Below are 576,716 nucleotides of genomic sequence, written 5' to 3' on the forward strand. Positions count from 1 at the left end.
TCGGGGCTGGTTTAGCACAGCGGGCGACACAGCTGGCATGTAATAAAGAACAAGGCCAGCAGCGCAGCTTCAATTCCCGTACCGGCCTCCCCGGACAGGCGCCGGAATGTGAAGACGAAGGGCTTTTCACAGTAGCTTACTTGTGACAATAAGCGATTATTATTATTATTAAGTCGCAGACCCTTTTTAACACAGACAGTAGGTTTGCATTCCTTACAGAAGTAGGTCGTACTTTGAAATCATCAAGTGACCTGGAGACATTCGTTAGCATGCAGAGAGAGAGACCTAAATACACCTCCTTGGTTTGAATGCAGCTGTCCAACAGAAAAGGAAACTGAAACTCAGAGTCAAAATCCCTTCGAGCTCAAAACGAAAGTAAATATCAGAGACAGAACCCAGCTCCACCCATACACTGGCAACACTGCAGCCACTTGAGAAGACCAAAATGTATTTTAGTGACAGTCCCATGACATTCTTTCGAGCAGATTGCAACGTTACAACAGTGGAGCTGCTGCCTCTGAGACCAATGGATTGTCATTTTAGAACTGTGGGACTGTGTGAATAATCGGTTGCAATGTTAGAACAGCGGAGTCCTTTCTGTGAACAACAGATTGCATTGTTAGAACAGTGGAGCTGTCTCTGTGAAAAATAGATTGCAAAGTTAGAACTGTGGACGTGTCTTTGTGAACAACAGATTGTAATGTTACAACATTGGAGTTGTTTTTGTGAACAATAGGTTGTCTGAGAGATGTTTTTTGGAGCAGCTTGTGACAGAGACTACGAGGGAACAGGGCATTCTGGGTGTGTTTATGTGGAATGAAGCAGACTTGATCAGGGAACTTAAGGTGAAGTAAACCGTAGTGAGCAGTCACCACAATATGATAGAATTTACCCTGAGGTTTGAGAGGGGAAGCTACAATCAGACACAACGGTATTACAATTAAATAAGGGTAAATACAAATACACGTGGGAGGAGCTGGCCAGAGTTGATTGGAAAAGTAGCCGAGCAGGGAAGATAGTGGAACAACAATCGCAGAATATTTGGGAGTTATTCGGGGGACTCAACATAAATTCATTCGAAGCAGGAGGAAACATACTAAGGGGAGGACAAGGCATCCATGGCAGACGAGAGAAGTCAAGGACAGCAGAAAAGCAAAAGAAGAAGCATACAAAGTAGCGAGAATTAGTGGGAAGCCAGAGGATTGGGAAGCCTAAAAGCGAGTAGAGGACAACTAAAAAAGTATTAAGGGAGGAACTGTTTAATATGAGTGAAAGCTAGCTAGTAATATAAAGGAAGATAGAAAGATTTTATTCCAATATATAAAACCTAAGAGAGAGGCGGAAAATAAACATTGGATCACTGGAAAATGTGGCTGGAGAATAAATAATAGGAAACAAAGAAATGGCAGAGGAACAGAATCGTTACTTTTTATCCGTCTCCACGGTCGAAGATACCAGTGGGATGCCAGAGCTCAGGAGAACCATGGGGCAGAGGTGCGTGAAGTGACCATCACTAAGAAGAGGTTTCTGGGCAAACCGAAAGGCCTGAAGGTGGTTAAATCAACTGGACCGGATGGACTACAACCCAGGGTTCTAACAGAGACAGCTGATAAGATTGTGGAGGAATTGGTGGTGATCTTTTCGGAATCACTGGAGGCAGGAAGGGTGCCAGAGGACTGGAAAGCGGCTAACGTAACACCACTGTTTACGAACGGAGGGAGACAGAAGAAGGGAAACTATTGGCCGGCCAGCCTGAATTCGGTCATTGGTAAGATTTTAGAGTCCATTATTAACGATGAGATCGCGGTAACTTGATAAAGCTTCGTCAAGGGGAGGTCATTCTGACTAATCTGTTACAGGTCTTTGAGGAAGTAACAAGGAAGTTAGAGAAAGGAGAACCAGTGGAAGTGATTTATTTAGATTTTCAGAGGTCCTTTGACAAGTTGCCGCATAGGACACTGTTAAATAAGTTAAGAACCCATGGAGTTAAGGGTAATATCCTGGCATGGATAGAGGATTGTCAGACTGTTAGAAGGCAGAGAGTGGGGATAATGGGGTACATTTCACGATGGCAGCCGGTGACTTGTGGTGTGCCTCAGGGGTCAGTGCTGGGACCACAGCATTTCACAATATACATTAATGATCTGGAAGAAGGAACTAAAGACACAGTTGCTACGTTTGCGGATGATACAAAGATTTGTAGAGGGAAGGGTAGCATTGAGGAATCAGACGGGCTGCAGAAGGATTTGGACAGGCTGGGAAAGTGGGCAATGAAGTAGCAAATAAAATACAATGTGGGAAAGTCTGAGGTTATGCACTCTGGAAGGAGGAATTTAGGCATAGGCTATTTTCTAAATAGGAAATGCTTAGGTAACCAGAAGCACAAAGGGGCGGGCGTCCTTACTCACGATTCTATTAACGTTGACCTGCAGGTTCAGTCGCAGTTAAGAAGGCAAATGCAATGTTAGGGTTCATGTCAAGAGGGCTAGAACACAAGAACAGGAATGCAAGTTTGAGGCTGTATAAGGTTCTGGTCAGACACCATTTGGAGTACTTCGAGAATTTCTGGACCTCGTATCGAAGAAAGGATGTGCAGACCTTTGGAAAGGTCCAGAGGATGTCCACAAGAATGATTCGTGGAATGAAGAGCTTGTCGTATGAGGAACGGTTGAGGACTCTGGGTCTGTACTCGTTGTAGTTTAGAAAGATGAGGGGGATCTTTTTGATACTTACAGGTTACTGCGAGGCCTGGATAGAGTGTACATGGAGAGGATGTTTACATTTGTACTAAAAACTAGAAGCAGAGGATACAATATCAGACTAAATGGACCATCCTTTCAAACAGAGATGAGGAGGAATTTCTTCAGCCAGAGGGTGGTGAATCTGGAACTCTTTGCCACAGAATGCTGTGCAGGCCAAATCACTGAATGTCTTTAAGAAAGATCAATGAGGGGATCAGGTAATGGCCTCGATGGGCCGAGTGGCCTAATTCTGCTCATATGCTTATGGTCTTATGGCCTAATGTAAGGACAATTAAGCTGGTTGTGTGAACGACATATTTCAATATCAGAATAGTGGAGTTGTCTCTGTGAAAAATTGAATTGGAATTTTAGAATATTGGAGCTCTCTTTGTGAACAACAGATAACAATGTCAGAACATTGGAGCTGTCTCTTAGAAAAATACCTTCCAATGTCAACATTGAAACTCTCCCTTTCGACATCAGATTGAAGTGTTTGAACAGTGGAGCTCTTTTTGTGATCAATGGATTGCAATGTCAGAACAGTGGAGCTGCCGCTGTGAACAACATATTGCAATGATCGATCTGTGGAGGAATCAGCGTGAGCGATACTTTGAAATGTCCGAACAGTGCATATGTTTCTGTGAACATCAGATTGCAATTTTAGAGTAGTGAAGCGGTCTGTGTGAACTGCAGATTGCAATGCTAGAACAGTGGAGCTGTCTCTCTGAATAACAGATTGCAACTTTAGAACTTTGGGGCTGGCTCTGTGAATAATAGATTGCAATGATAGAAACGTTGTACTATCCCTGTGAATAACAGATTGCAATTCTAGAATATTGGTGTTGTCTGTGTGACGAACAGATTGCAATTTCAGAACATTGGAGCTCTCTCTGTGAACAATAGATGCCTATGTCAGAACAGTGGACCGGTCCCTTTTGGCACCCGGTTGCAATGCAAAACATGGGAGCAGTCTCTGTGAACAAAACATTGAACTTTCACTACAGTGTAGCTGTCCCTGCGGACAAGACGTTGCAAAATCAGAACAGTGGAGCAGTTTATGTGATTGCAATGTTAGAACAGTGGAGCTCTCGCTGTGACCAACATATTGAAATATTACAACAGTGGAGCGGTTTCTGTAAATAATGGATTGCAATTTTAGAATTGTGGAACTGTCTCTGTGCAACGGTAAAACAGTGAAGAAGTCGCGGTGAACAGCAGATTGGATCTTTAGGTCAGTGTGGTTGTCTCTGAGAATAATAGATTGCAATGTTACAATAGTGGATCTCCCTGTGAGAGCAACAGATTGAGATATCAGAACAATGGATCAGTCCGTGCCAACAACAGATTGCAAAGTTAGAATAGTGGGGCTGTTTATGTGAAGAATAGATTGCAATGTTAGAACAATGGAACTATCTGTTGAACAATAGATTGCAATATCAGAACAGTGGAGAATTTTCTGTCAATAATGGACTTCAATGTCAGAACAATGGAGTTGTCCATTGTATCCAAAACATTCTGCACCTTCTCTCTGATAGTTTCCTAATCAGGGAAGCAGTGGAAATCCTTCAGAAGACCATATCGCAGAAACCACTTGGGACAGGTCACTCCCCAGCACCGCGCCACATGACAGGGAAATGGAATCAAACATCAACGTTTAACAGGTTTATACACCTTTGAGGTAAATGGTAACTGCCAATTGACGGTAAAAATCTCGGGCCAGTGTCACAGATGACTTTGGAATTCTCACCAAACGCGGAAGACACCGATACATGCGGTCAATGAGAATGTGATTGTTGTACACTGTGGAGATGAACATATTTCAGATAAACATTTGGCTGAAAGTAGGAGTTTAGTTAAAATTCCTTGGAATCACGACACTGACTGACAGCAAATCCAACATTTTTACCAAGCTAGCTCGTGATGTAAACTAAGATAGAAATAATTTTTTCAATATAAAAAAGGAAAGAGAGAGGCAAAAATAGATATTGCGCCACTGGAAAATGTGGAGAAGTAATACTGGGAATCAAAGACATGGCAGAGGAATTGAGAAGTGACTTTACATCTGTCTTCACGGTGGAAGTCACCAGAGGGATGGAGAGCACCAAGGAGAATCAGAGGACAGAGGTCAGTGCAGTGGCCATCACTAAGGAGAGGTTCTGTAGACACTGAAAGATTGAAAGATGGATTAACCACCTGGATCGGAGCGACTACATCCCAACGTTCTAAAAGACACAGCTGAGGAGATTGTGGAGACATTGGTAGTGATCTTTCAGGAATCACTGGAGGCAGGGATGGTCACAGAGTACTTCAAAGTGGCTATTGTAACACCGCTGTTCAAGAAGGGAGGGAGGCGGAAGACGGGAAACTCTCGGCTGGTTCGCCTGACTTCGACCATTGGTAAGATTTTACAATCCATTGTTAAAGATGAGATCGCAGAGTAATTGGAAGTGCATGGTAAAATAGGACTGAGTAAGAATGGCTTTGTTAAGGGGATGTGGGCTCTGCCATCTCCCCGGGCCTATAATCTGGAAAATATTCAATAATTTCCTCTCCTGGGGTCGTTGTCTCTGACAAAGAGTCATTGGATTCGAAACGTTAGTTTTTTTTCTCCCTACAGTTGCTGCCAGACCTGCTGAGATTTTCCAGCATTTTCTCTTTCGCCATTGTCCCTGACCTGCAATCATGTTTCTATTTCCATGCTTCTTAAGGGGCATAGAAACTCGACAGAGAGTGACATTTTCTTTTGCTTCTGAACGCGGACATCAAGCTTCTTGCCAAAGTGGTGGCTTTTCGACTGGAACCTTTCCTCCCAAATATTACCGCGGTGGATCAGAAAGGTTCGTAATGGGTCAAGAGTTGACGGGCAATATATGATCCCTGTTAAATGTTATCATTTCCCCCTCCGTGGTGCACGAACAGGAGGTGATGTCATCTCTTAATGCTGAAAAGAGTGGGAGTTTTATTCGAGGTTCTTGTAAGTTTGGTTTTAAGCACTAATTCATTTCATGGAATCTTTCTCGGCCTTTAGGCTAAGATCAGTATAGTATCTGCTCTGCCTCTTGGCTCAGATCTGGTATGTCTCACTTGTGGGAAACATGAATTGCATTCAATTTGAATTTAAATTGATTTTTCGAGCAGGCCAGAGGCTCGGTTAGGGGTTCGCCTCTGTCACACTCTGAGCCCTGGCTTTGTAACTCCGAAAAAGTGATATAAATATGTAAAATATATTTCGCGGGTTCGTCTATAGCATTAACCCTTCCCCCCCCCCCCCCCCCCATTCCCAGTGTTGCTGCCCAACTTTTATTTTGTGTTCAGTGTCCCCACATTTTTCTTCCCAAACCATTTATTGTGAACGTCAGCAAACCTATATCGTATTTTATTTGATCGAGTAAGACTCCTCGAATCCATCGTGTTCTGTTCCAGAATGACATCCAGCTGGCGGGCCTGGCTCTCCCCAATTTATTACTTTTTGGGGGCAGCTATCATTCAAAAATATTGTTGTGGTTTAGCGATAATTTGGTGACAAATATAAATTCGTCCCTTCACTACATCTACTCTTGGCGTAATAGTTCCTGCACTGTTGCCTTTTTCGCCTGATAGATTTTTCTCAAGTCGAGGGATAGTCTCCTCCCTTAGAATTGGGCTATCACTTGAAGATCCGTTCCTGGTCTTCATTGGCCCCTACATCCCATAATAACCTATTTACCTATTTCTATCTGATGTGTTGGACTCAACATTTAAATCGAAGGAGATGAAGTTTCCTGAACGGTTTGGGGAACTGGTTCTGGAGGAGAGGTTTGCCAGTTTTACAAAGGTAGCTGAGAAATACCATCTGCCAAATTCCAGTCTTTTTAAGTATATTCACGTTCCAGATTGTTCACATAATCTTTTTCTTCATTTCCTTTGGCGCCACCTATATCGCTGACGAAGGAGGTTCTGCCTCTGGCTCGAATGATAAGGTTTTATTTCGGACCTACATGGTTTGGATTTGGATTTGCTTATTGTCACTTGTACCGAGGGAGGGAAAGTGACAATGGTCACAGTGAAAAGTATTTTTATGCGAGCATCTCGAACAGATCATTCAGTACATGAAAGGAAAATACATAATCGGGCAACACAAAATATATTATGTAAATACCGAGACAGCGGCATTGGGTGAAGCATACAGCAGTGTAGTACTACTCAGGTCAGTCCATTAGAGGGTCGTTTAGGAGTCTGGTAACAGCGGGAAAGGCGTTGTTTTCGAATATGTTCGTGCGTGTTCTCAGACTTTTCTATCTCATGAAGCTGTATTGAGTGGTGTGAGGGAGAAATGCGAATCTGAACTGGGTCCCAGTTCACTGGTGAGGTGTGGAGTAAAGCTCTTCACAAGGGTCAACTCCATGTCTTCATATATTCAGCTGAGCCTATTTCAGTTTAAGGTACAGTTTAGGACTCCGTGACTGGGTCGAGAATGAGTGGCTTCTTCCCAGGTGTGGAGGATAAGTGTGAGCATTGTTATCTTGGGCAGGCGAAACATACTCATATGTTCTGCTCCTGCCCCAAAGTTGTAGTCTTCTGAGCTTTCTTATTTCATAGAATGTCGGAAATACTCCACGTAGATGTGAATCCGTGTGCGCTGTTGGCCATATTGGTGTGTCGGAATCATTGGTTATACAGTCTGGGGTAAAAGTGGAAGATCATACCTTTGCATTTTGATAGCGCGGAGGCGGATATTGCTTTTTATCATGGAATTTAGAGTGCAAAAGGAGGCGATTCGGCCCGTCGAGTATGCATCGGCCCTTGGAAAGAGCACTCTCCCTGAGCCCACAGCTCTATCCTATCTCCTTAACCCAGTAACCCCACCTAACCTTTTGGACACTAGGGGGCAATTTGGAATGACCAATCCACCAATACTGCACAAATGTAGGCTGTGGGAGGAAACGCGAGTACCTGGATGACCCACCCAGACACGGGAGAACGTGAAAACTCCACAAAGACAGCACCCGAGGCCGGAATTGAATCCGGGCTCTGGAGCTGTTAGGCAGCAGTGTTAACCACGGGGCCACCGTGCCACCCCATTCCTCTGGGCTGGTGGCGCCCCACTCGATCCAGTGCCTCTGCTTAACTGGGTGCCTTAACCAACTTTCAACATTTGGAGAAGGTCAATTTCACCCTCATGGGATCGGTGTCGAGGTTCTATCTGGGATGGCAAACATTTATTTCATTACTAAGGAGGTTGTCAACTCTCTATCTATCTATCTACCCATTTATCTATCATCTATCTATCTATCTATCTATCTATCTATCTATCTATCTATCTATCTATATATCTATCTATCTATGTATCAATCAATCTATCTATCTATCTATCGATCGATCTATCTATCTATCTATCTATCTATCTATGTATCAATCTATCTATCGATCTATCTATCTATCTATCTATGTATCTATCTATCTATCTATCGCTCTATCTATCCATCTATCTATCTATCTTTCTATCTATCTTTCTATCTATCTATCTGTCTATCTATGTATCTATATGCATATCTATCTACCTATTGATCTATCTGTGTATCAATACAAATAGATTGGAGAGTTGGTCAGAGAAATGGCAGATGGAGTTCAATCCAGGCAAATGCGAGGTGATGCATTTTGGATGATCTAATTCAAGAGCGGACTATACGGTCAATGGAAGAGTCCTGGGAAAATTGAAGTACAGAGAGATCTGGGAGTTCAGGTCCATGGTACCCTGAAGGTGGCAACGCAGTTCGATAGAGTGGTCAAGAAGGCATTACAGCATGCATGCCTTCATCGGACTGGGTATTGAGCGCAAGAGTCGCCAGGTCATGTTACAGTTATATAGGACTTTGGTTCGGCCACATTTGGAATACTGCGTGCAGTTCTGGTCGGCACATTACCAGAAGGATGTGGATGCTTCAGAGAGGGTGCAGAGGAGGTTCACCAGGATGCATGGTATGAAGGGTGCTAGCTATGAAGAAAGGTTGAGTAGATTAGCATTCTTTTCGTTGGAAAGACGGAGGTTGAGGGGGAACCTGATTGAGGTCTGCAAAATCAAGAGAGGCATGGACAGGGTGGATAGCAACCAGCATTTTTCAAGAGTGGAGGTATCAATTACAGGGGGGGGGGGGTCACGATTTCAAGGTGAGAGGTGGAAAGTTTAAGGGAGATGTGCGTGGAAAGTTTTTTATGCAGAGGGTGGAGGGTGCCTGTAACGCTTTGCCAGCGGTAGTGGTAGAGGCGGGCACAAGAGCATAATTTAAGATGCATCTAGATAGATATATCAACGGGCGGGGAACAGAGGGAAGTAGATCCTTGGAAAATAGGTGACAGGGTTAGATAAAGAATCTGGATCGGCGCAGGTTGGGAGGGCCGAAGAGCCTGTTCCTGTGCTGTAATTTTCTTTGTTCTTTATTCTATGCCAAGATCTCAGATTGTTTCAGTGACATCCGGCACTCGACTGTTACCATTCAGTGATTCAGTTCCAATTGTCAGTGTGTTCGTCTGGGTGGTTCCACTGCATTCTGGGATGTAACTGCCTCTTTAACTGTGACCATTCAGTGATTTAGTTCCAATTGTCAGTGTGTTCGTCTAGGTGGTTCCACTGCACTCTGACATGAAGCTGCCTCTATAACTGTGACCATTCAGTGATTCAGTTCTAATTGTCAGTGTGCTTCTCTGGGTGATTCCACTGCAGTCTGGGCTGTAGCTGCCTCTTTAACTGTGACCATTCAGTGATCTGCTTTAAGTGGGTTCAGAGCGACTATGCATCGCGAACTTCAATCAATCAAATATCAGCAAGTGTTTAAAGTCCAAAGAAAGTTATTCCAACCCTTAATGTAATGTAGCTCCTCAACCTGGAAAAAGTATTAGAAACATTGGGACTCCTCAGAAAACTCAGAGCCTTCAGCAGATACAAACACATCACCTCATCGAGCAGCAAAAAACATTTTGCTGCGTAACTTAATACACCGTCTCTAACTGATACTGGCTCTCCATCTGATACACACACTGAAACTGGGAGAGAGACGGATTGAGATGTGGAAAAAGATAGAGAGAGAGCTGGTCTGTGAGATGTTCTGACAAAAGTTAGGTTAGAGAGAAAGAGGATGAGTGAGAAAGAGGGTCATGGGCACAAAAGATGTGAGAGAAGGAAGGTTAGTGAGGAAAAGCGTGACATTAAAATCGGTTTCGAGAGAAGATGGGTGAGAGCGAATGAGGGTGAGAGAGAAATGGAAAGAAAGAGGGGGAGAGAGAAAGAATGTTGCAGAAAACAGCGTGATTGAGAAAAATGGTCTAAGTGTGAGCAATAAATCGTAAACAGAGAGAAGGTGGTTGATGGAGTTAATGGGCACGGGAGAGAATGGAGACATAGCGGGCTGGTGAATGCTGGGAGGCATTTGGTGTGTGCAGTATTCTGTGTAAAACACAAAAGCATTCCGAGAATTCAGTCATCTCTGTCATAACTATCTCGAGTGTGAGTGAGTGACCGAGACAGCGAGTGAGTGAGTGAGAGTGATAATCAGAGAGGGAAAGAGTGTGGGAGTGACCAAAAGACTTTGAGAGAAAGTGTCAGTGATGGAGGGAGTGTCAGAGAGGGCGGTAGGGAGAGGGATGGAGGGAGAGAGTATAAGGGAGTGTGAGAGGGGGACGGATTGTGAGAGCGGGTGAGGTAAGGAGGGACGGGTGAGAGAAGGAGGGGGTGTGAGAGTAGGAGAGGGGGACATAGTTTGAGTGAAAGTGTCAGGGACGGAGGGTGTGTGACAGACGTCGGGAGAGAGGGAGAAGGAGGGAGAGAGACTGAAGGAATGTGATTGAGGGACAGAGTGTGAGAGATGGAGGCTGAGAGAGGGAGAGCATCGAAGAGAGGAAGGCATTGTGAGACGTGGAGAGTGAGACAGGCAGAGAGTGTGAGAGAGGGATAGTGTGACAGAGAAAGCGTGACACAGGATAGGAGTGTGAAGGGAGAGAGAAAGAGAGTGAGTGTGAGGTACGGAGGAAGTGTGAGTGAAAGAGGGTATGAGAGAGCGTGACAGAGGGAATGCGTGCGAGAGAGGGTGCGAGAAGGTGACTGAGAGAGGGAGTATGATAGAGTGTGTGAGAGAGGGAGGGAGTGTGAGAGAGAGAGGAAGCGAGAGGTGGCATCGTATTAGGGAGGGAGTGAGTCGGAGAGAGTGTGGAACTGTCACAGAGACAGGGAGAATGTGAGAGAAGATAGTGTTAGAAACGGAGGGAGTGTCGGAGATGGATGGAGTGAGAGATTCAGCTTGTTGGGATGGGAGAGAGTCTTAGAGAGTTGGGCGACTGTCGGGGTGGCAGGGAGTGTGCGATAGGAATGGAGAGAGAAATGGTGAGAGAGGGAGACAGTGTGATAGCGAAAGATGATGTGTGAGAGAGGGAGGGTGGAGGAGGGAGGGCGTATGAGAGAGTGACAGCATGTAAAGGAGGGAGAGAGTGATAGGGTCAGAAAATGTGGGAGAGGGAGGGAGTGTCAGAGAGGGAGCGAGGTTGACAAAGGATGCGAGAGTGAGTTAGTTTGAGAAAGGGAGGAAGAGTGAGAGAGGGAGAGAGTGTGATAGAGGGCGAGCGTGTGAGAGAGGGAGAGATTGCGTGTTTGAGTAGAAATAAGGAGAAATATGTGAGGGAGTGTGAGAAAGGTGTGAGAGCCAGTGTGTGAGAGAGTGTGTGAGAGATGGAGTCTGCGAACGTGTGCAAATACCATGTGTAAGCTGGAGTGCGTCAGAGCCTGACTTTGGGAGCCGGAGTGTGAGAACGTGTGTGAGAGTGTGTGTGAGCCAGATGTGTGGGAGGCGGAGTGTCAGAGCTTGTGTGAGAGCCTGGGTGTGTCAGCCGGAGCATGACAGCGTGTGTGAGAGTGGGTGAGCCGGAGTGTGTAAGAGGCGGAGTGTCACAGCATCTGTGAAAGCCAGACTTTGAGAGTCTGAGTGTGTTGCCGGAGTGTGAAAGCACGTTTATGAGAGGTGGTGTGAGAGCATGTGTGAGAACGTGCTTGAGAGTGTGTGAGAGCTGGAGGGTTAGAGCGTGTGTGATTGCGTGTCTGAGAGCGTGTCTGAAAGCCGGAGTGAGAGAGTGTGTGTGATAACATGAGTGAGAGCGTGTCTTCGAGATGGTGTGTGAGAACCGCGCGTGATAGCGTGAGTGAGAGTACGTGTGAGAGCGCGTGTGACAGCATGTGTGAGACCGTGTGTGATCGTGTGAGTGACATTGTGTGTGACAGCGTGTGTGAGAGCGTGTGTGAAAGCGTGAGTGTGGGAGCGTGTGTGCTAGCATGAGTGAGAGCGTTTCTGAGAGCTGGTGGATGAGAGCCGTGTGTGAGAGCCACTGTGTGAGGGTGTGTGAGAGAGCCACTGTGTGAGAGTATGTATGAAATCGTGTATAAAAGCTGCAGTGTGAGAGTGTGAGTGAGAACGTGTCTGAGAGGTGGTGTGTGAGAGCCGTATATGAGAGTCGGAGGGTGCGAGCGTGCGTGAGAGCGTTTGAGAGATCAGAGTGTGATAACGTGTGTTAGACTGTGTGTGAGGACGTGTGTGAGAGTGTTTGAGAATATGTGTGAGATCCTGTTGGTGAGGAAGTCAAGGATCCAGATGCACAGGGAGGGGTCAAGTCCAAGGTTGCAGAGTTTGGTTGTAAGCCTTGTCGGGATAATGGTGTTGAAGGCGGAGCTGTAGTCAATGAACAATAGTCTGATGTAAGTGTCCTTGTTGTCGAGATGTTGGATAGTTCAGTTTAGGGCCAGAGAGATAGCATCTGCTGTGGATCGGTTGGCACGGTAGGCGACATGCAATGGATTGAGACCGTCTGGGAGGCTGGAGTTGATTCATCGCATGACTAGCTGCTCGGAGCATTTCATGATAACAGACGTCAGGACCACCGGTCGGGAGTCGTTGAGGCAAGCTACTTGTCTTCTTTGGTATTGTTGTTATGGTGGTCTTCTTGAAGGAGGTGGGATCTCGGAGTGGAGGAGTGAGGTGTTGAAGATATCTGTGAATACACTCGCCAGATGGTCAGCGCAGACTGTGAGTGCTCACCCAGGCACTCCGTCGTGGCCCCTGGCATTCCGGGGGTTTACATTCAAGAAGGCAGCTCTTAACTCCGAGGCTGTAATAGTGGGTATGGGTGTGTCCAGGGCTGTTGTGGCGGGTGGCACTGATGTATTGGCTGACTGTTAAAAGCGGTCATATAACTTGTTCAGTTCATCGTGGAGGGATGCTCCACCCCACAGATTCCACTTGGCCTTGCTTTGTAGCCTGTGATCTCATGTAAGCCCTGCCATAGACGTTGTGACTGTGTGTTATTGCCCTGGGAATCTAGTTTGATCCGGTATTGTCTACTTCGTCCCTGATGGCTTTCCATACGTCGAACCTGGATTTCGAATATAGGTCAGGGTAGTCAGAATTTAACGCCTCCGGCCTGAACTTCAACAGGGAGTGAATCTTTCGGTTAAGCCAGAGTTAATGATTGGGTCATAGCCGTATTGTCCTCCTTGGTACACAGTCCTCGACATACTCCCTGATGAAGTCTATGACGGTGGTTGCAAATTCGTCCAGGTTAGCTGCCAGAGCGTTGTGTATGGACGGGTCCACAGACACCAAGCATTCGCGGAGAATGTCCTCTGATACCTCCCAACACTGCACGGTTATCTTGACTGGTTCAGCACGCTTGAGTTGCTGTTTGTAAGCAGGAAGTAGGAGTACCGACGTGGTCGGATTTGCAAAGGCCTGGTCCGGAATGTTGCCATAGGCACCTTTGATCCTCATAGCGCAGTGGTCCAGGATATTTGCACCTCTGGTGGGGCAGGCAATATATTGGTGGCGTTTTGGTGGAACCTTCCTGAGGTAGGCCTGTTTGAAGTGTCCAGCCACGATTGTCAGGGTTCAGGGTGATTTGTTTCTTGGCTGTTGATTGTGGAGTGTTCTTCAGGTTGTGTTCTTCACTTCCACCTGGAGTGGGATGTTGACTGCTGTGATATGTACACAGGTGAAATGACGTGAGAGGTAGAAAGAGCAACAGTTCACGGTTAGGCATTTTAGGTCTGGTAGCAGTGGACACCACATCCGAGCACCAGGAGGTGTTCATGATGAGGCAAACAGCCGCGCCCTTTGACTTGCCTGAGGCCATCGTGCGGTCCACCGGTGGATCGAGAAGCCTCCGGGTTGGATGGCACAGTCTGGTGTGGTCGGACTAAGCCATGTCTCGGTGAAGCAGAGTACACAGCAGTTCCTCGCTGAGAGGTAAGTGTAGCATTGCAGTCATCCAGCTTGTTCTCAATCGTGTGGTCGTTCACCGCCAAGTCTATGCTGGGGAGAAGGGTCTTGAGGTCGTGTAATTTAAGTCTCAGCTTCAGACCGACGCGTACTCCCCATTTCCTGGCTCGGCGGGTGCTCTTAGATGGGACGGTTGGATATCCGTAAGGTCCGTGGTTACGTTTCGAGGGCTCACGGATGATGATGGTGTTGTCAGGTACACTGGGGAAGGTTGTACGTGGGTCTGTATGACCTCGGGTGGTGGCGAGGTCCGGTTCACCTTCCGGTGTGTTCAGGCCGGCGGGCACCTGTCTTCCGGGGTTGGCTGGGGCATTCACGCTTCGCTGGCGAGGCCTCGCGCCCCTACGGTCTAGTCACGCTGAGATTGGCCTTGGTGGTGGTGATACTTCAGGATAATGGACAGGCTGAAAACCACGTAGGAGGGTCAGGTCATGTGGTCGGAGACTGGAGCGAGCAGTTAAGTGGTGGGACTCCGGAGTGGGCCTAGTCAGGTCTAAACCAGGGAAAGGGTGCAGCAGTTTACTTGGAGCAGGTAAGTCACAGAGTTTTTGGTAAGTCCTCGTGCGGTCGCTGGGCGGGTAGGCGTCAATCCTCGGGCTTTCGCGAGGCGGGCGGTCGCTGGCGCCAGGCCTCCATCCTCGGCCCGTCTCTGGGCTGGCGGTCGCTGGCGGAACGCCTCGACCATCGGGCCGTCGCTTGATCTGATGAATCACATCAGAAGAGAAGGCTTTTGTGCTCGTCCTAGCCAAATTGAACACAAAAGTTATAGGTCAAGTGAGCTTCATAATACACTTTGGAGTTTCTAAACCCTGGCCCATAACACAATCTATTGTTCACAGAAACAGCTCCACTGTACTGACATTGCAATCTATTGTTCACAGAGACAGTTCCACTGTTCTTAAATTGCAATCTGTTCTTCACAGGAGAGCTTTACTGATCTGACATTGCAATATGTTGTTCCCCAATGCAGCTCCACTGTTCTAACTTTACAATCTATTGTTCACAGAGCCAGCACCACTGTTAGAACATTTCAATCTGTTTTTCTATTGTGATCTATTATTTACCTTGACAGCGTCACACTTCTAAGAGAGCCAGCATTGCGAATAAACACAACTGCACTGTTCTAATGTTGCAGCCTATTGTTCAAAGAGACTCCTTCACTGTTCCAACATTTCAATCTGTCTGTCACAGCGACAGTTCCACTGATCCACCGTTGCAGTAAGTCAGAGTCTGGCTTTGATTAAAGGTAGACAGCATGGCTTTGTGAGGGGCACATCACACCTGACAAGCCTCGTTGAATTCTTTGAGTTTTTGACGAGACACATTGATGAAGGTCGGGCAGTGGAAGTGGTGGATATGGATTTCAGTAAGGCATTTGATAGGTTTCCCCATGGTAGGCTCATTCAGAAAGCCACAGGGCATGGGATACAGGGTTATTTGGCTGTCTGGATACAGAATTGACAGGCCGAAAGAAGACAGTGATTGGTAGTAGATGGAAAGTATTCCGCCTGGAGGTCAGTGACCAATGGTGGCACACAGGGATCTGTACTGGGACGTCTACTCTTTTTGTTTTTTATAAATTACTTGGATGAGGAAGTGGAAGGGTATGTTAGTAAGTTTTCCGAAGACATGAAGGTTGGTAGAGTTGTCGATAGAGTCGACGTCTTATCTCAGTTACAGTAGAACACTTACAGGATGCAGAGCTGGGCTGAGAAGTGGCAGATGGAGTTCAGCCTAGATAAATGTGAAATATTTCATTTTGGAAGGTCGAATTTGAATCTGAATACAGGGTTTACGGCAGGATATTTGGAAGCGTGGAGGAACAGAGAGATTTCGGGCTCCATCTGCATAAATCCCTCACAGTTCCAACCAGGTTGAAAGGGTAGTTAGGGCGGCGTATGATCTACTGGCTTTCATTAACAGGGGGATGGAGTTTAAGAGTCGCGAGGTTTTGCTGCAGCTTTATAAAACACTGGTTAGACCACTGGATAAAAGCAAATTACTGCGAATGCTGGAATCTCAAACCAAAGAAAAAATGCTGGAAATCTCCGCAGGTCTGACAGCATCTGCAGGGAGAGAAAGAACTAACGTTTCGAGTCCAGGTGACCCTTTGTCCAGGGTTTAGGGACCCCCAATGTTTATCATGGAGTTCAACTGACCCACAAATTTCAATATATTGTGGTTATATGGAGAACACGGCCCTTCTCTGCGGCTGTGATGCAACAGAAATCTACAGTACATTTAAATTAAAACACTGTTTATTTACGAAACAAGTTGACACTTTATAAATCCACAGTAAACATCTTAACAACTATCAACACCAATAAATCCCCAAAGAATACAATACTCTCTAAGTCACTCTTAATCTTTCCTTGCAACATCCACAAGACAAAAGAACCTCTTTACAGAAAGGCATCAGGGTTACCTTAACGACTGAGAGCTTACCATTTTGAAATCACCAAATGAACAGTCATAAGCTTGCAGAGATTCATACACATTTTGCTGTGATTTCAGCTTTTCCAAATCTAAAACGAAACTAAACACATCCTGTAGCAAACAGTCAAAAGTGAAAGTAAAAGAAGACAGACAGCCCCGCTCCACCGACACTCTGACATCACTGATAAATATCAATTTTTTAAAGGTACATCCACTACAGGTATTTTCCTAAACACCCATTTCTTAAAGGAACTCTCACATGACACCTTATTGATGCTGCCAGACATGCTGAGATTTTACAGCATTTTCTCCCTGGTTAGACCACACTTGGAATATTGCGACCAGTTCTTGTCGCCTCATCATAGGAAGGATTGGATGCTTTGGAAAGGGTGCAGAGGAGATTTACCAGGCTGCTGCCTGGACTGGACGGCATGACCTATGAAGAAAGGTTGAGTAAGCTTGGGATTTTATCAATCAAGCGAATGCGCAAGAGAGATGACTTGATGGAGGTGTACAAGGGGATGAGAAGCATGGATAGAGTGGATAGCCAGGGCGGAAATGGTTGTCACAAGGGTACATAATTTTACGGTGATTACAGGAAGGTATAGGGGATACATCAGAGTTCGGTTCTTTACACAAGAGGGTGGTGGGTGTGTGGAATGCACTGCCAGCGGAGGTGGTGGAATCAGTGTCATTCGGGACATTTAAGCGACTTTTGGACAGGCACATGGACAGCAGGAAACCTCAGAGGTATAGGTTAGAACAAAGATCATTACAGTACAGGAACAGGCCCTTCGGCCCTCCCAGCCTGCACCGATCCAGATCATTTATCTAAACCTGTCACCTATTTTCCAAGGATCTACTTTCCTCTGTTCCCCGCCCGTTCATATACCTGCCTAGATGCAGCTTAAATGATGCTACTGTGCCCGCCTCTACCACCTCCGCTGGCAAAGCGTTCCATTCACCCACCACTCTCTGCGTAAAAAAATTTCCACGCACATCTCCCTTCAACATTCCCCCTCTCACCTTGAAATCGTGACCCCTTGCAATCGAAACCCCCACTCTTGGAAAAAACGTGTTGCTATCAATCCAGTCCATACCTCTCATAATTTTGTAGACCTAAGTCAGCCCCCCCCCCACCCCACCCCCATCAACCTCCGTATTTCCAACGAAATCAATCCTAATCTACTCAACCTTTCTTCATAGCTAGCACCCTCCATACCAGGCAACATCCTGGTGACCTCCTCTGCACCCTCGCTAAAGCATCCACATCCTTCTGGTAATGTGGCGACCAGAACTGCACGCCGTACTCCAATAGTGGCCGAACCAAAGTCCTATACATCTGTAACATGACCTGCCGACTCTTGTACTCAATGCCCCAGCTATTTCTTCCCCGCTTCCCTCAGAAGCCTGGGATAGATCACATGCGGACCTGGGGACATGCCCACCTTAATGCCTTTTAGAATACCGCAAGCTTCCCCCTTCCTTATGCCGACTTGACCTAGAGTATTTAAACATCCATCTATAGCCTTAACATCCGTAATATCCCTCTCCTTGGTGAATACCGATGCAAAGTACTCATTAAGAATCTCACCCATTTCCTCTGACTCCACGCATAAATTCCCTATTTTGTCTTTGAGTGGGCCAATCCTTTCTCTAGTTATACTCTTGCTCCTTATATACGAATAAAAGGCTTTGTGATTTTCTTAACCCTGTTAGCGAACGCTATTTCATGACCCCTATAAGCCCCGTCCGATGAAGGCAAGCATGCTGTATGCCTTCTTGACCACTCTATCGACCTGAGTTGCCACCTTCAGGGTACAACGGACCTGAACTCCCAGATCTCTCTGCACATCAATTATCCCCAGGACTCTTCCATTGACCGTATAGTCCGCTCTTTGATTATATCGTCCAAAATGCATCATCTCGCATTTGCCTGGATTGAACTCCATCTGCCATTTCTCTGACCAACTCTCCAATCTATTTATATTTGCTGTATTCTCTGACAGCCCTCCTCGTTCTCTGCAACTCCACCAATCTTAATATCATCTGCAAACTTGCTAATCAGGCCACCTATACCTTCGTCGAGATCATTTATGTATGTCACAAGCAACAGTGGTCCGAGCACGGATCCCTGTAGAACACCACTAGTCACCTTGCTCCATTTTGAGACACTCCCTTCCACCACTACTCTCTGTCTCCTGTTGCCCAGCCAGTTCTTTATCCAACTAGCTAATACTCCCCGAACCCCATACGACTTCACTTTTTCCATCAACCTGCCATGGGAAACTTTATCAAACGCCTTACTGAAGTCCATGTATATGACATCTACAGCCCTTCCCTCATCAATTAACGTTGTCACTTCCTCAAAGAATTCTATTAGGTTTGCAAGACATGACCTCCCCTGCACAAACCCATGCTGCTTATCACTGATCAGTCTATTTTCTTCCAAATGTGAATAGATCCTATCCCTCAGTATCTTCTCCAACAGTTTACCTACCACTGACGTCAAGCGCACAGGTCTATAATTTCCTGGATTATCCCTGCTACCTTTCTTAAACAAAGGGACAACATTAGCAATTATCCAGTCCTCCGGAACCTGTCCCGTGCTCTCTTTATTGCGCGTTTGAAATGTGTCCTACTTTCCCGATATTCCTCCAATGCTTCATCAGATTTATGTCGCCTAGATCTTATGTATGCTTCCTTTTTTATCTTAGCGCGTCTCAAAATTCCACCCGTCATCCATGGTTCCCTAATTTTACCATTTCTATCCCTCATTTTCACAGGTTAGGTGACATTAGATTAGAATGAGTGGTCGGCTCAACATCGGGGGCCGAAGGGCATGTACTGTGCTACAATGTTCTATGTTCTATATGTTTTGTCACTCTTCGGACCGTTCACTCTGTGTGGGAGCACCACTGATTTGTCATTGCAATCTATTGTTCACAGAGACAGTTCCTCTGTTCTAACATTACGTTCTGTTTCTCGCAGACTGCTCCACCGTTTTGAAATTGAAATATATTGCTGACAGGAACGGCTCCACTGATCTAACATTCTGTTGGTCAAAATGCAGTCCACTGTTATGAAATTGCAACTCATTATTCGAAGAGACTGAAAAGTGTTTCTAACATATCGATGCATTGTGGACAGAGATAGCAGTGTTCTAACATTGTAATATATTATTCACAGAGACAGCTCCACTGTACTGACATTGCAATGTATTATTCAGAGAGACAGCTCCACTGTTCTAATATTGGATTATATTGTTCAACGAGACGGCTCCACTTCTCTAACATTACAATATATTATTCACAGAGACAACTCCACTGGTTTAGCATTGGCATCAACAGTTCAAAGAGGCAGCTCCAATGTTCTGACATTGTAATCTATTTTCACAGAAACAACTCCAATGTTCTCATGTTCCGATCTATTGTTGACAGAGGCACATTCACCGTCCGGTACATTGCAATTTATTGTACACAGAGACCGCTCTGCTGTGCTGGCTTTGCAATTTATTGTTGACAGAGGCAGCTCCATTTTTCTGACATTGCAATATATTGTTCACAGAGACAGCTCGACTATCTTCACTTTGCAACCTATTGTTGACAGAGACAGATCCAATGGTCTCTGATTGTAATTTGTTGTTCACAGAAACAGCTCAACTATTCTGACATTGCAATCTACAGTTGTAAGGGAACGCTCCAATGTTCTGACATTGCAATAATGTGTTCACAGATACAACTTCGCTGTTTTGGCGTTGTAATCTGCTGTTCACATAGACAGCTCCAATATTCTAACATTGCAATCAATTGTCGAAATGACACCTCCACTGTTCGAACATTGAAATCTATTTTGCGCATTGAAATTTCCACTCTTCTGCATTACAATCTATTGTTCACAAAGACAGTTGTGACATTGCTACCTGTTGGCGAAAAAAACTGCTCCTCTGTGCTAATATTGAAATCCGCTGTTCACATAGACATATACACTGTTCTGACATTGCAATCTAATGTTGACAGAGGCATCTCCAGAGTTCTAGCATTGCAATATATTATTCAGAGATAAGCCCCACTCTTTTAACACTGCAATCAGTTGTTCATACAGACAGCACAACTGTTCTAACGATGCAAACTATTGTTCACAGAGGCAGTTCCACTGTCCTGAAATTGCAACATATTGGACACAGAGAGTTCCACTGTTTCATAGATTTCATAGAATTTACAGTGCAGAAGGAGGCCATTCGGCCCATCGAGTCTGCACCGGCTCTTGGAAAGAGCACCCGATCCGAGGTCCACACCTCTACCCTATCCCCATAACCCAGTAACCCCACCCAATACTAATGGCAATTTTGGACACTAACGGCAATTTATCATGGCCCATCCACCTAACCTGCACATCTTTGGACTGTGGGAGGAAACCGGAGCACCCGGAGGAAACACACGCACACACGGAGAGGATGTGCAGACTCCGCACAGACAGTGACACAAGCCGGAATCGAACCTGGGACCCTGGAGCTGTGAAGCAATTGTGCTATCCACAAGGCTACCGTGCTGCCCAAATGTTCTAATGAAGCAGTCTATTGTTCTCAACGATAGCACCACAGTTCTAATACCGGTACCTATTTTTAACAGAGACAGCTCGACTGTTCTGACATCTGAATAGATTGTTCACAGAAAAAGCTCCACTATCTGATTTGATTTATTGTCACTTGTGTGGAAGCACAGTGAAAAGTATTTTTCTGCAGCCGAGGAACGTACACATTTTGTACATAGTAGACCCAAGAATAATCAATCGAGAACATAGACAAATGTACATCGATAAAACAGTGATTGGCTACAGTACGGAACAAGGGGCCAAACAAAGCAAACAAAATAAATACATGAGCAAGAGCAGCCTCGGAAGTCGTGAATAGTATTCTTGCAGGGAACACATCAGTCGGAGGGTGAGTCGTTGAGGAGTCTTGTAGCTGTGGAAAGAAGCTGTTCGTATGTCTGGATGTGCGGGTCTTCAGACTTCTGTATCTTCTCCCTGATGGAAGGGTCTGCAAGAAGGCAATGCCTGGGTGGGAGGGGTCTCTGATAATGCTGCCTGCCTTCTTGAGGCAGCGAGGAATGTATACAGAATCAATGTGGGGGTGGCAAGTTTGTGTGATGCGTTTGGGTGAGTTCACCACAGTCTGCAGCTTCTTGCGATCTTGGACCGAGCAGTTGCCATACCAAGCTGTGATGCAGCCGGAAAGGATGCCATCTATCGCACATCTGTAGAAGTTTGTGATAGTCAATGCAGAGAGGACAAATTTCCTCAGCTTCCGTAGGAAGTAGAGACGCTGCTGGGCTTTCTTGATAATTGTATCAACGTGAGTGGACCAGGACAAAATGTTGGTGATGGTGACCCCCAGGAACTTAAAGCTATTAACCAACTCCACTTCGGAGCCATCGACGCAGACGGGAGTGTGCGTCGTTCTACGCTTCCTGAAGTCGATGATCAGTTCCTTCGTCTTCCGAACATTTAGAGAGAGATTGTTTTCGTACACCATGCAACTAAGTGATTTATCTCTCTCGTCTAGTCTGATTCGTCATTGTTTGTGATGCGGTTTACCACAGTCCTATCATCCTCGAACTTATAGATTGAGTTGGAGTAAAATCTTGCCACACAACCATGTGTGTATAGGTAATACAGTAGAGGACTGAGCACACATCATTGCGGGCACATGGTGTTGAGGGCTATTGTGGAGGAGGTGCTGCTGCCTATAATGACACTTTGTGGTCTTTTGGTGAGAATGTCGAGGATTCAGCTGCACATGGTGGGCTCAAATCCAAGATTGCGGAGTTTGGTTATTAGTCTTGTTGGATAATGGTGTTGAAGGCGGAGCTGTAGGTCACAAACAACGTTATTTTAACGTTGCAATCTATTATTCACAGAGACAGTGCCAGAGTTCGAATGTTGCAAACTATTTTTCACAACGAGACCTCGAATGTTTGGACATTGCAATATCTTGCTCAGAGAGACAGCTCCACTGTTTTAGCATTGGCATCTACTGTTCAGAGAAAGCTCCACTCTTCTAGCATTGGCAACCAGTGTTCAGAGACAGCTCCACTGTTCTAGCATTGGAATCAACTGTTCACAGAGACAGCCCCATCTTCTAGCATTGGCATCAACTGTTCACAGAGACAGCTCCACTGTTCCAGCATTGGCATCAACTGTTCAGAGAGACAGCTCCACTGTTCTAGCCTCGGCATGAACTGTTCAGAGAGACAGGTCCACTGTTCTAGTATTGGCATGAACTGTTCAGAGAGACAGCTCCACTGTTCCAGCATTGGGATCAACTGTTCAAAGAGACAGCTCCACTGCTATAACATTGTAATATATTTTTCACAGCAATAGCTCCAGGGCTCTTCCGATTCACTGTGCTGACATTGCGAGGTATTGTACACAGAGACAGTTCCGTTGTTATGACTTTGCAATGTATTGTTGACAGAGACAGCTCCATTTTTCTGACATTGCAATGTATTGTACACAGAGACAGTTCCATTTTTTTATCTTTTGAAAATATTTTTATTGGCTTTTACCATTTTTCTAAACAGTTGTTGTGCGCATACATTACATTTCTCTTGCCCGCACTAATTTACTTTATTTTTCAGAGATTTGGTTTTTCTTTCTTATAGCTAATTCTATGTGCATTTTGTGACCCTCTGGTTCGGTCTATGATTCTCACCACCCCCCCCCCCCGCCCCTTCCTCTCCCCCCGCCCACCCATTGGGGCCGCACCCTTCCTCTTCTCTTGTGGTTTCCTCACCTTCCTCCTCCCACCCCCCCCCCCCCCGCGCAGGTTGAGCAGTGCTTTAGTTCCTCATCAATTTTTTTCCCTGGCTTACTCCTCGTTGCTGGCCTCGAACAAGTTTTGGAAAAGGCCAACGAACTGCCCCCCAAGATTCCAGGAAACCTTCCTCCGAGTATTTTGTACAATGAACAATATGCTAACTTTGTAATAGATTATAACTGGATATGAAATTATTTTAAAAGGTCGAGTTCCGAATAGAAGATGAGACCCCCTTAGGCAGCAATGGATATTCAGTCATCAAGAGACCTTTCTCGTACAAGGCGGCAGCTGAGGAGATCTTGTCATCCAGGTTTCAGCTGGAAGATTATCAACCTTTATATATTGAGGGTACGAGCAAGATAAAAGTTCTACCCCATCAGCAAGCCCCGGATCTATTTCGAAACATTTTCCCCCTGCTTGTGGTAGTCTCTGGAATTTTCTATTGTGAATATTTAATCTTCTCCAGATGGAGACATTCTGAGGCGTCAGAGAACCAGTCTGCAGCAGTGGCTTGTGCTGTTAATTGCCAGTCGTGCAGGAATCTCCGGCGTGCGATTAGGGAAGCGAAAGCAAGGGTATCGGCTCCCTTCCCTGTTACACTCTGGCTGCTCCGATGCCCCGAAGATTTCCACTGTAGGGCATGGCTTCATCCTCACCCTCACAACCTTGGACATTGTCTCGGAGAAGGCTGTCCCGAACCTAGCAAGTTTGGGCAAGCCCAAAACATGTGGGTGTGGTTGGCCAGGCCCCTCTGGCACCGCTCACATTCATCCTGCACCTCCGGAAGAACCTGCTCATTCTGGTTCTGGTCAGGTGTGCTGAGTGCACCACTTTTAGCTGCATTAGGCTTCGGCTTGCGCAGGAGAAGGTGGAGTTCGCCCTGCTCAGTGCTTCGCACCAGATTCCCCATCCTACCTCTGCCCCCAGCTGGTCCTCCCATTTTTGTGTGGTCTCGTCCAGTGGTTTTCGAGTTCTGTACAGTAGCTGTCCGTATAGCAAGGTAGCACAAGTGGCTAGCACTGTGGCTTCACAGCACCAGGGTCCCAGTTCGATTCCCCGCTGTGTCACTGGCTTGTTCGGAGTCTGGACGTTCTCCCGTGTCTGCGTGGGTTTCCTCCGGGTGTTCTGGTTTGCTCCCACAATCCAAAGACGTGCTGGTTAGGTGGATTGGCCATGATAAATTGCCATTAGTGTCCAAAAAGGTTAGGAGGGATAATTGGATAGTTGCAGACCCGATGGGCCAAATATCCTCCTTCTGCACTGTATGTTCTATGTTCTATATTTTCCCACTTAGCACCCCCCTCCCCCGACCTTTTCGCTGCTTGTGCCTATCAGGTCTTCTAGTAGTGTGTTTTCTTGGGCCCCGGGGTACCTTGCTGTCTCTTTTCGGAGGAAGTGCTTTATTTGGAGGTGGCTCAATTCCTGTCCTTTGCCAGTTTCCACTTTCTCGTCAGTTCGTCCAGTGTCACCAGTCTCCGCCCTACGTAGAATTCCCCGGCCGTCAGTGTTCCCGCATCCCGCCTCCATTATTTGAAATTGGTATCTAGCATGGCTGGAGGGAAGCTGTGATTGCCGCATATGGCGGCAATGGGGGGCACTTTGGTTATCCCGAACTGCTGTCTCAACTGGGTCCACGTTCACAGCGTGGCTGCTACCACTGGGCTCGTTGTGTACCTTGTTGCGGAGGATGGGAGTGCAACTGTAGCCAAGACCCGGAGGGCTGTTCTTTTACATCCCTCTTCCATTTGTACCCAATCTGTGTCGGGTTCTAGTACCCATCCTCTCGCTTTTTCTGCCTTTGCTGCCCAGTGAACATGGAACATGGAACATTACAGCGCAGTACAGGCCTTTCTGCCCTCGATGTTGCGCCGACCTAGGAAACCACTCTAAAGCGCATCTAGACTATTCCCTTATCATCCATATGTTTATCCAATGACCATTCAAATGCCCTTAATGTTGGCGTGTCCGCGACTGTAACAGGCATGGTATTGCACGCCCTTACTATTCTCTGAGTAAATAACTTACCATCTGCCCTATACCTATCACCCCTCAATTTAAAGCTATGTTCCCTCGTGCTCGACTTCACCATCCGAGGAAAAAGGCTCTCACTGTCCACCCTATCTAATCCTCTGATGATCTTGTATGCCTCAATTAAGCCACCTCTTAACCTTGTTCTTTCTGAAGAAAATAACCTCATGTCCCTTGGCCTTCCCTCATAAGATCTACCCTCCAGACCAGGCAACACCCTGGTAAATCGCCTCTGCACCCTTTCCAATGCTTCCACATAATCCCTATAATGCAGCGACCAGAAATGAAATGAAATCGCTTATTGTCACAAGTAGGCTTCAAATGAAGTTACTGTGAAAAGCCCCTAGTCGCCACATTTCCGGCGCCTGTTCAGGGAGGCTGTTACGGGAATTGAACCGTGCTGCTAGCCTGCCTTGGTCTGCTTTCAAAGCCAGCAATTTAGCCCTGTGCTAAACAGCCCCTGCACGCAATGCTCCAAATGCGGCCACACCAGAGTTTTGTACAGCTACAACATGACCTAATGGCTCCGAAACTCAATCCCTCTACCAGTAAAAGCTAACACACCGTATGCCTTCTCAACAACCCTCTCAACCTGGGTGGTAACTTTCAGGGATCTATGTACTTGGACACCAAAATCTCTCTGCTCATCCACATTACCTAGAATCTTACCATTCGCCCAGTACTCTGTCTTCCTGTATTCCTTCCAAAATGAATCACCTCACATTTTTCTGCATCAGTGGTAGTATTGTAGGTCCAGTAGAGCCAGACGCCCACTGACGTTTCCTCTTTGTAGTGTCAATTTGGGAATTCTCGGATTCTTACCCCTCCCCCCCCACCCCCGCCCTCCCTCACACGCACGCAAACGCCATGATTCGAAAGGGAAAAGGAAAAAGGTCTTTGGGATGAAGATCGGGATGGATCTAAACAGGAAGAGGATCATTGGTAGTGCGTTCATCTTGATCGTATGCACTCTACCCGCCAGGAAGAGTGGGAGTGAGCCCCACTGCTGAAGGTCTTTTCTTACTTCCTATACCAGGCTGGTCAGGTTCCTTTTTGGATCTGTGTCATGTCTTTGCCTATTTGGATCCCCAGGTAACGGAATCTGCTCTGGGCCGTTTTAAACAGGAGCCCCTTCAGCTCTGTCCCTCCCCCTTTTGGATTCACCGGGAATGCCTCGCTTTTGCCCAGGTTACGCATGTCACCCGAGAAAGATCCAAACTCTTTTAATTTTTGCAGTATTGCCTTCAGCCACTCCCGTGGCTTTGGGACATAGAGGAGCAGGCCTTCGGCATAGAATGAGACTCTGTGCTCTCTGTCTCCTCTCCGGATTCCCTTCCTTCTTTTTGCGAACCGCAGAGCTATCGCCAGGGGTTCAATCACTCGCGCAAATAAGTGTGGGGACAGGGGGCAGTCCTGTCTTGTTCCTCTCTGTAGCTGGAACTGTTCAGAGCTGGTGATGTTAGTTCGGACACTCGCATTTGGGAGAGTTCACAAAGAACAAATAACAAAGAAATGCACAGCACAGGAATAGGCCCTTCGGCCCTCCAAGCCCGTGCCGACCATGCTGCCCGACTAAACTACAAACTTCTACACTTCCTGGGTCCGTATCCCTCTATTCCCATCCTATTCATGTATTTGTCAAGATGCCCCTTAAATGTCACTATCGTCCCTGCTTCCACCACCTCCTCCGGTAGCGAGTTCCAGGCACCCACTACCCTCTGTGTAAAAAACTTGCCTCGTACATCTACTCTAAACCTTGCCACTCTCGCCTTAAACCTATGCCCCCTAGTAATTGACCCCTCTACCCTGGGGAAAAGCCTCTGACTATCCACTCTGTCTATGCCCCTCATAATTTTGTAGACCTCTATCAGATTGTACAGGAACCTCACCCAGGTGGTGAATCCCGCTCCTAGCCCAAACCGTTCCAGTACCTCGAACACGAAGCTCCATTCGACTCTGTCGAAGGCCTTTTCTGCGTCCAGGGAGACGATCACCACTGGTGTTCCCTCCCCCGCGGGAGGGTGGTGGTGGTCATTATCACATTCGGTACCCGCCTGATGTTCGCTGTGAGCTGTCTACCCTTGACAAATCCGGTTTGGTCCTATGCGACCACCCCTGATACACAGCCCTCCATCCTTTTGGCCAGGACCTTTGTGAATATTTTCGCTTGCACATTCAACAGTGTAATGGGTCTGTATGATCCACATTCGGTCAGGTCTTTATCTTTTTGTGGTTTAAGTGAGATTGCGGCCTGCGCTAGCGTGTGGGGCAGGGTGCACCCTGCCAGTGAGTCCGTGAACATGTCCCTTAGGTGTGTGGCCAGGACGGGCGCGAATTCTTTGTAGAAGTCCGCACTGGGAACCCGTCAGATCCCGGTGCCTTCCCTGTCTGCATGGAGCTGATGCTCTCCATGATGTCTCCCAGGTCTACTGGTGCTTCCAGAAACCCCCATCTGTCTTCCCCCACCACTGGTAGTTCCATTCTGTCTCGGAACTGTTTAATTCCCGCATCCCCGTCGGGGGGCCCAGAGGCGTACAGTCTTCGGTTGAAGGTCTTGAGTGCCCAATTGACCTCCTTTGCCTCTGTTACAGGTCTGCCTCTGCTATCCTTAAGCTGCGCTATTTCCCTCGTGGCTGCCTTCTTTCTCAGCTGCTGAGCCAATTGGCGGCCATCCTTGTTCCGTGTTCGTAGATGGTCCCCCGTGTCTGGTGGAGTTGGTACATTGCTTTCCTAGTGGATAGCAGGTTAAAGTTCATTTGCAGCTTTCTCCTCTCTGCCAGCAGCCCTACGGTTGGGGCCTCAGAGATTTTTCTATCGACTTCCAGAATGGAGTCCACTAGCTGTTGCCTGGCCACCCTCTCTTCCCTATCTCTACTTGCCATGTAGGCTACGATCTCTCCTCTGATCACGGCCTTCAGTGCCTCCCAAAACGTGGACGGTGAGAACTCCCCGTTTTGGTTGTTACCTTGTGCACCAGCGAAGAGAACGAAAACTCCTTTTCTCCTGGGTGCAGGAATCTCCGTGGGACCACCGTCCCCATATGTTCCATAAAGGCCCCTCGCTACCTAGCCATGCCAGTCGTTCTCCCTGTTCTGGGGTTTGATTGGTCAGTCCGTAGGTCCAACACGCAGTCAAAGTCGCCCCCCATAATCAGTCGGTGTGTGTCAAGGGTGGGGATTACCGTCATGGCCTTCTTTATGAATTCTGTGTCGTCCCTGGAGCGTAGACATTTACTAGACACGGCTGACCATGACGTACCTTCTCCTGGGTCTGTAACTGCCTTGGTTTCCGTAAATCTCGTCCATTTGCTAATTCATATTCCTATCCCCGAGCCCTCGTACCGTAGCATGAATGATACGTCTGTCCCAACCAGCCCTTCCTTACCAGCAGTCGGTCCTTCTCCCTCAGGTGCGTCTCTTGTAGAAAGATTATACCTGCTTTTAGGTTTCTTCAGCGGGTGAAGACTCTGGATCTTTTCACTGGGGCGTTGAGTCCCCTTCCATTCCAGGTAACAATCCTGGTGGGGTGTTTCTGACCCCCAGTTCTGTGAGGTCACCCATACATAACAGGTGGACATGCCCCTGCACTTCGGGGTTTCCCTTTGCTTGGGGGGCGTCCAAAATGGCCAGGGTCACCGCTCTCAGCATAGGGTCGGGCCCCAGCGCACCGGGTTTTACCTTTGCCCTGGGGGCACCCAATGTAGCCACCAGCTGTCTGTACGACATGCAGGTGCGCCCCTCCGCTCCGGGGTCTCCCTCCGCCCTGATGCCATCAGGAGTGGCTGTTTGCAGCATCCTATGGGTTCCTCGCACTGCTCCATGCCCGCCGAGGCCTATCTGTACTGCTTCACTATGTCACCCTTCTCGTTGCTTCTCTTTTGTGCTGCGCTCTCCCTGTTCTAACATTATAATCCATTGTTCACAGAGACAGTGCCGCCGATCTGCATTGCAATCCATTGTTCACAAAGACAGATCCACAGTTCTAAACTGCGACCTGTTGAAGACAATGGCAGCTCCACTGTGCTAACATTGAAACGTTTTGCTACAGAGACACTGTACTGCCATTGCAATATAATATTCAGAGAGACAGCAACACTGTTTAAATATTGTAATATATTATTCTCAGAGCCAACTCCACTGTTCTGACATTGGATCTATTTTTCAATGAGACAACTGCAATATTCTAAAATTATAATCGTTTGGTCAAAGAGACAGCTCTAACGTTCTCACATTTCAATCTATTGTTGACAGAGACAGCATCACCGTTACAACATTACCAACTATTGCCCACAGAGATAGCTCCCATGTTCTGCATTGGAATTTGTTCACCATATGGACCGATGCCACAGAAACATTGTGCCATGCGAGAGAACTTTTGGAAATGGGTGTTTAGCAATGGGTGTGTATATAAATATCTGTCGTGAGAATACCTTTAACAAATGGGTGTTTACTACTGCTGTGATGTCAGAGAGTGGGTGGAGCTGGGCTGTATGTCAGCTTGCTACTTTCGTTTTAGGCTGTTTGTTGCAGGGTGTGTTTTAGTTTCGATTTCAGTGTTGGAGCTGAAGCCAGGCAGAGCAGGTGTACTGTTGCTTCTCTGCCATCAAAATACTCACTGATCATTTGGTGAATTCGGAATTATAAATGTTTTCAGTAGTGAATGCAAACCTAATGTGCTTCTGTTGAAAGGCGTTTCTTCTGTCTTCTGGATGTTGTTTGGGAAGTTATTAAGGATTAGTTAGTGTTGTATTCTTTGGGGGTTGAATTTGAATTGATGGTTGCTGAGATGTTCATTGCATGTTTCAAAAAGGTTAATTGAGTTGATAGAATAAAGAGTTTTGCTTTAAAAAATAATTTTCCATTCCTGCTGCACCACACCTGTAGAGTGTGCGTGTGCTCCCCATACCACAATCTATTAAAAGTTGTGAGTCTGGTGAACTCCATGATACACTTTGGGGTTCTCTAAACCCTGGCCCATAACAATTGTGAGATCTAAACATGGGTCTCGTGGTCTTTGAGTGGACAACATCCTTCCTGTTATTGTCAGGTGAACAATGTGATCAACACAGTGCAGTGTTGGAAAGTGTTTACTCACTGAAAAAAATTTATTATTTTTTTGAACTCAATGTCGCAATCTGTTCGTACAAATCTTTGAAAAATGTGTCGAACGGTCTTGCAACCTCTATTTCCCTGAGGCGGTTCCTCTGGGTATGAATTAAACGTTTTGCGAAATCATAACCTCAGAGTTTAAGGCAGAGAGACTGTCAGCAGCACGAAGGGGTAAATCACGTCACACTCAACATACTTCTTCCAATTGATATGGTTGAGCAAATATTCTACACAATTATTTTTTTGTTGGTGCTCCTGGTAAGTGACTATCACCATTGACGTTTTGCAAATCCGCATGTGAGCGGTCACTGATTGAAACCTGTGATTGAAAATGTTAAATGCTAATCTCGTGATCACTGTTGTACAGTCACCTGTTGAACAACGTAATTCAGGAGCACGGTCGCACGGTGGTTAGCACTCTTGCCGAGGTTGCTGAGGGCCCGGGCCCTGCCCGTGTGGAGTTTGTACATTCTCCACTTTTCTGTGTGGGTTTCATCCTCACAACCCAAAGATGTGCAGGGTAGGTGGATGGACCTCGCTAAATTGCCTCTTAATTGGAAAAAGTATAATTGGGTACTCTAAGTTAAAAAAAAACACATCGTAATTCACTTCAGACAAATGTCTGTAAACTTGTCAATAGTTTGAATCCCTTTCATCAACTGACAATTACCCCGTGCTTGTGACGCACGCGATCTCAGATTAATGAAGTTATTTTATTTAGTGGAATCTTGTCTAATGTTAGATTGGATCTCAGTGAAGGCAATCGCTTGAAGGAAGGTTTATTGGGAGTAAGAAAGAAATCACACCGAGTGTGGATCACTAACCAGACAGGAATATCTGACAGCAGTGAACAAGTATTACTGGAAGTATCTTTCAATCTAGAATTGGACTGAATATGTCTTTCCCACCAGAGTGGAAAATCTGATCCAATTATCCACCTATTACTGGGACTCGCAGTCGATGTAAAATTTTATTGTGTGTGGGTCAGAAACTGGACTGAAATAAGTGGTTGTATTTTGAAATAATGTATTTTATTGATGAGTGGTCGTTCCATCATATGGAGCTGTCTCTCTCTCTCTCTCTCGCTCTCTCTCTCTCTCTCTCTGTTTTACCTTTGGAATAGGTTGAAAACAAGAAGAGTTTGTCTCTGTTTTGAAGGTTTAACCTTTAATCTGTGAAGTGAAATGTCTCGGTATTTCAGTTTTATATTGAATGGCTCCAAGAGAAACACATATTATCGACCTTTAGATATGTAAAACCTCCAAATCAGTGCAGTAGTGCAATAGGTTTTGTAATATTTTTCTCATTTCTGTTAATTCTGAGATAAACTCCAATGTTTTTTCAATTTTTATGGGTGTTTTTAAACTGTGTTGCTGCTTCAATCGATTTGTGAATCTGTTCACCTCAACCCAGAAACTACTCCAGTCCATTCAGACCCTTGTTTTCGAAGGAGTATTTGGGAGGCTTACTGTTCTGACCAAAATGCAGCAGTGGATTCTGAGCTGTGTGGAAATTAATTTCCCATTCTAATACCCACTTTGCAATATTATAATTGATGGTGAACGTGTTGCTGTATTTAGATGTATTGTTCCTCTGTACTCACTGTCACTCTCCATTTGGATTTGCCTGTAAATTCTTCCATTTACTTAACCAGGGCAGCCACCACAACATTCCTTTGATTGGCATGGCTCTGAAACATGTTCAATTCATTTCCCACACCTCCACAAACGATAGTGTTCTCAACTTCCACATGATGCCACCACCAAACACATCTGCGTCTCTCTCCAACCACGCTCCATGTTCACGGCATTCATCAGGTGCTGCTCCGCTTCCCACGCACCTTCCCTTCCAATCACAGACGGTGCAACAACTGTCCCTTACTCTCCTCCCCTCCCATGATTCTCGGCATCAATCTCTCCTTTCAGGAGAAGCAGCGTTTCACTTGTGCTTCCTTTAATATGTTCTACTGTGTTCGTTGCTCCCCAAACCGTCTCCTCAACATTGAGAGACTAAACGCAGACTGGGTGGTCCCTTTACGGACACCTTCACTCAGCCAAAGTGCATGACGGCAGCCTTTTTGTTGCGGCCATTTTAACTCAGCACCTTGCTCTCATGCCCACGTGTCTGTCCTTCACCTGCTGCAAGGATCCATTGAAGCCCAACGCAAGCTGGAGGAACAGCACCTCACCTTCCAATTAGGATGTTACAGCCATCAGGGATCAACAACTTTAGACTGGGAACCTTCTCCTCCATCTTAACGCCCCCTTTTTTTGGAATATCCCATCTTTTTAATCGAATGCAATGGGTCGGAATCTGGAGAGAGTCAATTCCTGACAAGTGAAACATGGGGACTGCCAAATTCCGGGGAGGGACTATTCCTGAGAAACGCTTCTCAGGGATTTGTTCCAAATCTGGAGAAGGTTTATTCCTGTGAATAATGCCATATGTGGTTGTTCGGAACGTGACAACGGCGTGTTCCTGTGAGAGGGTGCCTTTTAAATGCGTTAACCTGTGAATGGTGTACCTCGGAAATGTTCTGGAGGCTGGGAAGATTCTAATCCTCTCATAGATATAAACTGGGAAGGTCGTGTGCTTGTTTTTTTTCCATTGATCATGGTGGAATCCAATAATCCAGCGCGGTGTCCAACTCTATCAGAATCCAGTCCAGTAAATGGTCAAACCCGGGTTGTGCTCCAATCATTGGGAGGAGGGATGGAGGAGGGTTGACAATCTATGGTACCTTTGTAGCTGCTTGGGAAACCTGGCCAGTCTGAGTTATTACTGCAAATCTGACTAAATGAGAAATGTAACTTCTCCCAAATGTAACTGAATTATGAACACTTTCCCATCACTCCCATCAAACTGACAGGGCTGCCATTCACACTTTTCACTTTCCCACGTCTAAAACACTTGGGTCGCGTTTGCTACTTTCCTCATCGCAATGTTAATCTCCGTGTCCACTCTTCTTCCAACATTGGCACCCAAGCACTGCCAATTTTATTGATACTGAAAACCTATCCAGGTTTAGGCACGGAGAATGTTTAATGAGTAATTTCCAGATTCTTCTCCCTTCTCTCTCTGACAGTTAATTTACTGGCAATTGTGATTCTGTTTCGGGGAAAGTGCGGCCTCTCTACCTGCACCACCCGCTACATGATAGCCATGGCCTTAGCAGATCTGCTGTTTATTATCACTTGCCCCATACCGATCAAAATGAATTATTATTATTTACCCGGAATTTCCTGGATCTCACCCCTGTGTGTAGTCTTGCACGTGTCCTGGTATCTTCGGCGGCGCACTGTTCTGTCTTGTTCACCCTCACTATCTCTTTTGATCGACCTGTGGCCATTTGCTGCCCAAAACTGAAAACTAAATATTGCACTGGGAAAACTGCAGCTGTGGTTCTGTCAACATGCGGCCTCGTGCTCTGTGTCAGAAGCATCCCCTGGTACTTTATATATGAACCCTACTGAGATAATCGACAATGTCCAGTGGGGCTGTCACAGAAAGAGCAGGTTTTACACTGACCCCCCATGTGGATTTTCTTTATCCCGTTTAAGCTGTTTTCAAACCCATTGCTCCCATTCGGTTCAGTCCTGTTGATCAACGCTCTGACAGTCAGACACATCATAATCACCAGTCGAGTCTGGAAGGCACTGAGGGCTCAGAAAAAGGGAGAGAACCGCAGAGACCCAGAGATGGAGAGCAGAAGGAAGTCAATGATTTTACTATTCAGCATCTCCAGAATGTTCATTGCCTTTTGGAAGGTGTTTATTATTAAAACTTTCTATATTAATTTGGGAGGAATAATTGACTCCACAGATGCTCAATATAATTTACAGGAAGTTGGATATATGTTGCTAGATTTAAACTGCTGCACAAACACATTTATTTGTCTCAGTCCAAGTTCAGGGAGCAGATCAAGATCGCGGTGAAATACCCGGTTACATCAATTAGGACCTTAATCGATAACTAAAAATGTCTGAGAGCCCCTTAACCAATCAGGTGTTCCAGCAAGTGACTGACAGGCATCAGCAAATAAGGAGCTCCGGGCACTGAATGACAAGCACGCTGAGCCAATCAGGAGTCCGTCCACTGACTGACAGCCCCCTCATCCAATCCGGAGCTCCAGCTGCTGACGTACAGCCCCTCAGCCAATCAGATACTCCGCTTTCAGACTGACAGCTGCCAAAGACAATCAATGAGCTCGGAACACTGAGAGGTCTGCCAAACACAGGCCACCGCATAAAGACCGACAGCCCCGCTGCCAATCAGTGAGCTCTGCAGACTGAGTAACAGAATCCCCAGCCAATCAGAGAACCTGCTGGGATATGGGGATGTCCGCAGTTAACCAGCTTTCTCAGTCCCCCCATTGGATAAACTGCACGTCCTGATGATGCTGTTGGAACTTTTTCTCTTGTCTGAATTCCCAGCTCAATTATCAATGTTTCTGAGGTATTCTCATGAATTCAGCAACCCAGGAGCATGTTCCAAATTCTGCCCAATCAGTGGATAAAACATTCTGCTGTGTTTCCAGAGGAATTCATTGGTTACTCTCCCCTTGCTTTGTCATCTAGATTTAGTCTGACCACAATTGGACCATCTCCAGCACGTCACTATAAATTGTTGTGCTACATGTGGACACTGACCTTCTGAAGGGTAACTAGGGATGAACAATAAATGTTGCCCGAACCAGCGACACCCACATGCCGTAAATGTGACACTGGCATCAGATTACCACAGACTGTCCCTCTTCATTGTTTACCCTTCTGAAATTTGCAACCTCACTTCTGAAATAATGTCTTTGTATTTCGTTAGCACCTCCACCAATGCCTTTACAATATTGCTACTGCTACTTTAAACGTATAATTAGTGGTGTTCTTAGTGTAGGAGTAACAGGAGGAGGGGCATTTAAAGTAAAGCCACAATTATATCCATCCTTTCAATCATGTCGTTTGAAGGTGCCTATACACGTTTCTCTTCATCCTAGTCATTGCTATCCCCCAGAATCATATTTATAATGTTTTGCTTTGTTTCGGCTTGATCGAATTATATTGCTCTTTATGGTGCACAGTGCATTGTGCCGTTCTTCTGAAACCCTTTGCTCCACTCACTCATCTCAACTCTTCTGTTTCAAATAAACGTGTGGCCTAATTTTTGTCCAGAACAACTTGCTTCATTTCTATAAATACCAATTAAGTGACCTTGAGGGAGAAGTTGGAGGGTGACGTTAATACACCTGCGATAGACACACATAACTACCGGCACACAATTGAATTGAATCACAATCACTCGCAATTACTGCCCTCCCACAGGCCTTTGGGGCAGAGAATTTCAAATATCCTCCTCTCTGTCATAAATGGTTTCTCTCTATTTGATGTTGCCCCCGGCTCAAATCTCACCAACTAGGGAGGCATTTAACCTGCAGGTAGGCTGTGTATCCATGTCAGCATTTTATATTTGTCAATCTGATCCCATCGACACCGTGAAGAATACTGGATTGGCGTCGCCAATCTCTCTTGCTGAGACACTCCCAACACCCGAGGAAGGATTCTGATGAAACTTCGCTTCATTCCCTCTGTGAAAATTTAAAAATGTGATTCTGAACGGAGATTGGAACTGAACAGAGGGCTCCAGGTCCGGGTTAACCAGTTTCCACACAACTGAAGAAAGGTGTGAGTCTGTATATGTCTATGTGTGTGTGTGTGTGTGTGTCTGTCTGTCTGAGCGCGTGTTTATGCGTGTCTGCGTTTTTGTCTGGTTGTCTATATGTATATGTCTGTGTGGCTCTGTGCCGGTACGCGTGTGTCTATGTGTGTATGTGTCTCATTCTGTGTGTCCGCATCTGCGTAGCTCTGTGTGTGCGGGTGTGTCTATGTGTATGTGTGTGCGTCTGTGAGTGTATGTGCGTGAATTATGGCTCTATGTGTGTTTGTCTATGTGTATGTGTGTGCGTTTGTGTTTGTGTGTCTGTGTTGGTCTGTTTGTGTGCGTGTATGTGTGGGTTTGTCTATGTGTGCTGATGTGTGGGTCTCTGTGTGCTTGTTTATGTGTGTGTATCCATGTGTTTATAGAAAATATAACAGAACAGTACAGCACAGTACAGGCCCTTCTGCCCACGATGTTGTGCCGACCATTTAATCAAATCTAACAACAACCTAACCTACACCGCTTGAATTGACTGTTCTCCATGTGTCTGTCAAAGAGTCGATTAAATGTCCCAAATCACTCTGACTCCACCACCTCTGCTGGCAGTGCATTCCACACACCCACCACTCTCTGTGTAAAGAACTTACCTCTGGCATCTCCCCTGTACCTTCCTCCAATCACCTTATTATTATGTCAATTCATGACAGCCATTTCCACCCTGTGAAAAAGTATCTGGCTATTGGTGGATAGACCACATTGGATTTGGTACTGGGTAATGAGGTGCCAAGTGTTAGATTTGTTTGCTGAACATAGAACATAGAACATTACAGCGCAGTACAGGCCCTTTGGCCCTCGATGTTGCGCCGACCTGTGAAACCACTCTAAAGCCCATCTACACTATTCCCTCATCATCCACATGTCTATCCAATGACCATTTGAATTCCCTTAGTGTTGGCGAGCCCACTACAGTTGTAGGCAGGGCATTCCACGCCCTTACTACTCTCTGAGTAAATCACCTACCTCTGACATCTGTCCTATATCTATCTACCCTTAATTTAAAGCTATGTCCCCTCGTGCTAGACATCACCATCCGAATAAAATGCCTCTCACCGTCCACCCTCTACAATCCTCTGATCATCTTATATGCCTCAATTAAGTCACCTCTTAACCTTCTTCTCTCTAACGAAAACAGCCTCCAGTCCCTCAGCCTATCCTCATAAGATCTTCCCTCCATACCAGGCAACATTTTCGTAAATCTCCTCTGCACCCTTTCCAATGCTTCCACATCCTTCCTATAATGCGGCGACCAGAATTTCACACAATACGCCAAGTGCGACCGCACCAGAGTTTTGTACAGCTGCAACATGACCTCATGGCTCCGAAACTCAATCCCTCTGCCAATTAAAGCTAACACACCGTACGCCTTCTTATGAACCCTCTGAACCTGAGTGGGAACTTTCAGGAATCTATGTACATGGACACCGAGATCTCTCTTCTCATCCACACTGCCAAGAACCTTACCATTTGCCCAGTACTCTGTCTTCCTGTTATTCCTTCCCAAATGAATTACCTCACTCTTTTCTGCATTAAACTCCATTTGCCACCTCTCAGCCCAGCGCTGCAGCTTATCTATTTCCCTCTGTAACTTGTAACATCCTTCCGCACTGTCCACAACTCCACCGACTTTAGTGTCATCTGCGAATTTACTCATCCATCCTTCTACGCCCTCCTCCAGGTCATTTATAAAAATTACAAACAGCAGTGGCCCAAAACAGATCTTTGTGGTACACCACTAGTAACTGGACTCCAGTCTGAACACTTCCCATCAACCACCACCCTTTGTCTTCTTCCAGCTAGCCAATTTCTGATCCAAACTGCTAAATCTCCCTGAATCCCATGCTTCCGTATTTTCTTCAGTAGCCTACCGCGGGGAACCTTATCAAACGCTTTACTGAAATCCATATACACCACATCAACTGATTTACCCTCATCCACCTGCTTGGGCACCTTCTCAAAGAGCTGAATAAGGTTTGTGAGGCACGACCTACCCTTCACAAAACCGTTTTGACTATCTCTAATCAAATTATTCCTTTCCAGATGATTGTACATCCTATCTCTCATAAACCTTTCCAAGATTTTGCCCACAACAGAAGTAAGGCTCACTGGTCTATAGTTACCGCGGTTGCCTCTACTCCCCTTCTTGAATAAGGGGACAACATTTGCTATCCTCCAGTCTTCTGGCACTATTCCTGTAGTCAAAGATGGCTTAAAGATCAAAGCAAAAGGCACAGCAATCTCCTCCCTAGCTTCCCAGAGAATCGTCGGATCAAACCCATCCGGCCCAGGGGACTTAACTATTTACCCATATTCCAGAATTGCTAACACCTCCTCCTTATGAACGTCAAGCCCTTCTAGGCTAGTTGCCTGAATCTCAGTATTCTCCTCGGCAACATTGCCTTTTTCTTGTGTGAATACTGACGAAAAATATTCATTTAGCACGTCTCCTATCTCTAACTATAGACCAGTGAGCCATACTTCTGTTGTCATTTTTATAAATGACCTGGAGGAGGGCGTAGAAGGATGGGTGAGTAAATTTGCCGATGACACTAAAGTCGGTGGAGTTGTGGACAGTGCGGAAGGATGTTACAAGCTACAGAGGGACATAGATAAGCTGCAGTGCTGGGCTGAGAGCTGGCAAATGGAGTTTAATGCAGAAAAGTGTGAGGTGATTCATTTTGGAAGGAATAACAGGAAGACGGAGTCCTGGGCTAATGGTAAGATTCTTGGCAGTGTGGATGGGCAGAGAAATCTCGGTGTCCATGTACATAGATCCCGGAAAGTTGCCACCCAGGTTGAGAGGGTTGTTAAGAAGGCGCACGGTGTGTTAGCTTTTATTGATAGAGGGATTGAGTTTAGGAGCCATGAGGTCATGTTGCAGCTAGACAACACTCTGGTGCGGCCCCATTTGGCGTATTGCGTGCAATTCTGGTCGCCGCATTATAGGAAGGATGTGGAAGCATTGGAAAGGGTGCAGAGGATATTTACCAGAATGTTGCCTGGTATGGAGGGAAGATCTTATGAGGAAAGGCTGAGGGACTTGAGGCTGTTTTCGTTAGAGAGATGAACGTTAAGAGGTGACTTAATTGAGGCATACAAGATAATCAGAGATTTGGATAGGGTGGACAGTGAGAGCCTTTTTCCTCGGATGGTGATGTCGAGCACGAGGGGACATACCTTTAAATTCAGGGGAGATAGATATAAGACAGATGTCAGAGGTAGGTTCTTTACTCAGAGAGTAGTAAGGGCGTGGAATGCCCTGCCTGCAACAGTAGTGGACTCGCCAACACTCAGGACATTCAAAAGGTCATTGGATAGACGTATGGAGAATAAGGGAATAGCGTGGATGGGCTTTAGAGTGGTTTCACAGGTCGGCGCAACCTCGAGGGCCGAAGGGCCCGTACTTCGCTGTAATGTTCTGTGTTCTATGTTCCTCGGACTCTACGCACAACTTCCCACTACTGTCTTTGACTGGCCCTTCTCTTACCCTAGTCATTCGTTTATTACTCACATATCTAAAGAAAGCTTCACGGTTATCCTTGATCCTACCTGCCAAAAACTTCTCATGTCCCCTCCTGGCTCTGCTTAGCTCTCTCGTTAGGTCCTTCCTAGCTAACTTGTAACTCTCGAGCGCCCTAACTGAACCTTTATGTCTCATCTTTACATAAGCTTCCTACTTCCTCTTGACAAGTGTTTCGACTGCTTTGGTAAACCACGGTTCCCTTGCTCGACCAATTCCTCCTTGCCTGACAGGTACATATTTATCAAGGACACGCAGTAGCTCCACATTTCCATTGTTCCCATCCCCTGCAGTTGTCCTCTCCATCCGATACATCCTAAGTCTTGCCTCACCGCATCATAATTGCTTTTCCCCCAGATATAACTCATGCCCTGCACTATATACCTGTCCGTTTACATCACTAAAGTAAACGTAATCGATTTGTGGTCACTATCACCAAAGTGCTCTCATACCTCCAAATCTAACACCTGTCCTGGTTCATTTCCCAGTACCAAATCCAATATGGTATCGCCTCTCGTTGGCCTATCTGCATACTGTGTCAGGAAACCCTCCTGCACACATTGGACAAAAACGGACTCATCTAAAGTACTCGAACTATAGATTTCCAGTCAATATTTGGAAAGTTAAAGTCCCCCATAGCAACTACCGTGTTGCTTTCGCTCCTATCCAGAATCATCTTTGCAATCCTTTCCTCTACATCTCTGGAAATTTTGGAGGCCTATAGAAAATCCCTAACAGGGTGACCTCGCCTTTCCTGTTTCTAACCTCAGCCCATACTACCTCAGTAGACGAGTCCAATCAAACGTCCTTTCTGCCACCGTAATACTGTCCTTGACTAATAATGCCACCCCTCCCCCTCTTTTACCACCTTCCCTGAGCTTACTGAAAAATCTAAACCCCGGCACCTGCAACAACCATTCCAGTCCCTGCTCTATCCATGTCTCCGAAATGGCCACAACATCGACGTCCCAGGTACCAACCCATGCCGCAAGTTCATCCACCTTATTCCGGATGCACCTGGCATTGAAGAAGACACACTTTAAACCACCTTCCTGCCTGCCAGTACACTCCTGCAACTTTGAAACCTTACTCATGACCTCACTACTCTCAACCTCCTGTATACTAGAGCTACAAGCCCCTGCTGAACTAGTTTAAACCCTCCCGAAGAGCATGAGCAAATTTCCTCCCCAGGATATTGGTACCCCTCTGGTCCAGGTGTAGACCATCCCGTTTGTAGAGGTCGCACCGACTCCTGAATGATCCCCAGTTATCCAGAAGTCTGAAACCCTCCATTCTGCACAAACCCTGTTGCCACGTGTTCAACTCCTCTCTTTCCTATTTCCCGCCTTAATAGCACGTGGCACGGGTAACAACCCAGAGATAATAACTCGCTTTGTCCTAGATCTAAGTTTCCACCCGAGCTCCCTGAATTTCTGCCTTACATCCCTATCCCTTTTCCTTCCTATGTCGTTGGTACCTATGTGGACCACGACTTGGGCTGCTCCCCTTCCCCTTAAGGATCCCGAAAACACGATCCGAGACATCACGCACCCTGGCAGCTGGGAGGCAACACACCAACACCGAGTCTCTCTCGTTCCAACAGAATTTTCTACCAATCCCCATAACTATGGAGTCTCCAGTGTCTAATGCTCTACTCCTCTCCCCCCTTCATTCTGAGCAACAGGGACAGACTATGTGCCAGAGACCTGTACGCCATGGCTTACCCCTGGTATGCCCACCCCCCAAACAGTATCCGAAAAGGTATACTTGTTACTAAGGGGAACGACCACAGGGGATTCCTGTACTGACTGCTTCCTCCCAGCCCCTCTCACCGTCACCCATCTATCTTTATTCTTCGGAGTAACTGCATCCCTGAAGATTCTATCTATGACCAGGAGAGCACTTTGGAGATAGTGACCATAATTCGGTGACTTTCACTATAGCAATAGAGATGGGTCGGAACATACAGTAGGACAAAGTTTGTAACTGGGGGCAGGGTAATTACGATGCGATTAGGCAAGATTTGGGGAGCATAAAATGGAATCAGGAACTGTTAGGGATAGGCACAATTGAGATGTGGTGCTTACTCCAGGAGCAAATACTGTGTGTCTTTGATATGTATGTCCCTGTCAGGCAGGGAGGAAATGGTCGAGTGAGGGAACCGTGGTTGACAAAAGAGGTTGAATGTCTTGTCAAGAGGAAGAAGGGGGCTTATGCAAGGATGAGAAAACAAGGTTCAGTTAGGGCACTTGAGGAATGCAAGACAGCTAGGAAGGAGCTCAAGAAAGGGCTTAGGAGAGCTACGAGGGGGCATTAAATGTAGGGTAGGATCCAGGAAAACCACAAGGCTTTTTACACTTATGTGAGGAATAAAAGAATGACCAAGGTGAAGTTAGGGTCGGTCAAGGACAGTAGTGGGAATGTGTGCATGGTGTCTGAAGATATAGGAGAGGCCCTAAATAAATACTTGTCTTCAGTGTTCGCAAAGGAGAGGGGCGATGTTTTTGAGGAGGATGGTGCGATATGGGCTGGTAGGCTGGAGGAGGGACATAGCGGAAGGAAGATGGGTTAGGATTTTTGAGAAGCCTGAGGATAGATAAGTCCCCTGGTCCTGATGGGATATATCCTATGATTCTTTGGGAGGCAAGGGATGAGTTTGCAGTGCCTTTGGCTTTGATCTTTATGTCCTCACTGTCTACAGGAATAGTGCCAGAAGAATGTAGTGAGGCGAATGTTATCCCCTTGTTCAAGAAAGGGAATAGATATAACCCTGGTAATTATAGGCCGGTTAGTCTCACTTCAGTCATAGGTAAATTATTGGACAGGGTCCTGAGGGATAGGATTCATGGTCATTTGGAAAGATACAGCTTTATCCAGGATAGTCAGCACGGATTTGTGAGGGGTTTTTTGAGGCGGTCACGAAGTACATAGATGCAGGTAGAGCAGATGGTGTCGCAGACATGGATTTTGATTAGGCGTTTGTAAAGGTGCCCCTTGGTCGGCTCATGCAGAAAGTAAGGAGACATGGCAGAGAGGGAAATTTCGCCGATTGGATCGGTAATTTGCTATCACAAAGAAGACAGGGTGGTGGTAGATGGTAAATTTTCATCCTGGAGCCCAGTCACCAGCGCTGTACCACAGGGATCAGTGCTGGGTCCTCTGCTATTTGTGATTTTTACCAATTACTTGGATGATGGAGTGGAAGGTTGGGTTAGTAAATTTGCTGATGACACCAAGATTGGTGGAGTAGTGCATAATGTGGAGGGCTGTTGTAGGCTGCAAAGAGACATTGATATGGCGCAGAGCTGGGCTGAAAAGTGGCAGATGGAGTTTAACCCTGATAAGTGAGAGGTGATTCATTTAGGTAGGACGAATTTGAATGCGGATTACATGATTAACGGCAGGGTTCTGAAGAATTAGGAGCAGAGAGATCTCGGAGTTCATGTCCATAGATCTCTGAAAGTTGCCACCCAAGTGGATAGAGTCATGAAGAAATAAATAGTGTGTTAGTATTTATTAACAGGCGGATTGAATTTAAGAGCCGAGAGGTTATGCTGCAATTGCACTAGACCTTGGTTAGGCCACATTTGGAGTATCGTGTGTAGTTCTGGTCATCTCATTATCGGAAGGATGTGGAAGCATTGGAAATGGTGCAAAGGAGATTTACCTGGATGCTGCTTGGATTGCAGGGTAGGTCTTATGAGGAAAGGTTGAGGGAGCAAGGGCTTTTCTCATTGGAGCGAAGGGGGATCAGAGGTGATTGAATTGAGGTGTATAAAATGATGAGAGGGATAGATAGAGTACACGTTCAGCGACCTTTTCCTCGGGTGGATGTAGCTGTTACAAGGGGGCATAACTATAAGGCTCGTGGTGGAAGATATAGCTGGGATGTCAGATGTACGTTCTTTACCCAGAGAGTGGTTGGGGCGTGGAAGGCATTTCCAGCTATGGTAGTGGGGTCGGACACTTTAGGAACTTTGAAGCGGTTATTGGATAGGCATATGGAGTGCACTAGAATGATTGGGAGTAGGTTGATTTGATCTTAGTTTCAGACTAGTTCTGCACAACATCCTGGGCCGAAGGGCCTGCACTATGGTGTACAGTTCTATGTTCTATTTTCAATCAACTCTATCCATGCCTCTCATCATCTTATACACCTCTATCGAGTCACCTCTTTGCCTTCTTCGCTCCAGTGAGAAAAGCCCTAGCTCCCTCAACATTTCTTTATAAGACATGCCCTCCAGTCCAGGCAGAATCCTGTTAAATCTCCTTTGTACCCTCTCCAAAGCATCCATATTCTTCCTATAATGAGGCGACCAGAACTGGACACAATATTCCAAGTGTGGTCTAAATTGAGTTTTATAAACCTGCAGCAAAACCTCGCGTCTCTTAAACACAATCCCCCTGTAAATTAAAGCCAACGTATCTTACGCCTTCTTAACAACCCTATCAGCCTGGGTGGCAACTTTGAGGGATCTATGTACGTGGACCCCAAGATCCCTCTGTTCCTCCACACTTCCAAGAATCCTGCCTTTCACCCTGTATTCAGCATTAAATTTCGACCTTCCAAAATGAATCACTTCACATTTATCAAGGTTAAACTCCATCTGCCGCTTCGCAACCCAGCTCTGCATCCTGTCAATGTCCTGTTGTAACCTGCAACAACGCTCAACACTATCCACAACTCCACTAACCTTCGTGTTATTGGCAAACTTACTAACCCACCTTCCACTTCCTCATCCAAGTCAATTATAAAAACCAAAAAGAGTAGAGGTCCCAGTACAGATCCCTGTGGGACACCACTGGTCACTGACCTCCAGGCGGAATACTTTCCATCCACTGCCAATCACTGTCTTCTTTCGGCCTGCCAGTTCCAAGTACTGATCCATGTTCTAACTTAATCTCCCTTATTCCTGACCCTCCTTGTATTCAAACAGACACACTATAACCCATTCCACTGAGTGCAACTTTGTCCTATCAACTGTCTATCCTTCCTCACAGAGTTGCTGTATACTATTTCTGCCTATTCAACAGATACGCTATCCTCTGATCCATAGCTCTGGTTCCGATCCCCCTGCCAAACTGGTTTAAACCGTCCCGAAGGGCTCGAGCAAACCTCCCACCCAGGATATTGGTGCACCTCCAGTTTAGGTGCAATCCGTCCTTCATGCATAGGTGAGACTTTCCCCAGAAGATATCCCAATGATCCTCATATCTGATGCCTTCCCTCCTGAACCAGCCCTGTCAGCACGTGTTCAGCTGCACTCGCTCTCTGTTCCTTGCCTCACTTGCACGTGGCACCGTTCGCAATCCTGAGATCACTACTCTGCTTGTCCTGCTCTTTAGCTTTCAACCTAACACCCTAACATCACTTTTTTGATCCTCGTCCCTTGTGTTAGCTATGCCGTTGGTGCCTATGTGCACCACGACTTCTCGTTGCTTCCCCTCCCCGTTAAGAATACTGTAGACTCGATCCGAGACATCCCTGGCCCTGGCAACCGGGAGGCCACATATCTTCCGGGAGACTGGCTCGCGCCCACGTAATCTCCTACCTATTCCCCTGAACAATGAGTCTCCTATCACTGTTGCTTCTCTATTTCCCTTCCCTTCGGAGCCACAGAGCCAGACTCAGTGCCAGGGACCTGGCCGCTTGGGCCTTCCCCCGGTAGGTCATCCAACCCCGCTACAGCATCCAAAAGGGTATACTTGTTTTGAAGGGGAACGGCCACGAGGGATCCCTGCACAGTCTGCCCGTTAGTTTTCTTTCCCCTGACTGTAACCCAGCTACTCTTGTCCTGTACCGTGGGTGTGGCTACCTCCCTATAACTCTTCTCTATTACCCCCTCTGCCTCCCGGTTTATCCGAAGTACATTCAGCTCCAGCTCCCTAACGCGGTCTCTGAGGAGCTGGAGTTGGGTGCACTTCCCGCAGGTATAGTCAGCGGGACACCGCTGGTATCCCTCACCACCGATATCCTAGAGGAGGAGCATGCAACTGCCCTAGCCTCCATTCCCTCTTATCTTACATAATATAGCTGCCCTGTGGGCCAATTGGAACTCCACTCTCAGACACTGCTGCCAGTCAGCTGCACTCTCTGTAAACTCCCGGCTCCCTTCACACTCTTTGAGGAAATTTAGGAAATGCAATGAAAGGAGCACCTTATTCCCTCCTCACCTAACTCTCTGAGTCACCAAACTTCCACTATAGCACTCAAATGCTCTCAAATTCAGCACTCAGTGCAAACAAAGTCTGCACTGAATCTGGTTCACCTTTATACTGTGACTCTAACCTCTGAAAACTGGCCTAATCCAATTCACCAATTAACAAGCTCCAGTTGCAAGTAGCTACAAGTAGAACCTCTATTTAAAGCTGATTGAAAATTCACCTTCTTCTAAACCAAGCAGCAACTTTTAAATTAATTAACAAAATAAAAGAAAGACTAGACGTTAGGTAAAACTGAACCCTCAATATCCTTCAGTCACCAAACACTCACAAAAGCACTCAAATACACCCAAATACAGCACTCAGTGCAAAACCCAGTGTGTGCCCTGTGTGTGTCTGTGTGTGTGCGTTTCTGTGTGCCTCTGTGTGGGTATGTTTGTGTGTCTGTGGTCCTGTGTGTGTCTGTGTGTGTGTGCATGTGGATGTGCATCTGTGTGTACGTATGTTTCTCTGTGTGGGTACCACTGTGTGGGTCTGTTTGTGGATGTGCGTGTGCCTGTGTGTGTCCATATGTTTGTGAATGGGGGCTGCCTGAGTGTGTGTGTGTGTGTGTGTGTGTATGCATGTCTGTTTGTGCGCGTGTCTGTGTGTGGGTGAGTTTGTGTGCGTGCCTGTATTTGTGTGTGTGTGCATGCATATGTTTCTGTGTGTGTGTGTGTGTTTTTTTGTCTGCCTGTCTGTGTGTGCGTGTGTATGTATGGCTTTGTGTGTGTTCATGTTTGTGTGCCTGTCTGTATCTATACGTGTGTGTGTGGGTGGGTGGCGGATATGTGTGTGTTTAAGTGTCTGTGTGTGTGCCTGTGTGCCTGTATGTGCGTCTGTGTTTGTGTGCCTGTGTGTATGCCCTGTGAGGGTCTGTGTGTGTGCGTTAGTGTATGCCTCTGTGTGGGTGTCGGTGTGTATTTGTGTCCATGTGTGTGGGGGGAGGGTATGTGTGGCTGTGTGTCTATGTGCGTGTGTGTACACGCCTGTGTGTCCCCCTGTGTGTGCGTCTGTAAGTCTGTGTGTGTGCGTCTGTGTGTCAGTCTGTCTGTTTGTGTTCATCTGTGGGCGTGTTGGTGTTGTGTGTGTAAGTGGGGGGGGGGTATGTTTGTGTGTGTACCATGTGTGTCAATATGTGTGCGTGGGTGTGTGGGTGTCTGTGCGCGTCTGTGTGTGTCTATACGGTGTATGTGGTTGGGGTTATATGTCTGTGTATGTCTATTTGTATGTGTGGGTGGGGGTATATGTCTCAGAATATTTCATAGAATTTACAGCGCAGAAGGAGGCCATTCGGCCCATCTAGTCTGCACCGGCTCTTGGAAAGAGCACCCTACCGAGGCCCACACCTCCACCCTATCCCCATAACCCCTTAACCCAGTAACCACACCCAACACTAAGGGCAATTTTGGACACTAAGGACAATTTAACATGGCCAATCCACCTAACCTGCACATCTTTGGACTGTGGGAGGAAACCGGAGCACCCGGAGGAAACCCACGCACACACGGGGAGGACGTGCAGACTCCGCACAGACAGTGACCCAAGCCAGGAATCGAACCTGGGACCCTGGAGCTGTGAAGCAATTGTGCTATCCACTATGCTACCGTGCTGCCCACACTGTCTGTGTGTGTCTATATGTGTGTGTGGGTGGGGATATGTCTGTGTGTTTGTCTGTGTGACTATATGCGTGTGTGGGTGGGGGGGGGGGGGGTATGTGTGTGTGTCTGTGTCTATATCTGTGTGTGGTGGGGGATATGTGTGTGTTTCTGTGTGTGGGGCGGGGTGTCTGTGTGGGGGGATCTCACTGTTTGAGATTGGGGGAATATTGAAGTGGAGTACGGTTGGGGACTATTGTTGGTAGAGAGGCAAATATTCTGATGTGTTCTCCAGTACGGCCGTGTCCGTCGTGACGCAGTTTATGGGATCATGCTGTGCAATCCCACTGTAAACACTACGTTAACGACTTTCGAAATGTTTTTCAGGCCTGAATGTCAACCTTTGGATAAAATATCAAAAAGGACTGTAGAACACCCTTATTTATAATGGCCAGACATGGGTGAGGCGGAAGAAAGAGAGAGAGGAGCAGAGATGGAGTATTGGATAGGTAGAGATGGATGTTGGATATTGGCGAGGCAGTGACGTTGTGGGATGTAACTGGACTCGTAATCCAGAGATCCAGAACAATGAGCGCGGGACCCGGTTCGAATCCCACCAAGGCAGGTGGTGGAATTTAAAACCCAACAAAATATCTGGAATTAAATGAAACTCTTGCCGATTGTCATAAATGTCCTTTTGGGAAGGAAATCTGCCACCCTTACCTGGTGTGGCCTACATGTGTCTTCAGAGCCACAGAAATGTGGTTGATTATTAAATACCGCCTGAAATGGACTAACTGCTACAAAAAAACCAAAATAAAATGAAACCAGACAGACCACCCGGCATTGAACCAGGCACCGGAAATGGCAACGGCAAACTCAGCCAATATCCTCCTGACTAACATCTGGGGGTTTGAGCCACAGCTCAGAGAACGGTCTAGTTAAACCTGACATAGCCATACTCACAGACAATACCCCAGACACTACTGTCACCATTCCTGGGTATGTCCTGTCTCACCAGCAGGACAGACCCAGCAGAAGTGGTTGGCGGCACTGTGGTACACAGTTGGTGGGAGGGTGTTTTAACCTGTGTCTCTATCTGTGTCGGCTGGTTGGTTGTGTGTGCATACGCCATGGCCGATCAGCTCGGTGTGTGTGACGACCCACAAGGCCGATCAGCTGGCAAGTGTACTTCGCCCATGGTCGGGCAGTTGTGTAGAAGATTGTAGTTAGTCGGGCAGCATGGTCGGCATGGGCTTGGAGGGCCGAAGGGCCTGTTCCTGTGCTGTACATTTCTTTGTTCTTTGGTCTTTGGTCTGGGCCTCACGCATGGCCGATCAGCGAGGTGTGTGTGCCTCCCCCATGGCAGATAAGCTGGTTGTATTGTGACCCCCCCCCCCCATGGCAATCAGCTGGGTGTGTGTGCCACCCCATTGCCGATCAGTAGGTATGTGTGTCTCTCCCATGGCCGGGCAGCTGTGTGTGCGCCGCCCCCGCCCCCCCACCCCATTGCCGATCAACTCGGTGTGTGTGACTCCCCCATGGCCGATAAGCTGGTTCCATGTTACTCCCCATGGCCGATCAGCTAGTTGTGTGTGTGCCTCCCCCATTGTAGATAAGCTGCTTGTATGTGACTCCCCGATGGTAATCAGCTGGGTGTGTTCCTCCCCATTGCCGATCAGCTAGGTATGTGTGTCTCTCCCATGGCCGGCCAGCTGTGTGTGCCCCCCCTCCATGGCCGATCATCTCGGAGTATGTGCCTCCCCCATGGCCGATCAGTTAGGTGAGTGTGCCTCCCCCATGGCCGATAAGCTGGTTGTATGTGGCTCCCCCATGGTGATCAGCTGTGTGCAAGAACAGCCCCCCACTGCCGATCAGCTGGGTGAGTTTGACTCCCCTATGGCCGATCATCTGGCTGTGTGTGCCTTCCCCATGGTCGATCAGCTAGATGTGTACCTCACCCACAGCCGAGCAGCTGGCTGTGTGTGCCTCCCCTATGGGTGATCAGCTGGGTGTGTGCCTTCCCTATGGCTGATCAGCTGTGTGCGTGTGCCTCCGTGGCAGATCAGCTGGCTGTGCGTGCCTCCCCTTGCCCGATCAGCTGGGTGTGTGTCCCTCCCCACTGGCTGATCAGCTCGGTGTGTGTGCCTCCCCTATGGCTCACCAACTGGGTGTGTGCCTCCCCTATGGCTGATCAGCTGGGTGTGTGTGCCTCCGTGGCAGATCAGCTGGGTATATCTGCCTCTCCCCATAGCCGAGCAGCGAGGTCTGTGTGCTTCCCCCATGGCGGATCAGCTCTGTGTGTGCGGGTGTGTGTGTGCCTCCCCCCATGGACAATCAACTGAGTCGGTATGATTCCTCCATGCCAATCATCTGGGTTTGCGTGATCCCTACCATGGCCGATCTTGGGTGTGTGAGCCTCCACCCATGGATAATTGGCTGGTAATGTGTGCCTCCGCTATAGCCGATCAGCTTGTGTGCATGCCAGATCCGCCAGGCAATCAGCTGGCTGTGTGTGCCTCTCCCAAGGCCGATCAGCTGGGTGTGTGCCTCCCCCATGGTCAATTATCTAGGTGTGTGTGTCTCCCTCATGGCCGATCAGCTGGGTGAGTATGCCTCCACATTGCTGATCAGCTGTGTGTGTGTTGTTATGGGTCATGGTTTAGAGAACACCAAAGTATATCGTGGACTTCAGCTGACACAACTTTTAATAGATTTTGGTTATGGGGAGCACAAGGGCTACAGGTGTGATGCAACAGGGATCTAAAGTACTTTTAAATCAAAACAATGTGTACTCTATGAATCCAGTTAACATTTTATAAACACACAGTAAACATCTTAGCAACTATCAACTACTCCCCCCCCCAAAGACTATGGTATAAGTAACCCTTAATCTTTCCTAACAACATCCATAGGACAAATATCCTCTTTAACAAAGACAGCAGGTTTAAATTCCCTGCTGAGACCAGTTATCACTTTTAAATTCGCAAGTGATCTGAAGACATTCATTACATGCAGAGTGAACTAAAAATTACACCTTACCTGGCTGGATGCAGCTCCAACTCTGAAACTTAAACACACTCAGAAAGGAAAGTAAAAGCAGACAGACAGCGAAGCGCCACCCACATTCTGACATCACTGCAGCGATTTGGTAAACACCCATTTCTTAAAGGTACTCTCACATGACACCTACCCCCCAAGAAAAAAAACACATTACATTTAAGATGGTTTCCTTTTTTACCTTTCCACTTTCCTATAAGAAATACTGACAGTAAAATGTTTTTACGTTTCACAAAACAAAACACGCAAATAGGTATAATAACAGAGTCCGTTTTAGTTTTTCCTCCAACTGTAATCCCTCTTGATTGACAGTCTCTTTGGACAAGAAGGTCCATCCATTGCTCTTCACCTCGGCTTTTCACTTTAAAGTCCGATACTTTCGTTCAATCCGATCACAGAGCCGATTGTAATTCTCCAACACAGGAGCATTGGCTAACACAGCCTTCAGGCAGTCAAATGCATATTAATACTGGGCTGTCCACTTAAATTTGCTACCTTGTCTTCGCAAACCCGTTAGTGGAGCAACCGCACTGCTACATTTCAGCACAAACGTCCGGTAAAATCCACTCATGACAACAAAACGCATTAATTCCCGTCGTGTCGAGGGTATTGGAAACTCCCCAATGACTTTTGTTTTCACATCCCACGGGACCATCCGACCCTATCAGATTGTATGGCCAACAAAGTGACTTGGGATTTTCAAATTCACTTTTGAGTAGGTTTACCTGCAAACACGCCTCCTGATGCGATCGAATAACTGGATCAGGTGTTTTAAATGTTCTTTCCACATCTGACTGAAAATTACCAGATCGTCGATGTATACCGCACAATTGGGTAATCCTGAAACGGCTTTATTAGATAACCGTTTGAAATGTAGCTGGGAAAATTTTCATGCCAAATGGCATAACTTTGAATTTGTATATACCATCTGGAGTCACAAAAGCTGAAATCTCCTTTGGCTCTTTTTATACCTGCCACTAATCTTTAAGTAAATCCAGTTTGGATATAAAAGCTGATTGTCCCACCTTCTCAATGCAATCCTACAAGCGTGGGATGGGATAAGAGTCTATTCTTGTGACTGCATTTACCTTTCCACACACAACCGTTTGGGGCAGCATGGTAGCCTTGTGGAAAGCACAATTGCTTCACAGCTCCAGGGTCCCAGGCTCGATTCCAGCTTGGGTCACTGTCTGTGCGGAGTCTGCACATCCTCCCCGTGTGTGCGTGGGTTTCCTCCGGGTTCTCCGGTTTCCTCCCACAGTCCAAAGATGTGCAGGTTAGGTGGATTGGCCATGATAAATAGCCCTTAGTGTCCAAAATTGCCCTTGGTGTTGGGTGGGGTTACTGGGTTATGGGGATAGGGTGGCGGTATTGACCTTGGGTGGGATGCTCTTTCCAAGAGCCGGTGTAGGCTCGATGGCCGAATGGCCTCCTTCTGCACTGTAAATTCTATGATAATCTCTGTATCCTCTGATTTTGGTACAATCATTATGGGTGAGCTCCATTGGCTGCAACCCACAATTATGCTTGTTTTACGCATACTCTCAATTTCTTTGTTAACCTGTGACAATGTTAAGGAGTTAAGTCTATGTGGATGTTGTTTATTGGAACAGCATTTCCCACACCTCCATGTATAGCCATTTTAGGACTTCCCAAATTATCTCCACAAACTTCCACATGTGCTATCAATAACTCTTTCAGGTCAGTTCATTTTCCCTCTGGAAGGTAACTCAAAAATGTATCACAATTTTTAAGTAGATCCTCGTTTTGTAATATAATTTGAGGGATGTCAAATACAAAGTCATCTGGATTTGGTTCATCACTTTGAATTAGAATCATTAAAACTCCTCCATTTGCTCTCCTTCCCTTTCAAAGTACCTTTCAAGCATTTTCACATGACACACTCGGTGAGTTTTCCTTCTATTTGGCGTTCTTACCACATAATTTACCTCACTTAATTTGCCTTCAATCCGATAAGGACTACAAAACCTAGCTTTTAAAGCATCACCTACCACTGGTAACCAAACTAAAACTTTATCTCCACTGGCAAAACTACGACATTTTGATTTCTTGTCCGTTTCAACACATGTTGTGCATCTTTTAAATATTGTCCAGCCAATTCACCTGCTCTATTTAATTGTTCCCTAAAATTTCACACGTAATTCAATAATGTAAGCTCCGACACATTCACAATTTATTTCTCAATCAATGTAAATGGTCCTCTTACCTCATGACCAAAAACATAGTTCAAAAGGACTGAATTTGGTTGACACATTAGGTGCATCCCTAATTGCAAACGCACAAATGGAATTTCTTCATCCCAATCCTCTGGATAATCATGCCAATAAGGTCTCAACATTGTTTTTAATGTCTGGCGCCATCTTTCTCACGCTCCCTGCGATTTTAGATGATTAATTTCAATTGTTTTATTCCTAAGCTATCCATAAGTTCTTTAAATAACTTTGAGAAAAAATGTGATCCTTGATCCGATTGTATTTCTGTGGTTAGTCACAGTAAACTAGTAAACTCCTCCACAACATTTCTAGCTGTAATATTGCGTTGTGCAATGGCCTCTGGAAACCCAGTAGACACATCCATTACAGTCAGGAGATATTGATTCCCACTTTTCGTTTTAGGAAACGTTCCTACGCAATCAATTAGGACCCATGTAAAAGCTTCCTCAAATGCTGGAATGGGTATCAAGGGCGCTGGTTTTATCAGCTTCAGGTTTCCCTATCACTTGACATGTGTGACATGATCGACAAAATTTAACGACATCCTTTCGTAGTTTAGGCCAAAAAAAACGTTTTGGGATTTTGTTCTTGAGTTTTTCTTATTCCCAAATCACCTCCCACTGGTACCTCATGTGCTACTCGCATCACTTCCTTTCTATACCCGACCGGCAATACCACTTGATGAACTTCTGCCCACTATTCATCCGCCTGCACATGATATGGTCTCCATTTTCTCATAAAGACATCATTTTACGGTAATAACACTCCGGTACACAGTCAGATTCCTCTTCCGTGTATGCTTTCTGATACGACCGTTTTTTTCTCCATCTTTCTGTTGTAACTCCGCCAATTCACCTGAACTAAAAGTATCCGCCTCATCCTCCACCTGTTCTTGTTGTTTTTCAACTATCTGATCAAAAATCTTTTCTCATAATTGAACTTCCACTTCACCTTCACTCTTTCATTTCTCCTCTTGTCTTAACCTGTGACTTTGCGATCTTGTTACTACAACATTCGGAAAAATCCCAGGATATTCGTCCTGCAACACTTCAGTCGTCTGATTTTCCATTGGCTTATCAACCACAGTAGGCATCAGCCCATCTGCGATCCAGCTATATCATTACCCAAGATAAACTGTATTCCTGGACAAGATAGTTTCTCTGTTACCCCTACAACCATTCCCCAGCTCTTCAATGGACTTTCCAACCTTACCTTTTATAATGGAACACTACTCTTCTCACCCTGAATTCCACAAATTACCACCTGTTCTGGAAATATTCCTCCCAAACTATCTGGCACCTTCTTATCAATCACCTCTTGATCAGATCATCTTGACATCTAATCACTTGAGTATTTCTCATTTAACCAGTTTCTATCCCTCACAGGCTGAAACTGATATCGGAAACCAAGCTTTGATTTATGAACTAATTCATAGTCATCTGCCATTTCTGCTACTAATCTTGCAGTTTTAGCATTTTGCTCTTGCACATGAGTTCTCACTACATCAGGAATTGAATTTTCAAACTCCTCAAAAAGTACTTCAATGAGAACTTTATACGTTTGGTCTATTTTCAAAGCCCTTAATTACTCAAAATTACTCTGTTTGGTCCGTTCAAACTCCATGCATGTTTGTCCAGGTTCTTTCCATAAATTTTCAAACCTTTGTCTGCAGGCTTCAGGCACTAGTTCATATGAACCGAAGATGGATTTTTCCACCTCCTCATACGACCCAGCTACCTCTTCTGATAGTGGGAACCGGGTGGGATGGAATGTGGGAATTGTACATTGGACTGGAGGCGATGTCTAGTCAACACCGGATATGAAGCTTAGTCACGCCTTCTTCAATAATTGACAGGGTGGTGGTGAGAGATAGGTCCTGGTTTTCCCCTTATCTGATGGTGGGCTGGCAGATGCTTATCGGATGGCGGGCTGGCAGATGTTTATCAGATGGCGGGGTGGCAACCATACAATTTCAATGACCTACATATGTGGACCAATCAGGGACATGTCAAATAAAAGCTCTCACTTATCTAATTTATTTTTTGAGTACAAAGAACAAAGAACAAAGAAATGTACAGCACAGGAACAGGCCCTTCGGCCCTCCAAGCCCGTGCCGACCATGCTGCCCGACTAAACTACAATCTTCTACACTTCCTGGGTCCGTATCCCTCTATTCCCATCCTATTCATGTATTTTTCAAGATGCCCCTTAAATGTCACGATCGTCCCTGCTTCCACCACCTCCTCCGGTAGCGAGTTCCATGTACCCACTACCATCTGCGTAAAAAACTTGCCTCATACATCTACTCTAAACCTTGCCCCTCTCACCTTAAACCTATGCCCCCGAGTAATTGACCCCTCTACCCTGGGGAAAAGCCTCTGGCTATCTACTCTGTCTATGCTCCTCATAATTTTGTAGACCTCTATCAGGTCTCGCCTCAACCTCCTTGGTTCCAGCGAGAACATACCGAGTTTATTCAACGCTCCTCATAGCTACTGCCCTCCATACCAGGCAACATTCTGGTAAATCTCTTCTGCACCCTCTCTAAAGCCTCCACATCCTTCTGGTAGTGTGGCGACCAGAATTGAACACTATACTCCAAGTGTGGCATAGTTAATATGCAATTAACTAGATAACCGTTATCTGTTGTTAAAGTTCATAGCTAAATATTTAGGCCAATGACGCACATACTGTCCTACATATGTCAACCAATCACAATATTAGCAAATAGTCCTCCTACTTATATCATATAAATGAGCACGGTTTTCCCTCCATAATTCACAATGTTTGGTGTGGAACTGTTCATAGCATTAACTACTGCTGCAATTCAACTCACCGTCACTATAATTTTGTAGCTATTACGAATTCTGTGAAGAAAAGAAGGCTTCGCAAATCCATAAAAAGCAAAGAATAAAGAAGATAATCCAGCGGTAAGTAATGTCTTCACAAGGCAGAGCCTTTGTAGTTCAAATAGGTTCCATTCCCTTTTTTACTAAAATTATGAATCAAATGCAGCAGAGTTCCTGCTGGAATAAGTGCTTGGAACATTGTGTTGGTATAATTACTGAACCTGAAATGTAAGTTAACGGTCCAGTATTGCAGTTTGCTCATGGAAAGATGCTTCAATGGTTATACTCGCAAGCTACAAGAAGTATATTTACATCGGGATGGGTTTTGCAGACTGAAATGTTTACTAATGGTGTTCACTGTCACTTGATCTGCGATCAAATGGAGAGTAAGGCCTTTGACAAGTTCCTTCCTGGTAGACTAGTACAAAAGGTGAAGTCACACGGGATCAGGGGTAAGCTGGCAAGGTGGATACAGAACTGGCTAGGTCATAGAAGGCAGAAAGTAGCAATGGAAGGATGCTTTTCTAATTGGAGGCCTGTGACTTGTGGTGTTTCGCAGGGATCAGTGATGGGACCTTTGCTGTTTGCAGTATATATAAATGATTTGGAGGAAAAGGTAACTGGTCTGGTTAGTAAGTTTGCAGACGACACAAAGGTTGGTGGAATTGCGGATAGCGATGAGGACTGTCAGAGGATACAGCAGGATTTAGATTGTTTGGAGACTTGGGCGGAGAGATGGCAGATGGAGTTTAATCTGGACAAATGTGAGGTAATGCATTTTGGACGGTCTAATGCAGGTAGGGAATATACAGTGAATGGTAGAACCCTCAAGAGTATTGAAAGTCAGAGAGATCTAGGTGCACATGTCCACAGGTCACTGAAAGGGGCAACACAGGTGCAGAAGGCAGTCAAGAAGGCATACGGCTTGCTTGCCTTCATTGGCCGGTGCATTGAGTATAAGAATTGGCAAGTCATGTTGCAGCTGTATAGAACCTTAGTTAGGCCACACTGAGAGTATCGTGTTCAATTCTGGTCGCCACACTACTAGAAGGATGTGGAGGCTTTAGAGAGGGTGCAGAAGAGATTTACCAGAATGCTGCGTGGTATGGAAGGCATTAGCTATGAGGAGCGGTTGAATAAACTCGGTTTGTTCTCGCTGGAGCGACGGAGATTGAGGGGCGACCTGATAGAAGTCTACAAAATTATGAGGGGCTACTCGATGTCCAGCCAGCTGGAGTAGATTGGCCTGAATGTTTTGTAACAAGTATGTTGCATTGCATACCTGCACGAGGTACACCTCCATCGAGCTAGCACTCTGTCTATCAATTAACTCGTTTATCGTGGTCCGATATTCTTGCAACTGTTTAAGTTCTCTCCACGCAACCTGATTGACTTGCTGGCTAAGGTCTACAGCCGTTTCGGCATCCTGGTATATGTCCTTAACTACAGCTCTTATTTGACCTTTCATAACCACAATCTCTTCACTTATCTCAGCAATGTCAAGGGCGTTGACAGTCGAAACCCCTGGCCCATAACTCCAACCGCCAATTCCACTATGCCTCTCTGTTGTCGCTTACGTGTTGCCAATCCACCCCCATCCAAAATATCCATCTCCAAGGCTACAAACAATCCTTGCCCATAGCAAAAGGTTGGGAAGTGTAGACTGGTGAGATTAACCACAACGTTCCCACGATCTTTTCCAGGTACTATCGTCACTAGTGCGTCAGAGGGTGGGACAGAACGAACCCATGTCCAGTAGAGTGGCTAGTGATGTACGCATCACATTCGGGCTATGGGGTTCTCCTTGGACTCGTGGTTGTTGACGAGCTGGAGCTCGCCGATGTTACAGTGGTGGTGATAGGCTCGAATCAGGTGGGGACCTTGCTTCCTACAATATCCCACCCGATTCGCGGGCTCTTGTGCGGACTGGGGCACTACCGCACTTCGCTGATACAAAGTTGTTAATCTGTCACATATCATCTCATGATTTTCAGTACGGCTCGGTGGCTGCAGTGAATTTCCAGACCGTTCCCTTTTACTTTATATTATACAATGGGGCGATTTGGGCCATCGATGGCATTTAACGTTCTCTGATCGGGCATTGTAAAAAACAATGTCATCTTGCCTGGGGGCAGAGTTCCTGCGTCCCAGCTTTCCGTACCACCTGCCATTCCCTTGATCCTGAGTTCCCAACTGATAAAGGGCCGAGGTATATCGGAATGCAAGTAATTCGTATGAGCTGCCCCTCAGGAACGTAAAGAGCCCCGTTTGCCAATACATCCTGAGACCCATCATAATTAAAACCTGTTCCACTCCTCCCCTTTGCATCTCTCATAACATTTACAGCAGCCCGACGTACCCGCATGACATTGGTATTCATGCCATAATTGATTCTTGTGTCAGCAATATCCATCTCCTTTCGCGTCCCTCGCGAGGTGGTCGATGTTGATGGCTGCAACCAGTAATGAATCGGAGCTCCAACGTGGACTAGCAATAGAATCCTGTGGAATAAGCAAGCACCTTCCGGCGCTCGATTAGCATGATATCATTCGCATCATTTTCAGTCTTTTCCCGTATTTGTCCAATATCCTGAGCCACTTTGGTGGCTCATCTACAAATCCAGGTAAGTCCGATTACAAGTGCCGCAGCTGGCAATGTCATGGCTACTTGTCTTCGCAGACACACTGGAGGGTTTACTCAATCCTTGTGACGATGGGACTACTCATGAGGATATGGTTTCAACTCCGTGCAGTGCCGCCACCGCGGACCGGGTTTCTCGTCTATTAAGGCACATGTTCGTCCAGCAATAATGACTGCATAGGGTCCCTCCCATCGAACCACTATTCCCTTTTTACCTTACATGAGTTTGTCCATTACCCTATCCCCTGGAGTTGGCAGTTTTGGGGTATACTTTGCACTCAGTTTGTCCAATCTCTATGATGTTGCTGTGCCTTAAGGGCATGCAGGCTGTCCACCAGATCTTCCAATCATTGGAGTCCAGTTTCTCTGCTGATCGCAAGTTCCGCCCCTCCAGTTATCACCTCCTCCAGAAGGCGCATTGCTCTTCCTGTCATTAACTCAAACGGGGTTAGACCGTCCTCCAGGCGGGGGTGGCTCTTTGTCGCATCAATATTGCAGGCAGGGCTCGTACCCAATTATTCCTTTCCTGCAATGTAGCTTTGGCCAGGCCGTTTTTTAATGTCCAGTTTATCCACTCTACCATTCCCGAGCTTCGTATGGAATATGGAATCTTTGACGGATACCCCAGACCTTACAAGCCTCCTTCATGACTTTTACCGTGAAATGGGCCGCTTGGTCAGAATCCAGTTGAAGTCGCACCCCCCACCTTGGTATTATTCCATTCGTCAATATCAAAGCCACGGTACTGGCGGTGGCGTCCTCACCCGGGAATGCTTCCACCCACTGGGTGAATTGATGCACAATTACCAAACAGTATGTTTTGCCCTGTACCCGAGGCAAAGGCCGAGTGCAATCTCGTTACAAATTTTCCCCTGGTCCTTTGGGCCGGAGCTGACTTCCCATTTTTATCTTGCAGGGACGTCCTGGTTCCTTCAGCGAGCACTGTATGCATCGCTGGCAGAAGTTGATCTCATCTCTGCCCATTCGCTTCCATCACCAACATTCCTTTGGTGGTGGAAGGGAATCGTCATGTTGTCCCTCTCTGTGTGCGCTTGTCCATGATATATGTCTAACAGGGGTTGCTGCACGGCTTCAGGGGCTATTATCTTTCCCTCTATCCTGCATATTCCATGATGGCCTACCCGCCTCCCGTTCTTTCTCCGACTCTCCTTTTCCTCCACTAGTTATCGTTCTTGCACCTGCCTTGCATCAATATCAGCATTTCCTGCGGCCTTCACGGCTGCTATTCCTGGAGTCTGCATCCCCATCCATTCGTGCTATCAGAGGTATTTTGCAGCCTGATGGGTCCAACTGTTACCTTTATGTGCAGAATTCTCAATTCTCCGATGGGCTTGGACCTTAATCACGGCTGCTTCTGAGGGCTGTCGGACGGCCAGGATCAAGTCCTTGATTATATTCTCATGCTGTACGTGTCCTCCGATGGAGGTCACAAACTCTCGCCTACTCCAAGCTGTCATGTAGTCATGAACTACGCCAAAAGCGTACCTACTCTCCGTGTACACATTGATTCGCTTTCCCTTCCCCGATTCTGGGGCTCTTGTTGAAGCTACTAATTTAGCTAATTGTGCTGAATGGTTCCACGAGATCTGTTCTCCTGCAATCAACTCGCCTTCACTATCCACGACAGCCCGTGCTGTACGGGCTCTCCTCCGATATTCTTCCTTGCTCCATCCACATATAAGTCGCTCACTCCCTCATCCACCAGTCGTTCTTTCTTGCAAGTCTCCACTAGTGTCCTCCTCTACTTCCACAACGCATTCATGCCCCTTGTATCGTTAAATCTATCGCGGAATTTTCCCTCATATCTTTACAGATTTCTACATGTCTGTCCCCAGGTAAAATATTAGCTTCTCACTTTCCGAGACACCCTTCAGTCTTCCAGCCTCTAAGAGTTGAACTTAGTATGAGGGCTATTGAGGATTATCTTACCCATCCGGATGATCAGTTCTGATGCATGTATTGACGATGAAATACACGCCAAGGTCCGCACACATTGGTGCATGCGTGTGGCCACCGCATCCATTTGTGCGGAGTTATCTCCGATAGTCTTAATTTATCCCCATGACTCTGGGCTACGACAGCAGCCTGTATTACACTATCTCTTGGCAGAAGAAGTGGAATGGCTTACTGAGGTCCGGCAACCCCAGGGCCAGAGCCTTCACCATCGCTTGTTTTAGATTGGAAAAAGCCTGTGTCTCCTGCTCCCCCACTCGATCTTGTCTTTGCCAGCCCTCCCTTGGTCCTCCCTTAGTTAAATCCTGTAGGGGTTTCGCAATGGCTGCGTATCCCTCCACAATGTTCCTGCAATAGTTAAATAATCCCAGCACTTGTCTGACCCCTTTCACCGTGAGGGTTATCTCCATGCCCAGCATGGCTTTCTTTCTATCTACGGGATTTCTTTCTTTCCTTGAGCAATGAAATGTCCTAAGTCTGTCACCGGACTCTCTCCAAGCTGTGCTTTGTCCGGAGTTAGTTTAAGTCCTGTGTCTTAGATCGCCTACACCACCTGGTGGAGGGCCAGGAAGTGTGACGCTGAACTGTTTGAGGCTTTCAATACATCATACACAGATTGTAAAATAGAGATCCAGACACAATGTAGGGGTTCGATTTTCTGGGCCATATTCTAATGAAATATAGCGGGGCTATTATGGTACATTTGTGGAAAGCGCGTCCAGGTGTCCTGCTGGATCCAAACTGTAAAAACAAACGTGTAGTGATGGTCTTCAGTCACGGGGATTGGCCAAAACCCATTAGCTATGTCAGAATTGCAAATATCAAGAGTTCTGCCCTGTAGTATTAAGAATGCTTGCCAGATATGCTACTATCGGGTATTCACTGGTCGCATGTCTATTCAGGGCAGTATAGTCGATGGTCATTCGGTAGCTGCTATCCGGTTTCTTTACCGGACCGTTTAGGTGAATTAGTACAGGAAGAAGTTTTGGTTACAATCCGTTGCTGTTCCAGGTCAGCAATGATGCCTTTGGCTCCCAATGCTTCCGGTTTGAACCCAATACTGTTTGTGTGGAGGGTGAACTCCTCCAGAGATTGCTTTGATGGTGACGGCCATGTAACCGCAATACTGCTTGTGTGTGGCACAGACTATTCGGAGGCTAGGTTTCCCCAGACCGTTACCTCCCACCAACTAGGTCGAATAGCCGCTACCCGGGTGATTGAGCATCCTTTAAGTTGCCCCCACTGGTCCTGTCTGTAATGTTTGTTCCTCGTCATGGAGACTGCCATTGTGTCAATTCCAGCTCCCACCTGTTCCAATGAATCTATCCCCAGAATGCTGCCTTCCCCAGTCGAAAATTTCCAAATTTGAACCTGTTCTGCTTGACCCCCCCATTTCTCAATCTATCGGTTCACTTAAGATTGCCGTTCGTGTTCGACCAGTCACTCCCTGTCTATGCATACTATGATTTGTTGTCAAGGGTAAATCTGTAACTTGGCTTGGCTGCACCTGTGTCAATCAGCATTGCACAATGCTGACCCCCCAACACCGCATCCACATATATTCGGGGGTCCTTGCCCTGGTTCCCAGTGCTGCTAATTGTCATTTCATTCCCCTTTTGCTTTCGGCTGGAATTGCACAGTTTGAATTGCTTCTAATTTGGAGTTTTTCTGATAATTTGCCCGAGATTTCATGGCCAAATTCATAATTTTCTGATATACATTTCCGACAGGGAGACCAATTTCCACTATTTTAGTTAGGGCTGGACTGAACCCGTCCTTTAACATATTTAAAAATCTCTCATCTTCTTTCTGGGGGTTGACTATACCCAACTCATCTACATAACTTCCGAACTTCCGTTCCCATATTTTTCTGCTGTTTCTTTGGGACGTTGTTTAACGTGTGACCTTTGTCCAAATAGAACGACCGTGTCCTGAGGCACGCCTCAGCTTTCGGACCAGATAATTTCCCCTTTGTTAACAGTCTCACGTCATCCAGGGTTAGATCGTGGGTTTCCCTTACGTCATACAGCAGGGGCTGTTTAGCACAGGGCTAAATCGCTGGCTTTGAAAGCAGACCAAGACAGGCCAGCAGCACGGTCAATTCCAGTAACAGCCTCCCCGAACAGGCGCCGAAATGTGGCGACTAGGGGCTTTTCACAGTAACTTCATTGAAGCCTACATGTGGCAATAAGCGATCTGCAGTTACTCGTTAGTATCCCCGCCTGTTGCGCGGGAGACCGGGGTTCAATTCACCGATGGGGCGTTTGTACCTCTCCAGACAAACGACGGGAATTCTTTAGGGCAGCACGGTAGCATTGTGGATAGCACAATTGCTTCACAGCTACAGGGTCCCAGGTTCGATTCCGGCTTGGGTCACTGTCTGTGCGGAGTCTGCACATCCTCCCCGTGTGTGCGTGGGTTTCCAAAGATGGTGGTTAGGTGGATTGGCCATGATTAATTGCCCTTCGTGTTGGGTGGGGTTACTGCATTATGGGGATAGGGCGGACGTGTTGACCTTGGGAAGGGTGCTCTTTCCAAGAGCCGGTACAGACTCGATGGGCCGAATGGCCTCCTTCTGCACTGTAAATCCTATGGTAATCTATGATACATCGTTCCAAAAGTCCTAATTTGTTTCGGAGAAACGGGCCGAGTTTGTCCACGAACATGTGTTTCTCTGCTGCAGTCCGCGGCATTACTTGAGTGCCGTTGTGGCCCCTCTCCCAGCCGCGGCGGTTTTTAATTTAGTTCGAATTGGTGCCATGGGAGCGGATGGACATTTTGCAGTGTACGGGGGTGGATAGTCATTAAACTGTGCTGCATCGTCATGCTAATCTTCCCCCATCTATTTGACCCTGTTCTCCTTCCTCCTAATGGAGGGAGGGATATAGTAGCTCAGCCAGCATCCTTCCCTGTGGTTTGTTAAGTCCCTCCTCCTGCGCTTTTCTTATAGAGGCTGCTTGTTTCTGCTCTGCCTCAGTCTGCAGGCGATTTTACATCAGAGCAGCAAGTATTACAGCTGCCATCTCTGCCTTATTTTTAGTCTGCACCAGCCACGAACCCTTTTGCTCAGCTTCGGGCGCTTCTGAATCATATACTTTTTCATTTTGTAAATATAAATTTAGAGTACCTAATTATATTTTTCGAATTAAGGGGCAATTTAGCATGGCCAATCGACCTACCCTGCACATCTTTGGGTTATGGGGATGATACCCACACAAACACGGAGAGAATGTGCAAACTCCACACGGATATTGGCCAAGACCCGGATCGAACCTGGGACCTCAACGCCGTGAGGCAGCAGTGATAACCACTGCGCCACCGTGCTGCCCCTAATCATAGCCCTTTTCAACTTCCTATGCTCAGTAACAATGGTTTGTATTATACTGCCATCAGGTCCCCACTGGCGACTCCCTGTTTAGGGTTCCATCGAATCGTCACGATTCCAGTCTTCTTTTCTAAAATGCGCTGCAGTTTATCCTGTACTGCTCCTTGGCGTGCTACAAAAGTCCGTCTTTGTCCATCCAATTTTAGAGCGCTCTCAGTGTTGCTTGTGTCTGCCGCTACCTACTCGCAACTTTCACCCCTTGTTCGACTCGCAAAACGTATGGGTCCGACCGTCTGATACGCAACCTCAATCTATTAGGTGGTAAATTAAAATGTACTCACCTGGGGAGGCATATCATTCTGTTCAGAATCCTGTGGGCGATAATGCTCGTAGTGTAGGAGCGGTGTCAAGGCAGCTGCGTTGTGACGGCTTCCACGTGGGCGTTTCCCCTGTGGCTCAACTTTATATACACATTTCAAAAATCAATGGCTTTTCCCAGTTGGACACGATCCAAACCCTGAAGCTACTATGCTTAAACTTATCCAATAGAATATCAAGCAATGTTCTAACTTCACCCAATCGAATAGCAAGCAACCCATGACTGATCCTCATCCTGACAGTCGTGTACAATCCCAGCAGCCTGTGCTGACTGTTTGTGAGAAACAGAACAACCGGCTTTCACACATGTTCTCACACACGCTCTCATAGACAGTCTCTCACACATGCCCTCACAAACGCTTACTCACGCTCTTACACAGTCTCTCACAAATGCTCTCACACTGCGGCTCTCACACTCGGTATCAAACTCCAGCTGTCACACATGCATTTATACTCGGTTCTCGCACACACTTCTACACAACTGTTCTCACACTCCTGCTCTCACAAACTGGCTGTCACACTTGCATTTGCACAGGATCTCATACAGCCTCTTGCGCATTACCTCACAGTCTGTTGCACACTCATGCTCTCACAAGCGCTCTCACAATCAGTCTCTCACACATGCTCTCGGCACACTCTCACATACGGCTCTCACACATGCTCTCAGGCACGCTCTCCCTCAGGCTCTCACACACTCTCCCGCTCACTGGCTCTCAGACTCCGGCCCTCGCACTGTGTCTCTTACATTCCTGCTTTCACACATGCTCACAGACCCGCTCTAATTCTCCGGCTCTCACATTCCATCTCCCACATCCAGCTCTGACACTCCGGCTCTCACACATGCATTCCTGCAGGCTCTCGCACAACCTCTTATTCATGACATTACCGTCTGTTATTGACACTCACGCTCTAACACATTCTCTCACACAATCTCTCACACAATGGCTCCAGAAACACTCAAGCTCCAGCACTGCGCCTCTCGCATGCACTCTCACATCCATCTCACCCATGCTCACCCATAGGTCTCATACGCGCTGTCTCCCTCAAGGTCTCACACACGCTCTCACACATACTCTCACATCACAATCTCCCACACTGGCTCTCACAGGTGTCTCTCATGCACCACCTCTCAGGCACGCTCTCACTCACGATCTCACACTCATGCTTTTAGACACATTCTCGCACTCTCCCACAAATGTAGAACAAAGAACAACTATTTAAAGTTTTTGAAGAAAATTACAGCATTGGAAAAGGACTTCGGCCCTCCCAGCCTGAACCGATCCAGACCCTTTATCTAAACCTCTCACCTATTTTCCAAGGATCTACTTCCCTCTGTTCCCCGCCCGTTCATATATCTGTCCAGATGCATCTTAAATGATGCTATTGTGCCCACCTCTACGACCTCTGCTGGCAAAGCATTCAAGGCACCCACCACCCTCTGCGTAACATACATTCCACGCACATCTCCCTTAAACCTCCCACCTCTCACCTTGAAATCGTGACCCCTTGTGACTGACACCCCCACTCTTGGAAAAAGCTTGTTGCTATCCACTCTGTCCATACCTCTCATAATTTTGTAGACCTCAATCAGGTCCCCCCTCAACCTCCGTCTTTCCAACGAAAAAAATACTAATCTACTCAACCTTTCTTCATAGCTGGCACACTCTATACCAGGCAACGTCCTGGTGAACCTCCTCTGCACCCTCTCTAAAGCATCCACATTCTTCGGGTAATGTGGCGACCAACTGAACGCAGTATTCCAAATGTGGCCTAACCAAAGTCCTATACAACTGTGACATGACCTGCCGACTCTTGTGCTCAATACCCCGTCCGATGAAGGCAAGCATGCTTTCTGCCTTCTTGACCACTCTATCGACCTGCGTTGCCACCTTCAGGGTACAATTGATCTGCACTCCCAGATCTCTCTGCACATCAATTTTCCCCAGGACTTTTCCATTGACCGTGTAGTCCGCTCTTGAATTAGACCTTCCAAAATGCAACACGTCGCATTTTCCTGGATTGAACTCCATCTGCTATTTCCCTGCCCACCTCACCAGTCTATTTGTATTTTGTTGTATTCTCTGACAGTCCTCCTCGCTATCTGCAACTCCATCAATCTTAGTATCATCTGCAAACGTGCTAATCAAACCACGTATACCTTCGTCCAGATCATTTATGTATATCACAAACAACAGTGGTCCGAGCACGGATTCTTGTGGAACACCACTAGTCAACTTTCTCCATTTTGATCCATCAGGATCCCCTGTGGTCGCTCCCCTTAGTAACAAGTATACCGCTTTGGATACTGTTGGGGGGGACGACTTACCAGGGGTAAGCCATGAGATACAGGTCTCTGGCACTGAGTCTGTCCCTGTTGCTCAGAAGGGAAGTGGGGAGAGGAGTAGAGCATTCATGATTGGAGACTCTATATTTAGGGGGATAGATAGGAGATTCTGTGTGAACAAGAGAGACTCGCGATTGATGTGTTGCCTCCCGGGTGCCAGGGTGCGTGATGTCTCGGATCGTATTTTGGGGATCCTTAAGGGGGAGGGGGAGCAGCCCCAAGTCGTGGTCCACATAGGTACCAACGACGTAGGTGGGAAAAGGGATAGGGATGTAAGGCAGGAATTCAGGGAGCTAGTGTGGAAACTTTGATCTAGGACAAACAGAGTTATTATCTTTGGGTTGTTATCCGTGCCACGTGATAGCGAGGCGAGAAATAGGGAGAGAGAGGAGTTGAACACGTGGCTACAGGGATGGTGCAGGATGGAGGGTTTCAGATTTCTGGATAATTGGGGCTCATTCTGGGTTCGGTGGCACCCCTACAAACGGATGGTCTACAACTGGACCTGTGGGGTACCAAGATCCTTGGGGGAGGGGCGGGGGAGGGGGGAATTTGCTAATGCTCTTCGAGAAGGTTTAAACTAGTTCAGCTGGGGCTTGGGAACCTGAATTGTAGCTCCAGTATACAGGAGGTTGAGATTAGTGAGGTCATGAGTAGGGTTTCAAAGTTGCAGGAGAGTACCGGCTGGCAGGAAGGTGGTTTAAAGGGTGTCTTATTCAATGCCAGGAGCGTCCGGAATAAGGTGGGTGAACTTGTGGCATGGGTTGGTACCTGGGACTTCGATGTTGTGGCCATTTCGGAGACATGGATAGTGCAGGGACAGGAATGGTTGCTGCAGGTGTCGGGATTTAGATATTTCAGTAAGCTCACGGATGGTGGGAAAAGTGGGGGAGGGGTGGCATTGTTAGTCAAGGACAGTAAGGACGTGGCAGAAAGGACAGTTGATGAGGACTCGTCTACTGAGGTAGTATGGGCTGAGGTTGAAACAGGAAAGGAGCGGTCACCCTGTTAGGGGTTTTCTATAGGCCTCCGAAAAGTTCCGGAGATGTAGAGGAAAGGATTGCAAAGATTATTCTGGATAGGAGCGAAAGCAGCAGGGTAGTTGATACGGGGGACTTTAACTTTCCAAATATTGACTGCAAACGCTGTAGTTCGAGTACTTTGGATGGGTCCGTTTCTGTACAATGTGTGCAGGAGGGTTTCCTGACACAGTATGTAGATAGGACAAGGAGAGGCGAGACCATATTGGATTTGGTACTGGGTAATGAACCAAGACAGGTGTTAGATTTGGAGGTAGGAGTGCACTTTGGTGATAGTGACCACCATTCGATTGCGTTTACTTTAGTGATGCAAAGGGATAAGTATATGCCGCAAGGCAAGAGTTATATCTGGGGAAAAGGCAATTGTGACGCGATGAGGGATGAATTAGGATACATCGGATGGATAGGAAAACGGCAGGGGATGGGCACAATGGAAATGTGGAGCTTGTTCAAGGAACAGCTGCTGCGTGTCCTTGATGTAGTATGTACCTGTCAGGCAGGGAGGAAGTGGTCGAGCAAGGGAACCGTGGTTTACTAAAGCAGTCGAAACACTTGTCAAGAGGAAGAAGGAGGCTTCTGTAAAGATGAGAGGTTAAGGTTCAGTTAGGGCGCTCGGGAGTTACAGGTTAGCGAGGAAGGACATAAGAGAGAGCTAAGAAGAGCCAGGAGGGGACATGAGAAGTATTTGGCAGGTAGGATCAAGGATTACCCTAAAGCGTTCTCTCGATATCTCAGGAATAAACGATTGACTAGGGTAGGGCCAGTCAAGGATAGTAGTGGGAAGTTGTGCTTGGAGTCCGAGGAGATAGGAGAGGTGCTAAATGAATATTTTTCATTAGTGTCCACTCAGAAAAAAGACAATGTTGTCGAGTAGAATACTGAGATTTCGGGCTATTAGACTAGAAGGACTTGAGGTTCACGAGGAGGACGTGTTAGCCATTCTGGAAAGTGTGAAAATAGATAAGTCCCCTGGGCCGGATGGGATTTATCCTAGGATTCTCTGAGAAGCTAGGGAGGAAATTGCTGAGCCTTTGGCTTTGATCTTTAAGTCTTCTTTGTCTACAGGAATAGTACCAGAAGACAGGAGGATAGCAAATGTTGTGCCCTTGTTCAAGAAGGGGCGTAGAGACAACCCCGGTAACTATATACCAGTGAGCCTTACTTCTGTTGTGGGCAAAATCTTGGAAAGGTTTATAAGAGATAGGATGTATAATTATCTGGTTTTATGAAGGGCCTCACAAACCTTATTGAGTTCTTTGAGAAGGTGACCAAACAGGTGGATGCGGGTAAAGCAGTTGATGTGGTGTATATGTATTTCAGTAAAGCGTTTGATAAGGTTCCCTACGGTAGGCTACTGCAGAAAATACCGAGGCATGGGATTCAGGGCGATTTAGCAATTTGGATCAGAAATTGGCTAGAAGAAGACAAAGAATGGTGGTTGATGGGGAATGTTAAGACTTGAGTCCAATTACTAGTGGTGGACCACAAGGATCTGTTTTGGGGCCACTGCTGTTTGTCATTTTTATAAATGACCTATCGGAGGGCGTAGAAGGATGGGTGAGTAAATTTGCAGATGACACTAAAGTCGGTGGAGTTGTGGACAGTGCGGAAGGATGTTACAAGTTACAGAGGGACACAGATAAGCTGCAGCGCGGAGCTGAGAGGTGGCAAATGGAGTTTAATGCAGAAAAGTGTGACGTGATTCATTTTGGAAGGAATAACAGGAAGACAGAGTGCTGGGCTAATGGTAGGATTCTTGGCAGTGTGCATGAGCAGAGAGATCTCGGTGTCCATGTACATAGATCCCTGAAAGTTGCCACCCTGGTTGAGAGGGTTGGTAAGAAGGCGTACGGTGTGTTAGCTTTTATTGGAAGAGGGATTGAGTTTCGGAGCCATGAGCTCATGTTGCAGCAGTAAAAAACTCTGGTGCGGCCGCATTTGGAGTATTGCGTGCAATTCTGGTCGCCGCATTATACAAAGGATGTGGAAGCAGTGGAAAGGGTGCAGAGGATATTTACCAGAATGTTGCCTGGTGCGGGGGGAAGATCTTATGAGGAAAGGCTGAGGCACTTGAGGCTGTTTTCGTTAGAGAGAAGAAGGTAAAAAAGTGACTTAATTGAGGCATACAAGATCATCAGAGGATTGGATAGTGTGGACAGTGCGAGCCTTTTCCCTCGGATGGTGATGTTTAGCACGAGGGGACATAGCTTTAAATTGAGGGGAGATATATATAAGACAGATGTCAGAGGTAGATTCTTTACTCAGAGAGTAGTAAGGGCGTGGGGCAACAGTCGTGGACACGAAGGGCATTCAAATGGTCATTGGATAGACATATGGACGATAAGGGAATAATATAGATGGGCTTTAGAGTGGTTTCACAGGTCGGCGCAACATCGAGGGACGAAGGGCCTGTACTGCGCTGTAAAGTTCTATGTTCTATGTGTGTGTGTGTGTGTATGTGTGTGTGTGTGACTCTGAAACTCTCCACTCGGGGGCAGATTGGACAAGGTGTGTGCGTGACTCTGACATTCTCCACTCTGGGGTAGATTGGTAAAGGTGTGTGTGTGTGTGATTCTGACATTCTCCAATAACTCTCGTCTGGGGGTTTGATTGGTAAACGTGTGCGTGTGTTATTCTGACATTTTCCACTAGGGGGTAGGTTTGCATAGGTATGTGTGTGTGTGTGTGCCGGTGTCTGTGTGTGTTTTTGTGTGTGATTCTGACATTCTCCACACTGCGATAGATTGGTAAAGGTGTCTCTGTGACTCTGACAATCTCCACTAGGGGGTAGATTGGCAAAGCTGTGCGTGTATGTGTGTTTGTGATTCTGACATTCTCCACAAGGGTGTAGATTGGTAAAGGTGTGGGTGTGACTATGACATTCTCCACTCTGGGGTAGATTGGTAAAGGTTTTTGTCTGAGGGAGACTGCCATTCTTCACTATGAGCTAGATTTGTAAAGTTGTGTGTATGTATGTCTGTGTGTATGAGAGGTTGTGTGTTATTCTGACATTCTCTACTGGAGGTTCGATTGGTAAAGGTGTGTGCGATTCTGACATTCTCCTCTCTGGGGGAGATTCGTAAAGGTGTGTGTGTGTGATTCTGACATTATCCACTAATTCGCCACTGCGAGTTTGAATAATAAACGTGTGTGTATGTTATTCTGACATTTTCCACTTGGGGATAGATTTGTATAGGTGTGTGTGTGTCTGTGTCTTTGTGTATGTGTGAATGTCTGTGTGTGTGTGATTCTTACATTCTCGACTAGGAGGTAGATTGGTAAAGATGTGTGTGTAATTCTGACAATCTCCACTCTGGGCTAGATTGGTAAAGGTGTCCTTGTGACTCTGATATTCTGCAATGGGGGTAGATGAATGTAATGCGACATGAATCCCAGGTCCCGGTTGAGGCCACACTCATGTGTGCGGAACTTGGCTATAAATTTCTGCTCGGCGATTCTGTGTTGTCGCTTGTCCTGATGGACGCCTTGGAGAACGCTTACCCAGAACTCAACCGGGACCTGGGATTTATGTCACATTACATTCATCCCCCACCATCTGGCCTGCGAAATCCTACCAACTGTCCTGGCTTGACACAATTCACACCTCTTTAACCTGGGGTTACCCCATCTCTGGATCTGTAAAAATTTAATCACCTGCTAATGCTCGCATTCCAAGCATTGTCTGGCATCTTTTAATCTGTCTACATATATGTTTCTGGAACATACCTCTTCATTCACCTGAGGAAGGAGCAGCGCTCCGAAAGCTAGTGACATCGAAACAAACCTGTATGACTTTAACCTGGTGTTGTAAAACTTCTTACTGTGCTCACCCCAGTCCAACGCCAGCATCTCCACATCTTGGGATGGATTGGTATAGGTGACTGTATGACTCTAACAATCTCCACTAGGGGGTGGATTGGCAAAGCTGTGAGATTACGTGTGTGTGACCCTGACATTCTCCACTCTGGGGTAAATCGCTAAATGTCCGTGTCTGTGTCATTCTTCACTCGGAGGCAGTTTTGTGAAGTTTTGTGTGTGTATGTATGTGTGTGTGTGTATGGGTGGTTGAGTGTTATTCTGCCCTTCTCCACTCGGGTTTAGAGTGGTAAAGGTATGTGCGGTTCCAACATTCTAATCTCTGAGGTGGATTGGTAAAGGTGTCTGTGTGTGACTCTGACATTGTCCAGTCTTGGGTTCATTTGTAAATTTATGTGTGTGTGATTCTGATATTCTCCACCAAGGGGTAGATTGGTGGAGGTGTGTGTGTGGCTCTGACATTCTCCCCTAGGGGGCTTTTGGAAAAGGTGTGTGTCTGATTCTGACATCCTCCTCTCTGGGGAGATTGGTAAAGGTGTGTATATGACTCTGACATTCTTCTCTCTGGGGCAGATTGGTAAAGATGTGTGTGTGTGACTATGACATTCTTCATTGTGGGGTAGATTGGAAAAGGTATGTATGTGACTCTGACATTCTCCACACTCGGGTGGTAAAGATATGTGTGTGTGATTCCGATATTCTTCATTACGGGGTAGATTCGTAAATCTGTGTGTCTGTGCGTTAGTTTGACATTCTCCACTAAAGAGTAGATTGGTCAAGGTGTGTGTATGTTTCTGGCGTTCTCCACTAGGAGGTGGATTGGTAAAGGTGTGTGTGTGTGTGACAGTGATATTCTCCACCCTGGGGTAGATTTGTGAAGATGTGTTTGTGATTCAGATGTTCTCCACTCTGGTGTACATTGGTAAAGGTGTGTGTGTGACTCTGCTATACTCCACTCGGGGGCAGATTGGTAAACGTTTGTGTGTGACTCTGACATTCTCCACTCTGGGCTAGATTGGTAAATGTGTGTGTGTGTTATTCTGACATTCTCCAATAATTCTCGACTGGGGTTTTGATTGGTAAAAGTGTGCGTGTGTTATTCTGACATTTTCCACTAGAGGGTAGGTTTGTATAGGTATGTGTGTGTGTCTGTGTGTGTGCCTGCATGTGCGTGACTGTCTGTGTGTGTGATTGTGACATTCTCCACTCTGGGATAGATTGGTAAAGGTGCCTGTGTGACTCTGACAATCTACATTCGGGTGTAGATTGGCAGAGCTGTGCGTGTGTGTTTGTGATTTTGATATTCTCCACTAGGGGGTAGATTGGTAAAGGTGTGACTATGAAATTCTCCACTCTGGGGTAGATTGGTAAACGCGTGTGTCTGTGTGATTCTGCCATTATTCACTCGGACTTAGATTTGTAAAGTTTTGTGTTTGGATGTGTGTGTGTGTGTGTGTCAATGAGTGGTTGTCTATTATTCTGACATTCTCCACTGGGGTATAGATTGGTAAAGGTGTGTGTGATTCTGACATCCTCCTCTTGGGTAGATTAGTAAAGGTGTGTATGACTCTGACGTTCTTCTGTCTGGGGTAGATTGGTAAAGGTGTGTGTATGTTCCCATGACATTCTTCACTGTGGGTTAGACTGATAAAGGTATGTGTGTGTGATTCCGACATTCTTCATTAGGGGCTAGATTTGTAAATGTGTGTGTGAGTGTGTTATTTTGATATTCTACATTAGGGTGTAGATTGGTAAAGGTGTGTGTAAGTGTGTGCGTATGTGGGGTGTTATTTTGGCATTATCCACTCTTGGGTAGATTGGTAAAGGTGTGTGTGTTTTTCTGACATTCTCCACTAGGAGGTAGATTGGTAAAGGTACGTGTTGTGTGTGACTCTGACATTCTCCACTCTGCTGTAGATTGGTGAAGATGTGTGCGTGATTCTGACATTCTCCTCTCTGAGGTATATTGGTAAAGGTGTATGTGTGTGACCCTGACATTCTCCTGTCTTGGGTTCTTTCGTAAAGATATGTGTGTGTGATTCGGACATTCTCCACCAAGGGGTTGTTTGGTGGAGGTGTGTGGTGTATCTGACATTCCCCACTAGGGAGCAGATTGTTAAGATGTGTGTGTGTTTGTGACATACTACTCTCTGGGTCGATTGGTAAAGGTGTGTGTATGATTGACATTCTTCTCTCTGGGATAGGTTGGTAAAGGTGTGTATGTATGACTCTGACATTTATCACACTGGAGTCGATTGGTAAAGGTATGTGTGTGTGATTCCGACATTCATCATTTGGGGGTGGATTTGTAAATGTGTGTGTGTGTGTTATTTTGACATTCTCCACTAGGGCGTAGATTCGTAAAGGTGTGTGTATGTGTGTGGGTGCGTGGGGTGTTAATATGGCATTATCCACTCTAAGGTAGATTGGCAAAGGTGTGAGTGTGTTTCTGCCATTCTCCACTAGGAGGTAGATTGGTAAAGCTGTCTGTGTGTGTGTCGGTGTGTGACTCTGACATTCTCCACTCTGGGGTAGATTGGTAAACGTGTGCGTGTGTGTTATTCTGACATTCTCCAGTAATTCTCGACTGGGGGCTTGATTGGTAAACGTGTGCGTGGGTTATTCTGACATTTTCCACTAGAGGGTAGGTTTCTATACGTATGTGTGTGTGTCTGTGTGTGTGTGTCTGTGTGTGTGTGTGTGATTCTGCCATTCTCCACTCTGGGGTAAATTGGTAAAGGTGTGTGTCTGTGTGATTCTGCCATTCTTCACTCGGAGTTAGTTTTGTAAATTTGTGCGTATGTATGTGTGTGTGTATGAGTGGTTGTGTGTTATTCTGACATTTTCTGCTGGAGGTTAGATTGGTAAACGTGTGTGTGATTCTGACATTCTCCTCTCTGGATAGATTGTTAAAGGTGTGTATGTCACTCTGACATTCTCCACTCGGGTAGATTGGTAAAGGTGTGTGTGTGTGATTCTGACATTTCCACTAATTCGCCACTGTGAGTATGATTGGTAAACGTGTGCATGTGTTATTCAGACATTTTCCACGAGGTGGTAGATTTGTATAGGTGTGTGAGTGTGTCTGTGTGGTTGTGTCTGTGTGAGTGTCTGTGTGCGTATGTGATTGTGACATCCTCCACTAGGAGATAGATTAGAACATAGAACAGTACAGCACAGAACAGGCCCTTCGGCCCTCGATGTTGTGCCGAGCATTGACCGACACCAAGATCAAGCTATCCCACTCCCTGTCATTCTGGTGAGCTCCATGTGCCTATCCTATAACCGCTTGAATGTTCCTAAAGTGTCCGACTCCACTATCACAGCAGTCCATTCCACACCCTAACCACTCTCTGAGTAAAGAACCTACCTCGGACATCCCTCCTATATCTCCCACTCTGAATCTTATAGTTATGCCCCCTTGTAACTGCTGCATCCATCCGTGGAAATAGTCTCTGAATGTCCACTCTATCCCTCGCCTTCATTATCTTATGAACCTCTATTAAGTCGCCACTCATCCTCCTCTGCTCAAAGATAAAAGCCCTAACTCCCTCAACCTTTCGTCATAAGACCTATCCTGCAAAACAGGCAGCATCCTGGTAAATCTCCTTTGCACCCTGTCCAATGCTTCCACATCCTTCCTATAATGAGGTGGCCAGACTGCACACAATACTCCAAATGTGATCTCACCAGGGTCATGTATAGTTGCGGCATAACCCTTCGGCTGTTAAACTCAAGCCTCCTGTTAATAAACGCAAACACACTATAAGCCTTCTTCACGGCTCTATCCACTTGAGTGGCAATCTTCAGAGGTCTGTGGACATGAACCCCAAGATCGCTCTGTTCATCCACATTCCTCAGAACCCTGCCGTTGATCCTGTACTCGGCATTCAGATTGGTAAAGATGTGGGTGTAATTCTGACATTCTCCACTCTGGCTTGCATTGGTAAAGGTGTGCGTGTGACTCTGACATTCTCCACTCTGGGGTGGATCGGTGAAGGTGTGTGTCGGTGTGATTCTGCCATTCTTCACTCGGAGTTACATTTGTAAAGTTGTGTGTGTGTATGAGTGGTTGTGTGCTTTTCTGGCATTTTCTACTGGAGGTTAGATTGGTAAAGGTGTGTGAGATTCTGACATTCTCCTCTCTGGGGTAGATTGGTAAAGATTTGTATGTGACTCTGACATTCTCCACTCTGGGGTAGATTGCTAAAGGTGTGTGCGTGTGATTCTGACATTTTCCATTAATTCGCCACTGGGAGTTTGATTGGTAAACGCGTGCGTGTGTTATTCTGACATTTTCCACTAGGGAGTAGATTTGTATCGGTGTATGTGTGTGTCTGTGTGTTTGTGAATGTGTGAGTCTGTTTCTGTGTGTGTGTGATTCTGACATTCTTGACTAGGAGGTAGATTGGTAAAGATGTGTGTGTGATTCAGACATTCTCCACTCTGGGATAGATTGGTAAAAATGTGTGTGTGATTCAGACATTCTCCACTCTGAGGTAGATTGGTAAAGGTGTATGTGTGTGACTCTGACATTCTCCTGTATTGGGTTCATTAGTAAAGGTATGTCTGTGTGATTCGGACATTCTCCACCAAGGGGTGGATTGGTGGAGGTGAGTGGTGTATCTGACATTCCCGACTAGGGAGCAGATTGGTAAAGATGTGTGTGTGTGTTTGTGACATACTACTCTCTGGGTCGATTGGTAAAGGTGTGTGTATGACTGACATTCTTCTCTCTGGCGTAGGTTGGTAAATGTGTGTATGTGTGACTATGACATTTATCACACTGGAGTCGATTGGTAAAGGTATGTGTGTGTGATTCCGACATTCATCATTTGGGGGTCGATTTGTCAATGTGTGTGTGTTATTTTGACATTCTCCACTAGGGCGTAGATTCGTAAAGGTGTGTGTGGGTGCGTGGGGTGTTAATGTGGCATTATCCACTCTAGGGTAGATTGGCAAAGGTGTGTGTGTTTCTGCCATTCTCCACTAGGAGGAAGATTGGTAAAGCTGTCTGTGTGTGTGTCGGTGTGTGACTCTGACATTCTCCACTCTGGGGTAGATTGGTAAAGGTGTGTGTCTGTGTGACTCTGCCATTCTTCACACGGAGTTAGTTTTGTAAATATGTGCGTATGTATGTGTGTGTGTATGAGTGGTTGTGTGTTATTCTGACATTTTCTGCTGGAGGATAGATTGGTAAACGTGTGTGTGATTCTGACATTCTCCTCTCTGGACAGATTGTTAAAGGTGTGTATGTCACTCTGACATTCTCCACTCGGGTAGATTGGTAAAGGTGTGTGTGTGTGATTCTGACATTTCCACTAATTCGCCACTGTGAGTATGATTGGTAAACGTGTGCATGTGTTATTCAGACATTTTCCACGAGGTGGTAGATTTGTATAGGTGTGTGAGTGTGTCTGTGTGGTTGTGTCTGTGTGAGTGTCTGTGTGCGTATGTGATTGTGACATCCTCCACTAGGAGATAGATTAGAACATAGAACAGTACAGCACAGAACAGGCCCTTCGGCCCTCGATGTTGTGCCGAGCATTGACCGACACCAAGATCAAGCTATCCCACTCCCTGTCATTCTGGTGAGCTCCATGTGCCTATCCTATAACCGCTTGAATGTTCCTAAAGTGTCCGACTCCACTATCACAGCAGTCCATTCCACACCCTAACCACTCTCTGAGTAAAGAACCTACCTCGGACATCCCTCCTATATCTCCCACTCTGAATCTTATAGTTATGCCCCCTTGTAACTGCTGCATCCATCCGTGGAAATAGTCTCTGAATGTCCACTCTATCCCTCGCCTTCATTATCTTATGAACCTCTATTAAGTCGCCACTCATCCTCCTCCGCTCAAAGATAAAAGCCCTAACTCCCTCAACCTTTCGTCATAAGACCTATCCTGCAAAACAGGCAGCATCCTGGTAAATCTCCTTTGCACCCTGTCCAATGCTTCCACATCCTTCCTATAATGAGGTGGCCAGACTGCACACAATACTCCAAATATGATCTCACCAGGGTCATGTATAGTTGCGGCATAACGCTTCGGCTGTTAAATTCAAGCCTCCTGTTAATAAACGCAAACACACTATAAGCCTTCTTCACGGCTCTATCCTCTTGAGTGGCAATCTTCAGAGATCTATGGACATGAACCCCAAGATCGCTCTGTTCCTCCACATTCCTCAGAACCCTGCCGTTGATCCTGTAATCGGCATTCAGATTTGTAAAGATGTTGGTGTAATTCTGACATTCTCCACTCTGGCTTGCATTGGTAAAGGTGTGCGTGTGACTCTGACATTCTCCACTCTGGGGTGGATCGTTAAAGGTGTGTGTCTGTGTGATTCTGCCATACCTCACTCGGAGTTACATTTGTAAAGTTGTGTGTATGTATGTGTGTGTGTATGAGTGGTTGTGTGCTTTTCTGACATTTTCTACTGGAGGTTAGATTGGTAAAGGTGTGTGAGATTCTGACATTCTCCTCTCTGGGGTAGATTGGTAAAGGTTTGTCTGTGACTCTGACATTCTCCACTCTGGGGTAGATTGCTAAAGGTGTGTGTGTGTGATTCTGACATTTTCCATTAATTCGCCACTGTGAGTTTGATTGGTAAACGCGTGCGTGTGTTATTCTGACATTTTCCACTAGGGAGTAGATTTGTTTCGGTGTATGTGTGTGTCTGTGTGTTTGTGCATGTGTGAGTCTGTGTGTGTGTGATTCTGACATTCTCGACTAGGAGGTAGAGATGGTAAAGATGTGTGTGTGATTCAGACATTCTCCACTCTGGGATAGATTGGTAAAGGTGTCCGTGTGACTCTGACATTCTGTACTGGGGGTAGATTGGTAAAGCTGTGTGTGAATGTCTGTGTAACTCTGACATCCTCCACTAGGGGGTAGATTGATAAAGGTGTGTGTGACTCTGGCATTCTCCACTCTGGGGTAGATCGGTAAAGGTGTGTGCCTGTCTGATTCTGCCATTCTTCACTCGGAGGTAGATTTGTAAAGTTTTGTGTATGTGTGTGTGTTTGTGTGTGAGTGGTTGTGTGTTATTCTGACATTCTCCACTGGGGGTTAGATTGGTAAATGTGTGTGTATGACTCTGACATTCTCCTCTCTGGGGTAGATTGGTAAAGGTGTGTGTATGTGACTATGGCATTCTTAACTGTGCGGTAGATTGCAAAAGGTATGTGTGTGACTCTGACATTCTCCACTATGGGTAGATTGGTGAATGTATGTGTGTGCGATCCCGAAATTCTTCATTAGCAGGTAGATTTGTAAAGGTGTGTGTGTGTTATTTTGATATTCTCCACTAGGGCATAGATTGGTAAAGCTGTGTGTATGCGTGTGGGTGTGCGTGTGTGTATGTGTGTATGTGTTTGTGTGTGCGTGTGATTCTGACATTCTCCACTCTGAGATAGATTTGCAAAGGTGTCTGTGTGACTCTAACCATCTCCCCAAGGTGTAGATTGGCAAAGCTGTGCGAGTATGTGTGTGTGATTTTGACATTCTCCACTTGGGGGTATTTTGGTAAAGTTGTATGCGTGACTGACATTCTGCACTCTGGGGTAAATTGGTGAATGTGCGTGACTGTGTGATTCTGCCATTCTTCACTCGGAGGCAGGTTTGTCAGGTTTTCTGAATATATGTGTTTGTGTGTAGTGTGAGTGGTTGAGTGTTATTCTGAACTTCTCCACTAGGGTTTAGATTGGTAAAGGTGTGTGAGATTCTGACATTCTCCTCTCTGAGGTAGATTGGTAAATGTGTATGTGTGTGACTCTGAAATTCTCCTGTCTTGGGTTCATTAGTAAAGGTATGTGTGTGTGATTCGGACATTCTCCACCAAGGGGTAGATTGGTGGAGGTGTGTGTGTGTATCTGACGTTCTCCACTAGGGGGCATATTGGTAAAGGTGTGTGTGTGTTTCTGACATACTGCTCTCTGGGTCGATTGGTAATGGTGTGTGTATGACTCTGACATTCCTGTCTGGGGTAGATTTGTAAAGGTCTGTGTGTGTGACTATGGCATTTATTACACTGGGGTAGATTGGTAAAGGTATGTGTGTGTGATTCCGACTTCATCATCTGGCAGTAGATTTGTAATTGTGTGTGTTTGTTATATTGACATTCTCCACTCGGGCGTAGATTGGTAAAGGTGTGTGTATGTGTGTGGGTGCGTGGGATGTTATATTGGCATTATCCACTCTAGGGTAGATTGGCAAAGGTGTGTGTGTGTGTTTCTGCCATTCTCCACTAAGAGGTAGATTGGTAAAGGTGTTTGTGTGTGTGGATGTGTGACTCTGACATTCTCCACTCTGCGGTAGATTGGTAAACGTGTGCGTGTGTGTGATTCTGACATTCTCCAATAATTCTCGACTGGGGATTTGATTGGTAAACGTGTGCGTGTGTTATTCTGACATTTTCGACGAGGGGGTAGGTTTGGATACGTATGTGTGTGTGTGTGCCTGTGTGTCTGTGTGTGTGTAGAGGGTGCCATCTCTGCTACTCCACTACTGGGCCGATATCTGGGGTTTGAGTATCTGTGTGTGTCTCTCTCCAGCTGGCACTGAAACTTCAGAGGCCAGGGGATGCCGCACTGGGACACCTCCACGGAAGAGAGCACTGAATCAAGCCTGCCGTTTATCCCTAACCGGAAGCCTGAGGCTTATATCACACAGATATCCAGACCCCTACCAATGCCCAGGTGATTCTCTCTCTTGCCGGTGGTGCAACACCCACCCGGTTCCTACTTCGCTGGAGTAGCTTTCCCAAGAGAGAGAATAGGACACTGCTGTTTATTACCTAACCAGCAGCCTGTCCTGAGTGAATCGCTCAAGATGACCCTAGATTCTTGAACCCGGAATTAAGGTGAGGAATATTTTAACAATGACTTGGTCAGAGATCGCTGGTGAGAGATTAAAGAATTTAAACGACTCCAATTATCAGCAAATCAAGGTTTATTGCAAAACCCAGGTCAAAATCATCAAACAGAAGAAAGTATAATAAAATCTTAAACTCTAACACAAACTAAGTCTATTCAGAAAGTACTATAACGGACACAACGAAAAATCTTATAGTTACACAGGTTTAGCAATGACACAGAACACAAATCAAGTCCCCTTCCCCAAAGCCTCAACCACTATTAAGGTCAAGGGAGTTTCGCAAGCTGCTGCAGGGTACTTACAGTCACAGGCTGCAGAGGTCAAGTCAAAGATGGAGAGGTCGAGCCAAGAGACCCTCAATCGAAACACAGCCCCTTTTATATTGTTTTACCTGGCCCTTTCCTGTGTTCGGCCAGCCCCTTTTGCATTGAATTGGTAAGGTTTAAAGTTCCCGCTGGTCCCGCCCCCTTTGAGCCGGTCAGAGCTGTCGACTTCCGGGTTTTCCTCCTCCTTTGCGTTGTATCAGTCCAAGTTTAAAGTTCCCGCTGGTCCCGCCCCCTTTGAGCCGGTCAGAGCTGTTTGCTTCCGGGTATTCCTCGCAGGTCCGCTCCTTCGCGTTGTATCAGTCCAAGTTTAAAGTTCCCGCTGGTCCCGCCCCCTTTGAGCCGGTCAGAGCTGTTCGCTTCCGGGTATTCCTCGCAGGTCCGCTCCTTCCAGCCAGGCAGACCTGCCGCGATTTGAATTTGGCGCCGACTCCGCCCCCTCCTCCCAGTGAGTTCCTGCCGGTGGCTTCTGTCAAGATTGGAGTACCTCCCCCAGGTCCGCCTCCAACTGGGTTTTTTCTACCGCTTATCTTCAAGGGGCTTTTCCAGCGCAATGTACTGAGCCCAGACAGTCTGCTTTTTAGGATAACAAGGTTAGGCTCTCTTGTGAAGATTTTCAAAAGGTCTTCCAGCTGCTCCGGAGATGGCTGCTATTCTCACCTTGCTATGTTGATGGGGTGTTAATTGGATTCTGCTCTGGTGGAGGCCAGGTCATTTACATCTGCATGGGGCTATGACCATCCCATTGTCCTGCTTGCAGGCAGGCCCCCTGTGTATTCCCGTGCCCCTTTGTCTGTGTGTTAATCTTATCTCGTTGTCTGGCTCCTTCTTCCTTGTAGCTCCTAGGGGGGGGTTTGTAAATACCTATGCCCCTACTCAGCTCAGCGGACCAAGCCTGCTGGGAAATCTGGTTACGTTCTCTTGGCTGAAAAGTCAGTTTACAGTCTCTGGGTTTTATTCTTGGGCAGTCCAAAAAGGGCCGAATTGCCCGAAAACCTTACAGAGTGTGTATGTGTGTGTGTGTTCCTGTGTGTGTGTGTGTGTCTGTGATTCTGACATTTCCACTCTGGGATAGGTTGGTAAAGGTTTTTGTGTGACTCTGACAATCTCCACGAGGCGGTAGATTGGCAAAACTATGCGTGTATGTGTGTGTGTGATTCTGACATTCTCCACCAAGGGATAGATTGGTAAAGGTGTGCGTTTGACTATGACATTCTCCACTTTGGGGTAGATTGGAAAAGGTGTGTGTCTGTGTGATTCTGCCATTCTTCACTCGGAGGTAGATTTGTAAAGTTGTGTGTATGTACGTGTGTGTGTGTTTGTGTGTATCAGTGGTTGAGTGTTATTCTCACCTTCTCCACTGGGATTTAGATTGGTAAAGGCGTGTGCGATTCTGACATTCTCTTCTCTGAGGTAGATTGGTAAAGGTGTCTGTGTGTGACTCTGACATTCTCCAGTCTTGGGTTCATTAGTTAAGGTATGTGTGTGTGATTCTGACCATCTCCTCCAAGGGTTTGGTTGGTGGAGGGGTGTGTGTGGCTCTCACATTCTCCACTAGGGGGCAGATTGGTAAAGGTGTGTTTGTAATTCTGACATCCTCCTCTTTGGGTAGATTGGTAAAGGTGTGTGTGATTATGACATTCTCTACACTGCGGTTGATTGGTAAAGGTATGTGTGCGTGATTCCGACATTCCTCATTGGGGGTAGATTTGCAAATATCTGTGTGCGTGTGTGTTAGTTTGACATTCTCCACTGGGGCCTAGATTGGTAAAGGCGTGTGTATGTGTATGGGTGTGTGGGGGTGTTATTTTGGCATTCTCCACTAGGAGGTAGATTGGTAAAGGTGTGTAGATTGTCAGAGTCACACAGGCACCTTTACCAATCTATCCCAGAGTGGAGAATGTCACAATCACACACACAGACAGTCACGCACATGCACGCACACACACAGACACACACACATACCTATACAAACCTACCCTCTAGTGGAAAATGTCAGAATAACACACGCACACTTTTACCAATCAAAACCCCAGTCGAGAATTATTGGAGAATGTCAGAATAACACACACACACATTTACCAATCTAGCCCAGAGTGGAGAATGTCAGAGTCACACACACACGTTTACCAATCTGCCCCCGAGTGGAGTATAGCAGAGTCACACACACACCTTTACCAATCTACACCAGAGTGGAGAATGTCTGAATCACAAACACATCTTCACAAATCTACCCCAGGGTGGAGAATCTCACTGTCACACACACCTTTACCAATCCACCTCCGAGTGGAGAACGCCAGAAACATACACACACCTTGACCAATCTACACATTAGTGGAGAATGTCAAACTAACGCACAGACACACAGATTTACGAATCTACCCCGTAATGAAGAATATCGAAATCACACACACATATCTTTACCACCCCAGTGTGGAGAATGTCAGAGTCACATACATACCTTTTGCAATCTACCCCACAATGAAGAATGTCATAGTCACACACACACATCTTTACCAATCTACCCCAGAGAGAAGAGTGTCAGAGTCATATACACACACCTTTACCAATCTACCCAGAGAGGAGGATGTCAGAATCAGACACACACCTTTTCCAAAAGCCCCCTAGTGGAGAATGTCAGAGCCACACACACACCTCCACCAATCTACCCCTTGGTGGAGAATATCAGAATCACACACACATAAATTTACAAATGAACCCAAGACTGGACAATGTCAGAGTCACACACAGACACCTTTACCAATCCACCTCAGAGAGGAGAATGTTAGAACCGCACACACCTTTACCAATCTAAACCCCAGTGGAGAAGGGCAGAATAACACTCAACCACCCATACACACACACACATACATACACACACAAAACTTCACAAAACTGCCTCCGAGTGAAGAATGACAGAATGACACAGACACGGGCATTTAGCGATTTACCCCAGAGTGGAGAATGTCAGAGTCACATACACGTACTCTCACAGCTTTGCCAATCTACCCCCTAGTGGAGATTGTTAGAGTCATACAGCCACCTGGACCAACCCATCTCAAGATGTGGAGATGCCGGCGTTGGACTGGGGTGAGCACAGTAAGACGTTTTACAACACCAGGTTAAAGTCATACAGGTTTGTTTCGATGTCGCTAGCTTTCGGAGCGCTGCTCCTTCCTCAGGTGAATGAAGAGGTATGTTCCAGAAACATATATGTAGACAGATTCAAAGATGCCAGACAATGCTTGGAATGCGAGCATTAGCAGGTGATTAAATTTTTACAGATCCAGAGATGGGGTAACCCCAGGTTAAAGAGGTGTGAATTGTGTCAAGCCAGGACAGTTGGCAGAATTTCGCAGGCCAGATGGTGGGGGATGAATGTAATGCGACATGAATCCCAGGTCCCGGTTGAGTTGCGGGTAAGCGTTCTCCAAGGCGGCCTTCAGGACGCGCGACAACGCAGAATCGCCGAGCAGAAACTTAGAGCCAAGTTCCGCACACATGAGTGCGGCCTCAACCGGGACCTGGGATTCATGTTGCATTACATTTATCTACCCCCAGTGCAGAATGTCAGAGTCACACGGACACCATTACCAATCTAGCCCAGAAAGGAGATTGTCAGAATTACACACACATCTTTACCAATCTACCTCCTAGTCGAGAATGTAAGAATCACACACACACAGACATTCACACATACACAAAGACACAGACACACACACACACACCTATACAAATCTATCCCCTAGTGGAAAATGTCAGAATAACATACGCACACGTTTATTATTCAAACTCCCAGTGGCGAATTAGTGGAAAATGTCAGAATAACACACACACACGTTTACGAATCTCCCCCAGAGAGGAGAATGTCAGAATCGCAACCACCTTTACCAATCGAACCTCCTTTAGAGAATGTCAGAATAACACACAACCTCGCATACACACAGACATACATACACACAACTTTACAAATCTGACTCATAGTGAAGAATGGCAGAATCACACAGACAAAAACCTTTACCAATCTACCCCAGAGTGGAGAATGTCAGAATCACAAACACACATGCACGCACAGCTTTGCCAATCTAACCCCTAGTGGAGATTGCCAGAGTCACAGAGACACCTTTACCAATCTATCGCAGTGTGGAGAATGTCAGCATCACACACAAAAACACACACAGACACATGCACACACACACACGGACACACACACATACATATGCAAACCTACTCCCTAGTGGAACATGTCAGAATAACACACGCTCGCGTTTACCAATCAAACACACAGACGAGAAATTTTGGAGAATGTCAGAATCACACACACACACACCTTTACCAATCTGCCACAGAGTGGAGAATGTCAGAGTCACGCACACACCTTGTCCAATCTGCCCCCGAGTGGAGACTTTCAGAGTCACACATACACACACACACACACAAAGAACATAGAACATTACAGCGCAGTACAGGCCCTTCGTCCCTCGATGTTGCGCCGACCTGTGAAACCACTCCAAAGCCCATCTACAGTATTCCCTTATCGTCCATATGTCTATCCAATGACCATTTGAATGACCTTCGTGTCCACGACTGTTGCACCACGCCCTTACTACTGTCTGAGTAAAGAATCTACCTCTGACATCTGTCTTATATCTATCTCCCTTCAATTTAAAGCTATGTCCCCTCGCACTGTCCACACTATCCAATCCTCTGATGATCTTGTGTGCCTCAATTAAGTCACTTTTTTACCTTCTTCTCTCTAACGAAAACAGCCTCAAGTGCCTCAGACTTTCCTCATAAGATCTTCCGTCCACACCAGGCAACATTCTGGTAAATCTCCTCTGCACCCTTTCCACTGCTTCCACATCCTTCGTATAATGCGGCGACCAGAATTGCACGCAATACTCCAAATGCGGCCGCACCAGAGTTTTGAACAGCTGCAACATGACCTCATGGCTCCGAAACTCAATCCCTCTGCCAATAAAAGCTAACACACCGTACGCCTTCTTACCAACCCTCTCAACCAGGGTGGCAACTTTCAGGGATCGATGTACATGGACACCGAGGTCTCTCTGCTCATCCACACTGCCAAGCATCTTACCATTAGCCCAGCACTCTGTCTTCCTGTTATTCCTTCCAAAATGAATCACGTCACACTTTTGTGCATTAAACTCCATTTGCCACCTCTCAGCCAGCGCTGCAGCTTATCTATGTCCCTCTGTAACTTATAACATCCTTCCGCACTGTCCACAACTCCACCGACTTTAGTGTCATCTGCAAATTTACTCACCAATCCTTCTACGCCCTCCGCCAGGTCATTTATAAAAATGACAAACAGCACTGGCCCCAAAACAGATCCTTGTGGTACACCACTAGTAATTGGACTCAAGTCTGAACATTCCCCATCAACCACCACTCTTTGTCTTCTTCCAGCTAGCCAATTTCTGATCCAAATTGCTAAATCGCCCTGAATCCCATGCCTCAGTATTTTCTGCAGTAGCCTACCGTGGGGAACCTTATCAAACGCTTTACTGAAATACATATACACCACATCAACTGCTTTACCCGCATCCACCTGTTTGGTCACCTTCTCAAAGAACTCAATAAGGTTTGTGAGGCCCTTCACAAAACCAGATAATTATACATCCTATCTCTTATAAACCGTTCCAAGATTTTGCCCACAACAGAAGTAAGGCTCACTGGTCTATAGTTACCGGGGTTGTCTCTACTCCCCTTCTTGAACAAGGGCACAACATTTGCTATCCTCCTGTCTTCTGGTACTATTCCTGTAGACAAAGAAGACTTAAAGATCAAAGCCAAAGTCTCAGCAATTTCCTCCCTAGCTTCTCAGAGAATCCTAGGATAAATCCCATCCGGCCCAGGGGACTTATCTATTTTCACACTTTCCAGAATGGCTAACACCTCCTCCTCGTGAACCTCAAGCCCTTCTAGTCTAGTCGCCCGAATCTCAGTATTCTACTCGACAACATTGTCTTTTTCCTGAGTGGACACTAATGAAAAATATTCATTTAGCACCTCTCCTATCTCCTCGGATTCCAAGCACAACTTCCCACTACTGTACTTGACTGGCCCTAAACTAGTCAATCGTTTATTCCTGAGATATCTATAGAACGCTTTAGGGTAATCCTTGATCCTACCTGCCAAAGACTTCTCATGTCCCCTCCTGGCTCTTCCTAGCTCTCTCTTATGTCCTTCCTCGCTAACCTGTAACTCCCGAGCGCCCTAACTGAACCTCCACGTCTCATCTTTACAGAAGCCTCCTTCTTCCTCTAGACAAGTGTTTCGACTGCTTTAGTAAACCACGGTTCCCTTGCTCGACCACTTCCTCCCTGCCTGACAGGTACATACTATATCAAGGACACGCAGCAGCTGTTCCTTGAACAAGCTCCACATTTCCATTGTGCCCATCCCCTGCAGTTTTCCTCTCCATCCGATGCATCCTAGTTCATGCCTCGTCGCGGCACAATTGCCTTTTCCCCTGGTATAACTCTTGCCTTGCGGTATATACCTATCCCTTTGCATCACTAAAGTAAACGCAATCGAATTGTGGTGACTATCAACAAAGTGCTCACCTACCTCCAAATCTAACACCTGTCTTGGTTCATTACCCTGTTCCAAATCCAATATGGCCTCACCTCTCCTTGTCCTATCTACATAGTGTGTCAGGAAACCCTCCTGCACACATTGTACAAAAACGGACCCATCCAAAGTCCTCGAACTACAGCGTTTGCTGTCAATATTTGGAAAGCTAAAGTCCCCCGGATCAACTACCCTGTTGCTTTCGCTCCTATCCAGAATCATCTTTGCAATCCTTTCCTCTACATCTCCGGAACTTTTCGGAGGCCTATAGAAAACCCCTAACAGGGTGACCTCTCCTTTCCTGTTTCAACCTCAGCCCATACTACCTCAGTAGACGAGTCCTCATCAACCGTTCTTTCTGCCACGTCCTTACTGTCCTTGACTAACAATGCCACCCCTCCCCCTCTTTTCCCACCATCCCTGAGCTGACTGAAATATCTAAATCCCGGCACCTGCAGCAACCATTCCTGTCCCTGCACTATCCATGTCTCCGAAATTGCCACAACATCGAAGTCCCAGGTACCAAACCATGCCGCAAGTTCACCCACCTTATTCTGGATGCTCCTGGCATTGAAGAAGACACACTTTAAACCACCTTTCTGCCAGCCGGTCCTCTCCTGCAACTTCGAAACCCTACTCTTGACCTCACTACTCTCAACCACCTGTATACTGGAGCTACAATTCAGGTTCCCAAGCCCCAGCTGAACTAGTTTAAACCCTCGCGAAGAGCATTAGCAAATCCCCCCCCCTCCCCCGCCCCCCCCAAGGATCTTGGTACTCCGCTGGTCCAGTTGTAGACCATCCGTTTGCAGGGGTGCCACCGACCCCAGAATGAGCCCCAATTATCCAGAAATCTGAAAGCCTCCCTCCTGCACCATCCCTGTAGCCACGTGTTCAACTCCTCTCTCTCCCTATTCCTCGCCTCGCTATCACATGGCACGGATAACAACCCAAAGATAATAACTCTGTTTGTCCTAGATCTAAGTTTCCACACTAGCTCCCTGAATTCCTGCCTTACATCACTATATCACTATCCATTTTCCCACCTACGTCGTTGGTACCTATGTGGACCACGACTTGGAGCTGCTCCTCCACCCCCTTAAGCATCCCAAAAATACGATCCGAGACATCACGCACCCTGGCACCTGGGAGGCAACACATCAACCGCGAGTCTCTCCCATCCCCACAGAATCTCCTATCTATCCCCCTAAATATAGAGTCTCCAATCATGAATGCTCTACTCCTCTCCCCACTTCCCTTCTGAGGAACAGGGACAGACTCAGTGCGAGAGACCTGTATCTCATGGCTTACCCCTGGTAAGTCCCCCCTACCCCCCAACAGTATCCAAAGCGGTATACTTGTTACTAAGGGGAGCGACCACAGGGTATCCTGATGGATCAAAATGGAGAAAGTTGACTAGTTGTGTTCCACAAGGATCCGTGCTCGGACCACTGTTGTTTGTGATATACATAAATGATCTGGACGAAGGTATACGTGGTTTGATTTGCAAGTTTGCAGATGATACTAAGATTGATGGAGTTGCAGATAGCGAGGAGGACTGTCAGAGAATACAACAAAATAGAAATAGACTGGTGAGTTTGGCAGGGAAATGGCAGATGGAGTTCAATCCAGGCAAATGCGAGGTGTTGCATTTTGGAAGGTCTAATTCAAGAGCGAATTATACGGTCAATGGAAGAGTCCTGGGGAAAATTGATGTACAGAGAGATCTGGGAGTTCAGGTCAATTGTACCCTGAAGGTGGCAACGCAGGTCAATAGAGTGGTCAAGAAGGCAGACAGCATGCTTGCCTTCATCGGACGGGGTATTGAGTACAAGAGTCGGCAGGTCATGTCACAGTTGTATGGGACTTTGGTTAGGCCACATTTGGAATACTGCGTGCAGTTGGTCGCCACATTACCAGAAGGATGTGCATGCTTTAGAGAGGGTGCAGAGGAGGTTCACCAGGACGTTGCCTGGTATAGAGGGTGCCAGCTATGAAGAAAGGTTGAGTAGATTAGTATTGTTTTCGTTGGAAAGACGGAGATTGAGGGGGGACCTGATTGAGGTCTACAAAATTATGAGAGGTATGGACAGGGTGGATAGCAACAAGCTTTTTCCAAGAGTGGGGGTGTCAATCACAAGTGGTCACGATTTCAAGGTGAGAGGTGGGAGGTTTAAGGGAGATGTGCGTGGAATGTATTTTACGCAGAGGGTGGTGGGTGCCTGGAATGCTTTGCCAGCAGAGGTGGTAGAGGCGGGCACAATAGCATCATTTAAGATGCATCTGGACAGATATATGAACGGGCGTGGAACAGAGGGAAGTAGATCCTTGGAAATAGGTGAGAGGTTTAGATAAAGGATCTGGATCGGTGCAGGCTGGGAGAGCCGAAGTCTTTTTCCTGTGCTGTAATTTTCTTCAAAAACTTTAAATCGTTGTTCTTTGTTCTACATTTGTGGGAGAGTGCGAGAATGTGTCTGAAAGCCTGAGTGTGAGATCATGATTGAGAGTGTGCCTGAGAGGTGGTGCATGAGAGACAGCTGTGAGAGCCAGTGTGTGAGATTGTGATGTGAGAGCATGTGTGAGAGCGTGTGTGAGAGTTGGAGGGAGACAGCGTGTGTGAGACGTATGGGTGAGCATGGGTGAGATGGATGTGAGAGTGCATGCGAGAGCCACAGTGCTGGAGCTTGAGTGTTTCTGGAGCCATTGTATGAGAGAATGTGTTAGAGCGTGAGTGTCAATAACAGACGGTAAGGTCATGAATAAGAGGTTGTGCGAGAGCCTCCACGAATGCATGTGTGAGAGCCGGAGTGTGAGAGCTGGATGTGGGAGATGGAGTGTGAGAGCTGGAGAATTAGAGCGGGTCAGTGAGCATGTGTGAAAGCAGGAATGTAAGAAACACAGTGCCTGAGCCGGAGTCTGAGTGCTAGTGTGTGGGAGAGTGTGTGAGAGCCTGAGGGAGAGCGTGTCTGAGAGCATGTGTGAGAGCCGTGTGTGAGAGTGTGCGCGAGAGCATGTGTGAGAGACTGACTGTGAGAGCGCTTGTGAGAGCATGAGTGTGCAAAAGACTGTGAGGTAATGCGCAAGAGGTTGTATGAGATCCTGTGCAAATGCAAGTCTGACAGCCAGTTTGTGAGAGCCAGAGTGTGAGAACAGTTGTGTAGAAGTGTGTGTTAGAACCGAGTGTAAATGCATGTGTGACAGCTGGAGTTTGATACCGAGTGTGAGAGCCGCAGTGTGAGAGCATTTGTGAGAGACTGTGTAAGAGCGTGAGTAAGTGTGTGTGAGGGCATGTGTGAGAGACTGTCTATGAGAGCGTGTGTGAGAACATGTGTGAAAGCCGGTTGTTCTGTTTCTCACAAACAGTCAGCACAGGCTGCTGGGATTGTACACAGCTGTCAGGATGAGGATCAGTCATGGGTTGCTTGCTATTCGATTGGGTGAAGTTTGAACATTGCTTGATATTCTATTGGATAAGTTTAAGCATATTAGCTTCAGGGTTTGGATCGTGTCCAACTGGGAAAAGCTATTGATTTTTGAAATTTGTATATAAAGTTGAGCCACAGGGGAAACGCCCACGTGGAAGCCGTCACAACACACCTGCCTTGACACCGCTCCTACACTACGAGCATTATCGCCCACAGGATTCTGAACAGAATGATATGCCTCCCCAGGTGAGTACATTTTAATTTACCACCTAATAGATTGAGGTTGCGTATCAGACGGTCGGACCCATACGTTTTGCGAGTCGAACAAGGGGTGAAAGTTGCGAGTAGGTAGCGGCAGACACAAGCAACACTGAGAGCGCTCTAAAATTGGATGGACAAAGACGGACTTTTGTAGCACGCCAAGGAGCAGTACAGGATAAACTGCAGCGCATTTTAGAAAAGAACACTGGAATCGTGACGATTCGATGGAACCCTAAACAGGGAGTCGCCAGTGGGGACCTGATGTCAGTACAATACAAACCATTGTTACTGAGCATAGGAAGTTGAAAAGGTCTATGATTAGGGGCAGCACGGTGGCGCAGTGGTTATCACTACTGCCTCACGGCGTTGAGGTCCCAGGTTCGATCCGGGTCTTGGCCAATATCCGTGTGGAGTTTGCACATTCTCTCCGTGTTTGTGTGGGTATCATCCGCATAACCCAAAGATGTGCTGGGTAGGTCGATTGGCCATGCTAAATTGCCCCTTAATTCGAAAAACATAATTAGGTACTCTAAATTTATATTTACAAAATGAAAAAGTATATGATTCAGAAGCGCCCGAAGCTGAGCAAAAGGGTTCGTGGCTGGGGCAGACTAAAAATAAGGCAGAGATGGCAGCTGTAATACTTGCTGCTCTGATGAAAAATCGCCTGCAGACTGAGGCAGAGCAGAAACAAGCAGCCTCTATAAGAAAAGCGCAGGAGGAGGGACTTAACAAACCACAGGGAAGGATGCTGGCTGAGCTACTATATCCCTCCCTCCATTAGGAGGAAGGAGAACAGGGTAAAATAGACGGGGGAAGATCAGCATGACGATGCAGCACAGTTTAATGACTATCCCCGTACACTGCAAAATGTCCATCCGCTCCCATGGCACCAATTCGAACTAAATTAAAATACGGCGCGGCTGGGAGAGGGGCCACAACGGCACTCAAGTAATGCCGCTGACTGCAGCAGAGAAACACGTGTTCGTGGACAAACTCGGCCCGTTTCGCCGAAACAATACTAATTAGGCCTTTTGGGAACGATGTATCATAGATTATCATAGAATTTACAGTGCAGAAGGAGGCCCATCGAGTCTGTACCGGCTCTTGGAAAGATCAACCTTCCCAAGGTCAACACGTCCGCCCTATCCTCATAACGCAGTACCCACACCCAACACTAAGGGCAATTTTGGACACTAAGGGCAATTTATCATGGCCAATCCACCTAACCTGCGCATCTTTGGACTGTGGGAGGAAACCGGAGCACCCAGAAGAAACCAACGCACTCACAGGGAGGATGTGCAGACTCCGCACAGACAGTGACCCAAGCCGGAATCGAACCTGGGACCCTGCAGCTGTGAAGCAATTGTGCTATCCACAATGCTACCGTGCTGCCCTAAAGAATTCCCTGGAGAGGGACAAAGGCCCCATCGGGGAATTGAACCCCGGTCTCCCGCGTGACAGGCGGGGATACTAACCACAATACTAACGAGTAACTGCAAATCGCTTATTGTCATAAGTAGCCTTCAATGTAGTTACTGTGAAAAGCCCCTAGTCGCCACATTCCGGCGCCTGTTCGGGGAGGCTGTTACGGGAATTGACCGTGCTGCTGGCCTGCCTTGGTCTGCTTTCAAAGCCAGCGATTTAGCCCTGTGCTAAACAGCCCCTGCTGTATGACGTAAGGGAAACCCACGATCTAACCCTGGATGACGTGAGACTGTTAACAAAGGGGAAATTATCTGGTCCTAAAGCTGAGGCGAGCCTCAGGACACGGTCGTGCTATTTGGACAAAGGCCACACGTTAAACAACGTCCCAAAGAAACAGCAGACGAATATGTGGAACGGAAGTTCGGAAGTTATGTAGATGAGTTGGGTATAGTCAACCCCCAGAAAGATGGTGAGAGATTTTTAAATATGTTAAAGGACGGGCTCAGTCCAGCCCTAACTAAAATAGTGGAAATTGGTCTCCCTTTCGGAAATGTATATCAGAAAATTATGAATTTGGCCATGAAATCTCGGGCAAATTATCAGAAAAACTCCAAATTAGAAGCAATTCAAACTGTGGAATTCCAGCCGAAAGCTAAAGGGGAATGAAATGACAATTAGCAGCACTGGGAACCAGGGCAGGGACCCCCGAATATATGTAGACGCGGTGTTGGGGGGCCAGCATTGTGCAATGCTGATTCACACCGGTGCAGCCAAGTCCGTTACAGATTTACCCTTGACAACAAATCATAGTATGCATAGACAGGGAGTGACTGGTCGAACACGAACGGCAATCTTAAGTGAACCGATAGATTGAGAAATGGGGGGGGTCAAGCAGGTTCAAATTTGGAAATTATCGACTGGGGAAGGCAGCATTCTGGGGATAGATTCATTGGAACGGCTGGGAGCTGGAATTGACACAATGGCAGTCTCCATGACGAGGAACAAACACTACAGACAGGACCAGTGGGGGCAACTTAAAGGATGCTCAATCACCCGGGTAGCGGCTATTCGGCCTAGTTGGTGGGAGGTAACGGTCTGGGGAAACCTAGCCTCCGAATAGTCTGTGCCACACACAAGCAGTATTGTGGTTACATGGCCGTCACCATCAAAGCAATCTCTGGAGGAGTTCACCCTCCACACAAACAGTATTGGGGTCAAACCGGAAGCATTTCGAGCCAAAGGCATCATTGCTGATCTGGAACAGCAACGGATTGTAACCAAAACTTCTTCCTGTACTAATTCACCTATACGGTCTGGTAAAGAAACCGGCTGGCAGCTACCGAATGACCATCGACTATACTGCCCTGAATAGACATGCGACCAGTGAATACCCGATAGTAGCAAATCTGGCGAGCATTGTTAATACTATAGGGCGGAACTCTTGATATTTGCAATTCTAGACATAGCTAATTGGTTTTGGCCAATCCCCGTGACTGAACACCATCACTACACGTTTGTTTTTAGAGTGTGGATCCAGCAGGACACCTGGACGCGCTTTCCACAAATGTACCATAATAGCCCCGCTATATTTCATTAGAATATGTCCCATAAAATCGAACCCCTACATTGTATCTGGATCTCTATTTTACAATATGTGTATGATGTATTAAAAGCCTCAAACAGTTCAGCGTCACACTGTCTGGCCCTCCACCAGGTGGTGCAGGCGATCTATGACGCAGGACTTAAACTAACTCCGAACAAAGCACAGCTTGGAGAGAGTCCGGTGACATACTTAGGACATTTCATTGCTCAAGGAAAGAAAGAAATGCCGTAGATAAAAAGAAAGCCATGCTGGGCATGGAGATAGCCCTCACGGTGAAAGGGGTCAGACAAGTGCTGGGATTATTTAACTATTGCAGGAACATTGTGGAGGGATACGCAGCCATTGCGAAACCCCTACAGGATTTAACTAAGGGAGGACCAAGGGAGGTCTGGCAAAGACAAGATCGAGTGGGGGAGCAGGAGACACAGGCTTTTTCCAATCTAAAACAAGCGATGGTGAAGGCTCTGGCCCTGGGGTTGCCGGACCTCAGTAAGCCATTCCACTTCTTCTGCCAAGAGATAGTGTAATACAGGCTGCTGTCGTAGCCCAGAGTCATGGGGATAAATTAAGACTATCGGAGATAACTCCGCACAAATGGATGTGGTGGCCACACGCATGCACCAATGTGTGCGGACCTTGGCGTGTATTTCATCGTCAATACATGCATCAGAACTCATCATCCGGATGGGTAAGATAATCCTCAATAGCCCTCATACTAATTCCAACTCTTAGAGGCTGGACGACTGAAGGGTGTCTCGGAAAGTGAGACGCTAATATTTTACCTGGGGACAGACATGTGGAAATCTGTAAAGATATGAGGGAAAATTCCGCGATAGATTTAACGATACAAGGGGCATGAATGCGTTGTGGAAGTAGAGGAGGACACTAGTGGAGACTTGCAAGAAAGAACCACTGGCGGATGAGGGAATGAGCGACTTATATGTGGATGGAGCAAGGAAGAATATCGGAGGAGAGCCCGTACAGCACGGGCTGTCGTAGATAGTGAAGACGAGTTGATTGCAGGAGAACAGATCTCGTGAAACCATTCAGCACAATTAGCTAAATTAATAGCTTCAACAAGAGCCCCAGAATGGGGGAAGGGAAAGCGAATCAATGTGTACACGGACAGTAGGTACGCTTTTGGCGTAGTTCATGACTACATGACAGCTTGGAGTAGGCGAGAGTTTGTGACCTCCAACGGAGGACACGTACAGCATGAGAATATAATCAAGGACTTGATCCTGGCGGTCCGACAGCCCTGAGAAGCAGCCGTGATTAAGGTCCAAGCCCATCGGAGAATTGAGAATTCTGCACAGAAAGGTAACAGTTGGACCCATCAGGCTGCAAAATACCTATGACAGCACGAATGGATGGGGATGCAGACTCCAGGAATAGCAGCCGTGAAGGCCGCAGGAAATGCTGATATTGATGAAAGGCAGGTGCAAGAACGATAACTAGTGGAGGAAAAGGAGAGGTGGAGAAAGAACGGGAGGCGGGTAGGCCATCATGGAATATGCAGGAGAGAGGGAAAGATAATAGCCCCTGAAGCCGTGCAGCAACCCCCGTTAGACATATATCATGGACAAGCGCACACAGAGAGGGACAACATCACGATTCCCTTCCACCACCAAAGGAATGTTGGGGATGGAAGCGAATGGGCAGAGATGAGATCAACTTCTGCCAGCGACGCATACAGTGCTCCCTGAAGGAACCAGGACGTCCCTGCAAGATAAAAATGCGAAGTCAGCTCCGGCCCATGGGACCAGGGTAAAATTTGTAACTAGATTGCACTCGGCCTTTGCCTCGTGTACAGGGCAAAACATTCTGTTTGGTAATTGTGGATCAATTCACCCAGTGGGTGGAAGCATTCCAGTGTGAGGACTCCACCGCCAGGACCGTGGCTTTGATATTGACGAATGAAATAATACCAAGGTGGGGGGTGCGACTTCATCTGGATTCTGACCAAGGGGCCCATTTCATGGTAAAATTCATGAAGGAGGCTTGTAAGGTTTGGGGTATCCGGCAAAGAGTCCATATTCCATACCAAGCTCGGGAAAAGTAGAGTGGATATACCGGACATTAAAAAACGGCCTGGCCAAAGCTACATTGCAGGAAAGGAATAATTGGGTACGGGCACTGCCTGCAATATTGCTGCGACAAAGAGCCACCCCCGCCTGGAGGACGGTCTAACCCCGTTTGAGTTAATGACAGGAAGAGCAATGCGCCTTCTGGAGGAGGTGATAACTGGAGGGGCGGAACTTGAGATCAGCAGAGAAACTGGACTCCAATGATTGGAAGATCTGGTGGACAGCCTGCATGCCCTTAAGGCACAGCAACATCATAGAGATTGGACAAACTGAGTGCAAAGTATACCCCAAAACTGCCAACTCCAGGGGATAGGGTAATGGACAAACTCATGTCATGTAAAAAGGGAATAGTGGTTCGATGGGAGGGACCCTATGCAGTCATTATTGCTGGACGAACATGTGCCTTAATAGACGAGAAACCCGGTCCGCGGTGGCGGCACTGCACGGATTTGAAACCATATCCTCATGAGCAGTCCCACCGTCACAAGGATTGAGTAAACCCTCCGGTGTGTCGGCGAAGTCAAGTAGCCATGACATTGCCAGCTGCGGCACTTGTACTCGGACTTACCTGGATTTGTAGATGAGCCACCAAAGTGACTCAGGATATTGGACAAATACGGGGAAAGACTGAAAATGATGCGAATGATATCATGCTAATCGAGCGCCGGAAGATGCTTGTTTATTCCACAGGATTCTATTGCTAGTCCACGTTGGAGCTTCGATTCATTACTGGTTGCAGCCATCAACATCGACCACCTCGCGAGGGACGCAAAAGGAGAGGGATATTGCTGACACAAGAATCAATTATGGCATGTATACCAATGTCACGCGGGTACGTCGGGCTTCTGTAAATGTTATGAGAGATGCAAAGGGGAGGAGTGGAACAGGTTTTAATTATGATGGGTCTCAGGATTAATTGGCAAACGGGACTCTTTACGTCCTGAGGGGCAGCTCATACGAATTACTTGCATTCCGATATACCTCGGCCCTTTATTAGTTGGGAACTCAGGATCAAGGGAATAGCAGGTGGTACGGAAAGCTGGGACGCAGGATCTCTGCCCCCAGGCAAGATGACATTGTTTTTTACAATGACCGATCAGAGAACGTTAAATGCCATCGATGGCCCAAATCGCCCCATTGTATAATATAAAGTAAAAGGGAACGGTCTGGAAATTCACTGCAGCCACCGAACCGTACTGAAAATCATGAGATGATATGTGATAGATTAACAACTTTGTATCAGCCAAGTGCGGTAGTGCCCCAGTCCGCACAAGAGCCCGCGAATCGGGTGGGATATTGTAGGAAGCAAGGTCCCCACCTGATTTGGGCCTATCACCACCACTGTAACATCGCCGAGCTCCAGCTCGTCAACAACCACGAGTCCAAGGAGAACCCCATAGACCGAATGTGATGAGTACATCACTAGCCACTCTACTGGACATGGGTTCGCTCTGTCCCACCCTCTGACGCACTAGTGGCGATAGTACCTGGAAAAGAACGTGGGAACGTTGTGGTTAATCTCACCAGTCTACACTTCCCAACCTATTGCTATGGGCAAGGATTGTTTGTAGCCTTGGAGATGGATATTTTGGATGGGGGTGGATTGGCAACACGTAAGCGACAACAGAGAGGCATAGTGGAATTGGCGTTTGGAGGTAGGGGGCAGGAGTTTCGACTGTCAACACCCTTGACATTGCTGAGATAAGTGAAGAGATTGTGGTTATGAAAGGTCAAATAAGAGCTGTAGTTAAGGACATATACCAGGATGCCGAAACGGCTGTAGACCTTAGCAAGCAAGTCAATCAGGGTGCGTGGAGAGAACTTAAACAGTTGCAAGAATATCGGACCACGATAAACGAGTTAATTGATAGACAGAGTGCTAGCTCGATGGAGGTGTACCTCGTGCAGGTATGCAATGCAACATACTTGTTACAAAACATTCAGGCCAATCTACTCCAGCTGGCTGGACATCGAGCAGCCCCTCATAATTTTGTAGACTTCCATCAGGTCGCCCCTCAACCTCCGTCGTTCCAGAGAGAACAAACCGAGTTTATTCAACCGCTCCTCATAGCTAATGCCTTCCATACCACGCAACATTCTGGTAAATCTCTTCTGCACCCTCTCTAAAGGCTCCGCATCCTTCTGGTAGTGTGGCGACCAGAATTGAACACGATACTCCAAGTGTGGCCTAACGAAGGGTCTATACAGCTGTAACATGACTTGCCAATTCTTATACTCAATGCCCCGGCCAATGAAGGCAAGCAAGCCGTATGCCTTCTTGACTACCTTCTCCACCTGTGTTGCCCCTTTCAGTGACCTGTGGACCTGTACACCTAGATCTCTCTGACTTTCAATACTCTTGAGGGTTCTACCATTCACTGTATATTCCCTACCTGCATTAGACCGTCCAAAATGCATTACCTCACATTTGTCCAGATTAAACTCCATCTGCCATCTCTCCGTCCAAGTCTCCAAACAATCTAAATCCTGCGGTATCCTCTGACAGTCCTCGTCGCTATCCGCAATTCCACCAACCTTTGTGTCGTCTGCAAACTTACTAACCAGACCAGTTACCTTTTCCTCCAAATCATTTATATATACTGCAAACAGCAAAGGTCCCATCACTGATTCCTGCGAAACACCACAAGTCACAGGCCTCCAATTAGAAAAGCATTATTCCATTGCTACTTTCTGCCTTCTATGACCTAGCCAGTTCTGTATCCACCTTGCCAACTCACCCCTGATCCCGTGTGACTTCACCTTATGTACTAGTCTACCAGGAGGGACCTTATCAAAGGCCTTACTCTCCATTTGATCGCAGATCAAGTGACAGTGAACACCATAAGTAGACATTTCAGTCTGCAAAACCCATCACGATGTAAATATACTTCTTGTAGCTTGCGAGTATAACCATTGAAGCATCTTTCCATGAGCAAACTGCAATACTGGACCGTTAACTTACATTTCAGGTTCAGTAATTATACCAACACAATGTTCCAAGCACTTATTCCAGCAGGAACTATGCTGCATTTGATTCATAGTTTTTGTAAAAAGTGAATGGAACCTATTTGAACTACAAAGGCTCTGCCTTGTGAAGACATTACTTACTGCTAGATTATCTTCTTTATTCTTTGCTTTTGATGGATCTGCGAAGCCTTCTTTTCTTCACAGAAGTCGTAATAGCTACAATTATAGTAACGGTGAGTTGAATTGCAGCAGTAGTTAATGCTATGAACAGTTACACACCAAACATTGTGAATTATGGATGGAAAACCGTGCTCATTTATATGATATAAGTAGGAGGACTATTTGCCAATATTGTGATTGGTTGACATATGTAGGACAGTATGTGCGTCATTGGCTTAAATATTTAGCCATGAACTTTAACAACAGATAACGGTTATCTAGTTAATTGAATATTAACTATGCCACACTTGGAGTATAGTGTTCAATTCTGGTCGCCACACTACCAGAAGGATGTGGAGGCTTTAGAGAGGGTGCAGAAGAGATTTACCAGAATGTTGCCTGGTACGGAGGGCATTAGCTATGAGGAGCGGTTGAATAAACTCGGTTTGTTCTCACTGGAACCAAGGAGGTTGAGGCGAGACCTGATAGAGGTCTACAAAAGTATGAGGGGCATAGACAGAGTAGATAGTCAGAGGCTTTTCCCCAGGGTAGAGGGGTCAATTACTAGTGGGCATAGATTTAAGGTGAGAGGGGCAAGGTTTAGAGTAGATGCACGAGGCAAGTTTTTTACGCAGAGGGTAGTGGGTGCCTGGAACTCGCTACCGGAGGAGGTGGTGGAAGCAGGGACGATCGTGACATTTAAGGGGCATCTTGACAAATACATGAATAGGGTGGGAATAGAGGGACACGGACCTAGGAAGTGTAGAAGATTGTAGTTTAGTCGGGCAGCATGGTCGGCACGGGCCTGGAGGGCCGAAGGGCCTGTTCCTGTGCTGTACATTTCTTTGTACTCAAACAATAAATTAGATAAGTGAGAGGTTTTATTTGACATGGCCCTGATTGGTCCACATATGTAGGTCATTGAAATTGTATGGTTGCCACCCCGCCATCTGATAAACATCCGCCAGTCCGCCATCTGATAAGCATCTGCCAGCCACCATCAGATAAGGGGAAGACCAGGACCTATGTCTCACCACCACCCTGTCAATTATTGAAGAAGGCGTGACTAAGCTTCATATCCGGTGTTGACTAGACATCGCCTCCAGTCCAATGTACAATTCCCGCATTCCATCCCACCCGGTTCCCACTATCAGAAGAGGTAGCTGGGTCGTATGAGGAGGTGGAAAAATCCATCTTCGGTTCATATGAACTAGTGCCTGCAGACACAGCTGTGAAAATTTAAGGAAAGAACCTGGACAAACATGCATGGAATTTGAACGGACCAAACAGAGTAATTTTGAGTAATTAAGGGCTTTGAAAATAGACCACACGTATAAAGTTCTCATTGAAATTATACTTTTTGAGGAGTTTGAAAATTCAATTCCTGATGTAGTGAGAACTCATGTGCAAGAGCAAAATGCTAAAACTGCAAGATTAGTAGCAGAAATGACAGATGATTATGAATTAGTTCATAAATCAAAGCTTGGTTTCCGATATCAGTTTCAGCCTGTGAGGGATAGAAACTGGTTAAAAGAGAAATACTCAAGTGATTAAATGTCAAGATGATCTGATAAGAAGGTGCCAGATTTTTTAAATAATTTACTTGTGTGGGTAAAGTTTACTCATGTGTACCAAAGGGAGCAGGTAAATAAGTCACAATTTCAAGAGATACGGGAGATAATCAATCTTTAATGGTAAGAGATGAGGTGTTCTGTAGTTTCGGAGGAATATTTCCAGAACAGGTGGTAATTTGTGGAATTCAGGGTGAGAAGAGTAGTGTTCCATTATAAAAGGTAAGGTTGGAAAGTCCAATGAAGAGCTGGGGAATGGTTGTAGGGAGAACAGATAAACTATCTTGTCTAGGAATACAGTTTATCTTGGGTAATGATATAGCTGGATTGCAGATGGGCTGATGCCTACTGTGGTTGATAAGCCAGTGGAAAATCAGACAACTGAAGTGTTGCAGGACGAATATCCTGGGATTTTTCCGAATTTTGTAGTAACAAGGTCGCAAAGTCACAGGTTAAGACAAGAGGAGAATAGAAAGAGTGAAGGTGAAGTGGAAGTTCAATTATGAGAAAAGATTTTTGATCAGATAGTTGAAAAACAACAACAACAGGTGGAGGATGAGGCGGATACTTGTAGTTCAGGTGAATTGGCGGAGTTACAACAGGAAGATGGAGAAAGAAACGGACGTATCAGAAAGCATACTCGGAAGAGGAATCTGACTGTATACCGGAGTGTTATTACCGTAAAATGATGTCTTTATGAGAAAATGGAGACCTTAACATATGCAGACGGATGAATAGTGGGCAGAAGTTCATCAAGTGGTATTGCCGGTCGGGTATAGAAAGGAGGTGATGCGAGTAGCACATGAGGTACCAGTGGGAGGTGATTTGGGAATAAGGAAAACTCAAGAAAAAAAATCCCAAAACGTTTTTATTGGCCTGAAGTCCGTAAGGATGTCGTTAAATTTTGTCGATCATGTCACACATGTCAAGTGATAGGGAAACCTGAAGCCGTGATAAAACCAGCGCCCTTGGTACCCATTCCAGCATTTGAGGACGCTTTTACAAGGGTCCTAATTGATTGCGTAGGAACGCTTCCTAAAACGAAAAGTGGGAATCAATATCTCCTGACTGTAATGGATGTGTCTACTGGGTTTCCAGAGGGCATTGCACAACGCAATATTACAGCTAGAAATGTTGTGGAGGAGTTTACTAGTTTACTGCGACTAACCACAGAAATACAATCGGATCAAGTATCACATTTTATCTCAAAGTTATTTAAAGAACTTATGGATAGCTTAGGAATAAAACAATTGAAATCAATCATCTAAAATCGCAGGGAGCGTGAGAAAGATGGCGCCAGGCATTAGAGACAATGTTGAGGCCTTATTGGCATGATTATCCAGAGGATTGGGATAAAGAAATTCCATTTGTGCGTTTGCAATTTGGGATAAAGAAATTCCATTTGTGCGTTTGCAATTAGGGATGCACCTAATATGTCAACTAAATTCAGTCCTTTTGAACTATGTTTTTGGTCATGAGGTAAGAGGACCATTTAAATTGATTGAGAAATAAATTGTGAATGTGTCGGAGCTTACATTATTGAATTACGTGTGAAATTTTAGGGAACAATTAAATAGAGCAGGTGAATTGGCTGGACAATATTTAAAAGATGCACAACATGTGTTGAAACGGACAAGAAATCAAAATTTCGTAGTTTTGCCAGTGGAGATAAAGTTTTAGTTTGGTTACCAGTGGCAGGTGATGCTTTAAAAGCAAGGTTTTGTAGTCCTTATCGGATTGAAGGGAAATTAAGTGAGGTAAATTATGTGGTAAGAACGCCAAATAGAAGGAAAACTCACCGAGTGTGTCATGTGAAAATGCTTAAAAGGTACTTTGAAAGGGAAGGAGAGCAAATGGAGGAGGTTTTAATGATTCTAATTCAAAGTGATGAAGCAAATCCAGATGACTTTGTATTTGACATCCCTCAAATTATATTAGAAAACGAGGATGTACTTAAAAATTGTGGTACATTTTTTAGTTACCTTCCAGAGAGAAAATGAACTGACCTAAAAGAGTTATTGATAACACATGGGGAAGTTTGTGGAGATAATTTGGGAAGTCCTAAAATGGCTATACATGTCGGTGTGGGAAATGCTGTTCCAATAAAACAACATCCACATAGACTTAACTCTTTAACATTGTCACAGGTTAACAAAGAAATTGAGAGTATGCATAAAACAAGCATAATTGTGGGTTGCAGCCAATGGAGCTCATACATAATGATGGTACCAAGACCAGAGGATACATAGAATTTACAGTGCAGAAGGAGGCCATTCGGCCCATCGAGTCTGCACCGGCTCTTGGAAAGAGCACCCCACCCAAGGTCAATAGCGCCACCCTATCCCCATAGCCCAGTAACCCCACCCAACACCAAGGGCAATTTTGGACACTAGGGGCAATTTATCATGGCCAATCCACCTAACCTGCACATCTTTGGACTGTGGGAGGAAACCGGAGCATCCGGAGGAAACCCACGCACACACGGGGAGGATGTGCAGACTCCGCACAGACAGTGACGCAAGCTGGAATCGAACCTGGGATCCTGGAGCTGTGAAGCAATTGTGCTATCCACAAGGCTACCATGCTGCCCCAAACGGTTGTGTGAGGAAAGGTTAATGCAGTCACAAGAATAGACTCTTATCCCATCCCACGCTTGTAGGATTGCATTGAGAAGGTGGGACAATCAGCTTTTATATCCAAACTGGATTTACTTAAAGATTAGTGGCAGGTATAAAAAGAGTCAAATGAGATTTCAGCTTTTGTGACTCCAGATGGTATATACCAATTCAAAGTTATACCATTTGGCATGAAAATTTTCCCAGCTACATTTCAACGGTTATCTAATAAAGCCGTTTCAGGATTACCCAACTGTGCGGTATACATCGACGATCTGGTAATTTTCAGTCAGATGTGGAAAGAACATTTAAAACACCTGATCCAGTTATTCGATCGCATCAGGAGACGTGTTTGCAGATAAACCTAGCCAAAAGTGAATTTGTTGGCCATACAATCTGACAGGGTCGGATGGTCCCGCGGGATGTGAAAACAAAAGTCATTGGGGAGTTTCCAATACCCTCGACACGAAGGGAATTAATGCGTTTTGTTGTCATGAGTGGATTTTACCGGAAGTTTGTGCTGAACTGTAGCAGTGCGGTTGCTCCACTAACGGGTTTGCGAAGGCAAGGTAGCAAATTTAAGTGGACAGCCCAGTGTCAATACACATGTGACTGCCTAAAGGCTGTGTTAGCAAATGCTCCTGTGTTGGAGAATTACAATGGGCTCTGTGATCGGATTGAACGAAATTATCGGACTTTAAAGTGAAATGCCGAGGTGAAGAGAAATGGATGGACCTTCTTGTCCAAAGAGACTGTCAATCAAGAGGGATTACAGTTGGAGGAAGAACTAAAACGGACTCAGTTATTATACCTATTTGTGTGTTTTGTTTTGTGAAACGTAAAAACATTTTACTGTCAGTATTTCTCGCAGGAAAGTGGAAAGGTAAAAAAGGAAACCATCTTAAATGTGATGTGTTTTTTTTCTTGGGGGGTAGGTGTCAGGTGAGAGTACCTTTAAGAAATGGGTGTTTACCAAATCGCTGCAGTGATGTCAGAATGTGGGTGGCGCTTTGCTGTCTGTCTGCTTTTACTTTCCATTCTGAGTGTGTTTAAGTTTCAGATTTGGAGCTGCATCCAGACAGATAAGGTGTAATTTTTAGTACACTCTGCATGTAATGAATGTCTTCAGATCACTTGCGAATTTAAAAGAAATAACTGGTCTCAGCAGAGAATTTAAACCTGCTGTCTTTGTTAAAGAGGGTATTTGTCTTATGGATGTTGTTAGGAAAGATTAAGGGTTACTTATAGAGTACCATATTCTATGGGGGGAGTAGTTGATAGTTGCTAAGATGTTTACTGTGTGTTTATAAAATGTTAACTGGATTCATAGAATACACATTGTTTTGATTTAAAAGTACTTTAGATCCCTGTTGCATCACACCTGTAGAGTGCGCCCTTGTGCTCCCCATCACCAAAATCTATTAAACGTTGTGTCAGCATTACTCCACGATATACTTTGGTGTTCTCTAAACCCTGGCCCATAACAACACACACACAGCTAATCAGCAATGGGGAGGCATACACACCCAGCTGATCGGCCATGAGGGAGACACACACACCTAGCTCATTGACCATGGGGGAGGCACACACCCAGCTGATCGGCCTTGGGAGAGACACACACAGCCAGCTGATCGCCTGGCGGATCGGCATGCACACAAGCTGATCGGCTATGGCGGAGGCACACACCACCAGCCAATTATCCATGGGTGGAGGTTCACACACCCAAGATCGGCCAAGGTAGGGATCACGCAAACCCAGATGATTGGCATGGAGGAATCATACCGACTCAGTTGATTGTCCATGGGGGGAGGCACACACACACTCGCACACACTGATCTGATCCGCCATGGGGGAAGCACACAGACCTCGCTGCTCGGCCATGGGGATAGGCAGAGATACCCAGCTGATCTGCCACGGAGGCACACACACATAGCTGATCAGCCATAGGGGAGGCACACACACCCAGTTGGTCAGCCATAGGGGAGGCACACACACCCAGTTGGTGAGCCATAGGGGAGGCACACACACCCAGCTGATCAGGCAGTGGGGAGGGACACACACCCAGCTGATCGGGCAAGGGGAGGCACATACAGCCAGCTGATCTGCCAAGGAGGCACACACACACACAGCTGATCAGCCATAGGGGAGGCACACACCCAGCTGATCACCCAGAGGGGAGGCACACGCAGCCAGCTGCTCGGCCGTGGGATAGGTACACATCTAGCTGATCGGCCATGGGGAAGGCACACACAGCCAGGTGATCGGCCATAGGGGAGTCACACTCACCCAGCTGATCCGAAGTGGGGGGGGGGCGGTTCTTGCACCCAGCTGATCACCATGGGGGAGCCACATACAACCAGCTTATCGGACATGGGGGAGGCATATACACCTAACTGATCGACCATGGGGAGGCAGACACTCCGAGATGATCGGCCATGAGGGGGGGGGGGGCACACACAGCTGGCCGGCCATGGGAGAGACACACATACCTAGCTGATCGGCCATGGGGGAGGCACACGCACTCAGCTGATCACCATGGGTAGTAATATAGAACCAGCTTATCGGCCATGGGGGAGCCACACACACCGAATTGATCTGCCATGGGGGGTGGGGGCGGGGGGGGGGGGGCGCACACACAGCTGCCAGGCCATGGGAGAGACACACATACCTACTGATCGGCAATGGGGTGGCACACACACCCAACTGATTGCCATCGGGGGGGGGGGGGGTCACAATACAACCAGCTTATCTGCCATGGGGGAGGCACACACACCTCGCTGATCGGCCATGCGTGAGGCCCAGACCAAAGAACAAAGAACAAAGAACAAAGAAATGTACAGCACAAGAACAGGCCCTTCGGCCCTCCAAGCCCATGCCGACCATGCTGCCCGACTAACTACAATCTTCTACACAACTGCCCGACCATGGGCGAAGCACACTAGCCCAGCTGATCGGCCTTGTGGGTCGTCACACACACCGAGCTGATCGGCCATGGCGTATGCACACACAACCAACCAGCCGACACAGATAGAGACACAGGTTAAAACCCCCTCCCACCAACTGTGTACCACTGTGCCGCCAACCACTTCTGCTGGGTCTGTCCTGCTAGTGAGACAGGACATACCCAGGAATGGTGACAGTGGTGTCTGGGGTATTGTCTGTGAGTATGGCTATGTCAGGTTTAACTAGACCGTTCTCTGAGCTGTGGCTCAAACCCCCAGATGTTAGTCAGGAGGATATTGGCTGAGTTTGCCGTTGCCATTTCCGGTGCCTGGTTCAATGCCGGGTGGTCTGTCTGGTTTCATTTTATTTTGGGCTTTTTGTAGCGGTTAGTCCATTTCAGGCGGTATTTAATAATCAACGACATTTCTGTGGTTCTGAAGTCACATGTAGGCCACAACAGGTAAGGCTGGCAGATTTCCTTCCCAAAAGGACATTTATGACAATCGGCAAGAGTTTCATTTAATTCCAGATATTTTGTTGGGTTTTAAATTCCACCACCTGCCTTGGTGGGATTCGAACCCGGGTGCCGCGCTCATTGTTCTGGATTACGAGTCCAGTGACATCCCACTACGTCACTGCCTCGCCAATATCCAATATCCATCTCTACCTATCCAATACTCCATCTCTACTCCTCTCTCTCTTTCTTCCGCCTCACCCATGTCTGGCCATTATAAATAAGAGTGTTCTACAGTCCTTTTTGATATTTTATCCAAAGGTTGACATTCAGGCATGAAAAACATTTCGAAAGTCGATAACGTAGTGTTTACAGTGGGATTGTACAGCATGATCCCATAAACTGCGTCACGAGGGACACGGCCTCACTGGAGAACACACCAGAACATTTGTCTCTCTACTAACAATAGTCCCCAACCATACTCCACTTCAATATTCCCCCAACCTCAAACAGTGAGATCCCCCCCCCCACACAGACACCCCCACACACACAGAAACACACACATATCCCCCACCACACACAGCTATAGACACAGACACACACACATACCCCCACCCACACACACATATCGTCACACAGACAAACACACAGACATATCCCCACCCACACACAAATATAGACACACACAGACATATACCCCCACCCACACATATATAGACATACACAGACATATAACCCCAACCACATAAACCGTATAGACACACACAGACGCGCACAGACACCCACACACCCACGCACACATATTGACACACATGGTACACATACAAACATAACACCCCCCCCCACTTACACACACAACACCAACACGCCCACAGATGTACACAAACAGACAGACTGACACACAGATGCACACACACAGACTCAAAGACGCACACACAGGGGGACACACAGGCGTGTACACACACGCACATAGACACACAGACACACATACCCTCCCCCCCCACACACATCGACACAAATACACACCCACACCCACACAGAAGCACACACAAACGCACACACAGACCCTCACAGGGCGCACACACAGGCACACACACATAAAGACGCACATACAGGCACACAGGCACACACACAGACATTTAAACACATACATATCCGCCACCCACCCACACACACGTATAGACACACACAGGCACACAAACATAAACACACACAAAGCCATACATAAACACGATCACACAGACAGGCAGACACAAAAACACACACACACCCACAGAAACATATGCATGCACACACACACACATACAGGCACGCAGACAAACTCACCCACATACAGGCACGCGCACAAACAGACATACATACACGCGCACACACTCACACACACACAGGCACACGTACACACAGACACACATACAGAGACACACCGACACAGACACACACAGGCGCACAAAGACACACTCACATACGACACAGATAGACACACAGGTGCGGACACCCACCCACAGACACACACACACTCACGCAGCCCCCCCATTCACAAACATATGGACACACACAGGCACACGCACATACACAAACAGACCCACACAGTGGTTCCCACACAGAGAAACATAGGTCCACACAGATGCACACACACATGTACACACACACAGGAACACAGACACACAAACATACCCACACAGAGGCACACAGAAACGCACACACACAGACCCACACAGGGCACACACTGAGTTTTGCACTGAGTGCTGTATTTGGGTGTATTTGAGTGCTTTTGTGAGAGTTTGGTGACTGAAGGATATTGAGGGTTCATTTTTATCTAACGTCTAGTCTTTCTTTTATTTTGTTAATTAATTTAAATGTTGCTGCTTGGTTTAAAAGAAGGTGAATTTTCAATCAGCTTTAAATAGAGGTTCTACTTGTAGCTACCTGCAACTGGAGCTTGTTAATTCGTTAATTGGATTAGGCCAGTTTTCAGAGGTTAGAGTCACATTATAAAGGTGAACCAGATTCAGTGCAGACATTGTTTGCCCTGAGTGCTGAATTTGAGTGCATTTGAGTGCTATAGTGAGAGTTTGGTGACTCAGGGAGTTAGTTGAGGAGGGAGTAAGGTGCTCCTTTCATTTCATTTCCTACATTTCCTCAAAGAGTGTGAAGGGAGCCGGGAGTTTACAGAGAGTGCAGCTGACTGGCAGCAGTGTCTGAGGGTGGAGTTCCAATTGGTCCACAGGGCAGCTATATTATGTTAGGTAAGAGAGGATGGAGGCTAGGCCAGTTGCATGCTCCTCCTCTAGGATATCGGTGGTGAGGGATACCAGCGGTGTCCCGCTGACTATACCTGCGGGAAGTGCACACAACTCCAGCTCCTCAGAGACCGTGTTAGGGAACTGGAGCTGGAGCTGGATGAACTTCGGATAAACCGGGAGGCAGAGGGGGTAATAGAGAAGTGTTACAGGGAGGTAGCCACACCTACGGTACAGGACAAGAGTAGCTGGGTTACAGTCAGGGGAAAGAAAACTAACGGGCAGACAGTGCAGGGATCCCTCGTGGCCGTTCCCCTTCAAAACAAGCATACCCTTTTGGATGCTGTAGCGGGGGTGGATGACCTACCGGGGGAAGGCCCCAGCGGCCAGGTCTCTGGCACTGAGTCTGGCTCTGTGGCTCCGAAGGGAAGGGAAATAGAGAAGCAACAGTGATAGGAGACTCGCTGGTTAGGGGAATAGGTAGGAGATTATGTGGTCGCGAGCCAGTCTCCCGGAAGATATGTGGCCTCCCGGGTGCCAGGGCCAGGGATGTCTCGGATCGAGTCTACAGTATTCTTAAGGGGGAGGGGGAGCAACGAGAAGTCGTTGTGCACATAGGCACCAACGACATAGCTAACACAAGGGATGAGGATCTAAAAAGTGATTTTAGGGAGTTAGGTTGAAAGCAAAAGAGCAGGACAAGCAGAGTAGTGATCTCAGGTTGCGAACGGTGCCACGTGCAAGTGAGGCAAGGAACAGAGAGCGAGTGCAGCTGAACACGTGCTTATAGGGCTGGTGCAGGAGGGAAGGCATCAGATATGAGGATCATTGGGATATCTTCTGGGGAAAGTCTCACCTATGCATGAAGGACGGATTGCACCTAAACTGGAGGTGCACCAATATCCTGGGTGGGAGGTTTTCTCGAGCTCTTCGGGACGGTTTAAACCAGTTTGGCAGGGGGATCGGAACCAGAGCTATGGATCAGAGGATAGGGTAGCTGTTGAACAGGCAGGAATAGTATGCAGCAACTCTGTGAGGAAGGATAGGCAGTTGATAGGACAAAGTTGCACTCAGTGGAATGGGTTAAAGTGTGTCTGTTAGAATACAAGGAGGGTCAGGAATAAGGGAGATTAACTTAGAGCATGGATCAGTACTTGGAACAGGCAGGCCGAAAGAAGATAGTGATTGGCAGTGGATGGAAAGTATTCCGCTTGGAGGTCAGTGACCAGTCGTGTCCCACGGGGATCTGTTCTGGGATCTCTACTCTTTTTGTTTTTTATAAATGACTTGGATGAGGAAGTGGAAGGGTGGGTTAGTAAGTTTGCCAATAACACCAAGGTTAGTGGAGTTGTGGATAGTGTTGAGCGTTGTTGCAGGTTATAACAGGACATTGACAGGATGCAGAGCTGGGTTGAGAAGTGGCAGATGGAGTTTAACCTTGATAAATATCACGTGATTCATTTTGGAAGGTCGAAATTTAATGCTGAATACAGGGTGAAAGGCAGGATTCTTGGAAGGGTGGAGGAACAGAGGGACCTTGGGGTCCACGTACATAGATCCCTCAAATTTGCCACCCTGGCTGATAGGGTTGTTAAGAAGGCGTAAGATACGTTGGCTATAATTTACAAGGGTATTGTCTTTAAGAGACGCGAGGTTTTGCTGCAGGTTTATAAAACTAAATTTAGACCACACTTGGAATATTGTGTCCAGTTCTGGTCGCCTCATTATAGGAAGAATGTGGATGCTTTGGAGAGGGTACAAAGGAGATTTAACAGGATGCTGCCTGGACTGGAGGGCATGTCTTATAAAGAAATCTTGAGGGAGCTAGGGCTTTTCTCACTGGAGCGAAGAAGGCAAAGAGGTGACTTGATAGAGGTGTATAAGATGATGAGGGGCATGGATAGAGTTGATTGAAAATAGAACAGAGAACTGTGCACCATAGTACAGGCCCTTCGGCCCAGGATGTTGTGCAGAACTAGTCTGAAACTAACATCAAATCAACCTACTCCCAATCATTCTAGTGCACTCCATATGCCTATCCAATAACCGCTTCAAAGTTCCTAAAGTGTCCGACTCCACTACCATAGCTGGAAGTGCCTTCCACGCCCCAACCACTCTCTGAGTAAAGAACGTACCTCTGACATCGCTGATATATCTTCCACCACGAGCCTTATAGTTATGCCCCCTTGTAACAGCTACATCCACCCGAGGAAAAGGTCGCTGAACGTGCACTCTATCTATCCCTCTCATCATTTTATACACCTCAATTCAGTCACCTCTGATCCCCCTTCGCTCCAATGAGAAAAGCCCTTGCTCCCTCAACCTTTCCTCATAAGACCTACCCTGCAATCCAAGCAGCATCCAGGTAAATCTCCTTTGCACCATTTCCAATGCTTCCACATCCTTCCGATAATGAGGTGACCAGAACTACACACGATACTCCAAATGTGGCCTAACCAAGGTCTAGTGCAATTGCAGCATAACCTCGCGGCTCTTAAATTCAATCCGCCTGTTAATAAATGCTAACACACTATTTCTTTCTTCATGGCTCTATCCACTTGTGTGGCAACGTTCAGAGATCTATGGACATGAACTCCGAGATCTCTCTGCTCCTAATTCTTCAGAACCCTGCCGTTAATCATGCAATCCGCATTCAAATTCGTCCTACCTAAATGAATCACCTCTCACTTATCAGGGTTAAACTCCATCTGCCACTTTTCAGCCCAGCTCTGCGTCATACCAATGTCTCTTTGCAGCCTACAACAGCCCTCCACATTATCCACTGCTCCACCAATCTTGGTGTCATCAGCAAATTTACTAACCCAACCTTCCACTCCATCATCCAAGTAATTGGTAAAAATCACAAATAGCAGAGGACACAGCACTGATCCCTGTGGTACAGCGCTGGTGACTGGTCTCCAGGATGAAAATTTACCATCTACCACCACCCTCTGTCTTCTTTGTGATAGCAAATTACCGATCCAATCGGCTAAATTTCCCTCTATGCCATGTCTCCTTACTTTCTGCATGAGCCGACCAAGGGGCACCTTTACAAACCCCTAACCAAAATCCATGTCTGCGACACCAACTGCTCTACCTTCATCTATGTACTTCGTGACCGCCTCAAAAAATGCAATCAAGCCTGTGTGGCAAGATTTACCCCTCACAAATCCGTGCTGACTATCCTGGATAAAGCTGTATCTTTCCAAATGATCATAAATCCTATCCCTCAGGACCCTGTCCTATAATTTACCTATGACTGAAGTGAGACTAATCTGCCTATAATTCCCAGGGTTTTATCTATTCCCTTTCTTGAACAAGGGGATAACATTCGCCTCTCTACATTCTTCTGGCACTATTCCTGTAGACAGTGAGGACATAAAGATCAAAGTCAAAGGCACTGCAAACTCATCCCTTGCCTCCCAAAGAATCCTAGGATATATCCCATCAGGAACAAGGGACTTATCTATCCTCAGGCTTCTCAAAATTCCTAACACATCTTCCTTCCGCATATCTCCCTCCTCCAGCCTAACAGCCCATATCGCACCATCCTCATCAAAAACATCGCCCCTCTCCTTTGCGAACACTGAAGACAAGTATTCATTTAGGGCCTCTCCTGTATCTTCAGACACCATGCACACATTCCCACTACTGTCCTTGACCGACCCTAACTTCACCTTGGTCATTCTTTTATCCCTCACATAAGTGTAAAAAGCCTTGGGGTTTTCCTTAATCCTACCCGCCAATGACTTCTAATGCCCCCCTCGTAGGTCTCCTAAGCCCTTTCTTGAGCTCCTTCCTAGCTATCTTGCATCCCTCAAGTGCCCTAACTGAACCTTGTTTTCTCATCCTTGCATAAGCCCCCTTCTTCCTTTTGACAAGACATTCAACCTCTTTTGTCAACCACGGTTCCCTCACTCGACCATTTCCTCCCTGCCTGACAGGGACATACATATCAAAGACACAGTATGTGCTCCTGGAGTGAGCACCACATCTCAATTGTGCCTATCCCTGACAGTTCCTGATTCCATTTTATGCTCCCCAAATCTTGCCTAATCGCATCGTAATTACCCTGCCCCCAGTTACAAACCTTGTCCTGCTGTATGTTCCGACCCATCTCTCTTGCTATAGTGAAAGTCACCGAATTATGGTCACTATCTCCAAAGTGCTCTCCTGGTCATAGGTAGATGCTTCAGGGATGCAGTTACTCCGAAGAATAAAAATAGATGGGTGACGGTGAGAGGGGCTAGGAGGAAGCAGTCAGTACAGGAATCCCCTGTGGTAGTTCCCCTTAGTAACAAGTATACCTTTTTGGATACTTTGGGGGGGGGGGCATACCAGGGGTAAGACAGGTCTCTAGCACAGAGTCTGTCCCTGTTGCTCAGAATGAAGGGGGGAGAGGAGTAGAGCATTAGACATTGGAGACTCCATAGTTAGGGGGATAGATAGAAAATTATGTTGGAACGAGAGAGACTCGCGGTTGGTGTGTTGCCTACCAGGTGCCAGGGTGCGTGATGTCTCGGATCGTGTTTTCGGGATCCTTAAGGGGGAGGGGGAGCAGCACCAAGTCGTGGTCCACATAGGTACCAACGACATATGTAGGAAAAGGGATAGGGATGTAAGGCAGGAATTCAGGGAGCTCGGGTGGAAACTTAGATCTAGGACAAAGAGAGTTATTATCTCTGGGTTGTTACCCGTGCCACGTGCTATTAAGGCGGGAAATTGGAAAGAGAGGAATTGAACACGTGGCAACAGGGTTTGTGCAGGATGGAGGGTTTCAGACTTCTGGATAACTGGGGATCATTCAGGAGTCGGTGGGACCTCTACAAACGGGATGGTCTACATGATGACCAGAGGTGTACCAATATCCTGGGGAGGAAATTTGCTCATGCTATTCGGGAGGGTTTAAACTAGTTCAGCAGGGGCTTGGGAACCTGAATTGTAGCTAGAGTATACAGGAGGTTGAGAGTAGTGAGGTCATGAGTAAGTTTTCAAAGTTGCAGGAGTGTACCGGCAGGCAGTAAGGTGGTTTAAAGTGTGTCTTCTTCAATGCCAGGAGCATCCGGAATAAGGTGGATGAACTTGCGGCCTGGGTTGGTACCTGGGACTTCGATGTTGTGGCCATTTCGGAGACATGGATAGAGCAGGGTCTGGAACGGTTGTTGCTGGTGCCGGGGTTTAGATTTTTCAGTCAGCTCAGGGAAGGTGGTAAAGAGGGGAGCGGGGGTGGCGCTGTTAGTGAAGGACAGTATTACGGTGGCAGAAAGGACGTTTGATTGGACTCGTCTACTGAGGTAGTATGGGCTGAGGTTAGAAACAGGAAAGGCGAGGTCACCCTGTTAGGGATTTTCTATAGGCCTCCAAAATTTCCAGAGATGTAGAGGAAAGGATTGCAAAGTTGATTCTGGATAGGAGCGAAAGCAACACGGTAGTTGTTATGGGGGACTTTAACATTCCAAATATTGACTGGAATCGCTATAGTTCGAGTACTTTAGATGGGTCCGTTTTTGTCCAATGCGTGCATTGGACACAGTATGCAGATAGGCCAACGAGAGGCGATACCATATTGGATTTGGTACTGGGTAATGAACCAGGACAGGTGTTAGATTTGGAGGTAGGAGAGCACTTTGGTGATAGTGACCACAAATCGATTACGTTTACTTTAGTGATAGAAACGGACAGGTATATAGTGCAGGGCATGAGTTATATCTGGGGGGTAAGCAATTATGATGTGGTGAGGCAAGACTTAGGATGTATCGGATGGAGAGGAAAACTGCAGGCGATGGGCACAATGGAAATGTGGAGCTACTGCGTGTCCTTGATACAGGCAGGGAGGAATTGGTCGAGATAGGGAACCGTGGTTTACCAAAGCAGTCGAAACACTTGTCAAGAGGAAGGAGGAGGCTGATGTAAAGATGAGACATGAAGGTTCAGTTAGGGCGCTCAAGAGTTACAAGTTAGCTAGGAAGGACCTAACGAGAGAACTAAGAAGAGCCAGGAGGGGACATGAGAAATTTTTGGCAGGTAGGATCAAGGATAACCCTGAAGCTTTCTTTAGATGTGTGAGGAATAAACGAATGACTAGGGTAAGAGAAGGGCCAGTCAAAGACAGTAGTGGGAAGTTGTGCGTGGAGTCCGAGGAACATAGAACATAGAACATTACAGCGAAGGACAGGCCCTTTGGCCCTCGATGTTGCGCCGACCTGTAAAACCACTCTAAAGCCCATCTACGCTATTCCCTTATTATCCATACGTCTATCCAATATCCATTTGAATGTCCTTAGTGTTGGCGAGTCCACTACTGTTGCAGGCAGGGCATTCCACGCCCTTACTACTCAATGAGTAAAGAACCTACCTCTGACATCTGTCTTATATCTATCTCCCCTCAATTTAAAGGTATGTCCCCTCGTGCTCGACATCACCATCCGAGGAAAAAGGCTCTCACTGTCCACCCTATCCAAACCTCTGATCATCTTTTATGCCTCAATTATGTCACCTCTTAACCTTCATTTCTCGAACGAAATCACCCTCAAGTCCCTCAGCCTTTCCTCATAAGATCTTCCCTCCATACCAGGCAACATTCTGGTAAATACCCTCTGCACCCTTTCCAATGCTTCCACATCCTTCCTATTTTGCGGCGACCAGAATTGCACGCAATACTCCAAATGGGGCCGCACCAGAGTGTTGTCTAGCTGCAACATGACCTCATGTCTCCTAAACTCAATCCCTCTACCAATAAAAGCTAACACACCGTGCGCCTTCTTAACAACCCTCTCAACCTGGGTGGCAACTTTCAGGGATCTATATACATGGACACCGAGATACATACGAAATGCCAAGAATCTTACCATTAGGCCAGGACTCCGTCTTCCTGTTATTCCTTCCAAAATGAATCACCTCACACTTTTCTGCATTAAACTCCATTTGCCAGCTCTCAGCCCAGCACTGCAGCTTATCTATGTCCCTCTGTAACTTGTAACACCCTTTCGCACTGTCCACAACTCCACCGACTTTAGTGTCAGCTGCAAATTTACAACTCATCCTTCTACGCCCTCCTCCAGGTCATTTATAAAAATGACAACAGAAGTAAGGCTCACTGGTCTATAGTTAGCGATAGGAGAGGTGCTAAATGAATATTTTTCGTCAGTATTCACACAGGAAAAAGGCAATGTTGCCGAGGAGAATACTGAGATTCAGGCAACTAGACTAGAAGGGTTTGAAGTTCATAAGGAGGAGGTGTTAGCAATTCTGGAATATGGGAAAATAGATAAGTCCCCTGGGCCGGATGGGATTGATCTGACGATTCTCTGGGAAGCTAGGGAGGAGATTGCTGAGCCTTTTGCTTTGATCTTTAAGTCATCTTTGACTCCAGGAATAGTGCCAGAAGACTGGAGGATAGCAAATGTTGTCCCCTTATTCAAGAAGGGGAGTAGAGGCAACCCCGGTAACTATAGACCAGTGAGCCTTACTTCTGTTGTGGGCAAAATCTTGGAAAAGTTTATGAGAGATAGGATGTGGAAAGGAATCTGGAAAGGAATAATTTGATTAGAGATAGTCAAAACGGTTTTGTGAAGGGTAGGTCGTGCCTCACAAACCTTATTCAGTTCTTTGGGAAGGTGCCCAAGCAGGTGGATGAGGGTAAATCAGTTGATGTGGTGTATATGGATTTCAGTAACGCGCTTGATAAGGTTCCCCACGGTAGGTAAATGCAGGAAATACGGAGGCATGAGATTCAGGGTGATTTAGCAGTTTGAATCTGAAATTGGTTCGCTGGAAGAAGACAAAGCGAGGTTGTTGTTGGGAAATGTTCAGACTGGAGTCCGGTTACTCGTGGTGTACCACAAGGATCTGTTTTGGGGCCACTGCTGTTTGTCATTTTTATAAATGACCTGGAGGAGGGCGTAGAAGGATGGGTGAGTAAATTTGTAGATGACACTAAAGTCGGTGGAGTTGTGGACAGTGCGGAAGGATGTTACAAGTTACAGAGGGACATAGATAAGCTGCAGCGCTGGGGTGAGAGGTGGCAAATGGAGATTAATGCAGCAAAGTGTGAGGTAATTCATTATGGAAGGAATAACAGGAAGACAGAGTACTGGGCTAATGGTAAGATTCTTGGTAGTGTGGATGAGGAGAGAGATCTCGGTGTCCATGTACATAGATCCCTGAAAGTTTCCACCCAGGTTCAGCGGGTTCATAAGAAGGCGTTTTTAGCTTTAATTGACAGAGGGATTGAGTCTAGGAGCCATGAGGTCATGTTGCAGCTGTACAAAACTCTGGTGCGGCCGCACTTGGCGTATTGTGTGAAATTCTGGTCGCCGCATTATAGGAAGGATGTGGAAGCATTGCAAAGGGTGCAGAGGAGATTTACGAAAATGTTGCCCGGTATGGAAGGAAGATCTTATGAGAATAGGCTGAGTGACTGGATGCTGTTTTCGTTAGAGAGAAGAAGGTTAAGAGGTGACTTAATTGAGGCATATAAGATGATCAGAGGATTGTAGAGGGTGGACGGTGAGAGGCTTTTTCTTCGGATGGTGATGTCTAGCACGAGGGGACATAGTTTTAAATTAAGGGTAGATAGATATCGGACAGATGTCAGAGGTAGATGATTTACTCAGAGAGTAGTAAGGGCGTGGAATGCCCTGCCGACAACTGTAGTGGACTCGCCAACACTAAGGGAATTCAAATGGTCATTGGATAGACATATGGATGACGAGGGAATAGTGGAGATGGGCTTTAGAGTGGTTTCAAAGGTCGGGGCAACATCGATGGCCAAAGGGCCTGTACTGCGCTGTAATGTTCTATGTTCTATGTTCAGGAAACACATCAAACACTTGGCACGGCTCATTACCCAGTACCAAATCCAATGTGGTCTATCCACCAATAGCCAGAGACTATTCCCCAGGGTGGAAATGGCTGTCATGAGTTGACATAATAATAAGATGATTGGAGGAAGGTACAGTGGAGATGTCAGTGGTAGGTTCTTTACACAAAGAGTGGTGGGTGTGTGGAATGCACTGCAGGCAGAGGTGGTGGAGTCAGAGTGATTTGGGACATTTAATCGATTCTTTGACAGACACATGGAGTACAGTCAATTGAAGCAGTGTAGGTTAGGTTGTTCTTAGATTTGGATAATTGGTCGGCACAACATCGTGGGCAGAAGGGCCTGTACTGTCCTGTACTGTTCTATGTTATATTTTCTATAAACACATGTATACACACACATAAACAAACACACAGAGACCCACACAGAAGCACACACAGACAAACCCACACACACACGAACACAAACAGACCAACACAGACACACAAACGCACACACATACACATAGACAAACACACACAGAGCCATAATTCACGCACATACACTCACAGACGCACACACATACACACAGACACACACGCACACACAGAGCTACACAGATACGGACACAGAATGAAACACATACACACATAGACACACACGCACCGGCACAGAACCACACAGACATATACATATAGACACCCAGACAAAAACGCAGACACGCATAAACACGCACTCAGACAGACACATACACACACACACACACACACACAGACATAGACATATACAGACTCACACCTTTCTTCAGTTGTGTGGAACCTGGTTAACCCGGACCTGGAGTCCTCTGTTCAGTTCCAATCTCCGTTCAGAATCACATTTTTAAATTTTCACAGAGGAAATGAAGCGAAGTTTCATCAGAATCCTTCCTCGGGTGTTGGGAGTGACTTAGCAATAGAGATTGGCGACGCCAATCCAGTATTCTTCACGGTGTCGATGGGATCAGATTGACAAATATAAAATGCTGACATGGATTCACAGCCTACCTGCAGGTTAAATGTCTCCCGAGTTGGTGAGATTTGAGCCGGGGGGGGGCAACATCAAATAGAGAGAAACCATTTATGACAGTGAGGAGGATATTTGAAATTCTCTGCCCCAAAGGCCTGTGGGAGGGCAGCAATTGCGAGTGCTTTTGATTCAATTCAATTGTGTACCGGAAGTTATGTGTGTCTATCGCAGGTGTATTAACGTCACCCTCCAACTTCTCCCTCAAGGTCACTCAATTGGTATTTATAGAAATGAAGCAAGTTGTTCTGGACAAAAATGAGGCCACACGTTTATTTGAAACAGAACAGTTGAGATGAGTTAGTGGAGCAAAGGGTTTAAGAAGCAGGGCACAATGCACTGTGCACCACAAAGAGCAATATAATTCGATCAAGCCGAAACAAAGCAAAACATTATAAATATGATTCTGGGGGATAGCAATGACAAGGATGAAGAGAAACGTTTATAGGCACCTTCATGCTTGAAAGGATGGATATAATTGTGGCTTTACTTTAAATGCCCCTCCTCCTGTTACTCCTACACTAAGAACACCACTAATTATGCTTTAAAAATAGCAGTAGCAATAGTGTAAAGGCATTGGTGGAGGTGCTAACGAAATCCAAAGACATTATTTCAGAAGTGAGGTTGCAAATTTCAGAAGGGTAAAAAATGAAGAGGGATAGCCTGTGGTAATCTGATGGCAGTGTCACACTTACGGCATGTGGGTATCGCTGGTTCGGGCAACATTTATTGTCCATCCCTAGTTACCCTTCAGAAGATCAGTGTCCACATGTAGCACAATACTTTATAGTGAAGTGCTGGAGATGGTCCAATTGTGGTCAGACTAAATCTAGATGACAAAGCAAGGGGAGAGTAACTAATGAATTCCTCTGGAAACACAGCAGAATGTTTTATCCCCTGATTGGGCAGAATGTGGAACATGCTCCTGGGTTGCTGAATTCATGAGAATACCTCAGAAACATTGATCATTGAGTTGGGAATTCAGACCAGAGAAAAAGATACAACAGCATCATCAGGACGTGCAGTTTATCCAATGGGGGAACTGAGAAAGCTGGTTAACTACGAACATCCCCATATCCCAGCAGGCTCTCTTATTAGCTGGGGATTCTGTTTCTCAGTCTGCAGAGCTCACTGATTGGCAGCGGGGCTGTCGGTCTTTAAGCGGTGTTCTGTGTTTGGCAGACCGCTCAGTGTTCCGAGCTCAATGATTGTCTTTGGCAGCTGTCAGTCTGAAAGCGGAGTGTCTGATTGGCTAAGGGGCTGTAGGTCAGCAGCTGGAGCTCCGAATTGGATGAAGGGGATGTCAGTCAGTGGTCGAACTCCTGATTGTCTCAGCGTGGTTGTCATTCAGTGCCCGGAGCTCCTTATTTGCTGATGCCTGTCAGCCAGTTGCTGGAACACCTGATTGGTTAAGGGGCTCTCAGACATTTTTAATTATCGATTAAGGTCCTAATTGAAGTAACCGGGTATTTCACCGCGATCTTGATCTGCTCCCTGAACTTGGACTGAGACAAATAAATGTGTTTGTGCAGCAGTTTAAATCTAGCAACATATATCCAACTTCCTGTAAATTATATTGAGCATCTGTGACGTCAATTATTCCTCCCAAATTAATATAGAAAGTTTTAATAATAAACACCGTCCAAAAGGCAATGAACTTTCTGGAGATGCTGAAAAGTAAAATCATTTACTTCCTTCTGCTATCCATCTCTGCGTCTCTGCTGTTCTCTCCCTTTTTCTGAGCCCTCAGTGCCTTCCAGACTCGACTGGTGATTATAATGTGTCTGACTGTCAGAGCGTTGATCAACAGGACTGAATCGAATGGGACCAATGGGCTTGAAAACAGCTTAAACGGGATAAAGAAAATCCACATGGGGGTCAGTGTAAAAGCTGCTCTTTCTCTGACAGCCCCACTGGACATTGTCGATTATCTCAATAGGGTTCATATATAAAGTACCAGGGGATGTTTCTGACACAGAGCACGAGGCCGCATGCTGACAGAACCACAGCTGCAGTTTTACCAGTGCAATATTTAGTTTTCAGTTTTGGGCAGCAAATGGCCACAGGTCGATCAAAAGAGACAGTGAGGGTGAACAAGACAGAACAGTGCGCCGCTGAAGATACCAGGACATGTGCAACACTACACACAGGGGTGAGGTCCAGGAAATTTCGGGGAAATAATAATAATAAATTTTGGTCAGTATGGGGCAAGTGATAATAAACAGCAGATCTGCTACGGCCATGGCTATCATGTAGCGGGTGGTGCAGGTAGAGAGGCCACACTTTCCCCGAAACAGAATCACAATTGCCAGTAAATTAACTGTCAGAGAGAGAAGGGAGAAGAATCTGGAAATTACTCATTAAACATTCTCCGTGCTTAAACCTGGATAGGTTTTCAGTATCAATAAAATTGGCAGTGCTTGGGTACCAATGTTGGAAGAAGAGTGGACACGGAGATTAACATTGTGATGAGGAAAGTAGCAAACGCGACCCAAATGTTTTAGACGTGGGAAAGTGAAAAGTGTGAATGGCAGCCCTGTCAGTTTGATGGGAGTGATGGGAAAGTGTTCATAATTCAGTTACATTTGGGAGAAGTTACATTTCTCATTTAGTCAGATTTGCAGTAATAACTCAGACTGGCCCGGTTTCCCAAGCAGCTACAAAGGTACCATAGATTGTCAACCCTCCTCCACCCCTCCTCCCAATGATTGGAGCAAAACCCGGGTTTGACCATTCACTGGACTGGATTCTGATGGAGTTGGACACCACGCTAGATTATTGGATTCCACCATGAAAAATGAAAAAAAAAACAAGCACAGGACCTTCCCAGTTTAAATCTATGAGAGGAATAGAGTCTTCCCAGCCTCCAGAACATTTCCGGGGCACACCATTCACACGTTAAGGCATTTAAAAGGCACCCTCTCCCAGGAACACGCCGTTGTCACGTTCCGAACAAGCACATATGACATTATTCACAGGAATAAACCTTCTCCAGATTTGGAACAAATCCCTGACAAGCGTTTCTCAGGAATAGTCCCTCCCCGGAATTTGGCATTCCCCATGTTTCACTTGTCAGGAATTGACTCTCTCCAGATTCCGACCCATTGCATTCGATTAAAAAGATGGGATATTCCAAAAAAGGGGGCGTTAAGATGGAGGAGAAGGTTCCCAGTCTAAAGTTGTTGAACTTAAAGTTGATCCCTGATGGCTGTAACATCCTAATTGGAAGGTGAGGTGCTGTTCCTCCAGCTTGCGTTGGGCTTCAATGGATCCTTGCAGCAGGTGAAGGGCAGACACGTGGGCATGAGAGCAAGGTGCTGAGTTAAAATGGCCGCATCAAAAAGGCTGCCGTCATGCTCTTTGGCTGAGTGAAGGTGTCCGTAAAGGGACCACCCAGTCTGCGTTTAGTCTCTCAATGTTGAGGAGACGGTGTTGGGAGGAGCGAACACAGTAGAACAAATTAAAGGAAGCACAAGTGAAACGCTGCTTCTCCTGAAAGGAGAGATTGCTGCCGAGAATCATGGGAGGGGAGGAGGGTAAGGGACAGTTGTTGCACCGTCTTTCATTGGAAGGGAAGGTGCGTGGGATGCGGAGCAGCACCTGATGAATGCAGTGAACATGGAGCGTGGTTGGAGAGAGACGAAGATGTGTTTGGTGGTGGCATCATGTGGAAGTTGAGAAGAGGGGGACACTATCGTTTGTGGAGGTGTGGGAAATGAATTGAACATGTTTCAGAGCGATGCCAATCAAAGGAATGTTGTGGTGGCTGCCCTGGTTAAGTAAATGGAAGAATTTACAGGCAAATCCAAATGGAGAATGACAGTGAGTAGAGAGGAACAATACATCTAAATACAGCAACACATTCACCATCAATTATAATATTGCACAGTGGGTATTAGAATGGGAAATTAATTTCCATACAGCTCAGGATCCACTGCTGCATTTTGGTCAGAACAGTAAGCCTCCCAAATACTCCTTAGAAAACAAGGGTCTGAATGGACTGGAGTAGTTTCTGGGTTGAGGTGAACAGATTCACAAAACGATTGAAGCAGCAACACAGTTTAAAAACACCCATAAAACTTGAAAAAACATTGGAGTTTATCTCAGGATTAACAGAAATGAGAAAAATATTACAAAACCTATTGCACTACTGCACTGATTTGGAGGTTTTACATATCTAAAGGTCGATAATATGTTTTTCTCTTGGAGACATTCAATATAAAACTGAAATACCGAGACATTTCACTTCACAGATTAAAGGTTAAACCTTCAAAACAGAGACAAACTCTTCTTGTTTTCAACCTATTCCAAAGGTAAAACAGAGAGAGAGAGAGCGAGAGAGAGAGAGAGAGAGAGCTCTATATGATGGAACGACCACTCACCAATAAAATACATTATTTCAAAATCCAACCACTTATTTCAGTCCAGTTTCTGACCCACACACAATAACATTTTACATCGACTGAGAGTCCCAGGAATAGGTGGATACTTGGATCAGATATTCCACTCTGGTGGGAAAGACATATTCAGTCCAATTCTACATTGAAAGATACTTCCAGTAATACTTGTTCACTGCTGTCAGATATTCCTGTCTGGTTAGTGATCCACACTCGGTGTGATTTCATTCTTACTCCCAATAAACCTTCCTTCAAGCGATTGCCTTCACTGAGATCCAATCTAACATTATACAAGATTCCACTAAATAAACTAACTTCATTAATCTGAGATCGCGTGCGTCACAAGCACCGGGTAATTGTCAGTTGATGAAAGGGATTCAAACTATTGACAAGTTTACAGACATTTGTCTGAAGTGAATTACGATGTGTTTTTTTTAACTTAGAGTACCCAATTATACTTTTTCCAATTAAGAGGCAATTTCGCGTGGTCCATCCACCTACCCTGCACATCTTTGGGTTGTGAGGGTGAAACCCACACAGAAAAGGGGAGAATGTACAAACTCCACACGGGCAGGGCCCGGGCCCTCAGCAGACTCGGCAAGAGTGCTAACCACCGTGCGACCGTGCTCCTGAATAACGTTGTTGAACAGGTGTCTGTACAACAGCGATCACGAGATTAGCATTTAACATTTTCAATCACAGGTTTCAATCAGTGATCGCTCACACGCGGATTTGCAAAACTTCAATGGTGATAGTCACTTACCAGGAGCACCAACAAAAAAATAATTGTGTATAATATTTGCTCAACCGTATCAATTGGAAGAAGCATGTTGAGTGTGACGTGATTTACCCCTTCGTGCTGCTGACAGTCTCTCTGCCTTAAACTCTGAGGTTATGCATTCCCAAAACCTTTAATTCATACCCAGAGGAACCGCCTCAGGGAAATAGAGGTTGCAAGACCGTTCGACACATTTTTCAAAGATTTGAACAAACAGATTGCGACATTGAGTTCAAAAAATAATAATTTTTTTTTCAGTGAGTAAACACTTTCCAACACTGCACTGTGTTGATCACATTGTTCACGTGACAATAACAAGAAGGATGTTGTCCACTCAAAGACCACGAGACCCATGTTTAGATCTCACAATTGTTATGGGCCAGGGTTTAGAGAACTCCGAAGTGTATCATGGAGTTCACCAGACTCAAAACTTTTAATAGACTGTGGTATGGGGAGCACACGGCACACTCTACAGGTGTGGTACAGCAGGAATGGAAAAGTATTTTTTAAAGCAAAACTCTTTATTCTATCAACTCAACCCCCAATGAATACAACACTAACTAATCCTTAATAACTTCCCAAACAACATCCAGAAGACAGAAGAAATACCTTTCAACAGAAGCACATTAGGTTTGCATTCACTACTGAGAACATTTATAATTCCGAATTCACCAAATCATCAAGACATAGTCTTTTGATGGCAGAGAAGCAACAGTACACCTGCTCTGCCTGGCTTCAGCTCCATCACTGAAATCGAAACTAAAACACACCCTAAAACGAATGTAACAAGCTGACATACAGCCCAGCCCCACCCACTGTCTGACATCACAGCAGTAGTAAACACCCATTTGTTAAAGGTCCTCTCACTACAGATATTTACATACACACCCATTGATAAACACCCATTTCCAAAAGTTCTCTCGCATGGCACAATGTTTCTGCGGCATCTGTCAATCGACTGTGTCTTTCAGCGATTCGGTTCCAATTGTCAATGTGTTTCTCTGGGTGGTTCCACTGCACTCTGGGACGTAGCTGTCTCTTTAACTGTGAGTATTCAGTGATTCAGCACCAATTGTCCGTGTGTTTCTCTGGGCAGTTTCATTGCACTCTAGGATGCAGCTGCCTCTTTAACTGTGACCATTCAGTGATTCAGTTCCAATTGACAGTGTGTATCTCTGGGCGGTTTCACTGCACTCCGGGGTGTAGTTGTCTCTTTAACTGTGAGCATTCAGTGATTCAGTTCCAATTGACAGTGTGTACCTCTGGGCGGTTTCACTGCACTCCGGGGTGTAGCTGTCGCTTTAACTGTGAGCATTCAGTGATTCAGTTCCAGTTATTGTGTTTCTCTGGGCGGTTCCACTGCACTCTGGGATGTAGCTGCCTCTTTAACTGTGACCATTCAGATATGCGTGGATTAGGCGTGACCATAAATAACACATTTTAATGAATCGTATATCTGGAACTATTTAAAGTCAAATGTAAATGATTCTACACTTATTCTGATGCAGCTCCTCAAACTGAGAAAACATTTTGAAGCATTGGGACACCTCAGAAAACTCAGAACCTGCAGCAGATACAAACACATCACCTCTTCGAGCAGCAAAAACATATTTAGCTTCGAAAATGAATACACCATCTCTAACTGATACTGGCCCTTCATCTGACACACACACTTAAACTGGGAGAGAAACGGATTGAGATGTGGAGGAGAGAGAGAGAGAGATGGTCTGTGAGTTGCGCTGATTGAAGATAGGATGAGAGAGAGAAAAGGTGACTGAGATGGAGGGTGAGAGAGAGGAGGGTGAGAGCGACAGAGGGTGGAAGAGAAAGTTGATGGGAGAAAGAAAGAACAAAATGAGAGAAGGAGCTTGATTGAGAGAATAGGAAAAGGGGGAGAATGCAGGCAGAGCGGGCAAGTGGATGAGTGAAGCAGATGGTGTAAGCCGGAATGTGTGTAAAATACTAAAGTAATGTAAGAACAGGGGAGCTGTCCCCGTGAGCATTCGATGCCAATGGCAGAACAGTGCAGTTTTCTCGGTGAACATTAGATTGCACTTGTTTGAACATTGCACAGGTCCATATGGGGAACAAATTTCAATGCAGAACATCGGAGCTATCTCTGTGGGCAATAGTTTGTAATGTTGTAACGGTGATGCAGTCTCTGTCAACAATAGATTGAAATGTGAGAACGTTAGAGCTGTCTCTTTGACCAATCGATTATAATTTTAGAATATTGCAGTTGTCTGATTGAAAAATAGATCCAATGTCAGAACAGTGGTGTTGGCTCTGAGAATAATACATTACAATATTTAAACAGTGTTGCTGTTTCTCTGAATATTATATTGCAATGTCAGTACAGTGTCTCTGTAGCAAAACATTTCAATGTTAGCACAGTGGAGCTGTCATTGTCTTCAACAGGTCGCAGTTTAGAACTGTGGATCTGTCTTTGTGAACAATAGATTGCAATGCAGATCGGCGGCACTGTCTCTGTGAACAATGGATTATAATGTAAGAACAGGGAGATCGCAGCACAAAAGAGAAGCAACGAGAAGGGTGACATAGTGAAGCAGTACAGATAGGCCTCGGCGGGCATGGAGCAGTGTGAGGAACCCATAGGATGCTGCAAACAGCCACTCCTGAGGGCATCAGGGCGGAGGGAGACCCCGGAGCGGATGGGCGCACCTGCATGGCGTACAGACAGCTGGTGGCTACATTGGGTGCCCCCAGGGCAAAGGTAAAACCCGGTGCGCTGGGGCCCGACCCTATGCTGATAGCGGTGACCGTGGCCATTTTGGACGCCCCCCAAGCAAAGGGAAACCCCGAAGTGCAGGGGCATGTCGACCTGTTATATATGGGTGACCTCACAGAACTGGGGGTCAGAAACACCCCACCAGGATTGTTACCTGGAATGTAAGGGGACTCAACGGCCCAGTGAAAAGATGCAGAATCTTCACCCGCCGAAGAAACCTAAAAGCAGGTATAATCTTTCTACAAGAGACGCACCTGAGGGAGATGGACCGACTGCTGGTAAGGAAGGGCTGGTTGGGACAGACGTATTATTCATGCTACGGTGCGAGGGCTCGGGGATAGGAATATCAATTAGCAAATGGACGAGATGTACGGAAACCAAGACAGTTACAGACCCAGGGGAAGGTACGTCATGGTCAGCCGTGTCTAGTAAATGTCTACGCTCCAGGGACGACACAGAATTCATAAAGAAGGCCATGACGGTAATCCCCAACCTTGACACACACCGACTGATTATGGGGAGCGACTTTGACTGCGTGTTGGACCCACGGACTGACCAATCAAACCACAGAACAGGGAGAACCACTGGCATGGCTAGGTAGCGAGGGGCCTTTATGGAACATTTGGGGACGGTGGTCCCATGGAGATTCCTGCACCCAGGAGAAAAGGAGTTTTCGTTCTCTTCGCTGGTGCACAAAGTATACACCCGTATTGACTTCGTTGCAGAGGCGAAATCGGTGCTTCCAGGGATCACGGGAACGGACAACTCCGCGATCGTTACCTCCGACCACGCTCCACATTATATGGATGTGAGGTTGGAAACAGGCCGATCCGAGCGCCCCAGGTGGAGGCTGGACATGGACCTCCTGGCCGACAAGGCCTTCTGCCAAAAATATCGCTGGCCGTAGGTGATGACGTTGGTAACAACCAAAACGGGGAGTTCTCACCGTCCACGTTTTGGGAGGCACTGAAGGCCGTGATCAGAGGAGAGATCGTAGCCTACATGGCAAGTGGAGATAGGGAAGAGAGGGTGGCCAGGCAACAGCTATTGGACTCCATTCTAGAAGCCGATAGAAAAATCTCTGAGGCCCCAACCGTAGGGCTTCTGGCAGAGAGGAGAAAGCTGCAAATGAACTTTAACCTGCTATCCACTAGGAAAGCAATGTACCAACTCCACCAGACACGGGGGACCATCTACGAACACGGAACAAGGATGGCCACCTATTGGCTCACCAGCTGAGAAAGAAGGCAGCCACGAGGGAAATAGCGCAGCTTAAGGATAGCAGAGGCAGACCTGTAACAGAGGCAAAGGAGGTCAATTGGGCACTCAAGACCTTCAACCGAAGACTGTACACCTCTGAGCCCCCGACGGGGATGCGGGAATTAAACAGTTCCGAGACAGAATGGAACTACCAGTGGTGGGGGAAGACAGATGGGGGTTGCTGGAAGTACCAGTAGACCTGGGAGACATCATGGAGAGCATCAGCTCCATGCAGACAGGGAAGGCACCGGGATCTGACGGTTTCCCAGTGCGGACCTCTACAAAGAATTCGCGCCCGTCCTGGCCCCACACATAAGGGACATGTTCACGGACTCACTGGCAGGGGGCACCCTGCCCCACACGCTAGCGCAGGCCGCAATCTCACTTAAACAACAAAAAGATAGACCTGACGGAATGTGGATTATACAGACCCATTACACTGCTGAATGTGCAAGCGAAAATATTCACAAAGGTCCTGGCCAAATGGATGGAGGGCTGTGTATCAGGGGTGGTCGCGTAGGACAAAACCGGTTATGTCAAGTGTAGACAGCTCACAGCGAACATCAGGCGGCTACCGAATGTGATAATGACCACCACCACCCTCCCGCGGGGGAGGGAACACCCTCCGGGTCTTGGCTACAGTTGCACTCCCATCCTCCGCAACAAGGTACACAACGAGCCCAGTGGTAGCAGCCACGCTGTGAACGTGGACCCAGTTTGAGACAGCAGTTCGGGATAACCAAAGTGCCCCCCATTGCCGCCATATGCGGCAATCACAGATTCCCTCCAGCCATGCTAGATACCAATTTCAAATAATGGAGGCGGGACGCAGGAACACTGACGGCCGGGGAATTCTACGTAGGGCGGAGACTGGTGACACTGGACGAACTGACGAGACAGTGGAAACTGGCAAAGGACAGGAATTGAGACACCTCCAAATAAAGCACTTCCTCCGAAAAGAGACAGCAAGGTACCCCGGGGCCCCAGAAAACACACTACTAGAAGACCTGATAGGCACAAGCGGCGAAAAGGGCGGGGGAGGGGGGGGTGCTAAGTGGGAAAATATAGAACATAGAACATACAGTGCAGAAGGAGGATATTTGGCGCATCGGGTCTGCAATTATCCAATTATCCCTCATAACCTTTTTGGACACTACTTGCAATTTATCATGGCCAATCCACCGAACCAGCACGTCTTTGGATTGTGGGAGCAAACCAGAACACCCGGAGGAAACCCACGCAGGCACGGGGAGAACGTGCAGACTCCGAACAGACAGAGACCCAGCGGGGAATCGAACTGGGACCCTGGTGCTGTAAAGCCACAGTGCTAGCCACTTGTGCTACCTTGCTATACGGACAGCTACTGGACAGAACTCGAAAACCACTGGACGAGACCACACAAAAATGGGAGGACCAGCTGGGGGCAGAGGTAGGATGGGGAATCTGGTGCGGAGCACTGAGCAGGGCGAACTCCACCTTCTCCTGCGCAAGCCGAAGCCTAAAGCAGCTAAAAGTGGTGCACTCAGCACACCTGACCAGAACCAGAATGAGCAGGTTCTTCCGGAGGTGCAGGATGATAGTGAGCGGTGCCAGAGGGGCCTGGCCAACCACACCCACATGTTTTGGGCTTGCCCAAACTTGCTGGGGTCGGGACAGCCTTCTCCGAGACAATGTCAAAGGTTGTGAGGGTGAGGATGAAGCCATGCCCAACAGTGAAAATCTTCGCGGCATCGGAGCAGCCAGAGTGTAATAGGGAAGGGAGCCGATACCCTTGCTTTCGCTTCCCTAACCGCACGCCGAAGATTCCTGCACGGCTGGCAATTAACAGCACAAGCCACTGCTGCAGACTGGTTCTCTGACCTCTCAGAATGTCTCCATCTGGAGAAGAGTAAATATTCACAACAGAAAATTCCAGAGACTACCACAAGCAGGAGGAAAAATGTTTCGAAATAGATCCGGAGCTTGCTGATGGGGTAGAACCTTTATTTTGCTCGTACCTTCAATATATAAAGGTTGATAATCTTCCAGCTGAAATCTGGATGGCAAGATCTCCTCAGCTGCCGCCTTGTACGACAAAGGTCTCTTGATGACTGAATATCCATTGCTGCCTAAGAGGGTCTAATCTTTTATTAGGAACTCGACCTTTTAAAATAGTTTCATATCCAGTTATAATCTATTACAAAGTTAGCATATTGTTCATTGTACAAAATACTTGAAGGGAGGCTTCCTGGAATCTTGGGGGGCAGTTCGTTGGCCTGTTCCAAAACCTGTTCGAGGCCAGCAACGAGGAGTAAGCCAGGAAAAAAATGGATGAGGAACTAAAGCACTGCGCAACGTGGGGGTGGGGGGGGGGGGGGCGGGGAGGAAGGTGAGGAAACCAGAAGAGAAGAGGAAGGGTGCGGCCCCAATAGCGGGCGGGGGGGCGAGGAAGGGGGGGGGTGAGAATCACAGACCGAACCAGAGGGTCACAAAATGTACATAGAATGAGTTAAAAGAAAGAAAGAACAAATCTCTGAAAAATAAAGTAAATTAGTGCGGGCAAGGGAAATGTAATGTATGCGCACAACAACTGTTTAGAAATATGGTAAAAGCCAATAAAAATATTTTCAAAAAATAAAAAAATGGAACTGTCTCTGTGTACAATACCTCGCAATGTCAGCACAGTGAATCGGAAGAGCCCTGGAGCTATTTCTGTGAAAAATATATTACAATGTTATAGCAGTGGAGCTGTCTCTTTGTACAGTTGTTCCCAATGCTAGAACAGTGGAGCTGTCTCTGAATAGTTGATGCCAATGCTCGAACAGTGGAGCTGTCTCTGAATAGTTGATCCCAATGCTAGAACAGTGGAGGAATTTCTCTGAACAGTTGATGCCAATGCTGGAACAGTGGCGCTGTCTCTGTGAACAGTTGATCCCAATGCTAGAACAGTGGAGCTGTCTCTGAACAGTTGATGCCAATGCTAGAACAGTGACGCTGTCTCTGTGAACAGTTGATGCCAATGCTAAAAGAGTGGAGCTGTCTCTGAACAGTAGATGCCAATGCTAAAACAGTGGAGCTGTCTCTCTGAACAAGACATTGCAATTTCCAAATATTCGAGGTCTCGTTGTGAAAAATAGTTTGCAACATTCGAACTCTGGCACTGTCTCTGTGAATAATAGATTGCAACGTTAAAATAACGTTGTTTGTGACCTACAGCTCCGCCTTCAACACCATTATCCAACAAGACAAATAAACAAACTCTGCAATCTTGGATTTGAGACCACCCTGTGCAGCTGAATCCTCGACATTGTCACCAAAAGACCACGATGTGTCATTATAGGCAGCAGCACCTCCTCCACAATAGCCCTCAACACCATGTTCCCGCAATGATGTGTGCTCAGTCCTCTACTGTATTACCTATACACACATGGCTGTGTGGCAAGATTTAACTCCAACTCAATCTATAAGTTTGAGGATGATAGGACTGTGGTAAACCGCATCTCAAACAATGACGAATCAGAATAGAAGAGGGAGATAAATCACTTGGTTGCATGGTGTACGGAAACAATCTCTCTCTAAATGTTCGGAAGACCAAGGAACTGATCACCGACTTCATGAAGCGTAGAACGACACAGACTCCCGTCGGCGTCTATGGCTCCGAAGTGGAGATGGTTAATAGCTTTAAGATCCTGGGGGTCACCATCACCAACATTTTGTCCTGGTCCACTCACGTTGATGCAATCGTCAAGAAAGCCCAACAGCGTCTCTACCTCCTACGGAAGCTGAGGAAATTTGTCCTGTCTGCATCGACTATCACAAACCTCTACAGATGTGCGATAGAGGGCATCCTATCCGGCTGCATCACAGCTTAATATGGCAACTGCTCGGTCCACGATCGCAAGAAGCTGCAGACTGTGGTGAACTCACCCAAACGCATCACACAAACTTGCCACCCCCACATTGATTCTGTATACATTCCTCGCTGCCTCAGGAAGGCAGACAGCATTATCAGAGACCCCTCCCACCCAGGCATTGACTTCTTGCAGACCCTTCCATCAGGGAGAAGATACAGAGGTCTGAAGACCCGCACATCCAGACATAAGAACAGCTTCTTCCCCACAGCTACAAGACTCCTCAACGACTCACCCTCCGACTGATGTGTTCCCTGCAAGAATACTATTCACGAAGTCCGATGCTGCTCTTGCTCATGTATTTATTTTGTTTGCTTTGTTTGGCCCCTTGTTCCGTACTGTAACCAATCACTGTTTTATCGATGTACATTTGTCTATATTCTCTGTTGATTATTCTTCTGTCTACTATGTACGAAATGTGGACGTTCCTCGGCTGCAGAAAAATACTTTTCACTGTGCTTCCACACAAGTGACAATAAATCAAATCAGATAGTGGAGCTTGTTCTGTGAACAATCTATTCAGATGTCAGTACAGTCGAGCTGTCTCTGTTAGAAATAGATACCGGTATTAGAACTGTGGTGCTATCGTTGTGAACAATAGACTGCTTCATTAGAACATTTGGGCAGAACGGTAGCCTTGTGGATAACACAATTGCTTCACAGCTCCAGGGTCCCAGGTTCGATTCCGGCTTGGGTCACTGTCTGTGCGGAGTCTGCACATCCTCCCCGTGTGTGCGTGTGTTTCCTCCGGGTGCTCCGGTTTCCTCCCACAGTCCAAAGATGTGCAGGTTAGGTGGATTGGCCAATGGTAAATTGCCCTTAGTGTCCAAAATTGCCATTAGTGTTGAGTGGGGTTGCTGGGTTATGGGGATAGGGTAGAGGTGTGGACCTCGGATAGGGTGCTCTTTCCAAGAGCCGGTGCAGACTCGATGGGCCGAATGGCCTCCTTCTGCACTGTAAATTCGATGAAATCTATGAAACAGTGGAATTCTCTGACAGTGGAAATGCATCTCTGAACAATAGTTTGCATCGTTAGAACAGTTGTGCTGTCTGTATGAACAACTGATTGCAGTGTTAAAAGAGTGGGGCTTCTCTCTGAATAATATATTGCAATATTAGAACTCTGGAGATGCCTCTGTGAACATTAGATTGCAATGTCAGAACAGTGTATATGTGTCTCTGTGAACAGCGGATTTCAATATTAGCACAGTGGAGCAGTCTTTGTCGCCAACAGGTAGCAATGTTACAACTGTCTTTGTGAACAATAGATTGTAATGCAGAAGAGTGGAACTGTCTCTGCGCAAAATAGATTTCAATGTTCGAACAGTGGAGGTGTCATTTCGACAATTGATTGCAATGTTAGAATATTGGAGCTGTCTATGTGAACAGCAGATTACAACGCCAAAACAGCGAAGTTGTATCTATGAACACATTATTGCAATCTCAGAACATTGGAGCGGTCCCTTTGAACTGTAGATTGCAATGTCAGAATAGTTGAGCTGTTTCTGTGAACAATAAATTACAGTGAGAGACCATTGGATCTGTTTCTGTCAACAATAGGTTACAAAGTGAAGATAGTCGAGCTGTCTCTGTGAACAATATATTGCAATGTCAGAAAAATGGAGCTGCCTCTGTCAACAATAAATTGCAAAGCCAGAACAGCGGAGCGGTCTCTGTGTACAATAAATTGCAATGTGCCGGACGGTGAATGTGCCTCTGTCAACAATAGATCGGAACATGAGAACATTGGAGTTGTTTCTGTGAAAATAGATTACAATGTCAGAACATTGGAGCTGCCGCTTTGAACAGTTGATGCCAATGCTAAACCAGTGGAGTTGTCTCTGTGAATAATATATTGTAATGTTAGAGAAGTGGAGCCGTCTCGTTGAACAATACAATCCAATATTAGAACAGTGGAGCTGTCTCTCTGAATAATATATTGCAATGTCAGAACAGTGGAGTTGCCTCTGTGTATAATATATTACAATGTTAGAACACTGGAGCTATCTCTGTCAACAATGCATCGATATGTTAGAAACACTTTTCAGTCTCTTCGAATAATGAGTTGCAATTTCATAACAGTGGACTGCATTTTGAACAACAGAATGTTAGATCAGTGGAGCCGTTCCTGTCAGCAATATATTTCAATTTCAAAACGGTGGAGCAGTCTGCGAGAAACAGAACGTAATGTTAGAACAGAGGAACTGTCTCTGTGAACAATAGATTGCAATGACAAATCAGTGGTGCTCCCACACAGAGTGAGCGGTCCGAAGAGTGACAAAACATATAGAACATAGAACATTATAGCACAGTACATGCCCTTAGGCCCCCGATGTTGAGCCGACCACTGATTCTAATCTAATATCACTTAACCTGTGGAAATGAGGGATAGAAATAGTAAGATTAGGGAACCATGGATGACGGGTGGAATTTTGAGACGAGCTAAGATAAAAAAGGAAGCATACATAAGATCTAGGCGACTTAAATCTGATGAAGCTTTGGAGGAATATCGGGAAAGTAGGACAAATCTCAAACGCGCAATAAAGAGGGCTTAAAGGGGTCATGAAATATCGTTGGCAAACAGGGTTAAGAAAAATCCCAGAGCCTTTTATTCGTATATAAGGGGCAAGAGTGTAACTAGAGAAAGGATTGGCCCACTCAAAGACAAAAGAGGGAATTTATGCGTGGAGTCGGAAAAAAATGGGTGAGATTCTTAATGAGTACTTTGCATCGGTATTCACCAGGGAGAGGGACATGACGGACGTTGAGGCTGTAGATGGATGTTTAAATACTCCAGGTCATGTCGGCATAAGGAAGGGGGAAGGTTTCGGTATTCTAAAAGGCATTAAGGTGGGCATGTCCCCAGGTCCGCATGGGATCTATCCCAGGTTTCTGAGGGAAGCGGGGAAGAATTAGCTGGGGCCTTAACGTATATATTTGCAGCATCCTTGAGCACGGGTGAGGTTCCGGAGGACTGGGGAATTGCTAATGTTGTCCCTTTGTTTAAAAAAGGTAGCAGGGATGATCCAGGAAATTATAGACCTGTGAGCTTGACGTCAGTGGTAGGCAAGCTGTTGGAGAAGATACTGAGGTATAGGATCTATTCACATTTGAAAGAAAATAGACTTATCAGTGATAGGCAGCATGGGTTTGTGCAGGGAAGGTCATGTCTTGCAAACCTAATAGAATTCTTTGAGGAAGTGACAACGTTAATTGACGAGGGAAGGGCTGTAGATGTCATATACATGGACTTCAGTAAGGCGTTTGATAAAGTTTCCCATGGCACGTTGATGGAAAAAGTGAATTCGTATGGGGTTCAGGGTGTACTAGCGAGTTGGATAAAGAACTGGCTGGGCAACAGGAGACAGAGAGTAGTGGTGGAAGGGAGTGTCTCAAAATGGAGCAAAGTGACTAGTGGTGTTCCACAGGGATCCGTACTCGGACCACTGTTGTTTGCGACACACATAAATGATCTGGACGAAGGGAGAGGTGGCCTGATTAGCAAGTTTTCAGATGATATTAAGATTGGTGGAGTTGCAGAGAGCGAGGAGGGTTGTCAGAGAATACAGCAAGTATAAATAGATTGGAGAGTTGGGCAGAGAAATGGCAGATGGAGTTCAATCCAGGCAAATGCGAGATGATGCTTTTTGGAAGATATAATCAAAGAGCGGACTATACGGTCAATGGAAGAGTCCTGGGGATAGTTGATGAGCAGATAGATCTGGGAGTTCAGGTCCGTTGTACCCTAAAGGATTTCGGCGGCAGCGGTGCGCAGGGGCCTTCTTGGAGGTGAGTAGTGAGTTTAAAAGCACTTACCTTTACAGGAGCAGCCCTTTGGATTTCGGCGGCAGCGGTGCGCAGGGGCCTTCTGGGAGGTGAGTAGTTAGTTTAAAAGCTCTTACCTTTACAGGAGCAGCCCATTGGATTTCGGCGGCAGCGGTGCGCAGGGGCCTTCTTGGAGGTGAGTAGTGAGTTTAAAAGCACTTACCTTTACAGGAGCAGCCCTTTGGATTTCGGCGGCAGCGGTGCGCAGGGGCCTTCTTGGAGGTGAGTAGTGAGTTTAAAAGCACTTACCTTTACAGGAGCAGCCCTTTGGATTTCGGCGGCAGCGGTGCGCAGGGGCCTTCTGGGAGGTGAGTAGTTAGTTTAAAAGCTCTTACCTTTACAGGAGCAGCCCATTGGATTTCGGCGGCAGCGGTGCGCAGGGGCCTTCTTGGAGGTGAGTAGTGAGTTTAAAAGCACTTACCTTTACAGGAGCAGCCCTTTGGATTTCGGCGGCAGCGGTGCGCAGGGGCCTTCTGGGAGGTGAGTAGTTAGTTTAAAAGCTCTTACCTTTACAGGAGCAGCCCATTGGATTTCGGCGGCAGCGGTGCGCAGGGGCCTTCTTGGAGGTGAGTAGTGAGTTTAAAAGCACTTACCTTTACAGGAGCAGCCCTTTGGATTTCGGCGGCAGCGGTGCGCAGGGGCCTTCTTGGAGGTGAGTAGTGAGTTTAAAAGCACTTACCTTTACAGGAGCAGCCCTTTGGATTTCGGCGGCAGCGGTGCGCAGGGGCCTTCTGGGAGGTGAGTAGTTAGTTTAAAAGCACTTACCTTTACAGGAGCAGCCCTTTGGATTTCGGCGGCAGCGGTGCGCAGGGGCCTTCTGGGAGGTGAGTAGTTAGTTTAAAAGCTCTTACCTTTACAGGAGCAGCCCATTGGATTTCGGCGGCAGCGGTGCGCAGGGGCCTTCTTGGAGGTGAGTAGTGAGTTTAAAAGCACTTACCTTTACAGGAGCAGCCCTTTGGATTTCGGCGGCAGCGGTGCGCAGGGGCCTTCTGGGAGGTGAGTAGTTAGTTTAAAAGCTCTTACCTTTACAGGAGCAGCCCATTGGATTTCGGCGGCAGCGGTGCGCAGGGGCCTTCTTGGAGGTGAGTAGTGAGTTTAAAAGCACTTACCTTTACAGGAGCAGCCCTTTGGATTTCGGCGGCAGCGGTGCGCAGGGGCCTTCTTGGAGGTGAGTAGTGAGTTTAAAAGCACTTACCTTTACAGGAGCAGCCCTTTGGATTTCGGCGGCAGCGGTGCGCAGGGGCCTTCTGGGAGGTGAGTAGTTAGTTTAAAAGCACTTACCTTTACAGGAGCAGCCCTTTGGATTTCGGCGGCAGCGGTGCGCAGGGGCCTTCTGGGAGGTGAGTAGTTAGTTTAAAAGCTCTTACCTTTACAGGAGCAGCCCATTGGATTTCGGCGGCAGCGGTGCGCAGGGGCCTTCTTGGAGGTGAGTAGTGAGTTTAAAAGCACTTACCTTTACAGGAGCAGCCCTTTGGATTTCGGCGGCAGCGGTGCGCAGGGGCCTTCTGGGAGGTGAGTAGTTAGTTTAAAAGCTCTTACCTTTACAGGAGCAGCCCATTGGATTTCGGCGGCAGCGGTGCGCAGGGGCCTTCTTGGAGGTGAGTAGTGAGTTTAAAAGCACTTACCTTTACAGGAGCAGCCCTTTGGATTTCGGCGGGAACCGGAAGTTCGACCTCTGGCAAGTCCCCCCCCCCCCCCAATAAATTCTGGTGGAGAGGAAACCCGAGACCCATTGGTGTAAGGTAAGTGCCATATTATATTATATATTATTAGCATTGTGCAGGCCAAGGATTGGAGGTGGAGGAGCAGTCTCTGTCAGCGAGAGAACCTGAGAACATCTCAGAAGGTAAGCAAGTGATTTTTACTTTTATACCTTTTTTCAAATTGTGTGTGTCGGGGGGGACAGAAAAGCTGTGACCTGAGTGGCTGGTTGGGATTCTAACCTAAATTTTTTTTGACTATTTGGGAACTAATTAAACATAATAACTTAATTATAATTTAGAGGATATCTAAGCCAGAGATCGGAGGATATTATAGTTAGCTATCGCATTTCTATTAGAAATCTAGTGCTAGGAAACAGATAGTTGACAGTAACTTTGTAATTTAAAAAAAAAAAAAAAAAGTATTTATAAAAAAAAAAAGACAAATTTTAATTTTAATTAATTGACGCAATGTCAGTTAGAGGGGTGCTGTGCTCTGACTGTGAGATGTGGCAGGTCCGGGAGGCTTCCAGCGTCCTGGATGGCTTCATCTGCAGAAAGTGCACCCAACTGCAGCTCCTCACAGACCGCATGGTTCGGTTGGAGCAGCAATTGGATGCACTTAGGAGCATGCAGGTGGCGGAAAGCGTCATAGATCGCAGTTATATAAATGTGGTCACACCCAAGGTGCAGGCAGAGAAATGGGTGACCACCAGAAAGGGCAGGCAGTCAGTGCAGGAATCCCCTGTGGTTGTCCCCCTCTCGAACAGGTATACCCCTTTGGATACTGTCGGGGGGGATAGCCTATCAGGGGAAAGCAGCAGCAGCCAGAGCAGTGGCACCACGGCTGGCTCTGATGTTCAGAAGGGAGGGTCAAAGCGCAGAAGAGTAATAGTTATAGGGGACTCTATAGTCAGGGGAACAGATAGGCGCTTCTGTGGACGTGAAAGAGACTCCAGGATGGTATGTTGCCTCCCTGGTGCCAGGGTCCAGGATGTCTCCGAACGGGTAGAGGGAATCCTGAAGGGGGAGGGCAAACAGGTAGAGGTCGTTGTACATATTGGTACTAACGACATAGGCAGGAAGAGGCATGAGGTCCTGCAGCAGGAGTTCAGGGAGCTAGGCAGAAAGTTAAAAGACAGGACCTCGAGGGTTGTAATCTCGGGATTACTCCCTGTGCCACGTGCCAGTGAGGCTAGAAATAGGAAGATAGAGCAGACAAACACGTGGCTAAACAGCTGGTGTAGGAGGGAGGGTTTCGGTTATCTGGACCACTGGGAGCTCTTCCGGGGCAGGTGTGACCTGTATAAGATGGACGGGTTGCATCTAAACCGGAGAGGCATAAATATCCTGGCCGCGAGATTTGCTAGTGTCACACGGGAGGGTTTAAACTAGTATGGCAGGGGGGTGGGCACGGGAGCAATAGGTCAGAAGGTGAGAGCGTTGAGGGAGAACTAGGGAATATGGACAGTGTGGCTCTGAGGCAGAGCAGACGGGGAGAAGTTGCTGAACACAGCGGGTCTGGTGGCCTGAAGTGCATATGTTTTAATGCAAGGAGCATTACGGGTAAGGCAGATGAACTTAGAGCTTGGATTAGTACTTGGAACTATGATGTTGTTGCCATTACAGAGACCTGGTTGAGGGAAGGGCAGGATTGGCAGCTAAACGTTCCAGGATTTAGATGTTTCAGGCGGGATAGAGGGGGATGTAAAAGGGGAGGCGGAGTTGCGCTACTTGTTCAGGAGAGTATCACAGCTATACAGCGAGAGGACACCTCAGAGGGCAGTGAGGCTATATGGGTAGAGATCAGGAATAAGAAGGGTGCAGTCACAATGTTGGGGGTATACTACAGGCCTCCCAACAGCCAGCGGGAGATAGAGGAGCAGATAGGTAGACAGATTTTGGAAAAGAGTAAAAACAACAGGGTTGTGGTGATGGGAGACTTCAACTTCCCCAATATTGACTGGGACTCACTTAGTGCCAGGGGCTTAGACGGGGCAGAGTTTGTAAGGAGCATCCAGGAGGGCTTCTTAAAACAATATGTAAACAGTCCAACTAGGGAAGAGGCGGTACTGGACCTGGTATTGGGGAATGAGCCCGGCCAGGTGGTAGATGTTTCAGTAGGGGAGCATTTCGGTAACAGTGACCACAATTCAGTAAGTTTTAAAGTACTGGTGGACAAGGATAAGAGTGGTCCGAGGATGAATGTGCTAAATTGGGGGAAGGCTAATTATAACAATATTAGGCGGGAACTGAAGAGCATAGATTGGGGGCGGATGTTTGAGGGCAAATCAACATCTGACATGTGGGAGGCTTTCAAGTGTCAGTTGATAGGAATACAGGACAGGCATGTTCCTGTGAGGAAGAAAGACAAATACGGCAATTTTCGGGAACCTTGGATTACGAATGATATTGTAGGCCTCGTCAAAAAGAAAAAGGAGGCATTTGTCAGGGCTAAAAGGCTGGGAACAGACGAAGCCTGTGTGGCATATAAGGAAAGTAGGAAGGAACTTAAGCAGGGAGTCAGGAGGGCTAGAAGGGGTCATGAAAAGTCATTGGCAAATAGGGTTAAGGAAAATCCCAAGGCTTTTTACACTTACATAAAAAGCAAGAGGGTAGCCAGGGAAAGGGTTGGCCCACTGAAGGATAGGCAAGGGAATCTATGTGTGGAGCCAGAGGAAATGGGCGAGGTACTAAATGAATACTTTGCATCAGTATTCACCAAAGAGAAGGAATTGGTAGATGTTGAGTCTGGAGAAGGGGGTGTAGATAGCCTGGGTCACATTGTGATCCAAAAAGACGAGGTGTTGGGTGTCTTAAAAAATATTAAGGTAGATAAGTCCCCAGGGCCGGATGGGATCTACCCCAGAATACTGAAGGAGGCTGGAGAGGAAATTGCTGAGGCCTTGACAGAAATCTTTGGATCCTCGCTGTCTTCAGGGGATGTCCCGGAGGACTGGAGAATAGCCAATGTTGTTCCTCTGTTTAAGAAGGGTGGCAGGGATAATCCCGGGAACTACAGGCCGGTGAGCCTTACTTCAGTGGTAGGGAAATTACTGGAGAGAATTCTTCGAGACAGGATCTACTCCCATTTGGAAGCAAATGGACGTATTAGTGAGAGGCAGCACGGTTTTGTGAAGGGGAGGTCGTGTCTCACTAACTTGATCGAGTTTTTCGAGGAGGTCACTAAGATGATTGATGCAGGTAGGGCAGTAGATGTTGTCTATATGGACTTCAGTAAGGCCTTTGACAAGGTCCCTCATGGTAGACTAGTACAAAAGGTGAAGTCACACGGGATCAGGGGTGAACTGGCAAGGTGGATACAGAACTGGCTAGGCCATAGAAGGCAGAGGGTAGCAATGGAGGGATGCTTTTCTAATTGGAGGGCTGTGACCAGTGGTGTTCCACAGGGATCAGTGCTGGGACCTTTGCTCTTTGTAGTATATATAAATGATTTGGAGGAAAATGTAACTGGTCTGATTAGTAAGTTTGCAGACGACACAAAGGTTGGTGGAATTGCGGATAGCGATGAGGACTGTCTGAGGATACAGCAGGATTTAGATTGTCTGGAGACTTGGGCGGAGAGATGGCAGATGGAGTTTAACCTGGACAAATGTGAGGTAATGCATTTTGGAAGGGCTAATGCAGGTAGGGAATATACAGTGAATGGTAGAACCCTCAAGAGTATTGAAAGTCAAAGAGATCTAGGAGTACAGGTCCACAGATCACTGAAAGGGGCTACACAGGTGGAGAAGGTAGTCAAGAAGGCATACGGCATGCTTGCCTTCATTGGCCGGGGCATTGAGTATAAGAATTGGCAAGTCATGTTGCAGCTGTATAGAACCTTAGTTAGGCCACACTTGGAGTATAGTGTTCAATTCTGGTCGCCACACTACCAGAAGGATGTGGAGGCTTTAGAGAGGGTGCAGAAGAGATTTACCAGAATGTTGCCTGGTATGGAGGGCATAAGCTATGAGGAGCGATTGAATAAACTCGGTTTGTTCTCACTGGAACGAAGGAGGTTGAGGGGCGACCTGATAGAGGTATACAAAATTATGAGGGGCATAGACAGAGTGGATAGTCAGAGGCTTTTCCCCAGGGTAGAGGGGTCAATTACTAGGGGGCATAGGTTTAAGGTGAGAGGGGCAAAGTTTAGAGTAGATGTACGAGGCAAGTTTTTTACGCAGAGGGTAGTGGGTGCCTGGAACTCACTACCGGAGGAGGTAGTGGAGGCAGGGACGATAGGGACATTTAAGGGGCATCTTGACAAATATATGAATAGGATGGGAATAGAAGGATACGGACCCAGGAAGTGTAGAAGATTGTAGTTTAGTCGGGCAGTATGGTCGGCACGGGCTTGGAGGGCCGAAGGGCCTGTTCCTGTGCTGTACATTTCTTTGTTCTTTGTTCTTTGTTCTTTGTAACTCAGGTCGGTAGAGTGGTCAAAAGGCATAGAGCATGCTTGCCTTCATCGGACGGGGCATTGAGTACAAGAGTCGGCAGGTCATGTTACAGATGTATAGGACTTTGGTTCGGCCACTATTGGAATACTGCGTGCAGTTCTGGTCGCCACATTACCAGAAGGATGTGGATGCTTTAGAGAGGGTGCAGAGCAGGTCACCAGGATGTTGCCTGGTATGGAGGGTGCTAGCTATGAAGAAAGGTTGAGTAGATTAGGATTGTTTTCGTTGGAAAGACGGAGGTTGAGGGGGAACCTGATTGAGGTCTGCAAAATATTTTCCAAGAGTGGGGGTGACAATTGCAAGGGGTCACGATTTCAAGTTGAGAGGGGGAAAGTTGAAGGGAGATGTGCGTGGAAAGTTTTTTACGCAGAGAGTGGTGGGCGCATGGAACGCTTTGCCAGCGGAGGTGGTAGAGGCGGGCACAGTAGCATCATTTAAGATGCATCTAGACAGATATATGAACGGGCGGGGAACAGAGGGAAGTAGATCCTTGGAAAATAGGTGACAGGTTTCGATAAAGGATCTGGATCGGCGCAGGCTGGGAGGGCCGAAGGGCCTGTTCCTGTGCTGTAATGTTCTTTGTTCTAACCTATACCTCTGAGGTTTACTGCTGTCCATGTGCCTGTCCAAGAGTCGCTTAAAAGTCCCGAATGACTCTGATTCCACCACCTCCGCTGGCAGTGTATTCCACACACCCACCACTCTCTTGTGTAAATAACCGAACTCTGATGTCTCCCCAAACCTTCCTGTAATCACCTTTAAATTATGTACCCTTGTGACAGCCATTTCCGCCCTGGCTATTCACTCTATCCATGCCTCTCATCCCCTTGTACACCCCCATCAAGTCACCTCTCTTTCGTATTCGCTTGATTGTTAAAATCCCAAGCTTACTCAACCTTTCTTCATAGGGCATGCCGTCCAGTGCAGGCAGCAGCCTGGTAAATCTCCGCTGCACCCTCTCCAAAGCATCCAACCCTTCCTATGATGAGGCGACAAGAACTGGTCGCAATATTCCAAGTGTGGTCTAACCAGGGAGAAAATGCTGTAAAATCTCAGCATGTCTGGCAGCATCAATAAGGTGTCATGTGACAGTTCCTTTAAGAAATGGGTGTTTAGAAAAATACCTGTCGTGGATGTACCTTTAAAAAATGGGTGTTTATCAGTGATGTCAGAGTGTCGGTGGAGCGGGGCTGTCTGCCTTCTTTGACTTTCACTTTTGACTGTTTGCTACAGGATGTGTTTAGTTTCGTTTTAGATTTGGAAAAGCTGAAATCACAGCAAAATGTGTATGAATCTCTGCAAGCTTATGACTGTTCATTTGGTGATTTCAAAATGGTAAGTTCTCAGTCGTTAAGGTAACCCTGATGCCTTTCTGTAAAGAGGTTCTTTTGTCTTAAAGAACAAAGAAATGTACAGCACAGGAACAGGCCCTTCGGCCCTCCAATCCCGTGCCGACCATGCTGCCCGACTAAACTTCAATCATCTACAATTCCTGGGTCCGTATCGCTCTATTCCCATCCTATTCATGTATTTGTCAAGATGCCCCTTAAATGTCACTATCGTCCCTGCTTCCACCACCTCCTCCGGTAGCGAGTTCCAGGCACCCACTACCCTCTGCGTAAAAAACTTGGGTTGTTGCATCTTGTGGATGTTGCAAGGAAAGATTAAGAGTGACTTAGAGAGTACTGTATTCTTTGGGGATTTATTGGTGTTGATAGTTGTTAAGATGTTCACTGTGGATTTATAAAGTGTCAACTGGTTTCGTAAATAAACAGTGTTTTAATTTAAATGTACTGTAGATTTCTGTTGCATCACAGCCGCGGAGAAGGGCCGTGTTCTCCCCATAACCACAATATATTGAAATTTGTGGGTCAGTTGAACTCCATGATAAACGTTGGGGCTCTCTAAACCCTGGACAAAGGGTCACCTGGACTCGAAACGTTAGTTCTTTCTCTCCCTACAGATGCTGTCAGACCTGAGGAGATTTCCAGCATTTTTTCTTTGGTTTGAGATTCCAGCATTCGCAGTAATTTGCTTTTATCCAGTGGTCTAACCAGTGTTTTATAAAGCTGCAGCAAAAACTCGCGACTCTTAAACTCAATCCCCCTGTTAATAAAAGCCAACAGATCATACGCCGCCCTAACTACCCTATCAACCTGGGTGGCAACTGTGAGGGATTTATGCACATGGAGCCCGAAATCTCTCTGTTCCTCCACGCTTCCAAATATCCAGCCGTAAACCCTGTATTCAGATTCAAATTCGACCTTCCAAAATGAATTACTTCACATTTATCTAGGCTGAACTCCATCTGCCGCTTCTCAGCCCAGCTCTGCATCCTATAAGTGTTCTGCTGTAACTGAGATCAGACGTCGACTCTATCAACAACTCCACCAACCTTCATGTCGTCGGCAAACTTACTGACATACCCTTACACTTCCTCATCCAAGTAATTTATAAAAAGAGTAGACGTCCCAGTACAGATCCCTGTGGGACACCATTGGTCACTGACCTCCAGGCGGAATACTTTCCATCTACTACCAATCGCTGTCTTCTTTCGGCCTGTCACTTCTGTATCCAGACAGCCAAATAACCCTGTATTCCATGCCCTGTGGCTTTCTGAATGAGCCTACCGTGAGGACACCTCTCAAATGCCTTACTGAAATCCATATCCACCACATCCACTGCCCGACCTTCATCAATGTGTCTCGTCAAAACCTCAAAGAATTCAACGAGGCTTGTCAGGTGTGACGTGCCCCCTCACAAAGCCATGCTGACTATCTTTAATCAAAGACAGACTCTGACTTACTGCAACGGTGGATCAGTGGAACAGTCGCTGTGACAGACAGATTGAAATGTTGGAACAGTGAAGGAGTCTCTTTGAACAATAGGCTGCAACATTAGAACAGTGCAGTTGTGTTTGTTCGCAATGGTGGCTCTCTTAGAAGTGTGACGCTGTCAAGGTAAATAATAGATCACAATAGAAAAACAGATTGAAATGTTCTAACAGTGGTGCTGGCGCTGTGAACAATAGATTGTAAAGTTAGAACAGTGGAGCTGCATTGGGGAACAACATATTGCAATGTCATATCAGTAAAGCTCTCCTGTGAAGAACAGATTGCAATTTCAGAACAGTCGAACTGTCTCTGTGAACAATAGATTGCAATGTCAGTACAGTGGAGCTGTTTCTGTGAACAATAGATTGTGTTATGGGCCAGGGTTTAGAAACTCCAAAGTGTATTATGAAGCTCACTTGACCTATGACTTTAGTGTTCAATTTGGCTAGGACGAGCACAACAGCCTTCTCTTCTGATGTGATTCATCAGATCAAGCGACGGCCCGATGGTCGAGGCGTTCCGCCAGCGACCGCCGGCCCAGAGACGGGCCGAGGATGGAGGCCTGGCGCCAGCGACTGCCCGCCTCGCGAAAGCCCGAGGATTGACGCCTATCCGCCCAGCGACCGCACGAGGACTTACCAAAAACTCTGTGACTTACCTGCTCCAAGTAAACTGCTGCATCCTTTGCCTGGTTTAGACCTGACTAGGCCCACTCCGGAGTCCCACCACTTAACTGCTCGCTCCAGTCTCCGACCACATGACCTGACCCTCCTACGTGGTTTTCAGCCTGTCCATTATGCTGAAGCCTCACCACCAACAAGGCCAATCTCAGCGTGACTAGACCGTAGGGGCGCGAGGCCTCGCCAGCGAAGCGTGAATGCCCCAGCCAACCCCAGAAACAGGTGTCCGCCCGCCTGAACACACCGGAAGGTGATCCGGACCTCGCCACCACCCGACGCCATACAGACCCACGTACAACCTCTCCCAGTGTTCCTGACAACGCGATCATCAGCCGCGAGCCATCCAAACGTAACCACCGACTTTACGGTTATCCAACCCTCCCATCTAAGAGCACCCGCCGAGCCAGGAAATGGGGAGTACGCGTCGGTCTGAAGCTGAGACTTAAATTACACGTCCTCAAGACCATTCTCCCCAGCATAGACTTGGCGGTGAACGACCACACGATTGAGAACAAGCTGGATGACCGCAATGCTACACTTACCTCTCAGCGAGGAACTGCTGTGTACTCTGCTTCACCGAGACATGGCTTAGTCCGACCACACCAGCCTGTGCCATCCAACCCGGAGGCTTCTCGATCCACCGGTGGACCGCACGATGGCCTCAGGCAAGTCAAAGGGCGCGGATGTTTGCCTCATCATCAACACCTCCTGGTGCTCGGATGTGGTGTCCACTGCTCCCAGACCTAAATGCCTAACTGTGAACTGTTGCTCTTTCTACCTCTGACGTAATTTCACATGTGTAGATATCACAGCAGTCAACATCCCACCCCAGGTGGAAGTGAAGAACAAAACCTGAAGAACACTCCATAATCAACAGCCAAGAAACAAATCACCCTGAAGCCCTGACAATCGTGGCTGGACACTTCAAACAGGCCTACCTCAGGAAGGTTCCACCAAAACTCCACCAATATATTGCCTGCCCCACCAGAGGTGCAAACATCCTGGACCACTGCGCTATGAGCATCAAAGGTGCCTACGGCAACATTCCGGACCAGCCCTTTGCAAATCCGACCACGTCGGTACTCCTACTTCCGGCTTACAAACAGCAACTCAAGCGTGCTGAACCAGTCAAGATAACCGTGCAGTGTTGGGAGGTATCAGAGGACATTCTCCGCGATTGCTTGGTGTCTGTGGACCCGTCCATATACAGCGCTCTGGCAACTAACCTGGACGAGTTTGCAACCACCGTCATAGACTCCATCAGAGAGTATGTCGAAGACTGTGTACCAAAGAGGACAATACGGCTATGACCCAATCATTAACTCTGGCTTAACCGAAAGGTTCACTCCCTGTTGAAGTTCAGGCCGGAGGCGTTCAATTCTGACTACCCTGACCTATATTCGAAATCCAGGTTCGACGTATGGAAAGCCATCAGGGACGAAGAAGACAATACCGGATCAAACTAGATTCCCAGGGCAATGGCACACAGCCACAATGTCGATGGCAGGGCTTACATGAGATTACAGGCTACAAAGCAAGGTCAAGTGGAATCTGTGGGGTGGAGCATCCTCCCCGATGAACTGAACACGTTATATGACCGCTTTTAACAGTCAGCCAATACATCAGTGCCACCCGCCACAACAGCCCTGGACACGCCCATACCCACTATTACAGCCTCGGAGTTAAGAGCTGCCTTCTTGAATGTAAACCCCCGGAATGCGAGGGGCCACGACGGAGTGCCTGGGTGAGCACTCAGAGTCTGCGCTGACCATCTGGCGAGTGTATTCACAGATATCTTCAACACCTCACTCCTCCGCTCCGAGATCCCACCACCTTCAAGAAGACCACCATAACACCAACACCAAAGAAGACAAGTAGCTTGCCTCAACGACTCCCGACCGGAGTTCCTGACGTCTGTTATCATGAAATGCTCCGAGCAGCTAGTCATGAGATTAATCAATTCCATCCTCCCAGACGGTCTCAATCTACTGCAGGTCGCCTACTGTGCCAACCGATCCACATTAGATGCTATCTCTCTGGCCCTAAACTGAACTCTCCAACATCTCGACAACAAGGACACTTACGTCAAACTGTAGTTCATTGACTACAGCACCATTATCCCGACAAGGCTTACAACCAAACTCTGCAACCTTGGACTTGACCCCTCCCTGTGCATCTGGATCCTTGACTTCCTCACCAACAGGATCTCACACATATTCTCAAACACTCTCACACACGTCCTCGCACACAGTCTAACACACGTTATCACACTCTGGCTCTTTCAAACGCTCTCACGCACGCTCGCACCCTCCGACTCTCATATACGACTCTCACACACCACCTCTCAGACACGTTCTAACTCACGCTCACACACTGCAGCTTTTATACACGATTTCATACATGCTCTCACACAGTGGCTCTCTCACACACTCTCACACAGTGGCTCTCACACACGGCTCTCACGCACCAGCTCTCAGAAACGCTCTCACTCATGCTAGCACACACGGTCCCACACTCACGCTTTCACACACGCTCTCACACACGCTGTCACACACAATGTCACTCACACGATCACACACGGTCTCACACACGCTCTCAAACACGCTCTCAAACACACTCTCACTCACGCGATCACACACACTCTCACTCCCGCGATAACATACACTCTCACACACGGTTCTCAAACACCACGTCTAAAACCCGCTCTCAAACATGCTATCATACACGCTCTCACACTCCAGCTTACATACACGCTTTCACACATGCTTTCGCACGCGCTCTCACACGCACTCTCACTCACGATACCACGCACCGCTCTCACACACCACCTAGAAGACACGCTCTCACTCATGCTATCACACACACTCTCACACTCCGGCTTTCAGACACGCTCTCAGACACGCAATCGCACACGCTCTAACCCTCCAGCTCTCACACAATCTATCAGACACGCAATCATACATGCTCTCACACACCGGCTCTTACACACACTCGCAAACACGTTCTCACACATGCTCTCACACCACCTCTTATAAACATGCTCTCACACTCCGACAACACACTCGGACTCTCTCAGTCTGGCTTTCACAGATGCTGTGACACTCCGCCTCTTACACACTCCGGCTCACCCACTCACACACGCTGTCATGCTCTGGCTGTCACACCCAGGCTCTCACACAAGCTCTGACACTCCGCCTCCTGGCTCATCTGGCTCACACACACTCTCACACACGTTCTCACACTCCTGCTCCCAAAGTCAGGCTCTGACACACTCCAGCTTACACATGGTGTTTGCACACGTTCGCAGACTCCATCTCTCACACACACTCTCACACACTGGCTCTCGCACCTTTCGCACACTCCCTCACATATTTATCGTATTCCTACTCAAACACACAATATCTCCCTCTCTCGCACACTCGCCCTCTATCACACTCTCTCCCTCTTCCTCCCTTTCTCACACTAACTCCCTCTCGCATCCTTTGTCACCCTCGCTCCCTCTCTCACACTCCCTCCCTCTCCCACATTTTCTGACCCTATCACTCTCTCCCTCCTTTACATGCTGTCACTCTCTCATACGCCCCCCACCCCCCCACCCTCCCTCTCTCAGACATCATCTTTCGCTATCACACTGTCTCCCTCTCTCATCATTTCTCTCTCTGCTCCTATCGCACACTCCCTGCCACCCCGACAGTCGCCCAACTCTCTGTCTCGCTCCCATCCCAACAAGCTGAATCTCTCACTCCATCCATCTCCGACACTCCCTCCGTTTCTAACACTATCTCCTCTCACATTCTCCCTGTCTCTGTGACAGTTCCACACTCTCCGACTCACTCCCTCCCGAATACGCTGCCACCTCTCGCTTCCTCTCTCTCTCACACTCCCTCCCTCTCTCACACACTCTATCGTACTCCCTCTCTCAGTCTCCTTCTCGCACCCTCTCTCGCACTCGCTCCCTCTGTCACACTCTCTCATTCCCTCTCTCACTCACACTTCCTCCGTATCTCACACTCAGTCCCGTTTCGCTCAGTCTCTTCATCTCTCCCCTTCACTCTCCTATCCTGTGTCACGCTCTCTCTGTCACACTATCCCTCTCTCACACTCTCTGCCTGTCTCACTCTCCACGTCTCACAATGCCTTCCGCTCTTCGATGCTCTCCCTCTCTCAGCCTCCATCTCTCACACTCTCTCCCTCAATCACATTCTCTCAGTTTCTCTCCCTCCTTCTCCCTCTCTCCCGACGTCTGTCACACACCCTCCGTCCCTGACGCTTTCGCTTAAACTATGTCCCTCTGACCTACTTTCACACTCCCTCCTTCTCTCACCCGTCCCTCCTTACCTCACCCGCTCTCACAATCCGTCCCTCTCTCACACTCTCTTATACTCTCTCCCTCCATCTCTCTCTCTACCGCCCTCTCTGACACACCCTCCATCACTGACAGTTTCTCTCAAACTCTTTTGCTCTCTCCCACACTCTTTCCTTCTCTGATTATCACTCTCACTCACTCACTCGCTGTCTCGGTCACTCACTCACACTCGAGATAGTTATGACAGAGATGACTTAATTCTCAGAATACTTTAGAGTTTTGCACAGAATGCTGCACACACCAAATGCCTCCCAGCATTCACCAGCCCGCTCTGTCTCCATTCTCTCCACTGCCCATTAACTCCATCAACCACCTTCTCTCTTTTTACGATTTATTGCTCACACTCAGACCATTTTTCTCAATCACGCTGTTTTCTGCAACATTCTTTCTCTCTCCCCCTCTTTCTTTCCATTTCTCTCTCACCCTCATTCGCTCTCACCCACATTCTCTCGAAACCGATTTTGATGTCACGCTTTTCCTCACTAACCTTCCTTCTCTCACATCGTGTGTGTCCATGACCCTCTTTCTCACTCATCCTCTTTCTCTCTAACCTAACATTTGTCAGAACATCTCACAGACCAGCTCTCTCTCTATCTTCCTCCACATCTCAATCCGTCTCTCTCCCAGTGTCAGTGTGTGTATCAGATGGAGTGCCAGTATCAGTTAGAGACGGTGTATTAAGTTACTCAGCAAAATATGTTTTTTGCTGCTCGATGAGGCGACGTGTTTGTATCTGCTGAAGGCTCTGAGTTTTCTGAGGAGTCCCAATGTTTCGAATACTTTTTCCAGGTTGAGAAGCTACATTACATTAAGGGTTGGAATAACTTTCTTTGGACTTTAAACACTTCCAGATATTTGATTGATTGAAGTTTACTATGTATCGTCGCTCTGAACCCACTTAAAGCAGATCACTGAATGGTCACAGTTAAAGAGGCAGCTACACCCCAGAGTGCAGTGCAACCACCTAGAGAAGCACACTGTCAATTGGAACTGAATCACTGACTGGTCACAGTCAAAGAGGCAGCTTCACGTCAGAGTGCAGTGGAACCACCCAGACGAACACACTGACAATTGGAACTGAATTACTGAATGGTCACAGTTAAAGAGGCAGGTACATCCCAGAATGCAGTGGAACCACCCAGAGAAACACACTGACAGTTGGAACTGAATCACTGAATGGTGACAGTCGAGTGACGGATGTCACTGAAATAATCTGAGATCTAGGCATAGAACGAAGAACAAAGAAAATTACAGCACAGGAACAGGCCCTTCGGCCCTCCCAGCCTGCGCCGATTCAGATCCTTTATCTAAACCTGCCACCTATTTTCCAAGGATCTACTTCCCTCTGTTCCCCGCAAGTTGATATATCTATCTAGATGCCTCTTAAATTATGCTCTTGTGCCCGCCTCTACCACTTCCGCTGGCAACGCGTTCCAGGCACCCACCACCCTCTGCGTAAAAAACTTTCCACGCACATCTCCCTTAAACCTTCCACCTGTCACCTTGAAATCGTGACCGCCCCCCCTGTAATTGACACCTCCACTCTTGAAAAAAAGCTGGTTGCTATCCACCCTGTCCATGCGTCTCTTAATTTTGCAGACCTCAATCAGGTTCACCCTCAACCTCCGTCTTTCCAACGAATACAATGCTAATCTACTCAACCTTTCTTCATAGCTAGCACCCTTCATACCATGCATCCTGGTGAACCTCCTCTGCACCCTCTCTGAAGCACCCACATCCTTCTGGTAATGTGCCGACCAGAACTGCACGCAGTATTCCAAATGTGGCCGAACCAAAGTCCTATATAACTGTAACATGACCTGCCGACTCTTACGCTCAATACCCAGTCCGATGAAGGTATGTATGCTGTAATGCCTTATTGACCACTCTATCGACCTGCGTTGCCACCTTCAGGGTACAATGGACCTGAACTCCCAGCTCTCTCTGGACATCAATTTTCCCAGGACTCTTCCATTGACCGTATAGTCCGCTCGTGAATTAGATCATCCAAAATGCATCACCTCGCATTTGCCTGGATTGAACTCCATCTGCCATTTCTCTGACAAACTCTCCAATCTATTTGTATTTTGCTGTATTCTCTGACTATCCTCCTCGCTATCTGCAAATCCACCAATCTTGTTATCATCTGCAAACTTGCTAATCAGGCACCTATACCATCGTCCAGATCATTCATATATATCACAAAGAACAGTGGTCCGAGCACGGATTCCTGTGGAACACAACTAGTCACCTTTCTCCATTTTGAAACACTACATTCCACCACTACGCTCTGTCTCCTGTTGCCCAGCCAGTTCTTTATCCATCTAGCTAGTATACTCTGAATCCTATACGACTTCACTTTTTCCATCAACTTGTCAAGGGAAACTTTATCAAACGCCTTACTGAAGTCCATGTATATGACATCTACAGGCATGGGAAGTATGGTCTTTGAGTGGGCTGCATCCTTCCTGTTATTGTCAGGTTAACAATGTAATCAACACATACCAGTGTTGGAAAGTGTTCACTCGCTTCAAAAGGATAATATTTTTCGGAACCCAATGTCGTAATCTGTTGTTCAAATCTTTGAAAACTAAGTTTAACGATGTTGCAATCCAATATCACTGAGGCGGTCCCTGTGGGTATAAATTAATGGCTTTGCGAATGTATAACCTCAGCGTTGAAGACAGAGAGACTGTTAGCAGCAGGAAGGGTCACATCACGACACACTCAACATGCTTCTTCCAATTGATATGGTTGCGAAAATATACTACCCAATCCTTGCTATTGTTGGAGTTCCTGGTAAGTGACTATCATCGTTGAACTTGTGTAAATCCGCGTGGGAACATAGAACATAGAAAATACAGCACAGAACAGGCCCTTCGGCCCAAGATGTTGTGCCGAACCTTTGTCCTAGATTAATCATAGATTATCATTGAATTTACAGAGCAGAAGGAGACCATTCGGCCCCCTGAGTCTGCACCGGCTCTTGGAAAGCGGCACTCTGATTTTAAACTGTGACCAAAAATATTTAATGTTGATCTCGTGCTCACTATTATACAGCCACCTGATCAACAACGTCATTCATATCAGCCCAATTTCTTTCAACGTGTAGGTGGTTTGAAACCCTTTCACCAACTGGCAGAAAACCTCTTTTTGGAATTCACGTGACCTCTGATCAATTCATGTATTATATTTAATGGAAGCTTATATGACGTTAGATTGGTTCTCAACGAAGGGAATCTCTCTGAATGTTTCAGTGGGTGTAAGAAAAAAAATCACACAGAATGTGGTCCAGTCAACAGATTACAATATCTGACAGCAGTGAATAGGGATTATCATAATAAAGTTTATTGTCAGAAGTAGGCACTGCAATGAAGTTACTATGTAAAGTCCCTAGTCGCCACATTCCGGAATTGTACTCAGTGTGGATCACTAATCAGAGTGGATATCTGACAGCAGTGAACAAGTATTACTGGAAGTGTCTGTCAGGGTTGAATTGGACTGAATGTAGGTATCTCAGAAGAATGGAATATCTGATCCAATTACCCATCTATTACGGGGACTATCTGTCCGCGTTGTGTTGTATTGAGTGTGGATGAGGAACTGGACGAAAATAAGTTGCACTTTTTTGAAATAATCTATTTTATTGGTGAGTAGTCGCTCCATCCTATGGAGCACTTTCTCTGTTTTACCTTTGGGCTAGATTGAAAACAGAAACAGTTTGGTTGTATTTTGATGTTTGATATTTATTGATTGAAGTGAAATGTCTCGATATCCATGCTTTCTATTGAACTGTTCCAACAGAAACAGACATCACTCACAGAAACTGATATTTCATAAACACCACTGCAGTGCAGTGTTCCAACAGGTTTTCTAATAGGTTTTGTCATATTATTCACATATACATTCATCCTGAAATTAACTCCAATGTTTGTTTAATTTTTATAGATGTTTTTAAAATGTGTTGCTTCTTCAAACCATTTGTGAATCTATTCACCTGAACCCTGAAACCCCTCCAGTCCATTCAGACTCTTTTTTTCAAAGTGTGATTGGGACACTTATCATTCTGATCAAAATGCAGCAGCGGACACTGAGCTGTGGGTAAATTAATTTCCCATTGAAATTCCCACTTTGCAAGTTTATAATTGATGAGGAATGCGTTACTTTATCTAGCTGTACTCTTCGTCTGTATTCACAGTCACTCTCCGTTTGGGTGTGTCTGTAAATTCTGTAATTACCATTCTGCTTCCCAATTTCATATTGTTGATTTAAATGATGAAGGAGAGTGATCCCAGCGCTGTTCCTTGTGGAACACCACTTCTCACCTTCCACCAATCAGATTAAAGCCCTGTAACTCCTCTCCCTGTTTTCTGTGTGTGTCTCCAGCTTGCTGACCAATCTGCTGCTGTGTCCCCAAACTCCACCTGCTCTGACATTACTCATGAAGTTGTCATGACAGACCTTACTGACGGCCTTCAGAAATCAAATTGTTTAACATTGATCATACTAGTCAAATCTTTAGTTTCCGATAATCATTGAAATAATTTCATCAAATCTGTCTGGAATTATGTTAACTTTGGAATATGTGCTGACTATTTATTATAATCTATGTTGCTAGATTTTTTTCTCCCTCAGAATTTTAATTTCTTTTTTCTTACTATTAATGATATTCATGGTATTATGGTATTGTAGGTTAGATGGTTTTGTTTCGGTGCAACATTGTGGGCTGAAGGGCCTGTACTGCGCTGTATTAAACATAGAACATAGAAAATACAGCACAGAACAGGCCCTTCGGCCCACGATGTTGTGCCGAACCTTTGTCCTAGATTAATCATAGATTATCATTGAATTTACAGTGCAGAAGGAGGCCATTCGGCCCCTTGAGTCTGCACCAGCTCTTGGAAAGAGCACCCTACCCAAACTCAACACCTCCACCCAACACCAAGGGCAATTTGGACATTAAGGGCAATTTATCATTGGCCAATTCACCTAACCCGCACATCTTTGGACTGTGGGAGGAAACCGGAGCACCCGGAGGAAACCCACGCAGACACGGGGAGGACGTGCAGACTCCGCACAGACAATGACCCAAGCTGGAATCGAACCTGGGACCATGGATCTGTGAAGCAATTGTGCTATCCACAATGCTACCGTGCTGCCCTTAAGAACAAATAAATCTACACTATATCATTTTCCCGTAATCCATGTACCTATCCAACAGCTGCTTGAAGGTCCCTAATTTTTCCGACTCAACTACTTCCACAGGCAGTGCATTCCATGCCCCCACTACTCTCTGGGTAAAGAACCTACCTCTGATATCCCTCCTATATCTTCCACCTTTCACCTTAAATTTATGTCCCCTTGTAATGGTGTGTTCCACCTGGGGAAAAAGTCTCTGACTGTCTACTCTATCTATTCCCCTGATCATCTTATAAACCTCTATCAAGTCGCCCCTCATCCTTCTCCGCTCTAATGAGAAAAGGCCTAGCACCCTCAACCTTTCCTCGTAAGACCTACTCTCCATTCCAGGCAACATCCTGGTAAATCTTCTTTACACCTTTTCCAGAGCTTCCACATCCTTCCTAAAATGAGGCGACCAGAACTGTACACAGTACTCCAAATGTGGCCTTACCAAGGTTTTGTACAGCAAATTGTTCTATGTATTATTCTATGTTCTATGATGTGACTGGGAGATCATTTTCTGGAATTGTTTTATTTTCTGTTTTAAATTCAAGAATAACAGAAACTGACTGCTTAATTTAAATTCTTTGATATATTCTGATGATGTTAGTGAATAGATAATAGTGTCTTTGCTGTTTCTCACTGTCAATTTTGTGAATATTTGTGGTTCAAATCCGCCTCCAGTGATCTTCATCTAGCTGGACCCCACCCTCTGGCTTATCTGCTCTTGATCTTTTCATTGATAACTGTCAGTGCGACATTGGCCATCTCAATTTCTCTGCCTCTTTCACCCACTGTATCCCATTTCCCTCTGAACCTGCTCCAATCCTCTCTCCAATATCCAGCCCTGACATGGCGATTTAAGTTATTCACAAGGGTGGGGGCATTATTGTCTCGTGCACTGACCTCTTCCTCACAGAGGCAGAGCACAAACTCTCTGGCACATTCTGCTACCTCCTCCTGGATCAGGATCACTCCAGCGAACATCATGGTATTGTTTCCAGGACATTCACTGATTTCATCGACTCGGGAGATATTCGATCCACAGCTTCAGGCATCATAGTCCCACGATCCCATACATTCTGCCTCGTCCTCCCACTTCTACCTCCTTCAGTCTGGACCTGGAAACATGAATCGATTTTTCTTCCAATTTCCACCCTGTCACCATTACAGAGCCATCCCCGACACTTCCCTTCCTTGACCTGCCTATCTCCATTTACAGCGATAGACTGACTACATATTCTACATTCATTCTACAAGCTCCCCAAATCCCCAGTAACCTCGTGTACAGATCCTCACACCCTGCTTCCTGTAAGGACTGAATCCCCTTCTCCCAGTTCCTTGGTCTCAAGAACAAAAGAACAAATAATATTACAGCGCAGGAACAGGCCCTTCGGCCCTACCAGCCTGCGCCGATCCTGATCCTTTATCTAAACCTGTCGCCTATTTTCCAAGCATCTACTTCCCTCTTTTCCCAGCCCGTTCATATATCTATTTAAATGCATCTTGAATGATGCTATCGTGCCCGCCTCTACCACGTCCGCTGGCAAAGCGTTCCAGGCAGACACCACCCTCTGCGTAAAAATCTTTCCCGCACATCTCCCTTAAACTTTCACCTTAAAAATAAAAAATAAGGGAGCGTGTCAAATTGAAGGAAAAACATACAAAGTAGCAAAGATCAGAGGGAGACTAGAGGACTGGGAAATCTTTAGGGGGCAACAGAAAGCTACCGAAAAAGCTATAAAGAAGAGTAAGATAGATTATGAGAGTAAACGTGCTCAGAATATAAAAACAGATAGTAAAAGTTTCTACAAATACATAAAACAAAAAAGAGAGGCTGAGGTAAATATTGGTCCTTTAGAGGATGAGAAGGGTAATTTAATAATGGGAGATGAGGAAATGGCTGAGGAACTGAACAGGTTTTTTGGGTCTGTCTTCACAGTGGAAGACACAAATAACATGCCAGTGACTGATGGAAATGAGGCAATGACAGGTAAGGACCTTGAGAGGATTGTTATTACCAAGGAGGTAGTGATGGGCAAGCTAATGGGTCTAAAGGTATATACGTCTCCTGGACCTGATGGAATGCATCCCAGAGTGCTAAAAGAGATGGCTAGTGAAATTGCAAATGCACTAGTGATAATTTACCAAAATTTACTAGACTCTGGGGTGGTCCCGGCGGATTGGAAATTAGCAAACGTGACACCACTGTTTAAAAAAGGAGGTAGACAGAAAGCGGGTAATTATAGGCCAGTGAGCTTAACTTCGGTAGTAGGGAAGATGCTGGAATCTATCATCAAGGAAGAAATAGCGAGGCACCTGGATGGAAATAATCCCATTGGGCAGACGCAGCATGGGTTCATAAAGGGCAGGTCGTGCCTAACTAATTTAGTGGAAATTTGTGAGGACATTAACAGTGCGGTAGATAACGGGGAACCAAAGGATGTGGTATATCTGGATTTCCAGAAAACCTTTGACAAAGTGCCACACAAAAGGTTGTTGCATAAGATAAAGATGCATGGCATTAAGGGGAAAGTAGGAGCATGGATAGAGGATTGGTTAATTAATAGAAAGCAAAGAGTGGGGATTAATGGGTGTTTCTCTGGTTGGCAATCAGTATCTAGTGGTGTCTCTCAGGGATCAGAGTTGGGCCCACAATTGTTCACAATTTACATAGATGATTTGGAGTTGGTGACCAAGGGCAATGTGTCCAAGTTTGCAGAAGACACTAAGATAAGTGCTACAGCAAAAAGTGCAGAGGATACTGGAAGTCTGCAGAGGGATTTGGATAGGCTATGTGAATGGGCTAGGGTCTGGCAGACGGAATACAATGTTGACAAATGTGAGGTTATCCATTTTGGTAGGAATGACAGCAAAAGGGATTATTATTTAAATGATAAAATATTAAAACATGCTGCTGTGCAGAGAGACCTGGGTGTGCTAGTGCATGAGTCGCAAAAAGTTGGTTTTCAGGTGCAACAGGTGATTAAGAAGGCAAATGGAATTTTGACCTTCATTGCTGGAGGGATGGAGTTTAAGACTAGGGAGGTTCTGCTGCAATTGTATAAGGTGTTCGCGAGGCCACACCTGGAGTATTGTGTTCAGTTTTGGTCTCCTTACTTGAGAAAGGACGCACTGGCACTGGAGGGTGTGCAGAGGAGATTCACTAGGTTAATCCCAGAGCTGAAGGGGTTGGATTACGAGGAGAGGTTGAGTAGACTGGGACTGTACTCGTTGGAATTTAGAAGGATGAGGGTGGATCTTATATAAACATATAAGATTATGAAGGGAATAGACAGGATAGAATCGGGCAGGTTGTTTCCACTGGCGGGTGAAAGCAGAGCTAGGGGGGCATAGCCTCAAAATAAGGGGAAGTAGATTTAGGACTGAGTTTAGGAGGAACTTCTTCACCCAAAGGGTTGTGAATCTATGGAATTCCTTGCCCAGTGAAGCAGTAGAGGCTCCTTCATTAAATGTCTTTAAGATAAAGATAGATAGTTTTTTGAAGAATAAAGGCATTAAGGGTTATGATGTTCGGCCCGGAAAGTGGAGCTGAGTCCACAAAAGATCAGCCATGATCTCATTGAATGGTGGAGCAGGCTCCAGGGGCCAGATGGCCTACTCCTGCTCCTAGTTCATATGTTCTTATGTTCTAAATCGTGACCCCTTGTAATTGACACCCCCACCTTGGAAATAGCCTGTTGCTATCCACCCTGTCCATACCTCTCATAGTTTTTGCAGACCTCAATCAGGTCCCTCCCTCAACTTCCGTCTTTCCAACGAAAACAATTCTAATCTGCTCAACTTTTCTTCATAGCTAGCACACTCTGTTTGCATCAGTATTCACCAAAGAGAAGGAATTGGTAGATGTTGAGTCTGGACAAGGGGGTGTAGATAGCCTGGGTCACATTGTGATCCAAAAAGACGAGGTGTTGGGTGTCTTAAAAAATATTAAGGTAGATAAGTCCCCAGGGCCTGATGGGATCTACCCCAGAATACTGAAGGAGGCTGGAGAGGAAATTGCTGAGGCCTTGACAGAAATCTTTGGATCCTCGCTGTCTTCAGGGGATGTCCCGAAGGACTGGAGAATAGCCAATGTTGTTCCTCTGTTTAAGAAGGGTAGCACGGATAATCCCGGGAACTACAGGCCGGTGAGCCTTACTTCAGTGGTAGGGAAATTACTGGAGAGAATTCTTCGAGACAGGATCTACTCCCATTTGGAAGCAAATGGACATATTAGTGAGAGGCAGCACAGTTTTGTGAAGGGGCGGTCGTGTCTCACTAACTTGATAGAGTTTTTCCAGGAGGTCACTAAGATGATTGATGCAGGTAGGGCAGTAGATGTTGTCTATATGGACTTCAGTAAGGCCTTTGACAAGGTCCCTCATGGTAGACTAGTACAAAAGGTGAAGTCACACGGGATCAGGGGTGAACTGGCAAGGTGGATACAGAACTGGCTAGGCCATAGAAGGCAGAGGGTAGCAATGGAGGGATGCTTTTCTAATTGGAGGGCTGTGACCAGTGGTGTTCCACAGGGATCAGTGCTGGGACCTTTGCTGTTCGTAGTATATATAAATGATTTGGAGGAAAATGTAACTGGTCTGGTTAGTAAGTTTGCAGACGACACAAAGGTTGGTGGGATTGCGGATAGCGATGAGGACTGTCAGAGGATACAGCAGGATTTAGATTGTCTGGAGACTTGGGCGGAGAGATGGCAGATGGAGTTTAATCCGGACAAATGTGAGGTAATGCATTTTGGAAGGGCTAATGCAGGTAGGGCATATACAGTGAATGGTAGAACCCTCAAGAGTATTGAAAGTCAAAGAGATCTAGGAGTACAGGTCCACAGGTCATTGAAAGGGGCAACACAGGTGGAGAAGGTAGTGAAGAAGGCATACGGCATGCTTGCCTTCATTGGCCGGGGCATTGAGTATAAGAATTGGCAAGTCATGTTGCAGCTGTATAGAACCTTAGTTAGGCCACACTTGGAGTATAGTGTTCAATTCTGGTCGCCACACTACCAGAAGGATGTGGAGGCTTTAGAGAGGGTGCAGAAGAGATTTACCAGAATGTTGCCTGGTATGGAGGGCATAAGCTAGGAGGAGCGATTGAATAAACTGGGTTTGTTCTCACTGGAACGAAGGAGGTTGAGGGGCGACCTGATAGAGGTATACAAAATTATGAGGGGCATAGACAGAGTGGATAGTCAGAGGCTTTTCAACCAGGGTAGAGGGGTCAATTACTAGGGGGCATAGGTTTAAGGTGAGAGGGGCAAGGTTTAGAGTAGATGTACGAGGCAAGTTTTTTACGCAGAGGGTAGTGGGTGCCTGGAACTCAGTACCGGAGGAGGTAGTGGAAGCAGGGACGATAGGGACATTTAAGGGGCATCTTGACAAATATATGAATAGGATGGGAATAGAAGGATACGGACCCAGGAAGTGTAGAAGATTGTAGTTTAGTCGGGCAGTATGGTCGGCACGGGCTTGGAGGGCCGAAGGGCCTGTTCCTGTGCTGTACATTTCTTTGTTCTTTGTTCTTTGTACTCCATAACCAGGCAACATCCTCTGCACCCTCTCTAAAGCATCCACATCCTTCTGGTAATGGGGCGACCACAACTGCACGTAATATTCCAAATGTGGCCTAACTCATTTCATTTACAACTGTAACATGACCTGCCGACTCTTGTACTCAATACCCCGTCCGATGAAGGCAAGCATGCTTTATGCCTTCTTGACCACTCTATCGACCTGCGTTGCCACCTTCAAGGTACAATGAACCTGAACTCCCATATCTCTCTGTGCATCAATTTTCTTCTGGACATCTCCGTCACCTTGTCCTGATGATGTCACCTTGGGAAATGGCTATTCTGGCATGTCTGCCTTTTCCTTATCTGGGGTTGCCACCACCACCTTCATTAGGTGTACATGGATCTCAAATGTGTTCAATTCATTTCCCACACCTCTGCCCTCACCCATCCACCTCCCTCCCGGAAACAAAATAGTGTCCCCCTGCCCTCACTTTACACACACCTGGCATTCATTTGTTTTAATGCAAGAACTATTACGGGTAAGGCAGATGAATTTAAGAGATTGGATTAGTTCTTGGAACTATGATGGTGTTGCCATTTCAGAGACCTGGTTGAGGGAAGGGCAGGATTGGCAGCTAAACGTTCCCGTATTTAGATGTTTCAGGCGGGATAGAGGGGGATGTAAAAGGGGCGACGGAGTTGCGCTACTGGTTAGGGAGGATAACACAGCTGTACTCCGGGCGGACACCTCAGAGGGCAGTGAGGCTATATGGGTAGAGATCAGGAACAAGAAGGGTACAGTCACAATGTTCAGGGTTTACTACAGGCCTCCCAACATCCAGCGGGAGATTGAGGAGCAGGTAGGCCGACAGATTTTGGAAACGAGTAAAAACAACAGGGTTGTGGTGATGGGAGACTTCACCTTCCCCAATATTGACTGAGACTCACTTAGTGCCAGGGGCTTAGACGAGGCAGAGTTTGTAAGGAGCATCCAAGGGGGCTTCTTAAAACAATATGTAGACACTCCAACTATGGAAGGGGCGGTACTGGACCTGGTATTGGGGAATGAGCCCGGCCAGGTGGTAGAAGTTTCAGTAGAGGAGCATTTCGGGAAAAGTGGCCACAATTCAGTAAGTTTTAAAGTGCTGGTGGACAAGGATAAGAGTGGTCCTAGTGTGAATGTGCTAAATTGGGGGAAGGCTAATTATAACAATATTAGGCGGGAACTGAAGAACCTCGATTAGGAGCGGATGTTTTAGGGTAAATCAACATCTGACATGTGGTGGGCTTTCTAGTGTCAGTTGAAAGAAATTCAAGACCGGCATGTTCCTGTGAGGAAGAAGGATACATACGGCAATTTTCGGGAACCTTGGATGACGAGAGATATTGTAGGCCTCGTCAAAAAGATAAAGGAGGCATTTCTACTGGCTAAAAGGCTGGGAACAGACGAAGCCTGTGCGGAATATAAGGAAAGTACGAAGGAACTTAAGCAAGGAATCAGGAGGGCTAGTAGGGGTCACGAAAAGTCATTAGCAAATAGGGTTAAGGAAAATCCCATGGCTTTTTACACGTACATAAAAAGCAAATGGGTAGCCAGGGAAAGGGTTGGTCCACTGAAGGATAGGCAAGGGAATCTATGTGTGGAGCCAGAGGAAATGGACGAGGTACTAAATGAATACTTTGCATCAGTATTCACCAAAGAGAAGGAATTGGTAGATGTTGAGTCTGGAGAAGGGTTGCGTTTGATAAGGTTCCCCACGGTAGGCTATTGCAGAAAATACGGAGGCTGGGGATTGAGGGTGATTTAGAGATGTGGATCAGAAATTGGCTAGCTGAAAGAAGGCAGAGGGTGGTGGTTGATGGGAAATGTTCACAATGTAGTTCAGTTACAAGTGGTGTACCACAAGGATCTGTTCTGGGGCCGTTGCTGTTTCTCATTTTTATCAATGACCTAGAGGAAGGCGCAGAAGGGTGGGTGAGTAAATTTGCAGACGACACTAAAGTCGGTGGTGTTGTCGACAGTGTGGAAGGATGTAGCAGGTTACAGAGGGACATAGATAAGCTGCAGAGCTGGGCTGAGAGGTGGCAAATGGAGTTTAATGTAGAGAAGTGTGAGGTGATTCACTTTGGAAGGAATAACAGGAATGCGGAATATTTGGCTAATGGTAAAGTTCTTGGCAGTGTGGATGAGCAGAGGGATCTAGGTGTCCATGTACATCGATCCATGAAATTTGCCTCCCAGGTTGATCGGATTGTGAAGAAGGCCTATGGAGTGTTGGCCTTTATTGGTAGAAGGATTGAGTTCCGGGGTCAGGAGGTCATGTTGCAGCTGTACAAAACACTGGTACGGCCGCATTTGGAGTATGGCGTACAGTTCTGTTCACCGCATTATAGGAAGGACGTGGAGGCTTTGGAGCGGGTGCAGAGGAGATTTACCAGGATGTTGCCTGGTATGGAGGGAAAATCTTATGAGGAAAGGCTGATGGACATGAGGTTGTTTTCGTTGGAGAGAAGGAGGTTAAGAGGAGACTTAATAGAGGCAGACAAAATGATCAGGGGGTTAGATAGGGTGGACAGTGAGGGCCTTCTCCCGCGGATGGAATTGGCTGGTACGAGGGGACATAACTTTAAACTGAGTGGTAATAGATATAGGACAGAGGTCAGAGGTAGGTTCTTTACGCAAAGAGTGGTGAGGCCGTGGAATGCCCTACCTGCAACAGCAATGAACTCGCCAACATTGAGGGCATTTAAAAGTTTATTGGATAAGCATATGGATGATAATGGCATAGTGTAGGTTGGATGGCTTCTGTTTCGGTGCAACATCGTGGGCCGCAGGGCCTGTACTGCGCTGCATCGTTCTATGTTCTATGTTCCATGTTCTAAGGGTGTGTAGATAGCCTGGGTCACATTGAGATCCTAAAAGACGGGGTGTTCTGCGTGTTAAAAAATATTAAGGTAGATAAGTCCCCAGTGCCTGATGGGATCTACCCCAGAATACTGAAGGAGGCTGGAGAAGAAATTGCTGAGTCCTTGACTGAAATCTTTGGATCCTCACGGGCTTCAGGTGATGTTTCGGAGGACTGGAGAATAGCCAATGTTGTTCCACTATTTAAGAAGGGTAGCAAGGATAATCCAGGGAACTACAGGGCGGTGAGCCTTACTTCAGTGGTAGGGAAATTACTGGAGAGAATTCTTCGAGACAGGATCTACTCCCATTAGGAAGCAAATTGACGTATTAGTGAGAGGCAGCATGGTTTTGTGAAGCGGAGGTCGTGTCTCACTAACTTGATAGAGTTATTCGAGGTGGTCACAAAGATGATTGATGCAGGTAGGGCAGTGGATGTTGTCAATATGGACTTCGGTAAGGCCTTTGACAAGGTCCCTCATGGTAGACTAGTACAAAAGGTGAAGTCACACGGGATCAGGGTTGAGCTTGCAAGGTGGATACAGAACTGGCTAGGTCATAAAAGGCAGAGAGTAGCAATGGAAGGATGCTTTTCTAATTGGAGGGCGGTGACCAGTGGTGTTCGGTAGGGATCAGTGCTGGGACTTTTGCTGTTTGTAGTATATATAAATGATTTGGAGGAAAATGTAACTGGTCTGATTAGTAAGTTTGCAGACAACACAAAGGATGGTGGAATTGCGGATAGCGGTGAGGACTGTCAGAGGTACAGCAGGATTAAGATTGTTTGGAGACTTGGGCGGAGAGATGGCAGATGGAGTTTAATCCGGACAAATGTGAGGTAATACATTTTGGAAGGTCTAATGCAGGTAGGGAATATACAGTGAATGGTAGAACCCTCAAGAGTATTGAAAGTCAGTGAGATCTAGGAGTACAGGTCCACGGGTCACTGAAAGGGCCAACACTGGTGGAGAAGGTAGTCAAGAAGGCATACGGCGTGCTTGCCTTCATTGGCCCGGGCATTGAGTATAAGAATTAGCAAGTCATGTTGCAGCTGTATAGAACCTTAGTTTGGCCACACTTAGAGTATAGTGTTCAATTCTGGTCGCCATTCTACCAGTAGGATGTGGAGGCTTTAGCGAGAGTGCAGAAGAGAATTACCAGAATGTTGCCTGGTACGGACGGCCTTAGCTATGAGGAGCGGTTGAATAAACTCGATTTGTTCTCAGTGGAACGACGGATGTTGAGGCGCGACCTCAACAATATGGTTGAGGCGCGACCCGACAATATAAATGATTTGGAGGAAAATGTAACTGGTCTGATTAGTAAGTTTGCAGTCGACACAAAGGTTGGTGGAATTGCGGATAGTGATGAGGACTGTCGGAGGATACAGCAGGATTTAGATTGTCTGGAGACTTGGGCGGAGAGATGGCAGATGGAGTTAAATCGGACAAATGTGAGGTAATGCATTTTGGAAGATCTAATGCAGGTAGGGAATATACAGTGAATGGTAGAACCCTCAAGAGTATTGAAAGTCAAAGAGATCTAGGAGTACAGGTACACAGGTCATTGAAAGTGGCAACACAGGTGGAGAAGGTAGTCAAGATGGCATACAGCATGCTTGCATTCATTGGCCGGGGCATTGAGTATAAGAATTGGCAAGTCATGTTGCTGCTGTATAGAACCTTAGTTAGGCCACACTTGGAGTATAGTGTTCAATTCTGGTCGCCACACTACCAGAAGGATGTGGAGGCTGTAGAGAGGGTGCAGAAGAGATTAACAGAATGTTGCCTGGTATGGAGGGCATTAGCTATGAGGAGCGATTGAATAAACTCGGTTTGTTCTCACTGGAACGAAGGAGGTTGAGGGGAGACCTGATAGAGGTATACAAAATTATGAGGGGCATAGACAGAGTGGATAGTCAGAGGCTTTTCCCCAGGGTAGAGGGGTCAATTACTAGGGGGCATAGGTTTAATGTGAGAGGGGCAAGGTTTAGAGTAGATGTACGAGGCAAGTTTTTTACGCAGAGGGTAGTGGGTGCCTGGATCTCGCTACCGGAGGAGGTAGTGGAAGCAGGGAAGATAGTGACATTTAAGGGGCATCTTGACAAATACATGAATAGGATGGGAATAGAAGGATACGGACCCAGGAAGTGTAGAAGATTGTAGTTTAGTCGGGCAGCGTGGTCGGCACGGGCTTGGAGGGCCGAAGGGCCTGTTCCTGTGCTGTACATTTCTTTGTTCTTTGTTTGACCTGATAATGGTCTACAAAATTATGAGGGGCATAGATAGAGAGGATAGTCAGAGGCTTTTCCCCAGGGTAGAGGGGTGAATTACTAGGAGGCATAGGATTAAGGTGAGAGCGGCAAGGTTTAGAATAAATGTACGAGGCAAGTTTTTTACACAGAGGGTAGTGGGTGCCTGGATCCCGCTACCGGAGGAGGTGGTGGAAGCAGGGACGATAGTGACATTTAAGGGGCATCTTGACAAATACATGAATAGGATGGGAATAGAGGGATACAGACCCAGGAAGTGTAGAAGATTGTAGTTTAGTCTGGCAGCATGGTCGGCACGGGCTTGGAGGGCCGAAGGGCCCGGTCCTGTGCTGTACATTTCATTGTTCTTTGTTCTTTGTTCACTATTAAATAATCATCCTCCACCTATTCCGCCAAGTCCAACATGATGTCACCACTAAACACATCTTCATCTCTCTTCCACCACCCTCACCTTTCTACATTATTCACATACCGCTCCTTCCTTGACAGTCTTGTACACGTCTTCGTTACACCCAACGCCCCTTCCCTTTCCCATCATTCTCTTGCAATCGCAGATGGTGCAACAACTCCTTTTTTACCTCCTACCGTCCATGATTCTCGGCAGCAATCTCTCCTTTCTGGAGAAGCAGCTTTTAACTTCTGCTTCCTTCAATTTGCTCTACTGTACCCGCTGTTCTCAACACCGTCTCTTCTACATTGGGGAGACTAAACGCAGACTGGGTGACCGCTTTGCGGAACACCCTGACGCAGCTCACAAAAGCATGACCCCAGCCTTCCTGTCGCGCCATGTTAACTCAGCACCTTGCTCTCATTCCCACGTGTCTGTCCTTGACCTGCTTCAAAGGATCCAGTAAACCCAACGCAAGCTGGAGGAGCAGCACTTCATCTCCCAATTAGGATGTGACAGCCCCCAGGATTCAACTTTAAGTTCAACAGCTTAGACTGGGAACGTTTTCCTCCATCGTAACGCCCTATTTTTTGGAATGTGCATTTTTGTTTCTCGAATGGTATGGTTCGAGATTGGAGACAGTATATTCCTTGCAAGTTAGCCCTGGAGAATGCCTAGCGCCGGAGAGGTAATATTCTCGAGAAGAGCTTCTCAGGGATTGTCTCCAAATCGGGGGATGATGTATTCCTGGCAATAGTGTGATGTGGGGATGTTCAGAACATGACGATGGAGTTTTCCGGTGAGAGGGTGCCTGACAAATTGATGAACATGGGAAGGATATGCCCGAAGAAATTTCTAGAGCCTGGACAGACTCTATTCGTCTCATAATTATGAACTGGGAGGTTTTCCGCCTTTTTCATTGTTTTCCATTGATCGTGGAGATTTCCATTAATTCAGGGGTGGTATCCAACTTCATCAACACTCCAGTCCTGTGAACCGTCCCATCCGAGGTGTGGTCCAATAGTTGGGAGCGATGAGTGACAAAACCACCAGTATGTTTATTTCCGTTTGGAAAACCTGGCCGGGCTGAGTTAATCCTGTAAATCAGACTAAATGAGAAATGTAACTTCTCCCAAAGGTATTTGAGTTATGAACATTTTCCTACCACTACCTTAAAGATCAAGCCCTGGAGAAGAGAGGCCTGAAATTCACTTTCCTCCTCCTCCCCAACTTAAACACGTTACTTCCCACTCTGCAATGATAATCTCTATGCCCACTGATCAACCAACCTCCCCCACCCTCCTACTAGCCATTTTATTTTTGCTGAAATCCTATCCCGGTTCGTGAACAGAGAATGTTTAATCAGTGCTTTCCATGTGCTTCTTCCTTCTCTCCAACAGTTAATTTACTGGGAATTGCGATTCTGTTTAGGGGGAAATGTGGCCTCTCCAAATGCACAACTCTCTACCTGGTGGCCATGGCAGTGGCGGATCTGCTGTATATTATCACTCACCCCATACTAAACAAGATCAATAATTATTATTTCCCCCGGAATTTACTGCACCTCACATCTGTGTGTCGCGTTAGATATATCCTGCTGTTTGCAGCCGCGGACTGTTCTGTCTGGTTCACAATCACTTTCTGCTTTGATCGATTTGTGGCCATTCGCTGTCAGAAACTGAAAACTAAATATTGCACCGGGAAAACTGCGGCTGTGGTTCTGTCAACAACCGGCCTCCTGGCCTGTGTAAAAAACATCCCTTGGTACTTTGTATATGAACCTACACAGATAATTAACAATGTCCAGTGGGATTGTAGGCCAAGGAGCAGCGTTTTCACTGACCCCATGTGGGTTCCATTTATCACGTTTGCTCAGGTTTCAATGCCATTGATTCCATTCGGTTTAATCCTGTTGATCAACGCTCTGACAGTCAGGCACATTATACTCACGAGTCGAGTGCGGAAGACATTGAGGGCTCAGAGTCATGGAGAAAATCGCAAAGACCCAGAGATGGAGAGCAGAAGGAAGTCAATGATTTTACTCTTCAGTATCTCTGGAACTTTTATTGTCCTCTGGGTAGTATTTGTTATTGAAGTTTTCTGCTTTGATTTGCGAGGAATAATTGACCTCACGGATCCTCAATATAATTTCCGGGAAGTTGGCTATTTACTGTTGGATTTAAATTGCTGCACAAACACATTTATTTATGTGGTTACACAGTCCAGGTTCAGGGAGCAGATCAAGATCGCTGTGAAGTATCCGGTTACATCAATTATTAAATTAATCAATAAATAAAACTGACTGACAGACCCTCAGCGAATCGGGAGCTCCAGCCGTTCACTGATAACCCTTCGGCCAATCACGATCGCCAGACGCTGATTGGCAGCCCCTCGAACAATAAGGAGCTCTAGCCGCAGATTGACTGCCCCTCAGCCAATCAGGAACTCCAGTCGCTGACTGACAACCACTCAGCCAATCTCCAGCTACATTAGCAGGGTAAAAATCGCCGCAGCCAATCAGAGGTCGTTCGTACTGACTTACAGCAGCGGAAAACCAATCAGGAGCACGAACCTATGACTCACAGCGGCTGACTGACGGACCAGTCAGAGACTCCGCGTTCAGATTGACAGCTGCCGCAGCCAATCAGAAGCTTCACTTTTAGATAGCCAGTTTCCCCAACAAATCAGGGACTCTGCGTGAAGACCGACAACTGCGTCCACCAATCAGAGAGCACGTAATTCTCGCTCACGCTCTTGAAATTATCTTTAACTCTCTTTAAATTCTATCTCAAGTTCTTCAAAAGTCTCTCTCACGCTTTTGAAATTCTCTCAAACTGTCCATAAATCCTCCATGACTCTTTAAATTCTCTTTAACTCTCATTAAATTCCCACTCTCTTTAAATTCTCTCGAACTCTCTTTAAATTCTCACTCTCTTTAAATTCTCTCTAACTCTCTTTGAATTCATTCTCTCTAACTGTCTTTAAATCCTCCCTGACGCTCTTTACATTCTCTCGAACTCTCTTTAAATTCTCGCTCTCTTTAAATTCTCTCTAACTCTCTTTAATTCTCTCCAACTGTCTTTAAATTCTCTCTAACTCTCATTAAATGCTCACTCTCTTTAAATTCTGTCCAACTCTCTTTAAATTCTATAAATCTCTTTAAATTCTCTCTTAATCTCTTTAAATTCTTCCTGACACTTTAAATTATTTCTATCCTCTCTCTGTCTGTCTTTGTTACCTCCCTCTCTCCATTTTGGGTATTCTAAAAGGCATTAAGGTGGACAAGTCCTCAGGTTCGGGTGGGATCTATCCCAGGTTTCTGAGGGAAGGGGGACGAAATAGACGGTGCCTTAACAGAGATCTTTGCAGCATCCTTGAGCACGGGTGACGTCCCGGAGGACTGGAGAATTGCTCGTGTTGTGCCTTTGTATAAGAAGGGTAGCAGGGTTAATCCAGTGAATTATAGACCTGTGAGCTTGACATCAATGGTAGGCAAACTGTTGGAGAAGATACTGAGGGATAGGATCTATTCACATTTGGAAGAAAATAGACGAATCAATGATAGGCAGCATGGTTTGGTGCAGGGAAGGTCATGTCTTACAAACCTAATAGAAATCTTTGAGGAAGTGACAAAGTTAATTGATGAATGAAGGGCTGTAGATGTCATATACCTGAACTTCAGTAAGGCGTTTGATAAAGTTTCCCATGGGAGGTTGATGGAAAAAGTGAAGTCGTATGGGGTTCAGGGTGTACTAGCTAGTTGGGTAAAGAACTGGCTGGACAACAGGAGACTGAGAGTAGTGGTTGAAGGGAGTGTCTCAAAATGGAGAAAGGTGACTAGTGGTGTTCCACAGGGATCCGTTCTCGGACCGGTGTTGTTTGATATATACATAAATGATCTGGACGAAGGTATAGGTGGTCTGATTAGAAAGTTTGCAGATGATACTAAGATTGGTGGAGTTGCAGATAGCGAGGAGGACTGTCAGAAAATATAGCAACAGATATATAGATTGTGGAGTTGGGCAGCGAAATTATAGATTGAGTTCAATCCAGACAAATACGAGGTGATGCATTTTGGAAGTTCTAATTCAAGAGCGGACAATACGGTCAGTAGAAGTGTCCTGGTGAATATTGATGTACAGAGAGATCTGGCAGTTCAGGTCCATTGTACACTGAAGGCGGCAACGCAGGTCGATAGAGTGGTCAAGAAGGCATACAGCATGCCTGCCTTCATCGGACGAGGTGTTGAGTACAAGAGTCGGCAGGTCATGTTACAGTTTTATAGAACTTTGATTAGGCCACATTTGGAATACTGCGTGCAGTTGTGGTCGCCACATTACCAGAAGGATGTGGATGCTTGAGAGAGGGTGCAGAGGAGGATCACTAGGATGTTGCCTGGTATGGAGGGTGCTAGCTATGAAGAAAGGTTGAGTATATTAGGATTGTCTTCGATGGAAAATCGGAGTTTATGAGGGTATCGGATTGAGGTGTGCAAAATTATGAGAAGTATGGACAGGGTGGATAGCAGCAAGCTTTTTCCAAGTGTGTGGGTGTCAATTACAAGGGATCACGATTTCAAGATGAGAGGGGGAAAGTTTCAGGGCAATGTGCGTGGAAAGTTGTTTACGCAGAGGGTGGTGGGTGCCTGGAACGCTTTGCCAGTGGAGGTGGTAGAGGCGGCCATGATATCATCATTTAACATCCATCTAGACAGATATATGAACGAGCGGGGAACAGAGGGAAGTAGATCCTTGGAAAATAGACGACAGGTTTAGATAAAGGATCTGGATCGAAGCAGGCACGGAGGGCCGAAGGGCCTGTTCCTGTGCTGTAATTTTCCAAAAAATAATTTTTTAAAAAGAGGTATCACTGAGTTCTCCCAGTGAGCCATAGAAGACACAGCCAAGAGTAAGACACAACCAAAAGTGAGTTTGAGAATTTGAATCTCGGTGGGAATTCGAAGCTGTGTGGGGAGGAGTTGCTTTCTATCCCTGGTAAATGACTGGTAAGTAGTTTTTCTTTTCTTTGTCTAGTTTAATTATTTATTTTTTCTTTCGTTATTGGAATTGTAGTTGTATAAGTTTACCTAAGGTTTAAGACATGGCAGGATATCTCAGATACGTGTCGTGCTCCTCGTGTGCGATATGGGAGCTCAGGGACACGTCCACTGTCCCTGGATGCTTCACGTGCAAGTAGTGTGTCCAGCTGCTGCTCCTGTTAGACCATTTGAAGGCTCTGGAGCTGCGGATGGACTCACTTTGAAGCATCCGCGATGCTGAAGACGTCGTGGAGGCCACGTTTAGCGAGTTGGTAACACCGCAGGTGAAAGGTACTGAGGGAGATACTGCAAAACAGATTATACCGCTTTGTATACTGTTGAGGGAGATGACTCACCAGGGGAAGGCAGCAGCAGCCAGGTTCATGGAACCGTGGCTGGCTCTGTGCGCAGCTGTGCAGGAAGAAGAATGGCAGGGCTATATGAAAGGGGACTCAATCGTAAGGCGAATAGACAGGCTTTTCTGCGGACGCAATCGAGACTCCAGTATGGTATGTTGCCTCCCTGGTGCAAGGGTCAAGGATGTATCGGAGCGGCTGCAGGACATGCTGGGGGGAGGGGAGGGGGAGGGTGAGCAGCCAGTTGTCGTGGTGCACATAAGCACCAACGACATAGGTAAAAAACGGGACGTGATCCTACAAGCTGAATTCGGGGTGTTAGGAGTTAAACTAAAAAGTAGGACCTCAAAAGTAGCAATCTCAGGATTGCTACCAGTGCCACGAGCTAGTCAGAGTAGGAATATCAGGATAGAAAGGATGGATGCATGGCTCGAGAGATGGTGCAAGTGGGAGCGATTCAAATTTTTTAACGTTTCTGGCGGAGGTGGGACCAGTACAAACCGGACGGTCTGCACCTGAGCAGGACTGGAACCAATATCCTCGGGGGAGGGGGGGGGGGTGTTTGCTAGAGCTGTTGGGGAGGGTTGAAACAAATGTGGCAGGGGGATGGAAACGGATGCAGGAAGTTGGAAGGTAGTAAAACAGTGACAAAAACAAAAGGCAGGAAGGGGGAAAGTTTAAGGCTGAGAAACCACAGTCAAAAATCTAAAGGGCGACAGTACAAGGTACAGTGACTGAGGGAAGCTCAGTGAATAGGACCAGTAATACTAAAATGAATAAAACGGGAAGTAAAAACATTAATGGTAAGCGACGCGACAGGCTGTTACGTGAAGATATGGGTTCAACGACAAGGAAAATTAGGAGAAACTTTAAGAGGAAATATAACTTAGGAGACGTTACTTATCGGGGTGTTAAGATTCAAAACAGAGATAAGAAAAGCCAACATAAGTGTACTTTACCTGAATGCTCGTAGTATTCGGAATAAGATAAATTAGTTGATGGCGCAAATCATCGTAAATGACTATGACTTAGTGGCCATTACTGAGATATGGTTAAAGGATGGTCACGACTGGGAGTTAAATATACAAGTGTATTAAACTATTCTGAAGGACAGAGTGGATGGTAAGCGAGGTGGTGTAGCTCTGTTATTTAAAGATGACATCCGGGCAATAGTAAGGGCTGACATCGGTGCTATGGAGGGTAACATTGAATCCATTTGGGTAGAAATCAGGAATATTTAGGCGAAAAAGCCACTGATTGGAGTAGTCTATAGGCCACCAAATAGTAACATTATGGTTGGGCAGGCAATAAACAAAGAAATAACGGGTGTATGCAGAAATTCTACAGTAGTTTTCATGGGGGATTTAAATCTACATGTCGATTGGTTTAACCAGGTCGGTCAAGTCAGCCTTGAATGTATCCGCAATAGTTTCGTGCAACAGTATGTAATGGAACCTAAAAGGGAACAAGCGGTCCTAGATCTGGTCCTGTGTAATGAGGCAGGATTGATTCATGACCTCATGGTTAACGATCCTCTCGGAAGGAGCGATCACAATATGGTGGAATTTAAAATACAGATGAAGGGTGAGAAGTTAAAACCAAACACGAGCGTCTTGTCCTTAAATAAAGGAGATTACAATGGGATGAGAGAAGAATTAGCTAAGGTAGACTGGGAGCAAATACTTTATGGTGAAATAGTTGAGGAACAGTGGAGAACCTTCCAAGCGATTTTTCACAGTGCTCAGCAAAGGTTTCTAGCAACAAAAAGTAAGGACGGTAGAAAGAGGGAAAATCGACCGTGAATATCTCAGGAAATAAGGGAGAGTTTCAAATTGAAGGGAAAAGCTATCAAAGTGGCAAAGATTAGTGGGAGACTAGAGGACTGGGAAATATTTAGGGGGCAACAGAAAGCTACTAAAAAAGCTCCAAAGAAGAGTAAGATAGATTATGAGAGTAAACTTGCTCAGAATATAAAAACAGACCGTAAAAGATCCTACAAATATATAAAAGAAGAAACAGTGGCTAAGGTAAACATTGGTCCTTTGGAGGATCAGAAGGGAGATTTAATATGGTAAATGCGGAAATGGCTGAGGAACTGAACAGGTTGTTTGTGTCGGTCTTCGCAGTGGATGACACAAATAACATGCCAGTGACTGATAGAAATGAGGCTATGACAGGTGAGGAACTTGAGAGGATTGTTATCACAAAGGAGGTAGACTTGTCTACCTTTTAGCCCCATTAGCTTGCCCCATGGGCAAGCTAATGGGGCTAAAAGGTAGACAAGTCTCCTGCCCTGATGGAATGCATCCCAGAGTGATAAAAGCGATGGCTAAGGAAATTGCAAATGCACTAGTGATAATTTACCAAAGTTCACTAGTCTCTGGGATGGTCCCGGCGGACTGGACATTAGCAAACGTGACACCACTGTTTAAAATAGGCGGTCCGCAGAAAGCGGGTAAGTATAGGCCTGTGAGCTTAACGTCGGTGGTAGGGAAGATGCTGGAATCTATCATCAAGGAAGAAATAGCGAGGCATCTGAATGGAAATTGTCCCATTGGGCAGACGCAACATTGGTTCATAAAGTGCAGGTCATGCCTAACTAATTTATTGGAATTTTTTGAGGACATTATCAGTGCGGTAGATAACGGGGAGCCAATGGATGTGGTATATCTGGATTTCCAGAAAACCTTTGACAAGGTGCCACACAAAAGGTTGCTGCATAAGATAAAGATGCATGGCATTAAGGGTAAAGTAGTAGTATGGATAGAGGATTGGTGAATTAATAGAAAGCAAAGAGTGGGGATTAATGGGTGTTACTCTGGTTGGCAATCAGAAGCTAGTGGTGTCCCTCAGGGATCAGTGTTGAACCCACAATTGTTCACAATTTACATAAACGATTTCGAGTTAGGGACGAAGTGCAATGTGTCCAAGTTTGCAGACGACACTAAGATCAGTGGTAAAGCAAAAAGTGCAGAGGATCCTGGAAGTCTGCAGAGGGATTTGGATAGGCTAAGTGAATGGGCTAGCGTCTGGCAGATGGAATACAATGTTGAAAAATGTGAGGTTATCCATTATGGTAGGAATAAAAGCAAAAGGGATAATTATTTAAATGATAATATATTAAAACATGCTGCTGTGCAGAGAGACCTGGGTGTGCTAGTGCATGAGTTGCAAAACGTTGGTTTACAGGTGCACAGGTGCTTAAGAAGGCGAATGGAATGCTGTCCTTCATTGCTAGAGGGATGGAGTTTAAGACTAGGGAGGTTATGCTGTAATTGTATAAGGTGTTAGTGAGGCCACACCTGGAGTATTGTGTTCAGTTTTGGTCTCCTTACTTGAGAAAGGACGTACTGGCACTGGAGGGTGTGCAGAGGAGATTCACTAGATTAATCCCGGAGCTGAAGGAGTTGGATTACGAGGAGAGGTTGAGTAGACTGGGACTGTACTCGTTGGAATTTAGAAGGATGAAGTGGGATCTTATAGAAATGAACAATTATGAAGGTAATAGATAGGATAGATGCGGGCAGGTTGTTTCCACTGGCCAGTGAAAGCAGAACTAGGGGGCATAGTCTCAAAATAAGGGGAAGTAGATTTAGGACTGAGTTTAGGAGGATCTTCTTCACAAAAAGGGTTGTGAATCTATGGAATTCCTTGGCCTGTGAAGCAGTAGAGGCTCCTTCATTAAATGCTTCTAAGAAAAATATAGATAGTTTTTTGAAGAATAAAGGGATTAAGGATTATGCTGTTCGGCCGGAAAGTGGAGCTGAGTCCACAAAAGATCAGCCATGATCTCAGTGAATGGCGGAGCAGGCTCGAGGGGCCAGATGGCCTACTCCTGCACCTAGTTCTTATGTTCTTATAACTTTCTAAGCTCTCTCGCTCTCTGTCTTTCGAACTCGCACCCCTCTCATATCTGTTTGTATTTATCTTTCTTTCTCTTTCTGCATAACCCGCAGGTTTTGCACAACGCACTGCCGCCTATTTAAGTCCTCCCTTAATTATAATCCCCCATGATCTGACGCCAGCATTATCTCCCCCACCCTCCCATTATCTACCCCCCCCCCCCCCCCCCCCCCCGCTCAGGCATTTTGCTAACCCTTACTGCTCCCAAACCCCACCTCCCTCGATATGAAAATCCCACTGGTCTATAATTCGAATCTCTAACTCCCCCCAGGAACACTCAGATTCCTGCCCCGCCCCCCCCCCACCCCAAGAAATGGGCGCAAACCTTGCTTGACGATCCTGCAAGTCTCTTCTGGATGTGTAATAATGAAGGACAAAGCCGCATCGAAAGTCATTATTTGTTTCTATGTTATGGCTTTTGTCTGACGATTCCTCGCCCGGAAAAGATTCTCTTTGCGTCGTCCAAGCTTTAAAATCAACTCTCCATCGGCAGAGGAAGGGGAACATTCAAATTAACTAAAGCAACGCATTATTGAAAGAAAAATACATCGCGGGGCGGTCAGGGGAGAGAGGAACACCCATTTTATAAACACATCCTCCCTATTATGAAACACTGTCCAACATAGGAAGAGATTTGAAAATGAAGTGAAGGTGAATATGCGTCGTGTATGTCCCCCCAGCGTTCCCAGAATCAGCCTCTGTTAGAGTGCCCCATTCTCTCCACCTCTGACTTCTCCATCCTCTCCACCTCCGACTCCTCCATTCTCTCCCCCCCCCCGAATCTCCCTTTCTCTCCCACTCTGATTGCCCCATTATCTCCCCCTCTGATTTCCCGCATTCTCTCCCCCTCTGGCTGCCCCATTCGCTCCCCCGCTGACTGTTCCAATTCACCCCTCTGACTTCCCAACGCATTCCGACTCTGAGTGCCCCACTCTCTCCCCCTCTGGCTGTGGGTACTCCGTGTCTGAAGACCCATCTCCTTTGTCCTACAAAAAGCAAAACTGCCCTCTTTAAACTGGTAAAAAGTTGTGCCCATTCCTTTGGAAGACTTTTTATTTACAAATCCTCACCAGCATTTATTTATTTCACCATTATCAATTAAGGTTAATTTATATTGAGCAATGATTTACATTCAGACCTCAGAAACCTTTGGAAGTCAATATTACTGTTTACAATGTCAGTGCATAGCCAGCTCACACTAACTGCCCTTCGAGAGATACGGTCACACGGGAGAACATCCCAGAACATTTGCCTCTCTCCGAACAAACCACCTCCTTGCTCCACTTCAATATTTCCCTCATCATGACACAGCAGGATCCCACACGCATCAGATTGCAACAGGTGCAAGTGAAACGCTGCTTAACGTGGAATGAGTGACTTCGGCCCGGGATGTTTCACCTCTGCACATTTACCTCTTCCATGTTCAACATCACAGGCCCAATATACTCAATCCAGGTTAAGCGGCGTTTCACTTCCACCTCTTGCAATCTGGTCTATTGCATTCGCTGCTCCCAATGTGGTCTCCCCTACATCGGAGAGACCAACCGCAGACTGGGAGATCGCTTTGCTGAGCACCTTCGGTCTGTGCTAATTCCGGACCCTGACCTTCTCCTTGCTTGCCATTTTAACAAAATGTCCTGCTCCGATGGCCATATGTCTGCCCTTGGCCTGCTGCAATCTTCCAGTGAAGCTCAACGCAAACTTCCGTTTAAGCAGGCTACAGCCTTCCGGTATCAACATCAAAATCAACAACATCAGATAATTAGCTCTACCCGAACTCGACCCATTTGTTTTCATCCCATTTAATTTTACCAGTCTTTAACTATTTATTTATTTCTTGTCTTTCTTTATGTATATTACCCCCCACCCCACCCCGCATCTTATCCGTCTTTCCTTTCCCCCTTCCCACCTTTGCTGCCATGTTACCCTCCCCCACATCTACACCTGTCACAATTTACCATCTGATGTTAGTTCCTCTGCTGTTTGGCTGTTCACACTGTTAGAGGTGGAAATATTCATACGAAGGCCTGAGTATAAGTAAAAAAAGCAGTTTATTATATCAGAATTCTGGGAGGAATGGCTCTAGACTCCGCAGTCGATTGGCAGCACCTTTTCTCACTTGAGCTAAGGCTAGCACCGGTAAATATACAGATTCAAGGGGCGGAAGTAGTTGCATTCTCATTTACATATAATCAATCAACTCTATTCGCGTCACACTTCATTAAATGTAGTCAATCAATTTTACTAGCATCCCATTTATCACATATATGGTTAAAGTGGGTGTTGCCTTACCCGCCCCTTCATACAGAAGTCATTCAAAACTAACATAATGATGTCCTATCTGCAACTGGGGTACTTGATCTTGTCATGGACACATATAATTTCTTCGTCTGGGAAGCTGTAATCAGCGGCTGTTGAAATACTTCCTAGGTTCTCATGAGGTAGTTTACACAGTTTGTAACTTTTTTTTTTTTAAAGGAAAGTGGCAAGTTCAGCCATTGTGTGTCTTTAGTATTGCCAAAATAGTAAACAGCCATTTTGAGTCCTTTCTGATATTAACAAGCATTGTGTAGACACTATTTCTACAAATTGCCTCTTCTAAACAGGCATCTGAGCCAATGAGTACTTTTTGTCTCAGCAGAACTATTCAAAAGTAATATAGGAGCACAAATGTAGTTACAGGGCCATCTATAATTTATAGCATAGTCCAGTGTCACAAAATGCCCTCCAACACTCCCTCCTTCTAGTCATGGAAGATGTTTGCAGAACTGACCACGGTGAAATGACATGAGGGTTGCAGGGTGTGTCGCAAAGATATACGGCCTTTGGGATATGTAACCTCCCAGATGTTCCGCATGTACACCGTGCATGTGATCGCAAGTTCACCCCTCAAACGAACCCATGTATGTCACATTTAAGATCTTGTATCAATCATTCCTGCCTCCCTGTCTATCTCTGCTGTCTGTCATTAAATTTTTTTATTCCTCGCAGTTTTCAAGTAAGCTCATTATGAGTCCCGCACTCTCTGTCACGAACTTTCATTCTGAAGTAGTTCCTCTGTGTGTGTCTGTGTGTTTTTTTGTCAGGCGTGGAATTTTCGTTAGCTGGTTGTAACGCTTAACTGATTGACCGATCTTGATTCTTCGTTGCCTCAGAGTTTCTACAAGATGTGGGTCCATTTCTGGCTCTTTATTATCCCAACTCAAATCATCCTTGCTTGGTCGCCTATAGTGTTGGGCCTAAGGGGTGCAAAAGTTACAGCGACAGGAGGTTACGGTGGCGGAGACGCAGTATTTATGTTTCCTCCATAAACTTAAAATGCATGAGGGCAGGTGTAATCTCCAAGACACAACCATGAGTTCGGATTAACCCACATTCGTCCAACTCTCCCTGTCCCACCGGGTCTCGGTTAGATCGACCGGAGGGAGGTGTTAGCCTGTACGATTCCAATGTCCTCCAGTTGGTTGTGAGAGTATGGTCCTGAGTCACGTGTGATGATAGCGATCATCGGGACCATCCCCCCCCCCCTCTCTCCCCCCCCCCCCCCACCCCGGTATCTCGTCCATTTTGCAGTCGGGGATCGCTGAGTATACTCTGGTTACTTCCTTCAGAGTACGGTTGTCCAGCGTCCCTTGTCATTTGGCTAGCTTAGCCAGTTTCGGGCTGTCTATTCAACCAGGCACCTCCCTCTTTAGGTCAGATCAAGGTTGTAGCTTAGCTGCCCCTGCCAGTGCCTTCCGTCTGCCTCCCTTTCTGGGTCGATGAGTTTGTTAATTAATGTTGATTATTGTTGATTGGCTTAGTGTGTGTACCTAGCACTGTTGTCCTATTCAATTGTATATCCAGGCACTCTTCCCCAAGCTGGCTAGACTTTTCTCTGCTTTCCCTAATATTCTCTTCCTTATTCCTGTAAGTTGTTCCACCTTCGCATTTAACCTTTGTATCTCTAGTGACTTTACCATAGAAGTTTCTGTGTTAAGGCATGTCACTGCATCATTGATTCTGCGTCTTCTAACCCGGTGTATGTTGGCTTGCCGTCAAAATCTATTGGCCCCCGTGTCATTGGCAGCCTGCTTCATAACACCCTTACCTAAAACACTACACATATTTATTTCGTATTATAAAGAATACCTGAACGCGCGAGAAGTACAGATACAATTTGTATACGCACCTGCTGTCTTTCCCCGAATGTGGCTGCAGCCATGCCTTAAAATAAGTTAAATCAGTGTTCCAGTCTCTGGCTGCTGGGATACACATCCCTTCAATAAAATTATATAAAGCAGCATAATTTTTATAGCTGCGTTCATCCTGTGTACGTTGTGAAGTCAGTGACGTTCCTGCGCTCTTGTGTGCTGGTTGTTGTTCTGCGATCTCAAGAGCCATCACGAGTCCCCACAGCTGCTGCTGTCGTTCCAGCTTTTCTTGAATTTTTAACCTAAACATTTAAAGGAAAAATGGAACAATGTCCTGGTCGTCACCAGGTGTTAAATGTTGTCCGTAGAAAGCTTTTCCTGCATGGGCCGAAAACGTGTGTTATTCAGGGGTTCGTCATTCTCATATTTTGCAACCTTCTCAAATCTATTTTCCTCGTGGTTACGCGCCTGATTCTGTTGCTCTTGAGCCCGACCTTGACGTGCTTTTGCCTGGTTAATTAGCCAGCTTACAATACTCAACTATCTCAAATTCCTGAGGCTACTGCAAATATTGTGCCACTTGTAGTTACTTGTAAAGTAAAACACAAAAGATCCATTATGCATGGGGCAGAGAGGGTAAACTAATCTGAATATATCTGTCAATTCAAAACTTAAGATTTGTCGTTTCCTATTAAAAATACATCTTTAGCTGTTTTTTTAAATTATTTTATCAAAATTACAAAGCCAGAGCTCAGAGTGTGGATAGGGGCAAACCCCGAATCCAGGTCCTCGCCTGTTCCAAAAGCAATTCAACTGAATCCAAATTCATGGTTCCCGCAAGAGAGACATACCAAATCCAGGCATTAACAAGCACGGGTCAATTCCCTGCTGGTTTGAAAGTGGGTGGAGTAAAAGTTAGATTGCTACCAAATTCCCGTTGTCAAGTGTCTTAAAACGATGTGTTCCCTTGGAATATAGATTTGCTTTTAATCAGAGTTGTGCGTTGAAAAAAAAACAGCTCCCACATTGTCTGAAATTTTAATTGCCAAGCTATTTAAACATTTATTTTAAAATATCAAACATAATAACTTATTGAATATATGACTGAACCAATTTCGTTCTGTATCTTGGTTCTCCACCAGAGTTCTCCAGCAGACGTCATTTTGTCACCACCCTTCTTTTGTTTAAACAAGAAACATGATCATGGACACATTTTATTTACCCATCTATCCTTTACACTTAATTCTGCCATCGAGAATTGATACATCTTGCGTTGTGTCAGGGAACTTTTAACCCTGAACTAATGAAACACAGATATGACATATGTAATTCAACTATCCTAACTTCCACTGAACACCATCAAACTAATATTTTCTGATTCTTACATACGTGAATTTGTACCCTGATTAAAATTCCTCGTGTATCGCAATTACCCTGGAAATGTCAATGATTATCTTTGAAAAGAAAAATGTGTTAATTACACTCAAACTATGATCTTTAAATCACAATGTCAGACGACACATAAATATCACCACACCCACAAAGGAAACCTAGTTCTTCAGTGCTTTAACCAAAATAAGTTAGGTAAAAATCCTTATTGTTCCTATTCTAAAGTTGCAAATTATGAACTGAAGGTTATTTCTCAGAAGATAAATCTTATCAGAGATATCTGAACACTCACAGACCAAACACACACATTCTACGAGCTCGCAAATATCACAGTCAACTGTTAGCTCTGTCTCATGGCTACTGATTGTCAAAGAGACAGCAATTTCACAATCGCTTAATTAATATACTGAACAAAATCTTCCATTCTCCTGCGTCAGAAAACTTTATCTGTGTTATTCCATTGAAGTCAATTTCCACTGATTGATTTTATAGGCATTAGCTATTCTGAGAGACGTATATTTTTTGTGCAGATGACCGGCTTGCTGAAATGGTTAAATTTTGTACAGAATTGAAGGAGGCGGAGAACTTGGAATGATGCCATTTGCGTCTGTTACGTGATCGCAAACATTATTTATTCTTTCCTTTAATGTTACCCAAATTTCTTTCTTGTTCTTTAAACTGAATCAAATTTTCAATGTTCACTATTTAACCAGTGTTTGAATGAGATGTTACTGGGATTGTTTTTTGATCCAAGTGAATTGAATTACTGCTGAGTTAATCTGGACGTCTTGAAAAGCTTAATCTCAAACTGAAAACTGATCTCGCAAATTTGAAACGATCTGAAGTTATTCGAGACAAGAATCCATTGTTAGGTTTCAAACCTTAATCTTGTATTCACCTTACTCCTTTGTTTTTTGTTTTGGGAGGGGGATTAGTCATCCTCAGATATTTCTGAACAAAAAGATGATTGAGCGTTTCAGTCCCTTTTTTCACTGTGCCTCAGTGTGTCTTATTAAAATCCACCGGCTTCCACTATTATTAATTGGGTTACAACGTTTCTAGGACATTGTACGTTCCCCTCCTCATTCCTCAATGACCACGAGGTCTGATCTTTTGGATTTTTACTTTATTTGATTTTTTTCCCCCTTTGGACATGTCTAAACTTTTAGTTAATTTAAAATGTCCATTCCCAGGAAGCCTGTTTCTTTCCCCTCTCCTTGAGTCATTCCAGGAATGCTGCATGATCTTTTGGGATAATTGAGGTAGATTTCCTGCAATGTTTTCAGTTCGCTTTCTTTACCCTACAGTCCTTAGCCGTAACAGCAACAGTTTCCGGTGATTCTTTTGCCAGTTTGTACAATCTGTAATGGGGCTATGTTTTCTCACTTTATTCGTATGCTTAAAATGATTTGTTGTGAATTTGGGAGAGTGAGAGCTCAATTCCTTTAAACTAGCCTGTTTTTCAAACGGTGTGAAGGCTTTATATCTGCCATTTACATTATTAGCGTAACGCTGCCCGGGGGTGCACTTAATTTCTGTCATTTGTTCTTCTAACTGGTGATCTAAGATGACTTCTGCCTTATTTCTTTTTTTTGCCGGATCTCGTTTTTGTTTATCCCATCAGTTTCTTTGTTCCACGTGATCCCACCCATCTCAGATCATTGTTTTTTTTGTACCAGGAGTGTTTTGCTCTTATCCGTATGCCAGACTCGTGGATCCCCGGGGACCGCAGAAAAGCGGCCTTGTACATCTCCTTTCTTTTCCATGATGTCTTAACCGTGTCGTCTCTGTCACCCGCGTATCCGGTGTGACTAGGCGACTGTGCTCAGCGGCTTTTACCTTTCGTCCACTCCTGTAGGGTCGTGGTCTTGGCTTGGCAAGGTGACGGCAAATTCGGCGACCGTTAACACTCAACAGTCTCTGCGTCTCGGATTCCCAACGAACTCTAGCCGTCACGTTAAGGCTCCATTGTCCCCTTAATTCAGGCTCAGCATGGGTGCTGCAGCCGCCGATTAGTACTAACGTAAATGGTATACCGGACCAACAGAACAAAACACCAAAAAAATAAATTTAAACGAGCCTTTTATTCACGTGGTCTTGATACACGTTTCATTGGATGTTGCTTCGCCATCCGTCCGTCTCGCCGTGTAACTCTAATTTCTGGCGGACAAAGGGTTGACTCCTCGCCTTGTCCAGCGGCGTTCGGATCAGCAACCTTCCGCCGGACGACGGCAAATGTTAGAGGTGAAAATATTCACACGAAGGGCTGAGTATAAATTTAAAAAGCAGTTTATTATATTAGCATTCTGGGGGGAAAGGCCTGATACTCCGCAGCCTACTGACAGCATCTTTTCTCACTTGAGCTAAGGCTCACGCAGGTTAATATACAGATTCAAGGGACGGAATTAGTTGTATTCTCATTTACATACAATCAATCAACTATATTGTGTCACACTTCATTACTAACACACTTCATTCAAAACTAACATAATGACATCCTGTCTGCAACTGGGGTCCTTGATCGTAACAAGGACACAGAGCATTTCTTGTTCTGGGAAGCTGTTATCAGCGGCTGTTGAAATACTCCCTAGGTTCTCTATTTCCAAAAACTGCCTCCTCTAAATAGGCATCTGAGGCAATGAGTTCCTTCTGTCTCATCAGGACTATTCAAAAGTAACATAGGAGCACAAATGTAGTTACAGGGCCACCTGTAATTTATATCATAGTCCAGTATCCCAAACTGCCCTCCAACAACACCTTTTGTTCCCTCTGGGGACTGCCATTAGCAGTCTTTCCGTTTGGTGCCTGTGGGTATTAGCACCCCGTTTCCTTGGTTTTCTGTTACTATGACTCTTTTTTCATTCTCATCCACAGTATAAATATTTCCCGCTTTGACAAAGGGTCATCTCGACTCGCACCGTTCGCTCTTTTCTCTCCATACAGATGCTGCCAGAACTGCTGAGATTTTCAGCGTTTTCTCTTTGGTTTCAGATTCCAGCACCCGCAGTAATTTGCTTTTCTGTAGGAGAATCCGAAGTGCAGTCTGAGACTGTAAGTGGTTCTCTGTCAATCAGGTGACTCGTGTGCTTAACCATTTCATTCCTTGGCTCACCGGAGTAGATTCCGAGTTACTCACCGGAGTAGATTCTGAACTTCATTTTGTACAGTAAGAGTTTAGTTTTGTGTTTTTCTTCTTCTCCTCACACTTACCAGAGGGTAGCAAGCTAGGCTCAGTCTCCTCAAAAAGCAGGAAAGTGATTGGCTGGTGACTGGTGAGTAGTATTTCCTTTCAAGTTTCTCTTTTTCTCTTGGCATTGTATTTGTTGCTGTAAGTTAGATTAATGGTTAAGACATGGCAGGAGATCCCAGAGCCGTTTCATGCTCCTCTTGTGCGATGTGGTAGTTCAGGGACGTCTCCACTGACCCTGGCTCCTCCAAGTGCAAGACGTGTGTCCAGCTGAGGCTCCAGTTCGACCGCTTGACGGCTCTGGAGCTGCGGCTGCACTCACTTTGGAGCATCCGCGATGCTGAGGAACTCGTAGATGGCACGTTTAGTGAGTTGTTCACATCACAGAAAAAGAGTATTAAGTAAGATAGGAAATGGGTGACCATCAGACAGAGGAAGAGGAGGAAGTTTCAGCGGAGTGCGGGGGCTGCTGCTGGGTGAATATTGAAGTTTAAAATAACTTACCTTGCAGGGGCAATCACCTGGAGTTTCAGCGGGAGCGGAGTGCGGCGGCTGCTGCTGGGTGAGTATTGAAGTTTAAAATAACTTACCTTGCAGGGGCAATCACTTGGAGTTTCAGCGGGAGCGGAGTGCAGAGGCTGCTGCTGAGTGAGTATTGAAGTTCAAATTAACTTACCTTGCAGGGGCAATCACTTGGAGTTTCAGCGGGAGCGGAGTGCAGAGGCTGCTGCTGGGTGAGCATTTAAGTAAACACTTACCTGGTCCCGTTTCTGTTCCTCTTTGCTGCTGTTGTTTTTTTTTAATTACATTTTTAAGGCGGGAACAGGAAGTCCGACCCGCGGACTTCTGGGAAGTCCCTCACCAATAGATTCTGGTGGAGAGGAAACCCGAGACACGTGTAGTGTCTCCCGCCCGCCCTCCTCCTCTAACCTAATAATGAAACCCATTGGTGTGAGGTAAGTACCATATTGTATGATTCTTAATATATTTTTTAAAAATTTAGTTGTTAGCTAGATCTTGGTTGAAAGTTATAGGAATGCAGGGAAGGGAGTGCAATGTTCCTCCTGCAGGATGTTTGAGGTGAGGGATGCCGTTAGTGTCCCTGCTGATTTTACCTGCACCGAGTTAGGGAACTGGAGCTGGAGTTGGAAGAACTTCGGATCATTCGGGAGGCAGAGGGGGTCATATATAGCAGCTTCAGGGAATTAGTTACACCAAAGATTGGAGATAGATGGGAAACTTAAGAGGGACTGGGAAGAAGCAGTCAGTGCAGGGATCCCCTGCGGTCATTCCCCCGAGAAACATGTATACCGCTTTGGATACTTGTGGGGGGGGCATACCATGGGGTAAGCCATGGAGTACGGGCCTCTGGCACGGAGTCTGTCCCTGTTGCTCAGAAGGGAAGGGGGGAGAGGAGCAGAGCATTAGTAATTGGGGACTCGATAGTCAGGGGCACAGATAGGAGATTTTGTGGGTTCGTGAGAGACTCACGTTTGGTATGTTGCCTCCCAGGTGCAAGGGTACATGATGTCTCGGAACGTGTTTTCCGGGTCCTTAAGGGGGAGGGGGAGCAGCCCCAAGTCGTGGTCCACATTGGCACTAACGACATAGGTAGGAAAGGGGACAAGGATGTCAGGCAGGCTTTCAGGGAGCTTGGATGGAAGCTCAGAACTAGAAAAAACAGAGTTGTTGCCCGTGCCACGTGATAATGAGATGAGGAATAGGGAGAGAGAGAGCAATGTAAGGCGTTGCTACAGGGATGGTGCAGGCTGGTGGGATTCAGATTTCTGGATAACTGGGGCTCTTTCTGGTGAAGGTGGACCTCTACAGACAGGATGGTCTACATCTGAACCTGAGGGGCACAAATATCCTGGGGGAAGAGATTTGTTAGTGCTCTGGGGGGGGGGGGGGGTAAACTGATGCAGCAGGGGCATGGGAACATGGATTGTAGTTTTAGGGTACGGGAGAATGAGAGTATAGAGGTCAGGAGCACATATTTGACGTCGCAGGAGGGGGCCAGGGTTCAGGTAGGTGGTTTGAAGTGTGTCTACTTCAATGCCAGGAGTATACGAAATAAGGTAGGGGAACTGGCAGCATGGGTTGGTACCTGGGACTTCGATGATGTGGCCATTTCGGAGACATGGATAGAGCAGGGACAGGAATGGATGTTGCAGGTTCCGGGGTTTAGGTGTTTTAGTAAGCTCAGAGAAGGAGGCAAAAGAGGGGGAGGTGTGGCGCTGCTAGTCAAGAGCAGTATTACGGTGGCGGAGAGGATGCTAGATGGGGACTCATCTTCCGAGGTAGTATGGGCTGAGGTTAGAAACAGGAAAGGAGAGGTCACCCTGTTGGGAGTTTTCTATAGGCCTCCAAATAGTTCTAGGGATGTAGAGGAAAGGATGGCGAGTATGATCCTGGATAAGAGCGAAAGTAACATGGTAGTTATTATGGGAGACTTTAACTTTCCAAATATTGACTGTAAAAGATATAGTTCGAGTACATTAGATGGGTCGTTTTTTGTACAGTGTGTGCAGGAGGGTTTCCTGACACAATATGTTGACAGGCCAACAAGAGGCGAGGCCACGTAGGATTTGGTTTTGGGTAATGAACTGGCCAGGTGTTGGATTTGGAGGTAGGAGACCACTTTGGCAACAGTGACCACAATTCGGTGACGTTTACGTTAGTGATGGAAAGGGATAAGTATACAACGCAGGGCAAGAGTTATAGCTGGGGGAAGGGCAATTATCATGCCATTAGACAAGACTTGGGGGGGGGGGGGGGGGGGGATTGGTTGGAGAGGTAGGCTGCATGAGTTGGGCACACTGGATAAGTGGAGCTTGTTCAAGGATCAGCTACTGCGTGTTCTTGATCAGTACGTACCGGTCAGGCAGGGAGGAAGGCTCAGAGCGAGGGAACCGTGGTTTACCAAAGAAGTGGAATCTCTTGTTAAGAGGAAGAAGGAGGCCTATGTGAAGATGAGGTGTGAAGTTTCAGTTGGGGCGATGGATAGTTACAAGGTAGCGAGGAAGGATCTAAAGAGAGAGCTAAGACGAGCAAGGAGGGGGCATGAGAAGTATTTGGCAGGTAGGATCAAGGAAAACCCAAAAGCTTTCTATAGGTCTGTCAGGAATAAGCGAATGACTAGGGTAAGAGTAGGACCAGGCAACGACAGGGATGGGAAGTTGTGCGTGGAGTCTGAAGAGATAGGCGAGATACTAAATGAATACTTTTCGTCAGTATTCACTCAGGAAAAAGATAATGTTGTGGAGGAGAATGCTGAGACCCAGGCCTTTAGAATAGATGGCATTGAGGTACGTAGGGGAGAGATGTTGGCAATTCTGGACAGGCTGAAAATAGATACGTCCCCGGGGCCTGATGGGATTTATGCTAGGATTCTCTGGGAGGCCAGGGAAGAGATTGCTGCACCTTTGGCTTTGATTTTTATGTCATCATTGGCTACAGGAATAGTGCCAGAGAACTGGAGGATAGCAAATGTGGTCCCTTTGTTCAAAAAGGGGAGCAGAGACAACCCCGGCAACTATGGACCGGTGAGCCTCACGTCTGTAGTGGGTAAAGTCTTGGAGGGAATTATAAGAGACAAGATTTCTCATCATCTAGATAGGAATAATATGATCAGGGATAGTCAGCATGACTTTGTAAAGGGTAGGTCATGCCTCACAAACCTTATCGAGTTCTTTGAGAAGGTGACTGAACAGGTAGACGAGAGTAGAGCAGTTGATGTGGTGTATATGGATTTCAGTAAAGCGTTTGATAAGGTGCCCCACGGTAGGCTATTGCAGAAAATACGGAGGCTGGGGATTGAGGGTGATTTCGAGATGTGTATCAGAAATTGGCTAGCTAAAAGAAGACAGAGGGTGGTGGTTGATGGGAAATGTCCAGAATGGAGTTCTGTTACAAGTGGCGTACCACAAGGATCTGTTCTGGGCCGTTGCTGTTTGTCATTTTTATCATTGACCTAGAGGAAGGCGCAGAAGGGTGGGTAAGTAAATTTGCAGATAACACTAAAGTCGGTGGTGCTGTCGACAGTGTGGAAGGATGTAGCAGGTTACAGAGGGACATAGATAAGTTGCAGAACTGGGCTGAGAGGTGTCAAATGGAGTTTAATGTAGAGAAGTGTGAGGTGGTTCACTTTGGAAGGAATAACAGGAATGCGGAATATTTGGCTAATGGTAAAGTTCTTGGAAGTGTGGATGAGCATAGTGATCTATGTGTCCATGTACATAGATCCCTGAAAGTTGCCACCCAGGTTGATAGGGTTGTGAAGAAGGCCTATGGAGTGTTGGCCTTTATTGGTAGAGGGATTGAGTTCCGGAGTCGGGAGGTCATGTTGCAGCTATACAAAACTCTGGTACGGCCGCATTTGGAGTATTGCATACAGTTCTGGTCACCGCATTTTCGGAAGGACGTGGAGGCTTTGGAGCGGGTGCAGAGGCGATTTACCAGGATGGTGCCTGGTATGGTGGGAAAATCTTATGAGGAAAGGCTGATGGACTTGAGGTTGTTTTCGTTGGAGAGAAGAAGGTTAAGAGGAGACTTAATAGAGGCATACAGAATGATCAGGGGGTTAGATAGGGTGGACAGTGAGAGCCTTCTCCCACGGATGGAAATGGCTGGCACGAGGGGACATAGCTTTAAATTAAGGGGTAATAGATATAGGACAGAGGTCAGAGGTAGGTTCTTTACGCAAAGAGTGGTGAGGCCGTGGAATGCCCTACCTGCAACAGTAGTGAACTCGCCAACATTGAGGGCATTTAAAAGTTTATTGGATAAGCATATGGATAATAATGGCATAGTGTAGGTTAGATGGCTTTTGTTTCGGTGCAACATCGTGGGCCGAAGGGCCTGTACTGCGCTGTATCGTTCTATGTTCTATGTTCTATGAAGGCAGTCCTTGCGGTCATCTCCCTCCCAAATACGTATACCTTTTTGGATATTGTTGAATGAGATGGCTCACCAGGGGAAAGCAGCAGTAGCCAGGTCCATGGCACGCAGGTGGCTCGGCTGCGCAGGAGGGCAGGAAAACGTGTGGCAGAGCTATTGGAGCTATAGTGATAGATGTTTCGATTGTAAGGAGAGTAGAAAGGCGTTTCTGCGTACGCAAACGAAATTCCAGGAAGATATGATGCATCCCGGGTGCAAGGGATCTGGATGTCGCAGAGCAGCCGTAGGACATTCGAATAGGGGAGTGTGAACAGTCAGCTGTCATGGTGCATATAAGCACCAGCTTTATTGTTAAAAAGCGGGATGAGGCCCTGCATTCTGAACTTAGGGACGTAGGAGATAAACGAAAAAGTTAGGACATCGAAGGTAGTAATCTCGGTATTACTCCCAGTGTGACGTGCTAACTAAGTAGGAATGACAGGATAGACAGGATGAATACGTGTTTTGGGAGATGGTGCATGAGGGAGGGATTCAATTCCTTGGGACATTGGAACCGGTTCTGGGAGAGGTGGGGCCATTACAAATCGGATGGTCACACTGAGCAGGACTGGAACCGATGTCCTCGGGGGCTTGTTTGCTAGCGCTGTTTACACGGGTTAAAACTAATGTGGCAGAGGGGTGGGAAGTAATGCATGAAGGCAGAGGATAGCAAAGAGGGGATAGGAACAAAAGCTAATAAGGAAAAAAGTGGATGGCGGAAAAACAGATTGAACTGCCTCGTATGGCAGTGGGTCGGAACCGGAGCAGTAAATCAACGGGATAAATGACTGAGGGAGAGCAACAGACTAAGCCCAGCAATATTACGAGGTAGGGCAGGCAGGCATTGAGTGTTCAATGCAGCGGGGCTGGTGGGCTGAAGATCATTCATTTCAATGCGAGGCGTATTTCAGGGAAGACGGATAACTTTCGAGCTGGGATGAGTACGTGTAATCATGATGTTTTAGCTATTACAGAAACTTGGTTGAAAGAAGGGCAGGATTGACAACTAAACATTCCAGGATATAGGTGCTTCAGGAAGGATAGAGGGGGTAGACAAGGTGGGGAAGATGCGTTATTGCTTAAGAAGAATATCACAACTGTGCTGAGGGAGGACACCTTGGAGGGGTCAGGCAGAGAGGCAATATGGGTGGAGCTCAGGAATAGGAAGGGTGCCGTCACACTGTTAGGGGTTGACTACAGATCACCTAAGTGGTAGAAAGAGGAGCAGATATGCTGGCAGATGTTGGAAACCATTAGGGTTGTTGTGGTAAGTGATATTAATTTCCCCATATTGACTCGGGCACAATTACTGCTGGATACAACGATGGATCAGTATTTGTAAGCTGCGTCCAGGCGAGTTTCTTGAAACAAAATGTAAATAGCCAACTCGGGCAGGGACCATATTAGACCTGGTGCGTGGGAATCTGACCGTCAAGGTGATCGAGGTGTTTGAGGGAAAAATCAACATCTGGCATGTGGGAGGGTTCCAAAAGTCATTTGATTGAATTCAGGACCAGCATGCACCTGTGAGGACGAAAGCTAAGCGTGACAAGTATAGGGAACCCGGGATAACGGTGAATATTACGAACCTTGTCCAGAAGAAAATGGAAGCATTCATAAGGTCTAAAACGCGTAGGACAGATGAAGCCCTTGAAGAATATAAATAAAGTAGAAAGGCACTTAAGGTAGGAGTCACAAAGGCCAAAAGGGGTCATGAAATGCCGTTGTCAAACAAGATTCAGGAAAATCCTAAAACGTTGTGTGCATATGTAAAGATCAAGAGGGTAGCCAGAGAAACGGTTAGTCCTTTCAAGAATATTGGAGGGAATGTACATGTGTAACCAGAGGAATTGGGCGAGATACAGCATTAATACTTTAGCTCAGTATACCCCAAAGAGAAGAACTTGGTGGGTGAGGAGTATTGGGTAGCGTATGCACATCTTCTGAGTCATTTTAATATTAATAAAGAGGTGGTATTGGACATCTGAAAAAGCATTAAAGTAGATAACTCCTCAGTGCCTGATGGGATCTACCCCAGAATACTGAGGGAGGCAAGGGATGAAATTGCTGGGGCCTTCACAGTAATCTTTGTATCCTCATTGTCTGCATGTGTAGTTTTAGAGTACTGGAGAGTAGCCAATGTTGTTTCATTGTTCAAGAATAAGTTAATTCAGGAAATTATAGGCCTTACGTCAGTAATAGGGAAACTATTGGAAAAGATTGTGAGAGACAGTACTTACTCACATTTGGAAACAAATTGACTTATTAATGATGGGCAGCATGGTTCTGTGAGGGGAAGGTCGTGCCTCACTAATTTGATCGAATTTTTCGAGCAAGTGACAAATATAATTCATCAGGAAAAGGCAGTAGATGTTATATACGTGGACTTCAGTAAAGCCTTTGACAAGGTATCTCACGGCAGACTGGTACAAGAGGTAAAGTCAAATTGGATGAGAGGAGAGCTGACAACTTTGATACAGAAGAGGCTTGGCACAGAAGACAGAGGGTAGCAGTATAAGGTTGGATTGGATTGGATTTCTTTATTGTCACGTGTACCGAGGTACAGTGAAAAGTATTTTTTTTGCGAGCAGATAGACAGACCATTAAGTACATGGGAAGAAAAGGGAATAAAAGAAAATACATAATAGGGCAACACAACACATACAATGTAACTACATACGCACTGGTATCGGATGAAGCATACAGGGTTTAGTGTTAATGAGGTCAGTCCATAAGAGGGTCAGTTAGGAGCCTGGCGACAGTGGGGAAGGTGCTGTTTTTGAGTCTGTCCGTGCGTGTTCTCAGACTTCTGTATCTCCTGCTCGATGGAAGACGTTGGAAGAGTGAGTAGGCTAATGGGAGGGATCTTTGACTATGCTGCCCGCTTTCTCCAGGCAGTGGGCGGTGTAGATGGAGTCAATGGACGGTAGGCAGGTTCGTGTGATGGACGGTGTGCTGTTCACGCCTCTCTAAAGTTTCGTGTGGTCCTGGGCCGGGCACTTGCCATACCAGGCTATGATGCAGCCCGATAGGATGCTTTATGTGGTGCATCAGAGAGCAGGTCAGCAGAGAACTGTAGAGCGGAGCTGCTGATTGGCTGGTGCAAGGGAAATTTGTATACCCCCGTTGTGTTCACCCTAACTTGAAGGTGTACCTGAGCTAGAGACCCTAGCTCTTCAAGTGAATACAAACATCCAGCAGAAGGCAGTAGAGTGGAGCAGCTGATTGGCTGCTGCAAGGGAAATTTGCATACCTCCGTTGTGGTCACTCTAACTTGAAGGTGTACCTGAGCTAGAGACCCGAACTGTTCAAGGGAAGACAAGCGTCCAGCAGAGAGCAGTAGAGCGGAGCTGCTGATTGACTGTTGCAAGGGAAATTTGCATACCCCCGTTGTGGTCACCCTAACTTGAAGGTGGTTTGTGGAGGAGCTGTTGTTCAGTGACACTTAAACACTTCTTCAGTGTTTCGCTCCCTGCCCCCTCCTCCAACCAAAAATAAACAACCGCTGAAAAGATCAAGAGGAAGGCTCGAGGGCTGGTAGAAGTAGAAATAAGTTGAACCGTGACATCACAGCCTGCAGGTAAGGGATTCGCTGGTGACTGGTAAGTAGTTTTTCTTTTATTTTTCCTCAGGTGTTATCGTGCAGGGCGAGAGGTTTCGGAGTGAGTGCATGCTGAGAAGGGGAGTGAATAACAGGTAAGCTCTTCATTTATTTTTCTTTTTTTTATCTTGAGGGGATGGCAGGGAAGGTAGTGCAATGCTCCTCCTGCAGAATGTTTGAGGTGAGAGACGCCGACAGTTTCCCTGCTGATTTCATCTGTGGGAAGTGCACCCATCTCCAGCTCCTCAGAAACCGCGTTAGGGAACTGGAGCTGGATGAACTTCGGATCATTCGGGAGGCAGAGGTGGTCATAGATAGAAGCTTCAGGGATGGAGTTACTACGAAGAATAAAGATAGATGGGTGACGGTGAGAGGGGCTGGGAGGAAGTAGTCAGTACAGGGATTCCCTGTGGTCGTTCCCCTTAGTAACAAGTATACGGCTTTGGATACTGTTGGTGGGGGGGGGTGGGGGGGGTGGGGTGGTGGGGGGGACTTACCAGGGGTAAGCCATGGAGTGCAGGTCTCTGGCACAGAGTCTGTTCCTGCTGCTAGAAGGGACGGGGGAAAGGAGTAGAGCATTAGTCATTGGAGACTCCATAGTTAGAGGGATAGATAGGAGATTCTGTGGGAACAAGAGAAACTCGCGGTTGGTGTGTTGCCTCCAAGGTGCCAGGGTGCGTGATGTCTCGGATCGTGTGTTCGGGATCCTTAAGGGGGAGGGGGAGCAGCCCCAAGTCGTGGTCCACATAGGTACCAACGATATAGGTCGGAAAAGGGATGGGGATGTAAGGCAGGAATTCAGGGAGCTAGGGTGGAAACTTAGATCTAGAACAAACAGAGTTATTATATCTGGGGTGTTACCCATGCCACGTAATAGCGAAACGAGGAATAGGGAAAGAGAGCAGTTGAACACGTGGCTACAGGGATGGTACAGGAGGGAGGGTTTCAGATTTCTGGATAATTGGCGCTCATTCTAGGGTCGGTGGGACCTTTACAAACGGATGGTCAACACCTGGACCAGAGGGGTACCAATATCCTGGGGGGGGGGGGGGGGGGGGGGGGGTTTGCAAATGCTCTTCGGGAGGGTGTAAAATAGTTAAGCAGGGGCTTGGGAACCTGAATTGTAGCTCCAGTATACAGGAGGTTAAGAGTAGTGAGGTCATAAGTAAGGTTTAAAAGTTGCAGGAATGTACCGGCAGGCAGGAAGGTGGTTTAAAGTATGTCTTCTTCAATGCCTGGTGCATCCGGAATAAGGTGGGTGAAATTGCGGCATGGGTTGGTACCTGAGACTTCGATGTTGTGGACATTTCGGACACATGGATAGAGCAGCGACATAAATCGTTGTTGCAGCTGCCGGGCTTTAGATATTTCAGTAAGTTTAGGGAAGGTGGTAAAAGAGGGGGATGGGAGGCATTGTGAGTCAAGGACAGTATTAAGGCGGCAGAAAGGACGTTTGATGAGGACTCGTCTACTGAGGTAGTATGGGCTGAGGTTAGAAAGAGGAAAGGAGAGGTCACCCTGTTAGGGGTTTTCTATAGGCCTCCGGAAAGTTGCAGAGATGTAGAGAAAAGGATTGCAAAGATGATTCTGGATCGGAGCGAAAGCAACAGGGTAGTTGTTATGGGGGACTTTAACTTTCCAAATATTGACTGGAAACGCTATAGTTCGAGTACATTAGTTGGGTCCGTTTTTGTCCAGTGTGTGCAGGAGGGTTTCCTAATCGTATGTGGATAGGTCAACGAGAGGCGGGGCCATATTGGATTTGGTACTGGGTAATGAACTAGGAAAGGTGTTAGATTTGGAGGTAGGTGAGCACTTTGGTGATAGTGACCACAATTCGTTTATGGTTACCTTAGTGATGGAAAGGGATAGGTATATATCGTAGGGCAAGAGTTATATCTGGGGGAAATGCAATTATGATGCGATGAGGCAAGACGTAGGATGCATCGGATGGAGATGAGAACTGCAGAGGATGGGCACAATGAAAATGTGGAGCTTGTTCAAGGAACAGCTACTGCGTGTCCTTGATAAGTATGTACCTGTGAGGCAGGGAGGAAGTGGTCGAGCAAGGGAACCGTGGTTTACTAAGGCAGTCGAAACCATTGTCAAGAGGAAGAAGGAGGCTTATGTAACAGCCTCCCCGAACAGGCGCCGGAATGTGGCGACTAGGGGCTTTTCACAGTAACTTCATTGAAGCCGACTTGTGACAATAAGCGATGTTAATTTTTAATTTTCATGTAAAGATGAGACATGAAGGTTCAGTTAGGGCGCTCGAGAGTTACAAGTTAGCTAGGAAGGACCTAAAGAGAGAGCTAAGAAGAGTCAGGAGGGGACATGAGATGTATTTGGCAGGTAGGATCAAGGACAACCCTAAAGCTTTCTATAGATATGTCAGGGATAAAAGAATGTCTCGGGTAAGAGTAGGGCCAGTCACGGACATTAGTGGGAAATTGTGCTTGGAGTCGGAGGAGATAGGAGAGGAGCTAAATGAATATTTTTCGTCAGTATTCACACAGGAAAAAGACAATGTTGTCGAGGAGAATATTGAGATTCAGGCTACTAGATTAGAAGGGCTTGAGGTTCATAAGGAGGAAGTGTTAACAATTCTGGAAAGTGTGAAAATAGGTAAGTCCCCTCGGTCAGATAGGATTTATCCTAGGATTCTCTGGGAAGCTAGGGAAGAGATTGCTGCGCCTTTGGCTTTGATCTTTAGCTCATCTTTGTCTACAGGAATAGTACCAGAAGACTGGAGGAGAGCAAATGTTGTCCCCTTGTTCAAGAAGGGGAGTCGAGACAACCCCGGTAGATATGGACCAGTGAGCCTTACTTCTGTTGTGGGCAAAATCTTGGAAAGGTTTATAAGAGATAGGCTGTATAATCATCTGGAAAGGAATAATTTCATTAGACAAAGTCAACATGGTTTTGTGAAGGGTAGGTCGTGCCTCACAAACTTCATTGAGTTCTTTGAGAAGGTGACCAAACAGGTGGACGAAGGAAAAGCAGTTGATGTGGTGTATGTGGATTTCAGTAAAGCGTTTGATAATGAAGAAAATACGGAAGCATGGGATTCAGGGAGATTTAGCAGTTTGGATCAGAAATTGGCTAGCTGGAAGAAGACAAAGGGTGGTGGTTGATGGGAAGTGTTCAGACTGGAGTCCAGTTACTAGTGGTGTACCACAAAGATGTGTTTTGGGGCCACTGCTGTTTGTCATTTTAATAAATGACCTGGAGGAGGGCATAGAAGGATGGGTGAGTAAATTTGCAGATGACACTAAAGTCGGTGGAGTTGTGGACAGTGCGGAAGGATGATACAAATTACAGAGGGACATAGATAAGCTGCAGCGCTGGGCTGAGAGGTGGCAATTGGAGTTTAATGCAGAAAAATGTGAGGTGATTCATTTTGGAAGGAATAACAGGAAGGCAGAATACTGGGCTAATGGTAAGATTCTTGGCAATGTGGATGAGCAGAGAGATATCGGTGTCCATGAACATAGATCCCTGAGAGCTGCCACTCAGGTTGAGAGGGATGTTAAGAAGGCGTTCGGTGTGTTAGCTTTTATTGGTAGAGGGATTGAGTTTCGGAGCCATGAGGTCATGTTGCAGCTGTACAAAACTCTGGTGCGGCCGCATTTGGAGTATTGCGTGCAATTCTGGTCGCCGCATTTTCGGGAGGATGTGGAAGCATTGGAAAGGGTGAAGAAGAGATTTACCACAATGTTGCCTGGTATGGAGGGACGATCTTATGAGGAAAGGCTGAGGGACTTGAGGCTGTTTTCGTTAGAGAGAAGGTTAAGAGGTGACGTAATTGAGGCATACAAGATGATCAGAGGATTGGATAGGGTGAACAGTGAGAGCCTTTTTCCTCGGATGGTGATGTCTAGCACGAGGGGACATAGCTTTAAATTGAGGGGAGATAGATATAAGACAGATGTCAGAGGTAGGTTCTTCACTCAGAGAGTAGTAAGGGCGTGGAATGCCCTGCCTGCAACATTAGTTGACTCGCCAACACTAACGACATTCAAATGGTCATTGGATTGACATATGGACGTTAAGGGAATAGCGTAGATGGGCTATAGAGTGGTTTCACAGGTCGGCGCAACACCGAGGGCCGAAGGGCCTGTACTGCGCTTTAATGTTCTATGTTCTATGTTCTATGTTGTATCTGTAAAAGTGGTAAGGGTTAATGTGGATATGCCGAATTTCCTTAGTTTCCTGAGGAAGTATAGGCGCTGTTGTGCTTTCTTGGTGGTAGCGTCACCGTGGGTGGACCAGGACAGATTTTTGGAGATGTGCACCCCAAGGAATTTGAAACTGCTAACCATCTCCACCTCGGCCCTCTTGATGCTGACAGGGGTGTGTACAGTACTTTGCTTCCTGAAGTCAATGACCAGCTCTTTAGTTTTGCTGGCATTGAGGGAGAGATTGTTGTCGCTACACCACTCCACTAGGTTCTCTATCTCCCACCTGTGTTCGGACTCGTCGTTATTCGAGATCCGGCCCACTATGGTCGTATCGTCAGCAAATTGGAAGATGGAGTTGGAACCAAGTTTTGCCACGCAGTCGTGTGTGTACAGGGAGTAGAGTAGGGGGCTCAGTACGCAGCATTGCGGGTCCCCGGTGTTGGGGGTCCTTTTCCGATGGGAAGGCTGTGACGAATGGCGTTCCACAGGGATAAGTTCTGGAACCTTTGTTGTTTGCAGTGTTTATAAATGATTTCGAAGAAAATTTAGATGGTCTCATAGATTATCATAGAATTTACAGTGCAGAAGGAGACAATTCGTCCCATCGAGTCCGCACCGGGTCTTGGAAAGAGCACCCTACACAAGGTCAACACCTCCACCCTATCCCCGTAACCCAGTAACCCCACCCAACACTAACGGCAATTTTGGACACTAAGGGCAATTTACCATGGCCAATCCACCTAACCTGCACATCTTTGACTGTGGGAGGGAACCGGAGCACCCGAAGGAAAGCCACGCACACACGGGGAGGATGTGAAGACTCCGCACAGACAGTGGCCCAAGCCGGAATCGAACCTGGGACCCTGGAGCTGTGAAGCAATTGTGCAATCCACAATGCTACCGTGCTGCCCTATGTGCCTACATGGTAATACATATTGGTGTGTACTGAGTGCATCTGAGTATGTGTGTGCAATATTTACAACATGTACATGAGGCTAAACTATATATAGGAAGGTGTCAGGTGCAACAGAGCAACGAGTTTGTACCACAAACAAAACAAGTGCAATCATCAAATATCGAAAGAGAACTCCTGGAACGACAAGAAAGAAACACGTTAACATTATTGCACAACAATTCAGTGAGTCCAATATGCAAACAGGCTCAAAGGATTGTTCTCGCTGGAGTACATAAGAATGAGAGGGGATCTCAAAGAGACTTATAAAATTCTAACAAGACTAGACAAGGTAGATGCAGGGAAGGTGTTACAAATGGTGGTTGCGTCCAGAACCGGGGGACACAGTCTGAGGATTCAGGATAAACCATTACGGACAGAGATGAGGAGACATTTCTTCACCCAAAGAGTGGCGAGCCTGTTGAATTCAGAAAGTAGTTGATGATAAAACGGTGAATACATTCAAGAGACGGCTGGGTATAGCACTTGGGGAGAATGGGATCAAAGGCTATGGCGAGAAAGCAGGATGAGGATATTGAGTTGGATGATCAGCCATGATCGTGATAAATGGCGAAGCAGGCTCGAATGGCCAAAAGGCCTCCTCCTGCTCTATGGATCTATGTAAGTCGCAGAAGTCTGGCACTGGAGCGGGTCCAGCGGAGATTCACACGGATGATCCCAGGAATGGTAGGCCAAACATATGATGAACGTCTGAGGATCCTGGGATTATATTCATTGGAGTTTAGGAGGTTGAGGGGAGATCTAATAGAAACTTACAAGATAATGAATGGCTGAGATAAGGTGGATGGAGGGAAGTTGTTTCCATTAGCAGGGGAAACTAGGACCCGGGGGCACAGCCTTAGAATAAAAGGGAGTCACTTTAGAACAGAGATGAGGAGACATTTCTTCAGCCAGAGAGTGGTGGGTCTGTGGAATTCATTGCCACAGAGGGCGGTGGAGGCCGGGACGTTGAGTGTCTTTAAGACAGAAGTTGACATATTCTTGATTTCTCGAGGAATTAAGGGCTATGGAGAGAGAGCGGGTAAATGGAGTTGAAATGAGGCATGATTGAATGGTGGAGTGGTCTCGATGGGCCGAATGGCCTTACTTCCGCCCCTATGTCTTATGGTCTTATGGTCTGAGTCACGAGAGAACGTAAACTTGTTTTCAGGAGCCCGCATTGTGGAATAATGTTGGCTGGTTTACACCCTACGATGAATTGAGGCTTTCGAGAAATGTACAGGAAGCTTTTGAGTAGTGTTTCAGTGAGGTTCTGATTTGTTATTTTTCCCTTTATCACTCTGTCTCTCTATCTTTCTCTGTCTCTCTCTCGCTCTTGCCTGTCTTTCTCTGTCTCTCTCTCTGTCTCTCTCTCTCTGTCACTCTCTGTCTGTCTTTCTATGTCTCTCTATCTCTCTCTGTCTCTCTCTCTGGGTCTCTCTCTCCCTCTTTCAATCTCTCTCTCGCCATTTGTTTGTCTCTGTGTGAGCGCTTGTGAAGCGTTGAAAGGTGTTGAACCCGTCTGACTGCTAATATGTGGGCTATGGTAAGTGTGCAGGGCAGTGAATACTTTGGATTAATACAATGCTATGGGGAGAGAGCGGAGCACTGGGGTTCGTTTGAGGATTGGTACAGCGCTCTGGAGAGGGAGGGGGCAGTGGGATTAGTTGAGATTGATATAGTGCTATTGGAAGACAGCGGCACAGTGGGATGTTTGAGTTTGATACAGCGCTCTGGCGAGGGAGCAGGACAGTGGGATTATTTTGGGGATTGATACAGGGTTTTGGGGAGAGCGGGCCAGTGGGGTCAGTTCGGGTTTGATACCGCGCTCTGGGGAGAGATCGGGACAGTTGGATTAGTTTGTGATTGATCTCGGGCTATGCGAAGTGTGCAGTGCAGTGGGATTAGTTTGAGATTGATATCGGGCCATGTGGAGTATGCAGGGCAGTGGGATCTGTTTGCGATTAATACAAGGCAATGGAGAAGAGTGCGACATGGGAATGGTTTGAGATTGGTACAGGGCTATGGGGAGAGAGAGTTGGAAATCGCATTTGTTTTTGATTGAGACAGGGCTATGGGGAGAGAGTGTGACAGTGGGATTTGTGTCCCAAAGGTTAGGTGGTGTGACTGAGTTATGCGGATATGTTGGAGGCAAGGTTCTTGTGTAGCGTGCTCGTCTCAAGATCCAGTGCAGACTCGATTGGTTTCATGGTCTCCTTTTGCACTGTAAATTCTATTCTTCTGTGAGAGAGTGATGTACAGAGAGAGAAAGTGTAAAGCGGAAAGAGAGAGGGAAAGACAGACAGAGAGAGAGGGGAAGACAGAGAGAGGGATAGGCAGAGAGCGAGGTACAGAGGAAGAGAAAAAAAGACGGACAAAGAGAGAGTGTGAGGGAGGGAAGACAGAAATAGAGAGAGGGAAAGACAGACAGAGAGAGGGGGAAGGACAGACAGAGAGGGAGAGAAAGATAGAGAGAGTGGGAAACGCAGCGAGAGAGAGAGGCAGGCACAGAGAGTGGTACAGAGAAAGAGAAAAAAAGACGGAGAAAGAGAGAGGGAGAAAGACAGACAAAGAGAGAGAGGGAAAGGCAGGGAGAGAGGGAAACGCAGCGAGAGAGAGGCATGCAGAGTGGTGCAGAGAAAGAGAAAAAAAGGGGACAAAGAGAGGGGTAGAGAGAGTAGGGAAAGACAGGCAGGGAGGGAAAGACAGAAAGAGAGAGAGGGAAGGAAAGGGAGAGGGGTAAATAAAGAGAGAGAGGGAAAGCTAGACATAAGGAGAGGGGGGAAAGACAGACAGAGAGAGAGAGAGGGAAGGACGAAGAGAGAGGGAAATACAGCGAGTGAGGGAAAGACAGATAGAGAGAGGAAGGAGAGAAAGAGAAAGAGAGAGGGAAAGATAGATAGAGAGAGAGAGAGAGAGAGGGAAATACAGGCAGATAGCGAAGGGCAGTGAGAGGGAGAGCGAGAAATACTGAGAGAGGGAAATACAGCGAGCGAGGGAAAACAGAGAGACAGAGATAGAGAGAGGCAGAGACAGAGAGAGAAGGAAAGACAGAAAGTGGGAAAGACCGAGAGACAGAGTGAAAGACAGACAACGAGACAGAGATCAATGCTGGATCCCGTGCTGTTTTTGATATATAAAAGACCCCCCAGGGATCAGTGTTGGGCCCACAATTGTTCACAATTTACATAGATGATTTGGAGCTGGAGTACAAGGGCAAAGAGTCCAAGTTTGCAGACGACACTAAGATGAGTGGTAAAGCAAGTGCAGAGGATACTGGAAGTCTGCAGAGGGATTTGGATAGGCTAAGTGAATGGGCTAGGGTCTGTCAGATGGAATGTTATCCATTTTGGTAGGTATAACAGCAAAAGGGATTATTATTTAAATGATAAAATTTTAAAACATGCTGCTGTGCAGAGACCTGGGTGTGCTAGTGCATGAGTCGCGAAAAGTTGGTTTACAGGTGCAACAGGTGATTAAGAAGGCAAATTGAAATGAGTCCTTCATTGCTAGAGGGATGAAGTTTAAGACTAGGGAGGTTATGCTGCAATTGTATAAGGTGTTAGTGAGGCCTCACCTGGAGTATTGTGTTCAGTTATGGTCTCCTTACTTGAGAAAGGACGTACTGGCACTGGAGGGCGTGCAGAGGAGATTCACTCGGTTAATCCTAGAGCTGAAGAGGTTGGTTTACGAGGAGAGTTTGAGTAGAGTGGGACTGTACTCGTTGGAATTCAGAAGGATGAGGGGGTGATCTTATGGAAACATATAAGATTATGAAGGGAATAGATAGGATAGATGCGGGTAGGTTGTTTCCACTGGCGGGTGAAAGCAGAACTAGGGGGCATAGCCTCAAATTAAGGGGAAGTAGCGTTAAGACTGAGTTTAGGAGGAACTTCTTTACCCAAAGAGTTGTGAATCTATGGAATTCCTTGCCCAGTGAAGCAGTAGAGGCTCCTTCATTAAATGTTTTTAAGATAAAGATAGATAGTTTTTTAAGAATAAAGGGATTAAGCGTTATGGTGTTCCGGCCGGAAAGTGGAGCTGAGTCCACAAAAGATCAGCCATGATCTCATTGAATGGTGGAGCAGGCCGAGGGGCCAGATGGCCTACTCCTGTTCCTAGATCGTATGTTCTTATGTCCTTATGTTCTTATAAAGGAGAAATTGTGGAGTCGGGGTGGGGGTGGGCGTGGGGTGGGGGGGGGGGGGGGGGGGTGATCAGATTTGGCAAGTGGTTGCCATAAAGAAGAATGTCTTAGGTTAGAGGAAGATCTAGACCGAACGGCCAAACGGGCAGATCAGTGGCAGATGGAATGTAATCCTAAAATATGTGAGGCGACGCACTTTGGAAGGAGGAACATGACAAGGGAGCCCTCAATGAATGGCAGGACACTCGAAAGCTCAGAGGATCACATCCCTAAAGATTCGGGGGACAGGTGTCATGTGAGAGTACCTTTACGAAATGGGTGTTTATAAAAATATCTGTAACGGATGCACGGTTAAGAGATTGTGGGTGGAGCTGGGCTGTCTGTCTGCTTTACTTTCGTTTTAGGCTGTTTGCTACAGGACATTTTCGTTTCGGTTTGAGAGCTGGATAGCTGCAGGCAAAACACGGAGCTCTATAAGGATCCCTCTCAAACTAAAGGCAGTCTCCAGATGAATTGCGTGATTTCAAAGTGACAACTGATCTCAGTATAGAATTTAAACCTGAGCTCTGTGTTAAAAATGACCTTTTGTCTTTGGATGTTAATAAGGAAAGATGAAGGTTTACTTCTTGAATATAGTACCTGTGGGGAGGATCGGTGTTGATAGTTGTTGAGATGTTTACTGTGGGTTTATAACGTGTTAACTGGTTTCATTAAAAAATCACTTGGATCGATTTCTCCAAGACTGGAGCTGTTCCCTGATCACTGGGCTAAGTGTCCGTTGGCCTTCCCCTGTCTTGGCTCCTGCTGGCGCCGACGAGGTCTCGCTTGACCTTGTTTTACTAAATGTTTCCAATTGTTCCCGGGGATCGCTCATTAATGTGCAGATGGTCGGTAGTTTCAGTGCTGTCTGGGTTTCTGCAAAGTCTAATAGACAGGAAACTTTGCACTTGCTAGTTTTTCCTGGCTTGACTGAATTTCCCTGCAGCCTTTGTGGATCTCCATTTTAAAGTCGGGAAGTGGCCAGGTGGCACCAATTGACATTTAAAGACAGTGAGGGGTGAACATACTGTGGCTGTTTTTCGGGTATGGTAATTCAGCTTAAGTAGGGAGTGTGTTGGGGACAATGGCTCTTTCAGAGGCTCTTAAGTTTTGGAGGGTAGAGGCGGTCACACGCAGTACCTGACGGACAGAGACTAAAAGCAGGCTTTCAGATTTGGCAAAAACATTGTAGTTAACATTACTTGACAGAATGTGAAAAGAAGAGGTACTTACCTCGGTAGCTGAGCATTCAAATTCACCTGCGACACAGTCTGACTCATCGGAAATGGCAAAGAACCAGTTACAGATTAAGCAACTTGAATATGAAAAATAATTAAAGCAGCTTGAAAATTCAACGAGAGAAAAATAAAGAGAATGGTAGATGCATATCAGGAAAAAAGAAAAGGAGAGAGAGTAAATAAACAAAGAAAGAATCGCCATAGGAAAAAAAAAAAAGAAAGCGATAGAGAGGAAAGGGATAAAGAGAGAGAGTTTGAACTTCAGAAAATGGCTAAGAAACATAACAGTCAGTTGAAATTGGCGGAGGTAAAGGGAAACGAGCACTTGGAGCTCAGTGCTGAGGATAGTGAGAAAGAGCGTCATAGTCGAAGGCTTGTTGGGGATCTATTTAAATATGTCCCAGCTTTGCCAAGGTTTGATGAGAAGGAGGCGGAAACCTTTTTCATTTCAATTGAGAATGTAGCAAAACAAATAAAGTGGCCACAGGACATGTCGGTATTACTGATTCAAACAAAGCTGGTAGTAGGGCAGCTATTGGATAGGTACATGGATTACGGTTAAATGATATAGTGTAGATTTATTTGTTCTCAAGGGCAGCACGGTAGCATTGTGGATAGCACAATTGCTTCACAGCTCCAGGGTCCCAGGTTCGATTCCGGCTTGGGTCACTGACTGTGCGGAGTCTGCACGTCCTCCCCGTGTCTGCGTGGGTTTCCTCCGGGTGCTCCGGTTTCCTCCCACAATCCAAAGATGTGCAGGTTAGGTGAATTGGCCAATGATAAATTGCCCTTAATGTCCAAATTGACCTTGGTGTTGGGTGAAGGTGTTGAGTTTGGGTAGGGTGCTCTTTCCAAGAGCCGGTGCAGACTCAAAGGGCCGAATGGCCTCCTTCTGCACTGTAAATTCAATGATAATCTATGATTAATTTCGGACAAAGGTTCGGCACAACATCGTGGGCCGAAGGGCCTGTTCTGTGCTGTATTTTCTATGTTCTATGTTCTATGTTCTAGGGCGAGGGAAATATTTGCATCACTACCGGAGGAGGTATCCGGGCCGTATGAGGAAGTGAAAAAATCCATCATATGAACTAGTGCCTGACACCGACAGACAAAGGTTTAGAAACTTAAGGAAATAACCTGATCAAACATACATGGAGTTTGAAAGGTTCAAACAAAGTTATTTTGATACGTGGATAAAGGCTTTTAAAATCGACAGAACGTATGAACGTCTCAGAGAAATTATACTTTTGGAGGAGATTAAAAATGCAATTCCTGGTGTAGTGAGGACTCACGTGGAAGAGCAGGAGGTCAAAACTGCGAGGTTAGCAGCAGAAATGGCAAATGATTATGAATTAGTTCATAAACCAGAGCTTGGTTTCCGACATCAGGTTCAGCCTGTGAGGGGTAGAAACTGGGAACATGAGAAATATTCGTGGTAGTGGTAAAGGACATCTGATGGGAGATAATAAGGAGAGTGTACCTCAGATTTAAAAATAAATCCAGGAGGGTGGAAGAGACATGAAATGTTTCAAATGTTTTTACTGTAATAAACTAGGCAATGTAAAGTCACAGTGTTGGTGTTTGAAGAAAAGCGCTGGGAAGGCTGATTCGGTAAAACAGGATAAGACAGTGGGTTTGTTAAAGTTGTAAATGAAAGCCCAAGTGAAGCGAAGGAGGTGCAAAAGGTTGTACAGCCTGATCAAGAGGTGATTGATAAGGTGCCAGATGTCTTTAAAGAATTTACGTGTGTGGGTAAAGATTACTCTTGTGTATCAAATGAAGCTGGGAAAGAAGTCACACATTTAAGATGTGGAGATGCCGGCGTTGGGCTGAGGTGAGCACAGTACGAAGTCCACATTTAAGAGGTACGGGACCTAGTCAATCTTTAATGGTAAGAGATGAAAATTAGCAGAGTTACAACAGAAAGATATAGAAATAAAACGGATCTATCAGAAAGCACACACTGAGGAGGAATCTGAGTGTATACCGGAGTGTTATTACCGTAAAAGTAATGTCTTGATGAGACAATAGAGAGCTTTACAGATGCAGGAAGATGAAAAGTGGGCAGAAGTTCATCAAGTAGTATTGCCGGTAGGGTATATAAAGGAGATGTTGCAAGTTGCACATGAGGTACCAGTGGGAGGTCATTTGGGATTAAGGAAAACTCAAGGCAAAATCCAAAAACATTTTTATGAAGTCAAATAATGAAATGTAAATCGCTTATTTTCACGAGTCGGCTTCAAAGAAGTTACTGTGAACGCCACATTCCGACGCCTGTTCGGGGAGGCTAGTATTGGTACGGGAATCGAACCGTGTTGCTGGCCTGCCTTGGTTCGCTTTAAAAGCCAGCGATTTAGCCCAGTGAGCTAAAGCAGCCCCTGGCCTCGTCTACATAAAGATGTGGTTAGATTTTGTCGATCATGTCACACATGTCAAGTGATAGGAAAACCTCAAGCCGTGATAAAACCCGTGCCCTTAATACCCATTCCGGTATTTGAGGAACCTTTGACAAGGGTCAATTGATTGCGAAGTAGCTCTTCCGTAAACGAAATGTGGGAATCAAAATGTTTTGACTATAATGGACGTGTCTACAAGATTTCCAGAGGCCATTCCAGGACGCAATATTACAGCTAAAAAGGTTGTGGAGGAGTTACTTAAATTCTTTACTAGATATGGACTACCGACAGAAATACAATCGGATCAAGGATCAAAAAAGGTTATTCAAAGAGGTTATGGATAGCTCAGAAATAAAACAATTTAAATCAACGACGTACCATCCAGTATCGCAGGGAGCGTTAGAAAGGTGGCATCAGACATTAAAGAAAATGTTGAGGGCTTATTGTCAAGATTATCCAGAGCATTGGGATAAAATAATTCCACTCGTACTGTTTCCCATTAAGGACGCACCTCATGAGTCAACCAAATTCAGTCTTTATGAACTAATTTTTGGTCACGAGGTAAGTGGACCACTTAAATTGATTATGGAAAAATTGGTGAGTGAGAAATCGGAACTTGTATTATTGGATGGCGTGTCAAATTTTAGGGAACGATTAAATAGACCAGGTGAATTCGTTCGACAGCATTTAAAAGTTGCACAAAATGTGATGAAATGGGTAGTGGGCAAGAAATCCAACTTTCGTAGTTTTGTCAGTGGAAATACAGTTTTAGTACGATACGAAGATTGGTGGAGTTGTGGATAGTGAGGAGGGCTGTTGTCGGCTGCAAAGAGACATAGATAGGATGCAGAGCTGGGCTGAGAAGTGGCAGATAGAGTTTAACCCTGAAAAGTGTGAGGTTGTCCATTTTGGAAGGACAAATATGAATGCGGAATACAGGGTTAACGGAGAGTTCTTGGCAATATGGAGGAGCAGAGAGATCTTGGGGTCTATGTTCATACATCTTTGAAAGTTGCCACTCATGTGGATAGAGCTGTGAAGAAGGCCCCTGGTATGCTGGCGTCCATTAACAGAGGGATTGAATTTAAGAGCTGTGAGGTGATGATGCAGATGGACAAAACTTTGGTAAGGCCACATTTGGAGTACTGTGTTAGTTCTGGTCGCCTCATTTTAGGAAGGATGTGGAAGCTTTGGAAAAGGTGCAAAGGAGATTTACCAGGATGTTGCCTGGAATGGAGAGTAGGTCTTACGAGGAAAGGTTGAGGGTGCTAGGCCATTTGTCATTAGAACGGATAAGGATGCGGGGCGACTTGATAGAGGTTTATAAGATGATCAGGGGAATAGATAGAGTAGACAGTCAGAGACTTTTTTCCCCTGGTGGAACAAACCATTACAAGGGGACATAAATTTAAGTTGAATGGTGGAAGATATATGGGGGATGTCAGAGGTAGGTTATTTATCCAGAGTGCAGTGAGGGCATGGAATGCACTGCCTGTGGAAGTAGTTGAGTCGGAAACATTAGGGACCTTCAAGCAGCTATTGGATAGGTACATGGATTACGGTCGAATGATATAGTGTATATCAATTTGTTCTGAAGGGCAGCACAGTAGCTTTGTGGATAGCACAATTACTTCACAGATCCAGGGTCCCAGGATCGATTCCGGTTTGGGTCACTGTATGTGCGTAGTCTGCACATCCTCCCCGTGTGTGTGTCGGTTTCCTCCACACAGTCCAAAGATGTGCGGATTGGGTGGATTGGCCATGATAAATTGCCCTTAGTGTCCAAAATTGCCCTGAGTGTTGGGTGGAGGTGTTGACCTTGGGTAGGGTGCTCTTTCCAAGAGCCGGTGCGGACTCAGTGGGCCGAATGGCCTCCTTCTGCACTGTAAATCTATGATAACCTATGATTAATCTAGGACAAAGGTTCGGCACAACATCGTGGGCCGAAGGGCCTGTTCTGTGCTCTATTTTTCTATGTTCTATGTTCTATTGTTACCAACGGTAGGTGAACCTTTAAACCCAATGTTTTGCGGACCTTATCAGATTGAAGAAATTAAGTGAGGTGAATTCTGTGGTAAAAACGCCTGATGGGAGGAAAACTCACCGAGTGTGACACGTGAATATGCTTAAAAGGGGCGTTGAAAGGGACGGAGAGAAAAAGTAGAAAGTTTTAATGATTCTAACTCAAAGTGACTAACCAAATCCAGGTGACTTTGAATCTGACATACTTCAAATTAGATTGGAAAACGAGGATATTTTTAAAAATTGGGATAAATTGTTGAGTTAATTTCCAGAGGGAAAACGATCTGACCTGAAAGAGTTTTTAATATCACATGGACAAGTTTGTGGATATAAGTTGGGGAGCACTAAAACGGCTATACTTGATGTAGATGTGGGAAAAGCTGGTCCAATTAAACAGCATCTATATGGACATAACACTTTAAAATTGGCACAGGTTAACAAAGAGATTGAAACTATGCTTTAAAATGGCATAATTTAAATGGGTTGCAGCCAATGGAGCTCACCCATCGTAATGGTACCTGAACCAAACGGTACCCAACAGTTTTGTGTCGATTACAGAAAAGTTAATGCAGTTACAAGAACGGACTCGTATCCTGTACCACGTTTGGAGAATTGCATTGAGGAAGTGGGACAATCAGCTTTTATTTCCAAACTGGATTTACTTAAAGTTACTGGCAGGTTCCTTTACCCGACAGGGCGAAGGGGTTTGAGCTTTTGTGACTCCAGATGGTGTATACCAATTCAAAGTTATGCCATTTGGCATGAAAAGCACCCCGGCCACATTTCAATGGTTAACTAACAAAGTTGTATCAGGATTACCCAATTGTGCGGTATACGTCGACGATCTGTAATTCTCAGCAAGGCATGGGAAGAACATTTAAAACATCGAATGGAGTTATTTGATCGACTTCATGAGGCGGGTTTGGTGGTAAACCTAGCCAAAACTGAATTTTTAAAAGTCCAAGTCACTTTCCTTGGCCATACAATCGGACAGGGTAGACTGGTCCCACGGGATGTGAAAACAAAAGTTATTGGGGATTTTCCAATACCGTCGACACGAAGGGAAATAATCCGATGTGTTGGCATGAGTGGATTCTACCGGAAATGTGTGCCAAATTTTAATGGTGTGCTTGCTCCACTGACGGACTTGCTCAAGAAACGTACCAAATTTAAGTGGACAGCGGAGTTTCAACGGGCCTGAAGGCTGTGTTGACCACTACTCCTGTGTTAGCCATCCCAAATTATACCAGACCATTCAAAGTGGCTTTTTATGCGAGAGATATGGGCGTAGGTGCGGTGCTTCTACAAAACGATGATGAAGGACTGGGGCGGCCTATTGCTTATTTTTCAAAGAAATTGAAATCTCACCAGAAAAAGAATTCAACGATTGAGGAGGAAACTTTGAGTTTGGTACTGGCTTTGCAACATTTTCACATTAATGTGACCGGCAATCCATCTGACACTATTATATGCACTGATCATAATCCATGGGCGTTTTTGGAGCGTTTCCGGAATAACAATGCCAGACTGTTTCGATGGAGTTCATTGTTACAGCTATTTCATTTAAAAATAGTACATGTGGCAGGAAGAGAAAACGTGATAGCCGATGCTTTGTCACGAAGGTGATGAACAGAAGCAGGTTCGTTGGAGGAAGAAGAACAACATTGACTGTGGTATTATTAAATGGTTGCGTGTTTTGTTTGTTAAAAAAAACGTATATTCGTTGTCCATATTTCTTAAAGAAATGTGAAACGGTGAAAAATTAAACCATCATGAAGTTGATGGTCTATTTTTGTTGTTCGGGGTGTGTCATTTGACAGTACCTTTTTCGAAATGGGTAATAAAAAAATTATTTGGTGGATGTACATTTAAGAAATGGGTGTTTACCAGTGATGGCAGTGTGGGTAGAGCGTGGCTGTCTGTCTGATTTACTTACTTTTTAGGCTGTTTGCTACAGGATGTTTTCGTTTAGTATTGAGAGCTGGAGGGCCGAAGGGCCTGATCCTGTGCTATATTGAGCATTGTTCTTTGTTCTATACAGCCTCTCTTCACAGATCAAATGGTCCGTCCCCAGCTACATGCTGGTGATTCTCTTCTGCTCGCCCTCCAGTGGCAAAACAGGCAAAACAAGGAGTTGTATAAGCATTTCTCTGCAAACTAAAGACAGTCTCCAGATCAATTGGGTGATTTCTAAGGGGCAACTGCTCTCAATAAAGCATGTAAACCTAATCGCTGTGTTAAAAAGGGTGTTTTGTCTCATGCAAGTTAATAAAGAAAGATTAAGGTTTACTTATAGAATATTGTGAGTGTGGGGATGATTGGTGTTGATAGTTGTTAAGATGTTTACTGTGGGTTTAAAAAGTGTTAACTGGTTTCATAAAAAAACATTGTTTCAATTTAAAAGTATTGTGGATGTGTGGTGCATTACACGTGTAAGGTAAGCCCGTGTACACTCCATAACCACAGTCTATTAAACGTTGTGGGTCAGGTGAAGTCCATGATACACTTTAGGGTTCTCTAAACCCTGTCCCATATCACAGGCAAATAGGGTAGTTAAGAAGGCAAATAGGATAGTTGCCTAAATAAGATTTCAAGTTCAGGTGTGTTATGTTGGACCTGTACAGGACTCAGTTGAGGCCACAGGTCACGTACTGCGTTCAGGTCTGGTTATCGCACTATAGGAAGGTTGTGATTGCACTGGAGGGCGAGCAGAAGAGAATCACCAGCATGTAGCGGGGGACGGACCATTTGATCTGTGAAGAGAAGCTGTATAGAACAACGAACAATGCTCAATACAGCACAGGATCAGGCCCTTCGGCCCTCCAAGCCTGCGCCGACCTTGGCACCTGCCCAAACGAAAGCCATATGACCTTACGGTGTCCATACCCTTTCATTCCCACCCTATTCATATATTTGTCCAGATGCCCCTAAAATGCCGCCATCGTACCTGCTCCCACAACCTTTCCTGGCAGCGTGTTCCATATATTTACCACCCCCTGTGTAAAGACCTTACCTCGCACACGAGTTATTAACTTTTCCCCACGCACTTTAAACCTATGTCCCCAACTACCTGACTCTCCTACCCGAGGAAAGAGCATCTGACTCTCCACTCTGTCTATGGAACTCATAATCCTATAGACCTCCATCAAGTCGCCTCTTCACCTCCGTTGTTCCAGTGAGAATGGACCGCGTTTACCTCCTCAGAGCTCATGCCCTCCATACCAGGCAACATCCTAATGAACCGATTCTGTACTCTCTCCAAAGCGTCCACATCCTGAAGGTAGTGTGGCGACCAGAATTGTACACAATCTTCCATATGAGGCCTAACTAAGGTCCTGTACAGCTCAAGATAACTTGCCAATTTTTTGCCTTCAGTTCCCCGTTTGATGAAAGCCAGCATGTCGTATGCCTGCTTTTCCACGTGTTTCATCATTGCCCCATCTGTTTGCATTTTCAGTGATCGGTCGACATTCACGCCCAGGTCTCTATGCCTGTCAGTATTCGCATTTATTGCGTAATTTCTAAATGCATTGGACCTTCCAAAGTGTATTGCCTCACATGTCCGGATTAAATTCCATTTTTCCGCCCAAGACTCCAGCAAATTTATATCTTGCTGTATCCTCTGAAAATAATCTTCACTGTGCGCAATTCCACCAATTTTCCTGTTGTCTGGGAACTTACTAATCAGGCTAAGGGGCAGCACGGTAGCATTGTGGATAGCACAATTGCTTCACAGCTCCAGGGTCCCAGGTTCGATTCCGGCTTGGGTCACTGTCTGTGCGTAGTCTGCACATCCTCCCCGTGTGTGCCTGGCTTTCCTCCGGCTGCTCCGGTTTCCCCCCACAGTCCAAAGATGTGCAGGTGAGGTGGATTGGCCATGATAAATGGCCCTTAGTGTTGGGTGGGGTTGCTGGGTTATGGGGATTGGGTGGAGGTGTTGACCTTGTGTCGGGTGCCCTTTACAAGAGCCGGTGCGGACTCGATGGGCCGAATGGCCTCCTTCTGCACTGTACATTCTATGATAATCTATGAGACCATCTATATTTTCTTCGAAATCATTTATATACACTACAAACAACAAAGGTTCCAGAACTTATCCCTGTGCAACGCCACTAGTCACAGCCTTCCCATCGGAAAAGGACCCCCAACAACGGGGACCCGCAAAGCTGCGCACTGAGCACCCTACTCTACTCCCTGCACACACACGACTGCGTGGCAAAACTTGGTTCCAACTCCATCTTCAAGTTTGCTGACGATACGACCATAGTGGGCCGGATCTCGAATAACGACGAGTCCGAACAAAGGTGGGAGATAGCGATCCTAGTGGAGTGGTGTAGCGACAACAATCTCTCCCTCAATGCCAGCAAAACTAAAGAGCTGGTCATTGACTTCAGGAAGCAAAGTACTGTACACACCCCTGTCAGCATCAAGAGGGCCGAGGTGGAGATGGTTAGCAGTTTCAAATTCCTAGGGGAGCACATCTCCAAAAATCTGACCTGGTCCACCCACGGTGACGCGACCACCAAGAAAGCACAACAGCGGCTATACTTCCTCAGGAAACTAAGGAAATTCGGCATGTCCACATGAACCCTTACCACTTTTACAGATACGACATTGAACATAGAACATAGCACATAGAACATTACAGCGCAGTTACAGGCCCTTCGGCCCTCGATGTTGCGCCGACCTGTGTAACCACTCTAAAGCCCATCTACACTATTCCCTTATCGTCCATATGTCTATCCAATGACCATTTGAATGCACTTAGTGTTGGCGAGTCCACTGCTGTTGCAGGCAGGGCATTCCACGCCCTTACTACTCCCTGAGTAAAGAAGCGACCTCTGACATCTGTCTTATATCTATCTCCCCTCAATGTAAAGCTATGTCCCCTCGTGCTAGACAACACCGTCCGAGGAAAAAGGTTCTCACTGTCCACCCTATCCAATCATCTGATCATCTTGTATGCCTCAATTACGTCACCTCTTAACTTTCTTCTCTCTAACGAAAACAGCCTCAAGTCCCTCAGCCTTTCCTCATAAAATCTTCCCTCCATACCAGGCAACATTGTGGTAAATCTCCACTGCACCCTTTCCAATGCTTCCACATCCTTCCTATAATGCGGCGACCAGAATTGCACGCAATACTCCAAATGCGGACGCACCAGAGTTTTGTACAGCTGCAACATAAGGGGCAGCACGGTAGCCTTGTGGATAGCACAATTGCTTCACAGCTCCAGGGTCCCAGGTTCTATTCTGGCTTGGGTCACTGTCTGTGCGGAGTCTGCACATCCTCCCCGTGTGTGCGTGGGTTTCCTCCGGGTGCTCCGGTTTCCTCCCACAGTCCAAAGATGTGCAGGTTAGGTGGATTGGCCATGATAAATTGCCCTTAGTGTCGAAAATTGCCCTTAGTGTTGGGTGGGGTTACTGGGTTATGGGGATAGGGTGGCGGTGTTGACCTTGGGTAGTGTGCTCTTGCCAAGAGCCGGTGCAGACTCGATGGGCCGAATGGCCTCCTTCTGCACTGTAAATTCTATGATAATCTATGAACATGACCTCATGGCTCCGAAACTCAAACCCTCTACCAATAAAAGCTAACACACCATACACCTTCTTAACAACCCTCTCAACCTGAGTGGCAACTTTCAGGGATCTATGTGCATGGACACCGAGATCTCTCTGCTCATCCACACTGCCAAGAATCTTACCATTAGCCCAGTATTCTGTCTTTTTGTTATTCTTCCCAAAATGAATCACCTCACATTTTTCTGCATTAAACTCCATTTGCCACCTCTCAGCCCAGCGCTGCAGCTTATCTATGTCCCTCTGTAATTTGTAACATCCTTCCGCACTGTCCACAACTCCACCGACTTTAGTGTCATTTGCAAATTTACTCACCCATCCTTCTACGCCGTCCTCCAGGTCATTTATAAAAATGACAAACAGCATTGTCCCCAAAACAGATCCTTGTGGTACACCATTAGTAACTGGACTCCAGTCTGAATAATTCCCATAAACCACCAACCTTTTTCTTCTTCCAGCTAGCCAATTTCTGATCCAAACTGCTAAATCTCCCTGAATCCCATGCTTCCGTATTTTCTGCAGTAGCCTACCGTGGGGAACCTTATCAAACGCTTTACTGAAATCCATATACACCACATCAACTGTTTTACCCTCGTCCACCTGTTTGGTCACCTTCTGAAAGAAGTCAATAAGGTTTGTGAGGCACGACCTACCCTTCACAAAACCATGTCGACTTTGTCTAAGATGATTATACACCCTATCTCTTATAAACCCTTCATCAACTGTTTTACCCTCGTCCACCTGTTTGGTCACCTTCTCAAAGAAATCTATAAGGTTTGTGAGGCACGACCTACCTTCACAAAACCGTGTTGACTATCTCTAATCAAATTATTCCTTACCAGATGATTATACATCCTCTCTCTTATAAACCTTTCCAAGATTTTGCCCACAACAGAAGTGAGGCTCACTGGTCTATATATACCGAGGTTGTCTCTCCTCCCCTTCTTGAACAAGGGGACAGCATTTGCTATCCTGCAGTCTTCTGGCACTATTACTGTAGACAAAGATGAGCTAAACATCAAACCAAAGGCTCAGCAATCTCGTCCCTAGCTTCCCAGAGAATCCTAGGATAAATCCTATCTGGCCCAGGGGACTTATCGATTTTCATACTTTCCAGAATTGTTAACACTTCCTCCTTATTATCCTCAAGCCCTTCTAATCTAGTAGGCTGAATCTCAGTATTCTCCTCGACAACATTGTCTTTTTCCTGTGTGAATACTGACGAAAAATATTCATTTAGCACCTCTCCTATCTCCTCGGACTCCAAGCACAATTTCCCACTACTGTCCTTGACTGGCCCTACTCTTACTCGATACATTCTTTTATTCGTGACATATCTATAGAAAGCTTTAGGGTTGTCCTTGATCCTACCTGCCAAATACTTCTCATGTCCCCTCCTGACTCTTCTTAACTCTCTCTTTAGGTCCTTCCTAGCTAACTTGTAACTCTCGAGCGCCCTAACTGAACCTTCATGTCTCATCTTTACATGAAAATGAAAAATGAATATCGCTCATTGTCACAAGTAGGCTTCAATGAAGTTGGCCTATCGACATACTGTGTCAGGAAACACTCCTGCACACATTGGTCAAAAACGGACCCATCTAAAGTACTCGAACTATAGCGTTTCCAGTCAATATTTGGAAAGTTAAAGTCCCCCATAACAACTACCCTGTTGCTTTCGCTCGTATCCAGAATCATCCTTGCAATCCTTTCCTCAACATCTCTGCAACTTTCCGGAGGACTATAGAAAACCCCTAACAGGGTGACCTCTCCTTTCCTGTTTCTAACTTCAGCCCATACTACCTCAGTAGACGAGTCCTCATCAAACGTCTTTTCTGCCACCGTAATATTATCATTGACTACAATGCAGCACGGTAGCATTGTGGATAGCACAATTGCTTCACAGCTCCAGGGTCCCAGGTTTGATTCCGGCTTGGGTCACTGTCTGTGCGGAGTCTGCACATCCTCCCCGTGTGTGCGTGGGTTTCCTCCGGGTGCTCCGGTTTCCTCCCACAGTCCAAAGATGTGCAGGTTAGGTGGATTGGCCATGATAAATTGCCCTTAGTGTCCAAAATTTCCCTTAGTGTTGGGTTGGGTTACTGGGTTATGGGGATAGGCTGGAGGTGTTGACCTTGGGTAGGGTGCTCGTTCCAGGAGCCGGTGCAGACTCGATGGGCCGAATGGCCTCCTTCTGCACTGTAAATTCTATGAAAGCTATGCCACGCCTCCCCCTCTTTTACCACCTTCCCTGAGCTTACTGAAGTATCTAAACCCCGGCAGCTGCAACAACCATTTCTGTTCCTGCTCTTTCCATGTGTCCGAAATGGCCACAACATCGAAGTCCCAGGTACCAACCCATGCCGCAAGTTCATCCACCTTATTCTGGATGCTCCTGGCATTGAAGAAGACACAGTTTAAACCACCATCCTGCCTGCCGGTACACTCCTGCAACTTTTAATCCTCACTCATGACCTCACTACTCTTAACCTCCTGTATACTGGAGCTACAATTCAGGTTCCCAAGCCCCTGCTGAACTATTTAAAACCCTCCCGAAGATCATTAGTAAACCCCCCCCCCCCCCCCACACTCCCCAGGATATTGGTACCCTTCTGGTCCAGGTGTAGACCATCCGTTTGTAAAGGTCCCACCGACCCCAGAATGAGCCCCAATTATCCAGAAATCTGAAACCCTCCCTCCTGTACAATCCCTGTAGCCACGTGTTCAACTCCTCTCTTTCCCTATTCCTCGTCTCGCTCTTACGTGGCACGGGTAACAAGCCAGAGATAATAACTCTGTTTGTCCTAGATCTAAGTTTCCACCCTAACTCCCTGAATTCCTGCCTTACACCCCTATTCCTTTTCCTACCTATGTCGTTGGTATCTATGTGGACCACGACTTGGGGCTGCTCCCCCTCCCTCTTAAGGATCCCGAAAACACGATCCGAGACATCACGCACCCTGGCACCTGGGAGGCAACACACCAACCGCGAGTTTCTCTCGTTCCCACAGAATCTCCTATCTATCCCCTTAACTATGGAGTCTCCAATGACTAATGCTCTACTCCTCTGCCCCCTTCCCTTCTGAGCAACAGGAACAGACTATGTGTCAGAGACCTGCACCCCTTACCCCTGGTAAGTCCCCCCTAACAGTATCCAAAGCAGTGTACTTGTTACTAAGGGGAACGACCACTGGGGATCCCTGTACTGACTGCTTCCTCCCAGCCCCTCTCAACGTCACCCATCTATCTTTATTCTTCGGAGAAACTACATCCCTGAAGCATCTTTCTATGACCACCTCTGCCTCCCGAATGATCCGAAGTTTATCCAGCTCCAGTTCCCTAACGCGGTTTCTGAGGAGCTGGAGATGGGTGCACTTCCCACAGATGAAATCAGCAGGGGCACTGTCGGCGTCCCTCACCTCAAACATTCTGCAGGAGGAACATTGCACTACCTTCCCTGCCATCCCCTCTAGATAAAAAAAAGAAAAAGAAAGAAAGAGTTTCCCTGTTATTCACTTCCCTTCTCAGCAAGCAGTCACTCAGAAACCTCTGCGCCCTGCACGATAACACCTGAGGGAAAATAAAAGAAAATCTACTTACCAGTCACCAGCCAATCCCTTACCTGCAGGCTGTGATGTCACGGCTCAACTTATTCTACTTCTACCTGCCCTTGAGCCTTCCTCTTGATTTTTACAGCGGTTGTTTCTTTTTGGTTAGAGGAGGGGGGTAGGGAGGGAATCGCGGAAGAAGTGTTTCGGGTTTAGGTGTCACTTAACAACAGCTCCTCCTCAAACCACCTTCAAGTTAGGGTGACCACAACGGAGGTATGCAAATTTCCCTTGCAACAGCCAATCAGCAGCTCCGCTCTACTGCTCTCTGCTGGACGCTTGTCTTCAGTTGAACAGCTGGGGTCTCTAGCTCAGGTACACCTTCAAGTTAAGGTGACCACAACGGAGGTACGCAAATTTCCCTTGCACCAGCCAATCAGCTGCTCCACTCTACTGCCTTCTGCTGGATGTTTGTCTTCACTTGAACAGCTAGGGTCGCTAGCTCAGGTACACCTTCAAGTTAGGGTGAACACAACGGAGGTATGCAAATTTCCCTTACACCAGTCAATCAGCAGCTCCGCTCTAATGCTCTCTGCCGGACGCTTGTCTTCAGTTGAACAGCTATAGTCTCTAGCTCAGGTACACCTTCAAGTTACGGCGACCACAACGGAGGTATGCAAATTTCCCTTGCACCAGCCAATCAGCAGCTCCGCTCTACTGCTCTCTGCTGACCTGCTCTCTTATGCACCACAGAAAGCATCCTATCGGGCTGCATCACAGCCTGGTATGGCAACTGTTCGGCCCAGGACTACAAGAAACTTCAGAGAGTCGTGAGCAGCACACCGTCCATCACACGAACCTGCCTACCGTCCATTGACTCCATCTACACCTCCCACTGCGTGGGGAAAGCGGGCAGCATAATCAAAGATCCCTCCCACTTAGCCTACTCACTCTTCCAACTTCTTCCATCGGGCAGGAGATGCAGAAGTTTGAGAACACGCACGGACAGACTCAAAAACAGCTTCTTCCCCACTGTCACCAGGCTCCTAAATGACCCTCCTATGGACTGGCCTCATTAACACTACACCCTGTATGCTTCATCCGATACCAGTGCTTATGTAGTTACATTGTATATGTTGTGTTGTACTATTATGTATTTTCTTTTATTTCCTTTTCTTCCCATGTACTTAATGATCTGTTGAGCTGCTCGCAAAAAAAATACTTTTCACTGTACCTCGGTCCACGTGACAATAAACAAATCCAATCCGATCCAATCCTTATACTGCTACCCTCTGTCTTCTGTGCCAAGCCTGTTCTGTACCAAAGTTGTCAGCTCTCCTCTCATCCAATTTGACTTTACCTCTTGTACCAGTCTGCCGTGAGATACCTTGTCAAAGGCTTTACTGAAGTCTACGTATATAACATCTACTGCCTTTTCCTCATGAATTATATTTGTCACTTGCTCGAAAAATTCGATCAAATTAGTGAGGCAGGACCTTCCCTTCACAGAACCATGCTGCCCATCACTAATAAGTCCTTCTGTTTCCAAATGTGAGTAAATACTGTCTCTCAGAATATTTTCCAATAGTTTCCCTACTACTGACGTAAGGCCTATAATTTCCTGAATTAAATTATTCTTAAACAATGGAACAACATTGGCTACTCTCCAGTACTCTAAAACTACACATGCAGACAATAAGGATACGAAGATCACTGTGAAGGCCCCAGCAATTTCATCCCTTGCCTCCCTCAGTATTCTGGGGTAGATCCCATCAGGCACTGAGGAGTTATCTACTTTCATGCTTTTTAAGATGTCCAATACCACCTCTTTATTAATATTAAAATGACTCAGAAGATCTACACACGCTACCCAATACTCCTCATCCACCAAGTTCTTCTCTTTGGTGTATACTGAGCTAAAGTATTAATTCAGTACCTCGCCCAATTCCACTGGTTACACATGTAGATTCCCTCCAATATTATTGAAAGGATTAACCGTTTCTCTGGCTACCCTCTTGCTCTTTACATATGCACGCAACGTTTATGGATTTTCCTGAATCTTGTTTGACAACGACATTTCATGACCCCCTTTTGGCCTTTGTGACTCCTACCTTAAGTGCCTTTCTACTTTATTTATATTGTTCAAGGGCTTCATCAGTCCTAAGCGTTTTAGTCCTTACGAATGCTTCCTTTTTCTTCTGGAAAAGGTTCGTAATATCCCCCTTTATCCCGGGTTCCCTACACTTGTCACGCTTAGCTTTCGTCCTCACAGGTACATGATGGTCCTGAATTCAATCAAATGTCTTTTGGAACCCTCCCACATGCCAGATGTTGATTTTTCCTCAAACAGCCTCGCCCAGTCAACACTCCCCAAGTCCTGCCGAATCCTGTTGTCATTAGCCTTCCCCCCAGTCTAATACCTTCACCTGTGTAACACTCTAGTCCTTCTCCATAAGCAGCTTGAAACTTACAGAATTCCGCCCACTGTTCCCGAAATGATCTCCTACTGAAACCTCGATCACCTGGACGGTCCTACCAAGTTCGGTAAGACTTGCTGGGCTTAGTCTGTTGCTCTCCCTCAGTCATTTATCCCGTTGACTTACTGCTCCGGTTCCGACCCCCTGCCATACGAGGCAGTTCAATCTGTTTTTCCGCCATCCACTTTTTTCGTTATTAGCTTTTGTTCCTATCCCCTCTTTACTACCCTCTGTCTTCATGCATTACTTCCCACCCCTCTGCCACATTAGTTTTAACCCGTGTAAACAGCGCTAGCAAACACGCCTCCGAGGACATTGGTTCCAGTCCTGCTCAGTGTGACCATCCGATTTGTAATGGCCCCACCTCTCCCAGAACCGGTTCAAATGTCCCAAAAACTTGAATCCCTCCCTCATGCACCATCTCCCAAAACACGTATTCATCCTGTCTATCCTGTCATTCCTATTTAGTTAGCACGTTGCACTGGGAGTAATCCCGAGATTACTACCTTCGATGTCCTAACTTTTTAGTTTATCTCCTACGTCCCTAAGTTCAGAATGCAGGGCCTCATCCCGTTTTTTAACAATGTCGCTGGTGCTTATATGCACCATGACAGCTGACTGTTCACACTCCCCCTTTCGAATGTCCTACGGCTGTTCTGTGACATCCAGGATCCTTGCACCCGGGAGGCATCATATCTTCCTGGAATTTCGTTTGCGTCCGCAGAAACGCCTTTCTACTCTCCTTACAATCGAATCACCTATCACTATAGCACCTATCGCTCAGCCACTCTTTTTCCTGCCCTCCTGCATTGCAGAGCCACCTGCGTGCCATGGACCTGGCTACTGCTGCTTTCCCCTGGTGAACCATCTCATTCAACAATATCCAAAAAGGTATACGTATTTGGGAGGGAGATGACTGCAAGGACTGCCTTCCTCCTCTATCTCTGTCTGATGGTCACCCATTTCCTATCTTACTTAATACTCTTTATCTGTGATGTGATCAACTCAGTAAACGTGCCATCTACGAGTTCCTCAGCATCGCGGATGCTCCAAAGTGAGTGCAGCCGCAGCTCCAGAGCCGTCAAGCGGTCGAACAGGAGACTCAGCGGGACACACATCTTGCACATGGAGGAGCCAGGGTCAGTGGAGACGTCCCTAAACTACCACATCGCACAAGAGGAGCATGAAATGGCTCTGGGATCTCCTGCCATGTCTTAACCATTAATCTAACTTACAGCAACAAATACAATGCCAAGAGAAAAAGTGAAACATGAAACGAAATACTACTCACCAGTCACCAGCCAATCACATTCTAGCTGTTAGAGGAGACTGAGCCTAGCTTGCTACCCTCTGGTAAGTGTGAGGAGAAGAAGAAAAACACAAAACAAAACTCTTACCGTACAAAATGAAGTTCAGAATCTACTCCGGTGAGTAACTCGGAATCTACTCCGGTGAGCCAAGGAATGAAATGGTTAAGCACACGAGTCACCTGATTTACAGAGAACCACTTACAGTCTCAGACTGCACTTCGGATTCTCCTACAGAAAAGCAAATTACTGCGGCTGCTGGAATCTGAAACCAAAGAGAAAACGGTGAAAATCTCAGCAGGTCTGGCAGCATTTGTATGGAGCGAAAAGAGCGAACGGTGCGAGTGGAGATGACCCTTTGCCAAAGCTAAAAGAGAGACAAAGTGGGAAATATTTATACTGTGGATGAGAATGAAAAATGAGTCACAGCCACAGAAACCCAAGGAAACGGGGTGCTAATACCCACTGACACCAAAGGGAAAGACTGCTAATGGCAGTCCCCAGAGGGAACAAAAGGTGTTGTTGGAGGGCAGTTTGGGATACTGGACAATGATATAAATTACAGGTGGCCCTGTAACTACATTTGTGCTCCTATATTACTGTTGAATAGTCCTGATGAGACAAAAGGAACTCATTGCCTCAGATGCCTATTTAGAAGAGGCAATTTTTGGAAATAGATAGTGTATACAAAATGCTTGTTAATATCAGAAGGGACACAAATTGGCTGTTAACTATTTTAGCAATACTGAAGACACAAAATGGCTTAACTAGCCACTTTACTTAAAAAATAAGTCACAAACTGTGTAAACTACCTCATGAGAACCTAGGAAGCATTTCAACAGCCGCTGATAACAGCTTCCCAGAACAAGAAATGCTCTGTGTCCTTGTTAAGACCAAGGACCCCAGTTGCAGACAGGATGTCATTATGTTAGTTTTGAATGAAGTGTGTTAGCCATGAAGTGTGACGCGAATATAGTTGATTGATTGTATGTAAATGAGAATACAACTAATTCCGCCCCTTGAATCTGTATATTAACCCGCGTGAGCCTTAGCTCAAGTGAGAAAAGGTGTTGTCAATAGGCTGCGGAGTCTCAGGCCTTTCCCCCCAGTATTCTAATATAATAAACTGCTTTTTAAATTTATACTCAGGCCTTCATGTGAATATTTCCACCTTTGTCATTTGCCGTAGTCCGGCGGAGCCGAACGCCACTGGAGCCGCTGGACAAGGCGAGTAGTCCGCCAGAAATTAGAGTCACACGGCGAGACGGACGGATGGCGAAGCAACATCCAATGAAACTTGTATCAAGACCACTTGAATAAAAGGCTTGTTTAAATTTATTTTTTTGGTGTTTTGTTCTGTTGGTCCGGTATACCATTTACGTTAGTACTAATCGGCTGCTGCAGCACCCATGCTGAGCCTGAATTAAGGGGACAATGGAGCCTTAACGTGACGACTAGAGTTCGTTGGGAATCCGAGACGCAGAGACTGTTGAGTGTTCACGGTCGCGGAATTTGCCGTGACATTGCTAAGCCAGGTCCACGACCCTATAGGAGTGGACGAAAGATAAAAGCCGCTTAGCACAGTCGCGTAGTCACAAGGGATACGCGGGTGACAGAGACGACACTGTTAACACATCATGGAAAAGAAAAGAGATGTACAAGGCCGTTTTTCTGGGGTCCCCGGGGATCCCCGAGTCTGGCATACGGATAAGAGCAAAATATCCTGGTACAAAAAAAACAATGATCTGAGATGGGTGGGATCACGTAGAACAAAGAAACTGATGGGATAAACAAAAACGAGATACGGCAAAAAAAAGAAATAAGGCAGAAGTCATCTTAGTTCACCAGTTAGAAGAACAAATGACAGAAATTAAGTGCATCCCCGGGCAGCGTTAAGCTAATAACGTAAATGACAGATATAATGAGACAAAAAGTACTCATTGGCTTAGATGCCCGTTTAGAAGAGGCAATTTATTGAAATAATGTCTACACAATGCTTATTCATGTCAGAAAGGACACCATATTGCTGTTTACTATTTTAGCAATACTAAAGACACAAAATGGCTGAACTAGCCACTTTCCTTTCAAACAAAAAGTTACAAACTGTGTAAACTAACTCATGAGAACCTAGGAAGCATTTCAACAGCCGCTGATTACAGCTTCCCAGACGAAGAAATTCTATGTGTCCTTGACAAGATCAAGGGCCCCAGTTGCAGACAGGACATCATTATGTTAGTTTTGAATGACTTCTGTATGAAGGGGCGGGTAAGACAACACCCACTTTAACCATATATGTGATAACTGGGATGCTAGGAAAATTGATTGACTACATGTAATGAAGTGTGACGCGAATATAGTTGATTGATTGTATGTAAATGAGAATGCAACTACTTCCGCCCCTTGAATCTGTATATTTACCGGTGCTAGCCTTAGCCGAAGTGAGAAAAGGTGCTGTCAATAGGCTGCGGAGTCTAGAGCCTTTCCTCCCAGAATTCCGATATAATAAACTGCTTTTTTAACATATACTCAGGCCTTCGTATGAATATTCCCACCTCTAACAGTGTGAACAGCCAAACAGCAGAGGAACTAACATCAGATGGTAAATTGTGACAGGTGTAGATGTGGGGGGAGGGTAAGAGGGAAGCAAAGCTGGGAAGGGGGAAAGGAAAGGCGGATAAGATGCGGGGTGGGGGTAATATACATAAAGAAAGACAAGAAATAAGTAAATAGTTAAAGAGTGGTAAAATTAAATGTGATGAAAACAAATGGGTCGAGTTCGGGTAGAGCTAATCATCTGAAGTTGTTGATTTCGATGTTGATACCGGAAGGCTGTCGCCTGCTTAAACGGAAGATGAGATGTTGTTCCTCCAGTTTGCGTTGAGCTTCACTGGAAGATTGCAGCAGGTCAAAGGCAGACATATGGCCATCGGAGCAGGACATTTTGTTAAAATGGCAAGCAAGGAGAAGGTCAGGGTCCGGAATTAGCACAGACCGAAGGTGCTCAGCAAAGCGATCTCCCAGTCTGCGGTTGGTCTCTCCGATGTAGGGGAGACCACATTGGGAGCAGCGAATGCAATAGACCAGATTGCAAGAGGTGGAAGTGAAACGCTGCTTAACCTGGATTGAGTATATTGGGCCTGTGATGTTAAACATGGAAGAGGTAAATGTGCAGATGATTAACATCCCAGGCCGAAGTCACGCATTCCAAGTTAAGCAGCGTTTCACTTGCACCTGTTGCAATCTGATGCGTGTGGGATCCTGCTGTGTCAGGATGAAGGAAATATTGAAGTGGAGCAAGGAGGTGGTTTGTTAGGAGAGAGGCAAATGTTCTGGGGTGTTCTCCCGTGTGACCGTGTCTCTCGAGGGGCAGTTTGTGTGATCTGGCTATGCACTGACACTGTAAACAGTAATATTGACGTCCAAAGGTTTCTGAGGTCTGAATGTAAATCATTGCTAAATATAAATTAACCTTAATTTATAATGGTGAAATAAATAAATGCTGGTGAGGATTTGTAAAAACAAAGTATTCCAAAGGAATGGGCACAACTTTTTACCAGTTTAAAGAGGGCAGTTTTGCTCTTTGTGGGACGAAGGAGATGGGTCTTCAGACTCGGAGTACCCATGGCGTTCAGGGAGTGTTTGTGAGTGTGAGTGTGACTCTGTGTGTGTGGGAGGAGCGGGGGGATGGGCGGATTACACCAGGAGTGAGGCTGGGGGAATTGGGTTGAAATTAAAAGTGCGGAGCCGGCCTAAAGGCTGGTCCTGAAACCCAGAGTGGGGTTTGTGTTTTGGACAGGGTCGTAGCATTCGGAGAATATCTGTGGGTGGGATGGTGGGGAGGGGACGGTGTTCAATGTCCCTGCCTCTGTCACTCCATCGTCCTCTCTATCTCCAGCAATTTCTTTGTATATTTGATATTTATGGCATAATTCTGCTCCCATATCTTATGGTCTCACGTTCGTGTCCAATGTAGAGTCAGTGCCCAACTCCCAATATCGAGAGAGAAATCCCCAGTGAGGGAGCAGAGGGTGGGCGTGGAGTTCAGAGTGGGAGAGAGGGCGGGGAGAAGTCAGAGCGAGAGAGAGTGGGAGGAGGAGTCAGGGAGGAGAGAGTGGGGGCTGTCACAGGGTGAGAGAGTGGGTGCAGACAGAGGGGCAGATGGTGGGGCCACTCAGATTCGGAATGCGTGGGGGAGTCAGAGGGAAGACAGTGGGGGCAGTCAGAGGGGGAGAGCGTGGCGTACTCAGAGCCGGAATGCGCTGGGAAGCCAGAGGGGGAGAATTGGCACAGTCAGTGGTGGAGCGAATGGGGCAGCCAGACGGGGAGAGAATGCGGGAAATCAGAGGGGGAGAGAATGGGGGAGTGAGAGGGGGAGATAATGGGGCAGTCAGAGGGGGAGAGAAAGGGAGATTCGGGGGGGGGGGAAGATGGAGGAGTCGGAGGTGGAGAGGATGGGGAAGTCAGAGGGGGAGAGACTGGGGCAGTCAGAGAGGGAGAGAATGGGGGAGTTAGAAGGGGAGAGAATGGGGGAGTCAGAGTGGGAGAGAAAGGGAGATTCGCCGGGCGGGGGGGGAGAATGGAGGAGTCGGAGGTGGAGAGGATGGGGAAGTCAGAGGGGAGAGAATGGGGGACTCTGACAGAGGCAGACTCTGGGAACGCTGGGGGGGGGGGGGTGGACAGACACGACGCATATTCACCTTCACTTCATTTTCAAATCTCTTCCTATGTTGGTCAGGGTTTCATAATAGGGAGGATGTGTTTATGAAATGGAAGCTCCTGTCTCCCCTGACCGCTCCGCGCACCCCCCCCTCCCCCCCCCCCCCCCCCCACCCACCAATCCCTGAGATGATAAATATCAGCACGAAAAGTCCTGGGATCTCGCTATGTCTAACTTTCAACAATGCTTTGCTCTGTTTCTCTCAGGGACATTGTATTCGGACGCTATGATGAAGCAAAGAGAGAACGGTGGAGTGACAGAAGCAGGGATATTTTGCAACGTTTCCCCCGTCTCTCCATTTTTCTCAACCACCACTACCGTTAGCAAATTCTATCCACATTGCAATAAAACAATTAAAGCATCAACGTGATTTGTTTTTATTTTGATATTTGGGGGTGTGGTCAACTCTGTCTATGTGTGAGTTGGGGCGGAGGGGTTGCGAAGCGGCACACAGGATCTCCGCTGTTCTCTGTTGGGGCCTTTTCTCCCGTGGGGTTGTCTGTGAGATCTGCCTCAAACATTAAGCCTTGCCTGTGGGATCATGCTGTGTGCATTTTTTGACTGCGCGTCCTTCCTGCACAGCAACTGTGGCTGAATGTCACAACTTCAGATCAGTGATGTGCAGATTGTGGGTTGTTCCCATCAACCCCTCACATCCCCTTTTTTCGATGTAATTAGTCAGTTATTCATATTACATGGTCACAGTGCATCGGCAATGAGAATGTTGAGACAGGAAACGTTTTCGAGACCATACCGAATTACATTCAATCCTCAGATAGGGAGGAAGGAGAAGGGAGATTTTGACAGGTTATCAAAAGCAGGAGAGGGCCTGAGATGAGGGATTGGAAAATGTACAGAGAGAGGGGGAGAGAGAGGAGCGGAGAGAACTGAAATGAGAGAGAGAGGGAGAGGAAAAAAAGAGCAGAACGATCTTGACAGATTATCAAAAGCTGAAGGCACAGAGAGATGTGGGATTGGGGAATGTACAGAGCTGGGGGAGAGAAAAAGAGTGATAGGGAGGGAGAGAATGATAATGAAAGAGTGGGAGGGAGAGCGAGCAAGCGAATTTGACAGTAAGAGTGAGAAAGAGATGGAGGGAGCAGGAAAATTAAATGAGAGAGAGGGAGAGAGAGAATGAGAGGGGGAGCGAGAGAGAAAAAATAAATGAGAAATAGAGAGAGGGGGAGAGAGAAATAGAGAGAGGAGGTTGAGAAATTGAGAAGAAAGAACAATGAAAAAAGAAAAGTACAGCACAGGAGCAGGCCCTTCGGCCCTCCAAGCCGGTGCCGACCATGCTGCCCGACTAAACTACAATCTTCTACACATCCTTGGTCCGTATCCCTCTATTCCCATCCTATTCATGTATTTGTCAAGATGCCCCTTCAATGTCACTATCGTCCCTGCTTCCATCACCTCCTCGCTGGCCAGTTCCAGGCACACACTACCCTCTGTGTAAAAAACTTGCCTCGTACACCTACTCTAAATCTTGCCACTCTCACCTTAAACCTATGCCCCCTAGCAATTGACACCTCTACCCTGGGGAAAAGCCTCTGACTATCCACTCTGTCTATGCCCCTCATACTTTTGTCGACATCTACCAGATCGCACCTCAACCTCCGTCGTTCCAGTGAGAACAAACCGAGTTTATTCAACCGCTCTTCATAGCTAATGCCCTTCATACCAGGCAACATTCTGGTAAATCTCTTCTGCACCCTCTCTAAAGCCTCAACATCTTTCTGGTAGTGTGGCGACCAGAATTGAACACTGTACTCCAAGTGTGGCCTAACTAAGGTTCTATATATCTGCAACATGACTTGCCAATTCTTATATTCAACGCCCCGGCCAATGAAGGCAAGCATGGATCAACATTGGCTATTCACAAAAGAGAAGAAATTGTTAGATGTTGAGTCTGGATAAGGGTGTGTAGATAGCCTGGGTCACATTGAGATCCAAAAAGACGAGGTGTTGGGTGTCTTAAAAAATATTGAGGTAGATATGTCCCCAGGGCCTAATGGAATCTACCCCAGAATACTGAAGGAGGCTGGAGAGGAAATTGCTGAGGCCTTTACAGAAATCTTTGGATCCTCGCTGTCTTCAGGGGATGTCCCGGAGGACTGGAGAATAGCCAATGTTGTTCCTCTGTTTAAGAAGGGTAGCAAGGATAATCCCGGGAACTACAGGCCGGTGAGCCTTACTTCAGTGGTAGGGAAACTACTGGAGAGAATTCTTCGAGACAGGACATTCTCCCATTTGGAAGCAAATGGACGTATTAGTGAGAGGCAGCACGGTTTTGTGAAGGGGAGGTCGTGCCTCGCTAACTTGATAGAGTTTTTCGAGGAGGTCACTAAGGTGATTGATGCAGGTAGGGCAGTGGATGTTGTCTATATGGACTTCAGTAAGGCCTTTGACAAGGTCCCTCATGATAGACTAGTACAAAAGGTGAAGTCACACGGGATCAGGGGTGAGCTGGCAAGGTGGGTACAGAACAGGCTAGGCCATAGAAGGCAGAGAGTAGCAATGGAAGGATGCTTTTCTCATTGGAGGGCTGTGACCAGTGGTGTTCCACAGGGATCAGTGCTGGGTCCTTTGCTCTTTGTAGAATATATAAATGATTTGGAGGAAAATGTAACTGGTCTGATTACTAAGTTTGCAGACGACACAAAGGTTGGTGGAATTGCGGATAGCGATGAGGACTGTCGGAGGATACCGCAGGGTTTAGATTGTTTGGTGACTTGGGCAGAGAGATGGCAGATGGAGTTTAATCCGGACAAATGTGAGGTAATGCATTTTGGAAGATCTAATGCAGGCAGGGAATATACAGTGAATGGTAGAACCCTCAAGAGTATTGAAAGTCAAAGAGATCTAGGAGTACAGGTACACAGGTCATTGAAAGTGGCAACACAGGTGGAGAAGGTAGTCAAGATGGCATACAGCATGCTTGCATTCATTGGCCGGGGCATTGAGTATAAGAATTGGCAAGTCATGTTGCTGCTGTATAGAACCTTAGTTAGGCCACACTTGGAGTATAGTGTTCAATTCTGGTCGCCACACTACCAGAAGGATGTGGAGGCTTTAGAGAGGGTGCAGAAGAGATTTACCAGAATGTTGCCTGGTTATGGAGGGCATTAGCTATGAGGAGCGGTTGAATAAACTCGGTTTGTTCTCACTGGAACGAAGGAGGTTGAGGGGAGACCTGATAGAGGTATACAAAATTATGAGGGGCATAGACAGAGTGGATAGTCAGAGGCTTTTCCCCAGGGTAGAGGTGTCAATTACTAGGGGGCATAGGTTTAAGGTGAGAGGGGCAAGGTTTAGAGTAGAGGGACGAGGCAAGTTTTTTACGCAGAGGGTAGTGAATGCTTGGAACTCGCTACCGGAGGAGGTGGTGGAAGCAGGGACGATAGGGACATTTAAGGGGCATCTTGACAAATACATGAAAAGGATGGGAATAGAGGGATACGGACCCAGGAAGTGTAGAAGATTGTAGTTTAGTCGGGCAGCATGGTCAGCACGGGGCTGGAGGGCCGAAGGGCCTGTTCCTGTGCTGTACATTTCTTTGTTCTTGTTTTTTTTGTTATGCCGTATGCCTTCTTGACTACCTTCTCCACCTGTGTTGCTCCTTTCAGTGACCTGTGGACGTGTACACCTAGATTTCTCGGACTTTCAATACTCTTGAGGGTTCTACCATTCACTGTATATTCCCTACCTGCATTAGACCTTCCAAAATGCATTACCTCACATTTGTCCGGATTAAAATCCATCTGCCATCTCTTCGCCCAAGTCTCCAAACAATCAAAATGCTGCTGTATCCTCTGACAGTCCTCATCGCTATCCATAATTCCACCAACCTTTGTGTCGTCTGCAAACTTACTAATCAGACCAGTTACATTTTCCTCCAAATCATTTGTATATACTACAAACAGCAAAGGTCCCAGCACTGATCCCTGCGGAACACCACTGTTGACAGCCCTCCAATTAGAAAAGCATCCTTCCATTGCTACTCACTGCCTCCTATGACCTAGCCAGTTCTGTATCCACCTTGCAGCTCACCCCTGATCCCGTGTGACTTCACCTTTTGTAGTAGTCAACCATGAGGGACCTTGTCAAAGGCCTTACTGAAGTTCATATAGACAACATCCACTGCCTTACCTGCATCATTCATCTTTGTGACGTCCTCGAAAAACTCTATTTGGTTAGTGAGACACGACCTCCCCTTCACAAAACCACGCTGCCTCTCACTAATACGTCAATTTTCTTCCAAATGGGAGTAGATCCTGTCTCGAAGAATTCTCCCCAGTAATTCCCCTCCCACTGAAGTAAGGCTCACCGGCCTGTAGTTCGCTGGATTATCCATGCTACCCTTCTTTAACAGAGGATCAACATTGGCTATTCTCTAGTCCTCCGGGACATCACCTGAAGACAGTGAGGATCCAAAGATTTATGTCAAGGCCTCAGCAATTTCCTCTCTAGCCTCCTTCAGTGTTCTAGGGTAGATGCCATCAGGCCCTGGGGACTTATCTTCCTTAATATTTATCATGATGCCCAACACCTCGTCTTTTTGGATCTCAATGTGACCCAGGCTATCAACACATCCTTCTCCAGACTCAACATCTACCAATTCCTTCTCTTTGGTGAATACTGATGCAAAGTATTCATTGAGTACCTCGCCCATTTCCTCTGGCTCCACACATAGATTCCCTTGCATATTCTTCAGTGGGCCAACCGTTTCCCTGGCTACCCTCTTGCTTTTTATGTACGTGTAAAAAGCCTTGGGATTTTCCTCCACCCTATTTGCCAATGACTTTTCGTGACCCCCTTCTAGCCCTCCTGACTCCGTGTTTAAGTTTCCTTATATTCCACACAGGCTTCGTCTGTTCCCAGCCTTTTAGCCCGTACGAATGCCTCCTTTATCTTTTTGCCGAGGCCTACAATATCTCTCGTTATCCAATGTTCCCGAAAATTGCCGTATTTGTATTGCCTCCTCACAGGAACATGCCGGTCCTGAATTCCTTTCAACTGACACTTGAATGCCTCCCACGTGTCAGATGTTGATTTACCATTAAACATCCGCCCCCAATCTTGGTTCTTCAGTTCCCGCCTAATATTGTTATACATTCACCCTAGGACCACTCTTATCCTTGTCCACCAGCACTTTAAAACTTACTGAATTGTGGTCACTGTTCCCGAAATGCTCCCCTACTGAAACTCTGAAACTTCTACCACCTGGCCGGGCTCAGTCCCCAATGCCAGGTCCAGTACCGCCCCTTCACTAGTTGGACTGTCTACATATTGTTTTAAGAAGCCCTCCTGGATGCTCCTTACAAACTCTTCCCCGTCTAAGCCCCTGGCACGAAGGGAGTCCCAGTCAATATTGGGGAAGTTGAGGTCTCCCATCACCTGTTGTTTTTAATCTTTTCCAAAATCTGTCTACCTATCTGCTCCTCTATCTCCCGCTCGCTGTTGGGAGGCCTGTATTAAACCCCCAACATTTTGACTGTACCATTCTTATTCCTGATCTCTACCCATATAGCCTCACTGCCGTCTGAGCTGTCCTCCCGTAGTACAGCTGTGATATCCTCCCTAACCAGTAGCGCAACACCGCCACCCCTTTACATCATGCTCCACCCCGCCTGAAACATCTGAATCCTGGAACGTTTAGCTGCCAATCCTGCCCTTCCCTCAACTAGGTCTCTATAATGGAAACGACATCATAGTTCCTAGTACTAATCCAAGCTCTAAGTTCATCTGCCTTACCCGTAATACTTCTTGCATTCAAACATATGTACTTCAGGCCACCAGACCCGCTGTGTTCAGCAACTTTACCCTATCGGCTCTGCCTCAGAGCCATACTGTCCCTCTTCCCTAGTTCTCCCTCAATGCTCTCATCTTCTGGCCTATTGCTCCCGTGCCCACCCCCTGCCATACTAGTTTAAACCCTCCCGTGTGACACTAGCAAACCTCGCGGCCAGGATATTTATGCCTCTCCAGTTTAGATGCAACCCGTCCTTCTTATATAGGTCACACCTGCTCCGGAAGAGCTCCCAGTGGTACAGGTAACGGAAACCCTCACTCCTACACCAGCTGTTTAGCCACGTGTTTAGCTGCTCTATCTTCCTATTTCCAGCCTCACTGGCACGTGGCACAGGGAGTAATCCCGAGATTACAACCCTCGAGGTCCTATATTTTAACTTTCTGCCTCGATACCTGAACTGCTGCTGCAGGGCCTCATGCCCCTTCCTGCCTATGTCGTTATGTACAACGACCTCTGCTTGTTTGCCCTCCCCCTTCAGGATGCCCTCTACCCGTTCGGAGACATCCTGGACCCTGACACCAGGGAGGCAACATACCAGCCTGGAGTCTCTTTCAAATCCACAGAAGCTTCTATCTGTGCCTCTGACTATAGAGTTCCCTATGACTTTTGCTCTTCTGCGCTTTGACCCTCCCTTCTGAACATCAGAGCCAACCGGGGAGCCACGGCTCTGGCTGATGGTGTTTTCCCCTGATAGGCTACCCCCCCCCCCTCGAGTTTATCCAAAGGGGCATACCTGTTCGAGAGGGGGACAACCACAGGGGATTCCTGTACTGACCGCCTGCCCTTTCTGTTGGTCACCCATTTCTCTGCCTGCACGTTAGGTGTGACCACATTTATATAACTGCTATCTAAGTCGCTATCAGCCACCTGCATGCTCCTAAGTGCATCCAATTGCTGCTCCAACCGAACCATGCGGTCTGTGAGGAGCTGCAGTTGGGTGCACTTTCTGCAGATGAAGCCATACGGGACGCTGGAAGCCTCCCGGACCTGCCACATCTCACAGTCAGTGCACTGCACCCCTCTAACTGACATTGCGTCAATTAATTAGTACATTAAAGTTAAAAGTTAAAATTTTTTAAAAAGTTACTGTTAACTATCTGTTTCCTAGCACTAGATTTCTACTATAAATGTGAATGCTAAATACAGTACTTTCCGATCTCTGGCTGAGATACCCCTTTAAATTATAATTAAGTAATTATGTTTAATTAGTTTACCAATGCTTAACTTTTTAAATTTAGTGTAGATTCCCAACCAGCCTCTCAAGTCACAGCTGTTCTGTGATGTCACTTCAGTGCCCCCCCCCCTCACACACACACACTCAATTTGATAAGGTAATACAAGTATAAATGAGTAATACTCACTTACTGACCTTCTGAGGGTCTCATATGCTCTCTGGGTCTCTCCCTGCAGATTAAATGTTACAGGTCAGAAGAAAGAGAGAGAACAAAACAGGAGGGAAAAAGCACCTTCTCCCACTCTGCACCGAATTATCTCACTGCACCAAATTACCAAGTTTCAAATTCCCACGCTGGATTCGTCTTACTCAGGCTGTGCCTCTTTGACCTGCGCAATGCTTACTGAGTGCGCTTTCCGTCCGTCTTTTATACAGACTTCAGGATGACTCACACTAAAACTTCAAAGAGAAGAACACAATGTGTACCTTTGTGCCCCTAAACAGGCCTCAGGTGACTTCCAGATAACTGCCTCTCAGCAATTAGGGTTGGGGCAGCTTTAGCCAATCAGACACTATTCTACACTGCACTTTTAACTGAAAAACAGCAGAATTAGATTAACCACTTACCTTTCCTGGTTACCTCACTGCACCAAATTACCAAGTTTCAAATTCCCACTCTGGATGTGTCTTATTCAATCAGGCTGTGTATCTTTGACCTGCGCAACGCTTACTCATTACTCAATAGAAATGAAAGGAGAGGTAGATAGAGAAAGAGAGAAAGGAAGGGAGTGAATGAAATGAGAGACGGGTAGGGAGAAAAATGGAATGAGAGGGAGGGAGAGGTAGCTGATGGCCGTGGATGGTTAATTGTTAATATTGAATGAATAAACAGCAGCAATCCTGGATGGAGTGGCCTGTGAGGCTTTTAAATTCACTTCACTGTGTTTTTAACCGTAAAGTTCTCTCGTCTCAATCTGACTCGCCACATTTCTCACTGATTGAAATAAATTGGTGGAGCAATTGATTGATAGAGAGAAGGGGAGTGAGGGAGGAGGAAAAAGACAGCAAAGGAGAGGATTGATGTGTGTGGGGGTGGCGAAGAGGGACAGAATCCGAGGCACTCCCATGTGAAGTCCGTGCCCATGGAGATGAAGGTTGGTCATTAATATTGATGTACAGACAGCACCAATCCTGGAGTGAGCGGGTAGAGTGGCTGAGTTGGGTAATGATGGGAGCGAGTGGTCATGAGTGTTTGTGACTTTATTTCCAATGAGGCAGTCGGAGGTGGTAGATTAAACACAACAGGGAGAGGTACAGATCCTGGGAGTGGGTCTCCAGTCTGTACTCCCTTCCCATCATCTGTTGTACATGCCTCTCCCTCCTTCCCTCCGTTCTCCACCCCCTTCCTCATGCTGCTTTAATGTGTTTCTAACTCTTAAACTGTTCCGTTGTCTGGCCGTATTTATAAAATGGGTTTTATAAACTGACATTGTGAATGTCAAAGTAGGAGGTGTCCTGGGATATTGCGATCTTTTTTTCTTTCAATAATGCGTTGCTTTAATGAATTTGAATGTTTCCTATCCTCTGCCGATGAAGAGTTGATTTTAAAGCTTGGACGATTAAAGAAAATCTTTTCTGGGCGGGGAACCGTCAGACAAAAGCCATAAACTAGAAAAAAATAATAATTGTTGATGCGGCTTTGTATTTCATTATTACACATCCAGAAGAGACTTGCAGGATCGTCAAGCAAGGCCTGTTTAGGGGCACAAAGGTACACATTGTGTTCTTCTCTTTGAAGTTTTAGTGTGAGTCATCCTGAAGTCTGTATAAAAGACAGACGGAAAGCGCACTCAGTAAGCATTGCGCAGGTCAAAGAGGCAATTCTTGCATTTCTTAGGGGGGGTGGGGGGCAGGAATCTGAGTGTTCCTGGGGGGAGTTAGAGATTCGAATTATAGACCAGTGGGATTTTCATATCGAGGGAGGTGGAGTGTGGGAGCAGTAAGGGTTAGCAAAATGCCTGAGAGGGGTTGGGGGTAGATAATGGGAGGGGGAGGGGGGGGAGATAATGCAGGCGTCAGATAATGGGGGATTATAATTAAGGGAGGACTTAAATAGGGGGAAGTGCGTTGTGCAGAACCTGCGGGGGTGGGTTATGCAGAAAGAGAAAGAAAAACAGATATATGAGAGAGAGTGCAGCGAGTTCGAAAATCAGAGAGCGAGCTTAGAAAGTTATAAGAACATAAGAACTAGGGGCAGGAGTAGGCCATCTGGCCCCGAGCCTGCTCAGCCATTCACTGAGATCATGGCTGATCTTTTGTGGACTCAGCTCCACTTTCCGTCCGAACAGCATGATCCTTAATCCCTTTATTCTTCAAAAAACGATCTATATTTTTCCTAAAAGAATTAAATGAAGGAGCCTCTACTGCTTCACAGGCCAAGGAATTCCATAAATTCAGAACCCTTTGGGTGAAGAAGATCCTCCTAAACCTAGTCATAAATCTACTTCCCCTTATTTCGAGACTATGCCCCCTAGTTCTGCTTTCACCGGCCAGTGGAAACAACCTGACCGCATCTATCCTATCTATTACCTTCATAATTTTATATTTCTATAAGATCCCACTTCATCCTTATAAATTCCAACGAGTACAGTCCCAGTCTATTCAACCTCTCCTCGTAATCTAACTCCTTCAGCTCCGGGATTAACCTAATGAATCTCCTCTGCACACCCTCCATTGCCAGTATGTCCTTTCTCAAGTAAGGAGACCAAAACTGAACACAATACTCCAGGTGTGGCATCACTAACACCTTATACAATTGCAGCATAACTTCTCTAGTCTTAAACTCCACCCATCTAGCAATGAAGGACAACATTCCATTCGCCTTCTTAATCACCTGTTGCACCTGTAAACCAACGTTTTGCGACTCATGCACGAGCACACACAGGCATCTCTGCACAGCAGCATGTTTTAATATATAATCATTTAAATAATTATCCCTTTTGCTTTTATTCCTACCAAAATGGATAACCTCACATTTTTCAACATTGTATTCCATCTGCCAGACACTAGCCCATTCACTTAGCCTATCCAAATTCCTCTGCATACTTCCAGGATCCTCTGCACTTTTTGCTTTACCACTGATCTTAGTGTCGTCTGCAAACTTGGATACATTGCACTTCGTCCCTAACTCCAAATCATCTATGTAAATTGTCAACAATTGTGGGCCCAACACTGATCTCTGGGGACAGCACTAGCTTCTGATTGCCAACCAGAGAAACACCCATTAATCCTCACGCTTTGCTTTCTATGAATTAACCAATCTTCTATCCATGCTACTACTTTACCCTTAATGCCATGCATCTTTATCTTATGCAGCAACCTTTTGTGTGGCACCTTTCTGGAAATCCAGATATACCACATCCATTGGCTCCCCGTTATCTACCGCATGGCAATGTCCTCAAGAAATTCCAATACATTAGTTAGGCATGACCTGCACTTTATGAACCCATGCTGCGTCTGCCCAATGGGACAATTTCCATTCAGATGCCTCGCTATTTCTTCCTTGATGATAGATTCCAGCAACTTCCCTACCACCGACGTTCAGCTCACTGGCCTATACTACCGCGCTTTCTGCTGACCTTTTTTAAACAGTGGTGTCACGTTTGCTAATGGCCAGTCCGCCGGGACCACCCCAGAGTCTAGTCAACTTTGGTAAATTATCAATAGTGCATTTGCAATATCCCTAGCCATCGCGTTTAACACTCTGGGATGCATTCCATTAGGTCAGGAGACTTGTCTACCTTTTAGCACCATTAGCTTGCCCAACACTACCTCCTTTGTGTTAACAATCCTCTCAAGTTCCTCACCTGTCATAGCCTCATTTCTATCAGTCACTGGCATGTTATTTGTGTCATCCACTGTGAAGACCGACCCAAAAAACCTGTTCAGTTCCTAAGCCATTTCCGCATCTCCCATTATTAAATCGCCCTTCTGATCCTCTAAAGGACCAATATTTACCTTAGCCACTCTTTCTTGTTTTATATATTTGTAGGATATTTTACGATCTGTTTTTATATTCTGAGCAAGTTTACTCTCATAATCTATCTGACTCTTCGTTATAGCCTTTTTAGTAGCTTTCTGTTGCCCGCTAAATATTTCCCAGTCCTCTAGTCTCCCACTAATCTTTGCCACTTTGAATGCTTTTCCCTTCAATTTGATACTCTCCCTTATTCCCTGAGATATTCACGGGCGATTCTCCCTCTTTCTACCGTCCTTACTTTTTGTTGCTAGAAACCTTTGCTGAGCACTGTGAAAAAAATCGCTTTGAATGTTCTCCACTGTTCCTCAACTGTTTCACCATAAAGTCTTTGCTCCCAGTCTACCTTAGCTAATTCTTCTCTCATCCCATTGTAATCTCCTTTGTTTCAGCACAAGACACTAGTGTTTGATTTTACCTTCTCACCCTCCATCTGTATTTTAAATTCCACATATTGTGATCGCTCCTTCCGAGAGGATCGCTAACCATGAGGTCATGAATCAATCCTGCCTCATTACACAGGACCAGATCTAGGACCGATTGTTCCCTTGTAGTTTCCATTACATACTGTTCCACAAAAAAATCGCGGATACATACCAATCGACATGTAGATTAAAATCCCCCATGATAACTACTGTAGAATGTCTACATGCATCCGTTATTTCTTTGTTTATTGCCTGCCCAACCATAATGTTGCTATTTGTTGGCCTATAGACTACTTACTCCAATCAGTGGCTTTTTCGCCTTACTATTCCTGATTTCTACCCAAATGGATTCAACCTTACCTTCCATAGCACCGATGTCAGCCCTTACAATTGCCCGGATGTCATCCTTAAATAAAAGAGCTACACCACCTCACTTACCATCCACTCTGTCCTTCCGAATAGTTTAATACACTTGTATATTTAACTCCCATTCGTGGCCATCCTTTAACCATGTTTCAGTAAAGGCCACTAAATCATTGTCATTTACGATGATTTGCGCCATCAACTCATTTACCTTATTCCGAATACTACGAGCATAAAACGTCCCGTTTTATTCCTTTTAGTATTACTGGTCCTATTCACTGAGCTCCCCTCAGTCACTGTACCTTGTACTGTCGCCCTTTACATTTTTGACTGTGGTTTCTCAGCCTTACACTTTCCCCTGACTGCCTTTTGTTTCTGTCACTGTTTTACTACCTTCCAACTTCCTGCATAGATTTCCATCCCCCTGCCACATTTGTTTAAACCCTCCCCAACAGCTATAGCAAACCCCCTCCCCCACCCCGAGGACATCGGTTCCAGTCCTCCCAGGTGCAGACCGTCCGGTTTGTACTGGTCCCACCTCCGCCAGAACCGGTTAAAAATGGCCCAGGAATTTGAATCGCTCCCACTTGCACCATCTCTCGAGCCATGCATTCATCCTTTCTATCCTGATATTCCTACTCTGACTAGCTCGTGGCACTGGTAGCAATCCTGAGATTGCTACTTTTGAGCTCCTACTTTTTAGTTTAACTCCTAACACCCCGAATTCAGCTTGTAGGATCACGTCCGTTTTTTACCTCTGTCGTTGGTGCTTATGTGCACCACGGCAACTGGCTGCTCCCCCTCCCCCTCCCCTCCCCCCAGCATGTCCTGCAGCCGCTCCGAGACATCCTTGACCCTTGCACCAGGGAGGCAACATACCATACTGGAGTCTCGATTGCGCCCGCAGAATCGCCAGTCTATTCCCCTTACAATTGAGTCCCCTGTCACTATAGCCCTGCCATTCTTCTTCCTGCCCAGCTGAGGAACATAGCCAGCCACGGTTCCATGAACCTGGCTGCTGCTGCCTTCCCCTGGAGAGCCATCTCCCTCAACAGTATCCAAAGCGGTATATCTGTTATGCAGTATCTCCCTCAGTACCTTTCACCTGCGGTGTGACCAACTCGCTAAACGTGGCCTCCTCGACGTCTTCAGCATCGCGGATCCTCCAAAGTGAGTCCATCCGCAGCTCCATAGCGTTCAAATCGTCTAACAGAAGCTGCAGCTGGACACACTACTTGCACGTGAAGGATCCAGGGACAGTGGACGTGTGCCTGAGCTCCCACATCGCACACGAGGAGCACGACACATATCTGAGATCTCCTGCCATGTCTTAAGCTTTAGGTAAACTTATACAACTACAATTCTAAAAAACGAAAGAAAAAAAAATTAACCTAGACAAAGAAAAGAATAACTACTTACCAGTCACTTACCAGGGATAGAAAGCACCTCCTCCCCACCCAGCTTCGAATTCCCACCTAGATTCAAATTCTCAAACTCACTTTTAGTTGTGTCTTTCTCTTGGCTGTGTCTTCTCTGGCTCACTGGGAGAACTCAGTGAGACCTCTTTTTTTTAAATTATTTTTTGGAAAATTACAGCACAGGAACAGGCCCATCGGCCCTCCCAGCCTGCTCCGATCCAGACCCTTTATCTAACCCTGTAACCTATTTTCCAATGATCTACTTCCCTCTGTACCCCGCTCGTTCATATATCTGTCTAGATGCATGTTAAATTATGATATCGTGGCCGCCTCTACCACATCCACTGACAAAGCGTTCCAGGCACCCACCACCCTCTGCGTAAAAAACTTTCCACGCACATTTCCCTTAAACTTTCCCCCTCTCATCTTGAAATCGTGACCCCTTGTAATTGACACCCGCACTCTTGGAAAAAGCTTGTTGCTAGCCACCCTGTCAATACCTCTCATAATGTTGTACACCTCAATCCGATCCCCCCATAAACTCCGATTTTCCATCGAAGACAATCCTAATCTACTCAACCATTTTTCATAGCTAGCACCCTCCATACCAGGCAACATCCTAGTGAACCTCCTCTGCACCCTCTCTAAAGCATCCACATTCTTCTGGTAATGTGGCGACCACAACTGCACGCAGTATTCCAAATGTGGCCTAACCAAAGTTCTATAAAACTGTAACATGACCTGCCGACTCTTGGACTCAACACCCCGTCCGATCAAGTCAGAAATGCTGTATGCCTTCGTGACCACTCTCTCGACCTGCGTTGCCGCCTTCAGTGTACAATGGACCTGAACTGCCAGATCTCTCTGTACAGCAATATTTACCAGGACACTTCCATTAAATGTATTGTCCGCTCTTAAATTAGAACTTCCAAAATGCATCACCTCGTATTTGCCTGAATTGAACTCCAGCTATCATTTCGCTGCCCAACCCCACAATCTACATATCTGACTGAAAGATAATTTAAAGAGAGTTAAGGAGGATTTAAAGATAATTTAAAGAGAGTTAAATAGAACTTAGTGTTAAAGTATTTAAAGTGTTAAAGAGAATTTAAAGAGAGCTAAAGAATTTAAAGAGAGTGAGAATTACATGAGAGTTAGCGAGAATTTAAAGACAGTTCAAGACAATTAAAGGAGAGTTAAAGAGAATTTAAAGAGAGTTAGAATTTAAAGAGAGTTCGAGGGAATTTAAAGAGAGTCAGAGAGAATTTAAAGAGAGCGAGAATTTAAAGAGTGTTCGAGAGAATGTAAAGAGCGCCAGGAAGGATTTAAAGACAGTTAGAGAGAATTCAAAGAGAGTTCGAGAGAATTTAAAGAGAGTGAGAATATGAAGAGAGTTCGAGAGAATTTAAAGAGAGTGAGAATTTAATGAGAGTTAGAGGGAATTTAAAGAGTCATGGAGGATTTGAAGACAGAGAGAATTTCAAAAGCGTGAGAGAGAATTTGAAAAACTTGAGATAGAATTTAAAGAGATTTAAAGATAATTTAAAGAGCGCGAGCGAGAATTACGCGCTCCCTGATTAGTGGACGCAGTATCGGTCTTCACGCAGAGTCCCTGATTGGTTGGGGAAACTGGCTATCGAAAAGTGAAGCTTCTGATTGGCTGCGGCAGCTGTCAATCTGAACGCGGAGTCTCTGACTGGTCCGACAGTCAGTCGCTGTGAGTCATAGGTTCGTGCTCCTGATTGGTTTTCCGCTGCTGTAAGTCAGTACGAACGACCTATAATTGGCTGCGGCGATTTTTACCATGCTGATGTAGCTGGAGATTGGCTGAGTGGCTGTCAGTCAGCAACTGGAGCTCCTGATTGGCTGAGGGGCAGTCAATCTGCGGCTAGAGCTCCTCATTGGTCGAGGGGCTGCCAAACAGCGCCTGGCGATCGTGATTGGCCGAAGGGTTGTCAGTGAACGGCTGGAGCTCCCGATTCGCTGAAGGTCTGTCAGTCAGTTTTATTTATTGATTAATTTAATAAATGATGTAACCGGATACTTCACAGCGATCTTGATCTGTTCCCTGAACCTGGACTGAGTAACCACATAAATAAATGTGTTTGTGCAGCAATTTAAATCCAACAGTAAATAGCCAACTTCCCGTAAATTATATTGAGGAATCGTGAGGTCAATTATTCCTCCCAAATCAATGTAGAAAATGTTAATAACTAATACTACCCAGAGGACAATGAAAGTTCCAGAGATACTGAAGAGTAAAATCATTGACTTCCTTCTGTTCTCCATCTCTGGGTCTTTGCGATTGTCTCCCTGACTCTGAGCCCTCAATGTCTTCCGCACTCGACTGGTGAGTAGAATGTGTCTGACTGTCAGAGCGTTGATCGACAGGATTAAACCGAATGGAATCAATGGCATTGAAATCTGATAAAACGTGATATAGAAAACCCACATAGGGTCAGTGAAAAAGCTGCTCCTTGGCATACAACCCCACTGGACATTGTTAATTATCTGTGTAGGTTCATATAGAAAGTACCAAGGGATGTTTTTTACACAGACCAGGAGGCCGGTTGTTGATAGAACCACAGCCGCAGTTTTCCCGGTGCAATATTTAGTTTTCAGTTTCTGACAGCGAATGGCCACAAATCGATCAAAGCAGAAAGTGATCGTGAACCAGACAGAACAGTCCGCGGCTGCAAACAGCAGGAGATATCTAACGCGACACGCAGATGTGAGATCCAGGAAATTCCGGGGGAAATAATAATTATTGATCTTGTTTAGTATGGGGTTCGTGATAATATACAGCAGATCCGCCACCGCCATGGCCACCAGGTAGAGAGTTGTGCAGGTAGTGAGGCCACACTTCCCCCTACACAGAATCGCAATTCCCAGTAAATTAACTGACAGAGAGAAGGAAGAAGCACATGGAAAGTACTGATTAAACATTCTCTGTTCCCGAACCGTGATAGGATTTCAGCAAAAATAAAATGGCTAGTAGGAGGGTGGGGGAGTTTGGTTGATCAGTGGGCACAGAGATTATCATTGCAGAGTGGGAAGTAACGTGTTTAAGTTGGGAAGGAGGAGGAAAGTGAATTTCAGGCCTCTCTTCTCCAGGGCTTGATCTTTAAGGTGGTGGTAGGGAAATGTTCATAACTCAAATACCTTTGCGAGAAGTCACATTTCTCATTTAGTCTGATTTACAGGATTAACTCAGCCCGGCCAGGTTTCCCAAACTAAATGTAAACATACTGGTGGTTTTATCACTCATTGCTACCAATTATTGGACCACACCTCGGATGGGACGGTTCCCAGGACTGGACTGTTGATGAAGTTAGATACCACCCCGGAATTAATGGAAATCTCCACGATCAATGGAAAACAATGAAAAAGGCGGCGAACCTCCCAGTTCATAATTATGAGACGAATAGAGTCTGTCCAGACTCTAGAATTGTCTCAGAGCATATCCTTCCCATGTTCATTAATTTGTGAGGCACCCTCTCACAGGAACACTACATCGTCATGTTCTGAACATCCCCACATCACACTATTGCCAGGAATACATCATCCCCCGATTTGGAGACAATCCCTGAGAAGCTCTTCTCGAGAATATTACCTCTCCGGCACTAGGCATGCTCCAGGGCTCACTTGGAAGGAATAGACTTTCTCCAACCTCGAACCACACCATTCGATAAACAAAAATGCACATTCCAAAAAATAGGGCGTTACGATGGAGGAAAATGTTCCCAGTCTAAGCTGTTGAACTTAAAGTTGAATCCTGGGGGCTGCTACATCCTAATTGGGAGATGAGGTGCTGCTCCTCCAGCTTGCGTTGGGTTCCACTGGATCCTTTGAAGCAGGTCAAGGACAGACACGTGGGAATGAGAGCAAGGTGCTGAGTTAACATGGCCGCAACAGGAAGGCTGGGGTCATGCTTTTGTGAGCTGCGTCAGGATGTTCCGCAAAGCGTTCACCCAGTCTGCGCTTAGTCTCCCCAATGTAGAAGAGACGGTGTTCAGAACAGCGAGTACAGTAGAGCAAATTGAAGGAAGCAGAAGTTAAACACTGCCTCTCCAGAAAGGAGAGATTGCTGCCGAGAATCATGGACGGTACGAGGTAAAGGAGCAGTTGTGTGCACCATCTGCGATTTCAAGGGAATGATGGGAAAGGGAAGAGGCGTTGGGTGTAACGAAGAAGTGAAAAAGACTGTCAAGGAATGAGCGGTATGTGAATAATGTAAAAATGTGAGGGTGGTGGGAGAGAGATGAAGATTTGTTTAGTGGTGACATCACGTTGGACTTGGCGGAATAGGTGGAGGATGATTATTTAATCGTGAACAAAGAACAGCGAACAATGAAATGTACAGCACAGGAACAGGCCCTACAGCCCTCCAAGCCCGTGCCGACCATGCTGTCCGACTAAACTACAATCTTCAACACTTCCTGGGTCTGTATCCCTCTATTCCCATCCTATTCATGTATTTGTCAAGATGCCCCTTAAATATCACTATCGTCCCTGCTTCCACCACCTCCTCCGGTAGCGGGATCCAGGCACCCACTACCCTCTGTGTAAAAAGCTTGCCTCGTACATCTATCCTAAAGCTTGCCGCTCTCACCTTAAACGTATGCCCCCTAGTAATTGACGCCTCTACCCTGGGGAAAAGCCTCTGACTATCCACTCTGTCTATGCCCCTCATAATTTTGTAGACCTCTATCAGGTCGCCCCTCAACCTCCGTCGTTCCACTGAGAACAAACCGAGTTTATTCAACCGCTCCTCATAGCTTATCTCCTCCATACCAGGAAACATTCTGGTAATTCTCGTCTGCACCCTCGCTAAAGCCTCCACATCCTTCTGGTAGTGTGGCGACCAGAATTGAACACTATACTCCAAGTGTGGCCAAACTAATGTTCTTTACAGCTGCAACATGACTTGCCAATTCTTATGCTCAATGCCCCGGCCAATGAAGGCAAACATGCCATATGCCTTCTTGACTACATTCTCCAGAGGAAGAGGTCAGTGCACTAGACAATAATGCCACCACCCTTGTGAGTAACTTAAATCGCCATGTCAGGGCTGGACATTGGAGAGAGGATTGGAGCAGGTTCAGAGGGAAATGGGATACAGTGGGTGAAAGAGGCAGAGAAATTGAGATGGCCAATGTCGCACTGACAATTATCAATGAAAAGACCAAGAGCAGATAAGCCAGAGGGTGGGGTCCAGGTAGATGGAGATCACTGGAGGCGGATGGATTTGAACCACACATATTCACAAAATTGACAGTGAGAAACAGCAGACACTATTATCGATTCACTAACATCATCAGAATAGACCAAAGAATTTAAATTAAGCAGTCAGTTTCTGTTATTCTTGAATTTAAAACAGAAAATAAAACAATTCCAGAAAATGATCTCCCAGTCACATCATTAATAGTAAGAAAAAATAAATTAAAATTCTGAGTAGAAAAAAATCTAGCAACATAGATTATAATAAATAGTCAGCACATATTCCAAAGATAACATAATTCCAGACAGATTTGATTAAATTATTTCAATGATTATCGGAAATTAAAGATTTGACTAGTATGATCAATGTTAAAAAAATTGATTTCTGAAGGCCGTCAGTAAGGTCTGTCATAACAACCTCATGAGTAATGTCAGAGCATGTGGAGTTTGGGGACACAGCAGCAGATTGGACAGCAAGCTGAAGACACACACAGAAAACGGGAGAGGAGATAAAGGATCTTAATCTGATTGGTGGAAGGTGAGAAGTGGTGTTCTACAAGGAACAGTGCTGGAATCACTCTCATTCACCATTTTTTTTTTACATAGAATTTACAGTGCAGAAGGAGGTCATTCGGCCCATCGAGTCTGCACAGGCTCTTGGATAGAACACCCTGCCCAAGTCCACACCTCCACCCTATCCCCATAACCCAGTAACCACACCCAGCACTAAGGGCAATTGGCTTGGCCAATCCACCTAACCTGCACATCTTTGGACTGTGGGAGGAAACCAGAGCGTCCAGAGGAAACCTACGCACACACGGGGAGAACGTGCAGACTCCACACAGAAAGTGATCCAGCGGGGAATCGAACCTGGGACCCTGGAGCTGTGAAGTAATTGTGCTAACCACCATGCTACCGTGCTGCCCTAAATCAACAATATGGAATTGGGAAGAAGAATGATAATTACAGAATTTACAGACACACCCAAACGGAGAGTGTCTGTGAATACAGACGAACAGTACGGCTAGATACAGTAACACTTTCCTCATCAATTATAAACTTGCAAAGTGGGAATTTCAATGGGAAATTAATTTCCCCACAGCTCAGTGTCCGCTGCTGCATTTTGATCAGAATGATAAGTGTCCCAATCACACTTAAAAAAAAAAGAGTCTGAATGGACTGGAGGGGTTTCAGGGTTCAGGTGAATAGATTCACAAATGGTTTGAAGAAGCAACACATTTTAAAAACATCTATAAAAATTAAACAAACATTGGAGTTAATTTCAGGATGAATGTATATGTGAAGAATATGACAAAACCTATAGGAAAACCTGTTGGAAAACTGCACTGCAGTGGTTTTTATTAAATATCAGTGTCTGTGGGTGATGTCTGTTTCTGTTGGAGCAGTTCAATAGAAAGCATGGATATCGAGACATTTCACTTCAATCAATAAATATTAAACATCAAAATACAACCAAACTGTTTCTGTTTTGAATCTAGCCCAAAGGTAAAACAGACAAAGTGCTCCATAGGATGGAGCAACTACTGACCAATAAAATAGATTATTTCAAAATAGTGCAACTTATTTTCGTCCAGTTCCGGATACACACTCAATACAGCACAACGCGGACAGATAGTCCCCGTAATAGATGGGTAATTGGATCAGATATTCCATTCTTCTGAGATACCCACATCCAGTCCAATTCAACCCTGACAGATACTTCCAGTAATACTTGTTCACTGCTGTCAGATATTCCACTCTGGTTAGTGATCCACACTAAGTACAAATCCGGAATGTGGCGACTAGGGGCTTTTCATAGTAACTTCATTGCAGTGCCTACTTCTGACAATACACTTTATTATGATAATCCCTATTCACTGCTGTCAGATATTGCAATCTGTTGATTGGACCACATTCTGTGTGATTTTTTTTTCTTAAACCCACTGAACCATTCAGAGAGACTCCCTTCGTTGAGAACCAATCTAACGTCATATAAGCTTCCATTAAATATAATACATGAATTGATCAGAGGTCACGTGAATTCCAAAAAGAGGTTTTCTGCCAGTTGGTGAAAGGGTTTCAAACCACCTACATGTTGAAAGAAATTGGGCTGATATGAATGACGTTGTTGATCAGGTGTCTGTATAATAGTGAGCACGAGATCAGCATTAAACATTTTTAGTCACAGTTTAAAATCAGAGAGCCGCTCCCACGCGGATTTACACAAGTTCAATGATGATAGTCACTTACCAGGAACTCCAACAATAGCAAGGATTGGGTAGTATATTTTCGCAACCATGTCAATTGGAAGAAGCATGTTGAGTGTGTCGTGATGTGACCCTTCCTGCTGCTAACAGTCTCTCTGTCTTCAACGCTGAGGTTATACATTCGCAAAGCCATTAATTTATACCCATAGGAACCGCCTCAGTGATATTGGATTGCAACATCGTTAAACTTAGTTTTCAAAGATTTGAACAACAGATTACGACATTGGGTTCCGAAAAATATTATCCTTTTGAAGCGAGTGAACACTTTCCAACACTGGTATGTGTTGATTACATTGTTAACCTGACAATTACAGGAAGGATGCAGCCCACTCAAAGACCATGCGTCCCATGCCTGTAGATGTCATATACATGGACTTCAGTAAGGCGTTTGATAAAGTTTCCCTTGACAAGTTGATGGAAAAAGTGAAGTCGTATAGGGTTCAGGGTATACTAGCTAGATGGATAAAGAACTGGCTGGGAAACAGGAGACAGAGAGTAGTGGTGGAAGGTAGTGTTTCAAAATGGAGAAAGGTGACTAGTTGTGTTCCACAGGAATCCGTGCTCGGACCACTGTTCTTTGTGATATACATAAATGATCTGGACGATGGTATAGGTGGCCTGATTAGCAAGTTTGCAGATGATAATAAGATTGGTGGATTTGCAGATAGCGAGAAGGATAGTCAGAGAATACAGCAAAATACAAATAGATTGGAGAGTTGGTCAGAGAAATTGCAGATGGAGTTCAATCCAGGCAAATGCGAGGTGATGCATTTTGGATGATCTGATTCAAGAGCGGACTATACGGTCAATGGAAGAGTCCTGGGAAAATTGATGTCCAGAGAGAGCTGGGAGTTCAGGTCCATTGTACCCTGAAGGTGGCAGCGCAGGTCGATAGAGTGGTCAAGAAGGCATTACAGCATGCATGCCTTCATCGGACTGGGTATTGAGCGCAAGAGTCGGCAGGTCATGTTACAATTATATAGGATTTTGGTTCGGCCACATTTGGAATACTGCGTGCAGTTCTGGTCGGCACATTACCAGAAGGATGTGGATGCTTCAGATAGGGTGCAGAGGAGGTTCACCAGGATGCATGGTATGAAGGGTGCTCGCTATGAAGAAAGGTTGAGTAGATTAGCATTGTTTTCGTTGGAAAGACGGAGGTTGAGGGGGAACCTGATTGAGGTCTGCAAAATTAAGAGAGGCATGGACAGGGTGGATAGCAACCAGCTTTTTTCAATCGTGGAGGTGTCAATTACAGCGGGGGGGGGGGGGTCACGATTTCAAGGTGAGAGGTGGAAAGTTTAAGGGAGATGTGCGTGGAAAGTTTTTTACGCAGAGGGTGGAGGGTGCCTGGAACGCTTTGCCAGCGGAAGTGGTAGAGGCGGGCACAAGAGCATAATTTAAGATGCATCTAGATAGATATATTAACGGGCGGGTAACAGAGGGAAGTAGATCCTTGGAAAATAGGTGACAGGTTTAGATAAAGGATCTGGATCGGCGCAGGCTGGGAGGGCCGAGGAGCCTGTTCCTGTGCTGTAATTTTCTTTGTTCTTTATTCTATGCCTAGATCTCAGATTGTTTCTGTGACATCCGGCACTCGACTGTTACCATTCAGTGATTCAGTTCCAATTGTCAGTGTGTTCATCTGGGTGGTTCCACTGCATTCTGGGATGTAACTGCCTCTTTAACTGTGACCATTCAGTGATTCAGTTCCAATTGTCAGTGTGTTCGTCTGGGTGGTTCCACTGCACTCTGACATGAAGCTGCCTCTTTAACTGTGACCATTCAGTGATTCAGTTCTCATTGTCAGTGTGCTTCTCTGGGTGATTCCACTGCAGTCTGGGCTGTAGCTGCCTCTTTAACTGTGACCATTCAGTGATCTGCTTTAAGTGGGTTCAGAGCGACTATACATAGCGAACTTCAATCAATCAAATATCTGGAAGTGTTTAATGTCCAAAGAAAGTTATTCCAACCCTTAATGTAATGTAGCTCCTCAACCTGGAAAAAGTATTAGAAACATTGGGACTCCTCAGAAAACTCAGAGCCTTCAGCAGATACAAACACATCACCTCATCGAGCAGCAAAAAACATTTTGCTGCGTAACTTAATACACCGTCTCTAACTGATACTGGCTCTCCATCTGATACACACACTGAAACTGGGAGAGAGACGGATTGAGATGTGGAAAAAGATAGAGAGAGAGCTGGTCTGTGAGATGTTCTGACAAAAGTTAGGTTAGAGAGAAAGAGGATGAGTGAGAAAGAGGGTCATGGACACAAAAGATGTGAGAGAAGGAAGGTTAGTGAGGAAAAGCGTGACATTAAAATCGGTTTCGAAAGAAGGTGGGATAGAGCGAATGAGGGTGAGAGAGAAATGGAAAGAAAGAGGGGGAGAGAGAAAAAATGTTGCAGAAAATAGCGTGATTGAGAAAAATGGTCTAAGTGTGAGCAATAAATCGTAAAAAGAGAGAAGGTGGTTGATGGAGTTAATGGGCAGGGGAGAGAATGGAGACAGAACGGGCTGGTGAATGCTGGGAGGCATTTGGTGTGTGCAGTATTCTGTGTAAAACACTAAAGTATTCCGAGAATTAAGTCATCTCTGTCATAACTATCTCGAGTGTGAGTGAGAGACCGAGACAGCGAGTGAGTGAGTGAGAGTGATAATCAGAGAGGGAAAGAGTGTGGGAGAGAGCAAAAGACTTTGAGAGAAAGTGTCAGTGATGGAGGGAGTGTCAGAGAGGGCGGTAGAGAGAGGGATGGAGGGAGAGAGTATAAGGGAGTGTGAGAGGGGGACGGATTGTGAGAGCCAGTGAGGTAAGGAGGGACGGGTGAGAGAAGGAGGGGGTGTGAGAGCAGGAGAGAGGGACATAGTTTGAGTGAAAGCGTCAGGGACGGAGGGTGTGTGACAGACGTCGGGAGAGAGGGAGAAGGAGGGAGAGAGACTTGTGGAATGCGATTGAGGGACAGAGTGTGAGAGATGGAGCCTGAGAGAGGGAGAGCATCGAAGAGAGGAAGGCATTGTGAGACGCAGAGAGTGTCAGAGAGGGATAGTATGACAGAGAGAGCGTGACACAGGATAGGAGTGTGAAGGGAGAGAGAAAGAGACTGAGCGAAAGGGAGTGAGTGTGAGGTACGGAGGAAGTGTGAGTGAGAGAGGGAATGTGAGAGCGTGACAGAGGGAGTGAGTGCGAGAGAGGGTGCGAGAAGGTGACTGAGAGAGGAAGTATGATAGAGTGTGTGAGAGAGGGAGGGAGTGTGAGAGAGAGAGGAAGCGAGAGGTGGCAGCGTATTAAGGAGGGAGTGAGTCGGAGAGAGTGTGGAACTGTCACAGAGGCAGGGAGAATGTGAGAGGAGATAGTGTTAGAAACGGAGGGAGTGTCGGAGATGGATGGAGTGAGAGATTCAGCTTGTTGGGATGGGAGAGAGTCTTAGAGAGTTGGGCGACTGTCGAGGTGGCAGGGAGTGTGCGATAGGAACAGAGAGAGAAATGGTGAGAGAGGGAGACAGTGTGATAGCGAAAGATGATGTGTGAGAGAGGGAGGGTGGAGGAGGGAGGGCGTATGAGAGAGTGACAGCATGTAAAGGAGGGAGAGAGTGATAGGGTCAGAAAATGTGGGAGAGGGAGGGAGTGTCAGAGAGGGAGCGAGGGTGACAAACATGCGAGAGTGAGTTAGTTTGAGAAAGGGAGGAAGAGTGAGAGAGGGAGAGAGTGTGATAGAGGGCGAGTGTGTGAGAGAGGGAGAGATTGCGTGTTTGAGTAGGAATAAGGAAAAATATGTGAGGGACTGTGAGAAAGGTGTGAGAGCCAGTGTGTGAGAATGTGTGTGAGAGATGGAGTCTGCGAACGTGTGCAGACACCATGTGTAAGCTGGAGTGTGTCAGAGCCTGACTTTGGGAGCAGTGTGCGAACGTGTGTGAGAGTGCGTGTGAGCCAGATGTGTGGGAGGCGGAGTGTCAGAGCTTGTGTGAGAGCCTGGGTGTGTCAGCCGGAGCATGACAGCGTGTGTGAGAGTGGGTGAGCCGGAGTGTGGAAGAGGCGGAGTGGCACAGCATCTGTGAAAGCCAGACTGTGAGAGTCTGAGTGTGTTGCCGGAGTGTGAGAGCACGTTTATGAGAGGTAGTGTGAGAGCATGTGTGAGAACGTGTTTGAGAGTGTGTGTAAGAGCCGGTGTGTGAGAGCATGTATGATTGCGTGTCTGATAGATTGTGTGTGAGCTGGAGGGTTAGAGCGTGTGTGATTGCGTGTCTGAGAGCGTGTCTGAAAGCCGGAGTGTTAGAGTGTGTGTGATAACATGAGTGAGAGCGTGTCTTCGAGGTGGTGTGTGAGAACTGTGCGTGATAGCGTGAGTGAGAGTACGTGTGAGAGCGCGTGTGACAGCATGTGTGAAAGCGTGTATGAAAGTTGGAGTGTGACTGCGCGTATGATAGCATGAGTGAGAGCGGGTTTTAGCCGTTGTGTTTGAGAACCGTGTGTGAGAGTGTATGTTATCGCGTGAGTGAGAGTGTGTGTGATCGCGTTAGTGAGAGTGTGTGTGAGAGCGTGTTTGAGAGCGTGTGTGAGACCGTGTGTGATCGTGTGAGTGACATTGTGTGTGACAGCGTGTGTGAGAGCGTATGTGAAAGCGTGAGTGTGGGAGCGTGTGTGCTAGCATGAGTGAGAGCGTTTCTGAGAGCTGGTGCATGAGAGCCGTGTGTGAGAGCCACAGTGTGAGGGTGTGTGAGAGAGCCACTGTGTGAGAGTATGTATGAAATCGTGTATAAAAGCTGCAGTGTGAGAGTGTGAGTGAGAACCTGTCTGAGAGGTGGTGTGTGAGAGCTGTATATGAGAGTCGGAGGGTGAGAGCGTGCGTGAGAGCGTTTGAGAGAGCCAGAGTGTGATAACGTGTGTTAGACTGTGTGTGAGGACGTGTGTGAGAGTGTTGGAGAATATGTGTGAGATCCTGTTTGCGAGGAAGTCAAGGATCCAGATGCACAGGGAGGGGTCAAGTCCAAGGTTGCAGAGTTTGGTTGTAAGCCTTGTCGGAATAATGGTGCTGTAGTCAATGAACTATAGTCTGACGTAAGTGTCCTTGTTGTCGAGATGTTGGAGAGTTGAGTTTTGGGCCAGAGAGATAGCATCTGCTGTGGATCGGTTGGCACAGTAGGCGACCTGCAGTAGATTGAGACCGTCTGGGAGGCTGGAGTTGATTAATCTCATGACTAGCTGCTCGGAGCATTTCATGATAACAGACGTCAGGCCCTCCGGTCGGGAGTCGTAGAGGCAAGCTACTTGTCTTCTTTGATATTGGTGTTATGGTGGTCTTCTTGAAGGAGGTGGGATCTCGGAGCGGAGGAGTGAGGTGTTGAAGATATCTGTGAATACACTCGCCAGATGGTCAGCGCAGACTCTGAGTGCTCACCCAGGCACTCCGTCATGGCCCCTCGCATTCCGGGGGTTTACATTCAATAAGGCAGCTCTCAACTCCGAGGCTGTAATAGTGGGTATGGGTCCAGGGCTGTTGAGGTGGGTGGCACTGATGTATTGGCTGACTGTTATAAGCGGTCATATAACTTGTTCAGTTCATCGGGGAGGGATGCTCCACCCCACAGATTCCACTTGGCCTTGCTTTGTAGCCTGTGATCTCATGTGAGCCCTGCCATAGACATTGTGGCTGTGTGCCATTGCCCTGGGAATCTACTCTGATCCGGTATTGTCTTCTTCGTCCCTAATGGCTTTCCATACGTCGAACCTGGATTTCGAATATAGGTCAGGGTAGTCAGAATTGAACGCCTCCGGCCTGAACTTCAACAGGGAGTGAACCTTTCGGTTAAGCCAGAGTTAATGATTGGGTCATAGCCGTATTGTCCTCTTTGGTACACAGTCCTCGACATACTCTCTGATGAAGTCTATGACGGTGGTTGCAAACTCGTCCAGGTTAGTTGCGAGAGCGCTGTATATGGACAGGTCCACAGACACCAAGCAATCGCGGAGAATGTCCTCTGATACCTCCCAACACTGCACGGTTATCTTGACATGTTCAGCACGCTTATGTTGCTGTTTGTAAGCCGGAAGTAGGAGTACCGATGTGGTCGGATTTGCAAAGGGCTGGTCCGGAATGTTGCCGTAGGCACCTTTGATGCTCATAGCGCAGTGGTCCAGGATGTTTGCACCTCTGGTGGGGCAGGCAATATATTGGTGGAGTTTTGGAGGAACCTTCCTGAGGTAGGCCTGTTTGAAGTGTCCAGCCACCATTGTCAGGGCTTCAGGGTGATTTGTTTCTTGGCTGTGGATTATGGAGTGTTCTTCAGGTTTGTTCTTCACTTCCACCTGGGGTGGGATGTTGACTGCTGTGATATGTACACAGGTGAATTGACGTCAGAGATAGAAAGAGCAACAGTTCACGGTTAGGCATTTTAGGTCTGGTAGCAGTGGACACCACATCCGAGCACCAGGAGGTGTTCATGATGAGGCAAACAGCCGCGCCCTTTGACTTGCCTGAGGCCATCGTGCGGTCCACCGGTGGATCGAGAAGCCTCCGGGTTGGATGGCACAGTCTGGTGTGGTCGGACTAAGCCATGTCTCGGTGAAGCAGAGTACACAGCAGTTCCTTGCTGAGAGGTAAGTGTAGCATTGCGGTCATCCAGCTTGTTCTCAATCGTGTGGTCGTTCACCGACAAGACTATGCTGGGGAGAAGGGTCTTGAGGACGTGTAATTTAAGTCTCAGCTTCAGACCGACGCGTACTCCCCATTTCCTGGCTCGGCGGGTGCTCTTAGATGGGACGGTTGGATATCCGTAAGGTCCGTGGTTACGTTTCGAGGGCTCACGGATGATGATGGTGTTGTCAGGTACACTGGGGGAGGTTGTACGTGGGTCTGTATGACCTCGGGTGGTGGCGAGGTCCGGTTCACCTTCCGGTGTGTTCAGGCCGGCGGGCACCTGTCTTCCGGGGTTGGCTGGGGCATTCACGCTTCGCTGGCGAGGCCTCGCGCCCCTACGGTCTAGTCACGCTGAGATTGGCCTTGGTGGTGGTGATACTTCAGGATAATGGACAGGCTGAAAACCACGTAGGAGGGTCAGGTCATGTGGTCGGAGACTGGAGCGAGCAGTTAAGTGGTGGGACTCCGGAGTGGGCCTAGTCAGGTCTAAACCAGGGAAAGGGTGCAGCAGTTTACTTGGAGCAGGTAAGTCACAGAGTTTTTGGTAAGTCCTCGTGCGGTCGCTGGGCGGGTAGGCGTCAATCCTCGGGCTTTCGCGAGGCGGGCGGTCGCTGGCGCCAGGCCTCCATCCTCGGCCCGTCTCTGGGCTGGCGGTCGCTGGCGGAACGCCTCGACCATCGGGCCGTCGCTTGATCTGATGAATCACATCAGAAGAGAAGGCTTTTGTGCTCGTCCTAGCCAAATTGAACACAAAAGTTATAGGTCAAGTGAGCTTCATAATACACTTTGGAGTTTCTAAACCCTGGCCCATAACACAATCTATTGTTCACAGAAACAGCTCCACTGTACTGACATTGCAATCTATTGTTCACAGAGACAGTTCCACTGTTCTTAAATTGCAATCTGTTCTTCACAGGAGAGCTTTACTGATCTGACATTGCAATATGTTGTTCCCCAATGCAGCTCCACTGTTCTAACTTTACAATCTATTGTTCACAGAGCCAGCACCACTGTTAGAACATTTCAATCTGTTTTTCTATTGTGATCTATTATTTACCTTGACAGCGTCACACTTCTAAGAGAGCCAGCATTGCGAATAAACACAACTGCACTGTTCTAATGTTGCAGCCTATTGTTCAAAGAGACTCCTTCACTGTTCCAACATTTCAATCTGTCTGTCACAGCGACAGTTCCACTGATCCACCGTTGCAGTAAGTCAGAGTCTGGCTTTGATTAAAGGTAGACAGCATGGCTTTGTGAGGGGCACATCACACCTGACAAGCCTCGTTGAATTCTTTGAGTTTTTGACGAGACACATTGATGAAGGTCGGGCAGTGGAAGTGGTGGATATGGATTTCAGTAAGGCATTTGATAGGTTTCCCCATGGTAGGCTCATTCAGAAAGCCACAGGGCATGGGATACAGGGTTATTTGGCTGTCTGGATACAGAATTGACAGGCCGAAAGAAGACAGTGATTGGTAGTAGATGGAAAGTATTCCGCCTGGAGGTCAGTGACCAATGGTGGCACACAGGGATCTGTACTGGGACGTCTACTCTTTTTGTTTTTTATAAATTACTTGGATGAGGAAGTGGAAGGGTATGTTAGTAAGTTTTCCGAAGACATGAAGGTTGGTAGAGTTGTCGATAGAGTCGACGTCTTATCTCAGTTACAGTAGAACACTTACAGGATGCAGAGCTGGGCTGAGAAGTGGCAGATGGAGTTCAGCCTAGATAAATGTGAAATATTTCATTTTGGAAGGTCGAATTTGAATCTGAATACAGGGTTTACGGCAGGATATTTGGAAGCGTGGAGGAACAGAGAGATTTCGGGCTCCATCTGCATAAATCCCTCACAGTTCCAACCAGGTTGAAAGGGTAGTTAGGGCGGCGTATGATCTACTGGCTTTCATTAACAGGGGGATGGAGTTTAAGAGTCGCGAGGTTTTGCTGCAGCTTTATAAAACACTGGTTAGACCACTGGATAAAAGCAAATTACTGCGAATGCTGGAATCTCAAACCAAAGAAAAAATGCTGGAAATCTCCGCAGGTCTGACAGCATCTGCAGGGAGAGAAAGAACTAACGTTTCGAGTCCAGGTGACCCTTTGTCCAGGGTTTAGGGACCCCCAATGTTTATCATGGAGTTCAACTGACCCACAAATTTCAATATATTGTGGTTATATGAAGAACACGGCCCTTCTCTGCGGCTGTGATGCAACAGAAATCTACAGTACATTTAAATTAAAACACTGTTTATTTACGAAACAAGTTGACACTTTATAAATCCACAGTAAACATCTTAACAACTATCAACACCAATAAATCCCCAAAGAATACAATACTCTCTAAGTCACTCTTAATCTTTCCTTGCAACATCCACAAGACAAAAGAACCTCTTTACAGAAAGGCATCAGGGTTACCTTAACGACTGAGAGCTTACCATTTTGAAATCACCAAATGAACAGTCATAAGCTTGCAGAGATTCATACACATTTTGCTGTGATTTCAGCTTTTCCAAATCTAAAACGAAACTAAACACATCCTGTAGCAAACAGTCAAAAGTGAAAGTAAAAGAAGACAGACAGCCCCGCTCCACCGACACTCTGACATCACTGATAAATATCAATTTTTTAAAGGTACATCCACTACAGGTATTTTCCTAAACACCCATTTCTTAAAGGAACTCTCACATGACACCTTATTGATGCTGCCAGACATGCTGAGATTTTACAGCATTTTCTCCCTGGTTAGACCACACTTGGAATATTGCGACCAGTTCTTGTCGCCTCATCATAGGAAGGATTGGATGCTTTGGAAAGGGTGCAGAGGAGATTTACCAGGCTGCTGCCTGGACTGGACGGCATGACCTATGAAGAAAGGTTGAGTAAGCTTGGGATTTTATCAATCAAGCGAATGCGCAAGAGAGATGACTTGATGGAGGTGTACAAGGGGATGAGAAGCATGGATAGAGTGGATAGCCAGGGCGGAAATGGTTGTCACAAGGGTACATAATTTTACGGTGATTACAGGAAGGTATAGGGGATACATCAGAGTTCGGTTCTTTACACAAGAGGGTGGTGGGTGTGTGGAATGCACTGCCAGCGGAGGTGGTGGAATCAGTGTCATTCGGGACATTTAAGCGACTTTTGGACAGGCACATGGACAGCAGGAAACCTCAGAGGTATAGGTTAGAACAAAGATCATTACAGTACAGGAACAGGCCCTTCGGCCCTCCCAGCCTGCACCGATCCAGATCATTTATCTAAACCTGTCACCTATTTTCCAAGGATCTACTTTCCTCTGTTCCCCGCCCGTTCATATACCTGCCTAGATGCAGCTTAAATGATGCTACTGTGCCCGCCTCTACCACCTCCGCTGGCAAAGCGTTCCATTCACCCACCACTCTCTGCGTAAAAAAAATTCCACGCACATCTCCCTTCAACATTCCCCCTCTCACCTTGAAATCGTGACCCCTTGCAATCGAAACCCCCACTCTTGGAAAAAACGTGTTGCTATCAATCCAGTCCATACCTCTCATAATTTTGTAGACCTAAGTCAGCCCCCCCCCCCCACCCCACCCCCATCAACCTCCGTATTTCCAACGAAATCAATCCTAATCTACTCAACCTTTCTTCATAGCTAGCACCCTCCATACCAGGCAACATCCTGGTGACCTCCTCTGCACCCTCGCTAAAGCATCCACATCCTTCTGGTAATGTGGCGACCAGAACTGCACGCCGTACTCCAATAGTGGCCGAACCAAAGTCCTATACATCTGTAACATGACCTGCCGACTCTTGTACTCAATGCCCCAGCTATTTCTTCCCCGCTTCCCTCAGAAGCCTGGGATAGATCACATGCGGACCTGGGGACATGCCCACCTTAATGCCTTTTAGAATACCGCAAGCTTCCCCCTTCCTTATGCCGACTTGACCTAGAGTATTTAAACATCCATCTATAGCCTTAACATCCGTAATATCCCTCTCCTTGGTGAATACCGATGCAAAGTACTCATTAAGAATCTCACCCATTTCCTCTGACTCCACGCATAAATTCCCTATTTTGTCTTTGAGTGGGCCAATCCTTTCTCTAGTTATACTCTTGCTCCTTATATACGAATAAAAGGCTTTGTGATTTTCTTAACCCTGTTAGCGAACGCTATTTCATGACCCCTATAAGCCCCGTCCGATGAAGGCAAGCATGCTGTATGCCTTCTTGACCACTCTATCGACCTGAGTTGCCACCTTCAGGGTACAACGGACCTGAACTCCCAGATCTCTCTGCACATCAATTATCCCCAGGACTCTTCCATTGACCGTATAGTCCGCTCTTTGATTATATCGTCCAAAATGCATCATCTCGCATTTGCCTGGATTGAACTCCATCTGCCATTTCTCTGACCAACTCTCCAATCTATTTATATTTGCTGTATTCTCTGACAGCCCTCCTCGTTCTCTGCAACTCCACCAATCTTAATATCATCTGCAAACTTGCTAATCAGGCCACCTATACCTTCGTCCAGATCATTTATGTATGTCACAAGCAACAGTGGTCCGAGCACGGATCCCTGTAGAACACCACTAGTCACCTTGCTCCATTTTGAGACACTCCCTTCCACCACTACTCTCTGTCTCCTGTTGCCCAGCCAGTTCTTTATCCAACTAGCTAATACTCCCCGAACCCCATACGACTTCACTTTTTCCATCAACCTGCCATGGGAAACTTTATCAAACGCCTTACTGAAGTCCATGTATATGACATCTACAGCCCTTCCCTCATCAATTAACGTTGTCACTTCCTCAAAGAATTCTATTAGGTTTGCAAGACATGACCTCCCCTGCACAAACCCATGCTGCTTATCACTGATCAGTCTATTTTCTTCCAAATGTGAATAGATCCTATCCCTCAGTATCTTCTCCAACAGTTTACCTACCACTGACGTCAAGCGCACAGGTCTATAATTTCCTGGATTATCCCTGCTACCTTTCTTAAACAAAGGGACAACATTAGCAATTATCCAGTCCTCCGGAACCTGTCCCGTGCTCTCTTTATTGCGCGTTTGAAATGTGTCCTACTTTCCCGATATTCCTCCAATGCTTCATCAGATTTATGTCGCCTAGATCTTATGTATGCTTCCTTTTTTATCTTAGCGCGTCTCAAAATTCCACCCGTCATCCATGGTTCCCTAATTTTACCATTTCTATCCCTCATTTTCACAGGTTAGGTGACATTAGATTAGAATGAGTGGTCGGCTCAACATCGGGGGCCGAAGGGCATGTACTGTGCTACAATGTTCTATGTTCTATATGTTTTGTCACTCTTCGGACCGTTCACTCTGTGTGGGAGCACCACTGATTTGTCATTGCAATCTATTGTTCACAGAGACAGTTCCTCTGTTCTAACATTACGTTCTGTTTCTCGCAGACTGCTCCACCGTTTTGAAATTGAAATATATTGCTGACAGGAACGGCTCCACTGATCTAACATTCTGTTGGTCAAAATGCAGTCCACTGTTATGAAATTGCAACTCATTATTCGAAGAGACTGAAAAGTGTTTCTAACATATCGATGCATTGTGGACAGAGATAGCAGTGTTCTAACATTGTAATATATTATTCACAGAGACAGCTCCACTGTACTGACATTGCAATGTATTATTCAGAGAGACAGCTCCACTGTTCTAATATTGGATTATATTGTTCAACGAGACGGCTCCACTTCTCTAACATTACAATATATTATTCACAGAGACAACTCCACTGGTTTAGCATTGGCATCAACAGTTCAAAGAGGCAGCTCCAATGTTCTGACATTGTAATCTATTTTCACAGAAACAACTCCAATGTTCTCATGTTCCGATCTATTGTTGACAGAGGCACATTCACCGTCCGGTACATTGCAATTTATTGTACACAGAGACCGCTCTGCTGTGCTGGCTTTGCAATTTATTGTTGACAGAGGCAGCTCCATTTTTCTGACATTGCAATATATTGTTCACAGAGACAGCTCGACTATCTTCACTTTGCAACCTATTGTTGACAGAGACAGATCCAATGGTCTCTGATTGTAATTTGTTGTTCACAGAAACAGCTCAACTATTCTGACATTGCAATCTACAGTTGTAAGGGAACGCTCCAATGTTCTGACATTGCAATAATGTGTTCACAGATACAACTTCGCTGTTTTGGCGTTGTAATCTGCTGTTCACATAGACAGCTCCAATATTCTAACATTGCAATCAATTGTCGAAATGACACCTCCACTGTTCGAACATTGAAATCTATTTTGCGCATTGAAATTTCCACTCTTCTGCATTACAATCTATTGTTCACAAAGACAGTTGTGACATTGCTACCTGTTGGCGAAAAAAACTGCTCCTCTGTGCTAATATTGAAATCCGCTGTTCACATAGACATATACACTGTTCTGACATTGCAATCTAATGTTGACAGAGGCATCTCCAGAGTTCTAGCATTGCAATATATTATTCAGAGATAAGCCCCACTCTTTTAACACTGCAATCAGTTGTTCATACAGACAGCACAACTGTTCTAACGATGCAAACTATTGTTCACAGAGGCAGTTCCACTGTCCTGAAATTGCAACATATTGGACACAGAGAGTTCCACTGTTTCATAGATTTCATAGAATTTACAGTGCAGAAGGAGGCCATTCGGCCCATCGAGTCTGCACCGGCTCTTGGAAAGAGCACCCGATCCGAGGTCCACACCTCTACCCTATCCCCATAACCCAGTAACCCCACCCAATACTAATGGCAATTTTGGACACTAACGGCAATTTATCATGGCCCATCCACCTAACCTGCACATCTTTGGACTGTGGGAGGAAACCGGAGCACCCGGAGGAAACACACGCACACACGGAGAGGATGTGCAGACTCCGCACAGACAGTGACCCAAGCCGGAATCGAACCTGGGACCCTGGAGCTGTGAAGCAATTGTGCTATCCACAAGGCTACCGTGCTGCCCAAATGTTCTAATGAAGCAGTCTATTGTTCTCAACGATAGCACCACAGTTCTAATACCGGTACCTATTTTTAACAGAGACAGCTCGACTGTTCTGACATCTGAATAGATTGTTCACAGAAAAAGCTCCACTATCTGATTTGATTTATTGTCACTTGTGTGGAAGCACAGTGAAAAGTATTTTTCTGCAGCCGAGGAACGTACACATTTTGTACATAGTAGACCCAAGAATAATCAATCGAGAACATAGACAAATGTACATCGATAAAACAGTGATTGGCTACAGTACGGAACAAGGGGCCAAACAAAGCAAACAAAATAAATACATGAGCAAGAGCAGCCTCGGAAGTCGTGAATAGTATTCTTGCAGGGAACACATCAGTCGGAGGGTGAGTCGTTGAGGAGTCTTGTAGCTGTGGAAAGAAGCTGTTCGTATGTCTGGATGTGCGGGTCTTCAGACTTCTGTATCTTCTCCCTGATGGAAGGGTCTGCAAGAAGGCAATGCCTGGGTGGGAGGGGTCTCTGATAATGCTGCCTGCCTTCTTGAGGCAGCGAGGAATGTATACAGAATCAATGTGGGGGTGGCAAGTTTGTGTGATGCGTTTGGGTGAGTTCACCACAGTCTGCAGCTTCTTGCGATCTTGGACCGAGCAGTTGCCATACCAAGCTGTGATGCAGCCGGAAAGGATGCCATCTATCGCACATCTGTAGAAGTTTGTGATAGTCAATGCAGAGAGGACAAATTTCCTCAGCTTCCGTAGGAAGTAGAGACGCTGCTGGGCTTTCTTGATAATTGTATCAACGTGAGTGGACCAGGACAAAATGTTGGTGATGGTGACCCCCAGGAACTTAAAGCTATTAACCAACTCCACTTCGGAGCCATCGACGCAGACGGGAGTGTGCGTCGTTCTACGCTTCCTGAAGTCGATGATCAGTTCCTTCGTCTTCCGAACATTTAGAGAGAGATTGTTTTCGTACACCATGCAACTAAGTGATTTATCTCCCTCGTCTAGTCTGATTCGTCATTGTTTGTGATGCGGTTTACCACAGTCCTATCATCCTCGAACTTATAGATTGAGTTGGAGTAAAATCTTGCCACACAACCATGTGTGTATAGGTAATACAGTAGAGGACTGAGCACACATCATTGCGGGCACATGGTGTTGAGGGCTATTGTGGAGGAGGTGCTGCTGCCTATAATGACACTTTGTGGTCTTTTGGTGAGAATGTCGAGGATTCAGCTGCACATGGTGGGCTCAAATCCAAGATTGCGGAGTTTGGTTATTAGTCTTGTTGGATAATGGTGTTGAAGGCGGAGCTGTAGGTCACAAACAACGTTATTTTAACGTTGCAATCTATTATTCACAGAGACAGTGCCAGAGTTCGAATGTTGCAAACTATTTTTCACAACGAGACCTCGAATGTTTGGACATTGCAATATCTTGCTCAGAGAGACAGCTCCACTGTTTTAGCATTGGCATCTACTGTTCAGAGAAAGCTCCACTCTTCTAGCATTGGCAACCAGTGTTCAGAGACAGCTCCACTGTTCTAGCATTGGAATCAACTGTTCACAGAGACAGCCCCATCTTCTAGCATTGGCATCAACTGTTCACAGAGACAGCTCCACTGTTCCAGCATTGGCATCAACTGTTCAGAGAGACAGCTCCACTGTTCTAGCCTCGGCATGAACTGTTCAGAGAGACAGGTCCACTGTTCTAGTATTGGCATGAACTGTTCAGAGAGACAGCTCCACTGTTCCAGCATTGGGATCAACTGTTCAAAGAGACAGCTCCACTGCTATAACATTGTAATATATTTTTCACAGCAATAGCTCCAGGGCTCTTCCGATTCACTGTGCTGACATTGCGAGGTATTGTACACAGAGACAGTTCCGTTGTTATGACTTTGCAATGTATTGTTGACAGAGACAGCTCCATTTTTCTGACATTGCAATGTATTGTACACAGAGACAGTTCCATTTTTTTATCTTTTGAAAATATTTTTATTGGCTTTTACCATTTTTCTAAACAGTTGTTGTGCGCATACATTACATTTCTCTTGCCCGCACTAATTTACTTTATTTTTCAGAGATTTGGTTTTTCTTTCTTATAGCTAATTCTATGTGCATTTTGTGACCCTCTGGTTCGGTCTATGATTCTCACCCCCCCCCCCCCCCCGCCCCTTCCTCTCCCCCCGCCCACCCATTGGGGCCGCACCCTTCCTCTTCTCTTGTGGTTTCCTCACCTTCCTCCTCCCACCCCCCCCCCCCCCCCCGCGCAGGTTGAGCAGTGCTTTAGTTCCTCATCAATTTTTTTCCCTGGCTTACTCCTCGTTGCTGGCCTCGAACAAGTTTTGGAAAAGGCCAACGAACTGCCCCCCAAGATTCCAGGAAACCTTCCTCCGAGTATTTTGTACAATGAACAATATGCTAACTTTGTAATAGATTATAACTGGATATGAAATTATTTTAAAAGGTCGAGTTCCGAATAGAAGATGAGACCCCCTTAGGCAGCAATGGATATTCAGTCATCAAGAGACCTTTCTCGTACAAGGCGGCAGCTGAGGAGATCTTGTCATCCAGGTTTCAGCTGGAAGATTATCAACCTTTATATATTGAGGGTACGAGCAAGATAAAAGTTCTACCCCATCAGCAAGCCCCGGATCTATTTCGAAACATTTTCCCCCTGCTTGTGGTAGTCTCTGGAATTTTCTATTGTGAATATTTAATCTTCTCCAGATGGAGACATTCTGAGGCGTCAGAGAACCAGTCTGCAGCAGTGGCTTGTGCTGTTAATTGCCAGTCGTGCAGGAATCTCCGGCGTGCGATTAGGGAAGCGAAAGCAAGGGTATCGGCTCCCTTCCCTGTTACACTCTGGCTGCTCCGATGCCCCGAAGATTTCCACTGTAGGGCATGGCTTCATCCTCACCCTCACAACCTTGGACATTGTCTCGGAGAAGGCTGTCCCGAACCTAGCAAGTTTGGGCAAGCCCAAAACATGTGGGTGTGGTTGGCCAGGCCCCTCTGGCGCCGCTCACATTCATCCTGCACCTCCGGAAGAACCTGCTCATTCTGGTTCTGGTCAGGTGTGCTGAGTGCACCACTTTTAGCTGCATTAGGCTTCGGCTTGCGCAGGAGAAGGTGGAGTTCGCCCTGCTCAGTGCTTCGCACCAGATTCCCCATCCTACCTCTGCCCCCAGCTGGTCCTCCCATTTTTGTGTGGTCTCGTCCAGTGGTTTTCGAGTTCTGTACAGTAGCTGTCCGTATAGCAAGGTAGCACAAGTGGCTAGCACTGTGGCTTCACAGCACCAGGGTCCCAGTTCGATTCCCCGCTGTGTCACGGGCTTGTTCGGAGTCTGCACGTTCTCCCGTGTCTGCGTGGGTTTCCTCCGGGTGTTCTGGTTTGCTCCCACAATCCAAAGACGTGCTGGTTAGGTGGATTGGCCATGATAAATTGCCATTAGTGTCCAAAAAGGTTAGGAGGGATAATTGGATAGTTGCAGACCCGATGGGCCAAATATCCTCCTTCTGCACTGTATGTTCTATGTTCTATATTTTCCCACTTAGCACCCCCCTCCCCCGACCTTTTCGCTGCTTGTGCCTATCAGGTCTTCTAGTAGTGTGTTTTCTTGGGCCCCGGGGTACCTTGCTGTCTCTTTTCGGAGGAAGTGCTTTATTTGGAGGTGGCTCAATTCCTGTCCTTTGCCAGTTTCCACTTTCTCGTCAGTTCGTCCAGTGTCACCAGTCTCCGCCCTACGTAGAATTCCCCGGCCGTCAGTGTTCCCGCATCCCGCCTCCATTATTTGAAATTGGTATCTAGCATGGCTGGAGGGAAGCTGTGATTGCCGCATATGGCGGCAATGGGGGGCACTTTGGTTATCCCGAACTGCTGTCTCAACTGGGTCCACGTTCACAGCGTGGCTGCTACCACTGGGCTCGTTGTGTACCTTGTTGCGGAGGATGGGAGTGCAACTGTAGCCAAGACCCGGAGGGCTGTTCTTTTACATCCCTCTTCCATTTGTACCCAATCTGTGTCGGGTTCTAGTACCCATCCTCTCGCTTTTTCTGCCTTTGCTGCCCAGTGAACATGGAACATGGAACATTACAGCGCAGTACAGGCCTTTCTGCCCTCGATGTTGCGCCGACCTAGGAAACCACTCTAAAGCGCATCTAGACTATTCCCTTATCATCCATATGTTTATCCAATGACCATTCAAATGCCCTTAATGTTGGCGTGTCCGCGACTGTAACAGGCATGGTATTGCACGCCCTTACTATTCTCTGAGTAAATAACTTACCATCTGCCCTATACCTATCACCCCTCAATTTAAAGCTATGTTCCCTCGTGCTCGACTTCACCATCCGAGGAAAAAGGCTCTCACTGTCCACCCTATCTAATCCTCTGATGATCTTGTATGCCTCAATTAAGCCACCTCTTAACCTTGTTCTTTCTGAAGAAAATAACCTCATGTCCCTTGGCCTTCCCTCATAAGATCTACCCTCCAGACCAGGCAACACCCTGGTAAATCGCCTCTGCACCCTTTCCAATGCTTCCACATAATCCCTATAATGCAGCGACCAGAAATGAAATGAAATCGCTTATTGTCACAAGTAGGCTTCAAATGAAGTTACTGTGAAAAGCCCCTAGTCGCCACATTTCCGGCGCCTGTTCAGGGAGGCTGTTACGGGAATTGAACCGTGCTGCTAGCCTGCCTTGGTCTGCTTTCAAAGCCAGCAATTTAGCCCTGTGCTAAACAGCCCCTGCACGCAATGCTCCAAATGCGGCCACACCAGAGTTTTGTACAGCTACAACATGACCTAATGGCTCCGAAACTCAATCCCTCTACCAGTAAAAGCTAACACACCGTATGCCTTCTCAACAACCCTCTCAACCTGGGTGGTAACTTTCAGGGATCTATGTACTTGGACACCAAAATCTCTCTGCTCATCCACATTACCTAGAATCTTACCATTCGCCCAGTACTCTGTCTTCCTGTATTCCTTCCAAAATGAATCACCTCACATTTTTCTGCATCAGTGGTAGTATTGTAGGTCCAGTAGAGCCAGACGCCCACTGACGTTTCCTCTTTGTAGTGTCAATTTGGGAATTCTCGGATTCTTACCCCTCCCCCCCCACCCCCGCCCTCCCTCACACGCACGCAAACGCCATGATTCGAAAGGGAAAAGGAAAAAGGTCTTTGGGATGAAGATCGGGATGGATCTAAACAGGAAGAGGATCATTGGTAGTGCGTTCATCTTGATCGTATGCACTCTACCCGCCAGGAAGAGTGGGAGTGAGCCCCACTGCTGAAGGTCTTTTCTTACTTCCTATACCAGGCTGGTCAGGTTCCTTTTTGGATCTGTGTCATGTCTTTGCCTATTTGGATCCCCAGGTAACGGAATCTGCTCTGGGCCGTTTTAAACAGGAGCCCCTTCAGCTCTGTCCCTCCCCCTTTTGGATTCACCGGGAATGCCTCGCTTTTGCCCAGGTTACGCATGTCACCCGAGAAAGATCCAAACTCTTTTAATTTTTGCAGTATTGCCTTCAGCCACTCCCGTGGCTTTGGGACATAGAGGAGCAGGCCTTCGGCATAGAATGAGACTCTGTGCTCTCTGTCTCCTCTCCGGATTCCCTTCCTTCTTTTTGCGAACCGCAGAGCTATCGCCAGGGGTTCAATCACTCGCGCAAATAAGTGTGGGGACAGGGGGCAGTCCTGTCTTGTTCCTCTCTGTAGCTGGAACTGTTCAGAGCTGGTGATGTTAGTTCGGACACTCGCATTTGGGAGAGTTCACAAAGAACAAATAACAAAGAAATGCACAGCACAGGAATAGGCCCTTCGGCCCTCCAAGCCCGTGCCGACCATGCTGCCCGACTAAACTACAAACTTCTACACTTCCTGGGTCCGTATCCCTCTATTCCCATCCTATTCATGTATTTGTCAAGATGCCCCTTAAATGTCACTATCGTCCCTGCTTCCACCACCTCCTCCGGTAGCGAGTTCCAGGCACCCACTACCCTCTGTGTAAAAAACTTGCCTCGTACATCTACTCTAAACCTTGCCACTCTCGCCTTAAACCTATGCCCCCTAGTAATTGACCCCTCTACCCTGGGGAAAAGCCTCTGACTATCCACTCTGTCTATGCCCCTCATAATTTTGTAGACCTCTATCAGATTGTACAGGAACCTCACCCAGGTGGTGAATCCCGCTCCTAGCCCAAACCGTTCCAGTACCTCGAACACGAAGCTCCATTCGACTCTGTCGAAGGCCTTTTCTGCGTCCAGGGAGACGATCACCACTGGTGTTCCCTCCCCCGCGGGAGGGTGGTGGTGGTCATTATCACATTCGGTACCCGCCTGATGTTCGCTGTGAGCTGTCTACCCTTGACAAATCCGGTTTGGTCCTATGCGACCACCCCTGATACACAGCCCTCCATCCTTTTGGCCAGGACCTTTGTGAATATTTTCGCTTGCACATTCAACAGTGTAATGGGTCTGTATGATCCACATTCGGTCAGGTCTTTATCTTTTTGTGGTTTAAGTGAGATTGCGGCCTGCGCTAGCGTGTGGGGCAGGGTGCACCCTGCCAGTGAGTCCGTGAACATGTCCCTTAGGTGTGGGGCCAGGACGGGCGCGAATTCTTTGTAGAAGTCCGCACTGGGAACCCGTCAGATCCCGGTGCCTTCCCTGTCTGCATGGAGCTGATGCTCTCCATGATGTCTCCCAGGTCTACTGGTGCTTCCAGAAACCCCCATCTGTCTTCCCCCACCACTGGTAGTTCCATTCTGTCTCGGAACTGTTTAATTCCCGCATCCCCGTCGGGGGGCCCAGAGGCGTACAGTCTTCGGTTGAAGGTCTTGAGTGCCCAATTGACCTCCTTTGCCTCTGTTACAGGTCTGCCTCTGCTATCCTTAAGCTGCGCTATTTCCCTCGTGGCTGCCTTCTTTCTCAGCTGCTGAGCCAATTGGCGGCCATCCTTGTTCCGTGTTCGTAGATGGTCCCCCGTGTCTGGTGGAGTTGGTACATTGCTTTCCTAGTGGATAGCAGGTTAAAGTTCATTTGCAGCTTTCTCCTCTCTGCCAGCAGCCCTACGGTTGGGGCCTCAGAGATTTTTCTATCGACTTCCAGAATGGAGTCCACTAGCTGTTGCCTGGCCACCCTCTCTTCCCTATCTCTACTTGCCATGTAGGCTACGATCTCTCCTCTGATCACGGCCTTCAGTGCCTCCCAAAACGTGGACGGTGAGAACTCCCCGTTTTGGTTGTTACCTTGTGCACCAGCGAAGAGAACGAAAACTCCTTTTCTCCTGGGTGCAGGAATCTCCGTGGGACCACCGTCCCCATATGTTCCATAAAGGCCCCTCGCTACCTAGCCATGCCAGTCGTTCTCCCTGTTCTGGGGTTTGATTGGTCAGTCCGTAGGTCCAACACGCAGTCAAAGTCGCCCCCCATAATCAGTCGGTGTGTGTCAAGGGTGGGGATTACCGTCATGGCCTTCTTTATGAATTCTGTGTCGTCCCTGGAGCGTAGACATTTACTAGACACGGCTGACCATGACGTACCTTCTCCTGGGTCTGTAACTGCCTTGGTTTCCGTAAATCTCGTCCATTTGCTAATTCATATTCCTATCCCCGAGCCCTCGTACCGTAGCATGAATGATACGTCTGTCCCAACCAGCCCTTCCTTACCAGCAGTCGGTCCTTCTCCCTCAGGTGCGTCTCTTGTAGAAAGATTATACCTGCTTTTAGGTTTCTTCAGCGGGTGAAGACTCTGGATCTTTTCACTGGGGCGTTGAGTCCCCTTCCATTCCAGGTAACAATCCTGGTGGGGTGTTTCTGACCCCCAGTTCTGTGAGGTCACCCATACATAACAGGTGGACATGCCCCTGCACTTCGGGGTTTCCCTTTGCTTGGGGGGCGTCCAAAATGGCCAGGGTCACCGCTCTCAGCATAGGGTCGGGCCCCAGCGCACCGGGTTTTACCTTTGCCCTGGGGGCACCCAATGTAGCCACCAGCTGTCTGTACGACATGCAGGTGCGCCCCTCCGCTCCGGGGTCTCCCTCCGCCCTGATGCCATCAGGAGTGGCTGTTTGCAGCATCCTATGGGTTCCTCGCACTGCTCCATGCCCGCCGAGGCCTATCTGTACTGCTTCACTATGTCACCCTTCTCGTTGCTTCTCTTTTGTGCTGCGCTCTCCCTGTTCTAACATTATAATCCATTGTTCACAGAGACAGTGCCGCCGATCTGCATTGCAATCCATTGTTCACAAAGACAGATCCACAGTTCTAAACTGCGACCTGTTGAAGACAATGGCAGCTCCACTGTGCTAACATTGAAACGTTTTGCTACAGAGACACTGTACTGCCATTGCAATATAATATTCAGAGAGACAGCAACACTGTTTAAATATTGTAATATATTATTCTCAGAGCCAACTCCACTGTTCTGACATTGGATCTATTTTTCAATGAGACAACTGCAATATTCTAAAATTATAATCGTTTGGTCAAAGAGACAGCTCTAACGTTCTCACATTTCAATCTATTGTTGACAGAGACAGCATCACCGTTACAACATTACCAACTATTGCCCACAGAGATAGCTCCCATGTTCTGCATTGGAATTTGTTCACCATATGGACCGATGCCACAGAAACATTGTGCCATGCGAGAGAACTTTTGGAAATGGGTGTTTAGCAATGGGTGTGTATATAAATATCTGTCGTGAGAATACCTTTAACAAATGGGTGTTTACTACTGCTGTGATGTCAGAGAGTGGGTGGAGCTGGGCTGTATGTCAGCTTGCTACTTTCGTTTTAGGCTGTTTGTTGCAGGGTGTGTTTTAGTTTCGATTTCAGTGTTGGAGCTGAAGCCAGGCAGAGCAGGTGTACTGTTGCTTCTCTGCCATCAAAATACTCACTGATCATTTGGTGAATTCGGAATTATAAATGTTTTCAGTAGTGAATGCAAACCTAATGTGCTTCTGTTGAAAGGCGTTTCTTCTGTCTTCTGGATGTTGTTTGGGAAGTTATTAAGGATTAGTTAGTGTTGTATTCTTTGGGGGTTGAATTTGAATTGATGGTTGCTGAGATGTTCATTGCATGTTTCAAAAAGGTTAATTGAGTTGATAGAATAAAGAGTTTTGCTTTAAAAAATAATTTTCCATTCCTGCTGCACCACACCTGTAGAGTGTGCGTGTGCTCCCCATACCACAATCTATTAAAAGTTGTGAGTCTGGTGAACTCCATGATACACTTTGGGGTTCTCTAAACCCTGGCCCATAACAATTGTGAGATCTAAACATGGGTCTCGTGGTCTTTGAGTGGACAACATCCTTCCTGTTATTGTCAGGTGAACAATGTGATCAACACAGTGCAGTGTTGGAAAGTGTTTACTCACTGAAAAAAATTTATTATTTTTTGAACTCAATGTCGCAATCTGTTCGTACAAATCTTTGAAAAATGTGTCGAACGGTCTTGCAACCTCTATTTCCCTGAGGCGGTTCCTCTGGGTATGAATTAAACGTTTTGCGAAATCATAACCTCAGAGTTTAAGGCAGAGAGACTGTCAGCAGCACGAAGGGGTAAATCACGTCACACTCAACATGCTTCTTCCAATTGATATGGTTGAGCAAATATTCTACACAATTATTTTTTTGTTGGTGCTCCTGGTAAGTGACTATCACCATTGACGTTTTGCAAATCCGCATGTGAGCGGTCACTGATTGAAACCTGTGATTGAAAATGTTAAATGCTAATCTCGTGATCACTGTTGTACAGTCACCTGTTGAACAACGTAATTCAGGAGCACGGTCGCACGGTGGTTAGCACTCTTGCCGAGGTTGCTGAGGGCCCGGGCCCTGCCCGTGTGGAGTTTGTACATTCTCCACTTTTCTGTGTGGGTTTCATCCTCACAACCCAAAGATGTGCAGGGTAGGTGGATGGACCTCGCTAAATTGCCTCTTAATTGGAAAAAGTATAATTGGGTACTCTAAGTTAAAAAAAAACACATCGTAATTCACTTCAGACAAATGTCTGTAAACTTGTCAATAGTTTGAATCCCTTTCATCAACTGACAATTACCCCGTGCTTGTGACGCACGCGATCTCAGATTAATGAAGTTATTTTATTTAGTGGAATCTTGTCTAATGTTAGATTGGATCTCAGTGAAGGCAATCGCTTGAAGGAAGGTTTATTGGGAGTAAGAAAGAAATCACACCGAGTGTGGATCACTAACCAGACAGGAATATCTGACAGCAGTGAACAAGTATTACTGGAAGTATCTTTCAATCTAGAATTGGACTGAATATGTCTTTCCCACCAGAGTGGAAAATCTGATCCAATTATCCACCTATTACTGGGACTCGCAGTCGATGTAAAATTTTATTGTGTGTGGGTCAGAAACTGGACTGAAATAAGTGGTTGTATTTTGAAATAATGTATTTTATTGATGAGTGGTCGTTCCATCATATGGAGCTGTCTCTCTCTCTCTCTCTCGCTCTCTCTCTCTCTCTCTCTGTTTTACCTTTGGAATAGGTTGAAAACAAGAAGAGTTTGTCTCTGTTTTGAAGGTTTAACCTTTAATCTGTGAAGTGAAATGTCTCGGTATTTCAGTTTTATATTGAATGGCTCCAAGAGAAACACATATTATCGACCTTTAGATATGTAAAACCTCCAAATCAGTGCAGTAGTGCAATAGGTTTTGTAATATTTTTCTCATTTCTGTTAATTCTGAGATAAACTCCAATGTTTTTTCAATTTTTATGGGTGTTTTTAAACTGTGTTGCTGCTTCAATCGATTTGTGAATCTGTTCACCTCAACCCAGAAACTACTCCAGTCCATTCAGACCCTTGTTTTCGAAGGAGTATTTGGGAGGCTTACTGTTCTGACCAAAATGCAGCAGTGGATTCTGAGCTGTGTGGAAATTAATTTCCCATTCTAATACCCACTTTGCAATATTATAATTGATGGTGAACGTGTTGCTGTATTTAGATGTATTGTTCCTCTGTACTCACTGTCACTCTCCATTTGGATTTGCCTGTAAATTCTTCCATTTACTTAACCAGGGCAGCCACCACAACATTCCTTTGATTGGCATGGCTCTGAAACATGTTCAATTCATTTCCCACACCTCCACAAACGATAGTGTTCTCAACTTCCACATGATGCCACCACCAAACACATCTGCGTCTCTCTCCAACCACGCTCCATGTTCACGGCATTCATCAGGTGCTGCTCCGCTTCCCACGCACCTTCCCTTCCAATCACAGACGGTGCAACAACTGTCCCTTACTCTCCTCCCCTCCCATGATTCTCGGCATCAATCTCTCCTTTCAGGAGAAGCAGCGTTTCACTTGTGCTTCCTTTAATATGTTCTACTGTGTTCGTTGCTCCCCAAACCGTCTCCTCAACATTGAGAGACTAAACGCAGACTGGGTGGTCCCTTTACGGACACCTTCACTCAGCCAAAGTGCATGACGGCAGCCTTTTTGTTGCGGCCATTTTAACTCAGCACCTTGCTCTCATGCCCACGTGTCTGTCCTTCACCTGCTGCAAGGATCCATTGAAGCCCAACGCAAGCTGGAGGAACAGCACCTCACCTTCCAATTAGGATGTTACAGCCATCAGGGATCAACAACTTTAGACTGGGAACCTTCTCCTCCATCTTAACGCCCCCTTTTTTTGGAATATCCCATCTTTTTAATCGAATGCAATGGGTCGGAATCTGGAGAGAGTCAATTCCTGACAAGTGAAACATGGGGACTGCCAAATTCCGGGGAGGGACTATTCCTGAGAAACGCTTCTCAGGGATTTGTTCCAAATCTGGAGAAGGTTTATTCCTGTGAATAATGCCATATGTGGTTGTTCGGAACGTGACAACGGCGTGTTCCTGTGAGAGGGTGCCTTTTAAATGCGTTAACCTGTGAATGGTGTACCTCGGAAATGTTCTGGAGGCTGGGAAGATTCTAATCCTCTCATAGATATAAACTGGGAAGGTCGTGTGCTTGTTTTTTTTCCATTGATCATGGTGGAATCCAATAATCCAGCGCGGTGTCCAACTCTATCAGAATCCAGTCCAGTAAATGGTCAAACCCGGGTTGTGCTCCAATCATTGGGAGGAGGGATGGAGGAGGGTTGACAATCTATGGTACCTTTGTAGCTGCTTGGGAAACCTGGCCAGTCTGAGTTATTACTGCAAATCTGACTAAATGAGAAATGTAACTTCTCCCAAATGTAACTGAATTATGAACACTTTCCCATCACTCCCATCAAACTGACAGGGCTGCCATTCACACTTTTCACTTTCCCACGTCTAAAACACTTGGGTCGCGTTTGCTACTTTCCTCATCGCAATGTTAATCTCCGTGTCCACTCTTCTTCCAACATTGGCACCCAAGCACTGCCAATTTTATTGATACTGAAAACCTATCCAGGTTTAGGCACGGAGAATGTTTAATGAGTAATTTCCAGATTCTTCTCCCTTCTCTCTCTGACAGTTAATTTACTGGCAATTGTGATTCTGTTTCGGGGAAAGTGCGGCCTCTCTACCTGCACCACCCGCTACATGATAGCCATGGCCTTAGCAGATCTGCTGTTTATTATCACTTGCCCCATACCGATCAAAATGAATTATTATTATTTACCCGGAATTTCCTGGATCTCACCCCTGTGTGTAGTCTTGCACGTGTCCTGGTATCTTCGGCGGCGCACTGTTCTGTCTTGTTCACCCTCACTATCTCTTTTGATCGACCTGTGGCCATTTGCTGCCCAAAACTGAAAACTAAATATTGCACTGGGAAAACTGCAGCTGTGGTTCTGTCAACATGCGGCCTCGTGCTCTGTGTCAGAAGCATCCCCTGGTACTTTATATATGAACCCTACTGAGATAATCGACAATGTCCAGTGGGGCTGTCAGAGAAAGAGCAGGTTTTACACTGACCCCCCATGTGGATTTTCTTTATCCCGTTTAAGCTGTTTTCAAACCCATTGCTCCCATTCGGTTCAGTCCTGTTGATCAACGCTCTGACAGTCAGACACATCATAATCACCAGTCGAGTCTGGAAGGCACTGAGGGCTCAGAAAAAGGGAGAGAACCGCAGAGACCCAGAGATGGAGAGCAGAAGGAAGTCAATGATTTTACTATTCAGCATCTCCAGAATGTTCATTGCCTTTTGGAAGGTGTTTATTATTAAAACTTTCTATATTAATTTGGGAGGAATAATTGACTCCACAGATGCTCAATATAATTTACAGGAAGTTGGATATATGTTGCTAGATTTAAACTGCTGCACAAACACATTTATTTGTCTCAGTCCAAGTTCAGGGAGCAGATCAAGATCGCGGTGAAATACCCGGTTACATCAATTAGGACCTTAATCGATAACTAAAAATGTCTGAGAGCCCCTTAACCAATCAGGTGTTCCAGCAAGTGACTGACAGGCATCAGCAAATAAGGAGCTCCGGGCACTGAATGACAAGCACGCTGAGCCAATCAGGAGTCCGTCCACTGACTGACAGCCCCCTCATCCAATCCGGAGCTCCAGCTGCTGACGTACAGCCCCTCAGCCAATCAGATACTCCGCTTTCAGACTGACAGCTGCCAAAGACAATCAATGAGCTCGGAACACTGAGAGGTCTGCCAAACACAGGCCACCGCATAAAGACCGACAGCCCCGCTGCCAATCAGTGAGCTCTGCAGACTGAGTAACAGAATCCCCAGCCAATCAGAGAACCTGCTGGGATATGGGGATGTCCGCAGTTAACCAGCTTTCTCAGTCCCCCCATTGGATAAACTGCACGTCCTGATGATGCTGTTGGAACTTTTTCTCTTGTCTGAATTCCCAGCTCAATTATCAATGTTTCTGAGGTATTCTCATGAATTCAGCAACCCAGGAGCATGTTCCAAATTCTGCCCAATCAGTGGATAAAACATTCTGCTGTGTTTCCAGAGGAATTCATTGGTTACTCTCCCCTTGCTTTGTCATCTAGATTTAGTCTGACCACAATTGGACCATCTCCAGCACGTCACTATAAATTGTTGTGCTACATGTGGACACTGACCTTCTGAAGGGTAACTAGGGATGAACAATAAATGTTGCCCGAACCAGCGACACCCACATGCCGTAAATGTGACACTGGCATCAGATTACCACAGACTGTCCCTCTTCATTGTTTACCCTTCTGAAATTTGCAACCTCACTTCTGAAATAATGTCTTTGTATTTCGTTAGCACCTCCACCAATGCCTTTACAATATTGCTACTGCTACTTTAAACGTATAATTAGTGGTGTTCTTAGTGTAGGAGTAACAGGAGGAGGGGCATTTAAAGTAAAGCCACAATTATATCCATCCTTTCAATCATGTCGTTTGAAGGTGCCTATACACGTTTCTCTTCATCCTAGTCATTGCTATCCCCCAGAATCATATTTATAATGTTTTGCTTTGTTTCGGCTTGATCGAATTATATTGCTCTTTATGGTGCACAGTGCATTGTGCCGTTCTTCTGAAACCCTTTGCTCCACTCACTCATCTCAACTCTTCTGTTTCAAATAAACGTGTGGCCTAATTTTTGTCCAGAACAACTTGCTTCATTTCTATAAATACCAATTAAGTGACCTTGAGGGAGAAGTTGGAGGGTGACGTTAATACACCTGCGATAGACACACATAACTACCGGCACACAATTGAATTGAATCACAATCACTCGCAATTACTGCCCTCCCACAGGCCTTTGGGGCAGAGAATTTCAAATATCCTCCTCTCTGTCATAAATGGTTTCTCTCTATTTGATGTTGCCCCCGGCTCAAATCTCACCAACTAGGGAGGCATTTAACCTGCAGGTAGGCTGTGTATCCATGTCAGCATTTTATATTTGTCAATCTGATCCCATCGACACCGTGAAGAATACTGGATTGGCGTCGCCAATCTCTCTTGCTGAGACACTCCCAACACCCGAGGAAGGATTCTGATGAAACTTCGCTTCATTCCCTCTGTGAAAATTTAAAAATGTGATTCTGAACGGAGATTGGAACTGAACAGAGGGCTCCAGGTCCGGGTTAACCAGTTTCCACACAACTGAAGAAAGGTGTGAGTCTGTATATGTCTATGTGTGTGTGTGTGTGTGTGTCTGTCTGTCTGAGCGCGTGTTTATGCGTGTCTGCGTTTTTGTCTGGTTGTCTATATGTATATGTCTGTGTGGCTCTGTGCCGGTACGCGTGTGTCTATGTGTGTATGTGTCTCATTCTGTGTGTCCGCATCTGCGTAGCTCTGTGTGTGCGGGTGTGTCTATGTGTATGTGTGTGCGTCTGTGAGTGTATGTGCGTGAATTATGGCTCTATGTGTGTTTGTCTATGTGTATGTGTGTGCGTTTGTGTTTGTGTGTCTGTGTTGGTCTGTTTGTGTGCGTGTATGTGTGGGTTTGTCTATGTGTGCTGATGTGTGGGTCTCTGTGTGCTTGTTTATGTGTGTGTATCCATGTGTTTATAGAAAATATAACAGAACAGTACAGCACAGTACAGGCCCTTCTGCCCACGATGTTGTGCCGACCATTTAATCAAATCTAACAACAACCTAACCTACACCGCTTGAATTGACTGTTCTCCATGTGTCTGTCAAAGAGTCGATTAAATGTCCCAAATCACTCTGACTCCACCACCTCTGCTGGCAGTGCATTCCACACACCCACCACTCTCTGTGTAAAGAACTTACCTCTGGCATCTCCCCTGTACCTTCCTCCAATCACCTTATTATTATGTCAATTCATGACAGCCATTTCCACCCTGTGAAAAAGTATCTGGCTATTGGTGGATAGACCACATTGGATTTGGTACTGGGTAATGAGGTGCCAAGTGTTAGATTTGTTTGCTGAACATAGAACATAGAACATTACAGCGCAGTACAGGCCCTTTGGCCCTCGATGTTGCGCCGACCTGTGAAACCACTCTAAAGCCCATCTACACTATTCCCTCATCATCCACATGTCTATCCAATGACCATTTGAATTCCCTTAGTGTTGGCGAGCCCACTACAGTTGTAGGCAGGGCATTCCACGCCCTTACTACTCTCTGAGTAAATCACCTACCTCTGACATCTGTCCTATATCTATCTACCCTTAATTTAAAGCTATGTCCCCTCGTGCTAGACATCACCATCCGAATAAAATGCCTCTCACCGTCCACCCTCTACAATCCTCTGATCATCTTATATGCCTCAATTAAGTCACCTCTTAACCTTCTTCTCTCTAACGAAAACAGCCTCCAGTCCCTCAGCCTATCCTCATAAGATCTTCCCTCCATACCAGGCAACATTTTCGTAAATCTCCTCTGCACCCTTTCCAATGCTTCCACATCCTTCCTATAATGCGGCGACCAGAATTTCACACAATACGCCAAGTGCGACCGCACCAGAGTTTTGTACAGCTGCAACATGACCTCATGGCTCCGAAACTCAATACCTCTGCCAATTAAAGCTAACACACCGTACGCCTTCTTATGAACCCTCTGAACCTGAGTGGGAACTTTCAGGAATCTATGTACATGGACACCGAGATCTCTCTTCTCATCCACACTGCCAAGAACCTTACCATTTGCCCAGTACTCTGTCTTCCTGTTATTCCTTCCCAAATGAATTACCTCACTCTTTTCTGCATTAAACTCCATTTGCCACCTCTCAGCCCAGCGCTGCAGCTTATCTATTTCCCTCTGTAACTTGTAACATCCTTCCGCACTGTCCACAACTCCACCGACTTTAGTGTCATCTGCGAATTTACTCATCCATCCTTCTACGCCCTCCTCCAGGTCATTTATAAAAATTACAAACAGCAGTGGCCCAAAACAGATCTTTGTGGTACACCACTAGTAACTGGACTCCAGTCTGAACACTTCCCATCAACCACCACCCTTTGTCTTCTTCCAGCTAGCCAATTTCTGATCCAAACTGCTAAATCTCCCTGAATCCCATGCTTCCGTATTTTCTTCAGTAGCCTACCGCGGGGAACCTTATCAAACGCTTTACTGAAATCCATATACACCACATCAACTGATTTACCCTCATCCACCTGCTTGGGCACCTTCTCAAAGAACTGAATAAGGTTTGTGAGGCACGACCTACCCTTCACAAAACCGTTTTGACTATCTCTAATCAAATTATTCCTTTCCAGATGATTGTACATCCTATCTCTCATAAACCTTTCCAAGATTTTGCCCACAACAGAAGTAAGGCTCACTGGTCTATAGTTACCGCGGTTGCCTCTACTCCCCTTCTTGAATAAGGGGACAACATTTGCTATCCTCCAGTCTTCTGGCACTATTCCTGTAGTCAAAGATGGCTTAAAGATCAAAGCAAAAGGCACAGCAATCTCCTCCCTAGCTTCCCAGAGAATCGTCGGATCAAACCCATCCGGCCCAGGGGACTTAACTATTTACCCATATTCCAGAATTGCTAACACCTCCTCCTTATGAACGTCAAGCCCTTCTAGGCTAGTTGCCTGAATCTCAGTATTCTCCTCGGCAACATTGCCTTTTTCTTGTGTGAATACTGACGAAAAATATTCATTTAGCACGTCTCCTATCTCTAACTATAGACCAGTGAGCCATACTTCTGTTGTCATTTTTATAAATGACCTGGAGGAGGGCGTAGAAGGATGGGTGAGTAAATTTGCCGATGACACTAAAGTCGGTGGAGTTGTGGACAGTGCGGAAGGATGTTACAAGCTACAGAGGGACATAGATAAGCTGCAGTGCTGGGCTGAGAGCTGGCAAATGGAGTTTAATGCAGAAAAGTGTGAGGTGATTCATTTTGGAAGGAATAACAGGAAGACGGAGTCCTGGGCTAATGGTAAGATTCTTGGCAGTGTGGATGGGCAGAGAAATCTCGGTGTCCATGTACATAGATCCCGGAAAGTTGCCACCCAGGTTGAGAGGGTTGTTAAGAAGGCGCACGGTGTGTTAGCTTTTATTGATAGAGGGATTGAGTTTAGGAGCCATGAGGTCATGTTGCAGCTAGACAACACTCTGGTGCGGCCCCATTTGGCGTATTGCGTGCAATTCTGGTCGCCGCATTATAGGAAGGATGTGGAAGCATTGGAAAGGGTGCAGAGGATATTTACCAGAATGTTGCCTGGTATGGAGGGAAGATCTTATGAGGAAAGGCTGAGGGACTTGAGGCTGTTTTCGTTAGAGAGATGAACGTTAAGAGGTGACTTAATTGAGGCATACAAGATAATCAGAGATTTGGATAGGGTGGACAGTGAGAGCCTTTTTCCTCGGATGGTGATGTCGAGCACGAGGGGACATACCTTTAAATTCAGGGGAGATAGATATAAGACAGATGTCAGAGGTAGGTTCTTTACTCAGAGAGTAGTAAGGGCGTGGAATGCCCTGCCTGCAACAGTAGTGGACTCGCCAACACTCAGGACATTCAAAAGGTCATTGGATAGACGTATGGAGAATAAGGGAATAGCGTGGATGGGCTTTAGAGTGGTTTCACAGGTCGGCGCAACCTCGAGGGCCGAAGGGCCCGTACTTCGCTGTAATGTTCTGTGTTCTATGTTCCTCGGACTCTACGCACAACTTCCCACTACTGTCTTTGACTGGCCCTTCTCTTACCCTAGTCATTCGTTTATTACTCACATATCTAAAGAAAGCTTCACGGTTATCCTTGATCCTACCTGCCAAAAACTTCTCATGTCCCCTCCTGGCTCTGCTTAGCTCTCTCGTTAGGTCCTTCCTAGCTAACTTGTAACTCTCGAGCGCCCTAACTGAACCTTTATGTCTCATCTTTACATAAGCTTCCTACTTCCTCTTGACAAGTGTTTCGACTGCTTTGGTAAACCACGGTTCCCTTGCTCGACCAATTCCTCCTTGCCTGACAGGTACATATTTATCAAGGACACGCAGTAGCTCCACATTTCCATTGTTCCCATCCCCTGCAGTTGTCCTCTCCATCCGATACATCCTAAGTCTTGCCTCACCGCATCATAATTGCTTTTCCCCCAGATATAACTCATGCCCTGCACTATATACCTGTCCGTTTACATCACTAAAGTAAACGTAATCGATTTGTGGTCACTATCACCAAAGTGCTCTCATACCTCCAAATCTAACACCTGTCCTGGTTCATTTCCCAGTACCAAATCCAATATGGTATCGCCTCTCGTTGGCCTATCTGCATACTGTGTCAGGAAACCCTCCTGCACACATTGGACAAAAACGGACTCATCTAAAGTACTCGAACTATAGATTTCCAGTCAATATTTGGAAAGTTAAAGTCCCCCATAGCAACTACCGTGTTGCTTTCGCTCCTATCCAGAATCATCTTTGCAATCCTTTCCTCTACATCTCTGGAAATTTTGGAGGCCTATAGAAAATCCCTAACAGGGTGACCTCGCCTTTCCTGTTTCTAACCTCAGCCCATACTACCTCAGTAGACGAGTCCAATCAAACGTCCTTTCTGCCACCGTAATACTGTCCTTGACTAATAATGCCACCCCTCCCCCTCTTTTACCACCTTCCCTGAGCTTACTGAAAAATCTAAACCCCGGCACCTGCAACAACCATTCCAGTCCCTGCTCTATCCATGTCTCCGAAATGGCCACAACATCGACGTCCCAGGTACCAACCCATGCCGCAAGTTCATCCACCTTATTCCGGATGCACCTGGCATTGAAGAAGACACACTTTAAACCACCTTCCTGCCTGCCAGTACACTCCTGCAACTTTGAAACCTTACTCATGACCTCACTACTCTCAACCTCCTGTATACTAGAGCTACAAGCCCCTGCTGAACTAGTTTAAACCCTCCCGAAGAGCATGAGCAAATTTCCTCCCCAGGATATTGGTACCCCTCTGGTCCAGGTGTAGACCATCCCGTTTGTAGAGGTCGCACCGACTCCTGAATGATCCCCAGTTATCCAGAAGTCTGAAACCCTCCATTCTGCACAAACCCTGTTGCCACGTGTTCAACTCCTCTCTTTCCTATTTCCCGCCTTAATAGCACGTGGCACGGGTAACAACCCAGAGATAATAACTCGCTTTGTCCTAGATCTAAGTTTCCACCCGAGCTCCCTGAATTTCTGCCTTACATCCCTATCCCTTTTCCTTCCTATGTCGTTGGTACCTATGTGGACCACGACTTGGGCTGCTCCCCTTCCCCTTAAGGATCCCGAAAACACGATCCGAGACATCACGCACCCTGGCAGCTGGGAGGCAACACACCAACACCGAGTCTCTCTCGTTCCAACAGAATTTTCTACCAATCCCCATAACTATGGAGTCTCCAGTGTCTAATGCTCTACTCCTCTCCCCCCTTCATTCTGAGCAACAGGGACAGACTATGTGCCAGAGACCTGTACGCCATGGCTTACCCCTGGTATGCCCACCCCCCAAACAGTATCCGAAAAGGTATACTTGTTACTAAGGGGAACGACCACAGGGGATTCCTGTACTGACTGCTTCCTCCCAGCCCCTCTCACCGTCACCCATCTATCTTTATTCTTCGGAGTAACTGCATCCCTGAAGATTCTATCTATGACCAGGAGAGCACTTTGGAGATAGTGACCATAATTCGGTGACTTTCACTATAGCAATAGAGATGGGTCGGAACATACAGTAGGACAAAGTTTGTAACTGGGGGCAGGGTAATTACGATGCGATTAGGCAAGATTTGGGGAGCATAAAATGGAATCAGGAACTGTTAGGGATAGGCACAATTGAGATGTGGTGCTTACTCCAGGAGCAAATACTGTGTGTCTTTGATATGTATGTCCCTGTCAGGCAGGGAGGAAATGGTCGAGTGAGGGAACCGTGGTTGACAAAAGAGGTTGAATGTCTTGTCAAGAGGAAGAAGGGGGCTTATGCAAGGATGAGAAAACAAGGTTCAGTTAGGGCACTTGAGGAATGCAAGACAGCTAGGAAGGAGCTCAAGAAAGGGCTTAGGAGAGCTACGAGGGGGCATTAAATGTAGGGTAGGATCCAGGAAAACCACAAGGCTTTTTACACTTATGTGAGGAATAAAAGAATGACCAAGGTGAAGTTAGGGTCGGTCAAGGACAGTAGTGGGAATGTGTGCATGGTGTCTGAAGATATAGGAGAGGCCCTAAATAAATACTTGTCTTCAGTGTTCGCAAAGGAGAGGGGCGATGTTTTTGAGGAGGATGGTGCGATATGGGCTGGTAGGCTGGAGGAGGGACATAGCGGAAGGAAGATGGGTTAGGATTTTTGAGAAGCCTGAGGATAGATAAGTCCCCTGGTCCTGATGGGATATATCCTATGATTCTTTGGGAGGCAAGGGATGAGTTTGCAGTGCCTTTGGCTTTGATCTTTATGTCCTCACTGTCTACAGGAATAGTGCCAGAAGAATGTAGTGAGGCGAATGTTATCCCCTTGTTCAAGAAAGGGAATAGATATAACCCTGGGAATTATAGGCCGGTTAGTCTCACTTCAGTCATAGGTAAATTATTGGACAGGGTCCTGAGGGATAGGATTCATGGTCATTTGGAAAGATACAGCTTTATCCAGGATAGTCAGCACGGATTTGTGAGGGGTTTTTTGAGGCGGTCACGAAGTACATAGATGCAGGTAGAGCAGATGGTGTCGCAGACATGGATTTTGATTAGGCGTTTGTAAAGGTGCCCCTTGGTCGGCTCATGCAGAAAGTAAGGAGACATGGCAGAGAGGGAAATTTCGCCGATTGGATCGGTAATTTGCTATCACAAAGAAGACAGGGTGGTGGTAGATGGTAAATTTTCATCCTGGAGCCCAGTCACCAGCGCTGTACCACAGGGATCAGTGCTGGGTCCTCTGCTATTTGTGATTTTTACCAATTACTTGGATGATGGAGTGGAAGGTTGGGTTAGTAAATTTGCTGATGACACCAAGATTGGTGGAGTAGTGCATAATGTGGAGGGCTGTTGTAGGCTGCAAAGAGACATTGATATGGCGCAGAGCTGGGCTGAAAAGTGGCAGATGGAGTTTAACCCTGATAAGTGAGAGGTGATTCATTTAGGTAGGACGAATTTGAATGCGGATTACATGATTAACGGCAGGGTTCTGAAGAATTAGGAGCAGAGAGATCTCGGAGTTCATGTCCATAGATCTCTGAAAGTTGCCACCCAAGTGGATAGAGTCATGAAGAAATAAATAGTGTGTTAGTATTTATTAACAGGCGGATTGAATTTAAGAGCCGAGAGGTTATGCTGCAATTGCACTAGACCTTGGTTAGGCCACATTTGGAGTATCGTGTGTAGTTCTGGTCATCTCATTATCGGAAGGATGTGGAAGCATTGGAAATGGTGCAAAGGAGATTTACCTGGATGCTGCTTGGATTGCAGGGTAGGTCTTATGAGGAAAGGTTGAGGGAGCAAGGGCTTTTCTCATTGGAGCGAAGGGGGATCAGAGGTGATTGAATTGAGGTGTATAAAATGATGAGAGGGATAGATAGAGTACACGTTCAGCGACCTTTTCCTCGGGTGGATGTAGCTGTTACAAGGGGGCATAACTATAAGGCTCGTGGTGGAAGATATAGCAGGGATGTCAGATGTACGTTCTTTACCCAGAGAGTGGTTGGGGCGTGGAAGGCATTTCCAGCTATGGTAGTGGGGTCGGACACTTTAGGAACTTTGAAGCGGTTATTGGATAGGCATATGGAGTGCACTAGAATGATTGGGAGTAGGTTGATTTGATCTTAGTTTCAGACTAGTTCTGCACAACATCCTGGGCCGAAGGGCCTGCACTATGGTGTACAGTTCTATGTTCTATTTTCAATCAACTCTATCCATGCCTCTCATCATCTTATACACCTCTATCGAGTCACCTCTTTGCCTTCTTCGCTCCAGTGAGAAAAGCCCTAGCTCCCTCAACATTTCTTTATAAGACATGCCCTCCAGTCCAGGCAGAATCCTGTTAAATCTCCTTTGTACCCTCTCCAAAGCATCCATATTCTTCCTATAATGAGGCGACCAGAACTGGACACAATATTCCAAGTGTGGTCTAAATTGAGTTTTATAAACCTGCAGCAAAACCTCGCGTCTCTTAAACACAATCCCCCTGTAAATTAAAGCCAACGTATCTTACGCCTTCTTAACAACCCTATCAGCCTGGGTGGCAACTTTGAGGGATCTATGTACGTGGACCCCAAGATCCCTCTGTTCCTCCACACTTCCAAGAATCCTGCCTTTCACCCTGTATTCAGCATTAAATTTCGACCTTCCAAAATGAATCACTTCACATTTATCAAGGTTAAACTCCATCTGCCGCTTCGCAACCCAGCTCTGCATCCTGTCAATGTCCTGTTGTAACCTGCAACAACGCTCAACACTATCCACAACTCCACTAACCTTCGTGTTATTGGCAAACTTACTAACCCACCTTCCACTTCCTCATCCAAGTCAATTATAAAAACCAAAAAGAGTAGAGGTCCCAGTACAGATCCCTGTGGGACACCACTGGTCACTGACCTCCAGGCGGAATACTTTCCATCCACTGCCAATCACTGTCTTCTTTCGGCCTGCCAGTTCCAAGTACTGATCCATGTTCTAACTTAATCTCCCTTATTCCTGACCCTCCTTGTATTCAAACAGACACACTATAACCCATTCCACTGAGTGCAACTTTGTCCTATCAACTGTCTATCCTTCCTCACAGAGTTGCTGTATACTATTTCTGCCTATTCAACAGATACGCTATCCTCTGATCCATAGCTCTGGTTCCGATCCCCCTGCCAAACTGGTTTAAACCGTCCCGAAGGGCTCGAGCAAACCTCCCACCCAGGATATTGGTGCACCTCCAGTTTAGGTGCAATCCGTCCTTCATGCATAGGTGAGACTTTCCCCAGAAGATATCCCAATGATCCTCATATCTGATGCCTTCCCTCCTGAACCAGCCCTGTCAGCACGTGTTCAGCTGCACTCGCTCTCTGTTCCTTGCCTCACTTGCACGTGGCACCGTTCGCAATCCTGAGATCACTACTCTGCTTGTCCTGCTCTTTAGCTTTCAACCTAACACCCTAACATCACTTTTTTGATCCTCGTCCCTTGTGTTAGCTATGCCGTTGGTGCCTATGTGCACCACGACTTCTCGTTGCTTCCCCTCCCCGTTAAGAATACTGTAGACTCGATCCGAGACATCCCTGGCCCTGGCAACCGGGAGGCCACATATCTTCCGGGAGACTGGCTCGCGCCCACGTAATCTCCTACCTATTCCCCTGAACAATGAGTCTCCTATCACTGTTGCTTCTCTATTTCCCTTCCCTTCGGAGCCACAGAGCCAGACTCAGTGCCAGGGACCTGGCCGCTTGGGCCTTCCCCCGGTAGGTCATCCAACCCCGCTACAGCATCCAAAAGGGTATACTTGTTTTGAAGGGGAACGGCCACGAGGGATCCCTGCACAGTCTGCCCGTTAGTTTTCTTTCCCCTGACTGTAACCCAGCTACTCTTGTCCTGTACCGTGGGTGTGGCTACCTCCCTATAACTCTTCTCTATTACCCCCTCTGCCTCCCGGTTTATCCGAAGTACATTCAGCTCCAGCTCCCTAACGCGGTCTCTGAGGAGCTGGAGTTGGGTGCACTTCCCGCAGGTATAGTCAGCGGGACACCGCTGGTATCCCTCACCACCGATATCCTAGAGGAGGAGCATGCAACTGCCCTAGCCTCCATTCCCTCTTATCTTACATAATATAGCTGCCCTGTGGGCCAATTGGAACTCCACTCTCAGACACTGCTGCCAGTCAGCTGCACTCTCTGTAAACTCCCGGCTCCCTTCACACTCTTTGAGGAAATTTAGGAAATGAAATGAAAGGAGCACCTTATTCCCTCCTCACCTAACTCTCTGAGTCACCAAACTTCCACTATAGCACTCAAATGCTCTCAAATTCAGCACTCAGTGCAAACAAAGTCTGCACTGAATCTGGTTCACCTTTATACTGTGACTCTAACCTCTGAAAACTGGCCTAATCCAATTCACCAATTAACAAGCTCCAGTTGCAAGTAGCTACAAGTAGAACCTCTATTTAAAGCTGATTGAAAATTCACCTTCTTCTAAACCAAGCAGCAACTTTTAAATTAATTAACAAAATAAAAGAAAGACTAGACGTTAGGTAAAACTGAACCCTCAATATCCTTCAGTCACCAAACACTCACAAAAGCACTCAAATACACCCAAATACAGCACTCAGTGCAAAACCCAGTGTGTGCCCTGTGTGTGTCTGTGTGTGTGCGTTTCTGTGTGCCTCTGTGTGGGTATGTTTGTGTGTCTGTGGTCCTGTGTGTGTCTGTGTGTGTGTGCATGTGGATGTGCATCTGTGTGTACGTATGTTTCTCTGTGTGGGTACCACTGTGTGGGTCTGTTTGTGGATGTGCGTGTGCCTGTGTGTGTCCATATGTTTGTGAATGGGGGCTGCCTGAGTGTGTGTGTGTGTGTGTGTGTGTATGCATGTCTGTTTGTGCGCGTGTCTGTGTGTGGGTGAGTTTGTGTGCGTGCCTGTATTTGTGTGTGTGTGCATGCATATGTTTCTGTGTGTGTGTGTGTGTTTTTTTGTCTGCCTGTCTGTGTGTGCGTGTGTATGTATGGCTTTGTGTGTGTTCATGTTTGTGTGCCTGTCTGTATCTATACGTGTGTGTGTGGGTGGGTGGCGGATATGTGTGTGTTTAAGTGTCTGTGTGTGTGCCTGTGTGCCTGTATGTGCGTCTGTGTTTGTGTGCCTGTGTGTATGCCCTGTGAGGTTCTGTGTGTGTGCGTTAGTGTATGCCTCTGTGTGGGTGTCGGTGTGTATTTGTGTCCATGTGTGTGGGGGTAGGGTATGTGTGGCTGTGTGTCTATGTGCGTGTGTGTACACGCCTGTGTGTCCCCCTGTGTGTGCGTCTGTAAGTCTGTGTGTGTGCGTCTGTGTGTCAGTCTGTCTGTTTGTGTTCATCTGTGGGCGTGTTGGTGTTGTGTGTGTAAGTGGGGGGGGGGTATGTTTGTGTGTGTACCATGTGTGTCAATATGTGTGCGTGGGTGTGTGGGTGTCTGTGCGCGTCTGTGTGTGTCTATACGGTGTATGTGGTTGGGGTTATATGTCTGTGTATGTCTATTTGTATGTGTGGGTGGGGGTATATGTCTCAGAATATTTCATAGAATTTACAGCGCAGAAGGAGGCCATTCGGCCCATCTAGTCTGCACCGGCTCTTGGAAAGAGCACCCTACCGAGGCCCACACCTCCACCCTATCCCCATAACCCCTTAACCCAGTAACCACACCCAACACTAAGGGCAATTTTGGACACTAAGGACAATTTAACATGGCCAATCCACCTAACCTGCACATCTTTGGACTGTGGGAGGAAACCGGAGCACCCGGAGGAAACCCACGCACACACGGGGAGGACGTGCAGACTCCGCACAGACAGTGACCCAAGCCAGGAATCGAACCTGGGACCCTGGAGCTGTGAAGCAATTGTGCTATCCACTATGCTACCGTGCTGCCCACACTGTCTGTGTGTGTCTATATGTGTGTGTGGGTGGGGATATGTCTGTGTGTTTGTCTGTGTGACTATATGCGTGTGTGGGTGGGGGGGGGGTATGTGTGTGTGTCTGTGTCTATATCTGTGTGTGGTGGGGGATATGTGTGTGTTTCTGTGTGTGGGGCGGGGTGTCTGTGTGGGGGGATCTCACTGTTTGAGATTGGGGGAATATTGAAGTGGAGTACGGTTGGGGACTATTGTTGGTAGAGAGGCAAATATTCTGATGTGTTCTCCAGTACGGCCGTGTCCGTCGTGACGCAGTTTATGGGATCATGCTGTGCAATCCCACTGTAAACACTACGTTAACGACTTTCGAAATGTTTTTCAGGCCTGAATGTCAACCTTTGGATAAAATATCAAAAAGGACTGTAGAACACCCTTATTTATAATGGCCAGACATGGGTGAGGCGGAAGAAAGAGAGAGAGGAGCAGAGATGGAGTATTGGATAGGTAGAGATGGATGTTGGATATTGGCGAGGCAGTGACGTTGTGGGATGTAACTGGACTCGTAATCCAGAGATCCAGAACAATGAGCGCGGGACCCGGTTCGAATCCCACCAAGGCAGGTGGTGGAATTTAAAACCCAACAAAATATCTGGAATTAAATGAAACTCTTGCCGATTGTCATAAATGTCCTTTTGGGAAGGAAATCTGCCACCCTTACCTGGTGTGGCCTACATGTGTCTTCAGAGCCACAGAAATGTGGTTGATTATTAAATACCGCCTGAAATGGACTAACTGCTACAAAAAAACCAAAATAAAATGAAACCAGACAGACCACCCGGCATTGAACCAGGCACCGGAAATGGCAACGGCAAACTCAGCCAATATCCTCCTGACTAACATCTGGGGGTTTGAGCCACAGCTCAGAGAACGGTCTAGTTAAACCTGACATAGCCATACTCACAGACAATACCCCAGACACTACTGTCACCATTCCTGGGTATGTCCTGTCTCACCAGCAGGACAGACCCAGCAGAAGTGGTTGGCGGCACTGTGGTACACAGTTGGTGGGAGGGTGTTTTAACCTGTGTCTCTATCTGTGTCGGCTGGTTGGTTGTGTGTGCATACGCCATGGCCGATCAGCTCGGTGTGTGTGACGACCCACAAGTCCGATCAGCTGGCAAGTGTACTTCGCCCATGGTCGGGCAGTTGTGTAGAAGATTGTAGTTAGTCGGGCAGCATGGTCGGCATGGGCTTGGAGGGCCGAAGGGCCTGTTCCTGTGCTGTACATTTCTTTGTTCTTTGGTCTTTGGTCTGGGCCTCACGCATGGCCGATCAGCGAGGTGTGTGTGCCTCCCCCATGGCAGATAAGCTGGTTGTATTGTGACCCCCCCCCCCATGGCAATCAGCTGGGTGTGTGTGCCACCCCATTGCCGATCAGTAGGTATGTGTGTCTCTCCCATGGCCGGGCAGCTGTGTGTGCGCCGCCCCCGCCCCCCCACCCCATTGCCGATCAACTCGGTGTGTGTGACTCCCCCATGGCCGATAAGCTGGTTCCATGTTACTCCCCATGGCCGATCAGCTAGTTGTGTGTGTGCCTCCCCCATTGTAGATAAGCTGCTTGTATGTGACTCCCCGATGGTAATCAGCTGGGTGTGTTCCTCCCCATTGCCGATCAGCTAGGTATGTGTGTCTCTCCCATGGCCGGCCAGCTGTGTGTGCCCCCCCTCCATGGCCGATCATCTCGGAGTATGTGCCTCCCCCATGGCCGATCAGTTAGGTGAGTGTGCCTCCCCCATGGCCGATAAGCTGGTTGTATGTGGCTCCCCCATGGTGATCAGCTGTGTGCAAGAACAGCCCCCCACTGCCGATCAGCTGGGTGAGTTTGACTCCCCTATGGCCGATCATCTGGCTGTGTGTGCCTTCCCCATGGTCGATCAGCTAGATGTGTACCTCACCCACAGCCGAGCAGCTGGCTGTGTGTGCCTCCCCTATGGGTGATCAGCTGGGTGTGTGCCTTCCCTATGGCTGATCAGCTGTGTGCGTGTGCCTCCGTGGCAGATCAGCTGGCTGTGCGTGCCTCCCCTTGCCCGATCAGCTGGGTGTGTGTCCCTCCCCACTGGCTGATCAGCTCGGTGTGTGTGCCTCCCCTATGGCTCACCAACTGGGTGTGTGCCTCCCCTATGGCTGATCAGCTGGGTGTGTGTGCCTCCGTGGCAGATCAGCTGGGTATATCTGCCTCTCCCCATAGCCGAGCAGCGAGGTCTGTGTGCTTCCCCCATGGCGGATCAGCTCTGTGTGTGCGGGTGTGTGTGTGCCTCCCCCCATGGACAATCAACTGAGTCGGTATGATTCCTCCATGCCAATCATCTGGGTTTGCGTGATCCCTACCATGGCCGATCTTGGGTGTGTGAGCCTCCACCCATGGATAATTGGCTGTTAATGTGTGCCTCCGCTATAGCCGATCAGCTTGTGTGCATGCCAGATCCGCCAGGCAATCAGCTGGCTGTGTGTGCCTCTCCCAAGGCCGATCAGCTGGGTGTGTGCCTCCCCCATGGTCAATTATCTAGGTGTGTGTGTCTCCCTCATGGCCGATCAGCTGGGTGAGTATGCCTCCACATTGCTGATCAGCTGTGTGTGTGTTGTTATGGGTCATGGTTTAGAGAACACCAAAGTATATCGTGGACTTCAGCTGACACAACTTTTAATAGATTTTGGTTATGGGGAGCACAAGGGCTACAGGTGTGATGCAACAGGGATCTAAAGTACTTTTAAATCAAAACAATGTGTACTCTATGAATCCAGTTAACATTTTATAAACACACAGTAAACATCTTAGCAACTATCAACTACTCCCCCCCAAAGACTATGGTATAAGTAACCCTTAATCTTTCCTAACAACATCCATAGGACAAATATCCTCTTTAACAAAGACAGCAGGTTTAAATTCCCTGCTGAGACCAGTTATCACTTTTAAATTCGCAAGTGATCTGAAGACATTCATTACATGCAGAGTGAACTAAAAATTACACCTTACCTGGCTGGATGCAGCTCCAACTCTGAAACTTAAACACACTCAGAAAGGAAAGTAAAAGCAGACAGACAGCGAAGCGCCACCCACATTCTGACATCACTGCAGCGATTTGGTAAACACCCATTTCTTAAAGGTACTCTCACATGACACCTACCCCCCAAGAAAAAAAACACATTACATTTAAGATGGTTTCCTTTTTTACCTTTCCACTTTCCTATAAGAAATACTGACAGTAAAATGTTTTTACGTTTCACAAAACAAAACACGCAAATAGGTATAATAACAGAGCCCGTTTTAGTTTTTCCTCCAACTGTAATCCCTCTTGATTGACAGTCTCTTTGGACAAGAAGGTCCATCCATTGCTCTTCACCTCGGCTTTTCACTTTAAAGTCCGATACTTTCGTTCAATCCGATCACAGAGCCGATTGTAATTCTCCAACACAGGAGCATTGGCTAACACAGCCTTCAGGCAGTCAAATGCATATTAATACTGGGCTGTCCACTTAAATTTGCTACCTTGTCTTCGCAAACCCGTTAGTGGAGCAACCGCACTGCTACATTTCAGCACAAACGTCCGGTAAAATCCACTCATGACAACAAAACGCATTAATTCCCGTCGTGTCGAGGGTATTGGAAACTCCCCAATGACTTTTGTTTTCACATCCCACGGGACCATCCGACCCTGTCAGATTGTATGGCCAACAAAGTGACTTGGGATTTTCAAATTCACTTTTGAGTAGGTTTACCTGCAAACACGCCTCCTGATGCGATCGAATAACTGGATCAGGTGTTTTAAATGTTCTTTCCACATCTGACTGAAAATTACCAGATCGTCGATGTATACCGCACAATTGGGTAATCCTGAAACGGCTTTATTAGATAACCGTTTGAAATGTAGCTGGGAAAATTTTCATGCCAAATGGCATAACTTTGAATTTGTATATACCATCTGGAGTCACAAAAGCTGAAATCTCCTTTGGCTCTTTTTATACCTGCCACTAATCTTTAAGTAAATCCAGTTTGGATATAAAAGCTGATTGTCCCACCTTCTCAATGCAATCCTACAAGCGTGGGATGGGATAAGAGTCTATTCTTGTGACTGCATTTACCTTTCCACACACAACCGTTTGGGGCAGCATGGTAGCCTTGTGGAAAGCACAATTGCTTCACAGCTCCAGGGTCCCAGGCTCGATTCCAGCTTGGGTCACTGTCTGTGCGGAGTCTGCACATCCTCCCCGTGTGTGCGTGGGTTTTCTCCGGGTTCTCCGGTTTCCTCCCACAGTCCAAAGATGTGCAGGTTAGGTGGATTGGCCATGATAAATAGCCCTTAGTGTCCAAAATTGCCCTTGGTGTTGGGTGGGGTTACTGGGTTATGGGGATAGGGTGGCGGTATTGACCTTGGGTGGGATGCTCTTTCCAAGAGCCGGTGTAGGCTCGATGGCCGAATGGCCTCCTTCTGCACTGTAAATTCTATGATAATCTCTGTATCCTCTGATTTTGGTACAATCATTATGGGTGAGCTCCATTGGCTGCAACCCACAATTATGCTTGTTTTACGCATACTCTCAATTTCTTTGTTAACCTGTGACAATGTTAAGGAGTTAAGTCTATGTGGATGTTGTTTATTGGAACAGCATTTCCCACACCTCCATGTATAGCCATTTTAGGACTTCCCAAATTATCTCCACAAACTTCCACATGTGCTATCAATAACTCTTTCAGGTCAGTTCATTTTCCCTCTGGAAGGTAACTCAAAAATGTATCACAATTTTTAAGTAGATCCTCGTTTTGTAATATAATTTGAGGGATGTCAAATACAAAGTCATCTGGATTTGGTTCATCACTTTGAATTAGAATCATTAAAACTCCTCCATTTGCTCTCCTTCCCTTTCAAAGTACCTTTTAAGCATTTTCACATGACACACTCGGTGAGTTTTCCTTCTATTTGGCGTTCTTACCACATAATTTACCTCACTTAATTTGCCTTCAATCCGATAAGGACTACAAAACCTAGCTTTTAAAGCATCACCTACCACTGGTAACCAAACTAAAACTTTATCTCCACTGGCAAAACTACGACATTTTGATTTCTTGTCCGTTTCAACACATGTTGTGCATCTTTTAAATATTGTCCAGCCAATTCACCTGCTCTATTTAATTGTTCCCTAAAATTTCACACGTAATTCAATAATGTAAGCTCCGACACATTCACAATTTATTTCTCAATCAATGTAAATGGTCCTCTTACCTCATGACCAAAAACATAGTTCAAAAGGACTGAATTTGGTTGACACATTAGGTGCATCCCTAATTGCAAACGCACAAATGGAATTTCTTCATCCCAATCCTCTGGATAATCATGCCAATAAGGTCTCAACATTGTTTTTAATGTCTGGCGCCATCTTTCTCACGCTCCCTGCGATTTTAGATGATTAATTTCAATTGTTTTATTCCTAAGCTATCCATAAGTTCTTTAAATAACTTTGAGAAAAAATGTGATCCTTGATCCGATTGTATTTCTGTGGTTAGTCACAGTAAACTAGTAAACTCCTCCACAACATTTCTAGCTGTAATATTGCGTTGTGCAATGGCCTCTGGAAACCCAGTAGACACATCCATTACAGTCAGGAGATATTGATTCCCACTTTTCGTTTTAGGAAACGTTCCTACGCAATCAATTAGGACCCATGTAAAAGCTTCCTCAAATGCTGGAATGGGTATCAAGGGCGCTGGTTTTATCAGCTTCAGGTTTCCCTATCACTTGACATGTGTGACATGATCGACAAAATTTAACGACATCCTTTCGTAGTTTAGGCCAAAAAAAACGTTTTGGGATTTTGTTCTTGAGTTTTTCTTATTCCCAAATCACCTCCCACTGGTACCTCATGTGCTACTCGCATCACTTCCTTTCTATACCCGACCGGCAATACCACTTGATGAACTTCTGCCCACTATTCATCCGCCTGCACATGATATGGTCTCCATTTTCTCATAAAGACATCATTTTACGGTAATAACACTCCGGTACACAGTCAGATTCCTCTTCCGTGTATGCTTTCTGATACGACCGTTTTTTTCTCCATCTTTCTGTTGTAACTCCGCCAATTCACCTGAACTAAAAGTATCCGCCTCATCCTCCACCTGTTCTTGTTGTTTTTCAACTATCTGATCAAAAATCTTTTCTCATAATTGAACTTCCACTTCACCTTCACTCTTTCATTTCTCCTCTTGTCTTAACCTGTGACTTTGCGATCTTGTTACTACAACATTCGGAAAAATCCCAGGATATTCGTCCTGCAACACTTCAGTCGTCTGATTTTCCATTGGCTTATCAACCACAGTAGGCATCAGCCCATCTGCGATCCAGCTATATCATTACCCAAGATAAACTGTATTCCTGGACAAGATAGTTTCTCTGTTACCCCTACAACCATTCCCCAGCTCTTCAATGGACTTTCCAACCTTACCTTTTATAATGGAACACTACTCTTCTCACCCTGAATTCCACAAATTACCACCTGTTCTGGAAATATTCCTCCCAAACTATCTGGCACCTTCTTATCAATCACCTCTTGATCAGATCATCTTGACATCTAATCACTTGAGTATTTCTCATTTAACCAGTTTCTATCCCTCACAGGCTGAAACTGATATCGGAAACCAAGCTTTGATTTATGAACTAATTCATAGTCATCTGCCATTTCTGCTACTAATCTTGCAGTTTTAGCATTTTGCTCTTGCACATGAGTTCTCACTACATCAGGAATTGAATTTTCAAACTCCTCAAAAAGTACTTCAATGAGAACTTTATACGTTTGGTCTATTTTCAAAGCCCTTAATTACTCAAAATTACTCTGTTTGGTCCGTTCAAACTCCATGCATGTTTGTCCAGGTTCTTTCCATAAATTTTCAAACCTTTGTCTGCAGGCTTCAGGCACTAGTTCATATGAACCGAAGATGGATTTTTCCACCTCCTCATACGACCCAGCTACCTCTTCTGATAGTGGGAACCGGGTGGGATGGAATGTGGGAATTGTACATTGGACTGGAGGCGATGTCTAGTCAACACCGGATATGAAGCTTAGTCACGCCTTCTTCAATAATTGACAGGGTGGTGGTGAGAGATAGGTCCTGGTTTTCCCCTTATCTGATGGTGGGCTGGCAGATGCTTATCGGATGGCGGGCTGGCAGATGTTTATCAGATGGCGGGGTGGCAACCATACAATTTCAATGACCTACATATGTGGACCAATCAGGGACATGTCAAATAAAAGCTCTCACTTATCTAATTTATTGTTTGAGTACAAAGAACAAAGAACAAAGAAATGTACAGCACAGGAACAGGCCCTTCGGCCCTCCAAGCCCGTGCCGACCATGCTGCCCGACTAAACTACAATCTTCTACACTTCCTGGGTCCGTATCCCTCTATTCCCATCCTATTCATGTATTTTTCAAGATGCCCCTTAAATGTCACGATCGTCCCTGCTTCCACCACCTCCTCCGGTAGCGAGTTCCATGTACCCACTACCATCTGCGTAAAAAACTTGCCTCATACATCTACTCTAAACCTTGCCCCTCTCACCTTAAACCTATGCCCCCGAGTAATTGACCCCTCTACCCTGGGGAAAAGCCTCTGGCTATCTACTCTGTCTATGCTCCTCATAATTTTGTAGACCTCTATCAGGTCTCGCCTCAACCTCCTTGGTTCCAGCGAGAACATACCGAGTTTATTCAACGCTCCTCATAGCTACTGCCCTCCATACCAGGCAACATTCTGGTAAATCTCTTCTGCACCCTCTCTAAAGCCTCCACATCCTTCTGGTAGTGTGGCGACCAGAATTGAACACTATACTCCAAGTGTGGCATAGTTAATATGCAATTAACTAGATAACCGTTATCTGTTGTTAAAGTTCATAGCTAAATATTTAGGCCAATGACGCACATACTGTCCTACATATGTCAACCAATCACAATATTAGCAAATAGTCCTCCTACTTATATCATATAAATGAGCACGGTTTTCCCTCCATAATTCACAATGTTTGGTGTGGAACTGTTCATAGCATTAACTACTGCTGCAATTCAACTCACCGTCACTATAATTTTGTAGCTATTACGAATTCTGTGAAGAAAAGAAGGCTTCGCAAATCCATAAAAAGCAAAGAATAAAGAAGATAATCCAGCGGTAAGTAATGTCTTCACAAGGCAGAGCCTTTGTAGTTCAAATAGGTTCCATTCCCTTTTTTACTAAAATTATGAATCAAATGCAGCAGAGTTCCTGCTGGAATAAGTGCTTGGAACATTGTGTTGGTATAATTACTGAACCTGAAATGTAAGTTAACGGTCCAGTATTGCAGTTTGCTCATGGAAAGATGCTTCAATGGTTATACTCGCAAGCTACAAGAAGTATATTTACATCGGGATGGGTTTTGCAGACTGAAATGTTTACTAATGGTGTTCACTGTCACTTGATCTGCGATCAAATGGAGAGTAAGGCCTTTGACAAGTTCCTTCCTGGTAGACTAGTACAAAAGGTGAAGTCACACGGGATCAGGGGTAAGCTGGCAAGGTGGATACAGAACTGGCTAGGTCATAGAAGGCAGAAAGTAGCAATGGAAGGATGCTTTTCTAATTGGAGGCCTGTGACTTGTGGTGTTTCGCAGGGATCAGTGATGGGACCTTTGCTGTTTGCAGTATATATAAATGATTTGGAGGAAAAGGTAACTGGTCTGGTTAGTAAGTTTGCAGACGACACAAAGGTTGGTGGAATTGCGGATAGCGATGAGGACTGTCAGAGGATACAGCAGGATTTAGATTGTTTGGAGACTTGGGCGGAGAGATGGCAGATGGAGTTTAATCTGGACAAATGTGAGGTAATGCATTTTGGACGGTCTAATGCAGGTAGGGAATATACAGTGAATGGTAGAACCCTCAAGAGTATTGAAAGTCAGAGAGATCTAGGTGCACATGTCCACAGGTCACTGAAAGGGGCAACACAGGTGCAGAAGGCAGTCAAGAAGGCATACGGCTTGCTTGCCTTCATTGGCCGGTGCATTGAGTATAAGAATTGGCAAGTCATGTTGCAGCTGTATAGAACCTTAGTTAGGCCACACTGAGAGTATCGTGTTCAATTCTGGTCGCCACACTACTAGAAGGATGTGGAGGCTTTAGAGAGGGTGCAGAAGAGATTTACCAGAATGCTGCGTGGTATGGAAGGCATTAGCTATGAGGAGCGGTTGAATAAACTCGGTTTGTTCTCGCTGGAGCGACGGAGATTGAGGGGCGACCTGATAGAAGTCTACAAAATTATGAGGGGCTACTCGATGTCCAGCCAGCTGGAGTAGATTGGCCTGAATGTTTTGTAACAAGTATGTTGCATTGCATACCTGCACGAGGTACACCTCCATCGAGCTAGCACTCTGTCTATCAATTAACTCGTTTATCGTGGTCCGATATTCTTGCAACTGTTTAAGTTCTCTCCACGCAACCTGATTGACTTGCTGGCTAAGGTCTACAGCCGTTTCGGCATCCTGGTATATGTCCTTAACTACAGCTCTTATTTGACCTTTCATAACCACAATCTCTTCACTTATCTCAGCAATGTCAAGGGCGTTGACAGTCGAAACCCCTGGCCCATAACTCCAACCGCCAATTCCACTATGCCTCTCTGTTGTCGCTTACGTGTTGCCAATCCACCCCCATCCAAAATATCCATCTCCAAGGCTACAAACAATCCTTGCCCATAGCAAAAGGTTGGGAAGTGTAGACTGGTGAGATTAACCACAACGTTCCCACGATCTTTTCCAGGTACTATCGTCACTAGTGCGTCAGAGGGTGGGACAGAACGAACCCATGTCCAGTAGAGTGGCTAGTGATGTACGCATCACATTCGGGCTATGGGGTTCTCCTTGGACTCGTGGTTGTTGACGAGCTGGAGCTCGCCGATGTTACAGTGGTGGTGATAGGCTCGAATCAGGTGGGGACCTTGCTTCCTACAATATCCCACCCGATTCGCGGGCTCTTGTGCGGACTGGGGCACTACCGCACTTCGCTGATACAAAGTTGTTAATCTGTCACATATCATCTCATGATTTTCAGTACGGCTCGGTGGCTGCAGTGAATTTCCAGACCGTTCCCTTTTACTTTATATTATACAATGGGGCGATTTGGGCCATCGATGGCATTTAACGTTCTCTGATCGGGCATTGTAAAAAACAATGTCATCTTGCCTGGGGGCAGAGTTCCTGCGTCCCAGCTTTCCGTACCACCTGCCATTCCCTTGATCCTGAGTTCCCAACTGATAAAGGGCCGAGGTATATCGGAATGCAAGTAATTCGTATGAGCTGCCCCTCAGGAACGTAAAGAGCCCCGTTTGCCAATACATCCTGAGACCCATCATAATTAAAACCTGTTCCACTCCTCCCCTTTGCATCTCTCATAACATTTACAGCAGCCCGACGTACCCGCATGACATTGGTATTCATGCCATAATTGATTCTTGTGTCAGCAATATCCATCTCCTTTCGCGTCCCTCGCGAGGTGGTCGATGTTGATGGCTGCAACCAGTAATGAATCGGAGCTCCAACGTGGACTAGCAATAGAATCCTGTGGAATAAGCAAGCACCTTCCGGCGCTCGATTAGCATGATATCATTCGCATCATTTTCAGTCTTTTCCCGTATTTGTCCAATATCCTGAGCCACTTTGGTGGCTCATCTACAAATCCAGGTAAGTCCGATTACAAGTGCCGCAGCTGGCAATGTCATGGCTACTTGTCTTCGCAGACACACTGGAGGGTTTACTCAATCCTTGTGACGATGGGACTACTCATGAGGATATGGTTTCAACTCCGTGCAGTGCCGCCACCGCGGACCGGGTTTCTCGTCTATTAAGGCACATGTTCGTCCAGCAATAATGACTGCATAGGGTCCCTCCCATCGAACCACTATTCCCTTTTTACCTAACATGAGTTTGTCCATTACCCTATCCCCTGGAGTTGGCAGTTTTGGGGTATACTTTGCACTCAGTTTGTCCAATCTCTATGATGTTGCTGTGCCTTAAGGGCATGCAGGCTGTCCACCAGATCTTCCAATCATTGGAGTCCAGTTTCTCTGCTGATCGCAAGTTCCGCCCCTCCAGTTATCACCTCCTCCAGAAGGCGCATTGCTCTTCCTGTCATTAACTCAAACGGGGTTAGACCGTCCTCCAGGCGGGGGTGGCTCTTTGTCGCATCAATATTGCAGGCAGGGCTCGTACCCAATTATTCCTTTCCTGCAATGTAGCTTTGGCCAGGCCGTTTTTTAATGTCCAGTTTATCCACTCTACCATTCCCGAGCTTCGTATGGAATATGGAATCTTTGACGGATACCCCAGACCTTACAAGCCTCCTTCATGACTTTTACCGTGAAATGGGCCGCTTGGTCAGAATCCAGTTGAAGTCGCACCCCCCACCTTGGTATTATTCCATTCGTCAATATCAAAGCCACGGTACTGGCGGTGGCGTCCTCACCCGGGAATGCTTCCACCCACTGGGTGAATTGATGCACAATTACCAAACAGTATGTTTTGCCCTGTACCCGAGGCAAAGGCCGAGTGCAATCTCGTTACAAATTTTCCCCTGGTCCTTTGGGCCGGAGCTGACTTCCCATTTTTATCTTGCAGGGACGTCCTGGTTCCTTCAGCGAGCACTGTATGCATCGCTGGCAGAAGTTGATCTCATCTCTGCCCATTCGCTTCCATCACCAACATTCCTTTGGTGGTGGAAGGGAATCGTCATGTTGTCCCTCTCTGTGTGCGCTTGTCCATGATATATGTCTAACAGGGGTTGCTGCACGGCTTCAGGGGCTATTATCTTTCCCTCTATCCTGCATATTCCATGATGGCCTACCCGCCTCCCGTTCTTTCTCCGACTCTCCTTTTCCTCCACTAGTTATCGTTCTTGCACCTGCCTTGCATCAATATCAGCATTTCCTGCGGCCTTCACGGCTGCTATTCCTGGAGTCTGCATCCCCATCCATTCGTGCTATCAGAGGTATTTTGCAGCCTGATGGGTCCAACTGTTACCTTTATGTGCAGAATTCTCAATTCTCCGATGGGCTTGGACCTTAATCACGGCTGCTTCTGAGGGCTGTCGGACGGCCAGGATCAAGTCCTTGATTATATTCTCATGCTGTACGTGTCCTCCGATGGAGGTCACAAACTCTCGCCTACTCCAAGCTGTCATGTAGTCATGAACTACGCCAAAAGCGTACCTACTCTCCGTGTACACATTGATTCGCTTTCCCTTCCCCCATTCTGGGGCTCTTGTTGAAGCTACTAATTTAGCTAATTGTGCTGAATGGTTCCACGAGATCTGTTCTCCTGCAATCAACTCGCCTTCACTATCCACGACAGCCCGTGCTGTACGGGCTCTCCTCCGATATTCTTCCTTGCTCCATCCACATATAAGTCGCTCACTCCCTCATCCACCAGTCGTTCTTTCTTGCAAGTCTCCACTAGTGTCCTCCTCTACTTCCACAACGCATTCATGCCCCTTGTATCGTTAAATCTATCGCGGAATTTTCCCTCATATCTTTACAGATTTCTACATGTCTGTCCCCAGGTAAAATATTAGCTTCTCACTTTCCGAGACACCCTTCAGTCTTCCAGCCTCTAAGAGTTGAACTTAGTATGAGGGCTATTGAGGATTATCTTACCCATCCGGATGATCAGTTCTGATGCATGTATTGACGATGAAATACACGCCAAGGTCCGCACACATTGGTGCATGCGTGTGGCCACCGCATCCATTTGTGCGGAGTTATCTCCGATAGTCTTAATTTATCCCCATGACTCTGGGCTACGACAGCAGCCTATATTACACTATCTCTTGGCAGAAGAAGTGGAATGGCTTACTGAGGTCCGGCAACCCCAGGGCCAGAGCCTTCACCATCGCTTGTTTTAGATTGGAAAAAGCCTGTGTCTCCTGCTCCCCCACTCGATCTTGTCTTTGCCAGCCCTCCCTTGGTCCTCCCTTAGTTAAATCCTGTAGGGGTTTCGCAATGGCTGCGTATCCCTCCACAATGTTCCTGCAATAGTTAAATAATCCCAGCACTTGTCTGACCCCTTTCACCGTGAGGGTTATCTCCATGCCCAGCATGGCTTTCTTTCTATCTACGGGATTTCTTTCTTTCCTTGAGCAATGAAATGTCCTAAGTCTGTCACCGGACTCTCTCCAAGCTGTGCTTTGTCCGGAGTTAGTTTAAGTCCTGTGTCTTAGATCGCCTACACCACCTGGTGGAGGGCCAGGAAGTGTGACGCTGAACTGTTTGAGGCTTTCAATACATCATACACAGATTGTAAAATAGAGATCCAGACACAATGTAGGGGTTCGATTTTCTGGGCCATATTCTAATGAAATATAGCGGGGCTATTATGGTACATTTGTGGAAAGCGCGTCCAGGTGTCCTGCTGGATCCAAACTGTAAAAACAAACGTGTAGTGATGGTCTTCAGTCACGGGGATTGGCCAAAACCCATTAGCTATGTCAGAATTGCAAATATCAAGAGTTCTGCCCTGTAGTATTAAGAATGCTTGCCAGATATGCTACTATCGGGTATTCACTGGTCGCATGTCTATTCAGGGCAGTAGAGTCGATGGTCATTCGGTAGCTGCTATCCGGTTTCTTTACCGGACCGTTTAGGTGAATTAGTACAGGAAGAAGTTTTGGTTACAATCCGTTGCTGTTCCAGGTCAGCAATGATGCCTTTGGCTCCCAATGCTTCCGGTTTGAACCCAATACTGTTTGTGTGGAGGGTGAACTCCTCCAGAGATTGCTTTGATGGTGACGGCCATGTAACCGCAATACTGCTTGTGTGTGGCACAGACTATTCGGAGGCTAGGTTTCCCCAGACCGTTACCTCCCACCAACTAGGTCGAATAGCCGCTACCCGGGTGATTGAGCATCCTTTAAGTTGCCCCCACTGGTCCTGTCTGTAATGTTTGTTCCTCGTCATGGAGACTGCCATTGTGTCAATTCCAGCTCCCACCTGTTCCAATGAATCTATCCCCAGAATGCTGCCTTCCCCAGTCGAAAATTTCCAAATTTGAACCTGTTCTGCTTGACCCCCCCATTTCTCAATCTATCGGTTCACTTAAGATTGCCGTTCGTGTTCGACCAGTCACTCCCTGTCTATGCATACTATGATTTGTTGTCAAGGGTAAATCTGTAACTTGGCTTGGCTGCACCTGTGTCAATCAGCATTGCACAATGCTGACCCCCCAACACCGCATCCACATATATTCGGGGGTCCTTGCCCTGGTTCCCAGTGCTGCTAATTGTCATTTCATTCCCCTTTTGCTTTCGGCTGGAATTGCACAGTTTGAATTGCTTCTAATTTGGAGTTTTTCTGATAATTTGCCCGAGATTTCATGGCCAAATTCATAATTTTCTGATATACATTTCCGACAGGGAGACCAATTTCCACTATTTTAGTTAGGGCTGGACTGAACCCGTCCTTTAACATATTTAAAAATCTCTCATCTTCTTTCTGGGGGTTGACTATACCCAACTCATCTACATAACTTCCGAACTTCCGTTCCCATATTTTTCTGCTGTTTCTTTGGGACGTTGTTTAACGTGTGACCTTTGTCCAAATAGAACGACCGTGTCCTGAGGCACGCCTCAGCTTTCGGACCAGATAATTTCCCCTTTGTTAACAGTCTCACGTCATCCAGGGTTAGATCGTGGGTTTCCCTTACGTCATACAGCAGGGGCTGTTTAGCACAGGGCTAAATCGCTGGCTTTGAAAGCAGACCAAGACAGGCCAGCAGCACGGTCAATTCCAGTAACAGCCTCCCCGAACAGGCGCCGAAATGTGGCGACTAGGGGCTTTTCACAGTAACTTCATTGAAGCCTACATGTGGCAATAAGCGATCTGCAGTTACTCGTTAGTATCCCCGCCTGTTGCGCGGGAGACCGGGGTTCAATTCACCGATGGGGCGTTTGTACCTCTCCAGACAAACGACGGGAATTCTTTAGGGCAGCACGGTAGCATTGTGGATAGCACAATTGCTTCACAGCTACAGGGTCCCAGGTTCGATTCCGGCTTGGGTCACTGTCTGTGCGGAGTCTGCACATCCTCCCCGTGTGTGCGTGGGTTTCCAAAGATGGTGGTTAGGTGGATTGGCCATGATTAATTGCCCTTAGTGTTGGGTGGGGTTACTGCATTATGGGGATAGGGCGGACGTGTTGACCTTGGGAAGGGTGCTCTTTCCAAGAGCCGGTACAGACTCGATGGGCCGAATGGCCTCCTTCTGCACTGTAAATCCTATGGTAATCTATGATACATCGTTCCAAAAGTCCTAATTTGTTTCGGAGAAACGGGCCGAGTTTGTCCACGAACATGTGTTTCTCTGCTGCAGTCCGCGGCATTACTTGAGTGCCGTTGTGGCCCCTCTCCCAGCCGCGGCGGTTTTTAATTTAGTTCGAATTGGTGCCATGGGAGCGGATGGACATTTTGCAGTGTACGGGGGTGGATAGTCATTAAACTGTGCTGCATCGTCATGCTAATCTTCCCCCATCTATTTGACCCTGTTCTCCTTCCTCCTAATGGAGGGAGGGATATAGTAGCTCAGCCAGCATCCTTCCCTGTGGTTTGTTAAGTCCCTCCTCCTGCGCTTTTCTTATAGAGGCTGCTTATTTCTGCTCTGCCTCAGTCTGCAGGCGATTTTACATCAGAGCAGCAAGTATTACAGCTGCCATCTCTGCCTTATTTTTAGTCTGCCCCAGCCACGAACCCTTTTGCTCAGCTTCGGGCGCTTCTGAATCATATACTTTTTCATTTTGTAAATATAAATTTAGAGTACCTAATTATATTTTTCGAATTAAGGGGCAATTTAGCATGGCCAATCGACCTACCCTGCACATCTTTGGGTTATGGGGATGATACCCACACAAACACGGAGAGAATGTGCAAACTCCACACGGATATTGGCCAAGACCCGGATCGAACCTGGGACCTCAACGCCGTGAGGCAGCAGTGATAACCACTGCGCCACCGTGCTGCCCCTAATCATAGCCCTTTTCAACTTCCTATGCTCAGTAACAATGGTTTGTATTATACTGCCATCAGGTCCCCACTGGCGACTCCCTGTTTAGGGTTCCATGGAATCGTCACGATTCCAGTCTTCTTTTCTAAAATGCGCTGCAGTTTATCCTGTACTGCTCCTTGGCGTGCTACAAAAGTCCGTCTTTGTCCATCCAATTTTAGAGCGCTCTCAGTGTTGCTTGTGTCTGCCGCTACCTACTCGCAACTTTCACCCCTTGTTCGACTCGCAAAACGTATGGGTCCGACCGTCTGATACGCAACCTCAATCTATTAGGTGGTAAATTAAAATGTACTCACCTGGGGAGGCATATCATTCTGTTCAGAATCCTGTGGGCGATAATGCTCGTAGTGTAGGAGCGGTGTCAAGGCAGCTGCGTTGTGACGGCTTCCACGTGGGCGTTTCCCCTGTGGCTCAACTTTATATACACATTTCAAAAATCAATGGCTTTTCCCAGTTGGACACGATCCAAACCCTGAAGCTACTATGCTTAAACTTATCCAATAGAATATCAAGCAATGTTCTAACTTCACCCAATCGAATAGCAAGCAACCCATGACTGATCCTCATCCTGACAGTCGTGTACAATCCCAGCAGCCTGTGCTGACTGTTTGTGAGAAACAGAACAACCGGCTTTCACACATGTTCTCACACACGCTCTCATAGACAGTCTCTCACACATGCCCTCACAAACGCTTACTCACGCTCTTACACAGTCTCTCACAAATGCTCTCACACTGCGGCTCTCACACTCGGTATCAAACTCCAGCTGTCACACATGCATTTATACTCGGTTCTCGCACACACTTCTACACAACTGTTCTCACACTCCTGCTCTCACAAACTGGCTGTCACACTTGCATTTGCACAGGATCTCATACAGCCTCTTGCGCATTACCTCACAGTCTGTTGCACACTCATGCTCTCACAAGCGCTCTCACAATCAGTCTCTCACACATGCTCTCGGCACACTCTCACATACGGCTCTCACACATGCTCTCAGGCACGCTCTCCCTCAGGCTCTCACACACTCTCCCGCTCACTGGCTCTCAGACTCCGGCCCTCGCACTGTGTCTCTTACATTCCTGCTTTCAAACATGCTCACAGACCCGCTCTAATTCTCCGGCTCTCACATTCCATCTCCCACATCCAGCTCTGACACTCCGGCTCTCACACATGCATTCCTGCAGGCTCTCGCACAACCTCTTATTCATGACATTACCGTCTGTTATTGACACTCACGCTCTAACACATTCTCTCACACAATCTCTCACACAATGGCTCCAGAAACACTCAAGCTCCAGCACTGCGCCTCTCGCATGCACTCTCACATCCATCTCACCCATGCTCACCCATAGGTCTCATACGCGCTGTCTCCCTCAAGGTCTCACACACGCTCTCACACATACTCTCACATCACAATCTCCCACACTGGCTCTCACAGGTGTCTCTCATGCACCACCTCTCAGGCACGCTCTCACTCACGATCTCACACTCATGCTTTTAGACACATTCTCGCACTCTCCCACAAATGTAGAACAAAGAACAACTATTTAAAGTTTTTGAAGAAAATTACAGCATAGGAAAAGGACTTCGGCCCTCCCAGCCTGAACCGATCCAGACCCTTTATCTAAACCTCTCACCTATTTTCCAAGGATCTACTTCCCTCTGTTCCCCGCCCGTTCATATATCTGTCCAGATGCATCTTAAATGATGCTATTGTGCCCACCTCTACGACCTCTGCTGGCAAAGCATTCAAGGCACCCACCACCCTCTGCGTAACATACATTCCACGCACATCTCCCTTAAACCTCCCACCTCTCACCTTGAATTCGTGACCCCTTGTGACTGACACCCCCACTCTTGGAAAAAGCTTGTTGCTATCCACTCTGTCCATACCTCTCATAATTTTGTAGACCTCAATCAGGTCCCCCCTCAACCTCCGTCTTTCCAACGAAAAAAATACTAATCTACTCAACCTTTCTTCATAGCTGGCACACTCTATACCAGGCAACGTCCTGGTGAACCTCCTCTGCACCCTCTCTAAAGCATCCACATTCTTCGGGTAATGTGGCGACCAACTGAACGCAGTATTCCAAATGTGGCCTAACCAAAGTCCTATACAACTGTGACATGACCTGCCGACTCTTGTGCTCAATACCCCGTCCGATGAAGGCAAGCATGCTTTCTGCCTTCTTGACCACTCTATCGACCTGCGTTGCCACCTTCAGGGTACAATTGATCTGCACTCCCAGATCTCTCTGCACATCAATTTTCCCCAGGACTTTTCCATTGACCGTGTAGTCCGCTCTTGAATTAGACCTTCCAAAATGCAACACGTCGCATTTTCCTGGATTGAACTCCATCTGCTATTTCCCTGCCCACCTCACCAGTCTATTTGTATTTTGTTGTATTCTCTGACAGTCCTCCTCGCTATCTGCAACTCCATCAATCTTAGTATCATCTGCAAACGTGCTAATCAAACCACGTATACCTTCGTCCAGATCATTTATGTATATCACAAACAACAGTGGTCCGAGCACGGATTCTTGTGGAACACCACTAGTCAACTTTCTCCATTTTGATCCATCAGGATCCCCTGTGGTCGCTCCCCTTAGTAACAAGTATACCACTTTGGATACTGTTGGGGGGGACGACTTACCAGGGGTAAGCCATGAGATACAGGTCTCTGGCACTGAGTCTGTCCCTGTTGCTCAGAAGGGAAGTGGGGAGAGGAGTAGAGCATTCATGATTGGAGACTCTATATTTAGGGGGATAGATAGGAGATTCTGTGTGAACAAGAGAGACTCGCGATTGATGTGTTGCCTCCCGGGTGCCAGGGTGCGTGATGTCTCGGATCGTATTTTGGGGATCCTTAAGGGGGAGGGGGAGCAGCCCCAAGTCGTGGTCCACGTAGGTACCAACGACGTAGGTGGGAAAAGGGATAGGGATGTAAGGCAGGAATTCAGGGAGCTAGTGTGGAAACTTTGATCTAGGACAAACAGAGTTATTATCTTTGGGTTGTTATCCGTGCCACGTGATAGCGAGGCGAGAAATAGGGAGAGAGAGGAGTTGAACACGTGGCTACAGGGATGGTGCAGGATGGAGGGTTTCAGATTTCTGGATAATTGGGGCTCATTCTGGGTTCGGTGGCACCCCTACAAACGGATGGTCTACAACTGGACCTGTGGGGTACCAAGATCCTTGGGGGAGGGGCGGGGGAGGGGGGAATTTGCTAATGCTCTTCGAGAAGGTTTAAACTAGTTCAGCTGGGGCTTGGGAACCTGAATTGTAGCTCCAGTATACAGGAGGTTGAGATTAGTGAGGTCATGAGTAGGGTTTCAAAGTTGCAGGAGAGTACCGGCTGGCAGGAAGGTGGTTTAAAGGGTGTCTTATTCAATGCCAGGAGCGTCCGGAATAAGGTGGGTGAACTTGTGGCATGGGTTGGTACCTGGGACTTCGATGTTGTGGCCATTTCGGAGACATGGATAGTGCAGGGACAGGAATGGTTGCTGCAGGTGTCGGGATTTAGATATTTCAGTAAGCTCACGGATGGTGGGAAAAGTGGGGGAGGGGTGGCATTGTTAGTCAAGGACAGTAAGGACGTGGCAGAAAGGACAGTTGATGAGGACTCGTCTACTGAGGTAGTATGGGCTGAGGTTGAAACAGGAAAGGAGCGGTCACCCTGTTAGGGGTTTTCTATAGGCCTCCGAAAAGTTCCGGAAATGTAGAGGAAAGGATTGCAAAGATTATTCTGGATAGGAGCGAAAGCAGCAGGGTAGTTGATACGGGGGACTTTAACTTTCCAAATATTGACTGCAAACGCTGTAGTTCGAGTACTTTGGATGGGTCCGTTTCTGTACAATGTGTGCAGGAGGGTTTCCTGACACAGTATGTAGATAGGACAAGGAGAGGCGAGACCATATTGGATTTGGTACTGGGTAATGAACCAAGACAGGTGTTAGATTTGGAGGTAGGAGTGCACTTTGGTGATAGTGACCACCATTCGATTGCGTTTACTTTAGTGATGCAAAGGGATAAGTATATGCCGCAAGGCAAGAGTTATATCTGGGGAAAAGGCAATTGTGACGCGATGAGGGATGAATTAGGATACATCGGATGGATAGGAAAACGGCAGGGGATGGGCACAATGGAAATGTGGAGCTTGTTCAAGGAACAGCTGCTGCGTGTCCTTGATGTAGTATGTACCTGTCAGGCAGGGAGGAAGTGGTCGAGCAAGGGAACCGTGGTTTACTAAAGCAGTCGAAACACTTGTCAAGAGGAAGAAGGAGGCTTCTGTAAAGATGAGAGGTTAAGGTTCAGTTAGGGCGCTCGGGAGTTACAGGTTAGCGAGGAAGGACATAAGAGAGAGCTAAGAAGAGCCAGGAGGGGACATGAGAAGTATTTGGCAGGTAGGATCAAGGATTACCCTAAAGCGTTCTCTCGATATCTCAGGAATAAACGATTGACTAGGGTAGGGCCAGTCAAGGATAGTAGTGGGAAGTTGTGCTTGGAGTCCGAGGAGATAGGAGAGGTGCTAAATGAATATTTTTCATTAGTGTCCACTCAGAAAAAAGACAATGTTGTCGAGTAGAATACTGAGATTTCGGGCTATTAGACTAGAAGGACTTGAGGTTCACGAGGAGGACGTGTTAGCCATTCTGGAAAGTGTGAAAATAGATAAGTCCCCTGGGCCGGATGGGATTTATCCTAGGATTCTCTGAGAAGCTCGGGAGGAAATTGCTGAGCCTTTGGCTTTGATCTTTAAGTCTTCTTTGTCTACAGGAATAGTACCAGAAGACAGGAGGATAGCAAATGTTGTGCCCTTGTTCAAGAAGGGGCGTAGAGACAACCCCGGTAACTATATACCAGTGAGCCTTACTTCTGTTGTGGGCAAAATCTTGGAAAGGTTTATAAGAGATAGGATGTATAATTATCTGGTTTTATGAAGGGCCTCACAAACCTTATTGAGTTCTTTGAGAAGGTGACCAAACAGGTGGATGCGGGTAAAGCAGTTGATGTGGTGTATATGTATTTCAGTAAAGCGTTTGATAAGGTTCCCTACGGTAGGCTACTGCAGAAAATACCGAGGCATGGGATTCAGGGCGATTTAGCAATTTGGATCAGAAATTGGCTAGAAGAAGACAAAGAATGGTGGTTGATGGGGAATGTTAAGACTTGAGTCCAATTACTAGTGGTGGACCACAAGGATCTGTTTTGGGGCCACTGCTGTTTGTCATTTTTATAAATGACCTATCGGAGGGCGTAGAAGGATGGGTGAGTAAATTTGCAGATGACACTAAAGTCGGTGGAGTTGTGGACAGTGCGGAAGGATGTTACAAGTTACAGAGGGACACAGATAAGCTGCAGCGCGGAGCTGAGAGGTGGCAAATGGAGTTTAATGCAGAAAAGTGTGACGTGATTCATTTTGGAAGGAATAACAGGAAGACAGAGTGCTGGGCTAATGGTAGGATTCTTGGCAGTGTGCATGAGCAGAGAGATCTCGGTGTCCATGTACATAGATCCCTGAAAGTTGCCACCCTGGTTGAGAGGGTTGGTAAGAAGGCGTACGGTGTGTTAGCTTTTATTGGAAGAGGGATTGAGTTTCGGAGCCATGAGCTCATGTTGCAGCAGTAAAAAACTCTGGTGCGGCCGCATTTGGAGTATTGCGTGCAATTCTGGTCGCCGCATTATACAAAGGATGTGGAAGCAGTGGAAAGGGTGCAGAGGATATTTACCAGAATGTTGCCTGGTGCGGGGGGAAGATCTTATGAGGAAAGGCTGAGGCACTTGAGGCTGTTTTCGTTAGAGAGAAGAAGGTAAAAAAGTGACTTAATTGAGGCATACAAGATCATCAGAGGATTGGATAGTGTGGACAGTGCGAGCCTTTTCCCTCGGATGGTGATGTCTAGCACGAGGGGACATAGCTTTAAATTGAGGGGAGATATATATAAGACAGATGTCAGAGGTAGATTCTTTACTCAGAGAGTAGTAAGGGCGTGGGGCAACAGTCGTGGACACGAAGGGCATTCAAATGGTCATTGGATAGACATATGGACGATAAGGGAATAATATAGATGGGCTTTAGAGTGGTTTCACAGGTCGGCGCAACATCGAGGGACGAAGGGCCTGTACTGCGCTGTAAAGTTCTATGTTCTATGTGTGTGTGTGTGTGTATGTGTGTGTGTGTGACTCTGAAACTCTCCACTCGGGGGCAGATTGGACAAGGTGTGTGCGTGACTCTGACATTCTCCACTCTGGGGTAGATTGGTAAAGGTGTGTGTGTGTGTGATTCTGACATTCTCCAATAACTCTCGTCTGGGGGTTTGATTGGTAAACGTGTGCGTGTGTTATTCTGACATTTTCCACTAGGGGGTAGGTTTGCATAGGTATGTGTGTGTGTGTGTGCCGGTGTCTGTGTGTGTTTTTGTGTGTGATTCTGACATTCTCCACACTGCGATAGATTGGTAAAGGTGTCTCTGTGACTCTGACAATCTCCACTAGGGGGTAGATTGGCAAAGCTGTGCGTGTATGTGTGTTTGTGATTCTGACATTCTCCACAAGGGTGTAGATTGGTAAAGGTGTGGGTGTGACTATGACATTCTCCACTCTGGGGTAGATTGGTAAAGGTTTTTGTCTGAGGGAGACTGCCATTCTTCACTATGAGCTAGATTTGTAAAGTTGTGTGTATGTATGTCTGTGTGTATGAGAGGTTGTGTGTTATTCTGACATTCTCTACTGGAGGTTCGATTGGTAAAGGTGTGTGCGATTCTGACATTCTCCTCTCTGGGGGAGATTCGTAAAGGTGTGTGTGTGTGATTCTGACATTATCCACTAATTCGCCACTGCGAGTTTGAATAATAAACGTGTGTGTATGTTATTCTGACATTTTCCACTTGGGGATAGATTTGTATAGGTGTGTGTGTGTCTGTGTCTTTGTGTATGTGTGAATGTCTGTGTGTGTGTGATTCTTACATTCTCGACTAGGAGGTAGATTGGTAAAGATGTGTGTGTAATTCTGACAATCTCCACTCTGGGCTAGATTGGTAAAGGTGTCCGTGTGACTCTGATATTCTGCAATGGGGGTAGATGAATGTAATGCGACATGAATCCCAGGTCCCGGTTGAGGCCACACTCATGTGTGCGGAACTTGGCTATAAATTTCTGCTCGGCGATTCTGTGTTGTCGCTTGTCCTGATGGACGCCTTGGAGAACGCTTACCCAGAACTCAACCGGGACCTGGGATTTATGTCACATTACATTCATCCCCCACCATCTGGCCTGCGAAATCCTACCAACTGTCCTGGCTTGACACAATTCACACCTCTTTAACCTGGGGTTACCCCATCTCTGGATCTGTAAAAATTTAATCACCTGCTAATGCTCGCATTCCAAGCATTGTCTGGCATCTTTTAATCTGTCTACATATATGTTTCTGGAACATACCTCTTCATTCACCTGAGGAAGGAGCAGCGCTCCGAAAGCTAGTGACATCGAAACAAACCTGTATGACTTTAACCTGGTGTTGTAAAACTTCTTACTGTGCTCACCCCAGTCCAACGCCAGCATCTCCACATCTTGGGATGGATTGGTATAGGTGACTGTATGACTCTAACAATCTCCACTAGGGGGTGGATTGGCAAAGCTGTGAGATTACGTGTGTGTGACTCTGACATTCTCCACTCTGGGGTAAATCGCTAAATGTCCGTGTCTGTGTCATTCTTCACTCGGAGGCAGTTTTGTGAAGTTTTGTGTGTGTATGTATGTGTGTGTGTGTATGGGTGGTTGAGTGTTATTCTGCCCTTCTCCACTCGGGTTTAGAGTGGTAAAGGTATGTGCGGTTCCAACATTCTAATCTCTGAGGTGGATTGGTAAAGGTGTCTGTGTGTGACTCTGACATTGTCCAGTCTTGGGTTCATTTGTAAATTTATGTGTGTGTGATTCTGATATTCTCCACCAAGGGGTAGATTGGTGGAGGTGTGTGTGTGGCTCTGACATTCTCCCCTAGGGGGCTTTTGGAAAAGGTGTGTGTCTGATTCTGACATCCTCCTCTCTGGGGAGATTGGTAAAGGTGTGTATATGACTCTGACATTCTTCTCTCTGGGGCAGATTGGTAAAGATGTGTGTGTGTGACTATGACATTCTTCATTGTGGGGTAGATTGGAAAAGGTATGTATGTGACTCTGACATTCTCCACACTCGGGTGGTAAAGATATGTGTGTGTGATTCCGATATTCTTCATTACGGGGTAGATTCGTAAATCTGTGTGTCTGTGCGTTAGTTTGACATTCTCCACTAAAGAGTAGATTGGTCAAGGTGTGTGTATGTTTCTGGCGTTCTCCACTAGGAGGTGGATTGGTAAAGGTGTGTGTGTGTGTGACAGTGATATTCTCCACCCTGGGGTAGATTTGTGAAGATGTGTTTGTGATTCAGATGTTCTCCACTCTGGTGTACATTGGTAAAGGTGTGTGTGTGACTCTGCTATACTCCACTCGGGGGCAGATTGGTAAACGTTTGTGTGTGACTCTGACATTCTCCACTCTGGGCTAGATTGGTAAATGTGTGTGTGTGTTATTCTGACATTCTCCAATAATTCTCGACTGGGGTTTTGATTGGTAAAAGTGTGCGTGTGTTATTCTGACATTTTCCACTAGAGGGTAGGTTTGTATAGGTATGTGTGTGTGTCTGTGTGTGTGCCTGCATGTGCGTGACTGTCTGTGTGTGTGATTGTGACATTCTCCACTCTGGGATAGATTGGTAAAGGTGCCTGTGTGACTCTGACAATCTACATTCGGGTGTAGATTGGCAGAGCTGTGCGTGTGTGTTTGTGATTTTGATATTCTCCACTAGGGGGTAGATTGGTAAAGGTGTGACTATGAAATTCTCCACTCTGGGGTAGATTGGTAAACGCGTGTGTCTGTGTGATTCTGCCATTATTCACTCGGACTTAGATTTGTAAAGTTTTGTGTTTGGATGTGTGTGTGTGTGTGTGTCAATGAGTGGTTGTCTATTATTCTGACATTCTCCACTGGGGTATAGATTGGTAAAGGTGTGTGTGATTCTGACATCCTCCTCTTGGGTAGATTAGTAAAGGTGTGTATGACTCTGACGTTCTTCTGTCTGGGGTAGATTGGTAAAGGTGTGTGTATGTCCCCATGACATTCTTCACTGTGGGTTAGACTGATAAAGGTATGTGTGTGTGATTCCGACATTCTTCATTAGGGGCTAGATTTGTAAATGTGTGTGTGAGTGTGTTATTTTGATATTCTACATTAGGGTGTAGATTGGTAAAGGTGTGTGTAAGTGTGTGCGTATGTGGGGTGTTATTTTGGCATTATCCACTCTTGGGTAGATTGGTAAAGGTGTGTGTGTTTTTCTGACATTCTCCACTAGGAGGTAGATTGGTAAAGGTACGTGTTGTGTGTGACTCTGACATTCTCCACTCTGCTGTAGATTGGTGAAGATGTGTGCGTGATTCTGACATTCTCCTCTCTGAGGTATATTGGTAAAGGTGTATGTGTGTGACCCTGACATTCTCCTGTCTTGGGTTCTTTCGTAAAGATATGTGTGTGTGATTCGGACATTCTCCACCAAGGGGTTGTTTGGTGGAGGTGTGTGGTGTATCTGACATTCCCCACTAGGGAGCAGATTGTTAAGATGTGTGTGTGTTTGTGACATACTACTCTCTGGGTCGATTGGTAAAGGTGTGTGTATGATTGACATTCTTCTCTCTGGGATAGGTTGGTAAAGGTGTGTATGTATGACTCTGACATTTATCACACTGGAGTCGATTGGTAAAGGTATGTGTGTGTGATTCCGACATTCATCATTTGGGGGTGGATTTGTAAATGTGTGTGTGTGTGTTATTTTGACATTCTCCACTAGGGCGTAGATTCGTAAAGGTGTGTGTATGTGTGTGGGTGCGTGGGGTGTTAATATGGCATTATCCACTCTAAGGTAGATTGGCAAAGGTGTGAGTGTGTTTCTGCCATTCTCCACTAGGAGGTAGATTGGTAAAGCTGTCTGTGTGTGTGTCGGTGTGTGACTCTGACATTCTCCACTCTGGGGTAGATTGGTAAACGTGTGCGTGTGTGTTATTCTGACATTCTCCAGTAATTCTCGACTGGGGGCTTGATTGGTAAACGTGTGCGTGGGTTATTCTGACATTTTCCACTAGAGGGTAGGTTTCTATACGTATGTGTGTGTGTCTGTGTGTGTGTGTCTGTGTGTGTGTGTGTGATTCTGCCATTCTCCACTCTGGGGTAAATTGGTAAAGGTGTGTGTCTGTGTGATTCTGCCATTCTTCACTCGGAGTTAGTTTTGTAAATTTGTGCGTATGTATGTGTGTGTGTATGAGTGGTTGTGTGTTATTCTGACATTTTCTGCTGGAGGTTAGATTGGTAAACGTGTGTGTGATTCTGACATTCTCCTCTCTGGATAGATTGTTAAAGGTGTGTATGTCACTCTGACATTCTCCACTCGGGTAGATTGGTAAAGGTGTGTGTGTGTGATTCTGACATTTCCACTAATTCGCCACTGTGAGTATGATTGGTAAACGTGTGCATGTGTTATTCAGACATTTTCCACGAGGTGGTAGATTTGTATAGGTGTGTGAGTGTGTCTGTGTGGTTGTGTCTGTGTGAGTGTCTGTGTGCGTATGTGATTGTGACATCCTCCACTAGGAGATAGATTAGAACATAGAACAGTACAGCACAGAACAGGCCCTTCGGCCCTAGATGTTGTGCCGAGCATTGACCGACACCAAGATCAAGCTATCCCACTCCCTGTCATTCTGGTGAGCTCCATGTGCCTATCCTATAACCGCTTGAATGTTCCTAAAGTGTCCGACTCCACTATCACAGCAGTCCATTCCACACCCTAACCACTCTCTGAGTAAAGAACCTACCTCGGACATCCCTCCTATATCTCCCACTCTGAATCTTATAGTTATGCCCCCTTGTAACTGCTGCATCCATCCGTGGAAATAGTCTCTGAATGTCCACTCTATCCCTCGCCTTCATTATCTTATGAACCTCTATTAAGTCGCCACTCATCCTCCTCTGCTCAAAGATAAAAGCCCTAACTCCCTCAACCTTTCGTCATAAGACCTATCCTGCAAAACAGGCAGCATCCTGGTAAATCTCCTTTGCACCCTGTCCAATGCTTCCACATCCTTCCTATAATGAGGTGGCCAGACTGCACACAATACTCCAAATGTGATCTCACCAGGGTCATGTATAGTTGCGGCATAACCCTTCGGCTGTTAAACTCAAGCCTCCTGTTAATAAACGCAAACACACTATAAGCCTTCTTCACGGCTCTATCCACTTGAGTGGCAATCTTCAGAGGTCTGTGGACATGAACCCCAAGATCGCTCTGTTCATCCACATTCCTCAGAACCCTGCCGTTGATCCTGTACTCGGCATTCAGATTGGTAAAGATGTGGGTGTAATTCTGACATTCTCCACTCTGGCTTGCATTGGTAAAGGTGTGCGTGTGACTCTGACATTCTCCACTCTGGGGTGGATCGGTGAAGGTGTGTGTCGGTGTGATTCTGCCATTCTTCACTCGGAGTTACATTTGTAAAGTTGTGTGTGTGTATGAGTGGTTGTGTGCTTTTCTGGCATTTTCTACTGGAGGTTAGATTGGTAAAGGTGTGTGAGATTCTGACATTCTCCTCTCTGGGGTAGATTGGTAAAGATTTGTATGTGACTCTGACATTCTCCACTCTGGGGTAGATTGCTAAAGGTGTGTGCGTGTGATTCTGACATTTTCCATTAATTCGCCACTGGGAGTTTGATTGGTAAACGCGTGCGTGTGTTATTCTGACATTTTCCACTAGGGAGTAGATTTGTATCGGTGTATGTGTGTGTCTGTGTGTTTGTGAATGTGTGAGTCTGTTTCTGTGTGTGTGTGATTCTGACATTCTTGACTAGGAGGTAGATTGGTAAAGATGTGTGTGTGATTCAGACATTCTCCACTCTGGGATAGATTGGTAAAAATGTGTGTGTGATTCAGACATTCTCCACTCTGAGGTAGATTGGTAAAGGTGTATGTGTGTGACTCTGACATTCTCCTGTATTGGGTTCATTAGTAAAGGTATGTCTGTGTGATTCGGACATTCTCCACCAAGGGGTGGATTGGTGGAGGTGAGTGGTGTATCTGACATTCCCGACTAGGGAGCAGATTGGTAAAGATGTGTGTGTGTGTTTGTGACATACTACTCTCTGGGTCGATTGGTAAAGGTGTGTGTATGACTGACATTCTTCTCTCTGGCGTAGGTTGGTAAATGTGTGTATGTGTGACTATGACATTTATCACACTGGAGTCGATTGGTAAAGGTATGTGTGTGTGATTCCGACATTCATCATTTGGGGGTCGATTTGTCAATGTGTGTGTGTTATTTTGACATTCTCCACTAGGGCGTAGATTCGTAAAGGTGTGTGTGGGTGCGTGGGGTGTTAATGTGGCATTATCCACTCTAGGGTAGATTGGCAAAGGTGTGTGTGTTTCTGCCATTCTCCACTAGGAGGAAGATTGGTAAAGCTGTCTGTGTGTGTGTCGGTGTGTGACTCTGACATTCTCCACTCTGGGGTAGATTGGTAAAGGTGTGTGTCTGTGTGACTCTGCCATTCTTCACACGGAGTTAGTTTTGTAAATATGTGCGTATGTATGTGTGTGTGTATGAGTGGTTGTGTGTTATTCTGACATTTTCTGCTGGAGGATAGATTGGTAAACGTGTGTGTGATTCTGACATTCTCCTCTCTGGACAGATTGTTAAAGGTGTGTATGTCACTCTGACATTCTCCACTCGGGTAGATTGGTAAAGGTGTGTGTGTGTGATTCTGACATTTCCACTAATTCGCCACTGTGAGTATGATTGGTAAACGTGTGCATGTGTTATTCAGACATTTTCCACGAGGTGGTAGATTTGTATAGGTGTGTGAGTGTGTCTGTGTGGTTGTGTCTGTGTGAGTGTCTGTGTGCGTATGTGATTGTGACATCCTCCACTAGGAGATAGATTAGAACATAGAACAGTACAGCACAGAACAGGCCCTTCGGCCCTCGATGTTGTGCCGAGCATTGACCGACACCAAGATCAAGCTATCCCACTCCCTGTCATTCTGGTGAGCTCCATGTGCCTATCCTATAACCGCTTGAATGTTCCTAAAGTGTCCGACTCCACTATCACAGCAGTCCATTCCACACCCTAACCACTCTCTGAGTAAAGAACCTACCTCGGACATCCCTCCTATATCTCCCACTCTGAATCTTATAGTTATGCCCCCTTGTAACTGCTGCATCCATCCGTGGAAATAGTCTCTGAATGTCCACTCTATCCCTCGCCTTCATTATCTTATGAACCTCTATTAAGTCGCCACTCATCCTCCTCCGCTCAAAGATAAAAGCCCTAACTCCCTCAACCTTTCGTCATAAGACCTATCCTGCAAAACAGGCAGCATCCTGGTAAATCTCCTTTGCACCCTGTCCAATGCTTCCACATCCTTCCTATAATGAGGTGGCCAGACTGCACACAATACTCCAAATATGATCTCACCAGGGTCATGTATAGTTGCGGCATAACCCTTCGGCTGTTAAATTCAAGCCTCCTGTTAATAAACGCAAACACACTATAAGCCTTCTTCACGGCTCTATCCTCTTGAGTGGCAATCTTCAGAGATCTATGGACATGAACCCCAAGATCGCTCTGTTCCTCCACATTCCTCAGAACCCTGCCGTTGATCCTGTAATCGGCATTCAGATTTGTAAAGATGTTGGTGTAATTCTGACATTCTCCACTCTGGCTTGCATTGGTAAAGGTGTGCGTGTGACTCTGACATTCTCCACTCTGGGGTGGATCGTTAAAGGTGTGTGTCTGTGTGATTCTGCCATACCTCACTCGGAGTTACATTTGTAAAGTTGTGTGTATGTATGTGTGTGTGTATGAGTGGTTGTGTGCTTTTCTGACATTTTCTACTGGAGGTTAGATTGGTAAAGGTGTGTGAGATTCTGACATTCTCCTCTCTGGGGTAGATTGGTAAAGGTTTGTCTGTGACTCTGACATTCTCCACTCTGGGGTAGATTGCTAAAGGTGTGTGTGTGTGATTCTGACATTTTCCATTAATTCGCCACTGTGAGTTTGATTGGTAAACGCGTGCGTGTGTTATTCTGACATTTTCCACTAGGGAGTAGATTTGTTTCGGTGTATGTGTGTGTCTGTGTGTGTGTGATTCTGACATTCTCGACTAGGAGGTAGAGATGGTAAAGATGTGTGTGTGATTCAGACATTCTCCACTCTGGGATAGATTGGTAAAGGTGTCCGTGTGACTCTGACATTCTGTACTGGGGGTAGATTGGTAAAGCTGTGTGTGAATGTCTGTGTAACTCTGACATCCTCCACTAGGGGGTAGATTGATAAAGGTGTGTGTGACTCTGGCATTCTCCACTCTGGGGTAGATCGGTAAAGGTGTGTGCCTGTCTGATTCTGCCATTCTTCACTCGGAGGTAGATTTGTAAAGTTTTGTGTATGTGTGTGTGTTTGTGTGTGAGTGGTTGTGTGTTATTCTGACATTCTCCACTGGGGGTTAGATTGGTAAATGTGTGTGTATGACTCTGACATTCTCCTCTCTGGGGTAGATTGGTAAAGGTGTGTGTATGTGACTATGGCATTCTTAACTGTGCGGTAGATTGCAAAAGGTATGTGTGTGACTCTGACATTCTCCACTATGGGTAGATTGGTGAATGTATGTGTGTGCGATCCCGAAATTCTTCATTAGCAGGTAGATTTGTAAAGGTGTGTGTGTGTTATTTTGATATTCTCCACTAGGGCATAGATTGGTAAAGCTGTGTGTATGCGTGTGGGTGTGCGTGTGTGTATGTGTGTATGTGTTTGTGTGTGCGTGTGATTCTGACATTCTCCACTCTGAGATAGATTTGCAAAGGTGTCTGTGTGACTCTAACCATCTCCCCAAGGTGTAGATTGGCAAAGCTGTGCGAGTATGTGTGTGTGATTTTGACATTCTCCACTTGGGGGTATTTTGGTAAAGTTGTATGCGTGACTGACATTCTGCACTCTGGGGTAAATTGGTGAATGTGCGTGACTGTGTGATTCTGCCATTCTTCACTCGGAGGCAGGTTTGTCAGGTTTTCTGAATATATGTGTTTGTGTGTAGTGTGAGTGGTTGAGTGTTATTCTGAACTTCTCCACTAGGGTTTAGATTGGTAAAGGTGTGTGAGATTCTGACATTCTCCTCTCTGAGGTAGATTGGTAAATGTGTATGTGTGTGACTCTGAAATTCTCCTGTCTTGGGTTCATTAGTAAAGGTATGTGTGTGTGATTCGGACATTCTCCACCAAGGGGTAGATTGGTGGAGGTGTGTGTGTGTATCTGACGTTCTCCACTAGGGGGCATATTGGTAAAGGTGTGTGTGTGTTTCTGACATACTGCTCTCTGGGTCGATTGGTAATGGTGTGTGTATGACTCTGACATTCCTGTCTGGGGTAGATTTGTAAAGGTCTGTGTGTGTGACTATGGCATTTATTACACTGGGGTAGATTGGTAAAGGTATGTGTGTGTGATTCCGACTTCATCATCTGGCAGTAGATTTGTAATTGTGTGTGTTTGTTATATTGACATTCTCCACTCGGGCGTAGATTGGTAAAGGTGTGTGTATGTGTGTGGGTGCGTGGGATGTTATATTGGCATTATCCACTCTAGGGTAGATTGGCAAAGGTGTGTGTGTGTGTTTCTGCCATTCTCCACTAAGAGGTAGATTGGTAAAGGTGTTTGTGTGTGTGGATGTGTGACTCTGACATTCTCCACTCTGCGGTAGATTGGTAAAGGTGTGCGTGTGTGTGATTCTGACATTCTCCAATAATTCTCGACTGGGGATTTGATTGGTAAACGTGTGCGTGTGTTATTCTGACATTTTCGACGAGGGGGTAGGTTTGGATACGTATGTGTGTGTGTGTGCCTGTGTGTCTGTGTGTGTGTAGAGGGTGCCATCTCTGCTACTCCACTACTGGGCCGATATCTGGGGTTTGAGTATCTGTGTGTGTCTCTCTCCAGCTGGCACTGAAACTTCAGAGGCCAGGGGATGCCGCACTGGGACACCTCCACGGAAGAGAGCACTGAATCAAGCCTGCCGTTTATCCCTAACCGGAAGCCTGAGGCTTATATCACACAGATATCCAGACCCCTACCAATGCCCAGGTGATTCTCTCTCTTGCCGGTGGTGCAACACCCACCCGGTTCCTACTTCGCTGGAGTAGCTTTCCCAAGAGAGAGAATAGGACACTGCTGTTTATTACCTAACCAGCAGCCTGTCCTGAGTGAATCGCTCAAGATGACCCTAGATTCTTGAACCCGGAATTAAGGTGAGGAATATTTTAACAATGACTTGGTCAGAGATCGCTGGTGAGAGATTAAAGAATTTAAACGACTCCAATTATCAGCAAATCAAGGTTTATTGCAAAACCCAGGTCAAAATCATCAAACAGAAGAAAGTATAATAAAATCTTAAACTCTAACACAAACTAAGTCTATTCAGAAAGTACTATAACGGACACAACGAAAAATCTTATAGTTACACAGGTTTAGCAATGACACAGAACACAAATCAAGTCCCCTTCCCCAAAGCCTCAACCACTATTAAGGTCAAGGGAGTTTCGCAAGCTGCTGCAGGGTACTTACAGTCACAGGCTGCAGAGGTCAAGTCAAAGGTGGAGAGGTCGAGCCAAGAGACCCTCAATCGAAACACAGCCCCTTTTATATTGTTTTACCTGGCCCTTTCCTGTGTTCGGCCAGCCCCTTTTGCATTGAATTGGTAAGGTTTAAAGTTCCCGCTGGTCCCGCCCCCTTTGAGCCGGTCAGAGCTGTCGACTTCCGGGTTTTCCTCCTCCTTTGCGTTGTATCAGTCCAAGTTTAAAGTTCCCGCTGGTCCCGCCCCCTTTGAGCCGGTCAGAGCTGTTTGCTTCCGGGTATTCCTCGCAGGTCCGCTCCTTCGCGTTGTATCAGTCCAAGTTTAAAGTTCCCGCTGGTCCCGCCCCCTTTGAGCCGGTCAGAGCTGTTCGCTTCCGGGTATTCCTCGCAGGTCCGCTCCTTCCAGCCAGGCAGACCTGCCGCGATTTGAATTTGGCGCCGACTCCGCCCCCTCCTCCCAGTGAGTTCCTGCCGGTGGCTTCTGTCAAGATTGGAGTACCTCCCCCAGGTCCGCCTCCAACTGGGTTTTTTCTACCGCTTATCTTCAAGGGGCTTTTCCAGCGCAATGTACTGAGCCCAGACAGTCTGCTTTTTAGGATAACAAGGTTAGGCTCTCTTGTGAAGATTTTCAAAAGGTCTTCCAGCTGCTCCGGAGATGGCTGCTATTCTCACCTTGCTATGTTGATGGGGTGTTAATTGGATTCTGCTCTGGTGGAGGCCAGGTCATTTACATCTGCATGGGGCTATGACCATCCCATTGTCCTGCTTGCAGGCAGGCCCCCTGTGTATTCCCGTGCCCCTTTGTCTGTGTGTTAATCTTATCTCGTTGTCTGGCTCCTTCTTCCTTGTAGCTCCTAGGGGGGGGTTTGTAAATACCTATGCCCCTACTCAGCTCAGCGGACCAAGCCTGCTGGGAAATCTGGTTACGTTCTCTTGGCTGAAAAGTCAGTTTACAGTCTCTGGGTTTTATTCTTGGGCAGTCCAAAAAGGGCCGAATTGCCCGAAAACCTTACAGAGTGTGTATGTGTGTGTGTGTTCCTGTGTGTGTGTGTGTGTCTGTGATTCTGACATTTCCACTCTGGGATAGGTTGGTAAAGGTTTTTGTGTGACTCTGACAATCTCCACGAGGCGGTAGATTGGCAAAACTATGCGTGTATGTGTGTGTGTGATTCTGACATTCTCCACCAAGGGATAGATTGGTAAAGGTGTGCGTTTGACTATGACATTCTCCACTTTGGGGTAGATTGGAAAAGGTGTGTGTCTGTGTGATTCTGCCATTCTTCACTCGGAGGTAGATTTGTAAAGTTGTGTGTATGTACGTGTGTGTGTGTTTGTGTGTATCAGTGGTTGAGTGTTATTCTCACCTTCTCCACTGGGATTTAGATTGGTAAAGGCGTGTGCGATTCTGACATTCTCTTCTCTGAGGTAGATTGGTAAAGGTGTCTGTGTGTGACTCTGACATTCTCCAGTCTTGGGTTCATTAGTTAAGGTATGTGTGTGTGATTCTGACCATCTCCTCCAAGGGTTTGGTTGGTGGAGGGGTGTGTGTGGCTCTCACATTCTCCACTAGGGGGCAGATTGGTAAAGGTGTGTTTGTAATTCTGACATCCTCCTCTTTGGGTAGATTGGTAAAGGTGTGTGTGATTATGACATTCTCTACACTGCGGTTGATTGGTAAAGGTATGTGTGCGTGATTCCGACATTCCTCATTGGGGGTAGATTTGCAAATATCTGTGTGCGTGTGTGTTAGTTTGACATTCTCCACTGGGGCCTAGATTGGTAAAGGCGTGTGTATGTGTATGGGTGTGTGGGGGTGTTATTTTGGCATTCTCCACTAGGAGGTAGATTGGTAAAGGTGTGTAGATTGTCAGAGTCACACAGGCACCTTTACCAATCTATCCCAGAGTGGAGAATGTCACAATCACACACACAGACAGTCACGCACATGCACGCACACACACAGACACACACACATACCTATACAAACCTACCCTCTAGTGGAAAATGTCAGAATAACACACGCACACTTTTACCAATCAAAACCCCAGTCGAGAATTATTGGAGAATGTCAGAATAACACACACACACATTTACCAATCTAGCCCAGAGTGGAGAATGTCAGAGTCACACACACACGTTTACCAATCTGCCCCCGAGTGGAGTATAGCAGAGTCACACACACACCTTTACCAATCTACACCAGAGTGGAGAATGTCTGAATCACAAACACATCTTCACAAATCTACCCCAGGGTGGAGAATCTCACTGTCACACACACCTTTACCAATCCACCTCCGAGTGGAGAACGCCAGAAACATACACACACCTTGACCAATCTACACATTAGTGGAGAATGTCAAACTAACGCACAGACACACAGATTTACGAATCTACCCCGTAATGAAGAATATCGAAATCACACACACATATCTTTACCACCCCAGTGTGGAGAATGTCAGAGTCACATACATACCTTTTGCAATCTACCCCACAATGAAGAATGTCATAGTCACACACACACATCTTTACCAATCTACCCCAGAGAGAAGAGTGTCAGAGTCATATACACACACCTTTACCAATCTACCCAGAGAGGAGGATGTCAGAATCAGACACACACCTTTTCCAAAAGCCCCCTAGTGGAGAATGTCAGAGCCACACACACACCTCCACCAATCTACCCCTTGGTGGAGAATATCAGAATCACACACACATAAATTTACAAATGAACCCAAGACTGGACAATGTCAGAGTCACACACAGACACCTTTACCAATCCACCTCAGAGAGGAGAATGTTAGAACCGCACACACCTTTACCAATCTAAACCCCAGTGGAGAAGGGCAGAATAACACTCAACCACCCATACACACACACACATACATACACACACAAAACTTCACAAAACTGCCTCCGAGTGAAGAATGACAGAATGACACAGACACGGGCATTTAGCGATTTACCCCAGAGTGGAGAATGTCAGAGTCACATACACGTACTCTCACAGCTTTGCCAATCTACCCCCTAGTGGAGATTGTTAGAGTCATACAGCCACCTGGACCAACCCATCTCAAGATGTGGAGATGCCGGCGTTGGACTGGGGTGAGCACAGTAAGACGTTTTACAACACCAGGTTAAAGTCATACAGGTTTGTTTCGATGTCGCTAGCTTTCGGAGCGCTGCTCCTTCCTCAGGTGAATGAAGAGGTATGTTCCAGAAACATATATGTAGACAGATTCAAAGATGCCAGACAATGCTTGGAATGCGAGCATTAGCAGGTGATTAAATTTTTACAGATCCAGAGATGGGGTAACCCCAGGTTAAAGAGGTGTGAATTGTGTCAAGCCAGGACAGTTGGCAGAATTTCGCAGGCCAGATGGTGGGGGATGAATGTAATGCGACATGAATCCCAGGTCCCGGTTGAGTTGCGGGTAAGCGTTCTCCAAGGCGGCCTTCAGGACGCGCGACAACGCAGAATCGCCGAGCAGAAACTTAGAGCCAAGTTCCGCACACATGAGTGCGGCCTCAACCGGGACCTGGGATTCATGTTGCATTACATTTATCTACCCCCAGTGCAGAATGTCAGAGTCACACGGACACCATTACCAATCTAGCCCAGAAAGGAGATTGTCAGAATTACACACACATCTTTACCAATCTACCTCCTAGTCGAGAATGTAAGAATCACACACACACAGACATTCACACATACACAAAGACACAGACACACACACACACACCTATACAAATCTATCCCCTAGTGGAAAATGTCAGAATAACATACGCACACGTTTATTATTCAAACTCCCAGTGGCGAATTAGTGGAAAATGTCAGAATAACACACACACACGTTTACGAATCTCCCCCAGAGAGGAGAATGTCAGAATCGCAACCACCTTTACCAATCGAACCTCCTTTAGAGAATGTCAGAATAACACACAACCTCGCATACACACAGACATACATACACACAACTTTACAAATCTGACTCATAGTGAAGAATGGCAGAATCACACAGACAAAAACCTTTACCAATCTACCCCAGAGTGGAGAATGTCAGAATCACAAACACACATGCACGCACAGCTTTGCCAATCTAACCCCTAGTGGAGATTGCCAGAGTCACAGAGACACCTTTACCAATCTATCGCAGTGTGGAGAATGTCAGCATCACACACAAAAACACACACAGACACATGCACACACACACACGGACACACACACATACATATGCAAACCTACTCCCTAGTGGAACATGTCAGAATAACACACGCTCGCGTTTACCAATCAAACACACAGACGAGAAATTTTGGAGAATGTCAGAATCACACACACACACACCTTTACCAATCTGCCACAGAGTGGAGAATGTCAGAGTCACGCACACACCTTGTCCAATCTGCCCCCGAGTGGAGACTTTCAGAGTCACACATACACACACACACACACAAAGAACATAGAACATTACAGCGCAGTACAGGCCCTTCGTCCCTCGATGTTGCGCCGACCTGTGAAACCACTCCAAAGCCCATCTACAGTATTCCCTTATCGTCCATATGTCTATCCAATGACCATTTGAATGACCTTCGTGTCCACGACTGTTGCACCACGCCCTTACTACTGTCTGAGTAAAGAATCTACCTCTGACATCTGTCTTATATCTATCTCCCTTCAATTTAAAGCTATGTCCCCTCGCACTGTCCACACTATCCAATCCTCTGATGATCTTGTGTGCCTCAATTAAGTCACTTTTTTACCTTCTTCTCTCTAACGAAAACAGCCTCAAGTGCCTCAGACTTTCCTCATAAGATCTTCCGTCCACACCAGGCAACATTCTGGTAAATCTCCTCTGCACCCTTTCCACTGCTTCCACATCCTTCGTATAATGCGGCGACCAGAATTGCACGCAATACTCCAAATGCGGCCGCACCAGAGTTTTGAACAGCTGCAACATGACCTCATGGCTCCGAAACTCAATCCCTCTGCCAATAAAAGCTAACACACCGTACGCCTTCTTACCAACCCTCTCAACCAGGGTGGCAACTTTCAGGGATCGATGTACATGGACACCGAGGTCTCTCTGCTCATCCACACTGCCAAGCATCTTACCATTAGCCCAGCACTCTGTCTTCCTGTTATTCCTTCCAAAATGAATCACGTCACACTTTTCTGCATTAAACTCCATTTGCCACCTCTCAGCCAGCGCTGCAGCTTATCTATGTCCCTCTGTAACTTATAACATCCTTCCGCACTGTCCACAACTCCACCGACTTTAGTGTCATCTGCAAATTTACTCACCAATCCTTCTACGCCCTCCGCCAGGTCATTTATAAAAATGACAAACAGCACTGGCCCCAAAACAGATCCTTGTGGTACACCACTAGTAATTGGACTCAAGTCTGAACATTCCCCATCAACCACCACTCTTTGTCTTCTTCCAGCTAGCCAATTTCTGATCCAAATTGCTAAATCGCCCTGAATCCCATGCCTCAGTATTTTCTGCAGTAGCCTACCGTGGGGAACCTTATCAAACGCTTTACTGAAATACATATACACCACATCAACTGCTTTACCCGCATCCACCTGTTTGGTCACCTTCTCAAAGAACTCAATAAGGTTTGTGAGGCCCTTCACAAAACCAGATAATTATACATCCTATCTCTTATAAACCGTTCCAAGATTTTGCCCACAACAGAAGTAAGGCTCACTGGTCTATAGTTACCGGGGTTGTCTCTACTCCCCTTCTTGAACAAGGGCACAACATTTGCTATCCTCCTGTCTTCTGGTACTATTCCTGTAGACAAAGAAGACTTAAAGATCAAAGCCAAAGTCTCAGCAATTTCCTCCCTAGCTTCTCAGAGAATCCTAGGATAAATCCCATCCGGCCCAGGGGACTTATCTATTTTCACACTTTCCAGAATGGCTAACACCTCCTCCTCGTGAACCTCAAGCCCTTCTAGTCTAGTCGCCCGAATCTCAGTATTCTACTCGACAACATTGTCTTTTTCCTGAGTGGACACTAATGAAAAATATTCATTTAGCACCTCTCCTATCTCCTCGGATTCCAAGCACAACTTCCCACTACTGTACTTGACTGGCCCTAAACTAGTCAATCGTTTATTCCTGAGATATCTATAGAACGCTTTAGGGTAATCCTTGATCCTACCTGCCAAAGACTTCTCATGTCCCCTCCTGGCTCTTCCTAGCTCTCTCTTATGTCCTTCCTCGCTAACCTGTAACTCCCGAGCGCCCTAACTGAACCTCCACGTCTCATCTTTACAGAAGCCTCCTTCTTCCTCTAGACAAGTGTTTCGACTGCTTTAGTAAACCACGGTTCCCTTGCTCGACCACTTCCTCCCTGCCTGACAGGTACATACTATATCAAGGACACGCAGCAGCTGTTCCTTGAACAAGCTCCACATTTCCATTGTGCCCATCCCCTGCAGTTTTCCTCTCCATCCGATGCATCCTAGTTCATGCCTCGTCGCGGCACAATTGCCTTTTCCCCTGGTATAACTCTTGCCTTGCGGTATATACCTATCCCTTTGCATCACTAAAGTAAACGCAATCGAATTGTGGTGACTATCAACAAAGTGCTCACCTACCTCCAAATCTAACACCTGTCTTGGTTCATTACCCTGTTCCAAATCCAATATGGCCTCACCTCTCCTTGTCCTATCTACATAGTGTGTCAGGAAACCCTCCTGCACACATTGTACAAAAACGGACCCATCCAAAGTCCTCGAACTACAGCGTTTGCTGTCAATATTTGGAAAGCTAAAGTCCCCCGGATCAACTACCCTGTTGCTTTCGCTCCTATCCAGAATCATCTTTGCAATCCTTTCCTCTACATCTCCGGAACTTTTCGGAGGCCTATAGAAAACCCCTAACAGGGTGACCTCTCCTTTCCTGTTTCAACCTCAGCCCATACTACCTCAGTAGACGAGTCCTCATCAACCGTTCTTTCTGCCACGTCCTTACTGTCCTTGACTAACAATGCCACCCCTCCCCCTCTTTTCCCACCATCCCTGAGCTGACTGAAATATCTAAATCCCGGCACCTGCAGCAACCATTCCTGTCCCTGCACTATCCATGTCTCCGAAATTGCCACAACATCGAAGTCCCAGGTACCAAACCATGCCGCAAGTTCACCCACCTTATTCTGGATGCTCCTGGCATTGAAGAAGACACACTTTAAACCACCTTCCTGCCAGCCGGTCCTCTCCTGCAACTTCGAAACCCTACTCTTGACCTCACTACTCTCAACCACCTGTATACTGGAGCTACAATCCAGGTTCCCAAGCCCCAGCTGAACTAGTTTAAACCCTCGCGAAGAGCATTAGCAAATCCCCCCCCCCTCCCCCGCCCCCCCCAAGGATCTTGGTACTCCGCTGGTCCAGTTGTAGACCATCCGTTTGCAGGGGTGCCACCGACCCCAGAATGAGCCCCAATTATCCAGAAATCTGAAAGCCTCCCTCCTGCACCATCCCTGTAGCCACGTGTTCAACTCCTCTCTCTCCCTATTCCTCGCCTCGCTATCACATGGCACGGATAACAACCCAAAGATAATAACTCTGTTTGTCCTAGATCTAAGTTTCCACACTAGCTCCCTGAATTCCTGCCTTACATCACTATATCACTATCCATTTTCCCACCTACGTCGTTGGTACCTATGTGGACCACGACTTGGAGCTGCTCCTCCACCCCCTTAAGCATCCCAAAAATACGATCCGAGACATCACGCACCCTGGCACCTGGGAGGCAACACATCAACCGCGAGTCTCTCCCATCCCCACAGAATCTCCTATCTATCCCCCTAAATATAGAGTCTCCAATCATGAATGCTCTACTCCTCTCCCCACTTCCCTTCTGAGGAACAGGGACAGACTCAGTGCGAGAGACCTGTATCTCATGGCTTACCCCTGGTAAGTCCCCCCTACCCCCCAACAGTATCCAAAGCGGTATACTTGTTACTAAGGGGAGCGACCACAGGGTATCCTGATGGATCAAAATGGAGAAAGTTGACTAGTTGTGTTCCACAAGGATCCGTGCTCGGACCACTGTTGTTTGTGATATACATAAATGATCTGGACGAAGGTATACGTGGTTTGATTTGCAAGTTTGCAGATGATACTAAGATTGATGGAGTTGCAGATAGCGAGGAGGACTGTCAGAGAATACAACAAAATAGAAATAGACTGGTGAGTTTGGCAGGGAAATGGCAGATGGAGTTCAATCCAGGCAAATGCGAGGTGTTGCATTTTGGAAGGTCTAATTCAAGAGCGAATTATACGGTCAATGGAAGAGTCCTGGGGAAAATTGATGTACAGAGAGATCTGGGAGTTCAGGTCAATTGTACCCTGAAGGTGGCAACGCAGGTCAATAGAGTGGTCAAGAAGGCAGACAGCATGCTTGCCTTCATCGGACGGGGTATTGAGTACAAGAGTCGGCAGGTCATGTCACAGTTGTATGGGACTTTGGTTAGGCCACATTTGGAATACTGCGTGCAGTTGGTCGCCACATTACCAGAAGGATGTGCATGCTTTAGAGAGGGTGCAGAGGAGGTTCACCAGGACGTTGCCTGGTATAGAGGGTGCCAGCTATGAAGAAAGGTTGAGTAGATTAGTATTGTTTTCGTTGGAAAGACGGAGATTGAGGGGGGACCTGATTGAGGTCTACAAAATTATGAGAGGTATGGACAGGGTGGATAGCAACAAGCTTTTTCCAAGAGTGGGGGTGTCAATCACAAGTGGTCACGATTTCAAGGTGAGAGGTGGGAGGTTTAAGGGAGATGTGCGTGGAATGTATTTTACGCAGAGGGTGGTGGGTGCCTGGAATGCTTTGCCAGCAGAGGTGGTAGAGGCGGGCACAATAGCATCATTTAAGATGCATCTGGACAGATATATGAACGGGCGTGGAACAGAGGGAAGTAGATCCTTGGAAATAGGTGAGAGGTTTAGATAAAGGATCTGGATCGGTGCAGGCTGGGAGAGCCGGAGTCTTTTTCCTGTGCTGTAATTTTCTTCAAAAACTTTAAATCGTTGTTCTTTGTTCTACATTTGTGGGAGAGTGCGAGAATGTGTCTGAAAGCCTGAGTGTGAGATCATGATTGAGAGTGTGCCTGAGAGGTGGTGCATGAGAGACAGCTGTGAGAGCCAGTGTGTGAGATTGTGATGTGAGAGCATGTGTGAGAGCGTGTGTGAGAGTTGGAGGGAGACAGCGTGTGTGAGACGTATGGGTGAGCATGGGTGAGATGGATGTGAGAGTGCATGCGAGAGCCACAGTGCTGGAGCTTGAGTGTTTCTGGAGCCATTGTATGAGAGAATGTGTTAGAGCGTGAGTGTCAATAACAGACGGTAAGGTCATGAATAAGAGGTTGTGCGAGAGCCTCCACGAATGCATGTGTGAGAGCCGGAGTGTGAGAGCTGGATGTGGGAGATGGAGTGTGAGAGCTGGAGAATTAGAGCGGGTCAGTGAGCATGTGTGAAAGCAGGAATGTAAGAAACACAGTGCCTGAGCCGGAGTCTGAGTGCTAGTGTGTGGGAGAGTGTGTGAGAGCCTGAGGGAGAGCGTGTCTGAGAGCATGTGTGAGAGCCGTGTGTGAGAGTGTGCGCGAGAGCATGTGTGAGAGACTGACTGTGAGAGCGCTTGTGAGAGCATGAGTGTGCAACAGACTGTGAGGTAATGCGCAAGAGGTTGTATGAGATCCTGTGCAAATGCAAGTCTGACAGCCAGTTTGTGAGAGCCAGAGTGTGAGAACAGTTGTGTAGAAGTGTGTGTTAGAACCGAGTGTAAATGCATGTGTGACAGCTGGAGTTTGATACCGAGTGTGAGAGCCGCAGTGTGAGAGCATTTGTGAGAGACTGTGTAAGAGCGTGAGTAAGTGTGTGTGAGGGCATGTGTGAGAGACTGTCTATGAGAGCGTGTGTGAGAACATGTGTGAAAGCCGGTTGTTCTGTTTCTCACAAACAGTCAGCACAGGCTGCTGGGATTGTACACAGCTGTCAGGATGAGGATCAGTCATGGGTTGCTTGCTATTCGATTGGGTGAAGTTTGAACATTGCTTGATATTCTATTGGATAAGTTTAAGCATATTAGCTTCAGGGTTTGGATCGTGTCCAACTGGGAAAAGCTATTGATTTTTGAAATTTGTATATAAAGTTGAGCCACAGGGGAAACGCCCACGTGGAAGCCGTCACAACACACCTGCCTTGACACCGCTCCTACACTACGAGCATTATCGCCCACAGGATTCTGAACAGAATGATATGCCTCCCCAGGTGAGTACATTTTAATTTACCACCTAATAGATTGAGGTTGCGTATCAGACGGTCGGACCCATACGTTTTGCGAGTCGAACAAGGGGTGAAAGTTGCGAGTAGGTAGCGGCAGACACAAGCAACACTGAGAGCGCTCTAAAATTGGATGGACAAAGACGGACTTTTGTAGCACGCCAAGGAGCAGTACAGGATAAACTGCAGCGCATTTTAGAAAAGAAGACTGGAATCGTGACGATTCGATGGAACCCTAAACAGGGAGTCGCCAGTGGGGACCTGATGTCAGTACAATACAAACCATTGTTACTGAGCATAGGAAGTTGAAAAGGTCTATGATTAGGGGCAGCACGGTGGCGCAGTGGTTATCACTACTGCCTCACGGCGTTGAGGTCCCAGGTTCGATCCGGGTCTTGGCCAATATCCGTGTGGAGTTTGCACATTCTCTCCGTGTTTGTGTGGGTATCATCCGCATAACCCAAAGATGTGCTGGGTAGGTCGATTGGCCATGCTAAATTGCCCCTTAATTCGAAAAACATAATTAGGTACTCTAAATTTATATTTACAAAATGAAAAAGTATATGATTCAGAAGCGCCCGAAGCTGAGCAAAAGGGTTCGTGGCTGGGGCAGACTAAAAATAAGGCAGAGATGGCAGCTGTAATACTTGCTGCTCTGATGAAAAATCGCCTGCAGACTGAGGCAGAGCAGAAACAAGCAGCCTCTATAAGAAAAGCGCAGGAGGAGGGACTTAACAAACCACAGGGAAGGATGCTGGCTGAGCTACTATATCCCTCCCTCCATTAGGAGGAAGGAGAACAGGGTAAAATAGACGGGGGAAGATCAGCATGACGATGCAGCACAGTTTAATGACTATCCCCGTACACTGCAAAATGTCCATCCGCTCCCATGGCACCAATTCGAACTAAATTAAAATACGGCGCGGCTGGGAGAGGGGCCACAACGGCACTCAAGTAATGCCGCTGACTGCAGCAGAGAAACACGTGTTCGTGGACAAACTCGGCCCGTTTCGCCGAAACAATACTAATTAGGCCTTTTGGGAACGATGTATCATAGATTATCATAGAATTTACAGTGCAGAAGGAGGCCCATCGAGTCTGTACCGGCTCTTGGAAAGATCAACCTTCCCAAGGTCAACACGTCCGCCCTATCCTCATAACGCAGTACCCACACCCAACACTAAGGGCAATTTTGGACACTAAGGGCAATTTATCATGGCCAATCCACCTAACCTGCGCATCTTTGGACTGTGGGAGGAAACCGGAGCACCCAGAAGAAACCAACGCACTCACAGGGAGGATGTGCAGACTCCGCACAGACAGTGACCCAAGCCGGAATCGAACCTGGGACCCTGCAGCTGTGAAGCAATTGTGCTATCCACAATGCTACCGTGCTGCCCTAAAGAATTCCCTGGAGAGGGACAAAGGCCCCATCGGGGAATTGAACCCCGGTCTCCCGCGTGACAGGCGGGGATACTAACCACAATACTAACGAGTAACTGCAAATCGCTTATTGTCATAAGTAGCCTTCAATGTAGTTACTGTGAAAAGCCCCTAGTCGCCACATTCCGGCGCCTGTTCGGGGAGGCTGTTACGGGAATTGACCGTGCTGCTGGCCTGCCTTGGTCTGCTTTCAAAGCCAGCGATTTAGCCCTGTGCTAAACAGCCCCTGCTGTATGACGTAAGGGAAACCCACGATCTAACCCTGGATGACGTGAGACTGTTAACAAAGGGGAAATTATCTGGTCCTAAAGCTGAGGCGTGCCTCAGGACACGGTCGTGCTATTTGGACAAAGGCCACACGTTAAACAACGTCCCAAAGAAACAGCAGACGAATATGTGGAACGGAAGTTCGGAAGTTATGTAGATGAGTTGGGTATAGTCAACCCCCAGAAAGATGGTGAGAGATTTTTAAATATGTTAAAGGACGGGCTCAGTCCAGCCCTAACTAAAATAGTGGAAATTGGTCTCCCTTTCGGAAATGTATATCAGAAAATTATGAATTTGGCCATGAAATCTCGGGCAAATTATCAGAAAAACTCCAAATTAGAAGCAATTCAAACTGTGGAATTCCAGCCGAAAGCTAAAGGGGAATGAAATGACAATTAGCAGCACTGGGAACCAGGGCAGGGACCCCCGAATATATGTAGACGCGGTGTTGGGGGGCCAGCATTGTGCAATGCTGATTCACACCGGTGCAGCCAAGTCCGTTACAGATTTACCCTTGACAACAAATCATAGTATGCATAGACAGGGAGTGACTGGTCGAACACGAACGGCAATCTTAAGTGAACCGATAGATTGAGAAATGGGGGGGGGTCAAGCAGGTTCAAATTTGGAAATTATCGACTGGGGAAGGCAGCATTCTGGGGATAGATTCATTGGAACGGCTGGGAGCTGGAATTGACACAATGGCAGTCTCCATGACGAGGAACAAACACTACAGACAGGACCAGTGGGGGCAACTTAAAGGATGCTCAATCACCCGGGTAGCGGCTATTCGGCCTAGTTGGTGGGAGGTAACGGTCTGGGGAAACCTAGCCTCCGAATAGTCTGTGCCACACACAAGCAGTATTGTGGTTACATGGCCGTCACCATCAAAGCAATCTCTGGAGGAGTTCACCCTCCACACAAACAGTATTGGGATCAAACCGGAAGCATTTCGAGCCAAAGGCATCATTGCTGATCTGGAACAGCAACGGATTGTAACCAAAACTTCTTCCTGTACTAATTCACCTATACGGTCTGGTAAAGAAACCGGCTGGCAGCTACCGAATGACCATCGACTATACTGCCCTGAATAGACATGCGACCAGTGAATACCCGATAGTAGCAAATCTGGCGAGCATTGTTAATACTATAGGGCGGAACTCTTGATATTTGCAATTCTAGACATAGCTAATTGGTTTTGGCCAATCCCCGTGACTGAACACCATCACTACACGTTTGTTTTTAGAGTGTGGATCCAGCAGGACACCTGGACGCGCTTTCCACAAATGTACCATAATAGCCCCGCTATATTTCATTAGAATATGTCCCATAAAATCGAACCCCTACATTGTATCTGGATCTCTATTTTACAATATGTGTATGATGTATTAAAAGCCTCAAACAGTTCAGCGTCACACTGTCTGGCCCTCCACCAGGTGGTGCAGGCGATCTATGACGCAGGACTTAAACTAACTCCGAACAAAGCACAGCTTGGAGAGAGTCCGGTGACATACTTAGGACATTTCATTGCTCAAGGAAAGAAAGAAATGCCGTAGATAAAAAGAAAGCCATGCTGGGCATGGAGATAGCCCTCACGGTGAAAGGGGTCAGACAAGTGCTGGGATTATTTAACTATTGCAGGAACATTGTGGAGGGATACGCAGCCATTGCGAAACCCCTACAGGATTTAACTAAGGGAGGACCAAGGGAGGTCTGGCAAAGACAAGATCGAGTGGGGGAGCAGGAGACACAGGCTTTTTCCAATCTAAAACAAGCGATGGTGAAGGCTCTGGCCCTGGGGTTGCCGGACCTCAGTAAGCCATTCCACTTCTTCTGCCAAGAGATAGTGTAATACAGGCTGCTGTCGTAGCCCAGAGTCATGGGGATAAATTAAGACTATCGGAGATAACTCCGCACAAATGGATGTGGTGGCCACACGCATGCACCAATGTGTGCGGACCTTGGCGTGTATTTCATCGTCAATACATGCATCAGAACTCATCATCCGGATGGGTAAGATAATCCTCAATAGCCCTCATACTAATTCCAACTCTTAGAGGCTGGACGACTGAAGGGTGTCTCGGAAAGTGAGACGCTAATATTTTACCTGGGGACAGACATGTGGAAATCTGTAAAGATATGAGGGAAAATTCCGCGATAGATTTAACGATACAAGGGGCATGAATGCGTTGTGGAAGTAGAGGAGGACACTAGTGGAGACTTGCAAGAAAGAACCACTGGCGGATGAGGGAATGAGCGACTTATATGTGGATGGAGCAAGGAAGAATATCGGAGGAGAGCCCGTACAGCACGGGCTGTCGTAGATAGTGAAGACGAGTTGATTGCAGGAGAACAGATCTCGTGAAACCATTCAGCACAATTAGCTAAATTAATAGCTTCAACAAGAGCCCCAGAATGGGGGAAGGGAAAGCGAATCAATGTGTACACGGACAGTAGGTACGCTTTTGGCGTAGTTCATGACTACATGACAGCTTGGAGTAGGCGAGAGTTTGTGACCTCCAACGGAGGACACGTACAGCATGAGAATATAATCAAGGACTTGATCCTGGCGGTCCGACAGCCCTGAGAAGCAGCCGTGATTAAGGTCCAAGCCCATCGGAGAATTGAGAATTCTGCACAGAAAGGTAACAGTTGGACCCATCAGGCTGCAAAATACCTATGACAGCACGAATGGATGGGGATGCAGACTCCAGGAATAGCAGCCGTGAAGGCCGCAGGAAATGCTGATATTGATGAAAGGCAGGTGCAAGAACGATAACTAGTGGAGGAAAAGGAGAGGTGGAGAAAGAACGGGAGGCGGGTAGGCCATCATGGAATATGCAGGAGAGAGGGAAAGATAATAGCCCCTGAAGCCGTGCAGCAACCCCCGTTAGACATATATCATGGACAAGCGCACACAGAGAGGGACAACATCACGATTCCCTTCCACCACCAAAGGAATGTTGGGGATGGAAGCGAATGGGCAGAGATGAGATCAACTTCTGCCAGCGACGCATACAGTGCTCCCTGAAGGAACCAGGACGTCCCTGCAAGATAAAAATGCGAAGTCAGCTCCGGCCCATGGGACCAGGGTAAAATTTGTAACTAGATTGCACTCGGCCTTTGCCTCGTGTACAGGGCAAAACATTCTGTTTGGTAATTGTGGATCAATTCACCCAGTGGGTGGAAGCATTCCAGTGTGAGGACTCCACCGCCAGGACCGTGGCTTTGATATTGACGAATGAAATAATACCAAGGTGGGGGGTGCGACTTCATCTGGATTCTGACCAAGGGGCCCATTTCATGGTAAAATTCATGAAGGAGGCTTGTAAGGTTTGGGGTATCCGGCAAAGAGTCCATATTCCATACCAAGCTCGGGAAAAGTAGAGTGGATATACCGGACATTAAAAAACGGCCTGGCCAAAGCTACATTGCAGGAAAGGAATAATTGGGTACGGGCACTGCCTGCAATATTGCTGCGACAAAGAGCCACCCCCGCCTGGAGGACGGTCTAACCCCGTTTGAGTTAATGACAGGAAGAGCAATGCGCCTTCTGGAGGAGGTGATAACTGGAGGGGCGGAACTTGAGATCAGCAGAGAAACTGGACTCCAATGATTGGAAGATCTGGTGGACAGCCTGCATGCCCTTAAGGCACAGCAACATCATAGAGATTGGACAAACTGAGTGCAAAGTATACCCCAAAACTGCCAACTCCAGGGGATAGGGTAATGGACAAACTCATGTCATGTAAAAAGGGAATAGTGGTTCGATGGGAGGGACCCTATGCAGTCATTATTGCTGGACGAACATGTGCCTTAATAGACGAGAAACCCGGTCCGCGGTGGCGGCACTGCACGGATTTGAAACCATATCCTCATGAGCAGTCCCACCGTCACAAGGATTGAGTAAACCCTCCGGTGTGTCGGCGAAGTCAAGTAGCCATGACATTGCCAGCTGCGGCACTTGTACTCGGACTTACCTGGATTTGTAGATGAGCCACCAAAGTGACTCAGGATATTGGACAAATACGGGGAAAGACTGAAAATGATGCGAATGATATCATGCTAATCGAGCGCCGGAAGATGCTTGTTTATTCCACAGGATTCTATTGCTAGTCCACGTTGGAGCTTCGATTCATTACTGGTTGCAGCCATCAACATCGACCACCTCGCGAGGGACGCAAAAGGAGAGGGATATTGCTGACACAAGAATCAATTATGGCATGTATACCAATGTCACGCGGGTACGTCGGGCTTCTGTAAATGTTATGAGAGATGCAAAGGGGAGGAGTGGAACAGGTTTTAATTATGATGGGTCTCAGGATTAATTGGCAAACGGGACTCTTTACGTCCTGAGGGGCAGCTCATACGAATTACTTGCATTCCGATATACCTCGGCCCTTTATTAGTTGGGAACTCAGGATCAAGGGAATAGCAGGTGGTACGGAAAGCTGGGACGCAGGATCTCTGCCCCCAGGCAAGATGACATTGTTTTTTACAATGACCGATCAGAGAACGTTAAATGCCATCGATGGCCCAAATCGCCCCATTGTATAATATAAAGTAAAAGGGAACGGTCTGGAAATTCACTGCAGCCACCGAACCGTACTGAAAATCATGAGATGATATGTGATAGATTAACAACTTTGTATCAGCCAAGTGCGGTAGTGCCCCAGTCCGCACAAGAGCCCGCGAATCGGGTGGGATATTGTAGGAAGCAAGGTCCCCACCTGATTTGGGCCTATCACCACCACTGTAACATCGCCGAGCTCCAGCTCGTCAACAACCACGAGTCCAAGGAGAACCCCATAGACCGAATGTGATGAGTACATCACTAGCCACTCTACTGGACATGGGTTCGCTCTGTCCCACCCTCTGACGCACTAGTGGCGATAGTACCTGGAAAAGAACGTGGGAACGTTGTGGTTAATCTCACCAGTCTACACTTCCCAACCTATTGCTATGGGCAAGGATTGTTTGTAGCCTTGGAGATGGATATTTTGGATGGGGGTGGATTGGCAACACGTAAGCGACAACAGAGAGGCATAGAGGAATTGGCGTTTGGAGGTAGGGGGCAGGAGTTTCGACTGTCAACACCCTTGACATTGCTGAGATAAGTGAAGAGATTGTGGTTATGAAAGGTCAAATAAGAGCTGTAGTTAAGGACATATACCAGGATGCCGAAACGGCTGTAGACCTTAGCAAGCAAGTCAATCAGGGTGCGTGGAGAGAACTTAAACAGTTGCAAGAATATCGGACCACGATAAACGAGTTAATTGATAGACAGAGTGCTAGCTCGATGGAGGTGTACCTCGTGCAGGTATGCAATGCAACATACTTGTTACAAAACATTCAGGCCAATCTACTCCAGCTGGCTGGACATCGAGCAGCCCCTCATAATTTTGTAGACTTCCATCAGGTCGCCCCTCAACCTCCGTCGTTCCAGAGAGAACAAACCGAGTTTATTCAACCGCTCCTCATAGCTAATGCCTTCCATACCACGCAACATTCTGGTAAATCTCTTCTGCACCCTCTCTAAAGGCTCCGCATCCTTCTGGTAGTGTGGCGACCAGAATTGAACACGATACTCCAAGTGTGGCCTAACGAAGGGTCTATACAGCTGTAACATGACTTGCCAATTCTTATACTCAATGCCCCGGCCAATGAAGGCAAGCAAGCCGTATGCCTTCTTGACTACCTTCTCCACCTGTGTTGCCCCTTTCAGTGACCTGTGGACCTGTACACCTAGATCTCTCTGACTTTCAATACTCTTGAGGGTTCTACCATTCACTGTATATTCCCTACCTGCATTAGACCGTCCAAAATGCATTACCTCACATTTGTCCAGATTAAACTCCATCTGCCATCTCTCCGTCCAAGTCTCCAAACAATCTAAATCCTGCGGTATCCTCTGACAGTCCTCGTCGCTATCCGCAATTCCACCAACCTTTGTGTCGTCTGCAAACTTACTAACCAGACCAGTTACCTTTTCCTCCAAATCATTTATATATACTGCAAACAGCAAAGGTCCCATCACTGATTCCTGCGAAACACCACAAGTCACAGGCCTCCAATTAGAAAAGCATTATTCCATTGCTACTTTCTGCCTTCTATGACCTAGCCAGTTCTGTATCCACCTTGCCAACTCACCCCTGACCCCGTGTGACTTCACCTTATGTACTAGTCTACCAGGAGGGACCTTATCAAAGGCCTTACTCTCCATTTGATCGCAGATCAAGTGACAGTGAACACCATAAGTAGACATTTCAGTCTGCAAAACCCATCACGATGTAAATATACTTCTTGTAGCTTGCGAGTATAACCATTGAAGCATCTTTCCATGAGCAAACTGCAATACTGGACCGTTAACTTACATTTCAGGTTCAGTAATTATACCAACACAATGTTCCAAGCACTTATTCCAGCAGGAACTATGCTGCATTTGATTCATAGTTTTTGTAAAAAGTGAATGGAACCTATTTGAACTACAAAGGCTCTGCCTTGTGAAGACATTACTTACTGCTAGATTATCTTCTTTATTCTTTGCTTTTGATGGATCTGCGAAGCCTTCTTTTCTTCACAGAAGTCGTAATAGCTACAATTATAGTAACGGTGAGTTGAATTGCAGCAGTAGTTAATGCTATGAACAGTTACACACCAAACATTGTGAATTATGGATGGAAAACCGTGCTCATTTATATGATATAAGTAGGAGGACTATTTGCCAATATTGTGATTGGTTGACATATGTAGGACAGTATGTGCGTCATTGGCTTAAATATTTAGCCATGAACTTTAACAACAGATAACGGTTATCTAGTTAATTGAATATTAACTATGCCACACTTGGAGTATAGTGTTCAATTCTGGTCGCCACACTACCAGAAGGATGTGGAGGCTTTAGAGAGGGTGCAGAAGAGATTTACCAGAATGTTGCCTGGTACGGAGGGCATTAGCTATGAGGAGCGGTTGAATAAACTCGGTTTGTTCTCACTGGAACCAAGGAGGTTGAGGCGAGACCTGATAGAGGTCTACAAAAGTATGAGGGGCATAGACAGAGTAGATAGTCAGAGGCTTTTCCCCAGGGTAGAGGGGTCAATTACTAGTGGGCATAGATTTAAGGTGAGAGGGGCAAGGTTTAGAGTAGATGCACGAGGCAAGTTTTTTACGCAGAGGGTAGTGGGTGCCTGGAACTCGCTACCGGAGGAGGTGGTGGAAGCAGGGACGATCGTGACATTTAAGGGGCATCTTGACAAATACATGAATAGGGTGGGAATAGAGGGACACGGACCTAGGAAGTGTAGAAGATTGTAGTTTAGTCGGGCAGCATGGTCGGCACGGGCCTGGAGGGCCGAAGGGCCTGTTCCTGTGCTGTACATTTCTTTGTACTCAAACAATAAATTAGATAAGTGAGAGGTTTTATTTGACATGGCCCTGATTGGTCCACATATGTAGGTCATTGAAATTGCATGGTTGCCACCCCGCCATCTGATAAACATCCGCCAGTCCGCCATCTGATAAGCATCTGCCAGCCACCATCAGATAAGGGGAAGACCAGGACCTATGTCTCACCACCACCCTGTCAATTATTGAAGAAGGCGTGACTAAGCTTCATATCCGGTGTTGACTAGACATCGCCTCCAGTCCAATGTACAATTCCCGCATTCCATCCCACCCGGTTCCCACTATCAGAAGAGGTAGCTGGGTCGTATGAGGAGGTGGAAAAATCCATCTTCGGTTCATATGAACTAGTGCCTGCAGACACAGCTGTGAAAATTTAAGGAAAGAACCTGGACAAACATGCATGGAATTTGAACGGACCAAACAGAGTAATTTTGAGTAATTAAGGGCTTTGAAAATAGACCACACGTATAAAGTTCTCATTGAAATTATACTTTTTGAGGAGTTTGAAAATTCAATTCCTGATGTAGTGAGAACTCATGTGCAAGAGCAAAATGCTAAAACTGCAAGATTAGTAGCAGAAATGGCAGATGATTATGAATTAGTTCATAAATCAAAGCTTGGTTTCCGATATCAGTTTCAGCCTGTGAGGGATAGAAACTGGTTAAAAGAGAAATACTCAAGTGATTAAATGTCAAGATGATCTGATAAGAAGGTGCCAGATTTTTTAAATAATTTACTTGTGTGGGTAAAGTTTACTCATGTGTACCAAAGGGAGCAGGTAAATAAGTCACAATTTCAAGAGATACGGGAGATAATCAATCTTTAATGGTAAGAGATGAGGTGTTCTGTAGTTTCGGAGGAATATTTCCAGAACAGGTGGTAATTTGTGGAATTCAGGGTGAGAAGAGTAGTGTTCCATTATAAAAGGTAAGGTTGGAAAGTCCAATGAAGAGCTGGGGAATGGTTGTAGGGAGAACAGATAAACTATCTTGTCTAGGAATACAGTTTATCTTGGGTAATGATATAGCTGGATTGCAGATGGGCTGATGCCTACTGTGGTTGATAAGCCAGTGGAAAATCAGACAACTGAAGTGTTGCAGGACGAATATCCTGGGATTTTTCCGAATTTTGTAGTAACAAGGTCGCAAAGTCACAGGTTAAGACAAGAGGAGAATAGAAAGAGTGAAGGTGAAGTGGAAGTTCAATTATGAGAAAAGATTTTTGATCAGATAGTTGAAAAACAACAACAACAGGTGGAGGATGAGGCGGATACTTGTAGTTCAGGTGAATTGGCGGAGTTACAACAGGAAGATGGAGAAAGAAACGGACGTATCAGAAAGCATACTCGGAAGAGGAATCTGACTGTATACCGGAGTGTTATTACCGTAAAATGATGTCTTTATGAGAAAATGGAGACCTTAACATATGCAGACGGATGAATAGTGGGCAGAAGTTCATCAAGTGGTATTGCCGGTCGGGTATAGAAAGGAGGTGATGCGAGTAGCACATGAGGTACCAGTGGGAGGTGATTTGGGAATAAGGAAAACTCAAGAAAAAAAATCCCAAAACGTTTTTATTGGCCTGAAGTCCGTAAGGATGTCGTTAAATTTTGTCGATCATGTCACACATGTCAAGTGATAGGGAAACCTGAAGCCGTGATAAAACCAGCGCCCTTGGTACCCATTCCAGCATTTGAGGACGCTTTTACAAGGGTCCTAATTGATTGCGTAGGAACGCTTCCTAAAACGAAAAGTGGGAATCAATATCTCCTGACTGTAATGGATGTGTCTACTGGGTTTCCAGAGGGCATTGCACAACGCAATATTACAGCTAGAAATGTTGTGGAGGAGTTTACTAGTTTACTGCGACTAACCACAGAAATACAATCGGATCAAGTATCACATTTTATCTCAAAGTTATTTAAAGAACTTATGGATAGCTTAGGAATAAAACAATTGAAATCAATCATCTAAAATCGCAGGGAGCGTGAGAAAGATGGCGCCAGGCATTAGAGACAATGTTGAGGCCTTATTGGCATGATTATCCAGAGGATTGGGATAAAGAAATTCCATTTGTGCGTTTGCAATTTGGGATAAAGAAATTCCATTTGTGCGTTTGCAATTAGGGATGCACCTAATATGTCAACTAAATTCAGTCCTTTTGAACTATGTTTTTGGTCATGAGGTAAGAGGACCATTTAAATTGATTGAGAAATAAATTGTGAATGTGTCGGAGCTTACATTATTGAATTACGTGTGAAATTTTAGGGAACAATTAAATAGAGCAGGTGAATTGGCTGGACAATATTTAAAAGATGCACAACATGTGTTGAAACGGACAAGAAATCAAAATTTCGTAGTTTTGCCAGTGGAGATAAAGTTTTAGTTTGGTTACCAGTGGCAGGTGATGCTTTAAAAGCAAGGTTTTGTAGTCCTTATCGGATTGAAGGGAAATTAAGTGAGGTAAATTATGTGGTAAGAACGCCAAATAGAAGGAAAACTCACCGAGTGTGTCATGTGAAAATGCTTAAAAGGTACTTTGAAAGGGAAGGAGAGCAAATGGAGGAGGTTTTAATGATTCTAATTCAAAGTGATGAAGCAAATCCAGATGACTTTGTATTTGACATCCCTCAAATTATATTAGAAAACGAGGATGTACTTAAAAATTGTGGTACATTTTTTAGTTACCTTCCAGAGAGAAAATGAACTGACCTAAAAGAGTTATTGATAACACATGGGGAAGTTTGTGGAGATAATTTGGGAAGTCCTAAAATGGCTATACATGTCGGTGTGGGAAATGCTGTTCCAATAAAACAACATCCACATAGACTTAACTCTTTAACATTGTCACAGGTTAACAAAGAAATTGAGAGTATGCATAAAACAAGCATAATTGTGGGTTGCAGCCAATGGAGCTCATACATAATGATGGTACCAAGACCAGAGGATACATAGAATTTACAGTGCAGAAGGAGGCCATTCGGCCCATCGAGTCTGCACCGGCTCTTGGAAAGAGCACCCCACCCAAGGTCAATAGCGCCACCCTATCCCCATAGCCCAGTAACCCCACCCAACACCAAGGGCAATTTTGGACACTAGGGGCAATTTATCATGGCCAATCCACCTAACCTGCACATCTTTGGACTGTGGGAGGAAACCGGAGCATCCGGAGGAAACCCACGCACACACGGGGAGGATGTGCAGACTCCGCACAGACAGTGACGCAAGCTGGAATCGAACCTGGGATCCTGGAGCTGTGAAGCAATTGTGCTATCCACAAGGCTACCATGCTGCCCCAAACGGTTGTGTGAGGAAAGGTTAATGCAGTCACAAGAATAGACTCTTATCCCATCCCACGCTTGTAGGATTGCATTGAGAAGGTGGGACAATCAGCTTTTATATCCAAACTGGATTTACTTAAAGATTAGTGGCAGGTATAAAAAGAGTCAAATGAGATTTCAGCTTTTGTGACTCCAGATGGTATATACCAATTCAAAGTTATACCATTTGGCATGAAAATTTTCCCAGCTACATTTCAACGGTTATCTAATAAAGCCGTTTCAGGATTACCCAACTGTGCGGTATACATCGACGATCTGGTAATTTTCAGTCAGATGTGGAAAGAACATTTAAAACACCTGATCCAGTTATTCGATCGCATCAGGAGACGTGTTTGCAGATAAACCTAGCCAAAAGTGAATTTGTTGGCCATACAATCTGACAGGGTCGGATGGTCCCGCGGGATGTGAAAACAAAAGTCATTGGGGAGTTTCCAATACCCTCGACACGAAGGGAATTAATGCGTTTTGTTGTCATGAGTGGATTTTACCGGAAGTTTGTGCTGAACTGTAGCAGTGCGGTTGCTCCACTAACGGGTTTGCGAAGGCAAGGTAGCAAATTTAAGTGGACAGCCCAGTGTCAATACACATGTGACTGCCTAAAGGCTGTGTTAGCAAATGCTCCTGTGTTGGAGAATTACAATGGGCTCTGTGATCGGATTGAACGAAATTATCGGACTTTAAAGTGAAATGCCGAGGTGAAGAGAAATGGATGGACCTTCTTGTCCAAAGAGACTGTCAATCAAGAGGGATTACAGTTGGAGGAAGAACTAAAACGGACTCAGTTATTATACCTATTTGTGTGTTTTGTTTTGTGAAACGTAAAAACATTTTACTGTCAGTATTTCTCGCAGGAAAGTGGAAAGGTAAAAAAGGAAACCATCTTAAATGTGATGTGTTTTTTTTCTTGGGGGGTAGGTGTCAGGTGAGAGTACCTTTAAGAAATGGGTGTTTACCAAATCGCTGCAGTGATGTCAGAATGTGGGTGGCGCTTTGCTGTCTGTCTGCTTTTACTTTCCATTCTGAGTGTGTTTAAGTTTCAGATTTGGAGCTGCATCCAGACAGATAAGGTGTAATTTTTAGTACACTCTGCATGTAATGAATGTCTTCAGATCACTTGCGAATTTAAAAGAAATAACTGGTCTCAGCAGAGAATTTAAACCTGCTGTCTTTGTTAAAGAGGGTATTTGTCTTATGGATGTTGTTAGGAAAGATTAAGGGTTACTTATAGAGTACCATATTCTATGGGGGGAGTAGTTGATAGTTGCTAAGATGTTTACTGTGTGTTTATAAAATGTTAACTGGATTCATAGAATACACATTGTTTTGATTTAAAAGTACTTTAGATCCCTGTTGCATCACACCTGTAGAGTGCGCCCTTGTGCTCCCCATCACCAAAATCTATTAAACGTTGTGTCAGCATTACTCCACGATATACTTTGGTGTTCTCTAAACCCTGGCCCATAACAACACACACACAGCTAATCAGCAATGGGGAGGCATACACACCCAGCTGATCGGCCATGAGGGAGACACACACACCTAGCTCATTGACCATGGGGGAGGCACACACCCAGCTGATCGGCCTTGGGAGAGACACACACAGCCAGCTGATCGCCTGGCGGATCGGCATGCACACAAGCTGATCGGCTATGGCGGAGGCACACACCACCAGCCAATTATCCATGGGTGGAGGTTCACACACCCAAGATCGGCCAAGGTAGGGATCACGCAAACCCAGATGATTGGCATGGAGGAATCATACCGACTCAGTTGATTGTCCATGGGGGGAGGCACACACACACTCGCACACACTGATCTGATCCGCCATGGGGGAAGCACACAGACCTCGCTGCTCGGCCATGGGGATAGGCAGAGATACCCAGCTGATCTGCCACGGAGGCACACACACATAGCTGATCAGCCATAGGGGAGGCACACACACCCAGTTGGTCAGCCATAGGGGAGGCACACACACCCAGTTGGTGAGCCATAGGGGAGGCACACACACCCAGCTGATCAGGCAGTGGGGAGGGACACACACCCAGCTGATCGGGCAAGGGGAGGCACATACAGCCAGCTGATCTGCCAAGGAGGCACACACACACACAGCTGATCAGCCATAGGGGAGGCACACACCCAGCTGATCACCCAGAGGGGAGGCACACGCAGCCAGCTGCTCGGCCGTGGGATAGGTACACATCTAGCTGATCGGCCATGGGGAAGGCACACACAGCCAGGTGATCGGCCATAGGGGAGTCACACTCACCCAGCTGATCCGAAGTGGGGGGGGGCGGTTCTTGCACCCAGCTGATCACCATGGGGGAGCCACATACAACCAGCTTATCGGACATGGGGGAGGCATATACACCTAACTGATCGACCATGGGGAGGCAGACACTCCGAGATGATCGGCCATGAGGGGGGGGGGGGGCACACACAGCTGGCCGGCCATGGGAGAGACACACATACCTAGCTGATCGGCCATGGGGGAGGCACACGCACTCAGCTGATCACCATGGGTAGTAATATAGAACCAGCTTATCGGCCATGGGGGAGCCACACACACCGAATTGATCTGCCATGGGGGGTGGGGGCGGGGGGGGGGGGGCGCACACACAGCTGCCAGGCCATGGGAGAGACACACATACCTACTGATCGGCAATGGGGTGGCACACACACCCAACTGATTGCCATCGGGGGGGGGGGGTCACAATACAACCAGCTTATCTGCCATGGGGGAGGCACACACACCTCGCTGATCGGCCATGCGTGAGGCCCAGACCAAAGAACAAAGAACAAAGAACAAAGAAATGTACAGCACAAGAACAGGCCCTTCGGCCCTCCAAGCCCATGCCGACCATGCTGCCCGACTAACTACAATCTTCTACACAACTGCCCGACCATGGGCGAAGCACACTAGCCCAGCTGATCGGCCTTGTGGGTCGTCACACACACCGAGCTGATCGGCCATGGCGTATGCACACACAACCAACCAGCCGACACAGATAGAGACACAGGTTAAAACCCCCTCCCACCAACTGTGTACCACTGTGCCGCCAACCACTTCTGCTGGGTCTGTCCTGCTAGTGAGACAGGACATACCCAGGAATGGTGACAGTGGTGTCTGGGGTATTGTCTGTGAGTATGGCTATGTCAGGTTTAACTAGACCGTTCTCTGAGCTGTGGCTCAAACCCCCAGATGTTAGTCAGGAGGATATTGGCTGAGTTTGCCGTTGCCATTTCCGGTGCCTGGTTCAATGCCGGGTGGTCTGTCTGGTTTCATTTTATTTTGGGCTTTTTGTAGCGGTTAGTCCATTTCAGGCGGTATTTAATAATCAACGACATTTCTGTGGTTCTGAAGTCACATGTAGGCCACAACAGGTAAGGCTGGCAGATTTCCTTCCCAAAAGGACATTTATGACAATCGGCAAGAGTTTCATTTAATTCCAGATATTTTGTTGGGTTTTAAATTCCACCACCTGCCTTGGTGGGATTCGAACCCGGGTGCCGCGCTCATTGTTCTGGATTACGAGTCCAGTGACATCCCACTACGTCACTGCCTCGCCAATATCCAATATCCATCTCTACCTATCCAATACTCCATCTCTACTCCTCTCTCTCTTTCTTCCGCCTCACCCATGTCTGGCCATTATAAATAAGAGTGTTCTACAGTCCTTTTTGATATTTTATCCAAAGGTTGACATTCAGGCATGAAAAACATTTCGAAAGTCGATAACGTAGTGTTTACAGTGGGATTGTACAGCATGATCCCATAAACTGCGTCACGAGGGACACGGCCTCACTGGAGAACACACCAGAACATTTGTCTCTCTACTAACAATAGTCCCCAACCATACTCCACTTCAATATTCCCCCAACCTCAAACAGTGAGATCCCCCCCCCCACACAGACACCCCCACACACACAGAAACACACACATATCCCCCACCACACACAGATATAGACACAGACACACACACATACCCCCACCCACACACACATATCGTCACACAGACAAACACACAGACATATCCCCACCCACACACAAATATAGACACACACAGACATATACCCCCACCCACACATATATAGACATACACAGACATATAACCCTAACCACATAAACCGTATAGACACACACAGACGCGCACAGTCACCCACACACCCACGCACACATATTGACACACATGGTACACATACAAACATAACACCCCCCCCACTTACACACACAACACCAACACGCCCACAGATGTACACAAACAGACAGACTGACACACAGATGCACACACACAGACTCAAAGACGCACACACAGGGGGACACACAGGCGTGTACACACACGCACATAGACACACAGACACACATACCCTCCCCCCCCACACACATCGACACAAATACACACCCACACCCACACAGAAGCACACACAAACGCACACACAGACCCTCACAGGGCGCACACACAGGCACACACACATAAAGACGCACATACAGGCACACAGGCACACACACAGACATTTAAACACATACATATCCGCCACCCACCCACACACACGTATAGACACACACAGGCACACAAACATAAACACACACAAAGCCATACATAAACACGATCACACAGACAGGCAGACACAAAAACACACACACACCCACAGAAACATATGCATGCACACACACACACATACAGGCACGCAGACAAACTCACCCACATACAGGCACGCGCACAAACAGACATACATACACGCGCACACACTCACACACACACAGGCACACGTACACACAGACACACATACAGAGACACACCGACACAGACACACACAGGCGCACAAAGACACACTCACATACGACACAGATAGACACACAGGTGCGGACACCCACCCACAGACACACACACACTCACGCAGCCCCCCCATTCACAAACATATGGACACACACAGGCACACGCACATACACAAACAGACCCACACAGTGGTTCCCACACAGAGAAACATAGGTCCACACAGATGCACACACACATGTACACACACACAGGAACACAGACACACAAACATACCCACACAGAGGCACACAGAAACGCACACACACAGACCCACACAGGGCACACACTGAGTTTTGCACTGAGTGCTGTATTTGGGTGTATTTGAGTGCTTTTGTGAGAGTTTGGTGACTGAAGGATATTGAGGGTTCATTTTTATCTAACGTCTAGTCTTTCTTTTATTTTGTTAATTAATTTAAATGTTGCTGCTTGGTTTAAAAGAAGGTGAATTTTCAATCAGCTTTAAATAGAGGTTCTACTTGTAGCTACCTGCAACTGGAGCTTGTTAATTCGTTAATTGGATTAGGCCAGTTTTCAGAGGTTAGAGTCACATTATAAAGGTGAACCAGATTCAGTGCAGACATTGTTTGCCCTGAGTGCTGAATTTGAGTGCATTTGAGTGCTATAGTGAGAGTTTGGTGACTCAGGGAGTTAGTTGAGGAGGGAGTAAGGTGCTCCTTTCATTTCATTTCCTACATTTCCTCAAAGAGTGTGAAGGGAGCCGGGAGTTTACAGAGAGTGCAGCTGACTGGCAGCAGTGTCTGAGGGTGGAGTTCCAATTGGTCCACAGGGCAGCTATATTATGTTAGGTAAGAGAGGATGGAGGCTAGGCCAGTTGCATGCTCCTCCTCTAGGATATCGGTGGTGAGGGATACCAGCGGTGTCCCGCTGACTATACCTGCGGGAAGTGCACACAACTCCAGCTCCTCAGAGACCGTGTTAGGGAACTGGAGCTGGAGCTGGATGAACTTCGGATAAACCGGGAGGCAGAGGGGGTAATAGAGAAGTGTTACAGGGAGGTAGCCACACCTACGGTACAGGACAAGAGTAGCTGGGTTACAGTCAGGGGAAAGAAAACTAACGGGCAGACAGTGCAGGGATCCCTCGTGGCCGTTCCCCTTCAAAACAAGCATACCCTTTTGGATGCTGTAGCGGGGGTGGATGACCTACCGGGGGAAGGCCCCAGCGGCTAGGTCTCTGGCACTGAGTCTGGCTCTGTGGCTCCGAAGGGAAGGGAAATAGAGAAGCAACAGTGATAGGAGACTCGCTGGTTAGGGGAATAGGTAGGAGATTATGTGGTCGCGAGCCAGTCTCCCGGAAGATATGTGGCCTCCCGGGTGCCAGGGCCAGGGATGTCTCGGATCGAGTCTACAGTATTCTTAAGGGGGAGGGGGAGCAACGAGAAGTCGTTGTGCACATAGGCACCAACGACATAGCTAACACAAGGGATGAGGATCTAAAAAGTGATTTTAGGGAGTTAGGTTGAAAGCAAAAGAGCAGGACAAGCAGAGTAGTGATCTCAGGTTGCGAACGGTGCCACGTGCAAGTGAGGCAAGGAACAGAGAGCGAGTGCAGCTGAACACGTGCTTATAGGGCTGGTGCAGGAGGGAAGGCATCAGATATGAGGATCATTGGGATATCTTCTGGGGAAAGTCTCACCTATGCATGAAGGACGGATTGCACCTAAACTGGAGGTGCACCAATATCCTGGGTGGGAGGTTTTCTCGAGCTCTTCGGGACGGTTTAAACCAGTTTGGCAGGGGGATCGGAACCAGAGCTATGGATCAGAGGATAGGGTAGCTGTTGAACAGGCAGGAATAGTATGCAGCAACTCTGTGAGGAAGGATAGGCAGTTGATAGGACAAAGTTGCACTCAGTGGAATGGGTTAAAGTGTGTCTGTTAGAATACAAGGAGGGTCAGGAATAAGGGAGATTAACTTAGAGCATGGATCAGTACTTGGAACAGGCAGGCCGAAAGAAGATAGTGATTGGCAGTGGATGGAAAGTATTCCGCTTGGAGGTCAGTGACCAGTCGTGTCCCACGGGGATCTGTTCTGGGATCTCTACTCTTTTTGTTTTTTATAAATGACTTGGATGAGGAAGTGGAAGGGTGGGTTAGTAAGTTTGCCAATAACACCAAGGTTAGTGGAGTTGTGGATAGTGTTGAGCGTTGTTGCAGGTTATAACAGGACATTGACAGGATGCAGAGCTGGGTTGAGAAGTGGCAGATGGAGTTTAACCTTGATAAATATCAAGTGATTCATTTTGGAAGGTCGAAATTTAATGCTGAATACAGGGTGAAAGGCAGGATTCTTGGAAGGGTGGAGGAACAGAGGGACCTTGGGGTCCACGTACATAGATCCCTCAAATTTGCCACCCTGGCTGATAGGGTTGTTAAGAAGGCGTAAGATACGTTGGCTATAATTTACAAGGGTATTGTCTTTAAGAGACGCGAGGTTTTGCTGCAGGTTTATAAAACTAAATTTAGACCACACTTGGAATATTGTGTCCAGTTCTGGTCGCCTCATTATAGGAAGAATGTGGATGCTTTGGAGAGGGTACAAAGGAGATTTAACAGGATGCTGCCTGGACTGGAGGGCATGTCTTATAAAGAAATCTTGAGGGAGCTAGGGCTATTCTCACTGGAGCGAAGAAGGCAAAGAGGTGACTTGATAGAGGTGTATAAGATGATGAGGGGCATGGATAGAGTTGATTGAAAATAGAACAGAGAACTGTACACCATAGTACAGGCCCTTCGGCCCAGGATGTTGTGCAGAACTAGTCTGAAACTAACATCAAATCAACCTACTCCCAATCATTCTAGTGCACTCCATATGCCTATCCAATAACCGCTTCAAAGTTCCTAAAGTGTCCGACTCCACTACCATAGCTGGAAGTGCCTTCCACGCCCCAACCACTCTCTGAGTAAAGAACGTACCTCTGACATCGCTGATATATCTTCCACCACGAGCCTTATAGTTATGCCCCCTTGTAACAGCTACATCCACCCGAGGAAAAGGTCGCTGAACGTGCACTCTATCTATCCCTCTCATCATTTTATACACCTCAATTCAGTCACCTCTGATCCCCCTTCGCTCCAATGAGAAAAGCCCTTGCTCCCTCAACCTTTCCTCATAAGACCTACCCTGCAATCCAAGCAGCATCCAGGTAAATCTCCTTTGCACCATTTCCAATGCTTCCACATCCTTCCGATAATGAGGTGACCAGAACTACACACGATACTCCAAATGTGGCCTAACCAAGGTCTAGTGCAATTGCAGCATAACCTCGCGGCTCTTAAATTCAATCCGCCTGTTAATAAATGCTAACACACTATTTCTTTCTTCATGGCTCTATCCACTTGTGTGGCAACGTTCAGAGATCTATGGACATGAACTCCGAGATCTCTCTGCTCCTAATTCTTCAGAACCCTGCCGTTAATCATGCAATCCGCATTCAAATTCGTCCTACCTAAATGAATCACCTCTCACTTATCAGGGTTAAACTCCATCTGCCACTTTTCAGCCCAGCTCTGCGTCATACCAATGTCTCTTTGCAGCCTACAACAGCCCTCCACATTATCCACTGCTCCACCAATCTTGGTGTCATCAGCAAATTTACTAACCCAACCTTCCACTCCATCATCCAAGTAATTGGTAAAAATCACAAATAGCAGAGGACACAGCACTGATCCCTGTGGTACAGCGCTGGTGACTGGTCTCCAGGATGAAAATTTACCATCTACCACCACCCTCTGTCTTCTTTGTGATAGCAAATTACCGATCCAATCGGCTAAATTTCCCTCTATGCCATGTCTCCTTACTTTCTGCATGAGCCGACCAAGGGGCACCTTTACAAACCCCTAACCAAAATCCATGTCTGCGACACCAACTGCTCTACCTTCATCTATGTACTTCGTGACCGCCTCAAAAAATGCAATCAAGCCTGTGTGGCAAGATTTACCCCTCACAAATCCGTGCTGACTATCCTGGATAAAGCTGTATCTTTCCAAATGATCATAAATCCTATCCCTCAGGACCCTGTCCTATAATTTACCTATGACTGAAGTGAGACTAATCTGCCTATAATTCCCAGGGTTTTATCTATTCCCTTTCTTGAACAAGGGGATAACATTCGCCTCTCTACATTCTTCTGGCACTATTCCTGTAGACAGTGAGGACATAAAGATCAAAGTCAAAGGCACTGCAAACTCATCCCTTGCCTCCCAAAGAATCCTAGGATATATCCCATCAGGAACAAGGGACTTATCTATCCTCAGGCTTCTCAAAATTCCTAACACATCTTCCTTCCGCATATCTCCCTCCTCCAGCCTAACAGCCCATATCGCACCATCCTCATCAAAAACATCGCCCCTCTCCTTTGCGAACACTGAAGACAAGTATTCATTTAGGGCCTCTCCTATATCTTCAGACACCATGCACACATTCCCACTACTGTCCTTGACCGACCCTAACTTCACCTTGGTCATTCTTTTATCCCTCACATAAGTGTAAAAAGCCTTGGGGTTTTCCTTAATCCTACCCGCCAATGACTTCTAATGCCCCCCTCGTAGGTCTCCTAAGCCCTTTCTTGAGCTCCTTCCTAGCTATCTTGCATCCCTCAAGTGCCCTAACTGAACCTTGTTTTCTCATCCTTGCATAAGCCCCCTTCTTCCTTTTGACAAGACATTCAACCTCTTTTGTCAACCACGGTTCCCTCACTCGACCATTTCCTCCCTGCCTGACAGGGACATACATATCAAAGACACAGTATGTGCTCCTGGAGTGAGCACCACATCTCAATTGTGCCTATCCCTGACAGTTCCTGATTCCATTTTATGCTCCCCAAATCTTGCCTAATCGCATCGTAATTACCCTGCCCCCAGTTACAAACCTTGTCCTGCTGTATGTTCCGACCCATCTCTCTTGCTATAGTGAAAGTCACCGAATTATGGTCACTATCTCCAAAGTGCTCTCCTGGTCATAGGTAGATGCTTCAGGGATGCAGTTACTCCGAAGAATAAAAATAGATGGGTGACGGTGAGAGGGGCTAGGAGGAAGCAGTCAGTACAGGAATCCCCTGTGGTAGTTCCACTTAGTAACAAGTATACCTTTTTGGATACTTTGGGGGGGGGGGGCATACCAGGGGTAAGACAGGTCTCTAGCACAGAGTCTGTCCCTGTTGCTCAGAATGAAGGGGGGAGAGGAGTAGAGCATTAGACATTGGAGACTCCATAGTTAGGGGGATAGATAGAAAATTATGTTGGAACGAGAGAGACTCGCGGTTGGTGTGTTGCCTACCAGGTGCCAGGGTGCGTGATGTCTCGGATCGTGTTTTCGGGATCCTTAAGGGGGAGGGGGAGCAGCACCAAGTCGTGGTCCACATAGGTACCAACGACATATGTAGGAAAAGGGATAGGGATGTAAGGCAGGAATTCAGGGAGCTCGGGTGGAAACTTAGATCTAGGACAAAGAGAGTTATTATCTCTGGGTTGTTACCCGTGCCACGTGCTATTAAGGCGGGAAATTGGAAAGAGAGGAATTGAACACGTGGCAACAGGGTTTGTGCAGGATGGAGGGTTTCAGACTTCTGGATAACTGGGGATCATTCAGGAGTCGGTGGGACCTCTACAAACGGGATGGTCTACATGATGACCAGAGGTGTACCAATATCCTGGGGAGGAAATTTGCTCATGCTATTCGGGAGGGTTTAAACTAGTTCAGCAGGGGCTTGGGAACCTGAATTGTAGCTAGAGTATACAGGAGGTTGAGAGTAGTGAGGTCATGAGTAAGTTTTCAAAGTTGCAGGAGTGTACCGGCAGGCAGTAAGGTGGTTTAAAGTGTGTCTTCTTCAATGCCAGGAGCATCCGGAATAAGGTGGATGAACTTGCGGCCTGGGTTGGTACCTGGGACTTCGATGTTGTGGCCATTTCGGAGACATGGATAGAGCAGGGTCTGGAACGGTTGTTGCTGGTGCCGGGGTTTAGATTTTTCAGTCAGCTCAGGGAAGGTGGTAAAGAGGGGAGCGGGGGTGGCGCTGTTAGTGAAGGACAGTATTACGGTGGCAGAAAGGACGTTTGATTGGACTCGTCTACTGAGGTAGTATGGGCTGAGGTTAGAAACAGGAAAGGCGAGGTCACCCTGTTAGGGATTTTCTATAGGCCTCCAAAATTTCCAGAGATGTAGAGGAAAGGATTGCAAAGTTGATTCTGGATAGGAGCGAAAGCAACACGGTAGTTGTTATGGGGGACTTTAACATTCCAAATATTGACTGGAATCGCTATAGTTCGAGTACTTTAGATGGGTCCGTTTTTGTCCAATGCGTGCATTGGACACAGTATGCAGATAGGCCAACGAGAGGCGATACCATATTGGATTTGGTACTGGGTAATGAACCAGGACAGGTGTTAGATTTGGAGGTAGGAGAGCACTTTGGTGATAGTGACCACAAATCGATTACGTTTACTTTAGTGATAGAAACGGACAGGTATATAGTGCAGGGCATGAGTTATATCTGGGGGGTAAGCAATTATGATGTGGTGAGGCAAGACTTAGGATGTATCGGATGGAGAGGAAAACTGCAGGCGATGGGCACAATGGAAATGTGGAGCTACTGCGTGTCCTTGATACAGGCAGGGAGGAATTGGTCGAGATAGGGAACCGTGGTTTACCAAAGCAGTCGAAACACTTGTCAAGAGGAAGGAGGAGGCTGATGTAAAGATGAGACATGAAGGTTCAGTTAGGGCGCTCAAGAGTTACAAGTTAGCTAGGAAGGACCTAACGAGAGAACTAAGAAGAGCCAGGAGGGGACATGAGAAATTTTTGGCAGGTAGGATCAAGGATAACCCTGAAGCTTTCTTTAGATGTGTGAGGAATAAACGAATGACTAGGGTAAGAGAAGGGCCAGTCAAAGACAGTAGTGGGAAGTTGTGAGTGGAGTCCGAGGAACATAGAACATAGAACATTACAGCGAAGGACAGGCCCTTTGGCCCTCGATGTTGCGCCGACCTGTAAAACCACTCTAAAGCCCATCTACGCTATTCCCTTATTATCCATACGTCTATCCAATATCCATTTGAATGTCCTTAGTGTTGGCGAGTCCACTACTGTTGCAGGCAGGGCATTCCACGCCCTTACTACTCAATGAGTAAAGAACCTACCTCTGACATCTGTCTTATATCTATCTCCCCTCAATTTAAAGGTATGTCCCCTCGTGCTCGACATCACCATCCGAGGAAAAAGGCTCTCACTGTCCACCCTATCCAAACCTCTGATCATCTTTTATGCCTCAATTATGTCACCTCTTAACCTTCATTTCTCGAACGAAATCAGCCTCAAGTCCCTCAGCCTTTCCTCATAAGATCTTCCCTCCATACCAGGCAACATTCTGGTAAATACCCTCTGCACCCTTTCCAATGCTTCCACATCCTTCCTATTTTGCGGCGACCAGAATTGCACGCAATACTCCAAATGGGGCCGCACCAGAGTGTTGTCTAGCTGCAACATGACCTCATGTCTCCTAAACTCAATCCCTCTACCAATAAAAGCTAACACACCGTGCGCCTTCTTAACAACCCTCTCAACCTGGGTGGCAACTTTCAGGGATCTATATACATGGACACCGAGATACATACGAAATGCCAAGAATCTTACCATTAGGCCAGGACTCCGTCTTCCTGTTATTCCTTCCAAAATGAATCACCTCACACTTTTCTGCATTAAACTCCATTTGCCAGCTCTCAGCCCAGCACTGCAGCTTATCTATGTCCCTCTGTAACTTGTAACACCCTTTCGCACTGTCCACAACTCCACCGACTTTAGTGTCAGCTGCAAATTTACAACTCATCCTTCTACGCCCTCCTCCAGGTCATTTATAAAAATGACAACAGAAGTAAGGCTCACTGGTCTATAGTTAGCGATAGGAGAGGTGCTAAATGAATATTTTTCGTCAGTATTCACACAGGAAAAAGGCAATGTTGCCGAGGAGAATACTGAGATTCAGGCAACTAGACTAGAAGGGTTTGAAGTTCATAAGGAGGAGGTGTTAGCAATTCTGGAATATGGGAAAATAGATAAGTCCCCTGGGCCGGATGGGATTGATCTGACGATTCTCTGGGAAGCTAGGGAGGAGATTGCTGAGCCTTTTGCTTTGATCTTTAAGTCATCTTTGACTCCAGGAATAGTGCCAGAAGACTGGAGGATAGCAAATGTTGTCCCCTTATTCAAGAAGGGGAGTAGAGGCAACCCCGGTAACTATAGACCAGTGAGCCTTACTTCTGTTGTGGGCAAAATCTTGGAAAAGTTTATGAGAGATAGGATGTGGAAAGGAATCTGGAAAGGAATAATTTGATTAGAGATAGTCAAAACGGTTTTGTGAAGGGTAGGTCGTGCCTCACAAACCTTATTCAGTTCTTTGGGAAGGTGCCCAAGCAGGTGGATGAGGGTAAATCAGTTGATGTGGTGTATATGGATTTCAGTAACGCGTTTGATAAGGTTCCCCACGGTAGGTAAATGCAGGAAATACGGAGGCATGAGATTCAGGGTGATTTAGCAGTTTGAATCTGAAATTGGTTCGCTGGAAGAAGACAAAGCGAGGTTGTTGTTGGGAAATGTTCAGACTGGAGTCCGGTTACTCGTGGTGTACCACAAGGATCTGTTTTGGGGCCACTGCTGTTTGTCATTTTTATAAATGACCTGGAGGAGGGCGTAGAAGGATGGGTGAGTAAATTTGTAGATGACACTAAAGTCGGTGGAGTTGTGGACAGTGCGGAAGGATGTTACAAGTTACAGAGGGACATAGATAAGCTGCAGCGCTGGGGTGAGAGGTGGCAAATGGAGATTAATGCAGCAAAGTGTGAGGTAATTCATTATGGAAGGAATAACAGGAAGACAGAGTACTGGGCTAATGGTAAGATTCTTGGTAGTGTGGATGAGGAGAGAGATCTCGGTGTCCATGTACATAGATCCCTGAAAGTTTCCACCCAGGTTCAGCGGGTTCATAAGAAGGCGTTTTTAGCTTTAATTGACAGAGGGATTGAGTCTAGGAGCCATGAGGTCATGTTGCAGCTGTACAAAACTCTGGTGCGGCCGCACTTGGCGTATTGTGTGAAATTCTGGTCGCCGCATTATAGGAAGGATGTGGAAGCATTGCAAAGGGTGCAGAGGAGATTTACGAAAATGTTGCCCGGTATGGAAGGAAGATCTTATGAGAATAGGCTGAGTGACTGGATGCTGTTTTCGTTAGAGAGAAGAAGGTTAAGAGGTGACTTAATTGAGGCATATAAGATGATCAGAGGATTGTAGAGGGTGGACGGTGAGAGGCTTTTTCTTCGGATGGTGATGTCTAGCACGAGGGGACATAGTTTTAAATTAAGGGTAGATAGATATCGGACAGATGTCAGAGGTAGGTGATTTACTCAGAGAGTAGTAAGGGCGTGGAATGCCCTGCCGACAACTGTAGTGGACTCGCCAACACTAAGGGAATTCAAATGGTCATTGGATAGACATATGGATGACGAGGGAATAGTGGAGATGGGCTTTAGAGTGGTTTCAAAGGTCGGGGCAACATCGATGGCCAAAGGGCCTGTACTGCGCTGTAATGTTCTATGTTCTATGTTCAGGAAACACATCAAACACTTGGCACGGCTCATTACCCAGTACCAAATCCAATGTGGTCTATCCACCAATAGCCAGAGACTATTCCCCAGGGTGGAAATGGCTGTCATGAGTTGACATAATAATAAGATGATTGGAGGAAGGTACAGTGGAGATGTCAGTAGTAGGTTCTTTACACAAAGAGTGGTGGGTGTGTGGAATGCACTGCAGGCAGAGGTGGTGGAGTCAGAGTGATTTGGGACATTTAATCGATTCTTTGACAGACACATGGAGTACAGTCAATTGAAGCAGTGTAGGTTAGGTTGTTCTTAGATTTGGATAATTGGTCGGCACAACATCGTGGGCAGAAGGGCCTGTACTGTCCTGTACTGTTCTATGTTATATTTTCTATAAACACATGTATACACACACATAAACAAACACACAGAGACCCACACAGAAGCACACACAGACAAACCCACACACACACGAACACAAACAGACCAACACAGACACACAAACGCACACACATACACATAGACAAACACACACAGAGCCATAATTCACGCACATACACTCACAGACGCACACACATACACACAGACACACACGCACACACAGAGCTACACAGATACGGACACAGAATGAAACACATACACACATAGACACACACGCACCGGCACAGAACCACACAGACATATACATATAGACACCCAGACAAAAACGCAGACACGCATAAACACGCACTCAGACAGACACATACACACACACACACACACACACAGACATAGACATATACAGACTCACACCTTTCTTCAGTTGTGTGGAACCTGGTTAACCCGGACCTGGAGTCCTCTGTTCAGTTCCAATCTCCGTTCAGAATCACATTTTTAAATTTTCACAGAGGAAATGAAGCGAAGTTTCATCAGAATCCTTCCTCGGGTGTTGGGAGTGACTTAGCAATAGAGATTGGCGACGCCAATCCAGTATTCTTCACGGTGTCGATGGGATCAGATTGACAAATATAAAATGCTGACATGGATTCACAGCCTACCTGCAGGTTAAATGTCTCCCTAGTTGGTGAGATTTGAGCCGGGGGGGGGCAACATCAAATAGAGAGAAACCATTTATGACAGTGAGGAGGATATTTGAAATTCTCTGCCCCAAAGGCCTGTGGGAGGGCAGCAATTGCGAGTGCTTTTGATTCAATTCAATTGTGTACCGGAAGTTATGTGTGTCTATCGCAGGTGTATTAACGTCACCCTCCAACTTCTCCCTCAAGGTCACTCAATTGGTATTTATAGAAATGAAGCAAGTTGTTCTGGACAAAAATGAGGCCACACGTTTATTTGAAACAGAACAGTTGAGATGAGTTAGTGGAGCAAAGGGTTTAAGAAGCAGGGCACAATGCACTGTGCACCACAAAGAGCAATATAATTCGATCAAGCCGAAACAAAGCAAAACATTATAAATATGATTCTGGGGGATAGCAATGACAAGGATGAAGAGAAACGTTTATAGGCATCTTCAAGCGACATGCTTGAAAGGATGGATATAATTGTGGCTTTACTTTAAATGCCCCTCCTCCTGTTACTCCTACACTAAGAACACCACTAATTATGCTTTAAAAATAGCAGTAGCAATAGTGTAAAGGCATTGGTGGAGGTGCTAACGAAATCCAAAGACATTATTTCAGAAGTGAGGTTGCAAATTTCAGAAGGGTAAAAAATGAAGAGGGACAGCCTGTGGTAATCTGATGGCAGTGTCACACTTACGGCATGTGGGTATCGCTGGTTCGGGCAACATTTATTGTCCATCCCTAGTTACCCTTCAGAAGATCAGTGTCCACATGTAGCACAATACTTTATAGTGAAGTGCTGGAGATGGTCCAATTGTGGTCAGACTAAATCTAGATGACAAAGCAAGGGGAGAGTAACTAATGAATTCCTCTGGAAACACAGCAGAATGTTTTATCCCCTGATTGGGCAGAATGTGGAACATGCTCCTGGGTTGCTGAATTCATGAGAATACCTCAGAAACATTGATCATTGAGTTGGGAATTCAGACCAGAGAAAAAGATACAACAGCATCATCAGGACGTGCAGTTTATCCAATGGGGGAACTGAGAAAGCTGGTTAACTACGAACATCCCCATATCCCAGCAGGCTCTCTTATTAGCTGGGGATTCTGTTACTCAGTCTGCAGAGCTCACTGATTGGCAGCGGGGCTGTCGGTCTTTAAGCGGTGGTCTGTGTTTGGCAGACCGCTCAGTGTTCCGAGCTCAATGATTGTCTTTGGCAGCTGTCAGTCTGAAAGCGGAGTGTCTGATTGGCTAAGGGGCTGTAGGTCAGCAGCTGGAGCTCCGAATTGGATGAAGGGGCTGTCAGTCAGTGGTCGAACTCCTGATTGTCTCAGCGTGGTTGTCATTCAGTGCCCGGAGCTCCTTATTTGCTGATGCCTGTCAGCCAGTTGCTGGAACACCTGATTGGTTAAGGGGCTCTCAGACATTTTTAATTATCGATTAAGGTCCTAATTGAAGTAACCGGGTATTTCACCGCGATCTTGATCTGCTCCCTGAACTTGGACTGAGACAAATAAATGTGTTTGTGCAGCAGTTTAAATCTAGCAACATATATCCAACTTCCTGTAAATTATATTGAGCATCTGTGACGTCAATTATTCCTCCCAAATTAATATAGAAAGTTTTAATAATAAACACCGTCCAAAAGGCAATGAACTTTCTGGAGATGCTGAAAAGTAAAATCATTTACTTCCTTCTGCTATCCATCTCTGCGTCTCTGCTGTTCTCTCCCTTTTTCTGAGCCCTCAGTGCCTTCCAGACTCGACTGGTGATTATAATGTGTCTGACTGTCAGAGCGTTGATCAACAGGACTGAATCGAATGGGACCAATGGGCTTGAAAACAGCTTAAACGGGATAAAGAAAATCCACATGGGGGTCAGTGTAAAAGCTGCTCTTTCTCTGACAGCCCCACTGGACATTGTCGATTATCTCAATAGGGTTCATATATAAAGTACCAGGGGATGTTTCTGACACAGAGCACGAGGCCGCATGCTGACAGAACCACAGCTGCAGTTTTACCAGTGCAATATTTAGTTTTCAGTTTTGGGCAGCAAATGGCCACAGGTCGATCAAAAGAGACAGTGAGGGTGAACAAGACAGAACAGTGCGCCGCTGAAGATACCAGGACATGTGCAACACTACACACAGGGGTGAGGTCCAGGAAATTTCGGGGAAATAATAATAATAAATTTTGGTCAGTATGGGGCAAGTGATAATAAACAGCAGATCTGCTACGGCCATGGCTATCATGTAGCGGGTGGTGCAGGTAGAGAGGCCACACTTTCCCCGAAACAGAATCACAATTGCCAGTAAATTAACTGTCAGAGAGAGAAGGGAGAAGAATCTGGAAATTACTCATTAAACATTCTCCGTGCTTAAACCTGGATAGGTTTTCAGTATCAATAAAATTGGCAGTGCTTGGGTACCAATGTTGGAAGAAGAGTGGACACGGAGATTAACATTGCGATGAGGAAAGTAGCAAACGCGACCCAAATGTTTTAGACGTGGGAAAGTGAAAAGTGTGAATGGCAGCCCTGTCAGTTTGATGGGAGTGATGGGAAAGTGTTCATAATTCAGTTACATTTGGGAGAAGTTACATTTCTCATTTAGTCAGATTTGCAGTAATAACTCAGACTGGCCCGGTTTCCCAAGCAGCTACAAAGGTACCATAGATTGTCAACCCTCCTCCACCCCTCCTCCCAATGATTGGAGCAAAACCCGGGTTTGACCATTCACTGGACTGGATTCTGATGGAGTTGGACACCACGCTAGATTATTGGATTCCACCATGAAAAATGAAAAAAAAAACAAGCACAGGACCTTCCCAGTTTAAATCTATGAGAGGAATAGAGTCTTCCCAGCCTCCAGAACATTTCCGGGGCACACCATTCACACGTTAAGGCATTTAAAAGGCACCCTCTCCCAGGAACACGCCGTTGTCACGTTCCGAACAAGCACATATGACATTATTCACAGGAATAAACCTTCTCCAGATTTGGAACAAATCCCTGACAAGCGTTTCTCAGGAATAGTCCCTCCCCGGAATTTGGCATTCCCCATGTTTCACTTGTCAGGAATTGACTCTCTCCAGATTCCGACCCATTGCATTCGATTAAAAAGATGGGATATTCCAAAAAAGGGGGCGTTAAGATGGAGGAGAAGGTTCCCAGTCTAAAGTTGTTGAACTTAAAGTTGATCCCTGATGCCTGTAACATCCTAATTGGAAGGTGAGGTGCTGTTCCTCCAGCTTGCGTTGGGCTTCAATGGATCCTTGCAGCAGGTGAAGGGCAGACACGTGGGCATGAGAGCAAGGTGCTGAGTTAAAATGGCCGCATCAAAAAGGCTGCCGTCATGCTCTTTGGCTGAGTGAAGGTGTCCGTAAAGGGACCACCCAGTCTGCGTTTAGTCTCTCAATGTTGAGGAGACGGTGTTGGGAGGAGCGAACACAGTAGAACAAATTAAAGGAAGCACAAGTGAAACGCTGCTTCTCCTGAAAGGAGAGATTGCTGCCGAGAATCATGGGAGGGGAGGAGGGTAAGGGACAGTTGTTGCACCGTCTTTCATTGGAAGGGAAGGTGCGTGGGATGCGGAGCAGCACCTGATGAATGCAGTGAACATGGAGCGTGGTTGGAGAGAGACGAAGATGTGTTTGGTGGTGGCATCATGTGGAAGTTGAGAAGAGGGGGACACTATCGTTTGTGGAGGTGTGGGAAATGAATTGAACATGTTTCAGAGCGATGCCAATCAAAGGAATGTTGTGGTGGCTGCCCTGGTTAAGTAAATGGAAGAATTTACAGGCAAATCCAAATGGAGAATGACAGTGAGTAGAGAGGAACAATACAGCTAAATACAGCAACACATTCACCATCAATTATAATATTGCACAGTGGGTATTAGAATGGGAAATTAATTTCCATACAGCTCAGGATCCACTGCTGCATTTTGGTCAGAACAGTAAGCCTCCCAAATACTCCTTAGAAAACAAGGGTCTGAATGGACTGGAGTAGTTTCTGGGTTGAGGTGAACAGATTCACAAAACGATTGAAGCAGCAACACAGTTTAAAAACACCCATAAAACTTGAAAAAACATTGGAGTTTATCTCAGGATTAACAGAAATGAGAAAAATATTACAAAACCTATTGCACTACTGCACTGATTTGGAGGTTTTACATATCTAAAGGTCGATAATATGTTTTTCTCTTGGAGACATTCAATATAAAACTGAAATACCGAGACATTTCACTTCACAGATTAAAGGTTAAACCTTCAAAACAGAGACAAACTCTTCTTGTTTTCAACCTATTCCAAAGGTAAAACAGAGAGAGAGAGAGCGAGAGAGAGAGAGAGAGAGAGCTCTATATGATGGAACGACCACTCACCAATAAAATACATTATTTCAAAATCCAACCACTTATTTCAGTCCAGTTTCTGACCCACACACAATAACATTTTACATCGACTGAGAGTCCCAGGAATAGGTGGATACTTGGATCAGATATTCCACTCTGGTGGGAAAGACATATTCAGTCCAATTCTACATTGAAAGATACTTCCAGTAATACTTGTTCACTGCTGTCAGATATTCCTGTCTGGTTAGTGATCCACACTCGGTGTGATTTCATTCTTACTCCCAATAAACCTTCCTTCAAGCGATTGCCTTCACTGAGATCCAATCTAACATTATACAAGATTCCACTAAATAAACTAACTTCATTAATCTGAGATCGCGTGCGTCACAAGCACCGGGTAATTGTCAGTTGATGAAAGGGATTCAAACTATTGACAAGTTTACAGACATTTGTCTGAAGTGAATTACGATGTGTTTTTTTTAACTTAGAGTACCCAATTATACTTTTTCCAATTAAGAGGCAATTTCGCGTGGTCCATCCACCTACCCTGCACATCTTTGGGTTGTGAGGGTGAAACCCACACAGAAAAGGGGAGAATGTACAAACTCCACACGGGCAGGGCCCGGGCCCTCAGCAGACTCGGCAAGAGTGCTAACCACCGTGCGACCGTGCTCCTGAATAACGTTGTTGAACAGGTGTCTGTACAACAGCGATCACGAGATTAGCATTTAACATTTTCAATCACAGGTTTCAATCAGTGATCGCTCACACGCGGATTTGCAAAACTTCAATGGTGATAGTCACTTACCAGGAGCACCAACAAAAAAATAATTGTGTATAATATTTGCTCAACCGTATCAATTGGAAGAAGCATGTTGAGTGTGACGTGATTTACCCCTTCGTGCTGCTGACAGTCTCTCTGCCTTAAACTCTGAGGTTATGCATTCCCAAAACCTTTAATTCATACCCAGAGGAACCGCCTCAGGGAAATAGAGGTTGCAAGACCGTTCGACACATTTTTCAAAGATTTGAACAAACAGATTGCGACATTGAGTTCAAAAAATAATAATTTTTTTTTCAGTGAGTAAACACTTTCCAACACTGCACTGTGTTGATCACATTGTTCACCTGACAATAACAGGAAGGATGTTGTCCACTCAAAGACCACGAGACCCATGTTTAGATCTCACAATTGTTATGGGCCAGGGTTTAGAGAACTCCGAAGTGTATCATGGAGTTCACCAGACTCAAAACTTTTAATAGACTGTGGTATGGGGAGCACACGGCACACTCTACAGGTGTGGTACAGCAGGAATGGAAAAGTATTTTTTAAAGCAAAACTCTTTATTCTATCAACTCAACCCCCAATGAATACAACACTAACTAATCCTTAATAACTTCCCAAACAACATCCAGAAGACAGAAGAAATACCTTTCAACAGAAGCACATTAGGTTTGCATTCACTACTGAGAACATTTATAATTCCGAATTCACCAAATCATCAAGACATAGTCTTTTGATGGCAGAGAAGCAACAGTACACCTGCTCTGCCTGGCTTCAGCTCCATCACTGAAATCGAAACTAAAACACACCCTGCAACAAACAGCCTAAAACGAATGTAACAAGCTGACATACAGCCCAGCTCCACCCACTGTCTGACATCACAGCAGTAGTAAACACCCATTTGTTAAAGGTCCTCTCACTACAGATATTTACATACACACCCATTGATAAACACCCATTTCCAAAAGTTCTCTCGCATGGCACAATGTTTCTGCGGCATCTGTCAATCGACTGTGTCTTTCAGCGATTCGGTTCCAATTGTCAATGTGTTTCTCTGGGTGGTTCCACTGCACTCTGGGACGTAGCTGTCTCTTTAACTGTGAGTATTCAGTGATTCAGCACCAATTGTCCGTGTGTTTCTCTGGGCAGTTTCATTGCACTCTAGGATGCAGCTGCCTCTTTAACTGTGACCATTCAGTGATTCAGTTCCAATTGACAGTGTGTATCTCTGGGCGGTTTCACTGCACTCCGGGGTGTAGTTGTCTCTTTAACTGTGAGCATTCAGTGATTCAGTTCCAATTGACAGTGTGTACCTCTGGGCGGTTTCACTGCACTCCGGGGTGTAGCTGTCGCTTTAACTGTGAGCATTCAGTGATTCAGTTCCAGTTATTGTGTTTCTCTGGGCGGTTCCACTGCACTCTGGGATGTAGCTGCCTCTTTAACTGTGACCATTCAGTGATTCAGTTCCAATTGACAGTGTGTTTCTCTGGGTGGTTGCACTGCACTCTGGGATGTAGCTGCCTCTTTAACTGTGACCATTCAGATATGCGTGGATTAGGCGTGACCATAAATAACACATTTTAATGAATCGTATATCTGGAACTATTTAAAGTCAAATGTAAATGATTCTACACTTATTCTGATGCAGCTCCTCAAACTGAGAAAACATTTTGAAGCATTGGGACACCTCAGAAAACTCAGAACCTGCAGCAGATACAAACACATCACCTCTTCGAGCAGCAAAAACATATTTAGCTTCGAAAATGAATACACCATCTCTAACTGATACTGGCCCTTCATCTGATACACACACTTAAACTGGGAGAGAAACGGATTGAGATGTGGAGGAGAGAGAGAGATGGTCTGTGAGTTGCGCTGATTGAAGATAGGATGAGAGAGAGAAAAGGTGACTGAGATGGAGGGTGAGAGAGAGGAGGGTGAGAGCGACAGAGGGTGGAAGAGAAAGTTGATGGGAGAAAGAAAGAACAAAATGAGAGAAGGAGCTTGATTGAGAGAATAGGAAAAGGGGGAGAATGCAGGCAGAGCGGGCAAGTGGATGAGTGAAGCAGATGGTGTAAGCCGGAATGTGTGTAAAATACTAAAGTAATGTAAGAACAGGGGAGCTGTCCCCGTGAGCATTCGATGCCAATGGCAGAACAGTGCAGTTTTCTCGGTGAACATTAGATTGCACTTGTTTGAACATTGCACAGGTCCATATGGGGAACAAATTTCAATGCAGAACATCGGAGCTATCTCTGTGGGCAATAGTTTGTAATGTTGTAACGGTGATGCAGTCTCTGTCAACAATAGATTGAAATGTGAGAACGTTAGAGCTGTCTCTTTGACCAATCGATTATAATTTTAGAATATTGCAGTTGTCTGATTGAAAAATAGATCCAATGTCAGAACAGTGGTGTTGGCTCTGAGAATAATACATTACAATATTTAAACAGTGTTGCTGTTTCTCTGAATATTATATTGCAATGTCAGTACAGTGTCTCTGTAGCAAAACGTTTCAATGTTAGCACAGTGGAGCTGTCATTGTCTTCAACAGGTCGCAGTTTAGAACTGTGGATCTGTCTTTGTGAACAATAGATTGCAATGCAGATCGGCGGCACTGTCTCTGTGAACAATGGATTATAATGTAAGAACAGGGAGATCGCAGCACAAAAGAGAAGCAACGAGAAGGGTGACACAGTGAAGCAGTACAGATAGGCCTCGGCGGGCATGGAGCAGTGTGAGGAACCCATAGGATGCTGCAAACAGCCACTCCTGAGGGCATCAGGGCGGAGGGAGACCCCGGAGCGGATGGGCGCACCTGCATGGCGTACAGACAGCTGGTGGCTACATTGGGTGCCCCCAGGGCAAAGGTAAAACCCGGTGCGCTGGGGCCCGACCCTATGCTGATAGCGGTGACCGTGGCCATTTTGGACGCCCCCCAAGCAAAGGGAAACCCCGAAGTGCAGGGGCATGTCGACCTGTTATATATGGGTGACCTCACAGAACTGGGGGTCAGAAACACCCCACCAGGATTGTTACCTGGAATGTAAGGGGACTCAACGGCCCAGTGAAAAGATCCAGAATCTTCACCCGCCGAAGAAACCTAAAAGCAGGTATAATCTTTCTACAAGAGACGCACCTGAGGGAGATGGACCGACTGCTGGTAAGGAAGGGCTGGTTGGGACAGACGTATTATTCATGCTACGGTGCGAGGGCTCGGGGATAGGAATATCAATTAGCAAATGGACGAGATGTACGGAAACCAAGACAGTTACAGACCCAGGGGAAGGTACGTCATGGTCAGCCGTGTCTAGTAAATGTCTACGCTCCAGGGACGACACAGAATTCATAAAGAAGGCCATGACGGTAATCCCCAACCGTGACACACACCGACTGATTATGGGGAGCGACTTTGACTGCGTGTTGGACCCACGGACTGACCAATCAAACCACAGAACAGGGAGAACCACTGGCATGGCTAGGTAGCGAGGGGCCTTTATGGAACATTTGGGGACGGTGGTCCCATGGAGATTCCTGCACCCAGGAGAAAAGGAGTTTTCGTTCTCTTCGCTGGTGCACAAAGTATACACCCGTATTGACTTCGTTGCAGAGGCGAAATCGGTGCTTCCAGGGATCACGGGAACGGACAACTCCGCGATCGTTACCTCCGACCACGCTCCACATTATATGGATGTGAGGTTGGAAACAGGCCGATCCGAGCGCCCCAGGTGGAGGCTGGACATGGACCTCCTGGCCGACAAGGCCTTCTGCCAAAAATATCGCTGGCCGTAGGTGATGACGTTGGTAACAACCAAAACGGGGAGTTCTCACCGTCCACGTTTTGGGAGGCACTGAAGGCCGTGATCAGAGGAGAGATCGTAGCCTACATGGCAAGTGGAGATAGGGAAGAGAGGGTGGCCAGGCAACAGCTATTGGACTCCATTCTAGAAGCCGATAGAAAAATCTCTGAGGCCCCAACCGTAGGGCTTCTGGCAGAGAGGAGAAAGCTGCAAATGAACTTTAACCTGCTATCCACTAGGAAAGCAATGTACCAACTCCACCAGACACGGGGGACCATCTACGAACACGGAACAAGGATGGCCACCTATTGGCTCACCAGCTGAGAAAGAAGGCAGCCACGAGGGAAATAGCGCAGCTTAAGGATAGCAGAGGCAGACCTGTAACAGAGGCAAAGGAGGTCAATTGGGCACTCAAGACCTTCAACCGAAGACTGTACACCTCTGAGCCCCCGACGGGGATGCGGGAATTAAACAGTTCCGAGACAGAATGGAACTACCAGTGGTGGGGGAAGACAGATGGGGGTTGCTGGAAGTACCAGTAGACCTGGGAGACATCATGGAGAGCATCAGCTCCATGCAGACAGGGAAGGCACCGGGATCTGACGGTTTCCCAGTGCGGACCTCTACAAAGAATTCGCGCCCGTCCTGGCCCCACACATAAGGGACATGTTCACGGACTCACTGGCAGGGGGCACCCTGCCCCACACGCTAGCGCAGGCCGCAATCTCACTTAAACAACAAAAAGATAGACCTGACGGAATGTGGATTATACAGACCCATTACACTGCTGAATGTGCAAGCGAAAATATTCACAAAGGTCCTGGCCAAATGGATGGAGGGCTGTGTATCAGGGGTGGTCGCGTAGGACAAAACCGGTTATGTCAAGTGTAGACAGCTCACAGCGAACATCAGGCGGCTACCGAATGTGATAATGACCACCACCACCCTCCCGCGGGGGAGGGAACACCCTCCGGGTCTTGGCTACAGTTGCACTCCCATCCTCCGCAACAAGGTACACAACGAGCCCAGTGGTAGCAGCCACGCTGTGAACGTGGACCCAGTTTGAGACAGCAGTTCGGGATAACCAAAGTGCCCCCCATTGCCGCCATATGCGGCAATCACAGATTCCCTCCAGCCATGCTAGATACCAATTTCAAATAATGGAGGCGGGACGCAGGAACACTGACGGCCGGGGAATTCTACGTAGGGCGGAGACTGGTGACACTGGACGAACTGACGAGACAGTGGAAACTGGCAAAGGACAGGAATTGAGACACCTCCAAATAAAGCACTTCCTCCGAAAAGAGACAGCAAGGTACCCCGGGGCCCCAGAAAACACACTACTAGAAGACCTGATAGGCACAAGCGGCGAAAAGGGCGGGGGAGGGGGGGGGGTGCTAAGTGGGAAAATATAGAACATAGAACATACAGTGCAGAAGGAGGATATTTGGCGCATCGGGTCTGCAATTATCCAATTATCCCTCATAACCTTTTTGGACACTACTTGCAATTTATCATGGCCAATCCACCGAACCAGCACGTCTTTGGATTGTGGGAGCAAACCAGAACACCCGGAGGAAACCCACGCAGGCACGGGGAGAACGTGCAGACTCCGAACAGACAGAGACCCAGCGGGGAATCGAACTGGGACCCTGGTGCTGTAAAGCCACAGTGCTAGCCACTTGTGCTACCTTGCTATACGGACAGCTACTGGACAGAACTCGAAAACCACTGGACGAGACCACACAAAAATGGGAGGACCAGCTGGGGGCAGAGGTAGGATGGGGAATCTGGTGCGGAGCACTGAGCAGGGCGAACTCCACCTTCTCCTGCGCAAGCCGAAGCCTAAAGCAGCTAAAAGTGGTGCACTCAGCACACCTGACCAGAACCAGAATGAGCAGGTTCTTCCGGAGGTGCAGGATGATAGTGAGCGGTGCCAGAGGGGCCTGGCCAACCACACCCACATGTTTTGGGCTTGCCCAAACTTGCTGGGGTCGGGACAGCCTTCTCCGAGACAATGTCAAAGGTTGTGAGTGTGAGGATGAAGCCATGCCCAACAGTGAAAATCTTCGCGGCATCGGAGCAGCCAGAGTGTAATAGGGAAGGGAGCCGATACCCTTGCTTTCGCTTCCCTAACCGCACGCCGAAGATTCCTGCACGGCTGGCAATTAACAGCACAAGCCACTGCTGCAGACTGGTTCTCTGACCTCTCAGAATGTCTCCATCTGGAGAAGAGTAAATATTCACAACAGAAAATTCCAGAGACTACCACAAGCAGGAGGAAAAATGTTTCGAAATAGATCCGGAGCTTGCTGATGGGGTAGAACCTTTATTTTGCTCGTACCTTCAATATATAAAGGTTGATAATCTTCCAGCTGAAATCTGGATGGCAAGATCTCCTCAGCTGCCGCCTTGTACGACAAAGGTCTCTTGATGACTGAATATCCATTGCTGCCTAAGAGGGTCTAATCTTTTATTAGGAACTCGACCTTTTAAAATAGTTTCATATCCAGTTATAATCTATTACAAAGTTAGCATATTGTTCATTGTACAAAATACTTGAAGGGAGGCTTCCTGGAATCTTGGGGGGCAGTTCGTTGGCCTGTTCCAAAACCTGTTCGAGGCCAGCAACGAGGAGTAAGCCAGGAAAAAAATGGATGAGGAACTAAAGCACTGCGCAACGTGGGGGTGGGGGGGGGGCGGGGAGGAAGGTGAGGAAACCAGAAGAGAAGAGGAAGGGTGCGGCCCCAATAGCGGGCGGGGGGGCGAGGAAGGGGGGGGGTGAGAATCACAGACCGAACCAGAGGGTCACAAAATGTACATAGAATGAGTTAAAAGAAAGAAAGAACAAATCTCTGAAAAATAAAGTAAATTAGTGCGGGCAAGGGAAATGTAATGTATGCGCACAACAACTGTTTAGAAATATGGTAAAAGCCAATAAAAATATTTTCAAAAAATAAAAAAATGGAACTGTCTCTGTGTACAATACCTCGCAATGTCAGCACAGTGAATCGGAAGAGCCCTGGAGCTATTTCTGTGAAAAATATATTACAATGTTATAGCAGTGGAGCTGTCTCTTTGTACAGTTGTTCCCAATGCTAGAACAGTGGAGCTGTCTCTGAATAGTTGATGCCAATGCTAGAACAGTGGAGCTGTCTCTGAATAGTTGATCCCAATGCTAGAACAGTGGAGGAATTTCTCTGAACAGTTGATGCCAATGCTGGAACAGTGGCGCTGTCTCTGTGAACAGTTGATCCCAATGCTAGAACAGTGGAGCTGTCTCTGTGAACAGTTGATGCCAATGCTCGAACAGTGGAGGTGTCTCTGAATAGTTGATCCCAATGCTAGAACAGTGGAGGATTTTCTCTGAACAGTTGATGCCAATGCTGGAACAGTGGCGCTGTCTCTCTGAACAGTTAATGCCAATGCTAGAACAGTGGAACTGTCTCTGAACAGTTGATGCCAATGCTAGAACAATGGAGCTGTCTCTGTGAACAGTTGATGCCAAGGCTAGAACAGTGGAGCTGTCTCTCTGAACAGTTGACGCCAAGGCTAGAACAGTGGATCTGTCTCTCTGAACAGTTGATGCCAATGCTGGAACAGTGGAGCTGTCTCTGAACAGTTGATGCCAATGCTAGAACAGTGACGCTGTCTCTGTGAACAGTTGATGCCAATGCTAAAAGAGTGGAGCTGTCTCTGAACAGTAGATGCCAATGCTAAAACAGTGGAGCTGTCTCTCTGAACAAGACATTGCAATTTCCAAATATTCGAGGTCTCGTTGTGAAAAATAGTTTGCAACATTCGAACTCTGGCACTGTCTCTGTGAATAATAGATTGCAACGTTAAAATAACGTTGTTTGTGACCTACAGCTCCGCCTTCAACACCATTATCCAACAAGACAAATAAACAAACTCTGCAATCTTGGATTTGAGACCACCCTGTGCAGCTGAATCCTCGACATTGTCACCAAAAGACCACGATGTGTCATTATAGGCAGCAGCACCTCCTCCACAATAGCCCTCAACACCATGTTCCCGCAATGATGTGTGCTCAGTCCTCTACTGTATTACCTATACACACATGGCTGTGTGGCAAGATTTAACTCCAACTCAATCTATAAGTTTGAGGATGATAGGACTGTGGTAAACCGCATCTCAAACAATGACGAATCAGAATAGAAGAGGGAGATAAATCACTTGTTTGCATGGTGTACGGAAACAATCTCTCTCTAAATGTTCGGAAGACCAAGGAACTGATCACCGACTTCATGAAGCGTAGAACGACACAGACTCCCGTCGGCGTCTATGGCTCCGAAGTGGAGATGGTTAATAGCTTTAAGTTCCTGGGGGTCACCATCACCAACATTTTGTCCTGGTCCACTCACGTTGATGCAATCGTCAAGAAAGCCCAACAGCGTCTCTACCTCCTACGGAAGCTGAGGAAATTTGTCCTGTCTGCATCGACTATCACAAACCTCTACAGATGTGCGATAGAGGGCATCCTATCCGGCTGCATCACAGCTTAATATGGCAACTGCTCGGTCCACGATCGCAAGAAGCTGCAGACTGTGGTGAACTCACCCAAACGCATCACACAAACTTGCCACCCCCCACATTGATTCTGTATACATTCCTCGCTGCCTCAGGAAGGCAGACAGCATTATCAGAGACCCCTCCCACCCAGGCATTGACTTCTTGCAGACCCTTCCATCAGGGAGAAGATACAGAGGTCTGAAGACCCGCACATCCAGACATAAGAACAGCTTCTTCCCCACAGCTACAAGACTCCTCAACGACTCACCCTCCGACTGATGTGTTCCCTGCAAGAATACTATTCACGAAGTCCGATGCTGCTCTTGCTCATGTATTTATTTTGTTTGCTTTGTTTGGCCCCTTGTTCCGTACTGTAACCAATCACTGTTTTATCGATGTACATTTGTCTATATTCTCTGTTGATTATTCTTCTGTCTACTATGTACGAAATGTGGACGTTCCTCGGCTGCAGAAAAATACTTTTCACTGTGCTTCCACACAAGTGACAATAAATCAAATCAGATAGTGGAGCTTGTTCTGTGAACAATCTATTCAGATGTCAGTACAGTCGAGCTGTCTCTGTTAGAAATAGATACCGGTATTAGAACTGTGGTGCTATCGTTGTGAACAATAGACTGCTTCATTAGAACATTTGGGCAGAACGGTAGCCTTGTGGATAACACAATTGCTTCACAGCTCCAGGGTCCCAGGTTCGATTCCGGCTTGGGTCACTGTCTGTGCGGAGTCTGCACATCCTCCCCGTGTGTGCGTGTGTTTCCTCCGGGTGCTCCGGTTTCCTCCCACAGTCCAAAGATGTGCAGGTTAGGTGGATTGGCCAATGGTAAATTGCCCTTAGTGTCCAAAATTGCCATTAGTGTTGAGTGGGGTTGCTGGGTTATGGGGATAGGGTAGAGGTGTGGACCTCGGATAGGGTGCTCTTTCCAAGAGCCGGTGCAGACTCGATGGGCCGAATGGCCTCCTTCTGCACTGTAAATTCGATGAAATCTATGAAACAGTGGAATTCTCTGACAGTGGAAATGCATCTCTGAACAATAGTTTGCATCGTTAGAACAGTTGTGCTGTCTGTATGAACAACTGATTGCAGTGTTAAAAGAGTGGGGCTTCTCTCTGAATAATATATTGCAATATTAGAACTCTGGAGATGCCTCTGTGAACATTAGATTGCAATGTCAGAACAGTGTATATGTGTCTCTGTGAACAGCGGATTTCAATATTAGCACAGTGGAGCAGTCTTTGTCGCCAACAGGTAGCAATGTTACAACTGTCTTTGTGAACAATAGATTGTAATGCAGAAGAGTGGAACTGTCTCTGCGCAAAATAGATTTCAATGTTCGAACAGTGGAGGTGTCATTTCGACAATTGATTGCAATGTTAGAATATTGGAGCTGTCTATGTGAACAGCAGATTACAACGCCAAAACAGCGAAGTTGTATCTATGAACACATTATTGCAATCTCAGAACATTGGAGCGGTCCCTTTGAACTGTAGATTGCAATGTCAGAATAGTTGAGCTGTTTCTGTGAACAATAAATTACAGTGAGAGACCATTGGATCTGTTTCTGTCAACAATAGGTTACAAAGTGAAGATAGTCGAGCTGTCTCTGTGAACAATATATTGCAATGTCAGAAAAATGGAGCTGCCTCTGTCAACAATAAATTGCAAAGCCAGAACAGCGGAGCGGTCTCTGTGTACAATAAATTGCAATGTGCCGGACGGTGAATGTGCCTCTGTCAACAATAGATCGGAACATGAGAACATTGGAGTTGTTTCTGTGAAAATAGATTACAATGTCAGAACATTGGAGCTGCCGCTTTGAACAGTTGATGCCAATGCTAAACCAGTGGAGTTGTCTCTGTGAATAATATATTGTAATGTTAGAGAAGTGGAGCCGTCTCGTTGAACAATACAATCCAATATTAGAACAGTGGAGCTGTCTCTCTGAATAATATATTGCAATGTCAGAACAGTGGAGTTGCCTCTGTGTATAATATATTACAATGTTAGAACACTGGAGCTATCTCTGTCAACAATGCATCGATATGTTAGAAACACTTTTCAGTCTCTTCGAATAATGAGTTGCAATTTCATAACAGTGGACTGCATTTTGAACAACAGAATGTTAGATCAGTGGAGCCGTTCCTGTCAGCAATATATTTCAATTTCAAAACGGTGGAGCAGTCTGCGAGAAACAGAACGTAATGTTAGAACAGAGGAACTGTCTCTGTGAACAATAGATTGCAATGACAAATCAGTGGTGCTCCCACACAGAGTGAGCGGTCCGAAGAGTGACAAAACATATAGAACATAGAACATTATAGCACAGTACATGCCCTTAGGCCCCCGATGTTGAGCCGACCACTGATTCTAATCTAATATCACTTAACCTGTGGAAATGAGGGATAGAAATAGTAAGATTAGGGAACCATGGATGACGGGTGGAATTTTGAGACGAGCTAAGATAAAAAAGGAAGCATACATAAGATCTAGGCGACTTAAATCTGATGAAGCTTTGGAGGAATATCGGGAAAGTAGGACAAATCTCAAACGCGCAATAAAGAGGGCTTAAAGGGGTCATGAAATATCGTTGGCAAACAGGGTTAAGAAAAATCCCAGAGCCTTTTATTCGTATATAAGGGGCAAGAGTGTAACTAGAGAAAGGATTGGCCCACTCAAAGACAAAAGAGGGAATTTATGCGTGGAGTCGGAAAAAAATGGGTGAGATTCTTAATGAGTACTTTGCATCGGTATTCACCAGGGAGAGGGACATGACGGACGTTGAGGCTGTAGATGGATGTTTAAATACTCCAGGTCATGTCGGCATAAGGAAGGGGGAAGGTTTCGGTATTCTAAAAGGCATTAAGGTGGGCATGTCCCCAGGTCCGCATGGGATCTATCCCAGGTTTTTGAGGGAAGCGGGGAAGAATTAGCTGGGGCCTTAACGTATATATTTGCAGCATCCTTGAGCACGGGTGAGGTTCCGGAGGACTGGGGAATTGCTAATGTTGTCCCTTTGTTTAAAAAAGGTAGCAGGGATGATCCAGGAAATTATAGACCTGTGAGCTTGACGTCAGTGGTAGGCAAGCTGTTGGAGAAGATACTGAGGTATAGGATCTATTCACATTTGAAAGAAAATAGACTTATCAGTGATAGGCAGCATGGGTTTGTGCAGGGAAGGTCATGTCTTGCAAACCTAATAGAATTCTTTGAGGAAGTGACAACGTTAATTGACGAGGGAAGGGCTGTAGATGTCATATACATGGACTTCAGTAAGGCGTTTGATAAAGTTTCCCATGGCACGTTGATGGAAAAAGTGAATTCGTATGGGGTTCAGGGTGTACTAGCGAGTTGGATAAAGAACTGGCTGGGCAACAGGAGACAGAGAGTAGTGGTGGAAGGGAGTGTCTCAAAATGGAGCAAAGTGACTAGTGGTGTTCCACAGGGATCCGTACTCGGACCACTGTTGTTTGCGACACACATAAATGATCTGGACGAAGGGAGAGGTGGCCTGATTAGCAAGTTTTCAGATGATATTAAGATTGGTGGAGTTGCAGAGAGCGAGGAGGGTTGTCAGAGAATACAGCAAGTATAAATAGATTGGAGAGTTGGGCAGAGAAATGGCAGATGGAGTTCAATCCAGGCAAATGCGAGATGATGCTTTTTGGAAGATATAATCAAAGAGCGGACTATACGGTCAATGGAAGAGTCCTGGGGATAGTTGATGAGCAGATAGATCTGGGAGTTCAGGTCCGTTGTACCCTAAAGGTGGCAACTCAGGTCGGTAGAGTGGTCAAAAGGCATAGAGCATGCTTGCCTTCATCGGACGGGGCATTGAGTACAAGAGTCGGCAGGTCATGTTACAGATGTATAGGACTTTGGTTCGGCCACTATTGGAATACTGCGTGCAGTTCTGGTCGCCACATTACCAGAAGGATGTGGATGCTTTAGAGAGGGTGCAGAGCAGGTCACCAGGATGTTGCCTGGTATGGAGGGTGCTAGCTATGAAGAAAGGTTGAGTAGATTAGGATTGTTTTCGTTGGAAAGACGGAGGTTGAGGGGGAACCTGATTGAGGTCTGCAAAATATTTTCCAAGAGTGGGGGTGACAATTGCAAGGGGTCACGATTTCAAGTTGAGAGGGGGAAAGTTGAAGGGAGATGTGCGTGGAAAGTTTTTTACGCAGAGAGTGGTGGGCGCATGGAACGCTTTGCCAGCGGAGGTGGTAGAGGCGGGCACAGTAGCATCATTTAAGATGCATCTAGACAGATATATGAACGGGCGGGGAACAGAGGGAAGTAGATCCTTGGAAAATAGGTGACAGGTTTCGATAAAGGATCTGGATCGGCGCAGGCTGGGAGGGCCGAAGGGCCTGTTCCTGTGCTGTAATGTTCTTTGTTCTAACCTATACCTCTGAGGTTTACTGCTGTCCATGTGCCTGTCCAAGAGTCGCTTAAAAGTCCCGAATGACTCTGATTCCACCACCTCCGCTGGCAGTGTATTCCACACACCCACCACTCTCTTGTGTAAATAACCGAACTCTGATGTCTCCCCAAACCTTCCTGTAATCACCTTTAAATTATGTACCCTTGTGACAGCCATTTCCGCCCTGGCTATTCACTCTATCCATGCCTCTCATCCCCTTGTACACCCCCATCAAGTCACCTCTCTTTCGTATTCGCTTGATTGTTAAAATCCCAAGCTTACTCAACCTTTCTTCATAGGGCATGCCGTCCAGTGCAGGCAGCAGCCTGGTAAATCTCCGCTGCACCCTCTCCAAAGCATCCAACCCTTCCTATGATGAGGCGACAAGAACTGGTCGCAATATTCCAAGTGTGGTCTAACCAGGGAGAAAATGCTGTAAAATCTCAGCATGTCTGGCAGCATCAATAAGGTGTCATGTGACAGTTCCTTTAAGAAATGGGTGTTTAGAAAAATACCTGTCGTGGATGTACCTTTAAAAAATGGATGTGTATCAGTGATGTCAGAGTGTCGGTGGAGCGGGGCTGTCTGCCTTCTTTGACTTTCACTTTTGACTGTTTGCTACAGGATGTGTTTAGTTTCGTTTTAGATTTGGAAAAGCTGAAATCACAGCAAAATGTGTATGAATCTCTGCAAGCTTATGACTGTTCATTTGGTGATTTCAAAATGGTAAGTTCTCAGTCGTTAAGGTAACCCTGATGCCTTTCTGTAAAGAGGTTCTTTTGTCTTAAAGAACAAAGAAATGTACAGCACAGGAACAGGCCCTTCGGCCCTCCAATCCCGTGCCGACCATGCTGCCCGACTAAACTTCAATCATCTACAATTCCTGGGTCCGTATCGCTCTATTCCCATCCTATTCATGTATTTGTCAAGATGCCCCTTAAATGTCACTATCGTCCCTGCTTCCACCACCTCCTCCGGTAGCGAGTTCCAGGCACCCACTACCCTCTGCGTAAAAAACTTGGGTTGTTGCATCTTGTGGATGTTGCAAGGAAAGATTAAGAGTGACTTAGAGAGTACTGTATTCTTTGGGGATTTATTGGTGTTGATAGTTGTTAAGATGTTCACTGTGGATTTATAAAGTGTCAACTGGTTTCGTAAATAAACAGTGTTTTAATTTAAATGTACTGTAGATTTCTGTTGCATCACAGCCGCGGAGAAGGGCCGTGTTCTCCCCATAACCACAATATATTGAAATTTGTGGGTCAGTTGAACTCCATGATAAACGTTGGGGCTCTCTAAACCCTGGACAAAGGGTCACCTGGACTCGAAACGTTAGTTCTTTCTCTCCCTACAGATGCTGTCAGACCTGAGGAGATTTCCAGCATTTTTTCTTTGGTTTGAGATTCCAGCATTCGCAGTAATTTGCTTTTATCCAGTGGTCTAACCAGTGTTTTATAAAGCTGCAGCAAAAACTCGCGACTCTTAAACTCAATCCCCCTGTTAATAAAAGCCAACAGATCATACGCCGCCCTAACTACCCTATCAACCTGGGTGGCAACTGTGAGGGATTTATGCACATGGAGCCCGAAATCTCTCTGTTCCTCCACGCTTCCAAATATCCAGCCGTAAACCCTGTATTCAGATTCAAATTCGACCTTCCAAAATGAATTACTTCACATTTATCTAGGCTGAACTCCATCTGCCGCTTCTCAGCCCAGCTCTGCATCCTATAAGTGTTCTGCTGTAACTGAGATCAGACGTCGACTCTATCAACAACTCCACCAACCTTCATGTCGTCGGCAAACTTACTGACATACCCTTACACTTCCTCATCCAAGTAATTTATAAAAAGAGTAGACGTCCCAGTACAGATCCCTGTGGGACACCATTGGTCACTGACCTCCAGGCGGAATACTTTCCATCTACTACCAATCGCTGTCTTCTTTCGGCCTGTCACTTCTGTATCCAGACAGCCAAATAACCCTGTATTCCATGCCCTGTGGCTTTCTGAATGAGCCTACCGTGAGGACACCTCTCAAATGCCTTACTGAAATCCATATCCACCACATCCACTGCCCGACCTTCATCAATGTGTCTCGTCAAAACCTCAAAGAATTCAACGAGGCTTGTCAGGTGTGACGTGCCCCCTCACAAAGCCATGCTGACTATCTTTAATCAAAGACAGACTCTGACTTACTGCAACGGTGGATCAGTGGAACAGTCGCTGTGACAGACAGATTGAAATGTTGGAACAGTGAAGGAGTCTCTTTGAACAATAGGCTGCAACATTAGAACAGTGCAGTTGTGTTTGTTCGCAATGGTGGCTCTCTTAGAAGTGTGACGCTGTCAAGGTAAATAATAGATCACAATAGAAAAACAGATTGAAATGTTCTAACAGTTGTGCTGGCGCTGTGAACAATAGATTGTAAAGTTAGAACAGTGGAGCTGCATTGGGGAACAACATATTGCAATGTCATATCAGTAAAGCTCTCCTGTGAAGAACAGATTGCAATTTCAGAACAGTCGAACTGTCTCTGTGAACAATAGATTGCAATGTCAGTACAGTGGAGCTGTTTCTGTGAACAATAGATTGTGTTATGGGCCAGGGTTTAGAAACTCCAAAGTGTATTATGAAGCTCACTTGACCTATGACTTTAGTGTTCAATTTGGCTAGGACGAGCACAACAGCCTTCTCTTCTGATGTGATTCATCAGATCAAGCGACGGCCCGATGGTCGAGGCGTTCCGCCAGCGACCGCCGGCCCAGAGACGGGCCGAGGATGGAGGCCTGGCGCCAGCGACTGCCCGCCTCGCGAAAGCCCGAGGATTGACGCCTATCCGCCCAGCGACCGCACGAGGACTTACCAAAAACTCTGTGACTTACCTGCTCCAAGTAAACTGCTGCATCCTTTGCCTGGTTTAGACCTGACTAGGCCCACTCCGGAGTCCCACCACTTAACTGCTCGCTCCAGTCTCCGACCACATGACCTGACCCTCCTACGTGGTTTTCAGCCTGTCCATTATGCTGAAGCCTCACCACCAACAAGGCCAATCTCAGCGTGACTAGACCGTAGGGGCGCGAGGCCTCGCCAGCGAAGCGTGAATGCCCCAGCCAACCCCAGAAACAGGTGTCCGCCCGCCTGAACACACCGGAAGGTGATCCGGACCTCGCCACCACCCGACGCCATACAGACCCACGTACAACCTCTCCCAGTGTTCCTGATAACGCGATCATCAGCCGCGAGCCATCCAAACGTAACCACCGACTTTACGGTTATCCAACCCTCCCATCTAAGAGCACCCGCCGAGCCAGGAAATGGGGAGTACGCGTCGGTCTGAAGCTGAGACTTAAATTACACGTCCTCAAGACCATTCTCCCCAGCATAGACTTGGCGGTGAACGACCACACGATTGAGAACAAGCTGGATGACTGCAATGCTACACTTACCTCTCAGCGAGGAACTGCTGTGTACTCTGCTTCACCGAGACATGGCTTAGTCCGACCACACCAGCCTGTGCCATCCAACCCGGAGGCTTCTCGATCCACCGGTGGACCGCACGATGGCCTCAGGCAAGTCAAAGGGCGCGGATGTTTGCCTCATCATCAACACCTCCTGGTGCTCGGATGTGGTGTCCACTGCTCCCAGACCTAAATGCCTAACCGTGAACTGTTACTCTTTCTACCTCTGACGTAATTTCACATGTGTAGATATCACAGCAGTCAACATCCCACCCCAGGTGGAAGTGAAGAACAAAACCTGAAGAACACTCCATAATCAACAGCCAAGAAACAAATCACCCTGAAGCCCTGACAATCGTGGCTGGACACTTCAAACAGGCCTACCTCAGGAAGGTTCCACCAAAACTCCACCAATATATTGCCTGCCCCACCAGAGGTGCAAACATCCTGGACCACTGCGCTATGAGCATCAAAGGTGCCTACGGCAACATTCCGGACCAGCCCTTTGCAAATCCGACCACGTCGGTACTCCTACTTCCGGCTTACAAACAGCAACTCAAGCGTGCTGAACCAGTCAAGATAACCGTGCAGTGTTGGGAGGTATCAGAGGACATTCTCCGCGATTGCTTGGTGTCTGTGGACCCGTCCATATACAGCGCTCTGGCAACTAACCTGGACGAGTTTGCAACCACCGTCATAGACTCCATCAGAGAGTATGTCGAAGACTGTGTACCAAAGAGGACAATACGGCTATGACCCAATCATTAACTCTGGCTTAACCGAAAGGTTCACTCCCTGTTGAAGTTCAGGCCGGAGGCGTTCAATTCTGACTACCCTGACCTATATTCGAAATCCAGGTTCGACGTATGGAAAGCCATCAGGGACGAAGAAGACAATACCGGATCAAACTAGATTCCCAGGGCAATGGCACACAGCCACAATGTCTATGGCAGGGCTTACATGAGATTACAGGCTACAAAGCAAGGTCAAGTGGAATCTGTGGGGTGGAGCATCCTCCCCGATGAACTGAACACGTTATATGACCGCTTTTAACAGTCAGCCAATACATCAGTGCCACCCGCCACAACAGCCCTGGACACGCCCATACCCACTATTACAGCCTCGGAGTTAAGAGCTGCCTTCTTGAATGTAAACCCCCGGAATGCGAGGGGCCACGACGGAGTGCCTGGGTGAGCACTCAGAGTCTGCGCTGACCATCTGGCGAGTGTATTCACAGATATCTTCAACACCTCACTCCTCCGCTCCGAGATCCCACCACCTTCAAGAAGACCACCATAACACCAACACCAAAGAAGACAAGTAGCTTGCCTCAACGACTCCCGACCGGAGTTCCTGACGTCTGTTATCATGAAATGCTTCGAGCAGCTAGTCATGAGATTAATCAATTCCATCCTCCCAGACGGTCTCAATCTACTGCAGGTCGCCTACTGTGCCAACCGATCCACATTAGATGCTATCTCTCTGGCCCTAAACTGAACTCTCCAACATCTCGACAACAAGGACACTTACGTCAAACTGTAGTTCATTGACTACAGCACCATTATCCCGACAAGGCTTACAACCAAACTCTGCAACCTTGGACTTGACCCCTCCCTGTGCATCTGGATCCTTGACTTCCTCACCAACAGGATCTCACACATATTCTCAAACACTCTCACACACGTCCTCGCACACAGTCTAACACACGTTATCACACTCTGGCTCTTTCAAACGCTCTCACGCACGCTCGCACCCTCCGACTCTCATATACGACTCTCACACACCACCTCTCAGACACGTTCTAACTCACGCTCACACACTGCAGCTTTTATACACGATTTCATACATGCTCTCACACAGTGGCTCTCTCACACACTCTCACACAGTGGCTCTCACACACGGCTCTCACGCACCAGCTCTCAGAAACGCTCTCACTCATGCTAGCACACACGGTCCCACACTCACGCTTTCACACACGCTCTCACACACGCTGTCACACACAATGTCACTCACACGATCACACACGGTCTCACACACGCTCTCAAACACGCTCTCAAACACACTCTCACTCACGCGATCACACACACTCTCACTCCCGCGATAACATACACTCTCACACACGGTTCTCAAACACCACGTCTAAAACCCGCTCTCAAACATGCTATCATACACGCTCTCACACTCCAGCTTACATACACGCTTTCACACATGCTTTCGCACGCGCTCTCACACGCACTCTCACTCACGATACCACGCACCGCTCTCACACACCACCTAGAAGACACGCTCTCACTCATGCTATCACACACACTCTCACACTCCGGCTTTCAGACACGCTCTCAGACACGCAATCGCACACGCTCTAACCCTCCAGCTCTCACACAATCTATCAGACACGCAATCATACATGCTCTCACACACCGGCTCTTACACACACTCGCAAACACGTTCTCACACATGCTCTCACACCACCTCTTATAAACATGCTCTCACACTCCGACAACACACTCGGACTCTCTCAGTCTGGCTTTCACAGATGCTGTGACACTCCGCCTCTTACACACTCCGGCTCACCCACTCACACACGCTGTCATGCTCTGGCTGTCACACCCAGGCTCTCACACAAGCTCTGACACTCCGCCTCCTGGCTCATCTGGCTCACACACACTCTCACACACGTTCTCACACTCCTGCTCCCAAAGTCAGGCTCTGACACACTCCAGCTTACACATGGTGTTTGCACACGTTCGCAGACTCCATCTCTCACACACACTCTCACACACTGGCTCTCGCACCTTTCGCACACTCCCTCACATATTTATCGTATTCCTACTCAAACACACAATATCTCCCTCTCTCGCACACTCGCCCTCTATCACACTCTCTCCCTCTTCCTCCCTTTCTCACACTAACTCCCTCTCGCATCCTTTGTCACCCTCGCTCCCTCTCTCACACTCCCTCCCTCTCCCACATTTTCTGACCCTATCACTCTCTCCCTCCTTTACATGCTGTCACTCTCTCATACGCCCCCCACCCCCCCACCCTCCCTCTCTCAGACATCATCTTTCGCTATCACACTGTCTCCCTCTCTCATCATTTCTCTCTCTGCTCCTATCGCACACTCCCTGCCACCCCGACAGTCGCCCAACTCTCTGTCTCGCTCCCATCCCAACAAGCTGAATCTCTCACTCCATCCATCTCCGACACTCCCTCCGTTTCTAACACTATCTCCTCTCACATTCTCCCTGTCTCTGTGACAGTTCCACACTCTCCGACTCACTCCCTCCCGAATACGCTGCCACCTCTCGCTTCCTCTCTCTCTCACACTCCCTCCCTCTCTCACACACTCTATCCTACTCCCTCTCTCAGTCTCCTTCTCGCACCCTCTCTCGCACTCGCTCCCTCTGTCACACTCTCTCATTCCCTCTCTCACTCACACTTCCTCCGTATCTCACACTCAGTCCCGTTTCGCTCAGTCTCTTCATCTCTCCCCTTCACTCTCCTATCCTGTGTCACGCTCTCTCTGTCACACTATCCCTCTCTCACACTCTCTGCCTGTCTCACTCTCCACGTCTCACAATGCCTTCCGCTCTTCGATGCTCTCCCTCTCTCAGCCTCCATCTCTCACACTCTCTCCCTCAATCACATTCTCTCAGTTTCTCTCCCTCCTTCTCCCTCTCTCCCGACGTCTGTCACACACCCTCCGTCCCTGACGCTTTCGCTCAAACTATGTCCCTCTGACCTACTTTCACACTCCCTCCTTCTCTCACCCGTCCCTCCTTACCTCACCCGCTCTCACAATCCGTCCCTCTCTCACACTCTCTTATACTCTCTCCCTCCATCTCTCTCTCTACCGCCCTCTCTGACACACCCTCCATCACTGACAGTTTCTCTCAAACTCTTTTGCTCTCTCCCACACTCTTTCCTTCTCTGATTATCACTCTCACTCACTCACTCGCTGTCTCGGTCACTCACTCACACTCGAGATAGTTATGACAGAGATGACTTAATTCTCAGAATACTTTAGAGTTTTGCACAGAATGCTGCACACACCAAATGCCTCCCAGCATTCACCAGCCCGCTCTGTCTCCATTCTCTCCACTGCCCATTAACTCCATCAACCACCTTCTCTCTTTTTACGATTTATTGCTCACACTCAGACCATTTTTCTCAATCACGCTGTTTTCTGCAACATTCTTTCTCTCTCCCCCTCTTTCTTTCCATTTCTCTCTCACCCTCATTCGCTCTCACCCACATTCTCTCGAAACCGATTTTGATGTCACGCTTTTCCTCACTAACCTTCCTTCTCTCACATCGTGTGTGTCCATGACCCTCTTTCTCACTCATCCTCTTTCTCTCTAACCTAACATTTGTCAGAACATCTCACAGACCAGCTCTCTCTCTATCTTCCTCCACATCTCAATCCGTCTCTCTCCCAGTGTCAGTGTGTGTATCAGATGGAGTGCCAGTATCAGTTAGAGACGGTGTATTAAGTTACTCAGCAAAATATGTTTTTTGCTGCTCGATGAGGCGACGTGTTTGTATCTGCTGAAGGCTCTGAGTTTTCTGAGGAGTCCCAATGTTTCGAATACTTTTTCCAGGTTGAGAAGCTACATTACATTAAGGGTTGGAATAACTTTCTTTGGACTTTAAACACTTCCAGATATTTGATTGATTGAAGTTTACTATGTATCGTCGCTCTGAACCCACTTAAAGCAGATCACTGAATGGTCACAGTTAAAGAGGCAGCTACACCCCAGAGTGCAGTGCAACCACCTAGAGAAGCACACTGTCAATTGGAACTGAATCACTGACTGGTCACAGTCAAAGAGGCAGCTTCACGTCAGAGTGCAGTGGAACCACCCAGACGAACACACTGACAATTGGAACTGAATTACTGAATGGTCACAGTTAAAGAGGCAGGTACATCCCAGAATGCAGTGGAACCACCCAGAGAAACACACTGACAGTTGGAACTGAATCACTGAATGGTGACAGTCGAGTGACGGATGTCACTGAAATAATCTGAGATCTAGGCATAGAACGAAGAACAAAGAAAATTACAGCACAGGAACAGGCCCTTCGGCCCTCCCAGCCTGCGCCGATTCAGATCCTTTATCTAAACCTGCCACCTATTTTCCAAGGATCTACTTCCCTCTGTTCCCCGCAAGTTGATATATCTATCTAGATGCCTCTTAAATTATGCTCTTGTGCCCGCCTCTACCACTTCCGCTGGCAACGCGTTCCAGGCACCCACCACCCTCTGCGTAAAAAACTTTCCACGCACATCTCCCTTAAACCTTCCACCTGTCACCTTGAAATCGTGACCGCCCCCCCTGTAATTGACACCTCCACTCTTGAAAAAAAGCTGGTTGCTATCCACCCTGTCCATGCGTCTCTTAATTTTGCAGACCTCAATCAGGTTCCCCCTCAACCTCCGTCTTTCCAACGAATACAATGCTAATCTACTCAACCTTTCTTCATAGCTAGCACCCTTCATACCATGCATCCTGGTGAACCTCCTCTGCACCCTCTCTGAAGCACCCACATCCTTCTGGTAATGTGCCGACCAGAACTGCACGCAGTATTCCAAATGTGGCCGAACCAAAGTCCTATATAACTGTAACATGACCTGCCGACTCTTACGCTCAATACCCAGTCCGATGAAGGTATGTATGCTGTAATGCCTTATTGACCACTCTATCGACCTGCGTTGCCACCTTCAGGGTACAATGGACCTGAACTCCCAGCTCTCTCTGGACAACAATTTTCCCAGGACTCTTCCATTGACCGTATAGTCCGCTCGTGAATTAGATCATCCAAAATGCATCACCTCGCATTTGCCTGGATTGAACTCCATCTGCCATTTCTCTGACAAACTCTCCAATCTATTTGTATTTTGCTGTATTCTCTGACTATCCTCCTCGCTATCTGCAAATCCACCAATCTTGTTATCATCTGCAAACTTGCTAATCAGGCACCTATACCATCGTCCAGATCATTCATATATATCACAAAGAACAGTGGTCCGAGCACGGATTCCTGTGGAACAGAACTAGTCACCTTTCTCCATTTTGAAACACTACATTCCACCACTACGCTCTGTCTCCTGTTGCCCAGCCAGTTCTTTATCCATCTAGCTAGTATACTCTGAATCCTATACGACTTCACTTTTTCCATCAACTTGTCAAGGGAAACTTTATCAAACGCCTTACTGAAGTCCATGTATATGACATCTACAGGCATGGGAAGTATGGTCTTTGAGTGGGCTGCATCCTTCCTGTTATTGTCAGGTTAACAATGTAATCAACACATACCAGTGTTGGAAAGTATTCACTCGCTTCAAAAGGATAATATTTTTCGGAACCCAATGTCGTAATCTGTTGTTCAAATCTTTGAAAACTAAGTTTAACGATGTTGCAATCCAATATCACTGAGGCGGTCCCTGTGGGTATAAATTAATGGCTTTGCGAATGTATAACCTCAGCGTTGAAGACAGAGAGACTGTTAGCAGCAGGAAGGGTCACATCACGACACACTCAACATGCTTCTTCCAATTGATATGGTTGCGAAAATATACTACCCAATCCTTGCTATTGTTGGAGTTCCTGGTAAGTGACTATCATCGTTGAACTTGTGTAAATCCGCGTGGGAACATAGAACATAGAAAATACAGCACAGAACAGGCCCTTCGGCCCAAGATGTTGTGCCGAACCTTTGTCCTAGATTAATCATAGATTATCATTGAATTTACAGAGCAGAAGGAGACCATTCGGCCCCCTGAGTCTGCACCGGCTCTTGGAAAGCGGCACTCTGATTTTAAACTGTGACCAAAAATATTTAATGTTGATCTCGTGCTCACTATTATACAGCCACCTGATCAACAACGTCATTCATATCAGCCCAATTTCTTTCAACGTGTAGGTGGTTTGAAACCCTTTCACCAACTGGCAGAAAACCTCTTTTTGGAATTCACGTGACCTCTGATCAATTCATGTATTATATTTAATGGAAGCTTATATGACGTTCGATTGGTTCTCAACGAAGGGAATCTCTCTGAATGTTTCATTGGGTGTAAGAAAAAAAATCACACAGAATGTGGTCCAGTCAACAGATTACAATATCTGACAGCAGTGAATAGGGATTATCATAATAAAGTTTATTGTCAGAAGTAGGCACTGCAATGAAGTTACTATGTAAAGTCCCTAATCGCCACATTCCGGAATTGTACTCAGTGTGGATCACTAATCAGAGTGGATATCTGACAGCAGTGAACAAGTATTACTGGAAGTGTCTGTCAGGGTTGAATTGGACTGAATGTAGGTATCTCAGAAGAATGGAATATCTGATCCAATTACCCATCTATTACGGGGACTATCTGTCCGCGTTGTGTTGTATTGAGTGTGGATGAGGAACTGGACGAAAATAAGTTGCACTTTTTTGAAATAATCTATTTTATTGGTGAGTAGTCGCTCCATCCTATGGAGCACTTTCTCTGTTTTACCTTTGGGCTAGATTGAAAACAGAAACAGTTTGGTTGTATTTTGATGTTTGATATTTATTGATTGAAGTGAAATGTCTCGATATCCATGCTTTCTATTGAACTGTTCCAACAGAAACAGACATCACTCACAGAAACTGATATTTCATAAACACCACTGCAGTGCAGTGTTCCAACAGGTTTTCTAATAGGTTTTGTCATATTATTCACATATACATTCATCCTGAAATTAACTCCAATGTTTGTTTAATTTTTATAGATGTTTTTAAAATGTGTTGCTTCTTCAAACCATTTGTGAATCTATTCACCTGAACCCTGAAACCCCTCCAGTCCATTCAGACTCTTTTTTTCAAAGTGTGATTGGGACACTTATCATTCTGATCAAAATGCAGCAGCGGACACTGAGCTGTGGGTAAATTAATTTCCCATTGAAATTCCCACTTTGCAAGTTTATAATTGATGAGGAATGCGTTACTTTATCTAGCTGTACTCTTCGTCTGTATTCACAGTCACTCTCCGTTTGGGTGTGTCTGTAAATTCTGTAATTACCATTCTGCTTCCCAATTTCATATTGTTGATTTAAATGATGAAGGAGAGTGATCCCAGCGCTGTTCCTTGTGGAACACCACTTCTCACCTTCCACCAATCAGATTAAAGCCCTGTAACTCCTCTCCCTGTTTTCTGTGTGTGTCTCCAGCTTGCTGACCAATCTGCTGCTGTGTCCCCAAACTCCACCTGCTCTGACATTACTCATGAAGTTGTCATGACAGACCTTACTGACGGCCTTCAGAAATCAAATTGTTTAACATTGATCATACTAGTCAAATCTTTAGTTTCCGATAATCATTGAAATAATTTCATCAAATCTGTCTGGAATTATGTTAACTTTGGAATATGTGCTGACTATTTATTATAATCTATGTTGCTAGATTTTTTTCTCCCTCAGAATTTTAATTTCTTTTTTCTTACTATTAATGATATTCATGGTATCATGGTATTGTAGGTTAGATGGTTTTGTTTCGGTGCAACATTGTGGGCTGAAGGGCCTGTACTGCGCTGTATTAAACATAGAACATAGAAAATACAGCACAGAACAGGCCCTTCGGCCCACGATGTTGTGCCGAACCTTTGTCCTAGATTATTCATAGATTATCATTGAATTTACAGTGCAGAAGGAGGCCATTCGGCCCCTTGAGTCTGCACCAGCTCTTGGAAAGAGCACCCTACCCAAACTCAACACCTCCACCCAACACCAAGGGCAATTTGGACATTAAGGGCAATTTATCATTGGCCAATTCACCTAACCCGCACATCTTTGGACTGTGGGAGGAAACCGGAGCACCCGGAGGAAACCCACGCAGACACGGGGAGGACGTGCAGACTCCGCACAGACAATGACCCAAGCTGGAATCGAACCTGGGACCATGGATCTGTGAAGCAATTGTGCTATCCACAATGCTACCGTGCTGCCCTTAAGAACAAATAAATCTACACTATATCATTTTCCCGTAATCCATGTACCTATCCAACAGCTGCTTGAAGGTCCCTAATGTTTCCGACTCAACTACTTCCACAGGCAGTGCATTCCATGCCCCCACTACTCTCTGGGTAAAGAACCTACCTCTGATATCCCTCCTATATCTTCCACCTTTCACCTTAAATTTATGTCCCCTTGTAATGGTGTGTTCCACCTGGGGAAAAAGTCTCTGACTGTCTACTCTATCTATTCCCCTGATCATCTTATAAACCTCTATCAAGTCGCCCCTCATCCTTCTCCGCTCTAATGAGAAAAGGCCTAGCACCCTCAACCTTTCCTCGTAAGACCTACTCTCCATTCCAGGCAACATCCTGGTAAATCTTCTTTACACCTTTTCCAGAGCTTCCACATCCTTCCTAAAATGAGGCGACCAGAACTGTACACAGTACTCCAAATGTGGCCTTACCAAGGTTTTGTACAGCAAATTGTTCTATGTATTGTTCTATGTTCTATGATGTGACTGGGAGATCATTTTCTGGAATTGTTTTATTTTCTGTTTTAAATTCAAGAATAACAGAAACTGACTGCTTAATTTAAATTCTTTGATATATTCTGATGATGTTAGTGAATAGATAATAGTGTCTTTGCTGTTTCTCACTGTCAATTTTGTGAATATTTGTGGTTCAAATCCGCCTCCAGTGATCTTCATCTAGCTGGACCCCACCCTCTGGCTTATCTGCTCTTGATCTTTTCATTGATAACTGTCAGTGCGACATTGGCCATCTCAATTTCTCTGCCTCTTTCACCCACTGTATCCCATTTCCCTCTGAACCTGCTCCAATCCTCTCTCCAATATCCAGCCCTGACATGGCGATTTAAGTTATTCACAAGGGTGGGGGCATTATTGTCTCGTGCACTGACCTCTTCCTCACAGAGGCAGAGCACAAACTCTCTGGCACATTCTGCTACCTCCTCCTGGATCAGGATCACTCCAGCGAACATCATGGTATTGTTTCCAGGACATTCACTGATTTCATCGACTCGGGAGATATTCGATCCACAGCTTCAGGCATCATAGTCCCACGATCCCATACATTCTGCCTCGTCCTCCCACTTCTACCTCCTTCAGTCTGGACCTGGAAACATGAATCGATTTTTCTTCCAATTTCCACCCTGTCACCATTACAGAGCCATCCCCGACACTTCCCTTCCTTGACCTGCCTATCTCCATTTACAGCGATAGACTGACTACATATTCTACATTCATTCTACAAGCTCCCCAAATCCCCAGTAACCTCGTGTACAGATCCTCACACCCTGCTTCCTGTAAGGACTGAATCCCCTTCTCCCAGTTCCTTGGTCTCAAGAACAAAAGAACAAATAATATTACAGCGCAGGAACAGGCCCTTCGGCCCTACCAGCCTGCGCCGATCCTGATCCTTTATCTAAACCTGTCGACTATTTTCCAAGCATCTACTTCCCTCTTTTTCCAGCCCGTTCATATATCTATTTAAATGCATCTTGAATGATGCTATCGTGCCCGCCTCTACCACCTCCGCTGGCAAAGCGTTCCAGGCAGACACCACCCTCTGCGTAAAAATCTTTCCCGCACATCTCCCTTAAACTTTCACCTTAAAAATAAAAAATAAGGGAGCGTGTCAAATTGAAGGAAAAACATACAAAGTAGCAAAGATCAGAGGGAGACTAGAGGACTGGGAAATCTTTAGGGGGCAACAGAAAGCTACCGAAAAAGCTATAAAGAAGAGTAAGATAGATTATGAGAGTAAACTTGCTCAGAATATAAAAACAGATAGTAAAAGTTTCTACAAATACATAAAACAAAAAAGAGAGGCTGAGGTAAATATTGGTCCTTTAGAGGATGAGAAGGGTAATTTAATAATGGGAGATGAGGAAATGGCTGAGGAACTGAACAGGTTTTTTGGGTCTGTCTTCACAGTGGAAGACACAAATAACATGCCAGTGACTGATGGAAATGAGGCAATGACAGGTAAGGACCTTGAGAGGATTGTTATTACCAAGGAGGTAGTGATGGGCAAGCTAATGGGTCTAAAGGTATATACGTCTCCTGGACCTGATGGAATGCATCCCAGAGTGCTAAAAGAGATGGCTAGTGAAATTGCAAATGCACTAGTGATAATTTACCAAAATTTACTAGACTCTGGGGTGGTCCCGGCGGATTGGAAATTAGCAAACGTGACACCACTGTTTAAAAAAGGAGGTAGACAGAAAGCGGGTAATTATAGGCCAGTGAGCTTAACTTCGGTAGTAGGGAAGATGCTGGAATCTATCATCAAGGAAGAAATAGCGAGGCACCTGGATGGAAATAATCCCATTGGGCAGACGCAGCATGGGTTCATAAAGGGCAGGTCGTGCCTAACTAATTTAGTGGAAATTTGTGAGGACATTAACAGTGCGGTAGATAACGGGGAACCAAAGGATGTGGTATATCTGGATTTCCAGAAAACCTTTGACAAAGTGCCACACAAAAGGTTGTTGCATAAGATAAAGATGCATGGCATTAAGGGGAAAGTAGTAGCATGGATAGAGGATTGGTTAATTAATAGAAAGCAAAGAGTGGGGATTAATGGGTGTTTCTCTGGTTGGCAATCAGTATCTAGTGGTGTCTCTCAGGGATCAGAGTTGGGCCCACAATTGTTCACAATTTACATAGATGATTTGGAGTTGGTGACCAAGGGCAATGTGTCCAAGTTTGCAGAAGACACTAAGATAAGTGCTACAGCAAAAAGTGCAGAGGATACTGGAAGTCTGCAGAGGGATTTGGATAGGCTATGTGAATGGGCTAGGGTCTGGCAGACGGAATACAATGTTGACAAATGTGAGGTTATCCATTTTGGTAGGAATGACAGCAAAAGGGATTATTATTTAAATGATAAAATATTAAAACATGCTGCTGTGCAGAGAGACCTGGGTGTGCTAGTGCATGAGTCGCAAAAAGTTGGTTTTCAGGTGCAACAGGTGATTAAGAAGGCAAATGGAATTTTGACCTTCATTGCTGGAGGGATGGAGTTTAAGACTAGGGAGGTTCTGCTGCAATTGTATAAGGTGTTCGCGAGGCCACACCTGGAGTATTGTGTTCAGTTTTGGTCTCCTTACTTGAGAAAGGACGCACTGGCACTGGAGGGTGTGCAGAGGAGATTCACTAGGTTAATCCCAGAGCTGAAGGGGTTGGATTACGAGGAGAGGTTGAGTAGACTGGGACTGTACTCGTTGGAATTTAGAAGGATGAGGGTGGATCTTATATAAACATATAAGATTATGAAGGGAATAGACAGGATAGAATCGGGCAGGTTGTTTCCACTGGCGGGTGAAAGCAGAGCTAGGGGGGCATAGCCTCAAAATAAGGGGAAGTAGATTTAGGACTGAGTTTAGGAGGAACTTCTTCACCCAAAGGGTTGTGAATCTATGGAATTCCTTGCCCAGTGAAGCAGTAGAGGCTCCTTCATTAAATGTCTTTAAGATAAAGATAGATAGTTTTTTGAAGAATAAAGGCATTAAGGGTTATGATGTTCGGCCCGGAAAGTGGAGCTGAGTCCACAAAAGATCAGCCATGATCTCATTGAATGGTGGAGCAGGCTCCAGGGGCCAGATGGCCTACTCCTGCTCCTAGTTCATATGTCCTTATGTTCTAAATCGTGACCCCTTGTAATTGACACCCCCACCTTGGAAATAGCCTGTTGCTATCCACCCTGTCCATACCTCTCATAGTTTTTGCAGACCTCAATCAGGTCCCTCCCTCAACTTCCGTCTTTCCAACGAAAACAATTCTAATCTGCTCAACTTTTCTTCATAGCTAGCACACTCTGTTTGCATCAGTATTCACCAAAGAGAAGGAATTGGTAGATGTTGAGTCTGGACAAGGGGGTGTAGATAGCCTGGGTCACATTGTGATCCAAAAAGACGAGGTGTTGGGTGTCTTAAAAAATATTAAGGTAGATAAGTCCCCAGGGCCTGATGGGATCTACCCCAGAATACTGAAGGAGGCTGGAGAGGAAATTGCTGAGGCCTTGACAGAAATCTTTGGATCCTCGCTGTCTTCAGGGGATGTCCCGAAGGACTGGAGAATAGCCAATGTTGTTCCTCTGTTTAAGAAGGGTAGCACGGATAATCCCGGGAACTACAGGCCGGTGAGCCTTACTTCAGTGGTAGGGAAATTACTGGAGAGAATTCTTCGAGACAGGATCTACTCCCATTTGGAAGCAAATGGACATATTAGTGAGAGGCAGCACAGTTTTGTGAAGGGGCGGTCGTGTCTCACTAACTTGATAGAGTTTTTCCAGGAGGTCACTAAGATGATTGATGCAGGTAGGGCAGTAGATGTTGTCTATATGGACTTCAGTAAGGCCTTTGACAAGGTCCCTCATGGTAGACTAGTACAAAAGGTGAAGTCACACGGGATCAGGGGTGAACTGGCAAGGTGGATACAGAACTGGCTAGGCCATAGAAGGCAGAGGGTAGCAATGGACGGATGCTTTTCTAATTGGAGGGCTGTGACCAGTGGTGTTCCACAGGGATCAGTGCTGGGACCTTTGCTGTTTGTAGTATATATAAATGATTTGGAGGAAAATGTAACTGGTCTGGTTAGTAAGTTTGCAGACGACACAAAGGTTGGTGGGATTGCGGATAGCGATGAGGACTGTCAGAGGATACAGCAGGATTTAGATTGTCTGGAGACTTGGGCGGAGAGATGGCAGATGGAGTTTAATCCGGACAAATGTGAGGTAATGCATTTTGGAAGGGCTAATGCAGGTAGGGCATATACAGTGAATGGTAGAACCCTCAAGAGGATTGAAAGTCAAAGAGATCTAGGAGTACAGGTCCACAGGTCATTGAAAGGGGCAACACAGGTGGAGAAGGTAGTGAAGAAGGCATACGGCATGCTTGCCTTCATTGGCCGGGGCATTGAGTATAAGAATTGGCAAGTCATGTTGCAGCTGTATAGAACCTTAGTTAGGCCACACTTGGAGTATAGTGTTCAATTCTGGTCGCCACACTACCAGAAGGATGTGGAGGCTTTAGAGAGGGTGCAGAAGAGATTTACCAGAATGTTGCCTGGTATGGAGGGCATAAGCTAGGAGGAGCGATTGAATAAACTGGGTTTGTTCTCACTGGAACGAAGGAGGTTGAGGGGCGACCTGATAGAGGTATACAAAATTATGAGGGGCATAGACAGAGTGGATAGTCAGAGGCTTTTCAACCAGGGTAGAGGGGTCAATTACTAGGGGGCATAGGTTTAAGGTGAGAGGGGCAAGGTTTAGAGTAGATGTACGAGGCAAGTTTTTTACGCAGAGGGTAGTGGGTGCCTGGAACTCAGTACCGGAGGAGGTAGTGGAAGCAGGGACGATAGGGACATTTAAGGGGCATCTTGACAAATATATGAATAGGATGGGAATAGAAGGATACGGACCCAGGAAGTGTAGAAGATTGTAGTTTAGTCGGGCAGTATGGTCGGCACGGGCTTGGAGGGCCGAAGGGCCTGTTCCTGTGCTGTACATTTCTTTGTTCTTTGTTCTTTGTACTCCATAACCAGGCAACATCCTCTGCACCCTCTCTAAAGCATCCACATCCTTCTGGTAATGGGGCGACCACAACTGCACGTAATATTCCAAATGTGGCCTAACTCATTTCATTTACAACTGTAACATGACCTGCCGACTCTTGTACTCAATACCCCGTCCGATGAAGGCAAGCATGCTTTATGCCTTCTTGACCACTCTATCGACCTGCGTTGCCACCTTCAAGGTACAATGAACCTGAACTCCCATATCTCTCTGTGCATCAATTTTCTTCTGGACATCTCCGTCACCTTGTCCTGATGATGTCACCTTGGGAAATGGCTATTCTGGCATGTCTGCCTTTTCCTTATCTGGGGTTGCCACCACCACCTTCATTAGGTGAACATGGATCTCAAATGTGTTCAATTCATTTCCCACACCTCTGCCCTCACCCATCCACCTCCCTCCCGGAAACAAAATAGTGTCCCCCTGCCCTCACTTTACACACACCTGGCATTCATTTGTTTTAATGCAAGAACTATTACGGGTAAGGCAGATGAATTTAAGAGATTGGATTAGTTCTTGGAACTATGATGGTGTTGCCATTTCAGAGACCTGGTTGAGGGAAGGGCAGGATTGGCAGCTAAACGTTCCCGTATTTAGATGTTTCAGGCGGGATAGAGGGGGATGTAAAAGGGGCGACGGAGTTGCGCTACTGGTTAGGGAGGATAACACAGCTGTACTCCGGGCGGACACCTCAGAGGGCAGTGAGGCTATATGGGTAGAGATCAGGAACAAGAAGGGTACAGTCACAATGTTCAGGGTTTACTACAGGCCTCCCAACATCCAGCGGGAGATTGAGGAGCAGGTAGGCCGACAGATTTTGGAAACGAGTAAAAACAACAGGGTTGTGGTGATGGGAGACTTCACCTTCCCCAATATTGACTGAGACTCACTTAGTGCCAGGGGCTTAGACGAGGCAGAGTTTGTAAGGAGCATCCAAGGGGGCTTCTTAAAACAATATGTAGACACTCCAACTATGGAAGGGGCGGTACTGGACCTGGTATTGGGGAATGAGCCCGGCCAGGTGGTAGAAGTTTCAGTAGAGGAGCATTTCGGGAAAAGTGGCCACAATTCAGTAAGTTTTAAAGTGCTGGTGGACAAGGATAAGAGTGGTCCTAGTGTGAATGTGCTAAATTGGGGGAAGGCTAATTATAACAATATTAGGCGGGAACTGAAGAACCTCGATTAGGAGCGGATGTTTTAGGGTAAATCAACATCTGACATGTGGTGGGCTTTCTAGTGTCAGTTGAAAGAAATTCAAGACCGGCATGTTCCTGTGAGGAAGAAGGATACATACGGCAATTTTCGGGAACCTTGGATGACGAGAGATATTGTAGGCCTCGTCAAAAAGATAAAGGAGGCATTTCTACTGGCTAAAAGGCTGGGAACAGACGAAGCCTGTGCGGAATATAAGGAAAGTACGAAGGAACTTAAGCAAGGAATCAGGAGGGCTAGTAGGGGTCACGAAAAGTCATTAGCAAATAGGGTTAAGGAAAATCCCATGGCTTTTTACACGTACATAAAAAGCAAAAGGGTAGCCAGGGAAAGGGTTGGTCCACTGAAGGATAGGCAAGGGAATCTATGTGTGGAGCCAGAGGAAATGGACGAGGTACTAAATGAATACTTTGCATCAGTATTCACCAAAGAGAAGGAATTGGTAGATGTTGAGTCTGGAGAAGGGTTGCGTTTGATAAGGTTCCCCACGGTAGGCTATTGCAGAAAATACGGAGGCTGGGGATTGAGGGTGATTTAGAGATGTGGATCAGAAATTGGCTAGCTGAAAGAAGGCAGAGGGTGGTGGTTGATGGGAAATGTTCACAATGTAGTTCAGTTACAAGTGGTGTACCACAAGGATCTGTTCTGGGGCCGTTGCTGTTTCTCATTTTTATCAATGACCTAGAGGAAGGCGCAGAAGGGTGGGTGAGTAAATTTGCAGACGACACTAAAGTCGGTGGTGTTGTCGACAGTGTGGAAGGATGTAGCAGGTTACAGAGGGACATAGATAAGCTGCAGAGCTGGGCTGAGAGGTGGCAAATGGAGTTTAATGTAGAGAAGTGTGAGGTGATTCACTTTGGAAGGAATAACAGGAATGCGGAATATTTGGCTAATGGTAAAGTTCTTGGCAGTGTGGATGAGCAGAGGGATCTAGGTGTCCATGTACATCGATCCATGAAATTTGCCTCCCAGGTTGATCGGATTGTGAAGAAGGCCTATGGAGTGTTGGCCTTTATTGGTAGAAGGATTGAGTTCCGGGGTCAGGAGGTCATGTTGCAGCTGTACAAAACACTGGTACGGCCGCATTTGGAGTATGGCGTACAGTTCTGTTCACCGCATTATAGGAAGGACGTGGAGGCTTTGGAGCGGGTGCAGAGGAGATTTACCAGGATGTTGCCTGGTATGGAGGGAAAATCTTATGAGGAAAGGCTGATGGACATGAGGTTGTTTTCGTTGGAGAGAAGGAGGTTAAGAGGAGACTTAATAGAGGCAGACAAAATGATCAGGGGGTTAGATAGGGTGGACAGTGAGGGCCTTCTCCCGCGGATGGAATTGGCTGGTACGAGGGGACATAACTTTAAACTGAGTGGTAATAGATATAGGACAGAGGTCAGAGGTAGGTTCTTTACGCAAAGAGTGGTGAGGCCGTGGAATGCCCTACCTGCAACAGCAATGAACTCGCCAACATTGAGGGCATTTAAAAGTTTATTGGATAAGCATATGGATGATAATGGCATAGTGTAGGTTGGATGGCTTCTGTTTCGGTGCAACATCGTGGGCCGCAGGGCCTGTACTGCGCTGCATCGTTCTATGTTCTATGTTCCATGTTCTAAGGGTGTGTAGATAGCCTGGGTCACATTGAGATCCTAAAAGACGGGGTGTTCTGCGTGTTAAAAAATATTAAGGTAGATAAGTCCCCAGTGCCTGATGGGATCTACCCCAGAATACTGAAGGAGGCTGGAGAATAAATTGCTGAGTCCTTGACTGAAATCTTTGGATCCTCACGGGCTTCAGGTGATGTTTCGGAGGACTGGAGAATAGCCAATGTTGTTCCACTATTTAAGAAGGGTAGCAAGGATAATCCAGGGAACTACAGGGCGGTGAGCCTTACTTCAGTGGTAGGGAAATTACTGGAGAGAATTCTTCGAGACAGGATCTACTCCCATTAGGAAGCAAATTGACGTATTAGTGAGAGGCAGCATGGTTTTGTGAAGCGGAGGTCGTGTCTCACTAACTTGATAGAGTTATTCGAGGTGGTCACAAAGATGATTGATGCAGGTAGGGCAGTGGATGTTGTCAATATGGACTTCGGTAAGGCCTTTGACAAGGTCCCTCATGGTAGACTAGTACAAAAGGTGAAGTCACACGGGATCAGGGTTGAGCTTGCAAGGTGGATACAGAACTGGCTAGGTCATAAAAGGCAGAGAGTAGCAATGGAAGGATGCTTTTCTAATTGGAGGGCGGTGACCAGTGGTGTTCGGTAGGGATCAGTGCTGGGACTTTTGCTGTTTGTAGTATATATAAATGATTTGGAGGAAAATGTAACTGGTCTGATTAGTAAGTTTGCAGACAACACAAAGGATGGTGGAATTGCGGATAGCGGTGAGGACTGTCAGAGGTACAGCAGGATTAAGATTGTTTGGAGACTTGGGCGGAGAGATGGCAGATGGAGTTTAATCCGGACAAATGTGAGGTAATACATTTTGGAAGGTCTAATGCAGGTAGGGAATATACAGTGAATGGTAGAACCCTCAAGAGTATTGAAAGTCAGTGAGATCTAGGAGTACAGGTCCACGGGTCACTGAAAGGGCCAACACTGCTGGAGAAGGTAGTCAAGAAGGCATACGGCGTGCTTGCCTTCATTGGCCCGGGCATTGAGTATAAGAATTAGCAAGTCATGTTGCAGCTGTATAGAACCTTAGTTTGGCCACACTTAGAGTATAGTGTTCAATTCTGGTCGCCATTCTACCAGTAGGATGTGGAGGCTTTAGCGAGAGTGCAGAAGAGAATTACCAGAATGTTGCCTGGTACGGACGACCTTAGCTATGAGGAGCGGTTGAATAAACTCGATTTGTTCTCAGTGGAACGACGGATGTTGAGGCGCGACCTCAACAATATGGTTGAGGCGCGACCCGACAATATAAATGATTTGGAGGAAAATGTAACTGGTCTGATTAGTAAGTTTGCAGTCGACACAAAGGTTGGTGGAATTGCGGATAGTGATGAGGACTGTCGGAGGATACAGCAGGATTTAGATTGTCTGGAGACTTGGGCGGAGAGATGGCAGATGGAGTTAAATCGGACAAATGTGAGGTAATGCATTTTGGAAGATCTAATGCAGGTAGGGAATATACAGTGAATGGTAGAACCCTCAAGAGTATTGAAAGTCAAAGAGATCTAGGAGTACAGGTACACAGGTCATTGAAAGTGGCAACACAGGTGGAGAAGGTAGTCAAGATGGCATACAGCATGCTTGCATTCATTGGCCGGGGCATTGAGTATAAGAATTGGCAAGTCATGTTGCTGCTGTATAGAACCTTAGTTAGGCCACACTTGGAGTATAGTGTTCAATTCTGGTCGCCACACTACCAGAAGGATGTGGAGGCTGTAGAGAGGGTGCAGAAGAGATTAACAGAATGTTGCCTGGTATGGAGGGCATTAGCTATGAGGAGCGATTGAATAAACTCGGTTTGTTCTCACTGGAACGAAGGAGGTTGAGGGGAGATCTGATAGAGGTATACAAAATTATGAGGGGCATAGACAGAGTGGATAGTCAGAGGCTTTTCCCCAGGGTAGAGGGGTCAATTACTAGGGGGCATAGGTTTAAGGTGAGAGGGGCAAGGTTTAGAGTAGATGTACGAGGCAAGTTTTTTACGCAGAGGGTAGTGGGTGCCTGGATCTCGCTACCGGAGGAGGTAGTGGAAGCAGGGAAGATAGTGACATTTAAGGGGCATCTTGACAAATACATGAATAGGATGGGAATAGAAGGATACGGACCCAGGAAGTGTAGAAGATTGTAGTTTAGTCGGGCAGCGTGGTCGGCACGGGCTTGGAGGGCCGAAGGGCCTGTTCCTGTGCTGTACATTTCTTTGTTCTTTGTTTGACCTGATAATGGTCTACAAAATTATGAGGGGCATAGATAGAGAGGATAGTCAGAGGCTTTTCCCCAGGGTAGAGGGGTGAATTACTAGGAGGCATAGGATTAAGGTGAGAGCGGCAAGGTTTAGAATAAATGTACGAGGCAAGTTTTTTACACAGAGGGTAGTGGGTGCCTGGATCCCGCTACCGGAGGAGGTGGTGGAAGCAGGGACGATAGTGACATTTAAGGGGCATCTTGACAAATACATGAATAGGATGGGAATAGAGGGATACAGACCCAGGAAGTGTAGAAGATTGTAGTTTAGTCTGGCAGCATGGTCGGCACGGGCTTGGAGGGCCGAAGGGCCCGGTCCTGTGCTGTACATTTCATTGTTCTTTGTTCTTTGTTCACTATTAAATAATCATCCTCCACCTATTCCGCCAAGTCCAACATGATGTCACCACTAAACACATCTTCATCTCTCTTCCACCACCCTCACCTTTCTACATTATTCACATACCGCTCCTTCCTTGACAGTCTTGTACACGTCTTCGTTACACCCAACGCCCCTTCCCTTTCCCATCATTCTCTTGCAATCGCAGATGGTGCAACAACTCCTTTTTTACCTCCTACCGTCCATGATTCTCGGCAGCAATCTCTCCTTTCTGGAGAAGCAGCTTTTAACTTCTGCTTCCTTCAATTTGCTCTACTGTACCCGCTGTTCTCAACACCGTCTCTTCTACATTGGGGAGACTAAACGCAGACTGGGTGACCGCTTTGCGGAACACCCTGACGCAGCTCACAAAAGCATGACCCCAGCCTTCCTGTTGCGGCCATGTTAACTCAGCACCTTGCTCTCATTCCCACGTGTCTGTCCTTGACCTGCTTCAAAGGATCCAGTAAACCCAACGCAAGCTGGAGGAGCAGCACTTCATCTCCCAATTAGGATGTGACAGCCCCCAGGATTCAACTTTAAGTTCAACAGCTTAGACTGGGAACTTTTTCCTCCATCATAACGCCCTATTTTTTGGAATGTGCATTTTTGTTTCTCGAATGGTATGGTTCGAGATTGGAGACAGTATATTCCTTGCAAGTGAGCCCTGGAGAATGCCTAGTGCCGGAGAGGTAATATTCTCGAGAAGAGCTTCTCAGGGATTGTCTCGAAATCGGGGGATGATGTATTCCTGGCAATAGTGTGATGTGGGGATGTTCAGAACATGACGATGGAGTTTTCCGGTGAGAGGGTGCCTCACAAATTGATGAACATGGGAAGGATATGCCCGAAGAAATTTCTAGAGCCTGGACAGACTCTATTCGTCTCATAATTATGAACTGGGAGGTTCTCCGCCTTTTTCATTGTTTTCCATTGATCGTGGAGATTTCCATTAATTCAGGGGTGGTATCCAACTTCATCAACACTCCAGTCCTGTGAACCGTCCCATCCGAGGTGTGGTCCAATAGTTGGGACCGATGAGTGACAAAACCACCAGTATGTTTATTTCCGTTTGGAAAACCTGGCCGGGCTGAGTTAATCCTGTAAATCAGACTAAATGAGAAATGTAACTTCTCCCAAAGGTATTTGAGTTATGAACATTTTCCTTCCACTACCTTAAAGATCAAGCCCTGGAGAAGAGAGGCCTGAAATTCACTTTCCTCCTCCTCCACAACTTAAACACGTTACTTCCCACTCTGCAATGATAATCTCTATGCCCACTGATCAACCAAACTCCCCCACCCTCCTACTAGCCATTTTATTTTTGCTGAAATCCTATCCCGGTTCGGGAACAGAGAATGTGTAATCAGTGCTTTCCATGTGCTTCTTCCTTCTCTCCAACAGTTAATTTACTGGGAATTGCGATTCTGTTTAGGGGGAAATGTGGCCTCTCCAAATGCACAACTCTCTACCTGGTGGCCATGGCGGTGGCGGATCTGCTGTATATTATCACTCACCCCATACTAAACAAGATCAATAATTATTATTTCCCCCGGAATTTACTGGACCTCACATCTGTGTGTCGCGTTAGATATCTCCTGCTGTTTGCAGCCGCGGACTGTTCTGTCTGGTTCACAATCACTTTCTGCTTTGATCGATTTGTGGCCATTCGCTGTCAGAAACTGAAAACTAAATATTGCACCGGGAAAACTGCGGCTCTGGTTCTGTCAACAACCGGCCTCCTGGCCTGTGTAAAAAACATCCCTTGGTACTTTGTATATGAACCTACACAGATAATTAACAATGTCCAGTGGGGTTGTATGCCAAGGAGCAGCATTTTCACTGACCCCATGTGGGTTTCATTTATCACGTTTGCTCAGGTTTCAATGCCATTGATTCCATTCGGTTTAATCCTGATGATCAACGCTCTGACAGTCAGGCACATTATACTCACGAGTCGAGTGCGGAAGACATTGAGGGCTCAGAGTCATGGAGACAATCGCAAAGACCCAGAGATGGAGAGCAGAAGGAAGTCAATGATTTTACTCTTCAGTATCTCTGGAACTTTTATTGTCCTCTGGGTAGTATTTGTTATTGAAGTTTTCTACATTGATTTGCGAGGAATAATTGACCTCACGGATCCTCAATATAATTTCCGGGAAGTTGGCTATTTACTGTTGGATTTAAATTGCTGCACAAACACATTTATTTATGTGGTTACACAGTCCAGGTTCAGGGAGCAGATCAAGATCGCTGTGAAGTATCCGGTTACATCAATTATTAAATTAATCAATAAATAAAACTGACTGACAGACCCTCAGCGAATCGGGAGCTCCAGCCGTTCACTGACAACCCATCGGCCAATCACGATCGCCAGACGCTGATTGGCAGCCCCTCGACCAATAAGGAGCTCTAGCCGCAGATTGACTGCCCCTCAGCCAATCAGGAACTCCAGTCGCTGACTGACAACCACTCAGCCAATCTCCAGCTACATTAGCAGGGTAAAAATCGCCGCAGCCAATCAGAGGTCGTTCGTACTGACTTACAGCAGCGGAAAACCAATCAGCAGCACGAACCTATGACTCACAGCGGCTGACTGACGGACCAGTCAGAGACTCCGCGTTCAGATTGACAGCTGCCGCAGCCAATCAGAAGCTTCACTTTTCGATAGCCAGTTTCCACAACAAATCAGGGACTCTGCGTGAAGACCGACAACTGCGTCCACCAATCAGGGAGCACGTAATTCTCGCTCACGCTCTTGAAATTATCTTTAACTCTCTTTAAATTCTATCTCAAGTTCTTCAAAATTCTCTGTCACGCTTTTGAAATTCTCTCAAACTGTCCATAAATCCTCCATGACTCTTTAAATTCTCTTTAACTCTCATTAAATTCCCACTCTCTTTAAATTCTCTCGAACTCTCTTTAAATTCTCACTCTCTTTAAATTCTCTCTAATTCTCTTTGAATTCATTCTCTCTAACTGTCTTTAAATCCTCCCTGACGCTCTTTACATTCTCTCGAACTCTCTTTAAATTCTCGCTCTCTTTAAATTCTCTCTAACTCTCTTTAATTCTCTCGAACTGTCTTTAAATTCTCTCTAACTCTCATTAAATGCTCACTCTCTTTAAATTCTGTCCAACTCTCTTTAAATTCTATAAATCTCTTTAAATTCTCTCTTAATCTCTTTAAATTCTTTCTGACACTTTAAATTATTTCTATCCTCTCTCTGTCTGTCTTTGTTACCTCCCTCTCTCCATTTTGGGTATTCTAAAAGGCATTAAGGTGGACAAGTCCTCAGGTCCGGGTGGGATCCATCCCAGGTTTCTGAGGGAAGGGGGACGAAATAGACGGTGCCTTAACAGAGATCTTTGCAGCATCCTTGAGCACGGGTGACGTCCCGGAGGACTGGAGAATTGCTCGTGTTGTGCCTTTGTATCAGAAGGGGAGCAGGGTTAATCCAGGGAATTATAGACCTGTGAGCTTGACATCAATGGTAGGCAAACTGTTGGAGAAGATACTGAGGGATAGGATCTATTCACATTTGGAAGAAAATAGACGAATCAATGATAGGCAGCATGGTTTGGTGCAGGGAAGGTCATGTCTTACAAACCTAATAGAAATCTTTGAGGAAGTGACAAAGTTAATTGATGAATGAAGGGCTGTAGATGTCATATACCAGAACTTCAGTAAGGCGTTTGATAAAGTTTCCCAATGGAGGTTGGTGGAAAAAGTGAAGTCGTATGGGTTCAGGGTGTACTAGCTAGTTGGGTAAAGAACTGGCTGGACAACAGGAGACTGAGAGTAGTGGTTGAAGGGGGTGTCTCAAAATGGAGAAAGGTGACTAGTGGTGTTCCACAGGGATCCGTTCTCGGACCGGTGTTGTTTGTGATATACATAAATGATCTGGACGAAGGTATAGGTGGTCTGATTAGAAAGTTTGCAGATAATACTAAGATTGGTGGAGTTGCAGATAGCGAGGAGGACTGTCAGAAAATATAGCAACAGATATATAGATTGTGGAGTTGGGCAGCGAAATTATAGATGGAGTTCAATCCAGACAAATACGAGGTGATGCATTTTGGAAGTTCTAATTCAAGAGCGGACAATACGGTCAGTGGAAGTGTCCTGGTGAATATTGATGTACAGAGAGATCTGGCAGTTCAGGTCCATTGTACACTGAAGGCAGCAACGCAGGTCGATAGAGTGGTCAAGAAGGCATACAGCATGCCTGCCTTCATCGGACGAGGTGTTGAGTACAAGAGTCGGCAGGTCATGTTACAGTTTTATAGAACTTTGATTAGGCCACATTTGGAATACTGCGTGCAGTTGTGGTCGCCACATCACCAGAAGGATGTGGATGCTTTAGAGAGAGTGCAGAGGAGGATCACTAGGATGTTGCCTTGTATGGAGGGTGCTAGCTATGAAGAAAGGTTGAGTAGATTAGGATTGTCTTCGATGGAAAATCGGAGTTTATGAGGGTATCGGATTGAGGTGTGCAAAATTATGAGAGGTATGGACAGGGTGGATAGCAGCAAGATTTTTCCAAGTGTGTGGGTGTCAATTACAAGGGATCACGATTTCAAGATGAGAGGGGGAAAGTTTAAGGGAAATGTGCGTGGAAAGTTTTTTACGCAGAGGGTGGTGGGTGCCTGGAACGCTTTGCCAGTGGAGGTGGTAGAGGCGGCCATGATATCATCATTTAACATGCATCTAGACAGATATATGAACGAGCGGGGAACAGAGGGAAGTAGATCCTTGGAAAATAGACGACAGGTTTAGATAAAGGATCTGGATCGAAGCAGGCACGGAGGGCCGAAGGGCCTGTTCCTGTGCTGTAATTTTCCAAAAAATAATTTTTAAAAAAGAGGTCTCACTGAGTTCTCCCAGTGAGCCATAGAAGACACAGCCAAGGGTAAGACACAACCAAAAGTGAGTTTGAGAATTTGAATCTAGGTGGGAATTCGAAGCTGGGTGGGGAGGAGGTGCTTTCTATCCCTGGTAAGTGACTGGTAAGTAGTTTTTCTTTTCTTTGTCTAGTTTAATTATTTATTTTTTCTTTCGTTTTTTGGAATTGCAGTTGTATAAGTTTACCTAAGGTTTAAGACATGGCAGGAGATCTCAGATACGTGTCGTGCTCCTCGTGTGCGATATGGGAGCTCAGACACGCCCACTGTCCCTGGATGCTTCACGTGCAAGTAGTGTGTCCAGCTGCTGCTCCTGTTAGACCATTTGAAGGCTCTGGAGCTGCGGATGGACTCACTTTGAAGCATCCGCGATGCTGAAGACGTCGTGGAGGCCACGTTTAGCGAGTTGGTAACACCGCAGAGGAAAGGTACTGAGGGAGATACTGCAAAACAGATATACCGCTTTGGATACTGTTGAGGGAGATGGCTCACCAGGGGAAGGCAGCAGCAGCCAGTTTCATGGAACCGTGGCTGGCTCTGTTGCGCAGCTGGGCAGGAAGAAGAATGGCAGAGCTATATGAAAGGGGACTCAATCGTAAGGCGAATAGACAGGCTTTTCTGCGGACGCAATCGAGACTCCAGTATGGTATGTTGCCTCCCTGGTGCAAGGGTCAAGGATGTATCGGAGCGGCTGCAGGACATGCTGGGGGGAGGGGAGGGGGTGGGTGAGCAGCCAGTTGTCGTGGTGCACATAAGCACCAACGACATAGGTAAAAAACGGGACGTGATCCTACAAGCTGAATTCGGGGTGTTAGGAGTTAAACTAAAAAGTAGGACCTCAAAAGTAGCAATCTCAGGATTGCTACCAGTGCCACGAGCTAGTCAGAGTAGGAATATCAGGATAGAAAGGATAGATGCATGGCTCGAGAGATGGTGCAAGTGGGAGCGATTCAAATTTTTTAACGTTTCTGGCGGAGGTGGGACCAGTACAAACCGGACGGTCTGCACCTGGGCAGGACTGGAACCAATGTCCTCGAGGGGGTGGGGGGGGTGGAGGGGTTTGCTAGAGCTGTTGTGGAGTGTTTAAACAAATGTGGCAGGGGGATGGAAACGGATGCAGGAAGTTGGAAGGTAGTAAAACAGTGACAGAAACAAAAGGCAGGAAGGGGGAAAGTGTAAGGCTGAGAAACCACAGTCAAAAATCTAAAGGGCGACAGTACAAGGTACAGTGACTGAGGGGAGCTCAGTGAATAGGACCAGTAATACTAAAATGAATAAAACGGGAAGTAAAAACATGAATGGTAAGTGACGCGACAGGCTGTTACGTGAAGATATGGGTTCAACGACAAGGAAAATTAGGAGAAACGTTAAGAGGAAATATAACTTAGGAGACGTTACTTATCGGGGTGTTAAGATTCAAAACAGAGATAAGAAAAGCCAACATAAGTGTACTTTACCTCAATGCTCGTAGTATTCGGAATAAGATAAATTAGTTGATGGCGCAAATCATCGTAAATGACGATGACTTAGTGGCCATTACTGAGATATGGTTAAAGGATGGTCACGACTGGGAGTTAAATATACAAGTGTATTAAACTATTCTGAAGGACAGAGTGGATGGTAAGCGAGGTGGTGTAGCTCTGTTATTTAAAGATGACATCCGGGCAATAGTAAGGGCTGACATCGGTGCTATGGAGGGTAACGTGGAATCCATTTGGGTAGAAATCAGGAATATTTAGGCGAAAAAGACACTGACTGGAGTAGTCTATAGGCCACCAAATAGTAACATTATGGTTGGGCAGGCAATAAACAAAGAAATAACGGATGTATGTAGAAATTCTACAGTAGTTTTCATGGGGGATTTAAATCTACATGTCGATTGGTTTAACCGGCTCGGTCAAGTCAGCCTTGAATGTATCCGCAATAGTTTCGTGCACAGTATGTAATGGAACCTAAAAGGGAACAAGCGGTCCTAGATCTGGTCCTGTGTAATGAGGCAGGATTGATTCATGACCTCATGGTTAGCGATCCTCTCGGAAGGAGCGCTCACAATATGGTGGAATTTAAAATACAGATGAAGGGTGAGGAGTTAAAACCAAACACGAGCGTCTTGTCCTTAAACAAAGGAGATTACAATGGGATGAGAGAAGAATTAGCTAAGGTAGACTGGGAGCAAATACTTTATGGTGAAATAGTTGAGGATCAGTGGAGAACCTTCCAAGCGATTTTTCACAGTGCTCAGCAAAGGTTTCTAGCAACAAAAAGTAAGGACGGTAGAAAGAGGGAAAATCGACCGTGAATATCTCAGGAAATAAGGGAGAGTTTCAAATTGAAGGGAAAAGCTATCAAAGTGGCAAAGATTAGTGGGAGACTAGAGGACTGGGAAATATTTAGGGGGCAAAGGAAAGCTACTAAAAAAGCTCTAAAGAAGAGTAAGATAGATTATGAGAGTAAACTTGCTCAGAATATAAAAACAGATCGTAAAAGATCCTACAAATATATAAAACAAGAAAGAGTGGCTAAGGTAAATATTGGTCCTTTAGAGGATCAGAAGGGAGATTTAATATGGTAAATGCGGAAATGGCTTAGGAACTGAACAGGTTGTTTGTGTCGGTCTTCGCAGTGGATGACACAAATAACATGCCAGTGACTGATAGAAATGAGGCTATGACAGGTGAGGAACTTGAGAGGATTGTTATCACAAAGGAGGTAGTGTTGGGCAAGCTAATGGGGCTAAAAGGTAGACAAGTCTCCTGCCCTGATGGAATGCATCCCAGAGTGATAAAAGCGATGGCTAGGGAAATTGCAAATGCACTAGTGATAATTTACCAAAGTTCACTAGTCTCTGGGATGGTCCCGGCGGACTGGACATTAGCAAACGTGACACCACTGTTTAAAATAGGCGGTCCGCAGAAAGCGGGGAAGTATAGGCCTGTGAGCTTAACGTCGGTGGTAGGGAAGATGCTGGAATCTATCATCAAGGAAGAAGTAGCGAGGCATCTGAATGGAAATTGACCCATTGGGCAGACGCAACATTGGTTCATAAAGTGCAGGTCATGCCTAACTAATTTATTGGAATTTTTTGAGGACATTATCAGTGCGGTAGATAATGGGGAGCCAATGGATGTGGTATATCTGGATTTCCAGAAAACCTTTGCCGAGGCGCCACACAAAAGGTTGCTGCATAAGATAAAGATGCATGGCATTCAGGGTAAAGTAGTAGTATGGATAGAGGATTGGTTAATTAATAGAAATAAAAGAGTGGGGATTAATGGGTGTTACTCTGGTTGTCAGTCATAAGCTAGTGGTGTCCCTCAGGGATCAGTGTTGAACCCACAATTGTTCACAATTTACATAAACGATTTCGAGTTAGGGACGAAGTGCAATGTGTCCAAGTTTGCAGACGACACTAAGATCAGTGGTAAAGCAAAAAGTGCAGAGGATCCTGGAAGTCTGCAGAGGGATTTGGATAGGCTAAGTGAATGGGCTAGCGTCTGTCAGATGGAACACAATGTTGAAAAATGTGAGGTTATCCATTATGGTAGGAATAAAAGCAAAAGGGATAATTATTTAAATGATAATATATTGAAACATGCTGCTGTGCAGAGAGACCTGGGTGTGCTAGTGCATGAGTTGCAAAACGTTGGTTTACAGGTGCACAGGTGCTTAAGAAGGCGAATGGAATGCTGTCCTTCATTGCTAGAGGGATGGAGTTTAACACTAGGGAGGTTATGCTGTAATTGTATAAGGTGTTAGTGAGGCCACACCTGGGGTATTGTGTTCAGTTTTGGTCTCCTTACTTGAGAAAGGACGTACTGGCACTGGAGTGTGTGCAGAGGAGATTCACTAGATTAATCCCGGAGCTGAAGGAGTTGGATTACGAGGAGAGTTTGAGTAGACTGGGACAGTACTCGTTGGAATTTAGAAGGATGAAGTGGGATTTTATAGAAATGTAAAATTATGAAGGTAATAGATAGGATAGATGCGGGCAGGTTGTTTCCACTGGCCAGTGAAAGCAGAACTAGGGGGCATAGTCTCAAAATAAGGGGAAGTAGATTTAGGACTGAGTTTAGGAGGATCTTCTTCACACAAAGGGTTGTGAATCTATGGAATTCCTTGGCCTGTGAAGCAGTAGAGGCTCCTTCATTAAATGCTTCTAAGAAAAATATCGATAGTTTTTTGAAGAATAAAGGGATTAAGGATTATGCTGTTCGGCCGGAAAGTGGAGCTGAGTCCACAAAAGATGAGCCATGATCTCAGTGAATGGCGGAGCAGGCTCGAGGGGCCAGATGGCCTACTCCTGCACCTAGTTTTTATGTTCTTATAACTTTCTAAGCTCTCTCGCTCTCTGTCTTTCGAACTCGTACCCCTCTCATATCTGTTTTTATTTATCTTTCTTTCTCTTTCTGCATAACCCGCAGGTTTTGCACAAAGCACTGCCGCCTATTGAAGTCCTCCCTTAATTATAATCCCCCATTATCTGACGCCAGCATTATCTCCCCCCCTCCCATTATCTACCCCCCCCCCGCCCCCCCCCCCCCCCCCCCCCCCGCTCAGGCATTTTGCTAACCCTTACTGCTTCCACACTCCACCTCCCTCGATATGAAAATCCCACTGGTCTATAATTCGAATCTCAAACTCCCCCCAGGAACACTCAAATTCCTGCCCCGCCCCCCCCCCCCCCCCCCACACCCCAAAGAAATGGGCGCAAACCTTGCTTGACGATCCTGCAAGTCTCTTCTGGATGTGTAATAATGAAGGACAAAGCCGCATCGAAAGTCATTATTTGTTTCTATGTTATGGCTTTTGTCTGACGATTCCTCGCCCGGAAAAGATTCTCTTTGCGTCGTCCAAGCTTTAAAATCAACTCTCCATCGCCAGAGGAAGGGGAACATTCAAATTAACTAAAGCAACGCATTATTGAAAGAAAAATACATCGCGGGGCGGTCAGGGGAGAGAGGAACACCCATTTTATAAACACATCCTCCCTATTACGAAACACTGTCCAACATAGGAAGAGATTTGAAAATGAAGTGAAGGTGAATATGCGTCGTGTATGTCCCCCCAGCGTTCCCAGAGTCAGCCTCTGTTAGAGTGCCCCATTCTCTCCACCTCTGACTTCCCCATCCTCTCCTCCTCCGACTCCTCCATTCTCTCCCTCCCCCCGAATCTCCCTTTCTCTCCCACTCTGATTGCCCCATTATCTCCCCCTCTGATTTCCCGCATTCTCTCCCCCTCTGGCTGCCCCATTCGCTCCCCCGCTGACTGTTCCAATTCTACCCTCTGACTTCCCAACGCATTCCGACTCTGAGTGCCCCACTCTCTCCCCCTCTGACTGCCCCCACTGTCTTCCCTCTGACTCCCCCACGCATTCCGAATCTGAGTGGCCCCACCATCTGCCCCTCTGACTGCACCCACTCTCTCCCCCTGTGACTGCCCCCACTCTCTCATCCCTGACTCCCCCACCCACTCTCTCTCCCTCTGACTCCTCCCCGCCCTCTCTCCCACTGAACTCCACGCCCACCCTCTGCCCCCTCACTGGGTATTTCTCTCTCGATATTGAGAGTTGGGCACTGACTACATTGGACACGAACGTGAGACCATTAGATATGGGAGCAGACTTATGCCAGAAATATCAAATATATTATGAAATTGCTGGAGAAAGAGAGAACGATGGAGTGACAGAGGCAGGGACATTGAACACCGATCCCTCCCCACCATCCCACCCACAGGTATTCTCCGAATGCTACGACCCTGTCCAAAACACAACCCCCACTCTGGGTTTCAGGACAAGCCTTTAGCCCGGCTCCGCACTTTTAATTTCAACCCAATTCCCCCAGCCTCACTCCTCGTGTCTTCCGCCACCCCCCCAGCTCCTCCCACACACACAGACTCACACTCACAAACGCTCCCTGAACGCCATGGGTACTCCGAGTCTGAAGACCCATCTCCTTTGTCCGACAAAAAGCAAAACTGCCCTCTTTAAACTGGTAAAAAGATGTGCCCATTCCTTTGGAAGACTTTTTTTTTTACAAATCCTCACCAGCATTTATTTATTTCACCATTATCAATTAAGGTTAATTTATATTTAGCAATGATTTACATTCAGACCTCAGAAAACTTTGGAAGTCAATATTACTGTTTACAATGTCAGTGCATAGCCAGCTCACACAAACTGCCCCTCGAGAGACACGGTCACACGGGAGAACACCCCAGAACATTTGCCTCTCTCCGAACAAACCACCTCCTTGCTCCACTTCAATATTTCCCTCATCATGACACAGCAGGATCCCACACGCATCAGATTGCAACAGGTGTAAGTGAAACGCTGCTTAACGTGGAATGAGTGACTTCGGCCTGGGATGTTAATCATCTGCACATTTACCTCTTCCATGTTCAACATCACAGGCCCAATATACTCAATCCAGGTTAAGCAGCGTTTCACTTCCACCTCTTGCAATCTGGTCTATTGCATTCGCTGCTCCCAATGTGGTCTTCCCTACATCGGAGAGACCAACCGCAGACTGGGAGATCGCGTTGCTGAGCACCTTCGGTCTGTGCCAATTCCGGACCCTGACCTTCTCCTTGCTTGCCATTTTAACAAAATGTCCTGCTCCGATGGCCATATGTCTGCCCTTGGCCTGCTGCAATCTTCCAGTGAAGCTCAACGCAAACTTCCGTTTAAGCAGGCTACAGCCTTCCGGTATCAACATCGAAATCAACAACTTTTGATGATTAGCTCTACCCGAACTCGACCCATTTGTTTTCATCCCATTTAAGTTTACCAGTCTTTAACTATTTACTTATTTCTTGTCTTTCTTTATGTATATTACCCCCCACCCCGCATCTTATCCGCCTTTCCTTTCCCCCTTCCCACCTTTGCTGCCCTCTTCCCCCCCCCCACATCTACACCTGTCACAATTTACCATCTGATGTTAGTTCCTCTGCTGTTTGGCTGTTCACACTGTTAGTGTTGGAAATATTCATACGAAGGCCTGAGTATAAGTAAAAAAAAGCAGTTTATTATATCAGAATTCTGGGAGGAAAAGCTCTAGACTCCGCAGTCGATTGACAGCACCTTTTCTCACTTGAGCTAAGGATAGCACCGGCAAATATAAAGATTCAAGGGGCGGAATTAGTTGCATTCTCATTTACATACAATCAATCAACTATATTCGCGTCACACTTCATTACATGTAGTCAATCAATTTTCCTAGCATCCCAGTTATCACATATATGGTTAAAGTGGGTGTTGCCTTACCCGCCCCTTCATACAGAAGTCATTCAAAACTAACATAATGATGTCCTATCTGCAACTGGGGTCCTTGATCTTGTCATGGATACATATAATTTCTTCGTCTGGGAAGCTGTATTCAGCGGCTGTTGAAATACTTCCTTGGTTCTCATGAGGTAGTTTACACAGTTTGTAACTTTTTTTTTTGAAAGGAAAGTGGCAAGTTCAGCCATTGTGTGTCTTTAGTATTGCCAAAATAGTAAACAGCCATTTTGAGTCCTTTCTGATATTAACAAGCATTGTGTAGACACTATTTCTACAAATTGCCACTTCTAAACAGGCATCTAAGCCAATGAGTACTTTTTGTCTCAGCAGAACTATTCAAAAGTAATATAGGAGCACAATTGTAGTTACAGGGCCATCTATAATTTATAGCATAGTCCAGTGTCACAAAATGCCCTTTAACACTACCTCCTTCTGGTCATGGAAGATGTTTGCAGAACTGACCATGATGAAATGATATGAGGGCTGCAGGGTGTGTCACAAAGATATACGGCCTTTGTGATATGTAACCGCCCAGATGTTCCGCATGTACACCGTGCATGTGATCCAAAGATCACCCCTCAAACGGACCCATGTATGTCACATTTAAGATCTTGTATCAATCATTCCTGCCTCCCTGTCTATCTCTGCTGTCTGTCATTAAATTATTTTATTCCTAGCAATTTTCAAGTAAGCTCATCTCTGTGTCCCGCACTCTCTGTCACTAACTTTCATTCTGAAGTAGTTCCTCTGTGTGTGTCTGTGTGTTTTTTTGTCAGGCGTGGAATTTTCATTCGCTGGTGGTAATGCTTAACTGATTGACCGATCTTGATTCTTCGTTGCCTCAGAGTTTCTACAAGATGTGGGTCCATTTCTGGCTCTTTATAATCCCAACTCAAATGATCCTTGCTTGGTCGCCTATAGTGTTGGGCCTAAGGGGTGCAAACGTTACAGCGACAGGAGGTTACGGTGGCGGAGATGTAGTATTTATGTTTCCTCCATAAACTTAAAATGCATGAGGGCAGGTGTAATCTCCAAGACACAACCATGAGTTCGGATTAACCACATTCGTCCAACTCTCCCTGTCCCACCGGGTCTCGGTTCGATCGAGCGGAGGGAAGTGTTCGACTGTACGATTCCAATGTCCTCCAGTTGGTTGTGAGAGTATGCTCCTGTGTCGTGTGTGATGATAGCGATCATCGGGACCATCTCTCCCCCCCCCCCCGTTATCTCGTCCATTTTGCAGTCGGGGATCGCTGAGTATACTCTGGTTACTCCCTTCAGATTACGGTTGTCCAGCGTCCCTTGTCATTTGGCTAGCTTAGCCAGTTGCGTGCTGTCTATTCAACCAGGCACCTCCCTCTTTAGGTCAGATAAAGGTTGTAGCTAAGCTGCCCCTATCAGTGCCTTCCGTCTGCCTCCCTTTGTGGGTCGATGAGTTTGTTAATTAATGTTGACTATTGTTGATTGGCTTAGTGTGTGTACCTAGCACTGTTGTCCTATTCAATTGTATATCCAGGCACTCTTCCCCAAGCTGGCTAGACTTTTCTCTGCTTTCCCTAATATTCTCTTCCTTATTCCTGTAAGTTGTTCCACCTTCGCATTTAATCTTTGTATCTCTAGTGACTTTACCATAGAAGTTTCTGTGTTAAGGCATGTCGCTGCATCATTGATTCTGCGTCTTCTAACCCGGTGTACGTTGGCTTGCCGTCAAAATCTATTGCCCCCCGTGTCATTGGCAGCCTGCTTCATAACAACCTTACCCAAAACACTATACATATTTATTTCATATTATAAAGAATACCAGAACGTGCGAGAAGTCCAGATACAATTTGTATACGCACCTGCTGTCTTTCCCCGAACGTGGCTGCAGCCATGGCTTAAAATAAGTTAAATCAGTGTTCCAGTCTCTGGTTGCTGGGATACACATCCCGTCAATAAAATTATATAAAGCAGCATAATTCTTATAGCTACGTTCATCCTGTGTACGTTGTGAAGTCAGTGATGTTCCTGCGCTCTTGTGTGCTGGTCGTTGTTCTGCGATCTCAAGAGCCATCACGAGTCCCCACAGCTGCTGCTGTCGTTCCAGCTTTTCTTGAATTTTTAACCTAAACATTTAAAGGAAAAATGGAAAAATGTCCTGGTCGTCACCAGGTGTTAAATGTTGTCCGTAGAACGCTTGTCCTGCATGGGCCGAAACGTGTGTTATTCAGGGGTTAGTCATTTTCATATTTTGCAACCTTCTCAAATCTATTTACCTCGTGGTTACGCGCCTGATTCTGTTGCTCTTGAGCCCGACCTTGACGTGCTTTTGCCTGGTTAATTAGCCAGTTTACAATACTCAACTATCTCAAATTCCTGAGGCTACTGCAAATATTGTGCCACTTGTAGTTACTTGTAAAGTAAAACACAAAAGATCCATTCTGCATGGGGCAGAGTGGGTAAACTAATCTGAATATATCTGTCAATTCAAAACTTAAGATTTGTCATTTCCTATTAAAAATACATTTTTAGCTGTTTTTTAACATTATTTTATCAAAATTACAAAGCCAGAGCTCAGAGTGTGGATAGGGGCAAACCCCTAATCCAGGTCCTCGCTTGTTCCAAAAGCAATTCAACTGAATCCAAATTCATGGTTCCCGCAAGAGAGACATACCAAATCCAGGCATTAACAAGCACGGGTCAATTCCCTGCTGGTTTGAAAGGGGGTGCAGTAAAAGTTAGATTGCTGCCAAATTCCCGTTGTCAAGTGTCTTAAAACGATCCCTTGGAATATAGATTTGCTTTTAATCAGAGTTGTGCGTTGAAAAAAAAACAGCTCCCACATTGTCTGAAATTTTAATTGCCAAGCTAATTTTAAACATTTATTTTAAAATATCAAACATAATAACTTATTGAATATATGACTGAACCAATTTCGTTCTGTATCTTGGTTCTCTACCAGAGTTCTCTAGCAGACTATCCTAACTTCCACTGAACACCATCAAACTAATATTTTCTGATTCTTACATACGTGAATTTGTACCCTGATTAAAATTCCTCGTGTATCACAATTACCCTGGAAATGTCAATGATTATCTTTGAAAAGAAAAATGTGTTAATTACACTCAAAATATGATCTTTAAATCACAATGTCAGACGACACATAAATATCACCACACCAAAAAGGAAACCTAGCACTTCAGTGCTTTAACCAAAATAAGTTAGGTAAAAATCCTTATAGTTCCTGTTCTAAAGTTGCAAATTATAAACGGAAGGTTATTTCTCAGAAGATAAATCTTAGCAGAGATATCTGAACACGCACAGACCAAACACACACGTTCTACGAGCTCGCAAATATCACAGTCAACTGTTAGCTCTGTCTCATGGCTACAGATTGTAAAAGAGACAGCAATTTCACAATCGCTTAATTAATATACTGAACAAAATCTTCCATTCTCCTTCGTCAGAAAACGTTATCTGTGTTATTCCATTGAAGTCAATTTCCACTGATTGATTTTATCGGCATTAGCTATTCTGTGAGACGTATATTTTTTGTGCAGATGACCGGCTTGCTGAAATGGTTAAATTTTGTACAGAACTAAAGGAGGCGGAGAACTTGGAATGATGCCATTTGCGTCTGTTACGTGATCTCAAACATTATTTATTCTTTCCTTTAATGTTACCCAAATTTCTTTCTTGTTCTTTAAACTGAATCAAATTTTCAATGTTCACTATTTAACCAGTGTTTGCATGAGATGTTACTGGGATTGTTTTTTGATCCAAGTGAATTGAATTACTGCTGAGTTTATCTGGACGTCTTGAAAAGCTTACTCTCAAACTGAAAACTGATCTCGCAAATTTTAAACGATCTGAAGTTATTCGAGACAAGAATCCATTGTTAGGTTTCAAACCTTAATCTTGTATTTACCTTACTCCCCTTTTTTTTTTTTTTTTTTTCTGTCATCCTCAGATATTTCTGAACAAAAAGCTGATTGAGCGATTCAGTCCCTTTTTTCACTGTGTTATTAAAATCCACCGGCTTCCACTTTTATTAATTGGGTTACAACGTTTCTAGGACATTGTACGTTCCCCTCCTCATTCCTCAATGACCACGAGGTCTGATCTTTTGGATTTTTACTTTATTTGATTTTTTTCCCCCTTTGGACATGTCTAAACTTTTAGTTAATTTAAAATGTCCATTCCCAGGAAGCCTGTTTCTTTCCCCTCTCCTTGAGTCATTCCAGGAATGCTGCATGATCTTTTGGGATAATTGAGTTAGATTTCCTGCAACGTTTACAGTCCGCTTTCTTTACCCTACAGTCCTTAGCCGTAACAGCAACAGTATCCGGTGATTCTTTTGCCAGTTTGCACAATCTGTACTGCGGCTATGTTTTCTCACTTTATTCGTATGCTTAAAATGATTTGTTGTGAATTTGGGAGAGTGAGAGCTCAATTCCTTTAAACTAGCCTGTTTTTCAAACGGTGTGAAGGCTTTATATCTGTCATTTACATTATTAGCGTAACGCTGCCCGGGGGTGCACTTAATTTCTGTCATTTGTTCTTCTAACTGGTGAACTAAGATGACTTCTGCCTAATTTCTTTTTTTTTGCCGTATATCGTTTTTGTTTATTCCATCAGTTTCTTTGTTCCACGTGATCCCACCCATCTCAGATCATTTTTTTTTGTACCAGGAGTATTTTGCTCTTATCGGTATGCCAGACTCGTGGATCCCCGGGGACCCCAGAAAAGCGGCCTTTTACATCTCCTTTCTTTTTCATGATGTCTTAACCGTGTCGTCTCTGTCACCCGCGTATCCGGTGTGACTAGGCGCCTGTGGTCAGCGGCTTTTACCTTTCGTCCACTCCTGTAGGGTCGTGGTCGTGGCTTGGCAAGGTTACGGCAAATTCCGCGACCGTGAACACTCAACAGTCTCTGCGTCTCGGATTCCCAACGAACTCGAGCCGTCACGTTAAGGCTCCATTGTCCCCTTAATTCAGGCTCAGCATGGGTGCTGCAGCAGCCGATTAGTACTAACGTAAATGGTATACCGGACCAACAGAACAAAACACCAAAAAAAGAAATTTAAACGAGCCTTTTATTCACGTGGTCTTGATACAAGTTTCATTGGATGTTGCTTCGCCATCCGTCCGTCTCGCCGTGTGAATCTAATTTCTGGCGGACAAAGGGTTGACTCCTCGCCTTGTCCAGCGGCTCCAGCGGCGTTCGGATCAGCAACCTTCCGCCGGACGACGGCAAATGTTAGAGGTGGAAATATTCACACGAAGGCCTGAGTATAAATTTAAAAAGCAGTTTATTATATTAGCATTCTGGGGGGAAAGGCCTGATACTCCGCAGCCTACTGACAGCACCTTTTCTCACTTGAGCTAAGGCTCACGCAGGTTAATAAACAGATTCAAGGGACGGAATTAGTTGTATTCTCATTTACATACAATCAATCAACTATATTCGCGTCACACTTCATGGCTAACACACTTCATTCAAAACTAACATAATGACATCCTGTCTGCAACTGGGGTCCTTGATCTTAACAAGGACACAGAGCATTTCTTGTTCTGGGAAGCTGTTATCAGCGGCTGTTGAAATACTCCCTAGGTTCTCTATTTCCATAAACTGCCTCTTCTAAATAGGCATCTGAGGCAATGAGTTCCTTCTGTCTCATCAGGACTATTCAAAAGTAACATAGGAGCACAAATGTAGTTACAGGGCCACCTGTAATTTATATCATAGTCCAGTATCCCAAACTGCCCTCCAACAACACCTTTTGTTCCCTCTGGGGACTGCCATTAGCAGTCTTTCCGTTTGGTGCCTGTGGGTATTAGCACCCCGTTTCCTTGGTTTTCTGTTACTATGACTCATTTTTCATTCTCATCCACAGTATAAATATTTCCCGCTTTGACAAAGGGTCATCTCGACTCGCACCGTTCGCTCTTTTCTCTCCATACAGATGCTGCCAGACCTGCTGAGATTTTCAGCGTTTTCTCTTTGGTTTCAGATTCCAGCACCCGCAGTAATTTGCTTTTCTGTAGGAGAATCCGAAGTGCAGTCTGAGACTGTAAGTGGTTCTCTGTCAATCAGGTGACTCGTGTGCTTAACCATTTCATTCCTTGGCTCACCGGAGTAGATTCCAAGTTACTCACCGGAGTAGATTCTGAACTTCATTTTGTACGGTAAGAGTTTAGTTTTGTGTTTTTCTTCTTCTCCTCACACTTACCAGAGGGTAGCAAGCTAGGCTCAGTCTCCTCAAAAAGCAGGAAAGTGATTGGCTGGTGACTGGTGAGTAGTATTTCCTTTCATGTTTCCCTTTTTCTCTTGGCATTGTATTTGTTGCTGTAAGTTAGATTAATGGTTAAGACATGGCAGGAGATCCCAGAGCCGTTTCATGCTCCTCTTGTGCGATGTGGTAGTTCAGGGACGTCTCCACTGACCCTGGCTCCTCCACGTGCAAGACGTGTGTCCAGCTGAGGCTCCAGTTCGACCGCCTGACGGCTCTGGAGCTGCGGCTGCACTCACTTTGGAGCATCCGCGATGCTGAGGAACTCGTAGATGGCACGTTTAGTGAGTTGTTCACATCACAGAAAAAGAGTATTAAGTAAGATAGGAAATGGGTGACCATCAGACAGAGGAAGAGGAGGAAGTTTCAGCGGGAGCGGAGTGCGGGGGCTGCTGCTGGGTGAGTATTGAAGTTTAAAATAACTTACCTTGCAGGGGCAATCACCTGGAGTTTCAGCGGGAGCGGAGTGCGGCGGCTGCTGCTGGGTGAGTATTGAAGTTTAAAATAACTTACCTTGCAGGGGCAATCACTTGGAGTTTCAGCGGGAGCGGAGTGCAGAGGCTGCTGCTGAGTGAATATTGAAGTTCAAATTAACTTACCTTGCAGGGGCAATCACTTGGAGTTTCAGCGGGAGCGGAGTGCAGAGGCTGCTGCTGGGTGAGCATTTAAGTAAACACTTACCTGGTCCCGTTTCTGTTCCTCTTTGCTGCTGTTGTTTTTTTTTAATTACATTTTTAAGGCGGGAACAGGAAGTCCGACCCGCGGACTTCTGGGAAGTCCCTCACCAATAGATTCTGGTGGAGAGGAAACCCGAGACACGTGTAGTGTCTCCCGCCCGCCCTCCTCCTCTAACCTAATAATGAAACCCATTGGTGTGAGGTAAGTACCATATTGTATGATTATTAATATATTTTTTAAAAATTTAGTTGTTAGCTAGATCTTGGTTGAAAGTTATAGGAATGCAGGGAAGGGAGTGCAATGTTCCTCCTGCAGGATGTTTGAGGTGAGGGATGCCGTTAGTGTCCCTGCTGATTTTACCTGCACCGAGTTAGGGAACTGGAGCTGGAGTTGGAAGAACTTCGGATCATTCGGGAGGCAGAGGGGGTCATATATAGCAGCTTCAGGGAATTAGTTACACCAAAGATTGGAGATAGATGGGAAACTTAAGAGGGACTGGGAAGAAGCAGTCAGTGCAGGGATCCCCTGCGGTCATTCCCCCGAGAAACATGTATACCGCTTTGGATACTTGTGGGGGGGGCATACATGGGGTAAGCCATGGAGTACGGGCCTCTGGCACGGAGTCTGTCCCTGTTGCTCAGAAGGGAAGGGGGGAGAGGAGCAGAGCATTAGTAATTGGGGACTCGATAGTCAGGGGCACAGATAGGAGATTTTGTGGGTTCGTGAGAGACTCACGTTTGGTATGTTGCCTCCCAGGTGCAAGGGTACATGATGTCTCGGAACGTGTTTTCCGGGTCCTTAAGGGGGAGGGGGAGCAGCCCCAAGTCGTGGTCCACATTGGCACTAACGACATAGGTAGGAAAGGGGACAAGGATGTCAGGCAGGCTTTCAGGGAGCTTGGATGGAAGCTCAGAACTAGAAAAAACAGAGTTGTTGCCCGTGCCACGTGATAATGAGATGAGGAATAGGGAGAGAGAGCAATGTAAGGCGTTGCTACAGGGATGGTGCAGGCTGGTGGGATTCAGATTTCTGGATAACTGGGGCTCTTTCTGGTGAAGGTGGACCTCTACAGACAGGATGGTCTACATCTGAACCTGAGGGGCACAAATATCCTGGGGGGAGAGATTTGTTAGTGCTCTCGGGGGGTGGGGGGGGGGGGGTAAACTGATGCAGCAGGGTCATGGGAACATGGATTGTAGTTTTAGGGTACGGGAGAATGAGAGTATAGAGGTCAGGAGCACATATTTGACGTCGCAGGAGGGGGCCAGTGTTCAGGTAGGTGGTTTGAAGTGTGTCTACTTCAATGCCAGGGGTATACGAAATAAGGTAGGGGAACTGGCAGCATGGGTTGGTACCTGGGACTTCGATGATGTGGCCATTTCGGAGACATGGATAGAGCAGGGACAGGAATGGATGTTGCAGGTTCCGGGGTTTAGGTGTTTTAGTAAGCTCAGAGAAGGAGGCAAAAGAGGGGGAGGTGTGGTGCTGCTAGTCAAGAGCAGTATTACGGTGGCGGAGAGGATGCTAGATGGGGACTCTTCTTCCGAGGTAGTATGGGCTGAGGTTAGAAACAGGAAAGGAGAGGTCACCCTGTTGGGAGTTTTCTATAGGCCTCCAAATAGTTCTAGGGATGTAGAGGAAAGGATGGCGAGTATGATCCTGGATAAGAGCGAAAGTAACATGGTAGTTATTATGGGAGACTTTAACTTTCCAAATATTGACTGTAAAAGATATAGTTCGAGTACATTAGATGGGTCGTTTTTTGTACAGTGTGTGCAGGAGGGTTTCCTGACACAATATGTTGACAGGCCAACAAGAGGCGAGGCCACGTAGGATTTGGTTTTGGGTAATGAACTGGCCAGGTGTTGGATTTGGAGGTAGGAGACCACTTTGGCGACAGTGACCACAATTCGGTGACGTTTACGTTAGTGATGGAAAGGGATAAGTATACACCGCAGGGCAAGAGTTATAGCTGGGGGAATGGCAATTATCATGACATTAGACAAGACGTGGGGGGGGGGGGGGGGGGGGGGGGATTGGTTGGAGAGGTAGGCTGCATGAGTTGGGCACACTGGATAAGTGGAGCTTGTTCAAGGATCAGCTACTGCGTGTTCTTGATCAGTACGTACCGGTCAGGCAGGGAGGAAGGCTCAGAGCGAGGGAACCGTGGTTTACCAAAGAAGTGGAATCTCTTGTTAAGAGGAAGAAGGAGGCCTATGTGAAGATGAGGTGTGAAGTTTCAGTTGGGGCGATGGATAGTTACAAGGTAGCGAGGAAGGATCTAAAGAGAGAGCTAAGACGAGCAAGGAGGGGGCATGAGAAGTATTTGGCAGGTAGGATCAAGGAAAACCCAAAAGCTTTCTATAGGTCTGTCAGGAATAAGCGAATGACTAGGGTAAGAGTAGGACCAGGCAACGACAGGGATGGGAAGTTGTGCGCGGAGTCTGAAGAGATAGGCGAGATACTAAATGAATACTTTTCGTCAGTATTCACTCAGGAAAAAGATAGTGTTGTGGAGGAGAATGCTGAGACCCAGGCCTTTAGAATAGATGGCATTGAGGTACGTAGGGGAGAGATGTTGGCAATTCTGGACAGGCTGAAAATAGATACGTCCCCGGGGCCTGATGGGATTTATGCTAGGATTCTCTGGGAGGCCAGGGAAGAGATTGCTGGACCTTTGGCTTTGATTTTTATGTCATCATTGGCTACAGGAATAGTGCCAGAGAACTGGAGGATAGCAAATGTGGTCCCTTTGTTCAAAAAGGGGAGCAGAGACAACCCCGGCAACTATGGACCGGTGAGCCTCACGTCTGTAGTGGGTAAAGTCTTGGAGGGAATTATAAGAGACAAGATTTCTCATCATCGAGATAGGAATAATATGATCAGGGATAGTCAGCATGACTTTGTAAAGGGTAGGTTATGCCTCACAAACCTTATCGAGTTCTTTGAGAAGGTGACTGAACAGGTAGACGAGAGTAGAGCAGTTGATGTGGTGTATATGGATTTCAGTAAAGCGTTTGATAAGGTGCCCCACGGTAGGCTATTGCAGAAAATACGGAGGCTGGGGATTGAGGGTGATTTCGAGATGTGTATCAGAAATTGGCTAGCTAAAAGAAGACAGAGGGTGGTGGTTGATGGGAAATGTCCAGAATGGAGTTCTGTTACAAGTGGCGTACCACAAGGATCTGTTCTGGGCCGTTGCTGTTTGTCATTTTTATCAATGACCTAGAGGAAGGCGCAGAAGGGTGGGTAAGTAAATTTGCAGACGACACTAAAGTCGGTGGTGCTGTCGACAGTGTGGAAGGATGTAGCAGGTTACAGAGGGACATAGATAAGTTGCAGAACTGGGCTGAGAGGTGTCAAATGGAGTTTAATGTAGAGAAGTGTGAGGTGGTTCACTTTGGAAGGAATAACAGGAATGCGGAATATTTGGCTAATGGTAAAGTTCTTGGAAGTGTGGATGAGCAGAGTGATCTAGGTGTCCATGTACATAGATCCCTGAAAGTTGCCACCCAGGTTGATAGGGTTGTGAAGAAGGCCTATGGAGTGTTGGCCTTTATTGGTAGAGGGATTGAGTTCCGGAGTCGGGAGGTCATGTTGCAGCTATACAAAACTCTGGTACGGCCGCATTTGGAGTATTGCATACAGTTCTGGTCACCGCATTTTCGGAAAGACGTGGAGGCTTTGGAGCGGGTGCAGAGGAGATTTACCAGGATGTTGCCTGGTATGGAGGGAAAATCTTATGAGGAAAGGCTGATGGACTTGAGGTTGTTTTCGTTGGAGAGAAGAAGGTTAAGAGGAGACTTAATAGAGGCATACAAAATGATCAGGGGGTTAGATAGGGTGGACAGTGAGAGCCTTCTCCCACGGATGGAAATGGCTGGCACGAGGGGACAAAGCTTTAAATTAAGGGGTAATAGATATAGGACAGAGGTCAGAGGTAGGTTCTTTACGCAAAGAGTGGTGAGGCCGTGGAATGCCCTACCTGCAACAGTAGTGAACTCGCCAACATTGAGGGCATTTAAAAGTTTATTGGATAAGCATATGGATAATAATGGCATAGTGTAGGTTAGATGGCTTTTGTTTCGGTGCAACATCGTGGGCCGAAGGGCCTGTACTGCGCTGTATCGTTCTATGTTCTATGTTCTATGAAGGCAGTCCTTGCGGTCATCTCCCTCCCAAATACGTATACCTTTTTGGATATTGTTGAATGAGATGGCTCACCAGGGGAAAGCAGCAGTAGCCAGGTCCATGGCACGCAGGTGGCTCGGCTGCGCAGGAGGGCAGGAAAACGTGTGGCAGAGATATAGGAGCTCTAGTGATAGATGTTTCGATTGTAAGGAGAGTAGAAAGGCGTTTCTGCGTACGCAAACGAAATACCAGGAAGATATGATGCATCCCGGGTGCAAGGGATTTGGATGTCGCAGAGCAGCCGTAGGACATTCGAATAGGGGAGTGTGAACAGTCAGCTGTCATGGTGCATATAAGCACCAGCTTTATTGTTAAAAAGCGGGATGAGGCCCTGCATTCTGAACTTAGGGACGTAGGAGATAAACGAAAAAGTTAGGACATCGAAGGTAGTAATCTCGGTATTACTCCCAGTGCGACGTGCTAACTAAGTAGGAATGACAGGATAGACAGGATGAATACGTGTTTTGGGAGATGGTGCATGAGGGAGGGATTCAATTTTTTGGGACATTGGATCCGGTTCTGGGAGAGGTGGGGCCATTACAAATCGGATGGTCACACTGAGCAGGACTGGAACCGATGTCCTCGGGGGCTTGTTTGCTAGCGCTGTTTACACGGGTTAAAACTAATGTGGCAGAGGGGTGGGAAGTAATGCATGAAGGCAGAGGATAGCAAAGAGGGGATAGGAACAAAAGCTAATAAGGAAAAAAGTGGATGGCGGAAAAACAGATTGAACTGCCTCGTATGGCAGTGGGTCGGAACCGGAGCAGTAAATCAACGGGATAAATGACTGAGGGAGAGCAACAGACTAAGCCCAGCAATATTACGAGGTAGGGCAGGCAGGCATTGAGTGTTCAATGCAGCGGGGCTGGTGGGCTGAAGATCATTCATTTCAATACGAGGCGTATTTCAGGGAAGACGGATAACTTTCGAGCTGGGATGAGTACGTGTAATCATGATGTTTTAGCTATTACAGAAACTTGGTTGAAAGAAGGGCAGGATTGACAACTAAACATTCCAGGATATAGGTGCTTCAGGAAGGATAGAGGGGGTAGACAAGGTGGGGGAGATGCGTTATTGCTTAAGAAGAATATCACAACTGTGCTGAGGGAGGACACCTTGGAGGGGTCAGGCAGAGAGGCAATATGGGTGGAGCTCAGGCATAGGAAGGGTGCAGTCACACTGTTAGGGGTTGACTACAGATCACCTAAGTGGTAGAAAGAAGAGAAGATATGCTGGCAGATGTTGGAAACCATTAGGGTTGTTGTGGTAAGTGATATTAATTTCCCCATATTGACTCGGGCACAATTACTGCTGGATACAACGATGGATCAGTATTTGTAAGCTGCGTCCAGGCGAGTTTCTTGAAACAAAATGTAAATAGCCAACTCGGGCAGGGACCATATTAGACCTGGTGCGTGGGAATCTGACCGTCAAGGTGATCGAGGTGTTTGAGGGAAAAATCAACATCTGGCATGTGGGAGGGTTCCAAAAGTCATTTGATTGAATTCAGGACCAGCATGTACCTGTGAGGACGAAAGCTAAGCGTGACAAGTATAGGGAACCCGGGATAACGGTGAATATTACGAACCTTGTCCAGAAGAAAATGGAAGCATTCATAAGGTCTAAAACGCGTAGGACAGATGAAGCCCTTGAAGAATATAAATAAAGTAGAAAGGCACTTAAGGTAGGAGTCACAAAGGCCAAAAGGGGTCATGAAATTCCGTTGTCAAACAAGATTCAGGAAAATCCTAAAACGTTGTGTGCATATGTAAAGACCAAGAGGGCAGCCAGAGAAACGGTTAGTCCTTTCAAGAATATTGGAGGGAATGTACATGTGTAACCAGAGGAATTGGGCGAGATACAGAATTAATACTTTAGCTCAGTATACCCCAAAGAGAAGAACTTGGTGGGTGAAGAGTATTGGGCAGCGTATGCACATCTTCTGAGTCATTTTAATATTAATAAAGAGGTGGTATTGGACATCTGAAAAAGCATTAAAGTAGATAACTCCTCAGTGCCTGATGGGATCTACCCCAGAATACTGAGGGAGGCAAGGGATGAAATTGCTGGGGCCTTCACAGTAATCTTTGTATCCTCATTGTCTGCATGTGTAGTTTTAGAGTACTGGAGAGTAGCCAATGTTGTTTCATTGTTCAAGAATAAGTTAATTCAGGAAATTATAGGCCTTACGTCAGTAATAGGGAAACTATTGGAAAAGATTGTGAGAGACAGTACTTACTCACATTTGGAAACAAATTGACTTATTAATGATGGGCAGCATGGTTCTGTGAGGGGAAGGTCGTGCCTCACTAATTTGATCGAATTTTTCGAGCAAGTGACAAATATAATTCATCAGGAAAAGGCAGTAGATGTTATATACGTGGACTTCAGTAAAGCCTTTGACAATGTATCTCACGGCAGACTGGTACAAGAGGTAAAGTCAAATTGGATGAGAGGAGAGCTGACAACTTTGATACAGAACAGGCTTGGCACAGAAGACAGAGGGTAGCAGTATAAGGTTGGATTGGATTGGATTTCTTTATTGTCACGTGTACCGAGGTACAGTGAAAAGTATTTTTTTTGCGAGCAGATAAACAGATCATTAAGTACATGGGAAGAAAAGGGAATAAAAGAAAATACATAATAGGGCAACACAACACATACAATGTAATTACATACGCACTGGTATCGGATGAAGCATACAGGGTTTAGTGTTAATGAGGTCAGTCCATAAGAGGGTCAGTTAGGAGCCTGGCGACAGTGGGGAAGGTGCTGTTTTTGAGTCTGTCCGTGCGTGTTCTCAGACTTCTGTATCTCCTGCTCGATGGAAGAAGTTGGAAGAGTGAGTAGGCTAATGGGAGGGATCTTTGACTATGCTGCCCGCTTTCTCCAGGCAGTGGGCGGTGTAGATGGAGTCAATGGACGGTAGGCAGGTTCGTGTGATGGACGGTGTGCTGTTCACGCCTCTCTAAAGTTTCGTGTGGTCCTGGGGTCGGGCACTTGCCATACCAGGCTATGATGCAGCCCGATAGGATGCTTTCTGTGGTGCATCAGAGAGCAGGTCAGCAGAGAACTGTAGAGCGGAGCTGCTGATTGGCTGGTGCAAGGGAAATTTGTATACCCCCGTTGTGTTCACCCTAACTTGAAGGTGTACCTGAGCTAGAGACCCTAGCTCTTCAAGTGAATACAAACATCCAGCAGAAGGCAGTAGAGTGGAGCAGCTGATTGGCTGCTGCAAGGGAAATTTGCATACCTCCGTTGTGGTCACTCTAACTTGAAGGTGTACCTGAGCTAGAGACCCGAACTGTTCAAGGGAAGACAAGCGTCCAGCAGAGAGCAGTAGAGCGGAGCTGCTGATTGACTGTTGCAAGGGAAATTTGCATACCCCCGTTGTGGTCACCCTAACTTGAAGGTGGTTTGTGGAGGAGCTGTTGTTCAGTGACACTTAAACACTTCTTCAGTGTTTCGCTCCCTGCCCCCTCCTCCAACCAAAAATAAACAACCGCTGAAAAGATCAAGAGGAAGGCTCGTGGGCTGGTAGAAGTAGAAATAAGTTGAACCGTGACATCACAGCCTGCAGGTAAGGGATTCGCTGGTGACTGGTAAGTAGTTTTTCTTTTCTTTTTCCTCAGGTGTTATCGTGCAGGGCGAGAGGTTTCGGAGTGAGTGCATGCTGAGAAGGGGAGTGAATAACAGGTAAGCTCTTCATTTATTTTTCTTTTTTTTATCTTGAGGGGATGGCAGGGAAGGTAGTGCAATGCTCCTCCTGCAGAATGTTTGAGGTGAGAGACGCCGACAGTTTCCCTGCTGATTTCATCTGTGGGAAGTGCACCCATCTCCAGCTCCTCAGAAACCGCGTTAGGGAACTGGAGCTGAATGAACTTCGGATCATTCGGGAGGCAGAGGTGGTCATAGATAGAAGCTTCAGGGATGGAGTTACTACGAAGAATAAAGATAGATGGGTGACGGTGAGAGGGGCTGGGAGGAAGCAGTCAGTACAGGGATCCCCTGTGGTCGTTCCCCTTAGTAACAAGTATACGGCTTTGGATACTGTTGGTGGGGGGGTAGGGGGGGGGTGGGGTGGTGGGGGGGACTTACCAGGGGTAAGCCATGGAGTGCAGGTCTCTGGCACAGAGTCTGTTCCTGCTGCTAGAAGGGACGGGGGAAAGGAGTAGAGCATTAGTCATTGGAGACTCCATAGTTAGGGGGGATAGATAGGAGATTCTGTGGGAACAAGAGAAACTCGCGGTTGGTGTGTTGTCTCCAAGGTGCCAGGGTGCGTGATGTCTAGGATCGTGTGTTCGGGATCCTTAAGGGGAGGGGGAGCAGCCCCAAGTCGTGGTCCACATAGGTACCAACGATATAGGTCGGAAAAGGGATGGGGATGTAAGGCAGGAATTCAGGGAGCTAGGGTGGAAACTTAGATCTCGAACAAACAGAGTTATTATATCTGGGTTGTTACCCATGCCACGTAATAGCGAGACGAGGAATAGGGAAAGAGAGCAGTTGAACACGTGGCTACAGGGATGGTACAGGAGGGAGGGTTTCAGATTTCTGGATAATTGGCGCTCATTCTAGGGTCGGTGGGACCTTTACAAACGGATGGTCAACACCTGGACCAGAGGGGTACCAATATCCTGGGGGGGGGGGGGGGGGGGGTTTGCAAATGCTCTTCGGGAGGGTGTAAAATAGTTAAGCAGGGGCTTGGGAACATGAATTGTAGCTCCAGTATACAGGAGGTTAAGAGTAGTGAGGTCATAAGTAAGGTTTAAAAGTTGCAGGAATGTACCGGCAGGCAGGAAGGTGGTTTAAAGTATGTCTTCTTCAATGCCTGGAGCATCCGGAATAAGGTGGGTGAAATTGCGGCATGGGTTGGTACCTGAGACTTCGATGTTGTGGACATTTCGGACACATGGATAGAGCAGCGACATAAATCGTTGTTGCAGCTGCCGGGCTTTAGATATTTCAGTAAGTTTAGGGAAGGTGGTAAAAGAGGGGGAGGGGAGGCATTGTGAGTCAAGGACAGTATTAAGGCGGCAGAAAGGACGTTTGATGAGGACTCGTCTACTGAGGTAGTATGGGCTGAGGTTAGAAAGAGGAAAGGAGAGGTCACCCTGTTAGGGGTTTTCTATAGGCCTCCGGAAAGTTGCAGAGATGTAGAGAAAAGGATTGCAAAGATGATTCTGGATCGGAGCGAAAGCAACAGGGTAGTTGTTATGGGGGACTTTAACTTTCCAAATATTGACTGGAAACGCTATAGTTCGAGTACATTAGATGGGTCCGTTTTTGTCCAGTGTGTGCAGGAGGGTTTCCTAATCGTATGTGGATAGGTCAACGAGAGGCGGGGCCATATTGGATTTGGTACTGGGTAATGAACTAGGAAAGGTGTTAGATTTGGAGGTAGGTGAGCACTTTGGTGATAGTGACCACAATTCGTTTACGGTTACCTTAGTGATGGAAAGGGATAGGTATATATCGTAGGGCAAGAGTTATATCTGGGGGAAATGCAATTATGATGCGAGGAGGCAAGACGTAGGATGCATCGGATGGAGATGAGAACTGCAGAGGATGGGCACAATGAAAATGTGGAGCTTGTTCAAGGAACAGCTACTGCGTGTCCTTCATAAGTATGTACCTGTGAGGCAGGGAGGAAGTGGTCGAGCAAGGGAACCGTGGTTTACTAAGGCAGTCGAAACCATTGTCAAGAGGAAGAAGGAGGCTTATGTAACAGCCTCCCCGAACAGGCGCCGGAATGTGGCGACTAGGGGCTTTTCACAGTAACTTCATTGAAGCCGACTTGTGACAATAAGCGATGTTAATTTTTAATTTTCATGTAAAGATGAGACATGAAGGTTCAGTTAGGGCGCTCGAGAGTTACAAGTTAGCTAGGAAGGACCTAAAGAGAGAGCTAAGAAGAGTCAGGAGGGGACATGAGATGTATTTGGCAGGTAGGATCAAGGACAACCCTAAAGCTTTCTATAGATATGTCAGGAATAAAAGAATGTCTCGGGTAAGAGTAGGGCCAGTCACGGACATTAGTGGGAAATTGTGCTTGGAGTCGGAGGAGATAGGAGAGGAGCTAAATGAATATTTTTCGTCAGTATTCACACAGGAAAAAGACAATGTTGTCGAGGAGAATATTGAGATTCAGGCTACTAGATTAGAAGGGCTTGAGGTTCATAAGGAGGAAGTGTTAACAATTCTGGAAAGTGTGAAAATAGGTAAGTCCCCTCGGTCAGATAGGATTTATCCTAGGATTCTCTGGGAAGCTAGGGAAGAGATTGCTGCGCCTTTGGCTTTGATCTTTAGCTCATCTTTGTCTACAGGAATAGTACCAGAAGACTGGAGGAGAGCAAATGTTGTCCCCTTGTTCAAGAAGGGGAGTAGAGACAACCCCGGTAGATATGGACCAGTGAGCCTTACTTCTGTTGTGGGCAAAATCTTGGAAAGGTTTATAAGAGATAGGCTGTATAATCATCTGGAAAGGAATAATTTCATTAGACAAAGTCAACATGGTTTTGTGAAGGGTAGGTCGTGCCTCACAAACTTCATTGAGTTCTTTGAGAAGGTGACCGAACAGGTGGACGAAGGAAAAGCAGTTGATGTGGTGTATGTGGATTTCAGTAAAGCGTTTGATAATGAAGAAAATACGGAAGCATGGGATTCAGGGAGATTTAGCAGTTTGGATCAGAAATTGGCTAGCTGGAAGAAGACAAAGGGTGGTGGTTGATGGGAAGTGTTCAGACTGGAGTCCAGTTACTAGTGGTGTACCACAAAGATGTGTTTTGGGGCCACTGCTGTTTGTCATTTTAATAAATGACCTGGAGGAGGGCATAGAAGGATGGGTGAGTAAATTTGCAGATGACACTAAAGTCGGTGGAGTTGTGGACAGTGCGGAAGGATGATACAAATTACAGAGGGACATAGATAAGCTGCAGCGCTGGGCTGAGAGGTGGCAATTGGAGTTTAATGCAGAAAAATGTGAGGTGATTCATTTTGGAAGGAATAACAGGAAGGCAGAATACTGGGCTAATGGTAAGATTCTTGGCAATGTGGATGAGCAGAGAGATATCGGTGTCCATGAACATAGATCCCTGAGAGCTGCCACTCAGGTTGAGAGGGTTGTTAAGAAGGCGTTCGGTGTGTTAGCTTTTATTGGTAGAGGGATTGAGTTTCGGAGCCATGAGGTCATGTTGCAGCTGTACAAAACTCTGGTGCGGCCGCATTTGGAGTATTGCGTGCAATTCTGGTCGCCGCATTTTCGGGAGGATGTGGAAGCATTGGAAAGGGTGAAGAAGAGATTTACCACAATGTTGCCTGGTATGGAGGGACGATCTTATGAGGAAAGGCTGAGGGACTTGAGGCTGTTTTCGTTAGAGAGAAGGTTAAGAGGTGACGTAATTGAGGCATACAAGATGATCAGAGGATTGGATAGGGTGAACAGTGAGAGCCTTTTTCCTCGGATGGTGATGTCTAGCACGAGGGGACATAGCTTTAAATTGAGGGGAGATAGATATAAGACAGATGTCAGAGGTAGGTTCTTCACTCAGAGAGTAGTAAGGGCGTGGAATGCCCTGCCTGCAACATTAGTTGACTCGCCAACACTAACGACATTCAAATGGTCATTGGATTGACATATGGACGTTAAGGGAATAGCGTAGATGGGCTATAGAGTGGTTTCACAGGTCGGCGCAACATCGAGGGCCGAAGGGCCTGTACTGCGCTTTAATGTTCTATGTTCTATGTTCTATGTTGTATCTGTAAAAGTGGTAAGGGTTAATGTGGATATGCCGAATTTCCCTAGTTTCCTGAGGAAGTATAGGCGCTGTTGTGCTTTCTTGGTGGTAGCGTCACCGTGGGTGGACCAGGACAGATTTTTGGAGATGTGCACCCCAAGGAATTTGAAACTGCTAACCATCTCCACCTCGGCCCTCTTGATGCTGACAGGGGTGTGTACAGTACTTTGCTTCCTGAAGTCAATGACCAGCTCTTTAGTTTTGCTGGCATTGAGGGAGAGATTGTTGTCGCTACACCACTCCACTAGGTTCTCTATCTCCCACCTGTGTTCGGACTCGTCGTTATTCGAGATCCGGCCCACTATGGTCGTATCGTCAGCAAATTGGAAGATGGAGTTGGAAACAAGTTTTGCCACGCAGTCGTGTGTGTACAGGGAGTAGAGTAGGGGGCTCAGTACGCAGCATTGCGGGTCCCCGGTGTTGGGGGTCCTTTTCCGATGGGAAGGCTGTGACGAATGGCGTTCCACAGGGATAAGTTCTGGAACCTTTGTTGTTTGCAGTGTTTATAAATGATTTCGAAGAAAATTTAGATGGTCTCATAGATTATCATAGAATTTACAGTGCAGAAGGAGACAATTCGTCCCATCGAGTCCGCACCGGGTCTTGGAAAGAGCACCCTACACAAGGTCAACACCTCCACCCTATCCCCGTAACCCAGTAACCCCACCCAACACTAACGGCAATTTTGGACACTAAGGGCAATTTACCATGGCCAATCCACCTAACCTGCACATCTTTGACTGTGGGAGGGAACCGGAGCACCCGAAGGAAAGCCACGCACACACGGGGAGGATGTGAAGACTCCGCACAGACAGTGACCCAAGCCGGAATCGAACCTGGGACCCTGGAGCTGTGAAGCAATTGTGCAATCCACAATGCTACCGTGCTGCCCTATGTGCCTACATGGTAATACATATTGGTGTGTACTGAGTGCATCTGAGTATGTGTGTGCAATATTTACAACATGTACATGAGGCTAAACTATATATAGGAAGGTGTCAGGTGCAACAGAGCAACGAGTTTGTACCACAAACAAAACAAGTGCAATCATCAAATATCGAAAGAGAACTCCTGGAACGACAAGAAAGAAACACGTTAACATTATTGCACAACAATTCAGTGAGTCCATTATGCAAACAGGCTCAAAGGATTGTTCTCGCTGGAGTACATAAGAATGAGAGGGGATCTCAAAGAGACTTATAAAATTCTAACAAGACTAGACAAGGTAGATGCAGGGAAGGTGTTACAAATGGTGGTTGCGTCCAGAACCGGGGGACACAGTCTGAGGATTCAGGATAAACCATTACGAACAGAGATGAGGAGACATTTCTTCACCCAAAGAGTGGCGAGCCTGTTGAATTCAGAAAGTAGTTGATGATAAAACGGTGAATACATTCAAGAGACGGCTGGGTATAGCACTTGGGGAGAATGGGATCAAAGGCTATGGCGAGAAAGCAGGATGAGGATATTGAGTTGGATGATCAGCCATGATCGTGATAAATGGCGAAGCAGGCTCGAATGGCCAAAAGGCCTCCTCCTGCTCTATGGATCTATGTAAGTCGCAGAAGTCTGGCACTGGAGCGGGTCCAGCGGAGATTCACACGGATGATCCCAGGAATGGTAGGCCAAACATATGATGAACGTCTGAGGATCCTGGGATTATATTCATTGGAGTTTAGGAGGTTGAGGGGAGATCTAATAGAAACTTACAAGATAATGAATGGCTGAGATAAGGTGGATGGAGGGAAGTTGTTTCCATTAGCAGGGGAAACTAGGACCCGGGGGCACAGCCTTAGAATAAAAGGGAGTCACTTTAGAACAGAGATGAGGAGACATTTCTTCAGCCAGAGAGTGGTGGGTCTGTGGAATTCATTGCCACAGAGGGCGGTGGAGGCCGGGACGTTGAGTGTCTTTAAGACAGAAGTTGACATATTCTTGATTTCTCGAGGAATTAAGGGCTATGGAGAGAGAGCGGGTAAATGGAGTTGAAATGAGGCATGATTGAATGGTGGAGTGGTCTCGATGGGCCGAATGGCCTTACTTCCGCCCCTATGTCTTATGGTCTTATGGTCTGAGTCACGAGAGAACGTAAACTTGTTTTCAGGAGCCCGCATTGTGGAATAATGTTGGCTGGTTTACACCCTACGATGAATTGAGGCTTTCGAGAAATGTACAGGAAGCTTTTGAGTAGTGTTTCAGTGAGGTTCTGATTTGTTATTTTTCCCTTTATCACTCTGTCTCTCTATCTTTCTCTGTCTCTCTCTCGCTCTTGCCTGTCTTTCTCTGTGTCTCTCTCTGTCTCTCTCTCTCTGTCACTCTCTGTCTGTCTTTCTATGTCTCTCTATCTCTCTCTGTCTCTCTCTCTGGGTCTCTCTCTCCCTCTTTCAATCTCTCTCTCGCCATTTGTTTGTCTCTGTGTGAGCGCTTGTGAAGCGTTGAAAGGTGTTGAACACGTCTGACTGCTAATATGTGGGCTATGGTAAGTGTGCAGGGCAGTGAATACTTTGGATTAATACAATGCTATGGGGAGAGAGCGGAGCACTGGGGTTCGTTTGAGGATTGGTACAGCGCTCTGGCGAGGGAGGGGGGCAGTGGGATTAGTTGAGATTGATATAGTGCTATTGGAAGACAGCGGCACAGTGGGATGTTTGAGTTTGATACAGCGCTCTGGCGAGGGAGCAGGACAGTGGGATTATTTTGGGGATTGATACAGGGTTTTGGGGAGAGCGGGCCAGTGGGGTCAGTTCGGGTTTGATACCGCGCTCTGGGGAGAGATCGGGACAGTTGGATTAGTTTGTGATTGATCTCGGGCTATGCGAAGTGTGCAGTGCAGTGGGATTAGTTTGAGATTGATATCGGGCCATGTGGAGTATGCAGGGCAGTGGGATCTGTTTGCGATTAATACAAGGCAATGGAGAAGAGTGCGACATGGGAATGGTTTGAGATTGGTACAGGGCTATGGGGAGAGAGAGTTGGAAATCGCATTTGTTTTTGATTGAGACAGGGCTATGGGGAGAGAGTGTGACAGTGGGATTTGTGTCCCAAAGGTTAGGTGGTGTGACTGAGTTATGCGGATATGTTGGAGGCAAGGTTCTTGTGTAGCGTGCTCGTCTCAAGATCCAGTGCAGACTCGATTGGCTTCATGGTCTCCTTTTGCACTGTAAATTCTATTCTTCTGTGAGAGAGTGATGTACAGAGAGAGAAAGTGTAAAGCGGAAAGAGAGAGGGAAAGACAGACAGAGAGAGAGGGGAAGACAGAGAGAGGGATAGGCAGAGAGCGAGGTACAGAGGAAGAGAAAAAAAGACGGACAAAGAGAGAGTGTGAGGGAGGGAAGACAGAAATAGAGAGAGGGAAAGACAGACAGAGAGAGGGGGAAGGACAGACAGAGAGGGAGAGAAAGATAGAGAGAGTGGGAAACGCAGCGAGAGAGAGAGGCAGGCACAGAGAGTGGTACAGAGAAAGAGAAAAAAAGACGGAGAAAGAGAGAGGGAGAAAGACAGACAAAGAGAGAGAGGGAAAGGCAGGGAGAGAGGGAAACGCAGCGAGAGAGAGGCATGCAGAGTGGTGCAGAGAAAGAGAAAAAAAGGGGACAAAGAGAGGGGTAGAGAGAGTAGGGAAAGACAGGCAGGGAGGGAAAGACAGAAAGAGAGAGAGGGAAGGAAAGGGAGAGGGGTAAATAAAGAGAGAGAGGGAAAGCTAGACATAAGGAGAGGGGGGAAAGACAGACAGAGAGAGAGAGAGGGAAGGACGAAGAGAGAGGGAAATACAGCGAGTGAGGGAAAGACAGATAGAGAGAGGAAGGAGAGAAAGAGAAAGAGAGAGGGAAAGATAGATAGAGAGAGAGAGAGAGAGAGGGAAATACAGGCAGATAGCGAAGGGCAGTGAGAGGGAGAGCGAGAAATACTGAGAGAGGGAAATACAGCGAGCGAGGGAAAACAGAGAGACAGAGATAGAGAGAGGCAGAGACAGAGAGAGAAGGAAAGACAGAAAGTGGGAAAGACCGAGAGACAGAGTGAAAGACAGACAACGAGACAGAGATCAATGCTGGATCCCGTGCTGTTTTTGATATATAAAAGACCCCCCAGGGATCAGTGTTGGGCCCACAATTGTTCACAATTTACATAGATGATTTGGAGCTCGAGTACAAGGGCAAAGAGTCCAAGTTTGCAGACGACACTAAGATGAGTGGTAAAGCAAGTGCAGAGGATACTGGAAGTCTGCAGAGGGATTTGGATAGGCTAAGTGAATGGGCTAGGGTCTGTCAGATGGAATGTTATCCATTTTGGTAGGTATAACAGCAAAAGGGATTATTATTTAAATGATAAAATTTTAAAACATGCTGCTGTGCAGAGACCTGGGTGTGCTAGTGCATGAGTCGCGAAAAGTTGGTTTACAGGTGCAACAGGTGATTAAGAAGGCAAATTGAAATGAGTCCTTCATTGCTAGAGGGATGAAGTTTAAGACTAGGGAGGTTATGCTGCAATTGTATAAGGTGTTAGTGAGGCCTCACCTGGAGTATTGTGTTCAGTTATGGTCTCCTTACTTGAGAAAGGACGTACTGGCACTGGAGGGCGTGCAGAGGAGATTCACTCGGTTAATCCTAGAGCTGAAGAGGTTGGTTTACGAGGAGAGTTTGAGTAGAGTGGGACTGTACTCGTTGGAATTTAGAAGGATGAGGGGGTGATCTTATGGAAACATATAAGATTATGAAGGGAATAGATAGGATAGATGCGGGTAGGTTGTTTCCACTGGCGGGTGAAAGCAGAACTAGGGGGCATAGCCTCAAATTAAGGGGAAGTAGCGTTAAGACTGAGTTTAGGAGGAACTTCTTTACCCAAAGAGTTGTGAATCTATGGAATTCCTTGCCCAGTGAAGCAGTAGAGGCTCCTTCATTAAATGTTTTTAAGATAAAGATAGATAGTTTTTTAAGAATAAAGGGATTAAGCGTTATGGTGTTCCGGCCGGAAAGTGGAGCTGAGTCCACAAAAGATCAGCCATGATCTCATTGAATGGTGGAGCAGGCCGAGGGGCCAGATGGCCTACTCCTGTTCCTAGATCGTATGTTCTTATGTCCTTATAAAGGAGAAATTGTGGAGTCGGGGTGGGGGTGGGCGTGGGGTGGGGGGGGGGGGGGGGGTGATCAGATTTGGCAAGTGGTTGCCATGAAGAAGAATGTCTTAGGTTAGAGGAAGATCTAGACCGAACGGCCAAACGGGCAGATCAGTGGCAGATGGAATGTAATCCTAAAATATGTGAGGCGACGCACTTTGGAAGGAGGAACATGACAAGGGAGCCCTCAATGAATGGCAGGACACTCGAAAGCTCAGAGGATCACATCCCTAAAGATTCGGGGGACAGGTGTCATGTGAGAGTACCTTTACGAAATGGGTGTTTATAAAAATATCTGTAACGGATGCACGGTTAAGAGATTGTGGGTGGAGCTGGGCTGTCTGTCTGCTTTACTTTCGTTTTAGGCTGTTTGCTACAGGATATTTTCGTTTCGGTTTGAGAGCTGGATAGCTGCAGGCAAAACACGGAGCTCTATAAGGATCCCTCTCAAACTAAAGGCAGTCTCCAGATGAATTGCGTGATTTCAAAGTGACAACTGATCTCAGTATAGAATTTAAACCTGAGCTCTGTGTTAAAATGACCTTTTGTCTTTGGATGTTAATAAGGAAAGATGAAGGTTTACTTCTTGAATATAGTACCTGTGGGGAGGATCGGTGTTGATAGTTGTTGAGATGTTTACTGTGGGTTTATAACGTGTTAACTGGTTTCATTAAAAAATCACTTGGATCGATTTCTCCAAGACTGGAGCTGTTCCCTGATCACTGGGCTAAGTGTCCGTTGGCCTTCCCCTGTCTTGGCTCCTGCTGGCGCCGACGAGGTCTCGCTTGACCTTGTTTTACTAAATGTTTCCAATTGTTCCCGGGGATCGCTCATTAATGTGCAGATGGTCGGTAGTTTCAGTGCTGTCTGGGTTTCTGCAAAGTCTAATAGACAGGAAACTTTGCACTTGCTAGTTTTTCCTGGCTTGACTGAATTTCCCTGCAGCCTTTGTGGATCTCCATTTTAAAGTCGGGAAGTGGCCAGGTGGCACCAATTGACATTTAAAGACAGTGAGGGGTGAACATACTGTGGCTGTTTTTCGGGTATGGTAATTCAGCTTAAGTAGGGAGTGTGTTGGGGACAATGGCTCTTTCAGAGGCTCTTAAGTTTTGGAGGGTAGAGGCGGTCACACGCAGTACCTGACGGACAGAGACTAAAAGCAGGCTTTCAGATTTGGCAAAAACATTGTAGTTAACATTACTTGACAGAATGTGAAAAGAAGAGGTACTTACCTCGGTAGCTGAGCATTCAAATTCACCTGCGACACAGTCTGACTCATCGGAAATGGCAAAGAACCAGTTACAGATTAAGCAACTTGAATATGAAAAATAATTAAAGCAGCTTGAAAATTCAACGAGAGAAAAATAAAGAGAATGGTAGATGCATATCAGGAAAAAAGAAAAGGAGAGAGAGTAAATAAACAAAGAAAGAATCGCCATAGGAAAAAAAAAAAAGAAAGCGATAGAGAGGAAAGGGATAAAGAGAGAGAGTTTGAACTTCAGAAAATGGCTAAGAAACATAACAGTCAGTTGAAATTGGCGGAGGTAAAGGGAAACCAGCACTTGGAGCTCAGTGCTGAGGATAGTGAGAAAGAGCGTCATAGTCGAAGGCTTGTTGGGGATCTATTTAAATATGTCCCAGCTTTGCCAAGGTTTGATGAGAAGGAGGCGGAAACCTTTTTCATTTCAATTGAGAATGTAGCAAAACAAATAAAGTGGCCACAGGACATGTCGGTATTACTGATTCAAACAAAGCTGGTAGTAGGGCAGCTATTGGATAGGTACATGGATTACGGTTAAATGATATAGTGTAGATTTATTTGTTCTCAAGGGCAGCACGGTAGCATTGTGGATAGCACAGCTCCAGGGTCCCAGGTTCGATTCCGGCTTGGGTCACTGACTGTGCGGAGTCTGCACGTCCTCCCCGTGTCTGCGTGGGTTTCCTCCGGGTGCTCCGGTTTCCTCCCACAATCCAAAGATGTGCAGGTTAGGTGAATTGGCCAATGATAAATTGCCCTTAATGTCCAAATTGACCTTGGTGTTGGGTGAAGGTGTTGAGTTTGGGTAGGGTGCTCTTTCCAAGAGCCGGTGCAGACTCAAAGGGCCGAATGGCCTCCTTCTGCACTGTAAATTCAATGATAATCTATGATTAATCTAGGACAAAGGTTCGGCACAACATCGTGGGCCGAAGGGCCTGTTCTGTGCTGTATTTTCTATGTTCTATGTTCTATGTTCTAGGGCGAGGGAAATATTTGCATCACTACCGGAGGAGGTATCCGGGCCGTATGAGGAAGTGAAAAAATCCATCATATGAACTAGTGCCTGACACCGACAGACAAAGGTTTAGAAACTTAAGGAAATAACCTGATCAAACATACATGGAGTTTGAAAGGTTCAAACAAAGTTATTTTGATACGTGGATAAAGGCTTTTAAAATCGACAGAACGTATGAACGTCTCAGAGAAATTATACTTTTGGAGGAGATTAAAAATGCAATTCCTGGTGTAGTGAGGACTCACGTGGAAGAGCAGGAGGTCAAAACTGCGAGGTTAGCAGCAGAAATGGCAAATGATTATGAATTAGTTCATAAACCAGAGCTTGGTTTCCGACATCAGGTTCAGCCTGTGAGGGGTAGAAACTGGGGACATGAGAAATATTCGTGGTAGTGGTAAAGGACATCTGATGGGAGATAATAAGGAGAGTGTACCTCAGATTAAAAAATAAATCCAGGAGGGTGGAAGAGACATGAAATGTTTCAAATGTTTTTACTGTAATAAACTAGGCCATGTAAAGTCACAGTGTTGGTGTTTGAAGAAAAGCGCTGGGAAGGCTGATTCGGTAAAACAGGATAAGACAGTGGGTTTGTTAAAGTTGTAAATGAAAGCCCAAGTGAAGCGAAGGAGGTGCAAAAGGTTGTACAGCCTGATCAAGAGGTGATTGATAAGGTGCCAGATGTCTTTAAAGAATTTACGTGTGTGGGTAAAGATTACTCTTGTGTATCAAATGAAGCTGGGAAAGAAGTCACACATTTAAGATGTGGAGATGCCGGCGTTGGGCTGAGGTGAGCACAGTACGAAGTCCACATTTAAGAGGTACGGGACCTAGTCAATCTTTAATGGTAAGAGATGAAAATTAGCAGAGTTACAACAGAAAGATATAGAAATAAAACGGATCTATCAGAAAGCACACACTGAGGAGGAATCTGAGTGTATACCGGAGTGTTATTACCGTAAAAGTAATGTCTTGATGAGACAATAGAGAGCTTTACAGATGCAGGAAGATGAAAAGTGGGCAGAAGTTCATCAAGTAGTATTGCCGGTAGGGTATATAAAGGAGATGTTGCAAGTTGCACATGAGGTACCAGTGGGAGGTCATTTGGGATTAAGGAAAACTCAAGGCAAAATCCAAAAACATTTTTATGAAGTCAAATAATGAAATGTAAATCGCTTATTTTCACGAGTCGGCTTCAAAGAAGTTACTGTGAACGCCACATTCCGACGCCTGTTCGGGGAGGCTAGTATTGGTACGGGAATCGAACCGTGTTGCTGGCCTGCCTTGGTTCGCTTTAAAAGCCAGCGATTTAGCCCAGTGAGCTAAAGCAGCCCCTGGCCTCGTCTACATAAAGATGTGGTTAGATTTTGTCGATCATGTCACACATGTCAAGTGATAGGAAAACCTCAAGCCGTGATAAAACCCGTGCCCTTAATACCCATTCCGGTATTTGAGGAACCTTTGACAAGGGTCAATTGATTGCGAAGTAGCTCTTCCGTAAACGAAATGTGGGAATCAAAATGTTTTGACTATAATGGACGTGTCTACAAGATTTCCAGAGGCCATTCCAGGACGCAATATTACAGCTAAAAAGGTTGTGGAGGAGTTACTTAAATTCTTTACTAGATATGGACTACCGACAGAAATACAATCGGATCAAGGATCAAAAAAGGTTATTCAAAGAGGTTATGGATAGCTCAGAAATAAAACAATTTAAATCAACGACGTACCATCCAGTATCGCAGGGAGCGTTAGAAAGGTGGCATCAGACATTAAAGAAAATGTTGAGGGCTTATTGTCAAGATTATCCAGAGCATTGGGATAAAATAATTCCACTCGTACTGTTTCCCATTAAGGACGCACCTCATGAGTCAACCAAATTCAGTCTTTATGAACTAATTTTTGGTCACGAGGTAAGTGGACCACTTAAATTGATTATGGAAAAATTGGTGAGTGAGAAATCGGAACTTGTATTATTGGATGGCGTGTCAAATTTTAGGGAACGATTAAATAGACCAGGTGAATTCGTTCGACAGCATTTAAAAGTTGCACAAAATGTGATGAAATGGGTAGTGGGCAAGAAATCCAACTTTCGTAGTTTTGTCAGTGGAAATACAGTTTTAGTACGATACGAAGATTGGTGGAGTTGTGGATAGTGAGGAGGGCTGTTGTCGGCTGCAAAGAGACATAGATAGGATGCAGAGCTGGGCTGAGAAGTGGCAGATAGAGTTTAACCCTGAAAAGTGTGAGGTTGTCCATTTTGGAAGGACAAATATGAATGCGGAATACAGGGTTAACGGAGAGTTCTTGGCAATATGGAGGAGCAGAGAGATCTTGGGGTCTATGTTCATACATCTTTGAAAGTTGCCACTCATGTGGATAGAGCTGTGAAGAAGGCCCCTGGTATGCTGGCGTCCATTAACAGAGGGATTGAATTTAAGAGCTGTGAGGTGATGATGCAGATGGACAAAACTTTGGTAAGGCCACATTTGGAGTACTGTGTTAGTTCTGGTCGCCTCATTTTAGGAAGGATGTGGAAGCTTTGGAAAAGGTGCAAAGGAGATTTACCAGGATGTTGCCTGGAATGGAGAGTAGGTCTTACGAGGAAAGGTTGAGGGTGCTAGGCCATTTGTCATTAGAACGGATAAGGATGCGGGGCGACTTGATAGAGGTTTATAAGATGATCAGGGGAATAGATAGAGTAGACAGTCAGAGACTTTTTTCCCCTGGTGGAACAAACCATTACAAGGGGACATAAATTTAAGTTGAATGGTGGAAGATATATGGGGGATGTCAGAGGTAGGTTATTTATCCAGAGTGCAGTGAGGGCATGGAATGCACTGCCTGTGGAAGTAGTTGAGTCGGAAACATTAGGGACCTTCAAGCAGCTATTGGATAGGTACATGGATTACGGTCGAATGATATAGTGTATATCAATTTGTTCTGAAGGGCAGCACAGTAGCTTTGTGGATAGCACAATTACTTCACAGATCCAGGGTCCCAGGATCGATTCCGGTTTGGGTCACTGTATGTGCGTAGTCTGCACATCCTCCCCGTGTGTGTGTCGGTTTCCTCCACACAGTCCAAAGATGTGCGGATTGGGTGGATTGGCCATGATAAATTGCCCTTAGTGTCCAAAATTGCCCTGAGTGTTGGGTGGAGGTGTTGACCTTGGGTAGGGTGCTCTTTCCAAGAGCCGGTGCGGACTCAGTGGGCCGAATGGCCTCCTTCTGCACTGTAAATCTATGATAACCTATGATTAATCTAGGACAAAGGTTCGGCACAACATCGTGGGCCGAAGGGCCTGTTCTGTGCTCTATTTTTCTATGTTCTATGTTCTATTGTTACCAACGGTAGGTGAACCTTTAAACCCAATGTTTTGCGGACCTTATCAGATTGAAGAAATTAAGTGAGGTGAATTCTGTGGTAAAAACGCCTGATGGGAGGAAAACTCACCGAGTGTGACACGTGAATATGCTTAAAAGGGGCGTTGAAAGGGACGGAGAGAAAAAGTAGAAAGTTTTAATGATTCTAACTCAAAGTGACTAACCAAATCCAGGTGACTTTGAATCTGACATACTTCAAATTAGATTGGAAAACGAGGATATTTTTAAAAATTGGGATAAATTGTTGAGTTAATTTCCAGAGGGAAAACGATCTGACCTGAAAGAGTTTTTAATATCACATGGACAAGTTTGTGGATATAAGTTGGGGAGCACTAAAACGGCTATACTTGATGTAGATGTGGGAAAAGCTGGTCCAATTAAACAGCATCTATATGGACATAACACTTTAAAATTGGCACAGGTTAACAAAGAGATTGAAACTATGCTTTAAAATGGCATAATTTAAATGGGTTGCAGCCAATGGAGCTCACCCATCGTAATGGTACCTGAACCAAACGGTACCCAACAGTTTTGTGTCGATTACAGAAAAGTTAATGCAGTTACAAGAACGGACTCGTATCCTGTACCACGTTTGGAGAATTGCATTGAGGAAGTGGGACAATCAGCTTTTATTTCCAAACTGGATTTACTTAAAGTTACTGGCAGGTTCCTTTACCCGACAGGGCGAAGGGGTTTGAGCTTTTGTGACTCCAGATGGTGTATACCAATTCAAAGTTATGCCATTTGGCATGAAAAGCACCCCGGCCACATTTCAATGGTTAACTAACAAAGTTGTATCAGGATTACCCAATTGTGCGGTATACGTCGACGATCTGTAATTCTCAGCAAGGCATGGGAAGAACATTTAAAACATCTAATGGAGTTATTTGATCGACTTCATGAGGCGGGTTTGGTGGTAAACCTAGCCAAAACTGAATTTTTAAAAGTCCAAGTCACTTTCCTTGGCCATACAATCGGACAGGGTAGACTGGTCCCACGGGATGTGAAAACAAAAGTTATTGGGGATTTTCCAATACCGTCGACACGAAGGGAAATAATCCGATGTGTTGGCATGAGTGGATTCTACCGGAAATGTGTGCCAAATTTTAATGGTGTGCTTGCTCCACTGACGGACTTGCTCAAGAAACGTACCAAATTTAAGTGGACAGCGGAGTTTCAACGGGCCTGAAGGCTGTGTTGACCACTACTCCTGTGTTAGCCATCCCAAATTATACCAGACCATTCAAAGTGGCTTTTTATGCGAGAGATATGGGCGTAGGTGCGGTGCTTCTACAAAACGATGATGAAGGACTGGGGCGGCCTATTGCTTATTTTTCAAAGAAATTGAAATCTCACCAGAAAAAGAATTCAACGATTGAGGAGGAAACTTTGAGTTTGGTACTGGCTTTGCAACATTTTCACATTAATGTGACCGGCAATCCATCTGACACTATTATATGCACTGATCATAATCCATGGGCGTTTTTGGAGCGTTTCCGGAATAACAATGCCAGACTGTTTCGATGGAGTTCATTGTTACAGCTATTTCATTTAAAAATAGTACATGTGGCAGGAAGAGAAAACGTGATAGCCGATGCTTTGTCACGAAGGTGATGAACAGAAGCAGGTTCGTTGGAGGAAGAAGAACAACATTGACTGTGGTATTATTAAATGGTTGCGTGTTTTGTTTGTTAAAAAAAACGTATATTCGTTGTCCATATTTCTTAAAGAAATGTGAAACGGTGAAAAATTAAACCATCATGAAGTTGATGGTCTATTTTTGTTGTTCGGGGAGTGTCATTTGACAGTACCTTTTTCGAAATGGGTAATAAAAAAATTATTTGGTGGATGTACATTTAAGAAATGGGTGTTTACCAGTGATGGCAGTGTGGGTAGAGCGTGGCTGTCTGTCTGATTTACTTACTTTTTAGGCTGTTTGCTACAGGATGTTTTCGTTTAGTATTGTGAGCTGGAGGGCCGAAGGGCCTGATCCTGTGCTGTATTGAGCATTGTTCTTTGTTCTATACAGCCTCTCTTCACAGATCAAATGGTCCGTCCCCAGCTACATGCTGGTGATTCTCTTCTGCTCGCCCTCCAGTGGCAAAACAGGCAAAACAAGGAGTTGTATAAGGATTTCTCTGCAAACTAAAGACAGTCTCCAGATCAATTGGGTGATTTCTAAGGGGCAACTGCTCTCAATAAAGCATGTAAACCTAATCGCTGTGTTAAAAAGGGTGTTTTGTCTCATGCAAGTTAATAAAGAAAGATTAAGGTTTACTTATAGAATATTGTGAGTGTGGGGATGATTGGTGTTGATAGTTGTTAAGATGTTTACTGTGGGTTTAAAAAGTGTTAACTGGTTTCATAAAAAAACATTGTTTCAATTTAAAAGTATTGTGGATGTGTGGTGCATTACACGTGTAAGGTAAGCCCGTGTACACTCCATAACCACAGTCTATTAAACGTTGTGGGTCAGGTGAAGTCCATGATACACTTTAGGGTTCTCTAAACCCTGTCCCATATCACAGGCAAATAGGGTAGTTAAGAAGGCAAATAGGATAGTTGCCTAAATAAGATTTCAAGTTCAGGTGTGTTATGTTGGACCTGTACAGGACTCAGTTGAGGCCACAGGTCACGTACTGCGTTCAGGTCTGGTTATCGCACTATAGGAAGGTTGTGATTGCACTGGAGGGCGAGCAGAAGAGAATCACCAGCATGTAGCGGGGGACGGACCATTTGATCTGTGAAGAGAAGCTGTATAGAACAACGAACAATGCTCAATACAGCACAGGATCAGGCCCTTCGGCCCTCCAAGCCTGCGCCGACCTTGGCACCTGCCCAAACGAAAGCCATATGACCTTACGGTGTCCATACCCTTTCATTCCCACCCTATTCATATATTTGTCCAGATGCCCCTAAAATGCCGCCATCGTACCTGCTCCCACAACCTTTCCTGGCAGCGTGTTCCATATATTTACCACCCCCTGTGTAAAGACCTTACCTCGCACACGAGTTATTAACTTTTCCCCACGCACTTTAAACCTATGTCCCCAACTACCTGACTCTCCTACCCGAGGAAAGAGCATCTGACTCTCCACTCTGTCTATGGAACTCATAATCCTATAGACCTCCATCAAGTCGCCTCTTCACCTCCGTTGTTCCAGTGAGAATGGACCGCGTTTACCTCCTCAGAGCTCATGCCCTCCATACCAGGCAACATCCTAATGAACCGATTCTGTACTCTCTCCAAAGCGTCCACATCCTGAAGGTAGTGTGGCGACCAGAATTGTACACAATCTTCCATATGAGGCCTAACTAAGGTCCTGTACAGCTCAAGATAACTTGCCAATTTTTTGCCTTCAGTTCCCCGTTTGATGAAAGCCAGCATGTCGTATGCCTGCTTTTCCACGTGTTTCATCATTGCCCCATCTGTTTGCATTTTCAGTGATCGGTCGACATTCACGCCCAGGTCTCTATGCCTGTCAGTATTCGCATTTATTGCGTAATTTCTAAATGCATTGGACCTTCCAAAGTGTATTGCCTCACATGTCCGGATTAAATTCCATTTTTCCGCCCAAGACTCCAGCAAATTTATATCTTGCTGTATCCTCTGAAAATAATCTTCACTGTGCGCAATTCCACCAATTTTCCTGTTGTCTGGGAACTTACTAATCAGGCTAAGGGGCAGCACGGTAGCATTGTGGATAGCACAATTGCTTCACAGCTCCAGGGTCCCAGGTTCGATTCCGGCTTGGGTCACTGTCTGTGCGTAGTCTGCACATCCTCCCCGTGTGTGCCTGGCTTTCCTCCGGCTGCTCCGGTTTCCCCCCACAGTCCAAAGATGTGCAGGTGAGGTGGATTGGCCATGATAAATGGCCCTTAGTGTTGGGTGGGGTTGCTGGGTTATGGGGATTGGGTGGAGGTGTTGACCTTGTGTCGGGTGCCCTTTACAAGAGCCGGTGCGGACTCGATGGGCCGAATGGCCTCCTTCTGCACTGTACATTCTATGATAATCTATGAGACCATCTATATTTTCTTCGAAATCATTTATATACACTACAAACAACAAAGGTTCCAGAACTTATCCCTGTGCAACGCCACTAGTCACAGCCTTCCCATCGGAAAAGGACCCCCAACAACGGGGACCCGCAAAGCTGCGCACTGAGCACCCTACTCTACTCCCTGCACACACACGACTGCGTGGCAAAACTTGGTTCCAACTCCATCTTCAAGTTTGCTGACGATACGACCATAGTGGGCCGGATCTCGAATAACGACGAGTCCGAACAAAGGTGGGAGATAGCGATCCTAGTGGAGTGGTGTAGCGACAACAATCTCTCCCTCAATGCCAGCAAAACTAAAGAGCTGGTCATTGACTTCAGGAAGCAAAGTACTGTACACACCCCTGTCAGCATCAAGAGGGCCGAGGTGGAGATGGTTAGCAGTTTCAAATTCCTAGGGGAGCACATCTCCAAAAATCTGACCTGGTCCACCCACGGTGACGCGACCACCAAGAAAGCACAACAGCGGCTATACTTCCTCAGGAAACTAAGGAAATTCGGCATGTCCACATGAACCCTTACCACTTTTACAGATACGACATTGAACATAGAACATAGCACATAGAACATTACAGCGCAGTTACAGGCCCTTCGGCCCTCGATGTTGCGCCGACCTGTGTAACCACTCTAAAGCCCATCTACACTATTCCCTTATCGTCCATATGTCTATCCAATGACCATTTGAATGCACTTAGTGTTGGCGAGTCCACTGCTGTTGCAGGCAGGGCATTCCACGCCCTTACTACTCCCTGAGTAAAGAAGCGACCTCTGACATCTGTCTTATATCTATCTCCCCTCAATGTAAAGCTATGTCCCCTCGTGCTAGACAACACCGTCCGAGGAAAAAGGTTCTCACTGTCCACCCTATCCAATCATCTGATCATCTTGTATGCCTCAATTACGTCACCTCTTAACTTTCTTCTCTCTAACGAAAACAGCCTCAAGTCCCTCAGCCTTTCCTCATAAAATCTTCCCTCCATACCAGGCAACATTGTGGTAAATCTCCACTGCACCCTTTCCAATGCTTCCACATCCTTCCTATAATGCGGCGACCAGAATTGCACGCAATACTCCAAATGCGGACGCACCAGAGTTTTGTACAGCTGCAACATAAGGGGCAGCACGGTAGCCTTGTGGATAGCACAATTGCTTCACAGCTCCAGGGTCCCAGGTTCTATTCTGGCTTGGGTCACTGTCTGTGCGGAGTCTGCACATCCTCCCCGTGTGTGCGTGGGTTTCCTCCGGGTGCTCCGGTTTCCTCCCACAGTCGAAAGATGTGCAGGTTAGGTGGATTGGCCATGATAAATTGCCCTTAGTGTCGAAAATTGCCCTTAGTGTTGGGTGGGGTTACTGGGTTATGGGGATAGGGTGGCGGTGTTGACCTTGGGTAGTGTGCTCTTGCCAAGAGCCGGTGCAGACTCGATGGGCCGAATGGCCTCCTTCTGCACTGTAAATTCTATGATAATCTATGAACATGACCTCATGGCTCCGAAACTCAAACCCTCTACCAATAAAAGCTAACACACCATACACCTTCTTAACAACCCTCTCAACCTGAGTGGCAACTTTCAGGGATCTATGTGCATGGACACCGAGATCTCTCTGCTCACCCACACTGCCAAGAATCTTACCATTAGCCCAGTATTCTGTCTTTTTGTTATTCTTCCCAAAATGAATCACCTCACATTTTTCTGCATTAAACTCCATTTGCCACCTCTCAGCCCAGCGCTGCAGCTTATCTATGTCCCTCTGTAATTTGTAACATCCTTCCGCACTGTCCACAACTCCACCGACTTTAGTGTCATTTGCAAATTTACTCACCCATCCTTCTACGCCGTCCTCCAGGTCATTTATAAAAATGACAAACAGCATTGTCCCCAAAACAGATCCTTGTGGTACACCATTAGTAACTGGACTCCAGTCTGAATAATTCCCATAAACCACCAACCTTTTTCTTCTTCCAGCTAGCCAATTTCTGATCCAAACTGCTAAATCTCCCTGAATCCCATGCTTCCGTATTTTCTGCAGTAGCCTACCGTGGGGAACCTTATCAAACGCTTTACTGAAATCCATATACACCACATCAACTGTTTTACCCTCGTCCACCTGTTTGGTCACCTTCTGAAAGAAGTCAATAAGGTTTGTGAGGCACGACCTACCCTTCACAAAACCATGTCGACTTTGTCTAAGATGATTATACACCCTATCTCTTATAAACCCTTCATCAACTGTTTTACCCTCGTCCACCTGTTTGGTCACCTTCTCAAAGAAATCTATAAGGTTTGTGAGGCACGACCTACCTTCACAAAACCGTGTTGACTATCTCTAATCAAATTATTCCTTACCAGATGATTATACATCCTCTCTCTTATAAACCTTTCCAAGATTTTGCCCACAACAGAAGTGAGGCTCACTGGTCTATATATACCGAGGTTGTCTCTCCTCCCCTTCTTGAACAAGGGGACAGCATTTGCTATCCTGCAGTCTTCTGGCACTATTACTGTAGACAAAGATGAGCTAAACATCAAACCAAAGGCTCAGCAATCTCGTCCCTAGCTTCCCAGAGAATCCTAGGATAAATCCTATCTGGCCCAGGGGACTTATCGATTTTCATACTTTCCAGAATTGTTAACACTTCCTCCTTATTATCCTCAAGCCCTTCTAATCTAGTAGGCTGAATCTCAGTATTCTCCTCGACAACATTGTCTTTTTCCTGTGTGAATACTGACGAAAAATATTCATTTAGCACCTCTCCTATCTCCTCGGACTCCAAGCACAATTTCCCACTACTGTCCTTGACTGGCCCTACTCTTACTCGATACATTCTTTTATTCGTGACATATCTATAGAAAGCTTTAGGGTTGTCCTTGATCCTACCTGCCAAATACTTCTCATGTCCCCTCCTGACTCTTCTTAACTCTCTCTTTAGGTCCTTCCTAGCTAACTTGTAACTCTCGAGCGCCCTAACTGAACCTTCATGTCTCATCTTTACATGAAAATGAAAAATGAATATCGCTCATTGTCACAAGTAGGCTTCAATGAAGTTGGCCTATCGACATACTGTGTCAGGAAACACTCCTGCACACATTGGTCAAAAACGGACCCATCTAAAGTACTCGAACTATAGCGTTTCCAGTCAATATTTGGAAAGTTAAAGTCCCCCATAACAACTACCCTGTTGCTTTCGCTCGTATCCAGAATCATCCTTGCAATCCTTTCCTCAACATCTCTGCAACTTTCCGGAGGACTATAGAAAACCCCTAACAGGGTGACCTCTCCTTTCCTGTTTCTAACTTCAGCCCATACTACCTCAGTAGACGAGTCCTCATCAAACGTCTTTTCTGCCACCGTAATATTATCATTGACTACAATGCAGCACGGTAGCATTGTGGATAGCACAATTGCTTCACAGCTCCAGGGTCCCAGGTTTGATTCCGGCTTGGGTCACTGTCTGTGCGGAGTCTGCACATCCTCCCCGTGTGTGCGTGGGTTTCCTCCGGGTGCTCCGGTTTCCTCCCACAGTCCAAAGATGTGCAGGTTAGGTGGATTGGCCATGATAAATTGCCCTTAGTGTCCAAAATTTCCCTTAGTGTTGGGTTGGGTTACTGGGTTATGGGGATAGGCTGGAGGTGTTGACCTTGGGTAGGGTGCTCGTTCCAGGAGCCGGTGCAGACTCGATGGGCCGAATGGCCTCCTTCTGCACTGTAAATTCTATGAAAGCTATGCCACGCCTCCCCCTCTTTTACCACCTTCCCTGAGCTTACTGAAGTATCTAAACCCCGGCAGCTGCAACAACCATTTCTGTTCCTGCTCTTTCCATGTGTCCGAAATGGCCACAACATCGAAGTCCCAGGTACCAACCCATGCCGCAAGTTCATCCACCTTATTCTGGATGCTCCTGGCATTGAAGAAGACACAGTTTAAACCACCATCCTGCCTGCCGGTACACTCCTGCAACTTTTAATCCTCACTCATGACCTCACTACTCTTAACCTCCTGTATACTGGAGCTACAATTCAGGTTCCCAAGCCCCTGCTGAACTATTTAAAACCCTCCCGAAGATCATTAGCAAATCCCCCCCCCCCCACACTCCCCAGGATATTGGTACCCTTCTGGTCCAGGTGTAGACCATCCGTTTGTAAAGGTCCCACCGACCCCAGAATGAGCCCCAATTATCCAGAAATCTGAAACCCTCCCTCCTGTACAATCCCTGTAGCCACGTGTTCAACTCCTCTCTTTCCCTATTCCTCGTCTCGCTCTTACGTGGCACGGGTAACAAGCCAGAGATAATAACTCTGTTTGTCCTAGATCTAAGTTTCCACCCTAACTCCCTGAATTCCTGCCTTACACCCCTATTCCTTTTCCTACCTATGTCGTTGGTATCTATGTGGACCACGACTTGGGGCTGCTCCCCCTCCCTCTTAAGGATCCCGAAAACACGATCCGAGACATCACGCACCCTGGCACCTGGGAGGCAACACACCAACCGCGAGTTTCTCTCGTTCCCACAGAATCTCCTATCTATCCCCTTAACTATGGAGTCTCCAATGACTAATGCTCTACTCCTCTGCCCCCTTCCCTTCTGAGCAACAGGAACAGACTATGTGTCAGAGACCTGCACCCCTTACCCCTGGTAAGTCCCCCCTAACAGTATCCAAAGCAGTGTACTTGTTACTAAGGGGAACGACCACTGGGGATCCCTGTACTGACTGCTTCCTCCCAGCCCCTCTCAACGTCACCCATCTATCTTTATTCTTCGGAGAAACTACATCCCTGAAGCATCTTTCTATGACCACCTCTGCCTCCCGAATGATCCGAAGTTTATCCAGCTCCAGTTCCCTAACGCGGTTTCTGAGGAGCTGGAGATGGGTGCACTTCCCACAGATGAAATCAGCAGGGGCACTGTCGGCGTCCCTCACCTCAAACATTCTGCAGGAGGAACATTGCACTACCTTCCCTGCCATCCCCTCTAGATAAAAAAAAGAAAAAGAAAGAAAGAGTTTCCCTGTTATTCACTTCCCTTCTCAGCAAGCAGTCACTCAGAAACCTCTGCGCCCTGCACGATAACACCTGAGGGAAAATAAAAGAAAATCTACTTACCAGTCACCAGCCAATCCCTTACCTGCAGGCTGTGATGTCACGGCTCAACTTATTCTACTTCTACCTGCCCTTGAGCCTTCCTCTTGATTTTTACAGCGGTTGTTTCTTTTTGGTTAGAGGAGGGGGGTAGGGAGGGAATCGCGGAAGAAGTGTTTCGGGTTTAGGTGTCACTTAACAACAGCTCCTCCTCAAACCACCTTCAAGTTAGGGTGACCACAACGGAGGTATGCAAATTTCCCTTGCAACAGCCAATCAGCAGCTCCGCTCTACTGCTCTCTGCTGGACGCTTGTCTTCAGTTGAACAGCTGGGGTCTCTAGCTCAGGTACACCTTCAAGTTAAGGTGACCACAACGGAGGTACGCAAATTTCCCTTGCACCAGCCAATCAGCTGCTCCACTCTACTGCCTTCTGCTGGATGTTTGTCTTCACTTGAACAGCTAGGGTCGCTAGCTCAGGTACACCTTCAAGTTAGGGTGAACACAACGGAGGTATGCAAATTTCCCTTGCACCAGTCAATCAGCAGCTCCGCTCTAATGCTCTCTGCCGGACGCTTGTCTTCAGTTGAACAGCTATAGTCTCTAGCTCAGGTACACCTTCAAGTTACGGCGACCACAACGGAGGTATGCAAATTTCCCTTGCACCAGCCAATCAGCAGCTCCGCTCTACTGCTCTCTGCTGACCTGCTCTCTTATGCACCACATAAAGCATCCTATCGGGCTGCATCACAGCCTGGTATGGCAACTGTTCGGCCCAGGACTACAAGAAACTTCAGAGAGTCGTGAGCAGCACACCGTCCATCACACGAACCTGCCTACCGTCCATTGACTCCATCTACACCTCCCACTGCGTGGGGAAAGCGGGCAGCATAATCAAAGATCCCTCCCACTTAGCCTACTCACTCTTCCAACTTCTTCCATCGGGCAGGAGATGCAGAAGTTTGAGAACACGCACGGACAGACTCAAAAACAGCTTCTTCCCCACTGTCACCAGGCTCCTAAATGACCCTCCTATGGACTGGCCTCATTAACACTACACCCTGTATGCTTCATCCGATACCAGTGCTTATGTAGTTACATTGTATATGTTGTGTTGTACTATTATGTATTTTCTTTTATTTCCTTTTCTTCCCATGTACTTAATGATCTGTTGAGCTGCTCGCAAAAAAAATACTTTTCACTGTACCTCGGTCCACGTGACAATAAACAAATCCAATCCGATCCAATCCTTATACTGCTACCCTCTGTCGTCTGTGCCAAGCCTGTTCTGTACCAAAGTTGTCAGCTCTCCTCTCATCCAATTTGACTTTACCTCTTGTACCAGTCTGCCGTGAGATACCTTGTCAAAGGCTTTACTGAAGTCTACGTATATAACATCTACTGCCTTTTCCTCATGAATTATATTTGTCACTTGCTCGAAAAATTCGATCAAATTAGTGAGGCAGGACCTTCCCTTCACAGAACCATGCTGCCCATCACTAATAAGTCCTTCTGTTTCCAAATGTGAGTAAATACTGTCTCTCAGAATATTTTCCAATAGTTTCCCTACTACTGACGTAAGGCCTATAATTTCCTGAATTAAATTATTCTTAAACAATGGAACAACATTGGCTACTCTCCAGTACTCTAAAACTACACATGCAGACAATAAGGATACGAAGATCACTGTGAAGGCCCCAGCAATTTCATCCCTTGCCTCCCTCAGTATTCTGGGGTAGATCCCATCAGGCACTGAGGAGTTATCTACTTTCATGCTTTTTAAGATGTCCAATACCACCTCTTTATTAATATTAAAATGACTCAGAAGATCTACACACGCTACCCAATACTCCTCATCCACCAAGTTCTTCTCTTTGGTGTATACTGAGCTAAAGTATTAATTCAGTACCTCGCCCAATTCCACTGGTTACACATGTAGATTCCCTCCAATATTATTGAAAGGATTAACCGTTTCTCTGGCTACCCTCTTGCTCTTTACATATGCACGCAACGTTTAAGGATTTTCCTGAATATTGTTTGACAACGACATTTCATGACCCCCTTTTGGCCTTTGTGACTCCTACCTTAAGTGCCTTTCTACTTTATTTATATTGTTCAAGGGCTTCATCAGTCCTAAGCGTTTTAGTCCTTACGAATGCTTCCTTTTTCTTCTGGAAAAGGTTCGTAATATCCCCCTTTATCCCGGGTTCCCTACACTTGTCACGCTTAGCTTTCGTCCTCACAGGTACATGATGGTCCTGAATTCAATCAAATGTCTTTTGGAACCCTCCCACATGCCAGATGTTGATTTTTCCTCAAACAGCCTCGCCCAGTCAACACTCCCCAAGTCCTGCCTAATCCTGTTGTCATTAGCCTTCCCCCCAGTCTAATACCTTCACCTGTGTAACACTCTAGTCCTTCTCCATAAGCAGCTTGAAACTTACAGAATTCCGCCCACTGTTCCCGAAATGATCTCCTACTGAAACCTCGATCACCTGGACGGTCCTACCAAGTTCGGTAAGACTTGCTGGGCTTAGTCTGTTGCTCTCCCTCAGTCATTTATCCCGTTGACTTACTGCTCCGGTTCCGACCCCCTGCCATACGAGGCAGTTCAATCTGTTTTTCCGCCATCCACTTTTTTCGTTATTAGCTTTTGTTCCTATCCCCTCTTTACTACCCTCTGTCTTCATGCATTACTTCCCACCCCTCTGCCACATTAGTTTTAACCCGTGTAAACAGCGCTAGCAAACACGCCTCCGAGGACATTGGTTCCAGTCCTGCTCAGTGTGACCATCCGATTTGTAATGGCCCCACCTCTCCCAGAACCGGTTCAAATGTCCCAAAAACTTGAATCCCTCCCTCATGCACCATCTCCCAAAACACGTATTCATCCTGTCTATCCTGTCATTCCTATTTAGTTAGCACGTTGCACTGGGAGTAATCCCGAGATTACTACCTTCGATGTCCTAACATTTTAGTTTATCTCCTACGTCCCTAAGTTCAGAATGCAGGGCCTCATCCCGTTTTTTAACAATGTCGCTGGTGCTTATATGCACCATGACAGCTGACTGTTCACACTCCCCCTTTCGAATGTCCTACGGCTGTTCTGTGACATCCAGGATCCTTGCACCCGGGAGGCATCATATCTTCCTGGAATTTCGTTTGCGTCCGCAGAAACGCCTTTCTACTCTCCTTACAATCGAATCACCTATCACTATAGCACCTATCGCTCAGCCACTCTTTTTCCTGCCCTCCTGCATTGCAGAGCCACCTGCGTGCCATGGACCTGGCTACTGCTGCTTTCCCCTGGTGAACCATCTCATTCAACAATATCCAAAAAGGTATACGTATTTGGGAGGGAGATGACTGCAAGGACTGCCTTCCTCCTCTATCTCTGTCTGATGGTCACCCATTTCCTATCTTACTTAATACTCTTTATCTGTGATGTGATCAACTCAGTAAACGTGCCATCTACGAGTTCCTCAGCATCGCGGATGCTCCAAAGTGAGTGCAGCCGCAGCTCCAGAGCCGTCAAGCGGTCGAACAGGAGACTCAGCGGGACACACATCTTGCACGTGGAGGAGCCAGGGTCAGTGGAGACGTCCCTAAACTACCACATCGCACAAGAGGAGCATGAAATGGCTCTGGGATCTCCTGCCATGTCTTAACCATTAATCTAACTTACAGCAACAAATACAATGCCAAGAGAAAAAGTGAAACATGAAACGAAATACTACTCACCAGTCACCAGCCAATCACATTCTAGCTGTTAGAGGAGACTGAGCCTAGCTTGCTACCCTCTGGTAAGTGTGAGGAGAAGAAGAAAAACACAAAACAAAACTCTTACCGTACAAAATGAAGTTCAGAATCTACTCCGGTGAGTAACTCGGAATCTACTCCGGTGAGCCAAGGAATGAAATGGTTAAGCACACGAGTCACCTGATTTACAGAGAACCACTTACAGTCTCAGACTGCACTTCAGATTCTCCTACAGAAAAGCAAATTACTGCGGCTGCTGGAATCTGAAACCAAAGAGAAAACGGTGAAAATCTCAGCAGGTCTGGCAGCATTTGTATGGAGCGAAAAGAGCGAACGGTGCGAGTGGAGATGACCCTTTGCCAAAGCTAAAAGAGAGACAAAGTGGGAAATATTTATACTGTGGATGAGAATGAAAAATGAGTCACAGCCACAGAAACCCAAGGAAACGGGGTGCTAATACCCACTGACACCAAAGGGAAAGACTGCTAATGGCAGTCCCCAGAGGGAACAAAAGGTGTTGTTGGAGGGCAGTTTGGGATACTGGACAATGATATAAATTACAGGTGGCCCTGTAACTACATTTGTGCTCCTATATTACTGTTGAATAGTCCTGATGAGACAAAAGGAACTCATTGCCTCAGATGCCTATTTAGAAGAGGCAATTTTTGGAAATAGATAGTGTATACAAAATGCTTGTTAATATCAGAAGGGACACAAATTGGCTGTTAACTATTTTAGCAATACTGAAGACACAAAATGGCTTAACTAGCCACTTTACTTAAAAAATAAGTCACAAACTGTGTAAACTACCTCATGAGAACCTAGGAAGCATTTCAACAGCCGCTGATAACAGCTTCCCAGAACAAGAAATGCTCTGTGTCCTTGTTAAGACCAAGGACCCCAGTTGCAGACAGGATGTCATTATGTTAGTTTTGAATGAAGTGTGTTAGCCATGAAGTGTGACGCGAATATAGTTGATTGATTGTATGTAAATGAGAATACAACTAATTCCGCCCCTTGAATCTGTATATTAACCCGCGTGAGCCTTAGCTCAAGTGAGAAAAGGTGTTGTCAATAGGCTGCGGAGTCTCAGGCCTTTCCCCCCAGTATTCTAATATAATAAACTGCTTTTTAAATTTATACTCAGGCCTTCATGTGAATATTTCCACCTTTGTCATTTGCCGTAGTCCGGCGGAGCCGAACGCCACTGGAGCCGCTGGACAAGGCGAGTAGTCCGCCAGAAATTAGAGTCACACGGCGAGACGGACGGATGGCGAAGCAACATCCAATGAAACTTGTATCAAGACCACTTGAATAAAAGGCTTGTTTAAATTTATTTTTTTGGTGTTTTGTTCTGTTGGTCCGGTATACCATTTACGTTAGTACTAATCGGCTGCTGCAGCACCCATGCTGAGCCTGAATTAAGGGGACAATGGAGCCTTAACGTGACGACTAGAGTTCGTTGGGAATCCGAGACGCAGAGACTGTTGAGTGTTCACGGTCGCGGAATTTGCCGTGACATTGCTAAGCCAGGTCCACGACCCTATAGGAGTGGACGAAAGATAAAAGCCGCTTAGCACAGTCGCGTAGTCACAAGGGATACGCGGGTGACAGAGACGACACTGTTAACACATCATGGAAAAGAAAAGAGATGTACAAGGCCGTTTTTCTGGGGTCCCCGGGGATCCCCGAGTCTGGCATACGGATAAGAGCAAAATATCCTGGTACAAAAAAAACAATGATCTGAGATGGGTGGGATCACGTAGAACAAAGAAACTGATGGGATAAACAAAAACGAGATACGGCAAAAAAAAGAAATAAGGCAGAAGTCATCTTAGTTCACCAGTTAGAAGAACAAATGACAGAAATTAAGTGCACCCCCGGGCAGCGTTAAGCTAATAACGTAAATGACAGATATAATGAGACAAAAAGTACTCATTGGCTTAGATGCCCGTTTAGAAGAGGCAATTTATTGAAATAATGTCTACACAATGCTTATTCATGTCAGAAAGGACACCATATTGCTGTTTACTATTTTAGCAATGCTAAAGACACAAAATGGCTGAACTAGCCACTTTCCTTTCAAACAAAAAGTTACAAACTGTGTAAACTAACTCATGAGAACCTAGGAAGTATTTCAACAGCCGCTGATTACAGCTTCCCAGACGAAGAAATTCTATGTGTCCTTGACAAGATCAAGGACCCCAGTTGCAGACAGGACATCATTATGTTAGTTTTGAATGACTTCTGTATGAAGGGGCGGGTAAGACAACACCCACTTTAACCATATATGTGATAACTGGGATGCTAGGAAAATTGAGTGACTACATGTAATGAAGTGTGACGCGAATATAGTTGATTGATTGTATGTAAATGAGAATGCAACTACTTCCGCCCCTTGAATCTGTATATTTACCGGTGCTTGCCTTAGCCGAAGTGAGAAAAGGTGCTGTCAATAGGCTGCGGAGTCTAGAGCCTTTCCTCCCAGAATTCTGATATAATAAACTGCTTTTTTAACATATACTCAGGCCTTCGTATGAATATTCCCACCTCTAACAGTGTGAACAGCCAAACAGCAGAGGAACTAACATCAGATGGTAAATTGTGACAGGTGTAGATGTGGGGGGAGGGTAAGAGGGAAGCAAAGCTGGGAAGGGGGAAAGGAAAGGCGGATAAGATGCGGGGTGGGGGTAATATACATAAAGAAAGACAAGAAATAAGTAAATAGTTAAAGAGTGGTAAAATTAAATGTGATGAAAACAAATGGGTCGAGTTCGGGTAGAGCTAATCATCTGAAGTTGTTGATTTCGATGTTGATACCGGAAGGCTGTCGCCTGCTTAAACGGAAGATGAGATGTTGTTCCTCCAGTTTGCGTTGAGCTTAACTGGAAGATTGCAGCAGGCCAAAGGCAGACATATGGCCATCGGAGCAGGACATTTTGTTAAAATGGCAAGCAAGGAGAAGGTCACGGTCCGGAATTAGCACAGACCGAAGGTGCTCAGCAAAGCGATCTCCCAGTCTGCGGTTGGTCTCTCCGATGTAGGGGAGACCACATTGGGAGCAGCGAATGCAATAGACCAGATTGCAAGAGGTGGAAGTGAAACGCTGCTTAACCTGGATTGAGTATATTGGGCCTGTGATGTTAAACATGGAAGAGGTAAATGTGCAGATGATTAACATCCCAGGCCGAAGTCACGCATTCCAAGTTAAGCAGCGTTTCACTTGCACCTGTTGCAATCTGATGCGTGTGGGATCCTGCTGAGGCATACAAAATGATCAGAGGGTTAGATAGGGTGGACAGTGAGAGCCTTCTCCCGCGGATGGAAATGGCTAGCACGAGGGGACATAGCCTTAAACTGAGGGGTAATAGATATAGGACAGAGGTCAGGGGTAGGTTCTTTACGCAAAGAGTAGTGAGGCCGTGGAATGCCCTACCTGCTACAGTAGTGAACTCGCCAACATTAAGGGCATTTAAAAGTTTATTGGATAAACATATGGATGATAATGGTATAGTGTAGGTTAGATGGCTTTTGTTTCGGTGCAACATCGTGGGCCGAAGGGCCTGTACTGCGCTGTATTGTTCTATGTTCTATGTTCTATGATGAGGGAAATATTGAAGTGGAGCAAGGAGGTGGTTTGTTAGGAGAGAGGCAAATGTTCTGGGGTGTTCTCCCGTGTGACCGTGTCTCTCGAGGGGCAGTTTGTGTGATCTGGCTATGGACTGACACTGTAAACAGTAATATTGACGTCCAAAGGTTTCTGAGGTCTGAATGTAAATCATTGCTAAATATAAATTAACCTTAATTTATAATGGTGAAATAACTAAATGCTGGTGAGGATTTGTAAAAACAAAGTATTCCGAAGGAATGGGCACAACTTTTTACCAGTTTAAAGAGGGCAGTTTTGCTCTTTGTGGGACGAAGGAGATGGGTCTTCAGACTCGGAGTACCCATGGCGTTCAGGGAGTGTTTGTGAGTGTGAGTGTGACTCTGTGTGCGTGGGAGGAGCGGGGGGGGGGGCGCGGATTACACCAGGAGTGAGGCTGGGGGAATTGGGTTGAAATTAAAAGTGCGGAGCCGGCCTAAAGGCTGGTCCTGAAACCCAGAGTGGGGTTTGTGTTTTGGACAGGGTCGTAACATTCGGAGAATATCTGTGGGTGGGATGGTGGGAAGGGGACGGTGTTCAATGTCCCTGCCTCTGTCACTCCATCGTTCTCTCTATCTCCAGCAATTTCTTTGTATATTTGATATTTATGGCATAATTCTGCTCCCATATCTTATGGTCTCACGTTCGTGTCCAATGTAGAGTCAGTGCCCAACTCCCAATATCGAGAGAGAAATCCCCAGTGAGGGAGCAGAGGGTGGGCGTGGAGTTCAGAGTGGGAGAGAGGGCGGGGAGAAGTCAGAGCGAGAGAGAGTGGGAGGAGGAGTCAGGGAGGAGAGAGTGGGGGCTGTCACAGGGTGAGAGAGTGGGTGCAGACAGAGGGGCAGATGGTGGGGCCACTCAGATTCGGAATGCGTGGGGGAGTCAGAGGGAAGACAGTGGGGGCAGTCAGAGGGGGAGAGCGTGGGGTACTCAGAGCCGGAGTGCGCTGGGAAGCCAGAGGGGGAGAATTGGCACAGTCAGTGGGGGAGCGAATGGGGCAGCCAGAGGGGGAGAGAATGCGGGAAATCAGAGGGGGAGAGAATGGGGGAGTGAGAGGGGGAGATAATGGGGCAGTCAGAGGGGGAGAGAAAGGGAGATTCGGGGGGGGGGGAGGATAGAGGAGTCGGAGGTGGAGAGGATGGGGAAGTCAGAGGGGGAGAGACTGGGGCAGTCAGAGAGGGAGAGAATGGGGGAGTTAGAAGGGGAGAGAATGGGGGAGTCAGAGTGGGAGAGAAAGGGAGATTAGCCGGGGGGGGGGGAGAATGGAGGAGTCGGAGGTGGAGAGGATGGGGAAGTCAGAGGGGAGAGAATGGGGGACTCTGACAGAGGCAGACTCTGGGAACGCTGGGGGGGCGGGGGTGGACAGGCACGACGCATATTCACCTTCACTTCATTTTCAAATCTCTTCCTATGTTGGTCAGGGTTTCATAATAGGGAGGATGTGTTTATAAAATGGAAGCTTCTGTCTCCCCTGACCGCTCCGCGCGCCCTCCACTCCTCCACCCCCCACCCACCAATCCCTGAGATGATAAATATCAGCACGAAAAGTCCTGGGATCTCGCTATGTCTAACTTTCAACAATGCTTTGCTCTGTTTCTCTCAGGGACATTGTATTCGGACGCTATGATGAAGCAAAGAGTGAACGGTGGAGTGACAGAAGCAGGGATATTTTGCAACGTTTCCCACGTCTCTCCATTTTTCTCAACCACCACTACCGTCAGCAAATTCTATCCACATTGCAATAAAACAATTAAAGCATCAACGTGATTTGTTTTTATTTTGATATTTGGGGGTGTGGTCAACTCTGTCTATGTGTGAGTTGGGGCGGAGGGGTTGCGAAGCGGCACACAGGATCTCCGCTGTTCTCTGTTGGGGCCTTTTCTTCCGTGGGGTTGTCTGTGAGATCTGCCTCAAACAATAAGCCTTGCCTGTGGGATCATGCTGTGTGCATTTTTTGACTGCGCGTCTTTCCTGCACAGCAACTGTGGCTGAATGTCACAACTTCAGATCAGTGATGTGCAGATTGTGGGTTGTTCCCATCAACACCTCACATCACCTCTTTTCGATGTAATTAGTCAGTTATTCATATTACATGGTCACAGTGCATCGGCAATGAGAATGTTGAGACAGGAAAAGTTTTAGAGACCATACCGAACATCATTCAATCCTCAGATAGGGAGGAAGGAGAAGGGAGATTTTGACAGGTTATCAAAAGCAGGAGAGGGCCTGAGATGAGGGATTGGAAAATGTACAGAGATAGGGGGAGAGAGAGGAGCGGAGAGAAATGAAATGAGAGAGAGAGGGAGAGGAAAAAAAGAGCAGAACGATCTTGACAGATTATCAAAAGCTGAAGGCACAGAGAGATGTGGGATTGGGGAATGTACAGAGCTGGGGGAGAGAAAAAGAGTGATAGGGAGGGAGAGAATGATAATGAAAGAGTGGGAGGGAGAGCGAGCAAGCGAATTTGACAGTAAGAGTGAGAAAGAGATGGAGGGAGCAGGAAAATTAAATGAGAGAGACGGAGAGAGAGAATGAGAGGGGGAGCGAGAGAGAAAAAATGAATGAGAAATAGAGAGAGGGGGAGAGAGAAATAGAGAGAGGAGGTTGAGAAATTGAGAAGAAAGAACACAGAAAAAAGAAAAGTACAGCACAGGAACAGGCCCTTCGGCCCTCCAAGCCGGTGCCGACCATGCTGCCCGACTAAACTACAATCTTCTACACATCCTTGGTCCGTATCCCTCTATTCCCATCCTATTCATGTATTTGTCAAGATGCCCCTTCAATGTCACTATCGTCCCTGCTTCCATCACCTCCTCGCTAGCCAGTTCCAGGCACACACTACCCTCTGTGTAAAAAACTTGCCTCGTACACCTACTCTAAATCTTGCCACTCTCACCTGAAACCTATGCCCCCTAGTAATTGACACCTCTACCCTGGGGAAAAGCCTCTGACTATCCACTCTGTCTATGCCCCTCATACTTTTGTAGTCATCTACCAGATCGCCCCTCAACCTCCGCCGTTCCAGTGAGAACAAACCGAGTTTATTCAACCGCTCTTCATAGCTAATGCCCTTCATACCGGGCAACATTTTGGTAAATCTCTTCTGCACCCTCTCTAAAGCCTCAACATCTTTCTGGTAGTGTGGCGACCAGAATTGAACACTGTACTCCAAGTGTGGCCTAACTAAGGTTCTATATATCTGCAACGTGACTTGCCAATTCTTATATTCAATGCCCCGGCCAATGAAGGCAAGCATGGATCAACATTGGCTATTCACAAAAGAGAAGAAATTGTTAGATGTTGAGTCTGGATAAGGGTGTGCAGATAGCCTGGGTCACATTGAGATCCAAAAAGACGAGGTGTTGTGTGTCTTAAAAAATATTGAGGTAGATATGTCCCCAGGGCCTAATGGAATCTACCCCAGAATACTGAAGGAGGCTGGAGAGGAAATTGCTGAGGCCTTTACAGAAATCTTTGGATCCTCGCTGTCTTCAGGGGATGTACCGGAGGACTGGAGAATAGCCAATGTTGTTCCTCTGTTTAAGAAGGGTAGCAAGGATAATCCCGGGAACTACAGGCCGGTGAGCCTTACTTCAGTGGTAGGGAAACTACTGGAGAGAATTCTTCGAGACAGGATCTACTCCCATTTGGAAGCAAATGGACGTATTAGTGAGAGGCAGCACGGTTTTGTGAAGGGGAGGTCGTGTCTCACTAACTTGATAGAGTTTTTCGAGGAGGTCACTAAGGTGACTGATGCAGATAGGGCAGTGGATGTTGTCTATATGGACTTCAGTAAGGCCTTTGACAAGGTCCCTCATGATAGACTAGTACAAAAGGTGAAGTCACACGGGATCAGAGGTGAGCTGGCAAGGTGGGTACAGAACAGGCTAGGCCATAGAAGGCAGAGAGTAGCAATGGAAGGATGCTTTTCTCATTGGAGGGCTGTGACCAGTGGTGTTCCACAGGGATCAGTGCTGGGTCCTTTGCTCTTTGTAGAATATATAAATGATTTGGAGGAAAATGTAACTGGTCTGATTACTAAGTTTGCAGACGACACAAAGGTTGGTGGAATTGCGGATAGCGATCGGAGGATACAGCAGGGTTTAGATTGATTGGTGACTTGGGCAGAGAGATGGCAGATGGAGTTTAATCCGGACAAATGTGAGGTAATGCATTTTGGAAGGTCTAATGCAGGCAGGGAATATACAGTGAATGGTAGAACCCTCAAGAGTATTGAAAGTCAAAGAGATCTAGGAGTACAGGTACACAGGTCATTGAAAGTGGCAACACAGGTGGAGAAGGTAGTCAAGATGGCATACGGCATGCTTGCATTCATTGGCCGGGGCATTGACTATAAGAATTGGCAAGTCATGTTGCTGCTGTATAGAACCTTAGTTAGGCCACACTTGGAGTATCGTGTTCAATTCTGGTCGCCACACTACCAGAAGGATGTGGAGGCTTTAGAGAGGGTGCAGAAGAGATTTACCAGAATGTTGCCTGGTTATGGAGGGCATTAGCTATGAGGAGCGGTTGAATAAACTCGGTTTGTTCTCACTGGAACGAAGGAGGTTGAGGGGAGACCTGATAGAGGTATACAAAATTATGAGGGGCATAGACCGAGTGGATAGTCAGAGGCTTTTCCCCAGGGTAGAGGGGTCAAATACTAGGGGGCATAGGTTTAAGGTGAGAGGGGCAAGGTTTAGAGAAGAGGGACGAGGCAAGTTTTTTACGCAGAGGGTAGTGAATGCTTGGAGCTCGCTACCGGAGGAGGCGGTGGAAGCAGGGACGATAGTGACATTTAAGGGGCATCTTGACAAATACATGAAAAGGATGGGAATAGAGGGATACGGACCCAGGAAGTGTAGAAGATTGTAGTTTAGTCGGGCAGCATGGTCGGCACGGGCTTGGAGGGCCGAAGGGCCTGTTCCTGTGCTGTACATTTCTTTGTTCTTGTTTTTTTTGTTATGCCGTATGCCTTCTTGACTACCTTCTCCACCTGTGTTGCTCCTTTCAGTGACCTGTGGACGTGTACACCTAGATTTCTCGGACTTTCAATACTCTTGAGGGTTCTACCATTCACTGTATATTCCCTACCTGCATTAGACCTTCCAAAATGCATTACCTCATATTTGTCCGGATTAAAATCCATCTGCCATCTCTTCGCCCAAGTCTCCAAACAATCAAAATGCTGCTGTATCCTCTGACAGTCCTCATCGCTATCCATAATTCCACCAACCTTTGTGTCGTCTGCAAACTTACTAATCAGACCAGTTACATTTTCCTCCAAATCATTTGTATATACTACAAACAGCAAAGGTCCCAGCACTGATCTCTGCGGAACACCACTGTTGACAGCCCTCCAATTAGAAAAGCATCCTTCCATTGCTACTCACTGCCTCCTATGACCTAGCCAGTTCTGTATCCACCTTGCAGCTCACCCCTGATCCCGTGTGACTTCACCTTTTGTAGTAGTCAACCATGAGGGACCTTGTCAAAGGTCTTACTGAAGTTCATATAGACAACATCCACTGCCTTACCTGCATCATTCATCTTTGTGACCTCCTCGAAAAACTCTATTTGGTTAGTGAGACACGACCTCCCCTTCACAAAACCACGCTGCCTCTCACTAATACGTCAATTTGCTTCCAAATGGGAGTAGATCCTGTCTCGAAGAATTCTCCCCAGTCATTCCCCTCCCACTGACGTAAGGCTCACCGGCCTGTAGTTCGCTGGATTATCCATGCTACCCTTCTTTAACAGAGGATCAACTTTGGCTATTCTCTAGTCCTCCGGGACATCACCTGAAGACAGTGAGGATCCAAAGATTTATGTCAAGGCATCAGCAATTTCCTCTCTAGCCTCCTTCAGTGTTCTAGGGTAGATGCCATCAGGCCCTGGGGACTTATCTTCCTTAATATTTATCATGATGCCCAACACCTCGTCTTTTTGGATCTCAATGTGACCCAGGCTATCAACACATCCTTCTCCAGACTCAACATCTACCAATTCCTTCTCTTTGGTGAATACTGATGCAAAGTATTCATTTAGTACCTCGCCCATTTCCTCTGGCTCCACACATAGATTCCCTTGCCTATTCTTCAGTGGACCAACCGTTTCCCTGGCTACCCTCTTGCTTTTTATGTACGTGTAAAAAGCCTTGGGATTTTCCTTCACCCTATTTGCCAATGACTTTTCGTGACCCCCTTCTAGCCCTCCTGACTCCGTGTTTAAGTTTCCTTATATTCCACACAGGCTTCGTCTGTTCCCAGCCTTTTAGCCCGTGCAAATGCCTCCTTTATCTTTTTGCCGAGGCCTACAATATCTCTCGTTATCCAATGTTCCCGGAAATTGCCGTATTTATATTGCCTCCTCACAGGAACATGCCGGTCCTGAATTCCTTTCAACTGACACTTGAATGCCTCCCACGTGTCAGATGTTGATTTACCATTAAACATCCGCCCCCAATCTTGGTTCTTCAGTTCCCGCCTAATATTGTTATACATTCACCCTAGGACCACACTTATCCTTGTCCACCAGCACTTTAAAACTTACTGAATTGTGGTCACTGTTCCCGAAATGCTCCCCTACTGAAACTCTGAAAATTCTACCACCTGGCCGGGCTCAGTCCCCAATGCCAGGTCCAGTACCGCCCCTTCACTAGTTGGACTGTCGACATATTGCTTTAAGAAGCCCTCCTGGATGCTCCTTACAAACTCTTCCCCGTCTAAGCCCCTGGCACGAAGGGAGTCCCAGTCAATATTGGGGAAGTTGAGGTCTCCCATCACCGGTTGTTTTTAATCTTTTCAAAAATCTGTCTACCTATCTGCTCCTCTATCTCCCGCTCGCTGTTGGGAGGCGTGTATTAAACCCCCAATATTTTGACTGTACCATTCTTATTCCTGATCTCTACCCATATACCCTCACTGCCGTCTGAGCTGTCCTCCCGTAGTACAGCTGTGATATCCTCCCTAACCAGTAGCGCAACACCGCCACCCCTTTACATCATGCTCCACCCCGCCTGAAACATCTGAATCCTGGAACGTTTAGCTGCCAATCCTGCCCTTCCCTCAACTAGGTCTCTATAATGGAAACGACATCATAGTTCCTAGTACTAATCCAAGCTCTAAGTTCATCTGCCTTACCCGTAATACTTCTTGCATTCAAACATATGTACTTCAGGCCAGCAGACCCGCTGTGTTCAGCAACTTCACCCTATCGGCTCTGCCTCAGAGCCATACTGCCCCTCTTCCCTAGTTCTCCCTCAATGCTCTCATCTTCTGGCCTATTGCTCCCGTGCCGACCCCCTGCCATACTAGTTTAAACCCTCCCGTGTGACACTAGCAAACCTCGCGGCCAGGATATTTATGCCTCTCCAGTTTAGATGCAACCCGTCCTTCTTATATCGGTCACACCTGCTCCGGAAGAGCTCCCAGTGGTACAGGTAACGGAAACCCTCACTCCTACACCAGCTGTTTAGCCACGTGTTTAGCTGCTCTATCGTCCTATTTCCAGCCTCACTGGCACGTGGCACAGGGAGTAATCCCGAGATTACAACCCTCGAGGTCCTATATTTTAACTTTCTGTCTCGATACCTGAATTGCTGCTGCAGGGCCTCATGCCCCTTCCTGCCTATGTCGTTATGTACAACGACCTCTGCTTGTTTGCCCTCCCCCTTCAGGATGCCCTCTACCCGTTCGGAGACATCCTGGACCCTGACACCAGGGAGGCAACATACCAGCCTGGAGTCTCTTTCAAATCCGCAGAAGCTTCTATCTGTGCCTCTGACTATAGAGTCCCCTATGACTTTTGCTCTTCTGCGCTTTGACCCTCCCTTCTGAACATCAGAGCCAACCGGGTAGCCACGGCTCTGGCTGATGCTGTTTTCCCCTGATAGGCTACCCCCCCCCCTCGAGTTTATCCAAAGGGGCATACCTGTTCGAGAGGGGGACAACCACAGGGGATTCCTGTACTGACCGCCTGCCCTTTCTGTTGGTCACCCATTTCTCTGCCTGCACGTTAGGTGTGACCACATTTATATAACTGCTATCTAAGTCGCTATCAGCCACCTGCATGCTCCTAAGTGCATCCAATTGCTGCTCCAACCGAACCATGCGGTCTGTGAGGAGCTGCTGTTGGGTGCACTTTCTGCAGATGAAGCCATACGGGACGCTGGAAGCCTCCCGGACCTGCCACATCTCACAGTCGGTGCACTGCACCCCTCTAACTGACATTGCGTCAATTAATTAGTACATTAAAGTTAAAAGTTAAAATTTTTAAAAAAGTTACTGTTAACTATCTGTTTCCTAGCACTAGATTTCTACTATAAATGTGAATGCTAAATACAGTACTTTCCGATCTCTGGCTGAGATACCCCTTTAAATTATAATTAAGTAATTATGTTTAATTAGTTTACCAATGCTTAATTTTTTAAATTTAGTGTAGATTCCCAACCAGCCACTCAAGTCACAGCTGTTCTGTGATGTCACTTCAGTGCCCCCCCCCCTCACACACACACACTCAATTTGATAAGGTAATACAAGTATAAATGAGTAAAACTCACTTACTGACCTTCTGAGGGTCTCATATACTCTCTGGGTCTCTCCCTGCAGATTAAATGTTACAGGTCAGAAGAAAGAGAGAGAACAAAACAGGAGGGAAAAAGCACCTTCTCCCACTCTGCACCGAATTATCTCACTGCACCAAATTACCAAGTTTCAAATTCCCACGCTGGATTCATCTTACTCAGGCTGTGCCTCTTTGACCTGCGCAATGCTTACTGAGTGCGCTTTCCGTCTGTCTTTTATACAGACTTCAGGATGACTCACACTAAAACTTCAAAGAGAAGAACACAATGTGTACCTTTGTGCCCCTAAACAGGCCTCAGGTGACTTCCAGATAACTGCCTCTCAGCAATTAGGGTTGGGGCAGCTTTAGCCAATCAGACACTAATCTACACTGCACTTTTAACTGAAAAACAGAAGAATTAGATTAACCACTTACCTTTCCTGGTTACCTCACTGCACCAAATTACCAAGTTTCAAATTCCCACTCTGGATGTGTCTTATTCAATCAGGCTGTGTATCTTTGACCTGCGCAACGCTTACTCATTACTCAATAGAAATGAAAGGAGAGGTAGATAGAGAAAGAGAGAAAGGAAGGGAGTGAATGAAATGAGAGACGGGTAGAGAGAAAAATGGAATGAGAGGGAGGGAGAGGTAGCTGATGGCCGTGGATGGTTAATTGTTAATATTGAATGAATAAACAGCAGCAATCCTGGATGGAGTGGCCTGTGAGGCTTTTAAATTCACTTCACTGTGTTTTTAACCGTAAAGTTCTCTCGTCTCAATCTGACTCGCCACATTTCCCCCTGATTGAAATAAATTGGTGGAGCAATTGATTGATAGAGAGAAGGGGAGTGAGGGAGGAGGAAAAAGACAGCAAAGCAGAGGATTGATGTGTGTGGGGGTGGCGAAGAGGGACAGAATCCGAGGCACTCCCATGTGAAGTCCGTGCCCATGGAGATGAAGGTTGGTCATTAATTGGTACAGACAGCACCAATCCTGGAGTGAGCGGGTAGAGTGGCTGAGTTGGGCAATGATGGGAGCGAGTGGTCATGAGTGTTTGTGACTTTATTTCCAATGAGGCAGTCGGAGGTGGTAGATTAAACACAACAGGGAGAGGTACAGACCCTGGGAGTGGGTCTCCAGTCTGTACTCCCTTCCCATCATCTGTTGTACATGCCACTCCCTCCTTCCCTCCGTTCTCCACCCCCTTCCCCATGCTGCTTTAATGTGTTTCTAACTCTTAAACTGTTCCGTTGTCTGGCCGTATTTATAAAATGGGTTTTATAAACTGACATTGTGAATGTCAAAGTAGGAGGTGTCCTGGGATATTGCGATCTTTTTTTCTTTCAATAATGCGTTGCTTTAATGAATTTGAATGTTTCCTATCCTCTGCCGATGAAGAGTTGATTTTAAAGCTTGGACGATTAAAGAGAATCTTTTCTGGGCGATGAACCGTCAGACAAAAGCCATAAACTAGAAAAAAAAAATAATTGTTGATGCGGCTTTGTATTTCATTATTACACATCCAGAAGAGACTTGCAGGATCGTCAAGCAAGGGTTGGGCGCATTTCTTGGGGGGGGGGGGGGGGGGGGGCAGGAATCTGAGTGTTCCTGGGGGGAGTTAGAGATTCGAATTATAGACCAGTGGGATTTTCATATCGAGGGAGGTGGAGTGTGGGAGCAGTAAGGGTTAGCAAAATGCATGAGAGGGGTTGGGGGTAGATAATGGGAGGGGGGGGGGGGAGATAATGCAGGCGTCAGATAATGGGGGATTATAATTAAGGGAGGACTTAAATAGGGGGAAGTGCGTTGTGCAGAACCTGCGGGGGTGGGTTATGCAGAAAGAGAAAGAAAAACAGATATATGAGAGAGAGGGCTGCGAGTTCGAAAATCAGAGAGCGAGCTTAGAAAGTTATAAGAACATAAGAACTAGGGGCAGGAGTAGGCCATCTGGCCCCTCGAGCCTGCTCAGCCATTCACTGAGATCATGGCTGATCTTTTGTGGACTCAGCTCCACTTTCCGTCCGAACAGCATAATCCTTAATCCCTTTATTCTTCAAAAAACGATCTATATTTTTCCTAAAAGAATTAAATGAAGGAGCCTCTACTGCTTCACAGGCCAAGGAATTCCATAAATTCACAACCCTTTGGGTGAAGAAGATCCTCCTAAACCTAGTCATAAATCTACTTCCCCTTATTTCGAGACTATGCCCCCTAGTTCTGCTTTCACCGGCCAGTGGAAACAACCTGACCGCATCTATCCTATCTATTACCTTCATAATTTTATATTTCTATAAGATCCCACTTTATCCTTCTAAATTCCAACGAGTACAGTCCCAGTCTATTCAACCTCTCCTCGTAATCTAACTCCTTCAGCTCCGGGATTAACCTAATGAATCTCCTCTGCACACCCTCCATTGCCAGTATGTCCTTTCTCAAGTAAGGAGACCAAAACTGAACACAATACTCCAGGTGTGGCATCACTAACACCTTATACAATTGCAGCATAACTTCTCTCGTCTTAAACTCCACCCATCTAGCAATGAAGGACAACATTCCATTCGCCTTCTTAATCACCTGTTGCACCTGTAAACCAACGTTTTGCGACTCATGCACTAGCACACACAGGCATCTCTGCACAGCAGCATGTTTTAATATATAATCATTTAAATAATTATCCCTTTTGCTTTTATTCCTACCAAAATGGATTACCTCACATTTTTCAACATTGTATTCCATCTGCCAGACACTAGCCCATTCACTTAGCCTATCCAAATTCCTCTGCATACTTCCAGGATCCTCTGCACTTTTTGCTTTACCACTGATCTTAGTGTCGTCTGCAAACTTGGATACATTGCACTTCGTCCCTAACTCCAAATCATCTATGTAAATTGTCAACAATTGTGGGCCCAACACTGATCTCTGGGGACAGCACTAGCTTCTGATTGCCAACCAGAGAAACACCCATTAATCCTCACGCTTTGCTTTCTATGAATTAACCAATCTTCTGTCCATGCTACTACTTTACCCTTAATGCCATGCATCTTTATCTTATGCAGCAACCTTTTGTGTGGCACCTTTCTGGAAATCCAGATATACCACATCCATTGGCTCCCCGTTATCTACCGCATGGCAATGTCCTCAAGAAATTCCAATACATTAGTTAGGCATGACCTGCACTTTATGAACCCATGCTGCGTCTGCCCAATGGGACAATTTCCATTCAGATGCCTCGCTATTTCTTCCTTGATGATAGATTCCAGCAACTTCCCTACCACCGACGTTCAGCTCACTGGCCTATACTACCCCGCTTTCTGCTAACCTTTTTTAAACAGTGGTGTCACGTTTGCTAATGGCCAGTCCGCCGGGACCACCCCAGAGTCTAGTCAACTTTGGTAAATTATCAATAGTGCATTTGCAATATCCCTAGCCATCGCGTTTAACACTCTGGGATGCATTCCATCAGGGCAGGAGACTTGTCTACCTTTTAGCACCATTAGCTTGCCCAACACTACCTCCTTTGTGTTAACAATCCTCTCAAGTTCCTCACCTGTCATAGCCTCATTTCTATCAGTCACTGGCATGTTATTTGTGTCATCCACTGTGAAGACCGACCCAAAAAACCTGTTCAGTTCCTGAGCCATTTCCGCATCTCCCATTATTAAATCGCCCTTCTGATCCTCTAAAGGACCAATATTTACCTTAGCCACTCTTTCTTGTTTTATATATTTGTAGGATATTTTACGATCTGTTTTTATATTCTGAGCAAGTTTACTCTCATGATCTATCTGACTCTTCGTTATAGCCTTTTTAGTAGCTTTCTGTTGCCCCCTAAATATTTCCCAGTCCTCTAGTCTCCCACTAATCTTTGCCACTTTGAAAGCTTTTCCCTTCAATTTGATACTCTCCCTTATTCCCTGAGATATTCACGGGCGATTCTCCCTCTTTCTACCGTCCTTACTTTTTGTTGCTAGAAACCTTTGCTGAGCACTGTGAAAAAAATCGCTTTGAATGTTCTCCACTGTTCCTCAACTGTTTCACCATAAAGTCTTTGCTCCCAGTCTACCTTAGCTAATTCTTCTCTCATCCCATTGTAATCTCCTTTGTTTCAGCACAAGACACTAGTGTTTGATTTTACCTTCTCACCCTCCATCTGTATTTTAAATTCCACATATTGTGATCGCTCCTTCCGAGAGGATCGCTAACCATGAGGTCATGAATCAATCCTGCCTCATTACACAGGACCAGATCTAGGACCGATTGTTCCCTTGTAGTTTCCATTACATACTGTTCCACAAAAAAATCGCGGATACATACTAATCGACATGTAGATTAAAATCCCCCATGATAACTACTGTAGAATTTCTACATGCATCCGTTATTTCTTTGTTTATTGCCTACCCAACCATAATGTTGCTATTTGGTGGCCTATAGACTACTCCAATCAGTGGCTTTTTCGCCTTACTATTCCTGATTTCTACCCAAATGGATTCAACCTTACCTTCCATAGCACCGATGTCAGCCCTTACAATTGCCCGGATGTCATCCTTAAATAAAAGAGCTACACCACCTCACTTACCATCCACTCTGTCCTTCCGAATAGTTTAATACACTTGTATATTTAACTCCCATTCGTGGCCATCCTTTAACCATGTTTCAGTAATGGCCACTAAATCATTGTCATTTACGATGATTTGCGCCATCAACTCATTTACCTTATTCCGAATACTACGAGCATAAAACGTCCCGTTTTATTCCTTTTAGTATTACTGGTCCTATTCACTGAGCTCCCCTCAGTCACTGTACCTTGTACTGTCGCCCTTTACATTTTTGACTGTGGTTTCTCAGCCTTACACTTTCCCCCTTCCTGCCTTTTGTTTCTGTCACTGTTTTACTACCTTCCAACTTCCTGCATAGATTTCCATCCCCCTGCCACATTTGTTTAAACCCTCCCCAACAGCTATAGCAAACTCCCTCCCCCACCCCGAGGACATCGGTTCCATTCCTCCCAGGTGCAGACCGTCCGGTTTGTACTGGTCCCATCTCCGCCAGAACCGGTTAAAAATGGCCCAGGAATTTGAATCGCTCCCACTTGCACCATCTCTCGAGCCATGCATTCATCCTTTCTATCCTGATATTCCTACTCTGACTAGCTCGTGGCACTGGTAGCAATCCTGAGATTGCTACTTTTGAGCTCCTACTTTTTAGTTTAACTCCTAACACCCCGAATTCAGCTTGTAGGATCACGTCCGTTTTTTACCTCTGTCGTTGGTGCTTATGTGCACCACGGCAACTGGCTGCTCCCCCTCCCCCTCCCCTCCCCCCAGCATGTCCTGCAGCCGCTCCGAGACATCTTTGACCCTTGCACCAGGGAGGCAACATACCATACTGGAGTCTCGATTGCGCCCGCAGAATCGCCAGTCTATTCCCCTTACAATTGAGTCCCCTGTCACTATAGCCCTGCCATTCTTCTTCCTGCCCAGCTGAGGAACATAGCCAGCCACGGTTCCATGAACCTGGCTGCTGCTGCCTTCCCCTGGAGAGCCATCTCCCTCAACAGTATCCAAAGCGGTATATCTGTTATGCAGTATCTCCCTCAGTACCTTTCACCTGCGGTGTGACCAACTCGCTAAACGTGGCCTCCTCGACGTCTTCAGCATCGCGGATCCTCCAAAGTGAGTCCATCCGCAGCTCCATAGCGTTCAAATCGTCTAACAGAAGCTGCAGCTGGACACACTACTTGCACGTGAAGGATCCAGGGACAGTGGACTTGTGCCTGAGCTCCCACATCGCACACGAGGAGCACGACACATATCTGAGATCTCCTGCCATGTCTTAAGCTTTAGGTAAACTTATACAACTACAATTCTAAAAAACGAAAGAAAAAAAAAATTAACCTAGACAAAGAAAAGAATAACGACTTACCAGTCACTTACCAGGGATAGAAAGCACCTCCTCCCCACCCAGCTTCGAATTCCCACCTAGATTCAAATTCTCAAACTCACTTTTAGTTGTGTCTTTCTCTTGGCTGTGTCTTCTCTGGCTCACTGGGAGAACTCAGTGAGACCTCTTTTTTTAAAATTATTTTTTGGAAAATTACAGCACAGGAACAGGCCCATCGGCCCTCCCAGCCTGCTCCGATCCAGACACTTTATCTAACCCTGTAACCTATTTTCCAATGATCTACTTCCCTCTATACCCCGCTCGTTCATATATCTGTCTAGATGCATGTTAAATTATGATGTCGTGGCCGCCTCTACCACATCCACTGACAAAGCGTTCCAGGCACCCACCACATTCTGCGTAAAAAACTTTCCACGCACATTTCCCTTAAACTTTCCCCCTCTCATCTTGAAATCGTGACCCCTTGTAATTGACACCCGCACTCTTGGAAAAAGCTTGTTGCTAGCCACCCTGTCCATACCTCTCATAATGTTGTACACCTCAATCCGATCCCCCCCATAAACTCCGATTTTCCATCGAAGACAATCCTAATCTACTCAACCTTTTTTCATAGCTAGCACCCTCCATACCAGGCAACATCCTAGTGAACCTCCTCTGCACCCTCTCTAAAGCATCCACATTCTTCTGGTAATGTGGCGACCACAACTGCACGCAGTATTCCAAATGTGGCCTAACCAAAGTTCTATAAAACTGTAACATGACCTGCCGACTCTTGTACTCAACACCCCGTCCGATCAAGTCAGAAATGCTGTATGCCTTCGTGACCACTCTCTCGACCTGCGTTGCCGCCTTCAGTGTACAATGGACCTGAACTGCCAGATCTCTCTGTACAGCAATATTTACCAGGACACTTCCATTAAATGTATTGTCCGCTCTTAAATTAGAACTTCCAAAATGCATCACCTCGTATTTGCCTGAATTGAACTCCAGCTATCATTTCGCTGCCCAACTCCACAATCTACATATCTGACTGAAAGATAATTTAAAGAGAGTTAAGGAGGATTTAAAGATAATTTAAAGAGAGTTAAATAGAACTTAGTGTTAAAGTATTTAAAGTGTTAAAGAGAATTTAAAGAGAGCTAAAGAATTTAAAGAGAGTGAGAATTACATGAGAGTTAGCGAGAATTTAAAGACAGTTCAAGACAATTAAAGGAGAGTTAAAGAGAATTTAAAGAGAGTTAGAATTTAAAGAGAGTTCGAGGGAATTTAAAGAGAGTCAGAGAGGATGAAAAGACAGTTAGAGAGAATTGAAAGACAGAACGAATTTAAAGAGATTAACAGAGAATTTAAAGAGAGTTATAGAATTTAATGAGAGTGGGACAGAATTTAAAGAGAGTGAGAATTTAATGAGAGTTAGAGAGAATTTAAAGACAGTTAGAGAGAATTAAAAGAGAGTTAGAGAGAATTTAAAGAGAGCGAGAATTTAAAGAGAGTTCGAGAGAATGTAAAGAGCGCCAGGAAGGATTTAAAGACAGTTAGAGAGAATTCAAAGAGAGTTCGAGAGAATTTAAAGAGAGTGAGAATATAAAGAGAGTTCGAGAGAATTTAAAGAGAGTGAGAATTTAATGAGAGTTAGAGGGAATTTAAAGAGTCATGGAGGATTTGAAGACAGAGAGAATTTCAAAAGCGTGAGAGAGAATTTGAAAAACTTGAGATAGAATTTAAAGAGATTTAAAGATAATTTAAAGAGCGCGAGCGAGAATTACGCGCTCCCTGATTAGTGGACGCAGTATCGGTCTTCACGCAGAGTCCCTGATTGGTTGGGGAAACTGGCTATCGAAAAGTGAAGCTTCTGATTGGCTGCGGCAGCTGTCAATCTGAACGCGGAGTCTCTGACTGGTCCGACAGTCAGCCGCTGTGAGTCATAGGTTCGTGCTCCTGATTGGTTTTCCGCTGCTGTAAGTCAGTACGAACGACCTATAATTGGCTGCGGCGATTTTTACCATGCTGATGTAGCTGGAGATTGGCTGAGTGGCTGTCAGTCAGCAACTGGAGCTCCTGATTGGCTGAGGGGCAGTCAATCTGCGGCTAGAGCTCCTCATTGGTCGAGGGGCTGCCAAACAGCGCCTGGCGATCGTGATTGGCCGAAGGGTTGTCAGTGAACGGCTGGAGCTCCCGATTCGCTGAAGGTCTGTCAGTCAGTTTTATTTATTGATTAATTTAATAAATGATGTAACCGGATACTTCACAGCGATCTTGATCTGTTCCCTGAACCTGGACTGAGTAACCACATAAATAAATGTGTTTGTGCAGCAATTTAAATCCAACAGTAAATAGCCAACTTCCCGTAAATTATATTGAGGAATCGTGAGGTCAATTATTCCTCCCAAATCAATGTAGAAAATGTTAATAACTAATACTACCCAGAGGACAATGAAAGTTCCAGAGATACTGAAGAGTAAAATCATTGACTTCCTTCTGTTCTCCATCTCTGGGTCTTTGCGATTGTCTCCCTGACTCTGAGCCCTCAATGTCTTCCGCACTCGACTGGTGAGTATAATGTGTCTGACTGTCAGAGCGTTGATCGACAGGATTAAACCGAATGGAATCAATGGCATTGAAATCTGATAAAACGTGATATAGAAAACCCACATAGGGTCAGTGAAAAAGCTGCTCCTTGGCATACAACCCCACTGGACATTGTTAATTATCTGTGTAGGTTCATATAGAAAGTACCAAGGGATGTTTTTTACACAGACCAGGAGGCCGGTTGTTGATAGAACCACAGCCGCAGTTTTCCCGGTGCAATATTTAGTTTTCAGTTTCTGACAGCGAATGGCCACAAATCGATCAAAGCAGAAAGTGATCGTGAACCAGACAGAACAGTCCGCGGCTGCAAACAGCAGGAGATATCTAACGCGACACACAGATGTGAGATCCAGGAAATTCCGGGGGAAATAATAATTATTGATCTTGTTTAGTATGGGGTTCGTGATAATATACAGCAGATCCGCCACCGCCATGGCCACCAGGTAGAGAGTTGTGCAGGTAGTGAGGCCACACTTCCCCCTACACAGAATCGCAATTCCCAGTAAATTAACTGACAGAGAGAAGGAAGAAGCACATGGAAAGTACTGATTAAACATTCTCTGTTCCCGAACCGTGATAGGATTTCAGCAAAAATAAAATGGCTAGTAGGAGGGTGGGGGAGTTTGGTTGATCAGTGGGCACAGAGATTATCATTGCAGAGTGGGAAGTAACGTGTTTAAGTTGGGGAGGAGGAGGAAAGTGAATTTCAGGCCTCTCTTCTCCAGGGCTTGATCTTTAAGGTGGTGGTAGGGAAATGTTCATAACTCAAATACCTTTGCGAGAAGTCACATTTCTCATTTAGTCTGATTTACAGGATTAGCTCAGCCCGGCCAGGTTTCCCAAACTGAATGTAAACATACTGGTGGTTTTATCACTCATTGCTACCAATTATTGGACCACACCTCGGATGGGACGGTTCCCAGGACTGGACTGTTGATGAAGTTAGATACCACCCCGGAATTAATGGAAATCTCCACGATCAATGGAAAACAATGAAAAAGGCGGCGAACCTCCCAGTTCATAATTATGAGACGAATAGAGTCTGTCCAGACTCTAGAATTGTCTCAGAGCATATCCTTCCCATGTTCATTAATTTGTGAGGCACCCTCTCACAGGAACACTCCATCGTCATGTTCTGAACATCCCCACATCACACTATTGCCAGGAATACATCATCCCCCGATTTGGAGACAATCCCTGAGAAGCTCTTCTCGTGGGGCAGCACGGTAGCCTTGTGGGGGGCAGCACGGTAGCCTTGTGGATAGCACAATTGCTTCACAGCTCCAGGGTCCCAGGTTCGATTCCAGCTTGGGTCACTGTCTGGGCGGAGTCTGCACATCCTCCCCGTTGGTGCGTGGGTTTCCTCCGGGTGCTCCGGTTTCCTCCCACAGTCCAAAGATGTTCAGGTTAGGTGGATTGGCCATGATAAATTGCACTTAGTGTCCAAAATTGTCCTTAGCGTTGGGTGGGGTTACTGGGTTATGGGGATAGGGTGCCGGTGTTGACCTTGGGTAGGGTGCTCTTTCCAAGAGCCGGTGCAGACTCGATGGACTGAATGGCCTCCTTCTGCACTGTAAATTCTATCTATGAGAATATTACCTCTCCGGCACTAGGCATGCTCCAGGGCTCACTTGGAAGGAATAGACTTTCTCCAACCTCGAACCATACCATTCGATAAACAAAAATGCACATTCCAAAAAATAGGGCGTTACGATGGAGGAAAAAGTTCCCAGTCTAAGCTGTTGAACTTAAAGTTGAATCCTGGGGGCTGCTACATCCTAATTGGGAGATGAGGTGCTGCTCCTCCAGCTTGCGTTGGGTTCCACTGGACCCTTTGAAGCAGGTCAAGGACAGACACGTGGGAATGAGAGCAAAGTGCTGAGTTAACATGGCCGCAACAGGAAGGCTGGGGTCATGCTTTTGTGAGCTGCGTCAGGATGTTCCGCAAAGCGTTCACCCAGTCTGCGTTTAGTCTCCCCAATGTAGAAGAGACGGTGTTCAGAACAGCGAGTACAGTAGAGCAAATTGAAGGAAGCAGAAGTTAAACACTGCCTCTCCAGAAAGGAGAGATTGCTGCCGAGAATCATGGACGGTACGAGGTAAAGGAGCAGTTGTGTGCACCATCTGCGATTTCAAGGGAATGATGGGAAAGGGAAGGGGCGTTGGGTGTAACGAAGAAGTGAAAAAGACTGTCAAGGAATGAGCGGTATGTGAATAATGTAAAAATGTGAGGGTGGTGGGAGAGAGATGAAGATTTGTTTAGTGGTGACATCATGTTGGACTTGGCGGAATAGGTGGAGGATGATTATTTAATAGTGAACAAAGAACAGAGAACAATGAAATCTGCAGCACAAGACCGGGCCCTACAGCCCTCCAAGCCCGTGCCGACCATGCTGTCCGACTAAACTACAATCTTCAACACTTCCTGGGTCTGTAGCCCTCTATTCCCATCCTATTCATGTATTTGTCAAGATGCCCCTTAAATGTCACTATCGTCCCTGCTTCCACCACCTCCTCCGGTAGCGGGATCCAGGCACCCACTACCCTCTGTGTAAAAAACTTGCCTCGTACATCTATCCTAAAGCTTGCCGCTCTCACCTTAAACCTATGCCCCCTAGTAATTGACGCATCTACCCTGGGGAAAAGCCTCTGACGATCCACTCTGTCTATGCCCCTCATAATTTTGTAGACCTCTATCAGGTCGCCCCTCAACCTCCGTCGTTCCACTGAGAACAAACCGAGTTTATTCAACCGCTCCTCATAGCTTATCTCCTCCATACCAGGAAACATTCTGGTAATTCTCGTCTGCACCCTCGCTAAAGCCTCCACATCCTTCTGGTAGTGTGGCGACCAGAATTGAACACTATACTCCAAGTGTGGCCAAACTAATGTTCTTTACAGCTGCAACATGACTTGCCAATTCTTATGCTCAATGCCCCGGCCAATGAAGGCAAGCATGCCATATGCCTTCTTGACTACATTCTCCAGAGGAAGAGGTCAGTGCACTAGACAATAATGCCACCACCCTTGTGAGTAACTTAAATCGCCATGTCAGGGCTGGACATTGGAGAGAGGATTGGAGCAGGTTCAGAGGGAAATGGGATACAGTGGGTGAAAGAGGCAGAGAAATTGAGATGGCCAATGTCGCACTGACAGTTATCAATGAAAAGATCAAGAGCAGATAAGCCAGAGGGTGGGGTCCAGGTAGATGGAGATCACTGGAGGCGGATGGATTTGAACCACAAATATTCACAAAGTTGACAGTGAGAAACAGCAGAGACACTATTATCGATTCACTAACATCATCAGAATAGACCAAAGAATTTAAATTAAGCAGTCAGTTTCTGTTATTCTTGAATTTAAAACAGAAAATAAAACAATTCCAGAAAATGATCTCCCAGTCACATCATTAATAGTAAGAAAAAATAAATTAAAATTCTGAGTAGAAAAAAATCTAGCAACATAGATTATAATAAATAATCAGCACATCTTCCAAAGTTAACATAATTCCAGACAGATTAGATTAAATTATTTCAATGATTATCGCAAATTAAAGATTTGACTAGTATGATCAATGTTAAAAAAATTGATTTCTGAAGGCCGTCAGTAAGGTCTGTCATAACAACCTCATGAGTAATGTCAGAGCAGGTGGAGTTTGGGGACACAGCAGCAGATTGGACAGCAAGCTGAAGACACACACAGAAAACAGGGAGAGGAGTTAAAGGACCTTAATCTGATTGGTGGAAGGTGAGAAGTGGTGTTCTTCAAGGAACAGTGCTGGAATCACTCTCATTCACCATTTTTTTTTAACATAGAATTTACAGTGCAGAAGGAGGCCATTCGGCCCATCGAGTCTGCACCGGCTCTTGGATAGAGCACCCTGCCCAAGTCCACACCTCCACCCTATCCCCATAACCCAGTAACCACACCCAGCACTAAGGGCAATTAGCTTGGCCAATCCACCTAACCTGCACATCTTTGGACTGTGGGAGGAAACCAGAGCATCCAGAGGAAACCTACGCACACACGGGGAGAACGTGCAGACTCCACACAGAAAGTGATCCAGCGGGGAATCGAACCTGGGACCCTGGAGCTGTGAAGTAATTGTGCTAACCACCATGCTACCGTGCTGCCCTAAATCAACAATATGGAATTGGGAAGAAGAATGATAATTACAGAATTTACAGACACACCCAAACGGAGAGTGACTGTGAATACAGACGAACAGTACGGCTAGATACAGTAACACTTTCCTCATCAATTATAAACTTGCAAAGTGGGAATTTCAATGGGAAATTAATTTCTCCACAGCTCAGTGTCCGCTGCTGCATTTTGATCAGAATGATAAGTGTCCCAATCACACTTTAAAAAAAAGAGTCTGAATGGACTGGAGGGGTTTCAGGGTTCAGGTGAATAGATTCACAAATGGTTTGAAGAAGCAACACATTTTAAAAACATCTATAAAAATTAAACAAACATTGGAGTTAATTTCAGGATGAATGTATGTGTGAAGAATATGACAAAACCTATAGGAAAACCTGTTGGAACACTGCACTGCAGTGGTTTTTATTAAATATCAGTGTCTGTGGGTGATGTCTGTTTCTGTTGGAGCAGTTCAATAGAAAGCATGGATATCGAGACATTTCACTTCAATCAATAAATATTAAACATCAAAATACAACCAAACTGTTTCTGTTTTCAATCTAGCCCAAAGGTAAAACATACAAAGTGCTCCATAGAATGGAGCGACTACTGACCAATAAAATAGATTATTTCAAAATAGTGCAACTTATTTTCGTCCAGTTCCGGATACACACTCAATACAGCACAACGCGGACAGATAGTCCCCGTAATAGATGGGTAATTGGATCAGATATTCCATTCTTCTGAGATACCCACATTCAGTCCAATTCAACCCTGACAGATACTTCCAGTAATACTTGTTCACTGCTGTCAGATATTCCACTCTGGTTAGTGATCCACACTAAGTACAATTCCGGAATGTGGCGACTCGGGGCCTTTCATAGTAACTTCATTGCAGTGCCTACTTCTGACAATACACTATATTATGATAATCCCTATTCAGTGCTGTCAGATATTGCAATCTGTTGATTGGATCACATTCTGTGTGATTTTTTTTTCTTACACCCACTGAACCATTCAGAGAGATTCCCTTCGTTGAGAACCAATCTAACGTCATATAAGATTCCATTAAATATAATACATGAATTGATCAGAGGTCACGTGAGTTCCAAAAAGAGGTTTACTGCCAGTTGGTGAAAGGGTTTCAAACCACCTACATGTTTAAAGAAATTGGGCTGATTATGAATGACGTTGTTGATCAGGTGTCTGTATAATAGTGAGCACGAGATCAGCATTAAACATTTTTAGTCACAGTTTAAAATCAGAGAGCCGCTCCCTCGCGAATTTACACAAGTTCAATGATGATAGTCACTTACCAGGAACTCCAACAATAGCAAGGATTGGGTAGTATATTTTCGCAACCATGTCAATCGGAAGAAGCATGTTGAGTGTGTCGTGATGTGACCCTTCCTGCTGCTAACAGTCTCTCTGTCTTCAACGCTGAGGTTATACATTCGCAAAGCCATTAATTTATACCCATAGGAACCGCCTCAGTGATATTGGATTGCAACATCGTTAAACTTAGTTTGCAAAGAATTGAACAACAGATTACGACATTGGGTTCCGAAAAATATTATCCTTTTGAAGCGAGTGAACACTTTCCAACACTGGTATGTGTTGATTACATTGTTAACCTGACAATAACAGGAAGGATGCAGCCCACTCAAAGACCATGCGTCCCATGCCTGTAGATGTCATATACATGGACTTCAGTAAGGCGTTTGATAAAGTTTCCCTTGACAAGTTGATGGAAAAAGTGAAGTCGTATAGGGTTCAGGGTATACTAGCTAGATGGATAAAGAACTGGCTGGGCAACAGGAGACAGAGAGTAATGGTGGAAGGTAGTGTTTCAAAATGGAGAAAGCTGACTAGTTGTGATCCACAGGAATCCGTGCTCGGACCACTGTTCTTTGTGATATACATAAATGATCTGGACGATGGTATAGGTGGCCTGATTAGCAAGTTTGCAGATGATAATAAGATTGGTGGATTTGCAGATAGCGAGAAGGATAGTCAGAGAATACAGCAAAATACAAATAGACTGGAGAGTTGGTCAGATAAATGGCAGATGGAGTTCAATCCAGGAAAATGCGAGGTGATGCATTTTGGATGATCTAATTCAAGAGCGGACTATACGGTCAATGGAAGAGTCCTGGGAAAATTGATGTACAGAGAGATCTGGGAGTTCAGGTCCATGGTGCCCTGAAGGTGGCAACGCAGGTCGATAGAGTGGTCAAGAAGGCATTACAGCATGCATGCCTTCATCGGACTGGGTATTGAGCGCAAGAGTCGGCAGGTCATGTTACAGTTATATAGGACTTTGGTTCAGCCACATTTGGAATACTGCGTGCAGTTCTGGTCGGCACATTACCAGAAGGATGTGGATGCTTCAGAGAGGGTGCAGAGGAGGTTCACCAGGATGCATGGTATGAAGGGTGCTAGCTATGAAGAAAGGTTGAGTAGATTAACATTCTTTTCGTTGGAAAGACGGAGGTTGAGGGGGATCCTGATTGAGGTCTGCAAAATTAAGAGAGGCATGGGGAGGGTGGATAGCAACCAGCTTTTTTCAAGAGTGGAGGTGTCAATTACAGGGGGGGGGGGGGTCACGATTTGAAGGTGAGAGGTGGAAAGTTTAAGGGAGATGTGCGTGGAAAGTTTTTTACGCAGAGGGTTGTGGGTACCTGGAACGCTTTGCCAGCGGAAGTGGTAGAGGCGGGCACAAGAGCATAATTTAAGATGCATCTAGATAGATATATCAACGGGCGGGGAACAGAGGGAAGTAGATCCTTGGAAAATAGGTGACAGGTTTAGATAAAGGATCTGGATCGGCGCAGGCTGGGAGGGCCGAAGAGCCTGTTCCTGTGCTGCAATTTTCTTTGTTCTTTATTCTATGCCTAGATCTCAGATTGTTTCAGTGACATCCGGCACTCGACTGTTACCATTCAGTGATTCAGTTCCAATTGTCAGTGTGTTCGTCTGGGTGGTTCCACTGCATTCTGGGATGTAACTGCCTCTTTAACTGTGACCATTCAGTGATTCAGTTCCAATTGTCAGTGTGTTCGTCTGGGAGGTTCCACTGCACTCTGACATGAAGCTGCCTCTTTAACTGTGACCATTCAGTGATTCAGTTCTAATTGTCAGTGTGCTTCTCTGGGTGATTCCACTGCAGTCTGGGCTGTAGCTGCCTCTTTAACTGTGACCATTCAGTGATCTGCTTTAAGTGGGTTCAGAGCGACTATACATAGCGAACTTCAATCAATCAAATATCTGGAAGTGTTTAAAGTCCAAAGAAAGTTATTCCAACCCTTAATGTAATGTAGCTCCTCAACCTGGAAAAAGTATCAGAAACATTGGGACTCCTCAGAAAACTCAAAGCCTTCAGCAGATACAAACACATCACCTCATCGAGCAGCAAAAAATATTTTGCTGCGTAACTTAATACACCGTCTCTAACTGATACTGGCTCTCCATCTGATACACACACTGAAACTGGGAGAGAGACGGATTGAGATGTGGAAAAAGATAGAGAGAGAGCTGGTCTGTGAGATGTTCTGACAAAAGTTAGGTTAGAGAGAAAGAGGATGAGTGAGAAAGAGGGTCATGGACACAAAAGATGTGAGAGAAGGAAGGTTAGTGAGGAAAAGCGTGACATTAAAATCGGTTTCGAGAGAAGATGGGTGAGAGCGAATGAGGGTGAGAGAGAAATGGAAAGAAAGAGGGGGAGAGAGAAAGAATGTTGCAGAAAACAGCGTGATTGAGAAAAATGGTCTAAGTGTGAGCAATAAATCGTAAAAAGAGAGAAGGTGGTTGATGGAGTTAATGGGCAGGGGAGAGAATGGAGACAGAGCGGGCTGGTGAATGCTGGGAGGCATTTGGTGTGTGCAGTATTCTGTGTAAAACACTAAAGTATTCCGAGAATTAAGTCATCTCTGTCATAACTATCTCGAGTGTGAGTGAGTGACCGAGACAGCGAGTGAGTGAGTGAGAGTGATAATCAGAGAGGGAAAGAGTGTGGGAGTGACCAAAAGACTTTGAGAGAAAGTGTCAGTGATGGAGGGAGTGTCAGAGAGGGCGGTAGGGAGAGGGATGGAGGGAGAGAGTATAAGGGAGTGTGAGAGGGGGACGGATTGTGAGAGCGGGTGAGGTAAGGAGGGACGGGTGAGAGAAGGAGGGGGTGTGAGAGTAGGAGAGAGGGACATAGTTTGAGTGAAAGTGTCAGGGACGGAGGGTGCGTGACAGACGTCGGGAGAGAGGGAGAAGGAGGGAGAGAGACTGAGGGAATGTGATTGAGGGACAGAGTGTGAGAGATGGAGGCTGAGAGAGGGAGAGCATCGAAGAGAGGAAGGCCTTGTGAGACGTGGAGAGTGAGACAGGCAGAGAGTGTGAGAGAGGGATAGTGTGATAGAGAGAGCGTGACACAGGATAGGAGTGTGAAGGGAGAGAGAAAGAGACTGAGCGAAAGGGAGTGAGTGTGAGGTACGGAGGAAGTGTGAGTGAGAGAGGTTATGAGAGAGCGTGACAGAGGGAATGAGTGCGAGAGAGGGTGCGAGAAGGAGACTGAGAGAGGTAGTATGATAGAGTGTGTGAGAGAGGGAGGGAGTGTGAGAGAGAGAGGAAGCGAGAGGTGGCATCGTATTAGGGAGGGAGTGAGTCGGAGAGAGTGTGGAACTGTCACAGAGACAGGGAGAATGTGAGAGAAGATAGTGTTAGAAACGGAGGGAGTGTCGGAGATGGATGGAGTGAGAGATTCAGCTTGTTGGGATGGGAGAGAGTCTTAGAGAGTTGGGCGACTGTCGGGGTGGCAGGGAGTGTGCGATAGGAACAGAGAGAGAAATGGTGAGAGAGGGAGACAGTGTGATAGCGAAAGATGATGTGTGAGAGAGGGAGGGCGTATGAGAGAGTGACAGCATGTAATGGAGGGAGAGAGTGATAGGGTCAGAAAATGTGGGAGAGGGATGGAGTGTCAGAGAGGGATCGAGGTTGACAAAGGATGCGAGAGTGAGTTAGTTTGAGAAAGGGAGGAAGAGTGAGAGAGGGAGAGAGTGTGATAGAGGGCGAGTGTGTGAGAGAGGGAGAGATTGCGTGTTTGAGTAGAAATAAGGAGAAATATGTGAGGGAGTGTGAGAAAGGTGTGAGAGCCAGTGTGTGAGAGTGTGTGTGAGAGATGGAGTCTGCGAACGTGTGCAAATACCATGTGTAAGCTGGAGTGCGTCAGGGCCTGACTTTGGGAGCCGGAGTGTGAGAACGTGTGTGAGAGTGTGTGTGAGCCAGATGTGTGGGAGGCGGAGTGTCAGAGCTTGTGTTAGAGCCTGGGTGTGTCAGCCGGAGCATGACAGCGTGTGTGAGAGTGGGTGAGCCGGAGTGTGTAAGAGGCGGAGTGTCACAGCATCTGTGAAAGCCAGACTGTGAGAGTCTGAGTGTGTTGCCGGAGTGTGAGAGCACGCTTATGAGAGGTGGTGTGAGAGCATGTGTGAGAACGTGTTTGAGAGTGTGTGTAAGAGCCGGTGTGTGAGAGCATGTATGATTGCGTGTCTGATAGATTGTGTGAGAGCTGGAGGGTTAGAGCGTGTGTGATTGCGTGTCTGAGAGCGTGTCTGAAAGCCGGAGTGAGAGAGTGTGTGTGATAACATGAGTGAGAGCGTGTCTTCGAGATGGTGTGTGAGAACCGTGCGTGATAGCGTGAGTGAGAGTACGTGTGAGAGCGCGTGTGACAGCATGTGTGAGACCGTGTGTGATCGTGTGAGTGACATTGTGTGTGACAGCGTGTGTGAGAGCGTGTGTGAAAGCGTGAGTGTGGGAGCGTGTGTGCTAGCATGAGTGAGAGCGTTTCTGAGAGCTGGTGCATGAGAGCCGTGTGTGAGAGCCACTGTGTGAGGGTGTGTGAGAGAGCCACTGTGTGAGAGTATGTATGAAATCGTGTATAAAAGCTGCAGTGTGAGAGTGTGAGTGATAACGTGTCTGAGAGGTGGTGTGTGAGAGCCGTATATGAGAGTCGGAGGGTGAGAGCGTGCGTGAGACCGTTTGAGAGATCAGAGTGTGATAACGTGTGTTAGATTGTGTGTGAGAGCGTTTGAGAATATGTGTGAGATCCTGTTGGTGAGGAAGTCAAGGATCCAGATGCACAGTGAGGGGTCAAGTCCAAGGTTGCAGAGTTTGGTTTTAAGCCTTGTCGGGATAATGGTGTTGAAGGCGGAGCTGTAGTCAATGAACAATAGTCTGACGTAAGTGTCCTTGTTGTCGAGATGTTGGAGAGTTCAGTTTAGTGCCAGAGAGATAGCATCTGCTGTGGATCGGTTGGCACGGTAGGCGACATGCAATGGATTGAGACTGTCTGGGAGGCTGGAGTTGATTCATCTCATGACTAGCTACTCGGAGCATTTCATGATAACAGACGTCAGGACCACCGGTCGGGAGTCGTTGAGGCAAGCTACTTGTCTTCTTTGGTATTTTTGTTATGGTGGTCTTCTTGAAGGAGGTGGGATCTCGGAGTGGAGGAGTGAGGTGTTGAAGATATCTGTGAATACACTCGCCAGATGGTCAGCGCAGACTCTGAGTGCTCACCCAGGCACTCCGTCGTGGCCCCTCGCATTCCGGGGGTTTACATTCAAGAAGGCAGCTCTTAACTGCGAGGCTGTAATAGTGGGTATGGGTGTGTCCAGGGCTGTTGTGGCGGGTGGCACTGATGTATTGGCTGACTGTTAAAAGCTGTCATATAACTTGTTCAGTTCATCGGGGAGGGATGCTCCACCCCACAGATTCCACTTGGCCTTGCTTTGTAGCCTGTGATCTCATGTAAGCCCTGCCATAGACGTTGTGGCTGTGTATTATTACCCTGGGAATCTAGTTTGATCCGGTATTGTCTTCTTCGTCCCTGATCGCTTTCCATACGTCGAACCTGGATTTCGAATATAGGTCAGGGTAGTCAGAATTGAACGCCTCCGGCCTGAACTTCAACAGGGAGTGAATCTTTCGGTTAAGCCAGAGTTAATGATTGGGTCATAGCCGTATTGTCCTCTTTGGTACACAGTCCTCGACATACTCTCTGATGAAGTCTATGACGGTGGTTGCAAACTCGTCCAGGTTAGTTGCCAGAGCGCTGTATATGGACGGGTCCACAGACACCAAGCAATCGCGGAGAATGTCCTCTGATACCTCCCAACACTGCACGGTTATCTTGACTGGTTAAGCACGCTTGAGTTGCTGTTTGTAAGCCGGAAGTAGGAGTACCGACGTGGTCGGATTTGCAAAGGCCTGGTCCGGAATGTTGCCGTAGGCACCTTTGATCCTCATAGCGCAGTGGACCAGGATGTTTGCACCTCTGGTGGGGCAGGCAATATATTTGTGGAGTTTTGGATGAACCTTCCTGAGGTAGGCCTGTTTGAAGTGTCCAGCCACGATTGTCAGGGTTCAGGGTGATTTGTTTCTTGGCTGTTGATTGTGGAGTGTTCTTCAGGTTGTGTTCTTCACTTCCACCTGGGGTGGGATGTTGACTGCTGTGATATGTACACAGGTGAAATGACGTGAGAGGTAGAAAGAGCAACAGTTCACGGTTAGGCATTTTAGGTCTGGGAGCAGTGGACACCACATCCGAGCACCAGGAGGTGTTGATGATGAGGCAAACATCCGCGCCCTTTGACTTGCCTGAGGCCATCGTGCGGTCCACCGGTGGATCACGAAGCCTCCGGGTTGGATGGCACAGTCTGGTGTGGTCGGACTAAGCCATGTCTCGGTGAAGCAGAGTACACAGCAGTTCCTCGCTGAGAGGTAAGTGTAGCATTGCGGTCATCCAGCTTGTTCTCAATCGTGTGGTCGTTCACCGACAAGACTATGCTGGGGAGAAGGGTCTTGAGGACGTGTAATTTAAGTCTCAGCTTCAGACCGACGCGTACTCCGCATTTCCTGGCTCGGCGGGTGCTCTTAGCTGGAGGGTTGGATATCCGTAAGGTCGGTGGTTACGTTTGGAGGGCTCGCGGATGATGGTGGCGTTGTCAGGTACACTGGGGGAGGTTGTACGTGGGCTGTATGGCGTCGGGTGGTGGCGAGGTCCGGTTCACCTTCCGGTATGTTCCGGCGGGCGTGCACCTGTCTTCCGGGTTTGGCTGGGGCATTCCCGCTTCGCTGGCGAGGCCTCGCGCCCCTACGGTCTAGCCACACTGAGATTGGCCTTGGTGGTGGTGATACTTCAGGATAATGGACAGGCTGAAAACCACGTAGGAGGGTCAGGTCATGTGGTCGGAGACTGGAGCTAGAAGTTACGTGGTGGGACTCCGGAGTGGGCCTAGTCAGGTCTAAACCAGGGAAAGGATGCAGCAGTTTACTTGGAGCAGGTAAGTCACAGAGTTTTTGGTAAGTCCTCGGGCGGTCGCTGGGCGGGTAGGCCTAAATCCACGGGCTGTCGCTCGGCGGGCGGTCGCTGGCACCAGGTCTCCATGCTCGGCTCGTCTCTGGGCTGGCGGTCGCTGGCAGAACGCCTCGACCATCGGGCCGTCGCTTGATCTGATGAATCACATCAGAAGAGAAGGCTTTTGTGCTCGTCCTAGCCAAATTGAACACAAATGTTATAGGTCAAGTGAGCTTCATAGTAGACTTTGGAGTTTCTAAACCCTGGCCCATAACACAATCTATTGTTCACAGAAACAGCTCCACTGTACTGACATTGCAATCTATTGTTCACAGAGACAGTTCCACTGATCTGAAATTGCAATCTGTTCTTCACAGGAGAGCTTTACTGATCTGACATTGCAATATGTTGTTCCCCAATGCAGCTCCACTGTTCTAACTTTACAATCTATTGTTCACAGAGCCAGCACCACTGTTAGAACATTTCAATCTGTTTTTCTATTGTGATGTATTATTTACCTTGACAGCGTCACACTTCTAAGAGAGCCACCATTGCGAACAAACACAACTGCACTGTTCTAATGTTGCAGCCTATTGTTCAGAGAGACTCCTTCACTGTTCCAACATTTCAATCTGTCTGTCACAGCGACTGTTCCACTGCTCCACCGTTGCAGTAAGTTAGAGTCTGTCTTTGATTAAAGATAGTCAGCATGGCTTTGTGAGGGGCACGTCACACCTGACAAGCCTCGTTGAATTCTTTGCGTTTTTGACGAGACATATTGATGAAGGTCGGGCAGTGGATGTTGTGGATATGGATTTCAGTGAGGCATTTGATAGGTGTCCTCACGGTAGGCTCATTCAGAAAGCCACAGGGCATGGGATACAGGGCTATTTGGCTGTCTGGATATCAGAAGTGACAGGCCGAAAGAAGACAGTGATTGGTAGTAGATGGAAAGTATTCCGCCTGGTGGTCAGTGCCCAATGCTGTCCCACAGGGATCTGTACTGGGACGTCTACTCTTTTTGGTTTTCATAAATTACTTGGCTGAGGAAGTGGAAGGGTATGTTAGTAAGTTTGCCGAAGACATGAAGGTTGGTCGAGTTGTCGATAGAGTCGACGTCTGTTCTCAGTTACAGCAGAACACTTATAGGATGCAGAGCTGGGCTGAGAAGTGGCAGATGGAGTTCAGCCTAGATAAATGTGAAGTAATTCATTTTGGAAGGTCTAATTTGAATCTGAATACAGGGTTTACGGCTGGATATTTGAAAGTGTGGAGGAACAGAGAGATTTTCGGCTCCATGTGCATAAAATCATTACAGTTGCCACCCAGGTTGATAAGGTAGTTAGGGTGGCGTATGATCTGTTAGCTTTCATTAACAGGGGGATGGGGTTTAAGAGTCGCGAGGTTTTGCTGCAGCTTTATAAAACACTGGTTATACCACTGGATAAAAGTAAATTACTGCGAATGCTGGAAGCTCAAACCAACGAAAAAATGCTGGAAATCTCCGCAGGTCTGACAGCATCTGTAGGGAGAGAAAGAACGAACTTTCCGAGTCCAGGTGACCTTTTGTCCAGGGTTTAGAGAGCCCCAACGTTTATCATGGAGTTCAACTGACCCACAAATTTCAATATATTGTGGTTATGGGGAGAACACGGCCCTCCTCTGCGGCTGTGATGCAACAGAAATCTACAGTACATTTAAATTAAAACACTGTTTATTTACGAAACCAGTTGACACTTTATAAATCCACAGTAAACATCTTAACAACTATCAACACCAATAAATCCCCAAAGAATACAGTATTCTCCAAGTCACTCTTAATCTTTCCTTGCAACATCCACAAGACAAAATAACTTCTTTACAGAAAGGCATCAGGGTAAACATCACTACTGAGAACTTACCACTTTGAAATCATCAAATGAACATTCATAAGGTTGCAGAGATTCATACACATTTTGCTGTGATTTCAGCTTTTCCAAATCTAAAACGAAACTAAACACACCCTGTAGCAAACAGTCTAAAGTGAAAGTAAAAGAAGACAGACAGCCCCGCTCCACCGACACTCTGACATCACTGATCAACATTCCATTTTTCAAAGGTACATCCACTACAGGTATTTTTCTAAACACCCATTTCTTAAAGGAACTCTCACATGACACCTTATTGATGCTGCCTGACCTGCTGAGGTTTTACAGCATTTTCTCCCTGGTTAGACCACACTTGGAATACTGCGACCAGTTCTTGTCGCCTCATCATAGAAGGATTGGATGCTTTGGAGAGGGTGCAGAGGTGATTTACCGGGCTGCAGCCTTGACTGGACGGCATGCCCTATGAAGAAAGGTTGAGTAAGCTTACGATTTTATCAATCAAGCGAATACGCAAGAGAGGTGACTTGATGGAGGCGTACAAGAGGATGAGAAGCATGGATAGAGTGGATAGCCAGGGCGGAAATGGCTGTCACAAGGGTACATTATTTTATGGTGATTACAGGAAGGTTTCGGGGAGAAATCAGAGATCAGAACACAAGAGAGTGGTGAGTGCATGGACTGCACTGCCGGCGGAGGTGGTGGAATCAGAGTCATTCGGGACATTTAAGCGACTCTTGGACAGGCACATGGACAGCAGTAAATCTCAGAGGGAAAGGTTAGAACAAAGAACATTACAGCACACGAACAGGCCCTTCGGTCCTCCCAGCCTGCGCCGATCCAGGTCCTTTATCAAAACCTGTCACCTATTTTCCAAGGATCTACTTCCCTCTGTTCCCCGCTCGTTCATATATCTGTCAAGATGCAGCTTAAATGATGCTACTGTGCCCGCCTGTACCACCTCCGCTGGCAAAGCGTTCCATGCACCCACCACGCTCTGCGTAAAAAACTTTCCACGCACATCTCCCTTCAACTTTCCCCCGCTCACCTTGAAATCGTGACCCCTTGCAATTGACACCCCCACTCTTGGAAGAAGCTTGTTGCTAACGACCCAGTCCATACCTCTCATGATTTTGTAGACCTCAGTCAGCGCCCCCCCCCAACCTCCGTCTTTCCAACGAAAACAATCCTAATCTACTCAACATTTCTTCATAGCTAGCACCCTCCATACCAGGCAACATCCTGGTGACCTCCTCTGCACCCTCTCTAAAGCATCCACATCCTTCTGGAAATGTGGCGACCAGAACTGCACGCAGTATTCCAATAGTGCCCGAACCAAAGTCCTATACATCTGTAAAATGACCTGCCGACTCTTGTACTCAATGCCCCGTCCGATGAAGGCAAGCATGCTGTATGCCTTCTTGTCCACTCTATAGACCTGCGTTGCCACCTTCAGGGTGCAATGAACCTAAACTCCCAGATCTCTCTGCACATCAATTATCCCCAGGACTCTTCCATTGAACGTATAGTCTGCTCTTTGATTATATCTTCCAAAATGCATCACCTCGCATTTGCCTGGATTGAACTCCATCTGGCATTTCTCTGCCCAACTCTCCAATCTATTTATATTTGCTGTATTCTCTGACAGCCCTCCTCGCTCTCTGCAACTCCACCAATCTTAATATCATCTGCAAACTTGCTAATCAGGCCACCTATACCTTCGTCCAGACCATTTATGTATGTCACAAACAACAGTGGTCCGAGCACGGATCGCTGTGGAACACCACTAGTCGCCTTGCTCCATTTTGAGACACTCCCTTCCACCACTACTCTCTGTCTCCTGTTGCCCAGCCAGTTCTTTATCCATCTAGCTAGTACACCCTGAACCCCATGCGACTTCACTTTTTCCATCAACCTGCCATGGAAAACTTTATCAAACGCCTAACTGAAGTCCATGTATATGACATCTACAGCCCTTCCCTCATCAATTAACGTTGTCACTTCCTCAAAGAATTCTATTAGGTTTGCAAGACATTACCTTCCCTGCACAAACCCATACTGCCTAACACTGATAAGTATCTTTTCTTCCAAATGTGAATAGATCCTATCCCTCAGTACCTTCACCAACAGTTTGACTACCACTGACGTCAAGCTCACAGGTCTCTAATTTCCTGGATTATCCCTGCTAACTTTCTTAAACAAAGGGACAACATTAGCAATTCTCCAGTCCTCCGAAACCTCACCCGTGCTCAAGGATGCTGCAAATACATATGTTAAGGCCCCAGCTATTTCTTCCCCGCTTCCCTCAGAAACCTGGGATAGATCCCATCCGGACCCGGGGACATGTCCACCTTAACTTCTTTTAGAATACCGAAAACTTCCCCCTTCCTTCTGCCGACTTGACCTTAAACATCCACCTATAGCCTCAACATCCGTCATGTCCCTCTCCTTGGTGAATACCGATGCAAAGTACTCATTAAGAATCTCACCCATTTCCTCTGACTCAACGCATAACTTCCCTCTTTTGTCTTTGAATGGGCCATTCCTTTCTCTAGTTACACTTTGCTTCTTATATACGAATAACAGGCTTTGGGAATTTTCGTAACCCCGTTAGCCAACGATATTTCATGACCCCTTTTAGCCCTCTTTATTGCGCGTTTGGGATTTGTCCTACTTTCCCGATATTCCTCCAAAGCTTAATCAGATTTATGTCGGCTAGATCTTATGTATGCATCCTTTTTTATCTTAGCACGTCTCAAAATTCCACCCGTCATCCATAGTTCCCTAATGGAAAGGGATAAGTATACACCGCAGGGCAAGAGTTATAGCTGGGGGAAGGGCAATTATGATGCCATTAGACGTGACTTGGGGGGGGATAAGGTGGAGAAGTAGGCTGCAAGTGTTGGGCACACTGGATAAGTGGGGCTTGTTCAAGGATCAGCTACTGCGTGTTCTTGATAAGTATGTACCGGTCAGACAGGGAGGAAGGCGTCGAGTGAGGGAACCGTGGTGTACCAGGGAAGTGGAATCTCTTGTTAAGAGGAAGAAGGAGGCCTATGTGAAGATGAAGTGTGAAGTTTCGGTTGGGGCGATGGATAGTTACAAGGTAGCGAGGAAGGATCTAAAGAGAGAGCTAAGACGAGCAAGGAGGGGACATGAGAAGTATTTGGCAGGAAGGATCAAGGAAAACCCAAAAGCTTTCTATAGGTATGTCAGGAATAAGCGAATGACTAGGGAAAGAGTAGGAACAGTCAAGGACAGGGATGGGAAATTGTGTGTGGAGTCTGAAGAGATAGGCGAGATACTAAATGAATATTTTTCGTCAGTATTCACTCAGGAAAAAGATAATGTTGTGGAGGAGAATGCTGAGCCCCAGGCTAATAGAATAGATGGCATTGAGGTACGTAGGGAAGAGGTGTTGGCAATTCTGGACAGGCTGAAAATAGATAAGTCCCCGGGACCTGATGGGATTTATCCTAGGATTCTATGGGAGGCCAGGGAAGAGATTGCTGGACCTTTGGCTTTGATTTTTATGTCATCATTGGCTACAGGAATAGTGCCAGAGGACTGGAGGACAGCAAATGTGGTCCCTTTGTTCAAAAAGGGGAGCAGAGACAACCCCGGCAACTATAGACCGGTGAGCCTCACGTCTGTAGTGGGTAAAGTCTTGGAGGGGATTATAAGGGACAAGATTTATAATCATCTAGATAGGAATGATATGATCAGGGATAGTCAGCATGGCTTTGTGAAGGGTAGGTCATGCCTCACAAACCTTATTGAGTTCTTTGAGAAGGTGACTGAACAGGTAGACGAGGGTAGAGCAGTTGATGTGGTGTATATGGATTTCAGCAAAGCGTTTGATAAGGTTCCCCACGGTAGGCTATTGCAAAAAATACGGAGGCTGGGGATTAAGGGTGATTTAGAGATGTGGATCAGAAATTGGCTAGCTGAAAGAAGACAGAGAGTGGTGGTTGATGGGAAATGTTCAGAATGGAGTACAGTCACAAGTGGAGTACCACAAGGATCTGTTCTGGGGCCGTTGCTGTTTGTCATTTTTATCAATGACCTAGAGGAAGGCACAGAAGGGTGGGTGAGTAAATTTGCAGACGGCACTAAAGTCGGTGGTGTTGTCGACAGTGTGGAAGGATGTAGCAGGTTACAGAGGGATATAGATAAGTTGCAGAGCTGGGCTGAGAGGTGGCAAATGGAGTTTAATGTAGAGAAGTGTGAGGTGATTCACTTTGGAAGGAATAACAGGAATGCGGAATATTTGGCTAATGGTAAAGTTCTTGAAAGTGTGGCTGAGCAGAGGGATCTAGGTGTCCATGTACATAGATCCCTGAAAGTTGCCACCCAGGTTGATAGGGTTGTGAAGAAGGCCTATGGAGTGTTGGCCTTTATTGGTAGAGGGATTGAGTTCCGGAGTCGGGAGGTCATGTTGCAGCTGTACAGAACTCTGGTCCGGCCGCATTTGGAGTATTGCGTACAGTTCTGGTCACCGCATTATAGGAAGGACGTGGAGGCTTTGGAGCGGGTGCAGAGGAGATTTACCAGGATGTTGCCTGGTATGGAGGGAAAATCTTATGAGGAAAGGCTGACGGACTTGAGGTTGTTTTCGTTGGAGAGAAGAAGGTTAAGAGGAGACTTAATAGAGGCATACAAAATGATCAGGGGGTTGGATAGGGTGGACAGTGAGAGCCTTCTCCCGCGGATGGATATGGCTGGCACGAGGGGACATAACTTTAAACTGAGGGGTAATAGATATAGGACAGAGGTCAGAGGCAGGTTCTTTACGCAAAGAGTAGTGAGGCCGTGGAATGCCCTACCTGCTACAGTAGTGAACTCGCCAACATTGAGGGCATTTAAAAGTTTATTGGATAAACATATGGATGATAATGGCATAGTGTAGGTTAGATGGCTTTTGTTTCGGTGCAACATCGTGGGCCGAAGGGCCTGTACTGCGCTGTATTGTTCTATGTTCTATGTTCTATGTTCTAATCTTACCATTTCTATCCCTCATTTTCACAGGTTAGGTGATATTAGATTAGAATGAGTGGTCAGCACAAAATAGGGGGCCGAAGGGCATGTACTGTGCTATAATGTTTTATGTTCTATATGTTTTGTCACTCTTCGGACCGTTCACTCTGTGCGGGAGCACCACTGATTTGTCATTGCAATCTATTGTTCACAGAGACAGTTCCTCTGTTCTAACATTACGTTCTGTTTCTCGCAGACTGCTCCACCGTTTTGAAATTGAAATATGTTGTTGACAGGAACGGCTCCACTGTCTAACATTCTGTTGTTCAAAATGCAGTCCACTGTTATGAAATTGCAACTCATTATTCGAAGAGACTGAAAAGTGTTTCTAACATATCGATGCATTGTTGACAGAGAGAGCTCCAGTGTTCTAACATTGTAATATATTATTCACAGAGACAGCTCCACTGTTCTGACATTGCAATATATTATTCAGAGAGACAGCTCCACTGTTCTAATATTGGATTATATTGTTCAACGAGACGGCTCCACTTCTCTAACATTACAATATATTATTCACAGAGACAACTCCACTGGTTTAGCATTGGAATCAACTGTTCAATGAGGCAGCTCCAATGTTCTGACATTGTAATCTATTTTTCACAGAAACAATTCCAATGTTCTCATGTTCCGATCTATTGTTGACAGAGGCACATTCGCCGTCCGGCACATTGCAATTTATTGTACACAGAGACCGCTCCACTGTTCTGGCTTTGCAATTTATTGTTGACAGAGGCAGCTCCATTTTTCTGACATTGCAATACATTGTTCACAGAGACAGCTCTGCCATCTTCACTTTGCAACCTATTGTTGACAGAAACAGATCCAATGGTCTCTCATTGTAATTTATTGTTCACAGAAACAGCTCAACTGTTCTGACATTGCTATCTACAGTTCAGAGGGACCGCTCCAATGTTCTGACATTGCAATAATGTGTTCACAGATACAACTTTGCTGTTCTGGGTTTGTAATCTGCTGTTCACATAGACAGCTCCAATATTCTAACATTGCAATCAATTGTCCAAATAACACCTCCGCTGTTCGAATATTGAAATCTATTTTGCGCAGAGACAGTTCCACTCTTCTGCATTACAATCTATTGTTCACAAAGACAGTTGTAACATTGCTACTTGTTGGAGACAGAGACAGCTCCACTGTGCTAATATTGAAATCCGCTGTTCACAGAGACATGTACACTGTTCTGACATTGCAATCTAATGTTCACAGAGGCATCTCCAGAGTTCTAACATTGCAATATATTATTGAGAGAGAAGCCCCACCCTTTTAACACTGCAATCAGTTCTTCATCCAGACAGCACAACTGTTCTAACGATGCAAACTATTGTTCACAGAGGCAGTTCCACTGTCCTGATATTGCAACGTATTGTACACAGCGAGTTCCACTGTTCTCATGAAGCAGTCTATTATTCACAAATATAGCACCACAGTTCCAATATCGGTACTATTTTTAACAGCGACAGCGCGACTGTTCTGACATTTGAGTAGATTGTTCACAGAAAAAGCTCCACTATCTGATTTGATTTATTGTCACTTGTGTGGAAGCACAGTGAAAAGTATTGTTCTGCGGCCGTGGACCGTACACAGTACGTACATAGTAGACACAAGAATAATCAACAGAGAACATAGAGAAATGTGCATCGACAAAACAGTGATTGGTTACAGTACGGAACAAGGGGCCAAACAAAGCAAACAAAATAAATACATGAGCAAGAGCAGCATCGGAAGTCGTGAATAGACTTCTTACAGGGAACACATCAGTCCGAGTGTGAGTCGTTGAGGAGCCTTGTAGCTGTGGGGAAGAACCTGTTCCTATGTCTGGATGTGCGGATCTACAGACTTCACTATCTTCTCCCTCGAGAAGAAGGCAAGAAGGCAATGCCTAGGTGGGAGGGGTCTCTGATAATGCTGTCTGCCTTCCTGAGGCAGCGAGATGTATACAGAATCGATGTGGGGGTGGCAAGTTTGTGTGATGCGTTTGGGTGAGTTCACCACAGTCTGCAGCTTCTTGCGATCTTCGATTGAGCAGTTGCCATACCAGGCTGTGATGCAGCAGGATAGGATGCCCTCCATCGCACATCTGTGGAAGTTTGTGATAGTCGATGCAGACATGACAAATTTCCTCAGCTTCCGTAGGAAGTAGAGGCATTGCTGGGCTTTCTTGACGATTGCATCAACGTGAGTGGACCAGGACAAAATGTTGGTGATGGTGACCCTCAGGAACTTAAAGCTATTAACCATCTCCACTACGGAGCCATAGACGCAAACGGGAGTGTGTGTCGTGCTACTCTTCCTGAAGTCGATGATTAGTTCCTTGGTCTTCCGAACATTTAGAGAGAGATTGTTTTCGTACACCATGCAGCCAAGTGATTTATCTCCCTCTTGTAGTCTGATTCATCATTGTTTGAGATCCGGCTAACCACAGTCCTATCATCCTCAAACTTATAGATTGAGTTGGAGTAAAATCTTGCCACACAATCATGTGTGTATAGGTAATACAGTAGAGGACTGATCACACATCATTGCGGGGGCATGGTGTTGAGGACTATTGTGGAGGAGGTGCTGCTGCCTATAATGACACATCGTGGTCTGTTGGTGATAATGTCGAGGATCCAGCTGCACATGCTGGGCTCAATTGCAAGATTGCAGAGTTTGGTTATGTGTCTTGTTGGATAATGGTGTTGAAGGCGGAGCTGTAGGCCACAAACAACCATATTTTAACGTTACAATCTAGTATTCACAGAAACAGTTCCACTGTTCGAATGGTGCAAACTATTTTTCAAAACGAGTCCTCGAATATTTCGACATTGCGATATCTTGTACAAAGAGACAGCTCAACTGTTCTAGCAATGGCATCAACTGTTCAGAGACAGCTCCACTCTTCTAGCATTGGCATCAACTGTTCACAGAGATATCTCCACTGTTGGCCGATAAGTTGGTTGTATGTGGCTCCCCCATGGTGATCAGCTGGGTGCAAGTACCTCCCGCCACGGCGGATCAGCTGGGTGAGTGTGACTCTCCGATGGTCGATCAGCAGGCTGTGTGTGCCTCTCCCATGGCTGTCAGCTGAGTGTGTGTGCCTCCCCCACGGCAAATCACCTGGCTGTGTGTGCCTTCCCCCATGGCCGTGCAGCTGTGTGTGTGCATCCCGTCCGCCCCGCCCCCCCCCCCCCCCCCGCACAGCTTGGCCGGTCAGCTGGCTGTGTGTGCCTTCCCCATGGTCAACCAGCTGGGTGTGTACCTCCCCGACGGCCGATCAACTGGCTGTGTTTGACTCCCCCATGCCGGATCAGCTGGGTGTGTGTCCTCCCCTATGGCTAATCAGCTGGGTGTGTGCCTCCCCGATGGCTGATCAGCTGTGTGTGTCTGTCTCCGTGGCAGATCAGCTGGCTGTGTGTGCCTTCCCATGCCCGATCAGCTGCGCGTGTGTCCCTCCCCTATGGCTGATCAGCTGGGCGTGTGTGACTCCCCTATGTCTGACCAGATGGGTGTGTGTGCCTCCGTCGCAGATCCGCTGGCTGTGTCTGCCTCCCCATGCCCGATCAGCTGGGTGTGTGTCCCTCCCCTGTGGCTGATCAGCTGGGTGTGTGTGCCTCCGTGACAGATTAGCTGGGTATATCTGCCTATCCCCATGGCCGAGCAGCGAGCTCTGTGTGCCTCCCCCATGGCGGATCAGCTCTATGTGTGTGGGTGTGTGCGTGCCTCCCCCCATGGACAATCAACTGAGTCGGTATGATTCCTCCTTGCCAATTATCTGGGTCTGCGTGATCCCGACCATGCCGATCTTGGGTGTGTGAGCCTCCACCCATGGATAATTGGCTGGCGGTGTATGTCTTCGCCATAGCCGATCAGCTTGTGTGCATTTCGATCCGCCAAGCGATCAGCTGGCTGTGTGTGCCTCCCCATTGCTGATTAGCTGTGTGTGTGTGTGCCTCCCCACCTGGCCGATTAGCTGTGTGTGTGATGTTATGGGCCAGGGTTTACAGAACACCAAAGTGTATCGTGGACTTCAGCTGACACAACTTTTAATAGATTTTGGTTATGGGGATCACAAGGGCCCACTCTACAGGTGTGATGCAACAGGGATTTAAAGTACTTTGAAATTAAAACAATGTTCATTCTATGAATCCAGTTAACATTTTATAAACACACAGTAAACATCTTAGCAACTATGGACTCAAATACTCCCCCCAAAGAATATGGTACTCTATAAGTAACCCTGAATCTTTCTCTGCAACATCCATAAGACAAATACCCTCTTTAACAAAGACAGCAGGTTTAAGTAATCTGCTGAGACCAGTTATCACTTTTAAATTAGCAAGTGATCTGAAGATATTCATTACATGCAGAGTGAATTAAAATGTACACCTTATCTGGCTGGACACAGCTCCAACTCTGAAACTGAAACACACTCAGAAACGAAAGTAAAAGCAGGCAGACAGCAAAGCGCCACCCACACCCTGACATCACTGCAGCGATTTGGTGAACACCCATTTCTTAAAGGTACTCTCACATGACACCTACTCCCATGGAAAAAAAACATCAAATTTAAGATGTTTTCCTTTTTTACCTTTTCCCTTTCCTATAAGAAATACTGACAGTAAAATATCTTTACGTTTCACAAAACAAAACACGCAAACAGGTAGAATAACAGAGTCCTTTTTAGTTATTCCTCCAACTGTAATCCCTCTTGATTGACAGTCTCTTTGGACATAGAACATAGAACATTACCGCGCATAACAGACCCTTCGGGCCTCGATGTTGCGCCGACCTGTGAAACCACTCAAAAGCCCATCTACACTATTCCCTTATCGTCCATATGCCTATCCAATGACCATTTGAATGCCCTTAGTGTTGGCGAGTCCACTACTGTTGGAGGCAGGGCATTCCACGCCCTTACTAATCTCTGAGTAAAGAACCTACCTCTGACATCTGTCTTATGTCTATCTCCCGTCAATTTAAAGCTATGTCCCCTCGTGCGGGACATCACCATCCGAGGAAAAAGGTTCTCACTGTCCACCCTATCCCATCCTCTGATCATCTCGTATGCCTCAATTATGTCACATTCTTAACCTTCTTCTATCAAACGAAAACAGCCTCAAGTCCCTCAGCCTTTCCTCATAAAATCTTCCCTCCATACCAGGCAACATTCTGGTAAATCTCCTCGGCACCCATTCCAATGCTTCCACATCCTTCCTATAATGCGGCGACCAGAATTGGACGCAATACTCCAAATGCTGCCGCACCAGAGTTTTTAACAGCTGCAACATGACCTCATGGCTCCGAAACTCAATCCCTCTACCAATAAAAGCTGACACACCGTACGCCTTCTTAACAACCCTCTCAACCTGAGTGGCAACTTTCAGGGATCTATGTACATGGACGCCAAGATCTCCTTGCTCATCCACACTGCCAAGAATCTTACCATTAGCCCAGTACTGTGTTCCTGTTATTCCTTCGAAAATGAATCACCTCACACTTTTATGCATTAAACTCCATTTGCCACCTCTTAGCCCAGCGCTGCAGCTTATCTATGTCCCTCTGTAACTTGTAAAATCCTTCCACACTGTCGATAACGCCACCGACTTTAGTGTCATCTGTAAATTTACTCACCCATCCATCTACTCTCTCCTCCAGATCATTTATAAAAATGACAAACAGCAGTGGCCCCAAAACAGATCCTTGTGGCACACCACTAGTACCTGGACTCCAGTCTGAACACTTCCCATCAACCACCACCCTTTGTCGTCTTTCAGCGAGCCAATTTCTGACCAAACTGCGAAATCTCCCTGAATCCCATGCTTCCGTATTTTCTGCAGTAGCCTAGCGTGGGAAACCTTATCAACCCCTTTACTGAAATCCATATACACCACATCAACTGCTTTACCCTCATCCACCTGTTTGGTCACCTTCTCAAAGAACTCAATAAGGTTTGTGAGGCACGACCTACCCTTCACAAAACCATGTTGACTATCTCCAATCAAATTATTCCTTCCAGCTAATTATACACCCTATCTCTTATAAACCTTTCCAAGACTTTGCCCACAACAGACGTAAGTCTCACTTGTCTATAGTTACCTGGGTTGTCTCTACTCCCCTTCTTGAACAAGGGGACAACATTTGCTATCCTCCAGTCTTCTGGCACTATTCCTGAAGACAAAGACGACTTAAAGATCAAAGGCAAAGCCTCAGAAATCTCCTCCCTAGCTTCCCAGAGAATCCTAGGATGAATCCCATCCGGCCCAGGGGACTTATCTATTTTCACATTTTCCAGAATTGTTAACACGTCCTCCTTATGAACCTCAAGCCCTTCTAGTTTAGTAGCCTGAATCTCAGTATATTCCTCGACAACATTGTATTTTTCCCACTACTGTCCTTGACTGGCCCTACTCATATCCTGTCATTCTTTAATTCCTGACATATCTATAGAAAGCTTTAGGGTTATCCTTGATCCTACCTGCCAAAAACTTCTCATGTCCCCTCCTGGCTCTTCTTAGCTCTCTCTTTATGTCATTCCTAGCTAACTTGTAACTCTCGAGCGCCCTATAGGAACCTTCATGTCTCATCTTTACATAAGCCTCCTTCTTCCTCTTGATAATGGTTTCGACTGCCTTAGTAAACCACGGTTCCCTTGCTCGACCACGTCCTCCCTGCCTGACAGGTACATAGTTATCAAGGACACGCAGTAGCTGTTCCGTGAACAAGCTCCACATTTCCATTGTGCCCACCCCCGACAGTTTTCCTCTCCATCCGATGCATCCTAAGTCTTGCCTCATCGCATCAAAATTGCCTTTCCCCCAGATATAACTCTTGCCCTGCGGTATGTACCCATCCCTTTCCATCACTAACGTAAACGTAATTGAATTGTGGTCACGATCACCAAAGTGCTCACCTACCTACAAATCTAACACCTGTCCTGGTTCATTACCCAGTACCAAATCCAATACGGCCTCGCCTTTCGTTGGCCTATCTACATACGGTGTCAGGAAACCCTCCTGCACACATTGGACAAAAACGGACCCATCTAAAGTACTCGAACTATAGCGTTTCCAGTCAATAATTGGAAAGTTAAAGTCCCTCATAACAACTACCCTGTTGCTTTCGCTCCTGTCCAGAATCATCTTTGCAATCCATTCCGTTACATCTTTGGAACTTTTCGGAGGCCTATAGAAAACCCCTAACAGGGTGACCTCTCCTTTCCTTTTTCTAACCTCAGCCCATACTACATCAGTAGACGAGTCATCATCAAACGTCGTTTCTGCCACCATAATACTGTTCTTGACCTTCCCTTTTACCACCTTCCCTGAGCTTACTGAAATATCTAAATCCCGGCACCTGCAGCAACCATTCCTGTCCCTGCTCTATCCATGTCTCCGAAATGGCCACAACATCGAAGTCCCAGCTACCAACCCAAGTTCACCCACCTTATTCCGGATGCTCCTGGCATTGAAGAAGACACACTTTAAACCACCTTCCTGCCTGCCGGTACACTCCTGCAACTTTGAAACCTTACTCATCAACTCACTACTCTCAACCTCCTGTATACTGGAGCTACAATTCAGGTTCCCAAGCTCCTGCTGAACTATTTTAAAACCTCCCGAAAAGCATTAGCAAATTTCCGCCCCCCCCCAGGATATTGTTACCCCTCTGGTCCAGGTGTAGAGCATCACGTTTGCAGAGGTCCCACAGACCCCAGAATGAGCCCCAATTATCCAGAAATCTGAAACCCTCCCTCCTGCACCATCCCTGTAGCCACGTGTTCAACTCCTCTTTCCCTATTCCTCGTCTCGCTATCACGTGGCACGGGTAACAACCCAGAGATAATAACTCTGTTTCTCCTAAATCTAAGTTTCCACCCTAGCTCCCTGAATTCCTGCCCTACATCCCTATCCCTTTTCCGACCTATTTCGTTGGTACCTATGTGGTCCACGACTTGGGTTGCTCCCCCTCCCTCTTAAGGATCCCGAAAACACGATCCGAGACATCACGCACTCTGGCACCCGGGAGGCAACACACCAACCGCGAGTCTCTCTCGTTCCCACAGAATCTCCTATCTATCCTCCTCACTATGGAGTCTGCGGTGACTAATGCTCTACTCCTCTCCCCCCTTCACTTCTGAGCAACTGGGACAGACACTGTGCCAGAGACCCGCACCCCATGGCTTACCCCTGGTAAGACCCCCTAACAGTATCCAAAGCAGTATACGTGTTACTAAGGGGAACGACCACAGGGGATCCCTGTCCTGACTGCTTCCTCACAACCCCTCTCACCGTCACCCATCTATCTTTATTCTTCGGAGTAACTACATCCCTGAAGCTTCTATCTATGACCACCTGTGCCTACCAAATGATCCGAAGTTCATCCAGCTCCCTATGTTCCCTAACGCGGTTTCTGAGGAGCTGGAGATGGGTGCACTTCCCACAGATCAAAGCAGCAGGGACACTGTCGGCGTCCTTTTCCTCAAACATTCTGCAGGAGGAACATTGCACTACCTTCCCTGCCATCCCCTCTAGATAAAAAAAGAAGAAAGAAAGAAGTTACCTGTTATTCACTCCCCTTCTCAGCCAGCACTCACTCAGCAACCTCTGCACCCTGCACGATAACACCTGAAGGAAAATAAAAGAAAAACTACTTACCAGCCAATCTCTTACCTTCAGGCTGTGACGTCACGGTCCAACTTCTACCTGTCCTCGAGCCTTCTTCTTGAACTTTACAGTGGTTGGTTTTTTTGGATAGAGGAGGGCGTAGAGAGTGAAACACTGAAGAAGTGTTTCGGGTTTAAGTGTCACTTGACAACAGCTCCTCCACAAACCACCTTCAAGTTCGGGTGACCACAATGGAGGTATGCAAATGTCCCTTGCAACCGCCAATCAGCAGTTCCGCTCCACTGCCCTCTGCTAGACAAGAACGTATCTGCACGATCCATCCATTTCTTTCACCTCGGCATTTCACTTTAAAGTCCAATACTTGAGTTCAATCCGATCACAGAGCCCCTTGTAATTCTCCATCACAGAAGCATTGGCTAACACAGCCTTCAGGCAGTCAAATGCACGTTGACACTCGGCTGTCCACTTAAATTTGCTATCTTGCCTCAGCAAACCCGTTAGTGGAGCAAACGCACTGCTACAGTTCTGCGCAATTTTACGGTAAAATCCACTCATGACAACAAAACGCATTATTTCCCTTCGTGTCGAAGGTATTGGAAACTCCCCAATGACTTTTGTTTTCTCATCCCGCGGGATCATCCGACTCTGTCCCATTGTATGGCCAAAAACGTGACTTGGGCTTTTCAATTCACTTTTGGCTAGGTTTACCACCAAACACACCCCCTGATGCGATCGAATAACTGTATCAGGTGTTTTAAATGTTCTTTCCACATCTGACTGAAAATTATCAGATCGGCGATGTATACCGCACAATTGGGTAATCCTGGAACGGCTTTCTTAGATAAGAGTTGAAATGTGGCTGGGAAATGTTTCATGCCAAATGGCATAACTTTGAATTGGTATATACCATCTGGAGTGACAAAATCTGAAATCTCCTTTGGCTCTTCGGATACCTGCCACTAGTCTTTAAGTAAATCCAGTTTGGATATAAAAGCTGATTGTCCCACCTTCTCAATGCAATCCTCCAAGCGTGAGATAGGATAAGAGTCTATTCTTGTGACTGCATTAACCTTTCCACACCCAACCGTTGGGTATCCTCTGGTTTCGGTACCATCATTATGGGTGAGCTCCATTGGCTGCAGCCCACTTCAATTATGCTTGTTTTAAGAATAATCTCAATTTCTTTGTTGACCTGTGACAATTTTAAAGAGTTAAGTCTATGTGGATGTTGTTTTATTGGAACAGCATTTCCCACACCTACATGTATAGCCATTTTAGGACTTCCCAAATTATCGCCACAAACTTGCCCATGTGATATCAACAACTCTTTCAGGTCAGTTCGTTTTTCCTCTGGATGGTAATTCAAAAATGTATCCCAATTTTTAAGTACATCCTCATTTTCCAATATAATTTGAGGGATGTTAAATACAAAGTGATCTGGATTTGGTTAATCACTTTGAATTAGAGACATTAAAAGCTCCTCCATTTTGCTCTCCTTCCCTTTCAAAGAACCTTTTAAGCATTTTCACATGACACACTCGGTGAGTTTTCCTTCTATTTGGCGTTCTTACGAAATAATTTATCTCACTTAATTTCCCTTCAATCCGATAAGGACCACAAAACCTTGCTTTTAAAGCATCACCTGCCACTGGTAACAAAACTAAAACTTTATCTCCACTGGCAAAACTATGACATTTTGATTTCTTGTCCGTTTCATCACATGTTGTGCAACTTTTAAATATTGTCCAGCCAATTCACCTGCTCTATTTAATTGTTCCCTAAAATGAAATGAAATGAAAATTGCTTATTGCCACAGTAGGCTTCAGATGAAGTTACTGTGAGAAGTCCCTAGTTGCCACATTCCGGCGCCTGTTCGGGGAGACAGTTATGGAAATCGAACCGTGTTGCTGGCCTGCCTTGGTCTGTTTTCAAAGCCAACAATTTAGCCCTGTGCTAAACAGCCCCTTCTAACACATAATCTAACACGTAATCCAAAGATGTAAGCTCTGATACATTCACAAATGTTTTCTCAATCAATTTAAATGGTCCTCTTACCTCATGACCAAAACAATAGTTCAAAAGGACTGAATTTGGTTGACACATTAGGTGCATCCCTAATTGAAAACGTACAAATGGAATTCCTTTATCCCAATCATCTGGATAATCATGTCAATAATGCCTAAACATTGTCTTTCATGTCTGGTGCCATCTTTCTCACGCTCCCTGCGATTTTGGATGATTGATTTCAATTGTTTTATTCCTAAACTATCCGTAAGTTCTTTAAATAACTTTTTTTAAAAATATACTTTTTTAAAGTTTTTCGATCAAACAAAATTTTCCCATTTTAAAACTTTGTAATAATATATACATTGATCGTTTTTAAAAATTAAATAATATGCTAACTAACGGCAACTGCCAACAACAAAATAAGAAACGACAGAAATAGTAACTAAAATAGTAACTTCGTAACATCTAATATAAATAACTAATATATAAACACACACATAAAACCCCTGAGGACCCAAATGAGCCCTTCCCCCCTCCCCCCTGGGTTGCTGCTGCTACCTTTCCTATTTTCCCTTATCGCTCTGCCAGATAGACGAGGAACGGTTGCCACCGCTTGGTGAAACCTTGAGCCGAACCTCTTAGTGCGTACTGTATCCGCTCCAATTTTATGAACCCTGCCATGTCATTGATCCAGGCCTCCACACCCGGGGGCTTAGCTTCTTTCCACATAAGTAGAATCCTTCGCCGGGCTACTAGCGACGCAAAGGCCAAAACATCGGCCTCTCTCGCCTCCTGCACTCCCGGCTCATCTGCAACCCCAAATATAGCCAACCCCCAGCCTGGTTCGACCCGGACCCCCACCACCTTTGAAATCACTTTTGCCACACCCACCCAGAACCCATGCAATACCGGACATGACCAAAACATGTGAGTGTGGTTCGCCGGGCTTCCCGCACATCTCCCGCACCTATCCTCCACTCCAAAAAATCTACTCAGCCTTGCTCCAGTCACATGCGCCCTGTGTAGAACCTTGAATTGTATCAGGCTGAGCCTGGCACACGAGGACGAAGAGTTTACCCTACTTAGGGCATCTGCCCACAGCCCCTCCTCAATCTCTTCCCCCAGCTCCTCCTCCCATTTTTCCTTCAGCTCCTCTACCATCGTCTCCCCCTCGTCTCTCATTTCCCTATATATATCTGACACCCTACCATCACCCACCCATGCCCCCGAAATCACTCTGTCCTGGATCTCTTGCGCCGGGAGCTGCGGAAATTCCCTCACCTGTTGCCTCACAAATGCCCGCACTTGCATATCGCGAAATGCATTCCCAGGTGGCAACCCATATTTTTCTGTCAGTGCTCCCAGACTCGCGAACGTCCCGTCTAAGAACAAGTCCTTCAATTTCGCAATTCCTGCTCGCTGCCAAGATTTAAATCCCCCATCTATCCTTCCCGGGACGAACCTATGGTTGTTCCTTATCGGGGACCACACTGAGGCACCCGTCACTCCCTTATGTCGTCTCCACTGCCCCCAAATTGTCAGAGTTGCCAACACCACTGTGTTTGTGGTGCATTTTTTTCGGGGGGAACGTTAACGGCGCCGTCGCCAGTGCTTTTAGACTAGTTCCCCTACAGGACGCCATCTCCAGTCTTTTCCACGCCTCTCGTTCCCCTTCCCTCATCCACTTACATATCATTGACACGTTGGCGGGCCAATAATAATCACTTAGACTCGGCACTGCCAGTCCCCCCTCTGTCCCTACTGCGCTGCAGGAACCGCCTCTTTACTCTTGGGGGTCTTTCCAGCCCACACAAAGCTCATAATACTCTTGTCCACCTTCTTAAAAAAGGCCTTTGTAATCAGTACAGGGAGGCACTGGAACACAAAAAAAACCTCGAAAGGACCACCATTTTAACCGCCTGCACACTGCCCGCCAATGACAGGGGCGCCATGTCCCACCTCCTAAAGTCCTCTTCCATCTGCTCTACCAATCGTGCCAAGTTAAGCTTATGCAAGGTTCCCCAGTTCCTGGCCACCTGGATCCCTAAATATCTCACACATACCTCTGATCTAGGTGTCCATGTACATAGATCCCTGAAAGTTGCCACACAGGTTGATAGGGTTGTGAAGAAGGCCTATGGAGTGTTGACCTTTATTGGTAGAGGGATTGAGTTCCGGAGTCAGGAGGTCATGTTGCAGCTGTACAAAACTCTGGTACGGCCGCATTTGGATATTGTGTACAGTTCTGGTCACCGCATTATAGGAAGGACGTGGAGACTTTGGAGCGGGTGCAGAGGAGATTTACCAGGATGTTGCCTGGTATGGAGGGCAAATCTTATGAGGAAAGGCTGATGGACTTGAGGTTGTTTTCGTTGGAGAGAATAAGGTTCAGAGGAGACTTAATAGAGGCATACAAAATGATCAGGGGGTTAGATAGGGTGGACAGTGAGAGCCTTCTCCCGCGGATGGAAATGGCTGGCACGAGGGGACATAGCTTTAAACAATGGGTAATAGATCTCGGACAGAGGTCAGAGGTAGGTTCTTTACGCAAAGAGTAGTGAGGCCGTGCAATGCCCTACCTGCAACAGTAGTGAACTCGCCAACATTGAGGGCATTTAAAAGTTTATTGGATAAACATATGGATGATAATGGCATAGTGTAGGTTAGATGGCTTTTGTTTCGGTGCAACATCGTGGGCCGAAGGGCCTGTACTGCGCTGTATCGTTCTGTGTTCTATGTTCAATCCCAGCAGGGTCTTTGATTGGCTGGGGTTTCTGTTACTCAGTCTGCAGAGCTCACTGATTGGCAGCGAGGCTGTCGGTTTTTAAGCGGTGGTCTGCGTTTGGCAGACCTCTCAGTGTTCCGAGCTCATTGATTGTCTTTGGCAGCTGTCAGTCTGAAAGCGGAGTGTCTCATTGGCTGAGGGGCTGTAAGTCTGCAGCTGGAGCTACGGATCGGCTGAGGGGGCTGTCAGTCAGCGGACTGACTCCTGATTGGCTCGGCGTGGTTGTCATTCAGTGCCCGGAGCTCCTTATTTGCTAATGCCTGTCAGTCAGTTGCTGAAACACCTGATTGGTAAAGGGGTTCTCAGGCATTTTTAATTATTGATTAACGTCCTAATTGATGTAATCGGGTATTTCACCGCGATCTTGATCTGCTCCCTGAACTTGGACTGAGATAAATAAATTTGTTTGTGCAGCAGTTTAAATCGAGCAGCATATATCGAACTTCCTGTAAATTATATTGAACATCTGTGAGGTCAATTAATCCTCCCAAATTAATATACAAAGTTTTAATAATAAACACCGTGCAGAGGGCAATGAACTTTCTGGAGATGCTGAAAAGTAAAATCATTTACTTCCTTCAGCTCTCCATCTCTGGGTCTCTGCGGTTCTCTCCCTTTTTCTGAGCCCTCAGTGCCTTCCAGACTCGACTGGTGATTATAATGTGTCTGACTGTCAGAGCGTTCATTAACAGGATTGAACCAAATGGGATCAATGGGCTTGTAACCAGAGTAAACTGGATAAAGAAAATCCACATGGGGTCAGTGTAAAAGCTGCTCTTTCTCTGACAACCCCACTGGGCATTGTCGATTATCTCAATAGGGTTCATATATAAAGTACCAGGGGATGTTTCTGACACAGAGCACGAGGCCGCATGTTGACAGAACCACAGCTGCAGTTTTCCCAGTGCAATATTTAGTTTTCAGTTTTGGGCAGCAAATGGCCACAGGTCGATCAAAAGAGATAGTGAGGGTGAACAAGACAGAACAGTGCGCCGCTGAAGATACCAGGACATGTGCAACACTACAAACAGGGGTGAGGTCCAGGAAAGTCCGGGGAAATAATAATAATTAATTTTGGTCAGGATGGGGCAAGTGATAATAAACAGCAGATCTGCTACGGCCATGGCTATCATGTAGCGGGTGGTGCAGGTAGAGAGGCCACATTTTCCCCGAAACAGAATCACAATTGCCAGTTAATTAACTGTCAGAGAGAGAAGGGAGAAGAATCTGGAAATTAATCATTAAACATTCTCCGTGCCTAAACCTGGATAGGTTTTCAGTATCAATAAAATTGGCAGTGCTTGGGTGCCAATGTTGGAAGAAGAGTGGACACGGAGATTAACATTGCGATGAGGAAAGTAGCAAACGCGACCCAAGTGTTTTCGACGTGGGAAAGTGAAAAGTGTGAATGGCAGCCCTGTCAGTTTGATGGGAGTGATGGGAAAGTGTTCATAATTCAGTGACATTTGGGAGAAGTTACATTTCTCATTTAGTCAGATTTGCAGTAATAACTCAGACTGGCCAGGTTTCCCAAGCAGCTACAAAGGTACCATAGATTGTCAACCCTCCTTCATCCCTCCTCCCAATGATTGGAGCACAACCCGGGTTTGACCATTCACTGGACTGGATTCTGATGGAGTTGGACACCACGCTGGATTATTGGATTCCACCATGATCAATGAAAAAAAAAAAACACAGGACCGTCCCAGTTTATATCAATGAGAGGAATAGGGTCTTCCCAGCCTCCAGAACATTTCCGGGGCACACCGTTCACACGTTAAGGCATTTAAAAGGCACACTCTCCCAGGAACACGCCGTTGTCACGTTCCGAACAACCACATATGACATTATTCACAGGAATGAAACTTCTCCAGATTTGGAACAAATCCCTGACAAGCGTTTCTAGGGAATAGTCCCTCCCCGGAATTTGGCAGTCCCCATGTTTCACTTGTCAGGAATTGACTCTCTCCAGATTCCGACCCATTGCATTCGATTAAAAAGATGGGATATTCCAAAAAAGGGGGCGTTAAGAGGGAGGAGAAGGTTCCCAGTCTAAAGTTATTGAACATAAAGTTGATCCCTGATGGCTGTAACATCCTAATTGGAAGGTGCGGTGCTGTTCCTCCAGCTTGCGTTGGGCGTCAATGAATCCTTGCAGCAGGTGAAGGACAGACACGTGGGCATGAGAGCAAGGTGCTGAGTTAAAATTGCCGCAACAAAAAGGCTGCCGTCATGCTCTTTGACTGAGTGACGGTGTCCGTAAAGGGCCACCCAGTCTCTCAATGTTGAGGAACGGTGTTGGGAGCAGCGAACACAGTAGAACAAATTAAAGGAAGCACAAGTGAAACGCTGCTTCTCCTGCAAGGAGAGATTGCTGCCAGAATCATGGGAGAGGAGGAGAGTAAGGGACAGTTGTTGCACTGTCTGTGATTTGAAGGGAAGGTGCGTGGGAAGCGGAGCAGCACCTGGTGAATGCAGTGAACATGGAGCGTGGTTGGAGAGAGACGAAGATGTGTTTGGTGGTGGCTTCATGTGGAAGTTGAGAAGAGGGAACACTATCGTTTGTGGAGGTGTGGGAAATGAATTGAACATGTTTCAGAGCCATGCCAATCAAAGGAAGGTTGTGGTGGCTGCCCTGGTTAAGTAAATGGAAGAATTTACAGGCAAATCCAAATGGAGAGTGGCAGTGAGTAGAGAGGAACAATACATCTAAATACAGTAACACGTTCACCATCAATTATAATATTGCAAAGTGGGTATTAGAATGGGAAATTAATTTCCACACAGCTCAGAATCCACTGCTGCATTTTGGTCAGAACAGTTAGCCTCCCAAATACTCCTTAGAAAACAAGGGTCTGAATGGACTGGTGTAGTTTCTGGGTTGAGGTTAACAGATTCACAAATCGATTGAAGCAGCAACACAGTTTAAAAACACCCATAAAAATTGAAAAAACATTGGGGTTTATCTCAGGATTAACAGAAATGAGAAAAATATTACAAAACCTATTGCACTACTGCACTGATTTGGAGGTTTTACATATCTAAAGGTCGATAATATGTGTTTCTCTTGGAGCCATTCAATATAAAACTGAAATACCGAGACATTTCACTTCACAGATTAAAGGTTAAACCTTCAAAACAGAGACAAACTCTTCTTGTTTTCAACCTATTCCAAAGGTAAAACAGAGAGAGAGAGAGCGAGAGACAGAGAGAGAGAGAGAAAGAGAGCTCCATATGATGGAACGACCACTCACCAATAAAATCCATTATTTCAAAATATAACCACTTATTTCAGTCCAGTTTCTGACCCACACACAATAAAATTTTACATCGACTGAGAGTCCCAGTAATAGGTGGATAATTGGATCAGATATTCCACTCTGGTGAGAAAGACATATTCAGTCCAATTCTACATTGAAAGATACTTCCAGTAATACTTGTTCACTGGTGTCAGATATTCCTTTCTGGTTAGTGATCCACACTCGGTGTGATTTCATTCTTACTCCCAATAAACCTTCCTTCAAGCGATTGCCTTCACTGAGATCCAATCTAACATTATACAAGATTCCACTAAATAAAATAACTTCATTAATCTGAGATCGCGTGCGGCACAAGCGCGGGGTAATTGTCAGTTGATGAAAGGGATTCAAACTATTGACAAGTTTACAGACATTTGTCTGAAGTGAATTACGATGTTTTTTTTAAACTTAGAGTACCCAATTATACTTTTTCCAATTAAGAGGCAATTTAGCGTGGTCCATCCACCTACCCTGCACATCTTTGGGTTGTGAGGGTGAAACCCACACAGAAAAGGGGAGAATGTAGAAACTCCACACGGGCAGGGCCCGGGCCCTCAGCAACCTCGGCAAGAGTGCTAACCACCGTGCGATCGTGCTCCTGAATTACGTTGTTCAACAGGTGTCTGTACAACAGCGATCACGAGATTAGCATTTAACATTTTCAATCACAGGTTTCAATGAGTGACCGCTCACACGCGGATTTGCAAAACTGCAATGGTGATAGTCACTTACCAGGAGCACCAACAAAAAAATAATTGTGTATAATATTTGCTCAACCATATCAATTGGAAGAAGCATGTTTAGTGTGACGTGATTTACCTCTTCGTGCTGCTGACAGTCTCTCTGCCTTAAACTCTGAGGTTATGCATTCCCAAAACCTTTACTTCATACCCAGAGGAACCGCCTCAGGGAAATAGAGGTTGCAAGACCGTTCGACACATTTTTCAAAGATTTGAACGAACAGATTGCGTCATTGAGTTCAATAAATAATAATATTTTTTCAGTGAGTAAACACTTTCCAACACTGCACTGTGTTGATCACATTGTTCACCTGACAATAACAGGAAGGATGTTGTCCACTCAAAGACCACGAGACCCATGTTTAGATCTCACAATTGTTATGGGCAAGGGTTAAGAGAACCCCAAAGTGTATCATGGAGTTCACCAGACTCAAAACTTTTAATAGACTGTGGTATGGGGAGCACACGGCACACTCTACAGGTGTGGTACAGCAGGAATGGAAACGTATTTTTTAAAGCAAAACTCTTTATTCTATCAACTCAAGTTAACCTTTTTGAAACATGCAATGAACATCTCAGCAACCATCAATTCAAATTCAACCCCCAAAGAATACAACACTAACTAATCCTTAATAACTTCCCAAACAACATCGAGAAGACAGAAGAAGCACTTTTCAACAGAAGCACATTAGGTTTGCATTCCCCACTGAGAACATTTATAATTCCGAATTCACCAAATCATCAAGACATAGTCTTTTGATGGCTGAGAAGCAACAGTACACCTGCTCTGCCTGGCTTCAGCTCCAACACTGAAATCGAAACTAAAACACACCCTGCAACAAACAGCCTAAAACGAAAGTAACAAGCTGACATACAGCCCAGCTCCACCCACTGTCTGACATCACAGCAGTAGTAAACACCCATTTGTTAAAGGTCCTCTCACTACAGATATTTACATACACACCCATTGATAAACACCCATTTCCAAAAGTTCTCTCGCATGGCACAATGTTTCTGCGGCGTCTTTCAAACGACTGTGTCTTTCAGCGATTCGGTTCCAATTGTCAATGTGTTTCTCTGGGTGGTTCCACTGCACTCTGGGACGTAGCTGTCTCTTTAACTGTGAGAATTCAGTGATTCAGCACCAATTGTCCGTGTGTTTCTCTGGGCAGTTTCATTGCACTCTAGAATGCAGCTGCCTCTTTAACTGTGGCCATTCAGTGATTCAGTTCCAATTGACAGTGTGTATCTCTGGGCGGTTTCGCTGCACTCCGGGGTGTAGTTGTCGCTTTAACTGTGAGCATTCAGTGATTCAGTTCCAGTTATTGTGTTTCTTTCGGTGGTTCCACTGCACTCTGAGATGTAGCTGCCTCTTTAACTGTGACCATTCAGATATGCGTGGATTAGGCGTGACTATAAGTAACACATTTTAATGAATCGGATATCTGGAACTATTTAAAGTCAAAGGTAAATGATGCCTACGCTTAATCTGATGCAGCTCCTCAAACTGAGAAAACATTTTGAAACATTGATACACCTCAGAAAACTCAGAACCTGCAGCAGATACAAACACGTCACCTCTTCGAGCAGCAAAACACATATTTAGCTTCGAAAATGAATACACCATCTCTTACTGACACTGGCCCTTCATCTGATACACACACTTAAGCTGGGAGAGAAACGGATTGAGATGTGGAGGAGAGAGAGAGAGAGATGGTCTGTGAGTTGCGCTGATTGAAGATAGGATGAGAGAGAGAAAAGGTGACTGAGATGGAGGGTGAGAGAGAGGAGGGTGAGAGCGACAGAGGGTGGAAGAGAAAGGTGATGGGAGAAATAAAGAACAAAATGAGAGAAGGAGCTTGATTGAGAGAATAGGAAAAGGGGGAGAATTCAGGCAGAGCGGGCAAGTGGATGAGTGAAGTAGATGGTGTAAGCCGGATTGTGTGTAAAATACTAAAGTAATGTAAGAACAGGGGAGCTGTCTCCGTGAGCATTCGATGCCAATGGCAGAACAGTGCGGTTTTCTCGGTGAACATTAGATTGCACTTGTTTGAACATTGCACAGGTCCATATGGGGAACAGATTTCAATGCAGAACATGGGAGCTATCTCTGTGGGCAATAGTTTGTAATGTTATAACGGTGATGATGTCTCTGTCAACAATAGATTGAAATGTGAGAACGTTAGAGCTGTCTCTTTGACCAATCGATTATAATTTTAGAATATTGCAGTTGTCTCATTGAAAAATAGATCCAATGTCAGAACAGTGGTGTTGGCTCTGAGAATAATATATTACAATATTTAAACAGTGTTGCTGTCTCTCTGAATATTATATTGCAATGTCAGTACAGTGTCTCTGTAGCAAAACGTTTCAATGTTAGCACAGTGGAGCTGCCATTGTCTTCAACAGAGCGCAGTTTAGAACTGTGGATCTGTCTTTGTGAACAATAGATTGCAATGCAGATCGGCGGCACTGTCTCTGTGAACAATGGATTATAATGTTAGAACAGGGAGAGCGCAGCACAAAAGAGAAGCAGCGAGAAGGGTGACGTAGTGAAGCAGTACAGATAGGCCTCGGCGGGCATGGAGCAGTGCGAGGAACCCATAGGATGCTGCAAACAGCCACTCCTGAGGGCATCAGGGCGGAGGGAGACCCCGGAGCGGATGGGCGCACCTGCATGGCGTACAGACAGCTGGTGGCTACATTGGGTGCCCCCAGGGCAAAGGTAAAACCCGGTGCGCTGGGGCCCGACACTATGCTGAGAGCGGTGACCCTGGCCATTTTGGACGCGCCCCAAGCAAAGGGAAACCCCGAAGAGCAGGGGCATGTCCACCTGTTATATATGGGTGACCTCACAGAACTGGGGGTCAGAAACACCCCACCAGGATTGTTACCTGGAATGTAAGGGGACTCAACAGCCCAGTGAAAAGATCCAGAGTCTTCACCCGCCGAAGAAACCTAAAAGCAGGTATATTGTTTCTACAAGAGACGCAACTGAGGGAGAAGGACCGACTGCTGGTAAGGAAGGGCTTGTTGGGACAGACGTATCATTCATGCTACGGTACGAGGGCTCGGGGATAGGAATATGAATTTGCAAACGGACGAGATGTACGGAAACCAAGACAGTTACAGACCCAGGGGAAGGTACGTCATGGTCAGCCGTGTCTAGTAAATGTCTACGCTCCAGGGACGACACAGAATTCATAAAGAAGGCCATAACGGTAAGCCCCAACCTTGACACACACCGACTGATTATGGGGAGCGACTTTGACTGCGTGTTGGACCCACTGACTGACCAATCAAACCACAGAACAGGGAGAACCACTGACATGGCTAGGTAGCGAGGGGCCTTAATGGAACATATGGGAACGGTGGTCCCATGGAGATTCCTGCACCCAGGAGAAAAGGAGTTTTCGTTCTCTTCACTGGTGCACAAGGTATACACCCGTATTGACTTCGTTGCAGAGGCGAAATCGGTGCTTCCAGGCGTCACGGGAACGGACAACTCCGCGATCGTTACCTCTGACCACGCTCCACATTATATGGATGTGAGGTTGGAAACAGGCCGATCCCAGCGCCCCAGGTAGAGGCTGTACATGGACCTCCTGGCCGACAAGGCCTTCTGCCAAAAATATCGCTGGCCATAGGTGATTACGTTGGTAACAACCAAAACGGGGAGTTCTCACCGTCCACGTTTTTGGAGGCACTGAAGGCCGTGATCAGAGGAGAGATCGTAGCCTACATGGCAAGTAGAGATAGGGAAGAGAGGGTGGCCAGGCAACAGCTAGTGGACTCCATTCTGGAAGTCGATAGAAAAATCTCTGAGGCCCCAACCGAAGGGCTGCTGGCAGAGAGGAGAAAGCTGCAAATGAACTTTAACCTGCTATCCACTAGGAAAGCAATGTACCAACTCCACCAGACACGGGGGGCCATCTACGAACACGGAACAAGGATGGCCGCCTATTGGCTCACCAGCTGAGAAAGAAGGCAGCCACGAGGGAAATAGCGCAGCTTAAGGATAGCAGAGGCAGACCTGTAACAGAGCCAAAGGAGGTCAATCGGGCACTCAAGACCTTCAACCGAAGACTGTACACCTCTGAGCCCCCGACGGGGATGCGGGAATTAAACCGTTCCGAGACAGAATGGAACTACCAGTGGTGGGGGAAGACAGATGGGGGTTTGTGGAAGCACCAGTAGACCTGGGAGACATCATGGAGAGCATCAGCTCCATGCAGACAGGGAAGGCAGCTTGATCTGACAGGTTCCCAGTGCGGACTTCTACAAAGAATTCGCGCCCGTCCTGGCCCCACACCAAAGGGACATGTTCACGGACTCACTGGCAGGGGGCCCCACACGCTAGCGCAGGCCGCAATCTCACTTAAACGACAAAAAGATAAAGACCTGACGGAATGTGGATCATACAGGCCCATTACACTGCTGAATGTGCAAGCGAAAATATTCACACAAGTCATGGCCAAAAGGATGGGGGGCTGTGTATCAGGGGTGGTCGCATAGGACCAAACCGGTTATGTCAATGGTAGACAGCTCACAGTGAACATGAGGCGGCTACCGAATGTGATAATGACCACCACCACCCTCCCGCGGGGGAGGGAACACCAGTGGTGATCGTCTCCTTGGACACAGAAAAGGCCTTCGACAGAGTCGAATGGAACTTCGTGTTCGAGGTACTGGAACGGTTTGGGCTAGGAGCGGGATTCACCACCTGGATGAGGTTCCTGTACAATCTGATAGAGGTCTACAAAATTATGAGGGGCATAGACAGAGTGGATAGTCAGAGGCTTTTCCCCAGGGTAGAGGGGTCAATTACTAGGGGGAATAGGTTTAAGGTGAGAGGAACAAGGTTTAGAGTAGATGTACGAGGCAGGTTTTTTACACAGAGGCTAGTGGGTGCCTGGAACTCGCTACCGGAGGAGGTGGTGGAAGCAGGGACGATAGTGACATTTAAGGGGCATCTTGTCAAATACATGAATAGGATGGGAATAGAGGGATACGGACCCAGGAAGTGTAGAAGATTGTAGTTTAGTCGGGCAGCATGGTCGGCACGGGCTTGGAGGGCCGAAGGGCCTGTTCCTGTGCTGTACATTTCTTTGTTCTTTGTTCTTTGTGAACTCTCCCAAATGCGAGTGTCCGTACTAACACCACCAGCTCTGAACACTTCCAGCTACAGAGAGGAACAAGACAGGACTGCCCCCTGTCCCCACTCTTATTTGCGCTCGTGATCGAACCCCTGGCGAGAGCCCTGCGGTTCGCAAAAAGAAGGAAGGGAATCTGGAGAGGAGACAGAGAGCACAGAGTCTCATTCTATGCCGATGGCCTGCTCCTCTATGTCTCAAAGCCACAGGAGTGGCTGAAGGCAATACTGCAAAAATTGAAAGAGTTTGGACCTTTCTCGGGTGACAAGCGTAACCTGGGCAAAAGCGAGTCATTCCCGGTGAATCCAAAAGGGCGAGGGACAGAGCTGAAGGGGCTGCTGTTTAAAACGGCCCAGAGCAGATTCCGCTACCTGGGGATCCAAATAGGCAGAGACATGACACAGATCCACAAAGGAACCTGACCAGCCTGGTGAAGGAAGTAAGAAAAGACCTTCAGCAGTGGGGCTCACTCCCACTCTCCCTGGCGGGTAGAGTGCATACGATCAAGATGAACGCACTGCCAATGATCCTCTTCCTGTTTAGATCCATCCCGATCTTCATCCCAAAGACCTTTTTCCTTTTCCCTTTCTCATCATGGCGTTTGCGTGCGTGTGTGGGAGGGCGGGGGTGGGGGTGGGGGACGGGACGTAAGAATCCGAGAATTCCCAAACTGACACTGCAAAGAGGAAACGTCAGTGGGCGTCTGGCTCTACTGAACCTACAATACTACCACTAATGCAGAAAAATGTGAGGTGATTCATTTTGGAGGGAATAACAGGAAGACAGAGTACTGGGCGAATGGTAAGATTCTAGGTAATGTGGATGAGCAGAGAGATCTCGGTGTCCAAGTACATAGATCCCTGAAAGTTACCATCCAGGTTGAGAGGGTTGTTGAGAAGGCATACGGTGTGTTAGCTTTTACTGGTAGAGGGGTTGAGTTTCGGAGCCATGAGGTCATGTTGTAGCTGTACAAAACTCTGGTGCGGCCGCATTTGGAGCATTGCGTGCAGGGACTGTTTAGCACAGGGTTAAATTGCTGACTTTGAAAGCAGACCAAGGCAGGCCAGCAGCACGTTTCAATTCCCGTAACAGCCTCCCCGAACAGGAGCCGGAAATGTGGCGACTAGGGGCTTTTCACAGTAACTTCATTTGAAGCCTACTTGTGACAATAAGCGATTTTCATTTCATTTCTGGTCGCTGCATTATAGGAATTACGTGGAAGCATTGGAAAGGGTGCAGAGGAGATTTACCAGGATGTTGCGTGGTCTGGAGGGAAGATCTTATGAGGGAAGGCCAAGGGACTTGAGGTTATTTTCTTCAGAAAGAACAAGGTTAAGAGGTGACTTAATTGAGGTATACAAGATCATCAGAGGATTAGATAGGGTGGAGAGTGAGAGCCTTTTTCCTCGGATGGTGAAGTCGAGCACGAGGGAACATAGCTTTACATTGAGGGGTGATAGATATAGGGAAGATGTCAGAGGTAAGTTCTTTACTCAGAGAATAGTAAGGGCGTGCAATGCCATGCCTGTTACAGTCGCGGACACGCCAACATTAAGAGCATTTGAATGGTCATTGGATAAACATATGGATGATAAGGGAATAGTGTAGATGGGCTTTAGAGTGGTTTCAAAGGTCGGCGCAACATCGAGGGCAGAAGGGCTTGTTCTGCGCTGTAATGTTCTAAGTTCCATGTTCACTGGGCAGCAAAGGCAGAAAAAGCGAGGGGATTGGTACAAGGACCCGACACAGATTGGGTACAAATGGAAGAGGGATGTAAAGGAGCAGCCCTCCGGGCCTTGGCTACAGTTGCACTCCTATCCTCCGCAACAAGGCACACAACGAGCCCAGTGGTAGCAACCACGCTGTGAACGTGGTCCCAGTTGAGATAGCAGTTCGGGATAACCAAAGTGCCCCCCATTGCCGCCATATGCGGCAATCACAGATTCCCTCCAGCCATGCTAGATACCAATTTCAAATAATGGAGACGGGACGCGGGAACACTGACGGCCGGGGAATTCTACGTAGGGCGGAGACTGGTGACACTGGACGAACTGACGAGACAGTGGAAACAGGCAAAGGACAGGAATTGAGACACCTCCAAATAAAGTACTTCCTCCGAAAAGAGACAGCAAGGTACCCCTGGGCCCCAGAAAACACTCTACTAGAAGACCTGATAGGCACAAGCGGCGAAAAAGGCGGTGGAGGGAGGGGGCCTAAGTGGGAAAATATAGAACATAGAACATACAGTGCAGAAGGAGGATATTTGGCGCATCGAGTCTGCAATTATCCAATTATCCCTCCTAACCTTTTTGGACACTAATTGCAATTTATCATGGCCAATCCACCTAACCAGCACGTCTTTGGATTGTGGGAGGAAACCGGAACACCCGGAGGAAACCCACGCAGACACGGGAGAACGTGCAGACTCCGAACAGCCAGTGACCCAGCGGGGAATCGAACTGGGACCCTGGTGCTGTGAAGCCACAGTGCTAGCCACTTGTGCTACCTTGCTATACGGACAGCTACTGGACAGAACTCGAAAACCACTGGACGAGACCACACAAAAATGGGAGGACCAGCTGGGGGCAGAGGTAGGATGGGGAATCTGGTGCGAAGCACTGAGCAGGGCGAACTCCACCTTATCCTGCGCAAGCCGAAGCCTAATGCAGCTCAAAGTGGTGCACTCAGCACACCTGACCAGAACCCGAATGAGCAGGTTCTTCCGGAGGTGCAGGATGAATGTGAGCGGTGCCAGAGGGGCCTGGCCAACCACACCCACATGTTTTGTGCTTGCCCAGACTTGCTGGGGTCGGGACAGCCTTCTCCGAGACAATGTCAAAGGTTGTGAGGGTGAGGATGAAACCATGCCCAACAGTTGAAATCTTCGGGGCATCGGAGCAGCCAGAGTGTAATAGGGAAGGGAGCCGATACCCTTGCTTTCTCTTCCCTAACCGCACACCGGAGATTCCTGCATGGCTGGCAATTAACAGCACAAGCCACTGCTGCAGACTTGTTCTGTAACCTCTCAGAATGTCTCCATCTGGAGAAGAGTAAATATTCACAATATAAAATTCCAGAGACTACCACAAGCAGGAGGAACATGTTTCGAAATAGATCCGGAGCTTGCTGATGGGGTAGAACTTTTATTTTGCTCGTACCCTCAATATATAAAGGTTGATAATCTTCCAGCTGAAAGCTGGATGACAAGATCTCCTCAGCTGCCGCCTTGTACGAGAAAGGTCTCTTGATGACTGAATATCCATTGCTGCCTAAGAGGGTCTAATCTTCTATTAGGAACTCGACCTTTTAAAATAGTTTCATATCCAGTTATAATCTATTACAAATTTAGCATATTATTCATTGTACAAAATACTTGGAGGGAGGCTTCCTGGAGTCTTGGGGGGCAGTTCGTTGGCCTGTTCCAAAACCTGTTCGAGACCAGCAACGAAGAGTAAGCAAGGAAAAAAAATGGATGAGGAACTAAAGCACCGCGCAACCTGGGAGGGGGGGGAAGGAAGATGAGGAAACCACAAGAGAAGAGGAAGGGTGCGGCCCCAATAGGGGGGGGAGAGGAAGGGGGGGGGTGAGAATCATAGACCGAACCAGAGGGTCACAAAATGTACATAGAATTAGTTAAAAGAAAGAAAAAACAAATCTCTGAAAAATAAAGTAAATTAGTGCGGGCAAGAGAAATGTAATCTATGCGCACAACAACTGTTTAGAAATATGGTAAAAGTCAATAAAAATATTTTCAAAAAATAAAAAAATGGAACTGTCTCTGTGGACAATACATTGCAATGTCAGAAAAATGGAGCTGTCTCTGTCAACAATACATTGCAAAGTCAGAACAACGGAACTGTCCCTGTGTACAATACCTCGCAATGTCAGCACAGTGAATCGGAAGAGCCCTGGAGCTATTTCTGTGAAAAATATATTACAATGTTATAGCAGTGGAGCTGTCTCTTTGTACAGTTGATGCCAATGCTAAAACAGTGGAGGTGTTTCTCTGAACATTTGATGCCAATGCTAGAACAGTGGATCTGTCTCTGAACAGTTGATCCCAATGCTAGAACAGTGGAGGTGTTTCTCTGAACAGTTAATCCCAATGCTAGAACAGTGGAGGTGTTTCTCTGAACATTTGATGCCAATGCTAGAACAGTGGAGCTGTCTCTGAATAGTTGATTCCAATGCTAGAACAGTGGAGGATTTTCTCCGAACAGTTGATGCCAATGCTGGAACAATGGAGCTGTCTCTGTGAACAGTTGATCCCAATGCTAGAACAGTGGAGCTGTCTCTGTGAACAGTTGACGCCAATGCTAGAACAATGGAACTGTCTCTGAACAGTTGATGCCAATGCTCGAACAGTGGATCTGTCTCTCTGAACAGTTGATGCCAATGCTAGAACAGTGACGCTGTCTCTGTGAACATAGAACATAGAACAATACAGCGCAGTACAGGCCCTTCGGCCCACGGTGTTGCACCGAAACAAAAGCCATCTAACCTACACTATACCATTATCATCCATATGTTTATCCAATAAACTTTTAAATGCCCTCAATGTTGGCGAGTTCGCCACTGTAGCAGGTATGGCATTCCACAGCCTCACTACTCTTTGTGTAAAGAACCTACCTCTGACTTCTGTCCTATATCTATTACCCCTCAGTTTAAGGCTATGTCCCCTTGTGCTAGCCATTTCCATCCGCGGGAGAAGGCTCTCACTGTCCACCCTATCTAACCCTCTGATCATTTTGTATGCCTCTATTAAGTCTCCTCTTAACCTTCTTCTCTCTAACGAAAACAACCTCAAGTCCATCAGCCTTTCCTCATAAGATTTTCCCTCCATACCAGGCAACATCCTGGTAAATCCCCTCTGCACCCGTTCCAAAGCCTCCACGTCCTTCCTATAATGCGGTGACCAGAACTGTACGCAATACTCCGAATGCGGCCGTACCAGAGTTCTGTACAGCTGCAACATGACCTCCTGACTCCGGAACTCAATTCCTCTACCAATAAAGGCCAACACTCCATAGGCCTTCTTCACCACCCTATCAACCTGGGTGGCAACTTTCAGGGATCTATGTACATGGACACCTAGATCCCTCTGCTCATCCACACTTTCAAGAACTTTTCCATTAGCCAAATATTCCACATTCCTGTTTTTCCTTCCAAAGTGAATCACCTCACACTTCTCTAAATTAAACTCCATTTGCCACCTCTCAGCCCAGCACTGCAGCTTATCTATATCCCTCTGTGACCTGCTACTGCCTTCCACACTATCGACAACACCACCGACTTTAGTATCGTCTGCAAATTTACTCACCCACCCTTCTGCGCCTTCCTCTAGGTCATTGATAAAAATGACAAACAGCAACGGCCCCAGAACAGATCCTTGTGGTACTCCACTTGTAACTGAACTCCATTCTGAACATTTCCCATCAACCACCACCCTCTGTCTTCTTTGAGCTAGCCAATTTCTGATCCACATCTCTAAGTCACCCTCAATCCCCAGCCTCCGTATTTTCTGCAATAGCCTACCGCGGGGAACCTTATCAAACGCTTTGCTGAAATCCATATACACCACATCAACTGCTCTACCCTCGTCTACCTGTTCAGTCACCTTCTCAAAGAACTCGATAAGGTTTGTGAGGCATGACCTACCCTTCACAAAGCCATGCTGACTATCCCTGATCATATTATTCCTATCTAGATGATTATAAATCTTGTCTCTTATAATCCCCTCCAAGACTTTACCCACTACAGACGTGAGGCTCACCGGTCTATAGTTGCCGGGGTTGTCTCTGCTCCCCTTTTTGAACAAATTTGCTATCCTCCAGTCCTCTGGCACTATTCCTGTATCCAATGATGACATAAAAATCAAAGCCAATGGTCCAGCAATCTCTTCCCTGGCCTCCCAGAGAATCCTAGGATAAATCCCATCAGGTCCAGGCGACTTATCTATTTTCAGCCTGTTCAGAATTGCCAACACCTCTTCCCTACGTACCTCAATGCCATCTAATCTATTTACCTGGATCTCAGCATTCTCCTCCACAACATTATCTTTTTCCTGAGTGAATACTGACGAAAAATATTCATTTAGTATCTCGCCTATCTCTTCAGACTCTACACACAACTTCCCATCCCTGTCCTTGACTGGTCCTACTCTGTCCCTAGTCATTCGCTTATTCCTGACATACCTATAGAAAGCTTTTGGGTTTTCCTTGTTCCTTCCTGCCAAATACTTTTCATGTCCCCTCCTTGCTCGTCTTAGCTCTCTCTTTAGATCATTCCTCGCTACCTTGTAACTATCCATCGCCCCAACTGAAACTTCACACCTCATCTTCACATAGGCCTCCTTCTTCCTCTTAACAAGAGATTCCACTTCTTTGGTAAACCACCGTTCCCTCGCTCGGCACCTTCCTCCCTGCCTGACCGGTACATACTTATCAAGAACATGCAGTAGCTGATCCTTGAACAAGCTCCACTTATCCAGTGTGTCCAACACTTGCAGCCTACTTCTCCACCTTACCCCCCCCCCCCAAGTCACGTCTAATGGCATCATAATTTCCCTTCCGCCAGCTATAACTCTTGCCCTGCGGTGTATACTTATCCCTTTCCATCCTTAACGTAAACGTCACCGAATTGTGGTCACTGTCCCCAAAGTGCTCACCTACCTCCAAATCCAACACCTGGCCTGGTTCATTACCCAAAACCAAATCCAATGTGGCCTCGCCTCTTGTTGGCCTGTCAACAAACTGTGTCAGGAAACCCTCCTGCACACACTGTACAAAGAACGACCCATCTAATGTACTCGAACTATATCTTTTCCAGTCAATATTTGGAAAGTTAAAGTCTCCCATAATAACTACCCTATTACTTTCGCTCTTATCCAGGATCATCCTCGCCATCCTTTCCTCTACATCCCTAGAACTATTTGGAGGCCTATAGAAAACTCCCAACAGGGTGACCTCGCCTTTCCTGTTTCTAACCTCAGCCCATACTACCTCGGAAGATGAGTCCCCATCTAGCATCCTCTCCGCCACCGTAATACTGCTCTTGACTAGCAGCGCCACACCTCCCCCTCTTTTGCCTCCTTCTCTGAGCTTACTAAAACACCTAAACCCCGGAACCTGCAACATCCATTCCTGTCCCTGCTCTATCCATGTCTCCGAAATGGCCACAACATCGAAGTCCCAGGTACCAACCCATGCTGCCAGTTCCCCTACCTTATTTCGTATACTCCTGGCATTGAAGTAGACACACTTCAAACCACCTACCTGAACACTGGCCCCCTCCTGCGACGTCAAATCTGAGCTCCTGACCTCTATACTCTCATTCTCCCTTACCCTAAAACTACAATCCAGGTTCCCATGCCCCTGCTGCATTAGTTTAACCCCCCCCCCCCCAAAGAGCACTAACAAATCTCCCCCCCCAGGATATTTGTGCCCCGCAGGTTCAGATGTAGACCATCCTGTCTGTAGAGGTCCCACCTTCCCCAGGAAGAGCCCCAGTTATCCAGATATCTGAATCCCTCCCGCCTGCACCATCCCTGTAGAACAGTTGATGCCAATGCTAAAAGAGTGGAGCTGTCTCTGAACAGTAGATGCCAATGCTAAAACAGTGGAGCTGTCTCTCTGAACAAGATATTGCAATGTCCAAATATTCGAGGTCTCGTTCTGAAAAATAGTTTGCAACATTCGAACTCTGGCACTGTCTCTGTGAATAATAGATTGCAACGTTAAAATAACGTTGTTTGTGACCTACAGCTCCGCCTTCAACACCATTATCCAACAAGACTAATAACCAAACTGTGCAATCTTGGATTTGAGCCCACCCTGTGCAGCTGAATCCTCGACATTCTCACCAACAGACCACGATGTGTCATTATAGGCAGCAGCACTCCTCCACAATAGCCCTCAACACCATGTTCCCGCAATGATGTGTGCTCAGCCCTCTACTGTATTACCTATACACATATGGCTGTGTGGCAAGATTTAACTCCAACTCAATCTATAAGTTTGAGGATGACAGGACTGTGGTAAACCGCATCTCAAACAATGACGAATCAGACTAGAAGAGGGAGATAAATCACTTGGTTGCATGGTGTACGAAAACAATCTCTCTCTAAATGTTCGGAAGACCAAGGAACTGATCACCGACTTCAAAAAGCGTAGAACGACACACACTCCCGTCGGCGTCTATGGCTCCGAAGTGGAGATGGTGAATAGCTTTAAGTTCCTGCGGGTCACCATCACCAACATTTTGTCCTGGTCCACTCACGTTGATGCAATCGTTAAGAAAGCCCAGCAGCGTCTCTATCTCCTACGGAAATTTGTCCTGTCTGCATCGACTATCACAAACCTCTACAGATGTGCGATAGATGGCATCCTATCCGGCTGCATCACAGCTTAATATGGCTACTGCTCGGTCCAAGATCGCAAGAAGCTGCAGACTGTGGTGAACTCACCCAAACGCATCACACAAACTTGCCACCCCCACATTGATTCTGTATACATTCCTCGCTGCCTCAGGAAGGCAGACAGCATTATCAGAGACCCCTCCCACCCAGGCATTGCCTTCTTGCAGACCCTTCCATCAGGGAGAAGATACAGAAGTCTGAAGACCCGCACATCCAGACATAGGAACAGCTTCTTCCCCACAGCTACCAGACTCCTCAACGACTCACCCTCCGACTGATGTGTTCCCTGCAAGAATACTATTCACGACGTCCGATGCTGCTCTTACTCATGTATTTATTTTGTTTGCTTTGTTTGGCCCCTTGTTCCGTACTGTAACCAATCACTGTTTTGTCGATGTACATTTGACTATATTCTCTGTTGATTATTCTTGTGTCTACTATGTACGAAATGTGTACGTTCCTCGGCTGCAGAAAAATACTTTCCACTGTGCTTCCACACAAGTGACAATAAATCAAATCAGAGAGTGGAGCTTTTTCTGTGAACAATCTATTCAGATGTCAGAACAGTCGAGCTGTCTCTGTTAAAAATAGGTACCGGTATTAGAACTGTGGTGCTATCGTTGTGAACAATAGACTGCTTCATTAGAACATTTGGGCAGCGCGGTAGCCTTTTGGATAGCACAATTGCTTCACAGCTCCAGGGTCCCAGGTTCGATTCCGGCTTGGGTCACTGTCTGTGCGGATTCTGCACATCCTCCCCGTGTGTCCGTGTGTTTCCTCCGGGTGCTCCGGTTTCCTCCCACAGTCCAAAGATGTGCAGGTTAGGTGGATTAGCCATGATAAATTGCCCTTAGTGTCCAAAATTGCCATTAGTGTTGGGTGGGGTTACTGGGTTATGGGGATAGGGTAGAGGTGTGAACCTCGGATACGGTGCACCTTCCAAGAGCCGGTGCAGACTCGATGGGCCGAATGGCCTCCTTCTGCACTGTAAATTCTATGAAATCTATGAAACAGTGGAACTCTCTGTGTACAATATGTTGCAATTTCAGGACAGTGGAAATGCCTCTGTGAACAATAGTTTGCATCGTTAGAACAGTTGTGCTGTCTGTATGAACAACTAATTGCAGTGTTCAAAGAGTGGGGCTTCTCTCTGAATAATATATTGCAATATTAGAACTCTGGAGATGCCTCTGTGAACGTTAGACTGCAATGCCAGAACAGTGTATATGTCTCTGTGAACAGCGGATTTCAATATTAGCACAGTGGAGCAGTCTTTGTCGCCAACAGTTAGCAATGTTACAACTGTCTTTGTGAACAATAGATTGTAATGCAGAAGAGTGGAACTGTCTCTGCGCAAAATAGATTTCAATGTTCGAACAGTGGAGGTGTCATTTGGACAATTGATTGCAATGTTAGAATATTGGAGCTGTCTATGTGAACAGCAGATTAAAAACCCAGAACAGCAAAGTTGTATCTATGAACACATTATTGCAATGTCAGAACATTGGAGCGGCCCCTTTGAACTGTAGATTGCAATGTCAGAATAGTTGAGCTGTTTCTGTGAACAATAAATTACAGTGAGAGACCATTGGATCTGTTTCTGTCAACAATAGGTTGCAAAGTGAAGATAGTCGAGCTGTCTCTGTGAACAATACATTGCAATGTCAGAAAAATGGAGCTGCCTCTGTCAACAATGAATTGCAAAGCCAGAACAGCGGAGCGGTCTCTGTGTACAATAAATTGCAATGTGCCGGACGGTGAATGTGCCTCTGTCAACAATAGATCGGAACATGAGATCATTGGAGTTGTTTCTGTGAAAATAGATTACAATGTCAGAACATTGGAGCTGCCTCTTTGAACAGTTGATGCCAATGCTAAACTAGTGGAGTTGTCTCTGTGAATAATATATTGTAATGTTAGAGAAGTGGAACCGTCTCGTTGAACAATATAATCCAATATTAGAACAGTGGAGCTGTCTCTCTGAATAATATATTGCAATGTCAGAACACTGGAGCTATCTCTGTCAACAATGCATCGATATGTTAGAAACACTTTTCAGTCTCTTCGAATAATGAGTTGCAATTTCATAACAGTGGACTGCATTTTGAACAACAGAATGTTAGATCAGTGGAGCCGTTCCTGTCAGCAATATATTTCAATTTCAAAACGGTGGAGCAGTCTGCGAGAAACAGAACGTAATGTTAGAACAGAGGAACTGTCTCTGTGAACAATAGATTGCAATGACAAATCAGTGGTGCTCCCACACAGAGTGAACGGTCCGAAGAGTGACAAAACATATAGAACATTATAGCACAGTACATGCCCTTCGGCCCCCGATGTTGAGCCGACCACTCATTCTAATCTAATATCACTTCACCTGTGAAAATGAGGGATAGAAATAGTAAGATTAGGGAACCATGGATGACGGGTGGAATTTTGAGACGAGCTAAGATAAAAAAGGAAGCATACATAAAATCTCGGCGACTTAAATCTGATGAAGCTTTGGAGGAATATCGGGAAAGTAGGACAAATCTCAAACGCGCAAGAAAAAGGGCTTAAAGGGGTCATGACATATCGTTGGCTAACAGGGTTAAGAAAAATCCCAAAGCCTTTTATTCGTATAAAAGGAGCAAGAGTGTAACTAGAGAAAGGATTGGCCCACTCAAAGACAAAAGAGGGAATTTATGCGTGGAGTCGGAAAAAAATGGGTGAGATTCTTAATGAGTACTTTGCATCGGTATTCACCAACGAGAGGGACATGACGGACGTTGAGGCTATAGATGGATGTTTAAATACTCTAGGTTAAGTCGGCATAAGGAAGGGGGAAGGTTTCGGTATTCTAAAAGGCATTAAGGTGGTCATGTCCCCAGGTCCGCATGGGATCTATCCCAGGTTTCTGAGGGAAGCGGGGAAGAAATAGCTGGGGCCTCAACGTATATATTTGCAGCATCCTTGAGCACGGGTGAGGTTCCGGAGGACTGGGAAATTGCTAATGTTGTCCCTTTGTTTAAGAAAGGTAGGAGGGATAGTCCAGGAAATTATAAACCTGTGAGCTTGACGTCAGTGGTAGGCAAACTGTTGGAGGATATACTGAGAGACAGGATCTATTCACATTTGGAAGAAAATAGACTTATCAGTGATAGGCAGCATGGGTTTGTGCAGGCAAGGTCATGTCTTGCAAACCTAATAGAATTCTTGGAGGAAGTGACAACGTTAATTGATGAGGGAAGGGCTGTAGATGTCATATACATGGACTTCAGTAAGGCGTTTGATAAAGTTTCCCATGGCACGTTGATGGAAAAAGTGAAGTCGTATGGGGTTCAGGGTGTACTAGCTAGTTGGATAAAGAACTGGCTGGGCAACAGGAGACAGAGAGTAGTGGTGGAAGGGAGTGTCTCAAAATGGAGCAAAGTGACTAGTGGTGTTCCACAGGGATCCGTACTCGGACCACTGTTGTTTGTGACATAAATAAATGATCTGGACGAAGGTATAGGTGGCCTGATTAGCAAGTTTGCAGATGATATTAAGATTCGTGGAGTTGCAGAGAGCGAGGAGGGCTATCAGAGAATACAGCAAGTATAAATAGATTGGAGAGTTGGGCAGAGAAATGGCAGATGGAGTTCAATCCAGGCAAATGCGAAATGATGCTTTTTGGAAGATATAATCAAAGAGCGGACTATACGGTCAACGGAAGAGTCCTGGGGATAATTGATGAGCAGATTGATCTGGGAGTTCAGGTCCGTTGTACCCTGAAGGTGGCAACTCAGGTCGATAGAGTGGTCAAGAAGGCATACAGCATGCTTGCCTTCATCGGACGGGGCATTGAGTACAATAGTCGGCAGGTCATGTTACAGATGTATAGGACTTTGGTTCGGCCACTATTGGAATACTGCGTGCTGTTCTGGTCGCCACATTACCAGAAGGATGTGGATGCTTTAGAGAGGGTGCAGAGGAGGTCACCAGGATGTTGCCTGGTATGGAGGGTGCTAGCTATGAAGAAAGGTTGAGTAGATTAGGATTGTTTTCGTTGGAAAGACGGAGGTTGATGGGGGGGGGGGGGGCGCTGACAGAGGTCTACAAAATTATGGACTGGGTAGATAGCAACAAGTTTTTTTCCAAGAGTGGGGGTGACAATTGCAAGGGGTCATGATTTCAAGGTGAGAGGGGGAAAGTTGAAGGGAGATGTGCGTGGAAAGATTTTAAAGCAGAGAATGTTGGGTGCATGGAACGCTTTGCCAGCGGAGGTGGTAGAGGCGGGCACAGTAGCATCAATTAAGATGCATCTAGACATATATATGAACGGGCGGGGAACAGAGGGAAGTAGACCCTTGGAAAATAGGTGACAGGTTTAGATAAAGGATCTGGATCGGCACAGGCTGGGAGGGCCGAAGGGCCTGTTCCTGTGCTGTAATGTTCTTTGTTCTAACCTATACCGCTGAGGTTTTCTGCTGTCCATGTGCCTGTCCAAGAGTCGCTTAAATGTCCCGAATGACTCTGATTCCACCACCTCCGCTGGCAGTGTATTCCACACACCCACCACTCTCTTGTGTAAAGAACCTAACTTTGATGTCTCCCCTATACCTTCCTGTAATCACCTTAAAATTATGTACCCTTGTGACAGCCATTTCCGCCCTGGCTATCCACTCTATCCATGCCTCTCATCCCCTTGTACACCCCCATAAAGTCACCTCTCTTTCGTATTCGCTTGATTGATAAAATCCCAAGCTTACTCAACCTTTCTTCATAGGGCATGCCGTCCAGTCCAGGCAGCAGCCTGGTAAATCTCCTCTCCACCCTCTCCAAAGCATCCAATCCTTCCTATGATGAGGCGACAAGAACTGGTCGCAATATTCCAAATGTGGTCTAACCAGGGAGAAAATGCTGCAAAATCTCAGCGTGTCTGGCAGCATCAATAAGGTGTCATGTGAGAATTCATTTAAGAAATGGGTGTTTAGAAAAATACCTGTAGTGGATGTACCTTTAAAAAATGGATGTGTATCAGTGATGTCAGAGTGTCGGTGGAGCGGGGCTATCTGTCTTCTTTTACTTTCACTTTTGACTGTTTGCTACAGGATGTGTTTAGTTTCGTTTTAGATTTGGAAAAGCTGAAATCACAGCAAAATGTATATGAATCTCTGCCAGCTTATGACTGTTCATTTGGTGATTTCAAAATGGTAAGTTCTCAGTCGTTAAGGTAACCCTGATGCCTTTCTGTAAAGAGGTTCTTTTGTCTTAAAGAACAAAGAAATGTACTGCACAGGAACAGGCCCTTCGGCCCTCCAAGCCCGTGCCGACCATGCTGCCCGACTAAACTACAATCTTCTACACTTCCAGGGTCCGTATCGCTCTATTCCCATCCTATTCATGTATTTGTCAAGATGCCCCTTAAATGTCACTATCGTCCCTGCTTCCACCACCTCCTCCGGTAGCGAGTTCCAGGCACCCACTACCCTCTGCGTAAAAAACTTGGGTTGTTGCATCTTGTGGATGTTGCAAGGAAAGATTAAGAGTGACTTAGAGAGTACTGTATTCTTTGGGGATTTATTGGTGTTGATAGTTGTTAAGATGTTCACTGTGGATTTATAAAGTGTCAACTGGTTTCGTAAATAAACAGTGTTTTAATTTAAATGTACTGTAGATTTCTGTTGCATCACAGCCGCAGAGAAGGGCCGTGTTCTCCCCATAACCACAATATATTGAAATTTGTGGGTCAGTTGAACTCCATGATAAACGTTGGGGCTCTCTAAACCCTGGACAAAGGGTCACCTGGACTCGAAACGTTAGTTCTTTCTCTCCCTACAGATGCTGTCAGACCTGCGGAGATTTCCAGCATTTTTTTTTTGGTTTGATATTCCAGCATTCGCAGTAATTTGCTTTTATCCAGTGGTCTAACCAGTGTTTTATAAAGCTGCAGCAAAACCTCGCGACTCTTAAACTCAATCCCCCTGTTAATGAAAGCCAACAGATCATACGCCGCCCTAACTACCCTATCAACCTGGGTGGCAACTGTGAGGGATTTATGCACATGGAGCCCGAAATCTCTCTGTTCCTCCACGCTTCCAAATATCCAGCCGTAAACCCTGTATTCAGATTCAAATTCGACCTTCCAAAATTAATTACTTCACATTTATCTAGGCTGCACTCCATCTGCCACTTCTCAGGCCAGCTCTGCATCCTATAAATGTTCTGCTGTAACTGAGATCAGACGTCGACTCTATCGACAACTGCACCAACATTCATGTCTTTGGCAAACTTACTAACATACCCTTACACTTCCTCATCCAAGTAATTTATAAAAACCAAAAAGAGTAGACGTCCCAGGACAGATCCCTGTGGGACACCATTGGTCACTGACTTCCAGGCGGAATACTTTCCATCTACCTCCAATCACTGTCTTCTTTCGGCCTGTCACTTCTGTATCCAGACAGCCAAATAACCCTGTATTCCATGCCCTGTGGCTTTCTGAATGAGCCTACCGTGGGGACACCTCTCAAATGCAAATGCCTTACTGAAATCCATATCCAACACATCCACTGCCCGACCTTCATCAATGTGTCTCGTCAAAAACTCAAAGAATTCAACGAGGCTTGTCAGGTGTGACGTGCCCCTCACAAAGCCATGCTGACTATCTTTAATCAAAGACAGACTTTTACTTACTGCAACGGTGGATCAGTGGAACAGTCGCTGTGACAGACAGATTGAAATGTTGGAACAGTGAAGGAGTCTCTCTGAACAATAGGCTGCAACATTAGAACAGTGCAGTTGTGTTTGTTCGCAAAGGTGGCTCTCTTAGAAGTGTGACGCTGTCAAGGTAAATAATAGATCACAATAGAAAAACAGATTGAAATGTTCTAACAGTGGTGTTGGCTCTGTGAACAATAGATTGTAAAGTTAGAACAGTGGAGCTGCATTGCGGAACAACATATTGCAATGTCAGATCAGTAAAGCTCTCCTGTGAAGAACAGATTGCAATTTCAGAACAGTGGAACTGTCTCTGTGAACAATAGATTGCAATGTCAGTACAGTGGAGCTGTTTCTGTGAACAATAGATTGTGTTATGGGCCAGGGTTTAGAAACTCCAAAGTGTATTATGAAGCTCACTTGACCAATAACTTTTGTGTTCAATTTGGCTAGGACGAGCACAAAAGCCTTCTCTTCTGATGTGATTCATCAGATCAAGCGACGGCCCGATGGTCGAGGCGTTCCGCCAGCGACCGCCGGCCCAGAGACGGCCGAGGATGGAGGCCTGGCGCCAGCGACCGCCCGCCTCGCGAAAGCCCGAGGATTGACGCCTACCCGCCCAGCGACCGCACGAGGACTTACCAAAAACTCTGTGACTTACCTGCTCCAAGTAAACTGCTGCATCCTTTGCCTGGTTTAGACCTGACGAGGCCCACTCCGGAGTCCCACCACTTAACTGCTCGCTCCAGTCTCCGACCACATGACCTGACCCTCCTACGTGGTTTTCAGCCTGTCCATTATGCTGAAGCATCACCACCACCAAGGCCAATCTCAGCGTGACTAGACCTTAGGGGCGCGAGGCCTCGCCAGCGAAGTGTGAATGCCCCAGCCAACCCCGGAAACAGGTGTCCGCCCGCCTGAACACACCGGAAGGTGATCTGGACCGCGCCACCACCCGAGGCCATACAGACCCACGGACAACCTCTCCCAGTGTTCCTGACAACGCGATCATCATCCGCGAGCCATCCAAACGTAACCACCGACCTTACGGATAGCCAACCCTCCCATTTAAGAGCACCCGCCGAGCCAGGAAATGGGGAGTACGCGTCGGCCTGAAGCTGAGACTTAAATTACACGTCCTCAAGACCCTTGTCCCCAGCATAGACTTGGCGGTGAACGACCACACGATTGAGAACAAGCTGGATTACCGCACTGCTACACTTCCCTCTCAGCGAGGAACTGCTGTGTGCTCTGCTTCACCGAGACATGGCTTAGCCCGACCACACCAGACTGTGCCATCCAACCCGGAGGCTTCTCGATCCACCAGTGGACCGCACGATGGCCTCAGGCAAGTCAACGGGCGCGGATGTTTGCCTCATCATCAACACCTCCTGGTGCTCGGATGTGGTGTCCACTGCTCCCAGACCTAAATGCCTAACCGTGAACAGTTGCTCTTTCTACCTCTGACGTAATTTCACCTGTGTAGATGACACAGCAGTCAACATCCCACCCCAGGTGGAAGAGAAGAACAAAACCTGAAGAACACTCCATAATCAACAGCCAAGAAACAAATCACCCTGAAACCCTGACAATCGTGGCTGGACACTTCAAACAGGCCTACCTCAGGAAGGTTCCACCAAAACTCCACCAAAATATTGCCTGCCCCACCAGAGGTGCAAACATCCTGGACCACTGCGCTATGAGCATCAAAGGTGCCTACGGCAACATTCCGGACCAGCCCTTTGCAAATCCGACCACGTCGGTACTCCTACTTCCGGCTTACAGACAGCAACTCAAGCGTGCTGAACCAGTCAAGATAACCGTCCAGTGTTGGGAGGTATCAGAGGACATTCTCCGCGAATGCATGGTGTCTGTGGACCCGTCCATATACAGCGCTCTGGCAACTTACCTGTACGAGGATGACCCAATCATTATCTCTGGCTCAACCGAAAGGTTCACTCCCTGTTGAAGTTCAGGCCGGAGGCGTTAAATTCTCACTACCCTGACCTATATTCGAAATCCAGGTTCGACGTCTGGAAAGCGATCAGGGACGAAGAAGACAATACCGGATCAAACTAGATTCCCAGGGCAATGGCACACAGCCACAATGTCTATGACAGGGCTTACATGAGATCACAGGCTACAAAGCAAGGCCAAGTGGAATCTGTGGGGTGGAGCATCCCTCCCCGATGAACTGAACAAGTTATATGACCGCTTTTAACAGTCAGCCAATACATCAGTGCCACCCGCCACAACAGCCCTGGACACGCCCATACCCACTATTACAGCCTCGGAGTTAAGAGCTGCCTTCTTGAATGTAAACCCCCGGAATGCGAGGGGCAACGACGGAGTGCCTGGGTGAGCACTCAGAGTCTGCGCTGACCATCTGGCGAGTGTATTCACAGATATCTTCAACACCTCACTCCTCCGCTCCGAGATCCCACCTCCTTCAAGAAGACCACGATAACACCAATACCAAAGAAGACAAGTAGCTTGCCTCAACGACTCCCGACCGGAGGTCCTGTCGTCTGTTATCATGAAATGCTCCGAGCAGCTAGTCATGAGATTAATCAATTCCAGCCTCCCAGACGGTCTCAATCTACTGCAGGTCGCCTACTGTGCCAACCGATCCACATTAGATGCTATCCCTCTGGCCCTAAACTGAACTCTCCAACATCTCGACAACAAGGACACTTACGTCAAACTATAGTTCATTGACTACAGCACCATTATCTCGACAAGGCTTACAACCAAACTCTGCAACCTTGGACTTGACCCCTCCCTGTGCATTTGGATCCTTGACTTCCTCACCAACAGGATCTCACACATATTCTCAAACAATCTCCCACACGTCCTCGCACACAGTCTACCACATGTTATCACACTCTGGCTCTTTCAAACGCTCTCACGCACGCTCGCACCCTCCGACTCTCATATACGGCTCTCACACACCACCTCTGAGACACGTTCTCACTCACACTCTCACACTGCAGCTTTTATACACGATTTCATACATACTCTCACACAGTGGCTCTCTCACACACTCTCACACAGTGGCTCTCACATACGGCTCTCACGCACCAGCTCTCAGAAACGCTCTCACTCATGCTAGCACACACGCTCCCACACTCACGCTTTCACACACGCTCTCACACACGCTGTCACACACAATGTCACTCACACGATCACACACGGTCTCACACACGCTCTCAAACACGCTCTCAAACACACTCTCACTCACGCGATCACACACACTCTACTCCCGCGATAACATACACTCTCACACACGGTTCTCAAACACCACGTCTAAAACCCGCTCTCACTCATGCTATCATACACGTTCTCACACTCCGGCTCCCAAAGTCAGGCTCTGACACACTCCAGCTTACACATGGTATTTGCACACGTTCGCAGACTCCATCTCTCACACACACTCACACACTGGCTCTCGCACCTTTCGCACACTCCCTCACATATTTCTCGTATTCCTACTCAAACACACAATATCTCCCTCTCTCGCACACTCGCCCTCTATCACACTCTCTCCCTCTCTCACTCTTCCTCCCTTTCTCACACTAACTCCCTCTCGCATCCTTTTTCACCCTCGCTCCCTCTCTCACACTCCCTCCCTCTCCCACATTTTCTGACCCTATCACTCTTTCCCTACTTTACATGCTGTCACTCTCTCATACGCCCCCCCCACCCTCCCTCTCTCAGACATCATCTTCCGCTATCACACTGTCTCCCTCTCTCACCATTTCTCTCTCTGTTCCTATCGCACACTCCCTGCCACCCCGACAGTCGCCCAACTCTCTAAGACTCTCTCCCATCCCAACAAGCTGAATCTCTCACTCCATCCATCTCCGACACTCCCTCCGTTTCTAACACTATCTCCTCTCACATTCTCCCTGTCTCTGTGACAGTTCCACACTCTCTCCGACTCACTCCCTCCCTAATACGCTGCCACCTCTCGCTTCCTCTCTCTCTCACACTCCCTCCCTCTCTCACACACTCTATCGTACTCCCTTTCTCAGTCACCTTCTCGCACCCTCTCTCGCACTCGCTCCCTCTGTCATACTCTCTCATTCCCTCTCTCACTCACACTTCCTCCGTATCTCACACTCAGTCCCTTTCGCTCAGTCTCTTCACCTCTCCCCTTCACTCTCCTATCCTGTGTCACGCTCTCTCTGTCACACTATCCCTCTCCCACACTCTCTGCCTGTCTCACTCTCCACGTCTCACAATGCCTTCCTCTCTTCGATGCTCTCCCTCTCTCAGCCTCCATCTCTCACACTCTCTCCCTCAATCACATTCTCTCAGTCTCTCTCCCTCCTTCTCCCTCTCTCCCGACGTCTGTCACACACCCTCCGTCCCTGACGCTTTCGCTCAAACTATGTCCCTCTGACCTACTTTCACACTCCCTCCTTCTCTCACCCGTCCCTCCTTACCTCACCCGCTCTCACAATCCGTCCCTCTCTCACACTCTCTTATACTCTCTCCCTCCATCTCTCTCTCTACCGCCCTCTCTGACACACCCTCCATCTCTGACAATTTCTCTCAAACTCTTTTGCTCTCTTCCACACTCTTTCCCTCTCTGATTATCACTTTCACTCACTCACTCGCTGTCTCGGTCACTCCCTCACACTCGAGATAGTTATGACAGAGATGACTTAATTCTCAGAATACTTTAGAGTTTTGCACAGAATGCTGCACACACCAAATGCCTCCCAGCATTCACCAGCCCGCTCTGTCTCCATTCTCTCCCCTGCCCATTAATCCATCAACCTCCTTCTCTCTTTTTACGATTTATTGCTCACACTCAGACCATTTTACTCAATCACGCTGTTTTCTGCACCATTCTTTCTCTCTCCCCCTCTTTCTTTCCATTTCTCTCTCACCCTCATACGCTCTCACACACCTTCTCTCGAAACCGATTTTAATGTCACGCTTTTCCTCACTAACGTTCCTTCTCTCACATCGTGTGTGTCCATGACCGTCTTTCTCACTCATCCTCTTTCTCTCTAACCTAACTTTTGTCAGAACATCTCACAGACCAGCTCTCTCTCTATCTTCCTCCACATCTCAATCCGTCTCTCTCCCAGTGTCAGTGTGTGTATCAGATGGAGAGCCAGTATCAGTTAGAGACGGTGTATTAAGTTACTCAGCAAAATATGTTTTTTGCTGCTCGATGAGGTGATGTGTTTGTATCTGCTGAAGGCTCTGAGTTTTCTGAGGAGTCCCAATGTTTCTCATACTTTTTCCAGGTTGAGAAGCTACATTACATTAAGGGTTGGAATAACTTTCTTTGGAATTTAAACACTTCCAGATATTTGATTGATTGAAGTTTGCTATGTATCGTCGCTCTGAACCCACTAAAAGCAGATCACTGAAAGGTCACAGTTAAAGAGGCAGCTACACCCCAGAGTGCAGTGGAACCACCCAGAGAAGCACACTGTCAATTAGAACTGAATCACTGAATGGTCACAGTTAAAGAGGCAGTTACACACCAGAGTGCAGTGGAACCACCCAGAGAAGCACACTGTCAATTAGAACTGAATCACTGAATGGTCACAGTTAAAGAGGCAGCTACACACCAGAGTGCAGTGGAACCACCCAGACGAACACACTGACAATTGGAACTGAATCACTGACTGGTCACAGTCAAAAAGGCAGTTACATCCCAGAATGCAGTGGAACAACCCAGAGAAACACACTGACAGTTGGAACTGAATCACTGAATGGTGACAGTCGAGTGACGGATGTCACTGAAATAATCTGAGATCTAGGCATAGAACAAAGAACAAAGAAAATTACAGCACAGGAACAGGCCCTTCGGCCCTCCCAGCCTGCGCCGATTCAGATCCTTTATCTAAACCTGCCACCTATTTTCCAAGGATCTACTTCCCTCTAATCCCCGCACGTTGATATATCTATCTAGATGCCTCTTAAATTATGCTCTTGTGCCCGCCTCTACCACTTCCGCTGGCAACGCGTTCCAGGCACCCACCACCCTCTGCGTAAAAAACTTTCCACGCACATCTCCCTTAAACCTTCCACCTGTCACCTTGAAATCGTGACCCCTCCCCTGTAATTGACACCTCCACTCTTGAAAAAAGCTTGTTGCTATCCACCCTGTCCATGCCTCTCTTAATTTTGAAGACCTCAATCAGGTTCCCCCTCAACCTCCGTCTTTCCAACGAAAAGAATGCTAATCTACTCAACCTTTCTTCATAGCTAGCACCCTTCATACCATGCATCCTGGTGAACCTCCTCTGCACCCTCTCTGAAGCATCCACATCCTTCTGGTAATGTGCCGACCAGAACTGCACGCAGTATTCCAAATGTGGCCGAACCAAAGTCCTATATAACTGTAACATGACCTGCCGACTCTTGCGCTCAATACCCAGTCCGATGAAGGTATGCATGCTGTAATGCCTTATTGACCACTCTATCGACCTGCGTTGCCACCTTCAGGGTACAATGGACCTGAACTCCCAGCTCTCTCTGGACATCAATTTTCCCAGGACTCTTCCATTGACCGTATAGTCCGCTCTTGAATTAGATAATCCAAAATGCATCACCTCGCATTTGCCTGGATTGAACTCCATCTGCCATTTCTCTGACAAACTCTCCAATCTATTTGTATTTTGCTGTATTCTCTGACTATTCTCCTCGCTATCTGCAAATCCACCAATCTTGTTATCATCTGCAAACTTGCTAATCAGGCCACCTATACCATCGTCCAGATCATTTATATATATCACAAAGAACAGTGGTCCGAGCACGGATTCCTGTGGAACACAATTAGTCACCTTTCTCCATTTTGAAACACTACCTTCCACCACTACGCTCTGTCTCCTGTTGCCCAGCCAGTTCTTTATCCATCTAGCTAGTATACCCTGAATCCTATACGACTTCACTTTTTCCATCAACTTGTCAAGGGAAACTTTATCAAACGCCTTACTGAAGAACATGTATATGACATCTACAGGCATGGGAAGTATGGTCTTTGAGTGGGCTGCATCCTTCCAGTTATTGTCAGGTTAACAATGTAATCAACACATACCAGTGTTCGAAAGTGTTCACTCGCTTCAAAAGGATAATATTTTTCGGAACCCAATGTCGTAATCTGTTGTTCAAATCTTTGAAAACTAAGTTTAACGATGTTGCAATCCAATATCACTGAGGCGGTCCCTATGGGTATAAGTTAATGGCTTTGCGAATGTATAACCTCAGCGTTGAAGACAGAGAGACTGTTAGCAGCAGGAAGGGTCACATCACGACACACTCAACATGCTTCTTCCAATTGATATGGTTGCGAAAATATACTACCCAATCCTTGCTATTGTTGGAGTTCCTGGTAAGTGACTAGCATCGTTGAACTTGTGTAAATCCGCGTGGGAACATAGAACATAGAAAATACAGCACAGAACAGGCCCTTCGGCACACGATGTTGTGCCGTACCTTTGTACTATATGAATCATAGATTATCATTGAATTTACAGAGCAGAAGGAGACCATTCGGCCCCCTGAGTCTGCACCGGCTCTTGGAAGGCGGCACTCTGATTTTAAACTGTGACTAAAAATATTTAATGTTGATCTCGTGCTCACTATTATACAGACACCTGATCAACAACGTCATTCATATCAGCCCAATTTCTTTAAACATGTATGTGGTTTGAAACCCTTTCACAAACTGGCAATACACCTCCTTCTGGAACTCACGTGACCTCTGATCAATTAATGTATTATATTTAATTGAATCTTCTATGTTGTTAGATTGGTTCTGAACGAAGGGAATCTCTCTGAATGGTTCAGTGGGTGTAAGAAAAAAAATCACACAGAATGTGGTCCAGTCAACAGATTACAATATCTGACAGCAGTGAATAGGGATTATCATAATAAAGTTTATTGTCAGAAGTAGGCACTGCAATGAAGTTACTATGGAAAGTCCCTAGTCGCCACATTCCGGAATTGTACTCAGTGTGGATCACTAATCAGAGTGGATATCTGACAGCAGTGAACAAGTATTACTGGAAGTGTCTGTCAGGGTTGAATTGGACTGAATGTAGGTATCTCAGAAGAATGGAATATCTGATCCAATTACCCATCTATTACGGGGACTATCTGTCCGCGTTGTGTTGTATTGAGTGTGGATCAGGAACTGGACGGAAATAAGTTGCACTATTTTGAAATAATCTATTTTATTGGTGAGTAGTCGCTCCATCCTATGGAGCACTTTCTCTGTTTTACCTTTGGGCTAGATTGAAAACAGAAACAGTTTGGTTGTATTTTGATGTTTGATATTTATTGATTGAAGTGAAATGTCTCGATATCCATGCTTTCTATTGAACTGCTCCAACAGAAACAGATATCACCCACAGAAACTGATATTTCATAAACACCACTGCAGTGCAGTGTTCCAACAGGTTTTCCTATAGGTTTTGTCATATTATTCACATATACATTCATCCTGAAATTAACTCCAATGTTTGTTTAATTTTTATAGATGTTTTTCAAATGTGTTGCTTCTTCAAACCATTTGTGAATCTATTCACCTGAACCCTGAAACCCCTCCAGTCCATCCAGACTCTTTTTTTCCAAAGTGTGATTGGGACACTTATCATTCTGATCAAAATGCAGCAGCGGACACTGAACTGTGGGGAAATTAATTTCCCATTGAAATACCCACTTTGCAAGTTTATAGTTGATGAGAAAAGTGTTACTGTATCTAGCTGTACTCTTCGTCTGTATTCACAGTCACTCTACGTTTGGGTGTGTATGTAAATTCTGTAATTACCTTTCTGCTTCCCAATTCCATATTGTTGATTTAAATGATGAAGGAGAGTGATCCCAGCGCTGTTCCTTGTGGAACACCACTTCACACCTTCCACCAATCAGATTAGAGCCCTATAACTCCTCTCCCTGTTTTATGTGTGTGTGTCCAGCTTGCTGTCCAATCTGCTGCTGTGTCCCCAAACTCCACCTGCTCTGACATTACTCATGAGGTTGTTATGACAGACCTTACTGACGGCCTTCAGAAATCAAATTGTTTAACATTGATCATACTTGTCGAATTTTAAATTTCCGATAATCATTGAAATAATTTAATCAAATCTGTCTGGAATTATGTTAACTTTGGAATATGTGCTGACTATTTATTATAATCTATGTTGCTAGATTTTTTTCTCCCTCAGAATTTTAATTTCTTTTTTCTTACTATTAATGATATTCATGTTATCATGGTATTGTAGGTTCGATGGTTTTGTTTCGGTGCAACATTGTGGGCTGAAGGGCCTGTACTGCGCTGTATTGTTCTATGTTCTATGTTCTATGATGTGACTGGGAGATCATTTTCTGGAATTGTTTTATTTTCTGATTTAAATTCAAGAATAACAGAAACTGACTGCTTAATTTAAATTCTTTGATATATTCTGATGATGTTCGTGAATAGATAATAGTGTCTATGCTGTTTCTCACTGTCAATTTTGTGAATATTTGTGGTTCAAATCCATCCGCCTCCCGTGATCTCCATCTACCTGGACCCTACCCTCTGGCTTATCTGCTCTTGATCTTTTCAATGATAACTGTCAGTGCGACATTGGCCATCTCAATTTCTCTGCCTCTTTCACCCACTGTATCCCAATACCCTCTGAATCTGCTGCAATCCTCTCTCCAATATCCAGCCCTGACATGGCGATTTAAGTTACTCACAAGGGTGGGGGCATTATTGTCTAGTGCACTGACCTCTTCCTCACAGAGGCAGAGCACCAACTTTCTGGCACATTCTGCTACCTCCTCCTGGATCAGGATCACTCCAGCGAACATCATTCTATTGTTTCCAGGACATTCACTGATTTCATCGACTCGGGAGATATTCGATCCACAGCTTCAGGCATGATAGTTCCACGATCCCATACATTCTGCATCGCCCTCCCGCTTCTACCTCCTTCCCAAAATCCATAAACAGAACATTGCCAGTAGACTAATTATTTCAGTTTCACCTAGCCCCACCAAATTCATTTCTTCCTATCTTGATGCCACCGTTTCTATCCGTGTTGCATCCCTTCCCACCGGCTTTTCTGATTCCCCTGATGCCATTTGCCACAAAAAAAGTACATTTCCCTCACGCTGACCGCTTAATGTTTCATAGGAATGTCCAATAGCTTCACACATCGCCTCCCTGCGAGTTCTCAGCTTGTTCCTCGATCGGAGGCCCGGACAATCCGTGACCACCACCACCGTCCTCCGCCTCTCTGAACTTGTTCTGTCACTCAACCATTTCTCGTTCAACTTGTCTCTTTTCTTGCAAATAAAACGCGTGCCCTGTCTGTGTTTTTTGTTTGTTTTCTGAACACTTTTTGTTCCTGTTCAACTCAAGCCCACTTCCACTGCTCCATTTCTGTTGCAATGATGACTGTATTCGAGAAATGTCATGCTTCAGCCTGGACCTGGAAACATGAATCGATTTTTCTTCCAATTTCCACCCCGTCACCATTACAGAACCATCCCCGACACTTCCCTTCCTTGACCTGTCTATCTCCATTTACAGCGTTAGACTGACTACCTATATTCATTACAAGCTCCCCAAAACCGCAGTAACCTCGTGTACAGGTCCTCACACCCTTCTTCCTGTAAGGACTGAATCCACTTCTCCCAGTTCCTTGGTCTCAAGAACAAAAGAACGAAGAATATTACAGCACAGGGACAGGCCCTTCGGCCCTCCCAGCCTGCGCCGATCCAGATCCTTTATCTAAGTCTGTCGCCTATTTTCCAAGCATCTACTTCCCTCTTTTCCCAGCCCGTTCATATATCTATTTAAATGCATCTTGAATGATGCTATCGTGCCCGCCTCTACCACCTCCGCTGGCAAAGCGTTCCAGGCAGCCAACACCCTATGCGTAAAAATCTTTCCCGCACATCTCACTTAAACTTTCCCCCTCTCACCTTGAAAATAAAATACAAGGGAGCGTGTCAAATTGAAGGAAAAACATACACAGTAGCAAAGATCAGTGGGAGACTAGAGGACTAGGAATTCTTTAGGGGGCAACAGAAAGCTACCGAAAAAGCTTTAAAGAAGAGTAAGATAGATTATGAGAGTAAACTTGCTCAGAATATAAAAACAGATAGTAAAAGTTACTACAAATACAGAAAACAAAAAAGGGAGTCTAAGGTAAATATTGGTCCTTTAGAGGATGAGAAGGGTAATTTAATAATGGGAGATGAGGAAATGGCTGAGGAACTGAACAGGTTTTTTGGGTCTGCCTTCACAGTGGAAGACACAGATAACATGCCAGTGACTGATGTAAATGAGGCTATGACAGGTAAGGACCTTGAGAGGATTGTTATTACCAAGGAGGTAGTGGTGGGCAAGCTAATGGGCCTAAAGGTAGACACGTCTCCTGGACCTGATGGAATGCATCACAGAGTGCTAAAAGAAATGGCTAGGGAAATTGCAAATGCACTAGTGATAATTTACCAAAATTCACTAGACTCTCGGGTGGTCCCGGCGGATTGGAAATTAGCAAACGTGACACCACTGTTTAAAAATGGAGGTAGACAGAAAGCGGGTAATTATAGGCCAGTGAACTTAACTTCGGTAGTAGGGAAGATGCTGGAATCTATCATCAAGGAAGAAATAGCGAGGCATCTGGATGGAAATTATCCCATTGGGCAGACGCACATGGGTCTATAAAGGGCAGGTCGTACCGAACTCATTTAGTGGAATTTTTTGAGGACATCAACAGGGCGGTAGATAACGGGGAGCCAATGGATGTGGTATATCTTGATTTCCAGAAAGCCTTTGACAAGGTGCCACACAAAAGGTTGTTGCATAAGATAAAGATGCATGGCATTAAGGGGAAAGTAGTAGCATGGATAGAGGATTGGTTAATTAATAGAAAGTAAAGAGTGGGGATTAATGGGTGTTTCTCTGGTTGGCAATCAGTAGCTAGTGGTGTCTCTCAGGGATCAGTGTTGGGCCCACAACTGTTCACAATTTACATAGATGATTTGGAGTTGGGGACCAAGGGCAATGTGTCCAAGTTTGCAGACGACATAAAGATAAGTGCTACAGCAAAAAGTGCAGAGGATACTGGAAGTCTGCAGAGGGATTTGGATAGGCTAAGTGAATGGGCTAGGGTCTGGCAGACGGAATACAATGTTGACAAATGTGAGGTTATCCATTTTGATAGGAATAACATCAAAAGGGATTATTATTTAAATGATAAAATATTAAAACATGCTGCTGTGCAGAGAGACCTGAGTGTGCTAGTGCATGAGTCGCAAAAAGTTGGTTTTCAGGTGCAACAGGTGATTAAGAAGGCAAATGGAATTTTGTCCTTCATTGCTAGAGGGATGGAGTTTAAGACTAGGGAGGTTCTGCTGCAATTGTATAAGGTGTTAGTGAGGCCACGCCTGGAGTATTGTGTTCAGTTTTGGTCTCCTTACTTGAGAAAGGACGTACTGGCACTGGAGGGTGTGCAGAGGAGATTCCTAGGTTAATCCCAGACCTGAAGGGTTGGATTACGAGGAGAGGTTGAGTAGACTGGGACTGTACTCGTTGGAATTTAGAAGGATGAGGGTGGATCTTATATAAACATATAAGATTATGAAGGGAATTGATAGGATAGATGCGGGGAGGTTGTTTCCACTGGCGGGTGAAAGCAGAACTTGGGGGCATAGCCTCAAAATAAGGGAAAGTAGATTTAGGACTGAGTTTAGGAGGAACGTCTTCACCCAAAGGGTTGTGAATTATGGAATTCCTTGCCCAGTGAAGCAGTAGAGGCTCCTTCATTAAATGTTTTTAAGATAAAGATAGATAGTTTTGTGAAGAATAAAGGGATTAAGTGATATGGTGTTCGGCCCGGAAAGTGGAGCTGAGTCCACACAAGATCAACCATGATCTCATTGAATGGTGGAGCAGGTTCGAGGGGCCAGATGGCCTACTCCTGCTCCTAGTTCATATGTTCTTGTGTTCTAAATCTTGACCCCTTGTAACTGACACCCCCACCTTGGAAATAGCCTATTGCTATCCACCCTGTCCATACCTCTCATAATTGTTGCAGACCTCAATCAGGTCCCCACCCCCCTCAACCTCCGTCTTTCCAACGAAAACAATTCTAATCTACTCAACTTTTCTTCATAGCTAGCACCCTCCATACCAGGCAACATCCTCTGCAACCTCTCTAAAGCATCCACTTCCTTCTGGTAATGTGGCGACCACAACTGCACGCAGTATTCCAAATGTGGCCTAACTCATGTCCTATACAACTGTAACATGACCTGCCGACTCTTGTACTCCGATGAAGGCAAGCATGCTTTATGCCTTCTTCACCACTCTATCGACCTGCGTTGCCACCTTCAAGGTATAATGAACCTGAACTCCCATATCTCTCTGTACATCAATTTTATTCTGTACATCTCCGTCACCTTGTTCTGATGATGTCACCTTGGAAAATGGCCATTCTGGCATGTCTGCCTTTTCCTTATCTGGGGTTGCCACCACCACATTCAATAGGTGAACATGGCTCTCAAATGTGTTCAGTTCATTTCCCACACCTCTGCCCTCACCCATCCCCCTCCCTCCCGGAAACAAAATAATGTCGCCCTGTCCTCACTTTACACACACCTGGGATTCACTTGTTTTAATGCAAGAACTATTACGGGTAAGGCAGATGAACTTAAGAGATTGGGTTAGTGCTTGGGACTATGATGTTGTTGCCATTACAGAGATCTGGTTGAGGGAAGGGCAGGATTGGCAGCTAAACGTTCCAGTATTTAGATCTTTCAGGCGGGATAGAGGGGGATGTAAAAGGGGCGGCGGAGTTGCGCTACTGGTTAGGGAGGATAACACAGCTGGACTACGGGAGGACACCTCAGAGGGCAGTGAGGCTATATGGGTAGAGATCAGGAACAAGAAGGGTGCAGTCACAATGTTGGGGGTTTACTATAGGCCTCCCAACAGCCAGCGGGAGATAGAGGAGCAGATAGGTCGACAGATTTTGGAAAAGAGTAAAAAAAAACAGGGTTGTGGTGATGGGAGACTTCACCTTCCCCAATATTGACTGGGATTCACTTAGTGCCAGGGGCTTAGACGAGGCAGAGTTTGTAAGGAGCATCCCGGGGGGCTTCTGAAAACAATATGTAGACAGTCCAACTAGGGAAGGGGCGGTACTGGACCTGGTATTGGGGAATGAGCCCGGCCAGGTGGTAGAAGTATCAGTAGGGGAGCATTTCGGGAAAAGAGGCCACAATTCAGTAAGTTTTAAAGTGCTGGTGGGCAAGCATAAGAGTGGTCCTAGGGTGAATGTGCTTAATTGGGGGAAGGCTAATTATAACAATATTAGGCGGGAACTGAAGAACCTCGATTGGGGGCGGATGTTTAGGGTAAATCAACATCTGACATGTGGGAGGCTTTCAAGTGTCAGTTGAAAGGAATTCAAGACCGGCATGTTCCTGTGAGGAAGAAGGATACATACGGCAATTTTCGGGTACCTTGGATAACGAGAGATATTGTAGGCCTCGTCAAAAAGATAAAGGAGGCATTTGTACTGGCTAAAAGGCTGGGAACAGACGAAGCCTGTGTGGAATATCAGGAAAGTACGAAGGAACTTGAGCAAGGAGTCAGGAGGGCTAGAAGGGGGTCACGAAAAGTCATTAGCAAATAGGGTGAAGGAAAATCCCAAGGTTCTTTTACACGTACACTACTGAGAGGTGAGTAGTGAATTTAAAAACTCTTACCTTTACAGGAGCAGCCCTTTGGATTTCGGCGGCAGCGGTGCGCATGGGCCTTCTGGGAGGTGAGTACTTACTTTAAGAAGCCTTACCTTTACAGGAGCAGCCCTTCGGATTTCTGCGGCAGCGGTGCGCAGGGGCCTTCTGGGAGGTGAGTACTTACTTTAAAAAGCCTTACCTTTACAGGAGCAGCCCTTCGGATTTCGGCGGCAGTGGTGCGCAGGGGCCTTCTGGGAGGTGAGTCGTGAATTTAAAAACCCTTACCTGGTCCCGTGTCTGTTCTTCTTTACTGTTTTATTTGTCTTTATATAAGGCGGGAACCGGAAGTTCGACCCGCGGACCTCTGGGAAGTGCCCCCCCCCCTCCCCAACCAATAAATTCTGGTGGAGAGGAAACCAGAGACACTACACGTGTAGTGTCTCCCACCCGCCCTCCTCCTCTAACCTAATAATAAGACCCATTGGTGTGAGGTAAGTGCCATATTATATTATTATTATTATCTTATTAGCATTGTGCAGGTCAAGGTTCGGAGGTGGAGGAGCAGTCTCTGTCAGCGAGAGAACCTGAGAACATCTAAGACACTCAGAAGGTAAGAAGGTAAGTAAGTGATTTTTACTTATTTTTACTTTTATACCTTTTTTCAAATTGTGTGTGTCGGGGGGAAACTGAAGTGACATCACAGAAAAGCTGTGGCCAGAGTGGCTAGTATTTGGTAACTAATTAAACATAATAACTTAATTATAATTTAGAGGGATATCTAAGCCAGAGATCGGAGAGTATTATAGTTAGCTATCGCATTTCTGTTAGAAATCTAGTGCTAGGAAACAGATAGTTGACAGTAACTTTGAATTTTAAAAAAAAATATTTTTAAAAAAGACAAATTTTAATTTTAATTAATTGACGCAATGTCAGTTAGAGGGGTGCTGTGCTCTGACTGTGATATGTGGCAGGTCCGGGAGGCTTCCAGCGTCCCGGATGGCTTCATCTGCAGAAAGTGCACCCAACTGCAGCTCCTCACAGACCGCATGGTTCGGTTGGAGCAGCAATTGGATGCACTTAGGAGCATGCAGGTGGCGGAAAGCGTCATAGATCGCAGTTATGTAAATGTGGTCACACCCAAGGTGCAGGCAGAGAAATGGGTGACCACCAGCAAGGGCAGGCAGTCAGTGCAGGAATCCCCTGTGGTTGTCCCCCTCTCGAACAGATATACCCCTTCGGATACTGTCGGGGGGGGGGTAGCCTATCAGGGGAAAACAGCAGCAGCCAGAGCAGTGGCACCACGCTGGCTCTGATGTTCAGAAGGGAGGGCCAAAGCGCAGAAGAGTAATAGTAATAGGGGACTCTATTGTCAGGGGCACAGATAGGCGCTTCTGTGGACGTGAAAGAGACTCCAGGGTGGTATGTTGCCTCCCTGGTGCCAGGGTCCAGGATGTCTCCGAACGGGTAGAGGGCATCCTGAAGGGGGAGGGCAAACAGGCAGAGGTCGTTGTACATATTGGTACAAACGACATAGGCAGGAAGGGGCATGAGGTCCTGTAGCAGGAGTTCAGGGAGCTAGGCAGAAAGTTAAAAGGCAGGACCTCGAGGGTTGGAATCTCGGGATTCCTCCCTGTGCCACGTGCCAGTGAGGCTAGAAATAGGAAGATAGAGCAGCTAAACACGTGGCTAAACAGCCGGTGTAGGAGGGAGGGTTTCCATTATCTGGACCACTGGGAGCTCTTCCGGGGCAGGTGTGACCTGTATAAGAAGGACGGGTTGCATCTAAACCGGAGAGGCACAAATATCCTGGCCGCGAGGTTTGCTAGTGTCACACGGGAGGGTTCAAACTAGTATGGCAGGGGGGTGGGCACGGGAGCAATAGGTCAGAAGGTGAGAGCATTGAGGGAGAACTAGGGAAGAGCGACAGTGTGGCTCTGAGGCAGAGCAGACAGGGAGAAGTTGCTGAACACAGCGGGTCTGGTGGCCTGAAGTGCATATGTTTTAATGCAAGGAGCAGTACGGGTAAGGCAGATGAACTTAGAGCTTGGATTAGTATTTGGAACTATGATGTTGTTGCCATTACAGAGACTTGGTTGAGGGAAGGGCAGGATTGGCAGCTAAACGTTCCAGGATTTAGATGTTTCAGGCGGGATAGAGGGGGATGTAAAAGGGGAGGTGGAGTTGCGCTACTTGTTCGGGAGAATATCACAGCTGTACTGCGAGACGACACCTCAGAGGGCAGTGAGGCTATATGGGTAGAGATCAGGAATAAGAAGGGTGCAGTCACAATGTTGGGGGTATACCACAGGCCTCCCAACAGCCAGCGGGAGATAGAGGAGCAGATAGGTAGACAGATTTTGGAAAAGAGTAAAAACAACAGGGTTGTGGTGATGGGAGACTTCAACTTCCCCAATATTGACTGGGACTCACTTAGTGCCAGGGGCTTAGACGGGGCGGAGTTTGTGAGGAGCATCCAGGAGGGCATCTTAAAATAATATGTAGACAGTCCAACTAGGCGGTACTGGACCTGGTATTGGGGAATGAGCCCGGCCAGGTGGTAGATGTTTCAGTAGGGGAGCATTTCGGTAACAGTGACCACAATTCAGTAAGTTTTAAAGTACTGGTGGACAAGGATAAGAGTGGTCCGAGGATGAATGTGCTAAATTGGGGGAAGGCTAATTATAACAATATTAGGCGGGAACTGAAGAACATAGATTGGGGGCGGATGTTTGAGGGCAAATCAACATCTAACATGTGGGAGGCTTTCAAGTTGCAGTTGAAAGGAATACAGGACCGGCATGTTCCTGTGAGGAAGAAAGATAAATACGGCAATTTTCGGGAACCTTGGATGACGAGTGATATTGTAGGCCTTGTCAAAAAGAAAAAGGAGGCATTTGTCAGGGCTAAAACGTTGGGAACAGACGAAGCCTGCGTGGAATATAAGGAAAGTAGGAAGGAACTTAGGCAAGGAGTCAGGAGGGCTAGAAGGGGTCACGAAACGTCATTGGCAAATAGGGTTAAGGAAAACCCCAAGGCTTTTTACACGTACATAAAAAGCAAGAGGGTAGCCAGGGAAAAGGTTGGCCCACTGAAGGATAGGCAAGGGAATCTATGTGTGGAACTAGAGGAAATGGGCGAGGTACTAAATGAATACTTTGCATCAGTATTCACCAAAGAGAAAGAATTGGTAGATGATGAGTCTGGAGAAGGGGGTGTAGATCGTCTGGTAGATGGAGTTTAATCCGGACAAATGTGAGGTAATCCATTTTGGAAGGTCTAATGCAGGTAGGGAATATACAGTGAATGGTAGAACCCTCAAGAGTATTGAAAGTCAAAGAGATCTAGGAGTACAGGTTCACAGGTCATTGAAAGGGGCAACACAGGTGGAGAAGGTAGTCAAGAAGGCATACGGCATGCTTGCCTATTTGGCCGGGGCATTCAGTTTCAGAATTGGCAAGTCATGTTGCAGCTGTATAGAACCTTAGATAGGCCACACTTGGAGTATAGTGTTCAATTCTGGTCGCCACACTACCAGAACGATATGGAGGCTTCAGAGAGGGTGCAGAAGAGATTTACCAGATTGTTGCCTGGTATGGAGGGCATTAGCTATGAGGAGCGGTTGAATAAACTCGGTTTGTTCTCACTGGAACGAAGGAGGTTGAGGGGAGACCTGATAGAGGTATACAAAATTATGAGGGGCATAGACAGAGCGGATAGTCAGAGGCTTTTCCCCAGGATAGAGGGGTCAATTACTAGGGGGCATAGGTTTAAGGTGAGAGGGGCAAGGTTTAGAGTAGATGTACGAGGCAAGTTTTTTACGCAGATGGTAGTGGGTGCCTGGAACTCGCTACCGGAGGAGGTAGTGGAAGCAGGGACGAGAGGGACATTTAAGGGGCATCTTGACAAATATATGAATCGGATGGGAATAGAAGGATACGGACCCAGGAAGTGTAGAAGATTGTAGTTTAGTCGGGCAGCATGGTCGGCACGGGCTTGGAGGGCCGAAGGGCCTGTTCCTGTGCTGTACATTTCTTTGTTCTTTGTTCTTTGTACATAAAAAGCAAGAGGGTAGCCAGGGAAAGGGTTGGCCCACTGAAGGATAGGCAAGGGAATCTATGTGTGGAGCCAGAGGAAATGGGCGAGGCACTAAATGAATACTTTGCATCAGTATTCACCAAAGAGAAGGAATTGGTACGTGTTGAGTCTGGAGAAGGGTTGCGTTTGATAAGGCTCCCCACGGTAGGTTATTGCAGAAAATACGGAGGCTGGGGATTGAGGGTGATTGAGAGATGTGGATCAGAAATTGGCTAGCTGAAACAAGACAGAGGGTGGTGGTTGATGGGAAATGTTCAGAATGGAGTTAATTTACAAGTGGCGTACCACAAGGATCTGTTCTGGGGCCGTTGCTGTTTGTCATTTTTATCAATGACCGAGAGGAAGGCGCAGAAGGGTGGGTGAGTAAATTTTTAGACGACACTAAAGTCGGTGGTGTTGTCGACAGTGTGGAAGGATGTAGCAGGTTACAGAGGGACATAGATAAGCTGCAGAGCTGGGCTGAGAGGTGGCAAATGGAGATTAATGTAGAGAAGTGTGAGGTGATTCACTTTGAAAGGAATAACAGGAATGCAGAATATTTGGCTAATGGTAAAGTAATTGGCAGTGTGGATGAGCAGAGGGATGTAGGTGTCCATGTACATAGATCCATGAAAGTTGCCACCCAGGTTGATAGGGTTGTGAAGAAGGCCTATGGAGTGTTGGCCTTTATTGGTTGAGGGATTGAGTTCCGGAGTCAGGAAGTCATGTTGCAGCTGTACAAACCTCTGGTACGGCCGAATTTGGAGTATTGCGTACAATTCTGGTCACCGGATTATAGGAAGGACGTGGAGGCTTTGAAGTGGGTGCAGAGGAGATTTACCAGGATGTTGCCTGGTATGGAGGGAAAATCTTATGAGGAAAGGCTGATGGACTTGAGGTTGTTTTCGTTGGAGAGAAGAAGGTTAAGAGGAGACGAAATGGAGGCATACAAAATGATCAGGGGGTTAGGTAGGGTGGACAGTGAGAGCATTCTCCCCCAGATGGAAATGGCTGGTACGAGGGGACATAGCTTTAAACTGAGGGGTAATAGATATAGGACAGAGGTCAGAGGTAGGTTCTTTACGCAAAGAGTGGTGAGGCTGTGGAATGCCCTACCTGCAACAGTAGTGAACTCGCCAACATTGAGGGCATTTAAAAGTTTATTGGATAAGCATATGGATGATAATGGCACAGTGTTTTTTGTTTCGGTGCAAAATCGTGGGCTTTTGTTTCGGTGCAAAATCGTGGGCCGCAGGGCCTGTACTGCGCTGTATCGTTCTATGTTCTATGTTCCATGTTCTAAGGGTGTGTAGATAGCCTGGGTCACATTGAGATCCAAAAAGACGGGATGTTATGCGTGTTAAAAAATATTAAGGTAGATAAGTCCCCAGTGCCTGATGGGATCTACCCCAGAAGACTGAAGGAGGCTGGACAGGAAATTGCTTAGGCTTTGACTGAAATCTTTAGATCCTCACGGGCTTCAGGTGATGTTTCGGAGGACTGGAGAATAGCCAATGTTGTTCCACTGTTTAAGAAGGGTAGGAAGGATAATCCAGTGAACTACAGGGCGGTGAGCCTTACTTCAGTGGCAGGGAAATTACTGGAGAGAATTCTTCGAGACAGGATCTATTCCCATTTGGAAGCAAATTGACGTATTAGTGAGAGGCAGCATGGTTTTGTGAAGGGGAGGTCGTGTCTCACTAACTTGATAGAGTTATTCGAGGAGGTCACAAAGATGATTGATGCAGGTAGGGCAGTGGATGTTGTCAATATGGACTTCGGTAAGGCCTTTGACAAGGTCCCTCATGGTAGACTAGTACAAAAGGTGAAGTCACACGGGATCAGGGGTGAGCTTGCAAGGTGGATACAGAACTGGCTAGGTCATAAAAGGCAGAGAGTAGCAATGGAAGGATGCTTTTCTTATTGGAGGGCGGTGACCAGTGTTGTTCTGCAGGGATCAGTGCTGGGACCTTTGCTGTTTGTAGTATATATAAATGATTTGGAGGAAAATGTAACTGGTCTGAATAGTAAGTTTGCAGACGACACAAACGTTGGTGGAATTGCGGATAGCGATGAGGACTGTCAGAGGATACAGCAGGATTTAGATTGTTTGGAGACTTGTGCGGCGAGATGGCAGATGGGGTCTAATCCGGACAAATGTGAGGTAATGCATTTAGGAAGGTCAAATGCAGGTAGGGAATATACAGTGAATGGTAGAGCCCTCAAGAGTATTGAATGTCAGAGAGATCTAGGAGTACAGGTCCACGGGTCATTGAAAGGGGCAACACTGGTGGAGAAGGTAGTCAAGAAGGCATACGGCATGCTTGCCTTCATTGGCCGGGGCATTGAGTATAAGAATTGGCAAGTCATGTTGCAGCTGTATAGAACCTTAGTTTGGCCACACTTGGAGTATTGTGTTCAATTCTGGTCGCCACACTACCAGAAGGATGTGGAGGCTTTAGCGAGTGTGCAGAAGAGAATTACCAGAATGTTGCCTGGTATGGAGGACATTAGCTATGAGGAGCGGTTGAATAAACTCGGTTTGTTCTCAGTGGAACGACGGATGTTGAGGCGCGATCTCATAGAGGTCTACAAAATAATGAGGGGCATAGAAAGAGAGGATAGTCAGAGGCTTTTCCCCAGGGTAGAGGGGTCAATTAATAGGAGGCATAGGATTAAGGTGAGAGCGGCAAAGTTTAGAATAAATGTACGAGGCAAGTTTTTTACACAGAGGGTAGTGGGTGCCTGGATCCCGCTACCGGAGGAGGTGGTGGAAGCAGGGACGATAGTGACATTAAGGGGCATCTTGACAAATACATGAATAGGATGGGAATAGAGGGATACAGATCAAGGAAATGTAGAAGATTGTAGTTTAGTCTGGCAGCATGGTCGGCACGGGCATGGAATGCCGAAGGGCCCGTTCCTGTGCTGTACTTTTCATTGTTCTTTGTTCACTATTAAATAATCATCCTCCACATATTCCGCCATGTCCAACATGATGTCACCACTAAACACATCATCATCTCTCTCCCACCACCCTCACATTTTTCATTATTCACATACGGCTCCTTCCTTGACAGTCTTGTCCACTTCTTCGTTACACCCAACGCCCCTTCCCTTTCCCATCATTCTCTTGCAATCGCAGATGGTGCAACAACTCCTCCTTTACCTCCTACCGTCCATGATTCTCGGCAGCAATCTCTCCTTTCTGGAGAAGCAGCGTTTAACTTTTGCTTCCTTCAATTTGCTCTACTGTACTCGCTGTTCTCAACACCGTCTCTTCTACATTGGGGAGACTAAACGCAGACTGGGTGACCGCTTTGCGGAACACCCTGACGCAGCTCACAAAAGCATGACCCCAGCCTTCCTGTCGCGGCCATGTTAACTCAGCACCTTGCTCTCATTCCCACGTGTCTGTCCTTGACCTGCTTCAAAGGATCCAGTGGAACCCAACGCAAGCTGGAGGAGCAGCACTTCATCTCCCAATTAGGATGTGACAGCCCCCAGGACTCAACTTTAAGTTCAACAGCTTAGACTGGGAACTTTTTCCTCCATCGTAACGCCCTATTTTTTGGAATTTGCATTTTTGTTTATCGAATGGTATGGTTCGAGATTGGACACAGTATATTCCTTGCAAGTGAGCCCTGGAGAATGCCTAGTGCCGGAGAGGTAATATTCTCGAGAAGAGCTTCTCAGGGATTGTCTCCAAATCGGGGGATGATGTATTCCTGGCAATAGTGTGATGTGGGGATGTTCAGAGCATGACGATGGAGTGTTCCTGTGAGAGGGTGCCTCACAAATTAATGAACATGGGAAGGATATGCCCTGAGAAATTTCTAGAGCCTGGACAGACTCTATTCGTCTCATAATTATGAACTGGGAGGTTCTCCGCCTTTTTCATTGTTTTCCGTTGATCGTGGAGATTTCCATTAATTCAGGGGTGGTATCCAACTTCATCAACATTCCAGTCCTGTGAACCACCCCATCCGAGGTGTGGTCCAATAATTCGGAGCGATGAGTGATAAAACCACCAGCATGTTTATATTCAGTTTGGGAAACCTGGCCGGGCTGAGTTCATCCTGTAAATCAGACTAAATGAGAAATGTAACTTCTCCCAAAGGTATTTGAGTTATGAACATTTTCCTACCACTACCTTAAAGATGAAGCCCTGGAGAAGAGAGGCCTGCAATTCACTTTCCTCCTCCTCCCCAACTTAAACACGTTACTTCCCACTCTGCAATGATAATCTCTATGCCCACTGGTCAACCAACCTCCCCCACTCTCCTACTAGCCATTTTATTTTTGCTGAAATCTTTTCCCAGTTCGGGATCAGAGAATGTTTAATCAGTACTTTCCGTGTGCTTCTTCCTTCTCTCTGCAGTTAATTTACTGGGAATTGCGATTCTGTGTAGGGGGAAGTGTGGCCTCACTACCTGCACAACTCTCTACCTGGTGGCCATGGCGGTGGCGGATCTGCTGTATATTATCACTAACCCCATACTAAACAAGATCAATAATTATTATTTCCCCCGGAATTTCCTGGACCTCACATCTGTGTGTCGCGTTAGATGTCTCCTGCTGTTTGCAGCCGCGGACTGTTCTGTCTGGTTCACGATCACTTTCTGCTTTGATCGATTTGTGGCCATTCGCTGTCAGAAACTGAAAACTAAATATTGCACCGGGAAAACTGCGGCTGTGGTTCTGTCAACAACCGGCCTCCTGGTCTGTGTAAAAAACATCCCTTGGTACTTTGTATATGAACCTACACAGATAATTAACAATGTCCAGTGGGGTTGTATGCCAAGGAGCAGCGTTTTCACTGACCCCATGTGGGTTTCATTTATCACGTTTGCTCAGGTTTCAATGCCATTGATTCCATTCGGTTTAATCCTGTTGATTAACGCTCTGACAGTCAGGCACATTATACTCAGGAGTGAAGTGCGGAAGACATTGAGGGCTCAGAGTCATGGAGACAATCGCAAAGACCCAGAGATGGAGAGCAGAAGGAAGTCAATGATTTTACTCTTCAGTATCTCTGGAACTTTCATTGTCCTCTGGGTAGTATTTGTTATTAAAGTTTTCTACATTGATTTGGGAGGAATAATTGACCTCACACATACTCAATATAATTTACGGGAAGTTGGCTATTTACTGTTGGATTTAAATTGCTGCACAAACACATTTATTTATGTGGTTACTCAGTCCAGGTTCAGGGCGCAGATCAAGAACGCTGTGAAGTATCCGGTTACATCAATTATTAAATTGATCAATAAATAAAACTGACTGACAGACCCTCAGCGAATCGGGAGCTCCAGCCGTTCACTGACAACCTTTCGGCCAATCACGATCGCCAGACGCTGAATGGCAGCCACTCGACCAATAAGGAGCTCAAGCCGCAGATTGACTGCCCCTCAGCCAATCAGGAGCTCCAGTCGTTGACTGACAGCCACTCAGCCAATCTCCAGCTACATCAGCAGGGTAAAAATCGCCGCAGCCAATCAGAGGTCGTTCGTACTGATTTACAGCAGCGGAAAACCAACCAGGAGCACGAACCTATGACTCACAGCGGCTGACTGACGGACCAGTCAGAGACTCCGCGTTCAGATTGACAGCTGCCGCAGCCAATCAGAAGCTTCACTTTTAGATAGCCAGTTTCCCCAACCAATATGGGACTCTGCATGAAGACCGACAACTGCGTCCACCAATCAGGGAGCACGTAATTCTCGCTCACGCTCTTTAAATTATCTTTAACTCTCTTTAAATTCTATCTCAAGTTCTTCAAAATTCTCTCTCACACTTTTGAAATTCTCTCTAGCTGTCTTCAAAACCTCCATGACTCTTTAAATTCTCTCTAACTCTCATTAAATTCTCACTCTCTTTAAATTCTCTCGAACTCTCTTTAAATTCTCACTCTCTTTAAATTCTCTCTAACTCTCTTTGAATTCATTCTCTCTAACTGTCTTTAAATCCTTCCTGACGCTCTTTACATTATCTAGAACTCTCTTTAAATTCTCGCTCTCTTTAAATTCTCTCTAACTCTCTTTTAATTCTCTCTAACTGTCTTTAAATTCTCTCTAACTCTCATTAAATTCTCACTCTCTTTAAATTCTGTCCAACTCGCTTTAAATTCTATAAATCTCTTTAAATTATCTCTTAATCTCTTTAAATTTGTTCTGCCTTTCAATTCTCTCTCACTGTCTTTTCATCCTCTCTGACTCTCTTTAAATTCTCTCGAACTCTCTTTAAATTCTAACTCTCTTTAAATTCTCTTTAACTCTATTTTAATTGTCTTTAAATGTCTTCAAATTCTCTCTACATCTCATTTAATTCTCACTCTCTTTAAATTCTGTCCAACTCTCTTTAAATTCTTTAGCTCTCTTTAAATTCTCTTTAACACTTTAAATACTTTAACTCTAAGTTCTATTTAACTCTCTTTAAATTCTCTTTAAATCCTCCTTAACTCTCTTTAAATTCTCTTTCAGTCTCTTCAAATCTCTCTCACTCTCTTTAAAGTTTCGCTCACTCTATTTAAATTCTTTCTCACACTTTAAATTCTCTCCAATTCTCCATTTCTTTCAATTCTCCCTCTCTAACCTCTCTCTCTTTCTAACCCTCTCTCTCTCTCTCTAACCCTGCCTTTCTTTGTAACACTATCATCAGACAGATTACTACTATTACATTATTTGTAACCTCCCTCTCTCTTTCTAACCTCGCCTCTAAAAGGCATTAAGGTGGACAAGTCCTCAGGTCCGGATGGGATCTATGCCAGGTTCCTGAGGGAAGCGGGGGACGAAATAGCTGCTGGCTTAACAGATATCTTTGCAGCATCCTTGAGCACGGGTGACGTCCCGGAGGACTGGAGAATTGCTCGTGTTGTCCCTTTGTATAAGAAGGGTAGCAGGGTTAATCCAGGGAATTATAGACCTGTGAGCTTGACATCAATGGTAGGCAAACTGTTGGAGAAGGTACTGAGGGATAGGATCTATTCACATTTGGAAGAAAATAGACGAATCAGTGATAGGCAGCATGGTTTTGTGCAGGGAAGGTCATGCCTTACAAACCTAATAGAAATATTTGAGGAAGTGACAAAGTTAATTGATGAATGAAGGGCTGTAGATGTCATATACCAGAACTTCAGTAAGGCGTTTGATAAAGTTTCCCAATGGAGGTTGGTGGAAAAAGTGAAGTCGTATGGGGTTCAGGGTGTACTATCTAGATGGATAAAGAACTGGCTGGACAACAGGAGACTGAGAGTAGTGGTTGAAGGGAGTGTCTCAAAATGGAGAAAGGTGACTAGTGGTGTTCCACAGGGATCCGTTCTCGGACCGGTATTGTTTGTGATATACATAAATGATCTGGACGAAGGTGTAGGTGGACTGATTAGAAAGTTTGCAGATGATACTAAGATTGGTGGAGTTGCAGAGAGCGAGGAGGACTGTCAGAAAATACAGCAACAGATATATAGATTGTGGAGTTGGGCAACGAAATTATAGATGGAGTTCAATCCAGGCAACTACGAGGTGATGCATTTTGGAAGTTCTAATTCAAGAGCGGACAATACGGTCAATGGAAGTGTCCTGGTGAATATTGATGTACAGAGAGATCTGGGAGTTCAGGTCAATTGTACACTGAAGGCGGCAACGCAGGTCGATAGAGTGGTCAAGAAGGCATACAGCATGCCTGCCTTCATCGGACGGGGTGTTGAGTACAAGAGTCGGCAGGTCATGTTACAGTTTCATAGAACTTCGGTGAGGCCACATTTGGAATACTGCGTGCAGTTGTGGTCGCCACATTACCAGAAGGATGTGGATGCTTTAGAGAGAGTGCAGAGGAGGATCACGAGGATGTTGCCTGGTATGGAGGGTCTTAGCTATGAAGAAAGGTTGAGTAGATTAGGATTGTCTTCGATGAAAAATTGGAGTTTATGGGGGGATCGGATTGAGGTGTACAAAATTATGCGAGGTATGGACAGGGTGGATAGCAACAAGCGTTTTCCAAAAGTGTGGGTGTCAATTACAAGGGGTCTCGATTTCAAGATGAGAGGGGGAAAGTTTAAGGGAAATATGCGTGGAAAGTTTTTTACGCAGAGGGTGGTGGGTGCCTGGCACGCTTTACCAGTGGAGGTGATAGAGGCGGCCATGATATCATCATTTAACATGCATCTAGACAGATATATGAACGAGCGGGGAACAGAGGGAAGTAGATCCTTGGGAAATAGGTGACAGGTTTAGATAATCGATCTGGATCGGAGCAGGCTGGGAGGGCCGAAGGGCCTGTTCCTGTGCTGTAATTTTCGAAAAAATAATTTTTAAAAAAGAGGTCTCACTGAGTTCTCCCAGTGAGCCATAGAAGACACAGCCAAGAGTAAGACACAACCAAAAGTGAGTTTGAGAATTTGAATCTAGGTGGGAATTCGAAGCTGGGTGGGGAGGGGGTGCTTTCTATCCCTGGTAAATGACTGGTAAGTAGTTTTTATTTTCTTTGTCCAGTTTAATTATTTATTTTTTCTTTCGTTTTTTGGAATTGTAGGTGTATAAGTTTACCTAAGGTTTAAGACATGGCAGGAGATCTCAGATACGGGTCGTGCTCCTCGTGTGCGATGTGGGAGCGCAGGGACAAGCCCACAGTCCATGGATCCTTCATGTGCAAGTAGTGTGTCCAGCTGCAGCTTCTGTTAGACCAGTTGAAGGCTCTGGAGCTGCGGATGAACTCACTTTGGAGCATCCGCGATGCTGAAGACGTCGTGGAGGCCACGTTTAGCGAGTTGGTCACACCGCAGGTGAAAGGTACTGAGGGAGATACTGCAAAACAGATATACCGCTTTGGATACTGTTGAGGGAGATGGCTCACCAGGGGAAGGCAGCAGCAGCCAGGTTCATGGAACCATGGCTGGCTCTGTTGTGCAGCTGGGCAGGAAGAAGAATGGCAGGCCTCTATGAAAGGGGACTCAATCGTAAGGCGAATAGACAGGCTTTTCTGCGGACGCAATCGAGACTCCAGTATGGTATGTTGCCTCCCTGGTGCAAGGGTCAAGGATGTATCGGAGCGGCTGCAGGACATGCTGGGGGGAGGGGAGGGGGTGGGTGAGCAGCCAGTTGTCGTGGTGCACATAAGCACCAACGACATAGGTAAAAAACGGGACGTGATCCTACAAGCTGAATTCGGAGTGTTAGGAGTTAAACTAAAAAGTAGGACCTCAAAAGTGGCAATCTCAGGGTTGCTACCAGTGCCACGAGCTAGTCAGAGTAGGAATATCAGGATAGAAAGGATGGATGCATGTCTCGAGAGATGGTGCAAGTGGGAGCGATTCAAATTCCTGGGCCATTTTTAAACGGTTCTGGCGGAGGTGGGACCAGTAAAATCCGGACGGTCTGCACCTGGGCAGGACTGAAACCGATGTCCTCGGGGGGGGGGGGGGGGGGGGGTTGGTTTGCTAGAGCTGTTGGGGAGGGTTTAAACAAATGTGCCAGGGGGATGGAAACCGATGCAGTAAGTTGGAAGGTACTAAAACAGTGACAGAAACAAAAGGCAGTAAGGGGGAAAGTGCAAGGCTGAGAAACCACAGTCAAAAATCTAATGGGCGACAGTACAAGGTACAGTGACTGAGGGGAGCTCAGTGAATAGGACCAGTAATACTAAAATGAATAAAACGGGAAGTAAAAACATTAATGGTAAGCGACGTGATAGGCTGTTACATGAAGGTATGGGTTCAACGACAAGGAAAATTAGGAGAAACGTTAAGAGGAAATATAACTTAGGAGACGTTACTTATCTGGGTGTTAAGATTCAAAACAGAGATAAGAAAAGCCAACATAAGTGTACTTAACCTGAATGCTCGTAGTATTCGGAATAAGGTAAATGAGTTGATGGCGCAAATCATCGTAAATGACTATGATTTATTGGCCATTACTGAAACATGGTTAAAGGATGGTCACGACTGGCAGTTAAATATACAAGTGTATTAAACTATTCGGGAGGACAGAGTGGATGGTAAGCGAGGTGGTGTAGCTATGTTATTTCAGGATGACATCCGGGCAATAGTAAGGGCTGACATCGGTGCTATGGAGGGTAAGGTTGAATCCATTTGGGTAGAAATCAGGAATAGTAAGGCGAAAAAGCCACTGAATGGAGTCTATAGGCCACCAAATAGTAACATTATGGTTGGGCAGGCAATAACCAAAGAAATAACGGATGCATGTAGAAATTCTACAGTAGTTATCATGGGGGATTTTAATCTACATGTCGATTGGTTTAACCAGGTCGGTCAAGTCAGCCTTGAATGTATCCGCAATAGTTTCGTGCAACAGTATGTAATGGAACCTAAAAGGGAACAAGCGGTCCTAGATCTGGTCCTGTGTAATGAGGCAGGATTGATTCATGACCTCATGGTTAGCGATCCTCTCGGAAAGAGCGATCAGAATTTGGTGGAATTTAAAATACAGATGAAGGGTGAGAAGGTAAAATCAAACACTAGTGTCTTGTGCTTAAACAAAGGAGATTACAATGGGATGAGAGAAGAATTAGCTAAGGTAGACTGGGAGCAAAGACTTTATGGTGAAACAGTTGAGGAACAGTGGAGAACCTTCCAAGCGATTTTTCATAGTGCCCAGCAAAGGTTTCTACCAACAAAAAGTAAGGACGGTAGAAAGAGGGAAAATCGGCCGTGAATACCTCAGGAAATAAGGGAGAGTATCAAATTGAAGGGAAAAGCATTCAAAGTGGCAAAGATTAGTGGGAGACGAGAGGGCTGGGAAATATTTAGAGGGCAACAGAAAGCTACTAAAAAAGCTACAAAAGGAGAGTAAGATATATTATGAGAGTAAACTTGCACAGAATATAAAAACAGATCGTAAAAGATCCTACAAATATATAAAACAAGAAAGAGTGGCTAAGGTAAATATTGGTCCTTTAGAGGATCAGAAGGGCGATTTAATAAAGGGAGATGCGGAAATGGCTTAGGAACTGAACAGGTTGTTTGTGTCGGTCTTCGCAATGGATGACACAAATAACATGCCAGTGACTGATAGAAATGAGGCTATGACAGGTGAGGAACTTGAGAGGATTTTTATCACAAAGGAGGTAGTGTTGGGCAAGCTAATGGGGCTAAAAGGTAGACAAGTCTCCTGCCCTGATGGAATGCATCCCAGAGTGATAAAAGCGATGGCTAGGGAAATTGCAAATGCACTAGTGATAATTTACCAACGTTCACTAGACTCTGGGGTGGTCCCAGCGGATTGGACAGAAGCAAACGTGACACCACTGTTTAAAATAGGAGGTCCGCAGAAAGCGGGTAAGTATAGGCCAGTGAGCTTTACGTCGGTGGTAGGGACGATGCTGGAATCAATCCTCAACGAAGAAATAGCGAGGCACCTGGATGGAAATTGTCCCATTGGGCAGACCCAGCATGGGTTCATAAAGTGCAGGTCATGCCTAACTAATTTATTGGAATTTTTTGAGGACATTACCAGTGCGTTAGATAACGGGGAGCCAATGGATGCGGTATCTCTGGATTTCCAGAAAACCTTTGACAAGGTGCCACACAAAAGGTTGCTGCATAAGATAAAGATGCATGTCATTAAGGGTAAAGTAGTAGCATGGATAGAGGATTGGTTAATTAATAGAAAGCAAAGAGTGGGATTAATGGGTGTTTCTCTGGTTGGCAATCAGAAGCTAGTGGTGTCCCCAGGGATCAGTGTTGGGCCCACACTTGTTCACAATTTACATAAATGATTTGGTGTTAGGGACGAAGGGCAATGTGTCCAAGTTTGCAGACGGCACTGAGATCAGTGGTAAAGCAAAAAGTGCAGAGGATCCTGGAAGTCTGCAGAGGGATTTGCATAGGCTATGTGAATGGGCTAGCGTCTGGCAGATGGAATACAATGTTGCAAAATGTGAGGTTATCCATTATGGTAGGTTTAAAAACAAAATGGATAATTATTTAAATGATAATATATTAAAACATGCTGCTGTGCAGAGAGACCTGGGTGTGCTAGTGCATGAGTTGCAAAACGTTGTTTACAGGTGCAACAGGTGATTAAGAAGGCGAATGGAATGTTGTCCTTCATTGCTAGAGGGATGGATTTTAAGACTAGGGAGGTTATGCTGTAATTGTGTCAGGTGTTAGTGAGGCCACACCTGGAGTATTGTGTTCAGTTTTGGTCTCCTTACTTGAGAAAGGACATACTGGCACTGGAGGGTTGTGCAGAGGAGATTCACTAGGTTAATCCCGGAGCTGAAGGAGTTGGATTACGAGGAGAGGTTGAGTAGTCTGGGACTGTAGTCGTTGGAATTTAGAAGGATGAAGTGGGATCTTATAGAAATATAAAATTATGAAGGTAATAGATAGGATAGATGCGGTCAGGTTGTTTCCACTGGCCGGTGAAAGCAGAAGTAGGGGGCATAGTCTCAAAATAAGGGGAAGTAGATTTAGGACTGAGTTTAGGAGGATCTTCTTCACCCAAAGGGTTGTGAATCTATGGAATTCCTTGGCCTGTGAAGCAGTAGACGCTCCTTCATTAAATGCTTCTAAGAAAAATATAGATAGTTTTTTGAAGAATAAAGGGATTAAGGATTATGCTGTTCGGCCGGAAAGTGGAGCTGAGTCCACAAAAGATCAGCCATGATCTCAGTGAATGGCGGAGCAGGCTCGAGGGGCCAGATGGACTACTCCTGCACCTAGTTCTTATAACTTTCTAAGCTCTCTCGCTCTCTGTCTTTCGAACTCGCACCCCTCTCTCTCATATATCTGTTTTTCTTTCTCTTTCTTTCTCTTTCTGCATAACCCACCCCCGCAAGTTCTGCACAACGCACTGCCGCCTATTTAAGTCCTCCCTTAATTATAATCCCCCATTATCTGACGCCAGCATTATCTCCTCCCTCCCGCCCCTCCCATTATCTACCCCCACCACCCGCTCAGGCATTTTGCTAACCCTTACTGCTCCCACACTCCACCTCCCTCGATATGAAAATCCCACTGGTCTATAATTCGAATCTCTAACTCCCCCCAGGAACTCTCAGATTCCTGCCCCCCCCCCCCCATTCAAAGAAATGCGCCCAAGCCGTGTTTGTCGATCCTGCAAGTCTCTTCTGGATGTGTATTAATGAAGGACAAAGCCGCATCGACAGTCATTATTTGTTTCTATGTTATGGCTTTTGTCTGACGATTCCCCGCACATAAAATATTCTCTTTGCATCGTCCAAGCTTTAAAATCAACTCTCCATCGGCAGAGGAAGGGAAACATTCAAATTAATTAAAGCAACGCATTATTGAAAGAAAAATACATCGCGGGGCGGTCAGGGGAGAGAGGAACATCCATATTATGAACACATCCTCCCTATTATGAAACTCTGACCAACATAGGAAGAGATTTGAAAATGAAGTAAAGGTCGTGTCTGCCCCCCTCCCCCCCCCATCGTTCCAAGAGTCTGCCTCTGTCAGAGACCCCATTCTCTCCCCCTCTGACTTTGCTGGAGAAAGAGAGAACGATGGAGTGACAGAGGCAGGGACATTGAACATCGTCCCCTCCCCACCATCCCACCCACAGATTTTCTCCGAATGCTACGACCCTGTACAAAATACAAACCCCACTCTGGGTTTGAGGACAAGCCTTTAGGCCGGCTCCGCACTTTTAATTTCAACCCAATTCCCCCAGCCTCACTCCTCGTGTCATCCGCCCCCCCCCCCCCGCTCCTCCCACACACAGACTCACACTCACACTCACAAACAGTCCCTGAAAGCCATGGGTACTCCGAGTCTGAAGACCCATCTCCTTCGTCCCACAAAGAGCAAAACTGCCCTCTTTAAACTGACAAAAAGTTTTGCGCATTCCTTTGGGAGACTTTTTTTTTACAAATCCTCACCAGCATTTATTTATTTCAACATTATCAATTAAGGTTAATTTATATTGAGCAATGATTTACATTCAGACCTCAGAAACCTTTGGAAGTCAATATTACTGTCTACAATGTCAGTGCATAGCCAGCTCACACAAACTGCCCCTCGAGAGTCACGGTCACACGGGAGAACACCCCAGAACATTTGCCTCTCTCCTAACAAACCACCTCCTTGCTCCACTTCAATATTTCCCTCATCCTGACACAGCAGGATCCCACACGCATCAGATTGCAACAGGTGCAAGTGAAACGCTGCTTAACGTGGAATGAGTGACTTCGGCCTGGGATGTTAATCATCTGCACATTTACCTCTTCCATGTTCAACATCACAGGCCCAATATACTCAATCCAGGTTAAGCGGCGTTTCACTTCCACCTCTTGCAATCTGGTCTATTGCATTTGCTGCTCCCAATGTGGCCTCCCCTACATCGGAGAGACCAACCGCAGACTGGGAGATCGCTTTGCTGAGCACCTTCGGTCTGTGCCAATTCCGGACCCTGACCTTCTCCTTGCTTGCCATTTTAACAAAATGTCCTGCTCCGATGGCCATATGTCTGCACTTGGCCTGCTGCAATCTTCCAGTGAAGCTCAACGCAAACTTCCGTTTAAGCAGGCTACAGCCTTCCGGTATCAACATCAAAATCAACAACTTCAGATGATTACCTCTACCCGAACTCAACCCATTTGTTTTCATCCCATTTAATTTTACCAGTCTTTAACTCTTTATTTATTTCTTGTCTTTTATTATGTAGATTACCCCCACCCCGCATCTGATCCGCCTTTCCTTTCCCTCTTCCCACCTTTGCTGCCCTCTTACCCTCCCCCCACATCTCCACCTGTCACAATTTACCATCTGATGTTAGTTCCTCTGCTGTTTGGCTGTTCACACTTTTAGAGGTGGAGATATTCATACGAAGGCCTGAGTATAAGTAAAAAAAGCAGTTTTTATATCAGAATTCTGGGAGGAAAGGATCTAGACTCCGCAGCCTATTGACAGCACCTTTTCTCACTTGAGCTAAGGCTAGTACCGGGAAATATGCAGATTCAAGGGGCGGAAGTAGTTGCATTCTCATTTACATACAATCAATCAACTATATTCGCGCCACACTTCATTACATGTAGTCAATCAATTTTACTAGCACCCCAGTTATCACATATATGGTTAAAGTGGATGTTGTCTTACCCGCACCTTCATACAGAAGTCATTCAAAACTAACATAATGATGTCCTGTCTGCAACTGGGGTCCTTGATCTTGTCATGGACACATGGAATGTCTTCGTCTGGGAAGCTGTAATCAGCGGCTTTTGAAATACTTCCTAGGTTCTCATGAGGTAGTTTACATAGTTTGTAACTTTTTTTGAAAGGAAAGTGGCAAGTTCAGCCATTGTGTGTCTTCAGTATTGCCAAAATAGTAAACAGCCATTTTGATTCCTTTCTGATATTAATAAGCATAGTGTACACACTATTTCTCCAAATTGCCTCTTCTCAGCAGGCATCTAAGCCAATGAGTACTTTTTGTCTCATCAGAACTATTCAAAAGTAATATAGGAGCACAAATGTAGTTACAGGGCCATCTATAATTTATAGCATAGTCCAGTGTCACAAAATGCCCACCAACACTCCGTCCTTCTGGTCATGGAAGGTGTTTGCAGAACTGACCGCGATGAAATGATATGAGGGTTGCAGGGTGTGTTGCAAAGATATACGGCCTTTGGGATATGTAACCTCCCAGATGTTCCGTATGTACACCGTGCATGAGATTCAAAGATCACCCCTCAAACTAACCCATGTATGTCACATTTAAGATCTTGTATCAATCATTCCTGCCTCCCTGTCTATCTCTGCTGTCTGTCATTAAATTTTTTTATTCCTAGCAGTTTTCAAGTAAGCTCATCTATGAGTCCCGCACTCTCTGTCACTAACTTTCATTCTGAAGTAGTTCCCCTGTGTGTGTCTGTGTGTTTTTTTGTCAGGCGTGGAATTTTCATTCGCTGGTGGTAATGCTTAACTGATTGACCGATCTTGATTCTTCGTTGCCTCAGAGTTTCAACAAGATGTGCGTCCATTTCTGGCTCTTTATAATCCCAACTCAAATTATCCTTGCTTGGCCTAATGTGGTGGGCCTAAGGGGTGCAAAAGTTACAGCGACAGGAGGTTACGGTGGCGGAGACGTAGTATTTATGTTTCCTCCATAAACTTAAAATGCATGAGGGCAGGTGTAATCTCCAAGACACAACCATGAGTTCTGATTAATCCACATTCGTCCAACTCTCCCTGTCCCACCGGGTCTCGGTGAGATCGACCGGAGGGAGGTGTTAGCCTGTACGATTCCAATGTCCTCTAGTTGGTTGTGAGAGTATGGTCCTGAGTCGTGTGTGATGATAGCGATCATCGGGACCATCTCTCCCCCCCCCCCCCGCCCCCCGTTATCTCGTCCATGTTGCAGTCAGGGATCGCTGAGTATACTCTGGTTACTCCCTACAGAGTACGGTTGTCCAGCGTCCCTTGTCATTTGGCTAGCTTAGCCAGTTGTGGGCTGTCTATTCAACCAGGCACCTCCCCCTTTTGGTCAGCTCAAGCTTGTGGCTTAGCTGCCCCTATCAGTGCCTTCCGTCTGCCTCCCTTTCTGGGTCGATGAGTTTGTTAATTAATGTTGATTATTGTTGATTGTCTTAGTGTGTGTACCTAGCACTGTTGTCCTATTCAATTGTATATCCAGGCACTCTTCCCCAAGCTGGCTAGACTTTTCTGTGCTTTCCATAATATTCTCTTCCTTATTCCTGTCAGTTGTTCCACCTTCGCATTTAACCTTTGTACCTCTAGTGATTTTACCATAGAAGTTTCTGTGTTAAGGCATGTCACTGCATCATTGATTCTGCGTCTTCTAACCCGGTCTACGTTGGCTTGCCGTCAAAATCTATTGGCCCCCGTGTCATTGGCAGCCTGCTTCATAACAACCTTACCTAAAACACTATACATATTTATTTCATATTATAAAGAATACCTGATCGCGCGAGAAGTACAGATACAATTTGTATACGCACCTGCTGTCTTTTCCCGAATGTGGCTGCAGCCATGCCTTAAAATAAGTTAAATCAGTGTTCCAGTCTCTGGCTGCTGGGATACACATCCCGTCAATAAAATTATATAAAGCAGCATAATTCTTATAGCTACGTTCATCCTTTGTCGTTGTGAAGTCAGTGATGTTCCTGCGTTCTTGTGTGCTGGTCGTTGTTCTGCGATCTCAAGAGCCATCACGAGTCCCCACAGCTGCTGCTGTCGTTCCAGCTTTTCTTGAATTTTTAACCTAAACATTTAAAGGAAAAATGGAAAAATGTCCTCGTCGTCACCAGGTGTTTGATGTTGTTCGTAGAAAGCTTTTCCTGCATGGGCCGAAAACGTGTGTTATTCAGGGGTTAGTCATTCTCATATTTTGCAAACTTCTCAAATCTATTTTCCGCCTGGTTACGCGCCTGATTCTGTTGCTCTTGAACCCGACCTTGACGTGCTTTTGCCTGGTTTACTAGCCAGTTTACAATACTCAACTATCTCAAATTCCTGAAGCTACTGCAAATATTGTGCCACTTGTATTTACTTGTAAAGTAAAACACAAAAGATCCATTATGCATGGGGCAGAGTGGGTAAACTAATCTGAATATATATGTCAAATCAAAACTTAAGATTTGTCATTTCCTATTAAAATACATCTTTAGCTGTTTTTAAAAATTATTTTATCAAAATTACATAGCCAGAGCTCAGAGTGTGGATAGGGCCAAACCCCTAATCCAGGTCCTCGCCTGCTCCAAAACCAATTCAACTGAATCCAAATTCATGGTTCCCGCAAGAGGGACATACCAAATCCAGGCATTAACAAGCATGGGTCAATTCCCTGCTGGTTTGAAAGTGGGTGGAGTAAAAGTTGGATTGCTGCCAAATTCCCGTTGTCAAGTGTCTTAAAACGATGTGTTCCCTTGGAATATAGATTAGCTTTTAATCAGAGTTGTGCGTTGAAAAAAAAAACAGCTCCCACATTGTCTGAAATTTTAAGCTAATTTTAAACATTTATTTTAAAATATCAAACTTAATAACTTATTGAATATATGACTGAACCAATTTAATTCTGCATCTTGGTTCTCTACCAGAGTTCTCTAGCAGACGTCATTTTGTCACCACCCTTCTTTTGTTTAAACAAGAAATATGATCATGGACACATTTTATTTACCCATCTATCCTTTACACTTAATTCTGCCATCGAGAATTGATACATCTGCGTTGTGTCAGGGAACATTTAACCCTGAACTAATGAAACATACATATGACATCTGTATTTCAACTATTCAAACTTCCACTGAACACCATTAAACTAATATTTTCTGATTCTTACATACGTGAATTTGTACCCTGATTAAAATTCCTCGTGTATCACAATTACCCTGGAAATGTCAATGATTATCTTTGAAAAGAAAAATGTGTTAATTGCACTCAGACTATGTTCTTTAAATCACAATGTCAGACGACACATAAATATCACCACAACCACAAAGGAAACCTAGCACTTCAGTGCTTTAACCAAAATAAGTTAGGTAAAAATCCTTATAGTTCCTATTCTAAAGTTGCAAATTATAAACGGAAGGTTATTTCTCAGAAGATAAATCTTTGCAGAGATATCTGAACACTCACAGACCAAACACACACATTCTACGAGCTCGCAAATATCACAGTCAACTGTTAGCTCTGTCTCATGGCTACAGATTGTCAAAGAGACAGCAATTTCACAACCGCTTAATTAATATACTGAACAAAATCTTCCATTCTCCTTCGTCAGAAAACGTTATCTGTGTTATTGCATTGAAGTCAATTTCCACTGATTAATTTTATAGGCATTAGCTATTCTGAGAGACGTATATTTTTTGTGCAGCTGACCGGCTTGCTGAAATGGTTAAATTTTGTACAGAACTGAAGGAGGCGGAGAACTTGGAATGATGCCATTTGCGTCTGTCACGCGATCTCAAACATTATTTAATCTTTCCTTTAATGTTGCCCAAATTTCTTTCTTGTTCTTTAAACTGAATCAAATTTTCAATGTTCACTATTTTATCAGTGTTTGAATGAGATGTTATTGGGTTTGTTTTTTGATCCAAGTGAATTGAATTACTGCTGAGTTTATCTGGACGTATTAAAAAGCTTAATCTCAAACTGAAAACTGATCTCGTAAATTTGAAACGATCTGAAGGTATTCGAGACAAGAATCCATTGTTAGGTTTCAAACCTTAATCTTGTATTTAACTTACTCCTTTTTTTTTGGTTTTGTGAGGGGGATTAGTCATCCTCAGATATTTCTGAACAAAAAGCTGATTGAGCGTTTCAGTCCCTTTTTTCACTGTGCCGCAGTGTGTCTTATTAAAATCCACCGGCTGCCACTGTTATTAATTGGGTTACAACGTTTCTAGGACATTGTACGTTCCCCTCCTCATTCCTCAATGACCACGACGTCTGATCTTTTTGATTTTAACTTTATTTGATTTTTTTTTTCCTTTGGACATGTCTAAACTTTTAGTTAATTTAAAATGTCCATTCCCAGGAAGCCTGTTTATTTCCCCTCTCCTTGAGTCATTCCCGGAATGCTGCATGATCTTTTGGGATAATTGAGTTAGATTTCCTGCAATGTTTACAGTTCACTTTCTTTACCCTACAGTCCTTAGCCGTAACAGCAACAGTTTCCGGTGATTCTTTTGTCAGTTTGCACAATCTGTACTGCGGCTATGTTTTCTCACTTTATTCGTATGCTTAAAATGATTTGTTGTGAATTTGGGAGAGTGAGAGCTCAATTCCATTAAACTAGCCTGTTTGTCAAACGGTGTGAAGGCTTTATATCTGTTATTTACATTATTAGCGTAACGCTGCCCGGGGGTGCACTTAATATCTGTCATTTGTTCTTCTAACTGGTGAACTAAGATGACTTGTGCCTTATTTCTTTTTTTTTTTGCCGTATCTCGTTTTTATTTATCCCATCAGTTTCTTTGTTCCACGTGATCCCACCCATCTCAGTTCATTTTTTTTGGTACCAGGCGTATTTTGCTCTTATCTGTATGCCAGACTCGTGGATCCCCGGGGACCCCAGAAAAGCGGCCTTGTACATCTCCTTTCTTTTCCATTATGTCTTAACCGTGTCGTCTCTGTCACCCGCGTATCCGGTGTGACTAGGCGACTGTGCTCAGCGGCTTTTACCTTTCGTCCACTCCTGGAGGGTCGTGGTCCTGGCTTGGCAAGGTTACGCAAATTCCGCGACCGTGAACACTCAACAGTCTCTGCGTCTCGGATTCCCAACGAACTCTAGTCCTCACGTTAAGGCTCCATTGTCCCCTTAATTCAGGCTCAGCATGGGTGCTGCAGCCGCCGATTAGTACTAACGTAAATGGTATACCGGACCAACAGAACAAAACACCAAAAAAATAAATTTAAACGAGCCTTTTATTCACGTGGTCTTGATACAAGTTTCATTGGATGTTGCTTCGCCATCCGTCCGTCTCGCCGTGTGACTCTAATTTCTGGCGGACAAAGGGTTGACTCCTCGCCTTGTGCAGCGGCTCCAGCGGCGTTCGGATCAGCAACCTTCCGCCGGACGACGGCAAATGTTAGAGGTGGAAATATTCACACGAAGGCCTGAGTATAAATTTAAAAAGCAGTTTATTATATTAGAATTCTGGGGGGAAAGGCCTGATACTCCGCAGCCTACTGACAGCACCTTTTCTCACTTGAGCTAAGGCTCACGCGGGTTAATATACAGATTCAAGGGACGGAATTAGTTGTATTCTCATTTACATACAATCAATCAACTATATTCGTGTCACACTTCATTACTAACACACTTCATTCAAAACTAACATAATGACATCCTGTCTGCAACTGGGGTCCTTGGTCTTAACAAGGACACAGAGCATTTCTTGTTCTGGGAAGCTGTTATCAGCGGCTGTTGAAATATTCCCTAGGTTCTCATGAGGTAGTTTACACAGTTTATGACTTATTTTTCAAGTAAAGTGGCTAGTTAAGCCATTTTGTGTCTTTAGTATTGCTAAAATAGTTAACAGCCATTTTGTGTCCCTTCACATATTAACAAGCATTGTGACTACACTATCTATTTCCAAAAACTGCCTCTTCTAAATAGGCACCTGAGGCAATGAGTTCCTTTTGTCTCATCAGGACTATTCAAAAGTAACATAGGAGCACAAATGTAGTCACAGGGCCAACTGTAATTTATATCATAGTCCAGTATCCCAAACTGCCCTCCAACAACACCTTTTGTTCCCTCTGGGGACTGCCATTAGCAGTCTTTCCCTTTGGTGCCTGTGGGTATTAGCAACCCGTTCCTTGGTTTTCTGTGGCTATGACTCATTTTTCATTCTCATTCACAGTATAAGTATTTCCCGCTTTGACAAAGGGTCATCTCCACTCGCACCGTTCGCTCTTTTCTCTCCATACAGATGCTGCCAGACCTGCTGAGATTTTCAGCGTTTTCTCTTTGGTTTCAGATTCCAGCACCCGCAGTAATTTGCTTTTCTGTAGGCGAATCCGAAGTGCAGTCTGAGACTGTAAGTGGTTCTCTGTATTCCTTGGAGTGGATTCCGAGTTACTCACTGGAGTAGATTCTGAACTTCATTTTGTACGGTAAGAGTTTAGTTTTGTGTTTTTCTTCTTCCCCTCACACTTACCAGAGGGTAGCAAGCTAGGCTCAGTCTCCTCGAAAAGCAGGAAAGTGATTGGCTGGTGACTGGTGAGTAGTATTTCCTTTCAAGTTTTTCTTTTTCTCTTGGCATTGTATTTGTTGCTGTAAGTTAGATTAATGGTTAAGACATGGCAGGAGATCCCAGAGCCGTTTCATGCTCCTCTTGTGCGATGTGGTAGTTCAGGGACGTCTCCACCGACACTGGCTCCTCCACGTGCAAGACGTGTGTCCAGCTGAAGCTCCAGTTCGACCGCTTGACGGCTCTGGAGCAGCGGCTGCACTCACTTTGGAGCATCCGCGATGCTGACGAACTCGTAGATGGCACGTTTAGTGAGTTTTTCAGATAACAGAAAAAGAGTATTAAGTAAGATAGGAAATTGGTGACCATTAGACAGAGGAAGAGGAGGAAGTTCCAGCGGGAGCGGAGTGCGGGGGTTGCTGCTGGGTGAGTATTGGAGTTTAAAATAACTTACCTTGCAGGGGCAATCACTTGGAGTTTCAGCGGGAGCGGAGTGCAGAGGCTGCTGCTGGGTGAGTATTGAAGTTTAAATTAACTTACCTTACAGGAGCATCTCTTGGAGTTTCAGCGGGAGCGGAGTGCAGAGGCTGCTGCTGGGTGAGTATTGAAGTTCAAATTAACTTACCTTACAGGAGCATCTCTTGGGGTTTCAGCGGGAGCGGAGTGCGGGGGCTGCTGCAGGGTGAGTATTTAAGTAAACACTTAACTGGTCCCGTTTCTGTTCCTCTTTGCTGCTGTTGTTTTTTTTTAATTATATTTTTTAAGGCGGGAACAGGAAGTTCGACCCGCGGACTTCTGGGAAGTCTCTCACCAATAGATTCTGGTGGAGAGGAAACCCGAGACACGTGTAGTGTCTCCCACCCGCCCTCCTCCTCTAACCTAATAATGAAACCCATTGGTGTGAGGTAAGTACCATATTGTAATGATTATTAATATATATTTTTTAAATTTAGTTGTTAGCTAGATCTTGGTTGAAAGTTAGAGGGATGGCAGGGAAGGGAGTGCAATGTTAGTGTCCCTGCTGATTTTACCTGCAGGAAGTGCTGCCATCTCCAGCTCCTCCAAGACCGAGTTAGGGAACTGGAGCTCGAGTTGGAAGAACTTCGGATCATTCGGGAGGCAGCTTCAGGGAATTAGTTACACCAAAGATTGGAGATAGATGGGAAACTTAAGAGGGACTGGGAAGAAGCAGGCAGTGCAGGGATCCCCTGCGGTCATTCACCCGAGAAACAAGTATACCGCTTTGGATACTTGTGGGGGATGGGGTATACCAGGGGTAAGCCATGGGGTACGGGCCTCTGGCACGGAGCCTGTCCCTGTTGGTCAGAAGGGAAGGGGGTAGAGGAGCGGAGCATTAGTAATTTAGTAATCGATAGTCAGGGGCACAGATAGGAGATTTTGTGGGAGCGTGAGAGACTCAAGTTTGGTATGTTGCCTCCCAGGTGCAAGGGTACGTGATGTCTCGGATCGTGTTTTCTGGGTCCTTAAGGGGGAGGGGGAGCAGCCCCAAGTCGTGGTCCACATTGGCACTAACGACATAGGTAGGAAAGGGGACAAGGATGTCAGGCAGGCTTTCAGGGAGCTTGGATGGCAGCTCAGAACTAGAAAAAACAGAGTTGTTGCCCGTGCCACGTGATAATGAGATGAGGAATAGGGAGAGAGAGCAATGAAAGACGTGGCTACAGGGATGGTGCAGGCGGGAGGGATTCAGATTTCTGGATAACTGGGGCTCTTTCTGGAGAAGGTGGACCTCTACAGACAGGATGGTCTACATCTGAACCTGAGGGGCACAAATATCCTGGGGGGGGGGGGGGGAGATTTGTTAGTGCTCTCGGGGGGGGGGGGGGTTAAACTAATGCAGCAGGGGCATGGGAAGCTAGATTGTAGTTTTAGGGTACGTGAGAATGAGAGTATAGAGGTCAGGAGCACAGATATGACGTCGCAGAAGGGGGCCAGTGTTCAGGTAGGTGGTTTTAAATGTGTCTACTTCAATGCCAGGAGTATACGAAATAATGTGGAGATGCCTGCGTTGGACTGGGGTGAGCACAGTAAGAAGTCCTACAACACCAGGTTAAAGTCCAACAGGTTTGTTTCGATGTCACTAGCTTTCGGAGATCTGCTCCTTCCTCAGGTGAAGGAAGAGGTATGTTCCAGAAACACATATATAGACAAATTCAAAGATGCCAAACAATGCTTGGAATGCGACCATTAGCAGGTGATTAAATCTTTCCAGATCCAGATATGGGGTAACCCTAGGTTAAAGAGGTGTGAATTACATCAAGCCAGGACAGTTGGTAGGATTTCGCAGGCCAGATGGTGGGGGATGAATGTAATGCGACATGAATCCCAGGTCCCGGTTGAGGCCGCACTCATGTGTGCGTAACTTGGCTATAAGTTTCTGCTCGGCGATTCTGCATTGTTGCGCATCCTGAAGGCCGCCTTGGAGAACGCTTACCCGGAGAGCAGAGGCTGAATGCCCTTGACTGCTGAAGTGTTCTCCGACTGGAATGGAACATTCCTGCCTGGTGATTGTTGCGCGATGTCCGTTCATTCGTTGTCGCAGCGTCTGCATGGTCTCGCCAATGTACCACGCTTCGGGACATCCTTTCCTGCACCGTATGAGGTAGACAACGTTGGCCGAGTCGCACGAGTACGTACCGCGTACCTGGTGGGTGGTGTTTTCACGTGTAATAGTGGTATCCATGTCAATGATCAGGCACGTCTTGCAGAGATTGCCATGGCAGGGTTGTGTGGTGTTGTGGTCACTGTTCTGAAGACTGAGTAGTTTGCTGCAAACAATGGTTCGTTTGAGGTTGCGCGGTTGTTTGAAGGCAAGTAGTGGGGGTGTGGGGATGACCTTGGCAAGATGTTCATCGTCATCAATGACGTGTTGAAGGCTTTGAAGAAGATGACGTAGTTTCTCCGCTCCGGGGAAGTACTGGACGACGAAGGGTATTCTGTCGGTTGTGTCCCATGTTTGTCTTCTGAGGAGGTCGGTGCGGTTTTTTGCTGTGGCGCGTTGGAACTGTCGATCGATGAGTCGAGTGCCATATCCCGTTCGTACGAGGGCATCTTTCAACGTCTGTAGATGTCTGTTACGCTCCTCCTCGTCTGAGCAGATCCTGTGTATACGGAGCGCTTGTCCATAGGGGGTGGCTACTTTAATGTGTTTAGGGTGGAAGCTGGAGAAGTGGAGCATCATGAGGTTATCCGTGGGTTTGCGGTAAAGCGAAGTGCTGAGGTGACCGTCCTTGATGGAGACGAGTGTGTCCAATAATGCAACTGATTTTGGAGAGTAGTCCATGGTGAGTCTGATGGTTGGATGGAACTTATTAATGTCATCGTGCAGTCGTTTCAGTGATTCTTCGCCGTGGGTCCAAATGAAAAAAATGTCATCGATGTATCTGGTGTATAACAACGGTTGAAGGTCCTGTGCGGTGAGTAGGTCCTGTTCAAACTTGTGCATGAAGATGTTGGCGTATTGGGGTGCGAATTTGGTCCCCATGGCTGTTCCGTGCGTCTGGATGAAGAACTTGTTGTCGAAGGTGAAGATGTTGTGATCCAGAATGAAGCGGATGAGTTGCAGAATTGCATCTGGATATTGGCAGTTGTCGGTGTTGAGTACTGAGGCTGTTGCAGCAATGCCGTCGTCATGTGGGATGCTGGTGTAGAGTGCCGAGACGTCCATTGTGACGAGGAATGTTCCTGGTTCAACTGGTCCATGGGTGCTGAGTTTCTGTAGGAAGTCCGTTGTGTCGCGACAGAAGCTGGGTGTACCTTGTACGATGGGTTTCAAGATGCCCTCGATGTAGCCAGAGAGGTTCTCACACAGGGTCCCATTGCCTGAAACGATAGGGCGGCCTGGTGTGTTGGCCTTATGTATTTTCGGGAGGCAGTAGAGATCTCCAATGCGGGGAGTACGTGGGATGAGAGCACATAGGGTGCTCTGAAGATCTGGATCCAAGGTCTCGATCAGTCTGTTAAGTTGGCGGATGTATTTCTGGAACAGACCTCTTCATTCACCTGAGGAAGGAGCAGCGCTCCGAAAGCTAGTGACATCGAAACAAACCTGTTGGACTTTAACCTGGTGTTGTAAGACTTCGTACTGTATCGAAGTTGTCAGCTCACCTCTCATCCAATTTGACTTTACCTCTTGTACCAGTCTGCCGTGAGATACATTGTCAAAGGCTTTACTGAAGTCCATGTATATAACATCTACTGCATTTTCCTGATGAATTATATTTGTCACTTGCTCGAAAAATTCGATCAAATTAGTGAGGCACGACATTCCCTTCACAGAACCATGCTGCCCATCATTAATAAGTCCATTTGTTTCCAAATGTGAGTAAATACTGTCTCTCAGAATCTTTTCCAATAATTTCCCTACTACTGACGTAAGGCCTATAATTTCCTGAATTAACTTATTCTTAAACAATGAAACAACATTGGCTACTCTCCAGTACTCTAAAACTACACTTGCAGACAATGAGGATACAAAGGTTACTGTGAAGGCCCCAGCAATTTCATCCCTTGCCTCCCTCAGTATTCTGGGGTAGATCCCATCAGGCACTGAGGAGTTATCTACTTTAATGCTTTTTCAGATGTCCAATACCACCTCTTTATTAATATTAAAATGACTCAGAAGATCTGCATACGCTACCCAATACTCCTCACCCACCAAGTTCTTCTCTTTGGTGTATACTGAGCTAAAGTATTAATTCTGTATCTCGCCCAATTCCTCTGGTTACACATATACATTCACTCCAATATTCTTGAAAGGACTAACCGTTTCTCTGGCTACCATCTTGCTCTTTACATATGCACACAACGTTTTAGGATTTTCCTGAATCTTGTTTGACAACGACATTTCATGACCCCTTTTGGCCTTTGTGACTCATACCTTAAGTGCCTTTCTACTTTATTTATATTCTTCAAGGGCTTCATCTGTCCTAAGCGTTTTAGACCTTATGAATGCTTCCTTTTTCTTCTGGACAAGGTTCGTAATATCCCCCGTTATCCCGGGTTCCCTATACTTGTCACGCTTAGCTTTCGTCCTCACAGGTACATGCTGGACCTGAATTCAATCAAATGACTTTTGGAACCCTCCCACATGCCAGATGATGATTTTTCCCTCAAACAGCCTCGCCCAGTCAACACTCCCCAGATCCTGCCTAATTCTGTTGTCATTAGCCTTCCCCCAGTCTAATACCTTCACCTGAGTAACACACTAGTCCTTCTCCATATATATATATATGTTTCTGGAACATACCTCTTCATTCACCTGAGGAAGGAGCAGCGCTCCGAAAGCTAGTGACATCGAAACAAACCTGTTGGACTTTAACCTGGTGTTGTAAGACTTCTTCCTATACGAAATAAGGTAGGGGAACTGGCAGCATTGATTGGTACCTGGGACTTCGATGTTGTGGCCATTTCGGAGACATGGATAGAGCAGGGACAGGAATGGATGTTGCAGGTTCCGGGGTTTAGGTGTTTTAGTAAGCTCAGAGAAGGAGGCAAAAGATGGGGAGGTGTGGCGCTGCTAGTGAAGAGCAGTATTACGGTGGCGGAGAGG

The sequence above is a fragment of the Scyliorhinus torazame genome, chromosome 26 (genome assembly GCF_047496885.1).
Source record: "Scyliorhinus torazame isolate Kashiwa2021f chromosome 26, sScyTor2.1, whole genome shotgun sequence".
Classification (NCBI taxonomy): domain Eukaryota; kingdom Metazoa; phylum Chordata; class Chondrichthyes; order Carcharhiniformes; family Scyliorhinidae; genus Scyliorhinus; species Scyliorhinus torazame.